We start from the raw sequence: 470,202 nt of genomic DNA on the forward strand, positions 1-470,202 counted from the left end.
GTCACTGACCAAATTCGAGTTTGCATAGTTTATTGACCAAGTGGTCATAAAATCCCATGTGTTTTGCATACCACCCTCCCTTCCTTTGTAAGACTCTATTGTGTATGATTTCATGCTCAAATTACACACAGTATAAACACAATGTTTTTCCTATTTAGAATTTTGTAAACTATTTTGGCTTTTTGTTATGGAACCACCACATAACCGTCACTGAGTTTCAATCATTCTGAACTTCTGACCAAGCTTATTTGAGCTGTGCCCCATACACTCCTCCCTCATGTTTCTCTGAAACAAACCCCATATTATTTCATCTATAAATCTTTAAATATTAATGCTTGGCATAAAAAAAACTAAGTGTTCAAATGTTCAATTTTCTCAAAAGGCCTTTTTTTTTTTTTTTTTTAGGTCTTAATCCATAGGTTTCTTCATTGCCTTTTATTCTTTGCATATTTTTCATGAAGAAACTAAATTGTTTTGTCCCTGGATTCTTAAGAAAATGGTTGATTTTAAATAGAACAGCAGATGTTTTTTGGTTTGTAATCCTTTTTCTTACATTAATTTATTGTGAGTTTGAGAGACGCCGTCTCTCTTCTGAACCTCATGCATTGTGCTTGAGTCTGCATAACTAGGACAGGTACCATACGGACTTAATGAAGTGAGGTAGGTTCAGTTTTCAGAAAGATGGTGATAAACAATCTTTTGAATTTTAGTTTGCAAATGCTATGCAGGCAATTAAAGATGAACTAAAATAAGGAAATAAGTTTAATAACATGTTACCCTGTGATTCAAGATCTGTTAGAAATGTATGTTAATTGCTTGAAATAAGTGGATTACAGGTTGTGATTTTATAGTTTATAGGCATTACAAGTTTTTTGTAAAATGGAATTTTGCATTTGTGACTTTTTTTATTGTTTAAGTATTACTTTGTCATATAGTCTTAGTGTCTTCACCCTTGACAATAGCCTTTCTTCTGCTAAGTCATGGCAGTATAAGTTGTTTTGATAGTAACTTGTTTATAATTAAGGGCTTACCTGTATTAGATTTAGATCCTGAAACAAAGAACAGACAAAGTAATTATAATATGTTTGTCATAAAGCTAAATCAATAGGGGCTCTCCATATTTCATAGTTTCAAAAAATACAAGTTGGGGCAAAAGTAGGTTTACAGTTTTTGTATGGAAAACAATACAATAAGTAACAATACTAGAATAAACTGTTCTGCATACTCACAACTATAAACCTACTTTTGCCCACTCTGTATTTATAGAAACATGAGGAAGCTGAGAAGTCACTTAACGAAAAGTTCTTAACCACCAAATTTCACGGACCTCCTTGAGAATCTAATGAAATCTCTCCTTAAAAATCTGGCCCTCACTAGTTTGGCTCAGTAGATAGAGCATCGGCCTGTGGACTGAAGGGTCCCAGGTTCTATTCTGGTCAAGAGTACATGCCTGGGTTGTGGGCTCGATCCCCATTGGGGAGCGTGCAGGAGAAAGCCTATGGAAGATTCTCTCCATTGATGTTTCTATGTCCTCTCCCCCTTCCTCTCTAAAAAAAAAAGAAAAAAAGCTGAACAAATCCTTACACAAAACTACGTACAATTCCAAGGGATTCATGGTCACTGACACCCCAGTTCCATGTATAACTTGACTTGGAAATCCATGGGCTACAGGTTAAGTGAAGCTTCTAACCCAAACCCTTTAAATATATATATATTTTTTCTTTTTCTACAGTTTATATTATTTTGTATTAGTTTCAGGCATATAGCATAGTACCAAACCCTTTTTAAGAAGGCAAAATTGAAGCTCCAAGAGGTGAATTGATATCTATAAACTACACACCTACTAGTACTTATCACCAGAGCCAGGAGCACCCTCGGAATCTTACCTCCCAAATCAGATGCTCTTACTAGGAAGCTTTCATCTGGCAAGTCCTCAGTCACCTGTGAAGATCTGAATGTAATGACTAAATGTTGTAGTTCTTTTATACCTTTTCAGAAGATCCACTTTTATATTCTTAGATTTTGAGATGCCTACTATCCTGTTTGATAAATGGAGAGGTAAAATGCAATATTTTATGTGTTTTATGTTTTAGCTACTATTTGGCTTGATGTAGAAAGACTAAAATGGGGGTTGGTGAAAAGGATATTAACTTTGAAGTCAGAAGACATAGTCTGAAGCCATGTGTTTTTTAAATAAGTGTAATATAAAGTTTGGTAAATAAAATCACTTAGCATGTTCTGCGGGAGCTTATTTTTAAAACTTTGTAATTATCTTTTGTGCATATTTGGATCATCCGGATGTTTGGTTATGTGGGGAGTTGGGGGATGGGATTCTGAATGTGCAGACCGTATAGGGTAGAGGAACTGGGTGTGGGTGGTGCAGTATTAAAAAGTGAACCTATAGAAAGTAAGGAGAGAAGCATACAATTTTGAGAACTTAAATTTTAATGTGTAGACAGGAGAAGGGCTTTATGCAAAGGATTAATGAGAGCTCATTCTGGCTGCTCCATAGAGGATTTGAGGGTATCGAGAAGAGGACACAAATGCAGTAGTCTCAGAGATGATGAGAGTCAGAACTAGCGTGATGATGGATGGAGAGATGAAGAGACTGCAGATGTATTTAGGAAATAAAAATAGCAGGACTTGACAGATTACTGAAGTATGTAAAGGAAAACAAGCATCAGGATAGCTCTCAGGTTTCTCTATGTTGGGTGACCAGGTCCTATTTTAAATACGTTGATAATGAGTACCTGCGGGCTGTTCTGGTGATGTCCAGACAGTGGGAATGTGCACGAGCATGACACTTCGAGGGCGCCGAGGCTGCACTTGGCTCATCAGCATGTAAGCTGTGGAGTGAGCACAGAGCCAAAGGGGGCCTTGCAGACTACCAACGTTTAAGGCGCAGTGGGAGGAAAACAAGTTTGTGAGGGAGACAGGATATATGATGACAGGAGTATAGGAAGAATCTACAGAATTAGAGAGTTCCAAGAGGGAGAGAGAGAGCAACATGTGAAATGCAACAGTGAGATGAAGACTGAAAAATTCTTGATCCTGCCATTTAGGATGCAAATGGGAACCTTTAGGGAAAGGAGTTACAGTGAGGATGAGAAGAAAGCCAGATTGTGGTTGAGTTGAGAATGAATGAGAATTGTGGGGGAGAGTGGTCGGGCAGGAAGAGAGACAACAGAGATTGAAATGCTGGATATTAAAGTTAGAGAGAAAAGCAAATGGTAAAGGGCCTAAAAAGCCACATTCAAGAGTCAGGAAGGGCTTTAATAGGATATAATAGGCTCAGGGCTATGGTTCAGAAAGATCATTCACTGTCTACAGTGTAGAGAATTGTGATGATGCCAAACTGCATGATTGTATTATTTTCTCCATAGGGCTCAGCTGCACAACCAAAACAGTAATGTGTCAGTGAGCCAGCGTTGGGAGTTTGCTGGGGGTATCGTTGAAAAGCTGGATTAAGAAAAACTGGAAGGATCAAGGTTCAGAGTCTCCATGACGTAGAAGCCAAGTATAATGCGAGGAGCAGGAGTGGGCCTGTAGGATGATGAAGGCAGAAAGGAATGTGTGGTTTGTCTGACGTTCTGGACACAGTGCAGAGCGTGACCAGAGGAAGGAATCAGTGAAGTGAAGAGGTTGAGTTTGGCATTGGAGAGATGGCACAATCACAGGCTACCATCTGCAGCCCTTTCCTGGACTTAAAACATTGGATTCTGTCTTTCCTCTCATACTAACAGGGTGTCTTGTAGAGCAGTTGGTATTGATAGTGTTTCCATTATTTTTTTTTTTTAGTTTTTACAAATTTAATCATTTGACAAGTAATGGCTGGGTGCCTACTGTGAGCAGTGAACTGGGCTGGACGCTTGGCCATAAAGCTGTGTTCTAGTGGGTGAGTTGGGAAATGAACTACAAAGTACACAATTATCTGACTGTATTTAATTACAGTTGAAATGAGTGCTCGAAAATGAACGTAACATCATGAGAGTATGTAGCACTGAAATAGTGTGGAGGGCTGGGGCCGGGCAGGAGGTCTGCCTCCTCCCAGTGAAACTCCTCAGATAAAGCCTGCCATGTAGCAGATGTGATAGCTACCAAAGAATATAAGTTGAGTTACTGAGAAATGAGAAATAACTTGTCAATTGCTCTCAGCAGTGTATTCCGTAGGGATATGATGGTTGAGTTCTGAAGTCTGAGGAAAAAATAGATGACGGGTGCAGGAAGAATGGGGAAGTGATGACACAGCATATGCAGAGGCACTGAGGTGAAGAGCATCTCGCCTTTAAGTGTGTCACATCCTATGAGTGGCAGAAAACCGAGAGTACAGTGAGGAAGCTGATGAAATCGATGGGCCAGATCACACTTTTGTGGGCCATGTTAAGAATGTCCTGAGAGCAGCGAAGAGCCATTAAAAAATTAAGATGGGTAGGAGTGGAATAGGGATTTGCATTTGGGGAATCCTTTTAATAACTGGAGATATTCCTGAGCATGGTCAGTGCTTACAATTTATATACAGAAGCTGATTTTCATCCATGTACGGAGGACATGAAATCTGGGCCCTTCCCTGTAAGTAGAAGGGTCGGAAGCACACTCAGGGGGTGTTTCCTCTGGTTAGACACACTATGTGCAGCAGTCCTACTGCAGTTTTGAAGACTACGAGAGCATATCCAAGAGAGAGGCAGAGACTGCCTACGACTGTCAGTCCTCTGCTGATTTCTCCGCCCTCCCTCATTCCTCAGTTCCTGGATGTAAAGTTCACTGAGACAAGAAGACTTCTTCAAGCTATGGCAGTAACTGGTACCTGACTTGCCTGCCTGCCAAAACCATGAAAGTGGACAAAAAAATATGTGAGGCCACTGCTTTTAGACACTGGACAGCATGCAGCCTGAGGCCGTGGTCCCAAGACAAGGAAAGCTGAGCAGGTAAGACTCATGAATGCCTAGCTCTCTGCTTACAGGATCTCGTCCTCACTGCAGAATAACGAGCTAGAGCCACGCAGACCACAGTGGTCCTACCGAGCTGAGGAGAGTGACGCGCTGGAATCTGCAGTGGAGCAAAAGGGAATGGAAGCTGAACAGAGAGGACCCCTGAATGCCTGGACGGGGGGGTGGGGGTGAGGGGTGGGGTAGGGGATTCCCTGTGAGTCCCGGGACAAGGGCTGAGCTGCTCGTATTCGGTGCAAGAATGCATGAAGCTTACTGGAAGCTGAGATGATGGATTCTAAAGGTTGGACATGGGGGGACATGTGGGCAGGCCAGCCCAGCTGGAGGAGTGGAGAGATCTTGCCTCGTGAACACTCCAAACATCTGGTTCTAGCACCAGAGGGGATGATCTTAGAAGTAAAGACCTTGCCTGAGAGTAAGGATATGAAAAACACCCTTCAAAAATGAGGGTGAAATAAAGATGCAGTTTGGTCAAAGAAACCTGAGAGAATTGATTGTCAAATCTGTACTATAAGAAATAATATTTTAATCCTAGATAGAAATTTGGGTCTACAAGAAAAAAGGAAAAAGTACTAGGAATGGTAATATCCTTAAAAGACAAACAGAATGTTTAAATCAGGAGTGGGCAAGTAAAAGGAATTGTAATTTTATAAAACGGGTTTGTGAAGTGATGAGAGTGAACTGTTATAGCAGTGTAAGGTGGAGGAATATTCTAGTCTTATAGATTAAGTATTCATATTGTTAGCCCTAAAGCAGCAGTTCTCAAACTTTTTGTTCTCTTTATACACATAAAACTATTTATGTGGATTTATCTATTAATATTTATCATGTTAGAAATTAAAACTGAGAAAAAAGTATAAATATTTATTTTAAATTATAGTGACTCTTAAAACTGTTGTTTAAGTATGTTTTTATTGATTTTAGAAAGGGAGAGGCAGAGAGAGAAACTTTGATCACTGCTTCCTGCACGCCCCCTAATTGAGGATCCAGCCTGCAACCAGGGCATGTGCCCTGACCAGGAATCAAACCTTTTCTTGCTTGGGACAACTGAGCTACACCAGCCAGTGAGAGTGACTCCTTTTTACGTTAACATATAACACATATTCATAAAAATACCTACTTTCCAAAAAGTTTAGTGAAGAGAGGAGCATTGTTTTCTAATTTTATAAATCTCTTTAATATTTGATAAGACAGCTTAATTCTCATACCAGCTTCTGCATTCAACCTGTTGTATATGTTGTTTTGGTCAAAGTATATGAAAAATCTGGCATTATACAGTTATGTAGTTGGAAAAGGAGGAATCTTGAATAGCCTTTTCAGATAATAACATTCTTTGATACTATACATAAAATTGACAAGTGGGTGAAAGTTTCTAGTTTCTTCTCAAAAAAATTATCTCCAAAATTATGACATTGTTTTGCTGCAGTACCAACAACTACCCAAAGCTCTGGCACCATTTTTTTAAAATATATTTTATTGATTTTTTTACAGAGAGGAAGGGAGAGGGATAGAGAGTTAGAAACATCGATGAGAGAGAAACATCGATCAGCTGCCTCCTGCACACTCCCCACTGGGGACGTGCCCACAACCAAGGTACATGCCCTTGACCGTAATAGAACCTGGGACCCTTCAGTCTACAGGCCGATGCTCTATCCACTGAGCCAAACCAGTCAGGGCAGCTCTGGCACCATTTTATTAAACAATTTATTACAGTTAACATAAAATAATATATTAGTTTTAGGTACACAGCATAGTGGTTAGACATTTATATCATTTAATACTGAGGTTGATACCCTGATAAGTCCAGTATTATTGCAATATTATTAACTATACTAGAGGCCCGTTGCATGAAGAGATTCATGCAATAGGCCTTCCCTTCCCCTGGCTGACGGCACCGGTTTTCTTCCGGCATCCGGGACCTAGGCCTTCGCTCCAGACAGAGCCTTCAGTCTTCACTCTGCTGCTTCATGCCTACATATGCAAATTAACCGCCATCTTTGTTGGGTTAATTTGCATGCTCTCCTGATTGGCTGGTGAGCGTAGCAGAGGGATGGTCAATTTACATGTTTGTCTATTATTAGGTAAGATTCCCTATGCTGTACTTTACATTCTTATAACTTCTTCATAACTGTCAATCTGTACTATTATTCCGTTCACCTTTTTCATTCAGTCCCCCAACCTCCCTCCCATCTGGCAAGCATTAGTTTCTTTTCTATACCTATGAGTTTGTTTTGTCTTTTAGGTTCCACATATTAGTGAAATCATATGATATTTATCTTTCTCTGACTGGTTTATTTCACAGCATAATACCCCCTAGGCCCATCCATGTTGTCACAAATGGTAAGATTTTATTCTTTTCATTCCATTGTATATATGTACCATATTTTCTTTTTTCCTTTTAACATGTTTTTATTGATATCAGAGAGAAGAAGGGAGCCCGCAACCCAGACATGTGCCCTGACCGGGAATTGAACCAGCAACTTCATTCCTGCCTGGTGCATGGGATGGTGCTCAACCAACTGAGCAACACTGGCTGGGCAAGTACCACATCTTCTTTATCCAATTGTCTATTGATGACCACTTATGCTTCCATATCTTGGCTATTGTAAATAAGGCTGCATATATCTTTTTGAATTAGTGTTTTGGATTTCTTTGGATAGAAATACTCAGGAGCGGGATTGCAGGGTCATATGATAGATAATTCTATTTTTAATTTTTTTCAGGAACCTCCATACTGTTTACCAATTTGCAATTCCACCAACAGTTCACGAGGGTTCCCTTTTCTTTCTTCACATCCTCCACAACACTTACTTGTTGCTTTATTGACAATAACCATTCTGACAGCTGTGACATCTCACTGTGGATTTAATTTGCATTTGTATTAGCCATCTGTTGTCCTCTTTGGAGAAGTGTCTATTCAGGTCCTCTGCCCATTTTTTAATTGGATTTTGGGGGGTTGGTGTTGAATTGTATGAGTTCTTTATAAATTTTGGATATTAACTTCTTATCAGGTGTATCACTGGTGAATATGTTCTCCAATTAAGTCGGTTGTATTTTTGTTTTACAGTTTCCTTTGCTGAGAGCGATGTCAGAGCTTTATGGTTTCAGGTCTTACTAGTTTTTAATTGGTCTATTTCATTCTTATAATCAGTGTTTTGAACTGTGCATCTAATAGATTGTCTCCATTTTGTTTCTTTTTCTGGAGTTTTTGTCCTGGCCTTTCATTTTGGAGCATGTTCCTTTGTCTCCTTTAGCGTGACTCCCTATTCATTCCCATTTTAGGTAGACCTGCTATACCTCCGGGGCTTGGCAGAGTGGCCTTATGTGGTAGGTGTCTTGTGGGGCCCAGTGACACAATCTTTCTAATCACCCAAACTATGCCCACCCCTCGCCCCCTGTGTAGGTTGTGTATACCCACCTGTTATGGTTGAGCCGTGATTGCTGTTGACACATCAGTGGGTGGGATTGACCCTCAGGCTGACCGGCTATGAGGGCTGGCCATGACCACCTCGGATGAGCGGAAGTTGCTTTAGTGGGGTTGTAGTGCCAGCCAAGTCTGCCCTCTGGATATGTGGTTTGTGGAGCTGGTGGGGGAGGGGGTGCTCTGGTCTGGTCTGAAGCCTCTTGAGAGGGGCTACAGTGCAGATCAAGGTCAGCCATCACTTGTGCCCATCTTAAGGTTGTCTGGTAGGTGCTACAGTGATCTGCGGTTGGTAGCTGCCTGTGCAGGCTTGGTGCCTATTTAGTGAACCAAGGCTGGCTGCCACTAGTATCAGGCTTGGGACCGTGTGGTGGGCACCACAGTGTGAGCTGAGGCTACCTGCCATTTGTGCCCGCTTTGTGGCCACTTAATTGAGGCTACATGCCCAGCCAAGACTGGCCACTGCTTATGCTGGGTGTGGGGCTACTTGATGGGACTTAAAATGTAAGTTGAAACCAGTCACCACTTATGTCAGGCTTGGAGTATCTTGGCAAGAGGTACATGGCACACCAAGGCCAGATGGTGCTGGCATTAGTGTTAGGCTAATGGAGAGCTCAGATTTGGCAGCTGGGCTGGCTAGGTGGGTGTGGTTCAACAAAGAAACAATAGTGCCTGCCACCACTTTCATCTCTTGCCCTGAAGCTCGTCAATTTAGTCCCCTATGTCCCTGACACGATGCTGCCACCTCTGCACAGGAGCCTACGGCAAGTGAGTCTGTATGTGGGCCCTTCAAGACCTGCAGTGGCTGGGTCTCCAGTAGCCCTCCATCTCACTCGGACATAAGCCCCCTGGTTTTCACAACCAGTTGTTATGGGGACTCCCCTTCCCGTTATGAGAACCAAGGGCTGGGCAGAGCAGTGTGGGACTGGGAGACGCTTGCTCCTCTTGGGGAGCCCTGCAGCCAAGATCTCTCTCCTCCCACCAGCCTCAAGGTGGCTGCTTTTTTTCCTTCAATATATTTTATTAATTTTTTGCAGAGAGGAAGGGAGGATAGAGAGTTAGAAACATCAATCAGCTGCCTCCTGCACACCCGCTTCTGGGGATGTGCCCGCAACCAAGGTACAAGCCCTTGACTCGAATCAAACCTGGGACCCTTCAGTCCGCAGCTCTATCCACTGAGCCAAACCGGTTAGGGCATGGCTGCTTCTTTATATCCTTAGTTATGGGACTCCTGTTCAGATATTTAGGTGGTTTTATAATTTAGGTTGCAATTTTGATATGGTGAGGACAGCGTTTACCTGACACACTATCTTGACCAAAGTCCTCTGGCACCATGGTTTTTACAAAGTTCACAGGGTCCTCCTGGAGTCAGGAGTCATATTCCCTTTCTTTCCCACCCAAAGCATCCAACCCTGCTTCTGCCTCCAAGGCTGTCGGGTGCAGGCAGAGGCCAGACCTACAGGGATGTTTACTTTAGTTCAGGGTTGGTGGAGGTGTTGGTTCCTTTCATACCCCGGCCAGGCCCCGCCCAGCTGAATTGTAGGATATTTCAGAGTTAGAGTGGAGTTCATTTTGAGTGTCTCCAGTAAGACTGTGATTTTCTCCTCCTTTCTTTTCTCCTCCTACCTTTACCCATATAAGTTTTTCCCCTCAAACTTGGGAGAGTAAAGGAGCTTAAATATTGAGAACTCGGCTTGAAAGGTGAATTTTATTTTATCATTTAAAAAATTACATAAGTCAAACGCAAAAACATATAATACATCTATAATTAAATAACCCTTTTCCATAAAGGCAAAATTATTGAGAAATGTTTATTTTCCTCCTTGAAATGACTTGTCCAGGTAAGATATGGCTGCAGGTAGTTAATTCACGTCACTTTCTGCATTTCTTCCCTCCCTCCAGCCCCCTGGAGAAAGAACGCGTGTAGGCCTTACAGATCCAGGGCCCAGTGGACGGACGGGCTCTTGTCTTCCACGTTGGCAACCATGTCTTCGATGGCATTCCAGTCGAGCTTGCTGAGGATGCTGCCAGTGCTCTCAGACACACTGTCCATGCCACCCTCTCCAGTAGGGGACGCTGGCTCTTCTTCCGTGGGTGACAAGTCCTAGCAAATTGAGAAAGATAGGAAGTGGTAGTCCTAGCCTGAGAAAATACACAGAACGTGAACCATGTCTGCAGTTGCTCATCCACCGGATGGAGAGGGAAGTGTGGTGGGAGACAGGGCTGTGGCTGCCCAGGACAGAAAGGGTGTTTATACCTTAGTAAATTATCTGTTCTTACATTTTGGTGATCTTTTAGTTAAAAAGAAAATACAAAGTCAAGGAAAATTCTAAAAGATAAATCACATTAGTTGCTTTGAATCACCATTTCAAACTGTCCTCACAATCCTTCTATATCTCTACATCCCACAGAAAAATACCCCCCCCCCAAAAAAAAACCCCACACACAACAAAAACCTGCCGTACAGAGGAAGCACTAGGCAACCTGAGCTCCGGCCGATGCTTACCTGTAGAAGGGAACTGTGACTTCCATGAAGAATCCTGCGGATGTCTGAGGGCAGCAGCCAGGGACTCACCACAGTCTCTTCTCTCTCGTCCTTGGCACACACCTGCTGGGTGTGCGGGCCAAGCCCAGCGCTCCCGTGCTGTTCTGAATGCTGCAGACAGGGAGCAGTAGAGCCTAACAAGGGAAAAGAACAAGGCATACACTGGGACTCGTTCATTTATTGTGATGTTTATCATCACATCCACCGCAGTCACATTTTACCTACTATTTGAACCACAGGGTTTGGTTATAGTTCACTTTAGAGTTCTAACAATTCCTGCCCCGCAGGAGAAGGAACTTGAATTCTGGCCACCTGTTTCGATTTTAAAAGTAACAGTAACCTCTAAGACGAGAGAGTAGGAGAAGGGGCCACAGAACAGAGCTCTAGAGGAGTTGCCTCCACAGGGACGGCTTGTGGACACTTCCTAGGAGTGATGTTAGGCTTCATGCCTACAGTCTGCCTTCGGCACAGGCGTCGGGGTAAGTGCAGTGACCACAGCGTGGCCCTCTGCCTCCCTACTGAACATAAGTACTTTGCAGAAAAGAAACTCCCCCAGCCAGTGCCAGAGGCCGGGGAGCAAATCCATCCACCCACGGAGCTCTCTGCACGAGGCCTGGCAGAGCTCGCCCCAAGACACTTATGTTCCACAGCCCCTCGCCAAGATGGCCTAAGGAACACCCATGACGTGGGACCTGTTTACTTCCTGTCACACGTGACTTCCCAAAGAGGAGAAGAAGAGGTAACAGAGTGAAGTTTGGCCTTTTTCAGCTTTACCAACCGCATACACTTAAAGGTAAGGGTACCTCCAAAATATAAGATCCCATTTGGATTTACTATGGGCTAAATGCTTTACCTACACTCAGTCCCTTGAACTTATGTGTGTTTCCCTGGTCCTGGCTACCAGGTTTTTATAGAACTGTGAAGAGTAACATGGGGTGAGGATGGGCTAGAGCAGTGGTCACCAACTAGTGGTCCGTGAGGTCTGGACGGTTGGTGATTGCTGGTTTCAGGAAACCTTTGGAGCAGCAGTCGCCAACCGGTGGTCCATGGACCAATGGTGGTCCATGAGGTCTGAAAGGTTGGCAACCACTGGGCTAGAGGGAGACAATAGGAATCCTATATAATAAAAGCCTAATATGCTAAGTGTCTGGTCATCCATTCAACCAATCGAGTAATATACTAAGGCCGCTCAACTGCTTGCTATGATGTGCACTGACCACCAGGGGGCAGATGCTCCGACCAGTAGGTGAGCTTGCTGCTAGAGTTCGACCAATCAGGATGGGTCAGACACACCCTGGAGCCCTCCCGCAGTCCCTCCCTAGCTGGCCAACCTCCTGTGTCCCTCTCCAGCCCCGATGATGCACTGGTGGGGTCCCTCAGCCTGGACTGCGCCCTCTCGCAATCCGGGACCCCTCCGGAGATGTTGGAGAGCCGGTTTCAGCCTGATCCTGCAGGCCAGGCTGAGGGACCCCACTGTTGCATGAATTCATGCACTGGGCCTCTAGTTAAGATCATAATTTCCCTCTCTCTCATTGACCAGAGCACAGCTAACTTGAGCAAGTATCCAAAGATGGAGCAGAATCGGGCCTGCGTTCCATGACTGTGTGACCCCAGCACCTCGCTGAGCACTGTGGTGAGCCCCTCACATACGCTCGCACTGTTATAATCCACACTTTGCAGGTGAGAAAATGGAAGTTCACACAAATGTCCTGGAACTGCCCCGGGCTAAGGAGTAAGTGATGACCTAGGATTCCAAGCTAACTCCACAGCCTCTTCTCATTCTGAGCCCCACCTTTCATTCTGGAACCTATATTTGAAATTTCTAAGAGTGATTTATGGCTTTTAAAGGTTTAATATTAACTTCAAGAACCTCTTACCTTTTTGGAAGGTGACTGGAGAGTACACAGCCTTTCTCCGCGCCCCTCTGGCTCCACCAGCTTTTTTCTGGGTAAAAGTGATAGTTCCTGCAAAGACAGGCAAGCATCTTCACCCTGGCGTGTGTGCGTGATTGTTCACACATCCTACTGTAAGACCTTCGAGGGCAGAAGCCTCTGAGGGGTGGATTTTATTCAAAACCAAGAAAGCAGAACAAAAGTGCAGATGAAGGAAGGCAGACCCTGAGTCGTGGTTTCCTTACAGCACAGCCATGGTGCTTTCCAAAGGCACCTGTCCTGGGACAACATCTCGTGGCCTGAGCTCAGGCACTAAGTCCACGAGTGTGAACACCCACCGATGCCACGGTAAACTGTACCGAGAGAATGACTGACTATGGTTTCTTAAATTCCAGAATTAATAGCAACGATTCAATGTTTGTTATGCAAAATGTTTTACTTATCATCCTCAATAACTATGAGGTATGTTTTAAATAACATCTGAGGGCACCAAGTAAGCTATACATATTTATACTATCTGGTAGCTCTAAGTATGTTTTACTTTAGTAATCAAAACTCAACTATGGCAAAAACTAAAGGAAGGCTAGCAATAAATAACATCTTTAAATGTGGGAAAGGATGTTCACAGGGTAAAAACAGAGCTGCTTAATATTCCTCTTCTGTTTTATATCCATCCTGAAATCTACCAGAACGGTTTTTTGTCAATTACAGTTGACATTCAACATTATTTTATATCAGATTCAAATCATTTGTATAATTTATGAAGTGATCCCCCCCAATAGGTCTAATACCCACCTGGCACCATGCACAGATATTACAATATTATTGACTGTAGTCCCTATGCTGTACTTTACAGCCCTGCAGAACTTGATTTGGAAAAATCCAGTTCTTTAACCAAACACAAAAGAAACAGAGTCCCAAGTCAATCATATCTAATTTACTGACTGTTCAAATGCTATTACAAAAAGGTCATCTGTTTTAAAAGATTCCTAGGGTTTTCTTAGTTCCCAGTACAATGTCTTGCATTCTGCTGAAATGAGAATTGCTTTTCACTAAGACTTACAGCTGTTACTAATGAAAATGTAACTCTGGAGACAAGAAGGAATAGGCCCAAATTATACAAGATAAAAAAGCTTTGTCTTACCATGTGGCCAAGGTGAGCCCTGAGGTTGCCCAAAAGATTTCCCTTTTGGGATATAACTTGGTTTGGGTATATTTCTGACTTTTCCAGGTCGATTTACTGGAAAGTTGTGACCATATCGGGTCTCTCTAAAGTAGAAATTACATTATTATTATTATTAATATATTCCTAGAATATCGTATCAGTGATAAAACTGTATTTCAAAAAGCCCAGATTCTGCCTCAGATGAATACACTCACTTATTCTGTACCTCAGTGACATATTTAGTATGTAATAACTCTCAACAAGTTATTCTTCATATCTCAAACTTCATGTGTATTTTTCAAATAAACTATTTTTGTTCTCCATCTATTTCAAATTATATATGTACTGCCCTGGCCGGGTGACTCAGTTGGTTAGAGCCTAATCCTGTACACCAAAAGGTAGCAGGTTCAATGCCCAGTCAGGGGGCGTGAAGGATGCAACTGATCAATGTTTCTCTCTCTCCCCCTCAAATCAATTTTAAAAATTCTCTAGTTATTGTGTATTTAAGACCCTACTTTATTCTAGAAAAGATTCAAAGGGCATCTGGGCCCGGCCATCGTGGCTCAGTGGTTGAGCGTCGACCTATGAACCAGGAGGTCACAGTTGAATTTCTGGTCTCCATCCCGTACAGAAGGCAACCAATTAGTGATTCTCTCTCATCATTGATGTTTTTCTCTCTCCCTTCCTCTATGAAATCAATAAAAATATATTTCAAAAAAGCAACACAACAGAAAACAAAGGGCATCTGGTGTTTTGAGTACACCCTAGTGACCAGACAGCATCTAGGTTTGTGTTGGGCACATCTCCTCTAGCCTCTTAAGTTACATGATTATAATCTTTATTTTGTCAAAAGGTAGGCATATTTAACAACGCTGTATTGCCAATTGTTGTTCATCATATAAATCACCAACAAGTATAGTTTTGTGTTTGTTTGCCATGTGTAAGAACCTACACTTGAGTGCTTTTCTTTAGCTTTAGCATTCCCTGTTTAATTCCTGCCTAACGAACTCATGTCCAAACCTACTGCAGGTCATTAACTTAGGAAGAATTATGTAACAGTATCTACAAGTGAATCAGCCCCGGGACAGGCAGGGGGAGGAGGCCGAGGGAGGAGTGGCAGCCGGTGGGACTGTTTCTGCAAGAGTGGAGCCTAGTGGAGAGCAAACAGGACGCAAATTACAGGAGGAAATATTAACAAAACGACAGGGAAGAAGAAGGGATTGAACGAACATCAAAAATGCATTAGGTAAGGTGTCTTAGAGATTTAATGCCACTGTCTTCTTCCTTGATAATTGTATGCACTTATAAAGAAATCATAATTAGAAGCCATTTTTCTCTTCACTTTATCATAATTCTGAGCAGGGTAGATGCAAATACAGTGAACCTGGGTCACAAAAGCACTTCATTTCTTTTTCTTTCTTTTTTTTTTTTTAATATATTTTATTGATTTTTTACAGAGAGGAAGGGAGAGAGATAGAGAGTTAGAAACATCGATGAGAGAGAAACATCGATCAGCTGCCTCCTGCACACCTCCTACTGGGGATATGCCCACAACCCAGGTACATGCCCTTGACCGGAATCAAACCTGGGACCTTTCAGTCCGCAGGCCGACGCTCTATCCACTGAGCCAAACCGGTTTCGGCAGCACTTCATTTCTTAGCACGCCTGACGTTGTCTTGCCAAATGACATAACCCTTATCTTACCTTCTTGGAGAAAGGGAGCTTTGCAGCCTGCAAGTGTGAGCAGTCCTGGGCTTGCCGGGCGATGGCTTCTGTGCTGGTACCGGTACCGACTCGGACAGCAGTTCATTCATCAGACTGTACGCTTGTGAAATTCGACGACTGTAGTGGTCACAGAGTAGCAATCTTTAGGGAAAGAATTAAACAACATTTAATAAGTCACTTTCAGTTCCTATTTCTAGAAGGAACACAGTGTTTGAAGACCACTTAGCAAGTGTTTTTTTCAATGCTTTTCAAATGCACTTCAAATATAACATTCAGGCTCATGTGTCTGAAGACCTTTACGCGGTATTAAAGGTGCCTGTAGCCGTGGCCTTTGAGGTAGTTTCAAAATGCATCCACATGATCTGCATTGGACGAGGGGAATCCAGAAATAAAACTCATAAAAACTGAATGGAGGAAATAATATTTGAAAACAAATTCCTAACTTGGCTAGTGGAGTCTAATTATTTTCCTTGCAGCACATCCCATAGTTGACAAAAAAGGGAACACTGTGGAAATCGGAATTCCTTAGGCTTTTCTTTTTTTTTTTTAGGGGAGAGCGTGAACGCAGTCCCCCACTGCCACAGATTATGCAGTCGGGTGTCCGACATTTGGGGAAATCGCAGGGGTCAGCACATCCGGAGGGCAACGGACAAGCCTCACCCCGGGAAAACCACCTTCGTGATCATGGTCTCTCCCGCCCAGGTCAGTATCCACAGGCGTTTTCTATGCCTCAGGTGAGCAAGCCCGAGAGGGGACTACCACTCACCTGTCCTTTTCATGCTTCATCTTTTGACTCAGCCTGATTTCCCTTGAAGTCATGTAAAACTGTGTAAGAAATAATCCAGTTAGCTCATTATTGCACAGTACAAACAATTAAACCATTATGATTCATGGAAAACATGAAAATTCCACTAACCAATGTTAACAGGAGGTTAAAACATAATTTTATCATTTAGGAAATAGTGCAAAATACTGTCAAATTTCATGAAGGTTCTGACCCCAGCACAAAACATGAAAATGTTAAAGCATCATGTAATTAAATAAAATCCAATTTAGTGAGTGGAATGCAAAATCTATTTTAGTAGCTAAATTAGTATGTTTTCTGGAATAGAGATCCTTATCAGCTGCATTTAAAAGGGAAAATAAGAACCTATTAAGGATGGAGACACCTCTACTTCGTACTCAATCTGGTGATTAATCTCACCAACAGTTTGGTTGATAAAGCAGAAATGAACCAAACTTCTGAAACCATCATTTTGATGTTTCAAAATGGTCACCAGAAACTTATTGCAGTGAATTCATTGTGACTGTAAACTCTTCAAAACTTAGGCACCAAGAGGCAAACTAGCAAACGTTGCTATATATATCTTAATGTTCGGTAGTAAGAGTTATGTTGAGTTGCTGATGAGGTTAAGTCTTCTCATACAAATTTTATGTACAAAAAGGTGCGCACAGAAGTGAATTCACTTTCTCAAGATCCTATATAATAGTCAGTAACAAATTATGATGTTTTTAATTACATTAACCCCTCACTATTCCCATACCTTTACCCAAATAGAAGCTACGAATAAATGAGGTACGGGATCTTGAAGGATACATCACAAAGTTTATAAACCAGAGTCTATTTATTCTTAATTTGGACACAACTCTGACCCTCTTGGGTATTTGGCTGGCAGGGAGGGTGATATCAGACGCCCCGACCCCTGACCCATGGGTTGGAGAAAACACACACATATCCACATGCACTTTAAGATTCTGGTTATGTACCTCAGCACCCCTGAAGGTCATCCCCATGCTCTCAGAGCTACTGACAAAATGTTACATCGGCATCAGCATGCTCTCTGCAGACACAGGTAAGTAAACTACCTTTACGCTGCAAAGTAAACACTGTAAATACTAGTTCACCTACTTCTGCACCATTTGGTGCTTAAATGTGACAATCTTATCTGGAAAATTCACTTATGGAATGATGCTAAAAAGAATGAAGTACTTATTTTATTTCATGCTGGAAAGTAAAAGATGAACTGTAATCGAGATGAACCTGACTGGGACGTTCCCAGCACTGGGATGACTGCGAGAAGGCTGCTGCGTCACCGTTAGAAGCACCTCCGACCCAGCCAGGAAAGGCCACAGCAGAGCTCAGTGAGCAGAGGGACAGTCTGAGGGACAGGGGCATAAACAGTGCCCTTGTTCTGCTGGTACATGACTGGGCCATACTTTTTAAAGTGTTCTGTAGGGAAGGTACGGATAGGAACAGATTTTAAATGGCTCCCCCCACACACATGTATTCAGCTGCAACAGACTCGGTGAAAATGGGGGAACTACTCCGACCGTCACAGGAGTAGTTCCAGCTCCTCAAGCTCCTCATTTGTGTAAAACAGTAGAGCCATGGTTGGTCTGCAGGAGAAAAAGTACAGTGGGGCCTTGACTTACGAGTGTCCCGACTAACGAGTTTTTTGAGATACCAGCTGTCTCTCGGCCGATTTTTTGCATTGAGTTGACAGAGTAATTTGAGTTAACGAGCTCCTTAACGAGCTCGGTCTTGGAAAGTCAAGGCCCCACTGAACTTAAGATAATAATTCAATGGAACATGGGTTGTGCAATACTCTGCTACCTTTTGTTAAGGTAATTTCCTAACTTAAGTAAAATGCTGACTTTTCTGTCAAATTAAAAATGCATTTAAATTTTGTTCATCCTTTTCCTAAAGTTAGCCAGAAAAAACCACAGGCATCCTGTGATGTCCCCTTGTCCCTGACCCTGCAGACTCACCGCGTTGCTCCTGGGGCAGAAGGGGTCGTGCTCCTGCCCCCTCCTCTCCGCCAGCTCGTGTAAGTACTCCGCCATCCTCTCTCTCCGCTTTCTTCTCATCCAGACTTGAATCTCTCTTCTCTCCTTGGCAGTTCTTCCAGGTCGGCTACTGGAAGATTGCTGAATCCTGAGGAATGTAACAGGCAGAGTATTGCTTGACTTTAAATGTGTGATGGACATAAGCAGTACCACAACTACATACTGTTTATTTGTTAAGATTCTGTCCCATCTCAAAAAGTAGTATACAGTTATAACCCCTGGTCAACTTGCTCCAACCTGTCCCCTGAAATCCCTGGAAATGAGCTTGGGAGGGTCACCAGTGGCCTCTCCAGTCTTCATCCCACTGGACTTCTCTTTAACAGTTGATACAATCTGGCTTTTCCTTTCTGCTTTGCACTCTCTCTTCCCTGATCCTTCCTAACTCAAAACTCTATGCAGCACCTTACACTGGCCCCTTCTTCTGTGCTCACCACTCGATACTAATGTCTTCCAAGGGGCTGCTTCGGACTTCTTAGTCTGTAATCTGTTTCTGGATTATCTCAATCATTTCCAAAACCTTCCTACAGGCATAACTTCTACACAGCTGCCCACTGGATCCAGCCTCCCGAGGGCGACCTCTCTTCCTTCCCTCCAAGCCACAGGAGGGGCCAGCACTGTACTGTGCTCCGCTGCCTCTCCAACTTCCGGTTTCCCCCTCACATGCATTTCTCCTGGTAAACCTCGTGGACAGCTAGTCCCACGAGGCTTCTGCTTCTCTGAGGGTAAGAGCTGACTCGAGTAGGACTGAGAGTCCAAGAAAGCAAACTCGGCACCCAGGGTGCAAAGAGGGCACCACCCTAGGAAGGTGGGTCACGGATATAAACAATGTGTTTCACATGAATGCATGCTGTCCTCCTGGGAGTCTGGGCTCGGTATGCACATTTGCTTAGCAAGACAGAAAATGAATGCAGTTCTAGGTGTAAGGTGCCAGGAGAACATTCAGTTGGTAAGGTTCATCGGTACTTAGTTTTAGGTCCTCCCAGAAGCAGATGCCAAAATGTTTATGGTTCAAGAATATTCAAAATTAGCCATATTTCATTGAAACGTCTTCAAAGCTTAAAATAGATTTTTTTCTTTATCACGAAACATTTTCTGATTTTACGTATCGCTCCTCCCCTCCCCAGTAAAACCTGTGGGCACTGGGTCTCTGGACAGGCCTCCCCGGGACACAGCAATTCATACATGTTGTCACAAGCTACCGCTGGAGGCAGTGTGTCCTGTGTGCGGGAGCCTGTGCCTGGTTTCCCCTGGAATTTCTCCATGTACCTATTCCCTTTGCTGATTTGGCTTAGTATCCTTTTGCTGCAGTGAGTATAGCTGTGCGCATGCCTGGCTGAATTCCGAGTCCTCCCGGTGAGTCACTGAATCTGGGCTGATCCTGGTGACCCTTTCACCCGGGTCGGAACCGCACCGGCACTGAAGTCTGACCACTCTCTCCACCTCCCATAGTCCCTCACAGGGGTTCCTCCAAATAAATCTATCATCTAAACCTCATTTTGGCATCTGCTTCTGGGAGGACCTAAAACTAAGTACCGATGAACATTACCAACTGAACGTTCTCCTGGCACCTTCTACCCAACACCACAGAAATCATCACACTCTGTCATCCAAGCAGTCATTCTCACTTCCTCCCGACAGTCGCCAGGTTTACTCGCGCTTGGGGCCCTGCACGTCCCACCTGAGCCATCTCATGTCTGGACCACTAAGTCAGACCTCTGACTGGCTCCCATTTCTGGTTTAAAGCCCTTTGCTGACCGCCCCCTACTGCTTGCAGATGGGCTAACTAGGAGAAATAGGATGAAATGTGTGCTGTACTCAGTGCTAAGGGTTTGGGAAAATGCACACGATGCAGATGTACCCTGTAAGGGAAAGTAACCAGTCTGTGTTCTGGGGAGGGGAGGAGCGAAACAAACATCACAAAATGTGTTCATGATAAAGAAAAAGACCTATTTAAGCTTTGAATCTGTTTCAGTAAAATGTGGCTAATTTTGAATATTCTTGAACCATAAACATTTTAAATGGTTAGAAATTAACAAAAGTATTCAGGGTTACCTAGAGATGCTCCTGGCTTGTTGTTCTGTTAAGCCCAGCTCTTTGCTGGAAACTCCATCTTTGGTGATAAGGTCATCAATAATGTCTGCAATGTCAGTCAGCCCAGTCATCTGGAGTGGATCTGCTGAAACGCTTCATTTGCAAATGCAATTTGAGAGAAGTAGGTCAGTATCTACCACTTACTACAGCAATAAGAACATGTAAAACTATGCCCTGTGAGAGCATAAATGAACACAAAAACGATAAACATAAATACTGTTCCTTGTATTCTTTAATCCAGTAATCCTCAGTGGAAAAGCCTGATCATCAATAACTGACCAATATGTGCTCTTACAAAAGCAACATGAGGCCCAGGAGACAAGTTCTCCCTGTCCTGCCTGAAGAAACTTAATACACATACAGTAAAAGAAAATGTAGCCAATGCAGCTTATGGTATCCTTACTGCCTGTGCTAACACAGTGAGGGGTGTGACAGTCCTCAGATTTTTTAAAACATCTCATTCCCAACGGGAATTAATTATGTTCCTTTAATCCACAAAAAAAAAATGAGGTATAGACATGCACATACATATGAACAACGCAATTGCCAGAAAGTATATACCCAGCTTTAAGTAAAATTGTAGATTAATTCTTAAGATATTTACCTCTCAAATAACTCATCATGGTTATTCACACCTTAAAAAAAAAAAGACATTATTTCAAAAAATTTTCAGGTCAGTTAATTTTCTACTTTCAATTATTAACCTGACTTAGGAATTATATAAACAGAAATTAAAATATTTTTAAACCTCCAAATTGGTTTAAAGCAGTGGTTCTCAACCTGTGGGTCGAGACCCCTTTGGGGATCTAACGACCCTTTCACAGGGGTCACCTAAATACATCCTGCATATCATATATTTACATTACAATTCATAACAGTAGCAAAATTACAGTTATGAAGGAGCAACGAAAATAATTTTATGGTTGGGGGTCACCACAACATAAGGAACTGTATTAAAGGGTCGTGGCATTAGGAAGGTTGAGAACCACTGGTTTAAAGGTATATGTGTGTATTTATCCTCCTCTTGAATACGCTATTCGGTAGGAAATGTCCACATTTTTAGATTATTACTTCCGTGCTCAGAATACTCTGAATAATACACTTTCGGAAGTACAATCTTTCTTTGCTTAGTACAGTTTAGAATACTGGAATGCAATTTATTAAAACAGTCTCAAAACACAAACGTGTATGGTCTAAAAGTAATACATTTGGGAAAATATCTAATTTAAATCCAAGAAGCCTTTACCAAGAGAAAAAAATTACAAGATTTAATGACAGCTGGTCTATAGCCTTTCTTTTATTTAAATGACAGCAATGCCATTTAAAAATAGCAATTTTTGCTGCTTACATTATTTTAACAATGGTAATAAAATATATTGTAAACATTTAGTAAAATCATTGACCATCGATATCTAGGTTTAAAAAAAATAGTTCAAATCCACTGTCAATGGTAAACTATTGCACTTAGTAGGACCTTTCATTCCTGTGCTAGAGGGATCTGTTAGGGCTAAAGAAGATCATTTCATCCAGCTGCAAATGAAACAGAACGAAGGGGGCACTAAAGTTTTCTATGTCTCAATATCCTTAGCTGTGAAGTGCAGACACAGACGTTACCGGCCTCGCAGCCAGGTGGCCTGGGCAATGCCATGGCACACGGCTGGGGCGCGATAAGTCACAGCCACTATTTTGTTTTCAAGTTAAAATGCAAGTTGCATAATTGGCAGTGTTTGAATTTCTCAATTTTTAAAAAAAATCAAATATTTTAGTAATTCCAGACTAATAAGCTACATAGGGATATAATGCTTGCTTGCAGTATATCTTATGAAGGTAGTAAGACAGAGTTCATATGAATGGTGCAATTTTTTAATTTCCCTTCACCCAAAATTTGTAAGTATTGTAAAATGGCTTCACAAACCCTTCATAACTTTATTCCCAGTAAATACTACTCAGTAACAATAATATATTGTTACATCCTTCAGTATACTGGAAAATAAGAATGTAAATTAATAAAGTGGAGAACAATACCAGGAAAACTTGTATTCTGGTCACTGGAGAGGCTGAGAGCTGAATCGGCAGAAGGAAACACACACGTTTTTGGACGAGAATGAGTTTCTGTTACTGAAAATTCATCTTCAAAAGACTGTTCTTTGTCACTTTGATCTTCCTTATTCATATGAGTCAGGAAATGCACTAATCCAGAGTCTATATTACAATTAAAATAGTAGAGGGAAAAATCACATGTAAAAGACAGTGCATAGCAGACACTTCCACATGGCAACATACATCAGAAGTTTGCAACATATTCTGATAGCTTTTTACTGTTTAATGAAATGTATGATATTTAAAATTTATACTCTCCAATAGCAAAAAAAAAAAAAAAAATTGTTAAATTTCTTATCCACTTCAGAAAACAGCAGACTGAGCTAAAGTGGACAGGTGCCTGCCCACCATAGAAACACAAAAAGAAATGCTAACTTAAAAAAATGGATTAATACCCAACAAAACCTGTAAGTAAAACAATCCCCTGGTGCCAGAAAAGGAATGGAACTCGAAGCTGGGAGTAACGGGACAGCGACTGTGGCGGAGCCCAGAGGGCCCAGAGGAGGCTCTGCAGGCTGCGGGGGGCGGGGGACCAGGCCGCGTAGTGCCGCCTGGAGCGGAAGGACAGCAGCTCCGTCCTCAAGGTGGGTGTGGGGAAGCCTGCCCTGGACAAGCAGCCAAGACGTTTCTGCCGCCGGGAGAGTGGACGGAAGGAAAATGAAAGTCAGCTCTGAGAAAGCAAACCCCCGTCTCGCCACGAACAGGCGTGGGGTCTGAATTTACACCATCAATGTAGCACAGCAACTCCAAGCCAAGAAGTGTTCACAGAAATCCGTCCTAAAATTTTCTACTTCAGTGACAGCAAATGCAAACCACTCCCAGACAAGCATGCACACTCAGCAGAACCCCCCAAAGATGAGACATTACAAGTCGCACAGAGAAAGACACAGCCATGGAAGAGCCGTACGCAGACTCCACGCCCGCATGGAAGGAAGCAATCTGAAAGGGCGCATACACTACCAGTCATGAAACAACAGACACAGGAACCACACTGAAAGAAGAGGCCAGTATATCCAAAGAGCAAATGGATTTAAAGAAGAAACAGAACTTCTAGACATAACAACGTAGGCACCAAAATTAAACTCCTCCAGCAAAGATGCCATGGCAGGAGAGAGAACCTCAGGCTACCAGGTGGGTCGGAGGACACCAAGCACATCGCTGAGAGAGAAACGCTGGCAACTGAGACGTGGCTAAGAGGGGACAGAATGAGACGGTCCGACGTACCATAGAGAATAAGTAAAAAGAAACATGCACCTAGAAACAGTATCAAAAACGCCGGAAGAGGGGACAGCATTGGTTTCTCAGAGAAAAGGGGCTGCTGTGGGAGCCAATCACCTTTCCACACCAGTGACCCCCATCCAGGAACGGGGGCTGATGGCTTCAGCTCAGTGAAAACCATCCGTGTCTGACGTTCCCAAAGGCAACGCTTATTCTTTCAAAGCAAGGCTCTGGGCACCCCCCACCCCAGCCAGCTCCCCACAAACCTTCTTTGGAGATGGTAATGGGTTTTGAAGCCAGTGTTTTTTCAGATTCAGGGCCAGACGACAATTCAATGTCATCCACAGATTCAACCTGTAGAAAAACCACACCACAAAATAGCTGTTATAAATTTTATAGTGCACTAATTTCAAAATATTGTAAATAATTTTATGTAGGTTTTAAGCATTTGCATTAATGCAACAAATGAAAGAAATGGGAAGCTTTACTTATTTGTGGTGTAACTGATTTAACTTTTTAAGAGGCTCGGGAAAACAGCATCATGTCATATAATTTAGACCAGGGAGCAATGTCATCTCCATCCAGACAAAACCTGTTATTCTAAAGGCGACAGACCAAGGCCCAGAGACATTCAGTGACGTTCTCAGAGGCAGACAGGGACTCGAACCGGGGCTTCAAGGCGCCCAGCCAGTGCTGGGCCTCAGTAGCCTCTGCCTCCTCCAGGCCTACAAGGTGCTTCCTTCCCTAAAAGGGGCAAGCCAGCAGCTCTGCACTTGTATGTGCTTCCTAACAGGAAGAGAACATCTGAAGCCAAAATGCCAAACCTGCCATTGAAATCAATACTATTTCCTTCAAGGCACTTAGCATCATTGCCTGATAATACACTGTCTTACCTCATATATTTTTAGTGTAGTTTCTCATATGTTTAATCCTAACTTTTTAATGTGTGTCCAATAGCTGGATTGAAGAAATACTGTAAACCTGATAAGTACATCTTTAACCTGTCAGCATGCTGGCGGCCTGGAGTGCTTGTTGGTACGTCAGGGAAGGAATTCTTATCCTGCAGACCAATCTGCATTCCCAATATAAGGCTGTAACACATTCCAAATATCTTCACTATTTACTCTTTTATCTTTATTTTACATAAATCTTACTTCCTAAAAAACGACAGGATATTTGTGCAAAATAATTAAATGTTGGAGACTTCCTTTGTAGTTGTCTATCATGATATGCCCATATACATACACACTAATCTTTTTATTATGAATACTTTTTAAAGAAATAGAAAACTTGTAAAGACTACTAATCCATTGTATAAAATATTTAAAAGAAACTGAGAATTCCAAATAGAAGGACAGTACTTATAAAGTTATAAAAATCTTGAAGAAGATGATAATTAGGAGCAGGGTTTGTTTCAAAGCACATTCCGGTTTTATAATTCATATATATTTTTTCCTGGGAGAAGCTTAAGTTCCCTCCTTAAAAGCTTAAGGCAGTGGTTCTCAACTGGAGGCAGCTGACAGCAAGTGCTGAGACCAGGGATGCTACCAGCAAGCCTCCGATGGGGGCAGCCTCCCCAACACACACCGTTATCTGGCCACTCTTCTGAAAAATCAAGTTTATAAAATTACGTTACACTACAAATCTGGTAACTTGGTAATAAACAAAATAACTAAATGAAGACCGTCTACCTCCTTGCAGTGCCGGTCCACCACCGGGCCCACCATCCGGTGCTCGTGCTCAGGGAAGTCCTGCTCGATGCGGTCAGCGATGCTCTGTATCGCCAGCAGCTGTGCGTCAATTTTCCGGAGCTGAGAGCTGAGGCGCTGCAGCCGGGGATGGGGGTGCGGGCTGGGCGCAGGGCCAGGAGCGGAGGCGCCCTGCAGCAGCTCCTGCAGCAGGTAATCCCGCAGCCCGCCCCCTTCTGCAGCATCCAGCTGCGAGCTCTCTTCTCTGAATTGGAAAGCTGGCTTCGGCACGTCTGAATATTAATAAGGGTAATAAGAGAACTGATTACAATTCAGGGGGAGGTAGATGCTGATGATCTGACCTTTAGGAAGATCTCAATTTAAGTGAACATACATCCCATTCCAAATCAGGTTTAATTACAGACTTAGAAATGCCACTTGTCTCTGTTGTGAGATAAGAATGTGATGTGAAAGTGTTGCTGTGACCACAAACTTCTACATACAAGGAAGTTTGAATGTTACTTAAAAAAAAATTTTTTTTTTTTTTATTCATTTCAGAGAGGAAGGGAGAGGGAGAGATAGAAACATCAATGATGAGAGAGAAGCACTGATTGGCTGCCTCCTGTACCCCCACACTAGGGAACAAGCCCGCCACCCAGGCTTGTGCTCTAAACCAGGGATCGAACCGTGTCCTCCCCGTTCCTAGGTCGATGCTCAACCAGTGAACACCACCAGCCAGGCTTGAATGTTACTTTTATCCTCTGCTACAAGAATACAATAAAAAAAGCAACTTTTCAACTCTCCTTGAAAACCAACAATATCACACAGTAAAAGCTAGACCCAACGTCGGCCATTCCTGACTCTGAGGATATCTCCGGCAGTCAACCTGCCCGACCTACCCAACTTGGAAGGCTTGTGAAGATCAAGCTATGGGGCAAAATGATCTGAAACATGTGACTTACTAAACAAATGTAACTGGTGCTTACTGTCGTTCAGTCCCGTCTGGGGGACCTTCCACGGGGAGAGGAAGGCACATCCGAGGGCTGGCGATATGGGTGGTGACGGGGTCTTTCCCCAGCAGCTTGGGCTGTACCTTTGTTACCTTCCTCAGTGCCATACCACCTCCCCTTCCTGTTTTCCAGCCGCCGGAATGTCTCCCTTCATCACTCTCAGGAGAGAATGTGGTGCATGAACTTCAAATAAAAAATACAGCAAAAAAGCCTGGCCAGCGTGGCTCAGGGGTTGAGCGTCGACCTATGAACCAGGAGGTCACGGTTCGATTCCCAGTCAGGGCACAGGCCCAGGTTGGTTGCTCGAACCCAGTGTGGGGCGAGCAGGAGGCAGCTGATCAATGATTCTCTCTCATCATTGATGTTTCTCTCTCACCCCCTCTCTGAAATCAATAAAAAGAAAATACAGCAAAAAAAAAAAAAAATGGACATGCTCAAAGCCCTCATGGCCAACAGACCTCATGAAACAGCTTCCCTTTACCCGGAGAGCCTGCGCACCCCAGTGACGTGGGCAAGTCACCCAGGAGGGGACCTCGGCGTCCCATGGGCTGCAGGGCTCCCCGGCCCAGCCAGGCTGCTGTTGTTACCGCCGGTGTCCCAACAGGAGATGCAGCTGCTACTGGAAACACTGAGTAAGTTTCCACTAAAACAGGGATTTGCAGTTTGTTTTCCATTTTAAATGCCTAGGGCCCCCCCACTCCCTTTGCCCAGCCTTTTCCTCTAATGCAAATCCCAGGCAACTCGACGGTGTGACTGCCTACATTCTGTGTCTTCATAGTATATTATGTAAATGCCGTGATAACATGTAATTTTAAAATGTCTTCCTTTAAACAGGCATTTTTAAGTTCTTCCCTTCGATAAGGGTAGCCGGGTCCACTGACGTTCTCATGACCAGGCAGTCTCCCCGGCAGAGCATCCCCTCAAAGGTGGGCACGGGCTTGCTCCACTGGCAGAGGCCAGCAAGCTGTCGTTTGAAATGCTGCCCAAGACAGTCAGTGGTCACAGGGCGACGGGTCTGGTTCCAGTTTTCAAATTTTAGAATTCAACCGATAGGAAATGAGGGGCAACTCCGGGAGGCCCAGGGAGCCACAGGCGCTTGGCTGGATGCAGCCTCTGACCCGCAAGGGCACCCACAGACGCTCCGGGAAGCCAGATCCAGTGAATCTTGCCAGTCTCCCAGGCCGTGGCCGGGCTGGGACTGAAGCCCAGGTCTGTTCTGTCTGGATCTGAAATGCACGCTCTTTCCTGCTCCAGCCTGAAAGCCGGCAGCCTCCCCCGTCCTCCTCACGCCCACGCAGCTGGCAGCCCTGGCGGAGAGAGGCCAGAGCCTTTGGGTGCGAAATGCTGGCCCCACGTGTAGTTGCAGCTGCAGACACCCGCCCTGCCACCGTCCCACCCTGCTCCTCACAGGCCCCGAGGCCGTGCTGACACCATGAGCAGGCAGTGCCGACTGCGCCCCCCCTCAGGCATCTGACAGCCCAGGAGGGGCCAGGCCTCCCACAGGTCGCTGCTGCAGGAGGTTGGGCGCATGTTTGCTCATCTGGTCCTTCACATGATGTAATGACTGGGTTTTGAAGAAATCATCTTCTTAATCTTGCAAGTACGATACAATAATGCAACCTGATTTATGACTATAAAACTCAGTATTTTACTATGAGGTACTGTTGGCGACCAGGCCTGTGTATTCCTATGTGCTATTCTAGAATTTCCTACCTTTTTAAACATGAGAGTTCCTTTAACGCCAAAAATCTCATGAAACCCCACAGGATATTTTTTGCCAACCTCATTAATTGAGAAAAGACATCTGCAGCCTCCTTGCAAAATATCCATGGCCGAGAGCCGGACCCACATTTACCCACCTGTGCCCATCTCCCGGGCAGGGGAGAGGTCGCCTTCTGGTTCGTTCTGCAATTGCCAGGGTTTAGTGCTCGTCTCCCCCAGGGCAGGGAGCGGAAGGGGCAGCTTCTGCTGTCGTCTGAGGCGCTCACCTCTGTCCTCTCTGACTGACGATGGAGGGGAGGGGACCCCAGGCTCCTCCGCTTGGGCAGCGCCTGCTCTCCAGCTTCCCCCCTCCACACAGGATGGCGACACCTCTGCAGGTGTGAGAGGGAAGTCCACCGCAGAACTGGCAGGTCCTATCAAGGAAGCAAAAGGCATAGAAGACTGATCCTACGCTTCTAAACGAGGAATTCGGAAGATTAACAGATCATTTCTGAGCACGAATATACACATCCAAGATGCAGTGGCTCCCAGGGGAGCCAGGAGACGTAAGCAGGGCGAACAGTGCTGTGGGAACGTTACCTTGACTCTTCCCCCTGCGCAGGGGAGCAGCGCTGGTCACGGACGCGGCCATGGGATGTAACGCCGCAGAGGACGGGCCTTCCGCCTGCCCTGGGAGGGTGTCCTCATCGGAAGGCTCTCTGGCAGGCACTTCCTGCAGGTCGCCAGCTTCAATGTCAATCACATTTAGGTAAGTGTGTCCAACCTGAGCCAAAGCGCAACGTCCAAGTGGTTACGTTCCTTACGCTCTATGGCCACTCTGCCCGCCTCCCCACCCCCCGCCCCTCCACCCCCATAAAAACATCGCTTCCGAAGGCAAGAAGGGCTCCCAGGCGCCCAATTCTGGGAAAGCTGCAGAAAGAAGTGCTATCATCTCAGTGATAATATTTAGGGGCATAATATTTAACCTTACGCTTTTGACCTTTCCAGCAAAGCTTACCTTTCCAGGTGAGACTGGCAGTCTCATTTCATCTGTAGAGTTGAATAATGAGAATGACCCTATACCAGTGATGGCAAACCTTTTGAGCTCGGCGTGTCAGCATTTTGAAAAACCCTAACTTAACTCTGGTGCCGTGTCACATATAGACATTTTTTGATCTTTGCAACCATAGTAAAACAAAGACTTATATTTTTTATATTTATTTTATATATTTAAATGCCATTTCACAAAGAAAAATCAACCAAAAAAATGAGTTTGCGTGTCACCTCTGACACGCGTGTCATAGGTTCGCCATCACTGCCCTATACTAAAGTTTTAGCAGAAAGCTATTATGGAAACTTCTGAACAAAACCCAAACCAAATTTCATACCGTGTCCGGTGCCAAAGGTGCCAAAGGCTTCTCTGCCCTTTCGGAGGGAAGCTTGAGGTTCAGAAACACATCTGGGGCCAACGGCTGAGGGACAGTCAAAGGTTCACATTCTGAAAATTAAAAAAAGAAAAATCAGGAGTATAAAAAAAATCTGTAATTAATCCCAAGTCGTTAGCTTTGTAAGAACAAGTTATCAACAAACAACTTAACATGTATTTGTTGAAAATCTAAGTAAAAGTTTCACAGGTATAATTTACTCTAGAGTAATTCTTATCGGAGATTGACGATTGCTTTTCTCATATGAATGATTCAAAGAATAATAAATTATCTAAGTCATGTCAAGAATATATTGTATTTTCTATTTTCCATTTCAGATCATATTAAGTCATGTTTGTTTGTTTAGGAGAATTTCGATAAAATCGGATTTTAGGAATTTAACCTATCACTAATTTCTTTTTTGCTTTCAACATTGTTTATCTGTTTATTTTAATAGCTTTATGAGGGGGACCTAATTCACAGAGTCCATAGATAAATTTTACTACTTAAGATGTTTAACACCTAAATTTTATAAAACTCATTTAACTTCTTATTCAAAAGTAAAATAAAGAAACCTGTCACAATAGATCAGCAGACAATCTAACTCAGTGTCTCTTGTCCTAGGACTCCAATCTTATTTCCCAGCATCTATTTTTAATAGAACAGTACTTTCAAAATTCATATGCAAGCCATAACTCATTTCATATTGAGTACTGGAAACTTGGTACCAGGGCTTGAATTTATACCTTATGGCCACCATAAAGCTAGAAGACAGGAAGTGAAAATACTTAAATTACCATCTGTCTCTATTCGATCCATGGATTGGTGTGAATGCTTTTTCATGGCGGGGGTTGGGGGCAAGAGAAGGGGGCGGGACTCCTGTTTTGACTTCATGCAAATGTAATCTTTGATAGTCATGCTTTCTCAAAAAATTTTTTTAGAAAGGGAGAAATCACACCTGATGTGGAGGAGATGGCTTGTTGACTTTTCCGACATTCAGAAACCACTTGGGAAGCAGCTTCTTTATCTTGTAGTCAATTAGGAGATTTGAGGCAGAAGGAGAAATAGAAAAAGAAAAAGGATTTCACAAACACAGGAAAAATTAAATACATAAATGCAGATTTTTAGACTATTGGGTATAAAAGATAGTAGAAAAGTAGACTGACAGCTTAAGTTTTTAAAAATTAATGATAACTTCGTATTTTATTATTATTTATATCCTGGGCCTCATTACCTGGCAAATAGGCTGTAGACTTTAGACTACCCAGCAAAGAACACCCAAGCGCTATCTCATTTAAAAATGTCTCACAGATGACCAACAGACATATGAAAAGATGCTTAAGGTCATTAATCCTGAGAGATGCAAATTAAAACCACAAAAAGCTATCACATCAAGCCTGTCAGAATTGCTATCATCAATAAATTAACAAATATAGCGTGCTGGAGAGGATATGGAGAAAAGGGAGCCCTCATGCACTGCTGATGGGAATGCAGACTGGTGTAACCACTGTGGAAAACAGTATGAAGATTCCTCAAAAATTAAAAATGGAACTGCCTTAATGACCCAGCAATTCCACTTCTGGGGATATATTCAAGGAAACACTAACTACTAATTCAAAAGAATATATGCACCCCTATGTTCATTGCTGTAGTATTTACAATAGCCAAGATCTGGAAGCACATAAGTGCCCATCAGTAGGTAAGTGGATAAGAAAAACCGTGTAGTACATTTAAACAATGGAAAATTATTTGGTCATAAAAAAAGAACAAAATTTTACCATTTGCAACAGCATGAACAGACCTAGAGGGTATTATGCTAAATGAATTAAGTCATTCAGAGAAAGACAAATACCATATGATTTCACTTATATGTGGAATCTAAAGGACAATATACACAAATAAGCAAAACAGAAACAGACCATTGATGCAGAAAACAGCCTGGGTGTCAGAGGGAAGAGGGGTGTGGGACTGGGTGAAAAGTGAAAGGATTGAGGACAGATAGGTAGTTACAAACTAGTCACGGGAGGGGACGTCCCACAGAGGGAATCCAGTCAATAATACTGTGATCACCATGTATGGGCCAGGTGGGCACTGGAAATGTCAGGGGAACACTTTGTGCAGCATTTGAATGTCTAAACACTATGCTGAACACCTGAAACTAATGCAAAATATTGACTGTAAACAGTAATTGGGGGGAAAAATTTTTAAAGGAATATCTCAAATCCACACTAAAAAACATCTTATACATGGTCAATCTCATTCAGAAAGAAGCAAAAATGTAAAAAGTGAAATGCCTTTCTTTGACCTTTCAAACTGGTAAAGATAAAAGAGCTAAATCACAGTAATGACCAAAAAAAGGCTCTTATGCAAAATAACTCATTGAAGCCTTATTTTTGCAATGAAAAATACTAGAAACCACTAATGTGCTTGACATTAAGGAATTACATATTTATGGCACAAATGGAAAATGTCCCAGCCCATCCAATACAGCTACATGTCATTAAACAACCCTTAAACACCTGAATATCCATCCAGCATTACTAAATAATACACAGCATGTTAAACCCCACTTAATTAACACTCATTTAACCCATTAATTCATGTGCAATGCGCAATGATACGGAACACGGCAGATACGAATCACCTTCAACACCGCAGCAAACATGTCCCATACTGTAAGTGAATAATGAAATAACAACATGCGAAGACACTCTGACTGGAGAGTCTGCCCCCAGGGACCGGGAAAAACAACACTGGAGCCACGAGGTTAAACTCTTGGGGAGCAGAGCAACGCCCCCCCGACGTGTGTGCCGCAGCCGGGGCGCCGGCTGTGCTATGCATGTCTGACTGTGTAAAATGCACAAAAGACAAAGGAAAAAACACCAAAACATCACTTCCGAATGTGCCGTCATGGTTCATTTCCTCTTCTTCACAACTTGCTTCCCGAACGTCCTAGGAAAGAATCACTCCAAGGCCAAGGGCGGGGAACTCGCATTTACGGGGAGTCTGTCGGGCAGCACTGCAGGCCCTACCCCTCCACCGCTGTTTCCCTCTCCAGGGGCAGAGCTGCGTCGCCCTCCCCACAGCCCAGACAACCTGGACCCCCTAACTCACCTTTTCCAGCCACACCCCGGCCTCCTAACCTCAGGCACGACTTGCCAGAGTTCAACATTCTGTCCATGGAGTTAGGGTGCAGCCCATAGCATCTCTGAACAAACATCTCTAATATGCTTTAAGTTATCACAAATTCAATTGGAAATTTGATTTTAAGTTTCAAATGTGTAAAGCATGTATCAGGGTTGGGGATAAGAACCTGGGATGGCTAACACCACATAATTTAAAATTCCCCCCAAAAGTCTAAATATATTAAATGTTGCAAAATATAGGAATGTTTTAAGTTAAAGTAACGCAGCGTGTCACCTGGGTCTGTGTTTGTACTCGCATCCTGGCATTCCACAGCCTTCTTTCTCACAGAGGCCAGGAAATGCAGCCCAGCGGAGGTGGTGACGCCATCGTGTAGCGTTTCTTAAATGTAACAACAAACATTGAAAACCATTGAGAGGAGCCAACAGATTACAGGAGCCCAGAGGCGGGGGAGCTGACGCAAGGGAGGGGGGTCTGGGGTGTCGGGATGTTACCAAAGGGGACTTTCTGAATGCGATGGCATCTGACCCAGAGGCCGCTCAGTGGCATCACAACCAAAATCGTGGGGACTGCATGCCCGGCCTCGGCCCGAGGCGTTGTTCTGGCTGAGGAGCAGCGTGACTGTTAAGCAGGGGCTGATGGTCAGACTGATGTTCTGGAAAAAGCCCCCGGCCGGTGTGTGGAGCACGGACCTGAGCGGGAACACTGACAGTAATGGTGGGGACGGGCAGAGACGCCGGCGGAGGAATGACCAGGGCGGGAGATGGGCACGGCTGTGAGTGCCCAGGAGCGGAGGGGCAGGCCGGCCTCAGAAGGACCTGTGTTTGGGGTTCGTTGGTAGTAACACCAACAAAGAGAGAACAAGCCAGCTGGTGGGGAGGTGGGGCGGCGGTGACTGTAATGCTGTGCCCGAGGCAGCTCCCACCACACGGAGAGGTGCGGCGGGAGGTGGGATCGAAGTCCGCAGCCTGTTAGGGGGTTTGGGTGCAGACTGGGTTTTCTGAGCTCACCCAGGAGTCTAGCAGAGTAAGAGAGTATCAGCTATGCTGTGTTGTAATAATAACTCGGTTCCCAGCAGAGCTCCCCACACCCTCGGAACGTCCCGAGTGCGGGGCGCCTTTCATCTCTCACGAGCCCCCGGTCAGACCCGAGTTTATGCCAAGGCAGCGGCTCCCGGCAGCCCCTGGGGAGCTCCAGGCCGGGACTGGCCAGAGGAACCAACACAAGATCAGGGGGTTGGGACTGGAGCCCGCCCCGCCCCGCCCCAGGGAGACGGAGTCAGCACCAACGGCCTGTGCCTGTCAGTCCGGGCTACGGAATGAAACAACAGCTACGGGCCTCCGGGGTGATGAGCGAAGGGATGTGCTGGGCGGGCGGCGCCCCAGAGAGGGGCTCCCTGAGGAGAAGCCTTGGGGATACACACATTCGGCTGCAAGAAGACACAACCAGCTGAAGAAAGAAAACCGTTTACTATCCATAAGCAAGTTCCCTTTTCTGAGCTGAGGCCTTTACGTGAAAGTGCACGTGTTTTCCGTGAGGAAGCGGATGCTGGCAGGCTCTTCCGTAACTTCCTGCTGGGCCTTAAATATCAGCGCGTTATTGGAGCTTCTAACTAATGGCACTGCTCCCTGTAGCAGTTGGGCTGGAGGGTACATGCTTTGTGAGCCACAGGGTCCCTTTCTGCAACGCTGGGCCTGCTGCAGCGCCAACGCCGCACAGACAACGTGCAATACGTGGGCAGGGCTGCGTTTCAGGGAAGCCGATTCCAGAAACAGGCGTGATCTGCACCTGGCCTGTGGCCCTGGTCCCGTGGGCGGCAAACTGCGGCTCGCGAGCCACATGCGGCTCTTTGGCCCCTTGAGTGTGGCTCTTCCTAAGCCTTAGGAGTAACCTAATTAAGTTAATAACAATGTACCTACCTATATAGTTTAAGTTTAAAAAATTTGGCTCTCAAAAGAAATTTCAATCGTTTTACTGTTGATATTTGGCTCTGCTGACTAATGAGTTTGCTGACCACTGCCCTGTCAGGAGTGCTCTATTGGATAACACACACACACACACACACACACACACACACCACCGTGTCAGATCACGTGGGAAGAATTTAGCCTCATTTTTATAGAAACATCTATAACTGAACTCAGACACCACACTCATCAGGCATATACATACCCAGAGGGATTTCGAAGGCATCCAACGTCTGGGAACCACGATGCTCTCGCTGCTCCTAAACGAATCCCAAATGATCAACCCAAGATTAACTCGATGACATTTATTATTTTTAAAAATATATATCATATCTCTGAGAATGGTTAAGTCTTAGGAATAGGTTCAAATCCCTTAATTCTAGAAATATTTACTCTATCAAATTATTTACTCCATCAACGTAACCCTACGAAGGAGTTTCCGAAAGTCCCAAGCCACGCAATAAAGAAAGAGCGTCACCGGCTTCGGGACTAACTACAGCCTGCATTCTCTCCTGCAGCGCGTCTCAGCTCACTGTACCCCCTGGGAACCCCCTCGGGGCAGAACTGTTCATGGGCCCACTAATGAGGACTTTGTGAGAAGTGTGCGCCTTGTACACAAAGCTGTTCCATTTAACCTGTTGTTGAAAACTAGGTCAACAGGTCCCCGCTCAGGAGTGTCGGAAGAGATCCGAGTTCCAACACAGGCTGCATAATAAACGTGTATGGGACCTTTTAGAGGCACCTGAGGAGAGAGAGGAAACTGAAGCAGGAGAAACCCAAGTCACACCCAATGCATCGCGGTGCCGCAGGGGAGAGCAGAGTGACTTCAAGGTAAGAAGGCGGACGGCACGTGTTCTGAGCCGCAGCCTCTGGCCATGGAGCTGCGTCCCACCGCACCCTGTGCCCTGCTCCCGGAGGCTCTGTGCTCGATCCGATCACGATCGGTGCTCCAGCCCCGCCAGGCGCCCTATCCCGACCCCCCCACACCCCCTCCACCCCCACCCCCTGCCCTGGCTCTGCGCGCAGGCCGGGGAGAAGGGGCAGGTTTAGGTACCTCGGCTCTCCCAGCTGCCCCCGAGTCCTGGTCAGGAAGGACAGCAGCGCCTGGGTGCACGGCCACACGAGGTTTTCTCCTTTGCTGCTTGGAGCTGTTTTCCTGCAGCTCTTTCTCAGCTCGTCGTCTTTGCCTGTGAAAGACGACAGTGAAATATACGCCTACTGTTTCAGTAACACCAACCAGTGTCTCATTCGTGTCATGCTACCCAGGGAGACAGTTATGGAAACTATGTCCATAAATTATTTTCAATGTCATTTAATTAAATTAGCAAGATATTCTGCTACAATAAAAGCAGATACCAGCAGAAGTCGGGGATACATGACGTTGTCCCCAGCTCCTCTGCTAGGGGCTGACTGTCTGGGTGACCACGGAGTCTCAGGCCAGGGTGACACCCGGCAGGGATGGTCAAGCTCCCTTTCCTGCGGCTCTAAGCTGGCCAGGAGCCTCCGGACACCTCCATTCCAGGAGGCTTACCCGGAAGAGGGAACACCGGACAAGGTGGAGGAAGGACCCATTTCTGGAAAGAAAGCACTGATAACAGAACGTAGGGCCATAAATGTAAACATTTCAGAGTGTTTTCTAACTCAGTAATAATCTGCTGGTCAGTACACGCATTGAGCGCCCACGATGAGCACAACACTGGGGAGGCCCTTCAGCACAGGTCACAGCCCTCCTGCTCCAGGCACACGTCTCAGCCTGACGCCGGCCCGTCACTCAGCCTCCCACTTCCTAGATGAGAGTGGAGGGCGCGGTCAGACGGGAAGGGCCCATTTGGTTCCGGGTGCTGAGAATGCTGCACGGCAGCTCAGGTCTGTGCTACAGAGCCGGCTGCTCACCTGCCACAGGAAAGGAGCCCCCCACTGTGAGTGCCAGGAGAGAACTGCCTACTAAAATGGAAAAAAGAACAGCCTTTGTCTCCAGCCCTGGCCGCGTGGCTCAGTGGACTGGGTGTTGTCCCGGGCACCCAAAGGCTGCTGGCTCGATTCCTGGTCAGGCTTTGGGCTCGAACCCCTGTAGGCGTGTGCAGGAGGCAGCCAATCGATCCAGGTTTTGCTCTCACATCAATGTTTCTCTCTCCCTCTCTCTGAAAATCATTTTAAAACATCTTTTAAAAATAACAGTATCTTGCCGAAACCGGTTTGGCTCAGTGGATAGAGCGTCGGCCTGCGGACTGAAAGGTCCCAGGTTCGATTCCGGTCAAGGGCATGTACCTGGGTTGCGGGCATATCCCCAGTAGGAGATGTGCAGGAGGCAGCTGATCGATGTTTCTCTCTCATCGATGTTTCTATCTCTCTCCCTTCCTCTCTGTAAAAAATCAATAAAATATATTTAAAAAAAAATAAAATAAAAAAATAAAATAAAAATAACAGTATCTATCTCTCATAACACAGGGATTTTCCTCATCCTCAGGTGTGTTCCAATGCAGGACACCGACAGGGAAACGGAACACGCAATTGTGTTTGGTAGGAGGCTGAGCCAGCTGACTCGCAGTTTATAACCATGTGACGTTAACGGAAGGGGTCACCTAAACCTTGCCTTTTCTTGCCGCCCTTTTCTGGCCTCACTTCAGGAGGGTCCCCTTTGTCCTGTCCAAGCTGCAGGTGCCCAGGATCGCCTTGTTCCAGGAAATCGGGGGGTGGTCTCTGTTGGCTTTGCTTAGACGCAATGAGGTTTCCAATCAGAGTAAGCTGAGGGGTTCTGTACTATAGAAAGAGATAAAGCACATTAATGTATAATTACATACCTCAATTATGCAATATGCTAATAAAATATTGGGAAAAACATTTGTTTAAATCAAACTAAGATGTGCAAGAGGTGAAACATGACAAAGATGACACGCTGATTTGGACGGGTAAGATGAGGATCCTGATCTTAACGAATAAATGACAGTGGAGTGCTGAGAATTTCAACTGGGTTGCCCTATTCCAAAAGTTAAACTACAGTCCTCATCTTCTTCATTTCTTTTCCATATTAAAAATCTTCCTCTACTTGATTTTAAATTCTTTGGACTAGGGAGGATACACAAGGGTGGAGAGTACGAACGAACAGACTAGCACATTAGCAGCATGTGGGTAACCACCAATGCTGGGGACATTAATCTCTCTAATAAAGAAGCCTTTAAATCCTTCTCAAAACGTCTACTTTCCTACCCTTGAAGCATTTTTTTTTCCCTGTTCATAACATGTTCAGAAGAAAGGAAGGCATGGTAAGTACTTTTTCTAAGGAAATGACCATTTCTTCTCCTAGTACCATCTTCAAACCTTTGTTTAAATTCAATGTATTGGAGTGACATTGGTTAACAAAATTATACAGGCTTCAAGTGTACAATTCCGTAACGCAACATCTGTATGTTGTGCGTGTGTTCACCTCCCCAAGTCAAGTCTCCTTCCACCACCATTTATCCCCTTTACCCTCTGCTACTGCCCCTCCCCTTTTTCTCCTCTTCAAATCCTAAAAGTGCACTAGAAAATGAATTACTTGGTCACCCTCCTAGGATGATACTACAGACTTACAAAATGAGAACCTGACCAATTTGAATTTCATCAATAAGAAGTTTTGGTGGCCTTATTAAGATTCAAACTTCTGTTTCAAGTACTTTAAAAAGACACCATTTTTTAATATGTGCAACTATTTATAGACCTGGATCCATTTAACAATTTTAACCTGGAACAGATTTGGAGGCAACCAGATCACAACTGCTAGGAGCCTTGAACAATGCTCCCCCTTCCCTCCCTCCCTCCCTCTCTCTCTCTCTCTCCCCATACACACACACACACATGCACAAATGTACTGGGCATTCTACTTTACTACTTATTTCTTCTGAGAATAGAAGAAACGTGTGTGAAAGCATTCAGCAAATTCTGGTATTGATGTACAAGACCTAAACCTTTAAAATGCCCCAATTATTCTGAACTGCACTTGGATGTGATTGTCAGTAACAGGAGCACTGTTCTTACGAAGGAACCGTGTAAAGACTCGTCCCCAAGGGCGCAGTGGTTACGGTGTAAAGGACACAGGTAATTACCGCGTTTTCCTGCGACGGGCAGGAGCGGAGGAAGGAAAACCCTGGGTGCGTCCCCGCTCCCGCGGCGGCTCTGACAGGTGCGGAGGGAACCGCCACCGGAGCTCTTGACACGGAGAAAAACGTAAAAGCAGGTTTGGGCTGCAGGTGCAGTAACGGGAATCCGAAGGCATAACGAGGAGATGACTCGAGGGGCCCCGGCTTAACGTCAAACACTCCTTCTGGCTTTGTAACTGCCGAAGAGTCCTGCTGAGGTGTCACGCTTTCCTGCCCAACGTACTGATCCAAGTTCAAGTGCTTCGGGATGTCTGTCATGCCAGCCCCCGCCCCTGTCTTCTGCCCCGCTGCCGGCTGCTGGGCGTCCGTATTCCGCTGGCTCCGGGTCCCAGGGGGCACTGACGTGTGCATCGCTCTCGGGGGCGCGGGGGGCTGGCGGGAACTGGGGGGCCCCCAGGCCTCTCTGGGCGGCGGCAGACCTCTGGGGGGAACCCACAGAGCCCTTTCTGCCGGGAAGGCAAAGGGCTTAAGTCCCTGCTCAGGCTGTAACTGGAGCAGAGGAAAAGCATCGCCCGGTCTGGGCGCCATGGCAGCGGGAAGCGTAGGTGCCTTCGGAAGGGCAGAAGGCGGGGACACGAGGTGGAGGGGAGCGTGCCCCGCAGGGCCCGGGGGACACGAAGCCGGCGGCAAGCTTTCAGGGGCTGCAGACAGTCCGCTGTTCCGAGGCTGGCCTTCTAATTCACAAGGAATACGCCCGTGTGGAACATTCTGGAAGAGAAAAAAGCTATTACGTAAGTTGAAAATATGTAACAAACTCCTTATTTGGTAAATGCTGTTCAATATGCTCTGGAGGGGTTGGGATGTAATAATTGCCAAAAAGGCTATTTACTCCAGGAACAAAAACCACCCAACTTCGGGGGCGCCTGCCGTGGGGCTGCCGAAGGCGCTACCTGCGAATGGTCGCCGCCACTCGGCCCGGCCGGCATGGCTCCAGGATGGGCGGGCGCGCCCCCCGCGTGAGGCTGCCCCGTGGACGGGAGCTGGACGGGCAGTTTCTCCTTCAGGTTTCCCCTGGCGCCGTCACCACCGCTCCCGCCGGGCGGGCCGGACACTGGGCTTCCCGCCACACGCGCAGACGGCGGCTGCTGTGCCCGTGCCTGTGCGTCCGGGAGGCTGGGAAGGGACGACCCTGCTATTTGCATCAGAGTCAGGAAGTTGATCTGTTGCAGCTGCAAGAAAATAAAAATCAAAGACACGTCTGAGAATATAATGGGGAAAAACATGAAGAACCAACACGATCAGCTGCCTTCTCCACCACAGTCGCCCGTCTGTCTTCCTTCGCGTCGGCGAGACCCAGGAACGCTGGGCGGGAAGCGCAGCTGGGAGGCTGTTAGTGAAAAGGAAAAGACTGGCTTCCTGCCTTCACGGAGCTGCCCCGGGAGCACCCTGCAGCAATGTGCCTTAAGTACCCCAGCGATCCCAGCGGAGGGTCTAATGGGCGGGAGGAGATCACAGAGAATTCAAAGATGGGTGTGTGCCGGGGGCAGCTCACACGGGCACCACCTTGCTGGGCTGGCCAGCAGCCCCTGAACACGAATGAACAGATGACTCCGGCACAGCTTCACTGCAATAGAGAAGGCTAAGGGACAGCTTGGCTGACAGCAACCAGGCCTCCTCGATTGCCTCGTTAGGCTTTTACTGCAGTTTTTATCTTTAGATACAATCGGTGGAGTGAGTAATCTTGGGAGGACACGTGTTTACACTGTCCACTAGGCGAGGGTATCCAGGAATAAGGCGTAAGGATTCCAGTAAAAACCCGGGGTCTGCACGTGCACAGACTTGTTTGGAAAGGTCAAGGAGTAGCTAGGGGCACCACCTTCGACACTCCCCTAAGCCTCCCCTAAGTCAGAACTCCCATAAACAGGGCAGGCGGCCTTGCACACAGTTCCTTTTTCTCAGAATGTCCTCCTTACAACCAAGGTGTGTGGGCGGGCTTTCAGGAAAGAAAGCAGCAGAGATTGGCAGACGGGTGAGGGTGAGGAGCTCCCAGGAAGGACTGGCTGGGTCAAGTGCAAGTACGCACGTCCGGCTGACGCCTGCGCAGCATTCAGTCCCCATAGCAGGTGAGCCCCAGGCACTGGCCCCGGGATGCAGCCAGGATGACATGTTTACGGGGACCAGGTGGCTTTTTCCACCTGGCCCAGCAGGGTGCCCTGCAGAGAGGAGCAGCGGGAACAAGGGCCATTCTGCCATTTCCAAGGTCGTGACCAGAGAACACCATCAGCATCAACAGGCGCATCACGGAGTGGGTGTCAAGAAGCGGCCCCCGGGCACCCACAGGTCCAGGGATTTGCCAAGAAGAAGATGGGACCCAGCTGTGCGCACCGACACGGGTTCAACAAACAGTCTGGGCCCAGGAATAGGGACTGTCCCACAGCCCGGGGCGCTTGTCCGGAAACGTACGAGGATGAAGATTCGCCAAACAAGCTCTAGACGCTGGTCACCTACGTACCTGTCACCACTTCCAAAAAGAGAAGGAAGGCAGGGGTGGCTGACAGTGATTCTTAACCTTTGCGAGAAGCCAAATTCTTTGCAGAATTGGTGAAATACAGAGGGCAGTGACCAGCAAAGGCCCTGTGCAATCCAAGAAACAAGTTTGAGAAATGCTTCTAGAACTTGAAGCTGTTAAAACAGGTTACAAAAAGGAAAAGGACTGGGGAGAATAAAAATAAAATCAGTTTCAACAGTGGAACAGGCAGAAAGGTATTCTCATCAGGCCCATAAGTTCAAAGACATCAAGAATCACCAATGAAAACGGTGTATCGCATCCCATGCGAGGAGAACTGAGTTGAGGGAAACGAGTATCTAAGGTACAAAGCGGGAAAGGAAAATAATTTTAAACTTCGGTAGACAGAGAGGAGGATGACCAGGTGAGAACAAGACGCTGCAAGTCAAAGGGAAAGTACTCTGACCTGCAGCCGGCAACTTCCAAGCAAGCCCCGGCCGGTGTGCGGGAATAGGCAGTGGCAGGCGGTGGCAGGGATGAGCTCAGGGCCCTCTGAGCAGGAGTCTGCCGGGCGGGTTTACCCCCCACCTCACTTTGTGGGCACCTCTGCGTCTCAAAACGCTCAGTAGAAACCAGTCAGCCTCTAGGCCAGTGGTTCTCAACCTCCCTAATGCCGCGACCCTTTAATACAGTTCCTCATGTTGTGGGGACCCCCAATTTCATTGTTACAAATTGAACATCATTAAAGCATAGTGATTAATCACACAAACAATATGTAATGATATATGCCTTTTCCGATGGTCTTAGGCGACCCCTGTGAAAGGGTCATTCGACCCCCAAAGGGGTCGCGACCCACAGGTTGAGAACCGCTGCTCTAGGCCCTGGAGATCTGGGCGTTGGAATGAGCACGTGCCCAAAGCAGAGAAGCCAGGCGATTCCATTCCAGCCGCCCCTTCCTGGACGTGTGTCCACATGTGAGGACCTTACATGCATCACGTGTGGCCTCACGCGCTCCTGGCAGAGCTGCTCACCTGGACTAACTTGAACACCTCGTCCTGGAGCATCTGCCTCACAGAACCGGGAGAGTCTGGCAGCCGCGCCCGGGGCTCACGGCGCGGGGCCCGCGGGGGCGTGGGCACCAGGGTTTGTGAAGCAACGCTGACTCCATTGGGCACCACGGGTGGGTCTGGAGACGATTTCTCTTTACATGCAGGGGTCTGTGCTCTGCGCGGGGAGCGTATGAACAGAAACCACACGTTAACCAAGACAGCACATTACATGGCTATGATCTGAATATCTGGGTCCTGCTCGTTTCTTCTACTTTAAAGCTTTCTCAAAGTTTTCAGGAAATTTAAACCCTCCAGCCTCAATCCCTGTACCCCTCGCATCTGGCTCCACCAGACACACAGGTCGTCAGCGCTTTCACTAAGAGGCGTGTGCTGCACGGTCAGCCTGGTCCCCTCCCTGCGTGACAAGCCAGGGCAGTTCACACAAGTATCTCACTTGCCTGGTCCCTGTAGGCATCTGAGTTTGAAACTTGTGCAAGTCATTCTTTCCGCTGTACAAACTATGTAATTTGGTTTGAGAATATGTGTGTGTTTGTTTTTAACTACATTTAATGACCCAGAGTGGAGTTAAGAAAACAGGAAATGTGCCTGGATGGTGTGGCTCAGTGGCTGAGCATCAACCATGCACCCAGAGGTCACTGGTTCAATTCCCGATGCCCAGGTTTCAGGCTCCATCCCAGTAGGGGGCATGCAGGAGGCAGCCAATGATGCTCTCTCATAACTCATGTTTCTCTCTCTCTCTCTCTCTCTCTCTCTCTCCTTCTCCCTTCCTCCCTGAAATCAATAAAAACATACAAAAATTAAAGAAAACAGGGAATGTATGGGTTAAAAATGTTTAATTCTAAGAAGGGTTAAAAAATGTTTAATTCTAAGTTTGCTATACAGCAAACTCACACTGATCATTAAATGTGAAATAACAGTATTACGAACATTTCATTTCCGAACAAATCAGAGTTTGTTTTTATAATTAAACCCTAAAAACAAACTAAAATGATTATTCCTTAAACATAGCAGGTACTCCATGTTTTCTAAGCAAATCAATCTCCTAAACTAAATAAGGGAGCAGGCATTATCCTACCCAAATAAACTCATCATTGTCTCTAAAAAGAAAAGAACGTACTAAATTGCATTTACATTTATGAGGCCTTGCTCTCATTTCCTTTCAGCAATATTCGCCTTTTACCAACCACCTAAGGTTCACAAGAACAAAAGCTCACTTGTCAACTCCATGGAAAACAGGCATTACAACTCATTTGCCTGACTCAGACAATGAGTAGCAAGCAGGTTAATGCTAGCGACGGAGAATTTTCTAAAGTAAAGCTGTGCTACACGATCCTCCTCCCAGCAAGATTGCCACACGGGACACATGGCCCACCTCTGCGAAGATGCCGCGGCGGACTGGATGCGTCTGCTCACGGATGAAAGCATTCTGTGTGCTGCTGGAAGCCCTAGAGGCCGGAAGTGAGCAACTGCCACATCTCTCGATAAGAGAGCCACTACTTTTTTCAAAAAGCCTGTTCTAAGATAGTTCCTATATTTCTTTAAAACACACCTATTAAAAAAAAAAGAAAGATTTTTCTCTAATATATATTTTATCGATTTTTTACAGAGAGGAAGGGAGAGGGATAGAGAGTTCGAAACATCGATGAGAGAGAAACATCGATCAGCTGCCTCCTGCACACCCCCTACTGGGGATGTGCCCGCAACCAAGGTACATGCCCTTGACCAGAATCGAACCCGGGACCCTTCAGTCTGCAGGCCGACGCTCTATCCTCTGAGCCAAACCAGTTAGGGCAAGAGGAAAATCTTTCAATAATTCACTTAAAGGTGTCAGAAATGTGTACCTACGTCACTTTTTTAATGCTTCATGTTGATTTCATATTATTCTCTTAGTTTTTGGTGAAAACATTCAGTAATTGTTTCAAAAGGTACAGGAGGCATCAGTTTATTCTCTTATCTATTTATAAAACAGGATAACATGGTAGTGTATGCAAAAGTTCTTACCTAGGAATTTCTGAACTTCTGTCTACACAAAATGAATGAGGAATGGTATGTTCATGATTTGAAAAGGCTTCGATCGTACTACAATTAAAGATTAATGATCGCTTAGGAACCAAGATATTCTTTACATTCTGTAAGAGACAGGTGATTGAATGGCCAGCCATCGCAGAGTCCAAACATCCGCTACTCCAGCCTCTGTGAAGTTAGCTCATAATTACCACCTGTTTACATTTGTCACCATAGCGATTAGTAACAGATTCTAACAAAGCCAATAGCAATGTCTGGACAGCTTGACGACTTGGACACTGTTGCCTGCTCAGCAACAGAAATAAGAAAATCTCAAATGTGGGTGGAGAAATGGGGTGAGCTGGGACCTCAAGTTCCACCTGTGGAAGGGGCAGGCCTTGGCTCAGAACACGAGAGAGCCCATTCTCACATTCACAACTGTAAAGACTGGTTTTAGTGACAGGAATATCTCTGTTACTTGTAAAGGCACATGACATTAAATATATTCTTCTTGTTAATTTTCCACAGAACCGAACAAATTTTTCACACTGAGAAGGGAGAGAGAATCTAATTATGTTGCCTCTCATGCAAGGCAATTCTAAAATTTCAAATATTTAGCTCTTCTTGAAACGTAACTAAGCTAGCCAGCAGAGTATATTCACCACAGCCTTATGAAGAGTGTTCAATAATTAAACCACAATAGTGACAGATTGACTCACAATGATCCAATGAAAAGGGAATCTGGAAGGGTGGTTCCCTAATTAGCTGTTGAATAAACCCTGGTGAATTTGCAGCTACATTTTACTTGGATAAGGCTGAGAGTGATGGGAGAACAAGAGGCTAGATATCTTCACTTATTTCACTCTACTGAGATTTAGGAGTGTAAGTCACTGCAACTCATCACTTACCATTGCTATAAACTGAACTTACAACTCCACTGGGAGCACAGTATCACCATAACATGTATATCGTAAATTGTAAGAAACAAAATCCATCCATCGAGTGAATCCGAGATGAGCCGAGCGCCCTTCGCCCGTTCCCGGATGGACACACGGCAGTTGCCGTCGCCTCCATCGCCCGCCCCTTACCCATTCTGTGCCGCTGGCTTTTCCTCCACACATTTCTCCACTGGCTCCCCCCGTGGACACGGAGCTGCTCCTGTGGAATGCTGTTGGGAGGAACGGCACCCAAAAAGAAAAGAGGGAGACACGTCGGTGTTACAGGCGCTGTCTTGAGTTGGTCTTGACATCCGTCACTCACCCAGAGTGACAACTTTCAAAGCCAGTGAGAGGCCAAAACTTAACAGTGTAGGCTCTGCTCTGACCAGGCCTTCCTCTGTGCTCTGCTTCTGGCCCACAACCGGGAGCCACTGGGCACGTTCAAGTACAACGTATGCACAAACACATGCGTATCTGGCCATCGTCACATACGTACATTGTGAGAACAATGAGAAAGCCAGGAAAGATTAATCCTTTTTAAAGGAATTGTCTCAACCATTAGAAATGTCTGCATTCCACCTGGAAATGCAGTGTTCACTGTTTTGAGAAAACAATCCTATATAATAAAAGGCTAATATAGAAATCGACTGAATGGTGGAACAGCCGGTTACTATGACATGTATGACATACACTGACCACCAGGGGGCAGACGCTCAACACAGGAGTTGCCCCCTGGTAGTCAGTGCACTCCCACAGGAGGAGTGCTGCTCAGCCAGAAGCTGGGCTCATGGCTGGCGAGCCCAGCAGTAGTGGCAGGAGCCTCTCCCGCTTCCGGGGCAGCGCTAAGGGTGTCCAACTGCCGGCTGTAGGGAGCGGGCCTAAGCTGTCAGTCAGATATCCCCCGAGGACTCCTGGACTGCAAGAGGGCGCAGGCCAGGCTGAGGGGACCCCCCCCACCCCCCCACCGCCCCCCCACCGCCCCAGTGCACTGCACTGGGCCTCTAGTAGTACATAGAAGTGCACGTAAGTGCAAACACCACACACGACAGCTGAGTTACGTATTTTGAGTGAAGAATACCTTCCTCACTCTTGAGTATCTCAATTGGCTGCACAGTTCCTGACATGAACACTTAAGTCACTGCCTGACATGGCTGATGGCAGACTTTCAGTGGAAAGAAACCCTGCGCACAGCAACGCTGCCGTCCACGGCGCTTCAGGAGGTGAGGGCCTTGCCTGGAGGCGCCGACTGACTACACTGACGTTATCACTGAAGTAACTTGCAGCGTTATGTGCAGACTTACTTCTAACAGCCGCGGTGATGTCTGTGTGTGAGCGGCAGCGTGGGGACTCTCGGGGCTTCGCACAGGTCCTTTGGCGTCTTCTGCAGCGAAACAAGGGAGAGAAAAGGGACCATTTGGGAAATGGTCATTTCACTCTTTAGACCAGGGGTCCTCAAACTTTTTAAACAGGGGCCAGTTCACTGTCCCTCAGACAGTTGGAGGGCCAGACTATAGTTTAAAAAAAACTATGAACAAATTCCTATGCACAAAACGGGAGCAGATACAATATTTGTATTTGCATGTGGCCCGCGGGCCGTAGTTTGAGGACCCCTGCTTTAGACAGTTCAGGACTTAATACAGGGAAAAAGAAAATGGCGGAAATACTGTCCATCCTCCTTACAGAAACACATAAAAACGCCTGGAGACAACCCCTCCTTGTCAAGTGGTCTGAGATGAGCCTGGAGAGGCCTCCGTGGGTGTGAGCAGCCCCACGGAGAGCCCCACGGAGAGCCCCACGGAGAGCCCGGAGAACCCCTGTGTTAAGGAAGACGGCCGAGGAGAAGGCCACAGAACAAGAGCCCCAGGGCAATTACCCAGCAGGCAAAAGTCTAACGATTTAAATTCCGGTTAATGTGCTCAACACGTCAAACGTATTGACTCGGTTTTAATTTTTTATTTTAGGCTATTATAAACATACCATTTTAGACATAAGACTAAGTTATCACCGATAATCATTCACCAATTTCAAATTAATAAAGCCAAGCAAAGAGATTAGCCAAATGAACTGGCCTTCATGGTCTGGTGGGAGTGTCTCCAGTTCCTCCTGTGTAAACGTGTCTCCTCTTAAAAGATCCTCATCGATGATGTCTACAACTTGTTTATCGGTGTCATCAGTGACAGAAATACCCTCCTCACTGGCTTCCTGTATTTCAGGGGTTCGAGCTTCAGTCGGCATTCTGTTGATAAAAATGAAGCAGCTGTAACTGTAACTCATCTTTGGAAACAAGCTTGCTTTCAATTGATACAGTTTATTGAAAAAGAAAAAATTTGGTGCTTGTATTTCTCAGGTCTCTGTGTTTAACCACGCCTGGTGCACAGCAGCAGCTCAAGGGAAGGTTATTCAATGAATGACGGGGCCTCCCAATTTACTCAAAAGATCAGAATAATGTCAACTCGTTCAAGCTTGCCCTTCTCACCAAGGACTCCCTCCCCTGCGTACAGGCTCCACCTTGGGGTCCAAGGACAGACCCCGCAGAGCACTGCTTCCCAGGGGAAAAGGGGCGAGCGATACCTTCAACTTCCTCTGGCATCGGAGACCCATTCCCGTAACAAGGGGTCTCTCAGGACGAGCTGCTCCGCCCTCAGAAGGTAAAGGCTAGGCAGACAGGGAGGAGTGTGCAAGGAGCGCCTAAGGCACTTCAGGAAGTGCTCACTCCCAGGTTCTCCAGTGCAAGGACATGCTTCATCCCTTAACCTTCAAGGGTGCAAGCCTTCCCTTCAAGCCCAACGGCATCAAACAAGGCGTCGTCAGGGAAAAGGAGGCCGCAGTCAGCACTTACGTCAAGACGCTCTGGCGAGGTTCACCATGGCCATCCCCTCCGTCAGGCCCCGCTGGCCCGGACCCTGCTCCTGAGCGGCCGGCGGGCGTCCCACAGGCACCCTCACGGGGGGGCCCCATCGGAGACCCAGGGCCAGGATGCTCTTGCTCCTAGAACAAGCCATTTGTAGTACTTAGATTCCACCACTAATCCATGCTTTTCCTTATGTTTTATATTAGCTAATCCTTCCCTCAGAACTTCTCCTGGTGACGTTTCTCACTCCTCTGCCAGGTACGAGTGCACATCTATGGGATGCGGGGCAACGGCCAAGTCTTATTCCGCGCGGAGAAAGCAAACCTGACCACCTGGGCAGCATCACACGAACCGGCCTCAGAAACGTGTAAGGGAACCGCCAGTGTCCCCAGGCCTTGGGACAGCAACAGTACGCACGCAGAGCTGCTTCCTTTTAATCTCTTTGCTATTATAAAGGCGGTAACGACTTCAGAATGACACAGGAGGCAAAAACAGTTACAGCTAAAACTGCAATGGGGAAAAGCTTTCATCGCTTACTTAGATACTTAGTTATGGACCACCTAGAAACACACATTTCCGTGACAACAAATATCACAGTATCTTATAAACTACCTTAGGACAACAAAAACTGATCTAAAAAAAAAACAAAAAAAAACTCATAAAAAATAACACACACACATACACACTCTCTCTCTCTCCCACGCACCCTTCATCCTAGTACAAGCACGTCACACTTGCAGCCCGCAGGCCCCACACCTCGTCTATTTGGCCGGTGTTGGCCTTTGAGTTTGACATCTTGTCCGAGAGTAAACTATTTTCAAATGGAGGCAGTTTAAAACAGAACAAGGGCAGAATTAGACCATGGAGGGGGTCAACCGAGACGGTGGCAGGAGGTTCCTGGGCTCCCCTCCTCCCATGGACACTAAATGTACCACTACACACGCAGCGTCACCAGCGTCACCGCTGAGAGGAACCCAGAAAGGAGAGAGAGGACAGAAGGGGGCGCGTCCTAACAGGTGGGCAAGGTCACCTCCAGCAACAGATCTGGTAACACCCCTTAAAAATGGTCCTCGTTTCCTTCTTTTTATCAACAGACACAAAGCCTTCAAAACTCACAAAGCACTTGTACCCCAATTAATCACTTTTAAGACTTAAAGGAACCACTTGAAGAAGAAAAATAATTAGGTGATTATCATCAACTGGAAGCCCAGTGCACAAAATTCGTCCACTGGAGAGGGTGGGTGGGAGTCCCTCAGCCCGGCCTGTGCCCTCTCACAATCCGGGACTACTCGGGGGACGTCCGCCAGCCAGAGACCCCTCGCTCCCTACCGCTTGGCTCGCTGCTCCTTCGCACTGCCATGGAGGCGGGAGAGGCTCCCACCATCGCCGCTGCGCTTGCCAGCCATGAGCCCAGCTTCTGGCTGAGTGGTGCTCCCACTGTGAGAGCGCACTGACCAGCAGGGGGCAGCTCCTGCATTGAGCATCTGCCCCCTGGTGGTCAGTGCATGACATAGCAACCATTTGTTCTGCCGTTCGGTAAATTTGCATATTAGGCTTTTATTATATCAGATAATCAGATTATACTCAATCGTGTCATTAGCTTAGTTTCTTAATCCTTCAACACCTGGGGAAATGTAAATATACTTTAATCTGAAAAGAGAGTTCCCATTTGCGTGTAGTAACTCAGGCACTAACCTCCATAACGGCACTCCTGGCCTTGTACGCAGCAGCGTAGGGCTGTTCCGAGAGCCACAGTGATGTCAGAATGGCAGCCGCAGAGGTTCTCACCCGGAGGACGGGCCGGGCCTGGGCCGGCGCCGGGAGGCTGGGGTCGCAGGGCAGCCTGCGGGCGGCCCACCGCAGCATCCACTCCAGCAGCCCCCGCAGCCCCGCGCCGCCCGCTGCACCCAGCGCAGGAGGGAGCTCGGCCAGGGGGTCTGCTTCACTGCCCCCGATCGCTCTGAACACGCACCTTCCCCTGCGACTGCCCTCGGGAGCCCACGGACTCCGGCTCGACACCCTCAGGACGCAAGGCTTCTCTGTCCCGTCCCCTTGTGTCTTGTAGAGTGCCTTCTGCTTTAGGCCGAACAAGCCGCTCCTCCCCCCACTTTCATTAAAATCACAGAGGGGGTTCTCTGGAGGAGGCCTGGTCCCGGCGGCCAGCCCTGGGGCTGGAGGCGCCGGGCCTTTGGGGTCCTCAGGCTCCGGGGCGACCTCGAAGCAGGAGCCCGCTCGGAACACGCCCTGGCCCCTGGCTTGGCCCGGGCGGTGCAATGCTGTGTGCAGGCCCGAGAGCAGAGGGTTGAGTTCCTGTTCTCTAAGGTGCCCCGAGAAGCTCGTCAGCAACGGGATGCCGGGGTCCTCGCTACCACGCAGGTCTCGCTCCAGGACGTAACTCAGGAAGAGGTCCAGGAACTTCACGTACTCGTCGTCATCGCGTTCAAACTCCCAGACGCCTATCACAGGAGGTGCGTTCTGCAGCACCGGTTCCTGGCCTCTTCTCGTGGGGCTTCCTTTCGGCTCCGCCACGCTCTTGTCAGCACCGGGCTTAGCAGTCAACGCTGATTCCACGTGACGTGGAGCCTTTCTACAGCAAAACAAAATCAGAAAAGACAACATTAATCATTTAATCAGTAAATCTTATGTTAGAATTGACAATAAAAATCGTGTCCACTGACTAAGTCGTATTTGTTTTTAATGCTTCGATTATCTCTCTCTCAAATGAGGGGGTTGGACTAAACGATCTCTAAGTGCTCGCTAGAGCTGAACATTCTGAATCTAAAAAACACCAGCCCTGACCGGGTGGCTGTCAGTTAGAGCGTCCCATCCACCAAAAGGCTGCAGGTTCAATTCCAAGTCAAGGCACATACCCAGGTTTGGGTCTGATCCCAGTCAGGGGGTGTACCGGAGACAACCAATCGATGTTTCTCTGTCCCTCTCTCTCCCCTTTCTCACTCTCTAACAAATTTAATAAATATCTTTGGGTGCGGATAAAAATAAATAAAATGTTAAAAATAAAAAATACCACACATTAATATAAAAGGAAAAATTTGTGTTAAGATATATTCACAGAGCCCTAGCCAGCTTGGCTCAGTCAAGCTGTCAGCCTGTGGACTGAAGGGTCCCAGGTTCGATTCCGGCCGGGGCACATGCCTGGGTTGCAGGTTTGATCCCCAGGAGGGGGTGTGCAGGAGGCAGCCGATCAATGATTCTCTCATCATTGATGTTTCTATCTCTCTTTCCTTCTCTCTTCCTTTCTGAAATCAATAAAGAAATGTGTGTATATATATATATATATATATACACACACACATATATATATATAAAGATATATTCACAGAAAGTTTCCTATTAGAAAACATGAATATTTTTCTGGGAGGAAAAATAAATCCTCTAACACCGCGGTCGCCAACCTTTCGGACCTCACGGACCATCAGTGGCCCTCGGACCACTGGCTGGCGACCGCTGCTCTGAAAGGTCAGAGCACAGAGACAATAAAAGTCACACGGCACCGGCACACCCGCTAGCCTGCGCTGCTTCTCTTCTCGCACCTGCCTGTCCAGCTCCCGTGGGCACAACGTGCTCGAGCAGGCGGGGCTGCCGCAGGACCCTTCCCACACAAAAGGAGGGACTTTCAAACACTCTCTGCTGCTACTGAACCTGCTGGGCAGGCACCTGAACTGCCAACCTGCTCTCTCTCAACATGGTCCTTGGGGCAGAACTCAGACCGCGAGTTCCATGAAGGAGAAGTCAGAGTTCCTGCTGGGCCGGGGCAGAGCGCCAGGTCTGTGTCTCTGCCTATTGAACAGGCACAGCAAGCGGCCTCCGGGGTCAACCAGCACACCCTGCACAATTCGGTGTCAGCCGATGTTTGGAGGAGAGGGGTGACTTCACGTAAGCAAGGGTGTGCTCAGCTGTATACTCTTCCAGGTGTGAAAAGGATAAATTACATTTCAGATACCAGAATTATAAAGGAAAAAAAATCTGCCCGGACGGTGTGGCTCAGTGGTTGAGTGTAGACCTATGAACCAGGAGGTCATGGTTCAATTCCTGGTCAGGGCACATGCCTGGGTTGTGGGCTCAATCCTCAGTGGGGGGCGTGCAGGAGGCAGCCCATCAATGATTCTCTCTCATCATTGATATTTCTCTCTCTCTTTCTCCCTTCCTCTCTAAAATCAATAAAAATGTATTTAAAGGGAAAAGTCTGCTTAAATGAGTGCAGAGGTTTAAACGATAAGCAAGAATCTCTCAACAATTAGGGGCAAGTTTCAAAAATGAAATGTGCAATTTCCTTCCCTTGAAACTAAAAAAAAAAAAGTTAGCTAACCCCCAAACCCTGAACTATTTAAGTCTGGAGATTACTAAAAGAACTAAATTCTTCCAGTGAACTCCAGCACTCAACCTACTCATTTGATTTTACACTTTCAGGTGACAAATTATTTCCTGTCTCAATAACGGTTTTAATGGCTTTTCTAATGCACAGTCTCCTCTGCATTCCCAGCGTCCTGTGAGGAGGGAGGGTAGTGCTCATTCCCATGAACAGGCCAAGCAGTGAGGTCGCTGGGGCTGGAACCCAGCCCCTCAGTTGCATGAAAATATTGAGACTTTTTTCCAAAGGAAGGGACCACCTGCATTGAGAGCGCTCAGCTGTACCTGCGATAGCAATACGTCCCACTCCTTCCTCTGGCCGACCGAGCCTCCGAGAGCGAGTCGGCCTCGCTGTGGCCCGGGGGCGTGCCCAGGTCTGTGAGTGTGCTCCTGCTCAGGCTCGTCCCCAGGGAGCACCCCTCGAACCCGGGATCTTCAGCGGGCTTGTCCTCCTCCACGGGCTCCCAGACGTGCCTCTCGAAGGGACCTATGTTTCTCTGCACGCGTTTGAGGGCCTTCACCCTCACTTTGTGGATGGAACGCATGACGACAGACATGGCTTCCTCGGTGTGGGGGCCTGGGAGGAAAGAAGGCAAGGCTTCCGTTCATTAAAAGGTCTCAGCTCGCCCTAACTGGTTTGGCTCAGTGGATAGAGCATCAGCCTGCGGACTGAAAGGTCCCAGGTTCGATTCCGGTCAAGGGCATGTACCTGGGTTGCAGGCACATCCCCAGTGGGGGGTGTGCAGGAGGCAGCTGATTGATGTTTCTAACTCTCTATCCCTCTCCCTTCCTCTCTGTAAAAAATCAATGAAATATATTTTTTAAAAAAAGGTTTCAGCTCCAGAAGGGGCCTGACTCCGGTCCCTCCTGAGGACACAAAGCCCTCCGACAAGTAAGGCCCATTCCCCTCCAGATCGGGCCTCCATCAGGACTCGTTAGGCCACAGTCCACATGCCCCGCGGAAGCCGGAGAAGGCCCCTAAGAGTAAAAGGGACAGGACCCTGGCCCGGCCGGCGTGGCTCAGTGGTTGAGCATCAACCCAGGAAGCAGGAGGTCATGGTTCGATTCCTGGTCAGGGCACATGCCTGGGTTGCCAACTGGATCCCCAGTGTGGGGCGTGCAGGAGGCAGCCAATCAATGACTCTCTTTCATCATTGATGTTTCTATCTGTCTCTCTCTCCCTCTCTCCCTCTCTCTAAAATCAATAAAAACATATATTTTTTTTAAAGTGTACCCTGGAAAACAAAAATTATAAAGTAACTTAACCACCTTAGACATCAGAACAATAACTATAAAAAAGAAACACTAACACTTTTTCTATCCCCACGGAGCGGTAAATAGCGAAAATGAGTATAATTTTAGCCAAAGAAACAAGGACACCTTCTGACTTCAACTAACGGGAAACAATGGAAAGGGAAGCTTTTTGAGGCTGCCTATAAGAAAGTTTAAACATTAATACCTAACAAGACATTTTAGGTTTTAGAGAATGCCGAAAACATCTTTAAAAAAATAGAAATCAGGCCCTAGCTGCTTTAACTCAGTGGATAGAGTGTCGGCCTGCGGACTGAAGGGTCCCAGGTTTGATTCTGGCCAAGGGCACATGCCCGGGTTGCGGGCTCCACCCCAGGAACATGTGTGCAGGAGGCAGCCGATCCATGATTCCCTCTCATCATTGATGTTTCTCTCTCTCTCTCCCTCTTCCTTCCTCTTTGAATAAAAATATATTTCAAAAAAATAGAAATCGTAAGTGCAATATAAGGATATGAATGCAGTCATGTGCAACCACAGGACATAACTAGACCTAAATACTAGATTAGCTCTAAACATGTGGGTAATTTGAATTCTTTTAACATTTCCACATCATGGTCAAGGCACTTAATGCCAATGAACTCTACACTTAAAATGGCAAATTTCATATTATGTATGTTTACCACAATAAAAAAATAATTTCCACAAGATCATCTTGAATGTGTAGGATAAGACTGGAAGCATAAATAACCATAAAGGGAAAGAATACTAGTTTTCAATAAAATATCCACATTATGAAAAGCAGTATGTGCTCATTTTATAGAATTTATCTTACTTAATCCTCTTTCAATACACATTCTTAGGCCCAGATTAAGATAGTCATTTCACAAATACGGAAATGAGGCTCGGACAGACTGAACCCCTTGCCCGGTCACAGGTTAGTTACTAAGTGACAGAGCCACGTGGGAGCCGGCTCCTGTCCGCTCCCCGCGGCTCCTGTCCCCTCCCCGCGGCTCCTGTCCGCTCCCCACGGCTCCTGTCCCCTCCCCGCGGCTCCTGTCCGCTCCCCGCGGATCTGGTGCTGCTGCGCAGGGGAAGGGCCCCCCCTGCTCACCCCGTCTCCGAGGAGAGGAGAGGAGAACTGGAGGACCAGTGCTTTCCAGACAGACGGGGTCCCCAGCAGCCTGCCCAGCAGACACGGAGAAACGACAGACAGTACCTTTCACGACGCAGTGGCCGAGTCTTTGCCGGAGGGAGTGATACTTTTCTCTTAAAGGAACCCTGATGTCCTCAGGATTGGGAAATGCTTTCACAAACATGTCTGCTACCTTCAGAAAAATTAAAACGTGAGCTTTATGAGCAACATCATCCTTAATTAAAAGAAAAAATCCCTTAGAGTTTCTGATCCTGACTTAGTTACGGTTCACCTACATTCACGTTACCTTCCTGATCGGTGGCAGCTCTCCAATAAGGCTCAAAATGAGGTCCTGAATCAGTTCTTCGATGTTAGAAAACCGAGAGAAGGGCAGCATTCTGCAAGCCCACTCCACCGCACAGAGACAGTGCTCAACCGCACAAGAGTCAAACTCCACTGCCAGGTCCTAAACGGACATTGAAATAAATCAATCCTTTTCCCTCTAGATGGGCAGGCCAGAATACATTCAAAAGAAAATGTGCTCCGAACAGTAAAACCTATCAAGCATCAGTTTTGCAAGTAATGCCTGTTCGTTTTTCTTACTCTTTTGCCAGGTAAGTACCTTCTTTCCCTCCACGTTTTCTCTCGCTTTCTGATACTGCCTGCAACTGGAGGATAACTTATCGCGGACATGCAGCATCCAGCACAACGCACACAGCTCTCGGAAGCACCCTAAGTCAGGAACACAAACAGGAGAGGTCGTATGAGGACGGACACTGATTAACAACGTCAACTCTCTCTGCTTGTTTTTTTTTCCCCCCACAAAATACATGTATTTTCTTTTTTTTTTTAAATATATACTTTATTGATTTCTTACAGAGAGGAAGGGAGAGGGATAGAGAGTTAGAAACATCCATGAGAGAGAAACATCGATCAGCCACCTCCTGCACACTCCCTACTGAGTATGTGTCTGCAACCAAGGTACATGCCCTTGACCGGAATCGAACCTGGGACCCTTGAGTCCGCAGGCTGACACTCTATCCATTGAGCCAAACCAGTTAGGGCTAAACATATTTTCTTGATTATAAAAGAAACATATACTCATAATCAACACCTTACATAGAGTCACAGAAAACCTTCCAGAATTTTTATGTATATTATTAGTCTGGAATAGTTCATGCAGGTCGGTTGCATGAAAACATTAAAAACACTGTTAAAGATTAGAGGTTAATAGGGGCGATGAGGACACATTTGTAATACCTTAACTAATAAAAAAAATAAAAATAAAAACACTGTTAAGGGATAAATAACTTACTCTATTACTGGTAGTTACTTGCTTTAAGCTCAATAGTATATAGTAGATACTATTTAAGCCAATGCATTCATCTGTACTTAATGCTATATAGTTAATTTGTTTGGAAAATCACTTACAGATAGTCATTTAAGTTTAAAATTTTTCTATACTAAAACATAACTTCCAATATCAATTAATATTCTTTATTAAAACCAGTACAGCCCTGGCTGGTTTGGGTCAGTGGATGGAATGTCAGCCTGCGGACTGATGAGTCGCAGGTTCGATTCTGGTCAAGGGCACATGTCTGGGTTGCAGACTCAATCTCCTGTGGGGGGGTGCAGGAGGCAGCCAATCGATGATTCTCATCATTGATGTTTCTCTCTCTCTCTCTCTTTCTCTCTCTCTCTCTCTCCACCCCCCCCCTCTGAAATCAATAGAAGCATATTTAAAACAAAAACAAAAGCAATACAAGTATGTAAAGACATATAAAATCCCATTATGCAGTTTTCTTTTCTCTTCACCTATTGTACCTTGGATTGCTTTCCAGGGTGCTAACACACACAGTCTTTTCATTGCCAGGAGAGTATTCTGTTGTATGGAAACTTCCCCAAATCAAGTGTAAAGTAGATCATTTATTAATAGCCTAAGCAAGCAGCTCCTTTGGGACAAACCTATTGCTTTAATGGAAGCCTCATCCAGCTTGTTGTCCCCCGTTGCTCCAGGTCGGAAGAAGGCTACGCCGCCCACACAGTAGTGAAGCAATGATGGAGGGAAGGGACTCAGGGGCGGGAGGGAGCCTTTCATTCGAATCTGAAGTGAAGAAGGACAGGATATGTTAACTGTCGGCTGCATAAATCAACGTCTAAGGAAACTATAAAGCAACAGGCAGCAGGTAAAGAAAAACCATAGAGAATGGAAAACACAGCAAGCTTCCTATACTACGTCCTGAAATTAGCCATACTTTCAGAAACTTAGCTCACATATTTTCTTCAAAAAGTTCACTAGGCTCAATCTCAAAAGAGAACAAAAGGTTTAATCAAATCATCCTTTTGTCAGTCAGTTATGTCCGTACAAAAAGAATTTAATGCTTTTGTCCTTTCTCCAAAGGCATGATAAAGAAATTAAAGTATCTAACTTTCACCTAAAATAAAGCTATGTGTATGCCCAGTTGGCATGGCTCAGTGGTTGAGCCTCAACCTGTGAACCAGGAGGTCACGGTTCAATTCCAATTAGGGCGCATGCCCAGGTTGTGTGCTCAGCCCCCAGTGGGGGATGTGCAAGAGGCAGCCAATCGATGATTCCCTCTCATCATTGATTTTTCTCTCTTTCTCCCTCTCCCACCCTCTCTGATATCAATAAAAATATATTAAAAAAATAAAACTATGTGTAGTACCTAAAAATAAATACAAAATATGGTAGAGCTACATACATAACTTTTGAGAAACTAATCCATAAATGACAGAATTAGAAAGTCACCATTTGCAACCCCTAATAAAATAAGACCTCTAGCAAGGATCATCAATAAATGCTAAATTTAGTGAAAAGTTGATGATTGATGGATAACGTGACAGTGAGTGGGTCATGACACAAACTCACTGGCCCGCCTCACAATCACTGAAAGCAGATAAGGTGACAAGACTAAGGAGCACTAATTGGTGGTTACAAAATAGTCATGGGGATGTAAAGTCCAGCATAGGAAAATCTATACATATAAAAGCCTAAGTGACCGGCTGACCGGCCAGTAGCTATGACGCACAATGACCACCAGGGGGCAGACGCTCAACACACAGGCATGGAAACATGGAACAGCCTGATGAATCTCAGAGGGAAGAGGGGAAGGGGAAGGGTGTGAAGAGATTAACCAAAGATCTTATATGCATACTACAGGCCTGCAGGGATCAGGCCGAAACCGGCAGTCCGACATCCCCGAGGGGTCTTGGATTGCGAGAGGGTGCAGGCCAGGCCGAGGGACCCCACTGGTGTACAAACCCGTGCACTGGGCCTCTAGTATGTAATAACAGTGTATGGTGCCAAGTGGGCTCTGGAAATAGCAGAACATTTTGTCAAGTATATGATTATCTAACAGCTATGCTGTACATCTGAAACTAATACAAAATAATGTTGAATGTAAACTGTAATTAAAAAACATTTTATTGAAAAAATGAAATACCGAAAACACACACACACACACACACATGCAATTCTCACACACATACACACGGAAAAAAAACAGACTGTGGAGAAAGATTAAACACTACCCAAGAAATGCTGCTAACCGTTAAAATCTGGAGATAAGTTCAGTATGAACTGTACTATTCTTTTTACTTTTATAAGTTTTCATAACAAAGTTTTATAAAACAACTGTCCCACATTTTCCTAATTTATTTTTATGTTATCAGAAAAATAACTATTCTGTATCGTTTTTTAATGAACATTTTTTAACAGCTTTACATCTACAGAAAAACTGAAGTGACAGCAGAGGGTTTCCATGCAGGTTCCCTATTATCAACAGCTTACATCATTACAGTGCACTTGTTATCATTAATGAGCCAATACTTTGATACATTAACTAAAGACCGAACTTTATTCAGATTTCCATAGTTTTTAGTAAACATACAAAAAACATCCACACCTTTGGGATGATGAAATAGAGGATGAGTACAAACCTTTCTCTCTAAAAAGTGACTAATTTTCAAGAACAACTTGATAAACCACGTCTCGGAGCCTACAGGGTCTGTCCTCACAAAGGAGGAGGTGCGGATGCTTGTTTTTAATGTGATCAAGGGCCAGATGAAAAGTACTGGGGGCTAATAAATTGATGTTCACATCCACAGAGAGAGGCTGCAGCCTACGAAGGACCTGCAGCAGGACAGGGGCCTCCGGGCCGACATCCCCTCCAGCTCAGGTCAGGCAAGAAGGCAGCTACCGCCAGCTGCAGCCAGGGCGGGAGACCACAGCCCAGGGAGCTGCCCGTCCCAGCCACCGGCAGGGGCACGGGCTGGTGGGACCATTGAGAGGAGGCACAGAGCCAGGAGCAACCTCACTTTCTGTGATTCCACCCCACAGAGCATCTGCAATACCTCGGGGAGACGTCAGAGAGAACCATGAACTGATTTTAAACCCCCAATGACTGGGGTGGGGGGCAGGGAATGTAACTGAAATTAACTGACTATATTATACTTTCTTTTATATATATATTTTTTAATTGATTCCTTACAGAGAGGAAGGGAGAGGGAGAGGGATACAGAGTTAGAAACATCGATGAGAGAGAAACATCAATTCAGCTGCCTCCCGCACGCCCCCTACTGGGGATGTGCCCGCAACCCAGGTACATGCCCTTGACCAGAATCGAACCCGGGACCCCTCAGTCCGCAGGCCGATGCTCTATCCACTGAGCCAAAATGGTCAGGGCAACTTTCTTTTTTTTTAATATATTTTTATTGATTTCAGAGAGGAAGGGATAGGGAGAAAGAGAGCGAAACATCAGTGATGAGAATCACTGATCAGCTGCCTCCTGCACACCCCAGACTGGGGATCGAACCTGCAACCTGGGCATGTGCCCTGACCGGGAACCGATCCCCAACCTCCTGGTTCATAGGTTAATGCTCAACCACTGAGCCACACTGGCCGGGCCAGGGACCCAGCGCAGAGTCCGCATCGTTCAGCAGAAAGAACGTGGTCTGCGGGGGTTTACTGTGGTAAGTCTGACTAGGGACTGACAGGCAGGACTCCATGGACACAGGTCCCCGTCACCAATCCTAAGAAAGGCTGGCCTGTTTCCGCGGCCCACAGCACGTGCAGGAGACCTGCCTACCTTCTGCATGACCTTCCTGGCCCACCTCAGCTGCAGGATGTACCACTGCGCGGCCGGGAAGGAGCAGCGCGCCGCCCGGAGGAGCAGGAGCAGGCGCTGCAGGATCCCGGACACCTTCTGGCGGTTCTCCTTCTCGGCTCGTAACAGAAGGTCGTCACCGTCCTCCTGAGGAAATGCAGCAGTCACATTCTGTAGCCAGCAGCAGGAAAGCTTTTAATGTTAGCATGCAAGTAGAGCAGACAGTGCTTCGGGACCTAGAACGTTCCTGGAGGTTTATAGAGAAAATGCTGAGTCCTGGCCTGAGTTTCAACCAGAGCGATGGCTAGCGTCCGGGAAACACTTCTCTCCCCCCGAACAACGGAAAGGGCTAAATCAGTGGTTCTCAACCTTCTGGCCCTTTAAATACAGCTCCTCATGTTGTGACCCAACCATAACATTATTTTCGTTGCTACTTCATCACTGTCATGTTGCTACTGTTATGAATCGTAATGTAAATATCTGATAGGCAGGATGGTCTTAGGGGACCCCTGTGAAAGGGTCGTTCGACCGCCAAAGGGGTCGCGACCCACAAGTTGAGAACCGCTGGGCTAAATGGACCCTAATCCCAGATGATCCCCGACAACAGGCGAAGGCCACCACTCCAACCCCATCGGCAGAACCGTGCCGAGAGCTCCTCTCCCGGGGAAGTCCTTCTCCTACCTCGTGTCACCTCCTCTTGGAGCCCTCCCACTGAGCTGCTGTGGCACTCTGCTCAGACCTCCGCTGTATCTCTACTAATTTATTCTGTCCTGATTTATCATGTTTCCCACTGGACTGAGATCTAGCCAGGAGCCAACCAAGGTTTGTTGAAAAACACTTTTCCAGTCTGTAGCTAGTGATTAATTCCCCAGAAAATGAGATAATGTGTTGCAAACATCTGCTTCCCCAATACCCTAACCATTGCTGCTTATTTGACTGCACTCGGTTTTAACTGGGCATCTCCCCCGGCCCTGCATTTGTTGATGCTTACTATGTCCTAGGGCGTATGGTTAAAAAAAATAATAAAAATTTACATTAGCCGGAACCGGTTTGGCTCAGTGGATAGAGCGTCAGCCTGCGGACTGGGGGGGTCCCAGGTTCGATTCCGGTCAAGGGCATGTACCTGGTTTGCGGGCACATCCCCAGTAGGAGGTGTGCAGGAGGCAGCTGATCGATGTTTCTCTCTCATCGATGTTTCTAACTCTCTATCTCTCTCCCTTCCTCTCTGTAAAAAATCAATAAAATATGTTTTTTTAAAAAATTTACATTAAAAAAAATATATTTTTACTGATTTTTAGAGAGAGACAGGGAGGAGAGATAGAAACATTGATAAGGGAGAAACATCGATCAACTGCCTCCCTCACGCCCCTTACCAAGGATTGAGCCCACAACTCCAGGCATGTGCCCTGACTGGGAATCGAACCCGTGACCTCTTGTTGCAGGGGCCAAGCTCAACCACTGAGCCACACCAGCCACTCAAAAGCTTTGACATTTAACCCCCACAATAACGCCACTGGAAGTCTTATCATCACCGGCATTTTACACATGAGGAGCCTTAAGCAGCTACGTACACTGCATAAAGTTACACAATTAGTAAACAGCAAAGCTGGGATCCAGAAGTCTGCCTTCAGAGCTCGCATTTTTATTCTCAAGTTAATTGTTTTTAAAATTGGACAGAATCAACTTTAAGTTAAAAGGTCGGCTTACTTCGCTGAGAAGAGCCGGCTGAGGACAGTAGAGCGGAGGAGCGGGGAGGTACAGGCCGCCGGGCACCAGGCCCCAGAGCCTCCGGCTGAAGTCCTTGGCGGAGCCGATCAGAAGCCGCCAGGTCTCCGAGAGCACGTCCGCCTCGGCCATGGCCGCGGCCTTCAGCACGCCCCGCACGGAGCCCAGCAGCAGGGGCACGTCCTCCTCTTCGATGGGATCTGCACACGCGTCAGGCGACACAATCAGAGTCTGTACTACACTGCGCATCCTGCTTTGCAGGGTCACAGCTCACATCGGAAAAAAGCTGGTCATTGAAAACAAGCATATTGGTTGACGTGCAGAACATCCCACCTTCCAGACAGAAACGTAATGACTATTCTGTTACTTCCGGTTACAGGCAATCATAGCACAGGCACTTTTTCCAAAATTAGACATTGCAGTAATAACTATGTATAATGAAAATAGTTTTGAAGTATAATTCTGAGTCAAAAAAAAAGAAAAATTATCAGAGCAAAAAATATCAAGAAAGACAGCCAAATAAAATACATTATGTGAAGGCAATGGGAGAGTAATAGTGATTTTTAAATTTTTTTCTTAGTAATCCATCATGGTACTACTATAATGGTTAACAAAAATGACTTCAACAATGCTCAGCATGCTTTAAGGCTTAGCATATAGCATGAAAGCAACGCTTGTGCCGGGCTGGTGTGACCCAGTGGCTGAGTGTCATCCCAGCACCAAGAGGTTCCAGGTTCAATTCCTAGTCAGGGCACATGCTACAATCTGCAGGGGGAGCCAATGAGTGCTTCTCTCCCTCTCCCTCTCTCCCTCTCCTTTCTTTTCTCAAAAATCAATAAAAACATATTTCTAAAAATTTTATTTAAAAAAAAAACACCACTTGCCTGGCCAGTGTGGCTCAGTGGCTGAGTGTCCACCTATGAACCAGGAGGTCACGGTTCAATTCCTGGTCAGGGCACATGCCCAGGTTGTGGGCTTGATCCCCAGTGTGGGGCCTGCAGGAGGCAGCTGATCAATGATTCTCTCTTTTTTTTTTTTTTTAATATATTTTATTGATTTTTTACAGAGAGGAAGGGAGAGAGATAGAGAGTTAGAAACATCGATGAGCGAGAAACATCGATCAGCTGCCTCCTGCACACCTCCCACTGGGGATATGCCTGCAACCCAGGTACATGCCCTTGACCGGAATCGAACCTGGGACCCCTCAGTCCGCAGGCCGACGCTCTATCCACTGAGCCAAACCGGTTTCGGCAATGATTCTCTCTTATCATTGATGTTTCTATCTCTCTCTCCCTCTTCTTCCTTTCTGAAATCAATAAAAAAATATATATTTTAAAATAAATAGTACACTTTTATTTTCAATAAGCTTACTTCAAAGTGTTAATACGTATACTTGTGGGTATTTACCAGCTTCTTAAAATGCCACAAGGCTTATTAATCAACCAGCTCTATCTATCAGGCCTGTGTAGGTAACGCACCTGTAAACTGTTTGTATTTTGGGCCCATTTCTCTTTTTGCTCCCGAAGAGGCCGGCTGACCTAACAGACACTGGAGTTTCTCCTGGAAAATCCGTGCTGGAGTCATGTTGAACGGCAGATTCTGGCCCTTTTTCTTGAGCCTGAAATCACATCGAATTCGGAGAAATGACTCCAAATTTTCAAAAAAGCAAGTATTCACACATCGGGAACTACACGTGAAGTTTGAGAAACGGTGACACTTCCTTTCGTTATTCATCCTACATTTAAGGAAGAGCTACGATCAGGAAACGCTGCGTTAAGGAGGGGACCAAGGCTCTCCACGATGATGGCGCTAACACATCTCGCCCGACTGCCCTCCGCTGCCTGCAGACGTGCTCTATCCAGACTGGACCAGACCTGCCTTGGCCAAATGCCGCTGCTTGTGTTTGGAATGTTCTCTCTCCCTGTAGCTACTCAATTGTCAAGATCCCGTCTTCCCTTCCATGCCCATTCCCAGTGGCATCTCACACACGGGCACTTCCGTCCTCCCGCCGTGGGGTCACTGTTCTCCCCCAGCCCCCAGCCTGTTCTCACCAGGCATGTAAACTAGAGCGAGGTGCCGTTTCCGACCAAACTATAAAGCCTTAAGCGTAGAAACGAGGCACCATTTAGGTTTATATCCACGAATACACCTGGTATAGAGTATGTACAGAGAGGTTCCTTAACAAGAAAATACATGCTTAGTTACTGACTTGAAAAATATAAAAGACACCGTAGTACCATAACATACAGAGAAGCTAAAATACAGAGATTGGTTTGACTAGCTTAAACTCAAATCCGGGACAGACTCTCTCATCGACTATAAGCTCTTTGAGGGCACTGCTAACAAATTAATACTCCAAATAGGCATTTTAATACAAATAAGCCAGCCACTGAGCTGCCCAGCACAGCACCCCCTAGCTGCCTGCAGCGATTTAAATTTAAATGAGATTGGAAATTTGTTTCCTTGGTCTTACTGGCCACAGCGCACGTGCTCAGCGGCTGGACACACAGACATCCATCCCCTCGCGGAGGCAAGTCCTCCGGGACAAGGCCGAGCGGAGACGCCGCAGAAGGGGTCTGAGGGATGAAGGGCACTTTAGCGACACTTCCTCCCTCTCTCGGGTCTGCGTGAGCGTGCGCACCTGGTGGGGCGGCGGCCCCGGCAGCTCTGCTGGGAGGCCACGCCGATGGACACCGCCGTCTTCCAGTCCCCGAGCTCCCGTGCCAGCCACACGGCTTCCGGGACCAGGCCGCCGATCAGCAGCAGCTCCAGGGCGTAGTCCACGGTCCACACGCGGGCGAGGCTCTGCTCCCGGACGGCGCTGGCCACGGCGGCGTGCTGCAGGGGGACGCACCGCGGGGCCGGCTCTGCGCGGGGAGAGAACACGCAGTCACACACGCGGCCACTCCGCTCCTCACCTGGGTACGGCAGCTCCTACACACACCCAGCAAGGAAGAAGCTAACACGGGCTAACACACTGCTTCACACCAGGAGAGCGACACACTGCAGAATGCGCCCCGTTCGTGGGTCGGGAAGCGGGTGCCAGCGTCTTAGAAGGAAACAGAACGGGCAGCCACAGAGGCCGCAGAGGCAGAGCGGGCGGAGCCCAGGTCAAGGTGGACGCAGGTCAGTAAAGGGTCTGTGTCGCGTCCGACAAGCAGAGGGGCGCTCGCACGTGTCAGTGCGGGGTCACAGTGCACATCGATTCCTGTCTATCTCTTACAGGAGCTCCGGAGGGCACACATGGAAGTTTACCTGACCTCGTATTCCTCATGTCATGCAAAAAAAAACACACAGCAAAAAACCACAGCTTATTTGAGGTAACACTGGAGCACACTCAGTGTTCAATACATCCGTGTTTTTAAGGAAGTTGGAAAGCGTCCTTTTCAGTTTGTAAATTACAAACCTGGCCTGGGATCAAATGCAAAGGGTGACGCCCGCCTCACCAGCTGCCTGTACCTTCCCTCACCGAAGCAAACGAATCAGCAACGTGAGAATACGATGGGAGGACTATTGTTTTTGTAAAAATACATACTGCAAAGATTTTCACTTACTCCCTCAAAATAAAACTGGCAAGTGTGAGCAGCTGATCGATGTTTCGCTCTCACATCACTGTTTCTCTCTCTCCCTTCTCCCTTCCTCTGTCTCTGAAAGCAATAAAAAAATATTTTTTAAAGTTAACTATCCGAGTAAAATTACGTTCTAAATTAGCACACACAAAATCTGTTTAGTTTTTATAGAAATGAAGATGGCAGCACTTTGACTTTAAAAATGAAAACTTTATAAATACCAGCTTATCCAAAATCTGTGGTTAAAAAAAATCCATATTTAAAAAAAACAAAAAAAACCCCGAGCAACCACCTTTCTCAGACTTTACTCATCCACACATGGTCGCTGAGTGTCTCATGTGTGCCAGGCACTAAGCTGACGGCATTCCTTCCACAGAGTGGCGATCACTGCGTAATACTGTTTTAAATATTACGAGCAACAACAGGGTGAGAACACTGTTTACCTGTTTTAATGTGAAGGGGAGGCAGGACGTTCACGTGGTGAGGGGGCAGAATGCAGAGCCGCTGGTTGGTGAAATAGGCGGCCATGAACCGGGCCATGGACTGGACGACCCTCACTGCGGCCTCGGGGTGGGCAGGCCCGGGCGGTCCCCACGCGGGAGCTAAGGGACACAGCAAACGAGCAGAGGACATTCTGGTCAGACCATCACGAAGTGGTAACATCGAAGTTCCCAGCATTATCCAGGAGGGAACTCATACGTAGTTCTGTTTAGATGAGCACCCAGGGCCGCACAAGTAAATTTATGATAGGCACCTAGACTTCCTTTTTTATGATAGGCATCTAGAGCCCATACACTTAGGAACTTGTGTGACTTTAAGTTAATAGTTTTATCTAAAAACGTGGAGGATCCAAGCAAAGCAATCTAGCCACAATGCACTTGCCAGTCCAGAATTAACCCTAACCAGGCAGAACCACCAACGTTTATCATAAGCAATTTCCTTGCTAAACCTGTAAGTGCACGTTAATACGAAGAAAGATACCGATCTCTGAAAAACGTACCCGAACTATCTTCATTTTCCCTTACAGGTAGGTGGAACCATCTCAGCAGTTCTCTCACTAGCTGATCGCACAATCCTTGGGCATCGTTTAAATTATAGCTATACAGGTGGCAGTACAAAAGGGACAGGTAATAGCGCATCTGAAGAAAGCAGGTCCTTCTTCCTCCTTAAAGCAGAGAGAATTAAGCTTCCGTTAAAAACGTTAGCAAGGCCAGGTTCTTGGCCTGGGTGCTGGGCAGACACTCTGGGGGTGTTCCGTTTATGAAACCCATGAAGCTGTATACTCTCATTATGTGAACCTTTCTGTATTTGTTTTATCCTACATAATAAAAGGCTAATATGCAACCAGGCTCATGGCTGGCGAGCCCAGTAGCGGTGGTGGGAGCCTCCCCCGCCTCCGCAGCATTCGGACATCTCCTGAGGGCTCTCAGACTGCAAGAGGGCGCAGGCTGGGCTGAGGGACCCCCGCCTCCCCAAGTGCACGAATTTCATGCACCGGGCCTCTAGTGCTTCAATAAAAGATGCTTTAAATTCTTTAAGAAAACAGGTGAGCAATGCATTGTTCTTTTTCACTTTAAGTTCTGAAGAGTTTTATTTTCTTTCATCAGGCCCAGGATGACTACGATTTTATCCAAAGAGAGCTGTAATCCTCGTTCCCTCAGCACTAAGGTTCACTAACATCCGTCTCAAGCACACATGGTCTGAAACGAAGGGAAGCGTGTGAGCCCCTCCCCCCGCTGCCATGACCAAGAAGCCAAACACACATCAAACAGATGGTCAAAGAGCCTCCCCAAAGAAGAAGCCGGTAGGATGGGAGTCCCTGCCCACCTCTGAGGGTGCTTAGGACTGAGAATGCCGGCTGCCTGTCCCTTGTCCGTTCTGTCTGTCTGCAAGATAAAATCTTATTCCCATGGCCACTGCATGCGCTACATTCCTTTCCCATCTGTTCTCCATCTACCTCTCACCACCCTACCCCCAATTCACACACACACCTCGTATGATCTGGTCCTGCTAAAACACCTGCAGTTCACCAACGGCCACAGTTCCGCGTGTCCTATTGCTTCTGGAATGCTGTATCCTCTGTTAAACCATTCCCTGTCCTTTAACTGGCCAACTTCTACTCCATTTTAAATGCCAGCCCCCCCAGGGGCTCCCCAGGCTGGGGTGTACTCCAGCCCGGACTGTGGGGCGCGCTCTCCTGCGCTTCCCGGCACCCACCACAGGAGGTGAGAAGAGCACTAGCTGCTCACATCCTCTCTCCTGCAGACGGTGGGAAACTGGAGGGGAAGGTTGTTGACTTCAGTGATTCCCGGGGCCTAACTCAGTACCAGGCACACAGCAGGTTAGGTAGACGACTGAAGGAAACGGAAAAGCCACAGGAGGGCCGAAACCGGTTTGGCTCAGTGGATAGAGCGTCGGCCTGCGGACTGAGGGGTCCCAGGTTCAATTCCGGTCAAGGGCATGTACCTGGGTTGTGGGCACATTCCCAGTGGGAGATGTGCAGGAGGAAGCTGATCGATGTTTCTCTCTCATCGATGTTTCTAGCTCTCTGTCTCTCTCCCTTCCTCTCTGAAAAAAATCAATAAAATATATTAAAAAAAAAAAAAAAGCCACAGGAGGCAGGAAATGTATTCAATTGGCCAAGCCGACCGCGTAGCAGCTGCGTCAGGGCTGGTTCCAAGGTCGCCTGGTGGGAACCTCTGTCTCGTCAGCCACATCCTCAGCCCTAGAGCACATGAGCTACCACCAGCCTCCAGGATCCACCCCCGTACATTCTCATCAGAAACTCCCTGGAGCCCACACTCAGCCCAGCAGTAAGCCTAACTCACAGGAACTTGTTAAGGGCAGACAGCATGAGCCCCACTCTGTAAGAGGTGGTACGGTATTTGACCCAGTTTCTCATTTAGATACTTTCAGTCCCTCTAAATGACAAAATGACACATGATTTTACTTAGGGCCTAAACCTCATTTTCCCCATCAACAGGCAATCACGGGTTCCATCACTAACCCAAAATAGGACGGAAGAAGCCTTATCTATAGACAACAAAAAATTCTTGGTTCTACAAATTCCAAGACTAAGACTAGCTTTAAATAAAACTAATTTTAAGTCAGTATTTCTGACAGTCCAGGTTCCTACAATACGTGTTACTCTATTTGAGCATGAAGAAGTTCTGAGCACTCGCACGTGAAATTATTTTCACGCTGTGGAGTCTGCTAACATCCGTTCCTACCGATCTCATGGCGAATATTATTTTTAATAACCCCCTACCGTTCCCTTGGGTTTCTTGCAGAGCTTTCCTCCACAGCTCAACAGCCTTTTCATAGGATCCTAACAGGAAGCACTCTTCACCTGCAAAGTTTTTAACCAATGATTAGTTATGGTTAATTATATCACTTCATAAAAATGTACTTCGTTTTAAAACCCGGTGTTTTAGCTCATCCAGAAATTTTGAAAAACAAATAATTGTGACCAGTTAACACAATCAAAGCCCCATTAGCTGTTTTGCTTACTTATGGGGTGAGGAACGGTGTATGAGACACTGACCGCTGATAGGTTTGAGCTCTGAGGTTTGGCCCAGGCAGGCTCCGGCCGCCTGTAGGTTCGCCTGGATGTGACATAACAGGGACCGGACAGCAGCTGCTTCCTGGGCCGCCTTTGCAGGTAACGGTCTGTCACCTTCAGGAACTCTTCGACTTAACTGGCTCTGATACCATAAAGTCTTTTGATACAGGACTCTCCACAGAAACACCAATCTGCACACAAAATTAGACGACCATCAAACCAAATTTCAGACGAGGGGTAAGAATCAGTATAGCCTCCTGATTGGCCTGCATTCTTCACTGATATAATAACACACACACACACAAACTGATTGAATTTAAATACAGCACAAAGGCCACGGACCAAAACCATGCATAATATAGTTTTTAAATCTTCACAAATGCTTTATGTACCTGTGGTCACTTTTCTCTGGTGCTTACCTAAACCAACATCTCTCAACAGTACCCGGTTGCCCAAGACTAATAAAATGTGTGTGTGGAATAGCATCGGGCGTAAGTGCTAAAATACTTTCCGATAAAATCAAATCTATAAGGCTGAGTGCTGATGGAGACAAGGGTTCTTTTAGGGGTGATAAAAATATCCTGGAATTAGTGTTACTAGTTCTATGACCTTGTGACTATTCTAAAAACTAATCACTAAACTTTAAAATGGTGAGATTTATAGTATGGGAACCACAGCTCCATTTTTTAAAAAGGAAAACAATCCATACTGCGAATGGTATCCTAACTTTACAGGAATCATACCTGCGTCCTGGCTGCTGAACAAGGTTGACTACCGGAGGACGAGTCTTGAAAGACGCGTTCCAAGGCCAGCCATCCCGGGAAGCACTATCTTGAAATGTTTGAAAAACGGGAACCACCAGGGAGTCCTGACGGGCTGTTCTACTCCCATCAGCTGTCGCCGAGACTTCCGGCTGGAGACGGTCTCTGCCGTTTAAGTGGTCAGCCACCATCCTGAGTAAGTGAAAGCAGGCGGCCAGCCTCTGGGAGAAGGCCAGGCCCCGCGGCGGCCGGGCCAGCAGGAGCTGCAGCGCGCCGGCGGCCAGCGCCACCAGGGCCCTCGCGGCCGACCTGCCCCGCGGGTCCCAGCGCTGGGCCGACAAGCACTGACGGAAGAGTTGGAAGATGCACAGCACCCACGCGTCACGCCTGGGTCTCTTGCTTAAGGAAAGATCGAGTGTTGGGAACGGACATTTGATAAACTGAAGAACGTAGAAAAAATAAGTAATGCAAACTACGGTGTAGTTTAGCAGCACGCTTCTTTCCGTCACGTTTTTTGAAACTCCGATCGTCCAGGCGGCGAGGAGGCTCTTCTGGACCGAGTGCAGCTCTGCGACGGTTCCGTCGGTCTCCTCCGCAGGGTCCTTCGCATGTATTGTGTCGAACATAGACGCAAACTCCAATCTCCCCTCCTTGGCACCACTCCACGATGGGTCATTTTCCTTGTTCCAAAAAGAGAGCAAGTTGTTTGGGAAGTATGTGCTTTCGTCAGTTTCCTCTGCTTCAAAATCCTAAAACACGAGTGAAAAAAATGATACTTACTACCACTCAATACTTTATAAGCAGAATCACATGGTGTTCTCAAATTTCTCTCCCCTTTAACAAGGGAAAAACCAAATACTATTCTTGGACTAAGGCAGCGGTTCTCAACCTGTGGGTCGCGACCCCTTTGGCGGTCGAACGACCCTTTCACAGGGGTCGCCTAAGACCGTCCTGCATAGCAGATATTTACACGACGATTCGTAACAGTAGCAACATGACAGTTATGAAGTAGCAACGAAAACAATTTTATGGTTGGCTCACAACAGGAGGAACTGTATTTAAAGGGCCAGAAGGTTGAGAACCACGGGACTAAGGTCAACACGTAACTGTTCAAGGGGAATAAAACATGGCCACCAGGTACCTGCCAATCTGTCTTTTCATGCGACTTCATCGTTTCTTCTTCCTGTAAGAACCCGGGGGCGGGAGACGCCGCCGGCCGCTCGCTTCCTTGGCGTTTTAACAGGCTCGACCTCAGGGACCCCAGGGATCGCAAGTTCAGCCCTTTGCCTCGTGGCTACAGGAGAAAAGATTTCCAAGAGCAAAACTTTACCCCAATCCCGCTACAAAGCAGCTAGAAATGCTACAGACAACGCATACAGGCCGCGGACATTCACATCAGTGCAGTTTTAAGTGTGAACGAAGAAGTCAGCCCTGACGGCCGACGGCAGAGCACGCTACCTCAGACAGCGCCACGCTGCGGTACGCCTGCTCAAGCCGCTGCGCCGCGTCCAGCAGAAGGGCCCGCAGCAGCCCCGAGGGAGACAGGCTATCGAGGAAGCGGAGGGTCGTGACCATGTAGCCGTCAGAAGCGACGAGGTAGGGCAACCGGGAGTGGGTTTTCACGGAAAACCTCTGTCGCATCGGGTCGCTGGCCGACGCCGAGGAGTCTACGGAATGAGTTGAATCTGGAAAGGTGCAGTGTGGTGGTCTAGCAAGCAAACATCACCATTCAAAAATGAGTAAGAGAAAAAGCCTCAACAATCGTATTATTCCAAAGAAAAAGCAGAACAGGGATTAAAAGTTACAGAATGATGAAAACGCAAGCAAATGAAACACAAAAATTGTTCATGTGTAATATCTGTAAGGAAAACATAAGCGATTACTATAACATAGCTTATGTTTTTAATCTTCCCTTAATTGTAGCATTTGTTTCTAAAAACAAAATACAAGCTATTTTAGAAAAGAATTAATACAGTTCATTTTTGTCATTAAAGAGAGTTAAATATTTAGCTTTGCTTCTTACCATGTCTATAATAATATATAAAAGCGTAATATGCTAATTAGACTGGATGTCCTTCGGGACGAAGCCAGGGCCATGAGGGAAGCCGGTCCCGGCAGCCAGTGGAAGGAAGGCTTATTCTTGCACAAATTTCATGCATCGGGCCTCTAATACTTAAATATACTTATAAGAATATAATTATGAGTGTCTCACATCGATGTCTCTCTCTCTCTCTCTTTGTTTCTCTCTCCCTCTCTCCCTCCTTCCCTCCCTTCCACTCTCTCTTAAAAGCAATGGACAAACTATCCTTGGGTGAGGATTAACAAATAATAAATAAATAAATAAATAAAGCATCGGCTTTTGCTAAATATAATCAAGAACACACACCTCCTCTGTAAAGCAAGGGGAGTGAATTAATTTCAAAGGCCTTTTCCAATGTTTTATCTTCCTCATCTCCTCAACCAATTATTTCACAGCAAATGAAATAGAGGCTCAAAGAATAACTTATCCAAAGTCATACAACAAGTAAGTAGAAGAACCACCTCACAATTTTAAAAACTTTAAATGTGGATAACTTCTAAAGTCCTCTATCCATTTCCAACAACTTCTTCCAATTGGAAAAAATCTATGTGTCGAGTTATATTAAGTTATAAATTTATCTCGACAAGGGGAGGGGTTGATGGGGGACAGTGGAGGTAAGCAAGGGGAGGGAGGGGGACTCCTGAAATAATGTCAACATTAAAAAAATCAATAAAAATAAATAAAATGTAAACAAATAATAAAATAAAGGACATACTTTTATTAACTTTTGTCAAAGAATATAAAAATTGTAGTGCTACTGAATATTTAAATAACTTATACTTACATAGTCACAATGTCAAATTTTCACCAGGATTAAGCCACAAAAAGAAATAGAAAAAAAACTATAAATAAGAAACATATCGAGACGACACACTCAAAGAAAAAATAAGACAATTTGAAAGAAAATCATAAAAACAAAACAGTACAGGAATAATAAAAGAGAAAACTTCTGTAAACCAACTGAAACGACTGAAACGCCTCACCTGTACGTAATGAGCGGGTGGAGGGGAATAAACTCGGCTGGCCCGAATTCCACCGAGCAGCCGCGCGTGATCACTGTCAGCAATTCACCCTGGCAAGTCAGTAACACCAGGGAGCCGCGTTTCAACATACAGGCCAGGAAAAGACTGTCATGGGTCCAGCTGATGTCGCCTACCCAGTACGACCTAGAAAGAGCGAGACAGTATGTTTAGAAAGGATTCTACACAGTGTGTCTGACAATTTCTAACGGCCAAGCAGAGGTGCAACTCTTCAAAAAACAAGGGCAAAAGAATGGAGAGCAGCCCTCACTGAAGCTTCCCAGGTTCGATTCCTGTCAAAGGCACATGCCTGGGCTGTGGGCTCGATTCCCAGGAGGGGCTGTGCACGAGGCAGCCGGTCAATGATTCTCTCATCATTGACGTTTTTCTATCTCTCTCCCCCTCTCCCTTCCTCTCTGAAGCCAATAAAAATATTTCTTTTAAAAAAAGAATGGAGAGCAGACAACTGCCACAACTGCCACATACATTTTGTGTATGTCACTTCCCAGAGAAAGAGTTCACGCATACACATCTACTCCATACGACATACTAATTAGAAATTTCGATTCACAAGTAAATCATAAAATAAAAATACTCCCCGAGAGTTAAACTTTTCAGCCACTCACATGTTAATCAGAACAACTGTTAACCCTATTGGTGTCCACAACCAAGATCTACTGATAGACGGAAAGGTCAACGCCCGCTGAGTTCCAGGCGGCCGCAGAATCCCTGTTCGCAAAGCCATCATGTCTCCTCCGTAACTGTCTGGTAACAGTGATGTCTCATGGAGACAAAAGTAGCTGTTGCTCATGTAAATGAGGGACACCTTCAGTCAAACACTGCTGAACCGAGACCCGTAACACTTTCAGAACGGAACTTTTAACCCGACCAGACCGCTGTATCGATTTTCTGGTACTTGGCCTAGACCTATTTTCTAAAATGTCTCCAAGTTCCATCTTATTCTAACCACTTGTTTGCATGCAACTAACATTTTTCTGTATCATGTTGGTTTTTTCTCTTTAATGCTCAGGAGCCCAGGTACAGGGGAAAGTTAGGTTCAGGGCCTCAGGCCTGGTAGGGTTAAGGGGGGAAGAAAATGAAGAGACAAGGCTGGATGGGTCTAAAAACTTTGAAAATTCAGAGAGCAGCACAGAAAAGTGTTCAGAAAGGGAAGTCCGGGGGTCCAAGAGGAAACCTCCCTATTATATGTCCCACGTGGTAGCTCCCGTGCCATCCCAAATCGCCACGTATGTGGCTACTGACCCGTGTGCAGAGAATGCCAACTTTTTTCCAGTTCAGCCTCCCCAGTTAAGCCCAATATATTTCTACCAGCCATGATCCCACTCTTCCTTGGACAACGGACAACAAAGCAAGAAATAAAAGAGAGGAAATGCTCACTATCTTCCCCCCAAGCAGCCCCTTCCTTAGGCACTTAGGGCTTTCCTCACAGAAGGCAATTTTTAGAACCTATCACACAGATGCTGAAAGCTGCATTATCCATTAAATACCTATTTAGACACCTATTGAACCATCAGAGCCTTAAACGTATCACACTGTTGGAAAAGAAAACAAAAGCACCATTTAGAAATACAAAAGAGTTCTTACCTGACAAGGGTAGCAGGAACCATGGGGCTCTTATTGCTACAGCCTTTAAGGCTTCCGCAGAGAGTAACAAAATTCAGTGTGCTTACAAATAATACCTGAGTTGCCTAGAGAGAGTTAAAGAAGACAAAACCATTAAAATTATTTTACTTTGATCATTACTTATAATTCTGAAGACCTAGAGATCTATTATTATATCAGTACACTATCTAGGGGTCTTTCCCAACGGGCAAGCAGTGCTCACCACCCATATATTTCTTTTCTTTGATTCTACATTTGAAGCACACCAGTTACAGCACTGCCCTTCTTTCTTCCTTTTCCCTCAACCTATTTTTGCTTTAGAAGGCTAAGTATTGAAAACTATAGCAGGTCATTTATTTAATTTCTTTAGTGATTTGAGAGAGAGAGGAAGGGAGAGAAACATCGATGTGAGTGAGGAACCTTGATTGGTTGCCTCCTGTACCCACCCCGATCAGGGATCAAACCAGACACCTGGGCATGCGCCCTGACCGGGAATTGAACTGGCAACCTTTCGGAGCAGGGGACAACACTCAGCCAGCTGAGCCACACCAGCCAGGGCCTGGTAGCCAATTTAAATAACTTCACCAATCCACAATGTTGAGTTGGATTAGAAAACACCAATTTAAAGAATTACCTCCAGGGGGGAAAAACATTTTAAAACGGGACTCAATTCTCTGTCTTACAGGTTACTTCCAAGACAGATTACATTTCTGACCTTCGGGTCTTTCTGATTCAGAGTTACTGCCAGGGTAAGGCCGTCTCTTGAAAAGGCAGAAATTAGAGCTCCTCTTGACTTGACCGATTCACACGTGGGAATCAGACTACCCAGAAGGCAATCTTGCTGGGCCCAGTGAACACGGTATGGCAAGGATCTAAGAAAGTAAGGAAATAATTGAACACAGGAAGTATGGTAACTTCTAAATTAATATGTAGTTCATTACAAAAAAACTAAAGGGTCAAACTAAGTTCCTACATGTGCACATATATTAGGGGCCTCTTAGCAGCCGTCCAAGTCACAGAAGAGCAGTCACCAGTTAAACAAGCCCAATCACAGAGTTTTGTTAGTAAGAGCATGTTTGGTAGCCAACCCCAAATACATCTGCTTCCACTAATGGTTTAGACACCCCCATTTCTATATTATTGCTAACATTTTTAAAGGGACTCAATAGAGAAGAGTGGGTTTTCTGGATAGTGTTCTATACTCGATATGAGGACTGTTACACGCATGTATATTCATTAGATTTGTTTGTTTTACTTTATATAAGTTATACCTTAGTAAGTTATTGTTAGCATAAAAAATAAAGATAATGAACAGAAAGAAAAATACACCCCCCCAAATCACAATGTTTTATTTAGCCATTATATGTTTTTATAATGCATTCTTTTTGATGGGCTTTTTAGAATAATTCTGTTTAAATAAAAAAATTCTCCAGCATGTAAAAAGTACAGTAAATTCAAGTGCCTTTTTAAAATTGACTGTAAAAATTTCTTTCCAAAGTAGTTCTTTATTGTCTTAAAACAAGTAAAGCCATAGTCTGCCTTATCTTTTACGTGTTTTCACTTCTAAGAAGGGAAACAAAACAAAAGCAAAATAACTGATTAAATGTGTTTAAATGAAAACTAAAGCAATACTATGGGAAGAAAGGATCTGTAAAGTCTCAGAAGTGGTAGTTTATTTACTAATCTGACTGTGTATTTCTAAGCCAGTGATGGCGAACCTATGACACGCGTGTCAGAGGTGACACGTGAACTCATTTTTTTGGTTGATTTTTCTTTGTTAAATGGTATTTAAATATATAAAATAAAAAATATACATCTTGCCGAAACCGGTTTGGCTCAGTGGATAGAGCGTCGGCCTGCGGACTGAAAGGTCCCAGGTTCGATTCCGGTCGAGGGCATGTACCTGGGTTGTGGGCACATCCCCAGTGGGGGATGTGTAGGAGGCGGCTGGTCGATGTTTCTCTCTCATCGATGTTTCTGACTCTCTGTCTCTCTCCCTTCCTCTCTGTAAAAAATCAATAAAATATATTTAAAAAAAATATATATACATCTTTGTTTTACTATGGTTGCAAATATAAAAAAATTTCTATATGTGACTCGGCACCAGAGTTAAGTTAGGGTTTTTCAAAATGCTGACACGCCGAGCTCAAAAGGTTCGCCATCACTGTTCTAAGCCAAAGGTACCTGTGTCTTAAAAGGGAGGGAAAATAAGAAAGAAGGGAACATTTACCTCACCTCACAGGTGGAAACACATTCTCATGCCACCGAATTGCTAGACATGTCAACCTCAGACACTCCCCAGAATAAAACGTAAATGCGCACAAGCAGCAGTCGCCCAGTAACTGTAGATAAATGCAATATACTTTAGCACATAATCTATTTGACAATAAATCAAGGAGCAGAGCACACATATTTCTCATCACAAATGAAATATATTGAGATCTTGTTTCTATTTTTATTCTAAACATTAAGTTCAAGACTAATTTATTTCTGAGCCACAGGTATATCCCAAATGGGAAATCAACATGCAGTTTATTCTCTTAAGAAAACACTGCCATTTACTGGGGCTGTCACTAAAACGATACTTACATAGTAACTTTCTCTTCTACAGTTATATATTATTTAAACTAGGGCACTGGAAGTGGGGTGAGGTAGAGGAAAACAATGAAACTTCAAAATGCAACTTTTAACAGTAGTGGACTGGTAATAAAATGTAGGTCCATGCTGCTATTTAAAATGTTTTTTAGTTCATAAAGGTATTACTTCCTGGGAATTAAACGGCTTATTTAATGTCACCAATTCTAGCTTTTTAAATTACAAAACTAGCTATATTTCAAAACTAGGGAAAAGTAAAACTAGGGAAAGAGAAAGGAAGCTCTAATACCAAACCATTTTTATAAACACCTCTAAAGATGTGAACAAGAAATAACAATGTATTTTCCACAATAATTTCACCATTTCTGGGACGATGATGACTAAAGATCTATAGCGATGCACTGCCCACGGTGCTCATGAACTCCAGTGTGTGGTCAGAGTCCGAGGGCTCGCCTCCTCGAACCCCCTGTCCGATGTGGGTCTTACCTCATTTTTTATGAAAGCAGCATGCACCACAGCTTCTTTATCTTCAGTGGAAGGCAAACGCACTGCTTCTTCAGGTGTGATCTGGGACCACTGGCCCCTCAATGAAGGGCTTTTAGAAGACAAGACATTCCTGAATTCCAAATATTCCCAAAGAAATATGCCTCCAGAGGGAGTTACAATCAGAACTCTTTTTCCATCTCCAGAGACATACAAATAGAGTCTCAACGAGCTTGCTAAAAATAAAAAAAAGTTAAAAAAGTAATTAAACCTTGAAGACTGAATTCTCTCCAAAGGCTAAATAATTTATCTCTTCTAACAAAGAGCCAGAATAATGTGACCATTAAGGATGTAAAGCTAAGGCAGTAGTAAAAAATTAAAAGTACAAATAATAGTAACATATCACATATTTACGTGATATTAGGAACACTTTGTTATCAGATAGGTTAGGCATACCAGACTACATTCATCCAAGATGAATCTAAATATCACAAATAAACACCACCAAAAAAAAATGCAAGGAAATATACACATACACACACAGAGATATACACACACAGTGATTTTTTAAAAATAACAATAGGAAAATATTTCGTCCTCCCTTCCTGTTTTATCAAGTTAAAACCAATTTAAACAAACACATTCTCACCTACTGCAGCCTTAATCATTTCCTTCGGCTTCTCAGCTGCCTGGATAGTTTTCAAACAATCTTGATCTTTGTTCCAAAGGAAAAGCTCCCCGGTAGTAAGGACCCCAGCCAGCCAGGCATCTGTTTCCGAAAAGGAAATGCAATCCTTACAATCTAAAAGCGCCCCTGAGATGGCCCCACATGGTTAGAAATTTCAGGCTGCCTCAGCCTCTGGAAACACCAGGCCTACTTAACCATTACTGGACGTTGTGAGGACCACAAGATGCTTCAAGAAAGGCTGCAGGCGAGGGATTTTCTTCTTTGTCCTTCCCGACAGCAAATTAACTTCATGTATGAGTTTATCATCCAAAAGAAAAACGGCTTCGTTTTCCTGAGAAGAAACACGTGAGACTTCAGAGGTGGCAGAAGTGCATTCAAACTCTTATCCAAATTATGCCAGAAAAGAACAAAGTGACGTTTAAGAAAGATTACGTACCTTTGTACCATGAATCCTAAAATGAACCATAAGGTTGACTAGATAGACTGAACATGGTTTCACTCTATCTTAAAATACCTCATTAAAATTACTTGGTAAAAATGACCTAACAAATGCAATTTAGATTGCTTTGAGGTTTAAAATTATAAGAGTGTCTTCTGCTAGCCGAAACTGGGTCATCAATTTAACCCTAGTATGGACAAGTTTTTAAATTATTTATTTAGATTAAAACAGATATGGGTTCTGCAACCCTGGCTGATCATTTTTTAAAATATATATTTTATTGATGTTTTACAGAGAGGAAGGGAGAGGGATAGAGAGTTAGAAACATCAATGAGAGAGAAACATCGATCAGCTGCCTCCTACACACCCCCTACTGGGGATGTGCCTGCAACCAAGGTACATGCCCTTGATTGGAATCGAACCTGGGACCCTTCAGTCCACAGGACGACACTCTATCCACTGAGCCAAACCGGTTAGGGCGCTGATCATTTTTTATTACCTAGGAAATGTCTGCTGTTTTGAATTAACTTTGCCTTCATGTATTATCCCAGGGCAGTGGTTTTCAAAATGCCACCTCACCAGCGGCATCAGCAACCCCCGAGACACTGTAGGAAATGCATCTTCTTCTACCCCAGGCCCACTGAACCAGCAGCTCGGGGACGGGGCGCAGCCCTTGTTTTAACAAGCCCTCCGATGACTATGAACCACCGTGAAGTTCAAGAGAAGGTAAGTTAATGGTATAATTTCTCCGAGGAAATGACACAACACCAAATTTTTTTTTTAAATATATTTTATTGATTTTTTACAGAGAGGAAGGGAGAGAGATAGAGAGTTAGAAACATCGATGAGAGAGAAACATCGACCAGCTGCCTCCTGCACATCCCCCACCAGGGATATGCCCGCAACCCAGGTACATGCCCTTGACCAGAATCGAACCTGGGACCTTTTAGTCTGCAGGCCGACGCTCTATCCACTGAGCCAAACCAGTTTCGGCAACACCAAATTTTTTTAAATATAATGTTTAAAAATTGATTTGAGAGAGGGAGATAGAAACATCCATGATGAGAATCACTGATCAGCTGCCTCCTGCACACCCCGCACTGGGGACTGAGCCGGCAACCCAGGCATGTGCCCTGACCGGGAATCGAACCGTGAACTCCTGGTTCATAGGTCAATGCTCAACCACTGAGCCATGCTGACTGGGACCACCAAATTTAATTTTAATAATTGTGATAAATCTAGGTTTGCCCACTTTCCCTGCGGTGAGGCCTCTATCCCATGTATTGTGAGTCGTGTCCTGGGCCATTAGTGCACCGTGACCCACCTTCACCCAGGTCTAAGGGCCACTGGGTTGCACACTCATAAAAACCATGGATTGTTCCAATAGGAAAAGGTTCAGAAGATTAAAAATTCCTTTTTGCTATATGCCATCGCCTCCTTTTTAAACAGAATATAAAAAAAATTTTTTTTAAATTAAATCTTTATTGTTCAGATTATTACAGTTGTTCCTCTTTCCCCGCCCCCCCCCATAGCTCCCCTCCACCAGGTTCCCACCCCACCCTCTGCCCTAACTCCCCCCACCCCCCCGCACTGTCCTCATCCATAGGTGCACGATTTTTGTCCAGTCTCTTCCCGCATCCCCCACACCTCCCCCCGAGAATAGTCAGTCCACTCCCTGTCTATGCCCCTGACTCTATTATATTCACCAGTTTATTCTGTTCATCAGATTATTTATTCACTTGACTTTTAGATTTACTTGTTAAAATATTTCTTCTTGATAGAACATTTAACTTTCTGGAAAAGCTAACTTGCTCACTATACTAGACAATACACAACCTAACCAGTTTGGCTCAGTGGATAGAGTGTCAGCCTGAGGACTGAAAGGTCCCAGGTTTGATTCTGGTCAAGGGCATGTACCTTGGTTGCGGGCACATCCCCAGCAGGAGGTTTTCAGGAGGCAGCTGATCGATGTTTCTCTCTCATCATCGATGTTTCTAACTCTCTATCCCTTTCTCTCTGTAAAAAAATCAATAAAATATATTTTAAAAAAAAATAAAGACAATACACAAACACAAAACCCTGTTCTGTGGGCAGGTGATCCTTGAAAGACGGATTTTATTTTTTAAATGTCACATACCATTCTTCAACCTCAGGGGCCAAGCACACATTCCACACAGACGACGACTGGGCGGTACGATAAAGAAACACCTACCTGTCCCAACCAGGAGACGCGGGGCCAGGGCCTCTTCTGCTTGATGGTGGTCGACGTCAAAACTTCCAACCTGATCTCCATGCTTGTCGAGGTTTCAGTGACCAGTTAAGTAAAAACAGTCACAAGATGCTATGAAATGCAAAAAATAACGATCATAATAAATAGCCCATATTTACTGCGGATCTTCATTTAGAATTCTCATAAAGATTCGGTGTTTTACTTTTTCATCAGTTCAACTCTCTTCTTTTTTTTTTTTTTTAATATATTTTATTGATTTTTTACAGAGAGGAAGGGAGAGAGATAGAGAGTTAGAAACATCGATGAGAGAGAATCATCGATCAGCTGCCTCCTGCACATCTCCTATTGGGGATATGCCCGCAACCCAGGTACATGCCCTTGACCGGAATCGAACCTGGGACCTCTCAGTCCCCAGGCCGACGCTCTATCCACTGAGCCAAACCGGTTTTGGCTCAACTCTCTTCTTAAGGCAAGATATTGACAATGCATTCGGTATCTCATCTGGTATCCTGACCGGTCAGGCAAACTGTATTTGCTTTTATTTGACAAGTCATTTCTCCGACTGTGAAGGCAAACAAGACCTCGGGGAAGATCTGGAAAACACAGTTTCCACGTGATCGGCCTTTCTCCAAAGATGGCCACAGCAGCACCTCCTGTCCCATATTCTCCTACCCTGTCACCTTGGCTGTCTCTCAGAGACTCCTTTTCTGGCCTATGCCTTATCCCTTAAAACTGGATGGGATCTGCTCTCTTTTAACCAGAATAAAACAGGAGTGCTGCTCTGCATTTCCCAAGGCTAGGTCACAAAAGGCAATACAGCTTCTACCTCACTCCCAGCGAGGGACAGGGGAGAGAGAAACAGGGACAAGAAAGCCAGTATCAGTGGGCTGACTCCTGAACGCCCCCTACTGGGGATCGAGCCCCAAATCCGGGCAAGTGCCCTGACCAGAAAAGACCCAACCATCTTTTGGTGCACCAATCGATGCCCACCAACTGAGCCACACTGGCCAGATGTTTGTTTTTTTAAAGGGGCCTTACCTCTCCTAGATATAGGATACAGTATATACTTAAGTATTTATGCCAAGGATTTACTTCATTTTTTTTTTAATGTTTTTGCCAGGTATACCGGTTAATAATGCAGATTTTCTCAATAGATAGAGTTACACATATATTGATATATATGCAATTTAATATGTATGCTATTTTGTTGTATTGACAGCAAGCTTCAAAACTTCGTATGTCAAATTTGCTGAAGGTGTTAACATCATAGATATTTTTACACTTAAAAATGTCGAATTTTGTGCCAAAAAAAAGAGCATTTGCAGAAAGTTTTAATTCATTACTTTATTTTGAAGAAAAGTGCTGCTGAAAGTTATCGTATACTTCAGGAAGCTTATGGTGAACATGCTCCATTTCAAGATACTTGTAACCGCTGGTTTAAATGCTTTAAAAGTGATGATTTCGATGTGAAAGACGAACATCCAGGTCAACTAAAAAAAGTTTAAAGACCAACAATTACAAGCATTATTGGATGAAGACGCGTGTCAAACTCAAAAGCAACTTGCAGAAAGATTAACCGTTGCTCAGTAAACAATTTCTGGTCATTTACAAGCAATGGGAAGATTTTAAAGGAAGGAAAATGGGTGCCACATCAACTGAACGAAAGACAAATGGAAAACCGAAAAGTCATCAGTAAAATGTTGCTTCAACGGCACGAAAGAAAGTCTTTTTTGCATCGAATTGTGACTGGCGATGAAAAGTGATTTATTTGGAGAATCCCAAACGCACAAAATCATGGGTTGATCCAGGTCAACCATCAACATCGACTGCAAGGCCAAATCGCTTCAGAAAGACAATGTTCTGTGTTTGGTGGGATCAGGAAGGTGTGGTGTATCATGAGCTTCTAAAACCAGGTGAAACCGTAAATACTGATTACTACCGACAACAAATAATCAATTTGAACCAGCTTTGATCATGAAATGACCAGAATGTGCCAGAAGACACGGCAAAGTAATTTTGCTTCATGATAACGCACCATCACACACTTCAAAACCAGTTAAAGACACGTTAAAAGATCCTGCCTGGGAAGTATGAACCCACCCGCCATATTCACCAGACCTCGCTCCTTCAGATTACCGCTTGTTCCGATCGATGGCACACGCGCTTTCTGAGCAGCACGTGCGAAGAATTGGAAAATTGGGTCTCTGAATGGTTTGCCTCAAAACAAGAAAAGTTCTATTGGGATGGCATCCACAAATTACCTGAAAGAGGGGGGAAATGTGTAGCTCGCGATGGACATTACTTTGAATAACGCACTTTTGGTGTTTCTCTTGAAATTATCGTGTTTTGACTAGAAAATCCGCATTATTAACCGGTACACCTGGTATTGATTTTAGAGAGAGGGAGGAAGGAAGACGGAGAGATAGAAACATCAATGAGAGAGAAACGGGGACCGGTTGCCTTCTGCACCCCCCATCCGTCAAGCCCGCAACAGGCGACTCTAGGTGCATGGGTCCAGGCTCAACCATTGAGCCACACCAGCCCGGCAGGGATTTGCTTTAAAACACTCCAGCGATGTACTCAGAGATAAGTTATGCAACCAAAATGTGAAGGATAAAAAGAGGGTTCAAGATGTGAGGACGGAGGCCTCCAGGATTTGGTCATGTTCCCACCGCCTATTATGCCCCAAGATCACGTCTGCTGCTGAACTGGCACTCAAACCAGTCGTGTCCTGGGCCTCACAGACGGCGCCAGACCAGTAGATTCGTTCTCGGAAGGGGGCAAAGTCAGCCATCACTCACTGAATATGCCAGGAGGGGAAATGCATGGTCCCCCCAGAGCAGTGCCTGTACTTAAAACACAGGGGCCATGCAATGTAGACCATCTCCGAGCTCTTCTGTGGTTTCCTTCCTCAGCGTTCAACTACCTCATCACCAACCCACGGAGGTCTCCCACGGGGGTCCCCCACCCTCCCAAGCCCTCCAGGGGCTCCGAGGTGTCCTCCCCCCGACCTCGGGGAGCCGCTCACGGGGGTTGAGGATAGGCAGCCGGGGCGGGGGGCAAGGACGCGCAGGGCAGAGGGTGAACGGGCACAGAGGGCCCAGGAGCCCGCGGGCCCAGGCGGGGACGGGGAGGGGGAGGGGGCCACGCGGGGCAGGAGTCCGGGGCAGTTACCTCCTCCAGGGCCGGGCCCTCCGGGCGGGGCGGCGCGGCGACACCGGGGCCCAGCGGGCGGCGCGGGCGGGAGGCGCGAGGACCAGGGCGCGGGCCAGCGGCCGCCCAGACGCAGCTGCGCCCCGGCGACGCGGGGAGGGGCGGCCAGGGCGCCTGCTGCCGCCGCCGGGGAGACGGGGTGCTCCCCCGCTTCTTCTCTTCTCCTCCTCCTCCTCTCCACCCCGTCCCTCCGCTCGCACAGCCGCGCCCGCCGCCTTTTAGCCCCGCCCCTGCCCGCCGCCCCGCCTCCCTTCCCCCGCGCCTCCCGCTGCCCCCGCGCCCCGCGCTCCCCGCCCCCCTCCCCCCGCGCCCCGCGCTCCCCGCCCCCCTCCCCCCGCGCCTCCCGGGCTGGGGCGCCGCGTTTCCGCTCCCGCCTCCCGAGAGCCCAGGCGTCCCGCCGCGCTTCCCAGGAAACCGTGTAACCGCCGGCTCCCGGCGTCACCCCGCCCCCCCGTGCAGGCGGCCCCGGCCCGAAAGGAAGGGGTTGTGCGCCTAGCGACGCTCCCGCACCCGGTCCCGGCCCAGCCCAGCCCACCCCGGGGAACCGGGCCGAGCCGGCGGCTCCTGGAGCAGCGTTTCTGCGGCTGAGCGGTGCCCCGGGCAGCGGCGCGCTCCCGGTTCCGCCCCGCACGCGTGCACGTCCCGGGCTGGCTTTTGGAGGTGGCGGCGGGTCACCCTCGCAGGGTGATGGGGGGTCGCCCCGCCCGCCCGGATGCGGAGCGTCAGGTCGCTGTCCCGGCAGCGGAAGGTGCGAGGCGAGAACCCCCCGGGCCTCCCGCCCCCGCCCCCTCTGCTGATGGTGTGGCTGAGCCGCGGGAACGGGCCCGGGGACCGCTCATCTAAAGGTTGGGGAACGGATGCTTCACGTTCTCCCAGCGTCGCGAACAGCTTCCGTAACTCCTAGTCGAGTCAGCACAAAAGGTCTCCCGCGGAGAACATCCAGGGACGCGGAGACCCTCACACAGTCCGTTTGCTGCGCTCCCGTTTCTCGGGGTGATCGTGGGCGCTGCGGCACGTTTTGCGGGATGGCCGACGACCTAGAGGCTTGGTGTAATTCTAGGTCCGCCGTGCCCTGCATTTACTTACTCTTTAAATATGACGGGAATGACTGCAATTTGCTAACATTATCGAATGTCTATAACGTGGGAGACACCATGCTAGGGACAAAGAGGGGGAGCCAATATGGCCCCTATTCATTTAAGAGATTTTTAGACACAAATCAGTGCAGTGATAAGTTCCAAGTCCGGACTAGCAGCAGCATGCAGACTGCGTCCTCCACCTGCGAGGCGGGGGTCTGAAATAGCTGAGCTAAGGCTTAAACAGAGCAGCTCGATTCGAAGCAGGTGCATCTGGAGGTGCAGTTAGCGGCCTGGTTCAGAAGCCCAATGCGAGGATGAACCCAGGGCCCTTTGGTCCGCAGGCCTATGATGCTCTATTCAGTGAGCCAAACCGGCTAGGGCTCCACTCTCCCTTTTTAAAAACTATTTTTTAAATTGATTTTTAGAGAGAATGGAAGGGAGAGGGTGAAAGAAATATCAATGTGAGAGAGACTATCAATCAGCTGCCTCCTACATGCCTCCTATCAGTGATTGAGTCTGAAACCCAGGCTCCTGCCATGATGGGGAATTGAACCAGCAACCTTTTGGTGCACGGATGACGCCCAACAACTGAGCCAAACAGGCCAGGGCTCACCTATCTATAATACATTCTGATGAGTAAGAATGTAGTGGAGAATACCAATTCTTAAGAGAATGGGAGCCCAGCTGGCGTGGCTCAATGGTTGAGCATCGGCCTATGAACCAAGAGGTCAAGATTTTTTAAAAATATATATTTTATTGATTTCTTACAGAGAGGAAGGGAGAGGGATAGAGAGTCAGAAACATCGATGAGAGAGACATCGATCAGCTGCCTCCTGCACACTCCCCACTGGGTATGTGCCTGCAACCAAGGTACATGCCCTTGACCAGAATCGAACCCGGGACCCTTGAGTCTGCAGGCCGACGCTCTATCCACTGAGCCAAACCGGTCAGGGCAAGAGGTCAAGATTTGAATCTTAGGGCACATAGCTGCGTTGCAGGCTTTATCAATGATTCTCTCCCATGTTTACTTGGCCCATGTTAGCTTTTGAGTCTGACATGCTTGCTGTGGAGATTCTGGTGAATCCCACAGGTTCTAAGGAATGGTTTCAACAACCAGCCTTTGTGCAGGACGGGGACCAGGAAAGACGGGTGTTCTCCCTAGAGCAGCGTTGTCCAGTGGAAACGTCTACCAATGAGAATGTTCTATGTCTGCTTGTCCAATACACAGCCATAAGCTACAAATGATATCAAGCACCTGGAATGTAGCTAGTACAATTGAGACACTGAATTTTTTGTTTTATTGTCATGAAATTCAGACAGCCACGTGGGGCGAGTGTTTCTTGTGATGCACGGTGTACCTTTAACGCTTTGCCATTAATGCGACTCAGCTGCAGTTATTCTCAGCTTCTGTCTCAGTTCAAAATTGCAAATCTCTTGGAGGGAACACACAAATGATGCAGTTTGGGTAAGAGGTTCTCTCCAGGATTGGCCAGCAATGGCTAAGTCTAGATCACACAGTACAGAAATGGCTGCGGAGGGTTTGTCTGGGTTTCTGAGTCTTGGTGCATAATCAAGTCGGCCATAGAGGCTTCCAGCCCAAGGGAAGGAGAAAGAGAGCGTGCACACAGTCTCAAGACCTGGGCCCAGAAATAAGTTTTTCAGCTTATGTTGCTTTGGAGAGAACTTAATTCTGTGGTCACACCTAACTGCAAGGGAGGTTGGGAAATGTAGGTTAGCAATGTGCCCTGTTAAGACTGAAAAATAATTTTCAATTTTTTTAATTGATTTTGGAGAGGGAGAGGGAGAGGGAGGGAGGGAGCAAAGGAGGGAGAGAGAGAGACATTAACGAGAAAGAATCATTGATCAACTGCCTCCTGCACGCCCCACTCTGGGATTGAGCCTGCAATCAGGGCATGTGCCCTGACCTGGAATGGAACTATAACCTCCTGGTTCATAGTTCAACACTCAACCACTGAGCCATGCAGGCCGAGCTGAAATGTTGTTTTTTTAAATATATATTTTATTGATTTTTCCACAGAGAGGAGGGGAGAGGGATAGAGTCAGAAACATCGATGAGAGAGAAACATCAATCAGCTGCCTCCTGCACAGCCCCTACTGGGGATGTGCCCACAACCAAGGTACATACATGCCCTTGACCGGAATCAAACCTGGGACCCCTGAGTCCACAGGCCAACACTCTATGCACTGAGCCAAACCAGTCAGGGCAAAAAATGTTTTTAAAATGGGCAATTAGTTTTGTTTTCTTACATTTTTATTGATTTCAGAAAGGAGAGGGAGATAGAAACATCAATGATGAGAGGGAATCATTGCTTGCCTGTCTCCTGCACACCCCATACTGGGGATGGAGCCCGAAACCCGGGCATGTGCCCTTGACCAGGAATCAAACCTGGGACCCTTCAGTCCGCAGGCCGACGCTCTATCCACTGAGCCAACCCGGCTAGGGCGGGCAATTAGTAGTTTTTAGTACAAGTGGTTAGAATACAAAAAATAATAATATATATTTCCTGCCTTCAAGAATATCACAGGTTTGGTGAGGAGACAGATGAATATTTAACTAGCAATGAATAAGGAACTTGCTTTACGAACTTAAAGAAAAGCATGGCTTAGAGCAGTATTTCTCAAACTTGAATGTATTACGAACCACCTGGAAATCTTGTTAAAATGTCGATTCTGACTCAGGGCAGGGGGCAGTGTATGCAGATGAGGCCAATGTTGCTGTCCTTGGTCCCGTCTCTGAGTAGTAAGTGACTGCAGATTCGGCAACACCATAGAGGGAATGGCATTTACACCACACCTTTGCTCATAGCATAGTGATTAAGAGACTTTCAGTTTAAGTAGACATGACAGAATCTTGAATTTACAAAATTAACCAAGTATTCATACATTCATTATCCACATTAAAAAATTTAATTGAAAATCTAAAAAATATGAGAGGTAGTTGCATATTTTAACATTCTAGTAAATATTATAAATTAGAGGTTATAGGGGAAAGGGAGCTAAATTCTAAGAGAATAAATATGTGAAGGACAACTCATGATCTTGGGGGGAAAATAAAAGTGGAAGGAAAAGTATTTCCACAATATATTTTAAAAATTGTTAGACATGCATTAGTGACAACAGAAAGAAGGCAATCACACTCCTGGTGGCATAAACGTGAGGAGAGGAGTCTGTGTCAGTCCTGGTCCTCTCTTACCTCGTCGTTGCCATGACTTGGGGGCACCTGGTTTAGTTATTCCAATTTTCTTAAAGCCTAAAAACTACATTACTAACCACTCTGCTTTACATATTGTGTCTTGGGTAAACTCGTGGGTGTGGTTACTGACGGGGGAGGCAGGGGGAGGACTCTGATAGGAAGCACAATTCGCAGCTAGTCGCATCCTGTAATGCAGTGGTTCAGCCTGATGTGCTGCAGGCCCAGAGGGCTGGTTACACAGAGTGCTGGGCTCCCCTGAATTATGGACTCAGCAGGTTTGGGAATGGGCTCAATAATCTGAACTTGTAACGAATTCCCAGATGTGCTGATGTACTGGTTTGGTGCACACTATTTGAGAACTATTATTCTAATAAAGTCAGTAGTCACAAGGCCAAAGAATTAGGTCAGTGATGGCGAACCTATGACACACGTGTCAGAGGTGACACACGAACTCATTTTTTTGGTTGATTTTTCTTTGTTAAATGGCATTTAAATATATAAAATAAATATCAAACATATAAATCTTTGTTTTACTATGGTTGCAAATATCAAAAAATTTCTATATGTGACACGGCACCAGAGTTACGTTAGGGTTTTTCAAAATGCTGACACGCCGAGCTCAAAAGGTTCGCCATCACTGAACTAGGTAGACACTAGGAAAAACACTATCTCCCTGTACAGGTTTTCAAGACAGAACGTTAGTTACAAGTTTATCACCTGCTCAAAAGACAGGGGGTATATATTAATCTTCAAGGATTGTAACTGAAAAAAGTAGTTGGAGTAAATTTCTTTCCAAGGATAAACCCAAACCTTAATAAACTTTAAAGAGAGTGTGTGTATGCCTATTTAAGGATTGTTGCAGAATCCAGTGTTATGCGAATGGCCTGCTTCGCTAGCCTATCTAAATTTTGCTATCAACATCTTTGGACTAAATTAAAAATGAATATTGTAAATTCAAAATTTCTGCCTGCAGTAAAATTCAAATAAAGAGTTTCTAAATATTTCCTATCCCTGTGGAAATAAGAAGATAAAAATCTTAACCTCAATTGTTTTTTAACCTCATTATAAAACAAAGTAGTAAAAAATAATTCATCTGGTAAATGTGTTGTTTCTAGACACTAGCCATCTATTGAAAACACATTTCTATTAAAATTGTTCTCAATTTCTTAGATTTAGAGCACTTGATATCTAAACCACGCTGAGATTTTATTTTACAGGTCAAAACATGTGGATAAAAATACATTAAGATAATTAATGAAGCCGTTCTAATTTAGCCTGAAGAGACTTGAAATTCCCTGTGATGGCTTGTACTGCTGCTGACGGGCTCATAGACTGTAGCTCAACCAGGTAACCACAAATAGCATCCAGGCAGAGATTTGTAAATCTTCTCCTGCAAGGCAAAGACACCGCATCAACTCTGTGCATTTACACACATTCCTTCCCTCCAACTTCTGCTAACCTTACTCACCTCCCCCACAGAAGTGCAAGGATCATGCCATTTAAGTAAATGGCAAACAAATAAAAAAACTCAGGGGGTAGGTGGATTACCACACAACCACCATTTTTCTTTTAAAGATGATTATAACGAAGAGGCAGTAAAGGATGATTCCATAAATGAGTATTTTTTACAGTCTTTTGGCCTTTCAAACAAATATACTTTAAAATGGCCAATAATATCACAAAGTCATAATTAAACTGTCCTTGGTCACTAATTCAAAGCAGAAGGAATTTAGAAGTAGTTCATAAATTATATTCTTTCACTTGTAGAAAGAATTCAAGATACAGGTTGAAAAATGGAAAAAAACTCTTTTTTTTTTTTTTAGAAAGTACAGTTTGCTCATTTTTTATATATATATTTTATTGATTTTTTTACAGAGAAGAAGGGAGAGGGATAGAGAGTTAGAAACATCGATGAGAGAGATCGATCAGCTGCCTGCTGCACGCCCCCCACTGGGGATGTGCCCGTAACCAAGGTACATGCCCTTGACCGGAATCGAACCTGGGACCCTTCAGTCCGCAGGTCGATGCTCTATCCACTGAGCCAAACCGGTTCGGCTAACTTTCTTTCATATATGCTGATTAGTATCATTCAAATAGTTCTCGTTAACATAAAAAGGGCTTAAATCTCCTATACTTCTTTATAATCACAGTATCTTTCCCCATTCTCTCCAAATTTGTTATTCAGGTATTTATTAGAAGCATTTAATAATGCAATATCTAATTCATAGTTACCTCTCACAATTTAAAACCTGGCTAGGATTCTCAACATATCTGGTCAATAGTACATGTAAACAATCCAAAAGGTGCAGTGGCTTCTTCATTCTGTTCCAGAATGGATCCTATATAGAAAATATACATTGAGTTATAAAGCAAACTGTGTCAACTGCTCAACCATTTATGTTAGTTAAAACAAGCTATCAGAGTCCAAGGCAAATCACTGTGTTTACTAAACTTCTTTCTGGTTATGATTAACATTTGAACAATATTGAAAACTGAACTGTGATGTTATTTCGAGGAATATCGGATGTATCAGTCTACTCTGTAGAGCGTGTACTAGTAAATGTCCTGTTTAGGAACCAGAGGTGAGAGAAACAACCATCTCTTCCTAGCATCTGTGACATCACTTTTACTTTGACCTATGCAGACTTAGTCTGATATTGTAAACAAGAGACTAAATTAGTAGTCAAAGAATCTCAGTTCTAGTTCTGGCTTTACCTGTTAACTAGCCATGTGAGTTGAGTAGATTATTTAACACTAGAGGCCCAGTGCATGAAATTCATGCACTGGTAGGGTTCCTAGCAGCTGCCGGCCAGGTACTCCCTTCCCCAGCCACCTGCCTCTGCCATCACCAGCCTGGGCCTCCCTCCCTTCCCCCAGCCAGCCCCACCCCCTTGTCAAACTCCTGGTGGAGGGGACAATTTGCATATTATGCTTTTATTATATAGGATTTCTGCCCTTGTCAGATGCAGTAGAAAAGGGGATAATACTACTTGCTCATTTCTATCACACATTCATTGTGAGGCTTAAATGAGATACACAAATACCTTCTAAAGCATATGGACATTTTTATGGTGCTACTATAAAAGACATGATCTAGTTCACAAGGTTTTATTTGGATCTTTTAACATAGGACAAAAATTACAAGGTATAGTCTAATAACTGATTTTCAAACCATGTGTCACAATGCTATTTAGTCAGGGGCACTGACCTCTTTCCCCTTAGACTGTTAAACAAAAAAAATGACAACAGTCAACACAATAGCCATCTGGTGTGCATGCCCTGTCTTGAACCATAACTATATAGGTCATAACAGAGTTTTATCTTATTGATCATGTTGCATAATAAGGCTGCATCTGATTGGTTAATTCTTGGAACCAGAAATCTTTATATACAAGTATAGGCACCTGATTTTTTAAAAAGTCACTTTGACCCCACTGGTGGTTGAGCGTTCATCTATGAACCAGGAGGTCATGTTTCTATTCCCAGTCAGGGTACATGCCTGGGTTGCAGGCTCAATCCCTACTGGGGGGTATAAAAGAGGCAGCGGATCAACGATTCTCATCATTGATGTTTCTATCTCTCTCTCCCTCTCCTTTCCTCTCTGAATTCAATAAAAACATATTAAAATTTTTTTTAAGAAGTCATGTTGGAGCAAAAGGGTGGGTAAGTACTATGATTATTTTTTATAAACCAATAAAAATTATCAGATTGGTAAAAAATATTTTTTGGTGTGCTGATGAATTTTAGAAATTCGTTTTGTGTGCCAATGAGATGAAAAAGATTGAAAATCACTGGTCTAATCAGTGAGAAGGCCCTTTAAGCACTAGTATTTTAGATGAGGTTTCAGTTAATAGAGCTGAAAGGGTTAGCTAGGTAGCTTAACTAGGAAGGGTTAGGGAATGAGGAGGGTCAATGGGAGAGGAAGACAAGATGGAGACTTGAAGACGCCAGGGTGCTTATTTTACTTGTACAGAGGACAGAGAAAAGCCACAGGAAGAGGGGGGTCCAGGCAGATGGAAACATTTCTGGCCTGAGCAATTAAAACAGCCAAAACCAAGGACAGATGGGGTAGTTCTGGTCTGAGCAATTAAAACAGCCATAAACCAAAGACAGACAGGGGTATCTCTGGCCTGAGCAGCTGGGAGATCTAAGGCAACTCCAACCAGCAAGATAAGGGGGAGAGAATATGGGGGGCACCACGTGGGCTTTGAAACTAATACCATGTAGCAGAATGACCAATGAGGAAAGCAGGGGCATCCCAAATTAAGGAAAGGGACCAATTAAAAGGTCAGATTCAAACAAAGAACTGCAGCATATATTAACTGGAGACAAAGGGACATGAGGCGGGATTTTCTGAGTTTCCCATTAGAGAGAGAGAGCAGGCTTTTCCCACTGAGGGGGCCTCTCTCCATGGGGGCCCCTTTGGGGACACCCATGCCCAAATAGAGTTTGTATCTGCTTCCAATAAACTTCTACATTTTTTATTAAAGAAGCCTTTTTGTCCACGAGTTTACTATTCAAACTTCACGAGGACAAGAACCCCCTGGAAGAAAAGTCTGCACCCCAAGCCCACATGTCAGTTATTTCCTTTAAAGTACATGATGATTCTCAATGTAATATGTTTAGGCTATTCCAAGAGTAAAGAATTTATTATGTTAATATTAAAAAAATATTTAGTTTTTATCATGATATATAGCAAAGTCATTCTCATTGGTTTTAAAAGTATGAATTATGATAATTTCTCATACTAAACCAATGAGAAATTTCTGATGTATTAGATTATGAGACACTTATACACATGCAATCCGAAGATGCCACTCCTATATCTAGAAAAAGTTACTGAACTTTAAATAATTTTACTTCATGTTTTCCTTACCCGTGACTTGAACAAGTGATCATAGACGTCCAGCAGCCGAGGTAAGGGCACTCCAATTTCATTCATTGTCTGTATTACAAAACCCACATCCCAGTTCAAAGTACAAACTTGCTGCTCTAAGAACTGCACAATAAAATCTGGGGAGGAAAAAAGATCAGATCAGGATGGTTAACTCTTTCCCCAGCTTTAGGAGATGGAGGTTAAGGTGCACAATGCCACCATTTGATTTAATACATATATAATGTAAAATATTTACTACAATAAGGTTAGTTATCACAAGCTTCGTGTCACATAATTACTTTTGTATTGTTGTAGGATTGTTAACTCTTGATTTTAAAAAGTAGGCCAACCCAGAGACATGGAAGCATGGAACAGAGTGTGGAATCTTGGAGGGAAGGGTGAGTAGGCAGGCGGTAATCAACCAAGGACCGAGTATGCATATATGCATGGCCCATGGACACAGATAATGGGGTGGTGAGGGCCTGGAGTGGGGGGAGGAGGCAAGCTGGAGGGGGTCAATGGAGGGAAAAAAGGGACATATGTGTTACTTTCAACAATCAAGATTTATTTTAAAAAATAAAGTAGGCCTTATTTATAAATGAGCAGTTTATAAGGGGAAATCCTTTAAAAATCAAATTTCAAAAAAAATTTTTGTAATAAAAGTAAGACCTGTACTAGAATAAGCAAGTCTGTAGAGATGGAAAGCAGATTAGTGGTTGCCTAGGGCTGAAGAAGTAAGTAGTGCTACATGGTTTCTTTTTAGGGTGATGAAAATGATCTAAGTTTAATTGTGGTGATAGTTACAAAACTCTGAATACGCTGTAACCATTGAATTATACACTTTAAAGTTATTCAGAAAAAAGTACATTTAGTAAATTTGGAAAATACTGGAAGGTACAAGAAAATAGAGACCATTCACAACCCCACTATTGGAGAGAACCTACTGTTGACATTTCTTTAACATATTAATGAAATAGCCTCGATTTAATAGCTTTTCAGAAAAGAAAGCCTACTGCATCCCACTTCAGAAATATTAAATATGTTTTTAAAATGCATCTCCCCCAACTCACAAGTTATTTACTTTGTTTTAATGTGCTAACCCGTTTTCACTTTTTACTGCCTGTCATATCATAAGACATAACAGTAACATTCAAATTCATATCATGATACCTGAAATCTGAGACCTACCAATGTGAGTATCCATGGGTAAGAGAGTCACTGAAAAGGTGCCACTGGGCTTGTGTCTCCCCTAGAATTTACCACAGATTTCGGACGGGAATAAAAATTCTAAAAACTCCAGTCCTGTTCCAGTGTGGAGCCCGTTTGCCATTGACAGAAAAAGGAAGGCCTCCTCCACCCTGCACTTTACAGAGCCCGAAATTAAAAACGGAGTCAAAGCAGAAATACCCTCAAGAGGAATTGTGCAGAATGTGGCCTTTTAATATTAAAATTATCAAGTTTCATATACTTACTATATATATATATTTTTTTTTCTTTCTTCTTTTTTTTAAATGTATTTTATTGATTTTTTACAGAGAGGAAGGGAGAGGGATAGAGAATCAGAAACATCGATGAGAGAGAAACATTGACCAGCTGTCTCCTGCACACCCCTCGCTGGGAATGTGCCCGCAACCAAGGTACATGCCCTTGACTGGAATCGAACCCGGGACCCTTGAGTCCGCAGGCCAACACTCTATCCACTGAGCCAAACCGGCCAGGGCTATTTTTTCTTTTTCTAATCAATGAAATGTTAGAGCAGGTAGCACTGCACTTACAAGAAATAAGGGTATGCTTATAATGGCTTTCTTTCCTACCATGCCTAAGGGACACTAAATCAGAGATGGTTGCCCTGGCAGGTTTCGCTCAGTGATTAGAGTTGGCCCCCAGACTGAGAGGTTGCGGGTTTGATTCCAAGTCAAGGGCACATACTTCGGTTGCAGATTCGATCCTGGGCCTCGGTTAGGGTGTGAGTGGAAGGCAATCAATTGATGTGTCTCTTTCACATCCATGTTTCTCTCTATCTCTCTCCCTCCCTTCCACTCTCTCTAAAGATCAATGAAAAAATATCCTCAGGTAAGGATAAATTTGTTGATTCTATTGTTTTACAGCTGAAGAAATACGACAGGTTGACAAATGATTCGTAACAGTTACGGCCACCTACATCATGATTATATTTAGCATATTACATTTTTAAGACAACTACCCACTATTTTAAAGAAAAATATGCCCTCAATATAACAAGAGTTGAATCAATCAGAGACTAGCCATTCACAAAAACACCAGCCATTTTAACAATATTATCCTGATGGTCTGTTAACCAACACTATCCAAGATAGATATATACACTTGGAAGGTCAGTCAAAGGAAGTCCCACACCAAGCTATTCATCAACAAACCCTGCCGTTCTGTGGAGGGCTTTCTTTTAGGAGAAGTAGAAGTAAACTGCTCAACTAAATAGCAACAAAATGCAATTTCACTCTAAAGATAATTATTTTTCCACGTCAATGAAGAAAACCATCGAAAGAAAAGAAAGACCCAGGCCAGCGCCTGTGGTTCCTGCTCACCTAACGGGAAGAAGCGAGGTGTGCCCGCATACATTTTGCCAAGGAGGACAATCTTCAGACTAAGGGCGTGCATTCGATCGGAAGAGCTCAGTGCCACACTTTCATTCAGTTCTGAAAGAGACATGTCCTTAGAAACCCAGATGACTTTTAATGTTCAAACTGGCTATTTCATTGTTTCAAGGAATAAAAAACCCTAGAACTGACATTCGTGTAATATAATGAGCAGATCCTGTATTCTGTCAGTTTCTGATATACTCTCGTCTTCCCAGGGCAGTGGCGAGGAGATTCTGAGAGAAGTGTCCCAGTCTCGCTTACTAAGCAGCACAAACCTGAAATGACACTCTCTGAGAGTCCTCCCCAGGAGGATCACAGGGATCATGCTCTAGGGCAGTGGTTCTCAACCTGTGGGTCGCGACCCCTTTGGGGGTCGAACGACCCTTTCACAGGGGTCGCCTAAGACCATCAGAAAAACACATATATAATTACATATTGTTTTTGTGATTAATCACTATGCTTTAATGATGTTCCATTTGTAACAATGAAATTGGGAGTCACCACAACATGAGGAACTGTACTAAAGGGTCGCGGCATTAGGAAGGTTGAGAACCACTGCTCTAAAGGACCACCCTCCCCCATGTCCAGGTTCCTTCTATGCTCGCTCTGTTTAGCACATACAAGTTGCCTGAGCCCTGCCCACCTAAGCCACTAGCAGCCTGTGTCCCTCTACCAAGTCACTAAGTAATGTATGCTACATGCACCTATAAGCGCACACTTACCTTTCTCTATGATATCTTGCCAAAGTGTCTGCACCAATATAGGGTCTGAATAACCGGCACAATGAATTATTGCAAGTTTACACTCTGCAAGTTTAAACGGGTCAGCAAATTCCCCATAAAGCTGTAGGAGAAAATGTCAACGTTATACATCCAATCAGAGGTCAGGGTCCAGAAATTAATAGTGAAAAACTACTTGAAAGTTCAAAACAACCATAGATTTTATCTGAAGTTCCTAAAATATGAAATAAAAATATGATGATGTATAGCTGGTCATATGGGTTAAAAGTGGTGAATGAATGGCAAGTACATCCAAAGAGATTCAGCACGTGTGCATTTTTTTTCTTGGCTAGAAGAGGTCATAATGACTTTTTTTTTTAATTAATATATTTCTTTATTGATTTCAGAGAGGAAGGGAGAGGAAGAGAGACAGAAACATCAATGGTGACAGAGAATCATTGATCGGCTGCCTCCTGCATGCCCCCTACTGGGGATCAAGCCCACAACCCGGGCATGTGCCCTTGGCTGGAATCGAACCCGGGACCCTTCAGTCCACAGGTCGACACTCTATCCACTGAGCAAAACCAGCCAGGGCGACTTTTCTTTTAGAATTGGTGTTGTCTAAAACAAGGTTTGCAGAAACACTGGCAAATCTCAGGGTGCTTAAGGGTGCTGAAGCCATGTCCAAGAGTAAATGAGGAAAGAACCGCTAGAAGACACAGAGAGGCTTGGGGAGATAAAGATGCTTCTTGTTCAAGACAAGAAGCGAGGCAATAACAGACCAGGCTTGCGTTTTACCCAAGCCCCTCGACACCGACAGATTCTTTACAGTTACTGGCCTGGGAAAGGAACTTGGCTCTTTCTCCAAGTCAAACACCACAGCAGTGATCTGCCCAGGGACATGCTGCCGAGGAGGGCTCATCTTACCCTGTGGGAGGAGGTTCCCCTTCCCCATGGGACAAAAGATACAACGCAGAAGAAGCAAGGAAGGTGTAGGTGTTAGGTGGCTGCTGCTTGACTGCTACAGGAATTTTGCTGGCTTTTTCATTACCTTAGTTATGTCCATTAGCTCAGAATCCAGCTGAGAAATTGCATCCTGTACAGAAGAATGATGGGAGTACTGCCTTTGTAGCGTGTCTTGTATCTGGAGTTGGATCCTAGCAACCTAGTTCAGTTCGAAAAAAGGAAGTATTGATTTCACTATGAAAAATCAACAGGAACTCAAAGAAATGACTCCTAGTATCTGACTTCATGTGATAACATTACTGTATTAATGAAAACTTCTACCATAACAGACTAGCAGCTCTACTAAAATCTTCAACATGAAAGATTTCACAGTCTTTACTGCCCACCCACACTGCTCTCCCAGAACTGTAGCCAGACCTCCCAGCCTCCTCGCAAGGTGGCTCCCTGCGAAGGACACCAGTGAAAATGAAGCATGTCATGTCAGAGCCAAGGTTTTTAAGAAGAGTGAATGTGCTTCTTGCATGCTTTCTTCCCTTTCTCCCTCTGACTGAAGAAAAGGTAAAGCCGCAGGTAATAGTACAGAATAGAACTTGGATCCCAAAATCAACCAGGAAGAAAGCCACCTACCTGTCAACCAGAAAAACCCACTCTGGATTTTTGTGACTGAGAAATAAGCGTTTGTATTAGGACCATGATACATTTGGGGTCTCTTAGTTAAGGCCGTTTCGCCTACTCTACTCCATGTACCTACTTTTTAGCTTCCAGAATAAATGGCGAATGTGATATAATCTGCTTCATGTTGGAATCGTTGGGAAAAAAACCTTCAGAAGTGCCACAGAGGAAAGTTTTAAACTATAGCAATATCCTGTGACCCAAATGCTGTGTCATTAAAATCTTTTACAATTTACCCCTTGGTATGCAAATAAATGAAAAATAAAGGCAGAAGAAACTAAAATTAATAACAATGACTGCTACAGACCTACCGCAAGCTAGGGGAAGAAGGGAGTGAGTAACTTGTGACTATGCTGTTCAGTGTGGACAAAGCTGCACCGTCTTCCGCACTTACCTCCATTTTTTCTTCCATTTCATGGAGGAATTCCCCATCGGCAGCTGTGGAGGAGATGGCAGTGGAGCTTTTGGCACTAAGAATGGCTCGAGCAATGTACTCTAGTCGCTGCTGGAGTGAAATTTCTGTGCTGGGGGAAAAACACTGACATTTATTATGTGAATTCTTAAAGTTTCAAAATACAAACACATTAGTCTGATGTACTATTTTAGTCCACATGGACATAAAACGCAATCTGAAACTTGAAAAAAATTATTAGAGGATTTCTAATAAGAGAGATCTACAACTGAAGGCAACAAATAAATATTTATGTTTGTATCTGAAGAAGTAACTTCCTATTTTAAAACTTCAGTTCAGGATAGTAAAACTTGAATTCTTCTAGAATTCAATTAAGAATATCCCTTATGCCCTGGCCAGGTGGGTAAGGTGGTTGGAGTATCGTCCTGTACACCAAAAGGTGGCGGGTTCAATTTCCAGTCGGGGCCATACCCAGGTTGTAGGCTGGATCCCAGGTTGGGGCACGTACAGGAGGGAACCAATCGCTGTTTCTCTCTAAAATCAAGAAACATATGCTGGGGCAAGGATTAAAAAAAAAACATATATATATATATATATATATATATATATATATATATATATATCCTATTTTGCTCCTCATAGTCTTCACTTCTTTGCCTTAACATGGCCAAGACTACATTTAATCTTCTATAGAGCCAGAGTGACCACTTAAAAACAAACAGACGTCACATGCTTTTTAAACCCTCCACAAGCCTGCTCTGACTCTTCCAACCTCATCTCCTTCCACTTGCTCGCTTGTCTTTTCTATATCCCCTCCTTGAATTTTAATATTTTCCCTGTTAAAGCAGTGATTTTTGTTGCAAAATATTGAGAAATTCTCTAATTATACATTTACTTCACACACATACACACAATTTTATTAAATTGTCTTTTTTTAAAAAATATATTTTATTGATTTTTTTACAGAGAGGAAGGGAGAGAGATAGTTAGAGACATCGATGAGAGAGAAACCTCGATCAGCTGCCTCCTGCACACCTCCTACTGGGGATGTGCCCGCAACCAAGGTACATGCCCTTAACCAGAATCGAACCTGGGACCTTTCAGTCCCCAGGCCAATGCTCTATCCACTGAGCCAAACTGGTTAGGGCTACATTGTCTTTTGATATAATAATTTAATTAAAAACCCCAATGCTTTCTTAATAGGATTTTGAATATATGTATTTTTATTGATTTTAGAGAATAACAGGGAGAGGGAGAGAAACACCAATGATGAGAGAGAATCATTGATTGGCATCGACTGCCTCCTGAATGCCCCCTGCTCAGGACTGAGCCAGTAACCCAGGCATGTGCCCTGACCAGGAATAGAATCATGACCTCCTGGTTCATGGACTGACACTCAACCACACAGCCGGGCAACAGTATCCCAGGACCTTTTCAGTAACTTAACTCAATGTCAGAGTACAGAAAATTAGTCTGGAACTGGTAAAACATTTAACCACTTTAAGAAGTAGTTTTTGTCCTTTTAATTAAGAATAATAATAATAATTAACTCATTGGTAGGAAGAATCCAAAGACATACTTTAGAGAATTTAGAAGACAGTTCAACAGAAAAGGTCTTAGGTAAAGAGAAAACTTTAGATAAATTCAAATAAAAGCATACAATTCTATAGATGTATAACCTGAATGAAGTTTTCTTTAAACTGTGAAATCTAAATGTAACTAGACAGAGATGGGTTACAACCATGCTTCACAGTGAGGCTACTGCCATACCTGTGCATGTCAGCCAGCTTCGACAGGACACGCGCAGCATTGCTGAAACTCCTGTTCTTCTCATAGTACCTCCAGAGCAAATCCATGTAACGGACTTTGTTTTGATCAACTTTGGCCATTCGGGAGAGATGTGGCTCCAGAAATGGGGATGTGAACTGGAAATTGTACAGTAACCCAGAGACATTTTCTCATCACACACTTGCTCTTTACGTAGTAAATATAACATTTAAAGATAACGACAGGTGTTCCTTATTTTATGAATACATAAGCAAAATTATAATCCAACAACAAATAAAAGAGAGGGTGAATTTTTCGCATTATAAATGATTTTTGTTTTATCACAGTTCATGAAAGAGTTGTTATGATAGTTACTTAGGCTGATAAAAAGAATTTACTGTAATCCAATTATAAATCTTTTTTAAAATATATTTTTATTGATTTCAGAGAGGGAGCAGGAGAGAGAGATAGAAACATCAATGATGACAGAGAATCATTGATTGGCTGCCTCCTGCATGCCCCCTGTTGGTGATCAAGCCCGAAACCAGGCATGTGCCCTTGACCAGAATCGAACCCGGAACCCTTCAGTCCGTAGATCAGTGCTCTATCCACTGAGCCAAACCAGCAGTGGCCAATTATAAGTCCCCTAATAATCCCTGAGAACACAGCTACTGAGTTCAGATTCTGAGCTAAAAGGCATCCTTGAAATGATGAAATGCCATGTATTGATTTTACAGAATGAGAAGCACAGACTTAGGGCATGCTGTCATAGCGACTTAACGGTAGAGCTAAAAGAAAGGTTATGTCTCCTAATTCACAATCCAGTGATTCCCATCCCACAAGAAAATCGGAGCTATGGTCTACTTTACCCACTGGGAAATTAATAATATTGGAATAAAAAACCATTTTTACCTGTAGCAGCTTATCTGTAAGGTCAGCTTGGATTAGCCAATTATAAAGGGCAATACTAAAGAGCTCATCTTTGGATCGTTGACACAATTTAAGCATTTGTTCAAACTAAAAGAAAGAAAGAAAAAATTAGCACGATCAAGGCTCTGGACACCATGAACCCTGAGCTTAACCCCTGGTAAGAAATCGAGAATCCTTCCATGTTCTGAGAGTCACCACCTTTCCCAAGATGGTCAGGCTAGTACTACCACACAGGAGCGCCAAACACACGTGTTCTTAGAATGAAAATGCGCTGTGTCCCTTACGTGGTGTCCCGCTTCTTCGTTGCTCAGCATGTTGGGGTCAGAGGACAGCACCGGAGGCCCGGGCTTCTTGGGCACGCTGGGAGACTGGGGAGCAGCTTTGCTCTGATTCACCAGCTCCTGCAGGGTGTCAGTAATGCACTTGTAGCTGTTCAATCTGACAAAGGAGCAATTCCATTAATTACACAGTAACTGATTTATCTCCTTTAATTTTAAGTACACACAAGGATTGAAAGACTATTTTGGAGAATAAATATATGTATATATTTGAAATTAAAATTAATGGAAATCATATACTTTCTTTTTTAAAACATATTTTTATTCATTACAGAGAGGAAAGGAGAGGCAGAGAGACAGAAACATCAATGATGACAGAGAATCATTGATTGGCTGCCTCCTGCATGCTTCCCACTGGGCCCACAACCTGGGCATGTGCCCTTGACCAGAATCAAACCCAGGATCCTTCAGTCCACAGGTCGATGCTCTATCCACTGAGCCAAACCGGCTAGGGCTCATATACTTTTTCAATAGGTTTGAGAAGCACTTGGTTAAACATAAAAGGGTAAAATCATAAAAATGAATGTATTAACAAAAACCATGTCTTAGACAGAATATGTATTTCTTTTTTTTTTTTTTTTTTTTATATTTTATTGATTTTTTACAGAGAGGAATGGAGAGAGATAGAGAGTTAGAAACATCGATGAGAGAGAAACATCGATCAGCTGCCTCCTGCACATCTCCCACCGGGGATGTGCCCACAACCCAGGTACATGCCCTTGACCGGAATCGAACCTGGGACCCTTCAGTCCGCAGGCTGACGCTCTATCCACTGAGCCAAACCGGTTTCGGCAGAATATGTATTTCTTTTATGGACATACACTTTTTTCTTTTAACAGTCTCTACTAATTTGTGAACATTTAAAAATCATCTTTTACGAAATAAAATACTTCACTCAGAATCAGAAATGGGGTTGGGGAAGAAGCCAGTGTTGTTCCCAAGCAAGTTATCTCATTTAAATGGACACTAAATAGCCAAAACTGGTTTGGCTCAGTGGATAGAGCATCAGCCTGCGGACTGAAGGGTCCGGGTTCGATTCCGGTCAAGGGCATGTACCTGGGTTGCGGGCACATCCCCAGTAGGAGATGTGCAGGAGGCAGCTGATCGATGTTTCTCTCTCATCGATGTTTCTAACTCTCTTTCTCTCTCCCTTCCTCTCTGTAAAAAATCAATAAAATATATTAAATAAATAAATAAATAAAAAATAAAATGGACACTAATAGAGTCTCAGAAAAACCACAGAATAAAACATTTATAAATTCCTAGGAATTTTTACCGGACTAAAATTTTACCCCTAGACAAGGAATTATACTCCTGATTCAGACCTCTGATAAAAGAAGTCATTTTAAAGTGAAAGCATAATACACAAATAAATTAAATGAATAAAGTGAAAGTATAGTTGAATTTTATAAGGGTGGCAGTTGGAATATTGTTTCCCCAATACTATCAGTCAAACGTTCGCAGGTACTAAGACGCGCCTTTCTTGGAAAGCCTGGAGCCCCAGGAGGTCCTCCTCTGGCTCTCCGTGCTTGTAGAAGTGCAGCCCGAGGCCCTGCGGGTCCTTCTTCTCAGCGGCAGTGAGAGAGAGCTCCACCACACCCTCATAGAAGCGCACTGACGGGAAGAAACGGACAAGACGGGCACGTTAGGCTGGACACGCTTTGTTCTCAGCTCCCTCATAAAATGCTGACCAAGATCATTTTGTTTTTATTATACATTAGTCACCCTCGTGACAATATCATACAAAATATTTCTGAAGAGTCTGTCAAAGAATAAGGCTGCACCATTCCTAAAAGGCAGCTATAAGTATATTTTCTTCACTGGAAAAAAATCTTTGTATTTAAAAGATCCAACCAGAGAGTTTCAGTTTCTTGTTGAAAAAAATCCTGGGATTCAAAACAATACCCCTGGCTAAGAGTTCCTACTTTTATGTTAAATTTACTTTTTAAGTAAATTTTAAAGAGAGTAGGAAGGTGATATTTTAAGAATTAATCAAAACTTTGAAGCATCTTAAAATTAAACGTAACCCAGAAAGCAACCTTATACAGATAGTAGTGTAACTGGACAGGGACTGAAACACCGATGTTAAAAAGTTACATATCCGAAGATATAAAAGAAACTATAGCTTTTTCAGGGGCCAGTGCAGCCACCACAAACTGAGACACAAGGAACGAACTTCCTGCCATCCCTGGGCCAACGAGCTGAAGGAAGACAGGACCTGTCCCCAGGTCAGGTAGGAAGAGCAGTGCGTTTCTCACCTTGTCTGTACTGAGCACAGACATTAGGAAGGTCCACTTGATTGCTGATTTTCTGATACTCCTTTAGTGATTCCCTTAACATTCTTTCCTTTTCAATCTTATTTTGAACTTGTCGGGAATGTTGAAGAAGCTCATTTGCCTGAAGGAGAAATGAGAAGAACTTAAAAAGATATCACATCAAGCATATAGATCAGCCGTGGGCAAACTACAGCCCGCGGGCCGGATCCGACCCATTTGAAATGAATAAAACTAAAAAAAAAAAAAAAAAAAAGACCGTACCCTCTTATGTAATGATGTGTACTTTGAATTTATATTAGTTCACACAAACACTCCATCCATGCTTTTGTTCCGGCCCTCTGGTCCAGTTTAAGAACCCATTGTGGCCCTTGAGTCAAAAAGTTTGCCCACCCCTGATATAGATGATGCTGTCAACATGAGCTTTAGTCTATGTCTAAATTTACATCTGGTTTATTATAATCAATAATAAAAACAACTCTATAAACTTACTTCTTCTTAATTTTAGGCAGAAAAGTTTTTGACCAAAAAAATCCTAGCTATTCTTAATTCCTCTGACATATATGTTAAGCAAGATAGCCTTTTTTTCTGGTAAATCTCTTGTCTAGTCAATACATTATTTGGTCAGCAGGCAGTCCACACGATACTGATTTTTTAAATTACTTCCACCTGTAGGAAAGGATCAATAAAAATTGCCCAATTAACTCCGATTCATTACAGACTAACTTTAGGTTTTAGAGAATTTCCTCAATTTCTAAGGAGGGGCATATGTAACCATCGTTTTTTAAAATATGGCCTAGAAATACCATCAAAGATTCTTTATGAAAAACTTAAATAAAATGGACTTTAAGAAACCAGGTATTCCAACCCCTTTCTTACACAGATGAGGATTCTGAGGCCAGGAGAGGTTCAGAAACCTATCAAAGGTATGAATTAGGCGAAAGAAGGTGGTTCCTGATTCCAAGTCTAGCATGCTGTTCACCACACCGGGGAGCCTCTTCTGTAGGAAGGATTGAAACAGGTACCCAGGCCTCCCACCTTAGAACAGACTGCGTCGTCGGTGCCGTACAGAAGGGGGCAGATGTCCTGCAGGTGCGAGCTGATGCCGTCCACGGCAGCGTTGTCTCTGATGTAGCAGTTGATCAGAGAAGCAATTAATGCCCCGGTCAGCTCTTTGTCCCGGATGACCAGATCTTTAAAGGTGGTGATTTTCAACTGCTCCTGAAATTCCTAGGAGCATAAAAAGAATCCTTTTTTCTATCCACTACACAAGAATATCATAGTTCCTCACAGAATCAAATTTAATAATTTAACCAAAACATTAACAGACTTCATCATTCAAAACAGACAATACACAAAAATTATACAAACTAACACATTTTTGAAATTATCATAGAACCATACAGAACTGAGAAAGAACCCACAGTCCGAAACGCTCACTTTACCAACGAGGAAAGTAAACCCCGCAGAGCTACAGCCAGAGCCAGAGCCAGGTCTCCTGACTTCAGTCATGACCAGGAAAAACGGTCCATTAGCTACATCAAAAAACTTGGGCTTACGTCTTTTTCCTAAACAAGTTAGCATTCTATTATTCAAGGCTTTCTAGTGTTGGAGTTTAATCTCCTTTTCAACAAATCTGCTTAAAAATGAGTTCCAAATTGTTGAGGTAATTTTTACTACAATAAATTATTGTTTAGTGATTTGCCTCGCACACGTGCCCGACAGGAATTAAACCCCAGACCTTCGGGATGACACTCCAACCAGCAGAGCCACCTGGCCAGGGCTGATACTTCCTTTTACCTCCCAACAGAACTTATTCTACCTGGTATGGAAAAGTTTTCATAATTATCATACGGGTGTTTTTTTTTTTTAAAGTACGTATTTAAAAGAAATAAAAGCACCAAACAAAACAACACTTTGGACTTTATTGAAAAGAACGAGGGGAATGACTTTGAAGCATAAGAGAAAATTATTTTGATATAAAATATGTCAGATATTGCCTGGCTGGTGTGGCTCAGTGGTTGAGCATCAACCTATGAACCAGGAGGTCATGGTTCAATTCCTGGTCAGGGCACATGTCCGGTTGCGGGCTTGATGCCCAGGGTAGGGCTTGCAGGAGGCAGCCAATCAACAGTTGGTTCTCCCTCATCATTGATGTTTCCCTCTCTCTCTCCCTCTCCCTTTTTCTCTGAAATCAAAAAACATATAAAAACAAACAAAAAAACAGAGGCTCTGACAAAGTGAATCCATTCTCAATCTTTAGTGCAATCTTCCTATGACATACTAACTTTATCATAACCTAAATGCTTCTGAAATGATCCCCAACAAACCAAAGTGTAAGATTAAAGCTCACTCCAAAGAAAACAAACTGAGCAGAGGATTAACGGTATGGTCTTGCAGGAACAAAAACACCCTACCTTCTGCAGCTCACCTACAATGACCGTGAACTGATGTTCACAAAGAAGTTTCCACAAAGCCAGAGCTTGGTATGATTTTCGGACCAATTGCTGGATCGCCTGAAGTGAAATCTTTTCACTCACTTGAGCCTCTAATTACAAATACAATTAATAAAGTTTTTTCAAACGACAAAGGTTGTTTTATTTCAAGTACAACAATACTTTACCTCAAATAGAAACAACAATTAAGGTGAAATCCTCATTGTTCTTCTCCTCCCCCATCATAGGCCACCAGGAGCACAAGCTGATTTCATGTTCTCATCCTCTATTATATACATATGCGTTTGTGTGTGTACACATAAACAATAACAGTACTGCTGCTTTTAAATAATTTATTTACAACATAGCTTTTTCCATCAGTTCTATTATTGCAAGCTAGCCATAGCAATAAATATAAATCTAGCATGTTTATTTTAATTGCTGAGTGTTCTATAGTGTAAAGAGGCTACAATTAGGTCCATTGTCCACCTAACATATATTTGTATTTTTTCCAGTTTTCTTACTAAAACTATAGCAATAAATACCTTTAGAAAAGGTCTCCAGGAAAGTGCAGTGAGGTTTTGCTAGGAATGAGTTTCTTAGACCTGGACTAGGAAGCATTGATGAGTCATAAAATCAATTCAGTTAGTCAATATAGGTTTTAATTTTTTCTTAAAGAGGAAATGTAATAAAAAGGGAAAAATTTAGAGTGTGAAATAGGTAGAGTTTTTTCCTAAAATTTGTTTCAGTTGCGTGTGTTTGCTTTTAATCACCTGGGTCCTAATGTAAAATGTATTTTTTACTGTGAGAAAAAAGTCTGGTAGACTGTTCCAGGATGTACACCTAGAAGGGAAACGGCTGGCTGTGAGTGTATAGGCTTTCTCAGCTTTTACTAGGTATGACCAAATGCTCTACGAAGTGGTCATTTCCACGATTATCACCAGCAATCTCAATGTTCCTGTGTGTGTAAATCTTTAGCAGAATGCGTGCACTGTCAGGCTGAAGGCCTTATTCAAGTACTGAAAAAAAGAACTGACAAAATAGTGAACAGAAAACAAGGGCCCACACGAAGGAAAGAAAGTACCTCGGGGTGTAATGGCTGGGTCTTCATGAGCAAAGATAATAATTGGCTCAAAAAATAGAAGACAAGCCGAAACCGGTTTGGCTCAGTGGATAGAGCGTCGGCCTGTGGACTGAAGGGTCCCAGGTTCGATTCCAGTCAGGGGCATGTACCTGGGTTGCAGGCATATCCCCAGTGGGAGATGTGCAGGAGGCAGCTGATCGATGTTTCTCACTCATCGATGTTTCTAACTCTCTATCTCTCTCCCTTCCTCTCTGTAAAAAATCAATAAAATATTAAAAAAAAAAATAGAAGACAAGATAACAAATTAAATCTCAGGCAAAATTTAAGCAATAATTTATTATTTCTCCAATTCATATCTGGAATAACTGATGATAATGCAAACTTTTTAATTGCCTTACTCTTTCTTTAGTTATTACTATTAAATAGATAAAAACACAACCAAAAACCTGATTCACTTTTTAAAAAAATCCTTACCTGAGGACATGCTTATTGATTTAGGGAGAGGGGAGGGAGGAAGAGACAATGAGAGACATCAATGTGAGACAGCTACAGGTTGCCTTCCCAAACACACCGACCGGGAATGAGCCTGCAACCGAGGCATGTGCCCTGACCAGAAAAATCGGACCTGAAACCTTTCAGTATAGGGACAACACTCCGACCAACGGAGCCACACCGGCCAGAGCTTGATTCCCATTTTTAACTCTATAAAGAAGTGTCACTAATCAAATCAAACCACAGTGATACCAGTTCACACCCATAAGGATGGATATTATTTTAAAAACTGAAAAATAACTGGTGCAATGAAGAGAAACTTCAACCTTGGTGCCCTGCTGGTGGAAATGTAAGATGGTGCCATTGCTATAGAGAACACTATGTCAGTGCCTCAGAAAACTAAACATAGAATTACCTTATGACCCAGCAATTCCACATCTGGGTATTTAGCAAAAGAATTGAAAGCAGGGACTCAAACGTTTGTATACCATGTTCACAGCAGGATTGTTCACAGTACTCAAAAGGTTAAACCAATCCTAGTATCCACTAGGATGGCTGGATAAACAAAAGTGGTATATACACATTGGAATATTATTGTTTTAAATAAAGAAGGGAATTCTGACATGCGAAACAACATGAATAAACTTTGAAGACATTATGCTAAATGAAATAAGCCAATCACAAAAGGATAAATACTGTATCATTCCACTTGCAGGAGGGACCCAGAGTAGTAAGATTCAAGGGACAGAAAAAAAAAAAAGGATTGATCGTCAGGGGCTGGGGGCCCTGTAAAGTGGGGAGCTACTGCTTCATGGGGTTCAGTTTCAGTTTGGGAAGATGAAAAAAGTACCACAAATGGACAGTGGTGATGTTTGCACAATGTGAATGTATTAAAAGCCACAATTATACACATAATAGTTAAAATGGTAAATTTATATATCTTACAATTAAAAAACTCATAAAAAAAAAAAAGGTGTGTATCATGTTTTCTGGAGGAAGGGAAAAAATGTATGGGCTGAAAGTTATGAAAATACATGACATCCATACTGTCCACTTTCCCCAATCACACTGATATTTTAATAAAAAATATGTTACCACAAACAAGATCTTTATTTTCTATTCAACTGATAAAACTCTTTACTAGGGTTGTGTACATTTCAGTGAGCAGAAGCAATAACTTACCATGAAACTTCCTCTGCAGCTCCTGCTGCATCTGCTGGGTGTTCCCATTCTCAGGACGCAGGAATCCGATGAGCCTCTGCGGCACTTTGGCTGCAGTGCTGAAACAGAAACTCCAGAATGTGCATTTGTATTTCTCACAGCGTTATCGAGATGTAATGCATACACCACATAATTCAGCAGTTTACAGCGTACAATTCATAGGATTGCCCAATTATCACCACAATCTAATTTTAGAACACCCCTGATTAACCATCAATCCCCATTCCCCCTTCTCTCTCCTCTACCCTGAGCAACCATTCGCCTTACCCGCTGTGTCTATGAACTTGTCCTTTCTGAATATTTCATGTAAGTGAACTAGAAAATGTAAATACTTTTCCTCTGTAGATTAGTGACATAGCACTGGCAACTCAATGATATTTTAAACTGAAAGTGTTTGGTTTTTTAAAAAATATATTTTTTAATTGATTTCAGAGAGGGAGGGAGAGGAAGACAGAAACATCAATGATGAGAAAGAATCATTGACCGGCTGCCTCCTGCACGCCCCTGGCTGGGGATGGAGCCTGCAACCCGGGCACGTGCCTTGCCTGGGAATAGAACCGTGACCTCCTGGATCATAGGTTGATGCTCAACCACTGAGCCATGCAGGCTGGGCAACAATTTTGTTTTATTAAAAAATAAAAATTAAACAATATACAGCTTGACCAGGAGCAGTGAAGAGCCCTTGCTATAGTCTCCATATCTCTGCTACAAGAAACCAGGGCTCCCTGCAGAAATGGCTAACTACAGGTCTAGGGCAGGAATTTTACCAAATGAGACTGGAGGCTCTTTTCCTACTAGAAAGCAAAGAAGCTGCCAAAGACTATTGTCAGAATGACTCAAGAGCAACCCAAAGAGGCAAAATATGGAACAGTTTTGCATGAAACACCTACAACGGACTGAAATAATAAAACCGTAAGTTGTTACTGTTACTAAATAAAAACCTCAACTGACAGCAGGGGCCGAGATGGAGCAAGCCTGCTGCTGCCTAGCTCACTGACAGTACCCGGAAACCTCGGACAATATAAGGAGCAACTACTACCTGAGGCAGATCCACAGAGACAGCCAGATTAGTGGCTGCCAGGGACTGGGGGAGGGGAAGGGAGGCGTGATATGGACTAGATGTTGGAGTCCCACCAAATTCCTAAGCTGAAGCCCTAATCCCAAAAAGTAATAGTGTTGGGAGGTGGGGCCTTGGGAGCTAATGAGGTTTAGATGAGACCATGAAAATGGAGCCTCATGATGAGATTGGTACCCCCATACGAAGGTACCAGAGAGTTGCTCCCATTTTCTCTCTGCCATGTAAGGACACAGCAAGAAGGCAGCTGCCTGTACACCAGGAAGTGGGTCCTCACCAGAACCTGAATGTGCTGGCACCCCGATCTCAGACTTCCAGCCCAAGAACCGTGAAAAACAAATGTCAGCTGCATAAGCCAGCCCATGGGACTTTTGTTACTCCAGCCTGACTAAGACAGGGAGTGTCTACTAATGGGTATAGCGTTTCTTTCTGGCATGATGAAAATATTCTCGAATCTTAGATAGTGGTGGATGATGATTGCATACCCTTATGACTACACTAAAAACCAATGACCTGTATATTATAGAAGGATGAATTTATAATATGTGAATCATACCTCAGGAGAAAAAAAGAAAAGGAAAAAAAGAATAAATAAATTCCTTTTATTCTTACTTTGGATTTCCTAGTGGTCCTCCCGCAAACTGGGAGTTTCTGTCTAGAAATTCTTGCAAGCCTTTTAGTTCCAGCAGCACTGACTCCAGCATTTGGGCGGGAACACTACTTTCAATCTGTAAGAAAGAATTTTCAAAAGTTTAAAACAGTGAAAAGGCGTATACTAGTATATGAAAAACATACACTGTATATCTATAACCAAATGTAAACTTTAATCTTGAAGTACCCTAACTTCATAAGCAGTAAAATTATTTCTTATTATCAATTCACTGTTGGTGACCAGAATCAAGGGCTAGGTACCACATCCCTCCCCTCCTACTCTGGTTTGATTGAGATATAATTTACATTCAGTAAAACATTCAAATCTTAAGTGAGTATCTTATTAACTTTTTGCATTTTAATACAGTCACAGCCAGATTACAGTATAAAACATTTCCAACACTCAGGAAAGCTCCCTAATGCCCCCTTATTCATTCCCTCTCCCAGGCAACTACTTTTTTTTTACTTCTATCACTAGAGATTAGTTTAGCCTGTTCTCGAACTTCATATAAATGGAATCATATTCTATAAGTACATGCCATTCTTAGAAATGTGAACTGAAAAAAATTATCAGAATCGAAAAGATATTTGATATCTTTTCATTTAAAAAAGAATAAGTTTAAAGTAAATTGCATTCTTATTCCACATCAAAAAAAAATCTTACTATCCAAATTTATGATAATACATAGTTGTATAAGATGCTTTCTCAAAGTAATCTAGAATGTAGGCAAGTACATAGAAATTAGTACTGGGTCCATGACTGGATATATAAACAAAGTATTTAAATACTAGCTTTAAGCAACATTGAGTAGGACTTACTCTAACCCTCACAAAAACCTCATGAGGGAGATATATTATTTTTCTCATTTCACAGAGTGGTATCAGGCTCTGAAATGCTAAGAAATTTACTCATCTGTTAATAAGGGTTAGAGCAGAGACTTAACCCAGGGACTGGACAGTTTATTGGACAAGGACACAAATGTAAAAGAATAACCACTACATCTTGTGTATCACACCAAGAAATGTGCAACACAACAAGCACTCATCAGTAACAGCCTGGTTACATACCAACAACGGACCACACTTACTGCGGTGATCTCTCTGTTGCCACTCTTGAATACTCTTTCCACAACTAAACTAGCATCCCAGATATTTCTGCAACAAAAAATGTTTTCATAATTATGCTGCAGATGAATAAAAACAATTACAATATGTAGTAAATTTCTTCTATGTGTTCATTAAAATGTAGTCATGGTTTCATTTAACATTGTACTAAGTTATCTGGAAAGAATGAAAACAGGAAAATTTAAAAAGCTGATATATCTAACTTATTTAACTAAGTCAAAAGGCTCTGGATAATGAGCTGTAAACAAGGAAGCTTATAATGCAAAAACAAATTATGTGCACTGTAACGAAAGCATACATCTCAAATCTAAGAAAAATACATAACAATTAACTAGATAATATGGTAGACTGATTGCAAAAGTGGCTGTTATTCTTGACCCCTCCCTATACCTATCCCCTTTTCAGTCTAACTTCAATGCTGCTCTCATAATGAGGGTCCATGCCCCACCTTTTGAATCTGGGTTTGCCTGGGTCGGCCAAGTAAATGACGTGGAAATGGTGGTCGGCCGGTGCTGAGCAGAGGCAGAACGAGACTCTGCAAGTCTCTGCTCTCGTGGAACCTGGCTACCACCACGTGAAAATCCCTGGCTGCCTGGTGGAGGACGAGAGGCACGTGGAGAACAGCCCAGCTGCTCCAGCTGAAGCCACTCCAGACCAGCATACAAACATGACCGTAAGCGTGTGAGATACTTCTTTCCAATGGGGAAAGAGCTCTCTTCAACCTCACGGCAGTTGCACAACCAAGAGTGAGCCTAGCCATGACCAGAACCATCTAGCTGACTTGCAGGCACACGTCACAGAGTTATGGGGTTTGTTACGCTATGCAGAACATATATACACATATATGAACAAATAGAGAAACATAGATGGTTAGATAATAAAAGAGTTGCAGCCCTGACTGCTTTGGCTCAGTGGATAGAGCGTTGGCCTGCGGACTGAAGGGTCCCAGGTTCGATTCTGGTCAAGGGCATGTACCTTGGTTGCGGGCACATCCCCAGTGGGAGATGTGCAGGAGGCAGCTGATCGATGTTTCTCTCTCATTGATGTTTCTAGCTCTCTATCTCTCTCCCTTCCTCTCTGTAGAAAATCAATAAAATATATTTAAAAAAAATATATTCAATGACACAAACTAGGCTAAGATGAGCAACTGTCAGGTATTCCATGAGAAACTTACCCCATGATTCGAGCAAAGTAAATGTATATGCCATTGTGCTTTCCGGAGTACACAACCTCTGGCCCAGCCATGTAGCTCATACTTGGGGCCTGAATGGCTGGGTTCCCTGAAGCTGGGGTAGACACGACAGGAGGGTGTATACCTTAACACACATAAGAAAAACAGACCTTAACATCGAACGATAAATATTCAGAATTCTCAACAACCCAAGTCTGCTCTATCTAAACCCATAAGAATAGGCATTTACAAAAATACTGGAATAAACAGATACTTGATTTCTCTTGACAGAGGCCTTCCCATCTGGGCAATGCAGGATGGAAAGACAGACAGCTTGCCATCACACTGCTCCTTAATGCTGGAAGTGAAACTAACTGTACAGATTTCATGGCTGGTAATTAAATCTTGGTACCCAAATAAGGGGCTTTCCAGGTACTATCGGGTACTGTTCAAGATTTCCTAAGTAAAGGCATTCGCAGCCAAATGCAATAGTTGTTTGGATGTCACTTCTTTTCTTTTATTGATTTTAGAAAGACAGAAAGAGAAAGTGGGGTGTGGTGGGGTGGGGGTGGAGGGAAATTGATTCATTGTTCCACTTCTTTATGCATTCACTGGTTGATTCTTGTACGTGCCCTGAGCAGAGACAAACTGTAACCTTGGCGTAATCAGGACGACACTCTAACAACTAAGCTACCCAGCCAGGATCTGCATGTCACTTCTTGGAAGTCACATTATTTTGACAGAAAGGACATTAGTGATAAGACAGAATGCTAGCCCTTCATAAACAACAGTACTGGTAATAGTGATCTAAAGAAAAGAGGCACCTTGAGCTGGTGTTCCCAAAAAGGAGGGGTTTGGATACTGACCACCACCAGGAAAAGGAGAACCTACAGGAAATAAGAAAATAAAGATTTAGAAAGTAACTCCCCAATTTTTGAATTTGTTCAAAATTACACACAGAAGTTGTTTCTAAACTAAGAGTGAGGAGGGCACCACTCATACTGTGCTCTAGAATCAGGGAATCGACTCATTTCCCAGTGATTTTGAACATCTCTACTTTGGAAAACATTGAGGTGGGAGTTTGCTTATTATTAAATCATTCATTTCCTTCCTTTTGAATAAATAACAAAGGAGTTCTGTAAACACTTTTGGTCACATCTTATTTTATTCCCTAATATACATTAAGAACTCATTATACCATTACTTTTAAGAGTCGGATATCTTTATAACTATTCACCAATACAGTAGCAGCAAATAAAATATAATGAAAAGCTTTATTAAAGGTTCTACAATTCAGTCTATTGGGAACAGTTTCATTTCAGTGTTTCATACTCACTAGCATAGGCAGGGGAGCCCAAGATGGGACCAACATTACTGGGGGTGGGGAGAGTGGCTGGAAATCTCATTTGCGCTTCACCGCCGTACCTGTCGATAACAACACAGACCGAGTTTATCCAGTGAAACAGTCCACCTTAAAGGCTGGAATTGTTGTAAGGTCTGCTTAGCTTTCAAAATAGAGCTTCAAACACGAGCGACTTTGATATACAGGCATTGTGTTTACGGTGAAATACAGGGTGGAGCAAAAGGTGGTTTACAGTTGTGAGTACAGAGTTTTTCTTGTATTACTTTTGCCCACCCTGTATATACATAGATAAATTTAAAAAATACTTATTTAGTAAAAGTTGACTTGAAATTCTATCAGGAAGTATTATAAGGGACTGGCAATTTCTAATAAAAGGTTAGCAGAGCATAGAATTTACTTAATGAGATACGGCACTGTAATTTTCATACGAGATTATAGTTAGACAGACCTTTAAAAAAATTCTTTTAAACAAGTCACATTTCAAATTCTTATCCTTAGGTAAAAGTTTTCCAAATAAAAGTATCTGTTTGATACCAAGTTTCCTTAGAGTGATTCAAAATCTCAGTGCCAATAAGACCTATGTAGCAGAAGTGACTCAATGGGGAAACAGAAAAGAGAGATGAGATAGTAGCTAAGGTAGAAAGAGGTATAAAAGAAGACCAGACAGAAGAATGGGTAACAATGTACAAACTGCTAATTAATTAGCTGTTTCTATTAGCATTATAATCTTTCCAGGGTTCACCTTTGTGCAAACAAATTTTTGTAACTCAACTGTCTGGCAAGCCCTTAAGCCATCACATTCACCAATACAGCAACCATTTTCAAAAGTGGCCAAGAACAAGAGAAAACTGGCATATACCTGAAGAAAGCCCGAGCAGCCCACGCCGATACTTCTCTATCACAGGCAGCGGTGGAGCAAGCAAGGATAAGGCAAGTTGCACAAGCCTGGTCCTCCTGTTTAAAAAGAGTATCTTCCCTTATATTAAACATAACATGTAAAAAGTGTTGCTTCATGCTGTACCCAGCGTTCAAATCTGTGCCTAGTGTATAGCAGGTCTCAATAAATATGTGCTGACTTAATGAAATCAATTGATATAAAAAAGGAGAAATAAAAAAGTACTGGTTTTAAACTTAGAGTGTATTAGAACTGCTCCCAAATATCAGTACATATGTAGTGGTCAATGTAAAGAAAGATTGGTAAGATTACCTGTTAATTACAGTATTTTTGGTCCTAACATAAAAATTAGCTATCTTTCCATTATTTAAATTATCATCACAGCAAAAAATAAATAAATAAATAAAAAGTACAAATAATTACCTGATGTAATTTAAAGAATCTTTCAATTTCTTCTCCATCTCCACCCACATTACTCACAAGTAGATGCCTCAGTTGATCTACTGGTCTAAGTTTATGAAACATAAGACTCCCCTATGAAGTTAAAAAAAAAATAAAAAGAACATGAATACAGGTAATAAATTTACCAAGTTTGATAACAATGGACCGTGTTATCTTATTTAATAAAATCAAGAAACAAACAAAAATACAATACAAAGTAAACCAGTCAAAAAGAGCATCTACATTTCAACTCCCAACCTAAGCTAAATCTATATATCCATAATGAATTTAATAAGAAAACACTGATCTGTCACACACACATCAGTACAGCATGTGCCATTACCATGCGGAAGGCAGCTGTCCTTCTGACTAGAAGGTTACAGTTACATTACCCATTAGTCATGTTGGCACAAGCATGTTCATTTAAGAAAAAAAAAAATGAAGCCGGATTCTTTTTTTTCTTTTTTTTTAAAAATATATTTTATTGATTTCTTACAGAGAGGAAGGGAGAGAGATAGAGAGTTAGAAACATCGATGAGAGAGAAACATCGATCAGCTGCCTCCTGCACATCCCCCGCTGGGGATATGCCCGCAACCCAGGTACATGCCCTTGACCGGAATCGAACCTGGGACCTTTCAGTCCACAGGCCGACGCTCTATCCACTGAGCCAAACCGGTTTCGGCGAAGCCGGATTCTTATTCATACCTTACATCGGGATAAATTCCAAGCAGATCAAAGATTTAAAGGACAAAATAAAAAATATACTAGCATTAAAAGAAACTATGGGTGAATGCTTTTATGAACCTTAGAGTGGGAAGTTTTTTTCACTATCACATAAACCCTAAAAGATAACCTGAAAATTTCAACTACTTATAAATGTATCAAACTCCTTGATACACAAAGAGTTTTTATAAATTAAAGACAATTCAACAGAAAAGTACGTAAAAAATAGAAAGATAGTTCACAGAAAAATGAGCTCTGAAAATGACAGTGGGTCTCACTCTTAACAAGATGGCATACTGTACCGGGACAGGATGCAAGGCACTTAGCATTGTGTACGCACACAGGGAAGTCTGGCAACATCCACCCCAATATAAATGCACATACCCTCTGTTGAATTTCTAGGATTTACAAACATTCCTGCCCTAGCCAGATTGGCTCAGTGGATAGAACGGTGGCCTGCGGTCCAAAGTGTCCCAGGTTCAATTCCGGTCAAGGGCACTTTGGTTGCAGGCTCCTCCCCAACCAGGGCCCTGGTCAGGGCTCATTCAGGAGGCAACCAATCGATGTGTTTCTCTCACATCGATGTTTCTCTCTGTCTTTCCCTCTCTCTTCTACTCTCCCTCAAAATCAATGAAAAAATATCCTCGGGTGAGGAGTTAAAAAAAAGAGTAAACATTCCCAAGTACTTAAGTAAATGACTACCAAGCAACTATTCCAAATATAAAAACATTAAATATGGCTTCCCTTCTTTTTGTCTTCACCTTAATAGAGTATGTACATACCTGTGCTGAGAGGAGAACAAATTTCTTTGGAGGCAACATGTGCTGCTGTACAACAACTGGTGAGTCAGTTATTGGAATATGATCCTTATTTAAAGGTGTAATTATTTTATCAACTTTCAATTCATCTATTGCAGAAAGAGCCCAGGAATGACCATCGACACGGGTCGTCATCTATATAAAAGAAACAAACTTTTAATATTAATAGTACTAAAGTTAATACTAAGGAAAACCTTTAAAAAGGAAAAGTTATATAGACTTAATCTGTAATTAAGTGTAGAATTTAATAAATACATTAACAAATATTCTCAAAAGTCTGTGTTAATTTTCTACTGTCTAATTATTTCAATCAGGCATCTTCTATAATACCAAAGGATAAAGGAAATTTTTCCTGGTAAACTATAAATAGTATTTACTAGAATTACAATTCTTTCCATAACCTAACACTAACTACCTTCCACCATCTTTCCAGGACCAACTGATCTATATGTAGGTTCAGTGCTTACATTTTGCTGACATGTAGATTTCTACTCTCTTCAAAGCTATTTCTTTAAAAAAAAATGTTTTAATCTCCTAAAATATTTTTGTTTGTTTTCTTTTTTCTCCTACAATACTTTTATTATAAAAAATGTCAAGCATCCATATGCCCAGTACCTAGATTCAATAATTGTTAGAATTTTGCCATATCTGCTTTCTCTCTTTTATTAAACCATTTGAAAGTTATGGATATATCACTGCTAAATACTTTTGCATGCATCTCCTAAAAGTAAGGAAGTTTTCTTACATAACCATGATACTATTATAACATTTAAGAATATTAACAATTCTCTGACCTAATGTCCAGTCAATACTGAATTTCCCCATGGTTCCAATGTCTTTTAGAGCTGTTTTTGGGAGATTAGAATTGGGCTAAAGTTTATGAACTACATTTATATTTGTTTTTGTAACAATCCATACTTGTTTAAGAATCACTCAAGTATTATATAAACGAAAAAGACATAAAGTATTTGCTTAAAAAATAGTTAGCATTTGTTGAGTGCTTCCTATGTACCAGGCCGTGTTCTTAGTGCTACATACATGAATTCATTTAATTCCACAATAATCCCATAGAGTAGGAACTATAACTATTACAGACAAGGAAATTGAGGGCCAGAGACATGTTAAGTCCTTTGAACCATAGCTTCGAGAAAATGGAGCCAGAATGCAAACCTGCAACCACTAACATTGCACTCCCATCAGGAAAGGGTTTATATCTTACTAAGTTCTGAATCCTTCATCTATCACAGGATGAAACACAGTAGGCGCTCAGTAAAGTCCAAAGGATAAAGGAAAGAATTTGAGAAAGGTGCTCCTTGACCCCAAACCAACCTTCTGCTCCTACCAGGAGCAGAAACTTGGTCCAGGCCAGAAACTTGGAGAAGCCGTTACAAACCATGAACCCATCCTGGGGGTTGGGTTCTTCCTCCTCCCATCTACACACCTTTTCCCACTGCTCTGATCAAAAGGGCTTAAGCTGGAGGACAAGCAGGAAGCAGCAGTGACAGCTGGAACCAAAATGCCCATATTCACACCCCAGTGGGAGTTGGTTTATCTGTTTGATCAGCACCCTCTGGGGCAGGCAACATGGACTGTGCTAGGGCATCTAGGAGAACAGATGGGGGTGGGATAGGGGACAGGAAGGGGAGGGAGCGGATGGCTTCCCCGGGCCACACTCCTGGCAACACCAGCCTCCCCTTAGGTCTTCAGGGGCTAGGATGCAGGCCAGATGCGGGACTGGGCAAGGACAGCGGGGTCGCCTCCTCACTCAGAGCCTGGACATCGAACTCATGGAGTACGTGGTGGTATTTGCTTTTAAAACACAAGTGTGGCCGAAACCGGTTTGGCTCAGTGGATAGAGCGTCGGTCTGCGGACTGAAAGGTCCCAGGTTCGATTCCGGTCAAGGGCATGTACCTGAGTTGCGGGCATGTCCCCAGTAGGAGATGTGCAGGAGGCAGCTGATCGATGTTTCTCTCTCATCGATGTTTCTAACTCTCTATCTCTCTCCCTTCCTCTCTGTAAAAAATCAATAAAATATATTTTAAAATAAATAAATAAATAAAACACAAGTGTGTGTGTGTGTGTGTGTGTGTGTGTGTGTATACGTTTGGTTATGCAGGAAAGAGAGAAAACAAGATGGGGAAAACGTTGGTAATTTGCTAATGGGGGTTCAAGTTACCATTTTCTCTATTCTTGTGCACGTTTGCAAATTTCTATAATAAAATTTTTTTTTTAGTTTAGGAAGGACTATAAATTAGATTAGTATAAATTCCTAAGTCATAACTATAATGGATGGCCTCATGTTAACTAAAAATACATTTAAATGGGGCAAAGATAATTCAGAAAAGATATATGCACTTTTGGGTTCACTATAAAAAATATACTACAAGGGTTTCAAAGTTTAAAGATATCTTTAATGATTACTATGACTTCTAACTTCACAAAAAACAAAGAATTAACAGGATACATTTTTCCCCCATTATGATTTCTAATCATGAGATTGTTAGATGCAAACAATAATAAATCAAAAGGTGAAATTTCTTACAATTTTATTCTTCACTTAAAATTACATAAAAAACTCTTTACAATTCTCAAGATAACTTACCTGGGTTTCCATCATTGGCTTTTGGAAAGGAAATGTATCATGGCTGACACACCACAAAATGTCATTATCTTCATTTTCTGAGGCTGCCATCAATAGAATTCCTAAAAGTTTAATACACAAAACCTTATGATGCCAAATAATATGCATCCTAAATAATCTTAGCAATGAACATTAATATACATACATCATTAATCATTAAAGGTAAATAAGTTACAAAAATCAAAATAAATCCCCTAAAACAGTGGTTCTCAACCTTCCTAATGCCGTGGACCCTTTAATACAGCTCCTCATGTTGTGGTGACCCCCAACCATAAAATTATTTTCGTTGTTATTTCATAACTGTAATTTTGCTACTGTTATGAATCATAATGTAAATATCTGATATGCAGGATGTATTTTCATTGTTACAAATTGAACATAATTAAAGCATAGTGATTAATCACAAAAACAATATGTAATTATACATGTGTTTTCCGATGGTTAGGCGACCCCTGTGAAAGTCGTTCAACCCCCAAAGGGGTCGCGACCCACAGGTTGAGAACCACTGCTCTAAAAGAACTTATAATTATTGGTAGGATCATTAAATGTTCCAGATCTTCTACTTTACTTTTTTCAAGTAAACACTTACTTTTTTTCAGACTTTGACATTTTTAAAGTTAGAATATATTCTGCCATCAATGGATTTATCAGTTTAATTACCAATTTTGAAAACATAAATTCTGTGACTTACAATCAATCTAATATTCAATGAAATGCAGTTCATATACTGGTTAATTGAAACGTATCAATAATAAAGATGAAGCTCCCAGTGGACGGCAGAGATATATAATTTTTAAATATATTCTCTTGTGCTCAATTCCAGCTCCTCCCACTAATTTGCTCCCTTTATAGTGACCTTAGAGATATCAGTCTTTTTTTTTTTTTTAATATATTTTATTGATTTTCCACAGAGAGGAAGGGAGAGGGATAGAGAGAAACATCAATTAGAGAGAAACATCTCTTAGCTGCCTCCTGCACACCTCCTACTGGGGATGTGCCTGCAACCAAGGTACATGCCCTTGACCAGAATCTAACCTGGGACCCTTCAGTCCGCAGGCCGACGCTCTATCACTGAGCCAAACCGGTTAGTGTGAGATATCAGTCTTAAGTTCATTGGATGGTGATAGTTAATGGGACCATAATTAATTAAAATGTATAACCAGTTTGTGAAAAACTGAGAGTAATTTAATTTAAAGTGGTAGAAAAAGATTTCTTAAAATTTAGTATACTTACCAATTGAAAATGCTTAAAATATGATGTTAACATTAAAAAAAGTTCCTGAATAAGAAATCAAAACATTCTAAATTTTATTGAAAAATCTTTATTTTCAAATGCTTCAGTGCATCCTAATTATAATAATTTTAAGCACCCAATCTTCAATATGGTAGTGTTTTAGAACTTACCTTTACTATAGAGAGCTTTATGTACTTTTGAAGGCTTTTCCACTGTGGAAGATGCTGAGAACCCAGGAGGTAAGCGGACATGAACCAGTGTCAATGTATTAGGTCGTGCTAATGGCTGTCTGAATGGGCAGGTGCTGAAATATAACCTTACACCTGATGATGGGTAAAATTATATATCAGTAACAGGAAATAAAAGGTACATATGTATTGTTATTAACGCAATTCCAAAGAGAAGCAGAGAACTCTGTTAAAGCCACACAGCACTTTCCTGGCTGATCTTAAGCTACCAGGCTACTACAGGAGAAGTGGGTTTCCATGACAATATCACTTGACATTGAGAGGTGGATCAACCAATCTCAGCAGGAAGCGCCTGCCACTCTAAGTGCTCCGTCCCTGACTGTTGGCCACCTCAGCTTCCAGCTGGTTTTACATCTATACAATGAGCTAACAGAACCGAGGAGTCCTCCAATTTTCCAAATCCTTAATTTTATAAATCATTAATGTGGCTTTATAGTTGATACAGAAGAAAAATTTCTCTCATATTTCTAATCATAGATTTCCAATTCTGAGGGTTATTAAATTACAAAAGCAATAACAAACATATAAATAAAAACTTACCGGCATGTGTGACAGCCAATAACTGACAGTCCAATGACTCAGAGTTTTCAATCACTGCTATTTGAACAATTGGTTTAAAAACAGAACGATCTATAGTCCTACAAGAAAGGAAAAAAAACACACTAGTATATTTTTAAAATGTGTCTACCAAATTATAAGGAACATTTCCACCAGCAATTTTACAAGTCAAAATATACAGGAAAGTAACACAACAGCAGCAAGAACTGGCAAATCCCTTGAATGTGTGTTGTTTACATTAGTTAATATTGTTAAGAGTAACCTTTTTTCAAAGACATAAAAGAAGGCTAATGGGGAACAAGATGCTCTCAGAGCATCAAATTAGCATTGTAAAAGTTACCGCTAATTAAAAAGGGGAAAAAATGAACCTTTAAATGAAGAGATCTGGTGAACACCATCTTAACCACCTCTTCAAGAATGGTAAACTGGTGTTATGCCTCCTGATGTAATGCTATAAGAAATTCACATTACCTATGTAATATTAGCTAAAGAAAAATTACCTTTAATCTAGTATGGAAAAAAGACAAATTCAGAAAACTCCTGCCCCTCCCTCCCAAATGTGAACATTTTGAAAGAATTGTAATAGAAGTTCTGTTCTATATTAAAAAGATCGCCAGCACCGGTTTGGCTCAGTGGATAGAGCGTCGGCCTGCGGACTGAGGGGTCCCGGGTTCGATTCCGGTCAAGGGCATGTACCTTGGTTGCGGGCACATCCCCAGCAGGGGGTGTGCAGGAGGCAGCTGATCGATGTTTCTCTCTCATCGATGTTTCTAACTCTCTATCCCTCTCCCTTCCTCTCTGTCAAAAATCAATAAAATATATTTAAAAAAAAAAAAGATTAATGACCAATTTGATTCATGAGCTCTGACTGAACCTGGAGAAAAATAGGAAGAAAAAAATAGCTATAAAGAGTTTTGGGAATCAGTGAGTAATTTAATATGAACTATCTTCTATCTATATAAAAGGCTAAGTGACCGGCTGACTGGCCAACAGCTATGATACGCACTGACCACGTGGCAGACGCTCAACAGAGGAGCTGCCGAGCAATAGCACCTTTGCAGAGTGTCTTCTCGCACTCTGGGACAACTTCGGAGGATGTCAGAGAGACGGTTTCAGCCTGATCCCCGCAGGCCAGGCCAAGGGACCCCACCTGCCGGAGGGACCTCCCTCGCTTACTCCACAGACGCCCTTCGAGCCCCAGTATCGCCCCAGGTGTGGTCGACCAGGGAGGGACAACAGGAGGCTGGCTCCAAGGCATATCCAGCCCATCTCACCCAGTCCTGCCCCCCAGGCCACCTTCTAATTACTTTTTTAAAAAAATATATTTCATTGATTTTTTACAGAGAGGGAGAGGGATAGAGAGTTAGAAACATCGATGAGAGAGAAACATTGATCAGCTGCCTCCTGCACCCCCTCCCACTGGGTATGTGCCTGCAACCAAGGTACATCATGCCCTTGACCGGAATCGAAGCCAGGACCCCTCAATCCGCAGGCCGACGTTCCATCCACTGAGCCAAACCGGTCAGGGCTCTAATTACTTTTAATGTGCACAAATCTGTGCACCAGGCCTCTAGTATAATTATATTAATTTTTAGGTGTGGAATTGATATTGTAGCTAGGAGATAGGAGATGAAGGATTTAAAGATAAAAGTAATGATTTCTGCAACTGACTTTTCAAATGGCTCATAGAGTGAGCAACCGAGGCAAACTGTTAATTGGTGAATTTAGATCCAGGGTATACCAGTTTTATGTCCTTCAATATTCCTATTTTAGAGATACTTTGAAACGTAATTTTAGTATGCTGCACATAAATAGTATAATTGTGCCTGCAAATGAAATGTCTGACAATAAGTTACATATCACCTCGCAATGTTTCCAGCAGCAGAGACTATAGAATTCTGCGACACTGAGGCAACTCTGCTCATTCCTTGTCCATCGCTGCCCAAATCATAAACCTGTAAACAAAAATTGTACCCATGACTATAACCTGTATACATTTTATTTAATAATTTTTTCACTTTTTAATGCTTTACTCATTAATTTAAAAAAATATATTTTTAGCCCAGCCAGCATGGCATAGTGGTTGAGCGTCAACCTCTGAACCAGGAGGTCACGGTCCAATTCCTGGTAGAGGCACATGGACCGGGTTGTAGGCTCAATCTCCATCCCCAGAAAGGAGTGTGCAGGAGGCAGTCAATCAATGATGTTTCTCTCTCTTTGATGTTTCTATCGCTCTATCCCTCTCCCTTCCTCTCTCTCAAAAAATCAACAAAACAAATTACAAAAAAAAAAAATATACTTTATTTATTTTTTTTTTTTTTTTATTGCTTAAAGTATTACAACGGGTATTACATATGTGTCCATTTTATCACCCCGCCCTAGACAGTCCCCTAGCCTCCCCTATCCCCCAGTGTCTCATGTCCATTGGTTATGCTTATATGCATGCATACAAGTCCTTTAGTTGATCTCTTACCCCCCTACCTCCTGCCCCCCAACTCTCCCCGGCCTTCCTGCTGCAGTTTGACAATCTGTTTGAGGCTGCTCTGCCTCTGTATCTATTATTGTTCAAAAGTTTATAATGGTCTCTATTATCCATGAATGAGTGAGATCATGTGGTATTTTTCCTTCATTGACTGGCTTATTTCACTTAGCATAATGCTCTCCAGTTCCATCCATGACGTTGCAAATGGTAAGAGTTCCTTCCTTTTTACAGCAGCATAGTATTCCATCGTGTAGATGTACCACAGTTTTCTAATCCATTCATCTACTGATGGGCACTTAGGCTGTTTCCAGATCTTAGCTATGGTGAATTGTGCTGCTATGAACATAGGGGTGCATATATCCTTTCTGATTGGTGTTTCTGGTTTCTTGGGATATATTCCTAGAAGTGGGATCACAGGGTCAAATGGGAGTTCCATTTTCAGTTAAAAAAAAAAAAAAAAAATATACTTTAAACATACACCATATAGCATCAGTCATCAGGTCAAGCATTCAGCTGGTTTCCTTAGTTTCTTCCAGGAGTTATTTTATCTGATCACATTTATAAGAAAGACTCTCACCCCACTTGGCATTTATATACACTGTGCCAGTGAGTTCACACTGCTGAGGTACATGTAAAATCCACATGGTGTGTGCCCGCTGGAGACAAAACAGTGCACACCTGTCAAAAGGTCATCTTAACAGAAGAGGGTAAAACACACATAAACTTTTTCCATAAGTAGAATCCTATCTGGTCATCTGTTGCATAAATTGTTTTCAAAGGTTACGACAGTGCTCTGGCTGGTCTGGTTCAGTGGATAGAGCATCAGCCTGCAGACTGAGGGGTCCCAGGTTTGATTCCAGCCAAGGGCATGTGCCTTGGTTGCAGGTACATCCCCGGTGGGAGGTGTGCAGGAGGCAGCTGATCGGTGTTTCTCTCTCATCGATGTTTCTAACTCTCTCTGTCTCTCTCCCTTCCTCTCTGTAAAAAATCAATAAAATATATATTTAAAAAAAAAAAAAAAGTTATGACAGAGCAGCCAGGCCTCAGCACTGCTGGACACCCATGTTGGCTACTTTATTATTGCAGACTGTCCTTCCACATTAAATGCACAATGTTCCTACCACTTAAAACTGAGTCAGGTGGAAGTCTCAGACTTCTGCACTGCGCGCTTGTCCTGAAACAGTTAAATCAGCTTTTAAAGCCTCTCAGATATGTTTTAAAACATACTGCATGGAATGTTCTTCATGTGTCACAGCAGCTCATACCTGTGATAGAACAAGCCTTCAGTTTTTCCTTTCTTCTTTTACATTCACTATTCACAGACAAAACAGGCGCCCTGTTTTTTCTTTTTTGTGTGTTTTGTTTTTCAGGCTTCTGAGGTTGCTGACTGCGCCAGAGCACAGCTGTGTACTACAGGTTGAAATTTGACATTAAATATTACAAATCTAGCAGAATCTGGCTGGCCCCTGCCAGCGTGTGGGCACTTCTTCGGTTAAATCTATGCTTTGGCAGCTGACCTGCGCACTGACAGAAAAATTCAGTGACTTGTTGCTAGAGATATCACGACTAATGTTTGTTTGCAAGCTTGTGTGTTTACTATTCTTTCTATTTTCTTTTAGGAGGTTTTACCCTGTAATATAGTTTCTTTCTTCCTCCAATATTTGAAATCTGGGCTTAAAATCTAACTTGAATGTGTAATATAATTGATAAAAAAAGTCATGGTAGATATAGTTTCTAAAAATCCAACAATTTGAGTACTTATTCATGTAAATGCATTTTAAAAAGGGTTAACATGGTTCTAGCCTAGTACTATACAAAATTCAGAATGGTAATTGGTGAAATCAATTTTTAAAATTTGTACTGCTGACACTATAGCGGATGTCCCAGATTCCCCCCCTTTGCACTCCCTCCACCCAGCCCCCGCTGCCCTCTGTCCATCATCGCACTGTTGTCTGTGCCCATGGGTTATGCATAAATGTTCTTTGGCCAATCCCTTCGTCTTCTTTCATCTAGTCCCACCACTCCCTGCCCCTCTGACAGCTGTACCCTTGCCTCTGTTTCTATTTTGGATGTCAGTTGTTATTTTTTTTTACAACTTTATTAAATAGACTTTTCCCTTTTGGGGATCCTTTAACTTTGGCACTTCATATAGGTTTGGAAACATTCACAGATTTGAAATTTCATTAAAAAGTGGTCTGGATTTTTTTTTTTAAATCACACAGTTCATAGGAAAAGTGTAAAGAGCGACTAAATCATCTTTTTTAAAAACAGGGATGCTAGGCCCTGGCCGGGTAGTTCAGTTGGTTAGAGCGTCGTCCTGATACACCAAGGTTGCTGGCTGCATCTCCAGCAGGGCACATACAAGAAGCAACCAATGAATGCATAAATAAGTGGAACAACAAATCAACGTTTCTCTCCCTCTCTCTTTCTCTAAAAATTAATAAACAAAACAAAAAAGGGAGGCTTATTCCCACCTTAAATGGTAGTATAATATTAACATTTACCTGTATTACTCCTTTCTCAGATCGTGTGTATAAAATGTTTCTAGAATTATCAATTTCAATTTGAACAATAGGATCTGAAAGACACACAAATAAAACCCCTCAAAGATTAACAAATCAAATATAGTAAGTAGCCACTTAAATTAAAATTATGAAATTAGAACTTTGCATTCAGAGGCTTTCCTCTTGCTTTGTAAAAGCAGACCTCAAATACTGTGACTGGGTTAAGAGCATGAAAAGTAAGTTGTTCTATCTAAATAAATGTTAAACCAAACCCAAAACAAGTTCTATGCTATTTCTTCATTTAGCTAACATTTAAAGAGTGTTTGCTATATGCTAGGAACACATGAAACAACTGTTCCTCAGTCCATTCCATCAAGAAACTGCCAATTTAGTTTGATGATTCACTGTGTGAAGGGCAATAATTTATTTTAGTCATAAAAACTTTTTACCTTATTTCACTGAAGCATTTTAAAATTATTTCACTGGCCTCTATTTTTATTAAAAACTCATATATATTCACTTTGTGCCAGAACTTGTTCTAGACCAGGCAAAACATATTAGATGTGTGACTGTCTAGCTCTCACACAAACACCCACATGCTTTGCTTTTAACAGCTTATGTACAACTGTTTTAGAACATGTTCCGTGATGCTACATTATAGGAACTTGGGAATACACCCACACTCTTTTCATGTTTTATAATCCCCTCTTCCTTCAGGAGACCTTGTGAAGCCTGGGCCAGTAACCCAGTTGGTAGGAGCATCGTCTCATATGCCAAATGTTACAGGTTCGATTACTGTTCAGGGCTATACGTAGGTTTAGAGTTTAATACCCAATCGATTCCTGGTTGGGGTGCATACGGGAGGTAACTGATTGATGTTTCCCTCTCTTTCTCTCTCTCTCTCTCCCCCCCGCCCTTCCTCTCCCTCTAAACATCAATAAAAACAGATTCTCAGGTGAAGATTTAAAAAAAAAGAGATTTTATGGATATATAACAAATGTATTTAGTAAGACAAAATTGCAATTAAGAATGAGAATTTCTTAAGAAATGTTAGGTCACTGATCTGCTAAAAAATTTTGACAAGTTTATTTGTTTTCTACTTACCATCTTCTGAGAATGTGAATTGTAGCAATGAAGGAACAAGAAAAGAAAGTGAGCTCTTTGAGTGGTTGATTTTCCTACATCTTTGGCTAAACCAACCTGCTTCTGCCTTAAAAGAAAAAATTGAGAGAAGACTCATAAATGAGGATACCTCCATCATAGCAACTATTGCATACCCACGTTTACAAAAACCTCAGATCTTAGTGAAATACCAATAATTGTAAATGAAGACATACTACTCAAAAGTGGCACTGAGTTTAGTCCTGTAATTAGAAATAGAACATGTAGTTAGTTATAACTAAATTACTGCCCTCAATGAAATCTATGTCTATTCCAGAAACCTCAATACTGCTATGCTAGTGAACTCACATTTTAATTCTCTTAAAAACTATCTGGGACTTCGATTTCTGGGGAGAACCAAGATAGCGGCATAGGTTAACGCTGGAGTTTGCTGCCTCGAACAACCACTTCAAAAATACAACTAAAAGACGGAACGGACATCACCCAGAACCACAGGAACGCTGGCTGAGTGGAAGTCCTACAACTAGGAGGAAAGAGAAACGCATAACGAGACTCAGAGGAGGCGCAGTGCTGAAGTAAAATACTAAGGTGCGGAGGTGCATGCAGAGCGGGCTGGTGGCTGAGGGCGCGGTTGGCGTTTTCAATCGGGAGGGAGTCGCAGACTCTGAGCTCCAGATCCAGGCGAGTCTTTAGGGACCCAGACTCAAATGGGAGAAGCGGGACTGTCTGGCTTTGGTCGGAACTCGAAGGCAGCTTTCTCTCCGAGGTTTGCAGTGGTTGCTGGGACTCAGAGAGGCAGAGCCCCTGGGGACAGGACTGAGAGCAGCCATAACTGCTCGCTCCAGCCCACCCTGTTGATCCTGTGCAACTTGCCCCGCCCAAGCCCTGCACAGAGGCATTTGCCGGACAGCCTCAGGCAAAGGCTAGATTAGCACCTCCCTAGAGGACAGAAGTTCTCTCACTGCAGACACAGCTGATTCTCACAGCCAGTTGGCCTGGAGGTCAAATCCCCACCAGTATTACCTATAACAATCTAGGCTTAACTACAACAAGACTGCGCATAAAGACCACTAGGGGTTGCACCAGGAAAGCATAAAAAATGCGGAGACAAAGAAACAGGACGCAGATGTCAGAAATGGAAGATATAGAGCTCAAAACCACACTTTTAAGGTCTTTCAATAATTTTCTAAAAACTGCCGATAAATGTAGTGAGATCCTCAAGAAATCTAATGAGACCCTTGATGTTGTGATAAAGAACCAACTAGAAATTAAGCATACACTGACTGAAATAAAGAATACTATACAGACTCCCAACAGCAGACCAGAGGAGCGCAAGAATCAAGTCAAAGAATTGAAATGTGAAGAAACAAAAAACACCCAACCGGAAAAGCAAAATGAAAAAAGAATCCGAAAATACGAAGATAGTGTAAGGAGCCTCTGGGACAGCGTACCAACATCAGACTTATAGGGGTGCCAGAAGATGAGAGAGAGCAAGATATTGAAAACCTATTTGAAGAACTAATGACAGAAAACTTCCCCCACCTGGTGAAAGAAATAGACTTACAGGTCCAAGCAGCGCAGAGAACCCCAAACAAAAGGAATCCAAAGAGGACCACACCAAGACACATTATAATTAAAATGCCAAGAGCAAAAGACAAAGAGAGAATCCTAAAAGCAGCAAGAGAAAGAAAATCAGTTACCTACAAGGGAGTACCCATACGACTGTCAGCTGATTTCTCAACAGAAACTTTGCAGGCCAGAAGGGAGTGGCAAGAAATATTCAAAGTGATGAATGCCAAGAACCTACAACCAAGATTACTTTATCCAGCAAAGCTATCATTCAGAATTGAAGGTCAGATAAAGAGCTTCACAGATAAGGAAAAGCTAAAGGAGTTCATCACCACCAAACCAGTATTATATGAAATGCTGAAAGGTATCTTTTAAGAAGAGGAAGAAGAAGAAAAAGGTAAAGATACAAATTATGAACAAATACGCATCTATCAACAAGTGAATCTAAGAATCAAGTGAATGAATAATCTGATGAACAGAATGAACTGTTGATTATAATAGAATCAGGGACATAGAAAGGGAATGGACTGACTATTCTTCAGGGGGAAAGGGGTGTGGGAGATTCGGGAAGAGACTGGACAAAAATCGTGCACCTATGGATGAGGACAGTGGGTGGGGAGTGAGGGCGGAGGGTGGGGTAGGGACTGGAAGGAGGGGAGTTATGGGGGGGGAAAAAGACGAATAAATGTAATAATCTGAACAATAAAGATTTAATTAAAAAAAAACTATCTGAAAGTATAGAGAACATAATAAGCAGAGTTTGTAAGTGCCCATCACTTCTGCTAAAAGGAAATTTTAACAAGAGCAGCCACCACCATCATAATCTATAATCTACTTTTCAATGGTTGAGTTTTGCCATACAAAACCATTTCCTGGTAATGAACAAAGCTAAGAGAAACTGGGCAAGGAAGAGGTATAATGTAATATTAAAAGCACACCTGATCTGGGTTCTAACCCTAGTTCTGCCACTAATTAGATTGAAAATATTACTTTATAAGTTTTCTAAGGTTTACCTTATGCAAAAGGCAACAGGAGAGAGAAGATGAACGAGAAAAGGACACAAAAAGGCATTTCGGAATAGAAAAAACATAAATGACCAATAAATACATGAAAAGATTTGATAATCTCATTCATAAAAAGAATAATTTCCCTCCATTAGATGGGCCAAAATTGTTGGACAATACCAGTGTCAGTGAGAATGGGTGTAGGTGGAATACATTCATAGAAGTCTGTTAAGAGTCTAAAATTTTTATAGGGCAGTATGAAAATATTAAATACAATTTTAAATGCAAATACATCATAATCCAACTACTAGAATTCTAAGATTCTACACAAAAACCTATTTGTGCACAAGGAGACCTACAGAAGAACACTTGCTGACACTTTATTTGTGAAAAGAAAAGCCGAAAATCTCGACATCCCTCATGGAAGCAATCGTTAAGTATCCCACGTACAACCGTTGCATGGATAACCACACATCAATCACCAAACATAACATGCATCTATCCACCAGACACCAACAAGACCTCCAAGACACAGTGAAGTGAAAAGCCAATTATGTAACAAAACAATAATTCAAGTAAAAACATACACACACAAAAATACACTATGTATTTTTATATGTGTATATGCACATGAACGCACATCTAGACATTTATAGATACTTATCAATGAATGTATCATGTTCTCAACAGACACACTCAGAACTGATCATCATGGCTTTTACCTCTGGAAAGAGGACTGGGTTTTGTAGGTATGGTGTAGTCATGCAAGACTATGGCTTTAACTGTATGGTTGAATACTTTCTACAAGAATATATTCATGTTCTTATATAATTACAAATTAAAAACAAAATCCACCCCTACTTCATCCAAAGGGAGAAAAAAATGTCTATAAATGCCAGGCTTACCTGGTATGCTACTTCATATAAACAGCCGTCCTTTCCAGCCAAGAAAATTCTGCCACTATCAGTGGAAGTTATTGTTAAAAGGTAAGTATTATCAGTGGGAAGAGAATACAAAGGATCTGGAAGCAACTGCATTCCACCACACATACTGTCATTAAGAACTCCAGGACCTATTTTGTTTTAAAAGAAAAAATACAGGAATCACTTTATCCGCTTTTTAGCTATTTGAAAATAGTCACTGAATTATCTTTAGAACTGAAATATTTACTGCATTCTTACTGATATACTTAAAAGCTTCTATGACATACATTTTTAAAGTACTATAAAAAGTCTGATACAATGATTTAAGTGAAATAGAACCTATATACATATAATTATAACACATAGCATTATAACACAACAATAAAAAAACTAAACCAATTATTACATTTTGGAAAAGAGTCTAAGAATGTGGCAGTAATAAAATTTGAGTCACTGATTCAACATTGTTTCACTCAAAACAATGAAAAAGAAACCACTGAATGAGCTTGTAATAAATTGAGAGCTTCTTACCTCAAGGTAAAGAATAGTGCCTTATATTTCAGTGTTTCATGTTAAAATGGCCATTCAATGAATCAGAAATGAAGACATTGAAGGCATTATTGAAAATCTCAGTAGCATAGACTATTCTTCTTCTACTGCCCTCCGTTTATATTGTATATTTAAAATGTGCACATTAGCCAAAACCGGTTTGGCTCAGTGGATAGAGTGTCGGCCTGTGGACTGAAAGGTCCCAGGTTCGATTCCGGTCAAGGGCATGTACCTGGGTTGCGGGCACATCCCTAGTAGGAGATGTGCAGGAGGCAGCTGATCGATGTTTCTCTCTCATCGATGTTTCTGACTCTCTATCTCTCTCCCTTCCTCTCTGTAAAAAATCAATAAAATATATTTTAAAAAAATAAATAAATAAAATGTGCACATTAATATGGTAAATACATCCAAAATACTTTGTGGAGCTACTATCCTGAAATAAGCCATATTTATAGGGAAATACGATTTTTCGGTTAGCAAATAGCACAGAAAGTTAAATTAATGAATTGGTTTTTAATTATAACATTAAATTCACCAACATATTTTTATTTTAAAAAACACAGTATGTGGGTGGCTATACCTGTTTGCAAATTAGCATAGCTGAGTCCAAGAATCACTATATCCACAGGGGTTGCCAAAACCAGGAGGTGTCGTATATGAGGTTGAAAGATGCCTAAGATAAAGTAGACATGGGTTTGGGATTATTTTCCCCACCAAAATCCAGTATGGAAGCATTTGTAGAATAAGGTTTTGCCATTACAATGCGCTAGTTATTAAATAGTATATGAAAAGTCTGCACCCACTTTAGTTCACTTTGTTGTAAAAATATCACTACCTATGACCACTTAAAAAGTAAATAGTGCCGAGGCCGGTTTGGCTCAGTGGATAGAGCGTCGGCCTGCGGACTGGGGGGTCCCGGGTTCGATTCTGGTCAAGGGCATGTACCTTGGTTGCAGGCACATCCCCAGTAGGGAGTGTGCAGGAGGCAGCTGATCAATGTTTCTCTCATTGATGTTTCTAACTCTCTATCCTTCTCCTTCTCCCTTCCTGTCTGTAAAAAAATCAATAAAATATATTTTTTTTTTTTTAAAAAGGAAATTCTGGCATACTACAACAGGGATAAACCTTGAAGGCATCATGTGAAGTGAAATAAACCAGTGGCAAAATGATAAAGAGTATATAATTCCACTTGTATCAGGTACCTGGAGTAGTCAAATTCATAGAAACAGAAATGAGTTTATATGTCAATGGGTTTCCCAAGTGAGATTATATATCAAAACCAGATAATTTACAGTAACACAGGGGACATTCCTAAGTACAACTTTTTTTGGTTAATGCTTGCTAAGGTATTGTTTAACTTGAGAAGTGTGGCATGGCATGAGATGCTATGCATAAGTGTCACTGTAATTATGTTATGATGTCCAAAAATAGTGTCCCACTGATAGGAATAAAATGAATATCTTATGTTATGATTATGGGCAACTCTTTATACATATGCATTTAGCCTACCTGAGGGGGTTAAATGTCATATAAAATACAATAAAGCTAATTTCATGACTTGGTTTTACTTTCACTAATGAATATCAAGGGGCTTAAAAGCCAGTTTTGTGTATCAAGATTCAAGACCATGAAGCTGAAGGCACAGAAGTCCTATGTTCTACTTTAATGACCTCAAAGTTAATGACTTTAACATATGTTTGAGAGTCAGAATTTTCAGGATTTATTGACAGCAAAGTCAGAATTGTTTAATTATCAAAGATGACACCTTTGCTGCCAAATCAAAGACTACATCATAATTTCAATTTTGCGATGAAATTTCTATTTAAGTAAAACAAAATCTTACTATTTATTTTAGATGGACAATTGATATTTATTAAATAGGGGGCAGGAACAGCTATTGACATTTATATTAATAATTTTTAAATGCAGAGATACACATATCTGGGTAAAGAATGCTTTTGAGTTTTATGTAAAAAAAATACATTTCCAAAGTAATCATCTAAAAATTGCATAAAACTGCATTTGTTCTTAGGTGAATTACTGTAATCTCAAAACTTCTGTGACCTTAGAATGGTTTTATTTAGGCCTTGCAAACAAGTTAATTTTGTCTACTATTCCTTTTGTAGGAAGGTGCATTCAAGAGATGCATGTTAAATTTCAATCAATCAATTCTGCTTGGCAATAGCTCTGATAAAAGATCTGCCATAATGAGATTATAAGTTAAACAATGCTTGTGACTTATCTAAGATTTACTCTGAACTCTTTTCTTACTTTTCTGGGCTACCACTACTAGAGAAATGCAGAGACAAAAATGGTTTTTATAGTAAGTAATGAAAAATGTACAATGCAAAAAACTTCAGGTAAATCAAGAGTAACAAATGGTAAGCAAGGTCAAATTCAACAACTATAATTTAATAACTTTAGAGGCAGACTCATTTATGCTATCATAAAGTAAATAAACCGTTAACTATTCCTAATTACTTTATTTCTAACTAGAGGCCCAGTGCCTGAAATTCATGCAAGGTAGGGTTTCTAGCAGCTGCTGGCTGCTGTCCAGGGCCTGCCTTCATGCTGCGCCACCCACTGGTGGCCTGCACACATCATAGCAAGTGATCGAAGTCCTGAGGGGACACTTTGCATATTAGGCTTTTATATATATAGAAGATAGATGGATAACAATTTGGAAAAAATTTCAATAGGAAATTCACCGACTTAAAATGTGTTGTCACTTAATCCTAAAGTATTTGAAGTCTGTGTGTATACAAACATAACTTTAATCCTTGTTCTTTATTTCTTACCAGCTTTTGGTTTCACAAGCCCCACAGCAAGAATAGTTTCACTAAGTCCATCAAAATAGGCAAGGTCTCCTCTGTCGATAGTTGAAGAAAAACATGTTATACAGAACATAATGGAAAATAAATGAGCAAACAAACTGTTTCAGTTCCAAGACCCAGGCACAGAGGCCTGCCTAAGGCTACACAGAAACCAGGAAAACAGGAATGGATTTCCCCATTTCAAACAATCCACCCAAGTTGTAGGTCTCTAACAGCAATCTTCTGTAGGGGCAGAGATAGGAGTGTAGAGAGGACCAAAAAGCCATGAGTGAGATCACTAGATCAACAAACTACACAAAAATCCTTGGGCCTTCACTCAGACTCTATTACATACGTTTAATTTACACACAGGTCAAGCACAGAACCATAAAAGTCATTTCTATAAATCAACAGTCTCCCATTCTGTAGAAATGCAAGGAAAAGAGAAGTCTTTAAAAATGTCAAACCATTTTTCAAAGAGGTATTGATAGATCATCTTTATTGCAGGATAAAGAGCTTGGGACCTAGACCCCTGCCACTCAGAGTGGCACCTACACTGACAACCAGAGCTTGTTACAAATGAACGCTTAACCTCATCCAGAACTGCTCCAGCAGTCCCTACTTTAACCCTACCCCCAGGCGGCGGGGCACATACTGAGGAGCACGGACCCCGATGTTAGATGAATGAAACATCCATCAGGCAAGGTCTAATGAGAACACGAAGTGCAATAAGATAATCTAAACTCTAATCATGCGAATGCAGGCCAGCCTTAAACACATACCCATCTTCATAGTTCCACATGAATATGTCACTGTCAATTGTGAGCCAAGCTCTGCTGATAGGAGGAAACACACCCATCATGCAGTTACACTGCATATCTGAGTTGTGTGGATGTTAAGGTAAAAATATTTCCATCTCATATATTTCTATTTTAAACTTGTTTCAAAAGACTTTGATATAAAATGTATGACTGCCTGGCCAGTGTGGCACAGTGGTTGAATGTCGACCCTTGAACCAGAAGGTCACTGTTCAATTCCTAGTCAGGGCACATGCTGTGGTTGTGGGCTCGATCCCAGTCGGGGGTGTGCAGGAGGCAGCCAATCAATGATTGCCTCTCATCACTGGTGTTTCTACCTCTCTCCCTCTCCCCTCCTCTCTCTAAATCCATAAAAACATATTTTTTAAAAAATTAAAATCTGCCCTGACCGGTTTGGCTCAGTGGATAGAGCGTCAGCCTGCGGACTCAAGGGTCCCAGGTTCAATTCCGGTCAAGGGCATGTAGCTTGGTTGCGGGCACTTCCCCAGTAGGGGGTGTGCAGGAGGCAGCTGATCGATGTTTCTCTCTCATCAATGTTTCTAACTCTCTGTCCCTCTCCCTTCTGCTCTGTAAAAAATCAATAAAATATATATTTAAAAAAATATATAATAAAATAAAACATTAAAATCTTAAAATTTATGATTAAAAAATCATGACCTGTCCACTCTTTTGATCAAAGAGTGGACAGGTCATGATTTTTTAATGAGTTTAATGAAAGCCATAGTATAGGACAGAAATACGTATAACTTATCATTTCTAAATAATGCTATTTGACCACATCTTCTCTCTCTAAAAATCAATAAAACATCTTTAAAAAGTGTTTTTAAGCATTAAATACAAAGTAATAGGATACGTCCAAACTGTTCAACAAGTTCAGGTGGGAGAGGAACTCTTCGGATGGAGCTGATCTCTGGAAGGTTGGGTACCGACAGCAAGCCGGGTCCTTGTAGAGGATAATCCATGTCCGACATGCCAGAAACAGTGGGACTATCTAAAGAAATAAACAAATGCAGCATTCACTTAACATTACTCATGTCTGGGCATCAAGTGGGCATATAAAAGCACTGCAAGCGACAACAAAATTGTGCTTCTGGTGGTTCTGAAAGTATAGAGAGAATAAAGTAATTATAACCTGATGCAAAGGAGACCTGAGAAATTTCAGTGTTGAGGTGGGGGCACCAAACAAGGCTATCTTTCCCAAGTACTCCATAAACAAGAAAATGGTTGGTTCAATATTTTAGTGTTTTTCTATTATTAATTAATCTAAAATGGGATATATAAAAAACTGCTTTGTGATTATTAGCTCTAACAATTGTGGGCAAATAAAATATTGATTGGGAGAAAAAATAGCTACTTCCTTTCTCACTTAAACATTTATGGATTAAAATAATCCACGCTCTTTCCACTAGATTTCCCCCTAGACCAGTGGTCGGCAAACTCATTAGTCAACAGAGCCAAATATCAACAGTACAACGATTGAAATTTCTTTTGAGAGCAAAATTTTTTAAACTTAAACTATATAGGTAGGTACATTGTTATTAACTTAATTAGGGTGGTCCTAAGCTGGCCTTTGCTAAAAATGTCCTCAAACTGATTGAGTTACGTTCGCTGAGGTCGACCCCTTCCAACTCTCCCATCCACACTTGTCTTGTATACTTGTTTCGTCCATCTCCTTTCCGAAAACCAACTCCTGCGCATGGGCCACGAAGTTTCAATCGCACTGTACGTGCGCACCCGCACGTGGTATTTTGTGGAAGAGCCACACTCAAGGGGCCAAAGAGCCGCATGTGGCTCACGAGCCGCGGTTTGCCGACCACTGCCCTAGACCAACAAGATAAATACAAACAATACGACAGAAGCAATATTTTACTGAGGCAGAACCCACAGACTGCCTCACAAAGGGTTCTCCCTGCAGCATGTCTCTTACTCTAGGAGTCAGACACTGAGGAGCAGGTTGGTCCCTTCAGCCTGTATTTCCTAGTATCTGATGACCATTTCGTTCAGGCACCCTTTCAGGCTCTCTAAAGTGCAAAGATGATTGGGAAACTCACATGTGAGACAATTTTAAAACGTATTTAGAAATGTTAAAAATATATGCAACTAGAGAGAAAAATGCAAGCAATTCCTATGTGCTAATTACCTAGCTTCAACGATTACCAATATCATGCCTGATCACATTTCATTTACATCACTGTCTGCTCCTTCCCGAATGCATCTTCTGAAGCAAATCCTAGACATCCCAATTAGTCTTAAAACCGATTTTAATAGAGCATGGCACCTGTTAAATGGCAGTGGAGACGCAAAGAACGGAATTAATAGCTCTGGTGAAGATGTAAATGGTTAAGAAAGCCTTCACAAAGAAAGGGATATATATTTTTTAAAGAAATATATTTTTATTGCTTTCAGAGAGTAAAGGAGAAGGAGCGATAGAAACATCAATGATGAGAATCATCCACCGGCTGCCTCCTGCACGCCCCCTACTGGGGATCAAGCGAGCAACCTGGGCAGGAGCCCTGACAGGAAAACAAACTGTGACCTCCTGGTTCATAGGGGGCAAGGCTCAACCACGCAGCTTGCCGGTCAGGCAAGAAAGTGATATTTAAGGGAGTCTGCAAGAATTGTTTGTCAAAGAGGGAAGGACATTCCGGAAATGATGAAGAATGCATGCACAATAAAATCCCAAAGAGGGGGCTTCTTGTGGAAAACGGTTGCATTCAGTGTGGCTGGAACCCTGTGGCTGAGAACAGAATGGAAGGAGGGGAAGAGATGAGATGGAAGAGGCAGGTGTGTGTATCGGAGAAGAGGGAAGATGAGGCTCAGATATGATGAAAGGCCAGAATGTACGTACGATTAATATCTTGCCTTCAAACACCTAAGGAGGTCAAGGTGCGTCATGCTGCGCAGGAGGAGACTCGCTAAGAGGCCGCTCAGCTCTTACAGGACAGGCCCACTGGTAAGTAACTGTCAGGAACCAATATTACCGCTGCTATGTTTTGGGGTTTTTTTTTTTTTTTTGTCTTTTCTCTGATTACAAGTCTAACTCAATTAACACGTCGTATAAATGGCCAGAGGTGTCTTTTAGGGTTACACTGCACAGATTATCCTGTTTAGCTTGGTTCTTGCTCACCAACTATCTTGTCTCTATCTTACACTTCTCTGCTTTTCTCTCATTTCCACCTCATCAAGGAGCCACTTGTTTTTTTTGTTCTAGCCATTTATGTAACTCCACATGCCTGGAGGAGCCATGATGTAACCATTAAACATTTTCCCAGCCCCTTTCCTTACTGGCACATGCTTCCCCTTAGCCTCCCTGCCCATCATCTTGGTTGATTTCTCTGCCTTCATTCCACCGGCAGCTTTTACCACCTCCCGGCACTTCCTATTACACTAACTCTGCACACGGTAGAGCATGTCTCTGAGGGGACATGACCCGCGCCCAGATGAACTTGGTTTGCTCTCCCTAATAGTGACTCGAGTAATGAACAAGGCCGAGGCTTGGACCTGGCGCTCCTGCCCACCCCGCCTGGGGGAGAAGCACGAGGAGGCGGGAGCGGCCGGTGAAGGTGGGGGTCTCTGCCTCCCCGCGTCGGCTCCCCACTCCTACCCTCTCCGATGTGTGCAGTAAAGAAGGGGGGGGCTGCCCATGGGCGCTTTCTCGCTCTTCGACGGGCAGCACACGGCGCCCGGGGGGTAAGGACCCGGGGAGGGGGGCCGGCGAGAGTCGCCCGAGGCGCCGATCACTCACTCGGGGCCGACACCAGGAGCAGATCGGAGAGGTCCGGGTACATGCGGTCATCCTGCAACTGGCGGTCGATGAACCGCCCCGCGCTTTCCAACGCCTCCTGCGAGGCCGTGGCCGACGTGGAGGCCGGCATCGCCGAGCCCAGCAGGGAAGACGGCATCCCCGACAGCCAGGACACCAGCGTCCCGAGGAGGCCGAGCACCGCGGAGAAAGAGGCGAGAAACCAAGCCCCTAGCGCAGCCCCGGCACGGACGGCGCGCGCGCCAAACGAGCGCTTCGGCGCTGGCGCATGACGCACTTCCGGTTCCTCGGGGGCGGGACTCGCAGGCTCCGTCGCGGCTTCCGGAGCGGGAAGCCGTTAAGGGCGCCGGGCCTTGGGGGCGGGGCGGGGGAGGGAAGGACAGGCGGCGGCGGCGCGGCGCTGGGGAGGGGGCGGGGAAGGGGGCAAGCAGGACGGGGTCTGGGGAAGGGAGGCCGGGGAAGGGGCGGGAAGGGGCGGGAGGGAGGAGGGCGGGAGGGGCGGGAGGGAGGCGGGGCAGGGGCCGGGCCGGGGCGGAGGCGCCGCGCAGTGCGCTCGGCTCGGTTCCGGTGCCCAGGCGCGCGCGGGGTCTGGGGGCCGGCAGCCTCGCGGGTGCAGCTGCAGCTGTTGGGGAGGAGCGTCTGCGCGCCCATGTCTTGGGCGCCCCAAGGAGCTGAGAGTGGACGGGGGTGGGTACCGCGTTGTCGGAGACAGTTCACTTGGAGCCAAAATGTCACCTTATTGCTTAGGGGCTTCAGTGTAAATTGAAATGGATTAGGCTGCTCTGGTTGTGCGTTGCTGCTATTGGACTTGTGGCCCGTGACTGAAGAAGGATGCGGGCTCAGTGGGTGAGCACCGACCTGTGAACCCGGCGGTCAGGGCACGTGCCTGGGTTGCAGGCTGGGTCCCCCGCGCGGGGCGTGTAGGAGGCAGCGGATCAAGGCTTCTAATCATTGATGTTTCTCTCTCCCTCTTCCTTCCTCTCTGAAATCAATAAAAACATACACTTAAAAAAGAATGATGTGCGTGAAGGATCGTCCGCGGCGGTCAGGGCGCTGCTGCTTTGCCTTATTTCTCGTTACAGAGAGGAAGCAGACGGTTCTAATCCGTCGTTGCATTCATAGCAGAGAGGCAGCTATAACGCTACCAAAAAGATCCCCCAGTTCTGCAGAAACGGAATTCATTTGTGTCGGGCATTGTGGCCCAGTGCTGGCAACACCAAACTGACAGCGTTCCCCCGCGAAGGGTGCCTCGGGCAGGGGCACACCAGCAAAGCAATCAAGTGCAGCACCGGAACTTGTATAGGGCGTGCATTTGAAATAGGAGTAATGAGCAGGGAGCGGCAAGATAGGCTCATCTGATAGAGAAGGCAACGTGGGAGGTTACATGAAAGCCCGCTTTTCCAGCAGTCCTCCTCATTTAATTCCCCTTAGCCGCTTACCAGATGAGATCGTTGAGGCACAGAAAGCCTAGGTAACTCCCCTAAGATCACATGATCAGAATCAGGTTTGAACCTAGACATTCTAGTTCTGGAACTCATTTTCTGAACACTGTGCTAATCTGCCTCTCAAATTTATGAAAAAATTCACTTTGCTGCAAGAAAATCAGAGTTGCCCTGGTATACTTAACAATTTCATTCTGAAGATGTTCCAGCAAACAAAACAGGAAAAAAATAGTTCAGTATGGAAGTCTCCAGTAGTGCAATTATTCCCCCGACCTTTTATCAAAAGCAAATACATCTTCTTGTGACTTTTCTTTGATGGTCATGATCATTCCCACTGGTTGATGATTTCCAGTTTTCTTTTTCCCCGCTAGCACTTAGTAGTTTAAAATTTTATATAGCTACAATGGGATTTTTTTCCCCAACAGATGGTGCTAGAACAACCGGATATCCACATGCAAAAAATAAAAAATCTAAGCACAAACTGTATACACTTCACAAAAATTAACTCAAAATGGGTGACAGACCTAAATGTAAAATGCACAACTATAAAACAAATTAGTTGTGGATGGTCCAAACAATGTTCCTACATAAAATGCTATAGAGACTTTTTGAGATAAATTCTGCATATAATTTTCAGTTAAATATATCTAAAAAACTAGATGAAATTGGGTAAATTAATGACTTTTTTGATATAATACCAAAATCAGGAAAGAAATAATTGATAAGCTAGACTTTATTAAAATTAAAAACTGCCCTGTGAAAGACAATGTCAAGAGAATGAGAAGACAAGTCACAGACAGAAAATATTTGGAAAAACATCTGACAGAGGATAGCAAGCCAAAATATACAAAGAACTCTTAAAACTCAATAATAAGAAACAATCTGATTTAAAAACAGGCCAAAGACCTTGACACCTTGACAAAGTATACATATGGTAGTATTAAGTCTTTCATATTAGCATGTGAAAAATGTTCCACATGGTATGTCATCAGGGAAATGCAAATTATAACAGCAACGAGATGCCGCTGCATACCTATTACAAGGGCCAAAATTTAGAACATTAACAACAACAAATGCTGGTGAGGCTGTGGAGGAACAGGAACTCTCATTCATTGCTGATGGGAATGCAAAATGATGCAGCCACTTTGGAAGACTGTTTTCCAGTTTTTTCACAAAACTAAGTATTATTCTCACCATATGATACAGCAACCTTGCTCCTTTAGATCGCCCACAGGATCTAAAAAGATGTCCACACTAAAGCTTGCACATGGATGATTATAGCAGCTTTATTCATAATTGCCAAAACTTGGAGGCAACCAAGATGTCCTTCAGCAGGTGAAGGATAAGTAAGCCGTGGTGCATCCAGAAAATGGAATATTATGCAGTGCTAAAAAGAAATGAGCGGTGACGTCATGAAAAGACATGGAGGAACTTTAAATGTATATTATTGAGATCAGCCAATCTGTAAAGACTACATGTATGATTCCAACTGTATGACATCTAAAAAGACAAAACTATGGAGATAGTACAGATATCAGGGGTTTGGTGATGTGCGGAAGGGAGATGAATAGGTAGAGCTCAGACAATTTTGGGGGCAGTGAAAATATTCTGTATCATGCCATAATGATGGAACACCTGTCATTATACATTTGTACACAGTGAGTGAACCCTATGTACTTAAGGTGATTAGGACATGCCAATGTAGGTTCATCAGCTATAACAAAGGCTTCACTCTGGTGGGAGATGTTGATAATGGAAATTCTGCACCTTTTGCTCAATTTGCTGTGAGTGTTAAACTGCTCTAAAAATGAAAGTCTTCATGAAAAGAAAGTATCATCTTAAGCCCTTTCAAGTCCTTGACTACTCAGGAGCTGAAATAGCTATTTATAAACTTGGGGTGTGGAATACACAAAAGTTGTATTCATAAAGTTCTGTTCTATTGCCTAAGGCCTGTTTATCTGAAGTCAGAAAAGAGACAGTGGCCTTAATAATAAGTTATTTTGTTACAGGTGCAATGAACTAGCCTTATTAATGTGAGGTCACATAGACTTTTGACACTTGTGGTTCAGTAATCTGTTGGGGTGAAACCAAACTTTGTTGTGCCAAATTACATAACATCCCACAGATAAGAGGAGTAGCTTTTGTTTTCACACCTACTTTCTTTTATTCATTCATTCTTTTATTCGTTTCACAAGTACTGAGACCCAGGATTAGATTATGTGACAGATAGAGGGCCTAACTTGGGGTGTATAAAGGTCTGTAAGGTGCTTACAGGAGATTGCGATTTGAGTCCTGCAGGATGAGTGGGGTTAAATGAAGGGCATGGGGATTGGCGAAGAGTCAGAACTTTCATTCAGGATGTCGTGTGCTGGGGCTGCTTCTACAGCTGAAGAAGACTCACTTGGTAGAGAATAGAAAAGCTGAAGCTGGAAACACTTTGGAGGGCATGCTAATTTTGTATTTTATTTTAAGAACAAAGGAAAGGATAGTACACTTGATCATTAACAGTTAGGGTTTGTAGGTAAAGCATAATTTGAGATAGATTAAGGTAGTGCTGGGAGGAAGGAGTAATTTCATGAAAATATTTGCATTCAGCAGCATCAAGTAGGATTAGACATGATTTTGCTAGAATTCAGAAATACAGAGATACGTAGTATGCCATTCGTTCAGAACACAGACAAGGAATCATGTTATAAAGTCATTAAAACCAACGAAAAGTGAAAATACAATGAAGTGAATGCAGGGCGTTGGGAGGCCTTGCTGTGGAGAAGGAAACTCCGTAACTACGCATGGCTAACAGTCAGAGGGCGGCGTGGGCTAAGAGAATAAGCTTTAGGGAGCTTTCTGACAATTCTTTCAACTACCCGGGTCTTTTTAGCTGGTGAGTACTTTTCCATCCTGCGGTATATATGCATTTCTTCCTTAAAATATACTCAAAAGGTGGAAAACTGTGCGAGTTTCCCCATAGAGGACAAAATGCAAAGAAAGGGCGTTTAGCAGGGTTTTCTTTAGGATTCCGAGCGGGTTGGTCACCTTGGCTGTGACCGCATCTCACATGCGAAGGGTGTTGGAGACGCTCAGGGGACGGTGCCTGGAGAAGGACGGCGGCGCGGCGCGCACATGCTCCTCCCGTCCGCCAGGGCGGCGCTGCGCGGAGGCCGCCGTCCCGCCGCGGAAGGCGCCGCTCTTGGCCGTGGCGCCGCGGGCGCTGCGAGCAGTTACTTCCGGCCGGGTCCTCAGCGCCGCTCGCGCGGCTGTGTGGGCTGCTGCTGCCGCTGGCTCTGCGGCGGGCGGCGGCGATGGAGCGCCCGGGGCCCAGCGAAGGTGGGTCCCGTGAGGCGAGCCGGGCGGGGCGGGCCGGGCTGGGCTCCGGGGGCGCCGCACTCACGAGGCCCCCTCTCTCTCTCCTCCTCTCGCCCCCGTGACAGGCGCTGAGACGTCGGGACCGGACCCGCAGCTGGCGGTCACCATGGGCTTCACGGGGTTCGGTGAGTGAGCGCCCGTCCCCTGCAGGGGTCTCGGGTGCGCAGGCGGGGGAGGCCGAGCGCCAGGTCCTAGTGTGTATCTGCAGGGTCTCCACACTCGCCCGCCCCCACCTTTTCTGACTCCCGCGGGCCTGTTGGGCCGCTCAGGTGGCACCCAGGGAAGCCGAGTGAGCGAGAGGGCGCGGTGAGCCCGCGGAGGGCCGGGCTGGTGGAGGGAGCTTTTAGGCGCGTCCTCACGCTGACAGCTCACCGCCGGCTGCGGTCTGCAAGGTGACGGCTCTTTCGGCAACGGGTGGGCTAAGTGGTGATGATGGTTTTCACTTTTTTTTTTTTTTTAAATACGATCTTACTGATTCTACAGACGAAGGGAGAGGGAGAGAGGGAAACATCAAGGATGAGCATCATCCATCGGCTGCCTCTTGCTCGCCCCCTGCTGGGGATGGAGCCCGCGTCCGCGCATGTGCCCTGGCCGCACACCGGCTGGACGGTTTTAACTTTTTTTTTTTTTTTTTTTTTTAATCATTGCAAACCTTTTTTTTAAATTTTGTTTTATTGCTTAAAGCAGTGGTTCTCAACCTTCTGGCCCTTTAAATACAGCTCCTCATGTTGTGACCCAACCATAAAATTATTTTCGTTGCTACTTCATAACTGTAATGTTGCTACTGTTATGAATCGTCATGTAAATATCTGATCTGCAGGATGGTCTTAGGCGACCCCTGTGAAAGGGTCGTTCGACCGCCAAAGGGGTCGCGACCCACAGGTTGAGAGCCGCTGCCTTAAAGTATTACAAAGAGTATTACATATGTCACCTTTTTTATCCCTCCCCTTGACCTTCCCCTGGTCTCCCCTACCCCCCAGTGTCTTGTGTCCATTGGTTATGTTTCTAAGCATGCTATTTTAGAGAGAGGAAGAGAGAGAGAGAGAGAGAGAGAGAGAGAGAGAGATAGAGAGGTCGACTTATTGTCCCACTCACGTGTGCATTCATTGGTTGAACCCTGTATGTGCCCTGACTGGGCATGAACCCGAGGCCTTGGCATATGGGGGGCAGCGCCCCACCCGCTGAGTAGCCCGACCAGGGCCCGCATTCCTTCCGAGCCCAGCCCTCATCCCCAGGTCAGCCCTCATCTCTCTGCGGAGCCTGGGCTGGGCGTGCTGTCGGAGGAGAAGGCCAGGCAGGGGGTGTAGGCTCCTGTTGAGGATAGCCCTGTGAATAAAAATAAGCGTATCTGCCCTGACCGGTTTGGCTCAGTGGATAGAGCATCGGCCTGCAGACTGAAGGGTCCCAGGTTCGATTCCGGTCAAGGGCATGTAACTTGGTTGTGGGCACATCCCCAGTGGGGAGTGTGCAGGAGGCAGCTGGTCAATGTTTCTCTCTCATGGATGTTTCTAACTCTCTATCTCTCTCCCTCTCTGTAAAAAAAATCAATAAAATATATTTTTAAAAAAGCATACGTTGTTTTCTCACCCCATTTCTGTTGGGTCTTGGAGAGAACAAATGTCAGGCTAATGTGCCCAGACTTTCTGTCCATTCTTTCCTATATTTTGGTAATGTATATAATTTGTTTAATTCTTGATAGTGTGAGGATTTCTCCATATTTGTAAAATGTTCCTCCAAAACATGATTAAAAAAAAAAGTATTTAGTTACTTTAACTAAATTTTATTGGGGTGCCCTAGCTGGTGTGGCTCAGTGGATAGAGCATCGGCCTGTGGACTGAAGGGTCCCAGGTTCGATTTCGGTCAAGGGCGCATGCCGGGTTGTGGGCTCGATCCCCAGTGGGGGCCGCGCAGGAGGCAGCTGATCGATGTTTCTCTCTCATCATTGATGTCTTTCTCTCTTTTCTTCTCTGAAGTCAATAAAAATAAAATAAAAAAAAATTTATTGGGGTGACATTAGTCAACATGAACTAAAACATGATTTTTAATGGGTGAATAGTAGTCTATTTAATAGAAATGTCATAATTTGTAATATTTTAAACTTTCCCCTACATAGTTTCTAATTCTAACTTTTGTTGAGAATGCTAAAATGAACATTGTTGCAAATAACTGTCTCCTTTTGTAAAGGGAATATTGTGTGTATTTCCATCGGGTAGCTTTTTAGAGGGACTACTTTAATAGAAATGTAAATATGAAAATGCAGCCAAAACCTTGGGAGTGGATCCTTACTGATACATATTACCCCAGTGCTCTGCAGAAAGGTGGTTTCAGTTTACATCAGCGTCTTTGTTAGGGGGTGGGGCCACAACATTAGCAACAAAGAAACAGAATTGCCGGAGGATGAGGCCCAGAAATCAGGATTTTAAAAAGATTCCCAGGTGATTCTAATGTGCAACCAAGGTTGAGAACCACTGGGCTAGATGAATTAAGAGGAGGATGGGAGAGTGGGCTGGTTAATGGCACTTAGCGATGAGATTGTCATTAAAAATTCCCTGGGAAGTAACTCTTCCTTGATATTTTATGGTTGTCTCATAGCCATGCTGTAAATTAGACAGACCAAGTGGTTATTGATCAATCAGTAATTTTTGAGTACCTAAAGTTTGGCCAGCTTAGTGCAAATTCACAGTCTGCTACTTATTCCTATTTTAGGGAAAAAAGCTCGTACATTTGATTTGGAAGCAATGTTTGAACAGACTCGAAGAACAGCTGTGGAAAGAAGTCGGAAAACACTGGGTAAGAAGTTCAATCATCTGCTGTTTTATTTGTTTTAAATACTGTGTATGCCTTACACAAGGATATTGACAGTTATTATAAGACTGAAAAAAAAGTTCAAAATTGTTAAAAGACCATATGTATTGGTTCCTTTGGAAGCAGAGATTTATTTATCTATTTAATCTTTATTTTTGAAAGTATTACATATGTCCCCTTTTCCACCCCATAGACCCCCTCCAGCCCGCACCCCCTTCCCCAGCCTTCACCACCCTAATGTCTGTGTCCATGGGTTATACATATATGCATACAAGGGTTTTGGTTGATTACCTCCCACTCACCCACCCTCCCCCGTCTTCCCTCCAAGATTCTGCACTCTGTTCAGTGTGGAAGCAGAGATTTAAAAAAACACATGGTAAAAGTTGTATCTAAATAGGGTAAGAAGGTCTGAGTGCTAAAGTCTTTTAGAAGTGTGTGCTATGAACACAAGGATGTTAAATTAATATATGAGATTCAGAATAGCAGTTTCTTTATTACCTCTCCTTCCACCTCTATTTAATCCTCATTTCATTTTTTCTTTCCTGCTTACAGCGGAACCAGTATTTGGAAGGCTGGGCGAGAGGTGGCTCTCAGAGCTGTGTACACCACTGACTGTTGACCCAGACAGTATAGAAAATTGAGACATACAGTGACTGTGGCTGCTGCTGTTGAATCCCTGCATTAATGAGCTGTATCAGACATTTAATGAAGGCCTTAATTTCCAGACTCTCTGTTTTGATAGCAGGTGGTTGCCAACTCTAAGTACGACCACCTCAGGGTCTTTGAAGGAGACTGACTCCACACTGCTTTCTTTGGAACTGCTTCAGATCGTTCTTACACTAGATAGAGTGGAAGGGGCTAGAAATCAGGACTCCTGGAAAAAATTAGTTGAATGCTGTTCTTGTCATTGTTGGTTTTAAAATATAGCAGTAATCCTATATGATAAAAGTGTAGTATGCAAATTGTCTCCTCGACTGGGAGGTCAGGTCGTCCGGGAGTTTGACCAGCGGGCGGGGCCGGCCAGGGGAAGGGAGGGAGGCTCTGGCCTGCAGCCGGGCAGGCAGCCACTAGGGACCCTACCAGTGCACGGGCCTCTAGTATTTAATATTTGGGAAGTGAGCTTCACATGAAATATTTTTGGTCTCTGGAAGAATAACAGTTTGTTTTTATTATGAAAAGATAGCTTTCTATATACTATTTATTGTGTGAAATTTCAAACACATAAAAAAGTATAGTAATAGAATCCCATGTACCTATCACACCGATTTAACTACTGTAATAATTTATGGCCAGTGTTATTTCCAGATAATGTGCTAACAAGCAGGCAGTAAAGGCTGTCCTTCATAGCCCTTTGGAGAGAGGTAGGCTCACTGTTAGATAAGTGGTGCTCGTTAGATAATTTTGATATTGAAGCCACATTTGGCTGCCCACTGCACAAAATCCAAGTCGAGACAGGCTGGTGGATGGAAAAGGGTTTATTCAAGTGCTCAGCTTGAGAAGATGGTGCACTCTTGTTGACACAGGCAGGGTTTTTTCTAAGGAGGGAGGAGGGAGAAGAAAAACAACAAGGAATCAAAAGAAGGGGATTGAGAATTTTCTGTTGAGGGGGCTACATGCAAGTCAATACATTCTGTTCAGATAACTAGCTGAAGGCCAGCAAATCTCTCAGAGCTGTAACGTCTGGAGGTCTGAAGGTTGGAGTCTGCTTCTTTTGAAGTTAGTTCCTAGAATTCTTAAACGAATAGGCTGTTTATCTGCAGTCGCATATTAGTTAACAGATCATCATTTATAGCAGGGGTGGGGAACCTTTTTACTGTCAAGTGCCAGTTGGATATTTATAACATCATTCATGGGCCATACAAAATTATCAGCTTAAAAATTAGCCTGCTATATTTTGGTCAAACATTTAATTAACTTGCCCCTAATGCCTTGACAGGGCCAGACCAAATGATTTTGAGGACTTTTTATGGCCCATGGCTGGATGTTCCCCACCCATGATTTACAGAAACAATGTCCCAAAGAATGGTACGGTGGGCTACAATTTTAGTTTTTAGAAAAAAGTGTGGTCATATCAGTTGTGGAGCCTCAGTTCACTGCTTTGAGACCTTGTAGCTCTGTTACTTCTCTGTGCCTTAGAGTTATACCATGGAATACTATGCAGCAGTAAACAAGAAGGATCTCTTACCCTTTGAGACAGCATGGAGAGACCTGGAGAGTATTATGCTAAGTGAAATAAGCCAGTCAGAGAAAGACAAGTATCCCATGATCTCGCCCATATGTGGAATCTAATGAACAAAATAAAGTGATGAACGGAGTGGATCCAGAGACATGGAAGCTTGGAATAGAGTGCGGAATCTTGGAGGGAAGGTGGGGGAGGGAAAGGGGCGGAGGGTGATCAACCAAAGAACTTGTATGCATATATGCATAACTCATGGTCACAGACAGTAGGGTGGTGAAAGCCTGAGGTGGGAGGCGAGGGTGGGCTGGAGGGGGTCAGTGGGGGAAAAAGGAAGGCATATGTAATACTTTCAACGATAGAGATATAAAGGATAAAATAAAAAAAACTTGGTTTGGCAAAAAAAAAAAAAGATAAACATGGGTAATGGATATGCTCATTGACTCCATTTGGACAATCCTTTCACAGATTATATGTGTGTTACATAATCACGTTGTATACTTTAAATGTCTTGCAGTTTTGTCAATTACACCCCAATAAAGCTAAAAAAAATAATAGTACCAACTTCAGAGGTTGTTACGAAGATTAAAGATTACAGGAAGTGCTTAAAACAATATCTGGTACACAGTAAGCTCCATGTACTAGCTGTGAATTTTTAAGTTGAGGCTGACACTAAGATGCTTTTGGTTACTTGCAAAGAAGTCATAGAAGACCTAATTAAAAATGGCTCAAATAGGAAACATTCAGTATCACACATGACAGGAACTCTGGAGTGGGGCTCTTCCATCCTCTGGGTTCTGACATGAAGGACAAAGTTTTTTCCCTTTTCTGCTTTGCCACTTTTAGAGTATTGGCTCGTCCTAAGCTGACTGTCCTCATGGTCCAAAATTGTCAGCAGAATTTTGTTGCATGCAGATGACCACTTCTGTGGGATGAAAGGAAACTGTTTTGTGTATCACTTTTTAGGAGGAAGAAAACCTTTCTCAAATGTACCATCAGCTGGCTTACCTTCACATCTTACTGGCTAGTAATAGTGTGGCATACCAGCTCCAAACACTGCCATTGAAAGAGCAGTATGGTTGACTTGGAATTGAGATTCACCCTGGGTGGGCAGAGAGGGGCCCAGCACCTGAAGCACAGTGCTGCCTCCTACCTAGAGAAAACTGGCTTTCTGAGCAAGTCAGAAGGGGAAAATGTACCTTGGTGTTGTTTCCTGATTAGGGTCACAACTGTCCCGAAGACCTGAGCCTAGAGTCCAGGTGTCCAAATGTGGTATCCCAGTGTCCCCCAACCTCGCCCTGGAGGGTATGGAAAGATTACTGGAGAAGCTGGGTGACAGGAGCCAAGCAGGCCCACTCTTAATTTTGGACATTATCCTATTTTTAAATTTTTTTCAACTTTCCTCCAGCTATCAGAGTGTAGAATTGTTGACTCCTATCAGTCTACCGGAGAACACACAGACACACACTCAAAAACCCAAAAACAAAAACAAACTTGAGCTAGAGTTATAGCATTTGCTTTACTTCTTCCTGGAGAGTTTTATGTTCCACATCTTCTTACCTAATAATAGACAAACATGTAAATTGACCATCCCACCAGTTCACTCACCAGCCAATCAGGAGAGTATGCAAATTAGCCCAACAAAGATGGTGGCTAATTTGCATACATTGGGGTGAAGGGGCGGAGCAAAGACTGAAGGCTCTGTCTGGAGCGAAGGCCTGGGTCCCGGGTGCCAGAGAAAAACTGGTGCCAGCAGCCAGGGGAAGGGTAGGCCTATTGCATGAATCTCTTTGTGCAATGGGCCTCTAGTCTATATAATAAAAGCTTAAGCGACCATTATGGTGGAAAGACCAGAATGATTGGTTGCTATAACACACACTGACCACCAGGGGGCAGATTCTCAATGCTGGAGCTGCTCCCTGGTGGTCAGTGCGCTCCCACAGCCAGAAAGCCGGGCTCATGGTGGTGGCAGGAGCCTTTCCCACCTGCATGGCAGTGCAAAGGAGCAGTGAGCGGAGTGGTAAGGAGTAGCGAGATGGTGGGTGGTAAGGAGTGAGGGGTCCTGGATTGTGAGAGGGTGCAGGCGGGCTGAGGGACACCCCCCCACCCCCCCCTGCTTCCCTGCCACAGTACACAAATTTTTTGCACTGGGCCTCAAGTTTGAAATAAAAGACTAGTTAGTTGTGGACATTTGTTGGTTATCTCCTTGTTTCTCATCCTTCATATCCAAGCAAGAGAAGACTCTGAAGAGTACAACGTTCTAATTAATTAGTGCCCTTTGATACTTCTTAAGTTTGGGTGTATTGTTTTGCATTATTACAGAAAAGATGTTAAAGATTATCTCAGGCTATTGAAGATGGTAGCAGGTGAGAACTGGACTCTTCATATAACTCATTTACTTCCTGTGTATTCCCCATTGTAGAGTTTGATGATCAGAGGAAAGAGATTAAATTTCCTTGGATAAACTTTTGTCTTTCCAAAGTAAACAACTCTACAAACCTAATATAATTGACATTTTCTCATGATTTTGGAAGGAAGTCTCTGACCAAAACTCCAGTGTGGGAAATTCAGAAATGAACAAAGTGCTGAATTTATGCTTTAAAGCAATAAAAATAAAAAGTGAAATTACGTGGGGATGTGAAGAACAGCATAGGAAATATGGTAAATAAATATGTATGGTGCCAGGTTAGGTACTTGAAATATCGGGGGAATACTTTGTAAAGTACATGGTTGTTTAACCACTATGCTGTACACCTGAAACTAAAATAAAATAATATTGAATATAAACTATAATTGACAAAAAAATAAAAAAGTGAAATTACATCAAATCTTACCATTGAACACTTTTTTACTTATCTCTTCCCATATCTTTCTACAGAGTTCTAATCCAGGTTATAGTTTAATCACATGCTAATTTTATTGAGCATATTTGTTAATATTTTCCAAGATTTGTACATTTTTTATCATTACTTGTATTGGCTATATTTTATACTAGAGGCGTGGTGTACGACATTTGTGCACTGGGGATAGGGGGGTGTCTCTCAGCCCAGCCTGCGGTCTTTCACAGTTCAGGAGCCCTCAGGGGATGTTGCTGCCACAGAGGCAGGAGAGGCTCCCACCACCACAGCTGCACTAGCCAGCTGCGAGCTGTCAGCCTGGCTTCTGCCTGGGTGGCGCTCCCCCTGTGGGAGTGCACTGACACCAGGGGGCAGCTCCTGAACTGAGCGTCTGCCCCCTGGTGGTCAGCGCACACCACAGCGACCAGTCATTCCACCATTCAGTCTATTTGCATTTTTATTATATAGGATTATGTTGATATACAGTAATTCACTTATTTTCCCAGTGTTGGGTATTTATGGTGATAATTTTTTGCTTTTAGTGATCACACTGTTACAGTTTCATGAGTGTTAATTTTCAACCTTCTTAATAACTGACAAATTTTGAAATTTTAACTGTTGGAAATTTATTTTTCTCTTTTCAGAGGCAAGAGAAAAAGAGGAAGAAATGAACAGAGAGAAAGAATTAAGAAGGCAAAATGAAGATACTGAACCTACATCTTCAGGCTCAAATGTGGTCAGAGATTGCTCTAAATCATCTTCCAGGTGCTTGACTTTCTCAAAAGGATTCTATTAAACGATCATTTTCTAAGTGTTCATAACACAAGTTAGGCAAGGTTCCTGATATTAAAAGCTTGCATAACTTCTCCTACTTTAGGCAATAGTATAGTATATCCCTAGGATCATGAGAGGGTCCTGTGTTACACTGAGTCAGTTGAGGCTTTCTGAAGTTTTCCAGATGCAATATTGAAATCTGTGCCTTTTTTTGGTAATCCTCACCAGAGGACACTTTTTCCACTGATTTTTAGAGAGAGAGGAAGGGAGGATAGGAGGAAGAGATTGAGAGAGAGAGAGATGTAAGAGAGAAACATTGATCGGTTACCTCTGGTATGTGCCCAGACTGGGAATAGAACCCACAAACTTTTGGTGTAAGGACAATGCTCCAACCAACTGAGCTACACAGGCCAGGGCTGTGCTTTTGTGGTTTGTTTAAGAAATGAGTCCTTAACTCTGTAGTCATTATTTCTGGTATTTTCTTCTAAAGTTTTAAAGTTTTATTTTTCATATTTAAGTATTTTATTAACATAAAATTGTGGATAATCTGAAGTTGTCATCCAGTTCTTATTTTTTCCTGCACATGGATAATCAATTTTGCCAGCCTCTTTATTTTGAATGTTTAAAATTTTTTATTTAATAGACTTTATTTTTAAGTGCAGTTTTAGATTCATAGCAAAATTGAGCAGAAGGTATGGAGATTTTTCCATATGCCTCCTGCCCCCATAAATTTATAGCCTTCCCTGTTATGAACATCCCCCACCCAAGTGGTACATTTGTTACAGTTGACGAACCTACACTAACACATCACTGTCACTCAGAATTCATAGTTTCCATGAGGGTTTGCCTTTGGTGGTGTACATTCTATGGTTTGGACAAATATATAATAACATGTATCCCTACTATTATAGTATCAATCAGAATGGTTTCACGGCCCTAAACATCTTCTTGCTCCACCTACTTACTGCTCCCTCCCTGCTGTTAATAATCTCTCGGGTTTTTTTTTTTTTGTTTGTTTTCATTGATTTTAGAGAGGAAGGGAGAGGAAGAGAGAGATAGAAGCATCCATGATGAATATGCTTCCTATGTTGCAATTGTACAGCTATGCATCTTATTTATTGCTTAGCTAAGGTGTCTTTTAAAACAGCTGAGAAAAAAATTAGGATTTGATTTTTTTTTTTAAAATACATTTCATTGAGTTTTTGCAGAGAGGAAAGGAGAGAGATAGAGAGCTAGAAACATCGGTGAGAGAGAAACATCGACCAGCTGCCTCCTGCACACTCCCTACTGGGGACATGCCCGCAACCAAGGTACATGCCCTTGACTGGAATTGAACCTGGGACCCTTCAGTTCACAGGCCGACGCTCTATCCGCTGAGCCAAACAGGTTTCGGCTAGGATTTGATTCTTAATGGTCTTTTCATCTAATACATATTGTTTCTCAGGCTATGGTTCATATGTATATTTTTAAAAATATATTTCATTGATTTCAGAGAGGAAGGGGGAGGGAGAGAGAGAAAAACATTAATGATGAAAGAGAATCATTGATTGGCTGCCTCCTGCATGCCCCACACTCGGGATGGAGCCCACAACCCAGGCATGTGAACTGACCTGCAATTGAACCGTAATCTCCTGTTTCATAGGTCAGTGCTCAACTGAGCCACACCAGCCAGACTCTGGTTCATATTTGGTACCATATTGAGTCAAAGGCATTTTTAAACATGGAATGTGTTCTGTTTTCTGTCAGGGATATTTCTGGACATAGTTTCATGGACTTTGTTTTTCAGAATATTGAAAATATGTTAAGGATTGTTTATTTTTTTGGCTTGTGTACATCAGAAGCAAAAAGACAGGAATGGAGTTAGAAGCTCCATAGAGAAGAAGCTGATGCATTCCATCCAGTTTCATGTGGGTATTAGGCCTGCATAATCAGCCATGAAATCAGCATGGCTCCATGCAGTTCTTAGTTCAATGCTTTCTTCTGAACTAGTTAACTCAGTTAAAGCATGGATGCTAAGGATTAGCATTTCAGTTTAGAGTTCTATGGCTTGAATAATTTTGCATTGAGAAAGTCTGACTTCTGAACCAGTACAGCTGGAAAACTGATCTAATCACGGAGAAAATTTGGGAGTGTGAATGCTTTAATACAAATTTATTCATTCCCCCAACCATTACTTATGTGTTGAATATCTTGTGGCTTAGGCACTGCTTCAGGCACTGGGGATACAGCAGCTAGCAAGTCAGATGGAACTCTGCTCATATGATTGTGGGGATATTTGAAGGGATGGATAACAGATTTAAACACTAAATAAACACTCAAATGAGATAACTTAGCATGTAGGTAATAAAGATAATCAAAGTAAGGTAATTGAGGTAATAGTGACTGATAGGGTGTGTTTGAAAGTTTAGAGGACCTCTTTGCAGAGGCGATATTTGAGGAGACCTTAAGGAAGAGAAAGAGGCGGTATGCAGTCAGTTCCAACAGAGGGCTGGAGCTGTTGCAAGAACAAAGGGAAACTCTCTATAGAGGTTTGCTAGCTCCTACCTTTGTATAAGGAGAGCATGCATGTGAGAATGTATCCCTTTCAGTATTGAACCTGGATAAAAATTAAAAGAAAAATCCGATTTACGCCAGGCATCATTTGGGTGCTAGAGACATAGCAATGAACACAAAGGAGAGAAATTTTTGTTTTCATGGAGCTTACTTACTGGAAATACTTTATTAGAAGGCAGTGACACTTTTGAGTCCTATAAAATATTTGATAGTTTAATTGATACAGTTATGAATGCAATTCTCAACCCTTTGGAATGGGGTAGGAGGTGGAGGGATCGTGGATGGTGGTGGCTTCCAGAATGCTTACAGGTGTTTGATAAAGACCTTACTGAGAGTGTGTGTTAGTTCTCTGGTGTGCTGGGTAGAAAAACAATAGAGAATCAATATGATACTTCCCTGAATAAGATATTTTTAGAATCCCGAATGCTACATTTAGCATGTTAGCAACTCAGCAAACTTGGATGAGAACTGAGAAATAATTTGTATTTCAGGAAATATATTGAAACATTCTGGGAATAATATTAACTTTCTTACATGACTGGCCTTATTCACCTTTGGTGCAAATAGTGATTGGATTCAAATATAGTAGAGAGTGTTTTTTTTTCCTGTGGATGTAGTGCCTTGCAGTTTTTCTTTCATATCCCGATTGTTCTGCTATAGCCTTTATTTCTGAATTCAATTTATGTGTAGGTAAGATAAGTAGGTAAAATAAGTTTTTTAGTATGTTCTTAAGGTGAAAACAATTTTAGCACTCAGCTGTTAAAGCTGAGTCGGGGTTTCCTGAGAAATCAGTACCATCTCTAGAGCGTGCTTTGTTGCCGCAGAGGCAAAGAGTTCTGTGTTTGTATTTTCAGTGATGCAAGCAGTAGTGGAAGTGAAGAGAGTTCTGATTCCTCTGATGATGAGCTGATTGGCCCTCCCTTACCCCCTACCATGGCAGAAGAACCTGTTGATCGTATGGAGCAAGCTATTGGTCGTTTACCTCCACCTCTTCACGAGGAAGAGGAAGATGGTGATGATGATGATGATGATGGTGGTGATTCAGAAGAGGAGGAAGTAAGTATTTAAGAATTCAGTGGAGTAGTGTCTTTAGAGTAATGTAGACATCAATTCCCTGCTAGACTGTTATCTGTTATTCATAAGTGAGAGCAAATTACAAGGAAAAAATCTGAGTTACTGAAAGCCCTGGTTGAAAGAACTGTAAAAGATGTACTTCAGGAATAAAGAAATAGAATTCAAAAATAATAAGTGGAGGGCCGGAAGCAATGTGTTAAAAAAGAAATTGATTAATAAACATTTTATTAAATTTATGTAAGCCTTGAGTGTAAATAATGGTAATGATGAATAAATTTGAGGATTTAAAAGCAAAATGGACCTAAAATTATTCTGGAAAATAATGTGGGAGATAAGATAGTAGAATCAGTTCATTTTGAAGTCCTTGTATTATTTGGAGGAGACTAGAGATATTAGTTAACTTCAAGCAAATTAGTGTAAGTCAAGCATGTAAATTGCATTTTTAAGAATAACTGTTCAAAGAATAGAAGTAAATTTTATAGCCTCAAAAATAGTAAAAGGAAAAAACATAAAGGAAACCATTCAGAACAGAGAATGGAAGACAGGTGTTGGGAGCAGGAAAAATTTGCTGAAGTGAAGGCCAAAATCTATGCAAGTGCATGATATGGTGGTGAAATGTCAGGTGATTAGTGTATGGCTGAGTTTGCTTAGTAGGGGCAAGTGGAAAGATGAGGCTGATGAGATAAAATTCAGAGAGCAGTACGTAGAAGTACTTTCTGGAGGAGCTGGAATTTGAATGAGCCTTGTAGAGGGTGACATTTTGGTAGACATGGTGGGGATAGGTCACATCCTGTCTACGTAGAGTGAATGGCAGGAACAAAGGCACAGTGTACAAGAATAGATTCAACACGATGGGAAAATTCAAGTTGTCTAGAATAGAAAGTTGATAAATAAAAAGACCAGACCTTTGACGTGGAACTGATGTGTGAGTAAACCTAAAGTGCAGCTATGCAGAGAAGTAAAAACATGCCTTGGTATGGGGCTCAGAAACCCATTTGTAAGCTTTAGCTTTTCATGGCTCTAATGAATGTCTGTCAAGAGATTAACAGCTTGCTGGGTTGTCTTTATAAGATTATTTGCATTGATTCTTAATGGAAAGAAATCATTGTCTTTTTTATGATGTCTTTTATTGTAAACACTACAGGCCTGGTGCACGAAAATTGGTGCAGTCGGGGGGTCCCTCAGCCCAGCCTGTGCCCTCTACAGTCTGGAACCTCTTGGGGGATGTCTGACTGCCCGGGGAGTGGGCCTAAGCTGTCAGTCGGGCATCTTTAGTGCTGCTGTAGAGGCGGGAGAGGCTCCTGCCACTGCCAGCCATGAGCCGACTTCTGGCTGAGTGGTGCGCCCCCTGTGGAAGTGCACTGACCACCAGGGGGCAGCTCCTGCGTTGAGTATCTGCCCCCTGGTGGTCAGTGTGCATCATAGTGACCGGTCGTTCCGCCGTTAGAGTCAATTTGTGTATTACCCTTTTATTATATAGGGCTAGAGGCCCGGTGCACAAAAATTTGTGCACTCGGGGGGGGGGGAGGGGGGTCCCTCAGCCCAGCCTGTGCCCTCTCGCAGTCTGGGACCCCTTGGGAGATAACGACCTGCTGGCTTAGGCCTGCTCCCGGGTGGCAGAGGGCAGGCCCAATCCCTAGGTGTAGCCCCTGGTTGGGCTCAGAGCAGGGCCGATTGGGGAATTGGGGCGCCGCCCCGTCATGCACAGAGCAGGGCGATCGGGAGGTTGCGATGCCACCCTCAGTCACGCTCAGGGTAGGGCCGATTAGGGGGTTGGGGCACTGCCCCCTGTCACTCACAGAGCAGGGCCCATCAGGGGGGTTGGGGCTCTGTACACTGTCACGCACAGAGCAGGGCCCATCAGGGGGTTGGGGCGCTGCCCTCTATCACCCACAGAGCAGGGCCGATCAGGGGGTTGGGGTGCCGCCACTCTCACACTCAGGGCAGGGCCGATGGGGAGGTTATGGCTCTACCCCGTCACACACAGAGCAGGGCCCGTGGCGGGGGGAAGGGGTTGGGGCGCCGCATCCTGTCACACACAGAGCCGCAGGGCGATCAGGGGGTTGAGGAGCTCCCCCCTATCAGGCACAGAGCAGGGCTGATCAGGGGATTGGGGCGCCACACCCTGTCATGAACAGAGCAGGGCAGATAGGGAGGTTGTGGCCCCACTCCCTGTCACACACAGAGCCTCAGGGCGATCAGGGGGTTTGGGCGCTGCCCCCTGTCACACTGATCTCGGTGCTGGGAGGCCTCGCGGCTCTGCTGATCCTGGTGCTGGGAGGCATATTACCCTTTAACTATATAGAATAGAAGCCTGGTGCATGGGTGGGGGCTGGCTGGTTTGCCCTGAATGGTGTCCTGGATCAGGGTGGGGGTCCCCACTGGGGTGCCTGGCCAGCCTGGATGAAGGGATGATGGCTGTTTGCAGCTGGTCACACTGGGTGACCAGTCTGGGTCACCAGTCTGGGTGAGGGGCTGAGGGCTGTTTTCAGGCTGGGACTGAAGCTCCCAACTGTTCCTTTTTTTCTTTCTTTCTTTCTTTTTTTTTTTTAATATATTTTATTGATTTTTTACAGAGAGGAAGGGAGAGAGATAGAGAGTTAGAAACATCGATGGGAGAGAAACATCGATCAGCTGCCTCCTGCACATACCCCACTGGGGAAGTGCCTGCAACCCAGGTACATGCCCTTGACCGGAATCGAACCTGGGACCTTTCAGTCCTCAGGCCGACGCTCTATCCGCTGAGCCAAACCGGCTTTGGCTCTTTTTTCTTTCTTTATTCTGGGCCAGCTTTAGCTCTGGCTCCAGCTCTGAGGCCTCAGCTGCTGAAAACAGGTATCTGATTTGTTTGGGTTCTACAATCGAAACTCTGTATTAACTCCAGCTCTGAGATCCCAGCGGGCTGAAAGCTGGTTTCTGGGGTTTTGTTTAGCTTCTATATTTGTTACAATGTTTCATACTGCAGGCTCAGAGGCCGGTAAGGCAGGCAGGGAACGTTGCAGTCCTCCGTCACTGAAGCAAGCAAGCCTCATGTTCAGTTTTAAGCTGCCTGGCTGCCGGCCGCCATCTTGGCTGGCAGTTAATTTGCATATCGCCCTGATTAGCCAATGGGAAGGATAGCGGTTGTACGCTAATTACCATGTTTCTCTTTTATTAGATAGGATAGTAAAAAGAAAAGGCTGATAAATTAATATGCAAGTCAAAGCAAGGCTGTGGGTGATGTGTGCCAACAGCAGCCTCAGTTTTAAAGTGTGCACTAATGGGTAATGCAGAGCTTATTAGTATTGTTTGTGGATTAACTCTGAAGCTTCAAAAGGGAGAAAAAGAGGACTGGGAGATTCCTTATTTATTTTCCAGTTCTCATTCAGACATACCACACCTAGCGTTTCCCAAGCTGGCGGACATAGTGGGTCAAGTAGATAGCTTGGGAATTTGAATGTTGTGAGTGTGGTGTTTCAGTGGTTTTGCTAGATTTGGATAAATTATGTTGGCCTTGAATGAAGGCCTTCAGTTTTTAGATTCTGTGGTTTGATAGTAGAGGAGTTGCACCCTTGGGCTTTTTTTTAGGTTCTGAGTGAGAACACAAGTTTTCCGCTGTATTGGATTTGATATTTGGGATATTGGCTGCTGGCTACCTCCAGCAATAATAGAGTCAAGGGTCATAGGCAAAGGAAATCTATTGTTTATTGTCTTCAGTATAAATGTTGTGGGATCTAGACAAATTAGCATGATTAATTTAGGTAATTTGCAGTATTTGGCCTATGTCTTAACACTGAGGTTAAGTCTTTCTGGCCTTTGGAAGAATCTTGTTTTTGTGGTTGGTTGGACTTAGAGTATAATAATTTTTTGCTTCTTTTTAAAAAAAGAATTTTTTTTAATTGATTTCAGAGAGGAAGGGAGAGGGAGAGAGAGAGATAGAAATATCAGTGATGAGAGAGAATCATTGATTGGTTGCCACCTGCATGCAACCAGGGCATGTGCCTTTGACCAGAATCGAACCTGGGATCCTTCAGTCAACAGGCCAACATCTGTCCACTGAGCCAAACCGGTTAGGGCAATATTCTTTTCTTGATTCAGGAACTGAATTTAGTTACTCAAGGAAATCTGTTTGAGGTAATTCTAAAGAAAATTATAAAAGATTGTCTCATATCAGAATGCTAGTTATATTTTTACAATTTGAAATATGTAAGAATTGTCCCATCTACTTATCAAGGCTTAATCATTTTATGGTACTTTTGATTTCCTCCTGTTTTTTTCTCTCATACTTGGCTTCTTTTTTTTTTTTTTAGACTTTTTGTGAGTTTATTTGAGTCAAACTATCAACAATTGCTGGGAAGCAAAATCTCAATGGATTGAGATAATGCTCCCTGGCTTCTTTTTTCGATATGTTTTTATTGATTTCAGAGAGAGGAAAGGAGAGGGAGAGAGAGAGAAGAACAACAATGATTTATTGAGAGGGAGAGAGAATTATTGATCGGTTGCCTCACGCACACCCCCTACTTGGGGATGTAGCCCGAAACCCAGGCATGTGCCCTGACCAGGAACCAAACCTTGACCTCTTGGTTCATAGGTCAACACTCAATCACTGAGCCACACCGGCTGGGCTCGTACTTGGATTCTTCACCATCACATTTCTGCCTTTTATTTCCTTCTGTGCTTTCAGCTTTTTCCTTTCTACTTGTCCTTGGTTCTAAGTTTGCAAGCATCCTGAAATCTTCCTTTAACTTAGTTTTCCTTTCATGCCATACAATTTCCCTCCTCTTTATCACTAAATGTCTCAAAAGCAGCGTCTATAGGATGTCCCCCAAATGTATATACACTTTGAATAGTTATGAAGGCTGTGCTTATTAAAATACATTTCCTTTCAAAATGTAATAGAAAGTTCAAGTGTGTATACATTTTTGGGGGACATAATGTATATTTGCCACCTCTGTTTTATCACCACAGTTTTCTTCTTAAATCTTTGTTGTTATTTTCTGCCCTTACCACTTCACCCGAACTCTTCTCACAGAGATTTCCAGAGACAAACTCCAGATCCCCAAATCCGAAGGCCCTCCCGATTCTCATTCTGCTCCTCTGCAGTCTTGGACAATGGTGACTTCTCCTTCCTCGAAACTCTTCCTTTGGCATTTCTTTATACTATTGGTCTGCGGCCTGTCTCTTTGTTTATTCAGCTGATATTTATTGAGCACCTCTTATGAGTTGGGTACTTTCCCGGAGTTGGGGACACAGCAGTGAGTAAAGCAGGCAAACCCCTTCTCTGATTGTGCTTACTTTTCTGCTAGTCTCTTCTACTACTTCCCGTGCCTCATGCTTCTCCAACCACGAGCATCCCTGGAGGACGTGTCCTTGCTTACCTTACCATTTCACACTTGTCCCGAGGTGAGTTTCTTACAGCTTCTGGTCCTCATGACTCCTATTCACTCAGAGCAGCTGAAGGATTGCCCCATCTCATTTGAACTTCAGGTCCAGCTTTCTAACCCATCATGAAGCAGGTCCACATTTCAGCTCTAACAGTATTCTAAATTCAATATCTAAGGTCAAACTTTTATTTTCTACCACTTAGCTTGTCTCTTTGCCTCTAGGATCTTTCATTCCAATCCCCTTTTCCTCACTGCTTCACGATTAAACTATTTGTAACACATGTCACATTGCAAATAATAGCACTCATTCCCTAAATGAGTGAAAATAAATCACCACAGCTGCCAGGACTCCACCTGGGGATTTCAGAGTATAATTTGATTATTTTCTTGCTCAGAAACTTGCAAAGCACTGAGACAGTCTACTGAGTAGGAAAGCGGCCAAGTTCACATACTTGAGTGGCTAAATATTTCAGCAAGTATTATTGAAATTAATGGAAAAGTATTTTTTAAGATAATTTTTTTTTAACCCAGTGGTTCTTAATCTTATTGTAAGAATCACCTTTGGTAATGAAGAAATAGGCCTGATTAGGCTGTGTAATCTGGAGATGGACTCAGTAGGTCTGGGCTGGACCCTGCCTGCCTCAACACCTGCAGTGTGTGTTGTAGCAAAGACTCCGCAGGTAAGCCATTCCCCAGTCAACCTGTGGTAGCACCTCTTCCCAAGAAAATGACTTAACGTTACAAAAGGATTTCCAGTTAGACAGCTAGCAGAGACAGTGCATTTTAAATGGTTTCACCTCATGGGAATGAGCCCCTGTAGTGCAGCAAGCTGTAGTGGAAATAAATAAGCAGTGTTTTCTCAGTTGAGTGATGCTATCATTTTAATTTTTATTTTATTTTTAAAATATATTTTATTAATTTTTTACAGAGAGGAAGGGAGAGGGATAGAGAGTTAGAAACATCGATGAGAGAGAAACATCGATCAGCTGCCTCCTGCACACCCCCTACTGGGGATGTGCCCGCAACCAAGGTACATGCCCTTGACCGGAATCGAACCTGGGACCCTTGAGTCCGCAGGCTGACGCTTTATCCACTGAGCCAAACCGGTTAGGGCTGATATCATTTTTAAGGGTGTTTTACCTGCTCGCTGGTCTCTTTTAGTGTTTTCCACAACTTGCATATGATTTGTCCCCATTTAGCACTGCCTCTATCAGGAATTCAGAATGTTTTTCAAGGATATGCCTAATGTTTCATCAATATCCCTTGGTCGGCAAACTGCGGCTCGTGAGCCACATGCGGCTCTTTGGCCCCTTGAGTGTGGCTCTTCCACAAAATACCGACTTCTGCGCATGGGCCACTAAGTTTCAGTCACACTGTGTGTGCACACCCGCACGTGGTATTTTGTGGAAGAGCCACACTTAAGGGGGCAAAGAGCCGCATGTGGCTCACGAGCCGCAGTTTGCCGACCACTGATATAGGTTAATTAATAAATCGAAGGTCTGATTTGTAAATGTATCCGACCTCAACAATTCCTATTTGCCCATTAATTTTCTCTGAGAAAGGAGTCTGCTAGTTTTGAGTAGATACTGATAAAAAATTTAATGTTTCCTTCTCATTCCTCCAGGCTCTGCTTGTTAAAATTCTGTTCAGCCTTTAGGGGCCTTTTCAAATGTGATTTCCTCTAGGCAGCCTCTCCAGTTGCCAGCTGCATGTGTTACTTCTCAGGCCTGTTTCTGCCTTCCATAGCAAACTTAAACCATTGTCCTTGTTAAATCATTACTTGTGTGCTTGTCTTAACTCCTCTGCCTCCCCTTTGCAGTCATATGTGATGACCTCAAATATAGGGACTTGGCCCTACCGGGTTTGGCTCAGTGGATAGAGCGTCAGCCTGTGGACTGAAGGGTCCTGGGTTCTATTCTAGTCGGGGGCATATGCCCTGGTTGCGGGCTCCATCCCCAGTAGGGGGCGTGCAATAGGCAGCCAATCAATGATTCTCTCTCATCATTGATGTTTCTATCTCTCCCTCTCTCTTCCCCTCTCTAAAAAAAAAAAAAAGAAAAGTAAGAAATGATATAGTAACTTTGTATATAAATGATATAGTAACTTTGAAAAACTTATAACTTCTAGTGCAGTTTTTTTTTATATAGTTCATACAGAGTAAATATTTGTCAAGTCGAATGGAGCATATTTGGTTTTTATAATTGAAAAGTTTATTTTATTACCTTTGAGAGTGTTTTCTCTTTATGACATATAAATCCCCAGTTTTTAAATGGAAAAGGGAAGTGGGATGGAAGTGTGAACCGAGGAAATGTGAGCATAGAAAGGTAACTAGACACCTATTTCTGTAAGGACCATTCTATGTGCCTTACCCTAAGCTTATACTTTTGTTAGATAGTGGTTTAATAATAATGAGAGCTGCCCCACAGTCCAGTTACATTAATTAGTTAATTTAATTGTATAAAGTATAACTGCTTATGAACCTACCTGCCAAATGAGACCAAAAGTAGTTGTAGTTTTCTCTTCTTTAGCAGTCTCACAAAAATTTTTGAAAAATGTGATGGTTTTTATCGAGATGCAATTTAAATGCAATGTGTACAGTACTTTAAGGGTTCAGTTTGATGAGTTTTTGACAATTATATGCACAAGATATAGGACATTTCCATCACATAAAAATAGTTCTTTATGCCCCCTCCCAGTAACATAACTTTCTTTAAAAACAGATCATGATTATATTTAATGTACAAGTTTGATACAACCAAAAAGTAAAACACTAGCGTAAAATAGTAACAAAAAACATGGTATTTCATTTGCAACGCATAAGAAATGGTTAACATCTTTAGTCATAAACAAGCTCTTAAAAACCAGTAACAGCCCTGGCCGGTTTGGCTCAGCAGATAGAGTGTCGGCCTGCGGACTCAGGGGTCCCGGGTTCGATTTCGGTCAGGGGCATGTGTCTTGGTTGCGGGCACGTCCCCGGTGGGGAGTGTGCAGGGGGCAGCTGATCGATGTTTCTAACTCTCTATCCCTCTCCCTTCCTCTCTGTAGAAAATCAATAAAATATATTAAAAATTAAAACACACACACACACACACACACACAAACAGTAACAGAGACACTATAATGCAAAGAAACTGGAAAAAATGAAATGAAATAATGCAAGTGGTGATTAAGCATTAAGCATATACAATGATTTTGTTGAGCAGTGATGAAGAATAATTTCTCTGCAGTATCACAGTGAGCAGAATAGTAACATAACTTTTAAAAAAAATATATATTTTATTGATTTTTTACAGAGAGGAAGTGAGAGAGAGAGTTAGAAACATCGATGAAAGAGAAACATCAATCAGCCGCCTCTTGCACATCTCCTACTGGGGATGTGCCTGCAACCCAGGTACATGCCCTTGACCGGAATCGAACCTGGGACCCTTCAGTCCGCAGGCTGACGCTCTATCCACGGAGCCAAACCGGTTTCGGTGTAACATAACTTTTTAAACATGAGTTTTTGATAGCACTAGAATTGGGAGGAAAATATCAGTTTTCCAAAAGAACATAATTAGTAGTTACGTTAAGAGTTATAATGCTTGATTATGATTTTTTGTTTTTATTTATTGATGAGAAATAGACACACACAGAGAAACATCCATTTGTTGTTTCAATTATTTATGCATTCATTGGTTGATTCTTGTATGTGCTCAGACTGGGGATTGAACCTGCAACCCTGATGTCAGGATGATGCTCGAACCAACTGAGCTATGCAGCTAGGGCCTTATTTGTGTGTGTGTGTGTGTGTGTGTGTGTGTGTGTTTTAATATATTTTATTGATTTTTTACAGAGAGCAATGGAGAGAGATAGAGAGTTAGAAACATCGATGAGAGAGAAACATCGATCAGCTGCCTCCTGCACATCCCCTACTGGGGATGTGCCTGCAACCCAGGTACATGCCCTTGACCGGAATCGAACCTGGGACCTTTCAGTCCGCAAGTCGATGCTCTATCCACTGAGCCAAACCATTTTCGGCTTTGTGTGTTTTTATATGCATTTAACTTCAGTTGTTGGTTAGTAGTTGGATTAGTGTTAGTGTTGAAGTCCTTGGTTTGGAAATGTTAATGTATATCATGATTTCTTTTGATGACAAACTTGCTTTTCACTCATTCTTACTTTATTCCAATTTACTTACATACAATACTATTAATAAAATTGTTCTTTCAGATATAATACAAATGAAAATCATATGCAAATCATTATTGAACTTTGTCAAACTATACCAACTATTAAATAACTCGAAGTATTTAATAGTTGAAGGTTTATTATTTTTTTCTCTGAATTTAATAAGTGAATAAAAATTTAAGTGGGTAGGGTCAGAGAAAAGTGGTGAAAAATCATTGTTAAATCATATTTATTACTTCTACATAATTCTGTGTGGGTTTTTTTTAAGGTAGAGAAGGTTGTAACTTATAATTAAATGGAGACTTTGGGATTATTGAGGATTTTCATTATCCTTGCTATCCTGTTTCCCAGTACTACAGAAAACTGAAAGTTGAATTTTTATGACTGTAACTAAAGACTAGATGTAATAGTGACTTTTTAGTTGTGAGCACCTGTTTTCCATGAACTTTCTCTGACTCCCTGGCTGGCACGTTCTGTGGTGGGGAGTCCAAGTTGGGGCCACCACTGCACTTCTGTGACTTCTGGCCCAAGGCTCCTCATCCCTTTGGCCTTGGTCATTGCCAACCACCTGTATCAGTCAGTTTCTTTCCCTCAGGCATGGGGACGGTTTAAGAGTAAAAAATGGAAAAAAAACCCCTCTATTCTTAGTTCCCAGGAGTTGATATGAGAATGAGAATATTCATGTCAACACTAAATGTAGGGATTGACCTCTAAATTGCTAGGTTTTATCATTGTTTTCATCATCATTAACAGTATTTGAGTAATGACTAATTTTAATTTAACTATAGCTTATTGGAAAGAAAAAAATTTAAAAACATTGTGATTTTAACTTCAGAGAAAATCAATGTTCTTTAAAACAAAGAAATTTAATTACATGTGCATGATTCTGTCAGCAGAGGATGCTAGAAGTTCTATTCCAAAATCCAGTGAGTATTCCTTACCATTTTCAAATTGGCATGTGAGGGTATTCATTCTTTACGATGGACACTAGGGGGCAATAGAGGCATTTTAGCTTTGTCAGGAATCCACTTTTTTTCAACTGTCTCCTGTCTACAGTGGAAGAAAAAAAAAAAGAATCTTAAAACAGGATGAGCTACAAATTGAAACAAGTGATGTTTAGGTTGCGATTAATGCTAGAATAATTACTGGAAAAAAAAGAAGAGTGCAGAAAAATTCTTTATATTTGATGGTTTGATAGTAACATAAAGATATTTCTAGGTGTTTGCTTTTTTTTCATTTTTGATTTTGTCTTTAAGCTTTTTAGATCAGTAACAGATTCCTGCATAGGATAAGGCTTAATGGCAGTAATATTAAGGGTAGCCTCTTTATAATTTAAGATTTAAGTCTATGAGGTAGATAAGAGGTTTATTTTTCTGATCACCAGTAATCCAGTCTTTTAAAAACATGTACCAGCTCTTGTTACTTCCTTGCTTCCCTTGTCATGTTTCTGTTAGTAAACCCTCCCATTTCTTCCAGTCACGTTATTAAGAAATCAAAGTTTCTTGCCTTGACCTCTAAAGCCCTGCATGACTTGGCTCTTCAGATTTCTCTGACTTCATTCCCTTCACTCTTCTCTGTCCACACTGACTTTCTGTTTTAACAACTCTGTATGTTCCCTCACGGAGCCTTTCTTTCTCTTTTTTTAAAAACATATTTTTTATTAATTTTAGAGAGGAAAGAAGGAGAGAGAGATAGAAACATCAATGATGAGAAAGAATCATCAATCAGCTGCCTCCTGCATGCCCCACACTGGAAACTAACCTGGCAGCTTTTTTTTTTTTTTTTTAAATGTATTTTATTGATTTTTTACAGAGAGGAAGGGAGAGAGATAGAGAGTTAGAAACATCGATGAGAGAGAAACATCGATCAGCTGCCTCCTGCACATCTCCTACTGGGGATATGCCCGCAACCCAGGTACATGCCCTTGACCGGAATCGAACCTGGGACCTTTCAGTCCGCAGGCCGACGCTCTATCCACTGAGCCAAACCGGTTTCGGCAACCTGGCAGCTTTTTGGTGCACAGGAAGACTTTCTACCACTGAGCCACTCCAGTGGGGCATTATACTAAAAGTTTATTCACTGTTTGAAAAGTGCCTGGCATGTATATGCTGTTACTATTATTATTTATATCCCGTAGATGGAAGGAAATAGAGGCTCCAAGAAGAAGGGATTTTTCATTCTTGACACTAGTCAGAGACAGAATCCAAATTCTTGTCCTCTTCTTCTTGCCCTGTCTCTTTAACGCAGTAAGAGTTGTTGTTTTTTTTTTGAGTAGCTGTTGAATGAAGGGTGTGTGAATTGGAATATCCCATGTTACTTGTCAGTTTTGGAAAATTGGATTATAGAGTAAGAATTTTGCTAATACTCACTTCCAAGGTTTTCCAGTGGAATATCATTTTTTAGGTTATGGACAGTATCTTAAGATGTTTCTATAATGTAGCTCAGCAGTAGTACCACGCTGTAGTCAGCCTGTGCACTTGTGTTGCAGTGAATTGACAACCTCAGAAAGCCTTTGTTCTCACACTTTAATGCGCATGCAGATAGATCTTTGGGGACATTGTGCGAAAGCATATTCGGATTGAGAAGGTCTGGGGAGAGGCTTGAGATTCAGAACTTCTTACAGGTTCCTGGGTGATGTCCCTAGTGCTGCTCTGTTGACTGCACTTTGAGTTGCAGGGCATTTGAGTACATTTTTAGCTCCCGTGAGAACTCTGGAGATAGCAAGCTGAGAGGCTTGTATTAATCTTTGCTCAACTATTAAAAGGCGCTTTGTTTCCCAAATGAAATATTCTAACAAACACTTATTCTTTGTAGACAGAGGCTAAGGACTTCAGGCTTTCAAGGGATAATTAGTTCAAGTTGGGAAGATGTGAGAATGTGTAAATCTTTGCTACCAACACTATAGAGTTGGGGATTTTTTTAGGACTAGGTCAAATGGTAACCCTCAGGGACCCAGTCTGAGCAGGTGAAATTCTTCCTCTTCCTTTATAGTTGTAAAAGGTATAGAAGAAAGCATTCTCTTTAGATGGGGATGCAGGAGGGGGAGGGAGGAGTTTCAGTGTAGGGGTCCTAAAAAGCCAAGTTGCTCCTCCTTAATTCTGTTATCGCCAGCCACCCCCCTTTCCTGGCAAGCTGAACCCCTCTGTTCTTTCATTCCTACCTGGAATGGTTAATGCTTTGGGTAAGGGTGGGCTCTTACGTACTTTAATAAGTAATGAGTGAAAAACAGATGTCACTGCAAGTCATAGGAATATTGCTAGGTGCTTTAGAGAATAGTATGTTATAAGAAAAGTTTATCTACTTTTAATTATATATGAAACTTTTTGTTTTTTAATGACAATTTTTTTATTTTCCAGCTTTATTGAAGCATAATTTACAAAAAAAGTTGTATGTGTTTAAGTTATACAACGTGATGGTCTGATGTATGAGCACCTTGTAAAATAGTCACCACAATCAAGTTAATTAACATATTAATCACCTCACATAGTTAGCTTTTCTTTTTTTGGGTATAGTGAGACCACTCAAATTCTATTATCTTAGCAAATTTCAACTATATAATGCAGTATTATTATTTTATTTTATTTTTTTAATTTCAGTTTATTGCATGAAGGAGTTACACTAGTCCAAGTTAAAAGCAGACCCCAAATGGTTACATTATACAAGCTGTGAGGTTTTTAAACTTGTGACAAGGGACAGAAGGGACAGTATTATTAACTATAGTCATCAAGATGAACATTAGATCTCCAGAACTTAATTCATATTATAACTGAAAGCTTGTACTCTTTGACCAGAAACTTCTTAAAAACATTAATTTTATAAACTTAACCTGGAATCATAAGTCATATGTTATAGAAAGTGTCTAAAACAAAATGTGAATATTGTGAAAAGTTATTGTTACTAAAGGCAGTGGAGAGCCAGTGAATATTTTCAATGAAAAATGACCTTTTTCATGGAAAAAGTAACATCATGGTAATGAGCAATGTGGAGGGAAGTGAAGAAGATGTACCACATGGAAGGATCTAGGGTAGTGTTCATAGTTCCAGATGTGAATACGCTTAAGGTAAACCACGCCATCATAGAATGTCATGAATTACCTAGCCTGACTCTTTCACTTTTATAAGTGAAAATGCTCAGGTTCTACACAGTTAATCACATAGTTCGGTTTAGATTTCAAGTAATAAAAATCCTATATAATAAAACCCTAATATGCAAATCAACCAAACGGTGGGATGACCGGTCTCTAATATGTGCAATGACTACCAGGGGGCAGACACTCAACGCAGGAGCTGCCCCCTGGTGGTCAGTGCACTCCCACAGGCGCCACTCAGCCAGAAGCTGGGCTCATGGCTGGCGAGCACAGCGGTGGTGGCGGTAGCCTCTTCCGCCTTCGCGGCAGTGCTAAGGACTCTTTGGCAGACATCCCCCGAGGGGTCCTGGATTGTGAGAGGGCACAGGCTGGGCTGAGGACTTCCCCCTCCCCCAGTGCACGAATGTTGTGCACCAGCCCTCTAGTAAGCTTATCCTGTATAATAAAAGGGTAATATGCAAATCGACTGAGTGGCAAAATGCCTGGTCATTATGACGTGTACTGACCACCAGGGGGCAGACACTCAATGCGGGAGCTGCTCCCTTCTGGTCAGTGCACTCCCACAGGGTGAGTGCTGCTCAGCCACAAGTTGGGCTGAAGGCTGGCGAGTGCAGCAGCGGTGGTGGGAATCTCTCCTGCCTCTTTAGCAGCACTAAGGATGCCCGACTGTGACTTAGCCCCACTCCCTGTCAGTCGGACATTCCCCGAGGGATCCCAGACTGCTGAAGGGCGCAGGCCAGGCTGAGGGACACCCCCCCTCCCCTCCTGAGTGCATGAATGTCGTGCACTGAGCCTCTAGTAAGAAATATAAAACTTTAGGGTGGTTACCAGAGAGGAAGGGAGTTGGGGGACTGGGTGAAAGAGGTGAATGTATTAAGAAGCACTGATTGGACGGTACAAAATAGTCATAGGGTTGTAAAGCACAGCATAGGGAATATAGTAACAATCCTATCTAATAAAAGAGTAATATGCAAATTAACCATCACTTTGCGGTAAAGATGGCAGTGCCCACAGCCAATAAGGAGGGAATATGCAAATTGATGTGACAAAGATGGAGGCGCTGGCTGGAGCCACGGAGCAGGCAGAGCGGGCGGGAGGCTTGGCTTCTTTGGTCGCCCCAGCTAGCTCCATGGCCACCGCCCAGACAAAGCCATAGTGGAAGGGCCGAGGCAGAGGGGAGGGCAGTTGGGGGTGATCAGGCCAGCAGAGGGGGGCAGTTGGGGGCAATCAGGTCGTCAGGGGGGCAGTTGGGGGTGAACAGGCCAGCAAGGGGGGGTGTTAGTTGGGGCCAAGCAGTCTGGCAGGGGGTGGCAATAGGGGGCGAGCAGGCTGGCAGTAGGGGGCAGTTGGGTGTGATCAGGCTAGCGGGACGGACAGTTTGGGGCAAGCATGTTGGCTGGGGGGTAGTTGGGAGCGAGCAGGCTGGTAGGGGGGGCAGTTGGGGCCGAGCAGGCTGGCGGGGGGACAGTAGGGGGTGAACAGGATGGCAGGGGGGCAGTAGGGGGTGAGCAGACTGGCAGGGGGGCAGTTGGGGGTGACCAGGCCAGCAGGGGGGTGCAGTTGGGGGTGAGAAGGCCGGTGGGGGGGCAGTTGGGGGTTAGCAGGCTGGCATGCAGAGTGGTTAGGGCCGATCAGGCAGGCAGGCAGGTGAGCGGTTAGGAGCCAGCGGTCCAGGATTGTGAGAGGGTGCAGGCCGGGCACCCCCCACTCCCGTGCACGAATTTCGTGCACCAGGCCACTAGTATTGGAATAACTATGTATGGTGCCAGGTGGGTACAGGAAGTATCAGGGGAACACTTTGTTAAGTATCTGATTTTTAACCATCATGCAGTACACCTGAAACCAATACAAAATAATGTTGAAAGTAAACTGTTAGTAATTGAAAAAGAAAGTAAAAGAAATGTTTAGGGTATTAGGAAATGATAAGGCATGTCATGGTAGCTGCTGAAAATAAATGTGTCCTTTGATATAAATCCTGTTGGCTTATTACTGCCCATTGTTGTGTGGTAAACATAAAATTGTCTTGTTTGTGTTTATTGATAATGTCATGGAGTTTAAAAACAATAAAATAGTCCTAATATATAAAATCCCAGGGTCCGTAACATCCAAAATGACCGAAGGCTCAACCAACTGGAAGTCAGCACTGACTGCCGCTGCTGCAGGCGTGGCGACCCAGCACTGACTACCTAGGGGGCTGTGGATCAGGTCTGAAGAGAGAAGCAGGGTCTGATCTGTAGCCTCCGTGGCAGCTGTTGATCAGCCCTTCCCTCTCTCTTTCTCTCCGGGCCTGGCCGGTAGCTGCGCCTCTTTCTCTCCAGGCCTCCGCGGGGGCTGCTGATCAGCCCCGCCTCTCTGATCAGGCCCAGAAATAGGCCCGGAGACACTGACTAGCATAGAAACCGACCAATCAGAACCAAATCTGGGTGAACTGTGAGGAACCAATGGCTGCCTAGGAGGCAGAACTTTTGATACTGACTGGCATAGAAACCGACCAATCAGAACCAAATCTGGATGAACTGCGAAGGCAGAACCTAAGGTGGGGGCTGAGGAGGAGTTTTAAGGGCAACAGCTGTTTGGTGTAAGGTGTAAGAAAGCAGTTCAATTTTTTAATGACTGGTTTGGCAGTATAGTGCATATGGCTGGCTCTCAGTCCAGATATAGGGATTATGTATTTTTGTCTAACAAGAGCATCTTCTCCTGCTGAAAAAGGCTCCCCCCCATTTAAGCGATACTATCCTATATAATCTGTCTATACTAATAAAAGGGTGATATGCTAATTAGACTGGGTCAACTGGCCATCTTCCTGATGTCTGACTTCCTTGGTGATGGGGGCTGAGGCAGTAGTTAGGGGTGATCAGGCTGGCAGGAGAGGGCAGTTGGGGGCAACCAGGCCGGCAGGGGGAGGCAGTTGGGGGCAAGATCAGGCCGGCAGGGGAGGGCAGATGGGAGCGGAGGCAGTTGGGGGCAAGATCAGGCCGGCAGGGGAGGGCAGATGGGAGCGAGATCAGGCCTGCAGGGGAGGGCAGTTGGGGGCGATCAGGCTGGCAGGGGAGGGCAGTTGGGGGTGAGATCAGGCCAGCAGGGGAGGGCATTTGGGGGCGAGATCAGGCCGGCAGGGGAGGGCAGTTAGGGGTGATCAGGCAGGTAGAGGCAGTTGAGGGGAAGATTAGGCCTGCAGGGAGAGCAGCTGGGGGCGAGATCAGGCTGGCAGGGGAGGGCAGTTAGGGGTGATCAGGGAGGTGGGCAGAGAGGTTAGGGGCAATCAGGTAGGCAGGCAGAGGCAGTTAGGGGAGATCAGGCAGGCAGGCAGGTGAGTGGTTAGGAGCCAGTGGTCCCAGATTGCGAGAGGGATGTCCGACTGTCTGTGGGATTAGGCCTAAACCGGCATTTGGACATCCCCCAAGGGGTCCCCAATTGGAGAGGGTGCAGGCTGGACTGAGGGAACCCCGCCCCCTGTGCATGAATTTCGTGCACCGGGCCACTAGTCTCTCTGTATAAAAGGCTACTATGCTAAGTGTCCATCCAACCGGTTGCTGTGATGCACACTGACCACCAGGGGGAAGATGCTCAACGTAGGAGCTGCTTTGATGCACACTGGCCATTTACAAAGAAGCAGCACTGTGGACCTGGTGCCAACAAAGCAATACTTGGCTTCCCCCAAGTGGGACACAGGCCCCGCTACCACCCCGCTCACCAAATTGCAGCCAACGCTGCACAAAATATGGCCCACAGCCCAGCCCAGCCTGGAAACGGGGGCTGTGGGCGCTGGGTAATGACATCATGTAGCAACGTTCAGCCTCCTCTTCCTAGCAACAGGCCATTTAACAATAAATGGCATATGGACCTGGTGCCCACAAAGCAACACTCGGCTTCCCCCAAGTGGGACACAGGCCCTGCCACCACCCGGAGTGACACCCCACCAAATCAGCCAATGCTTCCGAGACCCCATGGCACAAAATGTGGCCCACAGCCCAGCCCAACCCATAAAGGGTGGCTGTGGGCGCCAGGTAATGATGTCAAGTAGCAATGCCCGGCTTCCTCTCCCTAGCGACTAGCCTCCTTGGAGTTCCTTTAGTCCAGGAACACGACTTGCTTTATAACCAGGTGCAAACATTTTACACTTTAACCAAATGTCTGTGAAGCGTTTTCCTGTGCTTCATCTCATTTGATCCTCACAGAAGTCCTTGAGTAGGTAGATAGGAGACTCTGTAGAATCCTATTTTCTTTTCATTAGCCGGAAAAAGGAGATGTAGAAAGTTTAGAAACTTGACCCGACTGAAAAGAAGTAAGAAATGGTGGAACTTGAAAATGACTTAAGGTTTTCTCACTGCACAGAATATAGTCAAACACTGCTACAGTTAAATATTTCACCCTTTGTTCTCCCTGCGTGATCTACAATAATAATCTGCTTTGTGTTGATAGTTATTGCTGTGTTTCTGACAATTATCTGAAAGAGAAGTTGGGGTGCTTCACTGGGCTGGAAAAAGTTTAGCTAAATCAGAAAGCGGGTCTAATTAAGCAAGTTTATCTATATATATATATAAAGCTCTCACTGGCACCAATCACACACGTGTGTTTCGATCTGCCATTGTCGATCATGAATTTGGTTGACACTTCTATTATAGAGAAAGGGCGAATAGTGATACTAAAATATTTCTTTAATTGATTTCCTTTCAATGTGCATGCATCCGTGCACTGGGCCACTAGTTTCTTATAAAATATAAGAATGAACTACCCTTTTTTAAGTTTCTCAGCCCTCACACAAGTATAAAAAGTTATTTAACCATGTATTCGTAAGTCGTGTTACTGAGAAATATTCCCCAAGATTTGCAGCTTGCCATGTGGCATTGAAGAGCTTGAAGGTAATTTAAAGGTGGTATGGTAATACTACTAATTGAAGGATTGGAACCAGTTATGAGTATTAGAATAGGGCCCAGCTGGCATGGCTCAGTGATTGAGCGTTGACCTATGAACTAGGACAGAGGTCAGCAAACTCATTAGTCAACAGAGCCAAATATCAACAGTACAATGATTGAAATTTCTTTTGAGAGCCAAATTTTTTAAACTTAAACTATATAGATAGGTACATTGTTATTAACTTAATTAGGGTACTCCTAAGGCTTAGGAAGAGCCACACTCAAGGGGCCAAAGAGCCGCATGTGGCTCGAGAGCCGCAGTTTGCAGACCACGGAACTAGAAGATTACAGTTCGGTCCCTGGTCAGGGCACATGCCTGAGTTGTGACTCGATCCGCAGTGTGGGGCATGCAGGAGGCAGCTAATCAATGAGTCCCTCACATCATTGATATTTCTATCTCCTTCTCCCTTCCTCTCTGAAATCAATAAAAATATATTTAAAAAATAATTATATAGGAAATTATCTTTTCTTCCTGCAATATTTAAGACATGGGGACTGCACTGGTAGAAAGCACTCATTTCAAGCTCCTGGTTGGCTCTAACTCCTAGCCGCTTGTGGCAGACCTGTGTGACTAGGTAGACTTTTACTAGTGGTTATAGTACCACACTATATATGGTGTACAGTAAAACATATATACCATATATAAAAAAATGAAATTGCTTTTTAAACTTACGACATCTGTACCCCAGAAATTTCTGATTTGCAAGTCTTTTGAAAACATTACAAGGATGTACGTCAGATGGAATTGCTCATGTTATTCCAGATATGTTTGCTATCATTGTTGTTATTGGGTGTAGACCAAAGAGCCTGGGAAATAATCCTGTGGTTGGATTTAAAACCAAACCAAAACAAAAACTGGTATCTTTCTCCCTTTTCCATTATGCTTGTAGCTCTTGTTATGAATTCTGGTAATAAATTACTTAATTGAAGTCTTGTAGTTTATGATGTCCCCTGGCAGGAAAGTCTTGAAAATATTTTACTGTTATAGCAAATTTTGTGCTAAGTCATATTTCAAAGAGTCATTAGTAAAAGTTCTGGAAAAAGAACAGTCACCATCAAGTGATATGTTACCAAAAGATGGATTGCTACTATTTTAAATGATTTAGTTGTGCCAATTATATGGGCTTTTTATGAGTTATGCCCTACATGATTTCCAGTACAACTTTGATTTTAAATGTAAACAACATTTATTTAAACATTTAATTCACTCCTAATGTAAATACTACGTTGTTCTGTGTTCTTGTAAGATTTTTCTTTCAATGTCAGAAATTGTCTATATATAGGCACATTCTGCATTGAAATCAGTGAAATAATTTTCATCCCTCCTTTTGGTGACAGTGTTTCGGTTTCCTTAGTGATTAGAAAGGTACTACTTACGAAATTAGGCACAGGCCATAATAGATTCTTCTCTAAGTGAAACATTTGATCTGATCTCAGCCCTCACACAAGTATACTTAGCATATATATACACACACACACACACACACCCTGTGTAGATTTTGTTGTCTATTATAAATTAAATGCACAACTACTTTAAGGTATGCCAGAGTACCAATGAAAAGCAGACTTTAAATATTTTGGATGATGAGAGGGCCTTATGGTTTCATGCAATCTAGGTTTATTGTTTTAAGAGCTTTAAGATAAATTCATTATCAGCTCAAAATGACCAATTGCGACCTATCTAGATATGCAGAAATAAGATATCCTTACACTTTTAATTTCCTGATTTTTTTAAGCTTGTGTTAAAACATCAGTGATGCAATTTTTAAAAATTATCTTTCCTCTGAATGTGGCATGTTATAGTACTCATCAATGTCATGGAATTTTCTTTTTTTAGAATCCTGTTCAAAAGATCCCTGATTCTCATGAGATAACGCTAAAGCATGGCACTAAAACAGTAAGTTTAAAAATTTTGATTCTTTTCTCTCAATAACAGGGCTCTTAAAGAAAAGTGAACTACAAAGATAACATGTATTAAGAATACAATCAACTGATAACACAAACACTATAGACATTAAGAAAAGATTATTTTTCTCTTCAGCCAAAATAGCCATTGAGTTTCATTTAAGATAGGAACAATTATTATTGTTGTTATTGTTGGCTTTAAAACCTCTTCTTCTCTGATATAAGAACATTACAAGTGAAAGAAAGAAATGAAACTCAAGTACAGTTTTCTTTTTTATGGTGTGGGAAAATTTCTCATTACTCTTAGCTGTATTTTTATATCAGTAAAAGCCTGAATTAATTTTTAAGATGAATGTTGAGATAAGAAGTGAACATAAAATAGTCACTGTATTGTTCTAAGTTTGTATTACTGAGATGTATAGATTATTTTTTACATTATATTTATTTAAAAGTTAAGATGAAATAATTTTATCTTATTACAAAACCCATTAAAAAGTGGTAGTTGAATGAATGAAATTTGTTTATGAATTAATAAAAGAATAAAATTATCTTGCTTTCTCTTTATAATTAAGCTACCTTTTTCTAGTTGCCTGACATGTAAAGAAGTAAGAAAATACATCCAATATGAGTATGAAACATCAATAAATAGAAATAGACCCAGAAATGCCATAAATAATATAATTAATAGACAAGGATATTTACAGTGACATTCTCACTAAATTTTTTGCTTTTGAAAATACTGTTTTCATAAAAATATTTATTAAATGTTATTTTAAATGAAGCACACAATAAATTTAAAATGCCTTAGTTTTAATTTCTACTATGATAAATGTTGATACATATGACTCACATAAACTACTGCATTTTGGGATCCTCCATGATTTTAAGAATGTAGTCTTGAAACTAAAGTGTTTAAGAGTTACTGCCTTAAGAAATTATTTCTAAATAATTATTGTTATTACTAGAGGCCCAATGCATGAAATTCGTGAAAGAGTAGGCCTTTCTTGCCCCGGCTGCCGGCACTGGCTTCCCTCTGGCACCCAGGACCCGGGCGTCCCTCTGGCACCAGGGACCTGGGCTTCCCTTGCAGCCCTGGCTTTGTCCGGAAGGTCGTCTGGAAGGACGTCTGGTCTAATTAGCATATTGTGCTTTTATTGTTATAGATATTTACACTAGAGGCCCAGTGCATGAAATTCGTGCACTCAGGGGGGGCGGGGAGGGGCCCCTCAGTTCAGCCTGCGCCTTCTCACAGTCTAGGAGCCCTCAGGGCATGCGGACCTAAGCTGGCAGTCAGACATTCTTAGTGCTGCCTCAGAGGCGGGAAAGGCTCCCACTACCGCTGCTGCACTCACCAGCCATGAGCCTGGCTCAGGGCTTCTGGCTGAGCAGCGCTCCCCCTGTGGGAGCGCACTGACCACCAGGGGGCAGCTCCTGCATTGAGTGTCTGCCCCCTGGTTGTCAGTGCACGTCATAGTGACCAGTCGTTCCTCCATTCGGTTGATTTGCATATTAATCTTTTATTATATAGGATTTTATTAAATCAGACTTCTGGTATTTTTATTCTGAAATTGTGACAGTATTTTACCAATATTCATATTTTTAAGTATAAGGACAATAATTGTAGACTGTTAGTACTTAAAAGGAAACTTTCCTACCATTTATGATCAGTTATAATGTTAATTGAATTTCATAAAAATAATTATTTAAGGTAATATGCTGAGTCATTTAGTGATGTGCACAAGATAATTTCTACTTTGTCCTACTTTGTTAAATAGATTTCTTAAAGTTCCCATTATTACTCATTTTGGTAATTTTATTTTAATTAAATTTATTGGGATGACATTGGTTGATGTGTTCTTCATTTTGTGATAAACTGCCTTGAAAGGTTTCCTCTAAATTATTTATTGAAAAAAACTGAATTGTTTGTGAGATTTCTACTTATATACTAAAGCAACTGATTTTAGCATGTGGAATTGCAATGATAGCTAGCTATTCTGGGTACATGGTAGATAAATTGGGACAAAGTTGGCGACTTGAGAAATTAGAATATTTTCTTTTTATTATTTGAAAAGAAGTTATACTCCTAATTCCAGAATCAAATAATAAAGGAGGTGTTGTCCATTCTCACTTTTCAGAAGTAGCAACTCTTGTTGATATATACGTCCAATGCCTCGAAGATAAGAGGTGAAGTTAGAGGAAGGAAGTGGGGGTCATAATAGACTATAAGTAGCTTTCTCCAATGAAATTTTTTTTTTTTTAAACCAGGTTTCTGCTTTGGGTCTGGACCCCTCAGGTGCCCGGTTGGTGACTGGAGGATATGACTATGATGTTAAGTTTTGGGATTTTGCTGGAATGGACGCTTCTTTTAAGGCATTTCGATCCCTTCAACCCTGTGAATGGTATGTATCGCTCAACTTAATACTTTCACATTTTAAGACAGAGTGCTTATTTGAATTCTATCTAAAATGGTTTGTACCAAAATATAGTAGGTTTATATAACTGAACACTACTTCCATTATTCAAATGGAAGTAAAATGTACCTTAATTTTTTTGTTTAGTTTCATTAACCTACATTTTAAGACATTTCTTGTCTTTTGTTGTTTTTTTGCAAAATGTATTTTTATTGATTTCAGAGAGGAAGGGAAAGGGAGAGAAAAATAGAAACATTAATGATGAGACAGAATCATTGATAGGCTGCCTCCTGCACACCCCACACTAGGGATCGAGCCTGCAACCCAGGCATGTGCCCTGACTGGGAATTGAACTGGTTCATGGGTTGATGCTCAATCACTAAGCCACATCAGCCTGGCTGTTGTTTTAATCCTCATCTGATGATATGTTTTTTCCCCTTCATTGATTCTAGAGAGAGAGGATGGGCGAGGGAGAGAGAGAGAAAGACAAAAGCATGGTTGCCTCTGTACATGCCCTGACCGGGAATCAAACCGGCAACCTGGATATGTACCCTGACCAGAATTGAACCTGGGACTCTTCAGTGCCTGGGACAACACTCTAACCGCTTAGCAACCTGGTCAGGGCTAACTGTTTCTTTATCTCCAGTATTTCCAGTAGAAGATTCAAAGGTTTGATTATCATTCATATTTGATCACATCAGGTGGCAAGTATTGTCTAGTTGTTGCCACTATTAGTGACTAGCAATTAAAGTTGGTTCTTGAATTAAATTGGTAACATCTGATTCCTCCATCGTAAAGTTAATATTATATACTTGAGATGGGCAGGAACTTTGTGGGGACATACTTTGGTACAATGTAAATTTCCAGATTCTTGCCATCCCTTCACTTAATAAGTTTAGTGTTCATTAATTATTTGTACCTAAATCGGTTATCTCAGTGAGGGTTGCATCTAATTAGATGATTAGATGATATTCTAATTTTATTATTTCATCTATGTTTTCTGGCATTTTTCTAGAAGAACTTTTCTTTATTAACCAATATGACTTGGTTCTCCTGAAATACAGTTTGTACTGGAAAAGCAGGAGAGATGCTTGGTTATTTCCCTCCTATTACCCATTTTCAGCCTAAAGGTTACTGATGATAAATGAGTTGTTACTGTTATTGATGTTGATGATGTTGTTTTTTTTTTTTTACTTTTTCTTTTCTGAGTGTGTCAGTATTTATGATTTTAAAATGTTCATGTGTTTCAGTCAATTGCAGTCATTATTCTTTTTGATATTTAAATTGTCCCAGATTTGGGCATTGGGAGTTCCTGATTGCTATGTAGTTTTGACATGACCTCATTAGTCTTTAAAAGCTTATTTTCTGGCATGACATGAATGTACCAGACTTCCTGGTACATTCCCTTCCAAGTCCTGGAGTCAGCATGTCCCATGGAGGTCTATTTTTTTTTTTTTTTAAGTGGAAATGGTATTTAGAGACCAAATCTGGATGTAACACATGCTCATTGATATGAGGGTATTATTGTTTCTTGACGTTTTCTGTGGAAAGAGGTGGAAAATACTGTTACATGTGTGTGCATGCATGTGTATTTAAATGACAAGATCAGGCCTGGCCATTATGACTCACTTAGTTGGAGCATCGTCCTATGCACCAAAAGGTTGCCAGTTTGATTCCTGGTCAGGGCACATGCCTGAGTTGTGGACTCAATCCCTGGTGGGTGTGCAGGAGGCAGCTGATCACCGTTTCTCTGTCATCGATGTTTCTCTCTCTCTCTCTCTCTCTCTCTCTCTCTCTCTCTCTCTCTGTCTCTCTCTTTCTCTCTCTCCCTTTCCCTTCCCTCTCTCTCTCAAATCAGTTTTTAAAATAATTAAATGAAGAACATTTAAAAATGACAAGATCATTGATATTTTCATTTCAAAATTTTAGTAAACTTTAAATTTCAGACTATTTTTTAATTTACAGAAAGCTGCAAAGGTAGTCCAGAATTCAGGTATACCCCTAATCCAGTTTCTTCTGTTGTTAACATTCTACATTTGTGACAGCTAAACCAGTGTTGGTACATTGACTCCAAATTTTTATTTATATACTTATTTCTTGAAACGCCAAACTTTTGGATTTCACTTTTTTTTTTAAACTAATATCCCTTCCAAGATACTGCATTACATTTAGTCTTCATAATAGTTTCTCAGTCTTTCCTTGTTTCTCATGACCTTGACAGCTCTGAGGTGTACTGGTCAGGCATTTTGTAGAAAGTCACTCGATTTTTTTTTTTAATGTTTTTCTTATGATTAGACTGGTGATGTGGGTTTTTGGGCTGAATATGACAGAGGTGAAGTACCTTTGTTATCACATATCATGTGTACATGCTATCATGTTTTTAAAAAATACGTATTTTATTTATTTCAGAGAGGACGGGAGAGAGAGAGAGATAGAGATAGAGATAGATAGATAGAAACATCAATGATGAGAAAGGAGCATCACACCCCCAACCAGGATGGAGCCCACACCTGGGCATGTGCCCCAACTGGGAATTGAACCATGACCTCCTGGTTCATAGGTCAATGCTCAACCTCTGAGCCACACTGGCCAGGCATACTATTGTGTTTTTAAGTTTCTCTACTGTACCATTACTTTTTCACTCCCCTTTTTATATGCTAATTCTTTGGAAGCAAGTTAGTAAATGCTGCGCACACTTGGGAGAGTTGAAAGATTAAGCTTTATTTCCTAGAGAAGGTGGTATTTACATAAACTACTTGGAATTCTTCTATAAGGAAGAATTGTCTCTTTCCCCCACATATTTACTTATTTAATCAGTTTTTTCCTACCATTGTGGACTACTGCCTATTTATTTCCTTCCTTGGGTTGTATGCCAATACTTAGTTACTTATTGTGTGGCTCAGATTATGTCAGTTGTGCCCATTGGGAACTATTTCAGTTTGGCTCTTAGGTCCCTTTCTTTGACATGCTTTTTTATTTTTTGAGTACTTCCTTACTTTTGGTACTATAAGATGCCCCAGACTCACCTTATATTTCTTCCTGCCCCAGTCCTAGAATCAGTCAGATTTCCTAGGAGAATGGTATCAGAAAACAAGAGCCAGGATCTCGTGTGCTTGTTGCTCTGGGGGTGTCAGTGCATTTAGGCCTTTTCAGACAACAGAGCTAAAAGTATATGCATGGGTACTAACCTGTGCATGCACTAGGTCTGTAATTGTTTCTGTATCCTTTTGCATCCATTTTAAGCTACATAGGCATTCATACTCATGTCTCTGACTCTAATCCAGTGCACGTTGGTTCATTCTAGCCTTCCCTCTTCTTCCTCCTGGGAAATCTCCAACTTTCTGACAGTAAGAAACCTGACTCCCACCACCCATCCCTATGTGTATTTGTTTAACCCCAGTACAAATGTAATGCAGTTTCAGAATTGTGAATCTGTATCCCTGTTCCAATTTAACATTACAGAATGTTTACTTAAGGTTTACTTAATAGAATATGCTCTATTTCAAAGATAGAACATATTCTTGAGAAAAGACTTACGGGTCAAGAGCAGGGGTTGGCAAAATTTTCTGTAACGGGTCTGATATTAAGTATTTTAGGCCTTATAGGCCACAAATGATCTTTTAGTATTTTCCTTGTGTGCCTGTCTGTATTATATAATATTAAATAGGGTTCACAATAACTTTTTTAAATAAAGGAAAAAGTGCAATATAGGTCTTTACATTTTTGGGGTTCAATTTCATTGTCTTTATTTTGGTAGCACATTATTTCAATTTTTGATTCCAACATCCAGCATATTAGTGATCAATACTTGTTTGTTTGTTTTTTTTTTGCCAATTTTTAGTTTGATAAATGTGCAATAAGTTGTCATTCAATTGATAACTATTGAATATGGCAGTCAGACTTTGGTATGCCACTAGAAGCCTTTCTTTATGTTGACATTGATCTGTTACACAACTTTTTGCTTTGGTTCTTCATCCATATGAGAATCCCATGCATACCTATAACTCAGCTAAATTCTTCCGTAACTTTTTTGTCACCATCTATGTTTTTCCTATATCATCTGCCAAGAAAACTTGAGGGAATTGGTAGACTGTCTTGAAGATATAAAAGCACAGGATGCTGTTTTCAGACCATCTCTTCACCTGAAGTAGCAGATGTCAGAATGTGGCTGATATCCAAGAGGCAGCATTATGGTGAATAAGTGGGTGTCAAAGAGGCATAAACGCACAAAGGACCCCCCACTCAGGAGGGGAGCTAGCAGACCTGAGTATAGGGATGAGACTGAGGTATGGTGTGTGAATTTGGGGTACCTCTGATGAATTTCTCCAAAGGACTCTGGTGCTGCAGTGTTTTTAGCCTTGTTCTCACTCCCCTGGGACACCTTAAAGAGACTGATGTTAAATGTTTTCTTGATCTGCCATTATGAAAATCAGATTTTAAAATGTGCTTTTCTTTTATTGTTGCTCAACTTCTGTGTGGTGCATCTTCCATTTTTGGTATTTCTAAGTCTGTTTAATAATTTGTTTTGGACTTTTGCCCAGCATCAATATTAGATTTGTGGATCTCTAGTTTCTAATGTTTTCCTTTGTCCCACTTAGTGAAAATCAGTACCACATTTTCTCTCAATCCAGTCTGCTAGTCATCTTTTATTTTCTCTGTTTCCTCACGGATTCTCAATAATTACCTAAGTAGGTTTGAGTCACAATCCTTGGGATCACAAACCCTTCCTTCAGATGTATCCTCTATACCAGAAAAAATATAGATGGAGTAAAATTCTTCATAAAATATTAAGAATTTTTGGATTACTTAGGTAACCCAATTTAAGAATTCTCTTTTACCTTCTTAAAAACAGTTACTCTCGCCCTAGCTGGCTTGGCTCAGTGGATAGAGCGTCAGCCTGTGGACTGAAGGGTCCCAGGTTCAATTCCGGCCAAGGGCACATGCCTGGGTTGCGGGCTCGATCCCCAATCGGGGGTGTGCAGGAGGCAGCCAATCAATGATTCTCTCTCATCATTGATGTTTCTACTTCTCTTTCCTTCTCTCTTCCTCTCTGAAATCAGTAAAGAAATATATTAAAGCCAAAGCCGGTTTGGCTCAGCGGATAGAGCGTCGGCCTGCGGACTGAAAGGTCCCAGGTTCGATTCCGGTCAAGGGCATGTACCTGGGTTGCAGGCACTTCCCCAGTGGGGGATGTGCAGGAGGCCGCTGATGGATGTTTCTCTCTCATCGATGTTTCTAACTCTCTATCTCTCTCCCTTCCTCTCTGTAAAAAATCAATAAAATATATTTAAAAAAAGAAGAAGAAATATATTAAAAAACAACAGCAACAACAAAAAACAGTTACTCTCAATTTCATTCTCTTTTTAAAACATTTAAAAAAAATTTTAATTAAGTAATGCATATTATTTTCTTATACAGAAATTAAAACATTGCAGGTAAGACTAAAACTCTTCCTTGATTACCTTCATTTTAATCTCCTTCCTAGGTGAAATCACTGTTTTCATTATGGTATATATTCATTGAGGTTTTTCCATGCAGTTATCAACAAATATCTGTACCTATCAAAGAATAGTATATACTTTATTTTGTTTTCATAAATACTATCAGATAGTTGTTATTCTACAATTTGTTTTTCTTTTCCACTTTGCAGTAGGTGCTTGGAGATTTTTAATATCACCACATGTATACTATATTCTTCCTAAATGCTGCATAGCATACCATGTGAAACTTAACCATAGTTCAGTGGTTTTGAAACTTTAATAGGCATTAGAACCATCTGAAGGGCTTGTTAAAATGTTAAAAGCTAGACCCCACGTTTAGAGTTTCTAATTCTTTGGATCCAGTGTGGTGCAAGAATTTGCGTTTCTAACAAGTTCCCAGGTGCATTACTTCATTAAAACTATATTATTTGTCTTTTATGCTTTAGAACAGTGATTGGCAAATTATGACCAGAGGGCCAAATGCAGTTCATGGATTTGTACGGCACTTGAACTAAGAATTTTACAATTTTAAAGGAATGTAAAACAAAGTATAACAAAGAATATGTGGCAGATACCGTATGTGGCCTGCGAAGCTTAAACTACTCACAGAAAAAGTGTGCTGACCCCTACTGTAGAACCTCTTTACAACCCCCTTGCTACTTTACTCTCCTTGCCTGGTGTTAAACAGGCTGACTAGTTACAGCTCCTCACTTCCTTAAACATAGCATCTTGTAGCTCAGTGGTTCTCAACCTTCTGGCCCTTTAAATACAGTTCCTCATGTTGTGGCCCAACCATAAAATTATTTTCGTTGCTACTTCATAACTGTCATGTTGCTACTGTGATGAATTGTAATGTAAATATCTGATATGCAGGATGGTCTTAGGCGACCCCTGTGAAAGAAAGGGTGGTTCGACCGCCAAAGGGGTCGCGACCCACAGGTTGAGAACCGCTGTTGTAGCTCATGGGATGAGCCTGTGGTCTGAGGGATTTTCCAGGGGCTGAGAGTGGCCCTCCCAGGGGCGTCTCCTCTCTGACGGCTGCTGTTTCAGGGCAGCGAGTCGCTAGGTTCTGCCTGGTTGGCACATCTTTGTTCCATCAACCCCGTGTCTCCTGTACTGAACTCCCTTTTCAGCTGCCAGCGGGCTCATGTGGTAACTGTTTCCACAAGGGCAGCCTTTCTCCTTTGAGGACCTGCTAACCCAGTAACTCATGGTTTGCGGGATATTTTCACATAAGGCTCTTGTACCCTTTTGGGGAGGTGTTTTTCTAATCTCTCCGGTCCTTTTCTACCTTTCAGTTTCCAATTCCGCTATTTCTCCCCTCAGTCTCAAGGAGACCTGGGAAATACAGAAGTAATAACAGTAGCAACTATCTGTTTCATGTGCTGTGCGAGGTACCTGTACGTGTCCTAGTTTCACTTCCCACTCAGCCCTACACGTGTGGTTCCTCCTGGTTTTCAGTGGAGGAAACCAGGACTCGGCCAAGCTGTCCCCTCACACATGAACTCTGTCTCAGCTCCGCGCAGTACTGCCGTTTGGTCCCATACACTGACTCTCCAGAAAAAGGGGGAGACTGAGGCTCGTGGGGCGGAGGGCTTGGTTTGCATCCACAGCCAGTTAACAGCGAGGATGGAGTCGCTGGCCTCCGGACTCACATTCCGCTGTGCTTTTCACACCTTGGCTCCACAGCCCCAAGTGACAGCCCCAGACAGCTGTGTTTATCTGTCTTGCATGTCTCAGCTTGTTTTGCTAGCAGAGCAAAAACTACTTAAAAGGATCTTCAGTCTTCACCTTTCCATTCCCCTCCACTTCCACTCGAGCACTCCCCTGGCCCCATGAATAACTTCGCAGAGAGAGTTGCCCAATGTTGCTAAGCCTTCCCCTGGAGGCAGTCACTCCCCAGAGGACATTGCTTCCTCAGGACTCCAGTTGACTGTCAGGATTGGCTTTCCCTGCTCCTCTTTGATCGGAATCTTAGTTGTTGAGGCAGGAATTCGAGGAGCAGATGCTACACCCCTTGAACAAGCCCCTTTAATTCTCCTTAGTACTGTGTCTAATAACTCTTAATCCAGTCCTTTTAACTCTGTGGCTAGCAGAATTAGGAGTGAAGTGGGACAGGCATGGTGAGCTTGATGCTGAACATTTCACTTTAATGTTGGCAAAGAGAGCATGAAACACAGACAGAGGGAAACATGAGTTTCCCTATAAAGTTAAAAGGGTAAGGTGAATATTAGTGTGGGTCACTGAGATTTTGCATTTACTTCCAAGTGTAAAATCTGCTAGAGCACGTAGCCAGAGAAAGGGAGCCACTGACTCTTTTTACTGCCATGTCATCTTAAATTTCACTCTTATTTTAGATTTTCCTTCCCCTTTGGAAATGAAAATGATTCACCAGAAAAAAACAAAATGATCGCTTATTGTACTTGATCTTTCATAGGGAAGAAAATAAAGACTTCCCCAAATGGGAGAACTGTAAACAAAGACATGCCTATGAGCGAACTGCCTCAGTCTCTCCCTGCTTTACAGGGCTTTGGCTCAGCAGTCTGAACTATATAATTATCAAAGAGTGGATCTGTTTGTTTACATACAAAAAATATTGGACTAAACAGCCTACATTTTTCTCAGTTTCAATTAATAGCTTGGCATTTGGTATATCAGTCCGGGTCTGATTAGGAGAGAGAAGTCTCAGTAATTTGGATGGGAAAGTTTATAATAGAGAATTACTAACTGTAACAGAGGATTGGGGTATTGAGGGATTGGCTAGTAAAAAGTAAAGAAAACTCTAAAGACTATAGGAATAGCAGATAAATGCTGGGGTCCAACCCCAGCAGGTCCAGGGGTCCCCAAAGGTGTGGACGGAGTCAGGGAAGAAGGAATGACACGGAGACAGCGTTCAGTTGATCAGCAGCCTAGCCAGGATCTCTAGCCAGGCTCTCCAGCCAGGTTCAGTCACCAGGTTCTAGTCAGGTTCTCTTGCCAATTTCTGTAGTCAGGTTCAGTCCAGGATCTTTTGCCATGTTCTCTCCAGCGAAGTTCTTCTGTCTCTAGGTTCTGTGTAGGTTCTGTCTTCTAAGTTCTGTCTTGTTACATCTGTATTTATACCAGTTGATTCCAATCCTATCAATCTCTATTCCAAAGGTTAGGGCGTTTCTTATCTCCATTCCAGGGAGTAAAGATTATGTAGCCTAAGCATGATTGTTCATAGTTAAAGTGATTAATTACCCGCCTGGCACTTAGTTAAGAGGTTTTATTCCCTCCCTAACTTCAGGGGAAAATCCCTACCTGGGGAAACAACCTTTCTCAGAGACCTTGGTTAAAACACATAGTGCCAAGAAGGTGAGCAAACATATTAAGAACAGTATGCCATATATGCCAGGTCCCTTGAAACAGCAAGCATGGACCGGCTCCCGGCAGATAAAAAGAGCAACCACTACCCTAGGGGAGAGAAATAAAATCTTCAAGGGAGAGGCCTCAAGACTGAGATCCGGACCTCATTTTAGAGGGCAAGGCTGTGGCTCACTGAATGATAAAGTGGTTGCTGTGCTGTTATGACAGCAGAACTTTCCAGAAACCTGACCCACCAGGGTCCCCTCCTGAAAAGCCGCACAAGAGGTGCTGGGGAAGCTCCTGGTACTGCCAGCTGTGGCTGCCGTGCACTTCAGGAGCTGGGCAGTGGAGATGCTGCATAGACAGCAGGAGCTGGGCACAGGGACGTGGAGTGCAGTGCGGGCGCCCACCTGGCGGAGCACTCCAGACCAGGAAGAAAGCCCTCCCCCTTCCCTGCTCTCCAGCGCTCTCTACCCATGCCCACTGGCAAAGGAAACATCTTGGAAGGGCCCACATCCATTTCTGCAGAGCAGGCAGTGAAGGTTGACTTTTGTAGCTCAGAGGCAATAAATGAACAACTGGAACATTTCATCAAACATTTAGTTTTTTATCTTATCGGTGCCTCCTATGGACTTACATTTAAATGTGGGACCCTGGTCAGAATGTTGCTGAGGATGTCATTCCTTCCCAGGATGTGAGAGAGGCCAGGAGAGGTTTTTCTGTCTTAGGCAGGAAGGGCCCAGGCAGCAGCTCCACCTTTGCTTTTCTAGGTTCCTTTTTCATCAGCTGGTTTGGGAGCTTCTGTTCCTCATCCACCTGGACACTTTGACTTGGGCATGTGGTGACATTCCTCACATTGTCAGTCTCACCTCAGAGCCCACTAGATCTCTGTTTGAATGGTCTTTGCCAGTAGAGGCAGGATTGTGAATTAGAATTACGAATGGCTTCTTGAGGAATAAATATTTCAAAAACGATCAGCTTGAATTTCAACATTTTAGGAGAGCTGGTCAGTATAAATTCTGAGCAGCAGTGTCTAGTTAGTGGTGGCTGGCAGAGAGGCATTTCATTGTAAGTATCTGATTTGGATTTGGTAACTAACCAGGAAGAATAATACTATTGAGACCTAGCCAGACCCACATACATTTTAATTTTATATATAATCTCTTTCTGAAGACAAAGTTATTTTCTGACATACCCCTTTATTTCTCAGCCTTGAAATTATAGACTTAGAAAGTAAATTGGACTAAATGATCTAAAATTTTGTTAAGATTGTGTTATTTTTTTTTAAAGATTGACCTGTGAAGATAAATCATAAAGCAGGCTATAAAGACAGCTTAAAGAAAGATGTTTATTTATTTATTTAACTATATTTTACTGATTTTCTACAGAGAGGAAGGGAGAGGGATAGAGAGTTATAAACATCGATGAGAGAGATACATCTATCAGCTGCCTCCTGCACACTCCCTACTGGGTATGTGCCCACAACCAAGGTACATGCCCTTGACCGGAATCGAACCTGGGACCCTTGAGTCTGCAGGCCGATGCTCTATCCACTGAGCCAAACCGATTAGGGCAAAGATGTTTATTTTTATTTCTGATAGAGAACATCTGTGTTTGGAGCCTTGATCATTAAGTTGGTTCTCCACAGAATTCTTTATGGGGTTGTTATCGATATCTACTTAAGGTGCATAACCTCTAGCTTTCCATTCAGATTTGTTTGGAAATTTCTTTTAGAAGAGCATGACACCTGTACAACATACCTCTCAGATTGCTCTGCTGTGATGGTTTGCATGCCATCTCTGAAGAATGTTATGGACTGTTTTACAGAAAGGTGAATAAGAAGTTTTACTTAAGGAGTTTGTCTTTCCAAATTTGTGACTGAAAGCCACACGTAGGGGTTGCATAATGACTTAAAAAACAAAACTAGGAAGATGGAGAAATTGCACTGCCATGTAATTAATTGCAAGAGTAGCCTCAACTGATCTTACAGGAGGAGCTGAAGCCAGACTAACCTTCCCAGATAACCCACATTGAAACAGAGAGCTTGGACCATTTCACTGCTTGTCAGCCAGTCCTTGAATGTGGGCTGCTTTGGAGTGGTGACAACCTTGGGTGAGGGAGTTCTCTGCAACTTGGGGAAATTCCTGAGGATTTTGTTGTTAGCCATCAGCAGGCCAAGTCCAGGGAGCTGGGTAGTGAGTACTTCGTTCCTCAAGGGGTAGATCTGCCTGGCACACCACAGTGTTCGCCACAGCCACAATGCCAGGATCAGTTTCAGTGGAGTGGTGAGGGTAGAAAGGATACTATAGTGCTAGAGAAATAAAGGCGGAGGTGAGAACTTGTTCGAACAGCAAACCTGTGAAGGGGAGGAGAGAGCCGATAGACGTTCCCAAGGAGATGGGAGAGGATGGGATCTAGCATGTATGTAGGCAGCAGATTTGCCTCGTGTGGGAAGTGATTCGTTTCCAATATTGTAATCAAAGAGAAGGAAGAAGAGAGTTCAGGTACAAGGAAGTTTATAACATTACTGGGAGGAAGTTGAGGCAGTTCTTAATTGTTTCTTTTGGGAAAGAGTGGGAAGAATCAATAGTTGGAAGAGGGGGAGTTGGTTGGGTTAAAGGTTTAAAATGAGTAGAGCCCTAGCTGGTTAGAGCATTGGCTTGTGAACTGAAGAGTCATGGGTTCAATTCCTGATCAAGGGCATGTACCTCAAGGGCAGGCTCAATATTTGGCCCCATCGGGGTGGTGGGGGAGGCAATCAATGGATATGTCTCTCGCACTTGAATGTTTCTCTCTCTCTCTCTCTCCCCCCCTCCCTTTCTCTACCTCTCTCCCTCTCTCCCTCTCTCCCTCTCTCCCTCTCTCCCTCCAGCCCCTCTAAAAAAATAAATGGGAAAAATATCCTATTGTGAGAATTAAAAAAATAAAACGAGTAGAGAAGACTTTAATAGATAGCTGTGGAGACTGGGAGGAGAGAACTAACATGGTAGTCGCTGGTGGCGAGGGTGCATTTGAGGATGGTGTTCCTGATTTTATAGAATTATCAATTTGTGCAGTTGTGTGACTTTTTCTATGACTGCACTTATTGTGGCTAAAGTATAAACGTTATGCTCAGTGTCTTACCAGACTACTTCTTTTTCTTTTGCATAGCCATCAGATCAAGTCATTGCAGTATAGTAACACAGGAGACATGATTCTTGTTGTATCCGGAAGCTCGCAAGCCAAAGTGATTGACAGAGATGGTTTTGAAGTAATGGAATGTATAAAAGGAGACCAGTATATTGTGGACATGGCCAACACCAAGGTAAGCATGAAACAGACTATTTCAGTGAATTTCATTAATTCAGCACACATTTATTAGCAGTTCATTTGAGTTGCCGTAATTCACACAAAAGTTAGTATCTTGTTTTAAACCTAAACAGTTTATTATTTCTCACAATTCTATGGATTGACCAGGAAGTTCTGCTTCATATTGTGTCAGCTGGGGCACTAGGATGGTTATAAAGTCCAAAAGGGCTTTATAACCAGATGGGTTCACATGGGTGCTCTGTCCCATGGCATCTCTTTCTCTCCCCTACTTCTCCCCCCCGACCCCCACTTTTTTTTTTTATACTAAAAGAATAAAGATTTTTATTAAGCATTGTAAGTTGCATTCAATAGCCTTCATTACACCACACCACAGCCCATCTGCAATCAGTCAAACAGCAGTTCATTCTTGCACAATCCATGAGTTAGGGCAAAACTCCCTTCAACTTACAGTAAGATCCTACTCAGGTCTTGCGGGCAGGGATTGGGGAATTACATCTCGTTTCTGATCACTAATGTGTGATGAAGAGTATCAGGAGAATTATATGAAAATGAATAAGAAGTGATTCTGATTTCAAAGTACATTGTTTGGAAACATTAACAAAAACATCAAAATGATATAAGTATACCTGCTTCTACTAAATTCTTGATGGGGAAGTTCTCAAGAACAAGCAATTTGTTTCCTGCTACAGAAGAGGGTCACTCCCACTTTTCACATGTTTAGTTTGGGATTTCTCACAGTGTGGTATAGACTTAGTGGGGTTGGACTTTGTATTTGATGACTGGCTTCCATGAAGGATGAACATGGAAGGTCTGGCTTTAAGTCTTGTGTAACATCACAGGGACAGTCCAAATTTGGGGAGAGGAGAGATAGACTCCACTAATTGATGTGTGAGTGCCAAGGTCACATTTGAAATATCTTGTGGGGGAGGGAGATATGGAGGTAGCCATCTTTGGAAACACAGTCTACTATAAACCTACTATGTCCTAGGCTGTAGGACAAGAAGGAAAGAGGGTCTCGTCAACCTTTTCTATGTAAAGATTTTTAGTAGGATTATGATATTTTAAAATTAATGTATAAGTAATTAGATATTACCTATGGCCACAATAAGGCTCTAAAACTTAATGGCTTATTTATAATTGCTAACATATCTGTGGTTTGGCTGCTTCTGGCTGGGTTCGGCTTTAAACTGCAGGTAGAGTCTAGGTCTGTTCTTTGTGTCTCCGTTCTTCCTTACACGAGAGGACTGTGTGAGGGCATGTTTTTCTCATGGTGATGGAAGAGACACAAGGGAACCCCAACTCTGGAAGCACATTTCAAGCCTTTGCTTAGATCATGTCCATGAACATTCCATTGGCCAAAGCAAATCACACGGCCCTGGGTAACATCAGTGCAGTGGAGAAATGTGTCCGGTCTCTATTGAGAGCAACTATGGTATCACATGTCAAAGGTTGTGGATCCAGGGAAGGTTGATGATTGGGAACAATAACAATGTACCACAGAAGTATTAGAATGTCGGTGGATAAGATTGATGCAGAATTTTGAGCCTTTGTTTTAATTCTGACTTTTATTCTTTCTCTACCTGTCTAGTACTTTTTCTAACATACTAATCCTCATGGTTTGTTCCTATATCAAAATCTTATATGAAATTGATTGTCTAAGAAAATACAGTTTATTCTCATCATTCATGGTTTCTGTATTTGCAGACTTTCTTGCTAAAATTGTTTTGTGACCCTAAAGTCAGTACTCATGGCACTTTTTTTTTATTTTTTATTTTTTATTGATTAAAGTATTACATATGTCTCCTTTTTCCCTCATTGGCCTATCCCCGACCAATCATTCATGGCACTTTCATGATTATTTGCAGACAGGCACTTGCACTAAACAACAACGAAGAATTTGAACAAGGTGATCCTCTGCTTTCTTGTTTCAGCTCGCAGACTGCAATCAAGTGTTCTTTTTGTGGACTATTTAATGCTTTGTTTTTCTTATTTTTTGTGTGCTTCTTGTTGGTGATGTTGCTGTTTAAAATGGCCCCTAAGTTGAAGTACTGTGGTCCTGTCTAGTGTTCCTTAGTGCAAGAAGGCTGTGATGTGCCTTACAGAGAGAGCACCTATGTTAGACAAGCTTTGTTCAGGAATGGATTATGGTGTTGTTGACTTTGAGTTCAGTATTAATGAATTTTATATATATGAAGTTGTCCTTAAACACAAACACAAAAACAAAGTTGTGCATTGACTGGTTGATGAATATATGACCAGAGGCTTTCAGGAACCTAACCTTGTATTCGATAATTCAGTGTTTGCAGAACTTTATAGACCAGTGATGGCGAACCTTTTGAGCTTGGTGTGTCAGCATTTTGAAAAACCCTAACTTAACTCTGGTGCTGTGTCACATATAGAAATTTTTTGATATTTGCAACCATAGTAAAACAAAGATGTATATTTTTGATATTTATTTTATATATTTAAATGCCATTTAACAAAGAAAAATCAACCAAAAAAATGAGTTCACGTGTCACCTCTGACACGTGTGTCATAGGTTCGCCATCACTGGCGAACTACTACAAGTAATGAGAATTGACTGTAATCTATTTAAGGTGCTCTGGTTGAGCTGTTGGAATAAATTAGTATAGTATGTTTCAAACTGCCCTCTGTTGAACCTATTGAAGTGCCTCTCACTCCTAATGAGGATCACAATCCGATGCCTTTTCTTTTGTTTGTTAACTGTTTATTGAGTGTTCAATGTGTTAGATGATTCTCATAGAATTCAATATAATTTAAACAAAGTTATATACAATCATATTATAACTAGAGGCCCAGTGCATGAAATCGTGCGCAGGTATGGTCCCTAGGCTTAGCCTGCGATCAGGGCCATCTTCTGCCCACTTGTCAGCACCCAGTCCCACCCCTCCGCCAACCCCCGGTTTGCCGTGGTTCCTGATCGCAGCTTGGCTCCGGTTCCCCAGAGCCTGCAGGCTGGGGGGAGGGACCAAGAGGCCAATCCGATTGCAGCATGGCTCGGGTTCCCTGGAGTCTGCGGGCTGGGGGCGGGACCAAGAGGTCGACCATTCTGCCACTCACCTTGATTTGCCGTGGTTCCCTGTTCGCCATGCTGCCATTGGAGTCTGCGGGCGGGATGGGGGAAGGGAGGGGAGGGACCGAGAGGTGGTCAGGTCAGTGCACCTCATGGCGACTGGTCGAGTGGTCATTCCAGTCGTTACGCTTATGGTCGCTGGTTTTTTATTATACAGGATGGTGGTTTGAATATTATTTTTGTTTCTAAGCATTTCACTATAGTTTTCTCATTCCCCTCCCTTTAAAATCATTGCCCTAGGGATTCCACCAAAGATGCTATTTTGAGGGTGATGGTGGTAAGGAAATAAAGCTAATGTGTTTTCAGATCACTCTCATTGTCTTAAACTCAAATAGTTCTGTTTTTATCTGTTTTACTTGAAACTTCAGGGAATCCAAAACTTTATTTAAACAACTGGGTTGTGGAAATGGAAATGATAAAAACTCCCATTTAATTTATTCTTTTATTAACTTTTGCTTATGATAGATACTTTTTAAAAAAATGTGTGAGGAAGACCCAAATAATTCAATTAAAAATAAATAAAAAGTGTGAGGGAGAGAAGTTTTGCCAGCCTCTAAGCTCTTCTTCTTTTCCTTTTAAATACATTTTTATTGATTTCAGAGAGGAAAGGAAAAGGACAGATAGACAGAGAGAGAGAGAACCATTGATTGGCTGCCTCCTGCATGATCAGGGATCAAACCACAACCTGGGTATGTACTCTGACTGGGAATTGAACCATGACCTTCTGGTTCACAGGTCGATGCTCAACCACTAAGCCACCATGGCCGGGCCTCTTAAGATCCTCTTAACGATTGCAGTCATGGTTTCATAATTTACAAAGAGACTAAGGCTTTGCTGATTTAGGTTTTAGCCAAGAAAATGTCAAAAAGAAAAGAATCTTGTTGGATCTGTGTCTGGTTTTTCCAAAATCTCAGACTTATAAACATAGTACATATAGTAAGATAATAAGGAAAGTAGGATAAGGATGGATAAACAAATCTAGGTAGAAATATAGGAAATTAAAATACTATTAATTATCAATATATAAAACAGTTTGTTTACTATACTATAACTTCTGCCTAATATTATCTCCATTTTGATTTCAAAATCATGGTTAATATTTAGTCTTTTTATTTCCCAGCAGCAAATATACTTGATTGTTTACTTCTCTAGGAAATGTTACTGATATCTTTTTGTTGTTGTTAATCTTCACCTGAGGATATTTTTCCATTGATTTTTAGGGAGAGTAGAAGAGAGAGGGAAAGACAGAGAAATATCGATGTGAGAAAAACACATCAATCAGTTGCCTCCTGCACAAGCCCTGACCAGGACCTGGGCCAGGGAGGAGCCTACAATCAAGATTCATGCCCTTGAATGGAATCGAACCCAGACCCTTTGGTCCGCAGGCCAACACTCTATCCACAGAGCCAAACTGGCTAGGGCTTACTGATATCTTGCAGTCTTTCGCTTGCGTGATGGGTTTTGGAAATGCAAGAATTATTTGAAAGTAGTAGATTTCAGGGGCACTTTTTTCTTAACTTTTTAACCTCTTTTCTGATTCCAAGAGTAATTAGTGACTTGTGGCTATACTGGAAAATTCAGTGAATACGTTATTAAGGGAAATAATTAAATATATCTGATCTGTTATGATAAAATATTACGTACTCCAAATATAAACAGGCCTTTCTAATTATATTGTCAAATTGTTATCTTGTTAAATTTGTATCTCTAATCTTTAAATTGTGTGTGTGTGTATGTACATATATGTATTTTTTTAAGTGTAGTTACTGTGGTACAGTTGCTGCTGTGGGTGGTGAGAGGCCTGGGATGACAGTGAGGGGCAGGGCCTTACTTCAGCCACAGAAGTGCTCATTTTGTCCCTGTTACGTGTTGATGTGTTGGAATTCTCCGTGAGATATCCTTTGAAAATCAGGTTTTGCTGCTTCTTTAAAATATTATTTTTAAAATAATTTTATGAAAAATAAAATAAGGTAAAAGTTATTTTTTTTCTTTAAATAATTTTTATTTCTTGAAGTATTATAAAGAGTATTACATATGTCTCCTTTTTCCCCCCCTTGACATTCCCCCGGCCTCCCCTACCTCCTAGAGTCTTGTGTCCATTGGTTATTCTTATATGCATGCATATAAGTCCTTCAGTTGATCTCTTAACCGCCCCCCCCAAACCCTCCCCAGGCTTCCTACTGTAGTTTGACAGTCTGTTCAATGCTGCGCTGCCTCTGTATCTACCCCTGTTCATCAGTCTATACTGGTCCCCATTATCTGTCCCAACCTCACTGGAGCCGTCCCAACTTCACCGGGGCCGATTCGTCCTCACCAGGGCCGTCTTGACCTCACCGGGGCCGTCCCGACCTCACCAGGGCCGTCCCGACCTCACTGGGGTCGTCCCTACCTCACTGGGGCCATTTCAACCTCACTGGGGCCTTCCCGATCTCACCGGGGCCGTCTCAACCTCCCCGGGGCCATTCCGACTTCACCGGGGCCGTTTCGGCCTCACCGGGGCCGTCCCAGCCACACTGGGGCCGTTTCAACCTCACCGGGGCCCTCTCGATGTTACCGGGGCCATTCCTGCCCCGGATGCCGTCTCAACCATACCGGGGCCATTCCGACCTCACCGGGGCTGTATCGGCCTCTCTGGGGCTCTGGGACTTCGTGTCCCCCAGTGCCAGTGAGCAGCTGCGGGACAGAGCCTCCCTCGCTTTCTGATGGCTGCAAGGCTGTGCCACCTCTCCCTGTAGGGTCTGGTGCCTCATGATTCTGCCCGAACCAGCTCAGTGGATTCGAGAGTCTGTAAAAGCGCAGGCGTTTCCTCTTGTGCCTCTGGCACAGCCTGGATGGGAATGTAAATTGAGTAGGGCATGGTCTCAGGGAGTCGCCAGGGCGGGGCAAATAGCAATGGCGGAGTCTCCGCGGCTCTTCGCCTCTCCAGGACACCGGGACTTCGCGTCCCCCAGTGCCAGCGAGCAGCTGCACGCCAGAGCCTCCCTCGCTTTCTGACCGCTGCAAGGCTGTGCTGCCTCTCCCCTGGGGTCTAGGGCCTCAGAGACCCGCCCCAAGCAATGCGATTGAAAAAAAACAACAACACGCATCCAGTTGCAGCCCGCCTGGCGTGTGACTGTGTACCTCTGTTTTTGGCGCCTCTGTAGCTCCTACTCAATCTCACTGAGCTTCTTTCTTTCCTTCCAGTTGTAGAACTTCCACTGGGCCAACTTCCCCATGGTTCTGAATGGTGGTTGTTTGTCTTATAGTTAGTAGTTTCAATGATGTTGTGGGAGGCAGCACACACAGGTCTACTCCCTACGCCGCCATCTTGGTTCTCCTATCAGGTAAAAGTTATTTTATCTGGGAATGGGACATTAGTTATTCAGGCTTAGGTGATTAGGAACATATGACAGGGATAAGCAGGTATCAACCTTTAAGCCATTAAAAAGCTTGCTTTACAAGTAACTGCAGCAGTATTGACATTACAACTCACTTATTCTAGACTAGGATTTTGGCATTTACTTCCAATCAGAGCGTTTTCCTTTATTATTTTGAATTCTTAAGCACATACTTTGAGGTTCAAATGGGGCTCTTTGGCCTAGAGCTCACAAAGTGTGATTATTTAGTTTCTATCCCTCAAAACTCTGGAACAAATCAGTGTTAAGTTAAATTCACAAAGTTTTGGTAAATTATTAGCAAGTGAATGCCTATGATAATAGTCTTCTAATCTCCTTTATTCTGTCAGTTCACCTCAGTTGATATCGTTAAATGCATTTGCCATGGATTGTCTTCAACCCTTTTCAACATCAAAACAATTGTGCGCTATTTATTTCTTAATTATAGTCAGGCACCACTTACGGACATTTCAGTCAAGGACTGCATGTACGAGGGTGGTCCCATCTATATATATAAAAGCCTAAGCGACCGTTCGACCGGTAGCTATGATGCACACTGACCAACAGGGGGCTGATGCTCAATGTACAGGCATGGAAACATGGAACAGACTGATGAATCTCAGGGAAGGGGGAATGGGGGTGGAGGGAGGGTGGAAAGAGATAAATCAAAGATCTTATATGCATACTAGAGGCCTGGTGCATGGATTGTGCACCGGTGGGGTCCCTCGGCCTGGCCTGCACCCTCACAATTCAGGACCCCTTGGGGGATGTCAGACTGCCAGTTTCAGCCCAATCCCTGCAGGGGCCCATCCGTCTCACCAGTCAGGGCCGATTGGGGTCTGGGATGGACCATGGGAGGGCTCCAGGACATGTACAGCCCATTTGATTCATGCACCAGGCTGAGGCACCTCACCGGTGCACAAATCTGTGCACCAGGCCTCTACTAAGATTTTAATGAAGCTGAAAAATTCCTATCACCAGTGATGTAGTGATGTCACAGTTGTTGTAACAATAGCGCAGCACATGGCTCCTGTGCTCGCGGAGGTGCTGGTGTAAACTAACGTGCTGCCAGTCATAGAAAAGTAAGCACATGTGATTCTGTACAGTACATAATGATAATGCATCACTGATAATGATACCAAACAACTGTGTCATTGGTTTCTGTGTTTACTATACTATACTTTTAATCATTATTTTAACCCCTTGAGTGCCGGGGAGCATGATTGCACTCCTCCTGTCTTTCGTCAAAAGTGCCGGGAGCGCTATCAAAGCTTCAAAATGGCGTCCAGTTCTAAGTCTGCTTTTATTAGTGATGATGATATTGCTAAATATGTCAATGTAGTAAAGGTTTCCTTAAGTTTTTGAATATGTAACTTCATTTACTTGCGATTCATAATTTTTTTCCTAAACTGCTGTAAAATCAGCAAAAATGCCTTGGCAATTTTAGCATAGCTCCTAGGATATTGGTTGGCACTCAAAGGGTTAAAGTGTACTTTTTCTACTTATAAAAAAAGTTTGTTATAAAAGAGTCGGTTTTATGCTGGTAGGGGCCTCCTACATCTCATGCTTACTGTGGCTCTTGATTGAGTCATTTTCTCTTATGCTTGAATTAATCTTGTGTTTTATAAATGTAGTCTAGCCTAAGTGTGCAGTGTTTATACAGTCTAGACCAGCCGTGGGCAAACTACGGCCTGCGGGCCGGATCTGGCCCGTTTGAAATGAATAAAACTAAAAAAAAAAAAAAAAAAAGACCGTACCCTTTTATGTAATGATGTTTACTTTGAATTTATATTAGTTCACACAAACACTCCATCCATGCTTTTGTTCCGGCCCCCTCCGGTCCAGTTTAAGAACCCATTGTGGCCCTCGAGTCAAAAAGTTTGCCCACCCCTGGCCTAGAATATATCAGGTAATAAGTATTTTTTAAATTAACAAATATTGGAAGTTCATGATTTCAGAGAAGGGATCATGTATAGTAATGGAAGACTTAGCCACAGTTGGGGCTGCTGAAGTATCTTAGAAAACATCATTAGACTTGAGTAGATCAAATAAGAATGAATTTATCTCTTTGATGTGTTCAAATGGATTTTAAAATTGCTCAGGAATTAGAAAGACTTGGACTTCAGAGTCCTTGATTCACAGAAGGAAATGACTAAGAATGTGATGGATTACACAACAGGCTCTGGAAACTAAGGCCTGTGAGCCGAATCCAGCCTGCATCCTGTTTTTGTAAATAAACATTTCATTGGAGCACAGTCACACCCATTTATTTACTACTAGAGGCCCAGTGCATGAAATTTGTGCATGGGTAGGGTTGCTGGGCCTGGCTGGTGATCAGGGCCAATCTGTGGGTTTACTGGCAGGGCGATGGGAAGGGTCCCCATTGACACCTGCCTTTGCTGGCCTGGGGCCTGCAGGCTGGGGGCAGCTCCTGCGTTGAGCGTCTACCCCGTGGTGGTCAGTGCATGTCATAGTGACTGGTTGTTCTGCCGTTTGGTTCATTTGTATATTAGGCTTTTATTATATAGGATTGTCTGTGTCTGCTATTGTGCTACAATCATTGAGTTGAGTGGTGCAGTGGGAGAACATGTGGCCAGCAAAGCCTAAAACACTGTCTGGACAGTTGGAGAAAAAGTTTGCCAACTTGCAAATTAAAACTCTGAACATTTTCTCCAGCAAGGTGTATTCACATAACATTTTTATTGACAATTTCAAGAGGTTTGGTGATTCCTGAAAGCCTGTAAATGGACTCTGGTTAAGAAGAACTTTTGGATCAAAGCTCATAGTATTGATACCATTATAATAACCTGGTTATTAAAAAACAGGAAAGGAGTAAAGGGCAGACTAGATAATACAGGCATGCCATTTATATGGCTTTGCTAGGAAGCTGCAGTTAACACTCTTTAAGCCTGTTCCCCGCAGATCGCTGGGGGAAGGGACGGGACAATTGGTGCATGCCCAGTACGGTCAGGGTGCATGGGAAGATGCTCATCTGTCAGTCACACCTGGGAACAAGTCAGTGGCCACTGCAGCATGGGAAGATTTAACATTTAAACTCCTGAACAAAGAAATTGCTGGCTCTCTTGCCTCTCCTGCTTGCTGCGTTCCTGGGACTCCTGTTGCAGGGGGTGTGCTCCCCTGCATTGGCCCACATGGCTCACGGCCATGTGGGACCCACACAATGGACCGCTGGACTAAATCTAGCCTGAGACTGCATCAGACCCTGCTCCACCATGGAACAGAAACTCTGGACACTGGCCCGACTTTTGGCTCTGCTGGAGCCTCAGCTGCACCTTTTCCAGGACTGGGTTAAGGACAGTGGGACTTTGCATCCCGAGAAATGTAATTCAACACCAATAAAAACCATTTAGTTTTCCCATGTGAGGCTTAGAAAATTCAACCCCACTCTCACCAGCAATGGAGAAATCCATTTCTCTAGCAGCAGTACATTCCCTACTACATTTCTTCTCTTCATAGGAGCTGCTGTGTTAGTTGGATTATCATTCCAGAGAGATGGGCATGTGTATTTTGTGGCTCCCAGAGCCTTACTTCATTCACTGACTATAAATGGTATTGCAGCAGGGCACCTGTTTTTGTTGTTGTTGTTGTTTTTAAAATATATTTTTTATTTTTTGTTGTTAATCCTCACTCACCTGAGGATATTTTTCCATTGATTTTTTTTTTTTTTTAGAAAGAGTAGAAGGGATGGGGAGATACAGAGAGAGAGGAACATCAATGTGAGAGTTGTCAACCGAGGTATGTGCTCTTGACTGGAATTGAACTTGGGACCCTAGTCCACAGGCCGATGCTCTATCCACTGAGCCAAACTGACTAGGGCAGGGCACCTGTTTTTGCAGCTTTTGTCATAGGGGCAACCACAAGAGTCTGGACAGTTTAGTACAGATCAGCACACATATGTGTGTGTGTGTGTGTACGCACGCAGAGGAAGTCAATATTAGTCATGGATCAGTAAAAGTATAGCCTATTATGAGAAATAGATAGATGCTTAATTCTTTCTTCTAGGCTGTTTCCAGTTAAGGATGCTAAATAAAGAAAGGGATTTTTTTCCCCTGCAGGACGGCCTGTGTTCAGATAAAAGAGAAAGAAAAACTAGTTTACTTGATGAAAAAGTGTTTTAATCACTGCCTGTTCTTTAATAGGTGTTACTTTAAAATTTTTTCCACTAATGCTAGCCATGGTACTGATTCTGTTTAGATCCATTTAAGAATCCTTAGTTGAACTTCATTTTTGTTATGACTAATCTTGGTCACTGTTTTAACACAAGGGTACTTAACATTCCCGTTGCCTTTGTCATGCTTCTGTCTTTACAAACAAGAAACAACATTCATAGTCTTTTAGATTTTTTCATTTTAACCTACATCAGTGATGAGAGAGAATCATTGATTGGCTGCCTCCTGCACGTCCCCTACTGGGGATTGAGCCCACAACCTGGACATATGCCCTTGATGGAATATGCCCAGGGCCCTTCAGTCCCCAGGCTGATGCTCTATCCACTGAGCCAAACCAGCCAGAGTGATCCTTGTTAATGAAACACCTCGATAATTCCAGTTGGATTGTGGTGATTTCTTGTGACTTCCAGTATCTGTTTTAATGGCCATCAGGCTATGAATGATGAGATATGTAATACCAGAAATAATCACGAGATGTCTGCAGATTCTACTTGAATATCTATTCTGCATTACTTTTTGCAACCAGGTCCTGTTATGATCAATTTGAGTAGTGGAGATCATGATGAGTGTCACCTGCAAAGACTGGTATTAAATGCAGCTCCTTCAGAACAGAAACCAGCAAACACCCTCCAAGTTAAAACATCTGTCTATGAGTTTTTGTTAATTTGCTTTTCTTGTTTGTTCGTTTGTTGCTTTTACTTTTTTATACCACATATGAGTGAAATGATATGGTTCATGACTTTTTCTGTCTGACTTATTTTGTCTAACATTATATTCTCAAGATCCATCCATGTTGTTGCAAATGACAGTATTTCGTCATTTCTAATGGCTGAGTGGTATTCCATTGTATTTACTAGTATGTAACATATCTTCTTTATCCAGTCACCTATCGAAGGACACTTTGGTTGTTTTCATGTCTTGGACACCATGATTAATGCTGCAATGAACATAGGAGTGCAGATATCTTTGCAAATAAATGTTTTCAAAATTTTCAGGTAGATACCCAGGAGTGGGGTTGCTGAGTCATATGATAACTCTAGTCTTAATTTTCGAGGAGCCTCCATACTGTTTTCCATAGCAGCTGTACCAGTTTACATTCTACCAACAGTGAATGAGCGTTCTTTTTTCTCCTTAATCTTTTCAACATTTGTTATTACTTGTCTTGTTGAGAATAGCCATCCTAACAGGTATGAGGTAGTATCTCATTGTAGCTTTGATTTGCATTCCTGTAATAGTGAAGCTGAGCATCTTTTCATAGATGGTCATTTGTATATCTTCTTGGGAGAAGTGTCTGTTCAGGTCCTCTGCCCATTTAAAAAAAGGTTTTTATTGATTTTAGAGAGACAGAGAGAAAGAGAGAGGTGTGAGAGAGAGAAACATTGATCGGCTGCCTCCCACAGGTACCCCAACTGGGGATCAAACTACACCCAGCTCTTTTCCCACATTAGGACCTATTCACATACTGGCTTCTTTTCATTCCTTCAATCTCAGGTTACATGCCACTTATTCAAATAAGTTTTGCCTGGCCCTCTATCTACATAAATATGACCCATCTCTCCCTACTGCAGAAGAGGTTCCACATCTCTGTCCCCGTTTGTATCCTGTAGACTTGAACAGGATGTCAGGAGTTGGCCAGCTGCTGCTTGAGGCATTGTAGAGAGCTTGCACTAGAGATGGTCTCCAGGCCCACGCGTGGGTATTGTAGTTCCAACTTATGGTTTCCGGAGAACCACAGTTAGTTTCCTTCTAAATCATTTAAACATGCACAATTTGCTTCTTGTAGTAGATCTTTATTTTTTACCCTTTCAGAATAAGAGACCTTACCATTATTACAGTAAAAAATATTAGGTTCGCCCTCGCTGGTTTGGCTCAGTGGATAGAGCATCGGCCTGTGGACTGAAGGGTCCCGGGTTCAATTCCAGTCAGGGGCACATGCCCGGGTTGCAGGCTCAATCCCCAGTGTGGCGTGTGTAGGAGGAAGCCGATCGATGATTCTCTCTCATGTTTCAATCTCTTTCTCCCTCTCCCTTCCTCTCTGAAATCAATAAAAAAATATTAAAAAATATATTGGGTTCTCTTCTGTCCCACCTGAAACTTTGTATGTGACCACTCTAACTGACTGCTACCTAGGAGGGGAGTGTGTGTTTAAGTTTGATAGGTACTCCGTGGTTGGTATGGTGTCGATGTCAGTCTTATACCAACATCATATTGTTTTAATTAAAGTGTTTCTATATTATACTCTATACTTAGTAAGACGAATCTTCCTTAATGATTTTAAAGATTTTTTCCTTTCCTCACATATATATTCTTCCATATTATTATAGAACCAAGATTGTTGACACACTTTTAAGAAGTATGGATTTTTTTTACCCCATTGACACACTTTTAAGAAGCATTGAGTTTTTTTTACCAACCTCTTGCTTTTGCTTTGATTATTTGAAAATACTTTGGTTTTTTTTTTATTAATTAAATCTTTATTGTTCAGATTATTACATTTGTTCCTCTTTTTTTCCCCCCATAACTCCCCTCCACCCAGTTCCCACCCCACCCTCCTCCCTCACTCCCTATCCACTGTCCTCATCCATAGATGCACGATTTTTGTCCAGCCTCTTCCTGCATCCCCCTCACCCCTTTCCCCCCCAAGAATAGCCAGCCCACTCCTTTTCTATGCCCCTGATTCTATTATAATCACCAGTTCATTCTGTTCATCAGATTATGTATTCCCTTGATTTTTAGATTCACTTGTTGATAGATGTGTATTTGTTGTTCATAATTTGTATCTTTACCTTTTTCTTCTTTTTCCTCTTCTTAAAGGATACCTTTCAGCATTTCATATAATGCTGGTTTGGTGGTGGTGAACTCTTTTAGCTTTTTCTTAACTGTGAAGCTCTTTATCTGACCTTCAATTCTGAATGATAGCTTTGCTGGGTAAAGTAATCTTGGTTGTAGGTTCTTGGCATTCATCACTTTGAATATTTCTTGCCACTCCCTTCTGGCCTGCAAAGTTTCTGTTGAGAAATCAGCTGACAGTTGTATGGGTACTCCCTTGTAGGTAACTGAGTTTCTTTCTCTTGCTGCTTTTAAGATTCTCTCTTTGTCTTTTGCTCTTGGCATTTTAATTATGATGTGTCTTGGTGTGGTCCTCTTTGGATTCCTTTTGTTTGGGGTTCTCTGCGCTTCCTGGACTTGCAAGTCTATTTCTTTCACCAGGTGGGGGAAGTTTTCTGTCATTATTTCTTCAAATAGGTTTTCAATATCTTGCTCTCTCTCTTCTTCTGGCACCCCTATAATTCTGATGTTGGTACGCTTAAAGCTGTCCCAGAGGCTCCTTACACTATCTTCGTATTTTCGGATTCTTTTTTCATTTTGCTTTTCTGGTTGGGTGTTTTTTGCTTCTTCGTATTTCAAATCGTTGACTTGATTCTTGCAATCCTCTAGTGTGCTGTTGGGAGTCTGTATAATATTCTTTATTTCAGTCAGTGTATGCTTAATTTCTAGTTGGTCCTTTATCACAACCTCGAGGGTCTCATTAGATTTTTTGTAGATCTCATTAAGTTTATCGGCAGTTTCTAGAAAATTCTTGAAAAACCTTAAAAGTGTGGTTTTGAACTCTATATCCAGTAGTTTGCTTTCCTCCATTTCTGTCATTTGTGTCCTTTTTCTTTGTCTCCGCATTTTTTATGCTTCCCTGTGTTGGTAAAGTGGTTTTCTGTGCTAAGTTTCCTCTAGGGCCCAGTGGTTCAGCCTCCCCAATTACCTGAGGAGGACACTCTTGGTGCACCCCCTTGTGGTCTTTGTGAACAGTCTTGTTATAGTTAAGCCTTGATTGTTGTAGTTATCACTGGGAGGAATTGACCTCCAGGCCAGTTGGCTGTAAGAATCAGCTGTGTCTGCAGTGGGAGAACTTCTGTGCTGGAGACAGCCCTCTGGGGAAAGACTTGCTTCAATGGGGCTTTGGTGCTCACTGAGTCTGCTCCCTGAGTATGTCCTTTATGGTTCCACGGAGCTGCAAACTGGATGGTCCCACTCTGACCTCTGGGTTTCCTGGCTCCTGGATCTCTAGGGAGGTGCTAATCTAGCCTTTGCCTGAGGCTATCCAGCAAAAGCCTCCCTGCAGGGGTTGGGTGAGGCGGGTCCCACGGGATCAACAGGGCGGGGCTAGCAGTATGGTTGCTCTCAGTTCAGCCCACAGAGGCTCTGCTTCTCAGTGTCCCAGTAATCGCTGCAAGCCCCTCGGAGAGAAAGCTGCCCTCGAGTTCCGACTGACGCCAGACAGTCCCGCTTCTCCTGTATGAGTCTGGCTCCCTAGAGACTCGCCCAGAACTGGAGCTCAGAGCCTGAGACTCCCTCTCGATTGAAAACAACAACCATACCCTCAGCCGCCAGCCCACTCCGCATGCACCTCCGTACCTTAGTATTTTACTTCCGTACTGCACCTCCTCTGAGTCTTGGTATGCTTTTCTCTTTCCTTCTAGTTGTAGAATTTCCACTCAGCCAGCCTTCCTGGCGTTCTGGATGATGTCCATTCCGTCTTTTAGTTGTATTTTTGAAGTGTTTTTTCGAGGCAGCAAACTCTGGTGTTTACCTATGCCGCCATCTTGGTTTCTCCTTGAAAATACTTTGTATTCCTTTTAATTCTTTTCCATTGAGAAAAGAATCTTTAAAGAAGGGCCTATTTTATTTCTCTTTCTTTCCTAAAGAGAGGCTGTTATGTCCCCTCTGTTTTCCTCCTTATTAAGCACCTATATGTAAATACTGTGCTAATTCCTGGGCAGCTGGGGTTTGGTGGGGTGGGGACGAGGGTGTTACACAGTGAATTAAACAAAGTGAAAATAAACAAAGTGAAATAAACAACATATATTTTGAAATAAAATTGAGAAAATAATATCAGTTTGTTATTAAAATAGTGTGCTTTTGAGAGGACTAAAAAGTTTAAGCATATGTCAGTTTCTGGTTGGTTTATAATTTTTTATGTTTGTTAAACATCTTTTTTCCTTAATTAATTAATTTTTTATTTTTTTAAGGGTCATACAGCAATGCTTCATACTGGCTCATGGCATCCCAAAATAAAGGGAGAATTTATGACTTGCTCAAATGATGCGTGAGTATTGTTGATAATTCATCTAATCCATTCATATCTTTTAATATTTTAACATTTGTATTGTAACCATCTTGCCAGTAAAGTAGCAGATAGAGTATTAGGAATCCTGATGTTTATATATTCTTGCTCTTACTTTGACTTTAGCTGGCAGTGTAAGGTTTGTTTAAATAAATATTGAAACTATGCAAATGAGAGTTAGTATAAATTCCAGTAGAGTTTATTATGGAGTACAATGGATCAGATGGATGTTATTAAATGGACTCAAATGACTTTGAAATTGTGACTAATAATTTGTTACTTTTGTTTTGTTTTGTTAATCCTCATCCGAGGATATTTTTTTCCATTGATTTTTAGAGAGAGTGAAAGGGAGGGGGAGAGACAGAGAGAGAGAAATATCTCATTGGTTGCCTCCCACACAAACACTGACCAGAATCGAACCTGGGACCCTTCAGTCCGCCCACTGAGCCAAACCAGCTAGGGCTAATTTGTTACTTTTTATAGTTAAGACTGATTTTCATCTGAGTCTAATTGCTAATATGTTTCTTGTTTAAATGATTGTTTCTTGGCAGTAATAACTGAAAAAATTGATTAAATGGTTATTAAGATTCTTTTCCATTTTATCTGTTGGCCTCAGACTCAAGAATATTATAGGAAATATTTGGGTAGCTTTTCCCTGCATTGTCATATTGTATGATTCACTTTTAGTATTAAGAGTAGTTCATAAGAATGTGCTATTTGTAATATTACAGAGAAATTGCAACAAAAAAATCTTTTTTTTTTAGTAATATATATTATTTAATGCAATATATCCAAAATGTTATGATTTCAGCATGTAATTATCCTCATTTGCCCAAAATATTTGTTCCACATGCTGTAATTTTTACATGATTCTCAGTACTTGAGAAAAAAATTTCTTCAAAACATCATTTTATATTTAAGGGAAAAAGTCTAAGATTGAGTTCTTGGTTTTTTTTTTTTTTAATTTCTTTATTGGTTAAGGTATTACAAATGTGTCCTCATTTCCCATTAACCCCCAACCTCCCCGTCCCCGTCCCCCCCCCCCCCCCCCCCGCCCACTCATGCACAACAAAAAATCTTATAAATTGAAAAGCATAGATGGTGTTATTTAGGTGAAACACTCTTAGATTTTAGATAAAAAAAACACTTTTGTTCTTAGGTTATTTTGTCTTTTAGCCTTTTGCTCTCTGATACTTAACATTTGCCTTATTGTCTCTCAAAATTGCTCTTCATATTCTTAGATATTTTGTTTTCTGGACATTATCTTTCAGATAACAGACAAAAGACATAATTTTACTTCTGTAGCACAATCTAAAAATTAACAACCTAAATGGAACTAAAATTTGGGAATCTATACAGAATATGACTGAAAAAAGATAATATTTCTGAATAAAATTTTTGGTAAATCGAACTATATTAAGTCTTTACTTAATATCCTTGATAAGGTTTAGAAATTGCAACTTTAAGTGAAATGAAGTATAATGAAACAAATTTTACCATAGCTTAAATAATATAAACAAGTCTTCAAGCCTGGCTGGTGGGACTCAGCAGTTTGAGTGTTGACCCAGGAACCAAGAGGTCACTGGCTGGATTCCTGGTCAGGGCACATGCCTGAGTTGCAGGCTCCATTCCCAGTAGGGGGCATGCAGAAGGCAGCCGATGGATGATGCTTCTCTCTCATTGATATTTCTCTCAATCACTGTCCCTTCCTCTCTCTCTATCATTAAAAAAAATAAAAATATCTTAAAACTAAACACAAACCAATGAGCTTGCTTTTTTTTAAAAAAAGAGTTCAGTTCTTATGCCATATTTTGGTCACAAAAACTTCACCAAACTTCTACATAAAGACCCAAAACACTTCTAATATTAAATATTGAAATAAATGTGAGCTATACACACATTTAAGGAAGATTAATAAAAACAATTAAGAATTCTTTTCTAATCTGCTTATTTTGGTTCAGGGTCGAGGGTGGCTGGAGCCAATCAGCAGCTTAGGGCGCAAGGCAGGACCCACCCTGAACAGGACTCCCTTCCATCACAGGGCGCACTCACACTCACACTCACTCCGACTGGGCCAATGACACACGCCACTTACCTTCCTGCACACCTTTGGGGTGTGGATGGAAACAAGTCCCTGGAGACAGCACAAGCAGATGTGGGGAAATGGTGCAAACTCCACACAGACAGTGGGTCAGTGCAAGTCATCCCCTCCCCCATTCATGTTATAAGAAAACAACTTAGAACAAAATGATGTTATTCGAGTTGTATGTATCTAGTTTCATTTCTTTTTAGCTTTGTCTTATCATCTGTCCAAATAAATTATGTACGTTTAAAGTGCTATTCCAAACTTCAGCATTAGAAAATCAAATTTAGCAGTTAATCTAAATTAATAGTATCCCATGGCAAGTAAGGTTTATATTAGGAATTCAAGGATGTTTAACAATTAGGAAATTTTACCAACAAGAAATTTTCAATATAATTTATCTTTTAACAAATGAAAGGCAAAAAAATTGATTGATTTTATAATATGATAAAATTGACATTTGATAAAACTTAGTAGTCTTTACCAATAAAAGTTCTAAGTAAAATAGAACTAGGAAGAAATTACTGAATCCTGATGAAAATTATCAAAATTTAAAATATTGTATTACATATTGAAGTATTGAAGCTACTTGCATTTAAATAAGAAACAAGACAGGAATGCCACAATTATTTAGAGACTTTATACAGTGTAGTAAAGTAAGAAAATAAGTAAATTGGTATTACTCTTGGAAGAGAGCAAACATACTATTAAAAAAAAGCACAGAGGATCCAGGCTATTCTGGTTAAAATTGTAAGCTGAATAAAGCAACTGAAAACAATTTCTTGTCTTCAGAACTATTTAAAGATCACACAATTTTATGAGCTCTACAGAAGCTTTCCCCAAAGTGGCTTCCAGGATATGTAAATTAGTGGTTCGAAAAAGGCATTCCAAGGTCAGATAAATTTGAGAAACTTTGAATGTTATATTCCCAGGTCAGTGAGCCACAACAAACATTTAAATGGCTTTGGATAGGTTGTAAAGAAACTTATTTAACTTTGTTATTCCTTTAAGCAACAGTTGGGGTAAAGTTCCAAACTAAAGCATGACATCACTTTACTGGGTATAAAATTTAGTTTATCCCATTCCTTGAAAGAGCAGTTCTTTAGTTCCCTGCCCAGATCACTGACTTACTAGTCTATTGTACCTTTGAAAATGTGCTCCACTTTCTGTTTACACTATAGAAATGGGCTTCCTTTGTCCATAGTGACAGAGGGCCTTAACCATAGACCCCCATTATACATAATCTTTACACCTGTTAGAGAAATATGCCACTAATAAATTCAGGTCATTTGATTGACTTTTTCTTGGCCTTTGACTCTGAAGGCAATAATTAGAAATGTGCTAAGCTGTGGGAAACCATTTCAGATACCTAGTTCAGTCAACAGATAGAGTGTTCTTATTATGTACCAGGTACACTGTGATCCAAGTCCCTGCCTGCATGGGGCTTACCTTCCAGTGGAGGTGAGTGCTGGAGCAGACAGGTACAGGTTACATTAACACACCAATATGGTTTTATGTAGTAATAAGTGTGAAGAATTAAGTAAAAGGATAGAGGAAGAACAGAAGGCTATTATGGCTGACAATTGGGGAAATTTGAAAATTAGGTGATATGACAGACTCATGGCAAAAATGGCCACAATTCTTCATCTTTCCTTGTATCCATGCCCTTTGCAGTGTGACTTTATAGCTACTCCCATTAAGAGCTGGAGTCTCTTTATCCACCCCATGAATCTGGACTGGCCAGCAGAAGGTGGAAAGATGGCAGCATGCCATTTCTGAGCAGAGGCTTGTTGGGAGTTCCTGCGTGCTTCCTCTCCCTGTGAACTTGCATCACTGTCTCTTCGAGCTGTAGCTACCCTGCTGAGAAGGAAAGTTGTGGTGGAGGAAGATTCTGTTGCCCTACCTGAAGCGGTATTAGATCAGCTTATACTTAGCCACCTCCTAAACTTGGAGCGTCACAGTGCCAAAGACTAAATATATTAAATACCCCGAGAAATATATTCACACCCAGCTGGTGTGGCTCAGTGGTTGAGCATTGACTATGAACCAGGAGGTCACGGTGTGATTCCCAGTCATGGCACATGCCTGGGGTGTGGACTCAATCCTCACTATGGGAATGCAGTAGACAGCCGATCAATGATTCTCTTTCATTATTATTTTTTTTAAATATATTTTATTGATTTTTTACAGAGAGGAAGGGAGAGGGATAGAGAGCCAGAAACATCAATGAGAGAGAAACATTGATCAGCTGTCTCCTGCATGCCCCCCACTGGGGATGTGCCCGCAACCAAGGTACATGCCCTTGACCGGAATCGAACCCGGGACCCTTGAGTCTGCAGGCCGACGCTCTATCCACTGAGCCAAACCAGTTCTGGCGATTCTCTTTCATTATTGCACACAGCCAGTTACACCTGTTACACTCTGTGTAGGGTATTCCCAGGAATACCCTTTGGGAAATGAAGGTTGTCACTAGTAAATGCTTTGGATAGTGGAATTCAGTAGATTATAAATATTTGTATTTGGTTGCATCTTATAAAGATGAATTATGCAATTAAATTGTTGGCAAATTTGTCATGACAGAATATATTTTGTGCGCAGTTTACAGACCCAGAGGAACTTGGTTGCTCCACCACTAGGCATGACTTTGAGCTTGTCATTTACCACTAAGACTCAGATTCCTATGAAATGGGATAACGCTTGATTCACAAGATTGTGATAGGGATTAATTGTGTAAAGCCTTGTGCATAGCTAGTGTTCATGCATAGCAGTAGTCTTGGATTCATTTAAACTGGATTAAGGCTGCATATAGTTTTCAGTCTTTATTTTTCTGAGCATTTCAGTCACAGTTTGATGAGCATCTCCTGTTTGAGAGCACGTGTGGGGCATGTTGGGTCTCACCATGGGCTTTTGGTGAAGACTGCTATTCAGATTTCACTTGATTTTATAATCAACAACATCTGCACATATAGTTATAAAATTCCCCAAGAAGCAATGGTTCCTGTAAAATGGATCCCTGAAAAGTTTTGTATAACTCTGAGTTTTTTTCCCCTATTTTAAGTATTTTGGGGAGAAACTTTAAAATACAACATTCAGCCCTAGCCGTTTTGGTTTGGTGGCTAGAGCATCGGCCCATGGATTGAAGGGTCCTGGGTTCGATTCCCGTCAAGGGCATGTGCCTCAGTTGCAGGCTCGATCCTGGACCCTGGTCGGGGTGCGTGCAGGAGGCAGCCAGTCAATGTGTCTCTCTCACATCCATGTTTCTCTGTCTCTCCCCATCCTTTCCACTCTCTAAAAATCAATGGAAAAAATATCCTCAGGTGAGGATTAACAAAAGTAAATAAGTACAACATTAATTTCCTTTGTGATTCATAAGTGTTTTGAATATAATTCAGTATTATAATTTATAAATTGTTACTTTGTGGCATGATATGCCTCAGAATGTCATGGCATTTGTAAGTATATTTACATCTTTTTGAATTCTTGACTGCTGCTTTTATGTTTTGGTTTTCTTTTTCTGTTAATTGTTACTTCTTGCTGTTGTTGTTGGGGTGATAATTTATATAAATACCTCAGTTTCTCTCCTCAGTTTTGTGCTTCTAATCAACTGTGGACCTGGGCTGGGGAGGGCACTCCAAGCTTTGAGAATTAGTGCAAAAGAAAAAGGAATAAGCATAGTAGAATGTATGCATTTTTTTTTAGCACATTAATTTTTATCATCTTTGGCTGCTAGAGGACTTTTTCTTACCTTCTGGTTCTGGGCAGAGTTTTTTTACTGTCCATGCTGCCAAATAAGTATGGCGCATTTTAATTTTTTGTACATGTTAATTTTCAAATTCCTGTTATGCTTGAATAGCCTTTGTTTGATTTATAATTTTCTTAATACTTTCATCTTACTTAAATACATTTTTTTATCATGTGTTTGCATATGAGTAGCTGTAAGTATAAAACTTCACCTCATATATCTAGGAATTGTAAGAAAATTTAATGTCACACTAACCTTGGTGTGAATTTTATGTAATTTTAATGCAAAATGTTGTTTGTATGTAATATAGGGTGCAAAAATATATATACACATACTTTGAATAATTTCAAAGGCAGTGTTTATTAAAATACATTTCATTTTCAAAATTGAGATATCAGCTGTTAAAGTGTGTATACATTTTTTGGAGACTCTCTGTATATTGACATATATAACAAAGGCAAGGTGTTTACACCTTCAAAAACATTGGTGGAAAATTTGATAAAGTCCAAATTTTTTATGTTTTACTTTATTTATACACTTTTTGCAGTTGTTAATCAGGAATTTATTTTGCCTATATAAACATCAGTGCTGAACAATATTTCCTATGTGTGCACTACAAACAGTAGAGGATGCTATTTAGTATTTTCTTTGTTTATCTTGAAGTCCCTATAACGGCATTGTTCATATCATCAGTACATCTCTTAAGTGTCACAGCAATTCATTTTAAAAAATATTTATTTATGTATTTTTGAAGAAGAATGTGGATGTCTCCAAACGTTGAAGGGTATACTAGTGTCCTGGCATCCCCAATGAGGATGTGATGGGGGCAGTTAGAATTTCTTCTGGGGATTTCTAGGTCAGGCAAGGTGGCATCAGCACAGCCAGTCCACCGCATGCGTCACTAAGCGAGTCTGTGTGTGTGTCCTCTATGGTGTGCTGGCCCTGCGGGTCATGTATGGCGGAGTCGTATGTGGAGGAGAATATTGTTTGGTAAAAGCTGATGAATTGAACTTAGTTGCAGAAATGGGAATAAAGGGTATCTCTGTATTGTGGATCTTGTAATTCTTAAAACTTATAATTAAAATCAAAATGTTTCTTTGGTTTGACTCTGTTTTTCTGAAAGATGGTTACAATAAGTGATTTTTCTTTTTAAAATTATCCTTTCCATTTCTTTTCTACCTTCCTGTGCCTACATGGCAAATTCATATGTGTTCTGTTTCTGAATCCTTTCTTTTCAATTCTGTTGTAAAAGCCTGTTGAGTCTATTCCCAACTTTGGAAGAATTGTCTCCTTATCTTTTCAGTTTCGTATTGACAGAGTTGGGGAAGTCAGGGTGGCTGGTTAACAGGCACTTTGAGGGAAGTGTGAATAATGGGTTGCCCCTTTCCATCGCCTCTTTGTAAATCTTGTAAGTTTACATGACTTTGTAGAACTATTTCTGTCTTATAAACTATCCTTTCATGTGATAATACTTTTTAAATTTCTCTTCATGAAAATGTTAGCTTCGTTGCTGCTTTTGAAAATGTGCTGTGAGTGAAAAGTTACCTTCTCTTGATAACACTTTTCTGGTGTCATTATAGTAGTAAAATCAAGTAGAGTATAAAATAGAGACATCTCGTGAGTTAGTAATTACAGGCTCTGCTTTGATGCGTGTTTTCTTAATGGACTAGGTTCTGTTAATTACAATAAAACAAATGGCATTTTTGGAAAGCTGTGCTAAGCTATCAGCAAATACAACTAGCATAGACTTGTTTAGCCACACATCATATAGTTGCTTAAGTCTCGTATTATCAGTCAACTGGGGGCCCAGTGCACAAATTCGTGCACCTTGAAAGGAACTGTGGGTCGTGAGGCTGCGTTGAGCCCAGGGGCGGGTTTTGGCCCATCTTCCTTGCCCTTGCCCAGCCCCTCCCGCCAAGGTCCTGGTACTCTCTCTGCTGTCAGCCCCACTCCTGCCACCACTGCCGCTGGCTCCACTCCCATGCAGCGCCCTGCTTTCACCCGTTGACAGTGTGGAGTGATTGGCACTGGCGCCAGCTGCGGGTGCAAGCGCTGGCTGTTTCCCCGATCGCCCTTCAGGAGCAGGGGGAGGTGGAGAAGCCCTCAGGGGTGATTGGGGCTGGCAGCCGCTGATGGTGCCGAGCAATCAGGGCTGGTGCTGGGCGCTGGCAGCAGGTGTGAGTGCCAGGAGGGACCGTGTTGCACGGGAGCAAAGAATTTTCCGTAACCACCAGAAGCTTGCCCCAATGACAGCGACTGGCGCCCTGCCTTGGTCTGCCGCCTCTGCTCATCTGCTCCACCATCCCACTGTGGTTGACGCCCGCCACGTTCTGCATTCTGCTGCCTGCTGCCAATGCCTGCCATGCTCCGCGCATGCCCCCTGGTGGTAGCGCACGTCATAGCGACCGGTTGTTCGGTTGTTTGCTTGTTCCACTGCTCTGTCTATTTGCATATTAGGGTTTTATATATATAGATAGCTGTGTCTTCATGGAGGAAATAAGGCTCATTGATAACATTCTTGCCAACAAAAATTTGGTGCCACATATTCACACAAAATAACTGAAGAGGCAGGGCAGCCTTTGTTTTATATCATGTGACTATGTTATAGTTAGCATTCTGTATCTTACTGAGGCAGTTTTACTTATATGAACCAAATAGGCTGATGATTATAATTATTTTATTTTTAGTTTTTAAAAAGTATATTCTTATTAATATCCAAGAGGAAGGGAAAGGGTGAGATGGAAACATCAGTGATGAGAGAGAATCATTGATTGTCTGCCTCCTGCACGCCCCCCCCCCACCCCCCCCGCACACACACACACACACACACACACACACACACACGGGTTCAAATCCGCAACCTGGGAATATGCCCTGACCAGGAATTGAACTGACTTCCTGGTTCATAGGTCGACGCTCAACCACTGAGCTGCACTGGCTGGGCCTAAGCCACACTTTAAAGTGATTTGCAAAAATGTAGACCAGTGCCACATTTATTACTATTTTGTTTGCTTTAGAAAATATTGTTTCATGAGACATATTTTTTTTCATAAAAATGTGCTAACATATAATGAGTTTATTAATATAACTGAGGTAATAAATATTTTAAAATGTGTTCTAATGCTGATTTTGGCAAATATCCATGCACATGATGCACGTAGACAAAAGATCCTGAGGTGATGGACATTTTTATGGCTATTGATACATCTTGTCAAATTGTCATCTATTACCAGCCTTTAAAGGACTCCTTTGTCATAACACAATACTTTCAATCTATTTGGTGATATGCAATTAAAAGTTTTCTATTTACTAGAGTTCTTTAAAATATGTAACAGCATTTTCAGCAGCTCATATTGGGCATCTCCAATTAGTATAATCTAGCAAGGCTAGTCTATAGGCACTGACAGAGAAATTGCTGGAATATCTTCAGAGCTCTCTATTTTTTCATACTACCCAGAGAAATTACAAGATAATTATTTGTACAACTTTGTAGGTTTATTTGTAAGATTTAAATGTGATAAGCACAGGGCTTAGCACACAACTGGTGCTGGGTACAAATTTACTTCCATTTATTCTGGTTATTTTTTTTCCTTCAACCAAATGCATTTAAAATGTACAAGGCCAAGTTTGCTCTTACTGTAGTGCAAAGCTTGGACCACAAATCAGTTTATCACCTGCCATCTACTACTTGTTAGTGCTTCTACCTGTTAGCATACCTGCCCCTTTTTTACACCAATGTTCTTATCTGTAAAATAAAAGTCTTAGACTACTTTAAATTCTGGCCTTTCAAAAAATAACCATTTATCTATGTGGAACAACTCTAAAACTACAGAGAAGTAAGCCAACAGTAAGTAGACCCTGATTTGGAAGTAAGTTAAAGCAATGGGCAGGGTGAAATGTTTACCGGGAGGACTGTCACCTGTGGGGATGCAGGAAGAAGAGGCAGAAAAGGAGCCAGACAGAAGCGAAACAGGACATCGATTTGCATCTGGAGGTTTCTTCAGTTAGGCTCAGCAGACATTCACTCTGTGTCTATTGTTGTGGGACAGGCCCTGCCTTAGCCTCAGTGCTTTGAGCTGATTGCACAGAAATGGTCCTCACTCTCCAGGATGCTTCCCATTTTGTGGGATCCCTGGACACCCATCACCCCATGTTTTACAGCAAGGGGATTGCGGTGGGGAGCGGGGCTCCTTCTGGGTGCTTTCTTCAGGGGAACACGAAGTCCTGTTTGCTAAAAGGCACGGATCCCAAATGCAAAAGCAGAGTTTTCCCATCAGTACTTTTCAGTCTGGGAGTTAGCTCAGACTCACCTGGGAAAGAGACAGTTTGTTTCAGATAGGATGTTGCTTTAGTCTTCAATAAGTCAGAATATCAATTTCTAGATCCTTTCCCATTTTGAATGAACCCCAAACTCTGCTTTTATGAAAACTACTTTAAACCGACAGAGTCAACTCCAAGGGTTGGTGTAGGGGGAAGTGTTGTAAATGTTTCCCTCCATGGAAGAAAATAACTCTTTCTTTATATATGTTACTAGAGGCCTGGTGCATGAATATGTGCATGGGTGGGATCCGGCTGGCCTTCCCTGATTGGGGCGGGCAATAGGGCCGGTCCAGCTGGGGGAGGGGACACAGGAGGTTGGCCGGCCGGCCCTGCCCCCAATTGGTGTGTGTGGGGGCCAGCTGGGGGTGGGGCTGGCTGGGGAGAGGGGCCCTGGGCGGTTGGCGGGCCGACCCTGCCCCCTGGTCGAACTCCCATCAAACTCCTGGTAGAGGGGACAATTTGCATATTACCCTTTTATTATATAGGACTAGAGGCCCGGTGCACAAAAATTCATGCACTCGGGAGGAAGGGGGGGGCCCCTCAGCCTGGCCTGTGCCCTCTCGCAGTCTAGGACCCCTCGGGAGATAACGACCTGCTGGCTTAGGCCTGCTCCCGGGTGGCAGAGGGCAGGCCCAATCCTTGGTGCAGCCCCTGGTCGGGCTCAGAGCAGGGCGGATCAGGAGGTTACGATGCCACCCTCAGTCACGCTCAGGGTAGGGCCGATTGGGGGGTTGGGGCACCGCCCCCTGTCACACTCAAGGCAGGGTCGATGGGCCGGTTGCGGCGCCACCCCATGTCACGCACAGAGGAGGGCCAATCAGGGGGTTGGGGCGCTTCCCCCTGTCACTCACAGAGCAGGGCCCATCGGGGGGTTGGGGCTCCTTACCCTGTCACGCACAGAGCAGGGCCGATCAGGGGGTTGGGGAGCTCCCCCTTGTCACTCACAGAGTAGGGCCAATAGGGGAGTTGGGGCACCGCCCCTGTCACACACAGAGCAGGGCGGATCAGGGGGTTGGGGCGCCGCACCCTGTCACACTCAGGGCAGGGCCAATGGGGAGGTTATGGCTCTACCCCGTCACACACAGAGCAGGTCCCCTGTGTGAGGGGGGTTGGGGCGCCGCACCCTGTCACACACAGCCGCAGGGCAATCAGGGGTTTGGGGAGCTCCCCACTATCAGGCACAGAGCAGGGCTGATCAGGGTGTTGGGGTGCCTTCCCCTGTCACGAACAGAGCAGGGCGGATAGGGAAGGTTGTGGCCCCACCCCCTGTCACACACAGAGCCGCAGGGCAATCAGGGGGTTTGGGCGCTGCCCCCTGTCATGCTGATCCTGGTGCTGGGAGGCCTCTTGGCTCCGCTGATCCCGGTGCTGGGAGGCATATTACCCTTTTACTATATAGGATAGAGGCCTGGTGCATGGGTGGGTGCCGGCTGGTTTGCCCTGAAGGGTGTCCTGGATCAGGGTGAGGGTCCCCACTGGGGTGCCTAGCCAGCCTGGATGAGGGGATGATGGCTGTTTGCAGCTGGTCACACACCCTTCAGGGCAAAGAAATAGACTTCCAAGTCCAGGAAGCGCAGAGAACCCCAAACAAAAGGAACCCAAAGAGGACCACACCAAGACACATCATAATTAAAATGCCAAGAGCAAAAGACAAAGATAGAATCTTAAAAGCAGCAAGAGAAAGACAGTCAGTTACCTACAAGGAAGTACCCATACGACTGTCAGCTGATTTCTCAACAGAAACTTTGCAGGCCAGAAGAGAGTGGCAAGAAATACTCAAAGTGATGAATAGCAAGAACCTGCAACCAAGATTACTTTATCCAGCAAAGCTATCATTCAGAATAGAAGGTCAGATAAAGATCTTCACGGATAAGAAAAAGCTAAAGGAGTTCATCACCACCAAACCAGCATTATATGAAATGCTGCAAGGTATTCTTTAAGAAGAGGAAGAAGAAAAAGGAACTCTTACCATTCGCCACAGCATGGATGGAACTGGAGAGCGGATAAATACCACAGGATCTCACTCATTTGTGGAATATAATGAACAACATAAACTGAACAAGGACTGATCCAGAGACGGAAAGGCATTGATTGGACTGTCGGGCCTTGGAGGGAAGGTAGGGGAGGGTAGGGGTAAGGGGGAAAGATCAACCAAAGGACTTATATGCAAGCATATAGGCCTAACCAATGGACACGGACAACGGGGGGGTGAGGGCATGAGCAGGGGTGGTGGTGGTGGTGGTGGTGGTAGAGGGTAACGTGGGAACAAGGACACATATGTAATATCTTAATCAATAAAAAATATATAAAAAAAAATATTCAAAGTGATGAATAGCAAGAACCTACAACCAAGATTACTTTATCCAGCAAAGCTATCATTCAGAATAGAAGGTCAAATAAAGAGCTTCACAGATAAGAAAAAGCTAAAGGAGTTCATCACCATCAAACCAGTATTATATGAAATGCTGAAAGGTATTCTTTAAGAAGAGGAAGAAGAAAAAGGAACTCTTACCATTTGCCACAGCATCGATGGAACTGGAGAGCGGATAAATACCACATGATCTCACTCATTTGTGGAATATAATGAATAACATAAACTGATGAACAAGGGACTGATCCAGAGACGGAGAGGCATTGATTGGACTGTCGGGCCTTGGAGGGAAGGTAGGGGAGGGTAGGGGTAAGGGGGAAAGATCAACCAAAGGACTTATATGCAAGCATATAGGCCTAACCAATGGACATGGACAACGGGGGGGCAGGGTGAGGGCATGAGTGGGGGGTGGGGGTAGGGGGTAACGTGGGGATAAGGACACATATGTAATATCTTAATAAAAAATATATTTTAAAAAAATAAAATAGAGTAGAAATTGTCAGACTGTGTCATAGGTAGTACTGTTTTCTGAAATTTCTGCTTCAGTTGTAAGAGGGTGGGGTACCAGGGTGGGAGGAAGGGTGAGCGGGTGTGTGCATGTGTTGGGTCTTAATGTATTTCCTACTATGTGAAAGTCGTTCCCTTTTTTTGAGGATAGGATGTGGTCACAAGTTCACCATTGTGTCTCTTCTCCAGGCCTTGAGAACATTCCATGCTGTATTTCAGTTATAAGGCAGTAAAATGCACTAGTTCTCAGCATGGACTCGAGCCAGATATCAGGGCTGAATCCAGGCTCTGCTGTTTTCTCCCCATGTGACCCTTGGCAGGTTATTTTTTTTCTCCTTGGGGTTCTGTGAGCATTGGATGAATTTATATCCTTGAAGTGCTTGGTTTGGTGTCTGTCTCACAGTAGCACTCCATGAGTTATCTGCTGTTACTGTTGTCATTGTTGGTGTTGTTGAAAACTTTGTCTTTCTCTCAGAGGGACTGTGGACATGCTGCTTTAACAACAGCCTTCCATAGCTTTGATTTATTAGGTTAAGTAATTTGTTGCCAACTTGTTATGCGCTACAAGAATGCCAGCTTTGCGACTGGTTCCGTGCACTGCTCCTTTTCCATATACCACTCAGATTGTTCTTATTTGGCCAGCGCCACCCATGACAGCTACTAAGTCACGTGTCTGCTTAAGAGTTATTGTGGAAAGTTGTGAGTCTGACTCTGCCAGACCTTGGCCTGTGAAGCACTGGCTAGCTTTACAGGCTGATTTACTCCTGGTCATAGGCCAGCATTGCCAGCCCATAAAATATGTGTGTATGTCCTGGTCTGCAGTGCTGTGGAGGGTGAAAGTGCTATACCTAGGTCCACCTGCCTCTAGGTCTGTGGCAGGTCTGGAGGAAGGTGTCGCTTGGGTGTTCAGGGGAGACTTCACAAAGGAAATACTGTTTGGGTTTGGGGTTGAACAATCAGAAGTCTTCCAGAAATCGTTAAAGGGGGATCGTTCTAGGCAACAATAAGATATTATACCAAGTTCTGGAGCCCAGAAGTCAGAGAGAGGCAAGAATAAGCAGAAGGAGTGAACAGAACAAACTCTAGGCTGTTACCTTCTAGGATATCTGTTACAGATGCTTATAAGTACCTAATTGGAAAAGTAAACAAAGGTTAAATATGTGTTATATTTCTTAGATAGCCAGCCCTATCTTATAGTGAATAGATATCTGCATTTTATTATGATGATAATATTTTGTTTCTAGACTTGTACAGACTGACACAGTCAGAGGGGAGGGCGTTGGGAGCTGGGTGAGAAAGGTGAAGGGATTAAGCAAAGAAAAAATGAAAGACTCATGGACACAGACAACAGTGTGGTGATTGCCAGAGGGAAGAGGGGTGGAAGAAGTGAAAGGGGGTGATGGAAGGAGACTTGACTTGGGGTGGTAAACACACAATGTAATATACAGATGATGTATTGTAGAATTGTATACCTGAAACCTGTATAATTTTATTAACTAATGTCACCCCAATAAATTCAATAAAAATAAATAAAATAAAAATATGGAAAAAAGAAGAATTGTATTGTGTGCTTTACCTCTTTATCTGGGCCATAGCTCCCCTTAGCAGGCACCACTCAATGGCAGCTGCTGGAATTGCAGGCAATGGATGCATTGGGAAAATTTATAGGACTTGACAGGAAAAGCCCAACCCGGGTGAAAAAATAATTAGTATAATGTAGCGATAGGAGGTCATCATTTTTCACAGAATCCTTAAACATGTATATTAATAATTATTATTAATAGTTACCTATGAGCATTGAACTAATTGTATCTTATCCCCATTTTATCGTACAACATTCTGAAAGTATGAGCACTATATGAGATCAAATTATCAAATGCTCAAGCTGATAAAGGAATCTCTCAGAGTTGTGAAGTTATAAGTTCATGCCATTTTTCTAGTGCCCTTTTATTTCCTTCTTTTTTTTAAATACATGTTTTATAATTACAAAGTTGTATAACAGCATCACAGAAATCCGAGGCAGGTAAGAGGAGCAGACCCTCACCCATTGTCTTCCATTGCTGTCATAGAGGAGAGGAAATACCTTTAAGTATTTTTAAATGCACTTGAATATAGCTATAATTATAGATGACACAAAATCTTACTTTTTTTCTCAACCTTATACCAAAAGCTGTATAACCTTATACCAAAACTGTTTTCATGCTGTGATGTACTTTTTATTACCATAGTTTTTAGTTGTGGCACAATAGTATTCAGTTTTAAGCACCATAATTTACAAAGCCTTTTTGTTATCTATTTTTATCTATTATAAATAATGTGTTAAATATTTTTATGCATGCAGCTTATTTCACATTTTGGATTTTCTTCTTTCTTTTTTTCAAAGTATATTTATCAGCAGTGCCCACCCACATTTAGATGCAGAAAAATATTTAGAAATATAAAAAGAGTCTCACTTGCCCTAACCGGTTTGGCTCAGTGGATAGAGCATCGGCCTGCAGACTGAAGGGTCCCAGGTTCGATTCCAGTCAAGGGCATGTACCTTGGTTGCATGCACATCCCCAGTGGGGGGTGTGCAGGAGACAGCTGATCAATGTTTCTCTGTCATCGGTGTTTCTAACTCTCTATCCTTCTCCCTTCCTGTCTGTAAAAAATCAATAAAATATATTATATATATAAAAAAAGAGTCTCACTTCCCAACGAATTTATTTTTGTTGCTTATTCTTTGATTATATGATGTGGCCAGTCCTGTGGTGGTTACTGCCATCCTGTTTGTATCTATACTATATTAGAGGCCCAGTGCACTGGGGCGGGGGGCGGGGGAGGGTCCCTCAGCCCAGCCTGTGCCCTCTCGCAGTCTGGGACCCCTCGCTCCTTACCGCCCCGCCTGCTCGCTGTTCCTTACCAGTCATCTCATCTCGCTGCTCCTTAGCACTGCCATGGAGGCAGGAGAGGCTCCCTCCACTGCTGTTGTGCTTGCCAGCTGTGAGCCTGGCTGAGCGGCGCTCCCCCAATGTAAATGCACTGACCACCAGGAGGCAGCTCCTGCGTTGAGAGTCTGCCCCCTGATGGTCAGTGCACATCATAGCGACCAGTTGTTCTGGTCCTTTCGATCACTTAGGCTTTTATTATATAGATGACAGGTCAGAGGACTGGTTGGAGCATCCCAGTGGGATGTCCTTAGTTACCTGTTTTGGACATGAAAATTTTATTGCAAAAACTAGTTATTTATTGATTCTGAAAAAAAATTTTTTTTCAATTACTTGGTTGTTCTTGCACTGGTAACTGAAATCTTTAGTTTATATATTTGAATCGTAATAAACATACACTATATGGTCTTGATTCACAGCTACATTTTCTTTCAGAGGTCCTTGATGTTAAGCAAATTTACCAGTGTTGGGTGAAATACCCAATGCTTTATTTACTCCATGTTTTTCAATAGAGTACTCTTTTTTTTTTTTTTAAATATGTTTTATTGATTTTTTACAGAGAGGAAGGGAGAGAGAGATAGAGAGTTAGAAACATCGATGAGAGAGAAACATCGATCAGCTGCCTCCTGCACATCTCCCACTGGGGATGTGCCCGCAACCCAGGCACATGCCCTTGACCGGAATCGAACCCGGGACCCTTGAGTCCGCAGGCCGACGCTCTATCCACTGAGCCAAACCGGTTTCGGCTAGAGTACTCTTTTTAACGATTCTTTATTTCACCTTACAATTTAGGTCAGATATAATATCTCTCTTTAATCCCTGGTAATTTTGCTTTTCCCAGGCAGATGCCCGGGGACTGAGGGAAATTATAATAGCAATTGGAGGACTACAGGAAGAGTGGGCTGGGAATTCTTGGAGCGCAGGAACAGTGTAGCCCATTTCCAGGTGATAGTGACTAAATATGAAAGTCAAAGTAAATTCCATTATGTTGTATGTGGGTGTCATTTTCTGATACCATACCACTGCAAGGAGCCACAAATATGGCATTGTGGGAATGCGGGAGCTGGCAAACATAGCCTGTTACTGTAAGGTAGATGCAATGACTGGGGTCAGCCTGTTGTAGAAGATGGGAGCCAACTTCCAGTTGCTGCATATCCAAATTAGTGTTCAGGAGTTCATATCATTGAGGGCTTTCACTGGATTTAATATTTGTACTTTTTTTTTGAAATGGAATTATGGGTTAGAAGTGAATCATTGAGATTTTGTCTTTAGACACAACTCGAGTAACTTCTGAAAGAAAGTCAGCTTACTTTCATTGACTCTTATATGGGGGGCGGTACTTGTATTATAGAATGACATGTATGATCAGCCAGCATGAAAAGAAGTTAGCTGATATTTCAACACAGCAAACATAGTGCATGACCTTTATGAAGTTCATTTTTAAAAAGAAGCTTAACAAAATCACTGAGGTTAATGACCACCCAAGTTGCTGTTGTAATGAATGTCTATGGTACTTGAAGAGCATTGGCAGGGCACTGACCCTGAGTTTACCAAATATGGGCTAGTTGTTCTTCCTAGATAGTTTAGGGAGACTAGGACTTTTGTAAAACACTGTTTTCCGTACGAGGGTAATGGCCGATGTTATTGAATGCTTGCTATGTGCCAGATGCACTCTTCTAAACAACGTACTAACCCATTTAATTGTCTCACAAGAAAGGCTGAACAGTTGTAAGACACTTCCTTTTTTCTTCTCTTCCTCATCTCCTTTTTGTGTAGGAACTGGAACTCATTGCCTTGTTCTGGGGATGTACATTGCCAAAAAGTAGGGGGTGCTGTGGTCTCAGTGATAAGAGAAGTTTCAGTTCGGGGAGAGTTGGTGGTGAGCCTTTGGTGACTGTATAGTATCAGATGTTAGGCATCTTTCAATAAGAATTTTATTCCGGTTCCAAGTAATTCTAAATATCTTATTAAATAAACCTATTTTTCATGACTAATCCATACATAAGGGTTGACTATAAAATAATAAATGAGTTATTTAGGTTTGCATTGTGTGAACATCTAATTTAGATCTCTTTCTGGAATTTATTTTGAAATAGATATTTTCAAATAATTTCTAATTATTTTCAACTCTGTTAATATTATCTCTTTAAATATTACTTACGCGCCACGAAGGCCAAGACATTTTGCACTTCTTGTATCCCCTGCGGCCTCTCTCAAAGTTCTAGAAACATGGAATTAACTGATCTAGAAGACTAAGATAAGATTATTTTGGTCAACCTCAAAATTCATATTTTTGAATTCTTTTGGAAATAAAGGCTTCCTAAATGGTATTGGCCCTGAGTTAATAATTACTGAATCTGAGTAATGGGTGCATGAGGGTTTATTCTATTGTTCTATTTTTGGTTATGTTTGAAATTTTCCATAATAAAAGTTCTAAAAAAAAAAAAGAAAGGCTTTCTAACTAGTCAATATCACAGAGATGGCATACACTGTATAAAACAACTGTTTAATTAAAATTGTATAAAATATTTGTATGAGATACATGGTCACGACAGATAAGGTTGACTACCTTGGCGGGGCAATGGATAGCTGGTTCAAGAAGTATTCATTTTTGACAGCTGTTATGTTGGCATGGTGCTAAAGCTTGTTTTGTTCCCAACAAGGACAGGATCTGCTGTAGGAGGGTCTTGGCAACAGGCCATATCATTTTGAGGGTTATTTTTATAAAGCAGGTCTCATTATATTGGCAAAGCTTAATCTTCTGGTGGGTAGAATTCTTTTTGTTATAGTCTATCTTATGACATATTTTTTTGGTAGTAAACTAGAAAAGTACTCTCGGTCGATTTAACATACAGATAGCACCCGAAGTTCTAAGTGCATTTGCTATTTACATATATAAAGTAAATGTGCTAGTGTGGGAAAGGAAAAAACTCACAGATTTGGAGAATTGAGGCTGAAGGAAACCGTGGAAGGAAAAGAGGATCATTTGAAGGACAGGGCAAGCACTTGCATGGGCACTCAAGATACACTGTGGTCTTAGGGACCGTATATGAGTAGATGACACCAAATGCATTTTCAAATTTTCTGTAGTCAAGTGGAAATTTTTCTTTGTTATTTAAAACTAGAGGCCCTGTGCACAAAAATTTGTGCACTTGGGGGGGGGGTGGGTTCCTCAGCCCGGCCTGTCACCTCTCGAAGTCTGGGACCCCTCGGGGGATGACCACCTGCTGGCTTAGGCCTGCTCCCTGGGGGATTGGGCCTAAGCTGGCAATCAGACATCCCTCTGGCAGCCTGGCAGCCCTTGGGGGATGTCCACTTGCCAGCGGGGAGCAGACCTAAGCTGCAGTCGGGCATCCTTAGCACTACTGAGGAGGTGAGAGAGGCTCCCACCACCACCGCTGTACTGGCAGCCGTCAGCCTGGCTTGTGGCTGAGCAGAGCTCCTCCATGTGGGAGCTCACTGACCACCAGAGGGCAGCTCCTGCATTGAGCATCTTCCCCCTGGTGGTCAGTGTGTGTCATAGTGACCAGTCATTCCCAGTCTTTCTGCTGTTAGGGTCAGTTTGCATATTACCCTTTTACTATATAGGATAGAGGCCTGGTGCATGGGTGGGGGCTGGCTGGTTTGCCCTGAAGGGTGTCCTGGATCAGGGTGGGGGGCCCACTTGGGTGCCTGGCCAGCCTGGGTGAGGGGCTGATGGCTGTTTGCAGCTGGTCACACCCCCTTCAGGATGGGGGTCCCCACTGGGGTGCCTGGCCAGCCTGGATGAGGGGCTGATGTCTATTTTTAGGCTGCCTGCACCCCCTTTCGGGTGGGGGTCCCCACTGGGGTGCCTGGCCAGTCTGGATGAGGGCCTGAGGGCTGTTTTCAGGCTGGCCAAGCTGGTGACTGAAGCTCCCAGCCTCTCTTTTATTTCTTTTTTTATTCTGGGATTTATTTACCTTTTATAATTGAAACTTTGTTGCCGCTCCAGCTCCAAGGCCAAGGCCTGCTGAAAGCAGGTATCTGTGGTTTGTTTAGCTTCTCTAATTGCAACTTTGTTGCTTAGAGTGGAGCTCAGAGCCTGGCCGCAGCAGGGAGGAAGCTTGCTTCAGCTGTGTGGCTGCCAGCCGCCATCTTGGTTGGGTTAATTTGCATATCCTGCTGATTATCCAATGGGAAGCATAGCAGAGGTATGGTCAATTACCATGTTTGTCTATTAATTAGATTAGATGACATTCTAGAAAAATTGGAAGACTTAGGTTTAAAACCTACAAGATACTTAATATCTGTGAGGCTCAGTTTCCTCATTGACCATTATGTGGGCATGTTAGATAGTACCAGAGGAAGCTTAGCTCTTTCCTTTTTCTCTCTTGCAAAAAAATTGTGATGCCCCTATTGGTATGGCACGATAAAATATATGATATAAAAAAGCACGCAGTTGTCTGTTTATACTATTAGTTACAGTTTTCACTAATAACTTTTACCTTTTTTTGGAGTATTTCTAAATCATGGTTTTAGAAAAGATGTCTTTCTATTGATGTTGACATTTTTCTAATAATGTTTGTTTTATTTCAAAGGCAGTTAAATGGAGCTCATGTTTTTATGCACAGACATTTGCAGTAACTCATGTAGTTAAAATTTAAATACACCATAAGAATGGACCACTTCATATGACATTTTATATAGTGGCACAGAAGCTGATCTTACACATCTTGCTCTTTCTTGTTGCCCACTGCTATAGTTTTGGTGGATTTGAAGTGTGTGCAGACAGCTTACAAGTTAAGGAAAAGTTTATCGACTTGCTTGTCAGCAAAATTCAGATATACTCATCTGGATACATAAAACTCTGAAGTGTAGATAAAAGTTACAAAGCATTTTACAAACTTGACAAATCAGGCCTTTTAAAATCCCATCTTTCCTTGCTTTGCTGCTTGCTGCAAGGCTGCTTGTGTCGTTAGTAACCAAGCTGGTGAAATAGCTTGGCTGGTGGGCATATTTTGCTGCAGAAGTCATCCCCTTTTGATCTTAACAAGATGAGCTGTGGTCATTTATCGTTCGAGTCTTATCTTGTTGAAAGAAGAACCTTGAGTAGATTTATTTTATTACACATCAGCTTGATGTGTGAAATTACTTATGTTGTCTGTATTTACAGCTGTTAATTCTCAGGAAAACAGGTGTCTATATTATGTAGCTCACTGGAATTTAAATCTTTTTAAAAAAACATGGTTCTGTCAGTGTAGCAAACTCTTCAATATTTAGTGTAATTCCTGTGTTTTAGAGTTGTCAGAAGCCTATGGATACAGCTTGTTATAAGTTGTTAGAAGAACTGTTAGAAGCCTGTAGATATTTAGGGCACTAGAGTAACCTTTCAGGGAGGTAATTCCCTAGAAGGTGGTAGACAGAGCCTCTACAGATAGGAGATGTGAATGTGCTCAGCACATTACCCTGGGATGAATAATTATTTTCCATTTAGAAATGTACATAGGAAATAAAATGTTTAGCATTACCCTTTTTAAAAATATACTTTTATTGATTTTAGAGATGAAGGGAGAGAAAGAGATAGAAACATCAATGATGAGAGAGAATCATTGATTTGCTGCCTCCTGCATGCCCCCTAATGGGGATCGAGCCAGCAATCCCAGGCATGTGCCCTTGACCGCAATCGAACCTGGGACCCTTCAGTCCACAGGCTGACGCTCTATCCACTGAGCCAAACTGACTAGGACTAGCATTACCTCTTTTTACAACAACTTTATTGAGCTATAATTCACATACTAGGAAATTCATCCCTCTCCCTTTTTTTTAAAACAAGCTCTGGCCAGTTGTATTAAAGAACAATTTTGTATGATCTACTTCTCAGTCTATTCTGGCGTGCCTCTAATGAGCCAGGATCACCTGGGTCGGTGGTAGCCATGCACACACTGTAGTATTTTCCACTCGCTGTGCCCAGTGCGGTCTGATTGCCACTGTAGTGGTAGGCGCCAGTCTTGGCCGACATGGCCTAGTGCTCTGCTCAGGTCTCCTCGAGGCGGGGTGGTTGTTGGCGATGATGAGTGGTTTTGGTTTGCCTTGTCTGATTATTTTCAGAGTCTGCTTGCACCCCAGCTTGTACTGTCCACTTGTCAGAACAAGTTGGAGCCTAGAGTTGGTCGACTCTAGTGACTTTGTCATCTTTTTTGCGGCCACCATCTTTCTGCTTTGGGTGGCCCCCAACCAAGAGCAGCTGCCAAGCTGGCTGGGAGCAAGAAAAAAGTAAAATTTACCCTTTTAATGTATACGTAATTCATTGGCTTTTAGTATATTCACAGAATTGTGCATATAGCTAATTTTTAGGACATTTTTATTGCCTCCAAATGAAACCCTGTACCCATTAGCAGTCACTCCCCATTTTCCCCTTCCCACCTCTCCCCCTCAACCCTGCACCTGCCCCCTGAACTTTCTGAATTTTAATATGATGCATTGAAATAGAAATAAGTAATAGTTTAATGCCACTGATCCTTTATATTAATGAAATTATGTAATTAAGTTCTATATCATTAAATGTTTAGAGCAGTGTGTTATTAAGGTTTTATTTTTCTCGAGTTGTAAACAATAGTTTCTCATCACTTCATGTTTTAATTAGGCATGGTAGTAGTATATCTGAGTCTATCTCTTTTTTTGGTTTTGAAAATTTGAGATAAATGTTTCTTTCCTTTAACCCCCACCTTGAGATAAATACAATGAACTTGATTGTATTTATCTTTGCTTAGAATATTGTTTCTTCACAGGACAACTAAGTATTTAGTTAGCAGTTATAATAGAGGTAATGTTTAAAGTAACTTAAAATAAACTTTGCACTTTTTCAGTCTTAGAAATATGCCATTTCTGCACACAAACAATTGATATTCTTTTATCATGTTGATTTGTTCACTAATGGAAACTCTTAAGGTCCTTGTAAGCTGTGTGACTTTGGGCACCTGACTGTTGAATGACCAGTGGGTTAATATTCACAAATATTTGCTTATTATACAAGGTTAGTCCAGTTTTGCCTGGTTTAAATTGGGTTGAGAGTGAGAGACAAAGGGAATGTTTTTTGAAATTGGCAAGTGAACTGACGGTTCTGTTAGGATAGAGATCTGCTTTGTAGTTCACCTGGGATGAGAACTGTCAGAATTATCCTAAAACTGTCATCATATAAAATTCCAATATGTGTAAGGAGTGAGAGTGGTTGTGAAACTGATTGTATAAGACTTCTGGGGAAAAGACCTTATGTAGGAACATCACTCTAAGGCTTCTCTGATTCTTCTTGGAAGTGATGACAGAACCTGGGGTCTCCAAAAGCAAATGATAGTAGTTCCCAGTGACTATTCCTAGAACAGCTGCTTTTCACTGCCTCTGTAGTAATAAGCAGTGGCAGATACCTTCAACAACTAAGATACTACAAAAACCCACAGGCCGGCCAACCTGCTTTGGCTCAGTGGCTAGAACGTCGGCCTGCGGACTGAAGGGTCCTGGATTTGATTTGGTCAAGGGCACATCCCAGGTTGTGGGCTTGATACCCAGTATCTTTCTCTCCCCTCTCCCTTCCTCTCGGAAATCAATAAAAACATACTAAAAAAACACAACAATACAAAAAACAAAACCCCCAGGCCGAATGAGCACTCCATTCTTGAAGTCATGCCTTAGGTTTCTCCTCTGGATATAAAACTAAAACATTATTTTTGAGTCATAAGTAAGCAGAGGACTAAAACATTGCCATTTCAGGATATTAACAAGAGATGCTTGGTGTCTACATCAATTGGGCAGGTGGAGAATGGGTATCATCATACATGTGGATACCACACTACAACTTTTATTATGGTACACAAAAATACAGCCTGAATTCATGGTCTCGGGAGCATGCTTATCTATAGATACACATGTTAGATTTTATAATAGTACTCAGAGGAAGAATGGGTTTCACTTTACAGAGTTGTGTTCTGCCTACAGAATTTTAAGAATAACTTGTATAACTTGATGCTCCTTTGTGAAATAAATAAATGAAAGCTACACTGTTTAGCTATCACAGACTAGGCCCTGATAAGAAGCTCTAATAATATAATTAGGTTCGGAGGTATTTTTTATGCTAGATTAGCTTCCATGTTAGTCCCCCAAAGATGCATTGTATTGCTGAGTGTTTCATGTTTTTGTTTTCCACTGAGTTTGAACAGGCCGTTTTGTCCATGCCTATAGAAGACTTTTCATGGCTCCCAGTTATCATGCCTGGCTTGTGTAATTGGGTAGTCATCAGAAAAAAAGAGGGGGGGATTTTTTTTTAACCTTTGAAAGTGATATCCCTTTCAGCCTTGGCAGGTCTCAGTGTTCTATCTTTGTCTCTCAAATCCACATCGGAAATGCTAAGAGTTCCCGTACTGGACTTAGGAGAGGTCGTTGTCAGGAGGATCCTGTAGCACTTTTCAGAAATTAGAGGGTCATCCAGCGAAACTAGGCCACATAGTCTCAGGATCAAGTGCACCCATAATATCACTTGGATTTGAAGACCTGCATGCTTTTAAGCTTATCTGTAATTTGGTCTGGTTTCTATTGACCTATTCAAGCCCAGCATAGTTTCTGTGGTTGCTGAAAAAATACTAATATCAGTTTGCAGGTATGAAAGTATTTTTCCATTTTAATCTAATTTTTTTCTAGTAGGTGCCAGGCTTGTGTGTATTTGCCATAAGAATGTCTCATTTAGCCCTACTCACCCACTCACCTGGCTCCTATGGTACAAGGGTACAGTGAGGGATTACATCAGTGTTTTTTGAGAATTTGATCTGTTGTGGCAGGTGTTTAGGAAGTGAATCCATGGCCTGGTCCTTTTCCTGAATTCTATAAATACAGGTTTTTATGTATATTTAAAAGATGTGACTTGGGCTTAGCTCTTGTTTATTTTAATTGAATTCTTCACCAGTGATACAGTGGACTGTCCCATTACTTTTCAAGTCTGTTGACAGCACTCACAGTGAACAAACAGAATGTTCTGGAGTGAAACACTGATCTCTGAAATCAGTGGGAATGGTACCACAATAAGTTAGTGGTGTAGTAGAAATCTTTTAACCTGCGTTCCTATCATGGAAAGCTTTTACAATACGCGTCTCTGCCTATAACATACTGTTATTTAACTCCTTGCTGAATCAGAATCGTCATTATGAATATTATGTACTGAATGGTACTCACAAGTAGGTGCATGTGTAGGGCCAAATAGTGTGTGGGCGACTGACTGTAAAAAGGACCTTGATTTTTCTCTCTCTGTATCTGTGCTTCTTGCAATGTGACTCTGCAGAGGTAGAGTTTATTTACTTACTTCTCGAATCTGGGCTGACCTTGTAACTTGCTTTGGCTAATAGATATGGCAGAGGTGATGGTGGATCAAAAATGAGGCTAAGCCACAAGAGGTCTTACGGGTTTCTGCGCTTGGAATCCTGTTTAGCTGCCATGAGAATTAGCCTGGGCTGACCTGCTGGCTGAGTCCCCATCACACCTGTCACTGCGTCCAAGAGCCAGCCAACCACAATGTATACGAGGGAGGCCATTCCCGATAAGCCAGCCAGTCTTGGCTGACCTATCAGACTACCGCAAAATCATGAGAAAGCACAAAATGCCACAAAATGGAATTGCCAGTTGACCTGTAAAGTTAAGAATGAGGAATGCTCATTGTTTTAAGCCCTTGGGTTGGAGTAGTTTGTTATGCAACAGTGTCTAACTTGTGTGCATGTTGGTCTTAGAACATGTTTCTTTAGGGGGAAAAGCTTCAGACATCAATTTACTTTCTTGTCAGTTGTTGCTGTCTCAGCAAGTTATCTTGAATGATATTTCTGCAAAATTCGTGAATCAGGGACAAGGCAGCTGATTTCCATTGCTGTTGGCTACTCCCAAGTGTCTGTTGAATAGAATTACCATCTTTCAAATAATTTTTTCATTGTTTTTGTTGTCCTTTTACTCTAGTATTTCACATATTATCTGTTCTGTTGACATTATTAGAAGGGCAACCTGGAGAAGTCCCCTGTCATCATACATCCATTTTTCAATCTGTGTGCTCAGTGTTTTGATGAAGAATGTTAAGAATTTCCTCTTCATTTGTTTAGTGATAACTCCAATAGATTTTGAACATTTATACTATAGAAAAGCACCGTGCCAAGCATGGGCTTTTGTGAGCGAACAGTCTAGGAAAACTGACCAGTAAACAACAAAATACAGTAGTTCCCCCTTATCCACAGTCACTTTCTATGGTTTCATTTACCTGCAGTTTCATTTACCCGAGAGAACTAATGAATGAATCTCAGGGCACGGATATTTGTCCGTTGTGTTCACTGCTGTGTTTCTAGCACCTAGTGTTCCGCCTGTCACTAGAGCCACAATCCATGTTGATTGAATGGAAGGAGAAGGGAGGAAGGGAGAGAAGAAAGGAAGGAAATTTTAAAATATATTCATGACTGGAAGAGCAAAGAAAAGGAACACCCAGAGATTTGATTGTAGTCTGAAAGGAATATTTGAATCTTAGTGTATTAGCGTTTATGTTTCATTGCTGTGAATAATCCAACATGGAGCTTTCAAGGGCCTGGGCACTGCAGTGGTAGACAGCAGCCTCACAAACAAGTTCCCCAGCATCTTATAGTTCATTCTTCTTTAGAAGATCAACTCTGCTTTGTCTTCATAGTTTCTTCTCTTTTGTATTTCCATAACAATCCATTTTAATTTGCTTGTCCTTGAATTTTCAGATAATATACTTAAAATTATTGGATTTTATTTTATCTCACTGATTCTTTAGAGGCGATGCTTTTCTTCTTGGAAAAATATTTGCTTCTCAAGAATTCTTATCTTACCTGTTGTATGCCCAAGATAGTATATAACTTTGTAAAGGTATGGATATGACAATATCTCTAGAAACTCAAATAATCCTGATAGCAACATATGTCCTAGTGAAACTGCTTTGTAAGTTTATTATCTCTTTAATGAGTTCATTTAATTTTCTCGCTGCCCTGTTTTTAATTTCCCACTCACCACATGTGAGACAGATTAATGTAGTTTATTTAGAGGCCTTATTGCCAAGCAGCCAGGGAAAGCTTCTTTGCTTACATTCTGGTTCACCCCCTTTGTCTGTGGCCAACAGCTCAGCCCCTGTGGTGTCCCATCTGCTTAGCACACCCCGGCTGTGGCTCATTTCCATTCATCTGGGTCAGGAAGTAAGGGGACCTTTAAGTCAGCCTGGGTATCACCGGCCAGAGCTGTGGGTCCAGCACAGTTAAAGACTGGAAACTTTTGCTTTGTTTTTCCTAGGAACTGATACAATTACTCTCGTGACTGTGAATTTATATTTTCTTTCTGAAATGCCCCTCACTGAATTCTAGAAGTTCTGACTTTCAGAATATAGAAGCACTCACCTCAGAGGACTAGCCTGTTGCCACACTCCCTATGACTTCATCGCTCTTCACATTAAATTCTCATCATCACACTGGTGATTTTTTTTGCTCTTTGGCTGATGACTTGACTCAGTTTTTCTTTGAGAGTCTAAATTGGTCTAGGGCAGATCCTACTTTGGAAAGTAGAAAGAATTAAATTTTCTCCTGGCTCTGTAGCTAATATACCCATGAATTAGGAAAATAACTTAAAAAACACACACACACACTCCAATTACCAACATTCAAAAATAGCACTATTTATTTTTTCTGTTGGTTTGTTAATTCATCTATTTAGTCTTATGCATCTTATATCATTCGAAAAAATAGTTCAAAGAAGCTCAAAATAATAATAGTAACACACATTATAAAAAAGAAAAAAAGCATCCAAGACCATGAGAAAGTAAGGGTGAAGGGATAAGGTTAGTTCACAAAAAATTATTAGGAGCTGGTTTTGTTACACAGTGGGTAAAGTTAGGTTGTAGATTTAGTTCGAAACTTGCAAATAACCAGAGCAAAGATGGAGACATGCTCAGTTGAGAGTCCCAGAGTCCTCAAGATGAAAACATAGAGGTTTTCTTTTCCAAAGAGCATAAAAGATAAAAGTTTTCCAGAGGCCTCATACAGATTGCACTGGTTGACGTAGACAGCATCCTTTCAATAAACACAGCAGTAAATTTACCGTAATTGGGTATTTACTGTACACAAGGCACTATGCTAAGTGCTTTATGTATATTTTCATAATCAATTCCTTAAAATAATTGTGAAGTAATTATTTCAGAGGAGGAAACAGGCTCTGAGAGGCTGACTTGTCCACAGTCATGGAAAGAGGGGAGAGAGGGTTTAAACAGGCAAATCTGATTTCATTGTCCTCACCCTTATTTATTTTTCTGGACTCTACTCCTGTTACTATTTTTTTGTTGCACCCTTCAATGTAAGTCAAGGGCAGAACCAAAACATGTAATTCAAGAAAAATCATTCTCAGAGGGGACCATGCAATGCAGTCTAAATCTACAGCCAGCTCTCTGAAGATCCTACTTGGGCCAGGGGTAAGATTTGGATGACCTACAGCCATGTTCTTAACCTTCTTGAATCTTTTGATGATGTAGGGGAAGTTACAGACATTTTCTTCAAAAGGTTCACATATGAATTCTCATAGACAGCGCAAGACCTCCCCACAAAAACAATCTAAGATGTAGAGTCGAGTGGCCATGAGCTCTGATAAGTGTTAGGTGTGCTAAATGGGAAGAAATTCTTTTGCATTAACTGGCTGTTCAATATTAGATGGCTTATCCCCTCTTAAGTCATAGGCCAGTCATAAGCCAGTCCTATCTTCTCAAATTTCACTAGATTCTAAATTCCAGATCTCATGTGAAGGCTGTAGGGCCAGAGAGCATTTGGGGAGTTGCTGAGTTTCAGCCTCGTTTTCAGCATGGGCTGCCCTGGTGTGTGACACTTCTCTGGCGTGGTCCCCAGCAGTGCCTTTTCTCAGCCACCCTGCTCCTGGTGGCAAAATGCTACTTCGCTCCCCCTGCCCTGCTGATCCTAGTAGTTCATAGCCCCTGTGCAATCTTTTAAACTATGTGTGGTGAGTTTTAAAACGTTTCCTGGATTCACCTTATTTATTTCCCTGTTTGATCTTGGTGCATCAGCTGCTGCTGATCTGTCTATATGTTCTTTCTCTTCCCCTCCACACAGAAAATCTGTCCCCTCACTGTATTTTTAAAGAGTGTCTAACAGGCTTATCCAGGGGGAACTGCCTGCTTGTGAACACGTATGATAGGTCTGGAAGTACAGGGCAGTGAAGCATGGGGAACAGAAGACAGGTGTTTAATAAATGGGATTCCTCATCCTTGTGTCCTTGTCAAAGTGTTTTCTTATTGATATCTTCATTGGAAGAGAAAAATTGTTACTTATTTTATTGAATAGTGAGGACTTCATGTCTGTAACATAATATATTTTATAACAGCGAGATTTTCAAAGTCACTGCTTTTCTCTAAAAGATGTAAAATACAAATACTATTCAGCCTTATTTTGCATTAGTTTCATGGAAATTTTGCAGTATTCTTTCTCAGGTAAAAGTATTACTCAAACCATCAATATGTATGGCATCCAAAATTGTTGTGACCTTACCTGTGTTCATGGGTTCATGTGGTGACTGAAGCTTGAGTAGGTAGTAGGCATGGCAATTGATTATTCCACTTATGTGAATATTGACATTTGTTACTTCACCCTTTTGCGCTTTAGTTTTCCTCTGTAAAATAGAGATAATAGGATTTTCTTCATAGAGTTGTGAGGATTAAGTGATAGAGTGCTTAGAATAGTGCTATTTTCATTATGAGCACATACATATCAGCTATTATGATTATTAGTTCAAATCTTAGCTTTAATTCAGATTATTAGTTCAGTATTCAGAATTCATTAGCAAACACATCTTGACAGTCATGATTTCTGGAAATAATCCTGCAAGTACAAGAGCTCGGCTGTGGATGACTTAGTTAGAGATATGGAAAAGGTTCACTATTTTTAGTATAAACTTCTCAAGTAATGTTGACTTCACTGCTCAACTCTATGACTTGATTAACATTGTTTAACTTTTAGGTCAGGAAAAACCATTCTCTTTCAAGAGAAGAATATTTATCTCATTTTCAAATTTGCACTGAATCACTCTTGGCACATACATTTTATCTTTTAGAATCTGTTTTGCAGATGTGGAGCCCGCTGCTGTAAGACTTGCTGGTTGAGTGAAAGTTTCATATATACATTGCATTTCAGAGACATTAAAAAAAAGAATAAAGCTGCAATCTTGGAGAATAATGGCTCCATCCTTCAGTGGCTTGTTGGAAAGCCTGCCTGCACCTGCTAATATCCCGGGAGAAGTTGGTCCAGAAATACTACTGAGCCCTGACAGCACCCGGGTAAAGGGTGGGTGGAGGCAGATTTCTATAAGATTCGTCATACCCACCTTTTCCTGTGCTGGCTTCCCTAATCTCTTTCCCTTTCCCCCGTATCTCCTCCTTTTCCACCTCTACCCACTGCGCTCTGTCTTGCTCTTGTCAGGAGGTAGTAATTACTTCCTAACATAAATTAAAACAGTCATCTGTAATTATAGACACATTACACTTTTCTCCTCGTTTTAAGGCCAAGTTCACATATGATTTCTTATCTTGATATGTGTTGTAAGAGTAATTCCGTGAGTTACTTGCTTTATGCCCCAGGTGGATTCATGGTGAATTTCCTGCTCCCCATCAAGTATACATAGAAAGGCAGGTGGAGAATTATAGAATCCTCCGGCCTGTTCTCAGTGCCCTCTCCACTAGAGCTGATTTCCATCAATGACCTCTTCCTGCTCACTTTCAGTTGGTCAGGAATAGGCCCTATTAGAAGTACTTGATCTTTGCGATTTCAATTTCATTTTCTATTTTCTCAGATTCTCCCTTTATGTTAATAACAGCATCATTCTCCTTTGTCCAGGACCTGTGTCAGTGACACTGCCTTTCTCTCTTCTTGGTTCCATACTCTGCAGCCACGGGCCAAGCCCTTTTACTGGAGCACCAGTCCAGGCTGACTTTGGGGCACACCGCATCTTCTATACAATTTCTAGGATTCATGTGCAGAATCTCAACTCTCCCCCAAATAAACACATCTCTGGAATCATTTCCATATCTTTCCAGATGAGCTACCTCTTTCTTTTCTCTGGGTGCTGCCTCATGACCTGATGACATTTCCCCCCAGTTTTTCTCCTCCATTAGATTATGTGTTGGAGAACAGGCACCTTTGTATCCCCAAGTATCTACCAAGATAGCTCACCTACAAAAAGTATTTAATATATACCAGGTATGTGTTGAATTGTGGCCCTGTGGCTTATTGCTTGTATGTTATTTCCACCAACCAAGCTGTGATTTCTGGGGAGGCAGAGGCCCTGTCCTACTCAATCTTTGTTTCCTCAGAGCCAGGAACAGTGCTCATGATTTTGAAAAGTGTTTTGGAGCAAATGCTTTTTTTTAATTGATATTTTTTAGAGAGAGGAAGGGGACACACACACACACACACACACACACACACACACACACACACAAAGAGAGAATTAGAGATAGAGATAGAGAGAGAGAGTGAGAGAAAGATGTGAGAGATACATGAGCGAAATATTGATCGGTTGCTTCCCACAGATGCCCTAACCAGGGATTGGAACTGCAACCTTGGTATGTGCCCTGATTTGTAATCGAGCCTGCCACCTTTTAGTGTATGGGACAATGCTGCAACCAACTGAGCCACACCATCCAGGGCTAGAGCAAATTATTTTGAAGAATATTTTAGGAGAACTCAAGAGTAGAGCAGTACTGAGAGATAGATAGATAATGATATGTATTATAAATATGTATGTATTTAATTATATATATTTAATTATATACATGGGCTATAGGATTTTAATTTTATCAAAAGCCTATTATGTGTGCAAAACAATGCTAGGTATTGAGAGAATAAAAGGAGTCAAAATGGGTATCTGTGGATGGTTTGAATTGGCATTGTAGAAGGTAAGGTGTATGGAGGTCTCTATTCATTCTTTTGAAATACTTGTGAAGAATTTTTGCCATGAGTCTGAGCAGAACCATTCTCAGCATCTCTGTGGGCGTTCTCTTAAAACACTCTGGTGCATTTCCCATGAGCTTCATGTAGGTTAAAATAAAAGGGGTTAACAGAAACGCCAATCAGAAAGGATATATGCACCCCTATGTTCATAGGAGCACAATTCACCATAGCTAAGATTTGGAAACAGCCTAAGTGCCCATCAGCAGATGAGTGGATTAGAAAACTGTGGTACATCTACACAATGGAATACTATGCTGCGGTAAAAAAAAAAAAAAGGAACTCTTGCCTTTTGCAACAGCATGGATGGAACTGGAGAGCATTATGCTAAGTGAAATAAGCCAGTCAGAGAAAGATAAATACCACATGATCTCACTCATTTGTGGATTATAGAGAACAACATAGACTGATGAAAAGGGACAGACCCAAAGACTGAGAAACAGCGATCAGGCTATCAATCCCCAGAAGGAAAGTAGGGGAGGGCGGGGGTAAGGGGAAGAGATCAACCGAAGGACTTGTATACACGCATATAAGCCAAACCAATGGACATGGACAACAGGGGGATGGGAGCATGAGTTTGTGTGTGGGGGGGAGGTTGGGGGTTAATGGGGGGGATGTGGACACATTTGTAATACCTTAACTAATAAAAAAAAAAATAAAAGGGGTTAAAGGGAAAAAAAGGAACCTACTGCCTCAACATATTTGGTTATACATCTGAGTTTTCCCTTCCCTCCCTTCCTCCTTCTCTCTTTTCCCCTTCCTGTACTTAAGGTCACTTTAGAGATATAAATACATATATTATATATTTATAATACACAACTTTTAAGGAGTACAACATCTGACATCTGGTATAGAGGGTTTTAAAAAATATATCTATTTTTATTGATTTCAGAGAGGAAGGGAGAGGGAGAGAGATAGACATGTCAATAATGAGAGAGAATCATTGATTCGTTGCCTCCTGCACACCCCCTACTGGGGATCCAGCCTGCAACCCGGGCATTTACCCTTACCAGGAATTGAACTGTGACCTCCTGGTTTGTAGGTTGATGCTCAACCACTGAGCCATACCAGCTTGGCTAGAGGTGTTTGTTTGTTTTTTAATTTAAATTTTTTATTTTTAAAAATTCTTTATTGTTTAAAGTATTACATATGAATCCTTTTCCCCCATTGACCTCTCCCCGCTCATTACCACTCCCCCAGCACATGCCCACACCCTCCCTACTGACCGTGTCCATGGATTATGCTTATATGCATGCATACAAGTCCTTTGGTTGATCTCTTACATCCCCCCCACCTGGAAAAAATTACCCTTGTGCCGGGGTCCAACCCCAGCAGGTCCAGGGGTTCCCAAAGGCGTAGACGGAGTCGGCGAAGAAGGAATGACACGGAGACAGTGTTCAGTTGATCAGCAGCCTAGCCAGGATCTCCAGCCAAGTTCTGGTCTGGATCTCTAGCGAAGTTCTGGTTCGGATCTCCAGCCAGGTTCTGTGTCCATGTTGTCTTGCTAGGATCTCCAGCCAGGTTCTGTGTTCTCTTGCTAGGTTCTCCAGATTCTCCAGCCAGGTTCTGTAGCCATGTTCCCTCGCTAGGTTCTCCAGGCAGGTTCTGTCCAGGTTCTCCAGCCAGGTTCAGTCACCAGGTTCTAGTCAGGTTCTCTTGCCAATTTCTGTAGTCAGGTTCAGTCCAGGATCTTTTGCCATGTTCTCTCGCTAGGTTCTGTCTCTAGGTTCTGAGGCCAGTTTCTGTCCAGGATCTTTTGCCATGTTCTCTCCAGCGAAGTTCTTCTGTCTCTAGAGAACGTTCTGTGTAGGTTCTGTGCCTAGGTTCTGTCTCTCTTGGTTCTGTCTTCTTACATCTGTATTTATACCAGTTGATTCCAATCCTATCAATCTCTATATTTCAAAGGTTAGGGTGTTTCTTATCTCCATTCCAGGGAGTAAAGATTATGTAGCTTAAGCATGATTGTTTGTAGTTAAAGTGATTAATTACCCACCTGGCACTTAGTTAAGAGGTTTTATTCCCTCCCTAACTTCAGGGGAAAATCTCTACCTGGGGAAACAACCTTTCTCAGAGACCTTGGTTAAAACACATAGTGCCAAGAAGGTGAGCAAACATATTAAGAACAGTATGCCATATATGCCAGGTCCCTTGAAACAGCAAGCATGGACCGGCTCCCGGCACCCTTGCACCCACTGCCTTCTCCCTGAGGTTGGATGGTCTGTTCGATGCTTCTGTGTCTCTGGATCTATTTTAATTCATCAGTTTATGTTGTTTATTATATTACGTATCTGAGTGAGATCATGTGATATTTATCTTTCTCTGACTGGCTTATTTTGCTTAGCATAATGCTCTCCAGTTCCATCCATGCTGCTTCAAATGGTAAGAATTCCTTTTTTTTTTTTATAGCAGCGTAGTATTCCATTGTGTAGATGTACCACAGTTTTCTAATCCACTCATCTGCTGATGGGCATTTAGGCTGTTTCCAAATCTTAGCTATTGTAAATTGTGCTGCTATGAACATAGGGGTGCATATACCCTTTCTGATTGGTGTTTCTGGTTTCTTGGGATATATTCCTAGAAGTGGTATTACTGGGTCAAATGGGAGTTCCATTTTTAAATTTTTGAGAAAAGGCTATACTGTTGTTTGATTTGTTGGTGATAGCCCATTCTGACAGGTGTGAGATGGTACCTCATTGTCGTTTTGAATTGCATCTCTCGGACGATTAGTGACTTTGAGCATGTTTTCACATGTCTCTTGGCTTTCTGAATGTCCTCTTTTGAAAAGTGTCTATTTAGGTCCTTTGCCCATTTTTTGATTGGGTTGTTTGTCTTTCTTTTGTTAAGGTGTATGAGTTCCCTGTAAATGTTGGAGATTAAACCCTATCGGAGATAACATTGGCAAATGTGTTCTCCCAAGCAGTGGGCTTTTTTGTTGTTTTGTTGGTGGTTTCTTTTGCTGTGCAGAAGCTTTTTATTTGATGTAGTCCCATTTGTTTATTTTCTCCTTAGTGTCCATTGTCCTGGGCTAGAGTTTTAATTGAATGTTGGTAGGAACCTGTTGAGTCTTCACCTGCAGTGGTCCAGGAGGTCACTTGGACTAGCACTCTGTCATTCAGGACTCTTCACTTCTTAATCTATACACCAGGCCCTGATCTCGTGTCTTGTGTGACTTAATGAAATAAAATTTTTAAAAAGTGTTTTGTAAAGAGCTTTATGTTATTTGTTTTGTAAGAGCACGGAGTAATTTTTGTCTAATAAGAATATTGGTATATATTTTAAATTGGGAATTTTTTCTACTTCCATTTAATGGACTTCTTCATCTGAGGTTTCCTAAAGTGGCCCTCAGAAATGTTTAATTACTGATGGTCATTCTAGGAATTTAATGAGACTTTCGGCTATAGAGATTCCAGCTGAAACTAGAAGAGACTGGGGGCAGTTAAAGGATGCTTAGTATATTTACAGTGTTGCGCAACCATCTAATTTACAACATTTCTATCACCCCTAAAGGAAACCATCTTTAGTCGTTCCCCATGCTTACTCCCATCGTAGGCAACCACTAATCTGCTTTCTGTCTATATATTTGCCTCATATGGACATTTCAGATAAATGGGATCATATAATATGTGGCCTTTTGTGTCTAGCTTCTTTAACTTAGCAGAATGTAGTTTGAGGTTCATCCATGTGACAGTGGGTAGTGGGTTGAATGGCAGCTCCCCAAAAGATATTTCCATATCAAATTCCTGGAACCTGTGAATGGTTCCCTGCTTGGGAAGGATCTTGGCAGAGAGATCTTATCCAGGTGGGCCCTAAACACAGTGCCAGTATTCTTACAGGAGATGGAACAGGAGAAGACACACAGCGAAGGCCACGTAAAGATCGAGGCAGAGCTTGCAGTGATGTGATGAGAAGCCAAGGAAGCCAAGCCCTGCTGACAGGCACCAGAAGCTGGAAGAGGCAGGAGGGTTGTCCCCTAGAGCCTGGAAGTGTGAAAGAATAAATTTCTGTTGTTTGAGGCCACCCAGTTTGTAGTTATTTGTTATGGCAGCCTCAGTTACATGTGTGTGTATTACTTTTTTTATTGCCAGTTTTCCATTGTATGGCAGCTTGGTATTTTGTTTATCCATCCATCACTTAATGTACATTGGGGCTATTATGTACAATGCATCTCGGAACTTCATGTTAAAGTCGTTGCATGGGGAGATGTTTTCAGTTCTCTTGGGTGGATACCTAGGAGTGGAATTGCTAAGTCATGTAGTGAATCTGCATTATAAAACTGCCAAACTGTTCTCCAAAGCGGTTCTACCATTTTACATTCCTACCAATAATGTATTAGGGTTCCAATCTCTTCCTCACCAACACTTACTATTGTCTGTCTTTTTATTATACTAATAGCTATCCAGTGGGTATAAAGTGTTATTACATTGTAATTTTGATTTGCATTTATTTTCTTAATAATAGGTAATGTCAAATATCTTTTCATGAGCTTAATGGGCATTTGTGTACATTCTTTAGTGAAACTTGTATTTAAATCTTTTGCCCATTTAAAAAATTGCATCACTTAGCTTTTTATTAAATTATGCAAGTTCTTTAGATATTCTAGATAACCATTCCATTATCATTATATTATTTGTAAATATTTCCTCCAAGTCTATGTCTTGTCTTTAAACTTTCTTCATTGTATCTTTTGAAGCAGATAAATTTTTAATTTTGACAATATCCAACTTATCTTTTTTTTTTAATCATTTGTGCTTCTGATGCTGCATCTAAGAAAGCATTTCCTAAACCAAGGTCATGTTTTAAGAGTTTTACCTCTATATCTATGGTCCATTTTAAGTTAATATTTGTATGATGTGAAGTAAAGACCACATTCACCTTTTTTGCATATAGATATCTAGTTGTATCGGCCACATTTTTTGAAACACACACATGCACGCACACACACACATTCTTTTTCCATTGAATTGTTATGGTATCTGTTGAAAATCATTTGCCCATAATGTAAGAGCACAAGTGGTATTTATTGTAGCATTCATTCCCTACTCTGATGCTAGATTTCAGAGGGCCTAATTTTCGTAATTGTAAGTTTATAGCATTAGTACCAAATCTGTTTCTTTTAAGTGTGACTGTATTCTTATTGCAATTACTCAGTGGGTGCATGAGAATTATGTATGTTTATAAAGATTATTGTGGGTTTATATTGAAGCTAGATTATTTCCCCCATTTTTGTGGAACCTTAATATCTTATTATTTGGGCATTTTTGAAAAGAAGTTTGTCTTGTTGGATTTGTTCTGCCAAGAGAGCCAGCCAGTTTCAGACTGCTCCACCGCTCACGCTGCTTGTGTAGTCTTTCGAGGAAAAATTAAACCAAGATCTCTTAAGTGATTTCCATGCAAAATTAATGCTTCCCTTGACTTCTGCCAAATGCTGTGATGCATTTATGCAGCAGATGCCAGAAAGTTTAGAACTTGTATTTGGAAAGAATTCAGAATTTTAAGACAAAAAGCATTTGTGCCTGGGGCAATATAACGACCCACCTGTGTTTTTTCTTGTCTTCTGGGTGTTTTCATTGTGTTTCCAGAAAGGCCCAGGCAGATACTTCTTCTATTTTCAAATCATTTTTATAAAACAGTTTTAATTTTACAAGACCAGATCTCCCTTCAAGTTTCAAAATATGTGTTCTTTAACATAAAATGTTTTGACAGATACCTACTGGCCTTGTACTTTAGCATCCATTTTTGAAGAGAAAGACTCAGAGAATCAGAGCCATAAAATATAGTGTAATTAGTCACCATCAGATTCTGCCTAAATTTATATTTCGTACATTTATATGCCACATTAGCTGCTTTCTTTTCTTCTGTTATTTGATAACCAGCTCAACCTGTTACTATACAATTGAAATAAATGGTACATACTTAGTGTTGGGTTTATTAGCTTTAATATCTTATTTATGGTCTGAGAGGAAGAGAGAAAGGAGCTAGTATTTATTGAGTGCCTACTGTGTTCCAAGTGCTGTCCTGGACACGTTTACATCCCTAATCTCATTTAATCCTCATAACTCCTCATTGTGGCAGTGTTATTCCAGTTTTAGAGATGAAGAACATTAAACAAGCATGATAATGACAATGATATTTGTGTGTGGTCTTTCATATCATAATTCTAAAGTATCAGCTGACTTTTGGAGATGCTCAGTTATAAAAAAGGAGAAACCATAATAATTTATCCTCCCGGTTGCAGAGCTGACTGTAGAAAGAAAAGGCACACAAGTTATTTCTCAATGTTTTGCGCATATTAACTGTGGGAGGCATAGTGACCTGAGATAGGAGACAAATAAGCAAGACAGAATATGTTCAGCAAGGGTAAGGTTTGAATGTTCAGATACAAATGTTACAAAACAGTGGATATTTACATGCAGAAAAAGTACCACATATAAAACAGCCCAAGTGCCCATCAGTAGATGAGTGGGTACATTTACAAAGTGGAATACTATGTGGCTGTAAAAAAGAAGGAGCTCCTACCCTTTGTGTCAGCATGGAGAGACCTGGAGATTATTATGCTAATAAGCAAAACAAGCTGGTGGAGAACGACAGCTATCACAGGATCTCACTCCTATGTGGAATCTAATGAATAAAATAAACTGACGAGCAAAATAGGTCCAGAGGCATATATGCATGGAACAGACTGACAAATCTCAGTGGGAAGTGGGGAGGGGACAGGAAGAGATTAACCAAAGAACTTATATACATGTATGCATAACCCCTGGGCACAGACAATAGTGTGGGGAAGGCTTGGGGTAGGGTGTATGTATGTAAATTTGTTCATAAAATTCTTTTCTTATCCTTTTAATGTTGTTAAGCTCTATAATGATATCCTCTCTTTCATTCAATATTTGATATTGTCTACATTGCTGTTTTTTTTTCCCCCATCAATTTTGCTAGCGATTTGTTAATTTTATCGAACTTCTCAGAGAACCAGCTTTTGGCTTCTCCACTGTTTTTCTGTTTTCTGTTTTATTCCTTTGTACTCTCATTTTTATTATATCCTTCCTTCTGCTTGCTTTGGATTTAATTTTCTCTATTTTTAGTTTCTTAAGGTTGAATGGTAGGTCATTGATTTGAGGTATTTTTTTCTAATATGTACAGTTAATGCTGTATTTCTCTCTGTGTCCTGTAGTAACTGAATACCATGAATTTTGATATACTATATTTTAAAATCTGTTGTATTCTGTTCCCACCCTAGCTCTAGACTGCTGTTGCTTGTTACTTAGTGAAAACTCAGGGGCTGACAGCTTTGTTTTTACTCCTCCCCAAGAGGCATGAGGTCTTTGCCTGGGACGTAGAGCAGGCCATCATTCTTTGTTAATGACCTGTTTTTTTCAGTGTGCTTTCTAGTGTATGTTACAAAATGGTGCATTAACACATATAAGTAGTTCAGAAAGTAATGTGTGTATGTAGGTGGTGTAGTTTTACTGTATCAGTCAGGACTGTGTGGAGGCCACTGCCTTAGAGGGTCAGAACGAATCTAATAGATGTGAAGTAGAATTTGCCATTTGCTCTTTGATTTGACAACATGGTTCACCTTATTGCAGAGAGTAACCTCATTTATAACTGGAGAATGTTTCACAGAGCACATTTCATTTAAAAATATTTATTACATTTATATGCTTAAAAGTTGAAGCAGTCTATATGGGCGTTTTGTGTTTTGAACTCCTTTCTTTTTGGTACATGACAGTCTCCTTATTTTTTTTTTTTAGGACTGTGAGGACATGGGAAGTTGAAAATCCAAAAAAACAAAAAAGTGTGTTTAAACCACGGACGATGCAGGGTAAAAAAGTGATTCCCACCACATGCACATACAGTAGAGATGGAAACCTCATAGCAGCTGCCTGCCAGAACGGAAGCATACAGATCTGGGACCGGAATCTGACGGTGAGTCAAGGACATTTAAGTCCGTTTTTCTTAGAAGAAAACCACCTTATATATAAGATAAATGTTAAAATGTTATGAAGATCAATTTCCTGAGTTTAGCCCTAATTTAAACTTCAGTGTTAGTTGATAAAACATTGGAACTTTTGCAGTAAACAGCATTTCAGCAAATATACCAGCTTAGTATTTTCTAATGTGTATCAAATTTTGTTTTTAAAATAAATTAGGTTGTTTGGTATAAAAATTAAGAAGCACAGTGCAGTTTATTATACCGCATTTAAATGTACATGATTTTGAAAATGAAGATTTGATGGTAATATAAAACAAGGCTAAGCAGAGAGCTAGAAAATACCCTTTAAAAGATTTAAGAAAATTGTGAAATGTCCAAGATGATACAGCCATTGTTTTGCAGTTATTTCTGTAGTAATTTAAAAAATATTTTGTCTTAATATTCCATTTGAATAGGTTTTAGATTTTTCCTTTACAGTTTAGGTCATTATTAGAATAAATACAATTTGAATTGGAGAGGATCATAGAATTCTATAATCATAGAAATAATGAATATAAAAGACTTCGACTAATTTTGTGAATTACCAATAAGCTTTAAAAAGGGCTTTGTATGCCTGGCTGGTGTGGCTCAGTGGTTGACGGTCGACCTATGAACCAGGAGGTCACGGTTCAATTCTTGGTCAGGGCACAGGCCTGAGTTGTGGGCTCTATCCTCAGTAGGAGGTGGGCAGGAAGCAGCTTATCCATGATTCTCTCTCATTGATGTTTTTATTTCTCTTTCCCTCTCCCTTCTTCTCTGAAATCAATAAAAATACATTTAAAAAAGGAGGGGTGTTTGTATATGTGGTAAAATCAGAACTTTTGATAAGTAGAATGATTCTACATTACTAATGTTAAAATGAAAATCTAGACTAATGTTATAGTAACAATTTGGTTCTTTTTTTTTTTTCCAACAGTGATTAGTTTTATTTTATTTTTTATTTTAAAACTTTATTGTTGAAAGCATTACATATACCCCCTCTATCCACCACTGACTCCTTCTAGCCCGCCCCCCGCACCAGGTCTTTACCACCTTCTTGTCTGTGTCCATGGGTTCTGGTCTACTTATTAATTCAGTAAATTTTTATTAAGTACCTACTATATGGCAGGCACTATTCTAGGCACTAGAAATATTGCAGATTAGCCAAAATTCCTGGCCCTTGCTGTGTAGCGCAGTTGGTTAAAGTGTTGTCCAAATCAGTGTTTTTCTCTCTCTCTCAAAACCAATCAGTTAAAAAATTAAAAAAATAATTCCTGCCCTCGTGGGATTAACATTCTAGTTCTTTTTAAAAATTATGAAAATAATGTCTTTCAAATAAAACATTTACATTTTGAAAGGGGTCCCAGGAAAGTAGCCGTCTTTTCAGGCACAAGAGTTAAAGTTAGTTTTCTAGGAATAAGGTAAAAAGTAATGGCAGTGAAAAAAGAACCCATGTTTATAATGCCAGAAATAGCTTTGGCATTTTCTGTTTGTCAGATCTCTTTATTTCTGTTTTCATCTTCACTATAAACCCTGTAAAGCTTCATAACAGCACAGAGATTTTAAAAATCCTTTGAATTGTAAACTGAGTTTTAGCCAAGCAGTAAATTTTTAAGTAACTGGCTTTCATTGTCTCTGGGAGCTGTTGATTTAAACATAGAAATTCTGAACCGAGAAGTTTTCTTGGGTAGCTTTAATAGTGTCTGTTTAACATGGTTCATATATATTAATGTGTGTGTCTTTCTCTTGGAACCTTTATATTTTTTTAAAGATTGGCCTTGCATATCTCTTGAGGTAATGAGTATCCTCTGTTTCCAGTTTTGTAGAAAATAAAGCAGTTTGAATGCTAGTTCTCCTCCCACCTCCTCCATCTTTTCTAGCCATTCTGCTAATCATAGTCCTTGATTCTATTTTGCTAGAATTTAATAGTACATGAATGTATAGCTTATTATACCACATCCCGTTCATGATATTTATTTATATTTTTACATTTGCATGTAAGTGTGGGGCAGGGGAAGCTGGGGCCAGAGCTAGGTATCACATCAGGAGATAAGCTCCTGGGCAGGTTTCCGCTGGTGAGTAAGAGCATATGATGGAGAGAGAATGCAGGAAAGAAGTCCCCAGTAGTAACTTACACCCACTGCACCCTGAATCTTTAAGTGTCTCCAGTCACCGTCAGGTAACCAACTGATCCACCCAACCAGGGCAAAATTGACTTTTTAACCCATGTTAACATTTGCTTGATTTATGGCCTTGTTTACCTTACCCTTTATTAATAGGGAGTAAGAGGTTTTATTTGTTTTTACATAGAGAGAGGATTGCAATGCGCTTAATTTAATTGAATATAGCATGGACAACCTTGTAAGTAAATATGTATAACTCTGATTTGCTTTTTTCAAAAGTTTTTATTTGAATTGAATCATAATTTTATACATGTGAAATGTATACTTTTCAAAAAATCTGTTACTATTATTTCATTATTAATTGCCTTCCCTTTGTAATATCATCATCCTATCTCTACCCCAAATGCTTGTAAATTACTTGGTATCTATCCCTCTGTACTTTTCTCCATCCTATATAATAAGAGAGGAATATGCCAATTAGCTGTTATGCCCTGAGGAGTAACAACCAAGCGCATCACGACAGATCATGGATCAGCAGGAGGGTGGGCCAGCGAGGTACAAGGGGGCTGCGGAGAGCTACAGGAGGGGGCAGGGCAGCAAGCTATGAGGAGGGGAGAGGGGCAGGGGACGGGTGGAGCTACAGGAGGGTGGGGCAGCGGGCAGAGAGATACAGGAGAGTGGCAGCGACCTACTGGCGTACAGATTCATGCGCAGGGCTACTAGTATCTCTATATCTGTATATATTTATATATCCAGCTATCTATGTAGGTCAGGAAAATTTCACCAGGTATTTTTGAGCACCTACCACCTATCTGAGAATGAGTCAAAAATGTGATCTTTCCCTTCTTTCTCCAAACACTGATCACTTAATAATTCACAGCCTTTACCCAACTGCTCAAGTTAAGCAGTTAAAGACTGCATATAGGGGGGAGAGAAGCATATTATAGGGCAAGTATGACTTTAAAAAAAATTCTCACCTGAGGATATGTTCATTGATTTTTAGAGAGAAAGAAAGGGGGAGAGAGAGAGAGAGAGAGAGAGAGAGAGAGAGAGAGAGAGATGAGAGAGAAACATTGATCAATTGCTTCCCATATGTGACCCGACCAGAGGTCAAACCTACAACCCAGGTATATGCCCTGACTGGGAATCAAACCCACAACCTTTTAGTGTACTGGACAGTGCTCCAACCAACAGAACCACCTGACCAGGGCGAAATTGACATTTAAAAAAACAATTTTAAAAAAGCAAGTGATTTAGAAAATGATTCTAGTATCATCCTTTGGGAAAAAATGGTGTATCTCTATAAAAGATAGAAACAGCAATGTTGAAAATTCAAATAGAGATTTTTGTCTTTGCGTTGGCTTTAATACTGGGAGTCTAGAAGACTGTCTATGACAGCTGAAAGTCTGCTGTCTAGTTCTCTAGCACATTTTGTCAGTGAGACCCGAGACATGGAACTTTCTGTCGATCAGTTCTGAGTTTCTTAAGCTCTATGCACTGCATTTTCTTTATTCATGAAATGAGGGCACGATCCCCACCTTTTCAGGTTATTTTGAGGTTTATATTAGGCAATGTATTTAAAGAACCTAGAATAAGACTTGTTGCACCAAACAGGTTCTTAGTAACTATTGGTCGTCTTCTTCCTCGTTCTTCTTAGCTCCCAGGTGTTTTACAGTTTTTGTGGAATGATGACCAGTCGCTAGAAGTTGCTGTACATCTTCACCAAGGCTTATTTATCTTTTATATGATAGCCATCCTAACAGGGTGTCAGGGTTATCTCATTGTGGTTTTATAAGTGTTTCTTAAAACTTAAAGTTTTATAAGTACTCTTAAAACATTTTATCACTTTTTAAAATTTTGATTGATTTTAGAGAAAAGGAAGGAGGGAGGAAGAGAGAGAGAAGGAGGAAAGAGAAGAGAAGAGAGAGACAGAGGGAAAGAGAAAGAGAGACAGAAACATCAGTTTGTTGTTCCACTTATTTATGCATTCATTGGTTGATTCTTGAATGTGCCCTGACCAGGGATTGAACCTAAAACCTGGAGTATCAGGACGATGCTCTAAACATCTAAACTGAGCTAATGGCCAGGGTTAAAAAATGTTAACTTGTGCCGAAACCGGTTTGGCTCAGTGGATAGAGCGTCGGCCTGCGGACTGAAAGGTCCCAGGTTCGATTCCGGTCAAGGGCATGTGCCTGGGTTGCGGGCACATCCCCAGTAGGAGATGTGCAGGAGGCAGCTGATCGATGTTTCTCTCTCATCGATGTTTCTAACTCTCTATCTCTCTCCCTTCCTCTCTGTAAAAAATCAATAAAATATATTTAAAAAAATAAATGTTAACTTGTAAGTAAAATAGAAGAATTTCCCCTAAATGTGGTAGGAATAGAAAACATATATGTATACTCATGGGTGTATGTTGATATTTAGGGAAAAAATGGAAATCAGTCATGAACCAAAAATCTCTCTTTTAAAATATATGAATAAAAGCTTCTGTTATGGAGTCAAATGAATAAACATTATAAGTAAGCAATTAATATAATGTTATATTTCCATTATGTTGAATAAATTGACCAGAGGGCCTATGTAGATTAAATAGAGAATGATGTAATTTTTGTCACTATTTGGTGACTTGAATTTAGCCAAAAAATTAAAGTGAAAGTAATTATGAACTATTTTTTAAAGGCCAGGCATTTCTACCTGCATTGTGTGCAGTCATGATTATAGAGAGTCATTTTGTAACTCTGTTTTCAATTTCATTATACATGTATCCAAAGCATAGCTCATAATTTCCTCTGAAAACCAGATCCCAAGCTTTGCCCTCTTAATGGCCTCCAAAGAAAGTTAATTTTGGCTTTTTTTCTGATTATAAAAGTAATCCATAGTTATGTGTAAAAATTTTTACACAAAATAGAAAAGCATCTGAAGAAAATGAGTCTCTTATAATTACACCATCCAGAGGTGAGCATTTCTAGATTCCTTTCTGTACTCACATAAGGTGTGTGTCCTACAAGCTTGTGTGTTTCCGTGCTAATAATTAGCACTCCTCTTCCCTACCTGGAATCTAATGAGGAAATAAGACTAATCACTAAAGCAGGACAGATGAAGGCCAGAGTCCCCCTTTGTTACTGATGGTCGAGGAAGATGAAAGCCAGATGTGCCTGCTGACTAACTCCTGGAATTGGACAGACTTGTCCCCTCACCCTCACCCCAGTCTCATCAACACTGAACCTGAGCAGGCTTGCCCCAGGAAGACTCATGGCATGGAGAAGCAGAGAGTTACTTCCTAAGGGCAGTTTGCACTCAAGAAAGAAAAGAGAAGCCCTGGCCGTGTAGCTCAGTTGATTGAGTGTTGTCCATGCACAGAGAGGTCACTGGGTTGATTCCTATCAGGGCACATGCTCAGGTTGTGGGTTCGATCCCCAGTAGGGGGTATGCAGGAGGCAGTTGAATTATGTTTCTCTCATCCATGCTTTTCTTTCTCTACTCTCTTCCTCTTCTCTAAAAAATCAATAAAAACATATTTTAAAAAATGGGAAAAAAGAAAGAAAAGGGAAGATCTGAGACAAGCATTCTCCCCACATTCACAGGTCAGATTAAGAAGCCTTCCTTCGTAGGAAAGCGTGAATGGGGAAAGGTTGGGCAGAGGATATCAGATCAAATAGTACCTCGGAGTCTATGGAAAAGAGTTTGAAGACTCTTCTGAGGGTAATAGGGCCATTGGGTTTTACAAGAAGAATGAAATCGTCATCCAAGTTATATTTTAAAAAGATTCACACTGGCCCGGCCAGCGTGGTTCAGTGGTTGAGCATTGACCTATGAACCAGGAGGTCACGGTTCCATTCCCAGTCAGGGCACAAGCCTGGGTTGTGGCCTTGATCCTGAGTGTGGGGTGTGCAGGAGTCAGCCGATCCATGATTCTCTCTCATTATTGGTGTTTCTATCTCTCTCTCTCCCTCTCTGAAATCAATAAAGATATATTAAAAAAAAAAAAAAAAGAATCTCATTGGCTGTTCTGCATGGGGACAAAGGCAGAAGCAAGGTGATGGTTGAGGGCTGGTGGTTACGGACGTCCAGATCATTTTCTGGGCAAGAGTGCCTGTGGTGGAGGTGATGTTTGGCCTCGTTAGGGTTTTTAAAGCAACAATTGACAAATGGGTAATATTTAATAAAGGTAATTTTTCCACAGTATTTAAAATTATGTCTTTTAAAAGTCTGTACACTGGTATAATATAGATAATTTAATTTAGAAAATGATCCCATCTAACCCATTTGATTATTACCTTTCATGATGCCTGGTTTTTCTTATGGTGAGTAGGCTGTGTGAGAGTAGAGAATTTAGATTGCATGAAAGCCTGCTTCAATATTGTGTTATTTTAGCAAATTTTGAACAGCTAATTTCACTTTTATTGTTATCTTGTATTCATTGACAATATGGTATGAATGCTCCCCAATTATTTTTTTAAAAGACTGTTGGGATTTTCTTAGCACAAGTCAAGTCCCGTGCAGTGTGTAGAAGGACTGCTGCGTCTTCTAAAAGGGCCAGGCTCTGGGCGCCTGCAGCGTCTACTCTAGAAGCCTATATAAGGGATGCCTCTCTCTGGGAGAGACTTCCTGAGCCGCGCTCCTCAGCTCAGGACAGCCGAGATTTATTCTGTAAGCTGACGAGGCCAAACATTACTGTCCTAACCATTATAAACAACATAGTAAATGTTAAATGTTCACTCCTCGAGTCACTAGTAGGACTTTTATATACAGAAAGTAAAGTCTGAGCCAAAAATGTGAAACAGTTCTCTGGTCTGCGTGCATTCTCTTACCCGACTCTGATTCACTGCACACGGATGTGACGCAACCAGCAGTGACTGGGCTCCCAGGCCCTGGGTGCTTCGGGAATCCACCTGGCCTTTTCTTTCTCCTTCCTTCTCCTGCTGATTACTCAAGCTCTAATGACTGTCCGCATTTCTTACAACGTCTCAGAAACTTTCATTTTTGTATGTGAGACCGAAATGGAAAACATTGCAAGATTCTGTTAAACCTCAGTAATTCAGACTATTTTAAATATTTACCCATTTTGTGACTTAACAGAGTTATTGGGGCTTTCAACTCTATTCTACAAAGTAATGCAAGAATCAGATCTTAATTCAGAAGTATTTTTGAAGTCTTTGCCCAAATTTGTTTATAGTTAATTATATAAAGAATTACTCTCACTCAAAGCTATCTGATAAAGAATTTTACAGTAGCCCCCCCTTATCTGCAGGAGACACATTTTCAAGACCCCAGTCCAAGCCTGAAACCAGATAGTACTGAACCCTATATAAACATATACAATGTTTTTTCCTATATGTACATACCTATGATAAGGTTTAATTGATTAATTAGGCACGGTAAGAGATTAACAACAATAACTAATAACAAAATAGACAATGATAACACTATGCTGTAATAAAAGCTATGTGAATGTGATCACTCTCTCAGATATCTTATTGTACTATACTCAGCTTTCTTCTTATGATGATCTGAGATGATAACAGTGCCTGTGTGAAGAGATGAAGTGAGGTGAGGACGTAGGCATTGTGACGTTGCGTTAGGGTACCATTGACCTTCTGGCGCTATGGCTGAGTGACTCATGGGTGGGTGGTGTATGCAGTGTGGCTATGCCAGACAGAAGGGTGGTTTATGTCCAGGTACGAGGGAGTGGACAGCATGAGAATTCATCACACCATTCATAGATGCAAGAGTTAAAACTTATGAATTGTTTATTTCTGAGATTTTCTATTTAATAATTTGTATCACAGTTAATTGTAGATAATTGAAACCTTGGCAAGCAAAATTGCAGATAAGGGGAACTACTGTACTTTTTGCAGGAAAAGTGTGACCCTTATGGGTAGAAAACACTGATGCACATGGGACAGGTGGTGATGGGCCCGTATTTGTGTACATCATGGGATAACCCTGTTTTATTCTAAAAGACAGATTCTTATGCTCTCTCAACTTGAAAATACGACAGAGAAAGGGCTGATTTGTCTTAGAAAATTGTATTTTTCTTTTTTTACCCATAGTCTATTACAGTTTACATTGTGGCCGACTGCACACATATCTGTACACCCCAGCATACACATCCAAAACTGAAATAGACATTTACTGTAACAGCTTCTAATCTTGCAATATACAATGCATTCTTATCTATTTTTTCATTCATTTTTGTTTCTAAGAAGGTACTGATCATAATCTATTAAATTAATTTTATTACCCACTAATGAGTTAGAATCCAGAGCTTATACAGTACTTTTAAAGCATGTCTCAAATATCATTGGATCTTCACAACAACCTTGTGAAGTAGGAAAGGCTAATATCAATTCTTTCAAAACATAGTTAAAGCCTATACTTAAAACAGAGGAGTTTTGAGTGACGATGAAAAATAAATGGTTTGGGCATCAAGTGACCAGAGGTCCCCATGAACAGTGGGCACCTGAATGGTGAGGGAGAGGAAAGGAGCTGCAGATTGAGAACAGGAGGCGGATGGACGCAGAAGATGCTTTGCCTGCCTTGGGATTTTTGCCTGAGCCCTTGAAGATACCTGGCATGCCACCAGAAGTCACCTCAGCCTAGAAGGTACTAGGTTGTTAGTCTCTTGAAAAGCTACCAAAATTAGTTTGCTGGGCTCTACCTATGCGAGTGCTATCGTTCACCCCCTGCAGTCTCAGCCATACTAATCCAGTCCAGTTTCTCTAGTTAAGCCTGTTTCCCGAACTTCATCTGTTTGCATACTACTCTCCTAATTCCTATCTATAGACCGCCTTGCTGTTTACTTAATTAAAAAAATTTATTTATTTAAAAATTATAAATGCCATTGAAAATTGATGTAAATGCACATAACATGCAACCAACCACTTTAAAACATACAATCCAGTGGTTTTAAATGTATTCACAATGTTATGCAACTACCAGCTCTCTCTGGTTTCAAAACGTTTTATCACCTCATAAGAACATGCAGTGCCTATCAAGTAATCCCCCCCAGACCCCCCTTCCCTAAGGAAACATTATAACACTACTATAAATAAGAAGCCAAAGTTGCTGTAAATAGAGCATAGCAGTTTTTCAAGTTCTGTTAAAAGTAAAACAATTATATATACTGGCTAGCTGTCTGCCAAGGCTCCGTGCCTGAAATCTTTCTCTGTTAAAGAGATATTGGCAGGTGTTATGGAGGTATTAAAGACAAATTAGTGTGAAATTAAGACTTTCTGCTTGATATAATCAGAAGAATTGAAGGAGAATTTTAAAAACATAAATATTTTGCTATGCATTTACTGCTACTTAATGCTGTTCCCTTTAGCCACCTAAAATTTGTCTGCAATAGCTGAATTCACCTTCTCCTCCTCTCATTCCTCTTCTCGTTAAAGGGACTGTACATTACCCCCATAGTTTTCTATTACTGAGCCCCTGGAATTCAGCGTGTTCTACTAAGTATGGTGAGTGTAATCTTCATTATTATCCTGATAGTATTAAATCAGGTATTTACCAAATAGTGAACTAGATGCTTGGAGAGTTTTAAGGAAAGGATAGATACTACTCTAAAAAAATACAAAGCTTGTTGTGAAAATTAATTTATGCATAGTTAACAGAGAAAATAAAAACAGATAATAGTCAGTAGATAAGTGGGTGGTGTTCTAAAAGTTCACTGGCTTAAATTATTTGGAGCTTGAATATTTTTCCCTATAACTAAGACTTAATATGAGTTATTATTGTGAATATTCTGTATTAGCCCAGTGTGGCTCATCTTTCTGTGCTGTTCTTTGTATTCCCCAGAGGTGGCTCTGGTGTGATAAGAGTACTTTGCCTCCCAGATTTTATTTTTCTCCTCTGAATAATGAGCTTCATCTCCAGCTGCTTGTAAGGATGAAATAAGATAACCTTTGTGAAAGTGCATTCATTCTTTTACTCAGTCCTTTACATTCATATTCCTTTTCAGTATATTAAAGAACTGCATCCAGACCATTTGCCCACATAAACCCAGTGGCATTGTTCTGTTGTGGCCTGTAGAATGTGACCAGACATTTCACCTCCTCATTGCTACCTACCTCTACATTAGTAATGGTATGGTGGCAGTGATAGTAGTGAGAATAATAATAATAATAATAATAATAATAATAATTAGAATAGGAGCTAACAAAACAGCCTAAGTGCCCATCAGTAGATGAATGGATTAGAAAACTGTGGTACATCTACATGATGGAATACTATGCTGCTGTAAAAAAGAAGGAACTCTTACCATTTGCAACAGCATGGATGGAACTGGAGAGCATTATGCTAAGTGAAATAAGCCAGTCAATGAAGGAAAAATACCACATGATCTCACTCATTTCTGGATAATAAAGACCATTATAAACTTAAGAACAAAAATAGATACAGAGGCAGAGCTGCCTCGAACAGACTGTCAAACTACAGCAGGAAGGCCAGGGAGGGTGGGAGGGCAGGAGGGGGGTGGGTAAGAGATCAACCAAAGGACTTGTATGCATGCATATAAGCATAACCAATGGGCATAAGACACTGGGGGTAGGGGAGGCCAGGGGAATGTCAAGGGCGGGGGGTAAAAAAAGGAGACATATGTAATACTCTTTGTAATACTTTAAGCAATAAAAAAATAAAAAATAAATAAAAAAATAATAATAGATTTATTGACCAGGAATGTGAGAATTCTTTCCTAAGAATCATGTCATCTTTCTGAATAGTTCCCAAAAGAGATACAAATAAAGAAAAATGTAAAATCGAAAAAAAAAAAAAGAATAGGAGCTAACATTGCTTGCCTGTTATGTACCAGGAATTTTTCTAAATGCTTCCAATGTATTTGCTTGTGATACAGCTCTAAGGCTAATATTCCTATCTCCATCTGAAGGATACGTTAACTGAGACTGAGTTATTTACCTAAGGACACACGTAAGGAGTGGGTAGACCTGGGATTTGACTCCGGGGAGTCTGGCTCCAGCGTCTGTTCCTTAACCTCATCTTTTGGGCCTCTCAGGGAGTGGACTCCCATTCTTCCTTTCCAGCTGAAGGACCATCAGCAAGGAAGAGACGGGGGTGGAGGGATGCTCATTCTCCTCTAAAGGTTTGAAAAGCCAGGAATCAATCGCATGTGCTCCAGGGCAAACATGTCCAATAGAGGACCTGGTTCACACTGAAAAGACCCAGCTTCCGGCTGTCTGTCCAGACAGGGCCTGCAGAGTTGGGTGTGTGGGGAGTGGAGCTAGGAGAGAAGAAAGGGGTATGGGACATAGTGCGAAGGGAGTTTCTGGGCCCTTCTATCACGTTAACAAGGATCAAACTGCAATAGAAGTTGAGGAAGACACAAAATCAGTTCAGACTCCACTGACTTCCGAGTCATTCCCTCAGCTGTGCTCCCAAGTGCTGTCACCTAAATTGGCTGCATTAGAATTACTTCCAAGTTGTATTTCTGGTTTTCTTCATGAAAATAGTGTGTAGAGTCCACATAAATTGAAGAAATAATTCATTTTGCATTATATTTATGCCTTACATGTTTTATTACTGAGAGAATCAAGAAATGGCATAAAATTAAAACATTTTGCTAAGTTTAAATGTCCATAACTTAAATGAAATTCCTTGTCGTTGACCAGATCTAGTAGCCAGATGACATCTTGCTGTTTTATTTTTAAACCTAGAAAGAGTTGTCTATAAACCATTTAGTAGCAGAGCAAACTTTCCAAACGCTATGAGTTAAAACATATGGAGATGCTAAAGATACTTGCCTGGGGCTTGAATGTTTTCCCACACATAAAATGTGTATCTCAAAGAGGGAAAGATGTTTTAAACATTTCATTGAAATATTAGTTTGAAACCCTAGCAAAACACATGATAACTTCTTATTTATTTGTTTTTAAATTCTTTATTGTTGAAAGTATTACATATGTCCCCTTTTCCCCTCATTGTCCTCTTGTATGCATATAAGCATAAACAATGGACACAGATAACTTCTTATTTTTATATTGATAAATTGAGTTACTTTTGTTAGATATGATAAGCCCCTCCCCACCCCCCATATCCCTAAATCCACATTCTTAGAAAGTGACCTTAGAAAGTGTGTATGCCTGAAACTGATATGGTAGCTGTGTGTGTTTGAATATTTGAGGTTGATAGTGATTGCTCATTTACATGGCTTTTCTCCATTTACAAAGATAGACTTGGACCAAGTGTTTCTATTTTATCTTATAAGAGAGTAGTTTTCAATATTTAAAAAACCAATGCGTTGTCTGTTTTTCAGTAAGTTAAGAAGGCTTTGTTAAGCTTTATGTTCTGTACTCTGTTACAGAAACAGTGGATAGATTGAGTGTGCTTTTCAAACGAGTCTTTATCCTTACCCCACACAGTGATTGCCATGCCTCTCCCGGTGGCTTCAGGTGGGGTGATGTCGAGAGGGAGGCCTACTTTTTCCCCTTTCAGTAAACGGATGTAAGCAAGAGAGATGCATGATCAGACTTAAGTTTTGGAGAACTACTTTGTTTTCCATCTGGGAGATAAATCAAAGGGAATTAGGCAGGTGGGGCGGGGTGGGGGGGGGGGAGGGAATCAGTTAGATTTCAGGTGAGTCCAGTCCTAAATGAGAGGTGATGAGGAGCTTAATCGAGTATATGGAGTGAGAATGGAAGACCAATCCAGAGAAGTGAAATAAGAGTATTAGGTTACAAGGCACATATGACTTGGTAGATGTTTGTATCTGAGGAGTGAAGGGTGAGTGACTGACTAGTCTGAATGACTGGAGGCCTAAGCCACCCTCCAAGGCGGGGAGATCTCCCTGAGGAAGTGGGGGGACAGGGGAGGCTTTAGGGAAGTCAGTTTTGGATGTGCTGAGTCACAGAATCTTCAATTCCATAGCCAACTCAGTTGAATAAGTGAATGAGTTTATTAATTACTGGGGCTTGTATCCATACCCATTACTCTCTTTCCCCATATTTTGACTGAAAAATGCCCTCACTTTTTGGCTTGGGGCTAGATTTCTATTTCCAGAACTTCACTGAGATCGGATTCTTTCCTCGCATGATCTCCTAGCCCAGTGGTCGGCAAACTCATTAGTCAACAGAGCCAAATATCAATAGTACAACGATTGAAATTTCTTTTGAGAGCAAAATTTTTTAAACTTAAACTATATAGGTAGGTACATTGTTATTAACTTAATTAGGGTACTCCTAAGCTGGCCTTTGCTAAAAACGTCCTCAATCTGATTGAGGTACATTCGCTGAGGTCGACCCCTTCCAACTCTCCCATCCACACTCATCTTGTATACTTGTTTCGTCTGTCTCTTTTTGCTCATCCTCTCTATATGTCCAAACCATCTCAACATACCTTTCTCAATCCTCGACACTGCATCTTCTTTCACTCCACAACATTCCCTAAAATTAACTTAATAAACTTTACTTAAAGTTTTAAGTCAACTTCGCACTGTACGTGTGCGCCTGCACGTGGTATTTTGTGGAAGAGCCACACTCAAGGGGCCAAAGAGCCGCATGTGGCTCGCGAACCACCGTTTGCCGACCACTGTCCTAGCCCAATTTCCTTGTTTTTGCTGATTGAATTTCCATGCCGTGACCCCTTGCCTTGTTTACCTGTATTACCACTTTGCTTAGGACCTCTGGCCTGTGTTTAACGATGATTCTTACCAACTCCCTCTGTGCCTTACTCAGCTTTGGATCAGAATCCCTTCTGGATACATATATTGAGAGAGATGGCACAGTGATCCTCCATAGAGATTGTATTTTCTCCATGTCCCTCTGCACTAATTTTGATGGAAGTTGACAGGATACAACACCGCCGTGTCGAGGGAGAGTGCTGGACGAGGTCTGTACCCTGCTGCTTCAGAGCTGCCATTTGTAGTCCTTCTCCGCTACGATGGAGCGTTCTGACTATAATGTACAGATCTACTAATGCTTAGATGTTAGTGAAAATGTGAGGAGTGAGACAGAGTCCTTTAGCATGATTTTAAGGGATTTAATAACCTTTTCCTGTTATTTAATGGAGAGCTATCAGGAACTTGAAACTTTCTTCACCTTCCTTATCCTGTCTGTTAGGACACTAAAATGAGTTTATGTTGCAAGAGTGATGCATGTACATTTTTTAGCACTTTGAGGTCTAATGTGCTTTTATATATATTATGGTGAGCTAGTAAGTTGAGTTTGAAAGTCAATATGGTGTAATGGTTACCAGTGTACACTATGGAGAGATGCCTGAATTCAAATCCAGTCTCTGCCATTTATTATCTGATGATAGTTTTTCCAGTTATAAAATGGGGATAATTACAGCACACACACCCCTCCCCCCCAGGCTTGTTAGGACTAAACGAGTGTGTGTATTTACATATGTATGTGTGTATATATATGTGGTGTGTGTGTGTGTGTGTGTGTGTGTATGCTTTGAACAGTGCTTGGGAGGTAGTAAGCTCTCTCAGTGTTAGCCATTGTTTAGCCTCATCAGTTCAGAAGTTTATTTATGTTTGTTTTTCTGGTTGACTTCAACATGTCAGGTCCTAACTCTCAGTGTCCGTAGTGCCTTTCTTCTCGGTCAACTCTCCAGTATGTGTCTCACAGAAGAAAGGTCACACTGATGCTGAGATCTGAGATCACACTTTGTGAATTGGTATGGTGCTGAATCAGCCCTCTTCTTGGCAGTTATTGGAATCTATGCAGCCTCTGAAGTTTTAGCTGATTTGCTTATAAGGGGAAAGTGATAACTGACACTTGTTTCTAAGAGCAAGACTAAAATATTCAATGAATTATCTTTTAAGTATTTCTAGAATAATTTAATATACATAGCACTTAAAAGAAAAATATGTAACTTAATTAAATGGTTGTATTAGCCAGAGGAACAAAAGCTATTCACGGCTGCCCAAGGGGTGAGTAAGTTAGAACATTCAGAAGAGATGAAAACAACCCCAGAGAGGGCATTCATTTAAATGATGAACAGCAGCGTCATTGTGTCCAGCCTTTGAAATTCTTCCCCTAGTTGCTCATTGGAGTAAGTTTTCCTTAAATAATTACCATATTAATATGATGGAAAAACCTGAAAAAAATTTCCCAACAACTTTACACTTTCTGGCCGTGTGATTAAGACTCAGTGAAGCGATTTTAATCATTATTATATGACTGTGATTTCCCTCCCCACCCCCAGTGGATATGGACATTATCCATCTGTGAAGACTCGTCAAGACTTCCTCAGACTTTTATTGTCGTTATTTAGAAGTCTATTTAAAGGAAAGCCAGAGAGCTCACTGGGGCTGCTAGCGAGACAGAAAGAAGTTAAAAATTACTCTCTAAATACTTTTTCTGCCCCATCTGTGGGTTCAGGAACTCTGGTCTATGAGCCTTATTTATGCACAAATTTGTCTTAGTACCTTCACTTTCTTGGCTCTTAACTCTTTTAGGTCTGAGCTCATTGTATAATTCTCTGTCCATGGCTCTGGCCTTTTACATCTGAGCTGATGCCAGTGTCATCTGTTTTGGGTTATAAGCTCCTTGAGGGCAGTGTGTCTCTTTTGGCTTGGGTTCGACAACACCCTTTGATGGTTATCATGATGATGAAGTGGTTTGCTCCCTTGATTTGAAATATACTCTTGACTTCTGGTTAGCATAGTTTGAGATTTCACAATATTGCAACTATTTCTTAATATTCACCAACTTTCCAACTGCTTGTGTCATAGCAAAACAACATAGTAGCTATGGTATTGTTTGTTGATCATTTTCTGGGTACTACAAGTGTGTTTGAGCACTTTACATCTATTATTTCATTGAATTCTGGAATTGGCATTATAGTCTCATTTTATAGATGAGAAAACTAAGGCTTAAAGAAGTAAAATAACTTGTCTCTTATGTACAACTAGAAATATTAAAACCAAGAAACTCAGGTCCATCTGACTGCAAAGGCACTGCTTTCAATCACTGTATCATGGTCTTCTTTGATCCCCATGGATATTTGCATGTGCTATTGATTCTTTTATATCTCTGAAATATATATTTAAATTTTTTGTAATAGAATGCTTATAGAGTTCTCATAATTCTAATACCATGACATTGAAAAACAAGTGTATTTCACGTATTTGTCTTCATTGATTAGGGAAAACTTCTAAAAACATCTTATGTCATTTATCTAACATTGAAAAACCTGCGTTAATGCCATTTTATGGAGCGAACATTCCGGATGGTAGCTGTCAGTGTAGCTGCATTTTGTATTTCCATGATAATTCTTCTATAGCTGTGTCTCAGCCTTTCTGATGTAGTAGTCACTAGTCATTGATCAATAGACTATTGTGCGGTTTTTTCTTTGAGAGAATGATGGAGTTAAAAATAATCACAATAATAATTTTAAAAGAACATGCTGACATTTAGATCTAAAGACTTTCTCCTCTAGGCTATAAAGTCTTAAAAGTAGGTCACACTCTGGGTTTAAACTCTGAACAGATACTTGCTCTCTGTATTAGCTTACCTTTTGATCTCAAAGCTGCACTTATTCTCGACTTCAGTGAATTTTAAATTGTCCTTCCAAATTTGGAAATACTGTGTGAAATGAAAAATCACTAGTCACTTAAAGGAGATCAGTAAATAAACAAGTTTGTACTGTTTTGTTCCGTCCCTTTGAAGAATTGGAACTTTTCTTTAGTCGGTGATTTAAGCTAGAAATAGGAGGCAGCTTAAAAGTCCAGAATTTCATGCTTACTTGAATGAAATGAGGTATAGTGTGTAGCATCTTTAAAATTCCTGTTAGGGCTGTCTTTTATTAACCAGAGGACAGTGAAATAGGAGAGTGTTTGTGGGCTGTACCCCAGCATAGCTCGTTTCTCGGCGTTAGCATCATTGACATTCCAGTTGTTGTCCAATACTCCATTCATTACGGCAAAATTGCTGTGGGTCTTTTGAACTATTTTTCAGTTCTACCACCACCACAAACCACTGAAGAACATGACCTTTAGCCTTTCCTCTTTTATTTCTCTGATTCATAGCACACTTTCTTATACTTAGCATTTCTCTTCCAGATTTTCCTGCCATATACTGCCTAGTTCCAGTAGATATAAACCCCATGTTCACTTCTCTGCTATAGGTACTGAACACTGAAACACTTAATTGTGTAAATTGATTTTTGTTGTTCTATATGGTAGTGTAAACTATTTTAGAGAGGCCTGTTTATTCTATGGCTGGAGAAGATTGGTGATGGTGGGGAGGTGTCATTAAAGGTTACATTAAGTATTCTAAATCTAGTGACTTCCAATAGAATATTTGATTTAAGTATACCTGTAGGAGTTTTGAAAGTGTGATTGCTAAAAGTGTGGTACCTGATTTCTGAGACTAGGTCTTCCTTTATTAGTATAAACTCCCTACAGTTAAGTTCACAAGTATTTATTTCAAGATCAACTAACTGGTGATGATTTATTTCACATTTTAGTTGCTTAGCCTACTATTACCACCTCCCCACAGTATTACCTGGTCTATTTTCTGTTTCTCTCTATATTAGCTTTACTTTTTCCTTTGAAATGCTTAGTCAAGTTCTTTCTTTTGTTTTTCTTCCTCCATTTCTTCATCGTCTTAGTATGGAAAGTAATAGTTAACTAAATTCTTTAAATTTAGAAAATAACTATATTCTTTGTCCTGTTGTTATTTATATTTGACATTTTAATCTTGATTTCTGTTGCCAAGATTTAAAATAGGAGCACCAAGGAGACATTTGAAAATGAGCATATAGGTTACAATCCTATATCCAAATATTGAAGGGGTCCCATTTAAGATGTTCTCAAAGACAGTATTTCCAGCATAAAGCTGTCCAGATAAGACAGGTACCAGGTGCTCATAACAACCAGGAAGTGGGAAATAGAATTTGAATTAGGAAAGAGAACCCTGTTGGAGGCCCAGTGCCTAGGGGCACACAGTGAGCATGCCTTGTATGCTGACTCACAGGGGACTGAAACGGACAGGCCTGGCTCACTCACCTAAGGGTGGCATAGGTAAAGGGAGGGAGCAACACAAACTCATCCTGCAGCTGTTTTATGTCTTCAGTTTCTTACTGCCAGCTCCTAATTCCATCAGTTGTTCATAAATCGAGAAAATAAGCCAGCACCCTCACTTCACCTCATTTTTATTGCATAAATACTATTGCCAGATCCATTATTTTATAAGATTATGATCCAGATCAAAGTATGAAAACAATTCAAAACTGACTAGAATTACACAATACATTTTTTTGGTGTTTTTTTCGGTTTTGTTTTTTGGTGAGCAGTAAGTGATTTGTTTTCCTAAAAAGAATGAAAACTCATTTGCTAATTAATTCATAAATCCAGAAGTATTTTGAACTTTTTAAAAAATACATATATTTTTATTGATTTTAGAGAAAAAGGGAGAGGAGTAGAGAAATAGAAACATCAGTGAGGAGAGAGAATCATTGATCAGCTGCCTCCTGCACGCCCCACACTGGGGATCGAGCCCGCAGCCTGGGCATGTGCCCTGATCGGGAATCGAACCATGACCTCCTGGCTATTTTGAACTTCTAATGACAGTTCTTACTTCTATCAAATATAGGATTAGATGAGAGGTAAGGCGTTCTTTAGAACATGAATATTATACTTTCAAAAACATTGTCAAACTTCACTTTTTCATGACTTCCTTGGGCATTTTGGAAATAATTTTTAGATTTTCTAAAATCTTTTAAACTTCACTCAAATGAAAAGACAAAATAAGAGCAAATTTCCTTTCCAGCCTTTCTTAGGGGAAGGCTAGAGCTTTGTGTCTGTGGTCGCTTCAGAAAAGGTGGAAACTTGGTGGGGTCTTCCCAGCTGCAATCGATGTGATGTGTGACCATTGTGACACTACCCAGGCTGTAACCAGACACATCCTGCAAAGGCTGCCTGAACTTCGTGCACATTCTCATGAGACCTGGAAACAGAGTTGGTGCTTGTTCTTCTAGGTAGCTCATAATTTATACAAGAAAGGCAACAGCTCTGTTTTTTTGGTAACCTGTGATATTTCCGACCTTACTAAACGATGCCTCATGTTACATGAATTGAGGAACAGCTGAAATCTCTTTTAAAACCGTTGCCAGTCAGTGGAGTAAGTTGAGTGTCTTTCATTCAGTGCCGTGCCTGTGACACTCGTGAACTCATTTGGCCGCTTTCCCACGTTCACATTGTTGTACATCAGCTGTAGCCAAATGTCTGTGTGTCAACTGTGCGACTTAAAACGCTAAACGTCAATACTTTTCTCATGAAAATAATTCATCGTTTCGCTTTGAGTGCTTCAGACAAGGAGACACTCAATAAATATTATTGACAGACTGAAGTTTGTGTAGAGAAGTTTCAAAAATATAAAATAGTTGTTTTTTCATGGAAACAATTTGTTTTCCACTTTTCTTTCCACGAAGAAGCCCCCATACCAAAAACAGCTCATCAATAAATATGTAGGATGAGCAAATGAAAAGTGTTTTTTTTTAGAGGATATACTAATAAGTACTTTCCTCCAGTGTATTTTCTTGCTTTACTTGCTTGACTAAGGTGGTGATAATGACTGCAATGTATAAAGAACCTGTGGGCTCCTTTTTAAAAGGCCATGTCTTCAGGCATGTTGAATTTTCTTTTGTTTTTATATACATTTATGAAGCTATTAGACTGTAATTTATGAGGCTATAATTTAGAAACTTACTGTGATTAATCTCAATATTGACTTGAACTTGTTAATTTCTTTTTAAAGAATAAAATTCCCCCCCCCCCCCAAAAGAATTAAATGTTCCAGAGAAAAAGAGCTCTTCTTTGAGTGATAATCTGTTGGTAGCTAGATTGTCAGAGGTCACTATAAAATAAAATGTCAACAAACATCTTTAGAACTCTACCGATTTTTTGTCATCTGGAGTTTATGTACAAAAGTAGTGGTTTGAGATATTTCTTTGGCTTTAATGAAACAACAGTATGAAGTTGAGCATTTGCTACTTCTTTGTAGTTTGTTATTCACAGCCTTTGAATTATAGCTAAAAATAAGCGTGCCTTCTTTATGAAAGGAAGAGTAACTGGACTTTTCAAATATGAAATTTTATTTACATATTATATTTTTTGATAAGTTGTGGTATACACACACACACACACACACATACACACAATAGAATATTATTTAGCCATAAAAATAATGAAATCTTGCCATTTATAAGAATGTGGTTGAACTTCGAGGGCATTATATTAAGTGAAATAAGTCAGGCAAAGAAAGACAAATACTATGTAGAATTATATATAATTTTATCCATATAAATTCGATTAAAAAATGTTACAGCACATAAAAAAATGGTAATTTGGAGCAAGAATTTTCTCTGCCATTCTGTATTTTTATCTCTTCTAAATTGCACCGATCCTATTGAATTTTGCTACTTGTGACCCTGTTAAATTTTACTTGTAAGACATTAACTTGCTTTTTTAAAATTATTAACATTGTTAGCGTACTCTGAATGATTTTTGAAGTGATTTTAGAAATCATTTAGAAATGACGTAAGACGAAACAATGTGAATTTTAAAATATATATATTTTTTTATTGCTTAAAGTATTACAAAGAGTATTACATATGTCTCCTTTTTTTCCTCCCCTTGACATTCCCCCGGCCTCTCCTACCCTACCCCCTGGTGTCTTGTGTCCATTGATTATGCTTATATGCATGCATACAAGTCCTTCGGTTGATCTCTTACCACCACCCCCCGCCCCTGACCACCCCCCCCCCCGCCTTCCCGCTGTAGTTTGATAGTCTGTTTGATGCTGCTCTGCCTCTGTATCTATTTTTGTTCATCAGTTTATAATGGTCTTTATTATCGATAAATAAGTGAGATCATGTGATATTTTTCTTTCATTGACTGGCTTATTTCACTTAGCATAATGCTCTCCAGTTCCATCCATGCTGTTGTAAGAATTCCTTCTTTTTTACAGCAGCATAGTATTCCATCGTGTAGATGTACCACAGTTTTCTAATCCACTCATCTGCTGATGGGCACTGAGACTGTTTCCAGATCTTCACTTTGGTAAATTGTGCTGCTATGAACATAGGGATGCATATATCCTTTCTGATTGGTGTTTCTGGTTTCTTGGGATATATTGCTAGAAGTGGGATCACTGGGTCAAATGGGAGTTCCATTTTTAACTTTCTGAGGAAACTCCATACTGTCTTCCATAGTGGCTGCACCAGTCTGCATTCCCGCCAGCAGTGCACGAGTGTTACAATGTGAATTTTTAATGATGAACTCCCTGAAGCATATTCCTATACCCAACTTCATAAAAATCAAATCAAATTTTTCAAAAGGCATTTAAAAAAGGGTGCTTGTGTGTACACTAGAAAACTTCATGTAAAAAGGTCCCTGGTCTGAGATATGCAGGGTAATGACAGGAGACTGTCAGCTCTCTGAGTAAGGATCAGTCTGGGCAGAGGTAGAGTGAAGAATGGAAGTCTAATGACAGTATCACTCAGGTGTATCTAGAGCAAAGGGTTTTTACTGGGAGTAGTAGGAAGATGGGCCAGGAAGCTCGGTTTGGGTCAGGCCAAGAAGGATGACTATCATTGCGCCTGATTTTAGACATTCACTCATGCATTTATTCATTCATTCACATACTTTCTTACCTATTTACTTACTTACCTTCTTATTTTGCAATGTCAATTCCCAAAACTTTATGCGTATGGAAGTAACAAAACCAATAGAAAGTTTTAGAGAGATTAACTTGGTTGAGATGAAAGAAATGAGATCTCTTCTTACCTAAAGCTGTTATAAAAATGATAACTGGGATGAAGCAGAGGAGCATCATGGGGAGTGGGACTTGAGATCTTGAGCAGGTTATTAACCTTTTTGACCCTGTATGCGGTTTTTGCATGCAGACAATGGATGGAGTAAAAATATCTTTCCTAATTATCTCACTGAGTTGTTATGAGCATGGAAAGTGATAGTACACAATTAAAGTGCTGTGTACACTGTGAAGCTTGCATGCATTTAGGCTTATATTACTTTTTATATTATTACTAGAGGCCTGGTGCACGGATTTGTACACCGGTGGGGTCCCTAGGCCTGGCCTGCGCCCTCTCACAATCTGGGACCCCTTTGGGGATGTTGGACTGCCGGTTTCGGCCCACAGGCCAGGCTGAGGGACCTCACTGGTGCATGAATCTGTGCACTGGGCCTTTAGTATGCATATAAGATCTTTGGTTAATCTCTTCCCGCCCTCCCTCTTCCCCCTCTTCCCTCTGAGATTCATCAGTCTGTTCCATGTTTCCATGCATGTGCTTTGAGAGTCTACCCCCTTGTGGTCAGTGTGCATCATAGCTAATGGTCGAACGGTCACTTAGGCTTTTATATATATACTAGAGGCCCAGTGCACAAAAATTTATGCACTCGCGGGGGTTGGAGGGCGTCCCTCAGCCCGGCCTGTGCCCTCTCACAGTCTGGGACCCCTCAGGGGATGGCCACCTGCTGGCTTAGGCCCACTCCCCGGGGTATTGGGCCTAAGATGGCAATCAGACATCCCTCTGGCAGCCTGGCAGCCCTTGGGGGATGTCCACTTGCCAGCGGGGAGCAGGCCTAAACTGCAGTCGGACATCCTTAGCGCTGCTGAGGATGCAGGAGAGGCTCCCACCACCACCACTGTACTGGCAGCCATCAGCCAGGCTTGTGGCTGAGCAGAGCTTCTCCCATGTGAGAGCTCCCTGACCACCAGAGGGCAGCTCCTGCATTGAGCGTCTGCCTCCTGGTGGTCAGTGTGTGTCATAGTGGCCAGTCATTCCCAGTCCTTCTGCTGTTAGGGTCAGTTTTCATATTCCCCTTTTACTATATAGGACAGAGGCCTGGTGCACGGGTGGGGGCCGGCTGGTTTGCCCTGAAGGGTGTCCCGGATCAGGGTGGGGGTCCCGCTTGGGTGCCTAGCCAGCCTGGATGAGGGGATGATGGCTGTTTGCATCTGGTTGCACCCCCTTCAGGTTGGGGGTCCCCACTGGGTTGCCTGGCCAGTCTGGGTGAGGGGCTGAGGGCTGTTTTCAGGCTGGTGGGTGACTGAAGCTCCCAACCTCTCCTTTTTCTCTTTTTTCTTTTATTCTGAAATTTATTTACCTTCTATGACTGTCACTGGAGCTGAGAGCCGGCTTTAGCTCTGAGGCTTGGCTCCAGCTCTGAGACCTCCCCTACTGAAAGCAGGTCTCTGGGTTTGTTTGGATTCTATAATTGAAACACTGTTTCAGCTCCAGCTCCAAGGCCAGCTGGCTGAAAGCAGGTTTCTGGGGATTGTTTAGCTTCTATAAATGCAACATTGTTTCTTAGACTGCAGCTCAGAGACCGGCAGCAGCAGGCGGGGAACCTTGGCTTCCTCCATCACTGGAGCAAGCAAGCCTCCTATTCGCTTCAGCTGCCTGGCTGCCGGCCGCCATCTTGGTTGGCAGTTAATTTGCATATCTCGCTGATTAGCCACTGGGAAGAGTAGCGAAGTTATGGTTAATTACCATGTTTCTCTATTATTAGATAGGAGATATATATATATATGTTAGAGGCCCGATGCACGAAATTCATTCAAGGGGCTTGGCCCTCGCAGCCCTGGCTGCCTTAGCCGGCCCTCGCAGCCCTGGCCAGCCTTTGCAGCCCCAGCTGCCTCGGCCGGACCTCACAGCCCCTCGCAGCCTTGGCCGGCCCTCACAGGCCCTCGTTGCCTTGGCTGGCTCTTGCAGCCCCAGCTTCATCGGAAGGTCATCTGGACGGTCATTCTGCCATTCAGTCTAATTAACATATTAACTCTTTATTATATAGGACTAGAGGCCTGGTGCATGGGTAGGGTCCCTATGCCTGGCCGGCGATCAGGGCCGATCGGAGCCTTCCTTCCCCCGGCTGCCAGCTGCCGGCCCGGGCCTTCGTCCCCCTGGCTGCCAGCTGCCGGCCGGGGTCTTCCTTCATTCTGTGTCGCCCCTGGTAGTCAACACACATCATAGCGATGTGATGTTTGACCATTGTGACACATCAGGGGGGTCGAACTCCTGAGGGGACAATTTGCATATTAGCCTTTTCTTATATGGGAGAGATCAGCATGTACTGGCAGCTCAGGGAGTGTAGGCCATTATACTAGTTACTAAAAGGAGGATTGGGTGTGAGAGGGATACTTGGTAAGGATCAAAGATGATGCTTAGTGACTGAAAAAAGTGTAAAGTAAGTTAGGATTGGGAGTAAAACTATATGAGTTTAATTTTAAGAATATTGATTGGAAGAGATGATAGTATATCTAAGTGGAAATGGCTAGTATCATTAGACATACAAGACTTTGCTAGAGAGAAAGTTAGAGTAGCCGAGTGAAATAAAAATTTGGGGATCATTTGCATAGTAGATAACCGAAGCTGTGTGCCTTCATGAGCTCTGGAGCAGTCGGTATGGAGAGGAAAGCAGACAGATTTAAGGGCAACACTATGCATGTGTATTGTTCCCTCCTATACCCTCCCTCACGTGCTCTGCTCCCTGTTTTGAGGAGGAAAAGAAACTGTCCTTTATAACTCTCTCCATTGGTGACTCAAAGACCATTAGTCACTGTTCATCCCCCCACTCTTTTTAAAAATACTGCCTTGAAACTGCAACCCTTCCTTCAACAGAACTTCCCTGAGGGCTTTCAGAACATCAGTCAACAAAATGCGCTTGATTTTCACAGGGGCAAAGTGTTAAGGAGTTGACTGGCTACTTATCACTGGTTTCCGAGGGGAAAACTCTTATAAATATGCATTAGCGTGTAATCCTCTTGAAGGCAGGGATAGTGTTTTTGCACTGTACCTACGAGCATAGCATAATGTCATGGACCTAGAAGTCAGCCAATAAAGTTTGCTTTAGATAGATTTCTTAAGTGAGCGAAACAGGAATACCTGCTTTTTTGAAGTTAGCTAATGCTATGCTCAGAATAAGCAAAATGTTGATACTATCACTTATAGTTGTTGTGAAACCATTTTCTCTAATAAAGTGTACACTTGAAAAGGACAGAAGCCTTATTTTGTAATTGAGCTGTCAAGTTAAAGTTGCATTTCATTGACCTCAACTTCGACTTTTGGGGCAAAAGCATAGTTAACTCTGCGGTATAGCCCTTGGAGAAAAGGCAAAATAAATAAATAAATAAATAAATAAATAAATAAATAAATAAATAAATCATCTGATTTCTGTACAATTTCCAAGATTTTGAGCTGAATTTTTGTTTTCTGCTCTGATATCCTCGTAGTATGGCTCTCTTGCTTCCTTGCTCTAGCTCTAAGTCCAACTTGATAAAACCTACAATTTTACAGGTTGGTACCATTCCAGATTTATGACATACATTTTCTTCTCACCCTTCTTGTCTTTGGTAATTGCTTCCTTTTTCCTGTCCAGTTATCTGTGTCATTTCATATCATCGGGTATTTTCAAACTTATCCAGGTTCACCTTATAATCCCTCATCTCTCCTTTACATGGAAAAATAAGGGCAGTGGGCTGACTTTTGTGGGACTCTTCACCTCATGTGTACAAATGTGTCTGTGTTCATGCCCATTGGCCTCTCAGCCTCCTTCCTGCAGTCTCCAAGGAGGAGGCCTTTCTCGTCTAGTTCCTCACTAATCCCACCACCTGTGCGCTCCATCGTGTCCTTCCTGCTTCCTCTGAGGCCTAATTCTATCAGTTGTTCCCTTTCCTGTATTTTTATCCTTTTCATCCCTATTGGCCCTAGAAAATATGCTCAAGTTTATGCTTTTTATTTATTTGATTTAACAAAAGCCTTCTTCAACTCTTCCTTCTTTTGTTGTTCTGTTTCTTTCCAGAATAGACCATATTTGCTATGTCCACTTCACAGACTCATTGAAAGTGCCCATACCCAAGTCACTGATGCAACTTCAGCTATTCTCAGGCGTTCTCTTTCATTACTCAGCTTCAAGCCTTCACTCGATCCCCTGGACCACTGCAGGTGTTTCTCAACTCATCTCCCTGTCCACGGTCTTCCCTTTTCCAGGCTGTCTTTCTCACTGCTGCAGAGTGATCTGTTGACATACAGGTGTGATCAGATTACCCCTCTCTCCTTAAAACCCTTCAGAGGCTCAACATAGCCCATAGAGCAAACATTCAAAACTCCAGGGAAGGGCATGTGAGGCCACTGATAGCTTGACCTCCAGCTCTTCAGTCTTCCCTGCCACTGGTCTGTTCTTAGTATCACCTATAGTTCCCAAAGCAGAGTGCTGTTCTGAGTCTTAGACATTCCTGAGTCTTACATTCTGAGACTCTCCTGGAGTTACTTTTCTTTGTATCCCTAGTAATCTTCTACTTAACCTTCAAAGACCATAGTCAAGAATCCTCACCAGGCTTTACTGATTTCTCTTTCCTCCCCTCCCAACATATCACCATTATGCTACCATGGTAGAGTTGACCATTATTTTGTGCGTTTACTGTGTACCGGTAGTTTGTGGATAATACCATTATTTATTACTAGAGGCCTGTTGCACGAAGAGATTCATGCAATAGGCCTTCCCTTCTCCTGGCTGCCAGCACCGGTTTTCCTCCTGCACCCAGGACCCAGGCCTTCGCTGTGGCCGGAGCCGCCTTCCGTCCTCCATCTTCGCGGCCCTGGCCAGAGCCGCCTTCCGTCCTCCATCTTCGTGGCCCTGGCCAGAGCCGCCTTCCGTCCTCCATCTTCGCGGCCCTGGCCAGAGCCGCCTTCCGTCCTCCATCTTCGTGGCCCTGGCCAGAGCCGCCTTCTGTCCTCCATCTTCGTGGCCCTGGCCAGAGCCGCCTTCCGTCCTCCATCTTCGTGGCCCTGGCCAGAGCCGCCTTCCGTCCTCCATCTTCGTGGCCCTGGCCAGAGCCGCCTTCCGTCCTCCATCTTCGCGGCCCTGGCCAGAGCCGCCTTCCGTCCTCCGTCTTCGCGGCCCCAGCCGGAGCTGCCTTCCGTCTTCTGTCTTCGCGGCTGCGGCTCACCTTCAGTCTTCGCTCCACCGCTTGGAGCCTACATATGCAAATTAACTGCCATCTTTGTTGGCGGTTAATTTGCATATCACACTGATTAGCCAATGGGAAGCGTAGCGAAGGTACGGTCAATTACCCTACTTGTCTATTATTAGATAGGGCTAGAAGCCCAGCACACAGAATTCGTGCACAGGTATGGTCCCTAGGCCTGGCCTGAGATCAGGGACATCTTCCCCTGCTGCCCGCAGCCGGCCTCGCCCTCCACCGCCACCCATCCCCGGTTCGCCATTGGGTGATCAGAGCCTGCTGGCTGTGGGGAGGAATCGAGAAGTAGGCCTTCTGCCTGCTGGCTGGACCTGCCCCCGCCATGGGTCGCCCTCTGTGTGTGGGGTGACTGGCGGACTGGGGGCCTTGGCCTGGTGCCGCCTGCATCCCCCACCCCCCCCCTCCCCCCCAGTTCCCCGTTTGCTATCAGGCGATCAGAGCCTGCCAGCCGGGGAAAGGGACCAAGAGTTGGTCAGTGCGCCTCATAATGACTGGTCGAGTGGTTGTTCTGCCATTAGGGTCAATTTGCATATTACCCTTTTATTATATAGGATACTGTGCATTGCAAATATATATTTTTTTATGTCTGCCTTCCTTTCTAGACAGATCTTTTTGACAGTAAGAAGCCATTTTACTAGTCTGTTACTCATTTGTAATACCTAGCATGGTGCCTTGCACATAGCAAGGACTCCATAAATATTTGTAGAATGAGTGAATAAACAGTTGGACTAATTTCAGCAAATATTAAATGGTGGTGCTTCTGTGGGCTCAGTATTATATGTTTAGAGTTAGATAAGTTTTGGATTGTATGTCATTGTACTTAATGCTGGTTGACTGCGGTGTCATATAGTTTTAAGGAGACCTAAAGAGCAGGAGAGGATGTGTTTGTAGCTAGTGACTTAATGTAATAGTCTAGCTGAATATTTTAGGCCTTTCTCATATTGTCATGGTGCATTACATAAGCTCATCCATACATCTCTTCCTAATCAAATTGCACAAAACCAGAGGAAAGATTTCATGAAACTTATGATCACTCCCCCCCAGGCTTCTTGTCTCCCTGTCCCCCGTCTCCATGTAGCTACCAGACAGCTCTGTCTAAGATGCATATCTGATGATTTACTGTTCTGTTCATGACTCTCAACTCTTTGTTTCCATTTTCTCATATCTCAGTAGTGTTCATAGTCTCCCAGTTTCCCAAGTTTAAGATCTTGGTCTAAGTTAGACTTCTTTTGAAAGTTTGTTGTCACCAACAGAACTGGTCTCATCCCTTTTGCACCTGCAGCTGATACCACTCACTACTCTCCACTCCAAGCCGGGGCTCCAGAGGATAAACACAACAGCACATGGGCGATGTTTATGTTCAATGAGCCCATCTTCTCCAAGCATCTGCTGCACAGGCGCAGACACAGACAGTGGCTTCAGCTATTGGCTGCCAGAGGAACAGAAGGGTTGCCACAACACACTCAGCAAACAACCCCCAAAACCCCCAAGAAGCGTAAACTCACATGGCTGGGAAATCAGAATTAGTGAAGGGCTGTGCCTTGTTGGTTTTGACCTTAGCTTTGTCCCCTACTTCCCTGTGTAGAGATTTAGACTGTTTTCAGCGGCAGCTGGGCCATCTTTACAAGAGTACATTTGAGATTCCCTCAGCTTTGGGAGGAAAGTGCATTTGAGACCTCTCTGGTCTCCGAAGTTGCTTTGTAGTGGAGTTGGATTATGTGCCCCTTGGAAGCTCGCTTTTTGACTGACATTGATCAGGTTGGCTCCAAGGAAACCCAGCATCCTCTTTGCCCTGGCGCCATGCGGCTCGCCACCTCCTCACCCCTCCCTCACCCTCCCCTCCCTTCTCCACCACCTCTCTATCCCTCACTTGAACTGGCTGCCAGAGTTCACAGACAGCTGGGCAGAGTGGCTAAATCTGCCCAGCTGCCCGGGAAGCTTGGCGGCCAGGCTGAGGGAAGGAAGCATCGGCTCTCTTTGAAGGGCGGCTGCCAGTGAATCTCAGGCAGCTGGACTTCAAAGGGGGCCCCGCCGGGCTTTCCCTCCTGTCTAGGCAGGTCATTCCATGGCGCTGTGCTTCCGGTGTTGGCGCGGTGGCTCTCAAGTTCCTCTTCAATTGAAGAGCTGAAGTGAAAGCTGCACTTGTGTTCTTATGTGTGTGTCTTATGTGGTAGAGACAGGCTAAGATCCTAAGCCCTGTCACCCCCGACTTCAGAGGAAAGACGGGAGAAAAAAGGTGCCACCAAGCAAAGCAGCCAAGGAGATCCACACCATGGTGGGATTTCTTGGTTGCCAGTTGTAACTTGTGTTGTTTACCAAGTTTTAAGTTAATTCAGGGGCTCTTGGTGAATTTGGTGAAGGCTAATCAACTTGTGCTTGTGGACTGTTTAACTAGTGGCTTGGAATTGGGTTGAGTCAAGGATGATGGTTTTATCAGTTGCCAGAGCTCACCCACTATCCCACACTTCACTCTTGCTGCACTTCTTCACCTTTCATCTCCAGACTCCACAGGGGGTGGGGAGAGGACAGGCCTAGGCAGGAAAGAGCAAGGACGCTTCATTATTCAGGCCCAGCTTAGGTGCAAATGGGAGTCAGAGCAGAGGGAGCCTGGAGTCAGAAGAGCTGTGAGTAGGTTAGAGTGCAGGCCCTGGTGCCAGGTTGTCTGAGTTCAAATCCTGGCTCTGCCACTCACTGGCCACATGATCTGGGGCAATTAACCTTACCTTTCTGCATCTCCATACCCTCCCTGGAAAGTGAGGATAATGATAATTCTTACCTCATAAGGCCACTGGAAGATTCAAGGGGTTAATACATACCTTGCACTTAGGACGGTATCTAATCCATAGTATACACTCAATAAATGTTGGCTGTTATCATGTACCAGATTCCATTGACTGGGACTAGAGGGGGGTGAAAAATGACTGGTTTGTGAAATTTACTGTCCGTGTATGCATAAAATACTGCTAGCTTCTGCCTTTGGTGGAATTTGTAATAGAACTCCCTCCCCAACCCCACTCCCCCGAAACCCCTAATGTGTAAAAAAATATGTTAGGTAGTTTGAAGGAGAAAAGTCATATCATATCATCCATCTCTCTCCTTGCACTTACAATTTATTGAGGGCCATCAAGATGATAATCTATACAAATCCAAAACAAGCCTGGTGAAACATGGCAGTGTGTGTGTGTGTGTGTGCGCACGCACACGCATGCGTGCCCATTAAACACATGTAAAATATATATAAATATGTATATAATACACATATAAAATACATATAAATAAATAGAGATGTTTTAATGAAGAGTAGTTTCTGAAGTTGGAATCAGGGTTTGAATTTTTGCTCTGATGGTTTACTAGTCATATGTCTTTGGGTAAATTACCTTGCTAAGCCTCAGTTTTTTTATTTGTAAAACTAGAGGCCCGATGCATGAAATTTGTGCAAGAGTAGGCCTTCCTTGCCCCAGCTGCTGGCACCGGCTTCCCTCTGGCACCTGGGACCTGGGCGGGCTTCCCTTGCAGAGGGAGGCCCCGTCCACCCGCTGCAGCCCGCCGGTTGGTGGCCTGGGCCTCCCTCTGCGGGGCGATCATGGGGCAATGGCCAGGCCCTCGATCAATCACATCGCACCCGCCTTGGCTGGCCTGGCACCAGTGGGTGTCATAGCACTGGTCCCGGATGGTTGTCCGGATGGTTGTTATGCTGTTCTTCCATTTGGTCGATTTGCATATTATGCTTTTATTATATAGGATGACATAATAATTACATACCTCCGGAGACTTGTTTGAAGAATGAGATAAGAAGACATACGTTTCATTGCACTAAGGAGCAGCACGTTCAATAAATGTATCTGTTGTTACTGTCAGTATTATCGCCACCACCATTAGTGACACAAGTTAAAATCATTATAGTTTATGTAACGATGGCTTTACAGATGGAGTGTTTCTTCCTCAGATTTTTGTTCTCTCTAGGTCAGCAAACTGCAGGCCAAATCCAGCCTGCCACTCTTTTTGTGAATAAAGTTTTATTGGAATACAGCCTCATCTGTTGGTTTTTATATTGCCTGTGGCTGCTTTCATGCCACAAAGGCAGAAGTGAGTCGCCTAAAATATTTACTGTTTGGCCATTTCCAGAGAAAGTGTACTGACCCTTGTTCTGAATATGCGTTTCCCCAGTTAAGGTCCAGAAAATGTTAGTTCTGTCTGTGTTAGTAAGTACTATCTGGGGGGAAAGGGTTCCAGAGTCAAATAAGCTTTGGAAATGTTAAAGAAGTTGATTTATTCTGAGGCTACTATTTAAAAGACTCTGGCTTTTAATACACTAATGTGCATTGTGAATCTCGAGACAAGGCCATGGTGTACAAATAAACTCTGGTTTCCCAGACTTCCTTGGCTGCAGAACGACCCCCACCCGCCACCTACCCCTGGATACGACGATGTTACACAAAACACCCTCTGGGAAGCCCTGCTTGGGGCTGTCTCTTAAGTCATTCCTCTTGGTGATTTAGGTGATGTCCTCATTTGGAAACCTACAGAGAGCATATGAGATTCTGTATAACCTCATCTTTTCCCCAGTAAAAAAAATAGACTTTCTTTAAAATCAGAACAGTAAATACGGGTATTACATGGCTTAATCAGATAATATCCCCGTCTTTAAATGATTCTATATGATGTCCAGAGATTAGAAAGGAGTATCAGAATCCAAAGTTTTATTTACTGCCTTCTTGAAATTCCAAAACCATGGGTCTTCGGTAGGGCTTTAACATTTCTTACATCTAAACTTCTGAAGCCTAACTGGTACATCCACTGCTCTCAGCTAGGGTTTATAAGAAGAAAGATTAATGTGAAGGTACCTTGTGCCTTCACCGTAAGGGGTTTGTTTTATAGACTAAAGTAAACACCTTGAATTCCAAGTGGCAAGCACATGGGGAGCCAGGGATTCCAGAGCAGTGGCGTCATGTTCTGCCTGTGGCTCACATGTCCAGTGGCTGAGCTGTCTCCCGCTGCTGCAGCGTCTAGCCGTCATCAGATAGAGCCCCAGGTAGTCACACACTGCGGTCACCTGGTCTGAGATGACCAAACAGGCATGTGATTGCAACACTGTCTAGTTATGAATGAAGACTTGGCTGTCTCTTTGCCAAACACAGTTAAAAAGAAATGCTAAGTCATAGCTGTTTTCTGAAATCAGTCATTACAGAGTGAACCTGGGCGAAGAGTTGAGAACCCTGCTGGCGAGTTCAGCCCTGATCATAAATAAAGGCTCACTCTCCCTAGTTTTCTCTGTCTCTCTTTTTGTCTCTGTCTGTCCCTCTTTGTCTCTGTCTCTGACTTGTGAGCTTCCCATTATGGCAGAGGCCATTTTTTTTTGTCATTTTGATGCCATACCCTCTAAACCCAGCTCAAAGTTGATGCAGTAAATGTTTTATGAACGAATGAAGGTTTTTAATATGTTTCTCCCCTTTTCCCAACTTGTACATCATTTGAAGAAAATTCCATGTTGCCTCTCTATTTATATATCTCAGTGTTGTGTGTATAATAGACCTTCAGTAAATGTGGTTGACACTGTAGATGTGAATTCCAAAAGTCTCATTACCACATGTTTATGGGGGATGATGAATGGAATTTTCAGAAACTTTTGTCAGGTACCATTTCTTTTGTCTTTAAATTATTTCTTTAAAAAAAGAGAGAGAAGGAAGGAGGTGAGAGAAAGAGAGAAGGAAGAAAAGAGGAAAGGGAAAAACATCTTGGCTGGAACAATAATGATCTTTTTTAAAAAAGTTGGAAAACTGTCAACTTACTCTGAAATATATTGTTTCCTTGAAACATGCTCAGAAGTTCAGAGTCTCATTTGCTATATTTATTAAGTATGTTCCTCTTGAAAGCACCATGGTATGTGATGCATAGCATATTACACTGCACTCAAGACTCAGATGACGTGCCTGGGAAAGAGAGAATCTGAGGCTGACCTACTTGAAAGGAAGGATCAGAAAGTGGGGAAATGAGATGAAAGAGCTTTCATCTTAGTACATTAAGAAAATCAACGGAAACGCAATTCTCCCTTCCATGTTTCCACGCATTTTCTTCTCTCACTTCGTTATTGTCTGCTGGAATCATTGTCTTATTCGGTGTCAAAGAATATATGGAAGAAATGGCTGCAATTGGTTGGAAACAGACTACAACTACCTGGAGACGCTGTGTGTGCTGAGCAGCCACAGCAAAGATGAAGGAACGCTGCTAGAGAGAAGCTTTGCTCTTACTGGCAGATACAAAATGGCAAGAGAAGAGTGTGGTGATTATATGAAGAACAAGCCATGATAAAATTTAATACATTTGAATTATAGGGTGGCAGGGCTAGTTGATGTTAATTGTTATTTGGTAGAATGCCAAGTTAGGGGAGAGAGAGTCCACCTTCTTAAAAATTTATTAGTGCTCCTGTAGTATCATCCGACTTATAATAGGGACAAACACTAACACAATGTTTACTGTCTGTTAGGCACTATTTACATTCTTTATTTAAATTTTTTTTTTATTGATTTCAGAGAAAAAGAGAGAGGGAGAGAGAGATGGAAACATCAAGGATGAGAGAGAATCATTGATCGGCTGCCTCCTGCACGATTGGGGATCAAGCCCGCAACCTGGGCATATTCTCTGACTGGGAATTGAACCGTGACCTACTGGTTCATAAGTCGATGCTCAATCACTGAGCCACCGTGGCCAGGCCCACATTCTTTATATATGTTGCATTAGTTAACTTTTAGGGTAATAAGAAATTACCCTAAAACTTAGTAGCTTAAAACACCAAACATTTATTATTTTTTATGATTCTGTGATCAGTGGGCAATATTTCTGGTCTGAACTGGCTTGGCTGATTTCTACGGGGGTCTCTATCGCATCTGCAGTTAACTAACAGCTAAGTCGGGACTGGATGGTCTAGGATGGCCTCCCCCAATATCTGGCTGTTGGCTGAATGTCAGCTGGTGCTACAAGGATGACTGGGCACACGACTAGTTATCTAGGAAGCTAGCTTGTGTGTTTCACAAGGTGGCTGGGTTCCAAAAGCAGCAAGAGGGCAAGTCCCAATGTATACGCCTTTATAGTAGGTGTACCAGGTAATAATGTGGATTTTTTAATCAAAGAAAACATAGTAATTTCAAGAGAAACATCAAAAGTGCTTTATTCAAAGTAATGTCCATCACTAGCTACACATTTCCCCCATCTTTAGGTAACTTGTGGATACCGTCCCAATAGAACTTTTCTTGTTTTGAGACAAACCATTCAGAGACCAATTTTCCACTTCTTCATACGTCGGGAAGTGCTCTTACTAGGCAAGAGCGGGCCACCTCTGTAAGCCATGAGTGTTGCAGGGGGTCTGCAGATCCAGCACGTTATGGGCATCTGTCCAAATATCCTCTCCTTATGTTCCAGGGTCTGCAGTTTTCCCAGCGAGAGCCCTGACCTCAGAATACCAGACCTGCCTTGCTGAGCGTTCAAGTGTCTCCGGAGCTCTATAAATCCACTACCAGAGCGCTCTTGTTTGTTGCTCAGCTGTGCCTGCTCCTCCACTGCAGCCCTTTGGAAGCAGCTGAAGTGGCCCTTGGCTTGTCCCACTTAGTCTTTAACTGTTACTGACCCTCGTTTCTCATTATCCCTCTGCGGGATATCCATGTGGCTTAGCAGTAACCAGCCAACACTGTTGTCTTTGTCATTGTCCCTCCCATATCGTTTAAATGCCTAAACATCCTGTTCTGGTTACTGAATGATAACTGAGTGGCAAGATTAGTGTAGTAGAGTTACTTTTATAAGTCTGTGTTAGAAGCGACATTGGAATTAAAAAGACTACTAACATACTTTAGTAGAGGAGCGTAATGTAGTGCCGCTCACTAGTTGTGTGACTTTGGACAAGGTACTCAAGTCTCTGTGCTTTAGTAAAATGGAAATGATAATGGTAGGACCTGTGGTGTAGAGTGGTTGTGAGAATTAAATAGGCAAGATAAAAAGGCATACAGTGGCTAGGATATAATAACCATTGTGAAAGGGTTAGTTAGCTGTCATCATCGACATAATCACCGACAACAGCATCATCCTGCAGGCACATTAAAGATGGTTCAAGCCTCACAGCCACGTGCAGTGTCTGTCTACTAGGCATACAGTGATATTTCGATGTAATAAATAGTATGTTCAGGTGTGATTTTTATTTATATTTACTTTCAAATAACTGTAAGAAATGGTCCCAATAACTATGTAATATGCTTTGTAAGTATAAAACGAAAAGCCAGGGGCTGTGGTTTTCTTTAGTTGCTCTGAGCTCACTAAGGCAGTCTGGGAAATATCTTCTACTGAGACTTATCTCTCTCTTTTTAAAAAATATATTGTTATTTATTTCAGAGAGGAAGGGAAAGGGAGAGATAGAAACATCAATGATGAGAGAGAATCATGGATTGGCTGCCTCCTGCACGCCCCCTTCTGGGGATTGAGCCCACAACCCAGGCACGTGCCCTGACCCAGGAATCAAATCGTTGATACTCATGGGTTGATACTCAACCACTGACCCACATGAGCCAGGTACCTTATCTCTTTTTTTTGCCTCTTATTAAAACAATTGGATGTTTTGAAAAGCTTTTTGAAACATTTTTCCCCCAAAAATAAAGAAAACCATAATCAGGTGACATTAATATTTTACATGCAGATGGATGTGTATCATTTTCTGGATGATAAAGTGAAATATATGTATTTTTAATCCTCACTCGAGGATATTTTTTCCATTGATATTTTTAGGGAGAGTGGAGGGGAGGGGAGAGGAGGGAAACATTGATGTGAGAGAGATTGGTTGCCTCCTGTTTGCATCCCTACTGGGGCAAGAGATCAAGCCTGTAACCAAGGTATGTGCCCTTGAACAGGAATCGAACCTGAGATCTTTCAGTCCCTGGGCCAACACTTTAACCACTGAGCAAACCTGTCAGGGCTAAAGTGAAATATTCTTGGCACAAAAATATTCTCATTTGAATTCAGATGAGATGTTAACACTTTGCTTTCTTCTCTAACAGGTTCATCCTAAATTCCACTACAAACAGGCTCATGACCCGGGTACAGACACTTCTTGCGTGGCTTTTTCCTATGATGGTACTGTCCTTGCCTCTCGTGGAGGTAGGTTAAAAACTTTCTTTTTGATGTGTTTCTATGTATAAAATGATCATATTTAACTCCAACAAATTTTCACTAATATTCTGGCACTTAGTAAAGCTAGTTTTGGCTAATGCACCTTTGCCAGTTTGATTGTTTTCATTAAAATGCATGCTCATCCTGGCAATATTATTTTATATAAAGGTATCAAGTAAAATTTAGAAAGTATGTACTTTTGTGCCTAAGTTTTTATTTTAACTTCAAATTCCTTATGAGTGAAGCCTCCAAGGATGACTTTGCCTCTGCCTTATGGAATTTTGTACATGGAGTTCTATATTTTTATACCATTTTATAATTCTGGGTCTGGTGTTTCAAGATCTTTATTGCTGACCATTAGTCCCGTCCCGTCCCGTCCCCCCCCCCCCCCACACACACACACACCCCACCCCGTTTAACCAGTACAGGTCCTCTTACTGCCAGGAATTTCATTCAGATTCCCTTTTCTTCAAAGAAGCCTACTCAATTCAATTAAAAAACACACACACAAAGGTTGGATACCTGGATGTTATTTTTTAATAGTTCCATAATTCTTCGTGGTCATATTGTATTCAACTACACTCGTATGGTTGAATAGAGGTTGTTTCTAATTTTTTGCTAAATCTTTCTCACAAGGATAAGCTGTGCATTGATAGACAGAAATAAGAGAATAGTGAGGGCAGTTTATGAGCAAAGCATTGTGGGGAGGTATAGGATATGACTGGGGACGTAGGCCCATTTGTGGGGAGAGAAAAGAAACAGCAGGGTCAGTAGGTTGGAGCATGCTACAGATGCCCCAAAATATGACGTCAAGGAGTTAGTCTTGATTCTGTGGGCCAGATTAATCTGGCAGCACTACACACAGTCATTCACTCACTCACTCAGCTACTATATATTGAACGACTGCTCTGAGCTAGCATTATGCTGGGTGATGAGTATACACTGTGAACATCATGCACAGGGCTTCTTCCCTGAGAGAGTTTACAGCCTGGGTTAGGGGGCAGTGGAAGTGAAGAGGAGATGCGACTTGCACAGCTCTCTCCCCAGTTTAACCAGGCCAGGTCCTTTTACCCCCAGGAATTCCATTCAGAGTCCCTTTTCTCCAAAGAAGCTTTATCCATTACATCACTCACAGAACTAAACTAAGTAAAAAAAATACATGTGCCTGTATTTCCTATTTATGGTATACATGGCAAAGGTGGGTCTGTATAAAATATGTATTTTGGTCCATCTATTCTAAACTTCTACTTGAGTCCTAAGGTAACTCTTAAGTAAGACTGTATATACTCTTTACTTATAAACAGTGGTTCTTACCCCAAGAGGGTTTCTAAATCCTTGGGAAGATTTTTTAAATGATAAATGCTCTACTTAAAAATCCTCACATTCACTCTTGCCTTTTTAGAGTGGTATACCCAAATCTCCAAGGCAGAGTCGGGAGGAAAGAGGGAATAAATTAGAAGGGAGCATAGTTTGAAAATTCTTTATTGCACAATTCACTTTCTTGTCAAATAGACCAGCCTCCACCCAGTTGATAATCACTCCCTTAGAAGTGTAGGATGGATTCCATTTCAGTCAGTCATTTTGGTGATAATTCTTACCACCCCCTTCCATCCTGTAGTAACTATTGGGTAACGAGCAGTTGTCGACACAGCATGTGTGTTGTATTCCATCATTTCCCTTCCTGGGCATTTACAATATGGCAGATGGAAGTCTATTCACCATAGTCCCCAGGGTGTTGTATGGTGCTCCTACTAGCTGCCAGGTTAGCTAAACTGTTTAATGGATGTTTTCTTACTGGTTGAAAATTATGAGGAAAAATCTGTAACCTTTTTTAAAGACTGAAGCAAAAGGTGAGTCTTGCAAAGTTCTTCCTATGCAAGCGGGTCCCAGTCCAGCCTGTTGAGGATTAGCACACCTGCCTAAGTTGGGTCTCAGAGGCACGGTCACTGTGGAGAGTGGGGATTTTTATTGAACTCTCCACTCACCTCGCTTGCACCTGATCCTGATTCCGGATTGGACCCGAGGGGTTGAGGCAGGTCTCAGCTGTGGACACTGGGGAGAAAAAACAGCAAAGACGTTACTTATATGGGTTTTGGCTTTCGTTATGGTCAGGAATTAGTTAGTAGCCCTATAGAAATATAAAAAAGCGACTCTCAAAAAGAATATTCATGATAACTTTATATAGCTTGGAGTAGTTGTACTCCCCAGCAAAGAAGAATGATAGCCACAGGTCCAGTTGGGCTGGAGAGGAGGTAGGCCCATGGCTCTCCCTTCATTAATGTTCATGGATAGCTTCACATACACACTCGAGGGATAAAGAATATGATGTGAGTTGAGCTATTTTCAGTCCTGATGGTTGTTAAACTGATATCCTCTTAAGAAGTCAGGTTGTGCTCAAGTCTACCACAGGGAACTACCATCTGCTCTAAAATCACTCCTTAGAGTGGATTCTCCAGGGTTCCTTCTACCTACAGATGCTGCAGCCATCTGGAAAGGAATTTCTAGATGGCCAGTGCATTATCATATATCTTCTACTGTTCTCGCAACTACCACTTTCAAGCTCCCCAAACAGTTAAAAAAGGAAAACATGCCCATGGGCCTCTCCTTCCTCCCCTTCTCTCCCTTCCGATGGCTGTGCACTAAGTTTACAAACTCTAAGCTGGGAACGAGTTCTTTTTTGTACAATTCACTCTGCCCTTTTTTCTTCTTCTTATTCCTCTCTCAGGCGATGATACATTAAAATTATGGGACATCCGACAGTTTAATAAGCCACTTTTTTCAGCCTCGGGTCTTCCCACCATGTTTCCAATGTAAGTAGCATATTCTTAATATTTGATAAGCATAAGAGAATAGAAAAGAAATTATTCACCTCTGTGTTAATTTTTATATGTCTTTTAGATCTTCTAGAAAAGGGATTTGAAGAGTGATTGAGATGGTGTTTTGAAAAATGCATTTTATTTTTCCTTTTCATTTTGCACATTCTTCAGACTGTAAAACTTTGAGGTTGTGATGATGTTTGTTCAAGTGTTTGTGTATATATATTGGATCCATGCATAGGTCTTTGGGTAGGAAAAATACTTTAAGGGATTGAATTGTACTCTTAATATTGTATAAATGACAGGGTAGGCCTACATTTTTGTTGTCTTCTAACATTTTTAAACTTTTTATCATCAAAGCAAGTTTTTATAGTTAGTAAGCATTATTATATACCATTTCCCTTTTTTACATATATTTTTATTGCTTTCAGAGAAGAAGGGAGAGGGAGGGAGAGATAGAAACATCAATGATGAGAGAGAATCATTGATTAGCTGCTTTCTGCACACCCCGCACTGGGGATCAGAGCCTGCATCCTAAGCATGTGCCCTGGCCGGGAATCAAACCGTGACTTCCAGATTCATAGGTTGATGCTCAACCACTGAGCCACACTAGTCAGGCCCAATTTCTTATCATCATTTACCTGGATTTGTTCAGACCATCTTGCTGTGGGTAGCTGAACACTGTTATCTCTATCTTACTAAGTTGACAAGTGAGGCATTTAAGATATTTTTCTTAGGCAGCTGAGGTGGAATTTGACCTCCATGCCCTACAGTTGGTGCCTTAACAAAATTTCCAATTTTGGTAGAAATAAAATTTCACCTCTGTATTAAGTAATGACCAGCATAGAGACATGGAGGTAAGGGGAGCATCAGGTGCAGGATGCTGTGTGACAACAGCACTAACTCTAACGTGGTCTGTTGCCCAAGGCATTTATCTGTTAAGATAAACAGATGGACAAACATGGATTAATAGTTGATGAGGTTTTTTGGAGCTGTTACGCCTGCTCCAGGTAATGCTAACTACATAACTTGTTTGGATCATGACTTACACTATTCCCAACCAGTGGCTAGACCTCTAATAACAAGACCTATCTAATCTAATAAAAGACAAAAAGGGTAATTGACTGTACCTTCGCTACGCTTCCCATTGGCTAATCAGGGCGATATGCAAATTAACGGCCAAGAAAGATGGCAGTTAATTTGCGTACGTAGGCACAATGATGGGAGGTGAAAGGGGAAGGACAGTGATTGGAAACCCAGGCAAGAGCCGGGAGGCAGGGCAAGGGCGGTCCCCAGGGCTGCCCTTGCCCTGCCCCCAGGCCCTGGATCGGAGAACCGGGCCGCCTTTGATCAGTGATCGGAGAAGCCACGACGATCCCACAGCAGGCAAGGGTGGCCTGCAGCCAGCCACCGTGTGCGCCTGCCCCTGGGTCGCCGCGGCGATCCCACAGCAGGCAAGGACGGCCCCACCCTGGCCACAGCTCAAGGGAGAGTACAACATGCAGTGTAGGCCAGGAGCCTGAGAGATCAACAGAGAGGGGCGCCTGCTCCAAGCCTCCACGGTGTGGCTGGGGGCAGGCCACCAGCAGACATACACACACACACACACACACACACACACACACACACACGCACGCACACAGTGCCTACTCTGAGCCTCCAATGTGGCTGGGGGCAGACCCCCAGCAGGGACACACACACACACACACACACACACACACACACACACGATGCCTGCTCCGAGCCTCTGCTGCCAGACTGTGGCCATCAGTAGGACATCCACTGAGGGCTCCCGGACTGAGGGGCAGGCTGGGCTGAGGGAACTCTACCCCCCCAGTGAACGAATTTCGTGCACCGGGCCTCTAGTCGTATATAATAAAAGGGTAATATGCAAATAGACCAAATGGTGGAATGACTGGCCACTATGATGCGCCCTACCCACCGGGGGGCAGACTCTCAACTCAGGAGCTGCCCCCTGGTGGTCAGTGCGCTCCCACAGCGGGTGTGCTGCTCAGCCACAAGCTGGGCTGATGGGTGGTGAGTGCAGTGGGCGTGGTGGGAGCCTCTCCTGTCTCCATGGCAGAACTAAGGATGTCCCACTGATGGGCCTAACCCAGTGGTCTGCAAACTGCGGCTTGGCAAACTGCGGCTCGTGAGCCACAGGTGGCTCTTTGGCCCCTTGAGTGTGGCTCTTCCACAAAATACCGACTTATGTGCATGGGCCACGAAGTTTCAATCGCACTGTACGTGCTCACTCACACATGGTATTTTGTGGAAGAGCCACACTCAAGGGGCCAAAGAGCCGCATGTGGCTCGTGAGCCACAGTTTGCCGACCATGGGCCTAACCCGTCAGTTGGACATCCCCCGAGCGCTCCCAGACTGCTAAAGGGCGTAGGCTGGGCTGAAGGGGGATCCCCCTCCCCCAGTGCATGAATGTCGTGCACTGGGCATCTAGTTGAATCATAGTCACCAATTAGGTTCCAGCTGTGCAGCCTGCTTCTCATTTTATGGTACTCGACTGGGCAAAACTCAAAGTATTGGAGCAGTGGTGGTGGTGAAAAATACTCTAAAACTGGACAAAGTAATCACTGCTTAGACATTAGTCATCCCATGTCTGTTTGCATACAGATACTGTAGATGTCTACATGGAGTTTTTCCCAAACTCTAGTTCAAAGCAAAGATTCTGGAATCAGACATCCTAAGTTTGAATCCCAAAGGCACCACTTACTTTTGTGAACTTGGACAAGGTTTATTTAATCTCCTCCTGCCTCAGTTTCCTCATCAGTAAAATGGGGATAATAATAGCTACCTCATAGGATTCTTGTGAAGATTAAGTGAATTAATTTAAGTGCTTGACTTGTAAGTCCTATTTAAGAGTCACCTCTTGTTACAGTGACCTTGCTTATATTTTATTTAATTGACACAATATTGCTGCACTATTGTGGAGTCATAAGCTTATACTTACACACTCTTTTTGTCTGTAGGACTGACTGCTGTTTCAGTCCAGATGATAAACTCATAGTAACCGGCACATCTGTTCAAAGGGGATGTGGCAGCGGCAAACTCGTTTTCTTTGAGCGCAGGACTTTCCAGAGGGTGTATGAAATAGACATCACGGATGCGGTATGTAGATTTTTTCTTTCCCAGCCTTGAGAATGAAGTGAAATTTGCCTGTTAGCTGTTTTTTGTTTTGTTTTTTTAGATAGAACATAAGCCCTGGCTCCTTACAGTGCAATAGTAGCTACTTTTTTCTTCATCACAATGAACTTAATTTCTGTTTAGTTATTTGGAAGTTTAAGACATTTCAGATTTAACTTATACAACTCAAAAAAACCGCTTTAGTTTTCTTTACAGATTAATATGAGCACTATAATCCCAGCATTCATTCATTCATGTCCTGAGAATGAACATGATATAATCTATAATAATAAAAGCATAATATGCTAATTAGACCACGTGTCCTTCCGGACATCCTTCTGGATGACCTTCCAGACAAAGCCCGGGCTGCGAGGGAAGCCTGCCTGGTTCCCCGGTGCCTGCTGGCTGCTGGAGGGAAACCCGGTCCTGGGTGCCACAGGGAAGCCGGTGCTGGCAGCTGAGGGAAGGAAGGCCTACTCTTGCACGAATTTTGTGCATCGGGCCTCTAGTAATATAATAATAGTGAAGATTCTCAGATTCTTTAGAAATATCATATATCTTAAACAGTGCTCTTATGTAGGTTTCTCCAGTTGTTTTAGCTCTTTGTAAACATTTGAGACATATTAAGCACTTAAATGATTCAGACAATTGAACAACTGTTTTAAAATCACCAGTAAAAAGCTTCTGTCTCTGATATTCTAGCATTACTTTGGAGTCTTAATTGTAGGCCTACATTTGCAACCATGGTACAGTTAGACAATATAGAAATAACAATGAGACCGATTCTAGATGAGTACTTAAGTTTTATAGATCTAATCTCATGACATCATTTGAAGTGTGCCAGCACTAATAATACTTTTTTTGGGTGCATCCAAGAGCCAACTAAAACAGTAGAATTAAAGAAAAACACTCTTGATTCTATCAACTTTAATCTCAAGAAAAAAAATTATTATAATTGAGCTATTCTGTTATGCCTCTCAATGACTGTGCATTTCAGTCTTATTCATGGTATTGTGTTTTTAAATTGTAAGTTAAGTGGTAATGTAATAAATTGAGGGGTGCAGGAGTATGATCACACATTTAAAGGCGTGCTGGGTTTCTGTAGTGCACAGAACATGCTGTCTGCTGTGTAGCTCCGAGTTGCTCTTCTAGTTAGATCTTTTTTTCCATAGCGCTTACCACCACCTCATCCATTGTATATTTGTTTGCTTTTGTCTGTCTCCTGCCACCAGGATGTATAAGCCCAGGAGGGCACAAATTTTGTCAGTTTTGTTCACTGTGACATCCTCAGTGTTTAGAAGAGTGTCTGATATACAGTGAATGAGTGAATGATATAAAGTCGGCCCTTGGTATCCATGGGTTTTGGAACTGTGGATTCAACCAAGCTTGGGTTGAAAATATTCTAAAAAATTGCAGAAAGTTGATCCCCAAACATTTCAGTATAACAACTATTTACATGGCATTTACATTGTATTGGGTTTTAAAGTAATCTAGAGATGGTTTAACGTATAGGGGAGGGTGTGCAAATACCATACCATTTTATGAAAGAGACTTGAGCATCTGCGGATGTTGGTGTGGAGGGCAGGGGTCCTGGAACCAATCCCTCTCCACCCCTGGAAGGATGACTATATTTGGGAGTGGAGGTGAGTAATGTATGTTGTGGAGCACAGGTGTCCTTGGAGAGTGATGCAGGAGAGAAGTATGGAGAGATGGAAAAGCAAACTGACCTTAGACACTATAACAAGAAGGTGACATTGTGTTTGGCTTTTTTTTTTTTTTTTTTTTTAAAGTTAAGGAATGGCACTAGGTTTTAGAACAGTTCTAGGGTTTTAAAACAGTTAATTTTTTCTGAAGTGTGAAGGTTAGATTTATAATATTCGATGTTAATTTATATATGAATGCTGAAGTTTATAACTTGGGAGACTGGATCAGTGTTCTGAGAAATTAAAAAAAGAAAAGAAAAGAAAGGAAGCAGGTTTTTGAAGAAAGACAGTGAGTTCTATTGTGGGTATGTTGAACCTGAAGTACCTGTAGGATGTCTGGGTGGATGGGTGGATGAGTTTGGTGCTTAAGAGAAAGAAGACAGTTTTGGGAGAAGCATTTATAATTCATAGTTAAAATGTTGGTTGCTGCCTGGCTGGTGTGGCTCAGTGGTTGACTGTCGACCTATGAACCAGGAGGTCACAATTTGATTTCCAGTCAGGGCACATGCCCGGGTTGCAGGCTCGATCCCCAATGTGAGGCGTGCATTGATATTTCTATCCCTCTCTCCTTCTCCCTTCTTCTCTGAAATCAATAAAAATATATTTTCAAAAAATATTGTTTGTTGATGAGTTAGATTAAGGAAAGGGCACAAAGGAGAGAGAAAGTGAGCCCTAGGAAGCCAGAGCATTTAAGGGATGAGCAGGTGAAGAGGAGCAAACAAAGGAGCCAGGTCAGAAGCAACTACTAGACCATCTACTGAATTAGAAAAGCCCCCGGCAGACTTGGAGATCCATCTTGATAGATGAATGAGAGAGAACTTCAAACAGGGACAAACCACATACCTTCCAGGGGCCTTTTAAATCATTGATTTAGGATTTGTTTGTCTTTTTATTGTTGTTAACATCAGACAACATTGTTTTCTGTTTATATAGTAGAATGGTATGTTAAAGAGACTTTAAACGGCCTCTTTGATCTGTTTTCTCAAGTTTTAAGTCTTCTTAGAATGAGAGAAAATAAACTAATGCATTCTTTGGGGTGGATAAGGGGTGGACACTTTAGTGGTGTGCTTAATGGCTAGGCACAGGCAGTGGTGGCCTTAGGTCTGTCCTAGATGTATCCATTTACTGCAGTAAAGTGTGATTGATTGTATTATTTGTGCACCCTCTTCTAAAACAAAATAAACTCCCAGATAGTTATGTTCTAGAATGCTAAGCTCAACATGTATATATGGAGGCAAACATTGTTTTCAGTCGGTGGTATTAGAATCTACATAGTTAGTTTCCTAATAACTAATAACTGTCCTACAATCTTCACAATAAGCAGCTTTTAAAAATATAACAATTATACTTCCCATATATATTTTTGAAACAAACTTAGAAAAAAACCTGGTTATAATTTTGCTATCTGTATTGTCATATGCCCTGAAAATTTTTTCCCTCTGTTCAATGTTGAGATTCTCAACTCTCTTCAGTAAGAGATGACAAATGTTTAACATTTATTTTTTTTACTGTGCTATTTATGCACATTTTGTAATTCTGTTGTAATTCTTTTTAGATGTTTTTGTTGTGTTTCCTTAAGTTAAAGGAAACACGTGCATATTCTTCACATATCTAATTCTTTGTGATTTGAGTGGTGTGATTAGCCTCTATGATGAATTCTAGAATATAACTTGGATCTTGAATTTACACCCTCACTGTCGTTTTTGTGGAAGATGGGACAGACTTTTTATATTGTGTAAAAGGCTTTTATTACCTTACTAGAGGCCCGATACATGAAATTTGTGCAAGAGTAGGCCTTCCTTCCCCCGGCTGCCGGCACCAGCTTCCCCCTGGCACCCGGGACCTGGGCTTCTCTCACAGTCCCGGCTTTGTCCAGAGGTCGTCTGGAAGGACATCCGGTCTAATTAGCATATTATGCTTTTATTATTATAGATGTTCTGTGATAAAAGTATAGGAGTGAAAGAATGGAAAAAATATAATTTGACCCTTACCGAGTTGGCTCAGTGGATAGAGTGTCGGCCTGCAGACCGAAGGCTCCCAGGTTCAGTTCCGGTTAAGGGCACATGCCTGGGTTGCGGGCTCAATCCAGCATGTAGGAGGCAGCCAATCAATGATTGCCTCTCATCATAGATGTTTCTATCTCTCTCTTCTTCTCCCTTCCACTCTGAAATCAATAAAAATATATTAAAAAACAAACAAAATATAATTTGAAGATGATGCATCAATTTAAAAAATTATTTAGAAGAAACATGGAAAATTTTCAACCTTTTCAAAATTCCTTTTCTTTTAGGGAATGCTTTAAGTAACACCATAAACTATTATTAGCTTAGTAACTTTTTTTTTAATCAAGCTATAATTTATTGCAGAGTGGCTAATAGAATTTCCTTTTTAGCTGCTATAATTCAAGGGATGTAGTTCATGCAATTGATGAGCATATTACCATTTATACACTTTAGCCCAGGCATAGTGACATAAAGTTGTTTTGACCTGGTGCTATTTAAGATAGTGGCCTCTCTACCTCAGTTGCTTTTGACAATAATCTGAAAATGCTTTTTTTAAAAATCTATATATTTTTTAATTGATTTTTTACAGAGATGAAGGGTGAGGGATAGAGAGTTAGAAACATCAATGAGAGAGAAACATCAATCAGCTGCCTCCTGCATACCCCCCACTGGGGATGTGCCCACAACCAAGGTACGTGCCCTTGACCGGAACCGAACCTAGGACCCCCCAGTCCACAGGCTGACGCTCTATCCACTGAGCATTTCCTTGGGCAAAGAGAAGAAAGGTGGAAAAGAAAAGCCAGAAATTTCACACTGGATCCTGACTTCTCTTCTGATTTGTTTGTTTGCTTACGTACTTTGGTGAGGACCCTTGTTTCTGTGAACATTGACTGAACAAAATGAGGAAAAGAAAGAAAAACTAAACCTTTATTTTTAAAACAGCTATAGCGTTTAACACAACTGATGTAGCTGAAGGGAAGGGCAGAGGAGGGGAATTTGCTCTATTTTCAACTACTGTGCCTTTAGCATTTCCAAGTTGATTGAGAATCCTAGTGCCAACATAAGAAATATAATAGTAAAGGTCTTTTAAGGAAGAAAAAAAATTATTTGTGATTACCTAAAGAATATTTGATTATCTTGAAGAGAATAGATAGCAAAGAACAAGGATGTATTAGATCAGGGGTGGGCAAACTTTTTGACTCGAGGGCCACAATGGGTTCTTAAACTGGACCGGAGGGCCGGAACAAAAGCATGGATGGAGTGTTTGTATGAACTAATATAAATTCAAAGTAAACATCATTACATAAAAGGGTACGGTCTTTTTTTTTTTTTTAGTTTTATTCATTTCAAACAGGCCGGATCCGGCCCGCGGGCCGTAGTTTGCCCACGGCTGTATTAGATAGTTGCCTCTTTTTACTTATTTTCCAGAATATCCCCTGTGGCGAGCTGGCACGGCCATGGCATACTCAGCCCCAGGGCACCTTATGTGCCACGCCAGCTCAGCCTGGTTCAGTGACCCTGAGAGGGGGCGGTGAAGGATGGAAAAAAAAAGACAAGAGAAGAAATCTGGGTCTGGGTGGGAAGCTGCTGGGAGAGTCAGCACCAGCACCCACAAGCTGTGTATTTTATAGCCAGATTCCACAAAGCAAAGTAAGGGCGTGGTCAAGATGTTTACAGCATTCTCGTAAGTTTTGATCCTACTCAATTACATGCGCCTGAACTCTGTCAAGCCCACATCACTCAGGCACGTGGGGCCATGTGTTTGGACCATAGGTTCAAGCTTACAACCATAGCTGTTGGCTATAATTGTGCTGGGAGGGCTCTGCCCTCCAAGCTGGGACTAGCACGTGGCAATGAGAGGACTGTGCCCTCTTATTAGTCCGAGGCTTGAACCTGTCCAAACACTGTAGCCGCTCTCCACATATCCCCCTTTTCTTTTGTTTTTAAGCACTTCTATTTACATCATCGAAAGCTCTAGATAAATTATTCAGCATTACTAAAACATAACTTCTGGCTATTTAACAGAACAACCACAGTAATATTAATGTAATACAGCAACAAGAGAGAACAAAACTCTGGCTATTAATAAAACAATAACAAAGCAATGCCAATGCAAAACCAAACTAACATTTTTCGAACTATTTCTTCAAAATAAAAGTTTCTTTTGCTGCTGGTTTATATCTACTCAGAGTCCTCAGATTTGGCTGCGCTAGACTTTACAGAAGACTGGCAGCTAACCAACGCTAGCATAGCCATAAACATGGCTGAAGGAGTAGCTTCCACTCCTTGCTTTTCTGCCATCTGCTGGGCCTCAGCTGTTAGCTTCTTCAGCTGACCCCATGTTGGCACCTCGGCCGCTTGTGTAGCCTTCATTTTCTTTTTCTTCCTCTTTGCTGTCATCGGGGCAACTCTCAGTCTTTTGAATGGAGGGACAAGAAGCTTCTCTGGGTCCATTGTGCTGACGCACGTAACGCTCTGGCACCCAGATTAGCTGCGCTGCTCCTTCTGGAAAGATACAAACACAACCTCTGCCCCACATCATTATTGGATCTGGTCCAAACCATCGTCCAGTTTGTGCATCCTTCCATCGGGCCAACCCGGCGGAGGCTATTGTACTGGAGGCCCAATGCCTTGTGCCTCTGTATGGCCCTCTACATCGCAACTCAAAAAATTAAGGTATAAAGAGCATGACAGTTTGTTTTGAGGTGACACATAGCATCTGTCTCCCCCTTTTTGTTTTAGTAATTGTATCTAAAAGTACGATTGGCTCTTTCCACTATTGCTTGACCTTGAGGATTATAAGAGATACCAGTTTTATGACAAATTTGATATTGCTGACAAAAGTGCTAAAAAGCAGAACTAGCACATGCGGGTCCATGGTCTGTTTTTAGCTCTAAGGGAGGCCCTCGTACCACAAAGGCGGCTAAGCAAGGATTGATTACGTGCTTGGTGCTTGTTTGGGGAGTTGCAAAAACAAAGTGGGAGCAGGTATCTATATTAACATGTACCCATCTCTCCTTACCAAATTCCGGGACATGGGCGACATCCATTTACCAGATTTGATTAGGTTTAAGACCCCTAGGATTAACCCCAAACGATTGTACAGGGCAGTGAATTACACACTGAGTGCACTGTTTAACAATTTGACGAGCTTGTTCCTGAGAAATACGTAACTGTTCGCACAGGGCAGCAGCATTTTGATGATGAGGGCTGTCTTGGCTTCCTCTGTCAAACAGCGCGGGGATGTCGGAGACGGATCTCCCCTGAGTACATGAAATACTCGAACCAATTCTTGTGCAGCTTTTAATTTTTCTCCTAATAGGGTCCATTGATCAACCCAGATAGGGGTATCTGTAAGCCAGGTAATTTTAGCTGCTGTATGCTGGGTCGGAGAGATGATCAAGGCTCCTGTTGAAAATTCTGATAACCTAATCCATGCCTCCCATTTTGAACGGACATTGGGATAGATGAGCGCCTCTCTTGCTGATTCTTTCCTCCCCCCTTTTGGGGGTGAAATCTTTGATTAGAAGTAACAATGGAACTGGGACTTGTTATTAAAACCTCCATCTGCTTTAGCATCTCCCGACCCCATAGGTAAATGTTGCAATACATATGGTTGAAAATAGCCTGTATTTCCATCTGGATCTTCCCATTGAAGGAGCTGAGCACTCTGCAAGGGTTAAGTAACATGCCCTACACCTTGTCATTCAGAAGCTGTGGGGTTTAAAGGCCAAGCCTGTGGCCAAGTCTAAAAGCAATTGACTGACACATCAGCTCCAGTACCTATAAACCCCTTAAAAAGGCTTCCCATTAACCCTTAGTTCTAACTCAGGCCGGCCCTGCGTGACTATTCTTGCTCAGTATACTGCGTCGCTGGACCCAAAGCCTGCTGTACCACGGGCCGACCAGTAAAGGCTGCCCTTCTGGGTAGTAGGGCAGAAGGAGAATTTGTGCTATATTTGTTTCTGGTAAGACCTGAATTATAGTATTAATTGTCTGTGCCATTACTTTAATTTCTCCAGTATAGTCCTGATCTATCACCCCAGGGAGAACTTGAAACCCTTTCAATGTTAAACTGCTCCTCCCTAAAATTAGCCCCATGATGCCTACGGGAAGGGGACCATACACTCCCGTGGTAATGGCCTGAGGCCCTATTTCCAGGATTAGTACATATCGGGAGGTAGGATAGAGGTCCATTCCTGCGCTTCCCGGGGTGGTACAGTAAAGGCTTCGGACGGTTGGCTTTGGGACTGAGCCGGCTGGAAAGACTGAAGTGGGGTCAAGGATATGGTCCCTACTGTTTGGTGGGGTCGGGGCTGGCCTCGCGTGAAGTTTCCCTGCCTATGGGGTATTGAATTATCATTAATATCAATCCTGGAGTGGCATTCATTTACCCAATGCTTTCCTCTCCTGCATTTTGGGCATAGTCCAGGCTGCCTGTTTTCACTTCCCATAGCCTTTTGACTTCCATTTCTAACATTACAGTCTTTAGCAACATGTCCCAGTTTACCACAGTTAAAGCATCTCCCTTTCTTTCCCTGCAATACCTCCTTTAACGCGGCAGCCAATACCACTCTTTGCACATAGGCTGGTTCAATGTTGCTATAAACACGGATAAAATCGTGTACAGTGCCATTCTTCCTGTAGGGATGTAAAGCCTCTTGACATACTCTATTTGCATTTTCGACAGCTAATTGTTTCACGAGTACCATTCCAGCCTCAGGGTCAGTCACCCTGCCCACAGCCTGGAACAAGCGGGCCACAAAATCCTGGTATGGCTCCTCCGGGCCCTGGCTGATCTTACTTATGTCTAAAGACTTTTCTCTTTTCGTGGCAGTTGCCTCCAGGCTTTGGTGGCACAAATATTTATCTGCTGATAAGCTTGCATGGGGTATACTAACTGAGCCTGCAAAGCCCCATGACGTCCAGTGCCCATGAGCATATCAATTGTAATGGGTACCCCATGAGCTTGGTTTCTGTTAGCCTGTTCCGCACTAAGCTCTGCCCAATTAGACTTCCATAGTAAGTAATCTCCAGGTGAGAGACAAGACTTTGCAACAGTGTTCCAATCACCAGGAGCCATAGCTTCCTCTAATATTGTATCTAGCAACCCCAGCACAAAAGGGGAAGTTGGCCCATACATAGAAGAGGAAGCTTTTAACTCCTTCAAAGTCTTAAAAGGTATAGACTGATGACCACGGAGCATCTGACCTGGATTCTGAGGATCAGGCTACTCAAATATAGGGTATAGACTGAATCCTGAAGTGTCTTCCCCAGCCTGCCTGGCTCATGCAGAGGCCGCTGGAGTCTAGACAGAGACCCCACTCCTGTTTCTGCTTGTTTAGGGGGCGACCGGAGAGGCTTATGAGTAACGGTAAACTTCCCGAATACTTGCATCAGACCCCCATCATCCCAGTCCCGCCGGAGTTGTTCCCTCGCTGCCTCCTCCTCCAATTCGCGTTCATTTTTGGGAGGAAGCACATCATCCGGAGGGCTCTCCCCCTCAGGCAGTGGAGGTGCCGGAGGTTTAGGTGGAGTCGGAAGCCTCTGGTTACCTTCCACTGTTTGTCTTACATCACCTGCCACATTCATCCACCCCTTTTCAGGAGTGGGCTCTAGGTAGTCCCGAATCAGGGACCACAAACTGAAGGTAGAAACGGGAATTTTCTCTGGACCTTCAGCTATATAGCAATCTCTAAGTTGCTTCCCTACCTTCTCCCATGTTTCTACATTTACCTTTCCTTCCTCAGGAAACCATGGGCAAGTCTTATTTACAGTATTTAACAAATCAAGAAGCTGTTGCTGTCTTACAGAACAGCCTCGCGCTCTGAGCATAGCTTTAAGCATAGATACATATACATTTTTTCTTGTGATCCTGAATTTCCCATGTTTTACACCGAGCTATTTCCAAACCTCGGCTCCTTACCTTACTTTTGCTTTCAGCTTTACTTTTAGTTTTTTACTTTTTCTTTCTGTGCACACCTTACTGGAGCCTCCTTTCACCTGACCACTGCAGTTCCCCCGAACTCAGTCCCTGTTCAGGCGCCAATCCCCTTCCTATGAGAAATGAAATCTAGATTATGCCTTTGTGTTCTTTAAAACAACCACTCAGAATGTCAAGTATTAGGAATCTTCTATCAGTTTGAAAACTTACTAATTTTTTTCATGGAGCCACCTCTACAGTTAGAGAAAGTATATATTCTGGATTTGTCTTCCCGCAACTTTATCAGTTATTTTCATCTTCATCAGATGGAGGAAAGTGAAATAAAATTCTATTGTTGTTAATGTTTACTCTGGCCTTTCCCTAAAAGATAGGGAGAACTAGATGTTTTTACATCAGATTTATTTGTTTATTTACTAACTACAAGCTGTATTCATGCTCCATATTATTATGGGCATTGGATGAAAAATAGATAATTATTGTTAAAATTATGTTAACTAAGTTACAGTTTATATATTTACCAGAAGAAGGGAAAATTTATATTTAAGATCCATATGTCTGATTATAGAGATAGCCTACTACATATGTTGAGGAGAAAGTGAGGTCCATATTGTGTAAAAAATGATTTACTAGTATTTGAAAAATATTTCCATGAAGATATCAACTACGTTTTCTTCTTTATTTAATTAGGTGAAGTTCTGAAGAGAACTTGAGTTTACATTATTTTTTCTCACCTTATAAGATCTAATCTTCATATATATATTTCAATGAGGACTATCAGATTAGCTTTTTATATTTTAATTGCATTTTTTCTGGTTATAAAAACAGTACATATTAAGTCTGAGAAATTGATGATGAATGTAGAAAAGATCATTAAGCAAGTACATATCATATATAATCACATCACTCATAGAATAGTCCCAGATGTGACATATAAATTAATAAATTTTGATGTCCAAGAAAATTGTGTTAACATATAAAATGGCATACCATATAAAGTGAAAATATTATCGCTTTTATTTCAAATAAAGATTTTTTGTGTTCTTATTAGGAGAGAATATTGATATTTTAAATCCAAAGAGATTGAAGAGGAAAAGTAAATGGGTATAACAGGGCCATTGAGTAATAGACCCTCCCTGAAACTAGCTACTTATCTGATTTATAAGTGTAAGGAGCATGCTGACCATTCAGACTACAGTCGTCTTCTGTTATTTGTGCATATGTAGGAGAATAGAAGGCCATTCAAATGAATGGATATTCCAGGAGTTCTCAGAATTGGCTTTGGAGTGTATCTTTGTTTTTACATTTGAATATAGATATAACTAACCTGAAAATTGACTTCAAACAAATGAAGCTATGCCTGGGAAAGCTTGTCTCTGAGGAAGTGAGGAGCTCATCTGTTCTTCCGTTCGTACTGGGAATAGGCTAATGATCTGTCTTCCTGATACAGTCCCAGGCCAGGCAGAGCTGCTCCTCTCGAGACGTTTTCTAGAAATGAGTCGGGGGTGCCCTTGCACAGTTAGGGTTACACAAGGACTGGTACTCAGAGGGGACTTGAACTATCGGCGGACCAAATGCCAACTGAAAATAAACTTGAAAGAAAGACTGTATTTGGCATTTATTCTCCTTCTAAAATGCAGTGAAACCTTCTTAATGGGTAGCACACGGGGATGGAAAAAATAGGCTTTGAATTAACTTTCCATTATCTGATTTTTATTAAAGAGCAATCAGGCAACTGGTTGACCAGGGAATAGCAGTTGCTTTGAATTATGTATTATTTTGAATAGAGAGATATCAGCTGGATGAAATTTTACTGTAATCTACTTTCTTGGGAAGATTAAATAGTGCACATTCTAGATAGATCCTGATGAACATACTTATGTGTAATAGAATATGTATTTCCCCCCAGTGAAGAGGTAAGACAGTCAATCATAGGTATAGGGAGCATTTGCTCACTGAGAACTGAAAGGCAGGGTCTGTGAGCACTGGTTGTATCCTCGGAATCTAAGGTGTATGAATATTTGATAGGGAACCTGGGAGTAAGTAGGTGATGGTGGCTTTTAAGTGGAAATCTGCCCATATAGAAGTTACATGGTTATTTCTCTAGCACCGCCCTTTCCTGGGTCCAGAGCTAGTTTCCAGCATGGCTGCTAGGACAGTGTTTTACAGTCAAGAAGCACGGCGATCAGTCAGTACTACTTTCTGTACCGGTATTTTCTTTAAGCACTGAAAAAAAACGATGCCATTGGGCTAAATGAAAACCAATATTGCATTTTTGCTGTTTTCATGATTTGAGTTCCTGAGCCCTTTCTTGGGGTTTCCTGAAGTAAGCAGCACACACACCAGAGCTCAGTTTACGCAGTCAGTGGAGTCCAGCTGGTTGCCCTGCTGACTAAGCTTCGCAGTGCCCAAGGGCTGGCTGGCTGCAGGGCAGCTTGATGAAGTCACTTCTCGTCCTCAATGCCCCTAAAGGTGTCATGTGATGGATGTCCCAGGGTAGTAGTGTTCAGGATTTGACGAGTGCCCATCTGCAGGCACATGAGAGCAGAGAGATGAGAAACAGTCCATTTCATGGTGCTTTAACTGTTAATACCTTCCTTATGGAGTCTTAAACTGTTCTAGTTAGGGGAAAATGACAGGAACTCGTTTAGTGCTGGTTCCTTCTTTTTATTTAAAAAAATCACACAGTACAATTGATCTCTTTTTAAAGTGTACAGTTCTGTGCCTTTTATACAAGTAGAGTCTCAGAGCCCCATCGACACAATCAGGACAGAAGGAGTTCCCTCACTCCCACACACATCTTTGTGCTCCCCTCTAGTCACATTCTCACCTGTCCCCCCGCCCCACTCCCACCCCGGCCCTCACTGATCTGTTCTCCGTCCCTTGTAGTGTTGCCTTCTCAGGAACGTCTTGTAAGTGCCCTCAGACAGGGCGTAACCTCAGACCGCCTTCTTTCTGCAGAATGAATGCCTTTGAGACCCATCCAGGTCATTTCTGTGAATCAGTAGTTTCCTATAGCGTATTGCTGAGTAGTTTCCTGTATGGTAGTTTGTTTACCTTAAAGGTAAATAAGGTAAATAATTATCCAATTATTTAGCAACATGTCCCAATAATTGGATTATTTCCAGTTTTTGGAGATTATGGATAGAGCTGCTATAAGCACATATATATATATACTAGAGGCCCGGTGCACAAAAATTTGTGCACTCGGGGGGGAGGGGGGGCCCCTCAGCCTGGCCTGGGCCCTCTCGCAGTCTGGGACCCCTTGGGAGATAACGACCTGCCGGCTTAGGCCTGCTCCCGGGTGGCAGAGGGCAGGCCCAATCCCTAGGTGCAGCCCCTGGTCGGGCTCAGAGCAGGGCCGATTGGGGAGTTGGGGTGCCGGCCCGTCATGCACAGAGCAGGGCAGATTGGGAGGTTGTGATGCCACCCTCAGTCACGCTCAGGGTAGGGCCAATTGGGGGGTTGGGGCACCGCCCCCTGTCGCACTCAAGGCAGGGTCGATGGGGAGGTTGCGGCGCCATCCCCGTCACGCATAGAGCAGGGCCAATCAGGGGGTTGGGGCGCTGCCCCCGTCACACACAGAGCAGGGCCGATCAGGGGGTTGGGGTGCCGCCACTCTCACACTCAGGGCAGGGCCGATGGGGAGGTTATGGCTCTACCCCATCACACACAGAGCAGGGCCCGTGGGGGGGGGTGGGGAGCCCCCCCCTATCAGGCACAGAGCAGGGCTGCTCAGGTGGTTGCCCCCCCTCCTCCCCCCCCGTCACACACAGAGCCGCAGGGCGATCAGGGGGTTTGGGAGCTGCCCCCTGTCACGCTGATCCCGGTGCCGGGAGGCATATTACCCTTTTACTATATAGGGTAGAGGCCTGGTGCATGGGTGGGGCTGGCTGGTTTGCCCTGAAGGGTGTCCTGGATCAGGGTGGGGTTCCCCACTGGGGTGCCTGGCCAGTCTGGGTGAGGGGCTGAGGGCTGTTTTCAGGCTGGGAGTGACTGAAGTTCCCAACCGCTCCTTTTTTTCTTTTTTTCTTTTCTTTTTTTATTCTGGGCCAGCTTTACCTTGAGGCTTGGCTCCAGCTCTTAGGCCTCCGCTGCTGAAAGTAGGTTTCTGGCCTTTGCTTACAATGTTGCGAATCTGCTGGCTGAAGTCCGGCGGTATTTGTTACAATGTTTCTTAAACTGCCCGCTCAGAGGCCTGCAGCCGCAGGCGGGGAACATTGGTTTCCTCCAACGATCCTCCGTCACTGAGGCAAGCGAGCCTCATGTTAGTTTCAGGCTGCCTGGCTGCCGGCCGCCATCTTGGCTGACAGTTAATTTGCATATCTCGCTGATTAGCCAATGAAAAGGGTAGCGGTCGTACGCCAATTACCATGTTTCTCTTTTATTAGTGTAGATATATAAAAGGGTAATATGCTAAGTGTCTGTCTGACCGGTAGCCATGATGCATACTGACCACCAGGGGGCAGACGCTCAATGCAGAAGCTACCGTGGCACGCACTGGCCATTTACAGAGAAACAGCACCATGGACCTGACACCCACGAAACAACACTGGGCTTCCCCCAAGTGGGACACAGGCCCTGCCGTCACTCTGGAGCAACAGCCCACCAAATTGCAGCCGATGCTGCCGAGACCCCATGGAACAAAATGTGGCCCACAGCCCAGCCCAGCCCGAAAATGGTGGCTATGGGCTCCGGGTAATGACATCACGTAGCAACGCCTGGCTTCCTCTCCCTAGCAACAGGCCATCCTATCTAATAAAACAGAAACATGGTAATTGGCGTATGACCGCTACACTTCCCATTGGCTAATCAGCGAGATATGCAAATGAACTGACAGCCAAGATGGCGGCCAACAGCCAGACAGCTTGAAACTAACATGAGGCTTGCTTGTTTTAGTGACAGAGGAAGCCTTCCCCGCCTGCGTTCCCGGCCTCTCAGCTGCACTCTAAGCAACTATGTTACAAAAATAGAAGCTAAACAAAACCCCAGGCTTCAGCCAGCAGGACTGCAACATTGTTTCAAATACAGAAGGGTAAACAAAGGCCAGAAACCTGCTTTCAGCAGTGGAAGTCTCATAGCTGGAGCCGAGCCTCAGAGCTAAAGCTGGCCCAGAATGAAAAAAAACGGAAAAAAGGACAGGTTGGGAGCTTCAGTCACCCGTCAGCCTGAAAACGGCCCTCAGCCCCTCACCCAGGCTGGCCAGGCACCCCAGTGGGGACCCCCACCCTGATCCAGGACACCCTTCAGGGCAAACCGGCTGGCCCTCACCCGTGCACCAGGCTTCTATCCTATATAGTAAAAGGGTAATATGCCTCCCTGCACCGGGATCAGTGGTGCAGCGAGGCCTCCTGGCACCGGGATCAGCGTGACAGGGTGCGGCGCCCCAACCCCCTGATCCGCCCTGCTCTGTGTGTGACAGGGGGTGGTGCCCCAACTCCCCTATCGGCCCTACTCTGTGAGTGACAGGGGGGAGCTCCCCAACCCCCTGATCGACCCTGCTCTGTGCGTGACAGGGGGCGGCGCCCCAACTCCCCAATCATCCCTGCTGTGAGCCCGACCAGGGGCTGCACCTAGGGATTGGGCCTGCCCTCTGCCACCCGGGAGCGGGCCTAAGCCAGCAGGGCGTTATCTCCCGAGGGGTCCCAGACTGCGAGAGGGCACAGGCCGGGCTGAGGGACCCCCTTCCCCCCCGAGTGCACAAATTTTTGTCCACCGGGCCTCTAGTTTAACAATAAATGGCACTGCAGACCTGGTGCCCACAAAGCAACACTCAGCCTCCCCCAAGTGGGACACAGGCCCCGCCACCACCCCGGATTGACAGCTCACCAAATTGTAGCCAATGCTGCTGAGACCCCATGGTGTAAAATGTGGCCCACAGCCCAGTCCATCCCGGAACGGTGGCTGTGGGTGCTGGGTAATGACATCATGTAGCAACGCTTGGCTTCCTCTCCCTAGCAACTAGCCTCCTTGGAGTTTATTCAGCTCAGGAACATGACTTACTTTATAGCTAGGTGCAAACATTTTACAGTTTAATCAAATGTTTATGAAGCATTTTCCCATGCCTCATCTCATTTGATCCTCACAGAAGTCCTGGTGTAGGTAGATAGGAAACTCGATGGAGTCCTATTTTCTTTTCATTAGCCGGAAAACAGAGATTTAGAAAGCTTAGAAAGTTGACCTGACTGAAAAGTAGTAAGAAATGGTGGACCTTGAAAATGACTTCAGGTTTTCTCACTGCGCAGAATATAGTCAAACACTGCTGCAGTTAAATATTTTTCCCTTCGTTCCCCCTGCGTGATCTATAACAGGGGTCCTCAAACTTTTTAAACGGGGCCAGTTCACTGTTCCTCAGACCGTTGGAGGGCCGGACTATAGTTTAAAAAAAAAAAAACTATGAACAAATTCCTATGCACACTGCACATATCTTATTTTGAAGTAAAAAAACAAAATGGGAACAAATACAATACTTGTATTTGCATGTGGCCCGCAGGCTGTAGTTTGAGGACCCCTGATCTATAATAACAATCTGCTTCGTGTTGATATTTACTGCTGTGTTGCTGACAATTACCTGAAAGAGAAGTTGGGGTGCTTCACTGGGCTGGAAAAAGTTTAGCTAAATCAGAAAGCAGGTCTAATTAAGCAAGTTTATTCTATATCTATAAAAGGCTAACTTGACTCACACATGTGCAATACATATAAAGCTCTCGCTGGCGCCAGTCACAGGTGTGTGTTTCAATCTGTCATTGTAGATTGTGAATTTGGTTAACACTTCTATTATAAAGAAAGGGCAAATAACGATATTAAAATATTTCTTCTAATTAAGTTCCTTTCAGTGTGCACAAATTTGTGCACTGGGCCACTAGTATATATAAAATCATAAGTTTTCATAAACACCTAAGAGTAGGCTGGCTGGTCATATGGTGAGTGCATGCTTATTTTTATAGGAATATGCTAGGCCAGTCCTCAGAGAAGCAGTATCTAGCATTCTCACCCACAGCGCATGCATTGTCCACTTTCTCTGATCCTTACCAGCATTTCGTATTGTTGGCATTTTTAACTTTATATGTTCTAATATGTGTGGTGCAGGATGTCATCATGGTTGTAATTTGCATTTTCCTAATGGCTCATGATGCTGCATATCTTCATGTATTCATTTTCCATTTTTATGTCGTGTTTGGCAAAATACCTATTCAGTTTTTTTTTACCATTTTAAAGTCAGGTTGTATGTTTTCTTACTGTTAAGTTTTGAGAGCCTTTTATGTATTCTACATGCCAATATTTTTTTGCCAAATATATGATTTAAAAATATTTTCTCCCACTCTGTTGCTTGTTTTTTTTTTTTGTTTTGTTTTGTTTTGTTTTTTACTTTTTCTTAATGGTGTATTTTATAAAGCAGAAGATTTTAATTTTGATAAAGTCTAGTCTATCATTTTTTTTATTTTATAGACTGTACTTCAGTGTTGCATCTAAGAACTCCTTGACAGACCCAGGCCACACAGATTTTCTTTGTTTTCCTCTAAAAGTTTTATGTTTTACACTTAGTTGTGGTCCATTTTGAGCTAATTGTTGTGTAATAGAGTGAGATACAGGTTAAGGCAGGGCCAGGATGAGGGTCAGGTCCAAGAACAAAATTTAAGAAGGTGCCAAAAATCTTAGTAATTAAGATAAATAACATTTAGCAGTGCTGTGCCAAGCTGCATTAAGTCCTGAGACCAAAGAAAAAAATCAGTTTATCTGGTCTTGTCTTTATTTAAAATTTTGATGTTTTGCTCATCACAGATTTTGGGGGTGTGCGGGTGTGGAGTACTAGAGTGGGGGAAATGGTTAACTCACTGCCGCTTCAGTGGTACTGTGAATTCTGGACGAATTCCCCAATCTACCTACTACTGTTTGCTTCTCAGAGCCCTCAAGTAGGCTCTCCATGCCTTTTGTCCAGGTGTTACAACTGCCCTCAGAGGGAGAGACTGTGTGAAATGTGTTTCCTTTGGCTCACCCAGAGCCAGGGGGATTTACAGCAGGGATGGAAAACTTAACAGTGAAATAGTACACATCGCAGCAGGTGTAACTAGGAGGTGTCTCTACCGTTGCTGCACACATGCAGGGGCATTCATAGTGTAGGGAGTAGGGTGAGGTCACTGATCCCGGAGTGAGCCTCCTCTCTCACCCTGGAGGTATGTTCTCTTGACATCTGTCCATTGCAGGCAACGCTGCTGGCTGTTGCTTATTAGTGGCTGCCTGGCATCAGGCCTGCTTCGCTCAGTTTTTCAGTGTTATCTTCTTGCCTACCTGAGAACTGCGGCCTACCTCTCCGACATGAAAATCAGGCTTACTGTTGTTGTTTTTTAAATTGTTGACAGTATTACAGATGTCTCCCAATCCCTCCTCTTTACCCCCCTCCCCCCAGCTGCTGTCCCACCCCAGGTCTTCACCACACTATTGTCTGTGTCCACTGGTTATGCTTACTTTAAAATATATATGTGTGTGTGTGTGTGTATTTGATTTCAGGGGGAAGTGGGGGGGGGGAGAGAGAGAGAAACATCAATGATAAGAGAGAATCATTAATTGGCTGCCTCCTGCATGCCCCACACTGGGGACCTAGCCCACAACCTGGGCATTTGCCCTGACCAGGAATCAAACCTTGACCTCCTGGTTCATAGGTCAACGTTCAAGAACTGAGCCATGCTGATCAAGCTGGTTATGCTTACTTTTAACAGAAAATTTTACTTAAAGAGCTTATTCCTGCTTATGAAAGCCCTTACCATCAGACCTGTTTTTCCTTTACTTTTAGCCTCACATTCTTAGAACCCGCATCCTTTACTCTAGTCCTCGTGGACTCGGAGGACAGCTGGTCAACCTCCTCTGTTTCCTTGAGGATTATAAAGTTACTGTTCAGTCTTCTCTTATCTAAAGGAACCACAATTAGTTCTTGGTCTTGTCGTTGTTTTTAACATTTCCTTGTGGGATATTTTCTCACCTTCTCTTATCTTTGATGCTCTCTTCTCAACCATTTCTAGATTGTAATGTGACCAAATTGGAGTAAGAGTCTCCTAGGTGCCATTTGGGTGGTAAGGGCATTCTATTCCCAATGCTTAGCATAACATGTGACACATAGTAGGTATTTGGTGAAAAGGTATTTGTTAATGTTGCTTTACCTCTTGTTTTATTTTATTCTAGTGTGTCCTTATTGGTGCCTACTGTCATGGCCTATTCCCTATCACCCTTTCTTGTTTCTATTTTTTGTTAATGGATTAAAAAAATTAATTTGGTATTACAGAGTATAAATGTTTTAGATTTGATGAAAGAAGTGCACGTTTTATTTTGTCTGCTTCTTTAAAACTTGAGATGACCCTTTTTCAGTCTTACTAAAAATAGCCCTGTTTCAAGTTCCATGGAGGAAACAAATTTACTGCGGATGCTTAAAATGCTGGCAATTTGAAACTCGAATAAATATAATTTGTTTGGGTTGTTATAATGTTGATGAATAAGATCTGTGCCCTGGCTCTATTTTGTAGAACACACTCTGTTTTGAAGTAAGGAGATTATTTGTTGGAATTTGTCACTATATTTTATCAAAAGTCTGATCACTGTTCCTCCTTAGAAGGAAGAATTCTCATATACTTATCACTTCATTTCTGTTTTCATCTCCAGTCTTTTTAAAAAGAAAAACTTCATAAATTTATGTAAAGCAGTAGACTCTTAATTCAGGTGCAGCTTTTTTGATTCTCTATCAACATTCTCTTTGAAATCCTGTTTGTGTCGGAATCCAGACTCGGAGCCCACAGGGAGATGTCTTCTCCTGTAATCATCTGTTTGACCGTGGCCCTGTTTTGGGAGTTACATGGTAGAAGCGCTCCCACTTGATGCCTCAGGCTTCATAAATCACCAAAGGCAGAAGCATGAGGACTGAAGGAGGGCTTGTCCAGTTGAGCAGTTTATCCATTTTCTAGTGTCATTTGATCTTGTAACATCCTATGTTAAAAGGTGTCTACTACTTCTTCGTGCCAGCAGTTTCTTTCTTTCTTTTTTAATATTTTTATTGATTTCAGAGAGGAAGTGAGACGGAGAGAGACATGGAAACATCAATGATGAGAGAGAATCATTGATCGGTTACCTCCTTCACACCCCCTACTGGGATCGAGCCCTCAACCTGGACGTGTGTCCTGACTGGGAATTGAACCACAACCTCCCGGTTCATAAGTCAACGCTCAACCACTGAGCCACACCGGATGGGTGGTTGCCAGCAGTTTCAAAAAAAATGTTTTCTGTTTACTGTTTTGCTTTCATTTCTAGTAGAAAAGTCAGCATTTCCCTTTTGGTTAAACAGAAACTTTTTCCCCCTTCTCTGCACATGAGTTTGGTGTTTTACTTAATTGGTATTTGAACTTATCTGTATTTCCTTAAATAGACATAATTGCCATGAACGCCAAAACTGGGTGAAGAATCAGGCGCTAGATAATATAGCCCCGAAGGAGAAACATACTTGACTCCTCTGTAACATATCAAAAAGGAGAGCTTGATTTTGTAGATGTTTGAAGGTGTTCAGAATGACACACTGTTTTTTATATGTTGTATAAACATATAACACAGTAATAACTAGTGCCCTCTTGCCTGACCCCAGCTCCGTGTTCCGTCCCACTGAGCGATGACCACGAGAAGACTGTATGTCTGGTAGAGTTTTCTGTGACACTTTCCCTCTCCCAACCTGAATCTGATGAATGATCTTCAGTAATAAGTTTCCCAGCTGTTCTAGCAGAGCTCTGGCCAGAGTTCACTGTTATATATAGTGTGGGGAGGAGAGAGGTCTGTAATTAACACATCTCCCCGGAGAGTGGTTTTCCCTCTGTGGAGTGACAGGTAATGCTGTGTCTTGTATGAGGAGGGTTTGTGAGACCCCCAAAGAGCTAAATAAAGGAGCATGAGTTGTGAAACATCTTTTCCTGTACTCTATTAAGATAAACAGCGCTTTACATATCCTGGATAGCTCATCTTTGAAGATTTAGCTTTTCCTGTATTTTTTTGGTTTTACAGACTTAATGACTTCCAAGCTCTGATCACATATATTCCTCATCTAGTAGTTAGGGATTGAGTAGTTCTATCCACTTATGCCTTATTTATTCATATACTCAAAGAATTTGTAGTCATTGACTTTATGTCCATCTCTAACTATTGATGAATGAAGAAGGCGAAAGGGCCTGGGTCCCTGTGGATTAGATTGAGACAGGGGCTGGGTAGTGCTGCCCAAGCTTCTCCACACCCAGTCCCCAGGGTAGATCATACAGGATGTACACGGGTAAGACTGCTCTTTGCTGGCAGGGACTTGCCTGAGGCTCTGGGGCTCTGGGTCTCGGCACACCTGCCCCCCCACCCCCTCCACCATCCCATCCCATGCCCATAGTGGGAAGCTCTGCTGGATGCTGGGATGTGCTTCCAGTAGCAATTCTGAGTGGATCCCTCTGGGGAGGGGCCTCTGGGCATGTGCCAATGGGACCCACCACCCATGTCCCTCACCCTGTAGACTCTAGCTTCCAGGCTCGGGTTTGCTTCTTGCTCCCAGACTGTTGTTGATAAGAATAATTACCAGATTTTCTTCAGCCATAATTTGTGCTTTCTTTGACTTTATAAATTCTTTTCAAGGATTGGACCAAACTAAAATTTAGTGTTTTCAATTAGATGAAGAAAATGGTGTTTAATTTTCTTACCCAAGAGACTTTCCATTTTGTCCGAGAACTTTTTCTCGTGATGAAATTCTTTAGGCAAGTTTATTATCAGATGCAGATGTGATTCATTTAGTGCCAAGGACAACTACCAGATTCCAGATTCCTGCTGCTTTAGTGGTTACCTTAATTTTAGAGCATAAGCTGTAAATGAACTGATTTTAATACATGCATTTCCTATGGGCTCAATGAGAATTAATTTGCTAATTAGATGACAGTTTTTTAAACGCGTAATCTGTGCATCTGAACCAACATTTCTGGCAGGGAGAGAGCCACGCTTTTCTGTGTTTGGTTTCTGTGAAAGTGCTCTGGCCTTGTTGCCTTTTCGAGCCCTCGGTCTTGACCTTCTGTCTGGTTTATCAGAGATCAGTGGGGGCAGGGGAGGGGAAGACTGAGAAGATTCCCCTCGAGCAGTGACAGTTGCTACAGGTCTGGTCCTGTGGTGGAAGTTGCTTGGAGTATGAGGAGTGCGGGGAGGAAGACAGGACAGGTGCGAGCCCACTTAGAAGGAGAGCAGAGCAGAGCAAATGTCTGTCTTTGATTTTTCCATTCGAGGGTTGTCTTCGTGGGGCTCAGGTGGGTGCTGAGGAGTCTTGTTTATTAGACTGAAGCTCACGCACAGGTTTGCTTCCTGAACTTCAGAGGGCCGAGGCCCAGCCCCATGGCCTGTGCATGCGGCAAGATAATGCAAGTTTGGGAAGAGCAGGGCTTTGAGAGGACAGGACAAAGCCTGGGAAGGTTGACAGAATTCCCACCTCACTCTTCTCCCCAGCTCAGTACTTTAATGTGGAAAGCTGTTTTTCTTCCTCTGTGAAAGAAAACCTGTGAAAATCGGAAGACAGTTCTTTCTCCAGTACTTTTCTTCTTTCTCCAGTACTTTTCCATTTTCATCTGACTTCTTTTTATTTGTTTTGGACTCAACATCTTGATCTGTGTTCTTCGCCTTGGGGATCAACACACACGTACATGACCATTCCGATGTATTGGGTAGTCCTGAGCATGCCCGTGACTGGGGGCCACCCCTGAACAAAGCCGCAAGACGGGTGGTAGTCTCCCCACAGGCTCCCCACGGACAGGTGCGGGCTCTTCATTTGAAAATCCTGACAACGCTGGTTCTCGCATGGATCCCTGAGTGAGCCTCTCCATTCTTGGACTTACTGACAGAAACAAAACAGGAAAAGCCAGATGCAGCTTGGTTTACAGTGCGGGTCAGCAGCTGGGGAGGATCAGGAAGTGGGGCTTCATCATCAGCATGCCGCAGATAGGAAATCATGAAGGATGCCAGCTTCTCAGCACGGGCTGTGGAGCGGGGCGCTGTTTGGATGCGTGCATTGCAGACGCCTGAGATGTTCCGCAGGCATTGGTTTCTTTTACAGAAACATTTGTGAACCGGGCAGTGGTGGGCTTTTTCCTTTATGATTTTAGTAATACCATCTGCTTTTTAATATAAACTTGCTAAGATTTCTACTTCTGGGTTAGGTCGGTTTGGAAAGGATATAAAACCTCTGACATCCCCTCCTCCCCATCTTCTGAAATAGGACTTTGCATAATTAGGTTGTGTGAGGGAACAAGCATTAGACTTGGAAAAACTTCGCTGCTTCTCCCAGCTGCTCTCTGTACAAGGTCGTGACCTTGGGCAAGTTACCCGCCCTTCGACAAACCTCCGTTTTTTTCTTGTGAAATGGAAATAAGTTTACCAATTTTGTAGTGTTGTGAGGATTCTGTTACTTTAAATAATATAAAATTCCAGATACCTAATAGTTCTCTTCCCACATGTCCTAAAACGTAAGTTTATTACTCTCATTGGCTTCGTTCTCTCCTTATTTGCTTCCACAATTTCACTTAAAGTAAACCCCAAAACCACAGAAGTAAATTATTTGGAATTTTTCATGGCCTTTCACTTGTGTTCAGGGCTAACTCCGGAATCCCTGTTTGGGCACTTGGACACTGCCGTTCATACGCAGCGTCTCTTCTCCCCTAGCCCACCCTCTTTTCTTGTGGTCTCTGCAGAGAAGAAAGATCTGTGTTGAGCACATTAAAGTCTGGTAACTCCTTCTTGTCATCTTGCTTACGATTTCCAACTCCGGTTAGCATCTCCTCATGGCTGCCACAGAGCTAAGTACTTTGGGGACAGATTGGGACTGTTCTGTTCTGTCCTGCCAGTTTATAACACTAAAATGAAAGTAGGCTTTGGTTTAAAAGACAAGACCGAATTTTATGCTAAAGTGAAGTTTAGCTTGGGCAGCTAGGGGAAGCCATTAATGGTCCCCATGTTTTGGTAAGATGAACTACATTAAATTGATAAAGTGCTTTATCAATTTAGTTAAGCAAATCATGAAAGTAGTTGTGAAATATGCAGACTCATTTCAAAATTGAGTTCTTTGCCCAACAGTGGTCTGCTGCCTTTTGAAGCTCACGGTATAATGTGAAGGCTTTTGCTGTGATCCTTGTAGACCCTTCATGACTCTCTTCTCTGGTCCTTCGATGCTGATGTGTTCTCTTCACCTGCCGCATGGCCGGTAGGTCTGACCGTCTGAGTGTGAGCCCCCAGCCACAGAAGCACCTCTTCAGGAACAGAGGCTGGAAGCAGTTGGGTGGGTGGGTGGGTGGGTGGTTGATCGAGGGAATGCACTCTTTCAAGTAGTCATAGCTCATCCGTCTTCTGATGGCTCCTCAGGCTTCTAGCAGGCACGTGTCCCGTTGTTGTGAAGTAAAGCCCGGCATGTATGTTTGACAAGTTAGCAGCGTGGCAGCTCTGCTCGCTCCCAGCCTCGCTGCTGTCTCGGGGATTGTTTGGGTTGGCAGATGGCCAGCTCTCTGCTATAAGATGCATTTCCTTGACAGGACAAAGTGCGGGGCCGCATTAGCTGCAAAGTTTCTGAAGGTTAGCTAAACACGCACAATAAATATTAATAAACAAAAAAGGCCCACCCAACCTTTGACTTTGAATTCTGTTTCTTCATTCCACGTTCTGGAATCCCTGTAGTACTTGATTAATAACCAGTCTTAGGGTAATTGAGCCTTAAGTATCCCTTGCCTGACTGCTCAGAGCCCCCATTGGCTGCGTTGGGGACTCATTGCCACAGTGGATGGATGGGCTCTGAATGACTGGTTAGTGCAAGGGCGCTTGTTTGCCTGCTCCTTGCTTCCGTGTGAAAAAGAGTGTAAATGTGCTGGCCAGCCCTGTGTGTCTCTGCGAGCTCTGAGGGGGAAGTTGTGAATAAGAGTAGAGGTGCAGCGTCCAAGCTGGGCCTCCCTGGAAAGCAATCAGACATTGGTCATTGGCCTGGGCAGTGGCCTCTCTCTAACATTTACACCCACGGCATGGAGGGAGAGAGTAACAGTAACCTGCTGCCCCTGCACACTGCCTGTTTGACTGGGTGACTTGGAATTTCCCAGGCCGACATTGTGGATCTTTTACAATTCTGCACCCTGCTCACTTGAAAACATATTTGAAAACCAGTAATCTTAGATGCTTAGCCAGACCTCTGGAGAAACAAGGAAGGGAGATAACTTGAGTACTATATCCTTACGATTGTCCCAGGACTGTTTGTGAGTGGCCGAGATTCGGAAGGCTCTTGACAGTCCCTCTCACTGTCCTCTCTTGCTCTCTGGTTCATGCTCTTTCCTCTTTTTAGGACCACAGTGGGGAGGACCGCCCCACTGCATGTGTGAGATACTTGAGTATAATAAGGGTCTGGAGAAAGAAAATTATTCCTCGTAGGTGGCAATATTTTAACTTAAAAGTCAACTCCAACTTAGCAAAGCGATCCAGTTAGACTTCGGTGAACTGTAACTTTTGATTCATTTCTTCAGCAAAAATTCATTGAGCACCAGATACTTGGCATACATTGCCACACCAAACAGACCAAGATCTCTGCCTATGTGGACATGCATTCTAGTGCAGAAGGCAGGATAAGCATAACTCACAATGCATTATACATTATGTTAAAAGGTGATGCATGCTGTGAAAAAGAAAGCTCGGAGTAAGGGGAGTCATAGGGTGCAGCGCTCAATAGGGGGGTCTAAGCAAAGACGGAGGAAGGTGAATATTGGCTTGGGTGAACTTATGCTAGACAGGGGCCATGAAGTTATGTTTGTGACTCTTCTCATGTTTCCACGTGCCTGCTCGTGACCACTGGAAATTTCCACTGTTCTCAAATTAGTCTCAGTAGTGGAGCTACTTCGCAGACCCTGAGCTATTGATACATTTAATTCCATATTAACAACCAGGCAGTTTTACTAGGAAAAAAATAATTTTATATATGCATGCATTTTAATGTATGTTCCACAAGCCTATGTACAAAACTATGTGCACAACAATGACAACCCTCCCCAAAAAGTCAAGCTCTATGTGATTTTTATGGTTTATGATTTTTCAAGTTTTTTGTTAATAGTGAGTTACTTTAGTAAGTGTGAATATTATATATATATACATACATACATACATACATATATATGATATATATATTAAGTACTTGTAACTGAATTAGATAGATTTATAAAAAATTGTGGAAAGAAAACATAAGCTGTGAAAATCTACCCTTTTAGCTTAAGTTCCTTCATACCAACAGGGAAAACCAGCCATTCTGATGTGATTTTTCTCAATAGAACATCTCAGCCCCCTTCAGTGGTACAGAGCTGAGGCTACTCTTGGGAGGGTGTTGTCAGACATGAACTGGAAGCCTGCAGCCTCCTTACATTTCCTGCCTGCTCCTCAGTCTCAGGGAAGATTGGTAGCCATTGAGCTACATGCATATTTTTTGCCAGGCAGGTGGGATCCAGGATTTTTATAAAAAGGAACTGCAGAGAGTTCCAGATATTCTGTCTTAACAAAAGAGTAGGAGGATTAGGGAGGAGAAATCAAAGATCAAGCCAAGGTAGACCTAGGAGAAGGAAATTCCATTGTTTTCATTTCACTATTAGAATGTAAAATGGCAGCACCTAATGTACCCTTTTTCCTTGGTCCTTGTACATTGCTTGGTGCATACGTTGTTAATAAATGTTGAATTGAGGTTTCCACTCATTTCCTGTCCCATCCCAATGAGATCTGAAGGACCTAGCTCATGCTGTTTGTTCCTATCAACTTCTGCTTCATTGTTTCCCCCTTAATCCTATCCCTGCCACCCTTCCCCCACCCCGGGCCCTCTCACTGCAGACCCTCTCACCTGTACCCTTTCACTGCAGTCCCTCCCACTGCAGTCCCTCCCACTGCAGTCCCTCCTACCTGTGCCCTCTCACTGCAGTCCTTTCCACCTGTGCCCTCTCACTGCAGGCCCTCCCCCCTGTGCCCTCTCACTGCAGGCCCTCCCACCTGTGCCCTCTCACAGCAGGCCCTCCCCCCTGTGCCCTCTCACTGCAGGCTCTCCCACCTGTGCCCTCTCCCTGCAGTCCCTCCCACCTGTGCCCTCTCACTGCAGTCCCTCCCACCTGTGCCCTCTCACTGCAGTACCTCCCACCTGTGCCCTCTCGCTGCAGGCTTTCCCACTGCAGTCCCTCCCACCTGTGCCCTCTCACTGCAGTCCCTCCCACCTGTGCCCTCTCACTGCAGGCCCTCCCCCCTGTGCCCTCTCACTGCAGGCCCTCCCACCTGTGCCCTCTCACAGCAGGCCCTCCCCCCTGTGCCCTCTCACTGCAGGCTCTCCCACCTGTGCCCTCTCCCTGCAGTCCCTCCCACCTGTGCCCTCTCACTGCAGTCCCTCCCACCTGTGCCCTCTCCCTGCAGTCCCTCCCACCTGTGCCCTCTCACTGCAGTCCCTCCCACCTGTGCCCTCTCACTGCAGGCTCTCCCACCTGTGCCCTCTCCCTGCAGTCCCTCCCACCTGTGCCCTCTCACTGCAGTCCCTCCCACCTGTGCCCTCTCCCTGCAGTCCCTCCCACCTGTGCCCTCTCACTGCAGTCCCTCCCACCTGTGCCCTCTCACTGCAGGCTCTCCCACCTGTGCCCTCTCCCTGCAGTCCCTCCCACCTGTGCCCTCTCACTGCAGTCCCTCCCACCTGTGCCCTCTCCCTGCAGTCCCTCCCACCTGTGCCCTCTCACTGCAGTCCCTCCCACCTGTGCCCTCTCACTGCAGTCCCTCCCACCTGTGCCCTCTCACTGCAGTCCCTCCCACCTGTGCCCTCTCACTGCAGGCCCTCCCCCCTGTGCCCTCTCACTGCAGTCCCTCCCCCCGTGCCCTCTCACTGCAGGCCCTCCCCCCTGTGCCCTCTCACTGCAGTCCCTCCCCCCGTGCCCTCTCACTGCAGGCCCTCCCCCCTGTGCCCTCTCACTGCAGGCTCTCCCCCCTGTGCCCTCTCACTGCAGGCCCTCCCCCCTGTGCCCTCTCACTGCAGGCTCTCCCACCTGTGCCCTCTCACTGCAGGCTCTCCCCCCTGTGCCCTCTCACTGCAGGCCCTCCCCCCTGTGCCCTCTCACTGCAGGCTCTCCCCCCTGTGCCCTCTCACTGCAGGCCCTCCCCCCTGTGCCCTCTCACTGCAGGCCCTCCCCCCTGTGCCCTCTCACTGCAGGCTCTCCCACCTGTGCCCCTCGCACTGCAGTCCCTCCCCCCTGTGCCCCTCTCACTGCAGTCCCTCCCACCTATGCCCTCTCACTGCAGTCCCTCCCACCTGTGCCCCTCTCACTGCAGTCCCTCCCACCTATGCCCTCTCACTGCAGTCCCTCCCACCTGTGCCCTCTCACTGCAGTCCCTCCCCCCGTGCCCTCTCACTGCAGGCCCTCCCACCTGTGCCCTCTCACTGCAGTCCCTCCCCCCGTGCCCTCTCACTGCAGGCCCTCCCACCTATGCCCTCTCACTGCAGTCCCTCCCACCTATGCCCTCTCACTGCAGTCCCTCCCCCCGTGCCCTCTCACTGCAGGCCCTCCCACCTATGCCCTCTCACTGCAGTCCCTCCCCCCTGTGCCCTCTCACTGCAGGCCCTCCCCCCTGTGCCCTCTCACTGCAGGCCCTCCCCCCTGTGCCCTCTCACTGCAGGCCCTCCCCCCTGTGCCCTCTCACTGCAGGCTCTCCCACCTGTGCCCCTCTCACTGCAGTCCCTCCCACCTATGCCCTCTCACTGCAGTCCCTCCCACCTGTGCCCTCTCACTGCAGTCCCTCCCCCCGTGCCCTCTCACTGCAGGCCCTCCCACCTGTGCCCTCTCACTGCAGTCCCTCCCCCCGTGCCCTCTCACTGCAGGCCCTCCCACCTATGCCCTCTCACTGCAGTCCCTCCCACCTGTGCCCTCTCACTGCAGTCCCTCCCCCCGTGCCCTCTCACTGCAGGCCCTCCCACCTATGCCCTCTCACTGCAGTCCCTCCCACCTGTGCCCTCTCACTGCAGTCCCTCCCCCCTGTGCCCTCTCACTGCAGGCCCTCCCCCCTGTGCCCTCTCACTGCAGGCTCTCCCACCTGTGCCCCTCGCACTGCAGTCCCTCCCCCCTGTGCCCCTCTCACTGCAGTCCCTCCCACCTATGCCCTCTCACTGCAGTCCCTCCCCCCGTGCCCTCTCACTGCAGGCCCTCCCCCCTGTGCCCTCTCACTGCAGGCTCTCCCACCTGTGCCCTCTCACTGCAGTCCCTCCCACCTGTGCCCTCTCACTGCAGTTCCTCCCCCCTGTGCCCCTCTCACTGCAGTCCCTCCCACCTATGCCCTCTCACTGCAGTCCCTCCCACCTGTGCCCTCTCACTGCAGTCCCTCCCACCTGTGCCCTCTCACTGCAGTCCCTCCCACCTGTGCCCTCTCACTGCAGTCCCTCCCACCTGTGCCCTCTCACTGCAGTTCCTCCCCCCTGTGCCCTCTCACTGCAGTCCCTCCCACCTGTGCCCTCTCACTGCAGTCCCTCCCACCTGTGCCCTCTCACTGCAGTTCCTCCCCCCTGTGCCCCTCTCACTGCAGGCTCTCCCACCTGTGCCCTCTCACTGCAGGCTCTCCCACCTGTGCCCTCTCACTGCAGTCCCTCCCCCTGTGCCCTCTCACTGCAGGCTCTCCCACTGCAGTCCCTCCCCCTGTGCCCTCTCACTGCAGGCTCTCCCACTGCAGTCCTTTCCACCTGTGCCCTCTCACTGCAGTCCCTCCCACCTGTGCCCTCTCACTGCAGGCCCTCCCACCTGTGCCCTCTCACTGCAGGCCCTCCCACCTGTGCCCTCTCACTGCAGGCCCTCCCACCTGTGCCCTCTCACTGCAGGCCCTCCCCCCTGTGCCCTCTCACTGCAGGCCCTCCCCCCTGTGCCCTCTCACTGCAGGCTCTCCCACCTGTGCCCTCTCACTGCAGGCCCTCCCACCTATGCCCTCTCACTGCAGTCCCTCCCACCTGTGCCCTCTCACTGCAGGCTCTCCCACCTGTGCCCTCTCACTGCAGTCCCTCCCACCTGTGCCCTCTCACTGCAGGCTCTCCCACCTATGCCCTCTCACTGCAGTCCCTCCCACCTGTGCCCTCTCACTGCAGGCTCTCCCACCTGTGCCCTCTCACTGCAGTCCCTCCCACCTGTGCCCTCTCACTGCAGGCCCTCCCACCTATGCCCTCTCACTGCAGTCCCTCCCACCTGTGCCCTCTCACTGCAGGCTCTCCCACCTGTGCCCTCTCACTGCAGTCCCTCCCACCTGTGCCCTCTCACTGCAGGCTCTCCCACCTGTGCCCTCTCACTGCAGTCCTTCCCCCCTGTGCCCTCTCACTGCAGGCCCTCCCCCCTGTGCCCTCTCACTGCAGACAGAAATTAAAATTAGGTTGTGGGTCTCACTGAGAACTCGAGCTTCTTTCTGACCCAGAGCACCGCTCACTGCCCTCACAGCCGTGGATTCAGGGATCAGAGCTTCCACGGAGTCTCCTCTTAAACAGCTTTTCATTTAGGTTCATGTCAAGTCCGTGTTCTGCGTCTCTGCTTTCCTTCTGCTATTGTCCTCTGGTTTATCTCACAGACAGGGAGGTGTTCTTCAGTGCCTGCAAATATGTGTTGTCCCTGAGAAAGCTTTATGAGACTTGGAGCCTTGTGAACCGAAAACAATAACCACCTGGTCCCAGTCTGCTGTCCAGGGACGCACTGTGAGTGTCCAAGCATTAAATTCCGAGCTCTCACTGAGCCAGAGGCAGCAGGACTGAGTTATGTGTTTAGCTTTCCAAGATGCCAGCCTCTCGTGGCGGCAGAGTGGGGAAGCCCAGCGCTGTGGTGTCAGGGCTGTGAGGAGGGAACATCTTCCTTACGTTAATATGTCACACAGATAATAGGTGTTGGAATGGAAATGGACCAGAGGAATACCTTAGGTTTAAAGAAAATGTCCTAGAAGATACAGAGGCAACCACTAGGTTGATAGTCGGATTAGTAAACCAGCCATGGGAGTACCAGCAGGATTCCCCTTCTGTAGCTGATCACCATGCCTCTCCTTTCAGAGTGTGGTCCGCTGCCTGTGGCATCCAAAGCTGAACCAGATCATGGTGGGAACTGGAAACGGGCTGGCGAAAGTCTATTATGACCCCAACAAGAGTCAGAGGTATTCAGCACTGTTGCCTGTTGTAGATGGATGACAACAACTGGGGGGAGGGCCTTTGTTTCACCCGCTTTCATTTATTCCCTCCTTTGATGGGGATCCACCCTTTCAGAAAATGCAGCTGGCACAGAGCAAAGCCTCAGACTTTTAGCATTGTGCTTTAGAGGATTTGGGTATCACCCTTGATCCAGGCAGAATTCAAAGTGAAAGTGTCCTGGGGATTTGCAGTTCTTTAGCCGAAATGCTGAGTGCAGGGGGAGGCCGGCCCACTCTACATACCACCCTGGACAGTGGCATTAGCAGTGATGCATGTAGGGGATCAACAGGGCAGCAAGCTGACCACTTACAGGAAATGGGGCCGGCCAGTCTGTTTTGTTCCCTCTCTATCTGGCCTTTTATCAGATAGAAGGGTGGTTCCCTGCCAGCGGAAGGGGAAGCACAAAGACTTCCGCCTTCCAACCCCTGGCTCACCCCAGATGCCCAATGTAAGCACACTAGTGTATTTCAGAGAACTTTGCTAAAGCCCAGTCTGTCCACTCCCATTTTCCTTGGGCACAAAGATGGACATTGATGGACATAGAAAAAGATGGTGCTGCTTTTCTCTGACTGAATGGTTCATTCTGGAGAGTAAGCCTGGTTAGCCAGTATTAAAATTCAGGCTGATGTCACTGGAGTCCCCATAGACCTGCCTTGAGGTCCCATATCCTTTACTAATGAGTATCCATTGGCCATAATTTGGCTCTAAGTGGAAGCAGACAGTCTTGTCTTCTTCAGAGCTTTCTGAACTAGGGTTGGAACCTTTGTCCTAGAAAATAAAGTTACATGCTATGGTATTTAAGAACAAATAGGTTTTTGTTTTTCCATAAAGAATTTGAAAATGCTAATATAACTTGGATGAGAGGGAGTCGGTCCACTGGAGAAGATGATGAGCCCCATTTGATAGCGCCCATTTGGAAAGCACTGCCTTCGGGATCTTTAAGAATTGGCTTGTTTGTGTATGCCTCTCCTGAGCGGGATGGCTCGTGCTGCTAAGGAGAAGGGAGGTGTCCTGAGCACACTTTTGGTTCATCCCCCGCATTCTTAGCCCCTTGGCAGCGCTGCCCAGCCAGCTCAGCGCCAGACACTTGTCCTCTTGTATTTGAGATGCTTACAAATGCCACTTGGGGTCTAGACCACCCAGACTGCTTTCACCTGGGACATAAACGAAAATTTGAACCCTCTGACCATTAGGGTGAAAAGGCTGATTAATGTTATTAATATCTCTTGAAGATTTTCATTGTAGGTTATTTCTGTACATTTTTAAACCAGCCTTCTGCTGCCCAGTTACCTCTGCATCCCTTTCTCTCTGTAGTAACCACTGACAGCAGACTTGCTTTCCTTACGGTCGGTCTCTTATCACGGCGGCTTCATCTGTCACATCCCTGAGAAAGTCAAGGGTGTGGTGAGATGGTGCACACAGTGTGTTTCTGAGAGTGTCTGATGCTTTCAACATATGCTTTCTGTTTCTGAGACCAAGTAAAGAAAACACTATGCTTTTACCCTCCCCAGGGGAGCAAAATTATGTGTGGTCAAAACCCAGCGGAAGGCGAAGCAAGCTGAGACTCTGACCCAGGACTACATCATCACCCGTAAGTTGTTAGCTGGTTTCTTCACCATCCATCTCTCCGCTCTAGTGTGGTGCTGATCTCATGGTTCCGGGGGCAGGAGAAGCCCTCCGAGCTCAGGCAGATGCCACCAGTGCTCCCATGCATGTGGACAGGACTGCAGCTGTGGACCAGCTCACCCTGGGCTTCTGTGACTCATCACGGAGACGGAGTCATTTTATGTAACTTTCAACCCCAAACGGAAAAGCCTGTTGGAGCCTAATGCATTACTCTGTAGCAGCCTTTTAAAGAATAACAATCTGTTCTAAGAATAAACAAGAAAGAGTGCTGGTCCTGGAATCAGGGGAGCTGGTGCGTCCAGTTCAATTACTGACCAGCCATGTGATGCTGGACAACAGTTTTATCAGGGGAGTGTGGAGGCTCTCCCCCACCTCCCTCTGCAGTTCGTGACCTGCCATTGCCCGGCCCAGAGGCACTGAGATGGAAGGTTAACTACCTGGAGTCTGATCAGAAATCCCTAGGACAGCAGCTCCTCTGGGTTTGCCACACCACCTCGTCAATCAGTCGGGCAGAATTCTGTGTCCCCAGAGCCTCAGTCTCAGGCCGGTCCTAGGCAGCGGCCAGGAAGGCAGCCTTGGATGCTGTAGCACTTGTCGTGGGCGGAAGCCCCTGTGGACTTATCCACTCTCCTCTAAGCCCAGAGGGCGCTGCACTGCTGGGCTCTCTCCCGGTGGTGGGTCTCCTATGAGACCAGCTCCCTTGGAACTTATGGTCCCTGAGGGATCCCACAACACTTCTTGCAGGAGTAGAAGTGTTAAAGTCGGTGTCATAACAGTCTGGCTCATGTAATTACATGCGGCCTACTTAAATTCCTCCAGCCGTTTGAAGTGAAAAGCTATGTTCCCCTCCTAAAAATACTGCGTGCCGTGTTGCCCAACAGGGACGGCGCTGTGTCCTGGACTCAGGCTGCCTGTTTCACCAGCGCGTGATACGGCCCAGGCCCAGGTGCTGGAGTGGAGGTGGGGGTGGGGTGGGGTGGGGATACTGGGAGCATGTTTGAGGTGGTGCAGACATTTCTGTTATTCATATTATAAACTCCTTTTAAATTCCCATTATTCCTTTACCTGCCTCTCCCAGGCCTCTGGGGAAAATTTTCCCTTGTAACAGGAGGTTTTAATCTGCATGCAAGCATCCAAAGAAATTATTCAGGTGCTTTTTCTGGTCAAAAAAAGATATTTTATTCCCCCACCTCCCAAATGTTCTCCCTCTCCCCCAGAATATCCATTTCCCTCTTAAATCCATATGCTCTTTTATGTTCTGAAATTTAATTCTGACACTGAGTAAACACACAACTATAATTGGACAAGTATTGCTTTGATTTTTATTGTTTGGCTTGTCCCACTGAGATGTAGGAATAATGCCCATCCAGTCGCCACGCAGGAGAGCCGGGCACCCCCGTGCATTCGGGCAACCTTTATCCCAGTTTCAGTGGGATAAGTGCCCCTCCCTTCCGGCCACTCAGTGTCGTCAGCTCCTCCTGAGAGGTGGTCACATTTCAGAAACGTGTGAAGTGATTCCAGTGCCTCTGAGGCATCTGAGGAGACCTCGGGGCTGGCGGCAGGCTGCTGGCACGATGAGCATGCAGGCCCATCAGAGAAAAGAATAGGCGGCCCCATTACCGTGTGTCTTCTCCAAACCACAGAAATTAGGTCTAACTGCCCCCCAGGGCTTGGGAAACGGGGAGCCTCCCCAGTGTTTCCGTGACAGTCTCTGGCCATTTCCTGCGTGCCGTTGGTTGCCAGGAGAGGTGAACAACGAGTCTGGTCTCCAACAGAATTGGTTAATTGGTTACAGTAAGACTGTCTTTTGTTATTAGAGGAAGGCTGTCATTATGACTTCCATTTCATCTTTCGGTTAGTCATGCCTTAGCTATGCCTTTTGGGTGGAAGGCTTATTATTATAATGAAATTTTTCAAATGTGACTCCTCATAGCTCACGCCTTGCCGATGTTCCGTGAGCCCCGCCAGCGGAGCACCAGGAAGCAGCTGGAGAAGGACAGACTGGACCCCCTGAAGTCGCACAAGCCCGAGCCTCCTGTGGCGGGCCCAGGTGACTGCTCTCGGCGTGGCCTGCAGAGGGGTGGGGGCAGCACCGGGGAGTGGCTGGAGAATGGGGACCATCCTTGGGGCCTGGATGCTTCTTTGTCTTCAGAGAGATTTTACTAAATAGGTGTTTTCAGACATTTTCTTGTTAGCATCAGAAGCTTTTGCTTAGTATAGGATGCGGAATTCCAGTGCATATAGCTGACCAGATGGCACTGTAATGCAGAAGTGGAGAGGAAGCCCAGGCCTGTCAGCTTGGTCTCTAACTTGAGCCCTGGAGGTGACCTCGGTGGAACTCTGGGGCTCCTGGGAGCCCACTGCTAAAACCGTGGCTCTCAGCATTGGCTTAATATGCACCATTGGGCACTTTGACCAGAACCCAGGCTGGGTTAGGTTTCACACGAGGCAGAAAATGACCATCATTTTAGTTCCGTGCTGGTAAAATGGAGCTGCCTATTGTCCTGGGAGATGAATAAAAGTCCTTAAAGGTTTTAACAAAGTCTGTACCGGAAGGAAGCAAGCAGCCTTGGCCACAGTACAGCACATGCCTTTACCAGAACGCCACTTTCTCTTATCCCCGTGGAGTTTCCTTCTGTCCCAGCTCACAAGTCTACAGCTTTTGACTTGTTCATTCATCTGAACCTGAGTTGTGGACCCACATCTGTTTGACCTGCCCCTTCAGCATTGAACACATACCACATATCAATCTCATTTTTTAGGAAAGTTTTCTCTGCCAACATCCTAATAAAAGTTTCTAAATAGTAGGGCCTGGATTGACAAACACTTCTGACTAACTCGGCACCTTATCTCCTTATCTCCATCACTCGCCCTCCTCCCTATCTCACCTGCATGCTCTTTACACCAGCTGTCATTCCCAACTCCTGCTGCCCGAGATCTTCAAGCTTCCCACTGGCCAGTTGCATTTCCAGAGATTGGAAGTTCTCGACAGTCTGACCCTGACCTCTTCTGAAGTTTCCCCAATTGGATTCATCTCTTCCTAAACGCCCCACAACCAACTCACTCTATCCTCCCTCTGAGTACTAGAATAATTACCGGGGCCATGTAAGTTCTTTGGCAATTAATTATTTAGTCTCTTCATATCTTGGTTTATAAAATCAATCTTTTAGTGCTGTTTGGCTTTTCATTTTATTTTTTTTAATCTTCCTAAAAAGTCCATCTTCTTATGTTTTTGACTGTCAGGCATGTTGGGGACTTACAGGGAATAAACTCCTGCCTTACAAAGCTTGCTGTCTCCCAGAGCAGTGAGAGTGAACTACTGAGTCAGTGCGCTCAGCTTGCTTGTTTTCTCCCCTACGAGGTCCTTGGGAGATGGGAAGCCCCAACATATATTTGTTCAAAACTACAATATCATCTAACAAATACTGGTTACTTTTATTAATTGAATTTCAAATGATCATACCTGAGGAATTTTTTAAGGTATATACATGGCAAACTACTTGTAATTCTCCCGACATCCATATCATTATATAAGCAATGGAGACATAACAAAAATGTCTCTATTTACAAATGTGCTGGAGAAATTGAGGTTCAATGAGTTGCTACTTTGGTTGTGACCATCATAAATGAAAGCTGAAAGGATGATGTTCAAGTACTGCTGAGACCTATGTGCTTCACACAAGTCTGAAGAACTTGAGCCCCTCGCTTGAGACCCTGATTCTGGGGGAGGGAGGGACAAAAATCAGGTCACGTCAGAGTTCCAGCCCGACTGCCATTCATTAACTGGGCGCCTTGGAAGCCAGCGCCGAGGGCTTTTCAGCCTTGTCAGAAGTAGAGTGTGCACAGGGCAAACCGGTAGGTTGTCATGCGTGTTATGTTCCTGACGTGGGTGTTTCCCTTTGAACAGGTCGTGGCGGCCGGGTGGGAACCCACGGCGGCACCCTGTCCTCATACATCGTGAAGAACATTGCTTTGGATAAGACTGATGACAGCAATCCCCGGGAGGCCATCCTGCGCCACGCCAAGGCCGCGGAGGACAACCCGTACTGGGTTTCTCCAGCCTATTCCAAGTAAGGGGACAGCCTTTCACGGGGAAAAGCCCTCACGCTTAATGCATTGGGAAGAACAGTGGCTGCTCTGAGGTTCTCGTGTCTCCATTTCCTGTTTTATCCTGGAGTATAAAAACTAGGCCAGGCACCCATCGTTCTGAAATCCGGGCATCTGTGTATCTTAGGGCTCTAACATGGGGAATTGTTAACCAGGTCAGTTCCACCAGATTACAGCCTAGTGTAAGCCCATTAATTATGTGAAGTCCATTCCTCCTGTGATAAAAAAATTTATTGCCTGTGTGCATTATCTAAGCTGAGGAGGGTTGAAAGCAAACGAAGGGGAGGAGCTCTAGGTCTGGTATTAAGACTGTCTTTCACGTGCGGAGCGGCACCTGTGAGTAACACTTACACAGCAGCGGAGACCTGCCTGCTCAGGTTCCCTTACATGGCCCAGTAGGGGTAGCATGCAGTGGCCCTTAAAGCAACGAAACCAGCTACACTTACATGAAAGAAAGGCACTGCTGTAGAATTGGGGCTTTAGAATTTTTTATTTTAAACTTAACGAAGTTGCAAAAACAGTACAAAGTATTCAAGTATGCTCTTCACCCAACTTCCCCTAATGTGAACACCTTACATAACCAAAGTATAGTTAATTAGCACAATACAATTTAAGATTGGTACAATACTGTTAAGTAAGCTACGAACCCTACTTTATTTTCCCACTAATATCCCATCAAGGATCCCACTGCGTTTAGTTGTTACTTCTTAATCTCCTCCAGTTACAGTTTCTCAGTCTGTCTAGTAGTCTCTCATGACCTTGACACTTTCAGTGAACGCCAGTCTGTTAGTTTGTACACTTTCTCTCAGTTTGTCCGCTATTTTCTCATGATTGGAATGAAACTGTGCATTTTTGGCAAAAACAAAACAAGGGAGATGTATCGTTCTCAGTGCATCGTATCAGGGCCTCATGTCACTGTGTCTTCTGGCGGGTGGTGCTAATTGTGACCGCTTGGTTGAGTGACGTGTCCCCCATGGTTCTCCACCATAAGGCTACTAATATATTTTGAATTAATACATTTCTTGGGGGTGATATTTTAAGACGATGCAAATCCTGTCTCTCCTTAAACTTTGCTCTCTCTTTTATCATTCATCCATATGTTTCCCCGCAGCAGCGATTACTGTGGTGCTTGCCCATGGTAACTTTCTAGTTCCCTCTTTTCTTCTGCATTTAGTAATTGGATTCTACTGAAAGGAAGAATTGTCCCTTCCTCATTTACTCATTTTTTTTCAAGTACTTTTTTATATCAGTATGGACTTTAAGATACTTTATCCTATGGGTTAAAATCCAATATTACTAGTATTATTTAGTTTGTTGCACACATTGTTCCAGCTTTAACCAATGAACTCTCCTTCAGAATGACTCCTGTCTTCCTACAACAAGCCCCTGTGTTTTTTGAGCCCTTCTTCACTTTTGGCACCACAAGATGTTCCAGGCTCATCCTCGTCTTTCTTGCTGCAGTCTTAGAATCAGCCACTTCTCCAAGGAGCCCTGCTTCCTTTGGTTGGAGAATGATGTTTTGAAACCAAAAGTTGGTGCTTGATATCTTCATTGCTGCTGGAATGTCATTGCCTCTAGGCCTTCTCAGCTGACAAAGCTTGGAAACACATGTATGTACACTAACCTACACATACACACATATATGTTTCTGTGTATAGCTATTTGTATTGGTATTTTAAAACCATGAATATGAACTGATGCCTCTGATTTCAATTCCATACCTCAGGGTTCATTTAACCTTCCCCCTTCCTGTATTTATAACTTCTTCCTCCAGTAGTGAGAAACCCAGCTCCTTACCTACAATGTACTTATTCATGTGTTCATGTCTGTGTACACATAACGTAGCTGCTGAGTTGCTAGCCCCTGTGAGAAGCAGCTTCCCTAACTAGCCTGCAGCATCTGTGTCCAGTTCTTTCTGTTTCAACCTTGCAGTATCCACTCAAGAAACTTTCCAGTTACTTAGTTTAGATCTTTTCTTCTCCATTCCTGTCTGTGTGGTTATGTTACTCATTTGGGAAACAGTTAATCTCATTAGTTAGTGTTTTTATTCCTTTTTGGGATTTCCCGCACGTTCTGTTATTTTTTAGGGTGTGTACATAGGGTATGCGAAATATTACTTGATGCTAGGAGACAGAACTTTTTCCACATGAATAACTGTAAACCTACTTTTGAACCACTGTGTACAAAAATGAGAAATGTATGTCCTCCTTTCCAATTTTATACCCATTTCTTTTTCTTCTCTAACTGCATTGACTAGTGCTGCCAAAACAATATTAAATAATGTCAGTGATAGCACACATCCTTTTCTCACTTTGAACTTTAACAAGAGTAACTGTTAGGTTAAAACAAGTAATAGCCCTTTTTGTATGTGGGGAAAAAGTAACTAGCAGCAAGTTCGTATTATTCAATTTTATGGTATTTCCCCCTAAAGCATAACTTCTGAAAACATACACATACAAGATGCTAAGGAAAAACCCATCTTTTTGTTTACTTATTTATTCCATAAGATTCATTGAACAGCTACAATGTGTAAGGTACTGTTCCGGGTTGTAGAGTAACAGCAATATTTATGGAGCTTATATTCCAGTAGAGAGAGCGAGAGACAATAAATAAACCCATAAGTTTTAGATGGTGGCAAATACGAAGAAGAAAACCACATCAGTGCCGGGGACATGGAGTACCAAGGAGAGGGAAGGAGCAGGTAGGGCCATCAGGCGGAACCTCTGCTGAAGTTCTGACCTGAGTGAAATGAGGGGTTGAGCCTGCAGGCCGCCAAGGGGAGGACATCCATTCTAAGGAGGCCCCGCACAGAGGCCAGCGGCAGCTCGTCTGCAGTGGAAGCTTTCATTGCATTCCTTTATTTTATCTCTTAGGAAGTGATCATAGGATTTTCTGCTTCGATCAGTGAACGTGATGAATTCTATTACTGATTTCTTCCCATTGCAGCGTCCTTGCGCCTTTGTATGATCCTCGCAAGGTGATGGCTTATTCTTTGTCAGGTGTTAGGCTGGCTGCGTAAGTTTTTATATCTGTTCCTTTCCTGTGTGTATTCTCGAGCTGTTTTGAATACCATTAGGTCTGTTTGGTAAGGATTGGATACAGTCCACCTGTGAAAGTGTCCACGCCTGGTGCTTCTGTGGAGGCGAGGGTTAGTAGTAATTCCCTAATGTCTGTCTTTTCTGTCCCCTTAGGGTAAGTAGTCTATTTGGATTTCTCTCTTCTGAATCTGCTTGTCATGAACATTTTCTTAGAAACTCATTCATCCATATTTTCAACTTTCTTTATATAGAATTAGTTGAAGTGGAAATTGTCTTTGTTCATTGTTGACCATTACCTAATGGCATTTTCCTGCATGATAGGCGAGTTAGTTAGTTCACAATTGGATGATATGCTAGTTTACTAGTTGCTCTGGGAAGAAGGTTGAGCAGGTATTGTCATATCCTCACCTTACAAGTGAGGAGACTGAAGCTCAGAGATTGCAATTAACAGTGAATTACAACCAGAAATGGGCTTCATTCCTTCTGATCCCCAATCTGGTGAGCTTTTCAGGGGACTGTGATCTCTGCTCAGACACACTTTGCTGCTGCTGCATGTTGCTCCCTTCTTTTTCCTTCACCCAGTCTTGTCACCTGAGGTTTATTGCGTGCTAGCTGAGTTGATGGCACCGTGTGCGTGGCATGCCATGTGTTAGCCAGGACTGCAGCGGTTTTTCTCCTCACCTGCTCGAGTGTACGGTTTACTGCCAAGTGGCAGAGTGCTTGAAGGGAAGCGAATATTTAAAAGGATCCTCTCATAAAGGTCAGTGTAATTGAGAATGTGTGTCTGGTTGTTTTTCTTCCCTGCAATTGACTTCTGTCAGTGATGAAATGAGGATTTACTGCATCTCACTTTTTCACAGAAAAGCACGACTAGACCCTACACAGTCTACCTGCTTGTGCATGGCATGCACTCACCTTCCTTCTGCAGTGATGCTCGCAGAGTCTTTGAACACTTGACATTTGTTGACGGAGTATTTGAGCCTCCTTTCTGGCCCTGGCAGGGTGACAGTGTGGGAGTTTAGAGACACAGCAGGTCACAGAGGACTCTTGGTCAGTCACACATGGCAGATTTGATTACGGTTTCTTGTTGAAAGCTGCTGCTGGAGGGAGGGGGAAGGAACTGGCTGGGGAGTGGGCAGGTATAGACCAGGCCTGCGATTCGCTTACCTCACGTAGGGCTGTGTGCGGGAGCCTGGCCCCGCCAGCCCTGACAGCCTGACAGCTCTGTCAGCGTGGCCCTTCCTGCCAGAGGAGCCGCCTTCATAGCCGTTCCAGTCCCTTTCATGTTCACCGAGCGTGTTTGCTCTGACACAGGATCCGCGGATATGTGGATATCAAATACCATTCCCCCCACAAGGGATGCATTCGAAGTCAGTATTGAAAGAAGCCACTCTCTGAGTGCATGAAGCTTTATTTGTGTCAGCACGAGACATATCCCCGTAGGGAAGCATAACTTTTTCCTGAGTTATACTTCGGCGACCCATCATCACGGACCACATCCTGTGTGGAGCCAGCGTTTCTCCAAGAGGATTTGTGGACCGTTGGTGTCGGAGTCGAGGGTGGGCGTGGAAAGGTTGAAATGCAGATTTTTAGATCCCGCTCCAACCAGCTCAGTCTGTACACTGGGGCTGGGGATTTGCATCCTACGAACTTCCCCAGGTGATTATTCTGCCCACGAAAGTGCGGTAATAATACAAAAGTAACCATTTAGAGCAGACCACAGATGACTTGCCCTTAAAAAAATTCAAACACCCATAATAGATTATTTTGGTTATAGAGATTCATACTGAAGACATAGTGCATAACAAAAGTATTTCCCTCAGGGTTTAAAACAATAGCAAGCGCCTATGTTATATTTAATATAGAAATTATTTTATTGAATACATTTTAAATACAACTTTAAAAAAATATACCTATTATATGGAGGAACATGTGATAACCAAAGCAAGGTAAATAATAATAATGACATTTCATATACTTCACCATATCAGGCTTGTTTAGAAAGGTTACATATCATTCATTGAATCCTCACAGCAGTCCTATGAGGTAAGCGACGTTATTGCCCCTTTTCACAGATGAGGACATTGAGGCTTATCACCTGATCAAAGCCACACAGGTTGCAGGTGGCAGACCTGGAATTTACACAGTGGTCTGGCTTCTAAGTCAAACTTCTGCTTTTGACACTGCACTGCACGGCCTCTCATCGCAAAGCAACCGAGAACACTTCCGGGAAGAGTGAGTAATAGTGAAGCTGAAAAGGTTATTGTTGAGCCATTGTGGCCTAAGAAGCAGAAGTGCTGGGCTGTTCCTGCTGAGTTACTTACCTTTGTCAAGACCATTTCCCATCCAGGAAGTGAGAGCGTAGGGCTACAGTCCTGCCAGCTTTCATACGTGTTTCTGAATGCAAGTTGTGGCGCTCACAGTTACATGCTTTCTAATGTGAGCTTAGAGAGGGCACTGAGAGACCTGGCGGTCTCAGGTCTGTGTGCTCTTCAAGGATTTCGTCATTCTAACTTGTTTACCTACCTTGTGGTAAGGTGGCTAACAGTGACTTTAGAGAGTTCTTTTATTTTTCTTTCTTCTCTCTCTCTTTTTCCCCCCACGCCCACCCCTTTTTGTTTCCAATTTCCGCAGGTTTCATATAAGTCCCTTTCTCCATCCTCATCCAGTCGTTGACTCTCATACAGATCGTTGTGAGTTAGTATGTCCTATTTAATGAGTCTGAGATGTGTTTATCTATTTTCCAAAATGTTATTGTTCATTTCCTGAAGAAAACAGGACTTTTTTTTTTACCTAGAAACATCTTGTTACTTCTCATTCTATGTGTCCCTCATATGTTTTTTTTAAGAGCTATCTTTGATTAGCTCTTCACCAGAAAGAAGGGCCCATTTCAAGTGGAATCTTTTGGTCAAAGTCTTATTGAGTCTTAATAATTCTGTAATTGTGAGGATCGGGTCAGAGTGCATCTGGACTGTGTTCATTCTAACAGGGTTAACAAGTGTGTCCGATTGTCAAGTCATGGCTGTAATTGGCTTTGGCTTTGAGGTTTTCCTTTATAATAAACAATGGGCCCTGAGCCAAAAAAGCTTGTGGTTTGTGCTCACATACTGATGACTAGATGTTACAAGGGATTTCCCCTCATACCCATTTTATCGCCCTGGAGCTCAGGTTAGCTTTTTTGGATGAATCATATCAGAAGAAAGTCCCTAATTAAAAAGAGTCTGACCCGGGGACCTTTCATTGCAGCTGAAAACATTTGCGGCTTCGCTGTGGCCTGAGCGCTGGAGGAGGCATGATGGGGCCCCGTCAGAGCTCAGCCCCAGAGAAGGGCAGCCCTGCTCACACTGTGGTCCCTCGCACAAACAGGCACCCCCAGCGCCCTTCTGGCAGATGGCAGGGAAATCTTACTCATTCCCCACTGTTCTACACGAAACTCCTTTGGGGGCGGCACTGCAGGTGGGTCAGGTTCTCCAGGGCTTCAGTCCCTTTTCGGTAGCACACAGTGTCCCAGAGCCTGGCTTCCTACAGACCACGTTGAGAATTCAGTTTTTGAGGTGTTCCAAGGGGAAGTTAATTAGCACAAAGTATCTGATAATTTATAAAGTTGAGAGAGGCATTTGCTTAAGCTTTTATATTTGCATATGAAATAATAACTTAGCAAATGCAGAGTTTACTGAAGCTAAAACAAAGTAACCAGCTCTCCTCTGGTTAATTTATGTAATGGTTAGCGTCTATAACTATGCTGATATCTAATCTGCTTTTCTTTTCTTGGTAACCCAAGTAAGCAAGTTGACATATATAGTCAAGTGAAAAAAGTTTATTATTCAGAGTGAGTTAAACTGGAAAACACAAGTTTCCCATCAACCTTCTGTATGTGTAAGTTTCCGATGAACACTTATTGCAGGTTTTATTACATAAGCCAATAATAAAATGGTCTGGATGAAGCTGATTTCAATAAAGTGGGTACATAACTGGTTGTCAGGAACCCAGTGAGCACCTATAGGGATTACACCGCTGCCATTGCCTAGTGAAATGTTCCTCCTCTTTTCTTTTTCTTCACTTTGATCTCATAGGCTTTTGTTTTGGGAGCTGAGATAAACCTGCCATGAGGCTGTAAGTTTGAGTTGATGACTTCCTGTCCCTTGAGAAAGGAAGCATAGAATTCTGGAGGAACTGATGCAATAGAAGGCAGGGAATGGGTCGGTAATGGAAATGCTGTATGAAGTAGTGGGATACATTTCCTGTATGTTTTCTTTTAGCAGTTTTATAGTTTTTGCTCTGAGGTTCAGCTCTTTGATCCATTCTGAGTTAATTTTTGTATTTGGTGTAAGGTAAGGGCCCAGTTTCTTCCTTCATTGCATGTGGATATGCGGTTTTGCAAACACCATGTATTGAAAGCAGCCTAGTTCTCACACTCGATTTTCCCTACTTGGCCAACAGAACGAGAGAACAGGTGGTAAACTGCATTGCTGGGAAATTTGGACACTGGTTTATGCCTTGATTTTGGCAATTTAGGGGAGGGGAGCATGGATATCTGAAGGCTAAGTGTCATGATTTGATATCGCACACACATAAAATGGCCATTTTTCTGACAATATTGTTATTAGTTCAAAAGTGGAATTTTAAATAAATTTGGTGGAGTGTCACAAAGAGGACCATCCCACCTTCCAAACAGGTTGACATTCCCTAAGTTAAAGTACCCATAGAGGAAATGGGAGTAGAAAGTGTGTGGTCTGGAAGTAGAGAGTGACAGTATCAATGACCATGATGTAAAAACTTACTCCGTGAATTTTGCTGAGTTCAGTGCTGCGGGGGAAAAAGGTATCTCCTCTGAAAAACAAATCTAGTCCTTTTGTCTTGGTTGCTAGGCAATTCAGTGCCAAGTTTTATGCTCTCTTACATACCCTTTAATTCCTTAGTTCTTGACCTTCACCTCATTTGGTTTGTCTTGATTTTCCTTATAAGTCAGTTTTATTGAGGTATAATTTACACACACAAGAAGCACTCATTTCCTGTCCTGACAAATGTGTACATCTGCATAATCAGCACGTCGATGAAGATGATAGCCAGTTCACACCCCCAGCCCATCATGTTCCCTGAGCCTCTGCGTCATTCCGCCACCTCTGCCCCTGCTTAAAGCTGTGCCCTTCTGTGTCCACCCCGTCTGCTGGACATGCTTTCAGAAATAGGTGGAATAGAAAAGAGTAACTAGTTAAAGGAAATAACCTTTTAAGCTTTAGGTTTTCTTTCTGTGATCTGTTGTTCATTTTCTTTTTTTTATATGCATAAAGGCAGCATTACCACTTCTTAGTACTTAAGTCTCATTACAGCTAAAATCGATGAGCATTGCCAGATATCTTTAGAAGACCATCTTTTATCTTCCTATTAGATTAAATATCGAATGCAAAGGATTTTTATTTATTTTTTTAAATTAAATCTTTATTGTTCAGATTATTACAGTTGTTCCTCTTTTTCCCCCCTATAGCTCCCCTCCACCCGGTTCCCACCCCACCCTCTGCTCTTACCCCCCTCCCCGCCAACTGTCCTCATCCATAGGTGTACGATTTTTGTCCAGTCTCTTCCCGCACCCCCCACACCCCTCCCCGCCTCTGAGAATAGTCAGTCCACTCCCTGTCTATGCCCCTGATTCTGTTATATTCACCAGTTCATTCTGTTCATCAGATTATTTATTCACTTGATTTTTAGATTCACTTGTTGATAGATGTGTCTTTGTTGTTCATAATTTGTATCTTTACCTTTTTCTTCTTCTTCCTCTTCTTAAAGGATACCTTTCAGCATTTCATATAATACTGGTTTGGTGATGATGAACTCCTTTAGCTTTTTCTTATCTGTGAAGCTCTTTATCTGACCTTCAATTCTGAATGATAGCTTTGCTGGGTAAAGTAATCTTGGTTGTAGGTTCTTGGCATTCATCACTTTGAATATTTCTTGCCACTCCTTTCTGGCCTGCATAGTTTCTGTTGAGAAATCAGCTGACAGTCATATGGGTACTCCCTTATAGGTAACTGACTGTTTTTCTCTTCCTGCTTTTAAGATTCTCTCTTTGTCTTTTGCTCTTGGCATTTTAATTATGATGTGTCTTGGTGTGGTCCTCTTTGGATTCCTTTTGTTTGGGGTTCTCTGCGCTTCCTGGACTTGTAAGTCTATTTCTTTCACCAGATAGGGGGGTTTTCTGTCATTATTTCTTCAAATAGGTTTTCAATATCTTGCTATTTCTCTTCTTCTGGCACCCCCATAATTGGGATGTTGGTACACTTGGAGTTGTCCCAGAGGCTCCTTACACTATCTTCATACTTTGGATTCTTTTTTCTTTTTGTTTTTCCAGTTGGGTGTTTTTGGCTTCTTCGTATTTCAAATCTTTGACTTGATTCTTGCGATCCTCCAGTCTGTTGTTGGAACTGTGTATAATAGTCTTTATTTCAGTCAGTGTATGCTTAATTTCTAGTTGGTCCTTTTTCATATCCTCGAGGGTCTCACTAGATTTCTTAAGGGTCTCACTAAATTTATCGGTGGTTTCTAGAAAATTCTTGAAAAACCTTAAAAGTGTGGTTTTGAACTCTATATCCAGTAGTTTGCTTTCCTCCATTTCTGTCATTTGTGACCTGTTTCTTTGTCTCCGCATTTTTTATGCTTCCCTGTGTTGATAGAGTGGCTTTGTGTGCTAGGTGTCCTATAGGGCCCAGTGGCTCAGCCTCCCCAATTACCTGAGGTGGACACTCTTGGTGCACCCCTTTGTGGGCTTTGTGCACAGTCTTGTTGTAGTTAAGCCTTGATTGTTGTAGGTATCACTGGGAGGAATTGACCTCCAGGCCAATCGGCTGTGAGAATCAGCTATGTATACAGTGGGAGAACTTCTGTGCTGGAGATGTCCCTCTGGGGCAAGACTTGCTTCAGTAGGGCTTTGGTGCTCACTGAGTCTCCCCCCTGAGTGTGTCCCTTATGGATCTGAGGAGTTGTAATCTGGATGGTCCCACTCTGACCACTGGGTACACTGGCTCTTGGATCTCTAAGGAGGTGCTAATTTAGCCTCTGCCTGAGGCTACCCAGCAGGAGCTATGGAGAGATCTGCAGATTCCTCTTCTTTGTTTGGGGTTTGGAGGTGCCTAGATGAGGCCCAGCTTTGGAGCAATGCAAGCTGGTGTGGGGCCTTGGGCCTTCTTTTGGAAGTTCTGGGTCTCTCGACCCAGCTGCAGTTTGTTAGGTAATTTTCAGATTGCAAAGGGCCAGGCCTTTCATATGCAAAAGCCTCTGGGCACAGCTTGGGTGGGGCGGGGTCTCAGGGAATCAACAGGGCGGAGCAAACAGCTATGGCTGATCCTCAATCTTACCCTAAGAGGCCCCGAGTCTCAGTGTCCTGGTAATTGCTGCAAGCACCTCTGAGAGAAAGCCACCTTCGAGTTCCGCCTGCTGCCAGATAGTCCAGTTTCTCCCCGTATGAGTCTGGGTCCCCAGAGACTCGCCCGGAACTGGAGTTCAGAGCAGTCAGGAGCTTGAGACTCCCTCCCGATTGAAAAAGACAACCGGGTCTTCAGTTGCCAGCCCTTTCCACATGCACCTCCGTACCTCTGCACTTTACTTCCGCACCTCCTCTGAGTCTCAGCGTGCTTTTCTCTTTCCTTCTAGTTGTAGAATTTCCACTCAGCCAGCCTTCCTGTGGTTCTGGATGATGTTCGTTTTGTCTTTTGTTGTATTTTTGAAGTGGTTGTGCGAGGCAGCAATTTCCTGTGTTTACCTATGCTGCCATCTTGGTTTCTCCTCGCAAAGGATTTTTAAAACCAGACAGATTTATTCCTCTACGGGTTTGTTCATACCTGCGCAGTCACTGTCTTTGCCAGGAGATGGAGTATGTAATGAGCACCAATTGCATGTTAGAAAGCCCGGGGCCTGCTTTCTAGTAGTTCGGCATCTCCCAACCTATGAAAACCTGCAGCTGCTTTTGGAACCGTTAGAGTGTGGCTGTTGCTGATGCTGTAACAGTGTCTGGGAGTGACAACAGAACTTTAATCAGCTGGACTGCGTATGGGGACAGCTTGGGCTCTCTAGATACATGTGTGACCTAATTGGAGAGACAGGATTGTGACCAATGTACGCATGCGGAAATGTACGTGGCTCGCATCAGAACAACACCAGCATGAACATGTATGCTGTGTACTTCTTCCCCAGGATAATAAACAGCAAGACGTAATATAAGGTCTTAACCCTGCTCCACTCGCCAAATAAAAGGAGTTGTTGTTGTTGATATGATATTGACCATTCTGCAATTACCTCATATAATGAATTGAAGTCTAAATGAAGATTTAAGCTAAAATATATAATCTTCGGATATAATGCTTTCATGTTTCCTTAAACTTTGATAGAGCTGTTTTTAAAAGTAAGTCAGCAGTAGCTGACCCAAAGAGGCACAAATTGCAACCACTTGACTTTTTTTTTTTTAATACATTTTATTGATTTTTATAGAGAGGAAGGGAGAGAGATAGAGAGTTAGAAACATCGATGAGAGAGAAACATCGATCAGCCGCCTCCTGCACATCTCCTACTGGGGATGTGCCCGCAAGCCAGGTACATGCCCTCGACCGGAATCGAACCCGGGACCTTTCAGTCCACAGGCTGACGCTCTATCCACTGAGCCAAACCGGTTTCGGCCACTTGACTTTTTAAAAAAATTATTTTCGATGTAAAAAGGAATGTCATTGGATCAGGTACGTTTGCAAAGCACAGAAGGCCCTCATGCAAAGATTGCTAGTCCTATAGCAGCGATTCTCTACGATGTTCCCCCAAATGCGTGACCTTTCCATGCATTGATCAGAGTGCTGGAGGGAATGTCTTTTTGTTTGTTCTGCTTGTGCTGGCAGTGTTCAAATTACTCTATATGTTATCTACTATTTTAAACTCATTAGATGAAATAACTATTAACTCAAATTCTTCCATTCATGAGTATTGCTATCAACATGTGTTTGGACTACTTAAATCTAGGGACAGCCCACAAAGCTATAAATAAAGAGCGTGTAGATTCTTGCTCAGTGACTATAATCTGTCCTCCCAAACGATTTCAATTAGCCTGAGTTTAAGTGGAGGGTGGTTATGGGTATGTGAGGATCCACTGAACTTGATTTGTTTGTTTTATTCAAGGAAAGGGCAGCTTCCACAGTCAACCACAGAAGAAACCCTTTAAAAGACTCTGGCTCTTTTCTTGAACATTATTAAATTTTCATTATTCCTTTCTTTGCCAGAAGTATAACGATTGATATTTAATAATTGAAGTGTAATTGATTTCCCAAATGTGCCTCCACTCGATGAAAAGTAGAGTCTAATCTAATAAGCACTTGCCGACTACCTTTTTCCTCTTCTCTTTAACTTTCTTTTAGGACTCAGCCCAAAGCCATGTTTGCACAAGTTGAATCTGATGATGAGGAAGCAAAGAATGAGCCAGAATGGAAAAAACGTAAAATCTGAAGAATCTCATACGAGAGCTGTTTGCATGAGGGGGAGCATATTGGACAGGTTTTTTTTTAATGCAATGAAAAATACATTTTTTTGAACAGATTTTGTCCTTTGCCTTATTGAACTATTTAAAAGATAGGTAGCTACCCTTCCCTAAAATTATGTTTATATTTTCTTATCTACAACTATTAAAACTGTATCATAAGCAAATCAGAAACAGATTCTTAGCCTATTACCAAGCACTTTAGGTATTTGGAAACTTTATTCAACAACCATTGGTCTTGTGCAGATTCTCATAACCTGGGGGAAGGGAATGTACATTGGGATGTACATCTTGAGCAATCCCAGCAACGGAGTATGGAAACAGACATCAAAAAGTTTGCTACTTCTGTGTAATATCACAACAGTTGTTTACATAACTGTAAATAATTAAACTGAGCTCAGACTAAAGCACTGCCGCATGAGGAAAGAACGTGTATCTGATGACCTTTCTATGGCAGAGTACAGTGGTTAGGTGTTAGGAAGCAGGCTTTGAAGTCAGACCCATGTGAGTTCAAGTCCTGCCTCTGCTCCTGCGCTCTGGGTCACCACAGAGGAGCTGTTAGATTCCTCTCTTCTGGCCTCTAATGATAAGTGTACTGCCCTCATAAGTTTGTTAAAAGGATTAGATGAGACTCCTTGTAGAGTGTTTAGTGTAGTACCTGGCACACAGTAAATCTACACTCAATATTTGGTGTTTTAAAATAGAGTCAAGGATATCTATGTTGCCTGATTTTGATCAGTATTAAATTGGGTGTAGAAATGCTTTGTAAATGTAAGAGCTATGTAAGGAGAAGACATTAAGAATCATTCTGCAAGATCCTTGTGCTATAGTGACTAGAAAACGAAAACAAAAGTTGGCAGTTTGTCCAAAGTAATAATGAGTCAATAGAATACAATCCTGTGGACTGCTTTCCCACAGACATGGGGTAGTTTTGCATGTCAGAGAGTTCCTGCTAGATAGTTCCGAGGTTTCCGGTGTTTCGGGGCTCTTCCTTCCGCCTTCCTGATCTCATTTGTCTAGTGCAGGGGTCCTCAAACTTTTTAAACAGGGGGCCAGTTCACTGTCCCTCAGACCGTTGGAGGGCCAGACTATAGTTTAAAAAAAAAACTATGAACAAATTCCTATGCACACTGCACATATCTTATTTTGAAGTAAAAAAACAAAATGGGAACAAATACAATATTTGTATTTGCATGTGGCCTGCGGGCCGTAGTTTGAGGACCCCTGGTCTAGTGAATTAAATGATCACAAAAGTGAGGGATGATCCAAAGCATATGTCAGAAAGCTCCTGGTTCTATAGGCTTCACATAACATCCCTTCCCCAAAATATTTTTTAATGCCCAGTTACACAGCTTTCTTACCTTGGCAGTTCTGGGTAGTATTAGCATCCTTCCATAGATTTAAGTCCTAAAAACAATCATTCTCATCTACTATTCTGTCCTCTTCCTTGTGAGCTCCAGTTAACCCTTCCCCCATCCCTTGTTACTTAGCTTATAGGTTATAAGAAGAAGAACAAACATTTGCTGAGTACCTACCTACTAGCTGATGATTGCTGTTCTGAGGTCTTTTCCTGCATTAGCTCACTTCATCCTTACAAAACCCTCCTCCTGAGTGGGTATAATTGTTAAACCCACTTTACAGACGAGAATAAAGAGGCTCACAAAAGCAAATAATCTGTCTGAGATCACATTAGGAAGCGCTGTATGAAGACATCCAAGATCCCTAAACATCAGTAATTAACTGCCCCTAGTTTCCTATTCTTGTGTAAGTACCTTCATCCAAAATCAATTACAGACCAATATTTTATTCCAGCTGTTTAGGATTTGTAAATTTATTGCTTCTTGGATAAAATTTACTGAAAACATTTCATATTTTACCCCGGCTCAACATAAACATTGCAGCATATGGAAGTATTCGTCTTGTACAGCCAGGAGTTGCAGAGGAGGGTTGGAGGGAGGAGTAAAACTTGATCATAGTGGTCTTGGCGGAGTCTGCTATGACATAAGGGGAGAGAAAAGCAAATTCTGCACTAAGATGATTGTCTCATCGTTACCCACAACACAAGTGGCCCTTTTCATGCTTGACATGATCTATCTCACTTGAAAGAGATTTAGAAAAAATTATTTTTTTCCACACAAGATTGGCAAAATACCCATAGATATTTCATTTTCGATTTTGGTGAGCGAGGACCTTAGAACCAGGGCTGGGCAAGCAGTGTTCCTCATTTGACTCGTAGTTGCATCTCTTGAGGCCCTCAAACGCCTCACATTCCTCACACTCCTCAGGCCTCATTACCTTACCTCACACAACCTCGTAGTTCCCGTCTTGGTCAACTACATTTCTTTTGGCTCAAATAAGGAACCTGAAAGTCATAATAATGACCCTTTCCTTCCCCACTCCCCCTCATTTAATCATTTGCCAGTTTCTATTCATGCTGTCTTCTGAATTTCTTATATTTGACCTTCATTTCTTTCCCTGCTGCTCTGCTAGAATTTGGACCCCTTTCATCCCTCCCAGGAGCCTCCCTCCAACTGATCTTCCTGTTTCTCATTTGGTCCTCATCGAATGTATCAGAGTTAGCTTTCTGAAACCCACACCTATCACATTAATTGCTCTGCTTAGCAGTGGTTCTCAACCTCCTGGCCCTTTATATACAGTTCCTCATGTGGTGACCCAACCATAAAATTACTTTCGTTGCTACTTCATAACTGTAATGTTGCTACTGTTATGAATTATAATGTAAATATCTGATATGCAGGATGGTCTTAGGCGACCCCTGTGAAAGGCTCGTTCGACCGCCAAAGGGGTCGCGACCCACAGGTTGAGAACCACTGACTTAGAGTCTTTCAGAGGCTCTGTGTCAGTAGTTTGCTTTTCTTTTCTTTTTTTTTTTTTGTATGGCACTTAGGACATTCAAGATTTGGTCTCTCCCTGTCTTTCCTCTCTTGCTTTAACTCCTGCCCTCCTGCTGGTCTTGCACATGCTTCCTAGGTCCAGCCACGTTGAACCAGACAGTACCCTGTTCTTTGGCACCTGAATGCCTTTGCACATGCTGTCCCTTCTTCCTTCCTTGTCTGCCTATTTTTTTAAATTACAGGGGTCAGTTCCCCTTCCATGGCCCACCCTGGAAGACAGCTGCCCTCCTCTGCCTCACAGTTGCTTACGCATGTACCTCTCCATGTCGCCTTCTTTTGTGTCGCGTTGTAAGTGTACATATGGGCACGCTTGTGGGACATAGTTGTAAAAACTAAAGTGCATTGGGTTCTATGAATATTCAGTGAATTTGTTTAATGAATGATGGGAACCAGAGTGTATTCACATGTGTAGTCCTAGACCCCTGGCCCTGTGAGAGGGGTTTAAAAGGTGCTCATTAAGTATTTGGCAGAGGAGAGCAGAGGAACAGGGGAGGGGGAGGAAAGGATAAAGAGCATCAGGTGTGGAAGTATTCCTGCCTCGTATGTGGGCAGGAGGATCACTAGTACCGAAGTTTGGTCTATACCCAGGCCGCTTTGCCTTTCTCTGTTGGGATTTAGTCACATCACTGTTGTGATGGCTCAGGGAAGAAACAGGATTGTAGATAGTTGCGTGTGTTCCTGACATGGTACCATAGAACCTAAGCCACCATGACATCTTCAGGCACTCACCTCCTGTCCCAAGTCACCAAAGATCTGAGCTCTCTCTAATGTGGGAGGTTCTTAACCTCAGAGGGTGTCTCTGAAGCCCCAAAGTATGCAGCATACTTTGCTTATGCTCATGTTCATGTACATTTTCTGTAGAGAGGATCCATAGCATTCGTTAACATTTTGGGGTACTGGGTATTGTTAGCAGGCCTAGCATCTCCCAAGAGGATTGTATAGAATTGGGCCATTCGGACTTGAAAACCAAGGCAAAACTATCTCTCTCTCTCTCTCTCTCTCTCTCTCTCACACACACACACACACACACACACACACACACATACAACCAAACAGAACAAGCTATGGAAACCTCTGACACACTGGTTTCCATTTCATCTTAGGCAGTTAATCTTATTGTTTTGTAGTCAGACCTTACTATTTATTTATCCTTTGAAAGGTTAATAGCTTTCTGTTCCATCAAAAAGCAGAGGTTGGCTTCATGATTCCATGTAGGCAGCATCCTAAGATGGGCCCTTGTTTAGGTAATCTAAGAGCAAAATGAGACGTGCTGATCTGAGAAAAGCTTTTCAGAATCAATATGACCATATCAGGCAAGTGTGAGCCCTTTAGTGTTAATAACCACTGAGTTAGGTGTGGTAGGAGAGAGGGAAGGCAACCAGCTGCCTGCTCAGATGCTTAGATGTACACGCACAGCTGGTCAGTAGCCCTTGAGAGGTGGTAAGCTTCACTCATTTATCAGTCTTCTTGTACATGAGGAGATCAGGAAATGGAGCACTGTTAACAGACACCTTTTGAAAAGTGTCTGTAGTGGGGTGTGACACAAATTACCATGACCAGTACTCTCATTTTCCCTTGATATCCTCACCAGAAAACTGAGAGAAGACCAGGCCAGGAGCAAAGTGCCCAAATATGAGAGATTGTGTGTGTGTGTGTGTGTGTGTGTGTGTGTGTGTGTGTGTAGAGGTATGTAGGTGGAGAAGGAGCTTTGAGGGCAAAGAGAAGAAAAATTTGCTATTTGAAGTAGTTTTATGGATTAACAGAGTTTATATTGGTGTTTTAAAAATTTTAATTAAAAGTATTTTAAAGGTATTTCACATGGCCCCATTTGTAATAATAGTCATTAAAGAAAATGTGGAAAATGTTGACTTCTCATGGTAGATTAAAGATGGCCAAGGTTCTTTGACATAAGAGGATCCTCTCCCTTGAATCTGAGCAGGCTCTGTGATAGCATGCCCAGTGCTGTGCTCGTTACCAGGCCAAGCATTACGAAACTTGCAGGTTCTACTTCCTTTCTCTCGGAACACTGGTCTGGTAGGAAGCCCAAGTAGCCCCATGGAGAGGTCTACCTGGAGGAGAACTGCGGCCCCTGGCCAGCAACCCCAACTGAACTCCCAGCTAACAGCCGGCACCTACCGGGGAAAGCAGATTCTTCGGGGCTAGTTGAGTCACATCAGCTGCTGTGGCATGAAGCAGAGATGAGCCAACCCCTACTGAGCCCTGCCCAAATTGCAGATTAGAAAAAGAAATGATCATTGCCATTGTAAGAAGTTGCGTTGTTTGTTATGTGAAATATATCATTGGAACAACCTAAAAGACAAAAAGAAATCATTCATTCATCCATATTGCAGACAGTGCTAATACTTTACTTCCCAATTTTTTTTTAATGTGTGATTTTGAGATTTGTTTACTGTTCTTTTTAAAACAATTATATCTATTAAAATTGTATATTTTTCACTTGTTACATAAACATGTAAATTTTCTACATTATTAGAAGCTTCATATAATTTTAGAGACTACTCAGTATAGAAGTAACTCCTATACTAACCATTCTCTTAGAATTGGTTACCAAAATGGAATTATGGAGGAGCAAAAAGAATGATTCGTATTTGCTTTGTTAATAGACTCGTTATAATCTTTTAGTTACCTTATCGTGGATGCGCAACTGGAGAGGACAGAGATGATTTCGGAAACTATTCCTGGTATGCTGGGTTGAGTAGTAGCCCCTCAAAATTCCTGCCCACTCAGAACCTCAGAATGTGATCTTATTTGAGCTTTTGTACATGTAATTAGTTAAATTATGATGAAGTCATAGTGGAGTAGGGTGGGCTCTAAGGCCAATGGCTGGCATCCTCATAAGAAGGTAATGTGAAGACCTAGAGAGACACACACACCGAGGGAGAAAGACCAGGTGACTATGGAGGCAGATATTGGAGTGATGAAGCTTCTAAGTCAAGGACCTCCAAGAATTGTTGACAACTACCAGAGGCTATGAGAGGCAAGGAAGGATTTTTCCCAAGAGCCTGCAGGGGGAACATGGCCTTGTTCACCCCCTGGTTGCAGACTTCTAGCCTCCAGAATATGGAGAGACTAAATTTCTGTTGTTTAAGCTCCCCAGTGAGTGGTGATTTGTGAGGGAGTCCTGGGAACTCTTGGATACAGATGCGGGCTTCACATGGCTGCATATCACAGTTCATTAAGGGCTCAGGATAAGAATAAATCCACAAGAAGACTTTCAAGATCCAGCATCGAAATTTAGAATCCTGTTCTCTTCTCCCACCCCACCCCAGGCCTCAACAGTCAGTATGGACTTGACTTACTATGGTTGTTATTTTAAGCCACTAATTTTGGGGTAATCTGTTACACGACAATAGACAGATAATACAGCTTATACTTTGAGTATCTAGGGTGGACTCATTAAGATTTTGTCTTAAGACAGTGAGGTCACTTGGCTCTTCTTGATGGCATGAGGGGATAGATTTTATTCTACAGGATGGACAGACTGTCAGGAACCACTTGGGACAAGCTCAGAGATCATAGCTAAAGGACATAATTGCAATAGTCTTCCTTTCAATTGAGTCAGCACAGTTGCTGTCCCTTTTTCATTTTCCCCTCAGTTGACTTGGTTGTACGTGGTTCCCTGAGCTGCTTGGTCTTAGCCCCCATCCTCGGGACAGACGGATGTCCAGCATTGCAGCCTCCTAGTCTAATGTATGCATGAGGTTAGAATCCCACAGGTAAGTTTTCCTCACCACTTGTTTTATTCTGAGACACCTCTGGCTGACTTGTGAAGGTTTTGCTATTACAGGTCACTTTCAAGTGTGGTGGCTGACAACTGGACTCTCCCCTCAGGTCTGCCTGGCAGAGCTGGCGTGACCAGATGTCTGGTGCTACTCCTCAGATCTCTGAATTTGATCAACCATGGCAAAAGATAAACATATGATGGAAGGGTGCTTACTGCATTAATCAAGGAGGTTACTCATTGCTATGGCTGGTATCTTGGAAGCAGCATGAAATATGAAGTCAGACGTTTTGGGTTTATGTTTATCCTTTGCTATTTACTAATTGTGTGAGTTTAGAGAAGTCATATGAACTGTGAGCCTCAGTTTCTCATCAGTAGAATGGGGACAATATTAATCACCCAACCTACATCCAGATGGATGTGATGAGAGAGAGACAGAAAGAGAGAGAGAGATTGAGAATAAAAGAGAGAGAGAAAGATGAGAGAGAGAGAGAGAGAGAGAGAGAGAGAGAGAGAGAGAGAGAGGAAAAACTTTAAAAGCTATGAAATGTTAATATAGTTGTTGGCTCTTGTAGTTATTTATTACTGGTATCTCAGGGAATGTTCACGAAAAACATATTCTTAGAAAACAAGCCCAAATTCATATCAGCCCCATAAATAAGAACCATAGGATACTGCCCACAGGGAGAATTTGATTCTGTGAGTTGAGAGGTTCTGCCTACTGGGGAAGTTACTCGGGCTTTGGTTAAGGTTTTCTTAGGTGGACTCTGGCCTGGTTGATTCAGCTTCTCACGGACCCAGCTGGGATCCTGGTCTACCTCCTGCTGGCCTCGCTGTTGGCCATGTGGACCCAGTGACCCTCCTGGTGCCAGTGGTGACAGCATCGAAACCTATCCAAATTTAGAAAAATGGGAAAGTTGTCCTCTGCATTTCTCATAGGCTATTTTGATACTGCTTTTTTCTTCTTTGCCCTCTTTCTCCCCAGCACTTAAAAGTATCGTGTTCACTTCATTGGGTGCCATGTGGTCTTTCCTTTGACTCCGCTGCCTCTTGTTTATGAAACACAGTGAGTCAACCGTGACAAATGGCCAGCAGCCATCTGCCTCCAAAGAACAGAGACTTTTTTCTTCCCTTTATTTTGTTTTAAAAATAATAATGGATTTTTCCTTGCGGGGGAAATTTTCTATTATTCAGAGATACATAGCATCGAGAAAAGCTCTGAAGCCAGGAGACCTGGGTTCCAGCCCCAGATCGGGCAATTCCATGAGCTCTCCGGAGCCTCGGCGACTTGGGGGATGTCATGAGTGCAAAAGCCCTTTGCTAACAACGGAATGCAACGCCGATGTTCTTATGGCTTCTCCTTCCCAGGCACCCTCGCAGGGTAGCAGGCTTTTCAGAGACTCCTGGAAATGCTGTGTCAGGGAGTGTGTGTATTTGATCTGCAACAAGAAGGTCCCGAAGACCACGTGGCTTATTTATTTCTCACCTCAAAGATGTGCAACCCTGTTTTTGAGCTTCAGCCCCTGCCTGCTCAATGCCCTCCAGCAGTTGTGACCCCACCTGCAAGTTTAAGACTAGACTAGACTGTGGCCCTGAGTCTCCTGTGGATCCACCCCAGTGGCCATGGGCTTTATTCCATCCAGCTCCAAGGCTTGCTGGACCCCACAGGGGGACTATCTCTTCTGCCAGACAATGTGGGCTCTGAGCCAGCTGTGTGCTTGGATTCACTTGCATCTTCCAGGACCTTTGTCATATGAACAGTCCGAAGCAATGAGTGTTATTCTCTTAATTTGTGTGTAGTTGGCTTTCCACGTTTCCCCTTCTCTGAGGGTCACAGGAGTGTAAACAATGGGAAGACAGAACAGCACATGGAGATGTCACTGCTTTTATCTCTGAAGGTGTGGGCAAGCTGTCCCACACCTTTGCCTCCGTGTGCCTGGACGCTGTGGCCTGTGGCAAAGCAGACACTTATCAAGCGGACTGTATTCGACCCATAAGAACAGTGTTGTAATTGGGAGGCCAAGGAGGTCAGTTATCGTTAAGACCAATCGTGTGTCATAAAACCCAGAGAAGGTGCAGAAGGTGGCCAGAATAATGGGAAGAGCGAAGCTGTAATTAGAGATTGGTGGGCTCGGAAGGGACATTAGAGACCCTCCCCTCTGGACCCTATGTTTGAGCAAATGGAGCCCTGAGGGGCAGCCACCTGTGGCAGGGCACACTGTTAGTTAATGGCAGGGCTGGGACTGTAATAAGGATCTTGGATAACAGCCTGGGTTTCCTCAGCTCCAATCTCCTTGGGGGTCATTGATTGGAAGGAGTCCCAGCGGTGCCATGTACTGTGTGACCTTGGGCAAGGTTATTTCACTTCTCTAAGTCTCAGTGTCCCCATTTACAAAACTGAGAAATTAATATTTCACTCATGGGTTGTTGTCAAGAGTAAATGAGATCATTAGTATAAGAAAAAGACTTAACTAGTGGCCAAGACAACACTAAATGCTCAGTAAGTGACAGTTATGGTTATACGAAGGGCCAGTATACCATAAAGAATACATCAGTCGCTCTATTGCGACATAGATTTGGCCTAAGTAAAATGGGTTTCCCCACAATTCCAGACTAACCTTCCCTCAGCCTGGTTTGCCTCTGGTCGGCCTTGGAGTGGCTTTCAGAGGTGGGCCTGGATTCTGTCTTTCTATGGACCGAAATCACTCTCTCCATGTTATCTTGCCAACTTCCTCAGCCGTAATTAGTCATATGGGAGTCTTTTCGTTAATGTGAGGCTTGTGCTTACAGTTCAGATGGTTCTTTAAAAAATAAATAAATAAAAGCCAGTGGAACCCGGCTGCAGTGGCTCAATTGGTTGGACATTGTCCTGTGCACTGGAGGTGGCAGGTTTGGTTTCTGGTTAGGGCGCATGCCTGGCTTGCAGGTTTGATCCCCAGTCTAAATAAGTAAAAATAAAGACATTGGGAATCCATAAATGAAAGACTAGATTTTTTTCCTACTATTCTTTTAAAAAATATATTTTTATTGATTTTAGAGAGGAAGGAAGAGGGAGAGAGAGATAGAAACATCAATGATGAGAGAATCATTGAATGGCTGCCTCCTGCACTCCCCGCACTGGGGACCCAGGCCGCAACCCAGACTGCGCCCTTGACCGGAATCGAACCTAGGACCCTTCGGTCTGCAGGCTGATGCTCTATCCCCCGAGCCAACCTGCCTAGGGCTGAAAGACTAGATTTTGAGTGTTGGTCACTCTTGATCTTTGGCTCCCTGATATCTTTCCCTTTTTCTCTCAATCTCTGCTTTTTAAAAAAGAAAGTTTTAAAGCCACCAACAATTTCAAGGCTGCTCTGAAAGGAGGAAGGGAAGAGGGCACACAGCCCCTGGCCTTGAAGGCAGCATACAAAGGCTCCGGGGCTCAGCCATGTGGGCCGTGGCCCCACGGGCTCAGGCACTGAGTGGGAGGAACAGGCTGATGGGCCTGAATGTGAGGAAGGAGCAGAGTGACACACCGGAAGGCCTTGCGTAGGATTAGAAGGGGCAGCTGGCTTCCCGTTGGTTCTGCCCCTCGGCTCTGCTGCTTGGCAAGGCCCAGTGTGTGAGCTGCGGCAGGTGGAATCCATTTTGATTTTCCGACGAGGCTGCAAATCCCAGGGCATGTTCGCACGGGGGTGTGTGAGGGTGGACCGAGGTTTCTGCAAAGCCCGAGTTTTCCTCCTGGCCATGCCCCTTAGAGGCAGGGCAGAGAAAGAGTTTCTGTTTTGTTTCTAAAGAAACCGAGGGACGGGGACTTAACCCGACTTAAACCAGCAGGTGTGGCTAAACCCTGGCATGGAGAGTCTGTGTCCCCCCACGGGAGCGTGTTATGGGCAGTGTTCATAAACATCCTGTTAACCCCCAGAGAGAGGAAAAGTGATCTGGTCTTAGGAAATGTCAGACCAGAGAGCCCGCAGAAGTCAGAGCCGTGCCTGGGGTGTAAGTCATGCCCACGGGCAGCGTCTGTTCGGGGAGGATGTGAGTGTGGCTGCAGCTGCATTGCTAACCTCTGGCTCAGCCACTTGCTGAAGCCATCATTCTTTGGAAAGGGGGAACTGGACCCTGCTCCCTCCTGAAATCCAAATGCCATCAATGCCGCCCTTCTCCGGGCCGCCCCGCTGACAGCTTGCGGTGTCTTACCAATCGCTGAAGGAATGTCGCCTGGAGGGAGGCTCTCTGGGTGGAGACCGCTGTGGATTCAGGCTTCCCGTGTACAGTCTCGACATAAAAGGGTGATCCAGTGTCAGGAGAAACCGATTCTAGAACATTAGACTGCGTCAGCGTCCCTGGGATAATGATTAGAAACGCCAGGCCCCAGGCCCACCCCGTGGTGTCTGTCCTTGGGGCAGAGCCCAGGCACTGCATTAGTCCCAGGGGCCCCGGGAGTCCCGAGAGACTCTTGACAAGGAGGTCATGGATGTGCTCCAAGACAGTGTGCAGGTTCAGTTCCGTCTGATGGGAACCAGAGAAAATCCAGGACACGCGGCACCTTCGTGACCTTGGCGGCAAGGCCGCTGGGCTGCTGGCTGGGCCCCCAGTGGGGGCAGCAGGAGGCAACGGATCGATGTTTCTCTCTCATCAGTGTCTGTCTGTCTCTCTCTCTCTCTCTCTCTCTCTCTCTCTCTCCCTCCCTTCCTCTCTCTCTGAAAATCAATGAAAACATATTTTTTAAAAATTTGTTTAATGTCAAATCAAATTAGAAATAAGTTAGAAGTAAAGTGCGTTCTTTTCAGAACTGCTTCCATTTCTGCAGCGTGGTGCTGAATGTGCTTTTTATAACTGAGGGAGACGGGAAAGGGTTTTTTCTCTTTGCAGTCCCCACGAGTTAAGATAATGGGATTTTTTTTAAACTATTGAGTTTTATTCCAGAGACATGTTTAAACCCTTTGTAGTCGGTGTCAGGTAGCAGTCCAGCTAAAACAGCCCTAACACTAGTAATGCGTCATAGTGTGGCATCTGTCTGTGCTTTCTGCCACCAGCCTGTCTGCCTGTCCTTCACAAACCGCCCGTCCGGGTGAGACCTGGCGGCCGACCTGAGAGGGACCTGCGGCATCCCCTCCAGGAGGTGGCTGTGCCTCCAGGGAGACGCCTGTTGATTTTGTTGGCAACAGGCAGGGCGGCCGCCACGGCTCCTCTGTGCCGCGCTGTAAGCCAGAGGGTGAGGGCAGGCGGGGAATCGGAGCTTGTCTCCAGGTGAGCTAGTGATTACACAGGGATGGGAGCGGAGTGCCAGTCCTCCCATCTGGAGAACACTTCTGGTGGCAGGAGCTAAGGATAGGGTGAAGGAAAGTGATACACCCCGGAGAGCGAGCGGGGTGAGGCGAGGAGAAGAGGCTGGGCCCGGCTGGCTGGGGCAGCCGCCAGGGCCCGCATCACCTCTGCCCTGCTCCGTCCAAAAGGGAGCTCAGTGGGACTGCATCGGTGTGGGGCTCAGTGGGTGCCCTGCCCGTTGGTCCATGGCTCTTCCTCCTCACGATCACCCAGATGCACCCCTTTCTCCCCGCACATGTTGGCTCCTCCCGCTGGGTTTCCTGAGAGGGTGGAAGGAGGAAGGCAGGCTCTTTGCAAACTCCCCTCCCTTCCCTGCACAGGTGGGATTCACAGCCTCCCCCCTCATCCAAGGGGACCCAGGGTGGACGCCTGAAACCACAGACAGTGCCGAACCCTATACAGCCGATGCTTTCCCCTACACACACACCTTCTCCCTGCAGGAGGCCTTACGGCCTCTGGGGCCTCCCCGAATTGCCAGCATCTCTGCTCCGGTGCTCGGGAGCCATTAGCAAGGAAAAGAAGGGTGACTTGGACACGAGACTGCGAACCCAGACGGCTACTCAGTGACTCGTGGGCAGGAGCATATGCGTCGTGGGGACGCTGGACAAAGGCGTGAGTTATGTCCCAGGTGGGATGGGGGGACAGAGCAGGACGGCACCAGGTTTCATCCCGCTCCTCAGAACAGCGTGAAATTTAAAACACGAATTGTTTTCCTCTGGAATTTTCCATTTAATAATTTTGGACCCAGGTTGACTGCAAGTCACTGAGAGTGGAAGGCAAACCACGGCTAAGGGGGCACCGCTGTCCTGCTTCCATCGCATCCTAACGGCCTCTCTCCCCAGGAGAACGGGAACCACGGGGTGCCCTTGACCAGACCCTCTGCTCCCGTGTCCAGCCAGGACCCGGCCCCGTGTCCGACACAAACCCAGTCCGTTCGGTGAGTGCCGCTGCAGGAGGCAGCATCCCGGCGGGGCTGGAAGCGGCGGGGCCGGTGCCGCGGGCCTTCCCGCCACCGCGCTGCTTTCCGGACCCAGAGCCCAGCAAGGCCGCGAGGTCCCCGGGGAAGGTGCGCAGGAATGAGGGGTCCGGGGAGCAGAGGGAGGAAACACGACCGTAAAACTGTTGTCACTGAGGGGCTTCCGAGCCTGAAGAGTGTGTGGTCCTCAGATAGGTGTGTGACTCTCCACGCCAGCCTCCGACGTGCCGGGCACATCAGAGCGTGCCATTCATGTCAGCGATGGTCAGCGATACCCCATTTTGGATTTTGCACGTACCCTGTTACCACTGTTGGAATTCCTCGCGTTGGTGTGGTGAGTTCTCACCATGACCTAGCTCCGTGCGAGGGGTTCCAGGTCCCCGCATCGCCGGGAGGGCAGATGACCCTGTGCTCCCAGAGATTCGGTTTCCACACTCGGCCCCTTACAATTAGGGGGCGTTGGGGACGTTCTTTAACGACAGTCATGAAGACCAGAATACCAGGAAAGAAAGCAGCATTCTCCTGGCCAGCCCACGCGGGGCGGCAGGTAGGAGGGCAGGTGTGAGCGCCTCCCCACGTGTGGGGCGCACCTGTCCCGTGAACTGCGTGACCTCTCTGTCCCCGCTCTTTGGGGCATGAGGGGAGAAGCCTCCAGGGTCAGGCATGCTTTTCACTGCTGGTTCCGGAGTTTCACACGCTGGACAGGCCGCGCTTGGGGACACGGAAGATTTATGACCTCATTAAGCTCCTTCCACATTATCTTCCAGATATCGGCTCAGATTCAAAGGCCCGAGGCCTGGGCCGGTCCGCGCTGGCTTCCGCACAGTTGCTATTGTGCCGCTTCCGCGTGACTATAATTAGGTGATGGTGTAAGGCGTCCGCGGCGCACGCTGGAAGAGCGACTGTATTTGGCCATGATGTCACTCGCACCAGCCCCTTCTCATCAGGTGGCCTTCGCCGGTGCGGTTGGGATTCCGCGGGGATGAAATCAGACTGTCACCGAGCTCTCCCTGGAGTGAGATAGCACTTGGGATGAGCTCTCGGGACAAGTGCCTTTACGTGCCTGAGATAATTGTGACATAAGAGCTGAGAGTTCTGGGAAGTCCCCGCTCTAGCTCTCCAATCTCGACAAGTCCCCGAGCCTCTTGGAGACTTCCTTCATTCGTCTGGAAATTGGGGCTCATTGTACCAGCAACCCCAGGAGATAAAATGTCTGGTGTATACACTGGCTCCCTCTCTGTCCCCTTTCACACCCAGTCAGTGACCACATCCTAAACGGTCCACGTCTTAAGTATCTCTCAACTCCTCCCACGTTTCTCTCTCTCCACGGCCACCGTCCGGCCCCAGCCACTGTCCTCTCTCGCCTTGGACCACGACCCTTGTCTGTTGACTGGTGTCACTGCACTCACGCCTCTACCCCTCTGTGCATAGGTGTGTGGCTTCCACACGCCTTTCTGGACAGTCACTTGGAACATATCCTCTAGCTTAAAACTTTCCAGGGCATCTCTGCGCTCTTAGGGTGAAGCCCAGATTTCTCACCTTGACCTACAAGACCCCGCAGGATCTGGGCCTGTCTGTATCTCGAACCTCAGGTCATGTCATTCTCTCCCCAGCAACCAGCATTCCAGCCCAATCAGCAACTCAGATACATCCAGATGCTCCTCCCTAAAGACTGCGGATGCTCCTTTCGCTTAGCAGCAGTACTCAACCTGTGGGAGGCGAACAATGAAAATACATCCTGCATATCAGATATTTACATTACGATTCATAACAGTAGCAAAATTACAGGTATGAAGTAGCCACAAAAATAATTTTATGGTTGGGGGTCACCACAACATGAGGAACTGTATTAAAGGGTTGTGGCATTAGGAAGGTTGAGAACCACTGGCTTAGAGCTTCCTGTCCTGGATCTGGCTTTTCCAGAAGCCAGCCTACCCCAGGATTTGAGACACTCAATTCTCTTTCATTGTGTACAGACACTGAAGTTGAGTTTCTGTTACTTGGAACCCAAAGTCCTGGCAGATACAGCTGCTTTTTGAGCATCTGCTACAGGTGAAGGCACTTCTTGGGGCTCTCCAGGATTCAGAGGAGCCAGACATGGCCCTGCACTCAAGGGCCCCTGCACCCCTCAGAACACACAGACCAGTGTGATCACCACAGGCAAAGCGCCAGATCCCCAGCCGAGGAGCACGGCTGGCTGCAGGACCACAGTGAAGAGGGATGGGTACCAACTGGGGAGGACGCGGAGCGCTCCTGAGACGAGGCGCCTCATTCCCCACAGAGAGACAAGCTTGGGCCAGGGTCAGCCGTGGGAGGTACAAAAACTGCATTGTGCTCTTTGAGGTTCTGTAGGTCATCCCTAGCGACTGAGGGCAGAGGTTGGGTTAACAGGAAAGATTTGGGGGACAAAAAGAGAACGAGAGAAAAGATTTGTTTGAAACAAACTGTGGAGGCTCTGATGGGCAGCGTGAGGGATCTGCCTGGGGTCGGGATGGTAGAGGGGATCTGAGGGGGTGGGGAGGATGAGAAAGATTGCTGTGGCAGCAGTGAGCAGAGCTGGGGATGGAGGTGAGGGAGGGGGACGGTGGGGGCAGGAAGGGCCAGACGGAAAAAGAGGGCTGGAGGCGGTGAAATCCCAGCCTCGCCAGCATTCTGCAGAGAGGCTTTGGCCATATTTGCGCAAGAATCTTCCTCGTGGTCTCATCTGAAAGCCATACTTTTTATTTCATGCTAAACATTGTCAGAGGGAGCACTGGCAGATCATCCTGAGCGGGAGCCAGCCGGCCTGGCATACACACTTTTAATGGCATTCTAGCCGCGGGGCCTGGCACACTCCCTCGATCCCTGTCTGCACGGGCTCCTGCCTGATCCAGAGCTGGGGTGTCAGGAGGGAGCGGCTCTCCCCCTCGGTGAGCTTCCCTGCAGAAAAGCCCCAGGACAAGACTCCAGTCCTCCCCCACACGAGACATACAGTTTGGTCTTTGAGGGATGCCACGGCTGTAGCTTCAGACTCGGTGCTATTCTGGTCACCCTCGGTCCTCTCGCACTCTCTTCCTCATCACGTCCAGTCCTGGAGCACGACCTGCCCCTGCTAACTCTGGTCCAGGTGACCATCACCACTCACGTGGACCTCGGCCATGGTTTCGCTGGTCTCCCTGCTTCTCTGTCTGCCCCTCTGTCGTCTGGACTCAACAAGACATCTAGAACAGTCCTTTAAAATCACAAGCCAGATCCTGTCACTCCTCTTCTTAAAACCTCCTGATGGCTTTCTGCCTGATTCCGAATAAAGCCTGAAATCCCTAATGTGGTCCCGAAGACTCGATCGGACTTGTCATGGTCTGACCAGTAGCTGCCTCTGCTGCCGCTGCCCCATCCCGTGAGCCTTTATGCCGCTACTCTCCTGGCCACCGCAGGCTGGTCTCATTCTCTTCGTGGCCCGTGACATGCTTCATCCTAATAAAAGCTTGTACCTGTCAGGATAGGCTCAGCTCTGCTGCAGTAACACACAACCTCCAGGTCTCAGTGGCTCCGATCACAAAGGGCGATTTCTCACTCGATGTGCCATGTTGTCGGTGGGGAGAGGGGCTCTGTCCATCACAGTCACAGCCACCCTCTGGAATGTCGCAGGTTTCGGTCCCACAGGAAAAGAAAGATTCTCAGAGGCTGGTCATGGCCATGGAATGTTAGGCTCAGAAGAAACACCTGTCATTTCTGCACATTCTCTGTCCAGCCACTGGCTCTCTCAACCACAAGGAACTCCAACGTGTAATCTTACCACGAGGCTGGGAATGGAAGGGGTCGGCCACTATGATAAACAGCACTGATGATGACCGTGATGTCTGATGTTTCTCTGTGTGTGGCATCAATAAAATGCCTTGGAGTGTCTTCCAACCCACGGATTGCCAACTGTGGCAGGTCAGCCCGGTGGGGTTAGGGTACAGAAGGTGGGTGGAGAATGAGGACTGTGGGGGAGGGTTGGTTACTGCAGCTCAAGCTCGGGGAGAAAGAGGAACAAGGCTGAGTTTGGCTGCTCACTGGACCAGTCCAGTTGTTGCATGGAAGCAAACGCGGTGGCCATTGATCAGGTCCTTCAGGCTAAGGGCGCCTGGTACTTAGCTTCTGATGTCTGCGATTCTTCCATGAGAGATTCATTCCTTTGCTGCTAAATGCCATTTTCCAAGTTGTGTCTCACAGAACTCTTCTATTAGAGGCTAACAGGTGCTCCTTGGTCAAGCAGAATATGAGAGGCGAGGCTGAACAAAATCCAACTGGCGCTTCCTCTGCAGGCCTTCCCAGGGCCTTGTCGAATATGCTGCTGTGTGTTCTCTCCCAGCGAAGGGACCCGTGTGTGCATTTCCTCAGTTCCTCCCTGTGGTCAACTAGGTGGCTTGGAGAATGCTGGTCTGGAGGCCTGTTCAGTCCTAGTGAGTCCCCTGTGGAAAGTAGGTGTCCCGGGAGCGGGGGCGGCTTTCACAGGAGAAGGAAAGCGGTGCGGGCAGGGCCTTGATGGAGTGGGACTAGAGACAATGGTCTGGGAGGCGCAGGTCCAAAAGGGAGAGGAGGCCTGATACTTTCCCTGCCCCGACACCATGCCCTGCCCCCGGACTCCGCTGGACTTCTTGTCTGGACTCAAACCTCCCATAACAGACTGAATCTTACTACTGCCCTCATCACAGGTATTTTAACGACTATGTCTGTCCCTCTAATCTGGGAGCCCCTCAGATTAGGGCTTTATATCTTCCCGTGGCGGGAGATAGATGCCCAATAATTAGTTGAATGAATGAGGCGCAGGTATGGAGCAGGAGGTGGGTTAAAATCCCCCACATATACCATGTTAAAGGATTTCCCAAATTGAAATAATCTACTCCGCCCATTGAAACACCTCATCGTTGTTAGTCACCTGCTGGTTCTCTGGTTTCTGGAGCCTGCGGCCTCTTCTGACCTGCCCCTCCCTCCTTGACATCTCCTGCCAGGCTGCTGGCCCCCCTGGGCCACCGGTCCTCTGGGACAGTGAATGGGTTTGGATTGTGAACGGCCTGCCTGAGGCTGTTTCCTTAAGTAGGAAGTACATGCATGTGTCTCCAGATGACAATCTGGAAGGGTGGGGAGGTGTTTGTTGTTGTTTTTAAGAGGAGGTTGGCTTTGGCGTGAGAAAGGGAAAACTAGAAGGAAACTGCGAGCAGTGACACACAAAGTTTACCAGCAGCGCTAAGACGTCTGTGTGTCCTTTCTTTTCTTTTCTTTTTAAAATATTTTTATTGCTTTCAGAGAAGAAGGGAGAGGGAGAGAGAGAGAGAAACATCAACAATGAGAGAGAACCATTGATCGGCTGCCTCCTGCACGCCCCACACTGGGCCCTCTGGTCTTTTTGGGTCGCACTGTTCTTTCCACCTGGAATGCGTCCCTCATCCCAGTTGCACCCTTTGCCCCGTCCACTTGACAGATGCCTGCTCGGACTCAAGGTCCAGCTCGAATGTCACTGTCTCTTGCCAGATTCAGCAAATTAAAACACAGGATGCCCAGCTGAATTTCAGATAAACAATGAGTAATCATTTTAGCCTAAGTCTGTCCCAAATATCTCATGTCCCAGAGCTTGCACGAGACAGAGTTAGAGGAAGACGTGGTGCGCGTTTATCTGCGATTCCAATGATCTGGCTCCCCTACTCGCTGTCCCTGACTCCTTTTCCGCTCAGGTTTTCTTCCCACCTGCTGCTCCCGGAGGCATTCCAGCACTTTCCATGCACCTGTCACCACACTCCCTGCACCCGTCTGTGTCCTCGTCCCCTCACCTGCCACGGGCGGGATGTGGCAGTGCCGTAGCTGTCACACATGAGTAAATGGTGCTTTCCCTTGATTTCCTCCGATCCGGTTACTCTCAGGGATGACGTGGCGGCATCATCGCAGCGGGTTTATTTTCATTCAGGATGTTTGTGATGAGACGGGGGAGTTAACTCTTGCGTGGAATCACAGCAACACTTCTGGTAACAGACACGTGTCTCAAGCAGCCACTCTGGGCTCAGACATTTCATTACCTGGTGGACAAAGGCCTGAGCCCGAGCCCAGCCCGTGGCCGACACCTCCACCCTCCCTGCCGCTGTCCTGAGAAGTGGACAGTGTGGGCTCTCGGGCTCCCTCCCCCTGCCAGTCTGGGGTCAAACAGCAAATCAACAGTGGCCCAAGCAGGAGCGTGCGGTGAAGGGGAGGGCTTTCTGTTTTGGGGACATAGGCTCAGGAGCTTCTGATTGCCCACCTTTCCCTTAGGAGTGGATTGATTCTTTGAGAAGTTCTTTTAAACCTTTGCTTGGCTCAGCGCCGGCTGCACTGGAGAAGGCCGGCTTGAGATGAGCTCATGGGTGCGAGCCACCTGAGACTGACAGCCCCAGTGTCCAGGCTCCACGGTCAGTGCTCCGAAGTGGTTCCCAGTAGCAGGGGGTTGGGAGCTGAGGCCCAGGGAAGGCACTCCTGCTGGGGACCCTGTGAGGGGCCCATTCCTCGGGCTGCAGACCAGCCAAAGCGCCTGCGGTTCAAAACCTGGAGCCTGGCCAGGGTCTCCAGGACGCGGGGCCCAAGTCCCCTTCTGCTTGCTAGAAATGTCCCTCTTGCACCACATCCTCCCCTCCCAGAGCAATTCATCCTCCCATCTCCCTGTGGAATTGAAATTCCCCAAGTTGACTGCTGGTTAATCATGCTGAGCAAGAAACCACGGTGCCCCAGTGTCCTGTGTGTGTGTGTGTGTGTGTGTGTGCGCGCGCGCGCGCTCGTGCGTTTGGGGGTGGTGGCTTTTCCGTTGGAGCTGCCCAGTAGTGTCACCTGTTTTAAAAAATATACATATTTTTATTAATTTCAGAGAGGAAGGGAGAGGGAGAGAGAGAGAAACCTCAATGATGAGAGAGAATCATTGTTTGGCTGCCTCCTGCACGCCCTGACTGGGGATTGAGCCCACAACCTTGGCATATCTGGATGATGCTCTAACCAACTGAGCTACCTGGCCAGGGCCTACACTCCTCTTTTTAATTAAAAGACAAAACAAGCAACAACAACTGTTTGATCTTATTGAACTCAATGTTTTCTAAACTTATTTGATCAGGACCCACCCTCCCATCCTCCTTTTTCTGCAGGGGCATCCTGCTCAGTCTGTCATCCTGGGAGCACACTTGCGGGGAGTGGAAGTAAGCAAGTGCTTTACAATCTCTGCATTCCCTCTGCAAGTCACTAACTTCATTCCAGAATTTGGCGAGAGAGCCTGGCAGGCCTTTACGGTCGGGAGTCGGGGAGCGTGGGGCGGGAAGGTGGCTCAGGCAAACCCTGCTCTGTGCTGGGAGCCTGGGCTGGCGGCCACTCTGGCCACTCGGAGAGAGTTAAGAGCACCCGGTTTTGTTTGGGATTGAAAACACCACCCAAGGCCATCTTTTAACAGTCACAAGGCTGCCTGGGCCATCCATTGGGGGGTGCCATCTGAGGAGCAGGCGTGCCCTCCTTCCCAACCCTGGGCCTCAGCATTTCCTCTTTCCAGCACGTTTTTCTTGCCCCCAGAACACACTAAGCTCAGGGCCCCCATTTGCACGATTGCGGGGGTGCTGCTGCCTTGCACAGAGAACTGGTGTGAGCAGCGTCACTCAAGTTTGTGCAAGGCGGTGGCTCTGTCCCAGGGTTTTCCCTGCAGGGTTGGCCAGGATGCTCATTGTTGGCATGATCTACTCCTCAAGCACTGCCTCACTGTCACCTCTAAAGCAGGTGCCGTGTTATCTATAATAATAAAAGGGTAATATGCTAATTAGATCAGACGTCTTCTGGACGTCATTCCAGACATTGTCCTGACAAAGCTAGGGCCGGAGGGAAGGCAGCCCAGGTCCCGGGTGCCTGTGGGTGGCTGGAGGAGGGAAGCCCGGATCCCAGGTACCAGAGGGAAGCTGGTGCCAGCAGCTGGGGGAAGGAAGGCCTAGTCTTGCACGAATTTTCATGCATCAGGCCTCTAGTCTTCTACTATAATATCCTAACTGGATTCCTCATAGCATTTATCACCACCTGGATCACTACATATTCTTACTTTTTTGCATATTGTCCTTCTCCACTCAAATAAAACATCAACTCCACAAGGCAGCGGCTTATGTTTTGGCCACTTTGGGAGGCTGGTGCCTTGAACGGTGCCTGGCACAGTGTAGACACCCGCTAACTACAAGTTGAGTGAACAAAGGATGTTTTTCCTAGTTGGGTGGTGATTGGCTGTGGAGAGTTGATAGGCAAGGCCATGGACCAACCAACAGGCTCTGTGGTGGTGATGGGGACAGAGTGCTTGTGGCCAGCTGCCTGGCCCAGCCCTGGTCCCAGGCACGTGAGGAAGTACAGAAGTACAGAGAGCAATAGAAATGAGTTTTTATTTGTAAAAAGTTACAAAATGATATTGTACAAAAATAAAGTTTGTAGAGAACTTTGGTTGAATAACACAAACGACCGAGACAGATCAGAGAAGTCAGAACTTCCAAAGAAGGGCCCTCCTTACTGGACCAGGTGGTGATCGCAACGACAGAGAAAAATCACAGACTTTACCCTTTTGTGTATTTAGGGGAGGATTCGCTTCCGTGAAAACCGGCTATGGTGTGTAGGCGATGCTTACGGTGTGTGGGTAGGACACCCACGGAGTCCTACGGTCCCTCTGGGCAGGGACTCTCCATGGGGAGAGGGGGCTGACTGCGTGGACCCCTGGGACACCAGCCACCAAGCCTGCCAGGACTCTGAATGGGACAGATGCCCCTGGGTGGGGCGGCATCTAACTGCTTCCTGAATGACCGAGGGCTGGTTGGGTCAGCAGCTCCCCTCTCTCCACTCCTCGCAGGGTCCCCCCCACCCCGCAGCTCTGGCCCCAGGGGGGATTTGGGGAGAGGAAGTGCTTTCCCTCCATTTCCAAGTCCTGCAAGGGAAGCAGAGGGATGGAGAGGGGCAGAAGGATGGCGAGCTTGGGTGTTTGGGGTTAGGGGGAGGGATGTCTGGCAACTGCTGCCTCCTGGTTACTTTGTGAAATTAATACGATTTGAGGGAGGCCAGTGGGGTCTTTTAATTGCTAAACCTGTCAGACTTGGGGGCTAATGGCCAAGGTAGTGACAGGTGACCTCCTTGGTAAAAATCCCTTCCATGAAATGTGTCCCACGCTCTGGGGTAGGGCCCAGTGCACTGCGCAGGCATCAGTTGCCAGGCAAACGCACGGTCTGGGGGGTCTGGACACTAAGAGGTGGCTGTTCCCATCCGCCTGTCTCCCCTCCGTGGCGTTCATCGGAAAGGTGGCACACTCGGGGAGCGCGTGCACCCTTCTGGGCCGCCTTCTTCCACAGGAGGGGGCAGTGTACAGGGACAGTCACTGTCACCTGAGAGGACATCCAAGGGGCTTTGATGGTGACCCGCAGCCCCCATTCTGGAAGGCCAGCAGTATGCTCTTCGGCCGCGCTGGGCACCTGCACACTCTCAGAACCGTGGGAAGGAAGGATGGAGGAAGAGTTTCCGTTCAGAGTGGAACCCTGGCGACCTGGCAGGATTTTACTTTTAGGTCAACGTTGGCGCCAGAATTGCCCACTAAAAGGGACTTAACCTTTCATATATAGGGTTATGCATGTCATAGGTAGGTATATGTGGGGGGAATAAGAGCTTAAATCCATGGAGCACATGGCATTCTGCTCAGAGCTGGAGCAACGAAGACATAAAACCAAGTGCCAAGGGTCTCTGCACGCGCCTCTCCGGGAGCCTGCCAGACACGCTCCTTCGGACACATTTCTTTTGAAAAAAAAAAAAAAAAAGAAAAGAAAGAAAGAAAAGAGAGAAAAACAGGGAAGATGCTGAAATCTGGGGAAGTGAATGAGGGCTTTTCTTAAAAAGGTAAAGTAAGTGATTTTTGCCTAGCGACAAATGTGTTAATACTTTGAAAAGCATGGACCCTTTGTTCCCAATTAAACTTTTCTTTGTCACCCTTCTTTGCATTTTGCGAGCACATATACTTTGGCACCTTTGAAAAGAAACTTTAATAAATAAGGGACGAAAGAGAAACTCATTAGTGAACGGTAATAAATAACAATAACTTAAATCTCAATAAATATCTTCTATTTCCGTATCTGAAACAGATGCATTGCATCGAGTAGCTTCTCTGGTCACTGGTGACCACGCACAGCCGGAGCTGGGGTGTATGTAACGCGTCTCTCTGTAAACCGACAGCCGCCGGGTCTCCCTGCCCCTGGGAGGCCAGGGCCTCCCCGCTCGCTCTCCTGCAAGAATGCTGCCGAGAACCGCAACCGGTTTCCTGTTTCCAAGGCCTTAAAGGAAACACCTTCAGGTTGGTTTTTAGTCTGAGGACAGCCTTTTTGGTTCCTAGCCAACTTCTTCCCACCCCACACACCAAGTTCAAAATGAATCACCAGCCAGCCGTTCCCTACACGCTGGTGGTAGTAAACCTCAGGCCTCAACTTTCAGATGCAAAGGTTACTGTCTCTGTGTCTTTGCTCCCCTCCACCCCCCTCCTTTCCGGGGTATGTCTCCACTGAGTGACAGAAAAATAAACCTTCCTTGCTTTCAGCAGTAAAACGTAATGACAAGGAATGACACCAGGATTCCGTTTCCCCGGTGTCTCCAGATGTGTGAAAACAAACCACAGGAGACACACTGGTTTAGTTTCAAGTGCATCCGCAACTGTGCCCGTGACTGGTGGACTGGTGGGCTGGTGCCGGTGGGCTGCATCAGATGAAACCATGGCAACCCCTCCCCCAGGGACACCAGCCCTGGGCTTCTGGTGGCATCGGCTGTTGTCTGGGAGAATCCAGACGCTGTTTCCTCTCTCCTGTCCAGGTCTGTGTAGCTGGATCTCTCTGCCCCAGGCTCCCACATGGCTCTCCTCCTCCTCCTCCTCCTCCTCTAGCTTGGTCCTCATCTTCCATTCCGGGCAAACATTTCCTGGGAACCTTGGTCCCTTTCTTTGCACCGCAGCAGGAATGCAATACACAGCGGTCTCTGGAGCCGGAGTCAGATACATCCACACCTTTTCGCGGAATGCTTCCTTAGAATATGGTAAACCAGGTTATCATCTAGAAATGACAGGTCGTCGTCGAAGGCGATGGGCCTGCAGCAGGCCTGCCCTACCTTGTCACTCACCAGCCTCCTGCTTCTGGACAAGTTCTTTAATATTTTGTCGTACATCGTCTCGGCGGCCTCACAGGAGCCGCTGCAGTACCGGAAGATCAGTTCCTCCTTGGTTTCATAGCCCAGACCCAAGTCCGTGACGTTCAGGTGGATGGAGGTTAGGACGCAACCCCGGTTTTTGCCCCTCGGGCCTCGCCGGCCCTTCCCTCTGGGGTTCTCTGGGTGAGCGGCGGCGGCCTGCCGATTACGCTCCCTTCTAGGCAGCACGGCCATTTGTTTGTCCGGGGACCTTTTCAGTCTTTTAATGGTGGCCTGAATAAAATCCATGACGTCGTCAAACTGGTCGGGATAATCCTCTGGCATGTTGGCTGTTCAACGAGAAAAGAGAAAAGAGAAGACGTGAGACAAGGACAATGATCATTGCCAGCCGTCTTCTAGGCCAAAGTGCCACCTAAACTCCGCCAGGACGGGACGCACAGCAAAGCCAGCAGCCCAGCCAGCGAAGTGACCCCTGTTCCCCCCGGAACAGAGCTGACGGGCACCCGCCAACAGTCCGCAGGAGGAAGCAGTTCTGTTGAGAGAGACTGAGCCGTGGATGACACACTTCCTCGTGGAAAACACATCCTTAGAGGCATGGTTTTCATTGGAGTAACACGTCCATTTTCAACATGGTGCTGTGAGCAGGCTGGCCCTCAGAGCCGGCTTTCTTGACTGGAAACAGCCTAGAGCAGTGGATCACCCACACCGAGAAGGAGCCCAGACGCTCACCCGAAAGGCAGATTCCTACCCTTTGGGGGGGGGGGGGGTGGGTGGGAGGGGGCCAAGGAGTCTGCAGCTTTTCCAAGCCCTGGAGGGATTCTGATGTAGGCGATCCGTGGAAATCCTGAACAAAGGATTTTTTGGATGGGAAGTCTCCCAACATGGCCTCTACCCAGTGCTCCTCCCTGAAATCTCCCTGACTTAACACCTCTGCATGGTGGAGGGGCCAGAATCTTTCTGATGGAACACATGAAAAGCTCATGAAGGCAAGTCTATTTTAAAACTTCCTGAGAAAAACACTAAGAGATTGCAGAACAGATTACTTTTCACTAAGAGGCTAATTGACCACTTTCTTGTAGCAGCATGAGATAAAAAAAGTATGGTAATTCTGCAAGATGACAATTAACTGTGTTGGCCATAAGTAGGAGGAGAGGCGGTGTGTGCACAGGTGGCGGGTGACCCCCGGGTGGGTCCAGCCGCTGCTGCAGGCTGTCACGTGACTCCCACTGTCTTTGGTTAAAACAGGACAAGGCCTGTGCGCCTTAGGGAAGTCCATCGCATGGAGGAATGAGGGGCCCTGCTACAATGTCTGAGACCTTAGGGTAGAAGCAGGAATTCGCTCTCTCCTGGTGTTTTCTGCTGTGCTTCGGCATTTGTTTTCCCTGGTCAAGTGAGAGAGGATGAACTATTTAAACAACTTAGTGCATTTCTGAAAGAGGAGAGTAATTCGAAAGCCCGTTTACTAGGTACCAGACCTTTTGTGCTCCCCTCATCTCATTTTCAGGCGATTTAGTCTGTTGAGGGTTATCCGTGCCTGAACGAAATATACCACAAAGGAGTTGTTAGTAAGAGCGAATGTTTTTTTCCAAGACTGTGTTAGAGCAGGGAAGGATTACACTGCGCCTACCCGACGTCCAATGGTTCTGTCATGAACTGATTGTTAAGACAGGTATCGGGTATCCTATTGTGTAAAACAAAATCCAGCTGACATGACTTAACCACAGCCATTTATCTAGCTATCCATCTGTCTATCCATCTGTCTGTCTGTCTATCCATCTATAGACTATATATATACATTATATAATATATGAACTATAGTAATGAACAGAGTGGGATCGTGTGACATCCCCAGAGCACCTCGGTGCCCGATGTCTAAAATTTGGCACGGGACGGTTCTGCTACCCAGAAGTCCTGAAGCTACTCCGCCCTGGCCTATGCCCCATCTCATCTGCCAGGATGACTCCCTCATCCCAACCTTACCCTCCTCCCGTCCATTTTCCACCCGCAGCCAGAGCAGCACCCTTAAAACTGTCCATGCTGCTCACACCCTGCTCTGCTCCACACCCTCCAATGGCTCCCCATTCCTCTTGGGGGAAAAGCCAAAGTCCACAAGGGCCGGAGGCCCTACCTGACCCAGCACTGCCTCCCCCCCCGCCCCCCCTCAGCCCTTGCTCCCTCCGACCTCACCTTCTCCTCCCAGCCTCCCTCCAGCATCCCTGGCCTCCTCACTGTTCCTTGGACACAGGGTTTCTCAGCCTCAGTACTACTGGCATTTTGGGCCAGATCATTCATTCTTGGCTGTTGGGGGCTGTCCGGTGCATAGTAGGATATTTAACTGCATCTCTGGTCTCTATCCACTAGATGCCAGTAGCATGTCCCCCTCCCCCTCTTCAGTGTCAGACTAAAGTGCCTCCAGACAGGGCCAAATGTCTCCTGGTGAGAAAATCGTGTGGGTTGAGAACCATAAACCAGACATGAGCAGGGACTCGGGCTGCTTTCTCTCTGCCTGGATCACTGTTCTCAGAGCACCTGTGGCTCCCTTCCCACGTCCCCTCAACTCCTTTCTCAAATGGCCCCCACCAAGTCCCACCCTGACCTCCTGTTTAGAACGCCATCTCCCCCAAGCCCCGATCCAGACCCTCCTGCCCTCCTAACCCCACTGCTCGCCATCACCCGGGACGACTCACCCCATGTCTGTTCTGACAGATGCGGACCCCAGCAGGCAGGGGCCTCTGCTTGCTGGCTCACCAACGGGCCCCAAGGCCTGAAACAGCATCTGGTCCCTGGAGGCCCTCAATACTTTGGGAGTGAACTCATTCACACGAAGCGGGGGACAGAAAGAGCCCATCTTTCCAGAGGGCACTTGGGCTTCTGCTGCGAACCACACCGCTATGAAATGAAAGGCTCTAACACCAACAGCCCGCCTCACAGTCATTTTCCACCTGAGAGCCAAGCTGAATAACCATCTCCAAGCGGACCTCTCTCTCTCTCTCTCTCTCTCTCTCTCTCTCTCTCTCTCTCTCTCTCTTAGTAATAAGCTATAAAAGGGGAAATTAGGTGTGCTCAGTTTCAGGCATCCGTGCTTGAACTTCTAAAACTGCTGTATTCGGGGCAAATTAATCAAGAAAAGTCTCCAAATTGCAAAACAGACTCTTTGTTGAATTCCCGAATAGATCATTAACTTAAAAACCTGGGAACACAGGAAGTTAAAAATCGGTTCAGAATCAACTGAAGATTAATTATAAATGAGGATGAAACATTACTAAATTTTTAACATAAACTAATAGAGAAACATTGGATTTACTAAAGTTCAACTTACACTGGTTTAGAGACTCATTACTTTATATAACAGGAAAATTACAATTTTATGTGACTAGGGTTATAATAATGATTTGAAGCTGCATTTATAATGTTCTTATTTATTACCAGATACTTTCAAAGTTCCTGAAAAACATGTTCCCGACAAACATGTTCCCTCCTTTTTAAGACATTTTGACCGCGTGCCTTTTTCCATCGGCTTTGCTCGTCAGACAAAGCACAGAACACTTAGTTAAACGTGAGCTTCAGATAAATAGGGGATAGATTTTTAGTATAAGCATTCTTCCATAATGTTTGGGACATACTTATACTTCATTATGAGGTTGTTTAGTCCTTTTATCTTTTAAAAAATATGTTTTTATTGATTTTAGAGAGAGAGGAGGGGAGAGGGAGAGAGATAAACATCAATCAGCCGCCTCCTGCATGCCCCGCAACTGGAGATTAAGCCCGAAACTGGGCATGTGCCCTGCCTGGGGACAAATCAGTGACCGCTGGGTGCATGGACAACACTCAACCCACTGAGCTGCCCGGGCCAGGGCCCTCTTCCCTATTTCAAGCGCCACTTGGCCTTTTGGGGACGGTGTAAGTGGCAGGGAAAATGCACCAACCACGCAGGCTTTTGGGTGAGGGGTACCCGGAATTCAAAGGCCTCCTGGCACTGGGAAGCAGTTGAGAAATGTTCGATGTGTTCAACCGAGGGGTGTAGTTAATAAAAACTTCTCCTTTCTGTGGGAAAACCTCCCTCATACTTGTCATTGTGGAACTATTTAAATCCCAAGTTCAGGCCATAGGTGACTCTTATTGAGCTGAAGAGTTCTCCTCCTCCCCTTTCTTCTTATTGAAAAATAGAGCAAAAAAATAAAAAATAAATATTTATGCTGAAAGTTTTATAAGGATATATATTTTGGAAACCAGACTAGGGCAACATTCTATTTTCTAAACCACAGAGCAAATAATCCTGTCCCTTCCACTAAATTCCCAATTCCGGGCCCTTTGATGCTGACTGAGTTCATCCATAGAGCGGCCTCAGTGCTAGGTATCTGGGGGTGCCAGGAGCCATGCACCTCACTGATCCTGTCCTCGAACATCCTGCTGAGGCCTTAAACCTGGCCTGGGCAGGCGAGTGCCAGAGCCCAAAGCTGCCTCAGGAATTCACCCAGCCGAGGGGAAGAAAGGCCCTGGGGTTTGGATTGGTTCCCTACATTAAGACTTAATGTCATATCTTTTTGTTCTTTATGCTATAAAGGGCTTGGCAGACTGTCAGCTACACGAATGGCCCTCATTAGTATTAACTTTGATAGTAAAATACCTGCAAACCACAAAAGAGGACAATCTTTAAAAAAACAAACAAAAAAACAACCACAAAAAACAACAAAACACTTGCTCACTTCCCAGACCAACTTGGGGGAGAGATCTTGGTTGGAAAACAAGTCCATCTAAAAGCTCAAGCTTTTGCTCTGGCTGGTTTGGCTCAGTGGATAGAGCGTCAGCCTGTGGACTGAAGGGTCCCAAGTTTGATTCTGGTCAAGGGCACATGCCCGGGTTATGGGCTCGATTCCAAGTGAGGGTCGTGCAGGAGGCAGCCAATCAATGATCCTCTCTCATCATTGATGTTTCTATCTCTCCCTCTCCCTCTCCCTTCTTCTCTGAAATCAATAAAAAAAATATTTAAAATAAATAAAAGCTCAAGTTGTTGAAAAAAATCAAAATACCCAAATGCATTTAAGTCATTTTTCAGTTTGCAACCGAATATCCTGGCATCGTCCTGTTTAAAATATTTCCACGTGGATGTGCCCTTTGTATATACAGTTATTTAAACACACGGGACCTTGTGCGGGGGCACGACTCCCAGAACAAGCCGCTCAGAGCACACTCCGCCTCCCTTGATCATGGAGGAAAATACGTCCCCTCGGGAACCAGGGGCTGGGAGAGTGACTATTAGTTAAAGTTAATTGAGTTTTTGCAGGAACAACGGTAAGGCCTCAGAGTATGCGCTGCAGCAGCCATGCTGAAAGCGCAGAACTCAAACGCTGCCTTGCGGAGGCCGGCCTCGGCTGGACAGAGTGCCTCCTGAGTGCCAGATGGCTCTTAACAACAGGACAGGCGAGCTGGGTTCCAATCACAGGGGTCACTTCATGTTCGCAGAGCTGTCCCCCTCTCACCCCCCAGGCTGGGGCTAGGCTGGCCTTCAGCCTGTCTTCAAGCCGTGGACCCACGAGAGAGGCTGCGCAAAGCTGTCCACAGAGCGAGGGGATGACCCCTGGCCAGGTGGAAGGGACTCGGGGGACCCAGGAAGGTCCCCGAGGGTCCCAGGAAGCAGGAGCCATCTTCTGAGCCAGCTCGGGCCGCGGGGGCTCAGGGCCTCAGGCCCGGTGTGGCTTGCTCCAGAGAGGACCGGCCTCTGTACTTGCAAAGCGCCCGGCATCCATGTCGCGCCCGGACAAGGGCTAGCGCCCCGAGGACCACAGGCCGAGCTACTGCCCACGCGAGGCCACGGAGGTGAGAGGGTCTGGAACCAGCGCCGGATGCCCGCACGCCAGGTAGTGCCCGGCGCTGGGTGGGCCAGCCCCTGGGTGTGCTGTGCGGGGCTGTGGAGGTGCTGGGCAGCCCCTGCTCATGTGAGAGGCTCCCCTAGAGGCTGCCCGCAGACAGAAGGCAAGTGGGAACCCCCAAGTGGGGGACATTTAACCTAACATGCTCTGCCTACCTGTACCCAGGTAAAGTCCATGTTGCTCTGTAGACCAAGTATATGGAAAATAGTTCTCTCTACATATACATATACATATGCATATACATATACATATACATATACACATATATACTATATGTGTGTATATATACACTATATATATGTACACTATATATGTAGTTATATAGATACAATCATACATATATGTATATGTAAACACATGCATGCTTATATGAAAAGATCAGTATAAGATTCCTATAACCTCTCAAGAAAATTCCCAACTAATGTCATTCATTTAAAAAAAAAATACTTTTTTATTGATTTCAGAGAGGAAGGGAGAGGGAGAGACAGAAACATCAATGATAAGAGTCATTGATCAGCTGCCTCCTGCATGTCCCACACTGGGGATCGAGCCTGCAACCTGGGCATGTGCCCTGTGCCCTTCAGGTTCATAGGTCAGCGCTCAACCATTGAGCCACACCAGCCGGGCTCATGCCATTTTTTAGATTAGCTATTTTTTTCCATCAGGTACAAACATGAGCTTCTTTCACTATTGAGATATTATCAGAACTACCTAGTGGGGTCTTTTATAATTCCTCACATGACAACATTTCATTCTATATTTTAAAAAACAGCTTACCAATATAAAGGTGGATGGATGCCGACTTTCACACAGAGCTAACATTAAACCCAGCCACACCTCTGCAAGGCTAACGTAGGGGCTGAATATTCTCTCCACTTTACAGACCGGGAAAGTGTGGCTCAGTGAAGATCAGCATTTGCCCAGGGCCACAGGCCTTGTAAATGTGGACCCAGTTGATTTGGTTTCAAAGCTCAAACTCGTTGCAGTTCTGCGTGACGCCTGTTTGTTCCTAGGTAAAGCTCTGACTACCCCGAAGCTTTCGAACGGAGAGGGCATCTATGCCACCGTCCTTCGGCCTCCAGCATCCAAAAGCCAAGCAGTTGACGCCACCTGCGCGTGGTCAGCCACCACATTCAGAGCAGGAAGTGAGAAATGCACCTTCTGCTGAAGATTCAGTATGAATTCTAATATTAGGCTGCCTCGCCCGCGGAGCTCAGCACCCTGTCCCCACGGAGGGAGAGCGTGGCCTCAGGGGCCTCTCTCCCAGGTCCTGGCTCCTGCGCCTCGGTCGCAGGCAGAGCTGGCGGCGGCCCAGGTGAAACCGGAAAGCCGGCAGCCAAGGGCAGCGGCCGATTCAGACACAGCGGCCCCGTCTCCGGAAGCTCCTCAAACGCACCCTGGCACCAAGTGCGGGCTCTTGCGGCAGAGCCGGAGCGGACGGAGCCCGGGATGCCAGTCTGGGTCAGCCCTGCCCAGCCTCGTGACCTTGGACTAGTCACTCAAGTCCGGTGAGGTCAACCAGACCCTCTGGGCCCCCCCCAGGCCTAAAAGCCAAAGATGTGGACAGAGTCTTGGTGGACGGTGCTGCCCAGCCCTGGTTTTTGGTCACCTCTGTCAGGGAGGGGCCACCTCGGGGCTGTCCCCAGCATTCCACTATCGAGGGGCCGGGAAACCGCACAGGAAGTATTACAGGTTCTAATTCTCAGCCTTTTCAGTTTCCCTCTGGGCTCTACAGTTACATTTGAAATAATCACCACCAAGCGCCTGTCAACACACAAAGCCCTCTTCCTGTGCCGTGTTCAGGCGAGGTGAGGAAATGTGTAGAACGGGTCCTGTATTTGAGCCTCAAAACCCCCAGATTCTAGTGGGAGACATCCCTCCACCTCAGTCTCCATCTGACCCCCGAGAGGACAGCCTATCCCACCATCCTTCAGTCTCCAGCATCCAAAAGCCAAACAGGAAACTTGCCACTTTCTTAACGTCTCCTCTCGTATTCATCTCTGATTTTGCTACCTGAAGCATGTGTGGGTCAGACTCAGCTCCTGTCCCCGAGGCCGGAGCCACCGAATGGATCGCCAGGGCCCCACAGCTTGTCCTGGACATGGCCGACCCTAGTCCTCATCTGACCTTCATCGACCTCTGAAATGTGTCATGTTAGTCCCTGAGAATGTCCCAGTTTCCTGAAAAATCCCACCAAGTTCTATCATCTGTTATATTTAAAAGTGTTCATTTGGCCATTTATTTGAACTAATTAAAAAAAATAGTCCATCAGTTACTAAGCCCGGGAGTGCGGTGCGTCTCACATTATGTAACGAGCGTCCACGCGCTCCTGTTTTGGATGGAGCACCATCCTCTTGGGTTAACTTCACGAGGGTCCCCCCAGCACCTACTTGCTAAGAACAGTCACCCCCAGAGCAGTCTACGAAGCCACAGTGGCCACTGCCAGAGCTACCAGTGCAGCTCTCCACAACCCATGGTTTGTTGACAATAAGGCATAATGACACGGGTTTATTTGAAAAGTATTTGCGTTGTAAAAACACCCGTGTTTTGTTGTTTTAAAACTGCATTTCTGGATCCTCTCAAGGCAGAAGAAAAAGATCCACTAGATTGCAAACTGTTTCAGAAATAGAAATCGGGGCCCGGGGTACACTTTTAACAGCCACTTTGCCCACCAAAACGTCATTTTCTTTCCCATCGCCACCTCCTTGGACCAATAGTGCACACACTTATTTGTTAGACTGTATCTTGAATTTTTTTAATCCGACCACTTAACTAAGAAAACTTGTCCGAATTATAATGGAAATTGCTGCATGAATACCAACAGCCAAAAAACAACCCCCGCCCCCCACAAAAAACAAACACACAAAACCAACCCTCACTCAGGCAGACAGGCTATATCCATTTTGTTCCTCAGATTCTAATTACCCTGCTCTGATTTCCACCTGTGTCCATACTTTGATTTTAGTGATGCTAATAATTTTACAGTAATAGAGCCTGGCTCCCCTGGGGGGAAGACGTCCTTTCTCCTGCTTTTAAATCAGGAAAACAGCCAACAGGGTGTCCATTTGTCAGCTAATCCACGCACACCTGGTGCGAGCAAAAAGCACTCGCAGTCAGCAATGAACGCCGCGTGCTAACGAGCGCGCACCACGGCTCGGCTGCTGCCCTTGGAATAACCTTCGCGGGGAAGGGCGAGAAAGTGACCCGATGAGAGGAAGTGCACAGCAAGTCGCTGGGGAAAATAACCCCTGTGGGGTCACCAGAGGCACCAGAGGGAAACCCCAATGGAACCCAGAAGCAATGGCACCCGAGCCTGCCTGTGGCCGAGAGGCCCAGGATTCCTGGGGACCCCCAGCCCTGCCCAGGGCCAGCTGAGCTGTGGGGAAGAGGCCTGGGGGACCTGGGCAAGAAGAGGAGGGATGAAGAAGAAAGAAAAAGCAAGGCCGGGAGAGAAAAGTGTTCTCCAGCATCTGAGCCTGTTGTTAGACCCTGTGGTCAGGTGTGGGGAAGGACTTCCTCCCCTCCCCCGAGTGAACACATTTATTGGAATGAATCTCTTGACCCTTCATGTAATCAGGTCTAAGTTTCATTCAGAAACGTCCCCCTTCACAAACCCCAGCGCCTGGCTTTTCTCCTTGCTGACTTTCTGTCGTAGCCAGAGTTCCGTCGCGGTGTTGCCGTGTCCTGGGCTGGCGGGACGCGACTGTGACCTGGTTGCAAGAGCCAGTGCTGGGCTCGGGCTGCCCTGGGTCCGGAGTCGGGCTCAGCTGCTTAACCACACAGAGTCCCAGTCGCCCCTTAAAATGGGGACAGCCACCCCTTTCCCCGAATCGAAGAAAAGGTTTCAGCTCAGTGCCTGCAAGCACAGGGCACACGGTGTCAGGTAAGTGCACGTGGCCGTCATGTCTGTGGCTATTCCTCAGTGATGCCTACACAGAGGCAACGGCGCGAAGATCCGCGCCACCGGCTGCAGACGAGGCACGATTTCCCCGAAGGGGATGAGACGCTGGTCCCGCTGCTCCCGGGAGAGGCCTGGGCCCCGGCACGGTGGTCCGTGTTCTGTGGGCGGAGGAGCCGGCCTGTCTTGGGAGTCTGTGCTGTGTCGTCTGCATTTCTAGAAATGCCCAAACATGAACCTTACAGGCATCAGCTGATTGCTCGGTCCATGAAGAATACTTGTGTGCCCTCTGGCTCAGATCTGTGCCTTGGGACTGAGGCTGGCCCCCCTCTGGGGACACAGGAACACTTTCCCGAGTGCCCGTCGGTCGTTTTAAGAGAGTCAGTGTCCAGATCCTCAAACTTGCACACGTGCTGTCTCTCCCAGAACTGGCCTGCCTGCGAGCACCCCTGCAGCCGGCCCCCCGTTCTCAATCGCCCTCCTGCTCACTGGGAGAGCTGTGCTTCTCCCCCACCTCACTCCTACGGGGAGGCACAGCCCAGGGTAACACTGAAGGTGCAGGGAAGGACAATCAGGCTCGCGTGGCTCCTGGGGACAAGCCGAGGCCGGAGCTCGGCATCCTGAGGTTGGCTCACTCTAATCACCTGCAACCTTCACCAATCCAAACGGACGGGAAGTCTGCAGGGCAGCAGGCAAGACAGCTGGACTTTTAGAAAATGTCAGTGTCATGAGAAAAAAAGGCTTGGGGGCTCTTCTAGAATAAAGGAGAATAAAGAGACACGGCGATCAAATGTGATCCCCGATTAAGAAAACAACTACAAAAGACACGATTGGCAGAAGTGGGGGAATTCACTGTGGACTGTCTGTTAGATAACAGTATCGTATCGATGCTAAATTCCCCGAGACCGGTAACTGGATTGTGGTTCCATAAGATAATCTCCCTATTCTTAGCAGGTATCCGCTGAGCTACTTGAGGGTTTGCTTGGAACTAATTCTCAAATGATTCAGAAAGTAAAAATGAAGCAGAATGCTAACAAGAGACTTGGTGAAAGCACATGAGGACTCATGAGGGAAGGTCCCAGATGAATAACCCAAGAAATATTGAAGCAGGTGGTGCTGTCTTCATTCTGCCGAGGCTTGGTGCTTTATCTGCCTGTCTGGCCATCCACACATCCCTCTATTCATCCTATAATTAAGATCTACAAGTATGATGGTTTTTCATGGATGTATGTTAACATGTGTATTTGACTTGGAAATGAACTTGGCCCTTTTCTGACCAAAAACTCAATTTATTTGGGCCGAGCAGTTTAATATTTCTTTAGGAATCGAATAAGATAAATTTGCAGGGTCAAGGTGTTTCCAAAAATATATGTGAAGCCCAGATACAGTTTGCAAACGGGCTGGACATTACATCGGGTACAAGTAACTGAACTTATGATAAAAAGCTATAGACGTCATCTTCGACGTATCAGTAGTTTACAACGTCCTGGGTGCAAGTTCACAAAGCAAAAAAAGGCTGACACCTTAAAAACCACGACTCCCCACTTCAGTTATTAAAGTCGTACAAAAGTGGGTTCTGTCTCCACCGAGCTCACTGGTTGTTTTCCATGGCAACCCTCACTGCCCATGCACACCCACTCCTGCTCCCCCGTGGTAGTCATTGGCGCATGTTCCCATGTGAACTCCCCATTCCCTGGGCAGAGGAGGAGGGATCTGAGAAGAAGCACCTTCCAGAAGCTTCCCAAAGGCATAAGCCTAGCAAGCATTTTGAGGAGACCTCGCTATGTCCAGAACAGTTAGGGAGCCTTCTCTCATTGCCAAAGGCATCTGTGTTACTGGACAACGCAGAGAAATTCATGTTTCTCTCCTTAAAACACGCTGACCTGGTCTGTGAAGTGTAGCCATTAATAATATGAGCCCAGGCCCACTGTAGCCCAAACAAAATCATGGAAAGGGCCTAACAGAGATTTATTAGCTTGCTCGCTTGATTTTCCTGGGAATCTGTGGTCAATGTATTTTTTTAAAGGGTAGAGATTTTTTAAAAATTATGTTTTTATTGATTTTAGGGAGAGAAGAAGGAAGAGGAAGAAAGAGAGAGAAATGGAATCGAGTCTGAAACCCGGGCATGTGCCCTGACCGAGAATTAAATCGGTGACCTCTTGGTGCATGGGTCGACGCTCAAAAAACTGAGCCACGCCGGCGGGGCAGTGGATGTAATTTTAACAAACCAGTGTTTGTGTTATCTTGGTTTTCTGATATGGGAGCACAGTCTATGTGAAGGCAAAATTACCGGCTTTGGCAGTAGAAGTTGGAGGGTTGAATTCTGGCTTCACCATTCCTGATTTTGTGACCTTGAACAACTTTCTAGGTCTCATTTCTTCATCTGCAAAATGGGGATACTAATCTCCTCTCGTCTGCTGGGGCTCAAACATCTCAATTTTAGGACAAGACATAAAACCTATTTGTTAAAAGCAGGTTAGCATGTGGGCCACTGAGAGGCACTAGTCCCTTACTTGAGGACGGATAGGTGGGCTCAATTGTGCCTATACCTAGAAGCTTTCGGAACACAAGGCACCATATTTCAGTGAAGACTGTGCCTGTGCTGTAGACCCCACTCTCGAGCAGCCGGCCACCTGTGTAACTTCCCCAGGGTGACATGCGTTGCAGCCACATCCCACTCGCTGCCGCCTGCCTGCGCCAGGAGCTCCAGGGGCGCCCACGGCCATCAAAGAACAGAGCAAGCACCTTCTTTTCCTGGATTTCACAGCATCTCATAATCTGGGTATCACCTACGGAGATATCCTAAATTTCACACCACTTCCCGCCACCTGTTCCCAGTACTTGGCAACGGGTCTGGCCTCTTCCTGTATCCACCTCCTACCCCCTGCCCATATGGTGGCCACAAATTTGCCCATGCTTCTCCTTGGTCTGGAATGTGCTCTTTTCCTTCTTCCTCCCCTTCCTAATACCCGTCTTTCAAGGGCAGCTCAAATCCTCCCTCTCCCTCAGTCCTTTCCTGCTATGATCTCCAAACTCCAGTGACCTCGTTGCTAGGAATTCTTACCGTGACCGCAGCTAATGTAAACCTCTGGCAGACAAAGGTATCTGTCAGACTGACAACCGCCTGCCCACCCACCCACCCACCCATCTGGCCATCCATAGTTTATAACTAGATCATAAGCTATTTAAGTTCAGTTTTGCCTTTAGATACCACATAGGGCCTGGTGCAAAAGATACTTAATACTTGCTTCTTGATGGAGCTCAAGTGATTAATTAAAGAGCAAGTGTTTTAACTGAATAAAGGTTGGTACTACATAAACAAAGATGAAAGGGATGTTGGAAGGGGAACATGCCAGATAGCTTTTATTTTCATATCAGCAAAAGTAGAACCTTTGAGCAGAATTCTTTGGCTGTTGGATCAGCCGAAGGTCCTAAGACGGGCCAATTCAAATTAAGCCTGAAATAGATTTCTCTAAACAGCCACAGTTTGAAATAGGTCTTGAGCCTGGGGCCAGAGTGAGATGTTGGACTCAGATCTCAAGTGAGAAATCAGTGACTCCTAAAAGTCTGACATGCAATTTCTTCTCCCAGCCCCTGTTTTTATTATTTTTTTTCTCATTCTGACATGCAATTTCTTGATCTCAAGAGCCCCTCTCTAGCTTAGATCGTCACCTTATTACAGTATCGCTCATTCATATAGTCCCCAGAGCTATACGAAACAATAGATGGATAGTGTATTTATTCTGTATCCCATCACATTCCATTTGAAAGCTTACCATTTAACCAGCTGGTTATCCTTAGCTGGATAACCAAAGGCGGAACGTTTACTCAAGTTCACTAAAGTGTTTTGCTGGGTTTATGAAACATCTTAAATTAAATATCCAGCTGGGATCATTCAGAACAGAAACACAGTCTCTTAATACAGGTGGCTTCCAACTCACAGCCCCATGATCTCTTGCATATAAAGCTCTTAGCTTGCCCTGGCTCCTTTCTCCCCGTAGGGGAGGAGGGTCTCCCCAACATGACTATGGGGATCTGATGGGAAAAATTCCATAGGAACTATGTGAGCTTAGAAGATGGGGGAAGGGAAACCTGGGAAGAGCCGGGGGGGGGGGGGGGAGCTGACCCAGGGGCAGACTCCCAGGCAAGGCTGACCTGCCTACATGCTGACCAACCCCATGACGGTGGGGCCCAAAATAGCTTCCCCCCAAGGCCTGCGCTGCTTTCACTCTGCGAATTATGCTGCGCTGCTTGAAATTCCGCCGTTTGGGGCGTCTTGGCTGAGGCCGGTGGGAGGAAAGGCGCTCCTTGAGGGCACAGCGATGGGCCATTGGAAACAGGAGGGTGACTGACAGCAACTACAATCCTCATCTCTGGGGCTTTACGCAGCATTACCTCATTTAACCTTCACAGCCACCCCAGGAGGCAGGCTTAATATTACCCCTATTGTACCGATGAGGAAGCTGAGGTTTAAGAGATGTGAAGTAACAGCTGAGTAAGTGGCCAGGCTGGGATCCAAGCCACAGTCTGAACTGAATGGGGAGACTTGAGCTTGTGCTGTTGAAATGCTCTGATTTCTTGCTCTGCCCTCCTACAGATGAAGGCAGAGACTCTGGCCTAATAATATTGTGAATTATATTTCAGTTGTATCGTGGTTTACTTGCTAGCTTGATTTAGAAGATGGTTCCTATAGGCAATTTTGTGACTTGCTACCAAGCAGGGGGAGCATAATCCCACTATATTACAACAAACTGTGGATGGCCTGTAATGACAGTGTAACAATGCTCAATGTTTCCTCCAGCGGCTTCCAGGCCCACAAAAAAAGCCCACTTTACCAGTCCAGGGTTTTTCCCGTTTACTCTCAGTTTACAATGCTCCCCAATCGGACCGCACGTCCTACATGCTGGATAGTATGTTCCATGAGGGCAGGGGCTCTGTCTTTTATGGGTACCAAGGGCCCCCCAGCACCGAGGACAGTGCCTGGCACATTCAACCACACATGAACTCTTTGTTAAACGCATCATGCTATTAGATCACAGCTTTTTAAAACCACATACACTTTATGCCTTTTCTGTGAAACACCTTTAGGTCTCGCCCGCAGCGCAGACCTGGTATGTGACTGTAATTAACTACTAAATTCACGCAAGCTGTGCAAGACGGTTTCAGTCGATAGTTGAAGTCCTTCCTCCCACATAAAGGGTTTCCCCCAAATAGCAAAAACCAAACGCTCTCTTTGCATGTCCGTGGTTTGGGGACACTCTGCCCCCAGCTTCAGCGGACCTGCCTCCTGCCATCCTGGCACTCTTGGGCAATCTGCCTTTTTGGGCTTCCTTGTAGCTCTAAAGTGCTATGCCGCCTTCTGGATTCCTCCTGCCTGCCTTAGTCACCTTTGGAGAAGATAGTGGCAAAAAGCAAAATAAAAGAACAAAGATAGCTAAAGGAAGAGTCTTGGGTGCCCCACAAGGAAAACCACAAATCCTTGAGTTTCGGTAAGTTCCAGTTGCTACAGGGGGTGGCCACAGCCCATTTACTTTGTAGCCAAGCTCTAGGGAAGCAAGGGAGCCGCTTATCATTTCTACTTGGGTAGTTCATCCTCGGAATAGGATCCTGACTGCTTCACTGACACTGGGACCAGCAGGACACAGGCAACCCCGGGGTGAGTACATGGACAGGGCGCAGCCCGGCCCCCTCTGAGCAGCACGGAATGAGTGTGGCGGGTCAAAGAGCCTTTCCTCCGTCCGCAGGAACCGCATTCGAGAGGAAGAGGGGCCAGGGTTTATGGCACGTTATATTTTCAAATGGAACAAGGGACTTAATGCTTTTCTGCATAAGCCTTCACCAGTGGCACGGTGTACAGCGCAGGATATAAATGTCAGCGCCGTGACAGGGGCGTGCTGACACGGTCGAGTGCGCAGAGCCTGCACACTGTCAGGGCCCCGCTTTCCCTGCGCTGACAGCTGGCTACCGGATTGAACATACCTGGAAGGAAGTCAGTTTGGCTTAAAGGCGGCCCAGTTTCTCTGCAAGTTTCCTCTAGGGCCTACTGGGTCTTCCCACAGAGACAGCAGCCCTGGGTGGGCTCTGCTGGTTCGGATGTAAGTGGAGTAGTCAGAATCCTGTCCACCGTGACTCAGCATCCGTTTTGGAAAAGGGAAGGCACCTCCCTCTCCCCACAGCAGGCGCCCCTCCTCCCCTGTCAGCAGGAACAGTGCTACCTGGCTTTGTGACCCCTGGTATCTTGGAGGCACAGATTTTCTCAGGGCATTAGCAGGTCATAGTGATCCTAACCCTGACTGCACATCAGACTCACCTGGGGAAGATCTAAATCCTCAGGTGCCCAGGCCACACCCCAAACCCATTAAGTCAGAACCTCTCAGGTGAGGTGCAGTGTCAACAGTCATTCAAGTTCCCCCGGTGATGCCAATGAGCAGGGGTCTTTTATGAGAATTTTCCCAAAGGAGGCCAGGGCAGGGGCATGAGGGCCAGGGGGCAAAACTCATAGCCACTGGCATTTGGGGGTGGAAAGGCCTCCCTTTACTGTACAGTTTTAAATCGTTCATTGAGTTCTCAAGCAAGTAAGTAACGTGTCCTAAGTCACAGAGTCCGTCGGAAGCAGAGCCAGAACCAGGCGCCGGCACTAACTAAGCCCAGGTAGTCAGGACACGGATATGCCACCGAGGGCTCCAGGAGTCAATGGGCTTCATCACCTGGCAGCCACGGTTCCCGCCTGCACGTCCCGGTTAGAGGTTAGAGAACAATCGTCTAGCACTGTGTCTCTGGTCCTCTGGCCGAAGCGATGCGAACGAATGAAAAGCCGCGTAGCTCGCACGGGCACTATTGGAAAGACACTGGTACTGAGGGGCATTTTACATTTAAGGTTCCATTGCAGAATCATTTATAGAGGCTAAGACGGAAATTCGCACTTGAGACCAAAGCCTTTAAGGGTAGGTTTCTACAGCACAACCAAGTGACGGAAACTCTCGAAGCAGCTACTTTAATTTCAAGGAATCAAGCATGTCCTCTTTCTAACCTAAGTCACTCTTGAAGTCTTAATTTGCCTTGAAAAATGAGCTTGTTGGGGACGTCTGGCAGAATATGCTTTTATTGTTGTAAAGAAGCATAAAATAAAGACATCACATTTCCTAGGCTGTTCTTAGCCCCAGGCTGCAGGGTTTGGGGGGCTCTTACCACACAGCTGACTTGTGGAGCCACTTCTGTGCCTGTGTCCACAGAATATTCCAAGTGCAAACTAGCTGGGGGCTCACGGGAGGGGGAGTAGCCCGGGTGACTTCCTGGCTAGAGTTCTCTATTGCTTTATTTGGGGATTGTGTCAAATGTTATGCCTTGTTATCTACATTACCCCCCCCCCCCATGACCTCTGCTGTAATGTAGCACGCCTGGCTTCAGGCAGCAGATACACTTCTGAAGAGTGGAGGGCAAATTAAACCACGGCTGACGCCCTAATAAAGTGCCCTCTGAAACATCCCCGAGAGGCGCCATCGCAGGTGTGCCTTCTAATTTGCATAACCTGGTTTCTTGTCTGAGGAGTGAACGTTGTCATGTGTGGGGTGAGCTCCCGCGCTCCCGCTGTCCCAGCCAGCACTTTACCCTGTCCTTCCCGAACAGGCCCCTTCCCCAGCAGGTCTGACCCTGCCCAGGTCTGGCTCTGGGAATCCCTTCCCTCCTATTTCCTCTGGTGCCGGTTTGGCTTGTGAAACCTCAGCCTCTGCCCTGACCAGGGCAGTTTAGGATGGAGACGCAATTGCTTTCAGGCCAGGGCTTTGGAAGAAAGGAAAAACAAAACAGAACACGTGTGTGTGTGTGTGTGTGTGTGTGTGTGTGTGTGAGAGAGAGAGAGAGAGAGAGAGAGAGAGAGAGAGAGAGAGAGGGGAGGACTGCGTTTTCGGTGGTTGGCGGTGGTCTAGAAGATGCTGTTCATCGGAATGCTAAATGCACAGCATAAAATGTGGCACCCTCTGTCCTGGGCAAACCAGCAGCACGTGTCATCTACAGACTAGGCCTGTGGGCAGCAGCCTGAAGCGCCTGCGCGAGTCGGGAGGTAATGCTGCCACCGGGCTGGCCTGGGGTGCGTGCGGGCGGGGGTGGGGTGCGTGGGGGTCCGCCGGTGGGCCCCCGCGGGGAGGGAACGGTTCTTACAGTCACTGCTCAGCGCGAAGGGCGCGCGGCGGCGGCCGGGGGAGCGGTCTTCGGCGGGCGCCTCGGGAGGCCTCTTACCGGCGGGCAGCGGGAAGGCGGACGCGGTGTGGAGCAGCGCCAGGCAGACAGCCACGACATCCCATAACTTCATCCTGGAGTCCCGGCCGGCGGCGGCACCTGCCCCGCGGGCGAGAGAACCGAGAGCGCGGTTAGGCCCGGGCGCCCCTCCACCGCGGCCCCCGCCCCTCCGGGGCGCTCTGGGCATCTCCGGCTCGCGCCCCGTCCCAGGGGCGACCCGCGCGACTCTCTTGGGGAGCGCACGCCACCGCCTTTCTCTTCCGACACCCTGTCCCGGGGTCTGATTGTGGCCCAGGGCCGCTGCCCCCCGCCCCCCCCTCAGTCCCGATACGACGACACCAGGACCCCGTCACCTCGCGGGCGCCAGGACTCCCGATCAGTCCCTATTTCTGGCGCGCCCGCCCCCCACTCTCTGGGGGCGACCAGGAAGCCCCACGCTGTTTTGCGCCGCCCCGGCCCGTCTCTCCAGACAGCTGCGGGCAAACCGGCTCTCAGCCCAAATAAGCGGCCAGATCTTTTATTTTAGAATAAAATCCAGCGCCCCTGGGCCCGGGGTCCGGGTCCCGCGCCCAGCTGAGCGGCGGCAGGCTCGGGGGCACCTCCGACCCCACCGGCCGCCCACACTTCATCGCACCTGTTTGGTGGTGGGAACCAGGAGTTAGTAGAGACTTGGAGACTGTGGGCCGGGGTGGGACTGTCTGTGTTAAGTTACGTAACTCCCCGCAGCATCCACTCGGTTTAAAATACTAGTTCCCCCTCTTAAAGGTATGCACATCCACCAGCGCACATGAAAGCCCAGGGGAGCGCAAAGCGCGCAGCCCATGCTGCAGCTTGCACAGGGAGGGAGGCGTTGGTCTTGAAAATGTTAATCCTTCGTGGTATATGTATATACCCGGACACTTTCAATTGTGCAGTTTTGCGCGATTTCGAGTCTACAATCCCTTCCCTTCCCAAATGAGTGTCAGCTCCCCGCGCCCCATCACAGCCACTCCTGGACGATTGTACCCAAGTCCTGGCCTCTGGGGCGAGGGCGGGGGGGGGGGGGTGGTGGGAGGAATGCACCGGCTTCGGAAGGCCTAGGCCACCAGCGTCCACGAGTTGGGGGCTCAGCTCAGCTCTGGGAGGGGGCTCCTTTAGGCTTCACAGTCCTCACACCCCTGGAGAGCAGGGCCACGCAACACCAGACCGGCCAGGAAAAGGCTTGGTCAACTCTGGGCCAAACTCCACCCAATCAGGAGGTGGGGAGGGAACGCCGGCACCTCGGGGTGCGGTGTTACCCAGCGCCTTCCCAAAGCCGGTGTTCCAGTTTCTAAGGGGATTCTCAAGTCGAAGATCCCCTCTCCTCCAAATAAAACGGATTCTGGGGAAACCTCCGAACTTTTTCCAGGGGAGAGTCAGGCAGTTTCCAGGTGATGCAAAAACCCGCGCGCCTGTCCTCTCTCTGAATCCCCAGGCTCGCCGCCTCCTCCGGCAGCCGCCCCTTCTTCCTCCCACCCACCCAGCGGGCCCGCCGGGGTTCCGGAGCCTAACGCACTTCCCCTCCCGCGGGCGTCTGTTGGGCCGCCACGCAGCTGTCGGTAGGGACCGGGAGTCGGTAGGGACCAGGCACTCGGACAACCTGCAGCTCCGGGCGCCGCGCCGGTTGGTTCACAACCCGGAGCAAAAGCACAGGCGCCCCCGCCCCGGCGGCACCGCACCCAGGCCGGGCACCGGGGGCGCAGCGACGCGCGTTGGCAGGGGGGACTGGGGGCGCGAGGCCTGCGGCCCCCTCTCCCGGCGCCGGCTCCCCGGTGCGTGCGAAATGGCTGGCGGCCCCGAGGAGCGGGCGGGCGCGGGGTTAAAGCGCCATCCCACCTCGCGACGCTCGCCAGCAGGAAGCGACAGAGGCACCGGAGCTCCCTTCCGCATCAAGAGGGGCTTTCCTTTCCTCCGGCTTGGCCGACGGAGGGCTTTTTAAATGGGACGTGGGTGGAGATCCGCCAGTAGAAGTGTGGCGAGGCTGGCAGGAGAGGACCCGGGAGACAACTCCCGCCTCGCCGGAGGAGGCTGCCGGCTCCCGTTCCCGCCCTCGGCTGGCGCGGCGCAGGCCCCGAAAGAGCTCTCGCACCAGCCGGGCCTGGGACGGCGAATTCTCCCCTCCGAGCGCCGCGGGGCCCGGCTCCGGCCAGAGCGGCTCTTTAGTTCCCGGAGGGGGTGGGGGGTCTGGGATCCGGGCACACACCGCGGCCGACAAGGAGGCATTCTCTGCGCCCTTCTGCCCCCCGCCCCGCCCGCCCGCTCGCCCGCCCGTGGCTTCCCGGTTTGTCCCGATCACTTTCTCAAAGCACATCTGCCCGACGCGTTTCTGCCGCCTTTCCGACGCGCGCGACTTGCTTCACCAGCTGCCACGTGCGGTCACCAAGCTCTCCTCCCGAGTCGGCCTCGCCGGGTGCCTCCGCACCCCGTCTTGTACCCCTCAGGCCGGTCCCCGCAGGGCACAAGGGGCGCAGCGGGCGCCGGCCCTGGGTGGTCCTTTCCGCCCCGGGAGCTGCAGTGGCCGCAGAAGCAGCCGCTCGCCCGGGGCGCTTCTGAGTTCCCGACACCAGGGGGCACCAGAAACCGCCGGAGGCCCGGCGCCCACGCAGGCGGGGAGGCTGCGCTGTCATTTTCAATAAAAAAAACTCCGGTAGGCTCCCCCTACCATCCGCCCCAAATCCCTATGGCTCCCGGAACTTGGGGATGTCCTCACCAGCATCCCCGCTTTCCGGGCTCCCACCTCTCCAGCCTCCCTCCCTAGTTTTTCTCCGTTCACCGCACAGGGGCTGGTTTCCCCGCAACCTACATTTAGAAACCTCCCCCCCAGATTCCCGGAGTCCGGGGACAGCTTCGCCGCCAAAGCCTCCGCGCCTTCTTGCGCCTGGCAGGCGGGGAGGCGTCTTTGGGCTTTGCCTTCAAGATCCAGATCTCAGGGAGAGAAAAGGGAGGCGGCGCGAGGCTTTCCTTTGGGGCGAGGACAGAAGTTGCCGAAATGGATTGATTGCTTTACTGCACTGTGCCTCGTGTCCATCCCAGGCGGTCAGAGGACTTATTCTCCCTGCGTTGGGGCCCAAGACTGGGGGAAGGGAAAGAATGAGGGGCGCTTTCTGGAGCCAGTCTGGAGAGGGGTCTTTCTGTTAAAGGGCCCGAGGCCGGGTTCCAGGTTCGGGGTCACCTGAACCCCTTGCGCGAGTTGGGGGTGAGGACGCTGCGGGCTTCCCGGACACCTAACACTTGTTGCAGAGGCGACTCCGTCCCTCCCTCCCCGACAAAGCGAAGGCGTTGCGAAACCGCGGGAGCGAGACCTGCCCGGGCCGGGCGGGCGCGCAGTGGCTCTCGCTTGGAGGGTTTTGCGGGAAGATGTTTGTGCGTGAGTTTGGAAGCGGCGTTGCTCCCTTGGGATGCTTTGAGCATAGATTCAAACTCTGAGGAGCCGAGCGCGCACTGACATATCTGCGGCGAAGCCGGAAGACTGTGCTAGTCCCGCCAATAAGCAGAAAGTAGGGAGCATGGGGTAGGGCAGCCCCCGCCCCCCGGGGCGCGCGCGTCGGCTCTGCGGGCGGGTTTTCCACAGCCCAAACGAGGGGGGCGCCAAAAGGCTGGGGGTGGGGGTGGTCCAGAGAAAGGACATTCCCTGCAGGGATGAGGGTTCGTTTTCACCGGGTGGGGCTGGAAATCAAACCGAGAGGAAATCTGCCCCGAGGGGATGCAAGGTAGTGGAGGGCGTGCCGTGGGCAAAGTGGCATAGAGCACGGGGCAAAAGGCCATTAAAATAACACTTGGATGGCCCGGCGGAGGCCTTGGGGAGGTTCAAGTGTGTGTTTGAGGTGGAGGCCCGAGTCCTGTCCCGGCCAGGGAGACCCTCTTCTAACCTCGACGGGGTGGTTAGTTGGGGTTGCAGGCATTAGCATCGTTCAAGCCGCCGGTTCCGAAAAGGGCGAGGAATGAAAGCCCGCCCGCAGGAGGGTAACTCCCTGTTTCAGGTCCTCAGCACCTTCAGACCCAACAAGATCATCAGTAAGTTTCACTCCCAGCATTATCTCTGCAGACGCACGTCCCGGGAGGACACTCTCTGATCGCAGCGGGTCCAAAGATGACCCCCAACCGCGCACTTGACAGAAGAGCGCCCCGCCGAGTCGGGGAGGGAAACTGCCCCTCTCGAACATTCCGGGGTCCACAGGCCCCGGGGGCACAAGATCTTTGCTCACGTGGGAGGGCAACTTGCCCCTCCGCAAGGCCGGCCTCTCTCGCGTTCAACTTCTCTCCCTCCTCGTCGCCCTGCGCCTCGGTTCCCTCTAGTCTTTCCTCTTTCCCATCCCGCCAGGCCCTGGGGTCCAGCCGCGCCCCCTGCCTCCGGTGCCCCGCTGCCTGCTGTGCCCGCCGGGACTCGGGCACCACCCGCCCCCTCCACCCGGGCCCGCGCCTCCACTTACCTCGGATCCGGTCTCCGCAGACCCCCGGTTGGACATTAACTCCAGGAGCCCCAAGTCCCAGCCAGTACACCCATCCGGGCCGCGGGCAGGAGCGCGGAGCCCCGCCCCACAGGTCAGGGGCGCGACGAGTTCCCAATCCTGGGGCCGCTCCCGGCTGCGAGGGCGCGCGGGAGGGCGCGCGGGAGGCGGCGGCCAAGGTTCCCGCTGCCGCCGCCGCTGCGAGAAGGGCGAAGGATGCCGACAGCTCCCCCGCCGGCCCCCCGCACCCCCAGAGGCCGAGTCCGAGCAGCCGCCGCTGCCTTGGGTCGGGGGGTGACACCGCTGCGAGCGCGGCGCTCCGGGCTGGGGCTGCGCGGGCCCTGGGCGCGGCGGGCGGCTCAGCGGCGGTGGCCGCGCTCTGCGCCTTCTCGGGGCGCCGCGCCGGGGTGCACAGGGTGGGCCGGGCTGATGCAGCCGCCGCAGCTGAGGTCTGGCCTGGAAATCCGAACGAGACACCACGTCAACCAGCGCAGGGAGTCGGTTGAAGACATGAGGGCGCCAAGAGCGCAGGCTGGTCCTGGAAAGCCCGGGCCCGGGGGCCGGGGGGCCGGGTGGGGGAGGGGAGGCGCGGGGCCCCTGGAGGGGAGGGTCGGGAGGCGGCGGTGGAAGAGGTAAAAGGAGAGCAGCGAGGAGGCGCCCAAGCTCCCGCGGCCGGGGCTCCGGGTGCGAGTGGGCGATTCGAGGCGCCCCTCCCGGGGTGCAGGGCGAGCGCTCAGCGCCTGGAGACGCTGCCGGGCTCGCGCCGCCTCCTCCCGGGTGGATCCGGAGGCGTGTGCGGAGCGCTGCGCGGTCCCACCGGAGGGGGCAATCCGAACTTGACTGGGGTGTGCGCGCCGGCTTCGTCCCGCGCGGAAGGAGGGCGCGCTGTCGGGTGGAGGGCTCTCCTGAGCGATCCTCCCGCCTGTGAAGGCTGTCCTTCCTCCTCGGTACCTAGCCCTCCGGCTGCTCTGCGGGGCAGAAGAAGGCGGTGGCGAGGAGAGGAGCTGCGGGCCGAGTTCTCCTAGCGCGGCGAGCAGAGGTGTGGAGCAGCCAGCGAGGGGAGCCCGGTGTTTGCCAGGGGACGCTGAGAGCGGGGATGCATTTATAGGGCGCTCGCTCCGTGACGTGCCCTCCGGTGGCTCCTCTGATTCGCTTTCCGACCTAAACACACATTAGTTGAGTCCCATACGGGGCCAACACGGTCTCCAAATATCTGCTGGCTGAAGTCAGAGGCTTTGCATATCATGTATTACATGGCAGGCGAGGCAGGAGGCTTCTGAGGCTGGCCGGCTCCTCCGTCCTAGGCTCCATTTCATGCTGTTGAAACCTAACACCAGGCGCGGGGTGGGCACAGACATTCAACATCCCAATTCCAGAGGCGGAGACCACTCAATCGGGAACAGGGCAGAGAGGCTGACCTAAACCTGCTTTTATCCAGATTTTCAAAAAAAAAAAAAGGTCGATGGGACCCCTAAGCGGGCACTCCCATGGGGCTGCGCTCCAGGCGTGGGGACCAGCTCCCGTCCCCAATCTCCAGGAGACCCTGTAGGCGTGCCGTTGTTGGTTAATTGCCTCCAGAAGCAGCAAGAGCCTTCTTTAGTAGAGGACGTGAGTGGGGTAAGTCCTTACACCCTACACAGGGCTCTACCCACAAACAGGTTTCATTCACACAGGGCAGGAGGTGAGCTCCACCTGTAAAATCATGGACGCCACCAGGTATGTCTCCGCTAAGCAGAATCCGGCTTTTGGAAGCCACTGGCCCTGGATTCAGAGGGACCTCCTTGACTTTATTGGCTGGAGCCAGGGAAGGCACACACAGGCTCAGTTTATATCCAGGGACCTCTTCTTTGATGGCTCATCCGGTTGTTGGGGAGTAGATGACCCTTAAGTCGCTGGTACAGACCGTAGGCGAGGGGAACTATGTGTGTGGGGGGAAGATCACATATTATTAAACGTGAAAACCCAAGACCAGCTACTCTGGAGGTTTGTCGGCGAGGCTGGTGTGGGAGGGAAGTCGTTCTTGCCGTCGTGCCTGTGGTTTACAGACTCAGTGGAATGGAAGTCGAGTCCTCCAAACACACCGTGGCTGACAGGAGGATGCTCACTGTGTCCTTGGAGAGATTCATGGCAGAAGTGTAGATGGATTTGGAAACGGGAGGGCGGAATGAGCTTAATCCATTTATCCTAGTGTAGCGTGGTTTTCGGAAGGCGGAGGCCACACTCGAGTGTTCTAACCCGAATGCTTTCGTTTTCAGGAAGGTTGTCACTGGGGATGGTCATGCCATCCCAGCACCTGCAGGGACTTAGCGCTGCTTCGGTGCCAGGCAAAGTGCTGGCCAGCCCCTGCGGATTGTGCTGTTTGGGGCTGCAAAGAGCAGAGCGCCCCGAGTTTACCCCAAGTAACGGGAGTTTGCTGTGGAAGCAAGGCTGACCGGAATCTCCACCACTCAGCCACGTGTCTCTGAAAAGCCTTCCGGAAAGGCCACCGGGCCAGGCCTCACGAAAACTGGATTGAAGTTCAGGAACTGGAAGGTCATTCAGGATACAGATCTGCGCCTGGGTTATCTCGCTGCCCCTAAGCAGCAGGCCCAGTCTGCCTCCGATCCCTCCTAACAGGCTGAGCTGCCAGGTGATCCAGCTCCTCTCTCTCTCTTGCTGTTTTTCTCCGGGTGTCTCTTGGCTTCTGCTCCTGCTACCAACTGCTCAGCTCTCTGTGGATCTCACATTTAAACGCCTGTAGTGGAAGGATCTAATTGGCCCTGCCGGGCATTAACCAGGTGCTAGAGTTGGACTGAGCTTTTGTGTCAGGCCTCCTATGGGTCATGGGACACCCTGTAAGCTCAGCAGACCTTGGTCAGGGCTATCTAATCACCATGTCCACATTGTCTGGTCACCGGGCACAGAGCCTGGCCATCTTTGCTTAAGAAACTTCCTAGGGCTCCTCCTTGCCTTCCTTCCATAGGATTTGTGCCCCCATGGCAGGCACTTGGAGTTTAACACACTTGTGTCTCTTACAAGACTCAGGATGAATAAGATACAGCTTCTGGCTCTTCATAAACTGACCGTCTGTGAAGAGAGAAAGCCATGTACACAAGTGAGCGCAGGATGAAATGAGAAATACTCTAATAAAGGTCTGTATGAGCTGCTCAGGGCTAGTCTCCACATGGCCAGCAAAACCCTGGGGAGAGGACAAAATATACCCACGGCTCAGCCCTGAGCCCCAGGGACTAAATTCGAATCTCTTGGGCAGTGGAGCCCAGGGGCTGGTATGTTTAAAACGTTGAAACGTCCCCCAGGTTGTTCTATGTAACAACAGAGTTGAGGTGTCAAGAAACTTGTTTTATTTTCAGTGACCATGATCACTTTATGATTCTTTTCCAGAGCAAAATGAAAAGATGCACTTCTTTTGATAGGTTCTAGGACTGACTGTTCCAAAATAGTAAATTCCTTTGGAAATACTACTAATGATCTTGAAACAGTAATAGAAAGGAAAATGGAAATGCTAATGTAGAGATAAAGCAAATACTGCTAGTTCTGAAAGAACACTTATTTGCATTTTCACAACATTCGGGTGGCTGCAGAAAAGGGAAAAGGGTCTGAAATGTTCAAGCTCTCTGCCTACAGAGCCCAACATTTAAATGACTGTAATCAATATTGACAAACATCTGCTCAGACCCGCCTTTATAGACAATGAAGAGCAAAGTTTCTCCCAAAGTGATGCCAGGAAGGAAGTATTGGATGTCGTGGGGACAGGGGACGGCCGGATCACAATCTCAAAGCCCCCAGAAGCTGAAAGTTGGGACCGCTGTAGCCCCGTGGCTCTGCCTCCTCTTTTCCTGAGGAGACAAAGGTATGTTTGGTTTGAAAGTGTCCCTCTGCGAAGTCCAGAGAGAACAGCCTGCAGCAGCATTTCTGTTCTGAATAGGTAGATGGTCCTGTGATAAAGTAGCAACGCATATCGGCCCCGGACCACAGCCCTTCATCTGGAAACCCTGCCTGAGAACCAGAAAGAGAGCAGCAAGCCTTGTTCAAGCATTTCATCTCTTCCTTCAGAAAAAGGGTCAAAACCTTACTCCTTTCCCCTTTCCCGTTATCTTCATCTTCCCTGGAATTTGTTGTGGGTCTCTAACGGAAGGGTGTCTAAATGATGGGTGCTCTCTGTGCTTGAGGACCTTTGGGTCCTGGGGAAGAGAAAACGCACGTTTAAAACGAGAAAAAGTAATACAGGGCTGGGCTGGGAGCCTTGAGTACCTGTTACCATGTTACCGCACTTGGAACTCAAATGAGGCCTTGTCTGGGTCGGTAGGCAGAGGGGCGGGTCAGTGGGGGCGTTCCAGGCAGGCGAGGTGGAAAGTGTCTCTGCAGCCTGCAGGGAGGTGGGGCGGTGGGTCAGCCTGTGCCATTCACAGAGCCCCTCCCGCCTCCCCGTGGGGCTTTGCAGCTGCTTTGCCGATAAGGGCCAGGACCCGGGTCTTTGGACTCCCTCATCACCTGGGTCATGACGGCTGCAACGGAATCCATCACTTGGGCAGGGCAATTTCCTTTTCAAAGTCACCACTTTATTGGGCAGGGATTTGTTTCATGCTCGCTGGCTCTTTAGCAGTCATTTTCACCAGTCATACTATTACTCACAGGGAAAAGATAAATGCGCTCTCCTCAGCACTCTGAGAAAGCGGGAGAAGAGGGGGTGGCTGGTGGTGGGCTGCAAGGGCCCCTTTGCAAAGTGACAGTGAGAGACACATTTTTTTGGAGTCAGTTGTTTTCTTGTGAGAAATCGATCCTGACATTGACATGGTAGGTTTATCAGTGGTTTCCAGCAGTTTCTTTTATGAGGATCAGATTGTCTGATTATCCATTCATTTTGTGTTTGGTTTTTGACATAACTTTATGAGACTCCTTCCCCCCCCCCCCGCCCCCCCGCCCCCCCCAGAAAGAAAACTTTAATCCAGTAAGGCGGAAAGAACACCAGACTCGGTTGCTATGCAGATGTTCTAGAGGCTGAGATCTGGGGTTGGCAAGCTTTCTGTGAAGGGCAAGCATTTTCTGCACAAACAGTACATGCTTTTGGCTTTGCAGGCCATACAGTCTCTGTCATAACCACTGGGCTATACCCTTGCATTGCAAAAGCAGCCATAGATATATAAATGCATGGATGTGGCTGTGAGCCCATAAAACTTTATTTATGGACATGAAATTTTAGTTTTCTTTCATTTTCACCTGTCATGAAGTACTATTCTTTTGATCCCCCCCCCCCCCCGCCCCCAACATTTAAAAATGTGAAAACCATTCTTAGCTCATGGCCCATACCAAGGTAGGCAGGACTTGGCTACGGTTTGCTGGTTCTAGCTTGGGCGAAACTCGCAGCTTACAGGAGTTGTACCAGCTCTAGAATTACGACATTCCAGACCTGGAAGAGACCTGAGGCTTCAAGTCCAGTCTCCTCATTCTACCAGAGAAAAAACGGAGGCCCTAAATCCTGATCCACTAATTAGGAGGTAATCATGTCCATGATCAGGCAACTGGAGACTCTCTCTCTCTCTCTCTCTCTCTCTCTCTCTCTCTCTCTCATCATATCCTTGTGCCTTGTGATGACATCCTGTCCATTGGCTGTCTAAAAGCCAATCTGTGGCTTTTTAAGAAGGAAAAACATCTATTTAGTGCTCTGGCCCTGACAAGCCATGGGAGCTTGGGAAATTTCTAGCATCCCCAGCCTCACTTATTTTCCCCTTCTTGCTTTTTCTCTCCCGCACTGGGATACCGTGTGAATAGATGAGATAATAAACCAGGTTTTCTGAGTTCATAAATTACTCCCTGGGGCTCATTTATATTGCACGTATACTTCCCGGCCACCAGGGTCCTATTTGCTAAATGACTGGCCTCCTGCCGTGCTTTAAGTGGGACCCCCGTGACCTGAAAGAGTTAATGCCTTCCTCCAAGCAATTCACTTACTCCTGGGGCGTAATTTACACTCGGACTGGACCTGGCTGACCATATGTGGAGTGCTTGGGGCTCAGGAGGGAAAGTCAGCTCTAGAAATGCAAGGCATTAAGATCACAAAGGGCGCACTTGCAGGCCATTCCTCATGGAATCCTTCGTGTACGTTTCCCCAGAAGAGTTCAGTAAGGTGGGTGTGGTTACCGTTTGCACAGTCGCCCTCTAGCCATGGGATATCAGTGCATGACATACCCAACGCGGGGTTAGAGAGTAACATACTTGTAGGATGACTTCACCATTTGAGAACGAATGGATGAAAGATTAGAAAGTACATTTTAGAAATCTTAGTAAAAAAACAAAAGGTAAAAGTAAGGTAAATGTAATAGTCTGCTTTGCAAGGTTGAAAAGTAGGAATGTGACTTAATAGTATGGATCAGTTTTTTTTAAACAAACACAGGAGCACATACATATTCAAAAGTATCCAAGTGGCCACCTAAGGAGACTATCTGAATGCCCTAATATGCAGCTATTGCTCAAAACACTCTTATGATGTGTGAGTGGACTTGTTCATTCATTTGACAGATATCATGTAGGCATCTCCCTTCATAAGGTCCTGTGTTGGCCATTGTCAAGGGCCAGAGAGGCATGAGATAGCATCCCTATATTCAGCATTGGCAAATGTCTGGATGGGTTTAAATCTGAGTGCAGGAAACCACTGTCTTTACTAGCTGAGTATAGACAGAGACCCCCCAAAAGCTAGTAACCTTTGAAAGTCCTAGAAAAGGTCAGGACTGTACACCACCCATTTAATTTAGACACCACCCAGTTAATCTAGATGATGGTAGCTAAAGCATTATCCCCACCTTAGCTCACTGAATTCCTTACATATTTGTGTAGATCCTTGTTGATTATTGTTGATCAGATACTCTGCCCATTCCTAGAAATTGTCTACCGATGAGCGAATCAGATACTCTGTCTATTCCTGGAAACTGTCTGCTGATCTGTGTGTCATTGAAATCTCCTTACCTAAGGCTACTCCAAGCTCAATAAAAGATTGGAGCGGCCTGAGCATCAGTGGAAGTCCTTCTGGACTTGCCCGCCTGGTCCCCCAATATTTCAAAATTATCTCGTGTCATTTTTCTCTCATTTGTGTGCGGCCCCTCTTTCAGATACTGAACCCTACTCCACAGAGAACGTGGAGGGAAACAGACTCGACGTTTGAGCGAGGACCAAAGCATCTGAAATAAATCTAGTGAAAGCAGCGGGTAAAAACCAAGGGAAGGTCATTGGGAGGCTACCCTCTGGTATGGCTTGGTAACTTGCAAGGGGCGGCTCAGTTCTTCCCCTTCTCTGCATCCCTGCTCTTGGCATGTGGCTTTGCATATCCTCTTCCTACAAAGGTGGTGTCTGTTTCCCCATCCCTCTAATGTGAACGGGCACCGTGACTTGTCTTGGCCAGGGGGAGGCGGTGGCTGTGAGGATGTGCTGCTTTTGAACCCGTGACCCAGGAGGCTAACATGTTTCCATTTTCTCTCTGAAACTCCTGCCATTATGACGAGGCTATGCTTGGGCTAGCCTGACCAAGGATGAGAGCCTGACATGGTGCAGAGGAGCGCTCCACTGGTCACAGCCAAGGCCAGCCTCGATCAGCAAAGAGCCAGCTGACCACCCCCACACCACCATTATCACTTCAGACGTGCGGGTGAGTCTAGGTATAGTGGTCGGCAAACTCATTAGGCAACAGAGCCAAATATCAACAGGACAACGATTGAAATTTCTTTTGAGAGCCAAATTTTTTAAACTTAAACTATATAGGTAGGTACATTGTTATTAACTTAATTAGGGTACTCCTAAGGCTTAGGAAGAGCCACACTCAAGGGGCCAAAGAGCCGCCTGTGGCTCGCGAGCCGCAGTTTGCCGACCACGGGTCCAGGAAGACCAGCAGAGTTGCCTTTCTGCCCACCCCTGAGAGATGAGTGGTGTATACATCTCGTGTGCTGCTGGGATTCTGTGTTACAAGCACAGTTCTGGCGGTAGACAACGGACACAGCTTGTAAACGGATCCTAAAAGAGGAACCCCCAATGTTGAATAAGAACAACGTTCTGGGAACAAGGGGTGTCTCCAGGTGACTGCCGGGGGCTGTGACAATCATTTGGGACTGGATGTTCCAGTGTTTCCTGGGCACCTGCCTCTGTTCCTACTGTACTTTCTGCCCACGGTATGCATCCCAAATGCTCTGCAAGGGCAGGAGCCACTTCTCTTATTTTTGCATCGTTAGCATCTAACTCAGCGATGGCGAACCTTTTGAGCTCGGCGTGTCAGCATTTTGAAAAACCCTCACTTAACTCTGGTGCCGTGTCACATATAGAAATTTTTTGATATTTGCAATCATAGTAAAACAAAGACTTATATTTTTGATATTTATTTTATATATTTAAATGCCATTTAACAAAGAAAAATCAGCCAGAAAAATGAGTTCGCATGTCACCTCTGACACGCGTGTCATAGGTTCGCCATCACTGATCTAACTCATAAAGGGTATTTGTTAAGTGAGGGAAAGTGAAGAACTTCATTAGAAGCCGTAACTTGAATCGTGTGCTTTTAGCAACGTTGATCTATTCACAACATGTATTTGGTGTGTACTATGTAATCTTGAAAACGCCACGACTAGATTATACATGCATGTGTTTCAAAAGATGCAAAGGTATTTGCAGTGATCAGCGATCCCTTTTCTCTCATGCTATCTTCAAGCCATCCACTTCCCTGGTAACACAGCTAGTAAATTCCTATCAGTTCTTCCAGAGAATGTGCAGGCCTTAAAATAAAGTTTTGGCTAGGAAAGAAAGAACATTTCCAGCCATTATATTTTTAAAGTCTGCACATTTTACAGCCCATTTTCTTTTGTATCCAAGAGTTTGGGCCTCTTGCATGCAGCCTTTAGGTTTGTTGCTAGAATGTTGGGTCAGCTGTCCCCACCCCCTGACACCCCCCTCACCCCTGGAGTTTGTTCCTTTCGGATTCAGGAACTTTCCCTCAGCCTGTGCTAGGTCTGCTCCTGCTGGAATCAACGCAGCTGCTTGTGTTTACTTCTTCGCCTGTGTGCTCCTAACATGGGATGTCAGCCCGGCTCCGGGAGCCGGGTAATTACCGCGGGACCGGGCAGCAGAGGGAGCAGATAACCTCAAAACACTGGGTTCCCTGGTGCCAGGGAGCCTGCAGTTCAGAAGCCCCTAAAAGAACCTGTCATCATGGAGAACGCATGCCTCTAGGCGATGATAGTAAGGTGAGCATAATTTTAATGTAAAACTCTTAAAGGGATCTTTACAAACCAGCATGTGGTTTCTGCTTTAGAGCAACGCAAAGATTTGTAAACGGGCAAAACCATGTTGGCATAACCGTGTTGGCTGCAATAAAGCTGGCATTGTGTCTTTTAAGGCATATTTCTATGAAGTGGTTTAAACCAAAGCCACAAAAATGAGGAAAAAATGCGTTTTCAGATGAATTTTAGTACATTGCGGAGGCCTCGCATTTGTGTTAAAGATGCATACTTCTAAAAATCCATTTTAATAATTAAATGGTTTAAAGGTATTCTTCCTCCTGATTCGTGGCATTTCAGGTTCAACAAAGTATGTACTAAGTACTGTTTTAAATGCTCGGCGTATAATTTCTCATCCAGTGAAATATATCGTTCATTAAACAGGATGATGTTACACAGATCAAAACAAGAGGACAACTAGGACACACAGCGACGTGTTTGTTTTACAGCTGCGCTTTCTGGTTTGCATGACGCGGTTGCCCAGCATCTCGTCTTCTGCCCACTTTGCACCAGATTTCGCATGATTCATTCCCACGCATGGGATGGCCACGCTCGGAGATGAAAACCCCCTGCAGCGTGGCAGGCCTGGGATGCCAGCTTTTTCTTTATGATCGAGGCACTGTTTCATCAAAACATGGCTTCCAACAGATGTGTCCTGGTGTTTACTGAGGGAGAATTTCAGCCAGACCGATTAATTAGCAGCTAGTCAAGATGGTGCCCTGCGCCTCTCTGGGCAGTCTGGGTTTATGAAGCTGTCAGTAGGCTCAATCCAGATGATGAAAAAAATGACAGCAAACCCAACCTCAGATCACTCCGCTAGCGTGTGAAATATGGTGTCCTAATGACTCTTCCTGGTTTTGATTGGAACAATGGTTTCCTTGAGTGTCCGTGATAGGAATAACACAGGGGTCAGCGTATTTTTTTTTTTTTTGTAAAAGGCCAGCTCGTAAATATTGTAGACTTTGTGGGTCACGCAGTCCATCACAACGCCCCAAATCAGCAGTGGTAGATGATACGTAAATGAATACACATGGCTCGATTCCTATTAAACTTTGCTTATGGGCATTAAAATTCAGATTTCACGTGTTGCAAAATATTATTGTCCTTTCAATTTTTATCCAGCCATTTAAAAAAAAAAATTCTCAGTTTGCCAGATGTATATTTGGCTCATGGACCAATAATTTGCCACACTTGACAATGAATCTTGAATCAGTTTCGGTCCTGGTTCTTTTTATAAAATACAAGACTCATTCTTTTTAAGTCTTAGTTTCTATGCTTGTAAAATAAGGGATAATAGTAGTTGCACCATCTCTCCCCAGGATCATTGGCAGGATTAAATGAAGTAATGGATAGAAAAGTATTTTGAAGAGTGAAATGCTATGCCCAGGGAAGATGTTGATGAAGTGATTTATATCAAGAATGTGTCTAATTGAAGGAGGCCCAGAACTGGGTTAACATTGGCTTAAACTCAGAGAGACATTTATTGTTCACTTACCTGGATGTACAAGGTCCCAGGACTGGGACAGTGGCTCCATGATGTCATTCAAGACCTGACATTAGCTCACAATACCCCCTTTCACAGTGTGCAATGGGGCCATAACTTCACGTTCTCACACGACAGTGTCCCAAGGGAGGAAGAAGGGAACGGAGCCAACAGGGGCCTTCTCCCAGCCCTCCCTCCTTAAGCCTCTCCTATCCCTCCTCCAGCAGCTTCCCTTCACCTCTCACTGATCAGAACCGGCTCACTTGCCCATCCTGACCCCACCACTGGCAAAGGGGAAGAGGACCGCTGTGCTCAGCTTGTAGACCAAGCATGACTCAGCTTCTGGAAGTGGGTCAGTGCTGCCTGGACAGTCAGGGTTCTGCTGGCAATAAGTGGTGTCCGCCACATTCTTCTTCTCTATTATATGTTGTGTGGCTGGCAGGCCAGGGGAGCAGCTGATGAACTAATCCCCTGAGAATGCCCAGGGCAGAAGTGTTCAGGTGCCATCCAGGCTGTTCCCATAGTTACATAGAGACAAAAGCCATTGTAGTGAGCGGGCAGGGTCTGGCTATGAGTTGAGACAGAAATTCCATACTCACCTGAACTCACCTGAGAAGGAAGCAGGAAAGGGGAGGAACCTGAAGGTCACGTCCATAGGGCGTCTGGGACATGCTGGAGAGAACCAGTTTAATCCCCAGCCATGATGATGTATTATGATAAAGTGCTCCACAGTCATTTTTCTGAGGAATCTCTATGGTAAAACCCAGTCCTGGAGGTACCTTTGTAGGTGTGTCTCATTTCCAAAAAAGCTCAGTTTAAAAATCTAGTCTCACAAAATACAAATTAGGAGTCAATACCTAAGGTTTGAAATATTCTTCATTTTTTAGAAGAATTTACCTTAAAATCTCTTCTAATAGTGAAATACTTTGGTGTACTTTAAATTATTTCAATGATGAAAATGTGATTTCCACAGAATTAATGTATGAGCGTACACACACACACACACACACACACACACCTTGTTGCATTACACTGAACTAGGTAGAGCTGTAAATTGATTGAAAAAGCATGAGGAAGATAATTCTTTAGAATACATTGTCACTGATGTGAACTAAATTAACATTGCAGGTTTGTAGGGTGTTAGAATAAATGACATTTCCCAGGGTATTAAATGCCTACTCCAAGAAGAAAACCTTATACAAATTACACCCTCTGTACAAACAGGTCAAATCTCAGTACAAGGCAGAGATTCCTACACTGTGTGTGTGGGGTTGACCAAAGCTCCCTCAGAACTCCAAGAATATTTCATTCTATGAGGACCTTTTGACCTTGAAGGTCTCTCCTTAATACTGCACTTCCATGATTAGACATTCTATATGATAAAAGGCTAATATACAAATCGATTGAATGGTGGAATAACCGGTCGCTATGATGCACACTGACTACCAGGAGGCAGACGTCAATGCAGGAGCTGTCCCCTGATGGTCAGAGCGCCGCTCAGCCAGAAGCCGGGCTCACGGCTGGTGAGTGCAGCGGCGGTGGCGGGGGCTTCTGCCTCCATGGCAGTGCTAAGGATCCCTTGGGGGATGTCTGACTGCCAGCTTAGGCCCACTCCCCACGGGCCTAAGCTGGCAGTCGGACATCCCCCAAGGGGTCCCAGACTGCAAGACAGCACAGGCTGGGCTGAGGGACCCCCCTCCCCAGTGCACAAATGTCATGCACCAGGCCTCTAGTGTCTTTATAACAAAGTTCTAAGCTCATAGCCGGCTGTTTGTACATTCACCTATTCATTCATTTATTTGTTTATTCTTTCTTTTTTTTTCAAAGCTCACACCTGGTTTTTGCTCTCATGGAGTTCACAGCCTAGAATGAGGAGAGCAATGTAAGCATCTGTGTGATTGTACTGATGCATAAGTACACACAGATTAGTGCTCTGAAGAAAGGTGCACTGCCCCGCAAAAGAAATGAAGGGACCTGACCGTGCTGGGGATCAGGGAAGGCTTCTAGGAGGAAGCAGTGCTTGACCTGAGAACCAATGTGTGGCTAGAGTTAATGGGTGAAGGGCAGAGTGGAATGGAAAGAGCATTTCTAACAGGTACAGTGTGTGCATTCACCTGTCTGCCATCCATCCGTCCATCCATCCATCTGTCCATCCATCCTGTTTTACAAGAGAGTCTAGTACCAAGTGATCACAGACTTGCAAACAAGTGGAAATAGCCTCTGCTTTCCAAGTCTACAAGTCCACTTGGGGAGACTAGGGAAGTGCATGTTTTTAAAAACCCTCAGAAAATGGTAGGAGGTTTAAGTGATAATGGATGGGAGGCAATTCCAGCCCTCCCTCCTGCTCTTCCCGGAGTGGGATTTGCCTGAGTGCACACCCAGCGTTAGCTCTCCTGGTACCGACCGCGCTTCTTCCCGTGGAGAAGGCACCGAGCACAGGGGATGAGACGGTGTGCCAGCAGCCGCACACTGCTTCCATGGGAACTGCAATTTGCAGTTAAAAATTGAAGCAAAATCCTGCATTAACAGGGGAATTTATCTAATTTTAGAATGAATTACTTTTTCTTAGTGCTTTTAGGATCAACCAAAAAGCAAAATTCAATGTTAAAAAAATGGGAGTTAAAGTGGTATCTGTTCTACACAGGAGACTGTGCCGTCTCTGCGACCTCCGTGGCGGTGGCTGCCTGCGCGGAAGCCGGGCTCGCTGTCAGTGATTAGCAGATTTCCCCTTACGGCTGCTGTCAGGTTAATGGTAAATGTTCCGCTGAGTTCACATGATCTTGGCGTTAAATTTATACCTGGAATGAGTTTAGAGCTCCAATATAATTCTCATTTCACACAAGAAGAAATTGAAAGCCAGATGGGTTAAGTGACTTTTTCAAGCAACTTAAAAAGTTATGCCCCAACGGACTCCACAGGCTTTTCGATGGCCGTGCAAGGAGCATACAAGATGGTCTGGGGTCTTCTCACTCCCGATCAGTGCAAGGGGCTTTGGCGTTTGCACTCAAATCCTTGCTATTTACTTGCCCTGTGACCTTGGAAAAACGGGTTGACCCCCCTAAGCCTCATTTCCTCACCGGTAAAGGGGACAATAATTATAACGGCCTCCCTGCATTATTGTGGAGATGAAAATGCATGAGAAGAGAAGATGGCGGCATAGATAAACACTGGGAAATTGTCGCCTCACACAACAATTGAAAAATACCGCAAAGGACGGAGCAAACATCGTCCAGAACAACAGGAAGGCTGGCTGAGTGTAAATTCTACAACTAGAAGAAAAGAGGGGCACGCTGAGAGCCAGAGGAGCTGCGGAAGTGAAGTGCAGAGGTACGGCGGCGGCTCGCGCGCGCGGAAAGGGGGTGGCACCTGAGGACGCGGCTGTCTTTTTGAATCACAAGCTCCCGACTGCTCTGAACTCCGGTTCCGGTGAGTCTCTGGGGACCCAGGACTCATACGGGGAGAAGCTGGTCTGTCAGGCGGCAGCGGGCGAACTTGAGGGCGGCTTTCCATCAGAGGTGCTTGCAGCTGTTACCGGGACACTGAGACGCGCGACTCCGGGTGCGGAGAATCACCATAGCTGCTTTCTCCGCCCTTTGACTCCCTGAGACCCCGCCCCACCCAGGCTGCGGCAGAGGCTTTTGCATGTGAATGTACCTAACTGCAGCCGAGCCAGGCAGACCCGGAACTTCCAAGAGAAGGCCCAGGGCCCCGCAGCGGCTTGCATTGCTTCACAGCTGAGCCTCTTCGTGGCTCCTGCTGTGTGGCCTCAGGCAGAGGCTGAATTAGCACCTCCTTAGATCCAGGAGCCACTGTGCCCAGTGGTCAGAGGGGGACCATTCTCCCACTTCAGACATGGCTGATTCCCACAGCCGGTTGGCCTGGAGGTCAATTCCTCCCAGTGATCCTACAACAACCAAGGTACCAAGAGTGCACCAAGAGTGTCCACCCCAGGTAACTGGGGAGGCTGAGCCACTGGGCCCTACAGGACACCTGGCGCGCAGGGCCACTCTATCAACACAGGGAAGCAGCCAAAATGCGGAGACAAAGAAACAGGTCACGAATGGCAGAAATGGAGGAAAGCAAACGACTGGATATAGAGTTCAAGGCCACGTTTATAAGGTTTTTCAAGAATTTTATGGAAACCGCCGATAAATTTAATGAATCCCTCAAGGAGTATAGTGAGACCATGGAGGACATGAAAAAGGACCAACTAGAAATTAAGCATACACTGACTGAAATAAAGAATAATTTACAGAGATCCAACAGCAGACAAGAGGATCCCAAGAATCAAGTCAAAGATTTGAAATGCAAAGAAACAAAAAATACCCAACCGAAAAAGAAAAAAGAAAAGAGATTCAAAAAATATGAAGATAGTGTAAGGAACCTCTGGGACAACTTCAAGCGTACCAACATCAGAATTATAGGGGTACCAGAAGGAGAGAGAGTGCAAGATATTGAAAACCTTTTTGAAGAAATAATGACAGAAAACTTCCCCCATCTGGTGAAAGAAATGGACTTACAAGTCCAGGAAGTGCAGAGAACCCCAAACAAAAGGAATCCAAAGAGGACCACACCAAGACACATCATAATTAAAATGCCAAGAGCAAAAGATAAAGAGAGAATCTTAAAAGCAGCAAGAGAAAGACAGTCAGTTACCTACAAGGGAGTACCCATTCGACTGTCAGCTGATTTCTCAACAGAAACCATGCAGGCCAGAAGAGAGTGGCAAGAAATATTCAAAGAGATGAATAGCAAGAACCTGCAACCAAGATTACTTTATCCAGCAAAGCTATCGTTCAGAATGGAAGGTCAGATAAAGAGCTTCACGGATAAGAAAAAGCTAAAGGAGTTCATCACCACCAAACCAGCATTATATGAAATGCTGAAAGGTATTCTTTAAGAAGTGGAAGAAGAAAAAGGAACTCTTACCATTTGCCACAGCATGGATGGAACTGGAGAGCGGATAAATACCACAGGATCTCACTCATTTGTGGAATATAATGAACAACATAAACTGATGAACAAGGACTGATCCAGAGACGGAGAGGCTTTGATTGGACTGTCGGGCCTTGGAGGGAAGGTAGGGGAGGGTGGGGGCAAGGGGGAAAGATCAACCAAAGGACTTATATGCAAGCATATAGGCCTAACCAATGGACACGGACAACGGGGGGGTGAGGGCATGAGCGGAGGGGGGGTGGGGGGTAGAGGGTACACATATGTAACATCTTAATCAATAAAAAAAAAAAAAAAAGAAAATGCATGAGAAGAGTCAGGCCTGTGGTAAATGCTCAGTAGACGCTTTGCCACTGTCTCTGGCCAACAGGAAGAGGACAGAAGTGGCCGCGTGTCAGCTCTGGGTGGGACTTCAAGAGGCCCAAACGTGTCCTCTGTTCTCGTGGGCGCCTGGAAGCTGCCGTGAGGAAACAGGTCTTGGGCGTTCACTTATCCCAGAGTCAGGAAAACTGTAATGAACATTCTCGTACAAGCTCTTTTCTGGGCCTATGCATTCATTTCTTTTAAATACCTAGGAGTAGGCTGACATGACAAGCGGCCAGTTTTGCACAGCGGCCGCACCATCTTCCGCGGTCCCTGGCACCGTGAGAGTTCCAGTGGCTCCCGTGGCCACTACATGGGATACGTCAGCCTTTCCCTGAGCCCATCCCGGTGGGCCTGTGCTGGTATCTCAGTGCTGGTAGCCTCCTGAGCTGAAAAAAGTGTCTTGCTTGTTTGAAAATGTCTCACACTAGCTTCTAGGCCCTCTGTTTCACCCTCAAGGATAGAGCACAGAACGTTTGACTGAGTCAGACCCACTTGTCACTCAGCCTTGCTCCGCTGCAGTGTCAGCTGGGAATTGGCCGGACCAGGCGCCATGTTCCGCAGAAGCACCAGCCGGTTCCCGGGGAGTGGGTGGGCCTTCCCCGCGACACACTGCTCAGCTGCCGAAGCTCCTTCCCCTGTGGGCAAATGTCTGTGAGGGTGACCTGGACGTAGGGAGGGTCTCCCCTGCCCTTTTCCGTGTATTTAGTAAACAGCAAACGTTTATACCTCTCGCTGAACTGGCCTCACTCTGTGTGGAGCTCACAGAGGAGCCTCCTCCGGGCTGTGCCAGGGATGGAGACACAGGCGGTAGCTGCGGTGAGCTTTCTAAGTCATCTTCCTCTCCCTCTGCTGCCCTTCCGACTTCTAGTTCCACTTTCTCCCCCTTTCCTGCTTCCTCTCCCTTTCCTTCTCCTCCCCACTCCTTGTTTTTCTCCTTTCTGCAGCTGAACAAGAATTGAACAAAACCTGACTATAAATTTGAAATCACCAGAAAAGTTCACACCTCCAAGACCTCTTGTGTTCCTTAGTCCCTTCCGAATTGACGGGAGGCCTGCTTTATCTCCTGTGCCAGTGGTCGGCAAACTCATTAGTCAACAGAGCCAAATATCAACAGTAGAACGATTGAAATTTCTTTTGAGAGCCAAATTTTTTAAACTTAAACTATATAGGTAGGTACATTGTTATTAACTTAATTAGGATGCTCCTAAGCTGGCCTTTGCTAAAAATGTCCTCAATCTGATTGAGGTACATTCGCTTAGGTCGACCCCTTCCAACTCTCCCATCCACACTCACCTTGTATACTTGTTTCGTCTATCTCCTTTCCGAAAGCTGACTTCTGCGCATGGGCCACAAAGTGTTAATTGCACTGTACATGCGCACCCGCACGTGGTATTTTGTGGAAGAGCCACACTCAAGGGGCCAAAGAAACGCATGTGGCTCGTGAGCCGCGGTTTGCCGACCACCATCCTAGACCATCCGAATGTCTCTGTTGCTAAGAGCTCTGTGTTGTCCTGTGATCATTACTTCACGTGGCTGTTCCCCCTTTCTAGGTAACTGTCCTAATTGTGATCCCTAATGTCGAAATAGTAGTCGGTCTATTAACACACCAGCTTGTTGGGCCCTCTCACCAAATGTGATGATATTCCAGAGCAGGGATGGAGCAGACTTTATTTTTATTTACTTATTTTTAAATATGTTTTTGCTGATTTCAGAGGGGAAGGGAGAGGTGGCTGGCTTCTATGCTGGAGAGGTGGTGGAGCGAGAAAGATGCCTTTCCCCCTTTGAGATGCTGGTCGTGTATGCTCCCACAGCATAAACCAGCTTGTTCTAGAAGCCAGACCTTCTTCTCTCCCCCTCCTCCTGACATGTATGGGTGACTCACCCATATCCATCATGCAGTCACCGGGCCTTTGCCCTGACCCTAATGCTGGGGAGTCAAGAGAAATGGATTCGAATCTCTTATGTTACATCATGGACATAAAAGGCTTGTATACAATTACTAGTTACTTCTTGAAAAGCCCCAATTGATGGCAAGTAAACAAAAAATAAGTACCTTTTTTACTCAGAGAGTTTTGAGAACAAACAGCCTGGGTGCAGGGGAGGGGGACGGCGCTGGGAAGGGAAGGGACAGTAACGGCCGCCAGAGAGATGGCAGTTGGACCGGTGGGCGCTGCCGAAGCGTCGGTCTGGCCGGTAGCTTTCAGCTTCCCCGGGGAGCCCAGAAGGGCCAGGCCCATTATCACTCAAGAACCTGCTGTAAGAGTTTTCTGCCATGTGCACAGATAGGCGGGTGTGTGTGTGTGAGTGTGTGTGTGTGTGTGTGTAATTGTGAAGAAACCACACGCCCCGTGGAAAATCACACCCCTTTTGAACAAGCAGAGCAGGTCTGATGCAGGGCCGTGTGGCCCTGCCCCTGTGCTTACAGGGGAGCCTCCTGCCGCATGATGAATCGGGGTTGACTCCATCGAGGTCCTTTATGCTAACAGACCGTCTGTCTTGGGTTTTCCAGGTGTCCGGGTTGTCTTCCAGGAGGACACCACCAACCTGCAATCCGCTCATGTGTGGATGGAGGCACTGCAGGTCTCATTATCAGCCGCAGGAACTGGTCACGCCCAGGCTTTAATGGGGTCCCGCCCTGTCTCCCCTCCCTTCTGTCCTGAGACGTCACTGGGCAAGTTCAGGTCCTGTGTGCTTCTGGGTCTCACAGCCCTGCTCCTCTTCGTTGCTTTTCTTTAGCATCAGTGCTTACTTTCTTTCTGTGTCCGTGATGCATCCGGACCTCGGGTTGGCCCTGAGGGGAAGGTGGGTGTTAGATGCGGAGAAGTGGACGGCTTCCCGAATTGTGCTCAAGGCTGTTCTTTCGTTTTCTGTCTTTCCAGGGGCTAAACCACTTTGGTGCTGGGCTGTGTGTGTGGCCCCTACCACCACAGAAAAGAAAAAACAGGTGTTATATTTTTCTCCTCTTTTTAAACAAATCCTCACTGAGGATATGTTTTTATTGATTTTTAGAGACAGAGGAAGGGCGAGAGAAACATCGTTGGTTGCCTCCCATACGTGCCCCAACTGGGGATCAAACCCAAAACCTTTTGGGGTATGGGACGGTGCTCCAACCAACTGAGCCACCCGCCGGGGCTATTTTTCTCTTTTAAATTCAAGTAAGTGGAAGTGTTGCTTAGAGAATGTTTGCGGAGTCCCCCCATGATGTGTCCCAGGCTGGAAACTGCATGTGTCTCACTGTGGAAATGGCTTCCCTGGAGGTACTCTGACTGGTTTCTGCTTCTAGAACGCTGTTCCTCCAGCCCAGTGTCCCCAACAGTTTATCATCCGAATCCCCATCACCAGGGCGGTGGTTCCTCTGCAGATTCCTGGTTACTCCCAGACTCACCGAGTCAGAGCCTGTGGGGGCTGAGAGCCAGGAACCCGCATTTCAATGGGAGCCCCAGTTAGGACCCCTGGCTCCTGAGGCATCTCCCCCTGACTGGAGAGCGCTCCCATCTTCCTCACCTGCAGCAAAGCCTGGGACTCAGAGAGGAGCAAGGCCTGGCCTGGGGAGGGAAAACCTCGCCCGCCTCTTCCAACACTCCCGTGTGGCGGGGCCCAGTGTCTGCGAACAGAAGGGCCTGCAGGAAGTTCGGGGAACAAGACTGGGAAAGACACACGTTGTGGAGCACAGATGTCGGAGCTTCTCTGGTCAGGGATTAGGCAGCCTTTTCATTCATTTGTCCTCAGATATTTCCGAGGTGCTTACTACGTGCCAGGCACCAGGCTCGCTGCACGCCTCACCTTCTTGCCGAATATGAAAGATGAAGCTGAGGTTAAGTCTCAAATAGTGCCTTTGTGTTACACACACAAACGTAGGCGGAGGACTTCAGCTTGTGTTTTCCATACACGTATAATTTATCCCTTTCTTGATTCGTGTGCTTATTCATTCAATGAACATTCATCTGCTCCTTCATCCAGCTGCGTCTCCTGTAGGCCAGCTGTGGGCCAATCCAGGTGCCAGGGACACTGTGGTTAGGGACAGAAAACGCTTGCCCTCATGGATCTTTCCTCTCAGCGTGGACAATGCTCCCATATGCGTATTAAACACAGACATGCTTTTAAAGTTTACCCTTCCAGCAGAGACTGGCAACTCAACAGGATGCGAATCAGAGCCCGGAGCCTCGCCCCTTGCTCCCCTCCTCCGGGCTTGACACATGTTCTTTTCGGCAAAGACGCCTTCCCAGACATTCCATTGCGTGCTGCAGTCTTTGTACACCTACCTGGGGGAAGCGAATTAACACTGCGAATTAACTCTATGGGACACAAGTCAACATAGGAAGTCGGTTGTTCAGCCGTGGATTATGACTGCTTCCCGTCAGGAAACCCCTTTCCAAAAAAACCGTCACGGAGCACACACTTCAAAGAGGCTCCCAGCCACGCTGTGCTTCCAGCGTGTTAATTGGACCCAACTGCAAACAGCTGCCCAGCTCAGCCGCTGTTTGGGTTGGCGTTCACTCCCTCTAGATCTGGGTCATCATTTTTGGTTACATTATATTCTTATTGGGACGTTAACGTATTGTTATCGTTTCAGAATGTCCCGCCATCCAAAGGATTAGGAGATAATAAATAAAACATGAACGACATGCTTGTCAGACCCTGAGGTCACTGCCAAGTACATAAGCACTTGAGGGCAGATACCCTATTTGATACACTGTGTGGGGTCATGGCCCCTCCCTTCAACATATGGGAAATTGTCCAACAAAAACAAAACAACCCTTGGTGTTTGCTGGTCTCTGGGTGTGGTGGAGGCATTGAATGATCTTTTATTGCCTATTCTCCGCCACTTAACTACTGAATTTTAATGCCACACATTGCAGGAAGAAGGAGGGAAGAATAATACTTGTTTATTAGGTGGCATTGCCGTTGGACCTAGTTTTATAGAATCTTGATGTTTCTCAAGAAGCACTTGGGGGAGCAACTTATTGGTTAAATATGAAGGGTGGTTTCTGAAATATTTATCAATAGCAAGGCATGACACTGAGAATTAGGAGGAGCAGGCACTGGCCACAGTGACTGCCGTGGCCACGATCCTGCAGACTTATGTGCAGCCAAAGGGTTCATCACCCAGCAAATCATCCCTGGGGGTAGCTGGAAGGCAACCTTGCTGGGACTCAGTGTAGAACATGCTCCTGGGAGTTCTCTTGCCCTAGGAGCGAGAGCACTGGCTATTCATACCATCTCCCTTCGGATACTGGCTGCAGGCTGCTTTCTGGGCATGAATTCTCCGGCACTCCTGCCCTGCCAGTCAAGGGGCAGAGTCGTCTGGAGGGCTGAAGATGCCCTTATGCTAAGAGATGCTGGTTCTTCCAATTGGAGGTCAGGCTACTGGGTATTGATACCCAGGGGTGTGGGTGGGGGCCTGCAGCACCTGCTAGGGTGATTAGGGGGACGTTGGAGATGTCAGTGGGCCTGAAATGGGGGTCATGAAGTGTTTCTCTCTCTGCATTGGGCACATCAGCCTTCCTGAGATTGTTTGGAACAAATCTGTCCTCAGAATATGACATCAGTTAAATGGGAGTGAGGGGGTGGAGTATATAATGAAAATGATGATGACCATGAGATTGATGAAATCAGTTACTTCCTTTAATTTAAAATATACTTTTATTGATTTCAGAGGGGAAGGGAGAGGGAGAGAGAGAGAGAAACATCAATGATGAGAGAGAATCATTGATTGGCTGCCTCCTGCATGTCCCCTACTGGGGATGGAGCCAGCAATCTGGGCATGTGTCCTTGACCGAAATTGAACCCAGGACCTTGCAGTCCACAGGCCGATGCTCTATCCACTGAGCAAACCGGCTAGGGCTATTACTTATTTTTATATCACTGTATGATAGCCATGATGAGGAAACTGAGGATTAGAGATGTTGAATAACTTTCCCAAGGACACACAGGTGAGGGATGGTAGAGACAGGATTTGATTGGCCTTTCTGTCTCCATATCACAGACTCCTGAAAGTACAGAAGGTTTAGCACAGATACTTCCCTTTCTGTTTTCTCCACTCCCTCCTTCCCTCCTTCCTTCCTTCCCTCCCTCCCTCTCTTCCTCCCTTTCCCCTCCCTCCCTCCTTCAAAAAATATTCGAGCACTTACACAGTATGCGCCAGGTGCTGTTTTAAACATCACACAGCAAAGAAACAAGTTGATCCTTTTTGATCCCAAGAGTATCCCTATCCTCACCTTAAAAACCATTTTCCCTTCCCCAGGCTGTCCCCCGATTTTTGTGGGGCTCTGGCAAGTGTAAAAAGGGAGGCTCATATGCCATGCCTAAATATTTAAAAGTTATAAATCAAGCTAATAAATAAAATATATTTCACTCTCCTGCCTCGACAACTATCCCTGCACGGAAGGCAGGTTTGAGTTAAACATCTGTGGCCTCCTGGGGGGCCATGCAGGAAGGTGGCTCGGCGAGTGTGGACTCCCAGCTCAGGCCGCCTGCCCCCATCTCTTCCTTCCCTGGCAGTCCCCCGTGGGAGGGGCGGTGCATGCACACGTGTGACATCCAGCCTGCACATCCAGCTCCGTCCCTGCACACGGAGAAAGAGTAGGTCGATTGTTAGCCACCCCGTGGCCACTCTTTGGACTTCGGGGTGTGCACCCTGAGGTGTGGCCAGCTCTTGAGAGAAGCGGCGGGGATTGGCTCGGGACCATGCTTGTGGAGAAGGCCTGGGCACACTTCTCCAGGCTCAGCAGCTCCAGTCTACAGAGGGAAGATATACTCCCCAGGCTCAGTCTTGATTGCTTCATGGACTCGTCCCAGACTTCTGTACATGGATGAGATTTCGGCTCCACTCCCCATTTGCTTCTCTACCCACGATAGCCAAAGTGTTGGGTAAACTCCTGAGACATGTCCAGACACAATGCTTGCCTCACTGGGTCAGATCCTCCTGGGGGAGCCAGAGAGATGGTCTGACCCAAATAGCACACGTTCCTGCCAGTGGCTGATGAAGGCTTAGTATAGGCACATCTTGGAGATGTTGCAGGTTCAGTCCCAGATCACCACAATGGAGAGAATCATAATTTTTGCTGCTGGAGGGTCTTGCCTTCAGTTTACAAAACATACAATATCTCTGAAGCACAATAATATGAAGCGCAGTAAAACGAGGTGTGCCTGTATTTGCTAGAACACATGCCACCATGTTCAGTGGGTGGTATTGGTCTATTAATTCAATTAGTACTAGCTGCAGATGCCTAGGTCTGTGTTCCCCTGCAGGTGATTATGGTCTTCTGGGCGCAGGTAACTGCTAGCAGGTGTGCCTCTTAGAGAATCACATTAACTTATTTACTAGTAAATGCCCACTTCAGTGCAGTGGCTGGCAGGACACTGACGGGGTGGATTCGGTGGTCACAGCCAGGCTCATTGAGCCAGAGTGCCATGAGCACACCCGGCTGATGAACTCACCAAGAGGGTGTCGCCGCCATGGGGACTGCCCAGGACAGAGATCGAGTGGGAAACAGCCAGACCTCAGGGTCTGTGGCTCCCGGGAGAGCCAACTGGAGCTCAGACAGCAGGGCCTGGCCATGCCCAGAGAGCTCATGGCGGACCTTGCTCAGCCGCAGGTTCAGCAATGAGGCCTTCAGGGTGGACCCAGCACCTGGGGGATGGCACACGGACCTGCACATAGGAATCCTGTGCGTCAAGGACCTCCCGCCCCTTCCAGGCCAGCACCTGGCAAAGTGAACTCTTCCCCAGCGGCCATGTTGGAGAGGAATGGGAACGTGGGCGAGGAAAACGGTAAGATGGAACTATCAGGGGAAGTTTAAGGGATTGGATTGGATGGCATTTGATTTTCCGTCTCTACACAGTAAGGTGAAGGGCTCAGGAGAAAGATTAGGTCGATCATAGAAAATAAGGAAGCTGCATTTCCCTTGTGTCTGTTCACCCAGGCCTGCACACACACACACACACACACACACACAAATAGCACTTCTATAAGTTTTTCCCCTCCTCTCCACAAGAACCTGTACCCACAGATCATTAGTGAGAAATGTAGACTTCACTGTGGATGTCTCAGGGGAGATGAAGAAGTGTTCATTGTACACTCCGCAGCAAACAGGTTCACAATCCCCTTTCAACACTGTATTTCATCATTTCTAAGATGCACATTTTTCATTTGAATATTTGCTATCTATTTTTGTGTTTTTCCCCTAGTTTTTATTGATTTTATTGGGATGGCACTGGTTAACAAAATCATACAGGTTTCAGGTGCACAATTCCACGACACACCCTCTGTACACTGTATTTTGTGTTCACTGCCCCCAAGGATATCTGCTACCTCTGAACCAGAATTTGGCTTACTGGGATGGTCTGTCACAGCATATGTATAATTGGCAGCACGTCTGTAGCAGCACGTAAAGTAATGGTGTGTCTTACACTGACACCTTCATAGTTGATGAAACCCTTGTAGCCTCTGCTTTGCTGTCCTTCTCAGCTGTGACCAGAGGCTTCCCCACTGAGGTCACGGAGGAGAGTGGTTTGAGGCACAGATTCCAGAGTCAGCCCATTGCTCACTAGCTCTGCCCTTCCCTGGCCAAGCGACCTTGAACAAGCTACTGAACCACTCTGGGCCTTTGTTTCCCCCTTGAAATGGGGATAACTATTACTAACTGCTACATAGGGTTGTTGTAAGAGTTAAATGAGCTGACATATGTAGAGAGATTGGAACAGTGCCAAGTAGAGGTACGCACTAGATAAGTAGTTCGTCTTATAGTTATTACCTGTTTAGTCTCCGCCCCACGGGCCCCGCCTCCTGCTGCCTGTTGCTTTCTCCTCCTTTCCTTATTTTATGAATAGTGGTTCAGTGACCTCTGTTTGCTATTTGAACAGCACTTGAGGTGTTGCTTCTCCTCCCCGTGTGGCTTTCCTAACTATTTCCTCTAAGCAAATCTGTTCTTTTTTTGAGTGGAGTTCTGAGAGGTGAAAACTGCTGTGTGTAGTAATGTATCTTTATCATGGTTTCTGAGTACTTATGGCGAATGCAAGAGACAGTGAGGTCGAGTCTGCCTGGAGTGGAGGTATTTGTGAGAAAGCGTTAGGGGAGAGGATGGGGAAAATGGCTTGCAGCCAGATGGTCATTTCAAGGGTCCATAGGCTACTCTCTGATGCATGTCCTTGGAGCTTTTGTGTTTGACAACAGCCTTCCATGCTGTGGAGATGCACTCACACTGGCCAGCCCATAGAGAGTGGAGTGGGCTGTCACTCTCTTCAAGTCACTCCATAAAGGTGGCAGCTGCTTCGTGTCCACCCTAGAAGACAAGTCGGTGGATGTGAACTGAGAGATTAATTGGGATTTAGGTGGAAGGTGGAGACTCAGGAACAAATGTTCAGATATAGGGCCTCAGGGAAAGATAGACAAAAACAAAGAGACACCCCAGCACATCTGGGCCTGAGATGTGTCACAGGCCTGCGTGCCCTCGTAAGATTTTCCAGACCCTGGGAGCCAGAGTTTCAATGGCCACATCCCTGGTTCTCCCTCCAGTGAGGCTGGACAGGATCAGCAGCTCTAGCAAGTGGAAGGCCTCTGCTGTGGGGAGCTAGCACTTCCAGCTCCAGACATCAGACACACCAAAGGCAGAGGGTGTGTCGGCACAAGGAGACCAGTACCCCAGTGCTCAGTACTCCACCCTGTTCATTCATGTTGCTGGTAATCGTGTCTACAAGAACAAATAGCTTTCTAGCTGGTCACTTTTGGAACAAACCGAGTTTTTGAATGGGGATTAACAAAATATTTTTTGGGTTTGTTTTGGTATTAATGAGTCAATGCTTTGTTTTGCTAGGAGTGTTTATAACCAAACCTAAATGTGCGTAGGGTCTTGAACCTCCCCCCACAACTATTTCCTATTTGTTTCCGGAAAAATTTCAACACCACATTTTGTCATAGCAACCAGAGGCAAATATCAAGACAGCATTAGGGAGCCTTGGGCATGGGATTCCCTGCAATGTGGCTTCAGTTTCTGTAGGGCATCCATGGTCTGTGCAGAGCCCTGGAAGGCGAGAGCTGGCCCTGCGGTTCCTCGTGGGGGAGCCGGGGGAGTCCAGCTTTGCTGACTTCATTCCCATCAGGAAATGCATCTGACAGTTGGCCGTGCCAGGTGCAGAAGGACTGACTAACTTACTCCTCAGGCCTTGCACCTGTTGTGTGTTGAATTTTATTTCTGTATGATTAATTTTCAAAATTAAATGTATTGAATTTAATTATTAAATCATGCTTTCCCTCTGAGGAGTTTAATAAACAAGCCTGTTGCTTGTTTCTTAAATTGTCCCTGCAAATACTCTTTGGAAGAAAGTGGGACATATAGGAGTAAGCAAACAGAATAAGAAGGCATGAGAGTCTTCAAACATCTGCCCACAGTGTCCCTCGTACTGTTCCTTTCCTCTTAGTCACTGTTGTCATGGCGATGCTACGAGGTTGGACTCCTTGCTCATGGCCACAATCATCTCTAGCCCAGCCTCTTGATGAAAGCACGTTTGAGTTTTGGATCAGTTTTTCCAGGTGTCGGTTCTGAGTAGTGGTGTGTTGGTAAATGTTTAACACCTGGCTCTCAGAAATAATATTGCCTTCATCTGTAGGTGTGCTAATGTCTGGTGTAAATACTCCCACAGTGGCTAATTTCAAGCCACCAAATCACATTGTGAATGGGGAACTGGAAAGAGAGGAACATGTGGACTTTAAGGGCTGATGGGAGTTGGCTGCCCCATACCACTGATTCTGGGGACTAGGGGTTCTCAATCTTGGCACTAGGGGCACTTTGGGCCTGATAAGTCTTTGTTGTCTGTGGCTGTCCTGTGCATTGTAGGATGTCTAATAGCATCTCTGGCTTCTACCCACTTGATCCCAGATCATATCCTGATCCCTCCCCACCCAAGTGTGACACAAATATTTCCAGACATTGCCAGGTGTGCCCTGAGGGGCAAAATCACTCCCCAGGTCTGGGCCATTCTCCATACATGGTGTTTAGAGGGTACCTTCCGCAGACGGTAGGCCTTTACCAACTGCTCTCCATGAACCATCCTTAACATGCACCTGAAGAGGTGCTCTCTTGGCATTTCAGACTTGGTTGTTTTTTTAAAATCACAGTACATTTCCTTGAGGAGTCTCAGAAAGAGTGATGTCACAGAGAATGAAGGCACCGAGACAAAGCATGAGCACCAGGGGAGAACCAAGTTATGGATTCGAGAATGGGATAGGTTGTGATGGACGGAGAGGTCCCTTAGCTCAGCCTTTTCTTTGTGTGGAAGAGGAGTGACACTCAGAGGCCAGAAGTAACTGGTCCAAGTGCGTGTGGGCATCACAGATGCGGTCCATGCTGTGAAGTGCCTCTGTGTTATACTGGGAATTGGACTGACTCCACCTTGAAGCTGTCTGAGTTTTGTAGGTTTTACTAGTACGATGTTAGGTTTGATGCCTAATTTTGACATCTCCCAGTCCTTCCCCTCCACACACTCCCACCCTGGCAATATCAGCTCATGAAAACCACATTCTAATGAAGGCTTCTGTTTCAGACAGAATGATTCCCATCAGCTTCAGGAGTGAGTAGTTCATTCAAATGCTCTATGCAGGAGGGTCAAGCTGCTTGTCATTAAAGAACAAATGTTGACGATTGTCATTGATTCCCACGTCTGCTCTGGGCCTTCTCATTGATGAGGCATCTCAGGCCATTCCCAAAATGCTCTAAGAAAAGGACTTCTGGAAGAAACGGACTCTCCAGTGGAAAAGTTAAGACGGCAAGATGAATGCGATAAGAATGAAGAGAGCCCTTGCAGGATTGCACCGGAAGTGTGTTTCCAATGCACTGGCGCCCAGTGGGAAAGGGAATATTAGGGAGGGATTATTTGCATCGGCAGAGTTCCTTGCCTTTGGCAGTTCCACTGTAATTAGGGCGATCAGACACTAGTAAGTCAATACCCTTCAAATGCCAACCGCGTGGGCTTGTTGAGGAGAGCAAGTCTGCGTTTTATCGGGCGACTGAATAAAAGTGAAAGCAGTGCTTCAAATCACGGATCTTTAAAAGCACATCAACATGTGAAGAGAATTAAGATGTGGTGATTTCGCATGGAATAATTCATCACTTCACTCCAGATTAGTTTTTTACAACAGGAAGTACTGGCTCTTGAGGAAATTTTCCATAACCAAAGTTTACTGTCATTACCTTGAGCATCGACTATTGTCCTTGGTCACATTGCCACCAGGCCCACAAGGACCATGCAGACTCACCCTATGGCCTCTGTCCATTTCCATGCATCAGGGTCACCTTCCACCAGGCCTGTAAGGCTCCCTGGGCAATGTAGGCCAGGGGGTTTTTGCTCCCCCCACCCCCTGAGGGGTCAATAATACAAAAGGGTATAAGAGGGGGAGATGTTTGGGATTGTGGGGAGCATTTGAGGCAACTCTGTAGGATGTTCCCTACTCATTGATGCTCAGGCCATGCTGCCCCACAAGGAAAGGCCTCATGGGCCACAGAAACAAGCTTTCTTTCTTTGACATGGATTTTGAATTGATCTAATTATCATTTTTTTAAAAAGCAGTTACCCTTTTACTGTATAATCTTTTGAAATGTTTTATGCACATTTGGTCATGGACTCTTCAAAAGGCTCATTATAAGTATATCTTGCCAAAATACTGTCCGAGGAATATGCCAATGTACGCTCCTACCTACTGTAAATGAACACCTGGATTATTATTATTGAAAAAGTCAATATGTTGTCATTTTCATTAGGATCTGTATAACTCTAATGAGATTATAATTTTGAATGTTGGTTTTTTTAAAATGAAGAGTTATTTTTAGAGCAGTTTTAGGTTCACAGCAAAATTGAGGGAAAGGCACAGGATTTTGCATATACTCCCGATTTCAACACACGCATAGGCTCCCCCTTTCCCAGCACCCCCCACCAGAGGGGTGTTCTTGTTCCAATGGATGCATCTACACTGACGTATTATCGTCACCCAAAGCCCATGGTTTACATTGCAGTTCGTGGTGGTGCTGCATGGTGTATAGATATGGATACATGTGCGATGGCATGTGCCCATCCATGTGATAGCACACAGTGTCTGCACTGCCCTAAACACCCTCTGTGCTCTGCCCACTCACCTGTTCCTCCCCCTCCTAACCCCTGGCAACCACTGGTCTTTTATGATTCTTTCTCAAAGTGGAAAGAAAAGGTAGGAGCAACAGCTTTCAGGTCTAAGGGAAGGTCCTATTAACCTCCAGAAGCCCCAGGGGGAACTAAGGAGTGGGGGGGCGGGGGGCGGGTTGAGGAGAAAAGAGTATAAAGAACTTGATTATGGCATTTGCTTTTGAGTTGACATCTGCGATTTCCAGAAGTTAGCACTGCACTCTCGCAATATTGCCCGTGCTACACGAGCAGAACTAAGAGGTGGCAAGACACGAGCAGTATTGGTCATCAGAAACAGCCAGATGTGGTCTTGCTAGACTGTTCCCTCCGAAGAATCATTTGTGCCAACGACTTGCCTTTGTCATGTGATCCTTCCTGGTTCTGCAACACAGATGTGAGGAGCGAAGAGAGCATGCTGTTGGATTCCATTTCTAAAAGTGGAAAATACACAGTGAGCTTGGGGACTTTGAAAGCATGGATATTATTCTCCATATGTGCCCACAGCCAGATGTAGACATCGATCTAAAGGGTGGTATAGACATGTCCACTGCTTCTCACTGCCAAATGGTGAAGCCTGAGTGAGAGCTGTTTCAGCTGCACTGCGGTTGGCTGGATGCAGGGGCGGGACCTGGTCCCTGGTGTGTTGATGGAGCGTCTGATTAAGTCTGTGCATGAAGGGTGGGTGCTCAGGTGTTGGGGGGGGTCCACTCACCCCATTTTCACTCAGAAGCCTACTTGATTCATCAGAACAACTTATGGGGCTGTGAGACCCTTGGGGGTAGGATTCATAGCTTATTTTGTATCCTCAGTACCTAACAGTGCCAGGCATGCAATAGGTTGTTTTTTTTTTAAAAATTTTTTTACAGCTTTTTTGAAGTATAAATGATGTAGAATCAACTGCACATTTTTAAAGTTTTCCATTTGATGAGCTTTAATCAAAGTTTACACTCATGAAACCATTACAACAATCAAGGTGACAAACATATTCATTACCCCCCAGGTTTCCTGTGTTCCTTCACAGTCCTGTCCACTTCCAGCCACTATTCCCAGGCAACTGCAGTCCTGCTTTCTGTCACTATAGATTTGTTTACATTTTCTAGAATCTGTGTGTGTGTGTGTGTGTGTGTGTGTGTATATATATATATATATATATATATATATCTATATATATATATATATATCTCCTATATAATAAAAGGCTAATATGCAAATTGTCCCCTCGACCTGGGAGTTCAACCTGGAGTTTGACCGGGGTGGGGCTGGCCAGCCAACTGCCCTCAGCCCCTCCCCCTGGCTGGCCCCACCACCAATTGCCTCCCCCCCCCCCCCAACACGATGGGGCTGGCTGGCCAACCTCCTGCATCCCCTCCCCTCTGCCAGCCAGGCCCGATTGGCCCAGATCAGGGTGAGCTGGCCGGACCCCACCTGTGCATGAGGCCTCTAGTATTCATGCACCAGGCCTCTAGTATATATATAAAAGCCTAAGCGACTGAACAACTGAATGACTGGTTGACCAGTCGCTATGATGTGCACTGACCACCAGGGGTCAGACACTCAATGCAGGAGCTTCCTCCTGGTGGTCAGTGCACTTCCACAGCGGGAGCATACCTCAGCTGACCAACAGATGCCAGACTACATCCCTCGGGGGATGTTGGACTGCTGGTTTTGGCCTGATCCATGCAGGCCACAAATGTACATCTGCCCAACCAGAAAGTGCTCAGAAAGGAGTCTGCACTACACCCAGCACTCCATGCCTCCAAGGTTTACTGCTCCTCCCACCTAGCAAAGTGCTCAGCCAGACAGGAGCCAGATAAGGCCTCTCTGATAGAATTCAGTCTCATGCTCCACTTCCTTTCTGTAGTGACCCTGGATTTTACCTAATCAGCCAGCTCCCATCTTCTCTCCACCCCCAGGTCTGGCCTGTGGGAATCAGGACAAAACAGGCAGTCTGACATCCCCGGAGGGGTCCAGGATTGCGAGAGGACGTAAGCCAGGCTGAGGGACCCCACTGGTGCATGAATCTGTGCACTGGGCCTCTAGTATTATATAAATGGAATCATGCAACATACATTCCTTTTATGGTCTGGCTGTTTTCACTCAGCAAAATTATTTTGAGATTCATCAATGTTATTCAACACAGTGATAATTTGTTCCTTTTTATTGCTGAATAGTATTCCATTGTATGAACCATAATAGGTACTTAACAAATGTTTGTGGCATTACATTGACTTGAAAATTAATTTTAAAAAATATACTTGAGTGAATAATGGGGATAACACCCCCTTTCCATTGATTAGGTCCATGCAGGAAGTCCAAAGAGAGATCAGGAGATGAGTTGGCATGGTAGAGACTTTTGTCATTCAGTACCTGTTCTCCCTTCTTTCATAGTAATAGAATGCCTGGTTTCACTGGTCATAGAACTGTCTGGAATTAACACTGCATTTCTCAGGCTTCTGTTCATCTAAGTGTGGCCACGTGACTAAATTGTGGCCAATATGATGTAAACAGAAGGGGTGTGTGAAACAAAAGGAAGGGGAATTTCCTTCTTCTTTTCTCCCTCCTTGCTGCTCTGTGGCTCTTAGTCTAGCCTGAGTCCTCACAAGCGTTGTGATTGGGTATTCATAATGTCCGGAGCTCTAGTAGACACTTTGAACCAGAGGGGTCCTTGAGAATGGCAGCCACCATGGCAGAGCAATAAGGTAGAAGAAGCCTGGGTCCCTGAAACCACAGGGATCATCCTGGACTAACTACCTCCAGGTTGCACGACTATGTGAGAGAAATAAACTTGGATCATGCTTATGCTTTGAAAAGCTGTCTCCTCCTCCTCCTCCTCCTCCTCCTCCTCCTCCTCCTCCTCCTCCTCCTCCTTCTTCTCCTCCTCCTCCTCCTCCCAAAACAATCCTAACTGATAGAGGTGGTAATAGAGTTAGAGAACAAGAGGGAGTTTGATGTTGCCAAAAGGTCATTTGCATCATGATAACTGGAAAACTTGCTACCTACAAGATGTTTGCACTTTATTGTTTAAGTATTGGAAATTCTCCTCAGATGTGGTAGCTATTAAGAGAACAGGCCCTGGAGCTAGGATGCCTGGGTTTGAATCCCAGCTCCACTGCATTCACTCCATGTGTGACCTTGGGCAAGAGACTTCAATTGGCAGAGTCTCTGGGCATAGTCCCTACGTCATAAAGTAGTGGTATCCATCTTCACTCTAAGGATCATTCCAAATAGAAACCCAGCATCAGCGATTGGAATCCCTTTGGGTGAGTTCTGGAAAAATACCAACAAATCATTGTTACTAATTCTTTTCCCAGACATGCAGCTTACTCCCATCTTTGTAGCCATCATTAACATTTTAGACTTCCCATTTTAGACTTATTTTATATTAATTTATGTTTAACTTGGTGGCTATATGGTGGGCTATGGGGTTAGCGTAACCTCATTGAAACTTTTTTGCAAATCATAGTTATGGTGGCTTATTTGCTTTCTGTAGATGTCTAGTCTCATTGGTCGTGTATGAATTATTGTTATGTCTAATTCGTAGTGATGCTTTGGCGCGCATGCTCTCTCATTTGAAATATTTCAGAAGTACAGAAAACTGTATACGTCCAGATGTCATTTATCTTCCAAACACAACTTTGTGGAACAGTAGCTGCCAACTTTATTTATTGATTTAGCAGTGGAACCCTTTTTCCAATGGCAGTTACGCAAACCCCCGTTATAGGAATCATATATCAGAGCTTCTCCCGCGGCCGGATAAAACCCTCTTGCCTCCCCTCCCCACGCTGGGGCCCCTGAGATGCGGTCACAGAGCATGAAGGGCCTGTGAATGTGGCCCAAAACCACAGACTTGGAATACGTTCAAGATCCCGGAAGCAAGCTAAGCACTGTTCTCTGATCAATCACAATAAGTGACACAAGCCCAAATGTTTAAGCCCAGGCAGTTGGTTTTTAAAGGGGCCTGTGAGACCCCCATTCAGATCTCTGGCTCTTAGCCTAGCCCAGCGGTTCTCAACCTGTGGGTCGCGACCCCTTTGGCGGTCGAACGACCCTTTCACAGGGGTCGCCTAAGACCATCCTGCATATCAGATATTTACATTACGATTCATAACAGTAGCAACATTACAGTTATGGAGTAGCAACGAAAATAATTGTATGGTTGGGGGTCACAACATGAGGAACTGTATTTAAAGGGCCAGAAGGTTGAGAACCACTGGTCTAGCCTGAGTCCTCACAAGTGTTGTGATTGGGTTCCCCAGCCACAGAAGAACAGAGCAACTCAGAGAGGGAAGACAGGCAGGCATGGCCAGACGCGGCCACTAGCAGTTAGACCAGTGAGCGGGGGAGGCAAGGATGTTTGAAAAGGCCAACACAAGGCATTAATGCCACCTTCTGAGGTCATTGACCCTAAAAAGAAAAGTCTCACTTATCTTTTATATTTTACATTCTTTTTTATAGTACTAACAACAATGCTCATTGAAATGCTTACTATGTGCCCGGTTCTGTTCTAAGTGTTTTTATACAGTTAATTTATGTAATCCTCACCACTGCTTTATGACATAGGGACCATCCCCAGAGACTCAGAGAAGTGAAGTCTCTTGCTCAGCGTCACACAGCGAGCATGTGGTGGAGCTGGGATTCAAACCCAGGCATCCTGGCTCCAGGGCCTGTGCCCTTAATCGATACCACATCTTAGGCGGATTTCCAACATTTAAACAATGCAGTGCCAACATCTGCAGCTAGTGAGTTTTTCAGTTGTCTGGAAAATTCACTCATCCACTACGTGGAAAATGCACCGGCTCTTCAGCAATCCTGGGTAAATCAATGACCACATTGAATTAAAACTGGAACCCGGGCCTCCTAATGTCATGTCTACAGTGCGTTTCCTATGCCACATGGCTCATCAGGAAGGCCACAGAAAGGCAGCTAACCTGGACAGGTCCCAGTAACCCCCGATTAACCAGAAATATCCCACTGTCAGACCTGGCAATGGAAGTGAAACACGTGGACCAAAACCGCCTGCAAGCCTGGCCTGAGTGGCTCAGTGGTTGAGTGTCAACCTATGAACCAGGAGGTCATGGTTTGATTCCCGGTCAGAGCACATGCCCGGGTTGCGGGCTCGATCCCCAGTGTGGGGCGTGCAGGAGGCAGCCCATCAATGATTCTCTCCATCATTGATGTTTCTCTCTCTTTCTCTCTCTCTCCCTCTTCCTCTCTGAAATCAATATATTTCAGATGGCTGTGCAAGATGGCTGTGCTTTCCTGTGAGGCACTGTCATCTGCCCAGGGGCCCCACAGGCATTGAGGAGTTGACGTGAAGGCTGCCCAGAGGCGTTTTCTGTCTCACCTGTGTTTATGTGCTGTGGCGGCAGAGTCCCAGCTTCCAGTTTCAGAAGTGAGCCTTGTTTCAGGTTACGAAAGGGCCAGGGAGTGGGTGCCGTTTGGCGCATGTCCCTCAGGCTTGGGGATGGGCTGGACTTCACCCCGACTCAGTGGCTGCACTTTGTAGGGGGACCCAGACACCCCTCGCGTCGCTTGCTTGTTGTCATGCCCGTAGGTGCGGCCTCCTGTCCACCTGCCGGGGTAACACAGGATTCACAGGGAAGCTTCTGATTGAGAAAGGCAGCATTCCCCAGGGAGGCCAGGAGTGCCTTTTCTCACGGGCCTGGGGTCTCACCGCCTTGGGCTGCTCAGCAAGGCATCCGAGGCGGTGGCTCTGCCCAAACCAGGCCTCGCCCCCAGCTCTGCAGGCAGGAGTCTGAGGCCAGGAGCCAGCACGCGGCCCTGTGAGGCCCTCTTCCTGGTCGCAGACAGCCGCCTTCTCATATCCCCACATGGCAGACAGCATTTCTCTCTTGTTTCTTTTTAAAAAGCTTTTTATGTTATCGTTGACAGTATTACAGATGTCCTTCATTTTCTCTCTTTTTACCCCCTGCCCCACCCCACCCCAGCCTCACCCAAGCCTTCCCCACACTATACCCTGTGTCCAGGGGTTATGCATATGTGCATATATGTTCTTTGGTTAATCTCTTCCTGTTCCTTTCCCCAACCCCTCCCCCAATATCTTATTCCGTTCCATACATCCACACCACTGGACCTATTTTGTTCGTCCGTTTATTTTGTTACTTAGATTCCACATCCGGGTGAGGTCATGTCTTTCTCTGCCTGGCTTATTTCGCTTAGCATGATGCTCTCCAGGTCCCTCCATGCTGTCTCAAAGGGCAAGAGATCCTTCTTTTTTACTGCTGCATAGTATTCCATGGCGTAAATGTGCCACAGCTTTTTTATCCACTCACCTACTGATGGGCACTTCGGCTGTTTCCAGATCTTTGCTACGGTGAATCGTGCTGCTATGAACATAGGGGTGCATATATCCTTTCTGATTGGTGTTTCTGATTTCTTGGGATATATTCCTAGAAGTGGGATCACTGGGTCAAACGGCAGTTCCATTTTTAATTTTTTTGAGGAAACACCATACTGTCTTCCACAGTGGCTGCACCAGTCTGCATTCCCACCAGCAGTTCATGAGGGTTCCTTTTTCTCCGCATCCTCGCCAGTCTCTTGCTTCTTTTTATGGGGCACTAATCCCACCATGAGGGCTGCACCCTCATGATCTAGTTATTTTTCAGAGACCCCACCTCTGAACATCATGGCACTGGACATTAGGGCTTCAATAGATGAATTTTGAGGGGAGACAAGCATTCATCCCACAGCAGCTGGAATGTTAATTCATTATACATTTCCCCTCAGTGTTATTCTCATGATTGCTGTAAGCGGTGAGTCACATGCAACATATCACACAGAGGGGCTTTAAGGTAATAATTTTCCTTCTTTTTTTAAGAAGATAAGTACGTCAAAATGAAACAGAAAAATGCTCAAAACATTTGCTGACCTCTTAGCAAAATCAAATTCCTGATAATTTGTTAGTCATATCATATTGTTTTGAGCCAATCCCACGCAATACCCCCTCTGCATACTTGCCTGCCTGGGGAGCACCTATTCATCTTGCAAATCCCAGTTTCTAGATGACCATCTCTGAGCTATTTTTGAACATTGAACATATCTCTAGATGGAATATATACCATGGACTAGTAATTATTTGTTGCATATCCACTGCCTTTGTTAGGGTGTGAGTTTTGAGAGGGTGGGGTTCATGACTTATGTATTGCCATAACCTTGGGCATAGAAGGTGTGATGTACAGAATTCTAAGATGGCCCCAAGATTCATACCCCCCCACCCCCAACATACACATCTTATATAATTCCTGGTGTTTCAGGATTCTTAGGCTATATTCCCAAAAGTGGGATCACTGCATCAAACGGCAGTTCCCTTTTTAATCTCAGGCCCCTGAGATTCCTACCTCCCCACTACCCCGCATACACTCCTTGTATCATCCCTTCTTCTTGGGTGTGGGTGGGATCTGTGAATGCCATGGACGTCACTCCCTGGAAAGGCTCTATTCTATGGCCGAGGTAAGGGGTTTTACAGATGTAATCAAGGTCTCAAATCAGTGGACTGTGAGTCCATCAAAAGGTAGCGTGTGCCGAGGAGGCCTGCCTTAGCCAGGGGCAGACCTTGAATGAGGATGGAGCCCTGGACTCCAGACCGTAGGAGCTGTGGGATAGAAATGAATGTGGTTGGAAGCCATATTGTGGGGATGTTGTTCCAAGCCACTGAAATTGTGGTGCTTGGTCACGCAACAATGGAAACGAACACAGCAGACCTTTCTGAAATGTTTGTTGAATTTAATTGAATCAGGGAAACCGAATATTTAAAGTGAATCTTCACTAAAGCTTTGGCCAATGTTGCGAACGTAGACATCTTAAAGATTCACTCTCTCCCCTGAGTCCTCTTCCCATTCCATCAACTTTCCGCACTTACAGGGTTTTCATAAATACCAGCTCCTGATTGTCTGGAAATAGGAAGCGCCATCTCTCCAGCCATCGCTCCGCATTCGTGGGAGATAAAATGGATAAAAACTGCTGTTGAAATGAGACCACCATCATTTTCCAGGCTGCTCACTGTGTACAGAGCTCAGGATGATTAGAAAATGTAAAACACATGTGAACAGCTTGCCCCCTTTCGTTAAATCACATTTACATAGACCAGTTCTCCCAAAGGACATAAGTTAGCTGAACTTCGGCAATTAAAAAAAACAAACCCAAACCCAAAGCACAAAACTAGGACCTTTTGCTGAAGCCACAAAACATGGATGAGCTAAACCATATCAGATGCAATGGTTTGTTTTGAGAAGTGCTTGGTCTGTTGTCTACATGTGTGCGTGGTTCCTAAAGGCAGATGGAAGGTCTTTAGCTGCTGAGCTAGGAACCCAGTACCCTGGGTTTAGTTCCACCGAGGAAGTAGGTACCATCGGGATCCCTGAGGAGCCGGGTCAGGGACATGCTGCTGGCTCTCCGTTACGTCCCTCAGCCACCGTAGCGGCTTGGCCACAGCGGGACTGTGGACGTGGCTGAAAACAGCGTTGGACCCAAGCTTGGCCTTGGTGGCCTACCCGGGCAAGTTTCCAGGACCTCCAAATACCGCCTTGGGCCCTGGCTGGTCTGGCTGGGTGGATAGAGCGTCGGCCTGCGGACTCAAGGGTCCCAGGTTCGATGCCGGTCAAGGGGCACATGCCCCCCTCGCCCCCCTCCCCCCCCGGGTTGCAGGCTTGACCCCCAGTAGGGAGCGTGCAGGAGGCAGCCAATCGATGGTTCGCTCTCATCATTGATGTTTCTATCTCTCTCTCCCTCTCCCTTCCTCTCTGAAATCAATAAAAAAATTTTTTTTTTTTAAAAAAAGAAAGAAATACCACCTCGGGGGCACCCTCCTTGCTGTCTGCCACGTGGGGAGTAAGAACAGCCTCTTTGGTCCCGGGGCCTCTTCCCTCCCACCGCCAACATTTTCAGTTCCATTCGCCCTTGGCTTCCTGTTTCTAAGAAAAGATGCCGGAGGGGCCTTTCGAAGGCCTCACAGACAGTCTTGGAGGCTTCTGCACAGCAAACGGCTCTTAGCAAACACCCGCGTGTGAGTTAAGTGTAAACGGGGCACAGACATATGGATTACATTTTTGGGGAAACACACACGGGCTTGCGATGTAAAGCAGGGCCGTGGGGGCGGGGCAGGGTGGGGCGGAGAAGGGAAGGGTTGGAAAAATGTGGTTGGGGTCTGGCCAATTGCAACATGTTAGAAACAAATAATGGGAGATGCTGTGCCCAACCTAGAGCACGGCTGGGTTCACCCTTTCCTTCTAGTTACGTGCCACTTCCAGACTCGCACACGTGCCTGTGCTGGTTGGGGTGTTGGGTAGGTTTTTAAAAACGCAGTTATTTTGAAAGATCCGGGCATGTGATCGGTGCTGCCTCTGAATGTGAAGGGGGAGAGTCGGTGTTTAGAAGCATCTCTCTGCCCCTAGGCCAAACTGCTCCTCAGCCCCTCTAGGGATATTCATTCCCTTTGTGGAGGGTCCAAATCCAGGCAGTGCTAGTAAGATGTGCTGGCCTGAGACACTCCCTTGACCTCAGTCTCCCCACCTGTAGAATGGGGACAGGACCTACCCCCGGCTCATGGGGTGGAGCTGTTGTGCGGTGCAGTGTTCGGAGGGTGGACTCGAGCATGTCCCCGGGATGCACATCCCAGCGCTGACACTTGCATGAGCTTGGGCAAGTTCTTTAGCCAATCTGCCTCAGTTTCCTCATCTGTACAATGGGGAGAGTGTTGGCCTCCACCACACAGGGTTACCTTGAGAATTAATTACAAGAGCTACTACATGAAAAGAACTCAGCACAGTGCCTGGCACATGTATTTGGCAAATGCTAACAATTGCTATCATTGTTTATCATTTCTCTTGTTCCATGAAGCCTCTGGGCGTTGTAGAAAACAAGGGTAAGGACAAGAGCAGCCTCTTATCTCAACTCTGGGATCCTCCTCCAGCTTGCATTCCCTTTCTTATTGCTTCAATTTGTAGATTAATTCCCCATTATTTTCATCCCAAATAAAAAGCATCCCATCTGAATTTAGGATCACCTTTTTCTCCATTCAAGAAGGATCCTTTTCTCTCATCTACTTGACAGCCACCTAGCACTCAGAGTCACCTAATTAAACAGCCCAACTAAATCAGACTAGAGTGTGAGGGAATTCTGGGGCCTCACATGGAAGAAAATCCTGAGGCCAGAGTTGTGTCAGTTAAACGCATTGCTTCTCACTCCTTCTTACACAATAGGATGAACTGGGGAACATTAAAGAAATGGAGCTTGGCCTTAGTGAATTCTTGACTGAGCTTTTGTCACCACCATCAGTTACCATCACTACCACCATAATAATCTGGTAGCTAAAGGTCTCATTTATCAACAGGAATTATGGTCTTATTTTTTATTCTGTCATGTGAAAATTTTCTTCATCAAAGATGCATTTAGGCCCTGGCCGGTATTGGTCAATGGTTAGGGCATCAGACCCCCGCACCGAAGGGTCTTGGGTTTGATTTCCGGTCCAGGGCAGGTGCCTGGGTGTGGGTTTGCTTCTGGTCCCTGGTAAATTGGGATGCATGCAGGAGGCAACCAGTGGATGTGTATCTCTCACATGGATGTTTCTCTCTCTCTCTTCCTCTCTCCCTCTCTTCCTCTCTCCCTGTCCCTTCCACCCTTCTCCCTCCTTCCACCCCTTTCACTCTCTCTGAAAAGCAATAGAGAAAAATATCCTCAGGTGAGGAATAAAGAGATGCATTTAGAATTTAGCTCAACTATGTTCTCCTCTCCCATTCTGTCCGCCGCTGCTCTACCTTACATCACATCCTGGGTGAGTGGCGGGAATGGAAGCGGTTGGTTCTGAGCTCTGTCCTGTGAAGTGCATGGTTTGGGATCCGGTAGTCAGAATTACATGCCCCTCTCCCCTCTTGCCTTTATTTACTATGCTACCTGGTTTGGGAGCATTTTCTCCAGCTGCAAGCAATTGAGGCAAATTGTAAACGATTGTAAAACCGTTGTGATCTCTGTAACTAGGACTGGAGGCTGGAAAATGACCGGCTGTCATCAGATTTGAAGACTCCCCTCACCTGCGGTCTCATGCCTGATATTTCTCAGCTTGTGGCCACGTTATTCTTTGCATCTCAGTCTTCTTATCTGTAAAGGGAGAAGGTTGTCTTGCATTTCATGGTGTGTTCTTTGAAGTCCTGGGAGTCGACAGAGGACTCGTTGGGAATTTGGGGGGATGGAGAGCATGGGGTCTAGGGTCCCCTCATCCCTCCTTTGTTTACCTAGCAAAGAGCCACTTACGTCTATCTTATATATTTGGCATCTGTGATTAGTTGGATTATTGGTCAGCAAATAATCACTCCCTTCCCTCTCCCCTTGGAGCAGTTGTCACTCCCTTGTCCTTCTGACTTTGGGCTTGGTCATATGACTACTTTTAACCAAGGAGAGGATGTGATATAAGTAAAGGCTTAAAAAAAAATCCTCACCCCAGGATTTTCCCCCCATTGATTTTTAGGGAATGTGGAAGGGAGCGGGGAGGGAGAGAGTAGAAAGAAACATCGATGTGAGAGAGACACATTGATTGGTTGCCTCCTGCTTGTGCCCCAACTGAGGCCGGGATCAAACCTGCAGCCCAGGTACGTGCCCTTGACCAGGAATCCAACTCATGACCCAACTGAGGGCCGACACCCTAACCACTGACCATGCTGGTCAGGGCATAGTTAGAGGCTTTAAATGTACTTGCATAGGTGGGCCTGATTCTTGAGCTTTTCCATTAACCATGAGCACATGCCCGCCCACAGGTAGCCATGGGTCTGAGGAGAAGGCGACATCCGTGGAGCAGACCTGCACCCGACCTGCAGCCTGAAGCAGAACTTCCCAGATGCGCGCCTCCTAGACCAGCTTGAGGCCACCCACAGATCTGTGAGCATGAGAATAAGTGCCATTCTGTGTTGCTAAGGGCCATTCTATTTGGGGGTGGTTTGTTACACGGCATTGTTGCAGCCATAGCGAATACAGAAATCAGGTCCTTTGGTGTAAGTTTTCAGGACTGGATTTGCTGATTTTTCAGGTCCCCCATCCAGCGCTAGTATCCGGGGCTTTGTTCTCTGTGTGTGTACAGGAGAGAGAGAGAAAAAGGGTATTGGAAACATGAAAAATCTTGTGGAAAGAAAGAAAAGATCAGAGAAACGCTAAGATTTGCTCTTCAAGGGAAGAGGGGGTTGTGAGGGAGCAGGGAGCAGAGATGGGTGAGTGCATTGTTAAAGTGTTTTATTTCTTCTTTGAATCCTCAAGTACACAAGTTTCCCGCTGGCATTATTTCCACACTGTTACATTATCTTGCGCATTGTTTGTGTTCCATTTGCACAACCTCTGAAATTCCAGGAAGAAGGTGAAAGAATAACATTGCACATAGCTCTGGGTTGTGCTGTGTTTATTTCATGATGGACCATTCACTCGCCTTAACCTCCAACTGACCTTTCTGGTTCCAGACAAGACAGCAAAGCTTTGCTAACAGATTCAACATCACACTCCTAAAGAACAGAAATAGCTTACTTCCCCAACCAAAGATGTTCCCCATTGACATTATTTGTGTCCATGGTCACAAAGAGGTTCCAGGGAGGTAATTTCTAGGAATTCCTAGAGTACTTGACCGCTAAAGTGCATGCACGGATACCCTGGGGTCTTAAACAATTGGCACCTGCCCCTAACTCTGGGTGTATTCGCTGCAGGATTGGGGGGAGAGGTAGGAGGGGGAGGAAGGGCCTAGGCTATTTTCAAGCTTGTTTCACTCCATACATTTGCAACAGGGTTTAATTTGATTCTTAAAGTTTTGAGAACATCTCAAATGTAAACATAAAACCATTGTCCAAAGCCAAGAAGGGATATTTGGATGCCTTCTGTTTTGATGAATAGTGGAAGGGTTGCCGTGTCATGCTTGAAGGCAGGCAGCCTCTTTGAAGATGAAGAGCATTTTGGATCAGCTCATGGAAGGGTGGTTCTGTTTCCCAGAAAGAGCGTCTTCGTGGTGTCTGTGAGGCCAGCGAGAGGCAGGCTGGGCTTTGTCTGTGGCCGGGGCTGGGTTTGAGGCCATCTCTGCCATCAGCCTGTGCTCAGGTTGGGTCCTACCCTGATGGCCATCTGCATTCGGGTATCAAGTGTTTTGTCTGCTTGTTTGTACTGGATTGAATGCCTCTGAGGACAGCAGAGGCTGCTTAATATTTTAGAGCCAGAACTCGGCACTGCCTGCGCAGAGAGAATTCTACTGTCATGCTCTTGGGGACCTGAGTCAATGACCCACAATTCCACGTGGGGAGAAGAGGCTTCTGGGAGATGATTTAATTTAGCTTGACGTATGAGCATCTAGCAAACAGGTAGGTGCCAATGGTGGTCATTACTGAGAACTAGGAGGTTTTATCATGAAAGCCCTTTTCTGGTAACCTCTAAAAAAAATAAAAGAATGTATACCTACCCAATGGATAGAAAGGGAAGATGAGATTTAGAAAAAAACATGATCCCAACCCTCTTACAATCATAATCAATCTAGATACAGGCAAGAAAAAAGAGAAAAGGAACACAGCATTTGGATAAATAGTAAGGTGAGGTCTTTAAATCCAAATGAGTCAATTATTACATTAAATGTTAACTAAATATTACAGTTGAAAGGTGAAGGTTGTCAGACTGAATAAAAAGCAAAACTCAAGTAATGAGTGGCATACATTAAAGTAAGTTTACAGGAGCCCTTCATCTGTGTCCATAAATGGCCACAGCCCTTGGGGAGAGCAACGCAGAGGTGTCTACCAACAGTCCTCAACTTGTTATGCTATTTGATCTCAGAAGTCACTGTAACAGTTCAGACCTCACAGTCTGGAGTAGGATAGACCTTGGTTCAAGTCCCATCTCTGCCCTATATAAGCTGAGTGACCTTGGACCAAAAACAGTCCTTCACATTTTCATCTGTAAAATGAGGATAGTTAGTACTTTCCTCAGAGGGATGTTGTGAGGAGTCACTGATATTTTGGGTGTAAAGTGCTTAGCCCAGAGCCTAGCACACAGGTTCTGCTCAATAATTACATTAGCTCCATGTTTGCTAATATTATGCCGGCTGCTGTCACTGTTTTTTATTAACTGTTTATTAAAAACTGATTTTTTATTAAAACTGCTACTGCTGCAGTTTTTATTAGGGAAATACTACCAGGGAAATAATTAAGCTAAAGAAAAATGTTATATGAATAACAATGTTTATTGCACCCTGTCTACAGCAACAAAACACTAGAAACGATCCAAATGTCTTATTCTATAATCCATTCAACAAATATTTATTGGGATTCTATTAGGTGCCAGGCATGGTTTCCCACTGTTTGGGATGCATCAGTGAACAAGACAGAGATTGCTGCGTTTGTGATTCGGCGTGTGTGGCTAACCTGTGGGGCAGTAGCTCAACGGAACATTTCACAGCTATTCACACAGTAGCAATGAAGACAGGGAAAGGTGGCTTATCGTGTGAGATCTGAAAGCAGCAAGAAGAAAACATAGGTGCCTTAAAACATGTGTGGGTGGACAGAGACGAGAAAAGGGAGCCTTTGAAAATGAAAATGGTTGTAAGAGGAATGTGATCTTTTTTTTTTTTTTTGCTATTTAATAATGTATGAAGTGGTTTTACAATATTATGGAGAAGATGTAATCGAGAAATGCGAATTGGCACAAGGAAAGGCGTCTTCTGGTTTAGGAATCAAAGTGAGGCCTGTAGGCAGGAGAGGAAATTGCCTATGTAACGGGGAAGGGAAAATTGCTGTTTCACAATAGAAATGACTGTTGCTGCTTCCCAGGGCGCTGGGAGCAGTGCGTCCCCTGCCAGGGAAGGCGGTCCTTTGCTAGGAGACAGTATTAGGCAGATGAGGAGAAGAGGTCCTGGAGCCCCGGGAGGGGGAGTGCAGACGTACACGCGTCTGTAAGACAAAGTAACAGACTTTTCCATTTTCCTTGGCAGCTTGGGGGCGGAGGGAGAAGCAGGGATTTGAAGCCGGGCTGGGAGAAGCTGAGCAAGGGAACCCCAGCTCCGGAGGGCAGGAGAGGCGGGCGCACACAGCCGCTTTAGGGACACTGGTGATTACTGCTAAAGTCTGAGCTATTTTTCTCTTCTGTTTTCCCCAAATTTCTGTAAAAATATGATTATACACAACAGTGATTCTCCATCCATTTGGGAAATGAACTGGGGGAGGGGAGTGCAGACAGATGTACAGATATAAAGGCAGAGGGCAAGGTGGTGAGAGCAGACCAAGGAGACCCCGGCGAGGAGAAGTCACGTGGGAGGTGGCAGGAGATGCTCTGAAATCTGGAGGAAGGCTCTGTGCCCCGGGGGGCCGGGGCTCAGGCCATTTCATTGGATAGTCAGCGAAGGCTGGTGCCTTAGGACGCACAGAGTTCACATACTCGGGTTCCCCTGAGGTTCCCCTGAGGGTCCCCTGAGGGTCCTGGCCAGAGGTCCCTTGTCCTTATTCCCCTTCCTGGGAACGTCAGTTGTTTCATTGCCGCCATTAGCAGCACCATCTTTGGCAAATGGACCCCACTCTCTCTAGGAGTCCTGCTGTTTTATTTATTTTATTAAAAATTAAAAAAAATCTGTTTATTGAAAGGAGAGGGAGAGTGAGATAGAAACATCAATGATGAAAGAGAATCATTAATCTGCTGCCTCCTGCATATCCCACATTGGAGATTGAGCCCGCAGCCCGGGGCCTGTGCCCTGACCGGGAACTGAACTGCGACCTCCTGGTTCATGCGTTGACACTCAACCACTGAGCCACGCCGGGTGGACGTCCTGCTGTTGGAGGAGCGGTGGGGCCTGGAGAAGTCCTCCCTTTCCATGAGGGCCCCAGGGGCAGCGGGATTGGTGGGTCACCTAGCCACTCAGGCTGGAGGCTGGGCAGACTTTGATGGGTGGTGAGGCAACGAGGGGGGAGCACTAGGCAGACATGAAGCACTAGGCTGTGATTCCGGGGCGTTCAGGCCGGTGGTGGTGGTGGTAGCGGGGGCGATAACAAGTCTCCTAGGAAAACTGGGGAATAGTCTTGAGACCCTGATTCCTGCTCCCAGGGGACCTTGTGACAATGATGCACAACATAAAGGCTTCTAGACTAGCAACCCCGTGTGGCCTTGGTGCACCAAGGTGGGGATGGGTGGGGGCTGTCTGCCCGGGTGCAGGCCATGGAGGTAGGAGGAGGAGAGTGCACTGGCTGTAGACAACTTAGAAGCAGAATAGAACAAACTGCTTTTTATTATCATCACTAGGGGCCCAGTGCACGAATTCGTGCAACTTGAAAGGAACTGTGGGCTGCGAGGAAAGGAACTTGGCCCATCCTCCATGCCCCCACCCGGCCCCTCCTGCCACAGCCCCTGGTCCCCTGTCTGCTGGCAGCCCTGCTCCTGCTGCTGCTCCCACGTGCTGATGGCGCCGGCCCTGCTCCCACCTGCTGCTGGCACAGAGCGATTGGGGCTAGCACTACCAGTGGGTGTGACTAGTGGCTGCTGCCCTGATTGTCCTTCAGGAGTAGTGGGAGGTGGAGAAGCCCTCGGGGCAATTGGGACCAGCAGCCACTGCTCGCACCCACTGATGGCCCTGAGCAACTGAGATGGGTGCTGGGCACCAGCAGTGGGTGTGAGCGGGGCCATCGCTGGCAGCGGGTGTGAGTGGTGGCTGCTGGCCCTGATTGCCCCTCAGGAGCAGGGGAGGTGGAGAAGCCCTGAGGGGAGATTGGGGTGGCAGCCGCCACTCGCACCCGCTAATAGCTCTGAGCAATCATGGCTGGCGCTGGCAGCGAGTGCGAGCACCTGGCGGGACTGTGGCACAATGGAGCAAAGAATTTTCAGTAACCACCAGATGCTTGCCCCATTGACAGCGACCAGCGCCCCGCCTTGGTCTGGCGCCCCCGTTCACCTGCTCCATCATCCCGCCGTGGCCAATGCCCGCCATGTCCCATGCTCTGCCACCTGCTCCTGATGCCCAACATGTTCCACGTGCGCCCTCTGGTGGTCAGTGCACTCCATAGCGAACAGTTGTTCAATTGTTCCACCATTCGGTCTATTTGCATATTAGGGTTTTATATATATAGATGTGCCACCAATTCTAAGCACTGTGGTGATAAAAGCCCTCCCTGCAGGGCCAGACGATTCAGGTCATCCCTGCCCCCTGCACCTCCACTGCTGTGGGGTGGAGAACAGTCCAGGGGGAGCGAGAGGAGTGCATGCAGGAGAGAAACCACATTCCTCAATCTGGCAAATCAGAGACTTCTCAGGACTGAACTTGAAAAGCATGAGCTTGGCCAAGGGCAGATGAGAAAGCCCTGGGAAGATGGCAGCTGAGCAGAGGTTTAGCAAACTTCGGTGCCAATGGTGGCAGTTTGGTGAACACCTGCTCAATCCCCGGCAGGCTCTCAAGGTTGATGTCTTTTCAGAGAAAAGACAAGACGGAGTCTCAGCGGAGGCAGGGAGCGAGGGCTGGCGCCTCTATTGTGAAAGATCCCAGCCCCACCCTAGCCGGTTTGGCTCAGTGGATAGAGCGTCAGCCTGTGGACTGAAAGGTCCCAGGTTTGATTCCGGCCAAGGGCACATGCCCGGGTTGTGGGTTCGATCCCCAGTGGGGGATGTGCAGGAGGCAGCCAATTGATGACTCTCTCTCATCATTGATGTTTCTCTCTCTCTCTCTCTCTCTCTCTCTCTCTCTCTCTCTCTCTCTCCCTTCTGCTCTGAAATCAATTAAAAAAAAAAGATTCCAGCCCCAGCACGATTTTCAGGTAATATTCTAGGAAAAGCTGGAAAGGGTACAGTTTGCCATCTATAAGCCCTGGACACTGCACAGGGGTGGGAGGCATGGACAGTGCCTGGATCAACCCCCAGGTTGGGAGGTTGCATAACGAGGCAGAACATATATCAGCTTTGAGAGTCAGAGTGGACAAAAACATGGCCCTCTCGATGATAAGCTGTATGACCTCGGGCCAGTTTTTAATTTAGATGTGCTCATCTCAGAACTGGGTTTGCTCACCAACGTGCTGTGCAAAGTCTCGGGGCTGAGGGCATGATGAGGTTGTTCTTTGTGCCTGGAAGGTCCCGTAGAGGATCCTAGAGAGGCGAGCAGGAGCCAGGCTGTGGGGTCATTGCAAACCACCCTTTACACAACCATTTGCCAGGGTTCTTTTATACACAGAGCAGCTTGACTTTCCCCAAGGGCCTCACACACAGGGCCAACCCGTGCTCCCAGGGTGAAGGCCCACCTTGTGTGTGGATTTAGACTCTCAGGTGGTGCAGTGGGAGGGCAGGGAGAAAGGCTGGCTGAGGGCTGTCTCATTTGCAAACCTGTCACCACAAATGGCGTCGCCCCTACCGAAGGCTGAGAGACCAGGGTGGGGGTGAGGGCTGAGGGTTGCAGCCCAGGCTCTATCTAAGGGAGGGAGGCTGCTGAGGGTGGGGTCATGATCAGGAGAGTTATGTTTAAGAGTAAGGGTCAGACAGAAGGCAGATGGGAGTCACCTGAGCTCACTGGGTTTAAAGGCCACTGCGAGAGGCCAGTGGTTGGCTCAGTCGGGCACTTATTCATGCATCAGAGCCCGCTGACTGCCTTCCACGCCAGTTCATAAGACTGGAGGGGGCCCCTCCCCAACTGGCTCATAGTCCTGGCGCCCAGGTCAGAGTTGTGGAAGTCTCTGCCCTTCTGTGGATGACAAGGACCCGAGGTATTGCTCAGTGTCCACAGTCTTCTAGGCCCATGAAAGTGAGCGACGCACTCCAACGTCGCCCTTCCTGCCCTCTGGGTGCTCATCACCCACTGTTCCGCTGATCGGTCAAATCAAGGTGACCTCGCCTCTTTCCCCTCCCCCACCGATTTCTGGGCCCATTTTTTATAAAAATGATACAATCCGAAGGCCCTGGGGTTTCAAACAGCTCTCTGTAAATTAGAACTCAATAAATATTTCATTGTTAAACCCAAAATAGCACCCTGGCGCCTCCCCAGTGTTAGAGGGATTGGAAAGTCTCCCCGGTGGAGAGTGGTGGGAAAGCGGAGCCCAGCAATTGAAGACACATGTGGACGCGGCGGGTTCGCCCTCCTGGCTGTCAGAGAGGCAGGCGCTAACGTGTTCGAGGACGGCCTGCCAATACCAGCACTTTGTCCAAACAAATGGCGAGGCCTGGGGGCGGCGGCTCAACATATGGCTATGTTATGGCTACATCTGAATAAGCATGTTAATAAATCGAGACTCGGTTGTAGGCATTGTCTCAATCAGTTCAATGACCCTCTCTGACTCGAATTCTAGTATCAGGACTGGAAAGGGCAGAAGCTGGTCCCTTCAGTGAAAGATCAAGTCGGTGAACTAGAAACATCCTTCTGAGAAGCTAAAAGCCTTTTCATTTAGATCTGGCCGCTGGAGGCATTAATGAAGATAGAACTCCCCAGCCCTGGCCGGTGTGCTCAGTGGATAGAGCATTGGCCTGCAGACCAAAGGGTCCCAGGCTCGATTTTGGTCAAGAGCATGCACCTTGGTTGCAGGCTCCTCCCCAGCCCGGACCCTGGTCGTGGCCTGTGCAGGAAGCAACTGATCGATGTGTTTCTCTCACATCGATGTTTCTCTCTGTCTTTCTCTCTCTCTTCTACTCTCCCTAAAAATCAACAGGATAAAAAATATGCTCAGGTGAAAAAAAAATAGAACTCCCCAAACCCCAAATTGCTAAGCTTGTCCATAGAAATGGGTTCTCCTTGTACGTATGGATTGGCTCACAGTTGGTTAGCCTTGGCCCTTCATGATGGGCAAAGATGGGCGGAGAAGTGCTGAGCCATGAACCAGAGGGGAGGAGGACTTGGAAAGCCCCGGCGTGGGCCTACTCCCATTGGCTGTTGACCACCCAAGACCCGCTCTCCTGCCCACCCGAGGGTTCTGGGCAGTGTCTCCCCAGTCTGGCTCGTTCTGCAGAACTCCGAGGCAAAGCTGGCACTTTGAAACCCCAGTTTTATGAAAGTCTCGGTTACGGATTTCTGGTCTTAATTAGGGGGTTGGAGAAGTGATGTGTGTTTTCTAAGATTAGCTGCTACACCAGCTACTGTAACTGGCGAGGTCGGAACTCTTGCAGAAGCAGCCTGGCAGCTGGAGACAACTGGTTTTATGTGTTGGGGCACGAAGTCGCCGGCGTGTTTGAGAAAGCCTTTGTCGATACCCTTTTTACTGCCTGGTTTGCGTGCACTGGCTGGGGACTTTGACTTGGGAAGGGAAAAGGTAAGTAAATGATACTGGTGGGCCAGTTCGAGTTTTTAAAGTTTGGGAGTGAATGAGTTCATGACCATTTTGAGAGCTGTGGCAGCAGAGTATCTGTGACAAGCAGATGTTTCCTTCCTCCAGCACCTCTTACGGAGTAGCTGGGACGGTCCCCGGGGGAACGGTGGATACTGTGGGAGCCACCCAACATCGTCCCTGCTCCCGTGGGTCTTGCAGTCCGGTCCTTCAGTTGATTTCACCTCTCTTAAATCATTGCTGTACAGTTTTCAGTTTGGGCACTTGTCCCATTTATCTATTATCACAACAGTGTGTGTAAAAAGCCACCCAAAATTCAGTGACTAAAAGCCACTGGCATTTATTAAGCCTGTGAATCTGCAAGATGGCTGCTGAGGCTGGGATTGTCTGGACAGTCCTCTGGTCTTGGCTGGGCTCACTGGTATGATTGACAGCTGGAGGGTTGAATGTAGGGTGGACTCGGCTGGGAGGGTCTTCTGGTCTCAGCTCAGCTCATCTCACTCACCTACATTTCTCCCCGTTGATTGGCTGTTGGCTGGGACAGTTTCAGTCATTGGGTCACGTGTTTCTCATCCTCCAATGTGCTTGTCTGGGTGTGTACTTTAAGCAATCGCAGGTGAGAAAAACAAACGTGGAAATATTCAAATTATTTTTTTCTTCTTCAAAATTTTATTATTTCCCCCCTTTCTATTGAATTTATTGGGGTGACACCGGTTAACAAGACTATACAGGTGTGAGGTGCACAGTTCTGTAACACATCAGAGGCACACGGTAGCGTGTGCTCACCATACTGTCTCTAGGGCTTATTGTTAAGCCGTGGCTTCTGTCAGGCCTTCCTGGTCAAAGCAAGTCATATGCTGAGAATGATGGGGTGGGGAAATAGGTGCCACCAGTCCCCTGGCAAAAGCCGAGGATGCAGAAGGTTGAAGGGTTGGAGCCATCATGTACTCAGTCCCTCATGGTGCTTGCTGAGGGGGTCAGCCTGGTCTTTTTATTAGGAGGAAAGATAATGACATGTATCTTTGGTGATTCAAATATGTTCTCCTTTCAGTTGAAGATTAAACACTATTACCTTCAATAGAAAAATTAATTAGTCAGTAAATACTTTTTGATTGAATACTTTTTATTTATTTATTTATTTTTTAAAAATATAGTTTATTGATTTTTTACAAAGAGGAAGAGAAAGGGATAGAATTAGAAACATCGATGAGAGACAAACATTGATCAGCTGCTTCCTGCACACCCCCTACTGGGGATGTGCCCGCAACCAAGGTACGTGCCCTTGACTGGGATCAAACCTGGGACCCTTCAGTTCGCAGGCCGACGCTCTATCCACTGAGCCAACCTGGTCACGGCTTGAATACTTTTTAATGAAGAAAAAAGGTTCATGTAGGGGAAAAGGTGGCTTTAGGAAGTTTGGAATAGGGAGTAGACTAGCCATGAAAGATAATTTGTCCTGGAGTGGGATGGGGAGAGGGATAAAGGTAGAAAGTTAGGCTGAAAATCGATGATGAAGAACCTTGAGTTGCAAGCAGAGGAATTTGGGCCTTTGCTTTTCATATGAGTCATAGGGGAATATTAAAATAATCTGAAAACAAGGCATGTAAACGGAAAGTGACGTTGGAGTTAAATAATGTAAAAGTCCCTTAATTGGAAGACTCTTTGTCTAACAGCTTCTTTTCTGCTTTTATTGAAACAGCAGTGCCAGTGGGCGGAAGTGCTGAGTGGGGGGCTCAGCAGCTTAGAACAATTTTCAAGAGACAAAACCCCCAGTGCAGTCCTCTGGTGGGTCCCTCCAATGGCTTTGCTCTTTGCTGTAACTCTTTTCGCACCTAATATGTAGCTTCCCGCAAATGCACTTTTTTTTTTTTTTTAAACAAGGAGACCAGGTGAGTAAGCACAGGTAACATAAACTGGCAGTCATCTCTTAAGCAGGAGAAACATGTTTAAGTGCATATTTTACCACCTGCAGCAGGAAGGTAGCTCTACCTCTGTCTATAGATCTGTCTGTACTTAGCAAGTGAGGCTGTGCCTGAATGCTCACTAGTATGTGTGTATTTTATACAAGTTACTTCTCAGGTCTGAGTTCATGCTCAGCCAAACCTTTCTGGATTTGATATTTGATTCAGGACAAAACATCTTTTTTTTTTTTTTTTTTCCAACCTGAAGCAACAAAACCCACCGGAATGGAGCTGTGGTTCTCCACCTGGAGGCACATTAGAACCATCCAGGGACTTAAAAACAACCCCAGTGCCTAGAAGCTCTGAGGTTAGGGCCCGGGCATCGGGATTTTAAAAAAACTCCCACGTGACTCCAATGTACCAGCAAGGTTAGGAGCCACCGCGATGGACGGCGGGTGCCCCTGTGAGGGCCCTTCCTCTCCTGGGCGGTCAGCTTTTCCAGTGTGAGGCCACTACAAGGCAACGCAAATTCCCGCCGCTGGGTTCTGCATTGTCCCGCCTTGGTTCCTGCTGCCCACCCACTGCCAGCCCCGCCGGCCTCCGCTCAGTGCCCACGCGTGAAGCCGTGGTGCCCAGCAATGCCTGTTCTCCTGGAGGCCGCACATTTCCAACCCATCTCCGATCACCTGGAATATTTGAGAGGATGTTTCCCACAAAAAAGGGCACTTGCCTCCATAACCACAATACAGCCATAAAAACCAGAAAATGAACGTTGATATCTCGCTATCATCTCATCCTCACCCCTCACTCAAGTGTGGCTCATTGTCCTCCGGTTCTGATAGCGAAAGGAGGTGGTTCGGAATCACATGCTGCATTTAATTGTCCTGTCTCCTCGGCCTGGGAGCATAATTTGATTTTTATCATTGTGACACTTTGAAGTTTCAAAGCAAATTATTCTGTAGCAAATTTCTCCATGAGGCTTGCCTGATGTTTCCTCGCGTTGTTGAGATCATGCATTTTGGGCAGGAATACCACAGCAGCGAGGTGGTACTCTCTTCCTTGCATCCTATCACGTGGCCCAGATGTCTCCTCATGCTATGACTGGTGTTGTTACCTTTGATCACTTGATTAAGTTGGTGTCTTCTAGACTTTCCCACTGTAAAGGTACTCTTTTTTCCCCGTGTAACTGATACGTATTTTGTGGGGAGGTATTTTGAAACTGTATACGCATCTCATTCCTTATCAACATTCCATTGATTCATCTATTCATTTACATCTCTGAAGACTCATGGTTTTCTGTTATTTTGCACTAATTTCAATTCTCCTTCTTTATTTTGATGCTGTAGTTTGGCTGTGAGATCTCCTCCCAGCTGGCTCTGGTATTCCTTTCACTTGAATCCTGTCTTTTGTTGAGTGCTTCCTGGCTTTCTGGCCCAATGAGATTCTCTGGGCTCATCTGTACATTCCGTGCCCCAGCCCTGTGTCAGCCTTCTCTCCATGGAGCCCTGCTCTCTTTAGTACGAAGTAGCATTTGGAAGCCAAGATCTGAGTGCTGGGTGTGGTCATTGTGACTAGGGGTTTGCTGCTCCCAGGCCTGCTCAATGGCCAGAGCTGGTATGTGAGTGTGTGTGTGTGTGTGTGTGTGTGTGTGTGTGTGTGTGTATACCTTTCTCTATCTATTGAAAAATCTTGAGTTCGCACAGATGTCTTCAGTTGTAATCCAACACCAGGGCTCATTTTAACTCCCTTCCCTCTGTATGTATAAGTCTCTTTTCCAGCAGCAAGAAACCTTTTATTATTAATATATTTATTGATTTGATTATATTTGGCTAGGATTTGATAGATATCCTGGTATATATAACCAATCTCCCTCATCCGCTGACATCCCTCCCTGGCCATCAGGCAGGAAGGCCACTCTGTATAAACTCTGGTATCTGACCCGGAATCACTGTGGCTTCCTCCACCATCACCATGGGACTGCCTGGCTCTGCCTTGACTAATGCTTTAGGACTGAATGGTGGAAGGGATCGGGTCTCAAGGGGCCCCTGAACCAGTTTTGGGTCACCGAGTCTCACACAGATTCTCTGGCCCAGCGTTCTTAACCGGTCTGGTGTTCATAGACCCCCCAAGGGTCCATGTGGGAAAGCCAGGGTGCCCGTGAACTCTGATGGGAAGTCTCTGACTTTGGTGGGAAATCATGACATCTTTACTCTCTGACTCCCAACTGAACGTTAATTTCCTTCCAGGACAAACGTAGGGGACACACCGCAGTGGTATCAGCGGTGCCTGTGACTGTCAACCACAGAATCGCATGTATTTTCATTTCCCATCACAGTTGTTTCAGGAGCTATGATTGGTGCCTGTCACTCCCATAAAATTATGACTCTCCTTAGATCTTATTATCTGTGTGAAATAAGTCTCTTTATTATGATGTCACAACATTATTTTAAAATTATGTTATAATTTTCTTTCAACATATTTAGTGTCCTTTATAATCCTATATATGTTATTTTGTGCATTGGAAGTCATGGTCCCGAGGACAGGTCTGCGGGAATGTAATGGTGGAGCCCTCCAGCTCAACGCTCTTCTACTGAATATGAAAGCATGTTCCCCTAGTATTTTAAAATTTGGGGCCTCAACTAGATGAGGAAATTTCCCTCTAAGAAACGGTGGCATGCATGGAAATTCCTCCCCCTGGTAGCGAGGGTCACTTCTGGGCCATGAACCCCTCTCAGGCTGCGCGGCCCCCTCCCCTTTGCTGATCTTGGCCCATCTGGCCTTTCTACCTGCGGGCACCTGTGCTCCTGAGGCCGGAGGAGACCCTCAGGCGGGGGCTGCAGGAGTCCTTTGGGGTAAGTGGAAGGAACATGAGGAGGCCACCAATTGTATCTGCCGCCCACATGCTTCTCTCTGGGCCCAGCTCCTTCCTCTGTCAGACAAGGAGGGACGGTCTCTAAAGTCTCTCACAGGACTTGGACATGCTGGGCCCTGGAGGAGGACACAGGGCACAGCGGGAAGGGAAGAGCCCTACGTTTGCATCATCTCAGGGGGCAGGGTGGAGTGTGTCGCTCTGGGCTTCCCTTCCACCTCACCACCTCTTCCCTGAGATGGCAGAGTTGCGGAGAGGGAGGAAGGCCACAGAGTCCTCATGGGGTGCCTGCTGGCCAGCCCATCTGGGGATGAGTCTGCCCTCCTCCCCCGGAAAGTCTATTCTGCGAACAAGCCTCCGGTCTCCTATCGCTCCTCCCCAGATAGATTTCTAGATCTTCAGGACACTCGGGTTTCTGCTTGGTCTGGTTCAGAGTATCGCTTTCTGTGAGATCCTCTCCATAACGCCTCGTAGGCGCTCTCGCAGGGGCCCTTGACCCACATACTCAGCGCACAGTTGCCTCTCCTCAGCAGAGAAGCAACATGAAGGGGGTAGGTGAAGCAGAGGTAGCAGAGGACCCCCAAGGCATGCTGTTTTCACGATTTCTATTTCTACTATTGGAACCCCGTGGGACTAACAGTATGTCAGAACTTACGCAGCCATCTGGATGGTATTCCAGGCCCTATGCTAAGCACACAACATGCCTTTTCTCAACGACAACCCTGTGAAGTAATCATGACCTCCCTGCCCCTTATTTTTACAGATGGATAAGCAGATGTAACAAAGTTAAGAAACTTGCTCAAAGTCACACAACTAGTAGAGGTTGACTCTGAGATTTGAACCCAGCAGTAAGACCAGTGTCTGGACTCCTAACAGGAGATGAACTTCTTATTAATTGGTTAATGAATTTATCCATTTAGTAATACTATGTGTCAGGAACTGTTCTCAGCTTCATCACTGAGGATTCATCACTGAACAAGACAGACAAAAAGTTCTGTCCTCTTGCAGTTTAACTTCTAGTGGAGGAGACAGAAATAAAGAATAATATACTAGATACATAAATACACAGTATGTTAGAATGTGATATAGAAAAACAGGACAAGGAGGGTTGGAAGCTAGGTGGGAGCTGAAATTTTAAGTGGGGTGGTCTGCATAGGCCATTTGCGCAAAGATGTGAAGTAGTAGAGAGAGTGAGTAGTAGAGATGTGAAGTAGTAGAGAGAGTAGAGAAAACCGTTTCAGGTAGAGGAACTGCCAGTGCAAAGGCTCTGAGGCAGGAGTGCACCTGGTGTGTTTGAGAGACATTGGGCCTATCTCCAATTTTGAAGGGATTTCTAAACTATTGTGAAGACTTTAGCCTTTACCCTGAGGTGAGTGAGAGGGAAGCTGTAGAGAGGCCAGGACAGTCTTCTGTTACTACGGACAAATGTAACCAGGCCCTGTTGCAGACAGATATAACCAGGCGAGAGATAGTGGTGGTTCAGACCAGACCTGGAGGGCGTGTCTATGCCTCCAGCAGTTGCATTTAAAGTTGCTATCAGGTGTGCAATTTTCCCTTCAAATCGAGCAAAGCTGAGCAAAGAGAATTTGGAGCACCTGGCCAGGTCTCTTTCTAACAAAAAATGTGGAAGCAGCCGGGTAAGCAAGAAATCATGCTTGGCAGAGAAAACCGTCACCAATGTGGCTATTCACCAAGCTTCCAAGATAACTTTGGAACAGGAATTCTAAGAGAGGGGACACTAGACTCAAACCAGCCTAAGGAAGGTCAAGAGGCCACAAAAAAGACTGCAAGCTGCAAATTAGGAAGGTGGGGAAAAATGTAAAATGGTAAGCTGGGGAAGGTTTGGCTTCTTGGCATTCATTAGGACACTGTCAGTGTTCCTGCAGTAGAGGAGGACCCATGTCAGGCAGAGTGTGGCCAGGGACTGCTGGCCGAAGGTCCAGTACGGTTAGGAAGGTGGAGTAGAGGAGGAGTCCTTGGACATGGGCCGGGCGAAACAGGCCGTGGAGCCACCAGCAGTACAGCTGGGCTCAGGGCTCTGGCCTTGCCCTGGTTCTCAGGAGCTTTCCTTTGTGGGTGGCCTAAGCGTTGGCCAAGGCATGATTGCACAGAGCTGCGGTGCTACAACGCATACCAACCTGGCCTAAATGCAGAGGTTTTAAAACATTCCCAGGATGAGTTCTGGTACTTGTTAGCCATGCAGGAAGTTTTAACTAATGACTAACATGGGGTTTGGGTGATCTGCCGGTTCCTTGACCCATGCGCTCCCTTTTCTGTTAGCATGGGGGACAGAAAGGTGAGGGGGGCTGTTGGGCTCGGGAATGCCAAACGTGGAATCAGAGAGACCAGAGATCACAGATGTATTGGCAGAGCAATGACCTTCACAATGACCTTCAGGGCTGATTCTAATGTCCCCTTTTGAACATGGGTCTGGAAGAAGGAAGGAGGAAAGGAGAAGAAAATCTCGTGTATTATATTGTCCGAGGATAGCAGACTTAGTCATTTTCAGTGCAAAGATGAGCTGGCGTGTTGCATATAAAACACATGCCAAACATTGACTCAGGGGAACAGACATGAAGGAAAAGGGAAGGGGGCACAGGCAATGACTCACAGTGGTAGGACCCCACCCTACAGCCCTGGAAAAATGGGACATCTGGCACGTGCCTGGTGCTGTAATGGGGGTGATGTGCTACTTGCCTCCTCAAGGACCCAGGCTGCTCTACCTGCCATGCTGCCTCCCTGTGATGCTGGTATCTCCACTGACCGGAGTGAGAGCTTGGGCACTGGGCAATCCTGCCTCCCAGGTGCTAGGCCCAAAATGTGTCTTTAGTTCAGAGGGCTTTGGGCACCACTTCCTGGTATTGCTGACTCTGGCTCACCTGGGAACATCAAGGGACAAAAGTCATGGTACCCGAATATTTGAGCAGGAAGGGACCGTGGCAGGCACCTCATGCCACTCTCTCATTGTTATGGTGGGAGCTGAGAACCAGAGAGATCTAGTGGCTTGTCCATGGTTCCCGCTGGTCCCAGAACATATACTAGAGCTCAGGTTTATATTCTTAAAGACTTATCTTGGTTTTCCTTCCAGCAACTATCTATTGAGTATGCACTAGATGCTAGTCTCTGTGCTAGGCATGTTGTTGAACAAGGCAAAGTCCCTGCCCAGGAGGGACTAACAATCTGATGGGGGAGTCAGTCTATTAACAAAACAAACCCATGCGTGAAACAAGTACAGATGCTGACAAGATCCACACGGGAGGTGAATAGGGGGAAGAGACAGGGAGTGGCCGAGGGTTGCGGGGTGACTTTTAGAGGGAGGTCAGTGAAGGCCTCCCCTGGCTTCCCCAGGTAGATAAAGGACATCACTATCTACCCACATGAGGGCTCAGCCTCTAAACCTAGGAGTCATCCTCAGTGCCTCTCTTAGCTCACCTCCTAAGTCCATTGCACCAGCAGCTCCGGTTAGATTAGTTGATCCCAAACCACATCTTTTTCCACCTTCTCTGTAACCACCACCCTTAGCCCACGCCACCACCCTCGCTCACTTGAGTGACTCCAATGGCCTGTTGCTGTCTTTGCCCCTACAGTTCATTCTGTACACTGCAGATCTTTCACAACATAAATCAGATGTTGTCACTCACCCAGGTAACACCTCCCGGTGGCATCTCATCACACCTGGAATGAAGTTCAGGTTCCTGACCACCCCGTCTCGTTTTCTCACTCTTCCTGTCCCTCTCCCTGCTCTGGGAGCTTTGGTCTTTATGATATTTTATGTGCACTCTGAGCTTGTCTAACTTACAGTATTTGACAATAACAAAGGCAGTTCCTTTCTAATGACTTGGTCTGTCATACATGACTGGCCTTTAAGGGCAACCATATCAGCACCCTGTTTTACTCTGAGACTTGTCCCAGTTTGGACAGTAAATTATATGGTCATCCTGTCATCAAGGATTTGGGGATGATCTGTACATGGCCTTTTCCCTCCCTCCCTCCCTCCCTCCCTCCCTCCCTCTCGCACTTCCTCAAACATATGTATGTACCAGACACATACTAAGTGTTGGAAGGCGGAGGCACCTAAAAATAAATAAGCCTCGCTTATGCCCTCAAGGAGCTTTCAAACATCTGCACACACACTGAAGAGTAAAACAAAACAAAATTACAGTGCTGTGCCCTAGACGTTTTCAGATTTGATGTTTGCTATTCTATAGACAAAACGGCTTGCTATTGGCTTAGACGGTTTGCGGTTTACCCAGATGTTTGGCACCACCACCCAGACACAGCCTGATTTCCCTCTCCCCACCAGTCCCTTTCAGTCCTCCCTCTCTCTCCTTCCTTGTTTGTTCCCATTACTCAAGGTTTGGCAGGTTGCATGCATGAACCATGCCAGAACTTCTTCCCATGGAACATGATTAAGACCAAGGCCTTGGGTCTTTCCTGCCTTCTGACAATTCACTACATACTTTCCTGTTCTTCCTCTGTTCCTTCCAGACCCAAATCAGCCAGGAGGGATCTAAATTAGCTTCTTGATGGCCCGTGTATTCCTGCCAAAAGTGGTTTTGATTGCTTGGCCTCTGAGTTTCATGTATTCCAGCCCCTCGGTGTGTCTCTTGGGGAAGCACATGGAGGCTTCCGGCCCCTGGAGGGCTGTTTGTCTGCTGGACGCCCCTAGTGCAGGGGAAGAAGCCCTCCTCCACGTGGGAGCCAAGAGAGGCTCCACCTGTGGTTCTGCAAGAGGTCAGAGGTGGGGGCCAGGGTCAGGAACCTAGCCTTTTGGAGAAATGCTCTCTGGTGGTCATCCATCCCTCCTCCTGGCTTCGCTGGGTATAGAGCTGGTGACCATTTACATGGGATGGCACCAGAGGGCAAACATATTACTCCTCCCTCAAAGACTCCTCTTGAGCCCCCACTGGGTTCTGAGAGTCCCACTTCTATTTTTACCTTCTATTGACCTTTGTTTTTAATTAAATTTATTGGGGCGACATTGGTGAATAAGCTTATATAGGTTTGAAAGTAGAATTCTATGGTACATCATCTGTATATTGCATCGTGTGTTTGCTACCCACAGTCAAATCTGCTGCTGCCACCATATATTTGACCCTCTTTATGCTTCACTATCTCCTTCCCTCCCTTTCCTCTGGTAGCCCATACTGTTGTCTGTGTCTAGGAATTTTTGTTTGTTTTTCTTGTTTGTTCACTTGTGGCTTTCAGTTTAATATCCCAAATATGAGTGAAATCATATGATTCTTGACTTTTTCTGACTTATGGTATTTGGAGGTGGGTTCTGTGGCAGGTGATTAGGTCCTGAGGGTGGAGCCCTCATGAATGGAATTAGTGTCCTTATAAAAGAAACCTTGAGGAGCTCCTGTCCCTTCAGCCATGTAGGATGCATACAGCCAGAAGATGGCTGTCTGTGACTCAGCAAGTGGCTCCTACCAGACACAGAATCTGCCAGGCCCTCATCCTGGACTTCTCAGCCTCCAGGATGTGAGAAATAAATTTCTGTTATTTATAAGCCAGCCAGTCTATGATATTCTGTTATACAGCGTGAATGGGCTAAGATAACACTGATCCTCGTAAGCTGGCTAGGTTTTATTGGTGCTTTAACGTCTTACTCCCCCCACCCCCCCTTTATTTTTTTGCCTTTTCTTTTTGTCATTCATGAACTGACTCATGCAAATTGGGAGCATCCTTGACATGACAGCAGAGTCAGGTGTGGGACATGGCTCCTAATCCTCATACCTGCTTTCGTTGTGTGTGTGTGCAGACACATACACCCCATGTACTCATATTTCAATGTCTGGCCTTTGCACCTTGAAAAGCTATAATAAAATTGAGGAAGACTTTGTCCTGATGAGTTTTCCAAGCCTCTATGGCAGAGTTCTGCCTTCATCAATGGACTCTATTATGACAAAGTCCATGAACTTGGGGTTGGTGCTCAACACTGGCACTTCAGTTTTAGTGCCCCCAAAGGCCTCCTCTTGTGGGGTGTATTCAAATCCTCCAGATAATGTTATGTTGGGGACATAACAATTGGAAACTGTCTGGTAGATTTCTAGAAAGAAATCTGTACTGAGGCAGTTTCTCAGGCCCCTGGAAACAATGAACTACTCCAACCCAAGAGAGCCAAGCTCCTGGGGTGTGGGGTTTTCCTGGTAAATGACTATTTAGAAAAGAAAACCTTTCTGTTTCAATCACTTGTTTGAAAAGCTTAACCAAATACATTAACACCCTTCCTGGTAAATTCTTTGACTGTAATTGGATCTTTCTCACATTATGGAGGATTCTACAGAAAGACCAACATGTTTGATACACCGGAGAAGAAGCTATAGAAGAAACTCCAGGAGACGCTGCCTGCAACTGGGACTTTTCCCTTCTTTTCTAAGTCCCCGCCATCCATGTTTTCTTGTTATCATGATGATGATGATGATAATGACTCTGAGAGCTTCTCCTCCTGTCACGGCCACTTGCACGTCCTGAGCCCCTTCTCTGTGCTGGCCCCGCCCGGTGCTGAGATCTGTCACCTGCAGCAGCCACCCCAGCAGCCTCGCCACAGCCATTTCCAGCTGAAGAGACAGAAGCTCAGGGAACCTGAGTCGCTCGCTCAAGGCCTTGCGGCTGGAAGACTGTGTGGTGGCCTTCAATTCACGTCTGACATCTAACCGTGCGCTCTCAGCCACTGTAGCCGTTGGCCCTGTCCTGAAAGGGAGCAAGTCAAGGTTTGTGCAATTTAGGTTAATAGTTGTGAGAGGCAGGGAGAGAGGGAGGGAGGGAGGGAGAGGGAGAGAGAGAGAGAGAGAGAGAGAGAGAGAGAGAGAGAGAGAGAGATGCATTAAGTGTAAGCCCAATATTGTACTGAACTCTTTTTTACTTGTCCCAGTAGACAGTTAAAATCCTCGTGTAGGCAGGTGATTTTATATCTCCCCCACCCCGTCCTAATTTCTTGCTCTTTTGGAGACCCCTTCAGTTTTACATTCCTCTTTTTTCCTTCTTTTTTTTTTTTTCTGTTCCATTTCCAGTAACCTGAACTTTTTTGAGTCAGCGACTTTTGCAATGTCTATACTGTTATTGCTTAAGGGTGAATTTTAGTGACTTACGGATTACCAAGCAGATATTTAAAGTTTCTGCCAATTTCTTTGGAAATAGCAGGATAATTTTTCTTTTAAAGGAATTTCTTTCTTTCAGTGGCTACTTTCTAGAAGAAACCTAACCCCTGGGGATCCTCACCAAGAATAGATGCAGAGAAGATATTGCTTCCGGACATTGTCCTTGAGTTAAGGTGGCCTCCTCCTGTCTCTTGGCCCGAGAGAGACCCAGAGACAGGCACAGATCTTGCTGACGGCCCTTCTGATCTTCCAGAAAAGATGACTTGCTGCCTATGAAAAGGTCTGCCTCATGGTCAGGCAGCTCCCCTGTCTCCTGTTGATGAAAATCCCTCTTCAGAGCAGTAGCCCCTCTGAATTCCCTGGTATCTTTGCCTCTGTCCATACACCTGTTCCCTGGGTGAGCATGTATTAGGTGTTGGGGATGAGAAAATGAACAGGGTCAAGCTCTCGACCCCGGGAGCTTCCAGTTACTTGGGGAGACAGACACATAAATAGATGACATCGTGACAGTAAATCCTTGGAGAATATTGATGAAGGCCTTGGGAACAAAGGAGAAGGAGCCATAGGTCCTACATGGCGGAGTCCAGGGAGGCCTCATAGAGGAGGTGACATCTGAGCTGGTTCCTGGGGGATAAGAAGGAACTTGTCAGGCAGACGGACCAATACAGGCAAGAGACAAGATTCGCTAAGCTGTCTCTGGTACTTGAATAATGGTGACCTGGTGATGGTAACTGATTCATTCCGCCATCCACTTCCATGAAACTCATAACTTGTGTTCTTGGGTGAGAAGAGAGGTAGGACACACAGAGGATCCCCTCCCCTGCCTGTTTGGCAGCCTCGCCCTGCTCTCTTGTTGAAAGCATTGAATTTATTTGCTTCCCGCATCTGGCCTTCAGGCTGAAGCCCTGAACATTTCGGCTCCTCTTCATTTTCTATCTACATTTTTCTTTTGGAAAGTGTTTGGGGGGATGTAACAGACAAAGCTTCTATTCTACTTACTTCCCTTAATCCAAAGCTTCTGCAGCCACTGGCAGCTCAGCGCTTCTCCCTCTCCAGCCTCCCCCGAGACACACTCGGAGGTGGAGAAAGGCCGGAAGTGTCACAGCGTGATAAGCGGAGGCCAAGGTTGCCTGCCCGGAGCCAGTTCTGACTCCTCTCAGTGGCTGAGTCCATTGGGGGTCATCAGGCCCCACAGCCAGTGGGGGGCTTGCCATTGGCTGGGGCTATGTTCACTAGTGGGGATTTTCTTCATCCTCCTTGGAAACAGTCATTGTCTGGGTCTTTGTCCTTCTGATGGACCACCAGCCCTTGCCATCCATTCTCCATCCACTCTGCTTTGCTGTTGTGTTCTTTCTGTTGCGTTGGGTCCTAATTTTGTGTCGATGTGTGAGGGAGTATGTGCATGGAGGGGAGGGGAGAGGATGGAATTGTTCTGGATTTGGGGAGCAGGACAGGAAAGAGAATATGTAGACTTACCCTACAGTGAGAGTTTAGTGCGACTGACCATTAATTAATGACCAGTGTTCATGGAAAAAAACTCCTACTGTTAATAACTCAGAAGATTAAATTAAGATCAAGCAGTTAAATATTGCTTGATTTTAGAATATAGTTATTTTTTTTTAAATATATTTTTATTGATTTCAAAGAGGAAGGGAGAGGGAGAGAATCATTGATCAGCAGCTGTGCCCCACACTGGAGATTGAGCCTACAGCTGGGCATGTGCCCTGACTGGGAATTGAATGGTGACCTCCTGGTTCATAGGTTGACGCTCAACCACTGAGTCACACTGGCCAGGCTAGAATGAATTTCTTAATTGACCTTTGATTGCTTTATTGTTAGGTCAGGAATCATGTGAAATTTAGAATACTCCTGCGGGTGGGGGGGCCCTGCATGAAGAGGGCTGGGTCCCCTTAGTTCTGCTGCATCCTTGGGAGGTAATAAAACCACGAAACTAAACTCAGGTGTGGGAGTTGGGAAAGGCTAGGATTGTACATCAACCTGACTCAGACAAGATGCTTAATTTTGGGCAAATCTTTAGTCTAGCCTTGTTTTGCTCATATAGTCCTTCTCATGATGTTTTACCAGCTCTTTGATTAGTTGCAAACAACAGCATGGCTGCCATTTGTCTGAAAACATGTCCTCACACATGCAGGTGGCTTCCTTCGCAGGTGCCAAAGTGAAGCTCTCATGGACAGCTTCCTTATTTGAGCAGACAGAGTGTCAGGGGGGCGATTGAGCCCTAGAGCCATCTGTCCCAACCCTCTGAAGTTCACCTCGTTCAATAGCTTTTCCAAGCACACGTGCTAAATGGCAGAAATAGGACGAGAACCCTGGACTCGCCAATTCCTTACACTTTACTGAGATGCTGTCCTATATGTATGAATGCTCTTTCAACAACCATGAAGTGATCAGATTGATTCTGACTACCTGAAGTTCAAGTGCAGTGGTTCTCAGGCCTGGCTACAAAGTGGACCAACTGACCTGAACCTCAGGGTGGGGCCCCAGCATGAGTACCCTAAAAATTTCCCCAGTTTATTAAAAAATGCAGACAAGATGAACAACCCCTGCTCTGGTGTGCAGAAGGAAATAAAGCTTTGCCCAAGAATCTTTAATTTGCTGACTGGACAACAGTCTAATGCAAACCTAATGTCATTCGTTTTCCTGAGAAAATAGTTCTCTTCGAGAGCAGGTCAAAGCCTAGAGCAAACGTTTTTCTTCCCCCAAATTTGCAAGTGATGCAGGCACTCCATGACTGATTCCAAAGAGACCCTGGGCTGGGAAACCAGAAACCAACAGAGGACGGAGCTTTCTTTCCTTTCCACAATGACTTGGAGGACCATTTGTGGGACCAGGAACCCCAGCCTCCCCCACCCTGCTCTGCCCCTCATTGAAATTTGTGAGTAAATTTGTTTTACATTAGAGATAATTAATGTCAGATCTTGCCTCAGTTTGTTCCAACAATAAGGCAGCTGTTTATAATACAAATGCCTCAGGGTTTCTCACAACCTGTTTTTTTTCAAAATCCCTGCAAAGGTGTTTAAAGCATAACAACCTAAGGCCATCACCTTCCCTTTGAAAACTGTCCCTGCCTCCCTTCTTTCTCTCTCTTCTGAGAGAGTCAGGGGCTCAAGGAAGGGGGAGCGCGCTGCTCACCCTGGTTTGGGAGAGCTGATCTGTGGATGAGCTGGTGAGCACTTCCCCTCTTCACATTCAGTGACTTCACATTGGTAGTTTGAAATTGTCTTTGGTGAAGTGTTTACACCATGGGAATTGGCAAATGCTGTAAATTAGGAATTTATTTCCCCCAGGAGAGCAGGTTATTAAAGATTTACCAGCACGCCACACTGGTCACAGGTGTATTCTCTGGGTAGTTCCCAAGATGTAAGTATTGTCACTGGGGATTCTATTTTAAATTATTCTCCAAAGAAGATTATAGAAGCCTGTGGTATTAACATCACACTTTCATAAGACATCTAACACGCCTCGCATGAAACATCCAGATTTCTATCTCCCTCCACCCAAATACAGAGTGGAGCAAAAGTAGGTTTAGAGTTGTGAGTTCTTGAAACACAGAGTGTATTATTTTCCATACAAACAGCTGTAAACCTACTTTACCCCACCCTGTATAGTCCTCCCCTAGTCTTTCCCAGCTCAGTAAATGGAAATTCTGTCATTCCACTTACTCAAGGGAAAAATCTCAGAGTCATCTTTGGCTCCTTCCTTTCTCTCACACTCCCCATACTGTACATTAGGAAATCCTATTGCACTTACCTTTAAATTATCCGTTCTTACCAGCTCCACTGCAGCACCTGGTCCAAGCCACCATCATTCCTCATTTGATTATCTGGATTCTTGCAATGGCCTCCTAAGTGGTTTCCCTGCTTAGAAATAGACAGTTATTCCTCTAAGTCTATTTGCCACATACAGCAGAGAGAACAGTCATTTAAGCACATATGTCAGCTTATGTCATTCCAAAGCTCAAAACCCTGAGTGATTTCCTACTTCACTCAGGTTTTCCCACACTCTGACCTTTCTAACATTGTCTCCTTCTACTCCCCCCTCCTACCCCCCCCCCCCCACACACAGTCACTCTCCAGCCACACTAATCCCCATGCAGCTCTTCGACTATTGACTAGGCCGACGTGGTTCCCTCCTGGGCCTTGGCAGATGGCGTTGCTTCCGCCTGGAATCCGCTTGCCATGAATACCCAGTGGCTCACTCCCTCACCATACAACTTTCAGAGCTCTGCCCCAGTGTCACCTGATTCAGAGGGGTCTTTCCTGGTCACACATCAAATAGAACATCCTACCCAACTCCGACAGCCACTTTCATTTCCTCCATGGCAGCTACCACCACCTGCCATGTATTTATCTATCACTTTGCTTCTGGCCACTCCTAGAAAGTAAGCCCCAGTAAGCATAGCTTTGCAGCATTTGCTGCTATATCCTCGGAGCCCAGAAGAGTGCTTGGCATCTAGCAGGCAATAAATACTTATGGAGGGGATGAGGAAATGTTTGTGAGGGTGTCTGCACACTGAGTGTGTGTGTGTGTGTACATACACATATACTGGGCTGGGCAAAAGTAGGTTTACAGTTGTAAGCATGCAAAATACAGACTTTATTCTTGTACTAGTGGCCCAGTGCATGAAATTCATGCACATTAAAAGGGAATTAATTAGAGGAAATATTTTAATATTGCTATTTGCCTTTTCTCTATAATAGAAGTGTCAGAGATGAAAGAAAATTAGTAAAATGTATATGAAAATCTCCCTCCTGTCAGAGTCTGGGGTGCGCCGTGGGACCCAGAGTCAATTCCCTGCCTACCCGTGTGCGCCTCGAAATCGCACGAGACCCAGACCTGGCTGGCCCCACCCCTGTCAAGCCATGAAGGGCAGGGGGTGCAGCCTCAGGTCCCCCATCAAGCCCCACCAGGGCAGGGGGGCATGGCCTCAGGTCCCCCGGCCCCTGTGCCAGTGGGGGTGTGTGTGTGGCATGGCCTCAGGTCCTCTGGCCCGGCCTCAGATCCCCCGGCCCTGGCACGAGGGCACGAGGGCACGAGGGCAGGAGGGCACGAGGGCGTGATGACCATTTGCATATTAGCTCTTTAATATATAGGATTATTATTTATTAATTATTGCATTATTTTCCATATGGACAATTGTAAACCTACTTTTGCTCCACCATGTGTGTGTGTGTATGTCTCAAACCATATGAAATTGTTAATATTTGCTAACTTTTCTAGTTGTATGTACTGGATAGTAGGGGACCTCAACAAGCATTTAATTCAACCTTATTTTTTTTAAAATATATTTTATTGATTTTTTACAGAGAGGAAGGGAGAGAGATAGAGAGTCAGAAACATCGATGAGAGAGAAACATCGATGAGAGAGAAACATCGATGAGAGAGAAACATCAATCAACCGCCTCCTGCACATCCCCCACTGGGGATTGCCCGCAACCCAGGTACATGCCCTTGACCAGAATCGAACCTGCGACTTTCAGTCTGCAGGCCAATGCTCTATCCACTGAGCCAAACCGGTTTCGGCGAACCTTATATTTTTATATAGATGAATTCCTTGAGACTGTGAAAAGGCAGATGACTTGCTCCAGGGATATCTAGTGATGGAAACGGGTTTTTCTTTTATAAGCAAAATGATTTCCAAAGCAGGACACTCAGATAGGATGCATCAGGCTATTGGTCATTCCCATGTGTGATGGTTTCTATCTTCATCTCTGAGCAGGCTAGGAGAAATGCTTTCAAAGAGACTTTCCCCCCTCTGGTAGGATAATGCTTCCCAGAGCGCTCCTGGAGAAGGCTCATAGCTCCCCTGTACCCCTGACAACGGGTTCCTCCACCCTGGCTGGATCAAGGCCAGGAGGCACCTTGCTCGCTGCTGGGCGCCTTGGCGAGAAAGCTTGCAGCTGGGTGCCTTCAGGAGTCAGCTATGAAGCCTGGACGCAACTACAGGTCTGCAGTGAAGAACGGAGCATGACTAGAGCCGCATGGCCTTTTATGCCGAAGTCCCAGCTCTGGGAATGTGTCACCCTTCTCTGTGCCAAGACCCCTTCCGGGGAGTCCTGCCCCAGGGGGCAAAGATCTCAGTGGCCCTCCCCATGAAAGGATGCGGAGAAGGAATGTGAGAGAGGGAGAGAGAGAGAGGGAGGAGGTGGAGGAGGAGGAGAGGGAGGGAGGGAGGGAGGGAGGGAGGGAGGGAGAGAGAGAGAGAGAGAGAGAGAAGCATTGATTTGTTGTTCCACTTAATTATGCATTCATTGGTTGCTTCTTGTATGTGCCCTCTCCAGAGATGGAGCCTACAACCTTGGTGTATTGGGACAGCACTCTAACCAACTGAGCTACCCGGCCAGGGCAGGCTTTCCTTTCTTAATGACCTCATTCATGCAGTGTATTGGTTCTGTGGAAGACACAAGTGTTTTCATCAATTTCTGGTTCCACTCTACTTCTGGGCATTCAGGAGGATTACACCGTCCTGTCCCTCTGAAATTATGTATAACCAGGTGACTCTCCAACCACCAGCATATGAATGGAGTTGTTGTGCTGAATTACATTTAGGTGCTGAAGTATAATCCTGTAGCTCCTTTTCCCTTTGCCAAGCCAACCAGCTATATTCCATACAGAGGAGTCTCTGTTAGCCTGTGATCCTGCATAAGGATGAAATGGAGCAGAGCCCCCCACCTGCTCATGATGGACATATAATATGAGCAAAAGATAAATCTTTATTGTTTAAAGCCGCGGAGATGTTTGTTATTGCAGCATGCCCTAATCAATCCTGACTATACACTTTTATCATAACCATTATCCTACTTTTTAACAATATCAGTTTACCCTTTCTTTGAGGTCAAGGATTATATCATTACATTATTTTTATAGAGTAGGCACTTAAAAACAGTTGTTAGCTAGTGCTAGACTAGAAAATTTAATGTTTTTTGAGTGTCTGCAGTGTACCTGGCACTGTGCTAAAGATTTTACCCACACTGTCTCATTTAATCTTTGCAACAAGCCCACGAGGTGGATATGACTATTCCCATTTTATTGAAAGGAAGAGGCCTAGGTGACTCGCTCAGTGTCACACAGCTGGAGCGAGGTGAACCAGCAATCAAACCCAAGTAGATCTGATTCTGAAACCCACGCTCATTCCACTGCATGTAACCTTAGGGGTATGCTCTGTCTACTGAGAGGTTCCTGTCAAAGTAGACATTCCTGTCGTGACCCACGCAAAGGACATTTAGACAAGCGTTGACTAAATGTGAGAGGCAAGTAAGCAAATAAACAAAATTGAGTACATGTTTTTAGCATCTACTGGGGAATGGTAAATTCTTCAGATAGCTTTCCAGTTCCTGGGGAAGGTCCAATCACATGCTGTGCATTCACCAAAAGTTTTATCCACAGTCCAGAGAGAAATCTAACCCAGAGCGTTGCTTGCTTGGCCCAGTTCTGGTTGGCATGGTTGGGCTTCTGGACCACCTTCCTTGGTGGCCTCCATGAGCATGTGCTAATGATCAATGACAAGGCCCAGCCTCTAGCCCTGGCATGGCATTCTCAGGCAAACATTCCCTCAAGGATGTGTCAGCTGGATGCTCAAGCAGCTATGAAATGATGTGGATGTGGATCGACAGTGGAATGAAGACATGCTCAAAGCCTCACGGAAGTGTGGGTGACACCTTGGCCCATTGAAAGAACAGCCACAGCCAAAGGGCTGAAGACCACAGACAGCTTCCAAGAGTAGCAAGAGCCACCTGAGAGGCAGAGGAGCTGAATGCCAATGACTGCCAAGTGGAGGGTTTTCCCATGTTGGTAGGAAAACCAGAGAGTGAACCTCAGTGTTGGGCTTGGACCTGGAACATTTTCATTTCCTTTAAGTTGTTATGCTTGGCTCTCCATTGACTTTTATTTGTGTTATTGGTGCTTTTTTTTTTTTTTCTAACTTGAACTTTGATAGTACATAATATTAATTTGGCATTTTCATGTATTACTATATATAATACAATGAATACAGGGGTAGATAAAAGTAGGTTTATATTTGTGAGTATGTAGATCTTTCTTTCTTTCTTTCTTTCTTTCTTTCTTTCTTTCTTTCTTTCTTTCTTTCTTTCTTTCTGTTTTCCATATGAACTGTAAACTGACCTTTGCCCACCTCTGTAAATATGTATATAAAATAAATACATGTATATGGGAAAGTCGAATGTCATTTGCACAACCAGTAGACATGTTAGTTTTCTAAAACCTAGAGCAGGGCTTTATACCTTTGTGAAATACCTAGCATGGGGCTTCATACATTTGTAGCTCTGCCAGCCGATCCAGTGTGTGTCACCTCTTTGGGGAAACAGCTGCTGGTCACCAACAGCAACTTTGATCTTGAGAGTGTAAAGGGATCAGAATACATAATACAAGTATCCTTTGCTAATTGAATTTACTTGGATCCTAGTTTGAACAGTAAGTTTACTTACGTTATTTGTTTCCTGAGCTTTGATAGTGAGTAGTAAGAGTTTGGACAGCAAGGGTATGTTGAGATACCTAGGATTTTATGTTATTTATTTTTTAAAAATTGTTTTTATTGATTTCAGAGAGAGGAAGGGAGAGGGGGAGAGTGATAGAAACATCATGAGAGAGGAACGTTGATCAGCTGGCTCATGCATGCCCCCTACTGGGGGTCGAGCCTGCAACCGGAGCATGTGCCCTGACCGGGAATCAAACTGTGACCTCCTGGTTCATAGGTCGACACTCAACCACACTTGCTGGGCCGTGGGAATTTGTTTACATAGGTGACTGAGCGATGACATGGAGAGGTCAATGCTATTGAAAGAAGAGTTTATTGCTTGTGATTTTTGAGAGGAAGGGGCACGTCATGCCATGTGCGCTTCACGGGGAAGCCCCAGGGCTGGTCAGGAGGCTGCAGGAACAAGGGGGAAGCATGGGCGGAGCCTTTATTGTGATTCCTGTGGGAAATGCAGGACAGAGGAGGATAGATATTTAGGATTGGCGAGGGTGAAATCATTTTGTCAGGCTCCGGGCGATATAAGAAGGTCTCCTGTGTACAGGACCTGGCCCTCGGGTGATTTAGGGCAGCAGAAAGGTTGCCTTGGAGTTAGATAAAGGAGGTGGTTGGGGGATGGGGCTCTTGCTTGGTTAGTTTGCATAGGAAAGGCACACTCCCAGACTAGTTGTTTGCTATCTCTAGGAACTAGCTAACTCTAGGACAGTGGTTCTCAACCTCCCTAATGCCGCGACCCTTTAATACAGTTCCTCATGTTGTGGTGACCCCTAATTTCGTTGTTACAAATTGAACATAATTAAAGCATAGTGAATAATCACAAAAACAATATGTAATTATATATGTGTTTTCAGATGGTCTTAGGCGACCCCTGTGAAAGGGTCGTTCGACCCCCAAAGGGGTTGCGACCCACAGGTTGAGAACCGCTGCTCTAGGAGATGCAAGAGGTCAGAGGTCCTCAGATATCAAAGCAGCATACAATAAAGAAAAGAAAAACATGATGAGTACAGAAAGCCACCTGCCCCTACTTCTGTAGATACCGCCTAGAAAATTCAGAGCATGCTTCCGTCTACACCCCCCCTTCAGGTGCCCTTCACAGCAGCACTTGGGTGGGTGTCATTATCTCCATTTTATAGGTGAAGAAACTGAAGCAGTTGCCCCAGGTCCAACAGCAGCATCTGAGGGATTCTGGATTTAATCTCCAATTCTGCCCACCGCGCCCTGGGGGTTATTAAGCCTCACAGAGACACTCTGTTCCGTCTGCTCCTGAGGCCGCAGTGACACTGTCACGGGGCGGGGCTGGGAATGCGAATGGCTGCAATTGGGCCTCGCAGTTGAGCACCAGGCTAAGGGAAGGAAAGGAAGGTCTTGTCTGGACTAGCGCTCTGAGCCTGGCACTTCCATTATTCGCCTTTGGTGTCGGTGGAAGGGTTCACTTTTTTTTTTTTTTAACTAAGCTTTCAATCTGGACATCTATCAAAATGCGAGGCTTCTGCAGATAGAACATGTTTGTAGCTGCTGGAGGCTGTCTGGGGGCAATAGACAGGGTTGGGGGGTGGCCAGGCTGTGCCTATGGAGGTGAGCCCACACTCAACCAGGCCCAGGGCAGAGAGGCGCAGAATGGGGAGAAGGGCCCAGAATGGGGAGTGAGCATGGATTTAGTCTGTTTCTTCCCTTCCCACACCGGTACTTCCCAGCTCTCGCTGAGTGTTGGTGACACTCTGGTGTCTTCAGACTTGGGCATCTATTTGTTCTGAATGCCCGTGAAAGTGGGATTGTTGAAAATACAAGTTTTGCTTAAATGACTGCCCAGGGACACGTTTAATACCACACAGGAAGCCTCGGGGATGACCAGGGTCAGCCCAGGGGGCTGCTCTTCAGGGCCTAGATCAGGCACGTCCTCTGGAGTCAAGTGGCTTTTAGGTGTGGGCGCCCTGGAGTGGCACTGCTGGCCTTCAGACCTTGGCACTGCCACTTCCTGCTGTGACCTTGGGCCAATGCCTGAATAAGAAGAGCTACTATTGAAAGCTTTTGTCACAGACCAGGTACTGTTTCTAAGCCTTTTGCATAAACTAAGTCATTTAGTTCTCAAAATCACCTAGTGAGGAAGGTACAAGTATGGTCCCCATGTTGCTGATGGGGAAACCGAGGCACAGGGAGGTTATAGTTCATCACCAAGGTCAAGCACCTTAGTAAATGGCAGAACCAGGTTTCCAATCCTTGCAGTCTGGCTTCTGGATCCATGATCTTTTTTGAAAAAATATATATTTTATTGATTTTTTTACAGAGAGGAAGGGAGAGGGATAGAGAGAAACATCGATGAGAGAGAAACATCGATTAGCTGCCTCCTGCACACCCCGTACTGGGAATGTGCCTGCAACCAAGGTACATGCCCTTGACTGGAATCGAACCCGGGACCCTTGAGTCCACAGGCCGACGCTCTATCCACTGAGCCAAACCGGTTAGGGCCTGGATCCATGGTCTTAGCCACAGTGCTCCACGGTGGCACCTGAGCTTGTAGAACTTCCATTTCTTTATCCATCCAATGCCTGTTATCATAACCCCCGCTCCAGTGGTTGCTGGGAGATTAATTGAGATAATACGAAGGAAGAACTTGGCGCATAGCAAGTGCTCCGTGTTTGCTGTTTGCTCCTATCATTCTTCATGAGCCACTGTGTCCACTTCTCTCTTTCCCGGCTGTCTGTCCTTGCGCCCTCTCTTTGTGGCCCTAGGATGTATGGTGGGACTAGAGGGTGTATTTTCCTGGATAAGTTCAGAAAAGAAAAATGTCCCAAAGCACGTAGTAACTGCATGATTGTGCTGTTGTCGCTTGTGCCTCCTGCCCTGGAGACCTGTGACGGGGGTTGCACACCACCTTTCAGCAATGTGGGATCCGTCCATGTTTTAAGGCCAGCACAGGCCCGCCCCCTGCACAGCTCACTAGCTGATCTGGTGTGACTTGACTTGGGATGACACTGAGGCTCCAGGCAGGGTCACTGTTTTCACGTCTGCTCACCCAGGACCCGCCTTCAGGTGCCGTCTAAGCTGGGATGGGTGATGTTAGTCCAGGAAGGAGCAGGGCTCTGAAGACTTCCTCCCTGCGGCTCTCTGCAGCCGGAGGAGGCGGCGGGAACTGATACAATTATCCTGGCTGATTTTCCAGGGCTGTCCAGAGATCTAAGCGACACGATCTCTCCAGACAGGATGAAACAGTTACATCACTGAAAAAGAGTTTAATGAGATGCGAGGGAAGATTCTCATCTGTAAGGTTGATGAAAAGAGCCCAGCCGGTGTAGCTCAATGGTTGAGCATTGACCCATGAATGCAGAGGTCACCGGTTCGATTCCTGGTCAGGTCAGGCACGTGCTCGGGGTGCGGGCTCGGTGCCCAGTGGGGGGCATGCAGGAGGCAGCCAATGTTCCTCTCGCATCAATGTTTCTATCCCTGTCTCTAAAATAATCAATAAAAACATATTTTTTAAAATGTTTGATTAAAAGATGATGAGAGGGTAAAAAAATCTCCATCCATGAGGACTTAAAAACCTTTAAAAATAATTTTTGTAATTAAGAGAACCTATCCACATTCCTATTTTGGAAACATAAGAAAATACCAATGGATTCTTTTTTTCACTTTCTGGAAACAATCGGAAGTGTTATTTAGACCAATTAAAAGTTACACATGTGAATCTTTTGTTTCACAAAATTGAGATTATACTGTATTACAGAACATTGTTTTATTTACATATTATATTTTATCATAAGAATTCTTTCTTGTCATTAGCTGTATTTTTTTTTTTGAAACACATGGACACAAAGTTTTAAGGCCGGCAGCCACCCATCTTGGGTGGTTTGCAAAGACTATCAGGGCGTTGGCTCAGGAGGGCTAAGAAGAAATAATCCTCCTTCTCTTTGGTAGATGCTCTATTCATACTACCTGTGCAAGGTGTGTTTCCGAGAGAACGTTCTGGCATCGACTACGGAAGGTCATTTCTGAGGAAGGGCAGTGTAGGATAGGTGAGAAACAGCGTGAGTGGAGAGGGAAGGTGTGAGTGCACCTGATGGGGAGCCACGAGGACCTGGGCTGGCGATCCGATCCAGACGGGGCTGGAGGCATATCTGCCGGCTCCGTGGTGAGCGGAGAGAACGTGTGGCAGTGGTCAGTGCTGTGACCACACATTTCCAGGCCTTGTCCCGGCACAGGGTGGGCCGGTACTTCCCTGCGCCGCGGTGGTTCCTATGGCCAATGGCATGTGAGTGGAGGCATGTGTATGGCTTTCAGGGGGAGGCCCATGTTCCTTCTGCATCCGTGACTGGCAAGGTCCCAAAGGGTGGCAGCCCCCTCTGGGTCCCAGAGCAAGGGTGGCAGGTCCGGGCCCACAGCTGACCTGCCATGGACATCTTCTCTTGATGGAGGAAGTGGACTATGCCTGTGGGTCCACGCAGGGCCCTGACATGATGCAGACAGGCACTCTGGGTAATGGTACCTGCCTCTGGGCACCCAGCTATTAGTTTAGAACAGGAGGTGAAAGAGAGTGAGCCTCAGAAAAGGCTAGAGCCCTTGTTCCCCACAGAACCTGTCAGAAGAGGACTAGAGGGTGCCCGTGGTCTCCTAGGAGCCACAGAGAACAGGCCTGCTATGGGCCGCAGTGGTGACTACCCGGGAGTGCAGCTGCAGGTGCCGGGTGGGGCCCACGGGCTCTAGAGCGGCCTGGGAGAAGAAATTCCAGCCGGGGCCAGAAAGGGTGAGCGAGGGCCCCACCTCTGGCGGCTAACGTCAGTGCCAGCGTGGCTGTGGTGCCCAGTTGTCTGGACGACACTGTAAAGATGTGTTGTAGGTGTGATTAGCATCTGTAATCTGTTTGCTTTAAGTAAAGGAGATCATTGGGTGGGTGGGCCTCCTCTAATCAGTTGACTGCCTTACGAGCAAAAATTGTTGTTTTCTGAGGAAGAACTTCTGCCTCAAGATCGCAAAGTTAACTCCAGCTGAGAGCCTGCTAGCCTGCCAGACACATTTCAGACTTGTTAACCCTCACAACGGTGTGGGCTAATTCCTTAACATAAATCTCTTCAGATGTATGAATACATATCTAATAACTATCTATGTACATCATCTACCTACCTATCTCCATTCCTTCCATTGAGAAAATTTTTTATTAAAAAAAAACACAATAAAAATAATAGCCCTAACAGGCTCAGGAGCCCCACTCTCTGGCTATTGAATGAAAAAGCCTGTTTCAGAGACAGAGCAACTCAGCGTTTCAAACCTTTATTCTGGCACAGTCTCAGCCCCTCAAATTGTTCTTCAGACTTATTAACCAAAAGCCAAGCTGCTCTTCAGGGATCCCCGCCCCCCTAAAGTCTTTTCGAACGTCCTTTCCCATCCCAGAGCTGCCCCGCAGGTGGAGAAAAAAGCTATCAGCTTGAGTTCACACCCCTGCAATGACGTTCCTGGGGGGACAGACCACAGGACAGAAAGCCCTATCTCCACCGTTGTTTTTCTTGGAAACCAAGGAGAACTTTCCAGGGAATCCAGTTCTGCAAACATGTATCCATCGGAGATAAAGTTGTGAAACGGGCCTGCTTTGTTCTTGGCTCCTCTTTTGGGGGAAGCTCTCTGGGTCACCTTTCCTTCACCCCTTGTTTCCCTAACCCCCTATCCAAGCCCCTTTGTGCCCTCAGCTCGCCTGTAATCAGTCCCTCTCTGCCCACCGACGTCTGGGCAATGCCTGCTGGAGCTGGGACACTTTCTCCTTGAACCACAACCTTTCCTTGACTCTCGTCCCAATGCCATGGGGTTCCACCACCAATGACTAACCGTACCCTTGCTAATGTGTTAGCTTATTTCTGCCTAACTCAAGGCGTGACCTAACCCCACTAAAAACCTTTTCTTTTTTTTTTAAACCACTTGATGGGGATCTAGGATTGGAGCAGTCACTTCTCAAATTCCAGTCATCCAGTAGTGTGTAGTAGTGTGTAGGCTCATGAAAACTGGTAGTTCAATATTCAGGAATTTTCAAAGCCAGTTGCTAAAATGTAGTTGGAAATTGGCCATAGCGGGAGTATTTGTCCCAGTGGAAACTGGCAAATACAACAAATTAGAGCTTTCTGTCTTCTTTAGAAAGCTCGCTTACCAACATGTCACTACACCTATCCCCCCTCACCTGCTATAAGGGGTCTAATGAAATGTCACAAAAACTCTCGCTAGTCACATAGTGTGGGGCGTGAGCTGAGGGTCGCAGGGAAGGAAGGAACTTCTTACCTCCTCTGTCAAGAAGTCTTTGTCATTTTCCCTTTTTATTCTCATTAAATTTTATGATCCTTTTGATTACCTTAATTTATTATTATGGCCCTCCATGTATTTCTTGTTTTGATAACCCCTTAATTGTTTTCTTCTGTATCTTGATTGGAATATCCTTCAGGAAAGGTGATGTGTTATTATTTTTTAAAATATATTTTTATTCATTTTAGGGAGGAAGAGAGAGAGAGAGAGAGAGAGAGAGAGAGAGAGAGAGAGAGAGAGAGACATCAGTGATGAGAATCATTGATTGGCTGCCTTCTGCACACCCTCTACTGGTAATCGAGCCCACAACTGGGCATGTGCCCTGATCAGGAACTGAACCGTGACCTTCTGGTTCATAGGTCAATGCTGAACCACTGAGCAACACTGACCAGGCAGGGAAGGTGATGTGTTTTACAATATGAGAAATATTTCAGGAGCAACATACCACAATTAAAGTGAACATATGCTGGGGGAACCGTGAAGACCAAGTATGACATGTTTGGATTTGTTGAATGTGAACTGGGGCTGAAGGAAGCAACTGAAAGGTCGAGATGAGCTTGGGCACTTGTTTACTGAGCACCCAACAAGGGCGCCTCAGAGGCTGAGAGAGGCTGAGAGAGGCCCTGGCCACTTCTGTTTTTTAGACGCCTAGAAAAATGGACAAATGCCTTGTATATAGACAGAAGCTTCAAAAGATTGAGTTCTGGAGGAGTAGATGCTCCTGCTCTGGAACCCACCGTGGCTGGAACGTAGAAATAATGACTCTCTCCCAGACTGTGGGCTCCCTGGGGACGAAGACACTGTGTCCCATCTCTGTAATTCCAACCCCTGGTACGGTGCCAGGCACTGTCACTGATGGGTGCTTCCATAAACAATGGCTTAAAGAAAGGTACCAATGAGAAGGAAGATCAAGACACATCAGGTGCTGAAGTTAGTAAGGTGTACCTTTTCTGGCCAGTGGTTCCTAGACTTCAAATTTCACAAAATTGAGTGCAATTTTGAATAATCTTGAGGACAAACAGGATTGCCAGGCTTTTTATTTCATTAAGTAATGCCACTAAAAACAAGCCAACAGCTACTCTCTCCTAGGACTAAGATTTTACTAAGAAGAAAACATTTTGATGTGAAAAATTAGAAGGAACGATCAATAGTTCTTCCCAATAAAGGATATTCTATTGAGCATATATTTTGATAGATATATTGATATATAGCTGCATGATATATATGTGTGTGTCCTTGCCATATACCTTTGTTGAATGTTGAAGAACTCAAGTCCTAATGATTTCATCAAGAGTTCAAAGAAAGTCTATAGATAAGCCCTACTTCTTATTAACACAATGAAGAGAAAATTAGGTAATAATCACAGGCACCACTTATTGATTGTCTATCTATTAAGTGGATATAGGTTATTCATTAATCCATATGAAGCAACAAATATGAAAGCCATTGAATGAGATGCATGTCTGAGACTGGACCGTTCCTTGAACATCTGCAAACCAGGACTGGTCTGGCCTTGGGTTCTGAGGATACTGGGAGATGGGAGGGATGTTTCTGCTCCTTATCCCCTCTTTGGCTTTACATGAATAAAGCTGTCCTGGGTAATCCCAAATCTGAGGTTTCCCAAGGTCTTCAGGATGAAGCATGGCAAACATAGAGCGCGAAGGGACACCTGGACTAGATTCTGGGTATTTATTCCATTTTCGTAAGTGTGAGAATTTAATTAAGAGCTTGCTAATGTCTCAGTCTTAGGAATACAGTGACTATGGAGATTAGCTGTTTATTTTACTAAAGAGGAATATGCTCCTACATTGACAACAAAGCTTGGGTTTCTTTGTTTGGAACCTTTACTTCTCAAATATTATTAGTAGGCTTTTGTTGAGTTACCTACTATGTGCAAATGTAAATGGTAGATTCTGTAGGTGACACACCAAAGTAGAAGGTATTTGCCTTATAATCCCTTGGCCATCCAAGCTTCAGTCAAGTGGAGGAACTAGGATGGGTAGGTATTGTTTTAAAAGTCAAAACAAATAAACCAAAAACCCCCTCTAGCAAATTAGTTTGTAAAATGGGAAATTAAGATTTTTTTAAAAAAGATCTATAAACATTCATAGGAAGGAGAGATTTCTGGCTGACATGTTTAGGAAAGGCTTTAAGGAGGAGGTGAGCATCTGGCTGGGCTTTGAATGTTGGAAAAAATTTCAAATGTAGTGAAAGCATCATGTAGTGAAAGGTAGGGACCATGTGATGGGTTCAGGGATAGAGCACAAGGTGGGCTGGCCTGGCAAAGGCTTAGGGAGCAATGGGAGACGAGGCTGGATGGCCATCCAAGGGCTATTGGCAAAGAGAGCAGAATGCTGGGCAAAGGAGAATGGGCTAAGTTTCTCCAAAAATAAGAACCAGTGAAGGTTGCTTCTTTCCTCTTTTTTATTTTTATTTTTTTCAACAATGGCAACGTGATGCATGGAAGGGATTTCACTCTGTATAGATCCGGGCCCCTGAGGAGACGGGGTCCACCTCCTTCAGGCTGGGGGCTGTGCCTGTGGACCACCAGCCCCAGCCCAGGAGAACAGGACGCATTAGCTTGGATTCTTTGGGCACCGAGTGTATGTGTGCTGAGTCTGGGGCCTCGGTGTCATTTCCTTTGAGAGAGACCATTGAGCCTCCTCTGCTCAACTTGTTTATAAAAATCCTGGAGAATTATTTTCCAGACCATGGAGGAGTGGGGCGGGGAGCAGGCCAGTATGTTTAGTAGTGATCCTATAAACAGATGAAGATGCTTTTTTTTTTTTTTAATAGGAGGAGACTAAGTAAGATTATTTTTGTGATTTGAGGAAACTGTTGATTTCTGGGATGGCCGAGGCAGAAACAGTTTGTATCTTCCTATACTGACTTTCTCCCCCAAGGAGAATATTACGTATTTTTACTGGCAACACTTAAAATCGTCTCATTTCAGACTCAGTGAATGTCTAGAAATTGACACGGTGTGGTTGGGTGGTTCCCTTAGGAGTTCAGGTTCCCTCCAGCGAAGTGCAAACGGGAGACGATAAGCAGGAGCGGCAGCTTCCTTTCCCCAGAGCACGCGCAGAGTGCGGCCTGGAGCTGCACTTCAAAGAATTCTTTGTGATGTTGAATCTTACGTTTCTCATTAATATGATCAGTTCGAGGAACTATGGACTATCCAGGCTGATATACTTTGAAGATTACTCTTTCCTTCTATTATTTATTTATTTTTTTTAGTGCAACAACTGGCCTGTTTTATTTGAAAATTAGAATGAGTTGGAGCAGAGAGCAAGGACCAAGGTGGGGCGAAGAGTCAATGGCTATTTATTTATTTATTATTATTTTTAATTGCTTTTGAGAGAGAGAGAGGAGAGAGAAAGAGAAACATCAATTTTATTGTCCCACCTATTTATGTATTCATTGGTTGATTCTTGTATGACCAGGGACAGGGGATCGAACCTGCAACCTTGGTGTATCGGGATGATGCTCTAACCAACTGAACCACCTGGCCAGGGCCTGGCTAATCCTTTGTTGTGATGCTGTTCTTACACCATAATACCAGTCGTGGCATTATGGGCTAAGTGGCCATAGGCAGATTTGACTTTGGACAGCTGCACAGAAGATGGTGCCAAATGGGTAGCTCTGTTTGGTGCCTGAAATTCATCATGTCCACAGGTAGGGGTTTAAATGACTGTGTTTTATCTGGAACCCCCCAGCACATGTTTGATCAAGTAGAGAGTCAGAGAAACCCAAGAAGAATGGGTGGAGGATGGAGGAGGAAGACCCTGAGGACAGCATTGCTGAGGGGCGGGGCCTGAGTGACCCTCACCTGAGCCTAGAGACACTAGATGAGGGAACACATCAGAGAAGAGAGCTGCGGGCCAGCAGGAGCTCTGGTGAGAGTTCCCGTGCAATTCCGCCTCTTGCGGAAAATGCCCATAATCTACAGCCCATGCTTGCTCTTTGGCAGTGATTAAATGAACTAGTCAGATTTGCTGTCCGATTCTGAGGCGTAAGGGTGGTAGGATAAGGGTCAGTGGGAGCCAGGAAGGAAAGTCTGAGTCGCCTTGCTAGAGAACTCCTGGAAAAATCCATTATGCTTGGCAATAAATATTTAGACTTTTTCCATAAGATGCCAAGTTTGTGATCTAGTTTTAAGTCCATTTTCATCAACCCATCCAACAAAATGCCAGGTCCAGCAATGTGACCTTCACAAAACACAGAATTCTAAAACACTAGAGCTAGAGCTAGAAAATGCTGAGTGATCATTTGGTCTAGAACAGCCGTGGGCAAACTACGGCCCGCGGGCCGGATCCGGCCCGTTTGAAATGAATAAAACTATTGAAAAAAAAGACCGTACCCTTTTATGTAATGATGTTTACTTTGAATTTATATTAGTTCACACAAACACTCCATCCATGCTTTTGTTCCAGCCCTCCGGTCCAGTTTAAGAACCCATTGTGGCCCTCGAGTCAAAAAGTTTGCCCACCCCTGGTCTAGAAGCTTTTACATTTTTCCCCCTCTATTTAGAGCAGTGCAATCTTTTCTTCAAAAGAAACCAAGCCAAGAAGTTCAACATAAGTTCATTTAAAAGTGGAGCAGCTCTGGGCAGAGAGGAGAACTGAGTTTCCCAGAGGCATTGAAGTTGGGGAGTGATTCAGCAGGACACAGAGTCCTGGTCTCAGATACTCCCCAATGCTCTGCTCCCTGCACCACGTGGTATTAAACACTGAACGGACAGTCCCCAAGCTGAGCTGGAGAACTGTGGGCGTGAAGGTGGGCTGTACTGCTGCTATTGTAAAGCTGTGGATATTAGTCAGTGAACATATGGGGTTTGTGTATGCAGAGAAGGAGAAGATGAACCTGGATGGTGAGTTTCTTGTAGACCTGATTCTGGGGACATTGAAAGGGTAAGAAGGAGCCACCCTTTGTTAGAATGAAGTTCTGTTGCTTAAGACCTTTCATATGTTGGCGATTCCTGATTTTGTTGCTTTGTACTCATGTCTTTATATTTTACACATATGGCACATGTAAAACATGTGTGCAATGTCTATGGACAGTTTAAAAATAACAGTGTGAACACCGGTGGATCTCCCTCCTCCACTGCTTAAGAATGAGAGTTTTTTCGATAGTATTGAGCCTCCTTGTGGGTGCCTGTGCCTCTTGAATCCCTCTGCTTCCACCAGCCACCAATCTGAATGTTGTATAGTTTGTTGCTTTTCACTGCAGTTTTACCACCATATATACATCTCTAATCAATATATTGTTTATTTTTGCATGTATTTAACTTCATAGAAATCGCGTAGCAAAGGCTGAGAGGATGCCGTCATGAAGAGTTCTCAGGTCCTGAATTTCTAAGACGTATTCGTTGAAAGACAAACTTAACCTAATACAAGGAAGCTCCACTTCATAGAGTGGGTGATGTTTCTTACTACTCAAGAATGGAGGCGAGCTCTGGAAATTCAAATTTACAAGGATTATGTGTTTATGGTTGACAGAGCTGGGTATAAAGGAACAGAAATGTTTTTATTTCTTGAGGTCTTATTTGACTTGTTGGGTTCACATCAAAGAGGACAAAAAACTGTGCCCTTCCATTCGATGCTTCTTGGGGTCTCAGCCATCACTCGTATCTTGACCCAGGAAGCCCCTCTTGGGGTCGCAAGTCATTTCCAAAACGAAGCCAATATAGCAATGGATGAGAATGAGTTTCTTTTATGTATTCAACATGCAGCACCCAGAAAATCCAAGGACCATTTCACCTTGGGTTTTTAACTGCCTTCTCTAAAAATAATACAGAGCATCATTTAGCCATCTGATTCAAGGATCCAGGTGCATAACAGTCCAACAAGCACATTTCCCTAAATTATTTTATAAATGACAGAAGCACCCAAACTTTAATGCCACAGGGCCATAAGGATATAGATGAGTTGATGTTTAAACAGGGTCTCCAAGCCCCAATAGGGTAGGTACTACGTCCGCTTAGCCCATTGTCATGTACCGTTACCTAGTTTAGTAACTGGCCCATAATAGAGGCACAAAACAATGGGGTTAATAAGCTAAAAAGTCAAGCAAGAATGGCATGGGGTTTTCTTTCTGTGTATAGTTACGTATATTAGTAGAGCGATTGGCTTAATTTGTCAACACCTATTTAGTGAGTATTGAACTCTGAGATATAATGCAGCATGGTTTAGTTTGTTCCTTAAAGGAAAAAAAAAACCTACACAAATGAAAATAAAGATCCCACTGGGCCATTTTGGTGGAAATGAGCATCTGGGGAGATGGAATTGGATTCCTAATTGGAGGCTCTAAGAACATTCATGCTTGAATTCTTCTGGGGTGAGAGAGTATCACCCTCCAGATCTTAAGAGTTCTTAAAAGGGAGGGATAGTATTTCAGAAACAACCCTTTCAAGCCTTAATGCCTTTCATCAAAGGCTTTTAAAGCACTTTGCCTTTAACAGGGTCCATGTCTACCTCCTGCCCAGCTTACACACATGCCTCCCTTTGAGGTCAGTGGAGGCGAAGAGTGGTGAGAAAGCAGGCCGATGGGTGTAGTGGAGGCTGCAGCCTACGTATTCCAGTCTTCATATGAGTGTGCACCTGAGACTTCAAAGAAGTCCATGGAGGCCAAAATGAAATCAAGCACGAGGGCCAAAGAAAAGCAGCTGCCGGATGAAGGGATCTTAGGTCTCACCATGAGAGCCCTCTCGAAATGGAGCAGTTAGCCACCGGAGGCAGGGAGGCCCTTGCCATTGGAGATATTCAAGCTGCCTGACCACTTGGTGGCAATGTTGTGGTGGGGTGGGTCGAGCAGGACCTACGCTCAAGATGGAGACCCAACTTCATGCTCCCACCTCCACGTGGACTAGGTATGAGCCTGTGAAACCGCGTCTGTCTCTCCTTCCTTTACTTGCACCCTCCCTCACCCGCATTTCATCCCTGCTGAAGTTTAGTGAAGGAGGCAAATGACTTCCCAGTGCAGCTGGAATCAGAAGTGACTTGGAAAAGGAGCTCCCAGGACAGGGTTTGGGACAAGAGCACATTCCCCTCTGGTATTCCAGAGGAGAGCCCTGAGCCCGGGAGGACGCTGAATCACCAGAGATCTGGTTGGGACTCCTATGCTGTGCTTGTCAAGGCAGGACGTGGCCCTGGGAGATTTTATCACGGTTAATCAAGTCATTCATCGCCAGTGCGGAGTTTTCATGGGGATCTCTGTCAGGAAGTGTTTGCTTCGGGGAAGTACTTGTGATTGCTGAGTGTAGTGGGTGACTCCCAAACCTCAGTGTGCATCACAGTTACCCCCAGGCCGGTTTAAAGAAGGATCGCTGGGCCCCGCCCTTAGACTTTCTGATTCACTAGGTCTGAGATGTGGCCAGAGAATTTGCTTTGATTAACACCTTTCCAGGTGTATTAGTTTTCTAATGCTGCTGTAACAAAGTACCACAGACTCGGTGGCTCAGAACAACACAAAGTTACTATCTTGTAAGTCTGGAGGAAAGCAGTCCAAAATGGGGTCCATTGGGCTAAAAGCAAGGTGTTGGCAGGGTTGTGGGGAGACTCCATTTCCTTGCCTTTTCCAGCTTCCAGAAGCTACCAGACTTTGGGCCCATGCCCCTCTCCCATCTTCAGAGCCAGCAAGGCCTGGGTGCGCCTTTCCCATCATGCCAGTGCTGCGTTTCTTAACTCCCCTGCTTCTCTTCCCTGTTTCAGGGTCCTCATGAGCACATTTTTAGGGGGCTCACAGCTGGGGTTCCAGGTGACTGACCAAATCTTAGTCTCCAGTGAGCAGGCTGTCCTTAAGGCTGTGCCTTCCTTCTAAGCTCCTTTCTTGTCAGCCTATGTCCCAGGACAATTCTCTCTTGTTATGCTGTTCTTTACTAGGTAGCGTTTTTGTGTGTGTGTTTTTTTTAAACTCTTGTAAATGGAAATAGAGTTTCTTGCTTGTGAATTTAACTTGTCAAATAGAAATGCTATCATTATAATTATTATGTGCCATTGAGATGAACCGCTGCCGTTCACAGCTTCATTCCTGGAGTTTGAAAGGGAGGGACTGTGGGAATGCTGAGAATCACAGATTTGGAGAACGCTTTGCTAAAAATCAAACACTAACAGCAACGTGTGTTCTGTAATCTGTAAATTTTATGCACCTGGACATAGGTGGTCATTCTTTCTTCTTTCACTTAAAAAAAAAATCTTGATTATCAGGACCATGATTATCAGGTGAAAGGTTATCTGATTAGAGTAACATTTGGGATAAGAGAGAGAAGAGGAGGACAAAAGACCTATGAAAATTATAACCCCAGGGTAGTAATTTTGTAAATCAAGTGTATGAGTAGGTGATGATTCAGCACCAGTCCCTTTTTTCCCCAGCAAGGATATATTTTGCTGTTGGGTGGTTGAGTCAGTAAGTGGGAGAGAAAAAACAGTGGATAGATGTGGAATTAAGACATCGATCCTAATGCCTCCTTCTAGTCTTTCTCACCTGTCTTCCCTAGCAAACTCCCTGCTGTGTCTGCGTTCATTTACTTGAGGTTGTGGATGAATAGACTGGGACGGAGGATATTTACCTGCTGGTGAGCAAAGCTTGTTGGGTCGGTTCCCCTGAGTGGTTATGAGGCAGTGCCCAGCCCAGCAGGTGTGTCCCCGAAGTGCATCTGTCATCAGAAAGGGAATTCCTCCTTGTTGCCAATGAAGTGTGATTGCTTGTCAGGTGAGTGAGCACCCTGAGCCCTGGGTCCCAGCCAAGATTGTGCGGGTTTGGCTGTAGGAAGTGCTCTGGG

At 44.8% G+C, this 470,202-nt stretch overlaps 4 protein-coding genes across 7 annotated transcripts; 1 reads left to right on the forward strand and 3 right to left on the reverse strand.

The window, feature by feature from the left end:
* Window positions 1-10,056: 10,056 nt before the first annotated feature.
* CPLANE1 (ciliogenesis and planar polarity effector complex subunit 1) lies at window positions 10,057-82,439 on the reverse strand. Its single transcript, XM_081089956.1, has 53 exons — window positions 81,438-82,439; window positions 80,963-81,200; window positions 78,507-78,642; window positions 78,273-78,392; window positions 77,627-77,859; window positions 76,781-76,887; window positions 75,261-75,417; window positions 74,528-74,631; window positions 72,887-73,069; window positions 71,282-71,531; window positions 70,965-71,117; window positions 69,806-70,572; window positions 69,045-69,253; window positions 68,769-68,849; window positions 66,501-66,665; window positions 65,944-66,102; window positions 64,573-64,798; window positions 63,410-63,549; window positions 61,914-62,131; window positions 60,189-60,353; window positions 57,046-57,184; window positions 55,703-55,812; window positions 55,388-55,546; window positions 55,165-55,273; window positions 52,983-53,274; window positions 50,025-50,916; window positions 48,318-48,466; window positions 47,548-47,714; window positions 46,780-46,859; window positions 45,629-45,708; window positions 42,498-42,690; window positions 39,911-40,189; window positions 38,967-39,728; window positions 37,478-37,644; window positions 35,939-36,071; window positions 35,090-35,144; window positions 33,194-33,298; window positions 30,732-30,800; window positions 29,738-29,847; window positions 28,950-29,133; window positions 28,637-28,783; window positions 25,642-25,931; window positions 24,217-24,304; window positions 22,658-22,834; window positions 21,237-21,267; window positions 20,594-20,725; window positions 18,464-18,629; window positions 16,461-16,519; window positions 15,674-15,835; window positions 13,949-14,073; window positions 12,790-12,876; window positions 10,874-11,046; window positions 10,057-10,471 (listed from the first exon to the last, which is right to left on the reverse strand). The coding sequence occupies exons 2-53, from the start codon at window positions 81,041-81,043 to the stop codon at window positions 10,298-10,300; spliced, it is 9,699 nt and encodes a 3,232-aa protein (XP_080946082.1). The 5' UTR covers window positions 81,044-81,200; window positions 81,438-82,439; the 3' UTR covers window positions 10,057-10,297.
* Window positions 82,440-87,899: 5,460 nt separating this feature from the next.
* On the reverse strand, window positions 87,900-140,037 carry NUP155 (nucleoporin 155). The gene is made up of 35 exons (XM_081089590.1): window positions 139,763-140,037; window positions 136,871-137,008; window positions 135,982-136,078; window positions 135,185-135,255; window positions 132,967-133,059; window positions 131,820-131,986; window positions 128,324-128,429; window positions 127,220-127,293; window positions 124,097-124,188; window positions 122,216-122,313; window positions 121,598-121,750; window positions 120,156-120,256; window positions 117,517-117,687; window positions 115,993-116,103; window positions 115,534-115,628; window positions 114,648-114,736; window positions 114,136-114,198; window positions 113,315-113,456; window positions 112,104-112,170; window positions 110,977-111,092; window positions 109,251-109,348; window positions 106,475-106,605; window positions 105,096-105,287; window positions 104,043-104,181; window positions 103,263-103,398; window positions 101,731-101,884; window positions 101,429-101,533; window positions 100,520-100,674; window positions 98,732-98,861; window positions 97,751-97,864; window positions 96,703-96,823; window positions 95,927-96,037; window positions 93,363-93,499; window positions 90,719-90,825; window positions 87,900-89,876 (listed from the first exon to the last, which is right to left on the reverse strand). Exons 1-35 carry the CDS (start codon window positions 139,917-139,919, stop codon window positions 89,738-89,740), a joined length of 4,170 nt encoding a protein of 1,389 aa, XP_080945716.1. The 5' UTR covers window positions 139,920-140,037; the 3' UTR covers window positions 87,900-89,737.
* Window positions 140,038-144,429: 4,392 nt separating this feature from the next.
* On the forward strand, window positions 144,430-338,817 carry WDR70 (WD repeat domain 70). Of its 3 annotated transcripts, XR_013995935.1 has the most exons (19): window positions 144,432-144,546; window positions 144,651-144,710; window positions 147,292-147,375; window positions 153,048-153,168; window positions 156,585-156,786; window positions 177,175-177,234; window positions 179,508-179,641; window positions 191,611-191,764; window positions 207,452-207,528; window positions 247,231-247,405; window positions 283,557-283,656; window positions 286,394-286,478; window positions 289,470-289,608; window positions 320,347-320,447; window positions 321,993-322,072; window positions 324,041-324,157; window positions 326,015-326,177; window positions 327,572-327,824; window positions 338,639-338,817. XR_013995935.1 is itself a non-coding variant. In XM_081089957.1 (18 exons), the coding sequence occupies exons 1-18, from the start codon at window positions 144,522-144,524 to the stop codon at window positions 338,724-338,726; spliced, it is 1,965 nt and encodes a 654-aa protein (XP_080946083.1). In that variant the 5' UTR covers window positions 144,432-144,521; the 3' UTR covers window positions 338,727-338,817. The 3 variants fall into 3 exon arrangements, 2 of the variants coding, with proteins under 2 accessions (XP_080946084.1, XP_080946083.1); XM_081089957.1 differs by lacking the exon at window positions 327,572-327,824; XM_081089958.1 differs by lacking the exons at window positions 153,048-153,168; window positions 156,585-156,786; window positions 177,175-177,234; ... (11 more) ...; window positions 327,572-327,824; window positions 338,639-338,817 and adding an exon at window positions 147,943-149,713 and having other exon boundaries at window positions 144,430-144,546.
* Window positions 338,818-362,695: 23,878 nt separating this feature from the next.
* GDNF (glial cell derived neurotrophic factor) lies at window positions 362,696-385,339 on the reverse strand (the record flags this gene model as incomplete). Of its 2 annotated transcripts, none has more annotated exons than XM_081090121.1 (3): window positions 385,303-385,339; window positions 380,855-380,953; window positions 362,696-363,180 (listed from the first exon to the last, which is right to left on the reverse strand). In XM_081090121.1, exons 2-3 carry the CDS (start codon window positions 380,925-380,927, stop codon window positions 362,696-362,698), a joined length of 558 nt encoding a protein of 185 aa, XP_080946247.1. In that variant the 5' UTR covers window positions 380,928-380,953; window positions 385,303-385,339. The 2 variants fall into 2 exon arrangements, with proteins under 2 accessions (XP_080946247.1, XP_080946246.1); XM_081090120.1 differs by having other exon boundaries at window positions 380,777-380,953.
* Window positions 385,340-470,202: the final 84,863 nt, after the last annotated feature.

Source organism: Myotis nattereri (genome assembly GCF_964212035.1).
Source record: "Myotis nattereri genome assembly, chromosome: 4".
Lineage (NCBI taxonomy): Eukaryota > Metazoa > Chordata > Mammalia > Chiroptera > Vespertilionidae > Myotis > Myotis nattereri.

Bases quoted from the DNA above. Each gene is read 5' to 3' on its own strand.
- NUP155 (XM_081089590.1), bottom strand. From the start codon at position 139,919: ATGCCGTCTTCCCTGCTGGGCTCGGCGATGCCGGCCTCCACGTCGGCC. The intron at 122,314-124,096 runs GTGATATGTAAC...CCTTTCTTGTAG, and splicing joins GCTGCTGGAAACATTGCGAG to GACTATAGATCGTTCTGTTT. The intron at 96,038-96,702 runs GTAAGTGTGCGC...TGTCTCTTTCAG, and splicing joins GCAAGATATCATAGAGAAAG to AACTGAATGAAAGTGTGGCA.
- CPLANE1 (XM_081089956.1), bottom strand. From the start codon at position 81,043: ATGGAGATCAGGTTGGAAGTTTTGACGTCGACCACCATCAAGCAGAAG. The intron at 53,275-55,164 runs GTACTGTCTGTC...CTTTCCTCCCAG, and splicing joins CGGCCACTGCGTCGTGAAAG to GCCCCCACACCGAGGAAGCC. The intron at 37,645-38,966 runs GTAATTACCTGT...CTCTTTCTATAG, and splicing joins GCCCGTCGCAGGAAAACGCG to TACAGAACCCCTCAGCTTAC.
- WDR70 (XM_081089957.1), top strand. From the start codon at position 144,522: ATGGAGCGCCCGGGGCCCAGCGAAG. The intron at 247,406-283,556 runs GTGAGTCAAGGA...CTTCTCTAACAG, and splicing joins TCTGGGACCGGAATCTGACG to GTTCATCCTAAATTCCACTA. The intron at 322,073-324,040 runs GTAAGTTGTTAG...GACTCCTCATAG, and splicing joins CCAGGACTACATCATCACCC to CTCACGCCTTGCCGATGTTC.